Here is a 576,716-nt window from a genome sequence, read left to right as displayed (position 1 = left end):
TGGCGTTGAATTATGCAGCCAAAAGCGTGCCATTGCAAGGAAAGGACATGAATGCCTGCATAATGTTAAATATGGCACATTCATGCCCTTTTCCTTTCTCACAAAAAAGCTACAATGGTTCCGTCGGGTAAGAACAATTGCTTATACTCTCAAGAATAAATTATAAACAGAATTGGAAGACAGTGACAACATTTGTTCATAGGAGTGAGCTGGAACACATGATGCCAACATTTTATGCAGAGTGGTAAGAATTTATTCTTTCTCTGAATTAAATTTTGATCATGCGGATGTCAACATTTTAGTAAAAACAAGGTGACGATAAATAAAGTGAAGGAAGTGCTCAAGTGACATGGGTGACTGTGTGTTATATACACATTTGAGAAACAAAGATATATATTCTATGTACAAATTATACAAAGGAGTGATTCTTCAATGCGGTCAGTATATTGATCAGTCAAGTGTCTCTGGTAGAGTGCGAGATTGTTTTGCAGTTAAGTCCCAACAGACCCTGTGAGACTGGACCGATATGGAACGTCGACGTTTCGACCCTGATGTAAGCGTGACTTAAAAAAGTGTCATGGCAGGTCTTCTTCAGGGCAGGAACAACAGGACAGCCTAAAATGAAATTAATCCATATGTGTCAGGTACGCTCCAGCTCGTGGCTCCTAAAATGCGACAGTGGTACCCGAGTGAAGATACTCACTAATTTAATGTTAACTAGGTCAGTCAATAAACCAATAAATTGCCCGACGTGGCTGTAGACAATGTCAAGCGCCTTAATCAATTTAGGGTGAGTAATTAGATCACTGACTCTGGAGGGGAGCTTGAGTGTTGAAAGTTCTAAGAAAGTCTTTACCTAAATTTCTCAATGAGTAGGAAGGCGACTGGTGGCACCCAATGGTTGCCTTTAGGATCTGAAACTTAAAAGTGAGGGATTTAATTATAGAGAGTGGTCATTTAGAGTGAGTAGGCCAACATACGTGGCCTGACCGGCCAGGCCTTACCTGATTTAGAATGCTTTGTTGCATTGATGAATGTGCAAACTGGGGCGGAACTGCATATAAAGCATATCATTTCATGCCAGGTAATTACTGTATGGTTTTAAAAAATCACCGTAAAAATGACACGCATTAAGAGTGTGAAATTGTTACTTCTTGTAATTACTTGGAGGTTTCCATCGCCCGGTGGAGATGCACGGTCACAGTTCCTGACAAGTGAAAAGTGAAATCAGGCATATCTTACACCAGAGCAGCGTATGGAGGCGTGCACGGTTTTCTGCAGCAGCCAGATGTTGCTGCTTGACATCCAGCGGTCAAGTTTAACTTCTCACTTCTTCAAGAGCCTTTATTAATTCTTTATCGAGGAAATGAATGCTCATATGCCATCCATAGGATCGTTCAGGAATTGTCCTGTTCACAACATATCGGTATTGTTTTGGTGAAATTCAATAACCCACCTAATGGATGTATGGTGCTCATCCTAATGAGCATAAATTAACATTTGACAGGTTCCCAAGGAGGGACCTCATGAATCAATGTGGGTGAGCTCATGCTTATTAGAAAACCATCTGTATCCAGGATTCCAAAATCACGAGCGCGTTTCTCAGAGAGGATAAGGGAAAGGGTATTATCCAACATTAAATGATTGTCCCACTTGCACACTCTGTTTTCTCTTATTCTATCAATTCCAGCGTGCTCTAGGGTGCACCCTCCGTTTTGGGGTGCGTCCAAATCAAAATTCAACAGCGTGTCCCGTCTGGGAGACGTCCCCTAGTCACAGCTCTTTCACCCCGAAGGGGTAACCCGATTAGTAGTGAGTTCCAATTAATCACAATTTTTAAGTTCACATTCATTTATTTTTTCTTGTTTTCAAGAATTCCTTCATTCTTTTATAAACATTTCAAATCCAAATGAATTGTATTCAATCTCATTCTTCTAACATATCCATCCTCCAATGCATTTCGGCTGTCAAAGAGCCTTCATCAGGGATATAAGTCTACAATCAAAAGGATGTGATACATGAGGTAACAGAAACTAGTTTGAAACTGTTGAATATTATCCAACATTACACATTAGAACACATGAAAGGAGTTTTACATACATTCTAACATTATAAAACAAAAATGGAAAAAAGAAAGAGGATGCTTTGAGAAGATTACACAGCATCAAGACAAAGATACTGTTCAACGTTATGCATTGTAATACACATAGGGGGGCAGATTTATGTGGGTCTTGCGCCACTTTTGCGTCGCCGTTGCGTCACTTATGTGACGCAGCGGCAGCGCAAACCCTGCGCCACGTTGCAACATACTTACATCGTGACGCATCTATGGAGATGCGCCACATGAAACCTGCGTCAGGTTTCATGTGGGCGTTGCCACACAGTGTGGGTGTCCTGTCGCAGGAACGCCCCCTGAAAAGTGACTCAGTGAAATCTACAAGATTTTACTGAGTCAGTTTACCAACGCTGATGCGTCAAACCCTTGTGCCTGCTTGAAGCAAGCGTAAGGCTTGACGCACCACGTTAAAGATAGGGCAAGTTGGAAGGTGCTGGAGTTGCGTGTCGCACGCAACACAACTTCAGCACTGCGCCAACTTCACGCACTAGATACGACACGCAACTGTTTATTCCTGCGCCATGGTGAGCCACATTGTAAATGCGACGCATCATGGGTGGCGCAAGGATAAACTTGCGTGCCGTATCTTTCCTGGCGCATCTCTGCTGATCTGCGGAGATGCGTCAGGCAATAAAAATCTGCCCCAGGGAATTTTACACAGATTGTAACATAATGAAAGAGACGATGTTTTGAGAAGACAATGTTGTACGATAAATGAACAACATAAACACTGATATAGGTACTGACAGGTTAACATTAAAATACAAACAGAGTTTAACAGCAAAAAGTGTTGTCTAGCGATTGACTAGGAATCATCTGCGCGAGTGTGAACGCGTTCAGCTGGATAAAACATTTGCGCATGAAGTTTGGAGACTACAACTTCATATTCAGGGGGCTGAAAGGGGAGTCAGCATCCCTGGGGAGACCAGTGTCAATTATACAGCATTTGGCTGGTCTGTCTAAAGGTTTCTTCCATTTCGTTCAGCTTGCTACTGACTTTGTCCAGAGAGTGTATCCATCTGCACTCCTTGAGGCTTAGGGTTATGCTAATGTTACCTCCTCTATGGTGTGGGTTGATTTTTTCCAATACGCACCAATTGAGAGTGTCTGGCGGATGATTGTTGCTGCTGAAATAACGATGGATTAAACCCAGATCTGTGACTGGGGGTGAATGTTTTGCCATTGTGCAACATTCCATCCATCATCTAGTGTGTTTTGCTGTTCACCCTATGTGGGAAGGGTATGCCCAGACGTGGGTCCCATGCTCACTAAGCCACTGGAGTCAAGCTACCCTGGCTAAAGACGGCTGAAAGCCAGAAACCGGTCCTAGGATGCTTGATTCCAGTCCAGGGAAGACATGGCTTGGCAGTTCGGGCTGGACTGTTCCCATGAGGCACAGGGTCAAGATTGATTTGCATATGGCCATGTCTGAACTGGGGTGGCTTGGTGAGCAAAATAACGATCTGTGACTGGAGGTGAATGTTTAGCCATTGTGCAACATTCCGTCTATCATCTTGTGTGTTTTGCTGAAATGCTCAACCAGGGGAGCACCCTGTACCTTGCACTTGATTTTACTGAAGTGCGGTAATATTCGGGTGCGAGGCTTAGCCAGCTGCACGATGGCTGCACTTTGAGTGGGCTCTGCCGGCCAAGCAGATTATCCGCCAGAAATACTGCAGACTTCTCCATCGTAATCACCTGACGCCATGCCATCCCGACCTACCTCTACCTGGGGCACTGCCTGATCCGACTTTTGGCCGCCTACATCGCTGCTGAGCAGTGTTCTGCCGCCGAGCCTGAGTCTCGGGTCCGGGCCCCTCTGCTGGCATGGCTCGTCCCTCCTGCTTCTCCTCATGTGCGGCCTCCTGTGACCAGAGCTTTGGCCTGTGTACTGTGTTCATCCCTCGAACGCCAGAGCTGGTGAGTGCTGCCGCTGTGGGGGCAGCTTGCGGCGGGATCGGGGGCACGTGAGCCGCACCATCCAGCCCGGGCCTTCTCATTGTGCATGCGCCATTTTCCAACTACTGGCGCTCGCCGCGACGGCCCACCTCCAGAGGGTCTGACGACACGGGCGGTGCACCCCTGCAACTCCCCACTGCCCATTGTCCTCCTCTGGTGCGGCAGCCAGGGACGTCTCTGCCCTCCTTCGACTCCGGCCTTCTGGCTGCCCACCTGTCATCACCTCCTTGCGGCCGGCCCTTCACAGCTGCTACCCCATTGCTGCCATGCTCTCTCTGCCTGTTGACGCCAGAGGCCGCACCTGCTGTCCACCACAACTTTCCTGTTGGGCCCGGTGCCGAGTGGGAGGCCATCCTGGTGGGCGCTCAGGCCCTTGGCTACTTGGACATGGACTCGGGGGCCATCTACACATCACTCTCCTCCTCTTGTGGCAGCCCACTGGGGCCCCGGCTGCTTGTCTCCCACCAATCCGGGTGGGGGTGACTGCTGCAGGGACTTCTGCGGCAGGGTTGAGGGCGTGCAAGCCGTACCGCAGGCCTTATCCTCCAACATGGCCGCTGGGGTATACCAGTAGTGCCTCCACCCGCTGGCCTCGCTGCATTGGCCCAGCGGCGGCAACTACACGCCCCGTGTTTCCCCGCTGCAACCGCCCCTGCGGCTCCGCCAGCCTCTGCGGCGCCTGCAACCGGGCAGGCACTGCTGAGACCACTCCACGCCGGGCAGCACCTGACTCCACGGACTCCCTGCACCTCCTCGCCAGTCCGGTGGCCCTACTGCGCGGCCTTCTTCACCATCCCTCTGTTGGGATCCGCGGACCTGATGGGCACCTGTCGCAACCTGTCATCATGAGGGGCGTTATCTGTGGCTTCCCCGCCGCATCTGGCCTGGCCGTCTGCTTACTGAGGGCCTGCACCACTGCCTCCTCGCCCTGCCTGCCTGCTCCACCCATTTCTCGGCTGGGACGCTTCCTCCACTCCCTAGGGCACTACCATCTTGCCCCTCAGCTGCGGCTTCCCTCCTGCTGCCTGGCTGCTTCCCTCACCTGCCTTGGCCTGTCCATGGGGAAGACTGACCCCAAACAACCAAAGATCGCCTTTGACCAACGCCGGCAGATGCGCCGGGATGGTGCAGTCACTGATGAGGGTGAGCCTGCTACCCCTACAGAGATGGCCTCAACGCGGGAGGATGACCTCAAGTCCATAATGCTGGAAGTCAAAGCCGCAGTCACGGGTATTGCGGCCCAGCTTGAACAGGTGTCGTCCTATCTGGACTCTCATGATGCTCGCCTGTTACATGTTGAAACGAGGGTCTCTGACACTGAAGATGCCGCCACTCAGGATTGTCAAAAGCTTCTTCAGATGGATACGATACTGGAGCTGATACGGAACAAAAATGAGGATTTGGAGGTGCGTTACTGTAGGAGCAATCTTCCCATCACGGGTGTGCCCGAATCCACAAATATCCTGCGAATGGAGGGCTTTGTAGAACAACTCATCCGCAAACGTTTTGGTGATGTCCTTTCTTCGGTCTTCATCGTTGAGCATGCCCACTGCTCCCTTGGTCCTCGCCCCGGCCCCAGCCTGCCGGCTTGCCCAATCATTGCCAAAATCATTAATTTCAGGGACCGCAACGCCATTCTTCCCGCGTCAACTCCTTGTCTTTCTACCCCGACTACACCATGACGGTGCAGGCTGCTCGCCGTGAGTTCCTCCCTCCGAAACGGATCCTCCAAAAGCATGAAGTCTCATACTCCTTGGCATATACCGCTAAACTACGAGTCAAGTAAGGTTCCAAGACGCTTGTTTTCCTGGATCCCAAGGATGCTTTGGCCTTTGCAAAGAAACTAGACCGGTCACATCGATCCGCTCCTGCTAACTCTCAAGCCACTGCCGACTGCCATTTAAGTGAGAATGACTGAACTGTAGTGAACCATTGACTTTTCTGCTGGTTCTTCTTCATGTTGCTCAGTTACCTGTTTTGACTTGGCCCACTTTGCATTTCTTTTTTCCGCAGGGCACTTCTTATCATAGCTATGCTTCAGGCTTTGTGTCCCTGATCCTTTGGTGTCCTTTCCTCTGTTGTCTGCTATGACATATGGCTTGGCCACCCTGCCTCTTCGGCAGGGGTGTGTGCTGAGCGACGCAATGCCTCCACGAGATGATTCCCTCCTTGGACATAGACTACCCTCTTCCTAGTTGTGGGTCCCCGGGGTGGGTGTGGGTGGTCTCTCAGCCTGATTGGGGGGTTGGTGTGGGTGGTAGGGAGGGGGTTCCTGGGGTTTGTTGCCTCCTTCTGAGGCCATATTGTTTGTTTTGGTACATGCTTTTCCACCTAGTCCCTCCATGACACGTCGTTCCATTCGCACAGGTCTTTCTGCTGCACCCCTCCGGTTCACTGTAATATGTCCTCAATGCACATGTGTTGCCCATTTCCCTACTGGGGGTATTGTACTGTTAGGACTGTTGCCTCCCTATGAGGCTTTGGTTGTGATTTTGACTGTGTTATTTTATTGCGCTTCCAATGTTATTGCACTGTGCTTTTCTCTCTGCTACCTATGGCACCGCTCCATGCGTCTGCATGAGGTTTCTCGCTCACTTACCACTTCCCTCAACACTACTTTCCTTGACATAGCACCATGACAGACGCCACTTTCTGGACCTGGAACATCCGTGGCCTTAACGACCACGGCAAGGCATGCCTGGTCCATGCCCACCTCATACGGCATAAGGTAGACATTTGTTTTATATATGAAACCCACCTGCTACCTGCGACCTCCTCCAGACTCCTTCCCAGGCATTGGGGCGAAATACACTCCTCCTTCTACTCTAACTACTCTTGGGGGGTGTCCATCCTGCTACGCAGAGAGTTTCCGTGGCAGACTTCCCAGGTAGTTATCGACTCTGGAGGGCGCTTTGTGATCCTTCATGGTACCCTTCAGGCCCAGCCATTGATATTCGCAGGCTGTACGGTCCCAATAATGACGACCCGGACTTCTTCACGCAAGGCTGGCACCATATTTAGTCCCTGGGCCCTGCCGCTCTCCTCTGGGGAGGTGACTTTAATGTAACACTGTCTACCACATTAGATCATTCCGGCCCTCATGCTTCCCACCCACGCGCAGCTACACTCCTAAGCTCCATTCTCCCTGTACGACGCGTGGCGTCACACTCGCCGCGAGGCACGCGGGGGCACTTGCGTAACTGGCTCCCGGGGCTGTTGGTCCCTCCTGGACCTCTGGATCACCACCCCGGATGCCCTCACTTGGCTCACCTCTGTTGACCACATGGCACGCACCCTCTCAGATCACGCTCCTGTTCGCCTCTGTCTGCACCTCCCTCACTCCCCTGGTCGCACGTTCACCTGGTGGCTTCCCCCCAATGCGCTACGCGACTCTGTCTTCTGGGACGAGATACAAACCTCAATCACTAATTATTTTGTGCTCAACAAAGGCACAGTCGACTCCCCCTCCACTCTCTGGGAAGGTTTTAAAGCTGTTATTCGTGGGGAATGTATTTCCAAACAGTCTGGTGTCCTATGCTCTATCCCCGGTAATCTTGATAAATTGGAAATGGAGATTATGGCTCTAGACCATAGGTCTTCAAACTGTGGGGGGGCGCAGCATTCCCTCAGGGGGGGAGCGCATCCCACACTTCACCTTCCATTGTTCTTCCAGGCGCACAACGCCCATCAGGCTGAAAGGGCTTCAGCCCCCGCTGGCGTGTGTCTCAGCCTGGGCTGCGGTGCAGCTCGATCTGCTGTGGACTCGGCTTAAATCACTTAAATCACCTGACCCCCTCACTGCTCACTCTGCAAACTCACTCAAACAAGCCCATCACTAACCATACATTCAATCATCCCACTCTGCACTGACATCCGCACCCAAATTTATATGATCACCTCACTCACCCTGCACTCACTCCTCTCACCGTACTCCCACACTGTTGCATTGCTCACTGTGCACTCACATGGGCACTCCTGTCACCCACACAGTGTAGAGGGCTAAATGTTTGCGCTCTATAAAACCTCAAATAAATGAACCTGCTACAAAGAACGTGTACCATCCAGATCACAGAACTGAGTGAGAGTAAACTACGGGTAGCCCTATACATTTTATTTATGTGTGTCAGAAAGGGGCTATAGAGAGATGAAGTGCATTGTTGGCGAGTGGTAGTGAGGGGATTCATGGAGAAGGAGGAAATGGGGAGGGCCACACAAAATGACTGTTGCACTGTGCGCGACCAGTGTTAGGGCCAGCCCTAGCTGGGAGTCTTAGCCCCCCCGAAGTTCGGGTCTAGTTGCACCCCTGGTTGCGTCCCACGTCGCTAGTATGATTGCTGCCAGTTTTTCATACCCCCATCTCGAGTTAGGGCTCTCTGATTGGAGTAGTCATTCAGAACCGCCAATCAGCATTTAGTTCCTGCAGCAGAGCACTGCTTTGACGTCCGCTCTGATGTTCCTCCAATGAATGGGACAGCAGGAAATATGCCCGGGAGTGCCACAAATTTTGTATACATAAAGCTGCAAAATACTTCAACTTTGCTGATGAAACAGCACTTCTTCACTGTTGCCTTTTGCATCGTGGTTGCTGTATTTAACCCCTTCGACGCTCATGACGAGCTGGGCTCGTCATGAGGTAGCCTCCTCGCACGCTCATGACGAGCCCAACTCGTCATGTAAAGTGCGAATCCCTAAAACCCAGCGTACGGGCGGAAATCCTACCGCACGCATGCGGTTAACATCTGGTTGCTGCTGTTCACCTAGCTCTTGAACCCTTCCCCCTCAAGGTTATCCTGGAGCTGATGACTGTGGAGATGGGGTACCAGGTTCAATTATTGGTGCCTGCTCAACATCCTGTGATTCTGGGCAAATCACTTAATCTCCCTGTGCTTACAAAAATGAATGTGTGCTTGTGTAATGTAAAAGCTGCTCATGTAAAGCTCTCCAATACCTTTGGGTCAGGTTTGCGCTGTATAAAACTGCAACAAATATATTACATAACTTTGTGAGCACTCACATTTCCAGGTACTGCTCACGACTGGTAGGGGAGCACAACCTAAGGATGGCTGAAGCAAGAATCCATCCACACTTGCCTGTCCCTGTGGAGAAAAACAGGCACACCCCTGACCTGTGGGTTGGGAGTGTTTTTACTAATCTATCCTAAATGTTGTGTTTTATGTGAAAAATAAAGCACCAATGGAATTTTTTGTGCTAATTGTTTCTTGGAGACTTTTCATTGGAACTTTATAATAAGCACAAGCACTACAAAAACATCAGTTTACTAAACACTTTTACTTTATTTAATATTATTTTCCCTATATGACCTAGGCTCTGCAGAAGGGAATGGCCTTCAATGATGCAGAGTACCAGCTTCCAGAACTATTTCGTCAGGTGGTGGTGGTGGTGGTGGGGGGGGGTGGCGGGGAGCTCAATGTGTAAAAAGGTTTAGACGGGGGGCTCAGCCGACAAAAGTTTGAAGACCTCTGCTCTAGACTCTTCTCACTCCCGGGACCCGGGGTGAATTTGGTTATAATTTCCCGGTAGTTGCAGTGTATACATGACTTTTCCTAGCCATTCTAAAATGTGATAATAACCTTGCCACTCAGTTTTAAGTTTGCTGTCTGATAGGGGTTATAACACAAGATCCAACTATTCCACCTTTAACTCCCTTCAATTTTAGGTCTCGCCTAGCGACGCAGCGCATGCACTACTTCGCCTTGGCAAGACTATTGTTGTCGGTTTGGTGGGCAGAGGGGGACAGGACATGTGCGAGCCCGAACAGGTGATGTGAACGCATAGGGCTGGCGCGTTCAGCACAATGCGCGCATGGTGTGCTTGCGCTTTCACTTTCTCTCGCTCCCACCCCCAAGACAACGCGCACGTGGAGCGCTTTTACTTTCCCTCCCTCTCCCCTGTTATTTCCTCCCCGTCACAGAGTCACTGCTTGTTTTGGGTGACATGGAAATTGAAAGTGCTCACAGGTCAGTGGGTGGCAGTCTGTGAAACTGTGTACACTTTAAAACGATAACATGTTTGCTGTATATCATTTCATCGCCAAGGCAAGAAGAACACGGTGAGGTAGCTTTTAAGAAGGAAAACACTTTTGCTTTCTTCTGGCTGCACAATTGTCTATCGAGAGGCAGACATTAATGATTGTACAATTAGATTTGCACGTCATACTTAAAGGAAAGTGAGAGAGAATGGTCGACTGGAAATCTACCCAAACACAACAGCTGAAATTTATACTATGAGGTTGTGGTAAGCACACAATGCTGATTTCTAACGTCATAAAGTGCTTGTCCGAACAGTTATACTCTCACCTGCACTTTTATAGCGCACAATGCAATCTATATTTAGGCGCTTCATTAGCTATCACTTACGCCAAACTCAATTGTCCTGGTGTTATTGACTTCTCAAAAAAGAAACCATTGAGTGGGCACTGCTATGAATAGAACCGTTGTATCACCTGAGAAGTGAGGAACCGACCACGCTGTCTATTACATTCTGCTGTTGGACTTGCGAATGTCCTCGCTTTTGGCTTCATATTTATTTTGTCTGACGGCGCGTTTAGAAAGAACTATGTGGCACATATCGAAAGAGTCCCCTCAAATCTGTATCACGTAAAAAATAAGTCGAGATTTTCTCGTTTTTCTCTATTAGACTTCATCATTTTCAGAGAGGAGAGATTTTCTGTTCCTTCTTGGAAAAAAAGCACTTCTCTTGGCCCAGCTTGCATATCGCTGATAGTGTATCTAAGGAGACTAAGAAACTGAGTGTTGTCAGTGCCCAAAAGGGCATCCTCTGAGAGACTGTGTAGCACATTAACCTATGCTTTAGAACTTCCTATGTCTTGAACGGGAACCTTAGTTAGTGGAGATGTCCTCTGATCCCTATGAACATGCTTAGTGCATACGTGCTTATTGGGGATAATCTGTTGGGGTAAGACCAATGTGTCTTTAAAGACCGACTTTCTACATCCTGAATCCAACAAGGCTGTTACTCATTTTCGATTAACTTGTAAACTTACATAATAAGCGGGGACCCCCTCCGGAGTATATGAAATGGTTCGGGTAGGTAGTTCACTCCTATAGGTTCCACTTAAGGCCTCTTCTTTTTGTAAAACCGGGAAATGCATTTGCATTTCCCACAGTCATTATTGTGTCATATAGTCTTCTGTCCTTCTGCCACAGTATGAATAACATTCTCCATTTTGTATCAGATAAAACAATCCCACTTCTGACACCACCTATAGCAGGATCGCCTTAGTTAATGAGAAAGTCTTGGATTTATTTTTTTGTGTGGATTTTAACAGTCTTTATTACATTTCCATAAAACAGACATGCTTGCCGGCACAGATAAAACAGGACAGAAAAATAACCTTACCCTCCCCCTTTCCCAAACCTCCCCCCACCCTACCCCTTGGTCAAGCGCTTTCCAGAAATTGAACCCAGCCATGAGAATACAGAAATAAACAGATACTCACATATCCAGTTATCACTTCACTGCAGATACTGATATCCATCATAAACTAAAATAAAGAAAATCAATAAGTAGCTGAAAATACATATTGTTAATACTGTTGCTACCCCTTTCCAAGAGGGGCCCCTGTATACCTTCCCACTTAAAGGTCTCTACCAAGTCTTAATTCCGATCATTTACATTGATCCATTTTTTCATGATTCTCCCTCTTCTACATCCTGAGACCATCTTATCAGGGGGTGCCCAGATTTAAGACCCTCTTTTCTGCGCCCGGCGACCCCTCCTGGGGTAAACTGCTGTTTCCAACCGATAGACCAATAAAAATCTACCCAGCCACTGCTGGCTGGTTGCAGGCAGAGGGTTGAGCCAGTGAGTGGCTAGACAAAGACTGAATACCGTCATAGCAATAAATGGAAATACCTGCATTTGCCCTGAAATTGAGGAACCGCCCACCCCTAGCAAAATCAATTGTGTCGACATATGTACTTTCTGTCCAACTTGGGATTCTAAAATAGCCCCTACATTTCTTTTAATAGCATCCAATCTAGGGCATAATGCAAACATATGCGCACTATCAGCCGCATAACAGCCGCAGAGAGGGCAAGATGAACCAGCTCAAGTGCCCCATTTTGCGATCTCGGCCGGGGTAATGTATAAATTAAACCACGTTTTAACCCCTTGTGTGCTAGTGACGAGCTTAGCTCGTCATGAGGGACGGTTGAGCTGAGCTCGTCACAGCCGTTGGAACGTTCGTACGCGAGGATAATTTCCCCGCTGTGCTGAACGTTCGAAAACGGGTGTGGCTGTGACGAGCTCAGATCCGCTGTGCCTCATGACGAGCCGAGCTCGTCACTAGCACAGCGGTGCCGCGCGCGGCCCCTCTCTCCCCCGCACAGCGAGGGGAAAACACCCCGCAGCTAAGGGGTTAAAGCACTGAAGCTGTAGATTGGCCACAATTATATATGTTTTGGCTAGATGTAGTGAATCTTCAACTTCCCCAAATCCCACTTGTTGGTGTTCCTGCTCATAATCATAATACTTAGTTAAATCATCCACCATAGTTTCATTCAGTAACTTATAAATTCTACCAAGTGTGCATTATCCTTTGAGTAACCCCTCCACTAATGCCCCTCTGGCAAAGCCACAGCGACCCCAACCTTTTTAGCCACAAAATCTCTTATCTGGAGATATTTGAAAAATGTATTATTCTCTAGTCCTTGCCTATCTCTAATTTGATCAAACACTATAACCCCTGTTTCATCCATCACATCCCTAACAGTTCTTACTCCTTTTTCATACCACCCTTTCATGTAACCATCATTAGAAATATCAGCAAGAGACTTATTTTTGTGTAAAAGGGTGCAAGCGTTAAACAGTCCCAAACCGATTTTTTTACGGACTGCAGACCAGACTTTAAACACACATCAAAGGGTCTTGAATTTAGCCCTCTTGTACTAATTGAATTCAGTATGTCGCAACAACTCCCATTAGCCTCTCTACCTAGTAACAACTCATGGGAGTTGCGTCTTGCGAGCTATCTTCCCACCCATTGAGCAGATCATTAATTTTATATAATATCGCAGCCCAGTAATATAACTGTAAATTGGGGACACCCCAATCTCCTCTTTCCCTTAGGAGTGTCAGAAATGTTAGCGCCCTCCTAGGGCGGTGATTTGCCCACAAAAATCTCGATATTATCTAATTCATGGATTTAAACCAACAGTTATTTATAATTAGTGGAATGGCCCTAAAAAAATACAACATTTTGGGCAGAAACAGCATCTTGATAGCATTACTCCTTCCAACCAGTGTCACGTTAAGGTTATTCAGTCGGGAAAAATCCATTTTAAATTTAGGGAGGACCTGGTCTAAATTTGCTTCGACAATTTTTGCCACTTCTGCCAACAGCTTTACCCCTAGGTATGTTGCCCCCTGTACTGCCTGTGGTACATTCAGCTGTACCCCCTGCTGATCAAAATTTGAGTCTTTCTTTGATTTAACCTATAACTCAAGACCCGACCAAAACTATTAGCTTCCTTGGCGATTTCTCCCAATGTACCCGTCGGACTGGAGGTAACAATTGCCAGATTATCGGCATAAGCAAGGATCTTAGTTCCCCCCCATTGCTATGCACTGCCACAATTCCAATATTCCCTTTGATCTTCCTGATTAGCGGATCGATATATAGTGCGAACAATAGGGGGGGAATAGGGACAGCCCTGGGGGGTCCCCCGACCAATCAGTATACGGTCTGACACCTCTCCCATTATTGCAACTCTAGCTATTGGGTTTTCATACATTGTTGCAATGGCCTTAAAAAGCCTTTTTCAAGCCCTTTTTTCCTCATAATTGCCCAACGGAATGGCCAGGAGAACCTATCGAAGGCTTTTTCTGCATCTAGCAGGATTAACACCATAGGGTCTCCGGCAATTCCTGCGGCATCAAAAAGCGCAATTGTCCGTTGGATATGGTCGATGGTACTAAGGTCTGAACAAAACCATGCTGTACTGGAGAGACCCGTTTCTTTATTACCCCCACCAGATGTTTAGTTAATATCCATGCTATCACTATTAATTAACGTGATCGGGCGAAGGATCCCAGGTCCTGAGTCGGCTTGCCATTTTTGGGGAAAGCGCTATATTAGTGGATCTCCAAGAGTCCGGTGCCCCCTGGTCTACTTGAGCCTCCCGGAAAACATCACTCATTAAATCTTGTGGCTAGGGAGCCATCTTTTTGTAGAATTCTCCCGGTATAGAGTCAGTGCCCACTGCCTTCCCATTCGCAAGTGCCTGAATCACCCCCCCCCCCCCCCCAAATTCCTCCACCGTGATAGGAGCCTCTAATGTTTCCCTTTCTTCGACAGATGGGATCTCCCCAGGTAACCTGCAGGGCTTGGGCTCAGTGAGGCGAGAACAAAGAAATCTGAGTGGCCTCCTGCTATTGTTTGTATGGATCTTTTGTGTTCCCACTGTGTACCCTCCTCCCCCTATCAGTGCAGCCATTTGGGAAAGCCACTCATCCTGGAGCGTGGCAGGACGGATAGCCTCTCCGGAGGGGGTTTTCTGCATGCATGTTTGCTCCCTGCTTCCAGAACACTGGCTGGACTGCACGCCGATACTACCCCCCCTCCCGTGGCGTCCCGTCGGTCTCCCTCCACGTCTCTCTCCTCTACCGAGTCAGGTCAGCTTCTCGTGTTGCTCTGCCTGCGTTTCTCACTCCATCTCCTTACCAAATCTCTCTCTTTCTTTTCTCTCTCTCTCTGTTCCTCCTCTATTTCTGTTCCTGTCGAGTCATCCTGCAGAGATAATAGAAGTCACTTTTCTATCTCTTTTCTTTATTCTTTATCCAGTTTCTCTGTTACTCATTCTTTTTTCTGTCTCAGGTGTCGCTGCAGCGTTCCAGAGACGATTACTGGCAGGTCCTCATCCTCTCTCTGATCTAAGTCAGTGTTACAAAGACTCTCCCCTATTGCTGCGACAGAAGATCCTCTCGAAGAAGTAGCCTGTTCAGAGTACCCATGCTCAGGCTCAACAGCTTGGAATACCAGAATCTCTGTGGTTAATCCAGAGCCACAAGCATACGTTGGACCTGGCCGTTCCCAATCTTCTTGAGAACTCGGGTCAAGAGTGGTATTGGTGGAAAAGCATCTCCAAGTCTTGGAAACTCCAGCGTGCAAAACTGCTGACACTTCATTTTCTCTGCGGTGGTGAACAGATCTACACAGGCTCTCCTCACACTTGAAAAAGACCTTGCACCACCTCCGGATGGGGACGCCATTCCTTATCCAGGCCTCTTCAGATGAGCTTGTCCTCCCTGGTGTTCATAGAGCCCACCAGGTATTGAACCATCAGGAAAATGCCCAGTCGTTCGAGTAATGTCCGGAGATGCAGAGCTTAGTGTCCATCATCCTACCCGCCATGTTTGTTGCAGTACCACATGGCAGTGGTGTTGTTCTTGAACACCTGGAACAGCATTCCCTTAATTAAGGAACAAGGGGGCATATTATCAAGGCGGGCGATAAGAGATTATCGCCGGTTTTGCGGCCGTTTTCGGCCGCCAAGCGGTGATAATTCTATTGCCCTATTAGCAAGCTGTCGCTAACAGCAGTTAGCGACAGCTTGTAGGCGACAGCGAGCGGTTTGGGGCCCGCTTTGCATATCAGCGATATTTATCGCTAATGACATGCAAAGTGGGCGTACCCAACCTGTTACCGACTGAAAGCAGTCGCTAACATCGCTATCGCCTATTATCAACGCAGGCGTAGCGATGGAAATATTTGCGCTAAGCGTGAATATCTCCAAAACCTAACGCCTGCTTAGTCCAGTTCTTAGCCATTATATCCAATGGGAGGAGGATATCCTGGCTAAGTCCCCATTGGTGATAATGCGTGAATATCGCTGGATTACCAGCGATATTCATTCATTTCGCCGCTAACGCCTGAAATTTTATCGCATTTGAGATAAACGTTGGTAATAGCACGTTATCTCTGCGATGTAATCAGGTGAAGCACAGCGATAGAAAAAATTTCGCTATGCTTAGTTAGCGATAAATATCGCTACTTGTTGAAAATGTGCCTCAAGAAATTTCAATGCCCAACAGGTTGGTGTGGAGCCCAGACACTGATGGAGATCAGAGTCCTTTGATGTCTACCTCTCCCAGATGGACAGCCCAACACAGGAGTGACACATCTGTAACTACAGTCAACTGTGGCTGGGGAAGGGAGAGGGTTCTGCCGCAGACCTAATTGTGGTACGTCAGCCATCATCACAGGTCTTTTGCAGTTCCCTTTGAGATCTAGACCATGTTGGAGAGATTCCAACATGGTCCCCCACATGATCTGCCCACTAGGACTTTAAATCCACTGCAAAGACCGTATATGCCAGTGGGCATGGGTTACAAGCAGGAAGCCATGAGGTACTACAACCATAGGTTCATTCTCACGAAATCCAGAATAGAGGCTGAAACATTGGTAGCATAGTCTGAATATCCTGGACTCGCCACTCAGGAGGATATGTCCAAAACTGCACTGTGTCTAGAACAAGTCCGATGAAAGGAGCCTCTGAGAGGGAGTCAAGTGTGATTTCGGCACATTGATAGTGAACCACAGTGAGTGCAAAATGTTTGCCTTAGTCTGGAGGAGGGAAAAGACTGCCTGTAGTGAGCCCGCTTTTAAATGCCAGTTGTTGAGGGAGGATAAGACTAGTATCCCTGACCTCCGCAGATAAGGTGCAACCACCACCATCACCTTGGTGAACACCTGAGTGGCACTGGTAAGGCAGAAGGGGAGCACGGCAAACTGAAGGTGCTCTTGGCCCACCGTGAACTGCAGGTAATGTCCTTGGGCAGGCAAGATAGGGATGTGGAAATATGCGGCCTGAAAGTCCAACGCTACCATCCTGTCTCTTGGGTAGAGAGAACTTGAGCAAGCATGAGCAGTTTGAATTTCCTTTTTTTCAGAAAGAGGAGAAGGTGCAGGTCTAGGATGGAATGAAGGCCTCCATTCATTTTGGACACCAAAAAGTAGCAAGAATAGCAACCATGACCTGTTTATGATGCAGACACCATGTAGAGGTTTTCCTTGGCCAAGCACTTCGTGACAGAGAAAGGAAAGGTGGTCCTCAGTCAGCCGGCCGCATGGGGGTGGCTTGGGTGGAGGGGTAGTCACAAAGGGGATGGAGCCGTAGCCCCTTTGGACAATCAGTAGAACCCAACGGTCTGATGTTACCGAACTCCAGTGGTGCAGGTGATAGCATATCCTGCCCCCCTAGTTGTTGACAATGTTATGTTATGTTATTTTAATTTATTACCTGCTTGAATCAGCCCTGAAAGGCTATCTCGGCTGGAGTCAGCCCCAAAAGGCTATCTCAACTGGTTGACAAACAAAAGGGGTTTGGAAGCTGTGGCTGCTGAGAGGGGTGGAGGAGGGAGGTATGGGTCATCAGCCACGAAAATGCTGGGAAGCCTGTCGGCTGTGGTGGGTTGGAGGGTAAGGACACAGTTGGAAACCCCTTCCATTACAATGAAAGAGGCGGTTTGGGGTTAATGAAGGGCCATGGAGATGCCCAAGGACCTGGCTCTGTGGATACACTGGGGCACCAAGGGTGTCTTCAGAAAAGCGGGCACTGTCAAAGCTTTCAGTCTCACAGGCGGCTCTTCTCCGGATCCAAGATGAGATCGAGGAGTCCCGACTAGCACCAAGGGCTAACTCATAAAATTCTTTCAGCAGGGTGGGGGTCGCTCCAGCTCTGGGATAGTCATGGAAGTCAGAAACTGACCCTAACTCAGATCCGCTGTAGTGTGTAGCCTGGAGCGCCGATGCTCCCATTGAGTGCGGCGAAGTTGAAGACCTCTTGGACTTCTTAGATTTACTCTTGTAGTGAGACTTACCAGACTACTTTGAGTGAGGCGGTGAGCACCGGATGGGGCTCTGCAAACTGTTCTGGGACCTTCCGCGTGACCGGGATCTTGAGTGTCACGGTTGGTGAGGAGATTGAGGGAATGCTCCTTCAGCACCTTTGGGGGCATGGCTCGGCAGTCCTCACAGGTGTTGCAGTCATGGTCCCTCCCCAAGCACCACAGACAAACCAAGTGTGGGTGACAGGCACCAAATGGTTTGAAACCAGCTGGATTCTTTGGGGACATCCTGTCACATCATGAGAGAAAATCTCTAGAAAAAAGGTTTGACCAAAGTCGAGAAAAAAGCAAGTCCAAAAATGACTGGGGGTAGCTCTTCACAGATCAGCACTATCTGGTGTGGAAAGGAAAGAACTGATGTCAGCGCGCCGTGTTGGTATCAAGAATCGAGCATATCGTTTCCAGCTTGTACAGCGCCACTGATGCGAAGCTGAATGACACCATCGGCCGGCAAGCAGGGGAACTGCTTGAAAACTTCCAGGTCCATTTTGACACCTGGGGAATATTATGAGATAAGGAATCTGGGGTAGGAGCCTTTATCAGATGCCTGCTCTATTGCAGTAAATCCAGCCTGTGAGCAATGGATTTCAGCTCCCTCTGGCTGATGTCTGGTTGTACTACTGTAGTCACACTAAGGTGATATCCATGAACCGCAGACAAAAGCTTATTCACTTTCAATACCTTATCCCAGTCGTTCCCAAACTTTCGACTCCTGAGGACCCCCACTGAATCACTACTGGAAACCGGGGACCCCAAGCAATTTGTACAATTTAAATTACAAAAAATATAAACAGTAATTCGTAAAAAATACACAAACAAGTACACATCAAATAAATACTTGCATTTCTAAAGCTTTTATTATTTTATATTGAAAAATATGCAAAAATCAAAACATTTTAAAGGGAAGGATGGTGCTGCATCTCGCAGACTAACTTTTCAATGTTTGGTTTTATTTCGGAAAGTTGACTCCTTAGGTCAGATTCAACATTTTGCAAGCGATTTCTGTACTTATTTTTAAGGTACATAAGATTTGAGAAGCACAAGTTACTTACTTGTGTTACGATATATCTGTAAGAGACATTAGTTAGTGATAGATTCCTTATCTTAGAATATCCCCAGGCGTCAGACTGGATCCGGAAAGTTTTGTCGTCAGCAGTACCTCTGCGCGTCGCTGGCGTCGTAGTCCCGAGATGACGTCGCTGGAGCTACTTAAATTCGCCCACGCACGCTGACGTCAGTTCTGTACACGATTTTCCACACCAGGAATGCAGAGCCAAGCAAGTACTGACCACTGGTGTATTGAAACTAGGGCCCTAAAAGGGATGACCTTAACCCTAGAAATCAGTTCGCAGAACGGGGAGGATGGGTGGGGCGGTAAGGAATCTATCACAGATATATTGTTACACAAGTAAGTAACTTGTGCATCTGAAAGAGACACGTTAGTGATAGATTCCCCAGCAATACCAACCCCGGTGGTGGGTTTGCGAACAAAGATCACACAAGAAAGTCACGGAAAACAGAACAGCCAAAGAAGCCATCTCTCCGGACTTGATGTCAAAGCAGTAATGCTTGGTAAAAGTGTTCAGCGAGGCCCACCTGGCTGCCTGACAGATGGCTTGCAGGGGGACACCGCGTCCCAATGCAGTAGTGGCTGCTGTCGCCCTGGTAGAATGGGCACGCAACCCCGCAGGAGGTTCCTTTTTAGCCAGAGAATAGCAGGCCTTGATACACAAGACGACTCAGCAGGAGTCTTCTTGTGCACCGTCCGGCCTTTCTTGGCGCCTACCTAGCCAACAAAGAGCTGGTCATCCACCCTGGAACTGTTGTGTGCGATTCAGGTAAAACGAAAGTGCACGTTTTGGGTCCAGACGGTGGAGCCTCTCTTCCTCTCTGGAAGGGTGCGGAGGTGGAAATAAAGTGGGCAAGGTGATAGTTTGCCTAATGTGAAAAGCAGTGACCACTTTTGGCAAGAAGGAAGGACAAGTGCGAAGCACAACCTTGTCCGGATGGACTGACAGAAAAGGAGCTTACAAGAAAGAGCCTGGAGCTCACTCACACGCCTGGCGGGGGTGATAGCAACCAGGAAAGCAGTCTTCAAAGTTAACAAACGAAGAGGACTGTTATGAAGCAGCTCAAAAGGAGCACACATCAAAAAGGTAAGTACCAGATTCAAGTCCCACTGCCGCATCACAAATGGAATAGGAGGGAAAAGGTTATTCCTTTGAGAAATCGATTAACAACAGGGGACTTAAAAAGAGAGGGCTGATCAGGGATCCTGAGAAAGGCTAAGATGGCAGTAAGGTAGCCCTTAATAGTGCCCAGAGCAGATCCCTGCCGGGCCAGAGAAAGAAGGAACAAATGGACCTCTGAAAGAGGGACCGTAAGTGGGTCCACAGCCTTTGCTGTGCACCATGCCACAAATTTGTTCCACCTGCAGGCGTATACCCATTTTGTGGAGGGATGCCTGGCTGCCAGAATGACATCACAGACTTCAAGAGGCAAGTCAAACGGAACCAACTGTTGCCGTTCAATCTCCATGCATGTAGGTGGAGGCTTGACAGGTTCGGGTGGAGGACCGTCCCCTGCTGCTGCGACAGAAGATCCTCCCGAAGAGGCAGTCCGATCGAGGGATCCATGCTCATACTGAGTAGCACAGGATACCAAACTCTTCGAGCCCGTCCGGGGCCACAAGAATGACTTGGGCCCGGTCACGCCTGATCTTCTTCAGCACTCTGGGTAGAAGTGGTATAGGCGGAAAGGCGTATAATAGACTGCATCTCCACTAGCGACGAAAAGTGTCACTGAGCGAGTGCCGCCTTGGAAATTCCAACGCGCATAAACCACTGACATTACGCGTTCTCTTCATTGGCGAATAGATCTAACCAAGGCTCTCCCCACTGTTGAAAGAGACCTTGCAACGCCTCCGAGTGAAGACGCCATTCGTGATCCATCATGCACAAGCGGCTGAGTTCGTCCACTCTGGTTTTCAAAGAACCTGCCAGGTGTTGAACCGTCAAGGAAATGCCTTGAAGTTCCAGGCATGTCCAGAGGCGCAGAGCCTCCTGACATAGGGTCCACGACCCCACCTCGCCTTGTTTATTGCAATACCACATGGCGGTGGTGTTGTCTGTGAACACCTGTGCCACCGTCCCCTTGACAGAGGGAAGGAATGCCTTCAGTGCAGGAAGGATCACCCGAAGTTCCAGAAGGTTGATATGGAGCCGGGACTCCGCCAGAGACCAGAGGCCTCTGATCTCAGCCTCTCCCATGTGGCTGCCCCATCCCAGGAGGGACGCATCTGTCTGGTTGGGGAAGGGAGAGGGATCTGCCGCTGACCAAAAGCAGATTTGTGAGCCACCACTGCAATTGTTGTGCAGTGCCCTCTGAGATCTGGACGTAGTCAGACAGGTTCCCCTGATGCTGCGCCCACTGGAACTTCAGGTCCCACTGCAGAGCCCGCATATGCCGTCTGGCATGGTTGGAGAGCAGAATGCAGGAGGCCATGAGGCCCAGCAGCCTCAAGGTCGTCCTGACCGAAACCCGGGACAAGGGCTGAAAGACCAGGATCATAGCCCCAATGTCCCAAAACCCAAAACTGCGCTGTGTCCAGAACCACTCTGATGAAGAGGAGCTTCTGAGAGGGAATCAGGTGTGATTTTGGCACGTTGAGGGAGAGACCCAGCCAATGCAGGAGGTCGGCCGTAGTCTGGAGGTGGGAGACGACCATTTGGGGCGAACCCACCTTCAACAACCAGTCGTCAAGATAGGGGAAGACTGAAACCCTTGATCTGCGCAGATGAGCTGCGACCACCGCCATCACTTTTGTGAACACCCGAGGGGTGCTGGTAAGGCCAAAGGATAGCACAGCGAGTTGAAAGTGATTGTGGCCTGCCTTGAACTGCAGCTAACGCCGGTTGGCCAGCAGGACGGTGGTATTGTGGAGGCAAGGCTGGTGGGGTAGTCTCGAAAGGGCGGGAGTAGCCTCTTCGGACAAGCTGCAGGACCCACCTGTCCGATGTGATGGTGCACCAGTGGTGGAGGTGATGGCGAATCCTGCCACCCACTGGCATCTGGTGGGCCTGAAACACCGGACTAGGAAGGTTTGGAGGCAGTGGCTGCAGGGGGGTTGTGGACTGACCTGCACGCTGGCCCCGTGACCCACCTCTACGGGTCCCACGTCTGCGGCTGCACTGAGACTGTTGCTGTGCAGACCTATGGCTCTGAAACGAACATGCTTCAGCACCCCTTCCTTGGTCACGAAAGGAGCGAAAAGCAGAAGCGGAAGGAGTGCGTGTCACAGAAAGACCCAAGGTCTTGGCCGTAGCCCTTGAGTCCTTAAAGTGTTCCAACGCGCAATCTGCTTTATCGCCGAACAGGCAAGTGCCATCAAAGGGCATATCCATCAATGTGTTCTGGACATCCCAAGAAAAGCCAGTCGTCCTCAGCCAGGCATGGCGGCGCAGTGCCACTGTTGTTGAAATCGCTCTGCCCAGCGAGTCAGCAGTGTCAATACCACACCGGATGGTGAACTTGGCTGCGTATCTCCCCTCAGCAATAGCTTGGGAAAGTATTGCCTGAGCCTCCACCGGGCACTGAGGCAGCACTTGAGCAACCGTATCCCACACAGAATGGGAGTAACAGCCCAAGAGACATGCGGTGTTCACAGACAGCAGTCCTGAACTGGCAGAAGAGAAAATCTTCTTCCCAAATTGCTCCAGTTTCATGGTTTCTCTGTCCGGAGGTGCGAAAGGGAATGCGCTTGGGGACGCAGAGGCTTGGACAACCAAGCTCTCGGGGGTGGGAAGTTGGGAGAGGAAAATGTGGTCGCCCGGGGCCGGGCAATGGCGTCGGGCCACGTTCTTGTCCACAGGAGCCCCCGTGTTGGGCCTGGCCCAGGTGCCCAAAAGAACGTTTGAGAGTGCATCGTTAAAGGGCAGCATCGGCTCCGTGTAGCAAAAGCTGGATGAAGCACCTCTGTCAGGAGATTAGTCGTGACAGCCACAGTAGGGAGTTCGAGGTGGAGAGCCTCGGCTGCACTACGCAACACCATAGAATATGATCCACCCTCCTCCGTAGCCACGGTAGAAGGAGACAGTGCGCCAGGTTCCGGATCATAATCCTGCTCACCTGCCTCCCACGATCCTCATCCCAGTCCGGGTCTAACTCGCATTGGGCTGCGAGAGGGTCCTCAGACTCCTCCCAGTCCTCCCCATCCTCCAAAGTCTGTGTAACAGGTGGAATATATGGAGGTGGGTGGACAAAGGGAAAGAAATTCCCAAAAGGCTTCGGAATCGGCTTCAGTCGACACCCTTCTGGCACCTATCCCACGCCGGGGAGGGAGCCGTGGACCACGGCGGCCCGGTTTGCGGCCGGCGGCGTCGATGCCGGTGGAGGTCAGACAGGGCCAACCGGCATGTACGGGGATCCAGGCCAGGATCCAAAGGGGTCCCTCTGTGTCAACGCAGGGGTCGTCAACGATGTCGAAGAACGAGGACCCTCAGCCAGGTCCGCGGGGCCCAAAGGCACACTGGCGGGGCCGGACGGTCCGAAGACACGTGCCATGGCTGGCAGGAACTCCTGCAGCTGGGCCGGAGTTGCCGATGGACCCGGAAAGGGCGGGTAGGCCATTTGCAACTGCATTGGATACCAAACAGCGGACAACTAAAACTAAACAATCATCAGGGCCCATCTAACACACACACATAATTGCACCATACACCCAGAAATCAATATTGATAATCACCGCTGGGAATCAATTTTATAGAGCTATGATCAATTTATATTCTTTACCTGATTAGCTCTATTTATGACTCATGGATAGTTTTTAGTTAGATAGTTGCAGCAATTTTCTAACAGTTTATCATTTAAATGTTTATAAAATTATTCTTTAGAGCAAGCAAATTACAGTGTTAACTCCGTTCCCACAAAGAAAGATTCAATAATGCATTTCCATTACATTAATAGTCTTTAGGCAAAAATAGATACCTTAGGAAAGGAGAGGAGAGAGAGAAAAGGTACATAGGCAAATTCACATTTACATTTACCTAATATGGTGTGGAAATCAAACCCCTCTGGCCAAGAGCTTATGGGTCCTTTGGAAAGATTCAGGTATCGAAATTTCAAAGTAGATTTTGGACAGGATTTGGTACAGGCGAGATGATCTTCTACGGATTAGACGTCTGTGTCTTACCCCTCTCTGATACTTGAAAATAAAAACCCCTCCTTGAGGACTTTACGTCTATTCCCTAATTCTCCTACTTCCTGGTCTAAGTATTATCTCCTCGTAGATTTTCTCCAAAGGGAATCTATGACTACACTGCAAATAAACTCACTAATACCTAACTTCTAACTTGCCTCTCTCTAAGTTGATCAGCATTCGGACAGCATCTCTGCTCCACAGCATTCCGTCTGCAGCATCTGGCACTCGGTCAGCAGCTCTCTCGTCTCTCATCTGTGTGAGTCTGGGTCATAGAAGTGAGTCAGCGTGCCATCAGCTAGGGATAGTTAAACCAATCAGTCAGACCAAATATACTTTTCTTTGGGTATGTACCACCTCCAAATGTTTCATTTGGATGGCATTTCTTTATTCTGATTGGCCAGGGCAGAGGGGATGATCATCACACCCCATTATAATTGCAATATTTTCTTTAAGTCTATTGTTTAAGTTCCCGCCCATCAATATGGTTTCCCAAGCTTTATTTCCCACCCAATGTTAATAGCACTAGAATACATTGTATATGAATTTGCATGTTTTTTCCATGGAGTCTTCAGGATGTTCCTTCTTTCCCTGGCCACTGCAAGGTCTCGGCCTTGGACAGATCCCAGTACTTGAGGTCATCTTGTTCAGAGTTCCTCCTGATGGGTCAGGTGACTCAGTCACATGGTTAAGACTCCAGTATGATTTTAGGCCCATTTACGAACTATTTAGGAAAGTCAAAGAAAACAAGTATTAATTTCAAAATAAAATGATTTCACTGTATACCACTCATTTCTACACTATTCTCCTTTATTTATGTTAACTATATCTGCATTAGCATTTAGTACATCACTCATGTTAGTTCTAGCAAAGCAGATGCTTAGCACGTGAGTTTCTGAGTGGCAATATTTATTACCACTGCACAGAAGCAAGCTTTTCCCTTGTGCGCAATTCATCTCCCGCGTTTTTAGCAGCCATCTTGTGTTATCAAGTTATTCATTAGAAATACACATAGGCAAGCTTCCCTCTAAATAATAATATGTCTGTTTTGATGGAAGATGAGTATGACAAACACATTTTAGTACTTAATATTAACAGTTTACTTGAGGAGATTGCTCCGAGCAAGTTTCATTACGAATCCTTGTTCCATCAACGCCTGGGGATATTCTAAGGTAAGGAATCTATCACTAACTTGTTTCTTTCAGATAGCCTTCTCACATAAATATGTGGTGGGGAAAGGAAGTAAAATCTTAAGTGCCTTGTACAATAATTCAGGAGAATCTGTTCGTACATGCAGCCAAAAATGTCAGACTCAGAGACTTTTCCTTGAATAGAAGTTTCATTGCACTATCTGTAGAGATTTCAATCAAACCAATTTCTTCAGATGCGGTCAGCCCCATTAAATTGTCAATATCTACATTAAAAGGATCTTTAATTCAGTTTTTGATTTCATCCGTAAGTGGAAAGTACTGACGAAAACTACACCGCATATCTTGGAGATGCTGGATAAAAATTTCTAAGACTTTGTTCGATAATTCATCATCAGCAGATTCCAAGAATGTCTTCAGGTTCTGAGAAGAATCAAAATTTCTTTGTGATAAGCGACAAGTCCATAAGTTTAACTTTTTTTTATCATTGCCTCAATTTATTTATTTTATTTTGAAAGTTTTATATAGCGCGAATAAGATCTTTGCAGATAACAGAGCGCTTTACAGAGGCAGGTGTAATCATCATCAAGACCATCACGTTCCAGTACATAGCAAAAATATTACGTATAGTACAGGTATGAGGTAGCCAGGCATAGTAGGAGCGTATGACAACAAAAACGCTGTGATTATACAGAGATGGAGAAAAAAAGGATCTAAGCATTTCATACTAATATAGGTCAAAATCATCATCATCATCAAGATCATCACGCTCCAGTACATAGCAAAAATATTACGTATAGTACAGGTATGAGGTAGCCAGGCCTAGTGGGAGCGTGTGACACCAAAAACGCTGTGATTATACAGAGATGGAGAAAAAAGGATCTAAGCATTTCAGACTAATATAGGTCAAAACACACGTGCAGAGGAATATATAGGCTATATCATAATAAAATACTGGAGTACTGTTCGCAGTGTGAGTCAAACGCATTGTTCAAGTGTATTTAGCCATAAGGATACTTTTGACTTCTTTCTTAAAAAGAAGGGAGGAGGAGATGAGCCTCGTTTCAGGAGGGAGTGCGTTCCAGATCCTGGGCGCCATTCCAGAGAAGGAGCGTTTGTAAGTTTTTTCCTTCCGGAATCTTCGCGGTTTCAGCAGAAGATTGTTTGAGCTCCTGGTAGTTCTGGACCCCCCGGAAATTGTCAACTTATGAGAGAGGTAGCTGGGTGATTTCAGGTGTATAGCCTTGTGCGTCATGCATGCAATTTTCAGCTGTATTCTGGCTTCAAGAGGCAGCCAGTTCAAGGATTTGAAGTCCGGGGAGATATGCGAGTGTTTTTTTGATCCAGTGATGAGTCTCGCTGCCGCATTTAGTGACGCTCTGAGGGGTGCAGTTGTCGTTAGGGGGAGGCCGCAGAGGGCCACGCTGCCGTAGTCTATGCGAGGAATGACCAGAGCTTGTACTGCTATTTGGAAGTCTTTTGCTGGAAGGAAAGGTTTCAGTTTCCTCAAGGTATTTATTTGGAAGTTCGCCCCCTTGGTAGCCTTGCTGATATGCTGCTGCATGTTGAGATTGGTGTCCAGTGTTATGCCTAAGGATTTTGCTGAGTCCACGATGGTCGGTTGGACATTGAGTGCTGTTAGGTGTTTAAGCCATGTTTGAGTGGAAGATATTTTCGAGGGAGGTGAGATTAGGAGGAACTCAGTCTTCATAGCATTGAGTTTGAGGTGGTTATCGGCCAGCCAGGATTGGGTGCGTCTGATCGTTGAGTTCAGACTCAGGATGTCATTTGGGGAATGTAACTTGAGATATATTTGAGTGTCATCGGCATACATGTGAAAGTGTACATTTGATGTTTGTAGCAGGGTGGTGAGAGGCTCCATAACTAGGTTGAACAAAGTAGGGGATAGGCAGGATCCTTGAGGGACACCTAACGACACCGGAACTGGGGAAGACATCATGTTTTTGCTCTTGAATTTTTGAGACCGGTTGTGTAGGAAGGAAGTGAACCAGCGAAGCACAGTCCCAGAGAAGCCCATTCTTGTCTTTAGGAGATCGAGTAAATTCTCATGTTTCACTGTGTCAAATGCTGATGAGAGATCAAGAAGGATGAGGAGGCAGGTATTATTTTGATCTAGGATTTGGATGGCATCGTCAATTATGTGAGTCATGGCCGTTTCAGTGCTGTGCCCAGCTCGGAAGCCTGATTGGTGTGGGTTGAGGTGATCGAACTGTTCTATGTGCTTTGTCATTTGTAATTGGACGCATTTTTCTAAGAGTTTGGCGAGAGTGGGAATGTTGGTAATCGGACGGTAGTTGTTTAGATCAGTGGGGTCGGCGGTTGGTTTCTTCAGTAAAGGTGTAACTTGTCCAACTTTGAGGGAGTCCGGGATGGCTCCTTGTAGAAGTGAGCTATTGATAATTTTAGTCCAGAGTGGGAGTAGCAGAGGAATGAAGTCTTTTACGGCGTTAGCAGGGAGAGGGTCAGTGAGGTGATTGGATGGTTTTAGGGTGCTGAGTATTCTGTTAATTTCTACTTCAGAGTATGTGTCAAAGGATGACCAGGTCGCATTGTTTTTTAGTTTATTGGGAGTTATGCAGTTGGGGATTGAGTAAAGGCTTGCATCATTGAGGAGGTCTCTCCTTATATTTTCAGTTTTTTCGTTAAAGAAGGATGAGAAATCTTCACAGGAAGGAGTAGTGCTCATAGTGTCGATAGCTGGGGGTTGTTCTTTGGATTGAGATCGGATTAGCTCGAACAGTTTACTTGGCCGGTTTTTTGCTTGGTCTAGCTGGACTCTGAAGAACTCTGACTTTGAGCGTTTTATTTTCCTGAAGTATGCATTTCTCTTTTTCCTCAGGGTTTTAAGATGCAGTGCCGAGGGGACTGATCTCCAGGTGCACTCTGCCATTCTCACAGCCCGTCTCTCTTCATTGAGACTCCCGTTGTACCAGGGGTTGGATGTCTTAGTGGATGCTCTTTTCCGTTGCATTGGAGCGGCCTCATTGATTATTGAGGCCATGGAGTTGAGATAGTGGTCAGTCAGGTCCTGGACGTCAGTAACGTCGGTAGGGGGGAGTAGGAGATTGCAGCTGTTAGGGGGTAGAGAGTTTGCATTGAGTTTCTTCATGTCTCTTTTCCAAACTTTGGGCATGGCGTATTGCACCGGAATGAGTTTTCCTTTTCCTTGATGAGGAATGTGATAATGTGGTGGTCTGACCAGTCACAAGGTTGGATTGATTCAAGTTGAGTGGTGCCTTCTTTGGAGATGACCAGGTCGAGGATGGAGCCTTTGTCATGTGTTGGAGTGTTGCAAATTTGCGTGAGGTTAGAAGCGATGAGGAAACTTTTGAGGCTATTAACTACAGCGTCACTGCAATCATTCCAGTGGCGATTGTAGTCACCAAGGTAAATTTGTGTGTTTTGCTGTCCAGCGTTGATAGATATTGTGTCCATGAGTTGTTGGGAGAAGAGGAGGTTGTCCCCCAGGGGGTGGTACATGATGTGTAGTGAACATACAGGTTTGTTCTCACTGATGACATCCAGGCATAGGTATTCACAGGAGGTATGAGAAGGGGCGGAGACTTTGTTAATAGAGAGGTTGCTCTTGTAAATGCATGCAATTCCGCCGCCTGTCTTGTTGGGCCTGTCAAGTCTGGTGATGCAGTAGTTGGGTGGGACTAGGATATCCATGATAGGATTGGAGGATTCAGTTAACCATGTCTCAGTTAGTATGGCTAAGTCAATGTTCCTGGACAAGATGAGGTCAGCGACCTCCGTCGAGTGTTTTTGGGTGCTGATCTACAGTTGAGAAGTGTGCATTTGAGTCTGGGGGTGCACAGGGAGGTGGAGGGGTCCATTGTGAGAGGGACTTTAGTGAGGTTGTTGGGAACAGAGCCTCTGTTGCTATGCGAGGGGTGCCTAATGGCGTTGGAGAGAATCGTAGGGATGGCCATGTGCGTGGTGGCTAAGCTGTTTTAGGTTGCCGGTGCATAAGTGCTGAGTAGGGTGTGTATATCGCTGTCCGAGAGAGTCTTGATTGCGCGCTGGGGGCGGTTGGCGGTATTGCGAGCGGGGATGGAGGTCCAATGTAAGGAGTGATTAGGATGTGACTTGATGGTGCGCTTAGGCCTGTTGGAGATATTGCGAGGGGGAATAGAGGTCCCACGTATGGGGAGCCTAGGATGTGGGGGGGAGTTGATGATTCGTTGAGACGTGGTGGAGAGGGGTGTACGCTCGGTGTGCGTGAGGAGTGACTCTGTGAGTGTGTGGAGATATTCTTTCACTTGGAGGAGGGTGGACATGATTGCGTCCAGCGTGCCGTTGGGTATGGGGTTAAAGTTATTGGAAGGGTAATCAATAACAGGTGGGGTGAGGCAAATGCGAGACGTGTGGAAATTGGTCGAAGCGGGGGGGCAATTGTAGTACTGGGGAGTGAGAGTGGGGGGGGCGATGTTGAGGGGGGAGTGGGGACCAGGAGTGGAGGGGGAGCTAAGGGTGGGGAGTGACCTGTTGAGGGACGAGTGGAGGCTAGGAGTGACGGGGGTGCATGGGGTAGGAGGGGAAGTGATGAGTGTTGGGTGTTGATCTGGAATGCGTTGAGTGCCACAGAAGGGGGGGGTGCTGTTGGGGGAGGAGTGAAGGCTAGGAGTGGCGGGAGTGCATGGAGTGGGGGGGGAGGTGATGAGGGAGGGGTGTATGTCAGGAGTTGACTGAGTGCAGAGAGATGATTGATAAAAAAATTGATTGATAAAAATGTATAATGCGCAGAACAATAACCCGCAGGTATCAAGGCGCCTAACAATAAAGTATCAAGGCGCCTAACAATAAAGTTAGTGGGGGGGGAGGTATTGAAGGAGGAGTGGGGGCCCGGAGGGGGGGAGCAGGGAGTGGGGGGAGAGTGGGCACCGTTGGAGGGGGAGCTAGGTGCGGCAGGAGTGTAGGGAGTGGGGGGGTGGTGATATTGTGGGGGCATTTGGGATGGCATAGAGCCGGGTTATGAGGGTCCGAGGCGGTGGGTCATTCTGCGGTGTTAGTTGGAGGTGATGAGTTCTGGTTCAGTTGAATTGGGGTATGTGTGGAGGGCCAACCATTGGGGAGGTGCTCTTTGAAAGTGGGGAACAGGTTGTCAAGTAGTTCCAGGTTTCTGTCTGTGGATTGAATTAGAACAACCCCGTTATTGTAAATAGTAATGGCTGTGCTGCCTGGGAAGAGTTTAGATGGTGCGATGGAGAGAGTTAGTCCATGAGCGGATTTCCTGGTGGTGGAGACGTTGAGTAGGGTGAAGAACGCTTTTTTCCATTGAGCTCTGCGAGCGGTGTGGAAGATGATATCAGTGTTCAAGGACCCATTTACCGGAGAGAAGTAGGTGTCGGCAAAGGGTGTTTCAGGGTGGGACCTCAGGAAGTTGTGTTTAAAGCGTTTAGCGGCTTTTTTTGTGAGCGCGGGTGGGTAGATTATTTTATACGTGTGCTTGCCGCAGTGTTCCATGTTAGGATGGCGTCAAGGCGAGTGTGGGGGAGTGCACAGAGTAGGTATACAAGAGCACAGGTAAATGCAGACAGTAAAATACATATAAATGCTAATAATATGTCACATGGGTGTAGATAATTAGGTGTAGGTGAAAATACACAGGACACCGGTAGAAGTATAATACTGAAATAAAGGTCTACACTAAATGCCGATGATATGTTCCATGGGTCAAACAGGGATAAATGCCCACACTATGTTCCATGGATCAAGAGAGGTACTAGGGACAAATCAAAATATATGTGTTAGCATCATGATACCAGTAGTATAATACTGCAATAAAGGCATACACTAAATGCCAATAATCTGCTACATGGGTCAAATGGAGTAAGTGTAAACACTATATTACATGGAACACATGCACACTTCACGCATATTCTATTGCTCAGCAGACTGTTCAAGATGTCTGCCGAAATAGTGACTAGGCAGCAGTGTTAGTCCTTTGTCTGTTGTTGTCTGTGTTCAGAGAGAACAGTTTCCCTTTCTACTGAGGGCAAGTTAGTCCTATTTCTATGTACATGCTTCCTTGTTGCTGCTTGGAGGGAAGAAGGAGACTTATCTCAGTTTAGGTGACCCTTGATCTGGTTGGAATGCATCCTCACGGTCAACTCGGGGCGTTGGCGGTGCAGGAGGGGATTATTTCTACAGTTTTATGGCCCCAGCCATTTTGAACAAAGGAGAGATGTGCACCGGAAAACGAGGTAGATGAATACCTCCTTGTAGATCTCTGTTGATTACCAGCAAGTGCTGCAAAGTGGTGCACCCCAGGAACACTGTTACAGCGCGCCGCGCCCACTGGCAGGATTACGTGCATGCAGCCCCTTCCGACTTTGTTTTTATTATAGTCCGACCTATTCCCAGTTCCCTCTCCTGTGGTTCTCCTGGACCACGCCGTGCTGCCCTGTGCACTCCCGTCCGCCTTGGTCTCCAAACCCAGGCAACTCCGCTTGTCAGCGGTGCAGCCACCGCCCACCTCAAGTTCCCAGCGTAGACATTGTGGGCTCCAGTCTTCCGCCGTCTATTGACCACCCCGGGTCCCGCCCGCCTCAGTTCTCAATTCCCACCGCTCCTTGGGCGGCGGCGCCCCTCCTCCGCTCACCTCCGGCTCCCGTCACAGGCTCGACGGGGAAGGCTCGATGTACCTCCGGGCGAACCCGTCCTTCCCCGGGCTCCGCTCCGTCAGCCGCTGCTCCTGTGGCGGCGCAGCACGTCTCTGCCCGCCTCCCTCTGTATGGCGTAGACCCTCCGGAGCCTACCGAGATCTCCCGTCACCTCAGCAGCACCTCGGCCACCACAAACCAACCTCTGCCGCCTGCGCACGCCTCAGTGGCCAGATCGCTGATGTGTCCACTTCTGCCAGGTCCGGCGGGTCGGTCACCTCCGGTCACCTCCGGTCAATCTTGTCTTCAACATTAAAAATTGTGATACCTACTCCTGGCATCCTTGAGTGCATTGGAATGGGTGAAGATGTCTGCCATATATGCCAGCATAGCTAATCAAGTATAGTCATGTAAGCGCTCACCAAGTGCAAATGACGATTCCAGTTCAGTGACGAAAACTCTGATCTCATCTCGGCTTACCCACTTCTACTATATACGGTCATCATCATCATAACTTTATTCGGAGTCTTTTTATCGATCCAAAAAGTACATTAGATCCACAAAAGTACATTATATAAAAAATACAAACATGAAAATAAAACTCATTCAATAGATTGTAAAAACTTCATCAATAAAAATCATCTTATTTTCCTAAAGTTTAAAAAGCGTTAGTCTAAAATCATCTTTCAATCGATTTTGTAAAATAAATGATCTAGAACTGCAAGCGACATGCTCGGCATGTGAATTCATTATCAAGGTTATATATAAAATTCATGGAATCCTCATAGAAGAAGTTTCTTTGCCATAAAGTTTGGCCGTAAAAATATTTGCCTTCTATCTCGATAAAACTTACAGAACTGCATAAAGTGCTTCGTGGACTGAGTGGTTTTCCCATCACATGGGCAACTGTAAACTATTTTCTGCCATCTTTCATGTGTTGGGAAAGCCACCAGTTCATGGATAGTGCCTAATTGTAACCTTGTCAGGTAAAATCGGTCCTAGGTATTTGTTACTTTGACTAGGTCTTCAGGTAGACCAGACAGCGTTATACTAGCCATATCTCTTGACACACTTGATTTTTTTCTCTTCTATACTAGCTCTTTCTTAGCTTTGTTTATCCATATAGATCTTTTTAATTTCATTTTTCCCATATTGCAGTATTCCTGCTGGTTTTGGCACAGATAGGTCTTTATCAATTTCCCTCACTAGCTTATCCATGTACACTAACCATGGGATTTTATTAAAATGTTCCAGGGCTAAACAATCCTAAATTGTGTCCCTGGTAAACTTTGTTCTCTCCTTGAACGAAACGTTATGTCAAGAGCATAAGCCTCCGGCTTTTATTAGATTGCATCCAATTCTTTGTGTAGGAGACATATGGGTGTAGACCTTGGTACAGCCAGCGTACAGCAGAAAAAGGAATTTTCACAGGATTGTCGTATACTTCCAATGGCATTACCCCATACTACAGAGCCACGTGTTGCTACTGATAAGCATTTGCTGCCCTATTATTTAAGCATATCACAAATCGGTCTACTGTCCATCTTACAGATGCAGTCAAACAGAGCAAAACTGATCACAGCATTTCTCCGCTCAGTCATCGATGCTCCTGACCATAGCCTGGCACTGCCCTGACATCACCGACTTCTGGTATTTAGAGGTAATCTCTCATGTCCTTCCTGGGCTCTCTGGCAAAGATTCCTTGTAGCTGGGGCTGAAAAACAGCAATGCTATTTGTTGTAAGGAATGTCAGCAAGTGATGCTCCGTGCTAGAACACCTGATGTGCACGCAGAAGGTTATTATTTGTAGCAAGGCATTTGAAAACGCAGACTCGTCATGACTTGGATGTGGGCCCAACGACTTCTAAAAAGTGGCTACATGGCATAACTTATTGCGATGAGCTTTCTAATACGTTTGCAGCCAGGCTATCAATCAAAAACAGACCTAACACATTTGGGGACCACTGCTATCTTATTTAATTGGCCTGCACAGGGATATGGACCATGATGTGACCCTTTCTCAGAGAATTATCAAGGGTGACTTGAGCTGGGGTTTAGCCTAGTTGTCTAGTTTCATTGCAGGTGTAGCCCACTTATTGTCATATTTCCTAGGAGACTGAGAAACTTTGAAGTGAATTTGTGTTATCCTGCTTTCATGTGCCTAGACCTCCTGTCCACAGTTGCTACACTCTTTTGTTTTGTGTTCATATGGGAACTACCTACCTGAAATAATACTGCACTATCTGCAATAAGTTTGACATATGTTACTGTACAATGCTCCTTGAAAGGGGGGAGAGCTCGACCACAACGGGTGCCACAGTTGAGAACTTAAGACTTATGAATCTGTGACATTACCTTCTTTGAAGTCTAAACTCCATCAATGTAAGCAGGCAGGAGACAGCAGTCCTTTGATGCCTCCATCAACAAGTCTGGTAGTAAGGATGGAAGACAGGTGATAAATGCAAATGGACTCAGGCTCGGAAACCACTGCTATCAGTAGGACTATGTAGATTGAGTATGAGGGCTATCAGTGTCCAGTCCTTCAGCCTGGGCGAAAACCCACCATGAAAGTAGGCCGCGTAGGTTCATATAGCTCGAGAGTTTGAAGAACATCAATTTTTCAAAAGCTTGGCCCAATCCTGGAGGAGTGAAAGAGGTCTACCATTGTGTAAATCAAGTGGGCTCAGGCACAGCCTGTTCAGAATTGTTTAACCATTGCTGCCTTTCAATTGCACGAGACCTCCTCAGTAGCAAAAGAGCTATTACAGATGGCTAAGAGATCATTAGGTAGTAATAGGCCTGTGGCAAAAAGCCATCAAGCTGGACAAAGGTCTGCAGAAATCCAGGTAGGTGGCTTTTACTAATAACTTCGAAGAGGGACTCTTCAGCGATGGAAGAAAAATATCTTTAGTGGTTATGGATGTTTCCTGAACGCAATGTATGTTACAGATGGAGTTTTGGGTGTCATCATCTATATTGGTTTTCCTTCGAGTTGAGGTTCTCTCTTCAGAAAAGACAGCATGGTCCTAAGCCAAAATCTGAAGGATTGGTTTGAATAAATAGTAAGAGTAGTGGATAGCCCACCAATGATTCTATACAGTTTTGTGGCTACGTTGATGTTGAGTGGAATGTCCTTGTGCAGTAATTTCATTCAGCGTGCACGGACAGACTGATGCTGGGATGTTACTCTGAGCTTTTAAGGAGTTGGCTGGAGAGAAAAAATTTGATCTTATTGTATTACTGACTACTAGCTTTTCTTTGAAGTGAACAAAAAATCATCAGAGTACTTGATCTCTCTCTCTGTAGTAATAATCTTAGCTATGATTACTATATATCTTGGCTTTCACTGGATAAGAATTTCTAAGAGCTTTTCAGCAAGTTCTCCATTTACTCTCAAGCTGTGGAGTTTCCAGCTTGGTTCTTTGTTGACCTTGCTAAACTCAAGGGTTCTTTTTAATGTGATGGTGGCTCTTTTCTCCTGTTGATAAATACATCTAAAACATCCTGCAAAGATTGATGGAGGATGCTTCAAAGAGTTGGAATCAGTACTTGACCTAGCCCCAAGTCTGGGTTTTAAATTGTTAGTTACTTGCAGGGCAGTTAGCTCTAGATGACCATGCTTCCAACATCTGGAGGACCAAGCTTCCAACATCTGGAGGACCAACCTTCCAACATCTGGAGGACCAACCTTCCAACATCTGGAGGACCACGCTTCCAACATCTGGAGAACCAACCTTACAACATCTGGAGGACCAACCTTCCAACATCTGGAGGACCAACCTTCCAACATCTGGAGGACCAACCTTCCAACATCTGGAGGACCACGCTTCCAACATCTGGAGGACCACGCTTCCAACATCTGGAGGACCATGCTTCCAACATCGTATTGGCAGGGATACCCTTAGCATCGTAAGTTTAAAGAAGTTGGGCAAATTCATATGCAAAGGTATTGTCATGTGATTTGTCCAGAACAACAGAATGGGCTCCCCAATTGAAACTCTCTAAAAAGAAGAAAACATGGGATATATAAGATCTGCTCCATAATACAAGTGGATTTTTTCTAAAGATAAGAGCTGCAGAAATTTCTCACACATTTTTTAAACTGTAATATAACGCCTTTAGGATTTCCCCGCTACAGATGTAAATCTCCTAAAAGGATAATATTATCTCTACATAGCAAGGCCCCATTTTTTCAGCTAGCCAAGCGAAGATTAGTTATTGAGACTTGTGGAAGAAGCTATATTAAATAAGAATAAAAGCAAGTATTTCTAGGTTTTTAATTCTGCATGCAAAAGTGAAATGTTCATATTTGGGATCAATATTCTGCTCTGAGACATACAGTAGTAGGAGTTAGGACAGCATCTCCTCCCCCTATTCGATTTTCGTGGTCTAGACAATCAACATAATTACCTTTGGTAACTCTTTTTCTAGTGGACATTCGAAGACCAGGTTTCACACCTTAAGAATATCCCAGTCACCAGGCAGGATCCTGAAAATTCTCCCAATAATGACATCTGCATGCCAATAAGTGGCGCCATACAACGCTGCTGCAATCGCACCCAGCCCCAGAAGTGACAGAGCAGATCGCATAATGTGCCACTCCTGGGCACCATCAGCTTCTTGACTACTTTCTGCGCCTTTAGATGTGCACCATTATTAATATTTTGAGGGTGACAGTGTGCCAAAATCTAACTTAGGATCTTATTAGGTTGTGTAGATGTCCAAGCCACAGAATTCTTGGGAGGAATCTGGTATGTCCCAGAAAGAATATTACCAAAGGTAACTGACCCTTCAGATGGATACAGTAGCCACAGATTACTCACCTTAAGCCTGTAGTTCACTCATGTGGCATGCAGACGTGAAGGTGATAAAGAATTAACTGTGTGCTCCCCCTCCTTCTGTTTGAAAAGGCTTCCTTGAGCTACTGAGCTGACGAACATGTCTTGATGCACCTGCACTAGGGCTGGGCGGTAAATTCCGTTCCGCTCGCGGAATTTGGGAAATTTCGCTTTTCACGGAGAACGCGAAATTGCCCAAAATTCTGCGTTCCGCGACTTTGTGACATTTTTTGCTTGTTTGCTATCTCAAAATGGATGTTCGCAAGATATTTCCCCCCGAACACACAAACAACGATTGCGAACAAGTAAAAAGCATCCCGAATAAGCAATTCCGCGTGTTCGCTTAATTTTTGCGTGTTCACTGAGATTTTTTACCGTTTCGCGGAGATTAGCGTAGCGAGATTACGAAAATTCTGTCCACCCCTGACCTGCACCCAGTGAGTAGTACCGAGACCTGAGAAGACTTTGGGAAGCATTTCCAGCACTCCAAAACAACTTGTTGCTTTCTACTGACGAAGGAATGAGTCTAGAAACGTGCCTACAGTTACAGAGCACAGGCTGCACCAACAAGGGCGAAGAATTAAAGAATGCTACTGAAGTAATTGTTATCATGCACTGCATTTCCTATGATGCATTGGAGCGACGCGAGTGCTGGGATGTGGGGCAGAGTGCTCTCACCCTCCTGTTACCTGTATGGCAGTTCAAATGCTGGAACACATGAGAAATGTGAGGTTCAAATTGAGGTCCAAATGTGTCATAACAAAAAGTTTTTGAGGAAAAATGTGGATCATCCCTCACAGAAAGTGCTTCACAAGTCACTTGAAAAGGGAAGGCTGGTCCTACAAAGATGAAAAAGCCAAAATGCTCAGTGCTGTGCCTACAACAAACTAAACAGTACACCAGGCAGTTTGGCCTGGAGAGGGTCAAGAGGATGGCTCTCACACCAGGTCATATATTTCTGTTGTTATCCAGAATAAATGGATTTATTAGAAAAACACCAAGTATGACATCCACTACCTTAGGCGGTGGATCGAAGGCACTGAGCTGCCACCACTCAACGTCGGTGCACTGAGATCTTCATAATCTGCAGAGATTCAGGTTCTGAGATGTGATGTCCTCAAGAAGAGGTAGATGAATCAGAGGGCAAATGCTCGAGAGATCCAAGTATACCACACCGTCTTAGCCCATTCTGGTGCTATTATAAGGACTTTGATACGCTCTGTCTCCATTGTCTTCAGAACTCGAGGTAGGAGATGAAACGATAGCAATGCGTACAGAATAACTCCTGCCTGATTTCAGACAGAATAAGATTCCCCTGAGAGCAAACTCTAGCATGCAAAATTTCCACACTGCAAATTCTTGGCAGCGGTGAACAGATCTAGCCCGTAGTCTACCAGCTAAGGCCTGCTCAGCTCGTCTGCTCTGGAATTCAGGGATCCTGCGAGGTGGTTATGTTATGTCATTAGGGATTTATAGAGCGCACGGCTACTCGATTGAGTGTCCCGGTAGTAAAAAATCCTGGTCGTGGCTGACAAACAGGCACTATGCTCACTGAGATTAAAATACTATTGCTGCAATAACCATGTTTTCAATGACTTCCTAAAGGACAGAAGGTCCTGTATCAGTCTAAGTGCTGGAGGGAGACTATTCCAGAGGTGCGCTGCATGCACGTGAAAGGAGCGACCCCCTATACTTGCCCGATGGAATTTAGGAATACGCGCGAGATGCAGCGCAGAAGATCTCAGAGCACGAGGTGGGCAGTAAAATTGGACTCCATTCCTGAGATATGGGCCCCCCGAGCCGTGTAGAGCCTTGAAGGCCAAAACCACTGCTTTATAGGTTATGCTCTTGCGGATCAGGAGCCAGTGCATAGCATGATTATGATTATGATTATGAAGAGTATTTCTATAGCGCCTAACTACCCGGAGGCCTCGTAGCGCTTAAGGAAAAGAAAGCAGAGCATATCAGTCTTCACCACCTAGGAGGGCAATCTAAACAGGTGCGTTTTTAGGAGCTTGCGGAAGGTCAGCAAATTGCTGTTCTCTTGCATGGCTTGGGGAAGAGAGTTCCACACTTTGGCCGCAGTATATGAGAAGGAACGTCCTCCCCATCTTATCTTTCCTTAATTTTCTTAGTGGTGGCCAGATGTAAGGAGCTAGAGCGTAAGGCTCTTGGCGGCAAATATGGTGTTAGTAATGGATGTAGGATTGATGGGCCAGTTTTCCACATGGCTTTGTGAGCCATGCACATAGCCTTAAACTGTATCCTGACAGCCATGGGTAGCCAGTGAAGCTGCCGTAGGGCTGGCCTTGCTGATTGTCGCCGTGGAACCTGCAAGAGCACCCTTGCTGCGCTGTTCTGGACCACTTGTAGTTTATTTATTGTGGTCTGCGGTGCTCCTAAGTACAAAACATTTCCGTAGTCCAGCCGGGACAGGATGAGGGCCTGGACCATTATCCTTCTAGCCTCAAAAGGAAGAAGGGGAATGATTTTGCGGAGCATTCTTAACAGCCCATAGCAGGTTGATGAGAGCATCGCCAACCTCGGACTCAAGCAACTGGTCAACACCCCCACCCACTACGCCGGCCACACGCTTGATCCCGTCTTCTCTTCCAGCAAGTACATCACCTTCAGCCACGCCACCGGACTCCACTGGACCGACCACAGCTGCGTCCACTTCAGCTTCAAAAGATCCATGACCCACCACCACCCGCAACAGGTACCTCACAGGAATTGGAGCAAGATCACCGCAGACCAGCTCACCACCTCCCTCAGCCAGAGCCCACCCGCCAACACAACGGACCCCAACGAAGCAGCCCGCAACTTCACACAGTGGCTGACCGCCTGCGCCGATGACCTCGCGCCACTAAAGAACCCTCCCAGCAGACTCAGAAGCAAGAAGGCATCCTGGTTCACCGACGACCTCAAGGACTCCAAGAAGACCTGCCGCACCCTCGAGAAAGCCTGGCTCCTCGACCGGACCACCGACAACATGACCGCCCTCAAACACGCTACCCGCAAGCACCACCAGCTCATCCGCACCACCAAGAAGAAATCCCTGAAGGAACGACTGGACAACAACGCCCACGACAGCAAAGAGCTCTTCACTATCGTCAAGGAGTTCTCCAACCCCAGCACCGGCACCAACGACATCACTCCGTCACAAGACCTCTGCGACTCCCTCGCCTCGTTCTTCCACCGCAAGATCGCCGACATCCACAACAGCTTCAGCGCCCCACCCACGCACCCAACCGTCGAACCAACGCCCCCCACCGCCACCCTTCGCACCTGGACCAAGGTGACCACCGAAGACACAGCCCGCACGATGAACACCATCCACTCCGGATCACCGACCGACCCCTGCCCACACCACGTCTTCAACAAGGCCGACTCCACCATCACACCCCAACTCCGGAACATCATCAACGCCTCCTTCAACACTGCCACCTTCCCGGAGAGCTGGAAGCACGCTGAGATCAGCGCCCTCCTGAAGAAACCTACAGCGGACCCCACCGATCTCAAAAACTTCCGCCCCATCTCGCTCCTCCCTTTTCCTGCTAAAGTCATCGAGAAGATCGTCAACAGACAGCTGACCGCCTTCCTCGAGACGAACGGGTCCCTCGACCCCTCGCAGTCCGGCTTCAGAGCCAACCAAAGCACCGAGACCGCCCTCATCGCAGCCACCGACGACATCCGGACCCTGCTCGACAAGGGGGAAACAGTGGCCCTCATCCTCCTGGACCTCTCCGCTGCGTTCGACACGGTCTGCCACCGCACCCTAGTCCAGCGCCTCAGCAACATCGGTACCCAAGAGAAGGCACTGGAGTGGATCATCTCGTTCCTCGCCGGAAGAACACAAAGAGTCCGCCTCCCCCTGTTTCGCTCCGAGGCCACCGAAGTCATCTGCGGCGTCCCGCAAGGATCTTCACTCAGCCCCACCCTCTTCAACATCTACATGAAACCTCTCGCAGCCATCGCACGCCAGCACAACCTCAACATCATCTCTTACGCCGACGACACCCAGCTGATCCTCTCCCTCACCAGAGACCCCGACACCGCCAGAACCTGCCTACACGAAGGGATGAAAGACGTCGCCGAGTGGATGAAGGACAGCCGCCTGAAACTGAACTCGGACAAGACGGAAGTCCTCATCCTGGGATCTTCGCCCTCCGCCTGGGACGACTCCTGGTGGCCCCCAGCCCTGGGCACCGCACCCAAGCCAACCGACCACGCACGCAACCTGGGCTTCTTCCTGGACCCCTCCCTCTCGATGACCAGACAAGTCAACGCCGTCTCCTCATCGTGCTTCAACACCCTGCGTATGCTTCGCAAGATCTTCCGCTGGATCCCGACGAGACCAGGGAGACTGTCACCCAGGCACTCGTCACCAGCCGACTGGACTACGGAAATGCCCTCTACGCCGGAACCACAGCCAAGCTACAGAAAAGACTCCAGCGCATCCAGAACGCCTCCGCCCGACTCATCCTGGATGTCCCCCGACGCAGCCACATCTCCAGCCACCTGAGGAACCTGCACTGGCTCCCCGTCGACAAGAGGATCACGTTCCGGCTCCTCACCCACGCACACAAGTCTCTCCACGACCTGGGCCCCAAGTACCTCAACGACCGCCTGACCTTCTACACGCCCACCCGCCAGCTACGGTCCACCAGCCTCGCCCTCGCAGCCATACCACACATCCGAAGAGCCACCGCCGGAGGAAGATCCTTCTCTTACCTGGCTGCCAAGACTTGGAACTCCCTCCCCATCCACCTTCGGCTGACCCAGGACCATCTCGCCTTCAGGAAACAACTCAAGACATGGCTGTTCGAGCAGTAGCATACCCCTCCCCCCAAGCGCCTTGAGACCCTCCCGGGTGAGTAGTGCGCTATACAAATGGCATGATTGATTGATTGATAGTGGCTTGGCGTCCAAAATTGAGAGAGTTGTCGAGCCAAATGCCTAAGCTCTTTACGCGTGGCTTTGGAGATGGTGCAAGACCTAAACATGGCGGCCACATGGGGACAGAGATAGAGGGGGAGGAATTACCTAACAGCATAATCTCTGTCTTGTCTCCATTGAGGCAGAGATAGGAACGCTCCATCAAATTGGCTACTGCTACAAGGCAGGGGGCCAATGTGCTAGACGAGCCCTTGCCGTGGTGAAGAGATACCACTAACTGGGTATAGTCTGCATAGCTGATGATCTTAATGCCAAATGGATGGATAATGCTCGCCAGTTGCCTCATGTACACATTAAAGAGCGTCGGACTTATGGCCGAGCCCTGAGGTACCCCACATTCTATGGGTAGCATGGAGGAGGCCACATCTCCCTCGAAGACCTGGAAGTTGCAGTTACTGAGGAAGGAGGAAAACCATGCCAGTGCAGCACCTGTGACCCCCGACACTCTTAAGTTGGTTGGTCAAGATGATATGGTTGACCGTATCGAACGCTGCACTTAGATCTAAAAGAATGATGGCAGCTATTCCCCCCTCATCCACCACCTTCCTTGCTTCTTCAGTTACCATCAACAGGGCGGTCTCCGTCCCCTGATGTGGACGGAAGCCGGTCTGCGTGGCATCTAGCAAACCGTTAGATTCTAGATGGTCGACCAAGATGTTATTAATGTGTTTTTCTAACAATTTGCTCAGCCAGGGCAGGAGCGAGATTGGACGGTAGTTGGAGAGGTTTGATTGATCTAAACTGGGCTTTTTCAATAGTGCTCTCACCATCGCGCACTTCCACAGGGGGGGACAGTGCTGGTTGTTATAGAGGAATTTAATATCTCTATAATTGTTGGTCGGGTAGAGTCAATAGCCGCCATAAGATGTTGGGGCGGTGCAGGGTCCGACGGAGAGCCCGACAACACTCTGCCAATGACCTGGTCAAACGTTTCTATGTTCAAAGGGTAGAATGGATCCAGCACCGGGGCCTGGTCCAGGCCCGTTGCGTCAATTTCCTGTGACTCAGGCTGATTAGAGGAGAAAGTGGTGTAAATAGCTTGAATCTTTTCTTTGAAAAACGCAGCTAGTTGATTACAACGTGACAAAACTCCTTCCTTCGATGGAGGTATTTGGGGCGGGGTAATCAGGGATTTTGCTATGCGGAAAATCTCCTTTGGAGGGTTGCTGGCTTTACTAATTTTAGTTTCATAGAAGTGGGCCTGAGCAGTTTTAATCTCGATTTTATAGAGCCTAATGGCCTTCCTATAGGTTTCCTTTGTGTGCTGGGTGGAATTCTGTCGCCAAGCCCTCTCTAATTTCCGGCAAGATTGTTTTAGGACCCTTAGTTCGGAGCTAAACCAAGGGGCTGCGTTTTTTCTAATTTGTTTCTGAACAATGGTCTTGGGGAGAGTTTGATCAAGAGTATCCTGGATCCAATTGTTAAAATTGTTGTTTGCTTCCTCCTTGTCAGTTCCCTTTAGAGGATTTGAAGCCTATAGGGTCAGTTTCCATTCCGCCAAGGGGAGCCTGCACCATTTCCTGTCCCAAGCTACCGTAGGATTCTGGACACATGGAACAGTCCTCGGAACCCAGAATAGAGGAATTAAAAAATGGTCCGACCAGGGAAGGGGAATAGGGTCCCCCGAGCTGAGATTATCTAAGTTGCTGAAAACTGGGTCCAGGAGATGGCCTTTGTTATGCGTTGGGAGAAAACACTTTTGACTAAGACCTAGTGCCTGAAGGCTCGATAGAAGATTATTAGCTATGGGATTTAACTGATTCTCTAGATGTATATTAAAATCCCCCAATGCTGTGAAATTTGCCATCGTCCCTACCCGTTCTGCGACCTTATCAATGAGTTTAGGGATGAATTTTTTAATGTCTCCGGAGGCCGATAGACCAATAGGCCGGAGAGGGTTTTGATAGGTGAGAATTCAATTGAAAAGACCAGACTTTCACAGTCATCAAGAGATGAGGGTAACAATCGGCATTTGTAAATGTTCTTGAAAATAATTGCTAGGCCTCCACCTCTACCCGACCCACGATCCATTCTACAAATTCCATATCCCACTGGAAGGGCTCGGATGATATCGGGATCATTCCCCGTTTGCAACCACGTTTCCGTCAAAAAACAGAACATGCAATTTATGTTCATCAATTAACAATGCTATTTCAGTACAGTGTTTTGGGAGAGATCTGCAGTTCAAGAGAGCCATACTATGTAGTGTGGTAACTGAGGGGTCTCGGTCCAAATGATCTGATGACTTAAGGTGCAGGTGACAGTGGCGGCAATATAAAGGTGGTTTAGCGGGATTTAGAGTATAACTACATTCTGTTTTCTCTCTAGGCCTCAGCCCATATAGAGTAGATGAGCTATATTTGATGGGCCTTCCCGTGCGAAGACCAGGGTTTGTGGCCCCTGGGCCCGACCGGGCGCGGACGGGCGCAGACGGGCTTGCCTTGGGCGCGCTGACCGGGGGGGAGTATTGCTCATATACAGGCAGGGGTGGGAGTGGCCGGACGACTAGCAACCCCAGGCTTCTCCCAAGATGGCGGCCAACCTTGCTCTTCCCCGCTACAGCACCTACTCGGCTGCACGGGTGAGTAAGATCGAGTGAGGAGTGCGAGGAGGTAAGCGCACAGCAAGTAAAGTTTAAAAACAATACACAAGTTTTAAAATTACAAGTAAGTGGTGCTCCCGGCTTCCGCGTCAGGAGTTCTGTGTGCGGGTCTGTCAATTCTGCGCGCAAGACTAAGAGCGCGTCTTAAATGCAGGCAGGGGTGGGAGTGGCCGGACGACTAGAGCGGCAACCCCGGGCTTCTCCCAAGATGGCCGCCAACCTCGCTCTTCCCCGCTACAGCACCTACTCGGCTGCACGGGTGAGTAAGATCGAGTGAGGAGAAGCGCGAGGAGGTAAGCGCACAGCAAGTAAAGTTTAAAAACAATACACAAGTTTTAAAATTACAAGTAAGTGGTGCTCCCGGCTTCCGCCTCAGGAGTTCTGTGTGCGGTTCTGTCAAACCAAAACCACTGCTTTATAAGTTATCCTCTTGCGGATCGGGAGCCAGTGCATAGCATTCAGGTGGGAGGACATCCGAGTCCTGGGGCCAAGCAGGAGTATCGTCCTGGCTGCTGTGTTCTGTACTACCTGAAGTCGATTTCGCAGATATTCAGGGATACCAAAGTACAGAACATTGATGTAGTCCAGCCTAGAAGTGACTAGCGCCTGGACCACAATTTTCCTGTGTGCTACTGGCAACAGAGGAAGGAACTGCTTGAGCATCTTAAGTACTCCAAAGTTGACCTCAGAAAGATCTGCTGTAGGTCCAGCCATTTCCAAAGAGGCAAGACCTCTTGACAAAGGCTCAAGGACCCCAGTCTGCTTTGCTTTTTGCAGTACTACATGGTAGTTGTGCTGTTCGTGAGGACCTGCAGCGAGGTTCCCCCGATAGTCATCAGGGAGCTTTCAGTGTCAGCTGGATTGCACGAAGCTCCAAAAGACCGATACTGAGCCGGCACTCCACTTCTTCCCGATAATGACCACCCTTCTACAGTGATGCCATCCTGAACTGTGAAGTATGGGTTGGGTAGCGAGATCAGTTTGGGTTCAGCTGCCACAGCGAGAGAATGGCAGCGTGAGAACCATAGAGATTGATTCCCTGCTCCACGCCGCTTTCCATACGAGCATCCGCCCCGCCGCGCCCCGTTCGATTTCAGCCTGGTTACGAGCGGGAGTTTGCGTAGGGGGTGATTCCCCCAGAACCCGCAATTTAAGCGACTCGCCTGTAATTCCAGCCCAAGACCACTTTTAATTGTAGAACCAAGAAGTTTTACGCCATATAAAGACCAGAATTGGTAGCATCAGTCATCCTTGTCAAAATATCCACCCTGATGAAGACCTCTGGCATAAGAAGCGCTACGCAGAAGGTCGAAACACGTTGTTTACATTGTCTTGAGAGGCGAGCCTAAAGAACCCAGGATAAACTTGCGTCCAGAACGTTTGACAGCTTAGAGCCCACTCCGTATGGCCCTACTCTGGGTTCAAACTTTGAGGCCACCTCCCATAGGCTTATAAAACATTAGTGTACTCCGAGAACCTTAACGTGAGGAGTCCCCGTACTACTATTTAAGAAAGGAGTAGGACTACCTTTTGCCTGTAGAATGGCACAGTTTTATATTTGTAAATTGTAGTTATTTGTTTTGAGAAGTGTACAGATGTATGTTTAATGTAATTATGGTTTATATGTCTTGAATACACATTTTTTCCTTGTACATACTTTATTCACAATTTAAAGTAACAGGCTGGCTCTCTAGATAGTCCTGCACAGGGACAACATGTCTTGGTGAAAACAAAAAATATGTCTGATATGCATTCAACTGCAACCCAGGGATAAATAAAAAATCCAAATAGTGTAAAATAAGATTGGTATCAATGGTGTCAGAGGCATCATGTGTTTGAATATACCACAGAAGGTCCTGAGCAGCCTCCTGAGAGACCTGAATGGAATCTCAGACACCCCCAGTGCTGAGCTGGAGTGAGATTCCACTGCAGGACCAGCATAAGCCACATGGTGTACAAAACCAGGAGGATGCAGGAGGCTATCAGCCCAAGAAGACGCAGAACCATCTTCACTGAGCCTCAAGATTGAGTCTGCAACTTCAAGATCATATCCTGAATGATTTAAACTCACAGTGACGGTGAAAGTCTGAAATGTCACAGTATCTACGACCACCCACATGAAGGAAAGTCTCTGCAAGGGGCTCAGGTGAGACTTCGGATTGCTGATGGAAAACCCAAAGTCAAGTCAAGTCAAGTCAAATAATTTATATAGCGCACTACATACCCAGAGGGTCTCAAGGCGCTTAGGGAGGGGAGGAGGATTACTTGTCAAATATCCACGTTTTAAGTTGCTTTCTGAATGCTAGGTGGTTCTGGGTAAGGCGAAGGTAAGTGGGGAGTGAGTTCCATGTTTTAGCTGCCAGGTATGAGAAGGATCTTCCTCCCATGGTGGTCTTGTTGATGCGGGGTACAGTGGCGAGGGCTTGGTTGGAAGAACGTAGTTGGCGGGGGGGGGTGTAGAAGGACAGACGTGAGTTGAGGCATTCTGGTCCGATGTCGTAGAGTGATTTGTGTGCGTGGGTTAGCAGTCGGAAAGTGATCCTCTTATTGACGGGTAGCCAGTGGAGGTCTTTCAGGTGGCCAGAGATGTGTTCGTTACGCGGGATGTCTAATATGATCCTGGCTGAGGCGTTTTGGATTCGTTGGAGTTTCTTCTGGATTTTTGCGGTAGTACCTGCGTAGAGGGTGTTTCCGTAGTCCAGTCGGCTCGTGACCAGAGCATGGGTGACTGTTTTTCTTGTTTCGGTGGGGATCCAGCGAAATGTTTTTTTGAGCATGCGAAGAATGTTGAAGCAGGATGAGGATACGGCGCTGACTTGTCTGTTCATTGAGAGTGAAGAATCCAGGATAACGCCTAGGTTCCGTGCGTGGTCTGTCGGGATGGGTGCTTTTCCGAGGGTTTCAGGCCACCAAGAGTCGTCCCATGCAGAGGGGGATGTACCTAAGATGAGGACTTCTGTTTTATCTGAGTTCAGTTTCAGACGGCTGTGTTTCATCCATTCGGCAACTTCTTTCATTCCTTCGTGAAGGTTGGTTTTGGTGGTGCTGGGGTCATTGGTGAGAGAAAGGATCAGTTGAGTGTCATCCGCGTAGGAGATGATGTTGAGATTGTGTTGGCGAGCGATGGTCGCAAGGGGGCTCATGTATACGTTGAAGAGGGTGGGACTGAGTGAGGATCCTTGTGGTACGCCACAGATGACTTCAGTGGCCTCGGACTTGAATGGTGGAAGGCGGACTTTCTGGGTTCTTCCGGTGAGAAACGAGGTGATCCATTCAAGTGCTTTTCCTTGTATTCCGATGTTTCTGAGGCGTTGTAAAAGGGTGCTGTGGCAGACTGTGTCGAAGGCTGCAGAGAGGTCGAGGAGGATGAGGGCGACTGTGTCTCCATTGTCCAGTAGAGTTCGAATGTCGTCTGTTGCTGCGATGAGGGCGGTCTCAGTGCTGTGTTTTGCTCGGAAGCCAGATTGTGAGGAGTCGAGGGATTTGTTGGCTTCGAGGAAAGCGGCGAGTTGGTTGTTGACAGCTTTCTCGATGACTTTGGCCGGGAAAGGAAGGAGCGATATGGGGCGGTAATTTTTGAGTTCGGTGGGGTCCGCTGTGGGTTTTTTCAGAAGGGCGGTGAGTTCAGCGTGTTTCCAGCTTTCCGGGAAGGTGGCGGAGTTGATGGAGCAGTTGATGACGTCTCGGAGGTGCGGTGCTATGACGGAGTCTGCTTTGTTGAAGATGTGGTGAGGACATGGGTCTGTGGGGGATCCTGAGTGGATGGAGTTCATGAGGCGGATGGTGTCCTCAGTGGAGATTGGGTTCCAGTCGTTAAGGGTGTTCAAGGGGGGAGAATGTTCAGCATATGGTTGGGTGGGTTGATCTCCGGGTTGGTTGTCGAAGCTGTTGTGGATGTCTGCAATTTTGTTGTGGAAGAATAAAGCCAGGGAGTCGCAGAGTGTTTGAGAGGGGGTGATGTCGTTGGAGTTGGCCGAGGGGTTGGTAAATTCCTTGACGATGTTGAAAAGTTCCTTGCTGTTGTGGGCGTTGTTGTCTAGTCGATCCTTGAATGCTGTTTTCTTGGCCTTTCGGATTAGTTGGTGGTGTGTGCGGGTGGCGTTTTTGAAGGCGTCCTTGGTGCTAGTGGTTGGGTCTTTTTTCCAGGCCTTCTCAAGGGAGCGGCAGAGTTTCTTGGACTTCTTAAGATCCTCGTTGAACCATGAGGCCTTCTTGTTGCCAGGTTTGCTTTGACGTTTTTTCAGTGGTGCTAGGATGTCGGCGGTGTTGGATAGCCATAGGGTGAGGTTGGCGGCGGCTTGGTCTGGGTTAGAAGAGTGGGCTGGGGTGTTTAGAAGGAGCGATGAGGAGATCTGGTCGATGGTGATTTTGTTCCAGTTTCTTTGCAGAGTTGGTTGGAGGTGGTTGGTGGGTTTCGGCTTGTTGTAGGTGAAGTGAACGCAGCTGTGGTCAGTCCAGAGGAGATCCGTAGTGTGGCTGAAGGAGACATGATTGCTGGAGGTGAAGATGGGGTCGAGTGTGTGACCTGCGATGTGGGTGGGGGAAGTGACCAGTTGTTTAAGTCCGAGGTTGGCGAGGTTGTCCAGGAGGGTGGTGGTGTTGCGGTCGTTGTGCTTTTCAAGGTGGAAGTTGAGGTCTCCCAGAAGGATGTAATCTTTGGAGGGGAGCGCGTGTGGAGTGATGAAGTCCGTGATGTCTTCACTGAATTTTGCGCGGGGTCCTGGTGGTCTGTAGAGGAGGGTGCCTCTGAGTGTGGTCTTGGGGTCGATGTGGATCTGGAAGTGAAGGTGTTCAGAGTTGGCGAGGTTGACGTCAGAGCTGGTAGAGATGTGGATTGATTTCTTATGGACGATGGCGATTCCTCCTCCTGTGTGGCCGGTACGGTCCTTGCGTGTGATCTTATAATCTTCAGGGATGGCAATGGTGATGTCTGGGGCGGAGGAAGCGTTCATCCATGTTTCTGTTAGGAAGGCGACGTCTGGAGAGATGGTGTCTAGTAGATTCCATAGGTCAATGGCGTGCCTGTGGACCGATCGGGTGTTGAGAAGGATGCATTGTAGGTGGTTGGGGTCGGGAATCTGTGGTGTGGTCGTAGCGGAGATGTTGTCGGTGCCGCAGAATTTGCAGGCGTAGCAAGAGAAAGGTCCATGGGTGTGTCCAGGAGCGGCTTGGACGCAGTTGGGGGAGCGGCCGGGGTTAAGGGCTAGGAGGGTGGTGGCATCGTAGGTAACGCGGGGGAGCTGGGCAATGCGAGGACCAGGGGGACTGGCGCTGGGCGCGGTCCAGGCGCGGACGGGCGTAGACGGGCTTACCTTTGGCGCACCTTCGGCGCGGATTGGGCGCGGTCGCTGCGCGCGGGAGCAGCTGTCATATATGGATAGTGGAGGGGGAGGGGCGAGGGCGGCTCAGCTGGGAGGCGGGGCGGGCTCAGGGAGCACAACAACGGAGACAAAATGGAGGGGGGAGCAGAGCAGGGCGCCGGGGGATATCGCGCAAATAATTCAAATGCAGGCACAATTGGTACAAGCAAGCGAGATTAAAACAAATAAACTTCCAGGCGAAATAACAATGGCACAGTTAATCGCTATGCAGCACTGATCTACAATACCGCGTCTCGGCAGAGAGGCAGGGGAGCGACCACTCAGGGCAGGAGCGATGAGGGATCACCTAGACCAAGGAGACCAAGAGAGCTGTTGTAGTCTAGATGTGGTCGAGGACGGACAGCGTTGAACCGACCTTGAACAGCCAGTCGTGAGGTACAAGAATACATGCATCACCCAACCTCTGAAGATTAACTGAGACTACTACCATCCTGAGGGGCTGAGGTAAGGTGGAAGAGCGGCAAGGCAAACTGGGTGCAATTCGACTCCACTGTACACCACAGGTAGCATCTGTGAGTTTACAAGATGGATATATGAAAAGGAGGCCTGCAAGTTCCAGCGTGCCATCAAATATCCGGAGCAGAAGGGATTTGCAGAGTGAGCTTTTTGAACTTGTCCTTTCTCAGAAAGGCGTTCAACGGCTGAAAGTCCAGTATAAGCCTGAAGCTTCCATCCTTCTTCGGAATGAAGTAGTAGAAAGAGCGACATCCATTGCCCATCTCTGTATCTGGCACCCATTCAATGGCACCCTTGGCCAGTAGGAAATTGACCCCATTCTTCAAGAGATAGTTTGCCCAAATGTGTCCTGGCCTTGGGGGAAATGAGGCAAAGAAGAAATGAAAGGGAGGACATAGAACATTTTAACACTAAGTAAAACCCATCATTCTGATATGATGAATTTCCAGCCCTAGGCTGCTCATAAGTAACGTAAAGGCATGACGCAGGCCTGGTGCCGGCTGACATCGGTTCGGGGTCAGAGACTGTACTGGTATCAGATCCAGGTTCAATGGAGTCTGCAGTGGTGTTTGCACAGAACAGAGTGGTATGGAGGAAGAGTAGAAGTCTGGACCTGTGTCATTACAGGCCTGGAAATGGGTATTAAGGGCTCAGTCAGTGTCTGGAGATGGGCCACTGGGGGAAGTCCTACTGGTGGTCCTGTGGAACCATGGGAACCAAAAACACACCAGAGGAAGCAAGGAGATTTGAAAATATACGAAGGGTGAGCCGCTAGCTAGCGGTAGGATCAATGTCGCTTTTCTTTTCTTTCTGCGCAACATAACACGCACTTTAACTCACTCTCCTGGTCAGCTAATCGTTTTCTGCACAACTTGCACTTTCTGGCAGCATTTTAACTTTTTAATTGATTGCACTGAATATTTTTTTTAACTTGAATGCTCTGAACTTGAATTACTTTTAAAACACTAATACTTTGAAACGTACTTACTGTTCTACTTGACCCAAGCCCTGTTCCATCGCGACTGGTGCCGTTTGTGTGGTGGGCGAGGCTAGGGTGAACCAGAATCTCTCCATAATCACTTCTGGTACTAAAAGGGGCGGTCGGTCGTCTGTACGCCACTCACCGCTTCACTGCTACTTAAGCAGGATGTTACAGCTGCCGGTGCGCCAAAGGCAAGCACATCTGCGCCCGACCGGGCACCGGGGCCATGACCCCTGGTCCAAATAAAGGACAAAGATTATATTACTCTGCCAAACAGCTCTTGCAACATCGTAACACACAGTCTTCTAACTGTACCATACTCTCCCCTGTGGACAGGGACACAATCTGCCCTTGCTGTGGTTTCTCCTTACAAAGTACGCCTTGTAAAGAACCCAGCACACTGACTACTTTACAAGCAGATTCCTCTTCTAGCAGTGCCACCTCAGTCAAAAGGGAATTTTCCTTCCTTAGTATCAATTGTCACTCATTAATGAAGCATATAGCAGACATCTTTGACCTCCTGATTAGTGAGCAACCGGACGCCATGTTTCTTACTGAAACATGGCTGCACACGAGTTCTGGCCCTGATATTGCGGTCACCCTACCATTTAACTATGCCCGCCCAACCATTTAACTATGCCATAGTCAGGAAAGATAGGGGTCTTAAGCCCGGTAGGGGTATTGTCATTATCTACAAGAAATCATTCCTGTGTAAATTTGAAGAACTGTCATTTACGAACTGCGAGGCAGCGTTAAGCTTTTCCTGACTAACAAGTTCACTTTCTCAGGCATACTATTGTACCGTCCCCCTGAGCCGTCTGGCCCATGGGTTTTATCCTTCGCGGTATTGCCATTATCTATACGAAATCATGCCTGCGTAAATTACAACGAACTGCGAGGCAACGTTATTTAAGCTTACCCTGACTCACAAGTTCACTTTCTTAGGCATACTATTGTACCGTCCCCCTGAGCCGTCTGGCCCATGGGTTTTATCCTTCGCGGTATTGCCATTATCTATACGAAATCATGCCTGCGTAAATTTGAAGAACTGTCATAGACGAACTGCGAGGCAACGTTATTTAAGCTTACCCTGACTCACAAGTTCACTTTCTCAGGCATACTATTGTACCGTCCCCCTGAGCCGTCTGGCCCATGGGTTTTATCCTTCACAGATTCAATAATACCATTTCTTTTAAATACCACTAACTTTTCGATTTTGGGTGACCTTAATTTGCACTTAGACGATCCTGCATGTGTGAATAGCACTACATTTATTTCTGTTCTGGCGGCATTGAACAATACACTCAGCAACTCTGGTCCCACTCATGTTGCTGGCCATCTACTGGACCCTATCTTTTCCAGCTTGTCCAATATTCAATGCTCACCAGCTCTTCCCTTATGCTGCTCTGACCACTTTGTGGTCAGCTTTCGCTTTGAGATCCTAGCTAATCTACCTACAATTGCCCCTAATATTAGCAAACCTACAAGGAACTGGGGAAGACTACATATGAAAGTCCTTAATAAGCATTTATCCTCCAAGGTCCCTATAACCAAACAAATGTTGACTAGTTTTTCGGGTGCTGTTCAAGAGTGGCTTTTAAAAGCTATTGATACCAGTCTTCCTCCCTCTATCAAGAAGGTGAACAACCATTGTCCTCCTGCACCTTGGTTCACTGAGAACTTAAAATTGGAAAAATCTAAATGTAAAGTTTTGGAAAGAAGCTGGAGGAAGAACTATGCGTCTGATACTAAACTTGCATACAAAATGGCTAAAAAGGACTACCATGCTCTCTGCAAATCAGCTTGTGCCGAATATGTCATTTCGACTATTTATAGTGAGCTGAATTGTTCTAAGACCCTTTTTAAAATGGTTAAAAAGCTCTCGTGCTCTGAAACCCAGGCCATGCCTCCTGCACTAAATAATCAAAAATGTGAACACTTGGCTAAATATTTTCTCCATAAAGTAGTGTCACAAGGATTCTGCTCCTACACAGAACTGTGCACAGAGACCCAGGACCTCAGTGAACTGTGGTGTACCAAAAAACTCACCTTAGTGCCTAGAAACCCTAACCAGCTAGCATCAGTGTCACATTAGCACTTCGTCCTATAGCAAAGGCACCAATGATTAGACAACCCAGAACATGCAACTTAGATTATACTCAGGAATGGTGGGAAGCCACAACACTCTTGTTATACTCTCATACCAGTCCACAACAGGAGTAAAGAAGAGACATGGGAAGGGTTAAAATATTTATTTTAACGAAGTGCTCTCAGATGCAGTATCATTGCTAACATAAGCATGCATATGATTAGAAATAATATGATCAGCATTGTTACAATTTCATAAAACACAAAAGGAGAAATCATATTATAATGACGGTGAAAATAGGTACTATAGGGCCTAGTATATCACCCTCCCTAGCTAGGAACTATGGGGCATATTACCAACAACTAGCGATAATTTTTGTCTCTAACTTGTTTAGAGACAAAAATTATCGCCGCACATCGGCGATTTTTATCGCAGATAAACCTTGCTATTAGCAAGGTTTATCGCAAATGCGATAAAAAACGGCCGCAATGCATGAATATCGCTGAAAAGTCAGCGATATTCATGCATTATCGAGCAAATGCTCTTAGCCATGTTATCCACCTCCCATTGGATAACATGGTGAAGAACTGCTCAGGGCAGGTGTTAGCTTTTGGAGATATTCGCGCTTAGCGCGAATATCTCCAAAAGTTGGTAATAGGAGATAGCGATGTTAGCGACTGTTTCCAGTCGCTAACATCTTGGCACGCCCACTTTGCATGTCATTAGTGATAAATATCACTGACATGCAAAGCGGGGCCCAAGTTGGTCGCTGTCTCCTATTAGCTGTCACTAACTGGTGTTAGCGACAGCTTGGTAATAGGGAGATAATTTTATCTCCGCTTTCTTGGCTTTTAAAGCCAAAAAAGCGGAGATAAAACCCCTTGATAATATGCCCCAATGTTTTATAAACTATAGAAGGTCTGTTAGGCATGTATGGGGGACGCTCATACCTCTAAGATCAGCAGGGATAAATCACATCGGAATCTGAAAAAGCTCTCTCTCTCTGGAAACGGAAATCTTCCAAGTGCCTGAAATCATGCCTACAGTGTGATATTAAAGGCGCCAGGATCATGTTGGCTTGCAGCTGCATGTGTGTTATGTCTAGAGACGTGAACCGATCAAATCGAACAACAGCCACCCTGTTATGAAAACCTTTAAGGCTCGGGCACTCGCTGTGCAGACTAAGAAGGCGATGTAAGTCTGGAGAAGCTGAAAAGCAAGCCTTTCTCGTGTAAAGCATCTCATGCAGCCTACCTTACATTAACAGATATATGAAGTGTCGTGTGCAAAAGCAGCAAAAGGTAAAATGGCGTTTAAACTTTTAATAAACTCATGCTAACATAACAGTGTACATAAACCATACTACAGTAGAAAAAATATATTCTGAAATGAAGGACAGGACACCGGATAACCTCCTTCAGCAAACATCCTCATTTCCTCCTGTAGCCAGGAACATCTCTTACCAAGAGGAAGAGGCATCAGAATCTCGGGCTACGCTTGAATCCTGGTCCCCACTAGATGTGAAATCCTTCAAACGGATTTTGGATAGCATTAAATCTGGCTCACCTTGTGATCCTCTTCCATTCTCGGTGCTTCAACAGCTTGAGACGCCTTCACTACTGGTAATCATGGAACTTCTGAACGCCTCCCTAGAGGAAGCAACAGTGCCTTCAGGGTGGAAGCACGCAATGGTGCTTCCTCTCTTAAAAATGGCCAACGCTGATCCGGACCAGCCTTCAAAATACCGGCCTATTTCACTGCTTCCTTCCTTTTAAAAAATCCTTGAAAAGCACTCAAGTTCTCAACTAGCCCAATTTGTCGAATCACAAAAAATTTCTAGATCCATCACAGTCAGGCTTTAGAGACGGTTTTTCGACCGAAACAACACTCCTTGGAGTCACGGAAAGGCTGCAACATCATCTAGATTCAGGAGCTACGGTAGTCCTCATACTACTGGACTTAAGCGTAGCGTTTGACACGGTCTCTCAAACCGTGTTAGTGGAGGCCTTACATTCCTTGGGTATTACTGAAATAGCACTTAATTGGTTTATTTCTTTTCTCACTGATTGTATGTTCCAGGTCTTTTCTCCAGCTGCCTGTTCCAATAAGCATGTTTCCCCCTATGGGGTACCTCAAGGCTCTATTTTAAGCCCTTTATTGTTCAATGTGTATGTCAGACCTTAAGCCAACATTGCAGAAGAGGATGGGTTGTCCTTGTTCTCCCTCTCTGCTGAGAAAGTATCTGTGACATCTGCTCTGCAGCTAGGTCAGCGTAATATTGCATCTTGGATGCAGGCTACATTTCTTAAACCTAATGGGGAGAAAACGGAGGTCTTGATCCTGGGTAAGAATAAAGATCTTTGGGGCCCCCAACTGTCGGCCTATTGAAATGGGTGCTGTTCCTCAACCTTCTCGCCATATTCGCAATCTAGGCTTCATCATAGAAGACTCACTATCTATGAAAAACCAAGCAGTATAGGTGGCTGCAACTTGTTTTACCATACTGAAATGGCTCAAAAAGACTACGGCAACATCCTCTATTTTGGGGCAAATCAGGAGGTAACGCGCAAGCTACAGGTAGCCCAGAACTCTGCCGCCAGACAGATTTGTCAGGTTCCCAGAATTGCCTCAATCTCAGGCTCCCTGCGTGACCTTCATTGGCTCAGGGTGGAGAGCAGAATTAAGTTGAAAGCCCTGAGCTACATGTTCAAAATCAAATCTGGAACGGCCCCTCAATACCTGCAGGCTCTGGTTCACCCCTACTTGCCCTCACATGCGCTCCACTCTGCCACCCGGGCGAAGTTCTCTGTACCTAGAATCAGACCGTCACGTATGGGCGGTCGATCGTTTCCCTACTTAGTCCCCACTTTATGGAACTCTCTCCTTTCGCCGCTTCGCAATGAAACTATAGATTTGAATTTTCGTAAAAAGCCTACAAACTTGGCTGTTTAATTAATAATCGTTCCCTTCCTTTTGGTCCTTTCTAGCTGGTGTCGGAAAACCATTTTTGGGTAGCAGTGGCACCTAACAAATTAAATTTGACATAACATAACAATCTGCTCCAGGGCAAACAATGGCCTAGGAAAACCAGGACGTGCTGGGACCAACTTTGGTACCGGATTGAAATCAGGAGGGGGTAGAGGTGCCAATCAGGTGTCCATGTGACTTCTTGTATTTCAAATGCTGGAATGGGGTCTTGATTAACTTTATTGTGCTTATGGCGTTCAGTGTGACGTTACCTGAAATCTTTGAGTAACAACAGAAGTTCACACAGGACCAGTCCCGTAACTTGGTTTTCCACAACGGCCCCAACAGCGCTGGGATGCCTGGCTACACCTTGGGGGTGCCCAGGAGTGGACATTTCACATGGAAAAGCCAGGAAGGGTTCCACAGCGGTATGCGGTACAGCGCCAGGACATCCATGGGTATTGGTGCGCTTTACAAGTACAAATTACATTTATATTTACATTTGGTTTTGAACGTGACCTTCTCTTGCCCACTCAACATATTGTTTTACCTCCAGTTGCCTGACAGCACATTTCCCACACAACAAACCATGACTGGAGCCCTTTCACCAAAGGCAAATGTCGTGCAGGTCAGAAACAAACATCTACTTCCTGCAGAGACTACACACTGAAAATTATTTGGAGTTATTGGAAAACTCTTTGGAGAGGAAGTCTGGATCCACTTAGAAGGAGATGGCAAGAAGGAAAAGGACAGCATTGAGAAGTAGTGCCTACATGCAGCCTTCTCTGTCACTTCTGGAGTGGTGCAGGATCACCCCCAAGCCATCTATTGGATTATGGAAGTTATTGCTGGCAGAGTTTTCCAGATCCAGTATGCCGTATAGGATATTCTTAAGATTAGTAAAAAGTATACAATACAAGTTTATTTTAACAATTACTAGGGACTGATATGTCTAAAGTAGCTTCTGAATGTGGCGAGTCATGTTTCCATTAAAAATTAGATGCTTAAATGGTATTGTTAAAAAAGATTATATATCTCGGGGGGTGGGGGGGAATAGGGGGGCAGAGTGCCCACGGCAAGATGGCCGCACCCTGGTGTAGCTCCTCTAGCTGGAACGCATCATCCATACATAATCCTGCTAATTGGCGGCCATCTGTCCTTGAACTTGGTGGTAGTGTGCAGGGTGACATGGTGAATCTGATTACCCCAAAACAGCAGAGTATTGAGCTGTGTGATACCCCCCAGCAGACAGTTGCAGACCCAAAAGGTGCTGCCTGCATAGGCCTAAGATGGCAGCTAAGCGAGCTGTAGAGCTGAGCAGAGCAGAGTCAGATCGGGCCTGGAACAGCAGGCAACGGGACTGTCTGGCCAACGCGGCACTATCTGAGCAGCGCTGGCAGGGAGGTATACCCAGAGTAGAGCCGCGACCGCACGGGGTCGCCTGACCCGTGTCATCTAGCATGGTGCTGGCTTGAACAGGAGAATGGGGCTGCAACTGGCGACCTGACTCATCTGTCTCGCACCGCAGGTGAGAGGGAAATTACACAGTTCCGAGAGGTCCCGGGTGTGCTGGACGAGTGAGGACTCCTGTTGACATTGTTCGAACTGGAGGGGAAGACTGTGTGACAGTAGGCGGATGCTTTGTGAGGCGCGTGCTGGCACTGAGGCCAAGCAAGCAGCGCATGGAAGATTGGTTGCAGCCCTGTGGCTTCCTGATAAGTGTGGCAATGTACAAGTGAGTAGATGGAGGCTTGAGAGGCAATAAGAAAGACGCGGGGTCAGCCAAGATACAGGAGGTCGCGCAGCTCTTGGCTATATAAGTGCCCACAAATCTTCTTCATGGATGGTTGGCTGTCGAGGATGATGGTTGCGGGCGTGTTAGTGGGTATCGGTGTTGGGGCCACCATTCGTTGTTCAAATGTGTCCCCTTGCCTTTCCTAAAGAGAAGTACTTCTGTCTTTTTGGTGATGAGTTTGAGACAGTTGCGGTTCATCCAGTTGGCAAAATCTTTGGAACGGGTTTTTGATGACTCTTGGATTGTTACAGAGAGGATGAGTTGGGTGACGAAGAAGATGTTGAGTCTGTGGCTTTTGACAATGTTGGCCAAGGAGGCCACGTATGTGTTGACGAAGGTAGGGCTGATGACATAGGGCTGGTGCCTACTGACCGACACTGCTGTCAACATCTATCCTTTAGGGATTCTGAGGTTGTTCACCAATCTGCTGAAGGTGACCTGCACACCTGTGTGATATACTGGGTCCAGTAAAGTGACCTGCACACCTATGTGATATACTGGGTCCAGTAAAGTGACCTGCACACCTGTGTGATATACTGGGTCCAGTAAAGTGACCTGCACACCTGTGTGATATATACTGGGTCCAGTAAAGTGACCTGCACACCTGTGTGATATACTGGGTCCAGTAAAGTGACCTGCACACCTGTGTGATATACTGGGTCCAGTAAAGTGACCTGCACACCTGTGTGATATATACTGGGTCCAGTAAAGTGACCTGCACACCTGTGTGATATACTGGGTCCAGTAAAGTGACCTGCACACCTGTGTGATACATACTGGGTCCAGTAAATGGACTGGTGTTCATGACTTTTTTCGTATAATACAACTTTACTTAACCAATGCAAAACATTCCAGGTCACCTCAGACTATCAGGAGGTTGACGGAGCCTCTGGAGCCGCCCTGCCCAAGCGGATGTACCCCAAATGGTTCTCTGTTATTGTATCACCTCACGGCCTCCAATGATATAACGGCACGAGAAGTGCGCCATCTCTCCAAGCATTATGTAGCAAGATCTTATGGGGAGGGAGGGAGGCCCGGCAAACAGCTGGCGACCAAGATCAGAGTCCTGGGCACATTCGTACATAACACAGGTAAACACGCCTGAAGGAGTGAGTGTTCGTGACACTCCGGCCATACTGGCTATGTTTAAAAACTTTTACACTACAATATATCAACAGATTAGCTCAGCTTCAGAGGCAAAGATCGCCAATTATCTTGAGGACATAGCACTGGTGTGGCTCTCGCTGGGACAGCGGGAGTACCTGGTACAACCCCTTATAGTTGATGAGGTGAAGGAGCCTATCCGTACCTTGCCCAATGGCAAAGCACCCGACATGGACGGCCTTCCTGGCAACTTTAATAAGGAATGTGCTAATCTATTCGCTCCACATTTATTTAATGTCCACGAAAAGGCATACACTAAACAGAGGTTGCACCCCTCCTTCAGAGAGGCCCTCATCACCCCCCTCCTTAAGCCGGATACACCACCTGAGAACTGCGATTCTTACAGACCACTAAAACTAATATAGATGCTAAAAGCCTGGCCAAAAAACATATGCCACTAGGCTCCAGCCTCTACTTACAAATATGGTGTTGCCAGACCAGTCTGGTTTTAGACTCACCAGGTCCATAGCTCACAATGTACGTACTATTTTTGCGCTGCTTCACCAACTGGACCCTTCCATGCAAGCCATGGCAGTATTGTTAGATGCTGCCAAGGTGCTTGATACTATAGAATGGACATATACATTTGCAGTGATGCAACGTATGGGGATCCCTCGAATGTTCCTTCAGTGGATACAGCTATTCCACACACACCACCAGGCCTGAGAAGATGGTGTTACGTCTGACTCACTGAATATTTCAAAAGGCACAAGGAGCCCACTCTCCACAATTCTATTTGCGCTAGCTTTGGAGGCATTGGTGTGCGTATATAGACAGCGGCACGCCGCGCTGCATTGCACTCTGTCAATGCCTACTAGCTATATCATTCTATGCAGAGGATATGGATAGGTTCCTGATACGCAAAACCACCTAGCACCGGTTATAAGTGAGTATTTTTGATATAAGCTTTACTCTGGATTAGGTATTAATTGGGCTAAATCCACTGTTTTACCTCTCACACAAATCACATTACCATACCAGTTAGACTTTCCATTAGAGTGGAGCACAGAAGAGGTTAAATATCTAGGGATATGTGTGAGAAAGTGCCATCTTTCTTGCATGGAATGCCCCCACTTTTCGCTGATGTGCTTTGACTGAGTGTGCCCTGGGCTCCTGCCAACCACGTGCCCAGGGCACCCTGAACCTTCCTTCCTCAGATCCCCATTGCAACAAGAAACAAGAAGACCTGCCATGCAGCTGCTAACAAAAGGACAACACCCACTGACTTGGCCCCAGAACCCTACAGGCCTGTTGATCCTTGAACCTGCTCCTGCGAAACTCCGGTGTCTCCTGGGGACAGCAACCTCGAAAATCCCAGAGGACCTGCCTGACTTGAACCTTCCAAAAGCCTGGGACTCCCACGAGCAGTGGTTCTTCTCAAACAGCAGTACCCCTGGTGCCAGCCAGGAACCGCAAATCCAGCCCACTCTGCACCCGCCCAGCCTGTACCTGAGTGATCCAAGACTACGAGGACATCCCCCCGGCGACTGTGACCCGGAGTCCAGTGCCAAAAGTCCCTCCTCGACTAACCAGACAATGCCTGCAGCCTCAGAACCAGGGACGCCTCCAACCGCGACCAGCTCAGGGTAAGATTTCCCGACACCAAAAGACACCCCTGCACCCGGCGCCCTGGGGCTCCCTGTGCCTTCCTTTGGGGTACCTACCTCTTCTCCAAACTCCCAACTTACCTCCCGAAGTGGTGATCACACCTGAAGCATCTCCGTCCCCGAGTCTGCAGCCTATGCTCACTTTTTAACTTTCCCATTGAATAACATTGAGCACCCGACGGCACCCGACGGCTCAAAAGCACCCTGCACCCAGCTGCCCGAGTGCCGCTGGAAGTGCAACTATTACTCTACTTTACTTCCCCACTTACCCTGAGTAAGTGACCAGGAGCTCAGCTCCCACAGCCGCGTGGCCTGCTTGCTTGCAGCCACCAACCGAAGGCCCCCTACCCTCCATTGGATTGCATTGGGCCTACTCTCTTTGCATCTGGCTGCCCCAGCGCCGCTGAGGGTGTAACAACTGTACCTTTCCGACCCTAGGAGACACCGGAGTCTATGCGCAGAACCTTAACTCCACCAGTCGAATACTTACCTAAAAGCTGATAACTATTTTTCCTTCCATAGGTTAACACTGACTGGTTTCACTTGGAAATTCTTCTAAGTGCGGAGTTCTGAAACTTGAAAATATTAATCTAAAATCAGCTGAATAATGAAATCCGAATTACTCACCTGTGATCAGGAGAGAAGCCAGTACTGTACCTTTTAGCCCAGTACTGAACGAAAAATTAATCATAACTGTACTTACCAGTAACCCGAATTTTCTTCCTTAGGAAACCATTGACTCTTTTTCTGTGAAATGTCGATTTTTGCAAACTACAAATATTCTTTAAAAATCGTACCAACTACCAAAATGTAATTACTTACCTGTCTTAGGTAGAGGTCCCAGTGCTGAACGTAGGAGTCCAGTACTGGATTACAAAAGTAACGAGAACCTACTTTACCTGTAACTTGAATTTCCTTCCATAGGATAACATTGCTTGGTTTTCACTGAAAAGTTTCTAAGTGTCAACTTTGAAAATACATTTATATTCTTTAAAAATCACTACTGTAACCAAAATGCTTTTCCATAACTGTTTAAGGTACATGTCCCGAGACTGAATCCAGGATCCAGTCATGGGGTTAGAAAAGTAATCCATAAAGTAATCAATTGCATTTATCTAGCAAAACCCATTGAGCTCAATGTTAAATTGTGTTTGAAATTGTGTTGCCTATTGCAACCACCCTAGCTATTGTGCTTACAAACTCTATTGCCTTTTTGCAAAGTAATTACCTAAAGTCACTCATATTGAGAAAAGTATATTTTGATACCTGTTGGTTCTAAAATAAAAACAACTATATCCTTTGATATAAAACCACTGGCCTAGAGTTCAGCACATTTTGCTTACTATTTGCTTCAGCCCCCACCCCACATGCCGCAGTTAACAATAGAAAGTGATGATGCTCATCCCATCCCTCCGACTGCCACCCTCACCCATGGGAGGCAGATGAGACCCCGAGAGGAGATAAATACCATTGCTTGCACACAGAGGCCTGGGGGACACGGACACGCTCCCATTGTACGTCCAGCACTTCCACTGAAATATCAACCAAAATTAGAAGTTACACATGAACATGGGGCCATAATGCGATTGAGAGGATGAGAGTGGAAAACCTTTGGCGATCTATATCCAGGGTGGGGGGCATTTATGGAATTGGAGGATTTATCACAGACTCAGCCAGCAGAAGACCTCCCTCTAGATTTTACTTATCATGAATGCATTACTGTCTGCCATGAAGACCCTGTATACACAGTTCCCAAAAAAACTTCCAACACTTAATGCCCTACAGGCCATACTTATTAGCAACACACAAGAACATGTATTGCAGATTTATACACATTATCACAGTGGGAAAATCAGAGAACACCTCAGCCTGCCTTAGAGAAATGGAATGCTATGCTGGACACACCGTTGAGCCCCGAGGACTGGAGCTCAGCTGCACGCTAACCAGCATGCTCACATCTAACTGTAATCTAATGCTGATCACTTAAAACATCTGCAACAAACGTACTCTACACCCCGAAGGCTGTTCTGATATGGGCTGCAGGCAGATGTCATGCGAGCACGATATGGACCAGAAGATGCCGGTTTCATCCCATGGCATGGCAGTGCATCAGGGTTGGACACTTCTGGGAACAAGTGATTAAGACCATCAGAGATGTGACACTGGAGCCTGTGGATGTATGACGTTACATCGCAAGTTTTACAACGCATACCATTACAACACATAATGCTTTTGGGCGCTGGATAGTGAATGGTTTAATTTACTATTCCAACTCCAGTGCCCGTGGATAGTAGGGAAGGTGTTGGATAGTACATTAAACCAGTTCCCTATCCTAGAGCGCCCCCCAGCGCAATGCGTTGTAATGGTTTGCGTTGTAAAAGTTGCGTTGTAATGGTAGTTTGTTGTAAAAGTTTAGTTGTAAAGGCTGTATACTGGAGCCTGTGGAGTGCACGCCTAGAATGTGTCTTCTTGGGCTAGTAAAACTTCCTGAACTAGCGAATCGTAAACTAGCAGCAGTTGCACTCTTATTAGCAAAAATGAGGGTGGCGATACATTGGTGGAAGAAGTAGGATCCGAAAATTGAGCAATGGTTAAGAGACAATTTATTGTCAAGAGCAACTTGGACTGTATGCGGAGGAACTGCCCGGCCCTCCAGACTCAGGGGTATCCGAGCTCTTTCACGGCATATTTATTATCTAGATCCACAGAACATTATTGGTGAGAGATGTATCGAAACTCCAGCACCGTACCTGCGTGATGATGCCCTATTGCACGGATATGGTTTGGAAATGTATGGTGTAATGCCCTGAACATGATATCCATGATACACTAACTACTCATCGCTGTAATGTGGTATAGGTTAAAAAAAAACTAATAAAAAGAATACAAAAAGAGGATTCCATTTGGTTCTTATAGTCTGTTGCAGAGGAGGCATTGCAAAAATTAGATCTCATAATAGTCTGGGAGGCAGGCTTATGAGAGGAAGTAGAAACGTTGTGGAGTGAGTTTAGGTAGAACAGGTTTTCTTTGCCAAGTAAGTGCAAGATGGAAGTATCAGGAGTTTCAACCGTGTTAGCAAGAGTTATCAATTGAGATTCAAATTCCCAAGAGGAATAATAAACTGAGTGGAAGAAATAGAAGAAACCACAAAATGTCAAGAAGGCAAGATTTAAAGGGGAGGTTTGGCACATCAAAGAACATCATTCGTCATGCATGAATTATGCCACCAGCCCAAAAATAATTCTTACGATGGGTGGTAATAGTGATGACGGACGTCCATGTGAATTTCCACTCCAACCTTAAAGGACTTGTGGAAAGGATGTACAAAACTGCCCAAAGATTAACAAAACCAACACGGAGGTCATGGTACTAGACCGCCCATCCGCGTTTGGTCCAGATACACGAGGCCATTGTCCACATCTGGCTGGGACCGTGAAATAAGTCTGATCACATTGACTAACTTTTTTTTAAAGCACAGGTTGCTTATTTTATGGCATTGCTTTTTTCCATCTCAAGTTTTAAAGAAAACTCCATTCTTTTCTACCAGAGAAAACACCCTACCCTATTCAGCAGAGGTAGTCGTGCTCTGTACTTGGGACTTCCTGCTTACACTATACAGCATTTATAACTTGCATAGGCTGCGGCAGCTCATCTCTGCCTAAACTGATGCAACATGTACCAATCTCTAGGCCCCTGTGGACCTTGCAGAAGATTGCAATATATACCGAACATCGTTTTTAAAATCCTGTGCATGTGTTAAGGTCCTCCATGACTTAAGACCTCTCTTAATGCATTAATAGCTCTCTTGTTACTTTTCCAAACAGACTTTGCGCTCTACTTTGACTCTTCTCCGACACATTTCTAAGATATGGGAAGTCCACTATTGGTGCAAATTCTTTGCCTTCTAGGTTCCAAAAGCTTGAATTCCTTGCCATTCAGGAAATAACGAAAGGATCTGACATTTCAAGTATTAATACATTAATCGGTATGGGTGGTCTTAAGTCTGACATTAGTGACAGGACACCGGAAGGCAACCACGTGCTCAATAAATGCCATAAATAAATCCTTAATACATTTGCATAAGTAGTGCACAGAGTGGCAGAGATGGCAAATTACAATTTCATATGATTCAATAATGGCAGAAATGGCACATTTTTCCATATCATCTGGGACTGCACTCACATCCAATCCTACTGGGTAAAAATGCATGAGGTAATCAGCGACGTTCCTGAAATCTCTCTCCGTCCTGAGGCGCGTAGATGCCTCCTCAACATCTGGGAGCCCACTGACTTAAACAATTACCAAACCCTGTGGGTCACTCTGGGGCTTACAATAGCGAAAAGGAACATAGCACGGCTTTGGGGAGCCACTCGTGCACCCACCCTGTCAGAATGGAAGAAAGACCTCGATTGGTGCATGTTCAGGGAGAAAACAGTATAAATTGCTCGGGGTTTCCCCCGGAAATGAACCAGAATCTGGGAGCCATGGAATTCCTACAGGGGGAATGTTTGTCGCCCACCACATGAAACTGACACTGATACGGTCCCTTCCCCATGACTTCCAATTGAGAAAATTGTTGATTGATGATCGCTGTTTGTCTCCACTGTTAACGCATTCACCTAATCCTTTGTACTGTACGCAAATGTCAATGACTGTTAATAAAAAGAATTATAAAAAAAAAAAATAATGGCAGAAATACTTCAACTGTGCCGTCAATGTTCCTTACTACTATTTAACGAGACATGCATGGACGACTTCATGGATATGTGGTCAAAACCATGCTACACTCTTCCTGTACATTGACCTATTGCAAGTCAACACAGACCGGGCTCTGGCAACACTGTATGCCAGGACAAAGCCTGCTGCTTCATCGGCTAATCGAAAACTGAACAATTGCCAATACTGTTCTACTAAATCCCTACTTTTCAAATACACATTTGATTTAATGTGAATGTGAGATTTATACTTAACTCTGAATTAATCACTTGTTTTATTTTTACTTCATATACATTTGTTGGTTAAATTTCACCAAATTTGCATCATCAACAACTACAATACAAAACACATTACATTAAATCCACCATAATTTTGTACATATTCACAAATATTCATCTCTCCCAATCATTCACACATTCTACCATTTGACATCCATATGCACCCAAACACTCATATATACATTTGAATATAACTTCTATGCTGTTTTCCGTAATCTTATTTCGCAGATAGCCGCTCTTGTCAGGTTTGTAGATGTTAGCGTTTCAGGAGACCTCTGAATGAACCTCCAAGAAACCCAATTCGTGGAAACAAGCGTGTCATCGGCTAAGGCACAACTACCTAAACTGGCCCTGCTCACTCGCCATGTGACCAGCCGCAGCAAATGGGGCTGTGGACCCGACCATTCTACACAGGAGAGGAGGAGGCAACCGAGTGCAGAGCGCCAACAGATAGGCGGATCCAATCAGGAGCAGCGGCTCTGGATCCTCCACAGTACTTTTGATGGAGGTGGGATTAGTGGAAGCACATACAGCAGTCCCTGAGAAGTTGAATCTGAAGACATCCCCCAGGAAAGCATTCAGAGGTAAGGGAATAGCAGAAAACTATGGACACTTCCTGTTTTGGGTTTTGCCAACTAGGTCCTCAAAAGGAAACCCCAATCTGATGGAACACCAGTGTCACCTCATGGTGTAACTCCTACTCTGGGCCCTCCAGGGAAAGACCACAGAGCATCTACACTGACAATGAAGGAGCCTGCAAGATAAGTAGCCTCTGGGAAGGTTCCCTGAGGTTACCAACACTTCAACAAGCAAATTGCCTCCCAACAAAGGTGTCAATAGCACCTCAGAAGGTCAGGCTACCAGAAGCAAGGACGTTTCAGCCCAAAGTGTCACGTTTCTTCAACTTTATTTAGAAGCACCGGGGGAAACCGATTTGTGTTTTGATTTCAGGATTGTGCTTGGGCAACCACACTACCAAGTGACAGGTGGGAATAAAAAGTAGAGGTAACCCGGATCAGGCCTATCGCGACCAGCTCTCTGTAGACTGGGGGACTCGAAAAGGAGTTCTCCTATACTGCCACCACTGAATCCAAGAAGGTCTCTGTAAACGGAAGCAAGGGCTTCAACACGGAGCAGGAGGGTGCCAGTTATCTCTTAGACAACCTCTGCAGAGCACAAGGTTACATCCAAGACTTCAGCTGCTCTTCGTGCGACTGTTGTAAAAGAGTCACCTCCACTAAAGCAAGACCAGCTGGGCACAGAGTGTCCCCTTCTACAGAAGTGTCAAGCCCACTGGCATTCTATAAATACATATATAACCAAGCATTATTATAGTGTGTGCATCCCACAAAACATTCATTGGGCACAGTGTGGTCTTCTAGAGCAGTATCAAACCCACTGGCATTCGATAAATACAAATGTAAGTGTAAAATCAGGAAAAGTCCTCATATTAAATGAAGAAAGTTAAGTTTATTCCAGATGAAGGATAAGTCCCATCCATCAGCCAGCTTCAGCCAGGTGCAACTGACTTGCTAGCAACTACACAGTATTCCATTGCCACGGCGCTAATCAAAAAATAACTAGAGCATAACAAGAAGGTAAGTAAAAGAGCACTATGTTACAATAAGCAAGTATTATTACCGTGTGTGCAGCCCACAAAACCCTCATTGGGCATTCTAATAGAACTGCATTTCTCTTCCTTTTGAGGCCTAGGGAGGTGCTCTGCAAAGGTTGTCTTAACTTTCTCTCTTGCCACACAAATTCCTACGACCTCAGCAGTGGTACTGTACATGGCGTCGGAGAGAAATGGGGCTTGGACCGAAACAGGAACAGATCCTTGGCATGCTTTGACTTCTAAGTTGCTGAGACTTGCTTTGACTTCTAAGTTGCTGAGACTTGCTTTGACTTCTAAGTTGCTGAGACTTGCTTTGACTTCTAAGTTGCTGAGACAGATGCCCGAAGAGGTGAAACATCGGGTGGGGTCCCAATGAGACACTGGAGTCTCTAAGTCCAGAGAAATTAGCTCACTATTGGGGGGAGTGTCCTAGACGGTCAGATCCAGGACAGATCAAGCATAGCAAGTCAGAAGGGCTCTACCTGCCCGGGTCTGCCGATGTGCTCAGGATCGTTAGCCTCATCTTTTTTGAATATTGGTATCTTGTCTGACAAGGAGTCCAGCATCGGGGAACAGCAGCAGGACTTTGGACGTTTCCAGCTGTGGACCATTTCCACAAAGTAGAGGAGAACAACTTCTTATTGTGTTCTGTGTTTTTATGGGTTCCAGGTAACCTACCAGTGGGTGAAAGAGAATGATAGAAGTCTCCCAAAGGACCTTAGCCAAAAACAGCTGTCTCATCCCCACGATGGCCAACGGGTGCACAAAGGTCTCAGCTGAGGCCCTGTGCTTCAATCTCAGATCATTCATGCAGCTGTCGGGGAGGGGAACATCTGCTTGTACTATCTGCAACAAGGCTAAAAATCGCCAACATTTGGAGAAGACATTTTCCCTATTTGTTGTCGAAGTGTGGAGGTTTTTTTTTTGGGGTGTAAGACGAAAACAAACTTTCTACACATGTAGATGAGGTGTGGAAAAACAGGAGCATGTCAGTATGTTGACTGGCATCTAATATCCTCCGATTAAATCATGTTCGGAGGCGAAGTCGTTGGTGATGCTGCATGGTGGCACCTAGCATCAAAAGAGTTATTCTGCTGGCGAAACAAATCAGTATCTTGGAAGGATGATTCATAAAGTGAGAAATCTGCAGGAAGAGATATCCATTATAATTAAGGCCCCCTGTTTTCCGGTTTTTCTGATTTTCACCAATAAATACAGACAATGTGGATAAAAACAGAATTTGGGTTGTTTCCGTGATTCTAAAGGGCGTCAATCGTGACTGATAGGCCAATAGCTGTGCAGATTGACAGGTAAGGTGGTTAACAAAATAAAGGAATTTTAGTAAAGAGCCTTAAATAGCAGTAGATATGCAAAACCTTGATACTAAAATTCGAATCCTTTCTTATAAGGCCATATTTTATCATCTGGGTGTGTTTATACAAATGAAACCTGTCGGTGGTTCAGGCCTAAGTGCACATTTTTTCGGTTAAATAAATGTAGAAATATACTTGTTCCAGCTTCATTTTTCACAAAACCAAAAATAAATATGGATAAATACAGATAAAATAAGCACAAAATAAACATGGATAAATACAGAAATAAAATAATTAAAATAAAAAAGAAAACCGGGAGCTGGAAAGGTGGTGACCCAACTGACAGAAAATCAGGAGCAGAGAAATTGACAAGGGTATGGTTGAGGATGCAACTGCAGTCGAAGCCGCTGAAGGCTGCCAAGACACCGCAGCCAGACGGCGACAATTGGCAAGAGAGCATCTTGCAACTATGGAACTGAAAATGGAATAGCTGAAAAGACAAAAGATTGTGGTAACTCTTTTTGATTAGATATTTTTCCAATATGTGAAAGAAAGATCTTTCGGATTATATGTTATTTGGTTCTTTGAAACCAAGACACAAGGGAGCATTTGCTTAATTGATAAAAAGGAGGAAAGCAGCATAATAGTCCTTCGTAAGTGCCGGATCCATGGTCTCACAATGCAAAGCGTAGCATCATCTCTGCAGAAACTCTCAAAAAGGCAAATCTCCTTCCTTGTGGTCATGTTCACAATGTGACCCTAATACACAGTGTGCAAATGACCTGCATTTTTTTCTCCCATAGGAACGTCAGGTCTTATAAAGGTTTGATTTGCCAAAGACTGCTTACTAAAGTTTCTATAGAAATTATTTGCATCCGACGAATGGGGAGTATTCCAGTTCACAACCGACTGGCTTATTTAAGTGCTTAATATTAATCAAAGCAGCAGATCCGAAGATCTACAAAATAGGATACACTAAAAGAATATCGGTCTGCGTCTTGCCAGCCACGAAACTTAACATAGTAATTTCTAGATTGTTGACACACACATTCCCTATTACTGTGCACATTTGTATGTATTTATTTAGGTGCTTTCTTTAGGACCAACCAGCTTTTCATAGTGTGGCGTAATGACTGAGCCACTCTGACGCGAAAGCCAGACTGTACATAATCCAAGTCAGCCAAGGGTCCACAGATAAGACTCACATTGTTGAAGTTCTGAGTCTGTGATTGGTCAGTTCCTCTCCTTGCAATACTTGACATCCCGGGGTCTTTTTCTTCAGTGCACAAAAGGTAATGGAAATGATCTTCCCTTTTAAAGTTCTCGCTATGTGCCACCATCTGATCCCAAAGGATCTAGCTGGCCTTCCGCACCCATTGTAAAGAATCCAATGTGTCGGGGCTTGTGATGCATCTGGACACACCTAGTTAACTGTTCACTAATAAAGGAAAAAACTGCTAGTTACTATTAGTCCACGCTAAAGTTCCAGATGAAAAAACACTGATGTCATCTACACTTGTGGTCACCCAATCAGAAATGGAAAATGATACATAATCTGTATCAGACATCAACCATCAAGACAAGAAAAGTTGTGCAAGACTTGGTAGAGTTAGCTAAATTCCTTAGTGAGTTACGGAGACATACTTAAGACTTTTGCAAAGCAGTTGGGACACTGAACTTGGATGAGAATCTGCATAAGCCAAGATCCCTTCTAACACAATATTTTGGTGAGAAATACCCTTGAATTATGAGGAGTATCTGATGACAAATTTGTAGTGTGAATTGTCTTGAGGGTGAAACGCTGCAAGGGGCCGTTGTGAAGACGCTTGAAGGGAGTACACATCATAAAGGTCAAGGCAAGGTACCACTGTGGTATGACAAAGGAAGAGGGAGGAAATAAATGTTGTAAACCTTTCAAAAAGCGCATAACAACTGGAGACTTAAACAATGAGGGCTGATCCAGCAACCATGAAAACGGCAAGAGCTTAACGGTGCTCTTGAAAGGTACCCTTTCAACTGTGCCTAGTGCACAACTTTGCCAGGCCAGGGACAAAACAACAAACGGTCGGATAACTTGGAGTCAATCAGAATTGAGCTGCACCATTTCAAGTCACAAAGCTGTCCCAACTACAAGTGTGTACAGTTTTTGTCGAAGAATGCCTGGTTGCCAAGATGATGTCAACCACCTCCGGAGAAAAGGGTGAAGGTGCTCAGCTATTGCTGCTCAATCTCCAAGATTGAAGGTTAAGACTGCGAAGACCCGGGTGCAGAACCCTACCTTGCTGCTTCAACAGCAGGTTCTCTTGGAGGGGCAGCCTGATCAGGGGACATTCAAGCCCAGGAGTTTTGGATACCATACTCTCTGTGCCCAATCCAAAGCCACAAGGATGACTTGGGCCCGGTTAGTCCAGATCTTCTTGATAAATCGGGGAAGGAGATGCAACAACAGAAAGTTAGACAGGAGTCCAAAGTTCTGTTCGAGGTGGAACAAATCTCTGAGTGATAAGTCTTGGAAGCTCCAATGTGCAGAAGTGCTGACATGGCATGTTCTCAGTGATGGTGAAGAGATTGAGTGAAAGTTCTCTCCATTCAAGGAAGAGAGCTTGCGCTACCTCCGGGTATAACTGCCACCCTAGCATTCAAAGAGAATGCCAGATGATTCAGCACCAGGAAAATTCCATGATGGATCAGCCATTCCAAAGGCACAAGATCTCCTGGCACAGGCTCTGTGACCCCACCCCACATTTCTTGTTGTAGTACCACATGGCAGTAGTGTTGTCCATGAGTACCTGCACCAGTCTCCCCTTGATGGATAGAAGGAAGGCTATCGATGACATGTGGATGGGCCTCCCCTCCAGAACGTTGATATGTAGCCAGGACTCTGATAGAGACCAGAAGTGTCTGTTTTCCACCTCTCCCAGATAGCCAACCCAACCGAAAAGTGATAAATCGGTCACTACTGTCAGCTCTAGGTGGGGAAGGGAGAGGGGTATGCCACTGACCCAATTGTGGTCCAGTAACCACCACTGCAGAGCTTTAGTAGTCTCCTCCAATTTGAATGTGGTCTGAGAGGTTCTCTAGATGTTGAAGTCACTTCAGATCTCACTGCAGAGCTTGTATATGGCAACATGCCTACTCATCCAGCAAGATGCAGGAGGCCATCAGTCCCAGCAGCCTCTTTTGGCCACCCAAAATCTAGGCCCAAGGCTGAAAGATCAGGTTTATACCTTGAATGTCCTGTACTCTTTCCTAGGGGAAAGGCACAAAACCGAACCCTGTTCAAATTAGCTCCAATTAAGAGGAGCATCTGAAAAGGAGTCAGGCGTGACTTTGTTAAGTTGCTAGTGAACTCCAAAGATTACAAGAGGGTTCCATAGTCTGGAGGTGGGTGATGACTGCATGGGGCGAGCTCACCTTCAATAGAATGTCATTGTGACTGATTTACGGTATTTGTAAAGCGCACTACTGCCGAGGCATCTTGGTGCTGGGGTGAGGTGACTGAGACATAACAACTAACGTATCAGGGTTTCGAAAAAAGCCACGTTTTGATTTCTTTCCTAAAAACCGATCTATTAGGTAACCGTCTCAAATGTACAGGTAGTGTGTTCCAAAGTTTGGATGCTAGGAAGGAAAACTGTTTTCCTCCACATCTTACTCTTTTTATCTTGGGGAGTTGTACCAGGCCAAGAGTGGCTGACCTTAGAGACGGCGAAGGGAGGTAACGTGAGAATAAGGATTGCACATCCTCAGCCCCACCACCAAACAAGGCTTTGGACACCAAGCAAAGCGTCTTAAAATCGATACGTCGTCATACTGAAAGCCAGTGAATCTGTTTTATAGCTTTCGATGTAGGATGATGTTTAGGTAACTGTTAAATCTTTATTTCAGCAGAACTGCAACAACCCTCACGGACCAGGATCCAACTCTCAACTGTCGGAAGTGAGATTCCATAGAGAACACTCCACAAAGAAATCTAGAATAGCAAAGTGTCACAGGTGTGACATAACCAAATGACACAGCAACACTCAATAGAACATTAGCCAGAACACATCTCCCTTTCTCTATAAAAGGAAAACAACAATCATAAAGAATGAAAAATAACAGTAAAACATTAGAACAAAAGAACAAATGAAATAAAGAAAAAACGTGTGTTAAAATAGCATAAAAACTATTTAACATTCTTTAAAAATACAGTCAATAATTGATTGATTTCAGCGAGAATACATAACAAAATCTTTATGCCACTTCTTGTAGAAGCATAGTTTGGTGTGGTAAGAAATTGATTACATCCAAGACGGTGAGAAACTCTGGAATTATTTGTTTTGACTAAACAAGACATGTTCCATACATCACCAGAATCTAAAACTACCACATTTGTTTGACAATAGAAACTTTAAATGGACCCATAAACTTAGAATGACCTTTCCTTACAATACCATGTCTTTTGACTAGTACAGTATCACCAATATTCCATACAGTTGTTTTTGTCCTATGTGTGATATCAAAGTTAGCCTTGTATTTATTTTGGTATTCTTTCCTTCTTTTAACAAGGTCTTCAACCGGAAGTGTAAAAAGGTAGGGCCGAATTCGACCAAGAACCCTTCAGTATTTGCCCGGCGTTGCCGCCTCTCATACCATTCGAGATTACCAAACAAAGAGGCAGGCACTGGAGACAGAAGGCAGGAAACAGGAGTTTATTCCGACGGAGCAGAACACGTCAAATCAGACAACAGGGTATCTTCTCGAGGTGCTCTAACCGCAACTCTGAGGCCTGGCCTCTTATACACAAGTTTATGGCTTTATTACATTTATGACATCAGTGGTATTGCTTTGAAGTACGAAAAAGGCATCTTTGGAATCCCCGGTTCAGGCCCGTTCTCACACATATCTACAGTAGGGGTCCCCACCCAAATCTCAGCATGATGGCTATCGCGCAGCTGGACATTCCGCTGGGAACAGGAATGCGGGCGATCGGTCGGATCTAGGAGTGTGAAGGCATTGATTAATCCCCGCTCCTTTGATGTGAGGCGAGGTCCTACTGTAGGGGGCAATAAACCGTATCTGTTGGGCTAGATGATGGCCTGGGATCAGGCCGGGCAATCGGGCAGGGAGGAAGAGGTTATCAAAAGGGCCTGTTCTATGAATGAGATGAAAGAGTGAGGGGGTTCAGCACGGGATGTGGCCCGGGGACAGGGTCGCGCTGGAGGTGCGTTTATGGCCCAAGCAGGAAAGACCGGGGGCTGTCGGGGCGCGGGGGGGATGCTTGCGAGGCCGGGGAGTGAGGGGGAGAGACGCGCAGGCTATTGGCAGTGGGCAGAGAGGCCACGGCGCACAAAATGGCTGCCACTTACGTGCACGTATTGATCTGAAAAGGACAAGATGGCGCCGATAATGTTTACGCCACAATCCAGATTTTAACAGTCCTCCCTTTTCAACATATCTAGCCAGCTTGTCAATTTATGTCTATCCCCATTATATTACGTATTTCGATATCATACAGAGCTTTCATACGTTCAGCTTCGAAGTTCGGAGTCTTAGGGCAAATACAGTTAGCAAACAGTGAGCACAGAGGCGGCAAGCATTGAATACCCAGGCAGAGTCCAAATATTACGACGATTGGTATCAGTACGATCATGAACAACCTCCATCCCCAGTCCTTTACAGCACTCCAGAAACAATTCCCAAGTGACCATCCGTCTTGTTCCTGATGAACTTCTGAGGAGAGTCTGTGGAGGTGTTCAATGGCTTTGTAGACTGAGGGCGAATTGTCTGGTATGTAGGTACAACAGCTGGACCCGATGATACGGCATGCTCCTCCACGGTCCGCCAGAACCACATCTAGAACAAGGCGGTTTTGAAGAGCCACCAGACGGACCGCCTGAAGCTCGGCTGTATTGTTTGTGAGGATACCAGCTGTAATGTTCATCGTTGTTTCGACTGCCTGGGACAAATGCCGAATGGCACGACTGTTCGCCATCGGACCCCAAAGTGGAACAAGTCCCTTTATTGCATCCAAGAATTGTGCTCCAGTGGAGTCGGCCTGCTCAATGTCCTTTGCTCGTTTTTGTCGGTGATGGTTTGCCGGAGCCACATAGGTCGGAGGAAGGATGAAGGCAATGTAGCAGGTGCCTCCCCAGCCCTTTGGGAGCCAGGTGTAGGCTTTTGTACCGCAGACGAAGTACATGTTTGGAGAGGTGACAAAAGAGGGCGGGTCGGTTGAGTCCAAAGTTCTGGTGATGCGGCAAGCGCTGTGGCCCACCAGTTGTGTCCCATGGCCTGTGATGCATACAAGGCCCGAGACATTGACGACAGATAGGGCCACAGTCAGGGTGGCAGCCGTTCGTTTCCGGAGGTAGGAGAAGGTGGGTCTGGCTGGATTGTTGAATACTTGCATCTCCACCCTTTCTTTGGCGGGGATGTCCATGTGAACAGAAGCATTGGAGGATAGAGGGCAGAAGGGAGCAGCAGTTCTTCTGGTTTTGTTCAGCCAGACCCCATGATAAAAGTGCGACATAGTTCCGCTGGAAGTGGCATTGTCTCTGTAGCTCTCTTGCAAGAGGATCAGCCAAGCAAGGCAGGAACCATGAACAGAGAAAGGTGAAGGGATGAAGGGGATGGAATGTCCGGTGGCATGTGGTATCAACCCACAGATCCAGCAATTCGTGGCATTGGCAGCAAGGTTGTGTTGGTGCAGCAACTGTACGAAGGAGTTGTTCCAGAACTCCTTACGCCTTTCTTGGATTTGAGGTGAAAGAGAGATCAGGTAGTGTTCTTTCATGGTGGTAGGCTGTGCAGTCATTAGAAATGTCTTATGAGCCGGTGCGTTCTCTTCCACGATCCAGAAGGTAGCCATGAGGAGGAGGCAAAAAAGAAGAGCGATAAGAAGAGCAATAGTCTTTGAGCTGTGCAACCTGTCAGTTTTCGGGTTTCTATAGTGGGTCTTCGGATGTCCGGTTGCTTCCATCATCTTCGTATCGGGCGCTTCCATCATCTTCAAGGTGCTCGGTAGTGGGCAGAACCACAAACTTCGTTGGGCTTCTCTCCTGGCAGCCTTAGTAGTGTTAGGCCACCAGTCTGAGAATTGTAACTTAGTCAGTGGTCTGCTTAGCCGAAGCTCCCTTCTTTCGTCGCAGGTTATACCCTTCTCTGGATGGCACAGTGGGATCAGGGAATTCCGCCAATTCGAGTGTCTCTGTCTCAGGTTAGCAGCTCAGGGATGGTCGGTCTTTGTTCAGGAGCTCTTCTTGGGTGGTCACGTCTTCGGTCGACGTCAGGGTCGGAGAGATTTTCTTGCAATGATGTGCATGCAGCCAATTTCGCTTTCCCTCCACTCGAAGAGCTGTTCGGGTGGTGATCAAAACTTGCCTGGGGCCCATCCAGCGGGGTTCCAGACTCTTCTCCCGCTGGAAGTTCCGAATTAGGACGAAATCTCCAGGCTGGATGGTATGTCCGGGGCCCCTGGAAGCATCGGGGATGGCCTGCAGCACCTGATGATGAATAACAGACAGCGTTTTAGTTAGGTTATACAGATAGACATTAGGACGTCCGGGACGTCGTGAATAGATGTCGGTTTGGGTGTAGACCAGATACTCATGGGTCGGCCAAAAACGACCTCGTAAGGGGTCAAGTGGTGTTTGGTGGGGGTGGAACGCATTGACAGCAATGCCAGGGGAAGAGCGTCTGGCCATTTTAGTCCTGTGGTAGCCACTATTTTTGCCAGTTTTAGTTTCAATGTGGCGTTGTGTCGCTCGACCAGTCCAGCTGATTGGGGTGAAAAACTGCGTGGAATTTCTGTCGTACCCCCAGCCCCTTCAGTATAAGCTGGATAACCTCGGCTACGAAATGGGGGCCATTGTCACTCCATAAAATACGACAAAGGCCGTAGCGAGGGAAGAACTCTTTCAGTAGTACTTTTGCAGTGGCAATGGCAGTGTTGTCACGCGTCGGGTAGGCCTCCATCCATTTGCTAAAAGCGCATACAACAACGAGTACATACTTCAGTCCTCGACATCTCTCTAACTGACTATAGTCCATCTGTAGGACTTCAAATGGGTGGTTGGGGACCCCAAATCCCCCTCGGGGTACGACAGTTCCTTTCCCAGGGTTGTGTTGCAGACAAACTAGGCATTGTTGGACAAGACGTTTGGCTGAGTCTGTAATTTTGTCGTTATGCCACACTCGGGAGACAAGTTCAGCCATAGGGGCTGCTCCTATGTGTGCAGGGGAGTGAGCCATGGTCAGTATAGGGATCAAGTATGAATTAGGTAGCAACCATTTGTTCGTGTCTTTTGTCCGCCAGCAGCCTTCATCGTCCTTCAGTCCCACCCGTGCCCATTCAGTCAATTCGTGTGGTGCACTGGCTTTCTGGATGTCCCTAATGGTCTCCCTAGCGTCCTTCCATTTTTCTGTTTGTGACCTGGTCACGTATATGCGTGTTGTCGTCCTATTCTCTGCTGTCGTCCGGGCGGTGATGTCCGCCAGTGCATTCCCCTGTCCGACGATATCTGTCACCCTTTTGTGTGCCTGACATTTGATCACAGCAAGTCATTTGGGAAGGAGAACTGCTTCAGTCAGAGCGGAGACTAGATCTCCGTGTAGGATGGGGGTGCCGTGTGAGGTCAGGAATCCCCTTTCCTTCCACAGGAGCCCAAAATGATGCACCACCCCGAAGGCATACTGGCTGTCCGTGTAAATGTTTGCTGTCGTCCCTGCTGCTAGGATACAAGCTCGTGTGAGGGCAATCAGTTCTGCTGCCTGTGCAGATTTCTGTGTGATGCGGGCAGTCTCAACTACAGTTCGGGCTGTGGTGACTGCATACGGAGCTGAGGTGGTGCCATCGGTGAGTTTGATGCAAGAGCCATCCACCCATAGCTCTCCGTCAGGATCTGGGAAAGCTGTGTCTCGAAGGTCCACTCTACTCCTAGTCTGTTCGTCCGTGAGGGTCACACAGTCATGTATAGGGGGCACATCGGGATCATTCTCAGGCAGAGGCAACAAGGTGGCTGGGTTCAGTGTGGTGCATCGTTTCAACGTGATGTGAGGTGCGAGCAGTGTCAGTTCGTACCCAGTCAGTCGTGCGCTGGTCAGGTGTAGTGTCTTGGTCTGGTTTAGGAGGGTGTCAACAGCATGGGGCACTAGTACAGTGAGGGAATTCGAGAGTACGATCCCCTCACTTTGTCGGATAGAGACAGCAGCAGCAGCTACTGCTCGAAGGCAGGCAGGCAAAGCTCTCGCTACAGGGTCAAGAGTGGCAGAGAAATAGGCACATGGTCGTTGTTTGGGGCCGATGGTTTGGGTCAGGACAGACAAAGCGCATCCCTCCCTTTCGTGGGTGTAGAGAGAGAAGGGTTTTGTATAATCAGGGGTTCCTAGGACTGGTGCTGAACAAAGGGCGTCTCGTAGTTCCTTGAAGGAGGATTGGCATTCAGGGGTCCAAGGGAGCGGGAAGGGGACATCTTTAGCCAGTAGGGAAAGTAGTGGTTTCACAATGAGGCTGAAATTTGGCAACCATTGCCGACAGAAGGAGGTGAGGCCTACCAAAGAGCGGACTTGCTTCGGGGTTCTAGGGATAGGGGTCTCTAGAATAGCCTGAATTCGATCGGGTGTGATTTTTCTCCCATCTTTGGACAAGAGGTGGCCTAGGTAAGTGACTTGAGGTTGGCAGAATTGCAACTACTTCTTGGAGACCTTGTGGCCGTTTTCCGCGAGGAAGTGCAGGAGTTGGATGGTGCCTGTGACTGCAAGTGGAGTGGTGTCTGCCGCCAAAAGGATATCATCGACGTACTGTATCAACACCACTCCATCCGGTAACTGGACTGCATCCAGCTGTCTCTTGAGGGCCTGGCTGTAGATGCTTGGACTTTCAGTGTAGCCCTGGGGCGCTCTACAAAATCTATATGAGCGGGATTTTAAAGTGAAGCCGAAAAGGTAGCGGCTGTCTGAGTGGATGGGAATGGAGAAAAATGCGTTCTTGAGATCGATTACCGTGAAGGTGGTGGCAGTGGAAGGAATCAGGGTCAGAATGGTGGTGATGTCTGAGACTACAGGGTACTGAGGTACGACTACTTTGTTGATTTCTCGTAGGTCGATGATGAAGCGGTACGCTTTTTCATCTCCCTCACCCTGCTTCTTCACAATGGGTAGGATAGGGCTGTTGCAAACATTGCTAACTACTTCTTCTACCACTCCTGCGTCTACCAGGGACTGGATGATTTTTACCAATGCCTTCTCGCCTTCGGGCGATATCCGATACTGTGGGAGTTTTGGGAGCACTGCGTCCTGTCGAACAGTTATGTGTACAGGGTCTATCATCATGCGTCCTACGTCCGAGTCAGTCTTTGCCCATAGGTACAGAGGTAGGGTGTCGAGTAAGGACAAGTCAGCGTCATTGATGGAAAACATGCGTTGTGTGTGACAAGATCTGAGCAGCGTTGGGTTGTCGTACAGAATGACTCGAACTCCGTCTTGTGAACACCTAATAGTAGCTCGAAAATGTTTCAGCAAGTCAAGTCCCATAATAGCGTCGGGGTGTTGGAGGAGAGCAAAAACGTTGTGTCAGTGGTGTTATTGTCCAAGTTAAAAGAGATCGGTGTGGACAAGGGATTAGTGGAGGGCGTTCCATCAAAACCTATTGATGTCACATGTGAGCCAGACAAGGGTGCCCTGGGAATCAATCGTTTAGACAACGCACTACTTGTTGCACCAGTATCTACCAGAAATGGAGACTTCGTACCTAGGACCTTAGCGGTGACATAAGGACCTTGCTGGTCAACATAGAGCTCGACTGGATCCCTTCCTTGCTCTTGGCAGTCCTATGCAAAGTCGTGAGCATTGTCGCAATCAGACTGTTGGCACTGATTCTGTCGGAGACGGTCAAACATGTTCGGTCTGCCAGGTCTGTCATTGTTGGTGTCGTTTGTGTGCCCTCGTCCCTGTCCTCTATTTCTCGGCCCGCCCGCTACGTCTCTCGTGTCTTTATTTCTGAGTGCTTCTTGCAGAGCTGGACATTGAGACTTCCAATGGCCAAATCCTTTGCAAAACGCACACTGGTTCTCATCGAGGTCTGTTCGTGGAGCGCCGGGTGTGCGGTCTCTAGGGGGTGGATTTCTAGGAGCATTCGACTGGTAGTTCCCTCTATACTGTTCCCTTCCTATAGTCACCCATTGCAACTGAGCAATCATCACCCTCTCTTTCAAGTCCTTTTTCTTTTTCTCAGTCGCTTGATCGTTCTCGTTCTTTTGTCGCTCATAGTATTGAGCCATCTGAAGGATAGCTGCGGGCTTGGAGGCCGCCCAACTACTCTCGCTAGTCTGTAGTTTCTGCGAGACTTCTGGTGTCAGGCCTTTCACATAGTTCTGGACAAACAAGTGATGTCCGGTTGCAGTGGTCATATCCTGGCCGCTGTAATCGGAGAACACCGTTTCAAACCGGGAGAAGTATTCTGATACATCTTCCTGGGGTTTCTAGCGACAGGCCGTTACTATCGACCAGTCCACCTTCCTTTCTGGGACTAAGGTTTTTAATTTCTGCACGATCTTATCTGGTAGGTCTAGAATGGCTTTCAAAGGTTTCTGTCCCGGCTCTCGCTGTTTGTCTACGTCACCGAGTTGTATCCAGGTATGTCCGAACAGCTCAAGGTGGTCGACTTTCCGGATTTGCTTCCACACATCAGCTGGCAGACATAACCCGAAGAACAAATCGATATCCGCTAGGGTCATAATCGTCGAACCCAAAGCGGTGGCTAATTCTGTATAGAAGGCTGTGGGGTTCTTTCGCAGATCAGGCAAGGACTTTCGGAAAGTCAGGATGTCTTGCCGATCCCATGGTTGGTAAACCCAGTTGTAAACTACCCTCCCTCTCGCATCTTGGTGGTTAATATCGTCGTGTGTTCCCTGTCCTCGTGGGGGGACCCAATAGGGGGCGGCCTCCTTTATGGGCATCATAGTGTCAATTTTTTCTACTCTGGCTTCAGTCGCTGCAGGAGTCGTGGTGTTAGTCTCTGGTTTCAGTTCCGTGAGGTGGCGGAAAACTTCAAGCGTACGCGTGAAGAGGTTTGCCACATCACACTCGCCCCCATCTCCGACATCAATTTTCCTATACAGAGTCGTTAGGTTTTCAGGGCCTTTTCCTTGGTATCGGTCCTCGTAGGCATAAAGGGTGTGGTAACAAAGGCGTACGACAAAGTGTCGTCTGTGGCTATTGGCATATGTATTGTACATATCCGTTACATAATCCTCACTTTCCTTTCGCACCACCAGTGTCTTTACAATCTTATCGATCCCAGCTCGTTCGTCCTTACTTAATCTATTCGATCTCGCCGGGTCTTTCCTCCCCGCTTCGGGATCATCTGAAGTCGCTGCTCGCGCTGCGCTGAGTGCCAGGGGTTCGGTCGGCGCAGAGGCCGTGAGGACCGAGGCTCCAGCACTACTCTCACCTGTTGTTGGGGGTTGCGGGTGCTGCGCTAAGGGTTGGGAAGGGGCATATGGAGGGGGCATGTAGATGATCGGGGGACCTAGTAGTAAATCATCGTTCGTTCGCTGTTTCGAAGGTAGCTCGGGGTAAAGTGGAGAGGGTGTCCTGACGGGACACTGGCCCGATGACTCGGAATCTTGTCTTAGCTTCCTTTCCTCTCTTTCCTTTATTTCTTCCTTCAATTTGTTAGCGGCTAGGTGAGCTGCTTTGCGCAATTCCTTTTCTAACCTGACCTCATTTCTCTTTTTCCGTTGTTCTGTTTCTTTGCGCCACATGCCGAAGCTATCGAGCATAGTGGGTGTTGTCTTATTGTGACCGCTCAGCCCTCCACAGGGCTTGGTCGCCCCACTCACTGCTGCCGCTCCTGCCTGCCTTTGCCGCCTCCTGCCTGCAGATTCCTTCGCTCGCTGCCCGCTGCTCCTGGGAATTTCCCGCTGCTCCTGGGAATTTCCCGCTGCCCGCTGCTTCTTGGAATTTCCCGCCGCTGCCTCCCTGCGGCACGCCCCCCTGTGATTCCATTCGCCGCCCCGCTCCAGCCACCCAGCTGCTCCTCCCTCCCGGCTCCTTACTTATGACGCCCCCAGAGCGACCGCGCCGAAGGTGCGCCAAAGGTAAGCCCGTCTGTGCCCGTCCGCGCCTGGCCCGCGCCCAGCGCCAGGACCCCTGGCCCTCCCCGCCGAGGCAAGACGACCCGACTGACCTACAACGCCGCCACTCTCAACGCACTCAATGCCGGCCGGACCCACGCCTGCTGCCGAGCCAACCCGAGACGCACCCACGGACCCTTCACCTGCTGTACCTGCAAGCTCACCTGCCTCCGAACCTGCCCCGCACCCGCCAAGACAAACACCAGCAGCAACCACCTCAAGTGCATCCTGATCAACACCCGCTCCGTCCACAGACACGCCGTGGAACTCGGGAACCTCCTCGACGCTACATCACCGGACATCGCCTTCCTCACGGAAACCTGGATGAACGCCTCCTCTGCACCCGACATTGCCATTGCCATCGCCATCCCGGACGGGTACAAGATCATCAGGAGGGACCGCATCAACCAGACCGGAGGTGGCATCGCCATCGTCCACAGGAACACCATCCGCATCACGACCGACGCCAACGACTCCTTCGCCGCAGCCGAACATCTCCACTTCCAGATTCACACCGACCCTAAGACGACCCTCAGAGGCACCCTCGTCTACAGACCCCCGGGACCACGCACACAATTCAGCGAAGACATCACAGACTTCATCAGCCCGCACGCCCTCCCCTCCACCGACTACATGCTCCTCGGGGACCTCAACTTCCACCTGGAGAACAACAAGGACCGCAACACCACCGCCCTGCTGGAAAACCTCGCCAACCTCGGACTCAAGCAACTGGTCAACACCCCCACCCACTACGCCGGCCACACGCTTGATCCCGTCTTCTCTTCCAGCAAGAACATCACCTTCAGCCACGCCACCGGACTCCACTGGACCGACCACAGCTGCGTCCACTTCAGCTTCAAAAGATCCACGACCCACCACCACCCGCAACAGGTACCTCACAGGAATTGGAGCAAGATCACCACAGACCAGCTCACCACCTCCCTCAGCCAGAGCCCACCCGCCAACACAACGGACCCCAACGAAGCAGCCCGCAACTTCAAACAGTGGCTGACCGCCTGCACAGATGACCTCGCGCCACTAAAGAACCCCCCCAGCAGACCCAGAAGCAAGAAGGCATCCTGGTTCACCGACGACCTCAAGGACTCCAAGAAGACCTGCCGCACCCTCGAGAAAGCCTGGCTCCTCGACCGGACCACCAACAACTTGACCGCCCTCAAACACGCTACCCGCAAGCACCACCAGCTCATCCGCACCACCAAGAAGAAATCCCTGAAGGAACGACTGGACAACAACGCCCACGACAGCAAAGAGCTCTTCACTATCGTCAAGGAGTTCTCCAACCCCAGCACCGGCACCAACGACATCACTCCGTCACAAGACCTCTGCGACTCCCTCGCCTCGTTCTTCCACCGCAAGATCGCCGACATCCACAACAGCATCGGTGCCCCACCCACGCACCCAACCGTCGAACCAACGCCCCCCCACCGCCACCCTTCGCACCTGGACCACGGTGACCACCGAAGACACAGCCCGCACGATGAACACCATCCACTCCGGATCACCGACCGACCCCTGCCCACACCACGTCTTCAACAAGGCCGACTCCACCATCGCACCCCAACTCCGGAACATCATCAATGCCTCCTTCAACACCGCCACCTTCCCGGAGAGCTGGAAGCACGCCGAGATCAGCGCCCTCCTGAAGAAACCTACAGCGGACCCCACCGATCTCAAAAACTTCCGCCCCATCTCGCTCCTCCCTTTTCCTGCTAAAGTCATCGAGAAGATCGTCAACAGACAGCTGACCGCCTTCCTCGAGACGAACGGATCCCTCGACCCCTCGCAGTCCGGCTTCAGAGCCAACCACAGCACCGAGACCGCCCTCATCGCAGCCACCGACGACATCCGGACCCTGCTCGACAAGGGGGAAACAGTGGCCCTCATCCTCCTGGACCTCTCCGCTGCGTTCGACACGGTCTGCCACCGCACCCTAGTCCAGCGCCTCAGCAACATCGGTATCCAAGAGAAGGCACTGGAGTGGATCATCTCGTTCCTCGCCGGAAGAACACAAAGAGTCCGCCTCCCCCCGTTTCGCTCCGAGGCCACCGAAGTCATCTGCGGCGTCCCGCAAGGATCTTCACTCAGCCCCACCCTCTTCAACATCTACATGAAACCTCTCGCAGCCATCGCACGCCAGCACAACCTCAACATCATCTCTTATGCCGACGACACCCAGCTGATCCTCTCCCTCACCAGAGACCCCGACACCGCCAGAACCTGCCTACACGAAGGGATGAAAGACGTCGCCGAGTGGATGAAGGACAGCCGCCTGAAACTGAACTCGGACAAGACGGAAGTCCTCATCCTAGGATCTTCGCTCTCTGCATGGGACGACTCCTGGTGGCCCCCAGCCCTGGGCATCGCACCCAAGCCAACCGACCACGCACGCAACCTGGGCTTCATCCTGGACCCCTCCCTCTCGATGACCAGACAAGTCAACGCCGTCTCCTCATCGTGCTTCAACACCCTGCGTATGCTTCGCAAGATCTTCCACTGGATCCCGACCGAGACCAGGAAGACTGTCACCCAGGCACTCGTCACCAGCCGACTGGACTACGGAAACGCCCTCTACGCCGGAACCACAGCCAAGCTACAGAAAAGACTCCAGCGCATCCAGACCGCCTCCGCCCGACTCATCCTGGATGTCCCCCGACGCAGCCACATCTCCAGCCACCTGAGGAACCTGCACTGGCTCCCCGTCGACAAGAGGATCACGTTCCGGCTCCTCACCCATGCACACAGGTCTCTCCACGACCTGGGCCCCAAGTACCTCAACGACCGCCTGACCTTCTACACGCCCACCCGCCAGCTACAGTCCACCAGCCTCGCAGCCGTACCACGCATCCGAAGAGCCACCGCTGGAGGAAGATCCTTCGCTTACCTGGCTGCCAAGACTTGGAACTCCCTCCCCATCCACCTTCGGCTGACCCAGGGCCATCTCGCCTTCAGGTAACAACTCAAGACCTGGCTGTTCAAGCAGTAGCATACCCCTCCCCCCAAGCGCCTTGAGACCCTCCCGGGTGAGTAGTGCGCTATACAAATGGCATGATTGATTGATTGATTATAAAGGGCTGTTCCCAGCGCGCTTATTTTATCGTTATCAAAGGATCCTATCAGTGGCCACTGATTTTCCCGATCCTTTTTTGTGTATTTATGCCACAGCTTACTATAAGCCACGGCGACTAGTCCATATTTAGTAAACATGTCCTTATTAGGGGTGCCCTCCAGTGGAGCCGGATGGTTCACCTCTAATAAGCGGTCCGGGCTGAACCAACTACCAACAGCGGGGGCGAAGAGAGGCATGACGGGTTACAAAGGGGACAAAAGTCTGCACTACCTATCCTTCACTATCCGCAAAGACTAAACAGAGTATTGCGACCCTGTGCTTATTTGTGAATAGAGAATAACCCAAAGAGAACCAATTCCGAACAATCAATGTTCGGATAAACAATCAATCAAATGAGGAATAAAAATAGGCACGACGGATTACAATGGGGGCAAAAACCTGCGTTACCTATCCTTCACTATCTGCAAAGACTAAACAGAGTATTGCGACTCTGTGCTTGTTTGCAAATAGAGAATGATCCAAAGAGAACCAAGTCCAAAACAGTAAATGCTTGGATAACAATCAATCAAATGGAGAGGGAAGCAGGCACGACGGATTACAATGGGGGCAAAGGCCTGCGTTACCTACCCTTCACTATCTGCAAAGACTAAACAGAGTATTGCGACTCTGTTTAGAATCTCTCAGAAACAATCAAATGAGTAATACTAGTATTTTCAAACAATCAAACAATCAATTCGCAATTCGTCGTGTTACACGACCTTACCCGGACCGCATGGACGGTTTCTCGTCTTCCGCTTCCAGCGCCTGATCGTCCTCTATTCTCCGTAATTGCTGTGGCACTCCTGATGGTTCCCAGTCAGGACCGTAGATCACTCGAGAGAGGTCTGTTCAGAACCGGTGAAGTTCGGATGATCGGCTGCCAGACGAGGGTCTATCGGGCAGGAGCTCTTCCCGATCGTTGCAGTTGTTCACACTGTCGTCGGGACCTCTCCCACTGGATCCACGTGTCGCTGATGGGCCCCGCGTTTGGGACGCCAATTGTAAAAAGGTAGGGCCGAATTCGACCAAGAACCCTTCAGTATTTGCCCGGCGTTAGCCGCCTCTCATACCATTCGAGATTACCAAACAAAGAGGCAGGCGCTGGAGACAGAAGGCAGGATACAGGAGTTTATTCCGACGGAGCAGAACACGTCAAATCAGACAACAGGGTATCTTCTCGAGGTGCTCTAACCGCAACTCTGAGGCCTGGCCTCTTATACACAAGTTTATGGCTTTATTACATTTATGACATCAGTGGTATTGCTTTGAAGTACGAAAAAGGCATCTTTGGAATCCCTGGTTCAGGCCCGTTCTCACACATATCTACAGTAGGGGTCCCCACCCAAATCTCAGCATGATGGCTATCGCGCAGCTGGACATTCCGCTGGGAACAGGAATGCGGGCGATCGGTCGGATCTAGGAGTGTGAAGGCATTGATTAATCCCCGCTCCTTTGATGTGAGGCGAGGTCCTACTGTAGGGGGCCATAAACCGTATCTGTTGGGCTAGATGATGGCCTGGGATCAGGCCGGGCAATCGGGCAGGGAGGTAGAGGTTATCAAAAGGGCCTGTTCTATGAATGAGATGAAAGAGTGAGGGGGTTCAGCACGGGATGTGGTCCGGGGACAGGGTCGCGCTGGAGGTGCGTTTATGGCCCAAGCAGGAAAGACCGGGGGCTGTCGGGGCGCGGGGGGGATGCTTGCAAGGCCGGGGAGTGAGGGGGAGAGACGCACAGGCTATTGGCAGTGGGCAGAGAGGCCACGGCGCACAAAATGGCTGCCACTTACGTGCACGTATGGATCTGAAAAGGACAAGATGGCGCCGATAATGTTTACGCCACAATCCAGATTTTAACAGAAGCTGATCATTGATAGTACTGTCTAGTCCTAAACAGACAGGATCCAATTTACAATGTGGTTTCCTACCTCTGAGTGCAGAAAACGGAGAAACATTAGTAACACTGTTAGGCGTCACTCTATGTGCCCACCAAGTTTCCCTCAGAACCATTTTTAAAGACATTTTATTTTGAATTGCACGTTGGGCACAACTCTTAACAATTTTGTTCATACTTTCCGCCAAACCATTTGCTTGTGGTGAATAGTGGGTAGTCTTAAAGTGTACAATAGCTAAATTAGAAAGAAACTGTTCCATTTCTAAATACACAAATTGTGTACCATTATCAGTAATGAGAGTTTTGAGAATTCCTTCTCTAGAAAACTCATCTTTTAAAAAATCAACAACAGTCTGAGTGTTGACTAATGGAACACATTTAGTCACTACCCATTTGGAAGTATAATCCACAAGTAAAATGACAAAACGTTCACTTTGATTTAATAACTCAAAAGGGCCAGCTATATCCAATCCTAACTTTGTCCATGGCTCAATAGGTATTGCAGCAGGAGAAATTGGTGTTGAGAAAGTTTTCTTGGACTTATCGAACAAGTTACTTACCTTCGGTAACGATATATCTGTAAGACACAGTAGTTAGTATTAGATTCCTTACCTTAGAATATCCCCAGGCGTCAGACTGGATCCGGAAATTTTTTGCGTAGCAGTACCGTTGCGCGTCGGTAGGCGTAGTCTGCGGCTCCGCGTCCGTCGTCGGCATCGTGAGCGCCGTGATGAAGTCGTCGGAGTACTTAGACGCCGCCTCCGCGCGCTGACGTCAGTTCTTAGACACAGCTTTTCCGCGCCAGAAACGCAGAGCCATGCTAAAAACAAACACTGGTGCCATTGAAACTAGGGCCCTGAAAAGGGATGACCTTAACCCTAGATATCGGTTCGCAGAACGGGGAGGATGGGTGGGGCGGTAAGGAATCTAATACTAACTACTGTTTCTTACAGATATATCGTTACCGAAGGTAAGTAACTTGTTCATCTGAAAGAAACAGGTTAGTATTAGATTCCTTACTTTAGAATAGATACCCCAGCAATACCAACCCCGGTGGTGGGTCTGCGAACCAATAATCACACTAGTGGAGTGGTGTGGCTCACTGGTTAGCGGCGGCAGACCCGGAAGCAGAAGTCGGCCCAGGACCAGGGTTCGATTCCTGACGCGGCAGGGTCGTGGACCAGGGTCAGCAGACTCGATAATTCTCGCCTCGGTGCCTACTCTAACCAGGGGTCGCGCTCGGCAACTCTGGGCATTAGCTTGCCTAATCTAAACAACGGCCCCATCAACGCCGGGGATGCCTGGCTCCACCTTGGGGATTCCCAGCAGGGACCATCCCACAGGGAAAGCCAGGACGGGTTCCCCAGCGGTATACAGTGCTAGGACGCCGGCTGGCAACAGTGCGCTTTACAAGTATGCACATTACATTACATTACACCAGAAAGTCCGGGAGGACGGAACGGCCAAAGAAGCCATCCCTCCGGACTTGGCTGTCGAGGCAATAGTGTCTTGCAAACGTGTGCAGGGATGCCCACGTAGCTGCCTGACAGATGTCCTGCAAGGGGATTCCCCGGCCCAGGGCAGTGCCCGAGTGGAATGGGCAGCCTGAGAAAGGCTGAAAGGGCAGAAAGGTAGCCCTTGATAGTGCCCAGAGCAGAGCCCTGCTGGGCAAGAGAAAGAAGGAAGAGAAGAACCTCAGAAAGAGGGACAGAAAGGGGATCCACAGCCTTTGCTGTGCACCATGCCACAAACTTATTCCACCTGCAGGCGTATACCGATTTTGTGGAGGGACGCCTGACTGCCAGAATGACATTACAGACTTCAGGAGGCAAGTCAAATGGCCTAAACTGTCGCCGCTCAATCTCCAAGCATGGAGGTGGAGACTGGACAGGTTCGGGTGGAGGACCTTCCCCTGCTGCTGCGACAGACGGTCCTCCTGAAGAGGCAGACGAACCGGGGGATCGACTGACATACTGAGTAGCTCGGGATACCAGTACCTCCGTGCCCAGTCCGGAGCCACAAGGAGGACTTGGGCCCGGTCGCGCTTGATCTTCTTCAGCACTCTGGGCAGAAGTGGTATAGGCGGAAAGGCGTAAACAGACCGCAACTCCACTCGCGACGAAAAGAGTCTCCGAGCGAGTGCCGCCTTGGAAATTCCAACACGCAGAACTGATGACATTGTGCGTTCTCTTTGGTGGCGAATAGATCTAACCAAGGCTCTCCCCACTGCTGAAAGAGGCCTTGCGCCACGTCCGAGTTCAGACGCCATTCGTGATCCATCATGCACCGACGGCTGAGTTCATCCGCCCTGGCGTTCAGAGAACCTGCCAGGTGTTGAACCACCAGGGTCACGCCCTGATGTTCCAGCCACTGCCAGAGGCACAGAGCCTCCTGGCAAACGGTCCACGACCCCACCCCGCCCTGTTTGTTGCAGGACCACATGGCGGTGGTGTTGTCCGTGAACACCTGCACTACACTCCCCCGGACAGAGGGGAGGAATTCCTTTAGTGCTAGACGAATCACCCGCAGCTCCAAAAGGTTGATATGGAGCCGGGACTCCGCCGGAGACCAGGGGCCTCTGATCTCCGCCTCTCCCATGTGGCCTCCCCAGCCCTGGAGGAACGCGTCCGTCACAACTAAGTGCTCCGGTTGGCGTAGGGAGAGGGATCTGCCGCTGACCCAATCGCGGTCCGTGAGCCACCACTGCAGCTGTCTCGCAGTGCCCTCCGAGATCAGGTCATGGTCGGAGAGGTTGCCCTGATGCTGGGCCCACTGAAACTTCAGGTCCCACTGCAGAGCCCGCATCCGCAACCGGGCGTGATGCACCAGAAGGATGCAGGAGGCCATCAGCCCCAGAAGCCGCAGTGTCAACCTGACCGAGACCCGGGATAAAGGCTGAAAGATCGGAATCAGAGCCTGAATATCCCGAACCCGCTATTCGGGTGGATAAACCCGAAACTGCGCCGAGTCGAGAACCGCTCCGATGAAGAGGAGCTTCTGAGAGGGACACAGGTGTGACTTCGGCACATTGATGGAGAACCCCAGCTGGTGCAGGAGGTCTGCCGTCGTCTGGAGGTGGCCGACGATTGTCTGGGGCGAGCCCGCCTTCAACAACCAGTCGTCGAGGTAGGGGAAGACTGAAACCCCTAACCTGCGCAGATGAGCTGCGACCACCGCCATCACCTTTGTGAACATCCGTGGGGCACTGGTAAGGCCGAAGGGGAGCACGGTAAACTGAAAGTGCTCGCGGCCAACCATGAACCGCAGGTAGCGCCGGTGGGCCGGCAGGACGGGGATGTGAAAATAAGCATCCTGCAAGTCCAACGCTACCATCCAGTCTCCTGGGTCCAGGGCAGCTAAGACCTGAGCCAGTGTCAGCATTTTGAACTACTCCTTCCGGAGGAAGCCGTTGACGTTCCGTAGATCCAAGATAGGGCGTAGGCCCCCTTTGCCCTTCTTGGGTACCAGAAAGTAGTGGGAGTAGCAACCACACCCTACTTCTGGCCCAGGAACGCGCTCTATGGCCCCCTTGGCCAAGAGGGCCGTAACTTCCTCCTGCAGAAGTCGCAAATAATCCCCCGACACACGGTGGTTCTGCGGTGGCATGGCTGGAGGGGTCGCCTCGAAGGGGAGGGAGTAGCCCCTTCGGACGATTTGCAGCACCCACCTGTCCGAAGTGACATTGCGCCAGTGGTGGTGGTGATGGCGAACCCTGCCCCCCACTGGCGTCACATGGGCCTGAAAGCACGGACTAGGAGGGTTTTGAGGCAGATGCTGCGGGGGAAGGTGTGGACTGACCTCGCCGTTGTCCCCGACCGCCGCCACGGCGGTTTCCACGGCCGCCACCGCATTGGGTATTACTCTGCGGTGCGTGGCTGGCAGCACGTGTGGGGTCGCCCCTTCCTTGGCCACGAAAGGAGCGAAAGGCACCCATTTGCTGGCGCGGGCCCAAAGGCCCAAGGACCTGGCTGTAGCCCTGGAGTCCTTAAAGCGCTCAAGTGCATGGTCTGCCTTGTCGCCAAAAAGGCGACAGCCATCAAACGGCATGTCCATGAGTGTATTCTGGACATCAGCCGAGAAGTTGGCGGACCTCAACCAGGCATGGCGACTAATCGCCACCGTCGTTCCATCGCTCTGCCCAGTGAGTCGGTGGTATCCAGTCCACACCGAATAGAATAACGTGCCGCATCTCGGCCTTCCACAAGGGCTTGGCCGAGTTTAGCCCGACCTCCAACGGGCATTCTGGCAGCACTTCCGCAAACGTATCCCACAGGGAGTGGGTGTAGCGGCCCAAGAGGCATGCGGTGTTGGAAGACCGCAGTCCCAGACTCAGGGAGGAGAATACCTTCTTGCCGTATTGCTCATACCTCTTGGATTCCCTGTCAGGCGGGGCCAACGGGAATGCGGTCTGGGAATTGGCGGTCTGGATCACCAGGCTCTCGGGGTGGGGTGGGTGGACAGAAACAAGGGTCGCCCGGGGCCGGGCAGTGGCGTCTGGCCACGTTCCTATCTACAGGCGAACCTGTAGCAGGCCTGGACCAAGTGCCCAAAAGAACGTCAGTCAAGGCCTCATTAAACGGCAGCAGAGGCTCGGCCGAGCTTGACTGCGGTTTAAGGACCTCAGTGAGGAGGTTAGTCCTCACGGCCGCGACGGGGAGTTCAAGGCCCAAGGCCTTGGCCGCCCGCGTCACCACCACACTGTAGGTAGCCCCCTCCTCCGTAGCCATGGTAGGAGGTGAGACAAAACCAGTGTCTGGCGAGGTGTCCAGACCACTGGCATCAACAAGTCCACCTGTCCAGCCCTCCTCGGACTGACATTCCCATGTCAGAGGGTCCTCAGACCCCTCCCAATACTCCTCCTCATCACCCATCTCCTGGTCAGGATTGTCAAAGGATGGGGCCGGTTCATTGAAGTAAAACTCCCCCATCGGCGTCGAGAGCGGCGCCGGTACCGGATCGAGGGGGGCATCGGGGACGGCACCGCCCGAAGACGGCGCCCGGGGTGAAACCTGAGGGACCGGCACCGGGAAGGTCGTTAAGTCCACCGGCAACGACCCGGATCCGGAACCAGATCCCGCAGGGGCCTGCGGCGCCGGGCCCGACGGCGTCTGGGCCGAAGCCCCTGACCCGCTAGGGCCCCCAGACGGGTCCGCTGGGTCCAAAGGCGCCGCGGAGCCCGTCGGAGAGAGGGCCCTTATGGCCATGAAGGATCCGCTCGATCTCCTCCGGCGTCGCGTGCGGCCCAGGGACCTGAGGGTGTGGGGCCTGACGCGACGCCCACGACTCCGACGGAGCCGCGTGGGCGGTAACACCCGAAACCCCTGCCGCATCGCGGGAGGGTTGGGGGGGGGGAGTCGGAAGAGCGATAACGCCTCTTCGACTTCTTGTGCTTACCTGACGACTTCGACCTTGAGGAGTGATGTCGACTCCCGGAGCTACGATGGCTCCGCTCCCGCGACCAGTCCCTCGACCTCCGTCCGGACCGGGACCTCCCTCGGCACGGGGCCGACTGCCGGAGTACGAGCCGCTTGCGGGACCGCTCCCGCCTAGCTTTCGAAGTCAGGGCCCGGCAGTCGGACAGGTATTGTCGTCGTGGTCGACGCCGAGACAGTGGAGACACCGACGGTGAGGGTCCGTGATCGACATCAGCCAGTCAAAATCCTCACACGGCTTAAAACCTGGCATCCCTACCGGCACCGTTCGGAGTCGAAGACTCGAAAAAAACAATCAAAAGGGATAAAACAAATTTAGTCAACAAGCTTTTGCAATACAATAGGTCTCGCATTTACGCAAGTTTGAGCTATTGACATTGCAAATAACAATGCCTTTCATTTTTGTTTTCGTTTTAAAAACATAAATAAAAGGCATTGTAATTTACAATGCCATTCGCTTAAACTTGCGTAAATGCGAAACCGATTGCATTGCAAATGCTTATTAAGCATTAGAGGATCCTTTCTCCATGTTGTCCATTCCTGTTCAGAGGAAGAGTATTATCGGAAATAGTTTTTTCTTTCAACTTTACTAAATAAAAATAAATAGCAAGAAAAGAATGTACAATGCTTGCCTCGATGTGTTTAATAAAATGAGTACTTTCCTTCACTACTGACTTAGGAAAATCCAAATTTGTACATATCAAAGCACAAACTGAACTAGTTGCTGGTCTCTGCTCATCTTATGGTTTATTGAAGAGTAAAAAGGCGTAAACCTTTCTATCCTCAGCACAACATTTAGAAAGCTATGGCCATGATCGGTTCAGAGGAAATTGGTATCTTTAGGGCTTTACAATCGCAAGTCAGGTAAGTGTCATCCAATTGGTTGCTCTCCTGTCTCATTATCTGGGGAATTCATCAGCAGGATATTTAGTAGAGTTTGAGTTTAAAATATTTCTTAAGCGCACGTGCACCTGGCGGTTTCATGGCGCTGTTAAGTACTAAGATCCTGAGGGGTAGGAAGAGCGGGGATAACAGGGAAGGGAGTTTATGGGGAGAAGGCTTGTGTGAAAAGAAAAGTCTTCAGTGCCTTGCGGAAGAGGGTGTACTGGGCACAGGATCTGAGGTGAGCTGGGAGAGAATTCCAAAATGCAGGAGCGAGTGTAGAGAATTTGGAGCCTCCCCATTTTTTTCGTTTAAATCGAGGAACTACGAGCAGTTGTTGGACCGAAGAGCGAAGCTCCCTGGCCAGGACATAAGGTTGAATTTCTGAGGAGATGAAGGCTGGAGCTGAGCCGGAACGGGCATTGAAAGTGATGCATCCCAGTTTGAACAGAGCTCGTTCACGAATGGGGAGCCAGTGTAGGGACTTGAGGAGGGGAGTGACGTGATGGGATGGGATGGGATTTAGAAAGATTGAATACCAGGCGAGCCGCCTGGTTCTGGACTAGTTGGAGTCGTCGCATGCTGTAGGCGGGCATGCTGCAGTAAAGGGCATTGCCGTAGTCCAGGCGAGAGATTACCATCGCCAGTACTATGAGTTTTAGGGCCGAAAATGAAAAAAAAGGGAAACTTTGCGGATGGTGCGGAGTGAGAGGAAAGACAAGGACACCACCGAGCTGACTTGGGAGTGAAGGGAAAGTTGGTCATTCAATTTGAAACCGAGTGTTTTTACAGAGGAAGACGGAGTAGGGGGAGGACCTAGGGAGGGGGGCCAGAAGAGAGAAGACCAGGGACTGGAGAGGCCACCTGTCAACACCAACTCCGTTTTGTCGGGGTTTCATTTCAGGTGGTTGAAATTCATCCAGTCCTGGATGAACGTCATGATAGACTGGAAATTTGACATGGACTCCGGGGATGTAGATAAAGGAAAAATGAGCTGGAGGTCATCCGCATAGTTATAGACGGAGACCTCCTGCTGTTGGAGAGCAAAAATAAGGGGGGCAATATACAAATTAAATAACAGGGGGGAAAGAGAAGAGCCCTGTGGGACCCCGCTTTGGACCGCACGGAAGTCCGCCGAGAAATCACCCAAGCGCACTGCCTGGGTGCGGTCTCTCAGAAAGGAGGACAACCAGACCAAGGCAGAGCCTCCGATCCCCGCCGCTCTGACACGGGAGAGTAAGATGGCGTGATCAACGTGTCAAAGGCGGCGGAGAGGTCTAGGAGTACCAGGGCCTGGGGATGGTTAGTGTCCATACCCTCTCTGAGGTTGTCAAGGACCGATAGCACAACGGACTCCGTGGAGTGTGCGGGGCGGAAACCAGCCTGACGGGGGGCTAATATCCTGTTCTCCTCTACGAAGGCTCTGAGCGTGCTTGTTACATGGCGCTCCAGAACCTTCGCCAAAAATGGCAGAAGTGAGATGGGGCGGTAGTTGATCAGTGCTGAGGGGTCAGCGCCAGGTTTTTTAAAGATGGGCAAGATGACAGCTGATTTAAGAGGGGGAATAACAGTGCCCTGTAATAATGAACTATTGAGAAGGGTAAGAGGGGGCGATGCACAAGCGGAAAAGATCTGTTTGAGAATGTGAGCGGGACAGGGGTCTAAAGGAGAACCCGACTTAACCAAGGGTAAAAGGGAAAGAAAAGATTCTTCAGTAAGAAGAGGGAAGGAGTCGAGATGTGCTACAGCGGGGGGAAACAGGGGGTCGACAAAGGAGGGGGAGGGGGGAGAATGTTTGCTTTTATGTTAGAGATTTTATCTAGAAAAAAAGAATTAGGAGACTCACATAGGTGCTGGGAGGGAGAGGGTTTAAGGGTGGCCCGGTCGGAATAAGCGAGATCATGCACAATGGCGAAGATTTCTCTAGGCTGGTTTTCGGCTGTTAAGATTTTAGAGGAAAAGTAGGCATTCTTGGTGGCCAAAATTTTTGTAGCAGGCCAGTAGGGAGGTGTACTGGTTCCTATGGTTTGGGCAATAGTGTCGCCTCCAGGAGCGTTCCGCACGGCAGACATTAAGTTTAAGAGCCTTCAGTTCCTCGTTAAACCAGCGGTTTGCATCATTGGTACGCCTGGATGGCACCCGCTTTAAGGGGGCGACTAAGTCACAGCCTGAGCGGAGCCATGAGTTGATGGAGTCGGCTTGCCCAGAGGACGACAGCCCGTGGAGATCCGGGCTGGAGGCAGAAAGTGTGGCAGACAGGGAGGCCATGTCCACGCGGTTCCAGGAGCGCGCCCAGGTGTTTTTTGGGAGAGAGGGCTTAAGAGCTGGGCTGAGAGGTAGGGAAAATGAAATAAGAAAGTGATCGGACCAAGTGCAAGGGGAAATGGACAGTGAGGAGACTGGGCAGTTGAGGGACCAGATCTGATCGAGGGTGTGTCCATGGAGGTGTGTTGGGGCGTGAACGGAGGGAGCAAAATTAAGGGAGCGGAGGGTATCAGAAAACTCTTTCGATGAGGAACATTCAGCCGGATCTGAAGGCCAAAAGTTGAAATCGCCAATAATCAGGATGGAGGAGTTGTTTACTGCTAGGGTAGCCACCAGGTCTTGGAAGCTGGGGAGAAAGAGGTGAGGAGCTGTGGGGGGGGGGGGGGCGGTACACAAGAACACAGGTGAGCGGAGTACTGAGGGAAAGTGAGCGGGCGACTAAAAAGTCTGAAGAGCCAATGGAGGAGAAGACAAGGGGTTGAAAGACAAGTTCTCTGTGGGCGATCAGGGCGACGCCTCCGCCCGGTTTACCGGGGGGACGGTCGGCTCGAAGAGCGTAATAGGAGGCTGGTAGCATGGCTAATAACGGGGGGAGGGAGCTGTCACAAAACCAGGTCTCTGTAAGGAGTAAGAGGTCGGGTTTGTGCAGGTCCAGTAAGTTAAAAAGTTTGTGATAGTGCTTGACCGCTGACCTGGTATTCAGGTAGTATGCGGATAGAAGGGTGGGGGATGGGCGAGCTGGTATGTCCGGACAGGGACTGGTGGTGGGGGGGGAAGGAGAGGGGGAAAAGTGGGGGGAAGTGTAAGTGGAAGACAGTCCCAGCTTAGTAATGCAAGCTGTTGCAATGTCATCCAGGGGCCGGGGGCCCTGGAGTTCAAACAACTGTATGGGAGAGTATTGTCTGGAGTGAGTATAGGGGGTCGCCCCAAGACCCGGTCGGACGCGGACGGGCGCAGACGGGCTTGCCTTAGGCGCGCCACTGCGCTCGTCCGCTGCGCGTCCGATGGAGGCACATAATTTATGGATAGATGGAATGGGGGCAGAGGGGCGTGGCCTCCTAAAAGGGGGCGTGGCTTGCGGCCTGGGCGGGATGGCGGCAAAGAATGTCTATCGCCGGTAACGGATAGCGCTAAATCCGCTGCAGGGACCAGTGTGGAGGCAGATTGTGAGTGAAAATAAAACAGTTTTTTTAAAGAGTGACAAACAAATTGTTAAAAAATAAACTGACTCCCGGCTTCCGCCTCAGGAGTTGAGTACCTAGTAATGGCGGCGCTTGCAATCAGCGTCGCTTGCAATCAGCGTCGCTATATAGCGTTGAGCGGGGGGCGTGTCCTCCTAAAAGGGGGCGTGGCCTGCGGCCTGGGCGGGATGGCAGCAAAGAATGTCTATCGCCGGTAACGGACAGTGCTAAATCCACTGCAGGGACCAGTGTGGAGGCAGATTGTGAGTGAAGATAAAAACAGTTTTTTTAAAGAGTGACAAACAAATTGTTAAAAAATAAACTGACTCCCGGCTTCCGCCTCAGGAGTTGAGTACCTAGTAATAGTAGTAGAAACGTCTTATTGAATTTCTTTGAACTAAACTTCCCTTTCCTCTATTAAGTCTTCAAGTTTGAATGCCACGCTTACAAGAAGCAAAAAAGACTTTTCCCACGTATCTTAGTGGCCAGCAACAGTCATGGAAGAAGAAAGTGGTTTCTGTCACAGTGAATTTGACAGTGGAATACACAACACTGGAATTCTATTGCATCAAAAAAGCCAAATATACATCTTCAAAATTAGGTTAAAAACAAATGGAAGGCTTTGTACATATGGAGCTGGACACAAGAGATGTTGAGTAAAAAAAGAAAATACACTACACAACTTTTATATTTGAGGCTATTCCAGGGTGCAAAAAACATCACCTTCACGGGCTTGTGCAGTAATTATAGCCGCAAACAACATGGCTTTCAAGGAATGTTATGGCTCTCAGGGGATGGTATGAGTCTCAAGGTTCAGAGGCATGAAATTCCAGATTATGACAGCAGCCACAGAAAGGAAGAAACCACACATATATATTTCTTTTTGAAGCATTATCCGAACAACAACAGAGATGAGGAAAATCTAAGATGCCTCAATCGAGGATTGAATGTAATGATAGGGAAATGCATTATGGGCAGAGCTTAAGAGTTTGAATACAATGTGCATCAACACTGGCAGCCAAAGTGTATGCCAGGTGTCATGGTACTTTGGATACTAGGCTCGAAGAAAAGTCAAAAGAGGATATAAAGACAATTATCTTTTTACCAATGTGTGTCGCAGAAGAACTTTTTTTGACTTTTTAGAAAGGATCTTTAGTACGTTATTTAATGCAGTAAAGGTGTACCTTACTGGTATGACGTGACAGATTCCATACTCTTAGATTGCATACATAGCATAGATCACAGATAGCATGGCATGTGAAAGGCAGAGGAGCCAAGATAGCGGTGCAAAAATTAAAATGGTAACAGACACATAACAAGTATGTCAATAGTGCAAGGCCTTACCTGAGCCCCGGCCCTACTGAGATGGAACAGAACCGCCAAAGCCTCGTGGACTTCTGTGCCGTCTAACAAGCCGCAGCCGGCCAGGATAACAGCCACTTTCTTACCCATGGCGTGAGTGTACGCACGGCAGGCACAAAGACACACAGGCGGACGAGTGTTAAAGTAGGAGCGGGCGCTGAATTTAAGTAAAAACCGGAATGTTTCACCAGCTAGCGGTTAGCATCTACTTGATGTAATGCCGGAGCAGAGCGAAGGACATGGCTGTGCCATGAACCGGAGACACAGTACAACAAGCCCGGGAAATGTGTGCACGCGTGCTAAACAGAAATTAAAAAACGAAACAAAAGAGCCGCGCGCGTGAGCTTCTACCATAGACAGCTCACATCGCGCGGCTCTTAGGTTTCGGTTTCCAAGGCGCATGGCAGAGTCGGATTCCGACGCGCGTGACCCAATCCCAAGGCGCGCGTCGGAATCAGACTCTGCCATGCGTCTCAATGTGCGCGTGGCCTGCTCTTGTCCCCCCTCGTTTGTCGGCTGACCCGACAGCTATAGTGCTCTCTGCGAGAGCGCGATTTCGCGCGTTTTTCGCAGCGAGCCCTAAAAAACGACTAAGGTACCACTTTTTCCGGATCTGCGCTGCTGGCGCGGAAAAAAGAAGAACTGGCGTCAGCGCGCGGAGGCGGCGTCTAAGTACTCCGACGACATCACCACGGTGCCCACGATGCCGACGACGGACGCGGAGCCGCAGACGACGCCTACCAACGCGCAAGGGTACTTCTATGCGAAAAAATTCCGGATCCAGTCTGACGCCTGGGGATATTCTAAGGTAAGGAATCTAATACTAACCTGTTTCTTTCAGATATTGTTAGCACACTGTATACAATCCTTCACAACACATTCAACGTGATGGTCCATGCCAGGCCACCAGTACCACTGACGAAGTCTAGTTTTAGTTTTATTTCGGCCTAAATGAACCCCATGTGCCAAATTTATTATTTTAGACCTCAAACCAGAAGGAGGAAGCAAACATTTTCCTCTTAAAATCTTATCATCCACAATGCACCACTCATCCTTCACACAGAAAAAAATCTTCTAAAGATGGAGATAATTTCTTCCTTTCTGGCCATCCTTTCACGATTAAATTTTTCCAACTTTCTAGATCCAGATCATTCACACAAGAGTCATTCCATTCTTTGTTTTCCAAAGCAGATCCACAAACCCAATTTACGTTGAGAGAATTTGAAGTGACTTCTGAGCTGAAAGAATTTGTAGTGACCTCATCTGAATGGATTGGCAATCCACCATACAATTTTTTGAACCTTGTACATCCTCCACAATAAAATTAAAATCTGACAAACCATCCACACAACGAGAAATTCTTGGAGAAAGATTGTCTAATTCTCTGGAAGTAAAAACTCTTGAAAGCGGCTTATGATCCGATCTTACAATGAACGATATACCCCATAAAAAGAATTTGAAATGGAGAATGCCCCAAAATACAGCCAGTGCCTCCCTCTCAATCACGGAGTACCTCTCTTCAGCTCCTCTCAAAGCACGTGATGCAAAGGCAATAACTTTGAATTCTCCACAAACCACTTGAGATAGTACAGCTCCCAATCCACACAAACTTGCATCAGTGGACAAAATTGTTTTTTGTTTACATCAAAATTCCCTAATGTTGGCATTTTTGCAATACTCCTCTTCACATTTACAAATGCCACATCACAATCACCAGTCCAAACAAATTGTGAACCTTTCTTCAACAAGAACCTCAAAGGTTGAGAAATTGATGCAAAAAAGTTGTATAAATTTTGAACAAAATTTTGCGAGTCCGAGAAATGAGCGCACTTGATCCTTGTCAGTGGGAACACTAGCACGTACGTGTGAGTTTGAACATTTATCTGATTCCTTGATTAGAGATCAAATTGTTAGGTGCACTAACAATGTTAAAGTGCAGGAAAAATTGTTAAGTGAGAACCCTAACTTAAAGGATGCTGTTGCTATCATTGAAGGCATGCTGGCTCCACCCCCCTGGGGAGCGGTTGATGTCTCTGCCCTGCATACTGAGAGAAGAGAAGGAGTCCTGTAAACAGAGTGCTTCAGAACTGGTTTGGACTGGGCAAAGGCCCCTCTCCCCTCAGAGAACAAAGGATTTTGGGGTATAAATAGTGGGACCCTGATCCCATGAAATTAGATCACTTTTGGACTACAAGAAGAAACCTTTACTGAGGAGAGGAACCTGAAGAAACTGAGGAGAGATTATTACCAAGCTGAAGTGCTGCTTTGGGGATTGGCATGCAGTGGTTGCCTTACTGCCAAAGATAGGAGAAAGGAACTTTGTGTACTTTGCTTTCAACTTGTGAAGGATCTCCAAGGACTTGGAAAAGAGCTTGCCTCCTGCTGAAGTCTCAGGGACAACAGACTTCACCCCCAGCTCCCCAGAGATCTTTGGAAGTGCCTGCTGCTGTTTTGGGCCTTATGAGTGACTGCATGTCGCAAGGAGCTGGAAGCATGACTCAACGAGAAGAAGCGTGTCGCTGTAGCTGTGCCTGCCGTCGCAACTCCGAAGGAGGGTATCGCCGCTGGAACTGTTGCACTGCACCGCATCGGAGAGAAGCGTGCCGCAACGAAGTGGAAGAGTGTCGCCGTCGCTGCTGCTGCCATCGCAACTCCGAAGGAGGGAGTCGCCGCTGTAGTTGTCAAACTGCACCGTATCAGAAGAATCTCGCAACGAGGTTGGAGCGTGTCGCCGTCGCTGTGCCTGCCGTCACAACTCCGAAGGAGGGTGTCGTCGCTGGAACTGTCGCACAGCACCGCATCGAAGAAGAGCACCTCGCATCCCCAAGAAGCGCGCCGCCGACAGAGCTGCTGCCATCGCATCGTAGATGCCGCTGCTGTAGTTGTCGCATCGAGCGGAAGCTTCACGCATCGTGGGAGAAGTGTCGTCGCTGGAGCTACTGCCATCGCATTGTCAGGGTGTCGCCACTGGAGTCCACGCATCAAACCGAGAACTTCTCGCATCCCCGAGAAGCATGCCGCATCTGGAAGATCTACACGTCTTTATTTCTTTGTATCTGAACTTTGCCGCATTTCCCATCGCTGCAACATTGCTTGACGTGGAAGCCCAACGCAACCCAAGGTACATTGATGCAAAGTGTCGCATCTAAGAACTGAACTGAACAAAGCTTAATCGAACATCTTAACCCCTTTAGAGCTTGTAAACAAACCTCCCCAGTGCTGCGCTGTCCATTATCCAGTGCTGAACTGGACGTCCAACGGTCGTGCGCAGCACTGGGGAGGTAGTGGCCGTGACGACCGTTGGCCGACGGCAGCAATTAAGGGGTTAAATTAACAGTATTGTGTATTTTTGTTGTTTATGGTCTTGTGGTAACTATATAAAGTATACTTATTTTTGATATAAAACCTATGTGGTGTACATTTGTAGTGTTGTCACTGGATTACTGTATGTGGTCACAAATGCTTAACACACAACGCCTCTGAGATAAGGCCTGTCTGCTCGTGCCAAGCTACCAAGGGGATGAGCAGGGGTTATTTTAGAAGTGTAATCCCCTTATCCTGACTAGAGGTGAGGGTCCGTATTTGTCACACGTACCTACCTGTGCCAACTAGAGACCCCCAAATCTCACAGTGTGCATATCAACAATGCAGAAACTGTTTGAAACAGTTATTTTGGAGAATTAGTGGCTTCTTGGATTTTGGTAGTGTAATATGCAGTTTTAGCCTGTATGATTGCAGCCTTGTATTCTTCAAGGGCAGCACAATATACTTTCTTTTGTGCATCATCATATTGAGATCTCCAGATACGTTCTTTTTGCCTGCACTTAATTTTTACTAATTTAAGATCTGCAGAGTACCAGGGAGACAAGACTTTTTTATGTCGAGGTTGCATAGTTACTTCAGGTGCAACGCACAAGTTACTACTTGTGTAACGATCTATCTGTAAGACATTAGTTAGTATTAGATTCCTTACCTTAGGATATCCCCAGCGGTCAGACTGGATCCGGAAACTTTTGCGTAGCAGTACCCTTGCGCGTCGGTAGGCGTCGTCTGCGGCTCCGCGTCCGTCGTCGGTGTCGTGATGACGTCGTCGGAGTACTTGGACACTGCCTCCGCGTGCTGACGTCAGTTCTTAGACACAGCTTTTCCGCGCCAGAAACGCAGAGCCATGTTAAAAACCAATACTGGTGCCATTGAAACTAGGGCCCTGAAAGGGGGTAACCCTAACCCTAGATATTGGTTCGCAGAACGGGGAGGATGGGTGGGCCGGTAAGAAATCTAATACTAAAAATTGTCTCTTACAGATATATCGTTACACAAGTAGTAACTTGTGCATCTGAAAGAGACACGTTAGTATTAGATTCCTTATCTTAGAATAGATACCCCAGCAATACCAACCCCGGTGGTGGGTCTGCGAACCAATAATCACACCAGAAAGTCCTGGAGGACAGAACGGCCAAAGAAGCCATCCCTCCGGACTTGGCTGTCCAGGCAGTAGTGTCTTGCAAACATGTGCAGCGATGCCCACGTAGCTGCCTGACAGATGTCTTGTAAGGGCACTCCCCGGCACAGGGCAGTTGTAGTCGCCGTGGCTCGGGTAGAGTGAGCCCGCAATCCAACAGGGGGCTCCTTTTTAGCCAAGGAGTAGCATGCCTGGATACACAAGATGATCCACCGGGAGATGGTCCTCTTGTGCACCGCTTTCCCCTTCTTTGCGCCCACGTAACCAGCAAAGAGTTGGTCATCCACCCGGAACTGGCGTGTGCGATCCAAGTAAAATGAGAGCGCACGTTTTGGGTTTAGACGGTGGAGCCGCTCTTCCTCTTTAGAGGGATGCGGTGGCGGGAAGAAGGTTGGCAAGGTGATAGACTGCCCGATGTGGAAGGCCGTGACAACCTTGGGCAGGAAAGATGGCTTAGTACGCAACACCACTTTGTCCGGATAGACAGAAAGGAAAGGAGGAGTACAAGAAAGGGCCTGTAGCTCACTCACTCTCCTGGCAGAGGTGATGGCAACCAGGAAAGCAGTCTTCAGAGTAAGAAGGCGGAGAGGACAGTTGTGAAGTGAGCGCACATCAGAAATGTAAGAACCAGGTTCAAGTCCCACTGAGGCATCACAAACGGAACAGGAGGGAATGTGTGTGTGATGCCCTTTAGAAATCTATTTACAATTGGGGACTTGAACAAAGAAGGTTGATCAGGCAGCCGTAGAAAGGCTGAAAGGGCAGAATGGTAGCCCGTGATAGTGCCCAGAGCAGAGCCCTGCTGGGCAAGAGAAAGAAGGAAGAGAAGAACCTCAGAAAGAGGGGCAGCAAGAGGATCCACAGCCTTTGCTGTGCACTATGCCACAAATCTGTTCCACCTGCAGGCGTATACCGACTTTGTGGAGAGACACCTGGCTGCCAGAATGACGTTATAGACTTCAGGAGGCAAGTCAAATGGCCTCAACTGTCGCCGCTCAATCTCCAAGCATGGAGGTGGAGACTGGACAGGTTCAGGTGGAGGACCATCCCATGCTGCTGCGACAGAAGGTCCTCCTGAAGAGGCAGACGAACCGGGGGATCGACTGACATACTGAGTAGCTCGGGAAACCAGTACCTTCGTGCCCAGTCCGGAGCCACAAGGATGACTTGGGCCCGGTCGCGCTTGATCTTCTTCAGCACTCTGGGCAGAAGAGGTATAGGCGGAAAGGCGTACAATAGACCGCAACTCCACTCGCGACGAAAAGAGTCTCCGAGCGAATGCCGCCTTGGAAATTCCAACGCGCAGAACTGATGACATTGCGCGTTCTCTTCGGTGGCGAATAGATCTAACCAAGGCTCTCCCCATTGCTGAAAGAGGCCTTGCGCCACGTCCGAGTTCAGACGCCATTCGTGATCCATCATGCACCGACGGCTGAGCTCGTCCGCCCTGGCGTTCAGAGAACCTGCCAGGTGTTGAGCCACCAGGGTCACGCCCTGGCGTTCCAGCCATTGCCAGAGGCGCAGAGCCTCCTGGCAAAGGGTCCACGACCCCACCCCGCCCTGTTTGTTGCAGTACCACATGGCGGTGGTGTTGTCCGTGAACACCTGCACTACACTCCCCCGGACAGAGGGGAGGAATGCCTTCAGTGCTAGATGAATCGCCCGCAACTCCAACAGGTTGATGTGGAGCCGGGCCTCCGCTGGAGACCAGAGGCCTCTGATCTCCGCCTCTCCCATGTGGCCCCCCACCAGCCCTGGAGGGACGCGTCCGTCACAACTACGTGCTCCGGTTGGGGAAGGGAGAGGGATCTGCCGCTGACCCAATCGCGGTCCGTGAGCCACCACTGCAGCTGTCTCGCAGTGCCCTCCGAGATCAGGAGGTGGTCGGACAGGTTGCCCTGATGCTGGGCCCACTGAAACTTCAGGTCCCACTGCAGAGCCCGCATCCGCCACCTGGCGTGATGCACCAGTAGGATGCAGGAGGCCATCAGCCCCAGAAGCCGCAGCGTCAACCTGACCGAGACCCGGGATAACGGCTGAAAGATGGGAATCAGAGCCTGAATATCCCGGACCCGCTGTTCGGGTGGATAAACCCGAAACTGCGCCGAGTCGAGAACCGCTCCGATGAAAAGGAGCTTCTGAGAGGGGCACAGGTGTGACTTCGGCACATTGATGGAGAACCCCAGCTGGTGCAGGAGATCTGCCGTAGTCTGGAGGTGGCTGACGACTGTCTGGGGCGAGACCGCCTTCAACAACCAGTCGTCGAGGTAGGGTGAAGACTGAAACCCCTAACCTGCGCAGATGAGCTGCGACTAAAGCCATCACCTTTATGAACACCCGCGGGGCGCTGGTAAGGCCGAAGGGGAGCACGGTATACTGAAAGTGCTCGTGGCCAACCGTGAACCGCAGGTAGCGCCGGTGGGCCTGCAGGACGGGGATGTGGAAATAAGCGTCCTGCAAGTCCAACGCTACCATCCAGTCTCCTGGGTCCAGGGCAGCCAGGACCTGAGCCAGTGTCAGCATTTTGAACTTCGCCTTCCGGAGGAAGCCGTTGACGTTCCTTAGGTCCAAGATAGGGCGTAGGGCCTGAAAGCACGGACTAGGAGGATTTAGAGGCGGATGCCGCAGGGGAAGGTGTGGACTGACCTCGCCGTTGTCCCCGACCGCCGGGACGGCGGTTCCCACGGCCGCCACCGCGTTGGGTATTACCTTGCGGAGCGTGGCTGGCAGCACGTGTGGGTACGCCCTTTCCGTGGCCACGAAAGGAGTGAAAGGCAGCCGATTGCTGGCGCGGGGCCGAGAGGCCCAAGGAATTGGCGTAGCCCTGGAGTCCTTAAAGCGCTCAAGCGCATGGTCTGCCTTGTCACCAAAGAGGCGACGGCCATCAAACGGCATGTCCATCAGTGTGTTTTGGACATCGGCCGAAAAGTTGGCGGACCTCAACCAGGCGTGGCGTCTGACCGCCACCGTCGTTGCCATCGCTCTACCTAGTGAGTCGGTGGTATCCAGCCCACACCGGATAGAATATTTGGCTGCATCCCGCCCCTCCACAAGGGCTTGGCCGAGTTTGGCCGTTACCACCAACGGACACTCTGGCAGCACTTCCGCAACCGTATCCCACAGAGAGTGGGTGTAGCGGCCCAAGAGGCATGCGGTGTTGGAAGTCCGCAGTCCCAGCCTAAGGGAGGAGAAGATCTTTTTACCGTACTGCTCGTACCTCTTGGATTCCCTGTCCGGCAGCGCCGACGGGAATGCGGTCTGGGAATTGGAGGCCTGGATGACCAGGCTCTCGGGGGTGGGATGGGTGGACAGGAAACATGGGTCGCCCGGGGCTGGGCGGTGGCGTCTGGCCACGTTCCTATCTACGGGCGAACCCGTAGCGGGCTTGGTCCACCTGTCCGAAGTGACAGTGCGCCAGTGGAGGTGGTGATGGCGAACGCTGCCCCCCACTGGCGTCACATGGACCAAGGCCTCATTAAAGGGCAGCAGAGGCTCGGCCGAGTTTGACTGCGGTTTAAGGACCTCAGTCAGGAGATTAGTCCTCACGGCCGCGACGGGGAGCTCAAGGCTCAAGGCCTTGGCAGCCCGCATCAACACCACACTGTAGGTTGCCCCCTCCTCCGAAGCCACGGTAGGAGGGGAGACAAAACCAGTGTCTGGAGAGGTGTCCAGGCCACTGGCCTCCCCAAGGTCTCCTGCCCAGTCCTCATAAGACTGACACTCTCGGGTTAGAGGGTCCTCAGACCCCTCCCAATCCCCTTCATCACCCATCTCCTGATACTCAGGGTTCTCAATCAATAGGGCCTGTTCATAGAAGTTAAACTCCCCAAGCGGCGTCGGGAGCGGCGCCCATCGGGGCCATCCCGACGCCGGAACAGGAGCAAAGGAGGGCGGCGCCAGAAGCGACACCGGATGGTCCGACGCCGACGCCGGGGAGGTCGTAAGGTCCACCGGCGACGACCCAGATCCCGAAGAAGGTCTAGCGGGGTCCCGCGCGTGCCCGAAGGCGCAGGCGGTGCCGGGACCGCTGGACCCTGCGCCGCCGGGCCCGAAGGCACCGGCGGTGTCGGGATTGTGGGGCCCTGCGGCGCCAGGCCCGAAGGCGTCGGCGGCGTAGCACCCGACGGCGTCGGGGCCGAAGCCCCCGGCCCGCTAGAGGCCCCAGACAGGTCCGCTGGGCCCGGAGGCGCCGCGGAGCCCGTCGGAGGAGAAAGTTTCCTCATGGCCATGAGGAAGCGCTCTATCTCCTCCGGCGTCGCGTCTTGCCCAGGGACCGGAGGGTGTGGGGATGGACGCGGCGCCCGCGACTCCGACAGAGCCGCGTGGGTGGTGTCACCCGAACCCCCAGCCGCATCGCGCGAGCGTCAGGGGGAGTCCGAGGAGCGATGACGCCTCTTGGACTTCTTGTGCTTCTTACCTGACGACGACTTCAACCCGGAGGAGTGCGGCCTACTCTCGGAACTGTGGTGGCTCCGAGCCCGCGACCTGTCCCTCGACCTCCCGTGGGACCGAGACCTCCCGCGGCGCGGGACCAACTGCCGGAGTTAGAGTCGCCTGCGGGACCGCTCCCGCCTGGCTTTCGAAGAGAGGGCCCGGCAGTCGGAGCAGGCCTTGTCGTCGTGGTCGACGCCTAGACAAGTTAGGCACAGGTGGTGAGGATCAGTGACCGACATCGTGCGGTCGCAATCCTCGCAGTGCTTAAAGCCAAGCATCCCTACGGCACCTATCGGAGTCGTAAGACTTCGAGAAATTATCAAAAGTGATCCAAAAAGTTAGTCAAAAATTGACTAAGGGTTACTGCTTTTTCCAGATCTGCGCTTGCTGGCGCGGAAAAAAGAAGAACTGACGTCAGCACGCGGAGGCGGCGTCTAAGTACTCCGACGACGTCATCACGGCGCCCACGACGCCGACGACAGACGCGGAGCCGCAGACGACGCCTACCGACGCACAAGGGTACTGCTACGCAAAGGTTTCCGGATCCAGTCTGACGCCTGGGGATATTCTAAGGTAAGGAATCTAATACTAATGTGTCTCTTTCAGATCTTATTTGCAGCTATATTAAACCAGTTGTGAAAATCTGTGACAGCTTGATTAGCTTCATTAGAGATTACAGGCCTGTCACTAAGCGCAGACACAAAGTCAGATTTACTTACTGACTTCTAGGCACGATATTTATCAGCCAGAGGTCGAAAGCTCCGTCCACTATTAGATGTTACAGGCGTGATGTTAAAATGCACTGCAAAGTGGTCGGACCAAGGCAAAGAACAGACCTTCTTAACCTCTTTGCGAGAGTCATAGGTACAGATACCATCTAGCGTGTGCCCTGCTATATGTGTGGACTCAGCCGCAATTTGATTTAGTTCAAAACTGGCTAATTTGTCTAATAGACATGCAGTTTCTGAGTTGTTCTCTTCCAGATGGAAGTTAAAATCACCTAGTATGGTAAAGGAATCTGTATCTAGACAAGATTCCAGACAGGTGTGGTGGGAATTCAAGAAAGACGATCTAGGGCCAGGGGGTCTATAAATTAATAAACCTGGATATACTTCTGCATTATTGAGTTTTATCATAAAAGGCATTGCTTCCGCGTCTGATATAGACTCTGGAGTGAATCTGACGGTATAATAAGAACAATGGATTATAGCAATTCCTCCTCCCCTTGCCCCCATTCTGTCAGAGTTGGCGACAATGTATCCCGCTGGAATTGCTAGATGCCAGTCAGGGTCACTATTTTAATTTGCCCATGTTTCTGTTAAAAAAAACAAATCTGGGTTTTCTACATGTATTAGACATTCTAACTGGAATGCATGTTTCACCATCGACCTGGTGTTGAGCAAAATGCACTTAATAGGCTTAAGATTTTTATTTGTGGGTGCATTAGTGTTACTTATGTTGGTGAGATTTCGTTCAACGGTATTCATGGTGGTTGAGGGAGATGCCACCCATCCACACAGATTGCAGCGCACAGCCGATGGAGAAGTTAAATTCAGCAATAGTTTATGTGATGCACATTTGCCTATGTTAAAACTACGTAGTTGCTTATGTGAATAAAAATACCGGGGAAAAAGGGCAGGGGTTCTAGCCCTGGGCACGTTTTGGGCGCCGACGGTCTTGCATTCGGCGCGCCCGCTGCGCTCGCCCGCTGCGTGGACGCTGCATCTGCCTTGATATAGGAAGTGAGGGAGGCAAACCTAGAGGCTTCAACAACTAGAACGCTAATCTTCAGGCGGGTCCACTCCAATGACGGGCACCGCGTTAACAGTTGTGTTGTGAAATGAAGCGGCAGTAATTTGAAGTTAGAAATGCCCAAAAGCAGTGAGAGAAAAATTCAATTTAAAAAGACAAAACCCACCACAGTTCCTACTACACCAGCTCGGATGCTGCATCCGCCTCGATATAGGAAGTGAGGGAGGGAAACCTAGAGGCTTCCACAACTAGAACGCTAATCTTCAGGCAGGTCCGCTCCAATGACGGACACCGTGTTAGCGTTAAGAGTTGTGTTTTGAAATGAAGCGGTAGTAATTTGAAGTTAAAAATGCCCAAAAGCAGTGTGAGAAAACAAATTCAATTTAAAGACGAAACACACCATACGCTCATAGCGCTATTTCAGTCCCATACATTGTGGTATCACGCCTGACCTCTGATGGTGTGCTGTCAGCACCTCCATCATTTTTGTGAACTCCCGAGTAGCACTGGTAAGTCCAAAGGGGAGCACAGCAAATTGAAAATGCTCCTGTTCCACCAGGAACCACAGGTAGCGGTGATGGGCCCGCAGGACGGGTATAGCGTCCTGCAGGTCCAACACCACCATACAGTCTCCAGGGTCGAGGGCAGACAAGACCTGAACCAGGGTGAGCATTTTGAATTTTTACTTCCAGAGGAAGGGTTGAGAGAGTGGAGTTGTAAAACTGGACTAAAGCTTCCATCCTTCTTCGGTACCAGTAGAGGGAATAACAACCATGTCCTACTTCTGGTGCAATAGCTGAATTTTGCCAAAAGGGCTTGCTCATCCTGCTGCAGAATCAAGAGATAGTCCTCGGTCACTCGCTGTGGGGACAGAGTAAGGAGGGACAGACTAAACAAGCATTTGAATGCAATAGGTCTCGCATTAGGAAAGTTTGAGCTATTGTTATTGACACATTTTTTATTTATGTTTTGTTTTTGCGAAATTAATAGCTTTGTCATTTACAATACCAATAGTTATAACTTTTGCAAATGTGACACCTATAGCATTTGTAATGCAATATATGTTGTATTTACGTGACTTACATGTATTGGTATTACAAATAACAATGGCTTTTAATTTTTTTATAAGTAATACTTAAATAAAAGTTATTCTAATTTATAATGGCAATAGCCTAAACTTTTGTAAATAACTTTTGTGAAGATTATGTTCAGTGTATTTTATTGTGGTGAAAATCCAAGAACAGAAGTGAAATATTAACAACTTTTTTGTTACATTTGTAATAAAGTTTGATACATTGAGAGAACATATTTGAACCAGTTTTTGTTGAATGGTGGCAAAGATTGATGCTTTGGTGGCGCCGAGTGATGTTGTGATGGCGAACGAGTGATGCTGTAGCGTTCAGTGATGCTGTGGTAGCGCATAGTGATGTTGTGGTGCCCCTGAGTGATGCTGTGGTGTGCTGAGTGATGATGTATGCTATGCTTTGCTATCCTATGTTTTGATTTGTTATGCTATGCTGTGTTTTGTTATGCTATGTTTTGTTTTGCTATCCTATCCTTTGTTTTGTTATGCTATGCTATGTTTTGCTATCCTATGCTGTTTTTGTTATGCTATGCTATGTTTTGTTATGCTATGCTGGTGAGGGCGAGTGAGGGTGTGTGGGGGTGAGGGTGTGTGAAGGTGAGGGCGTGTGAGGGTGTTAGAGGGTGAGGGTGTGTGAGGGTGAGGGGGTTGTGAGGGTGAGAGGGACTGGCTGAGACACTAGAACGTATCCAGCAGGACACTACACAGAGCAGCGCTTTGGGCACCAGGACTCATTACTTTACAAATCAACCACTGCTGTGCCCCAGCAAGAATGCCACGACGACCAATGTAAATTAAACTCTTGCATAACACCAACAAAGATGATCTCTGCTAAGAAGAGATGCATCTGGGAATTGGGATAGGCGCACCCCTTCAGTAGTATGTTCTGTAATCGTCCTCTCGCTAACAAACTTCCGCCCTAAACCCACAGCGTTTCCACCATGTGATTAATGTGTGTGAATGAAGTCACTCACACGAAGCAGCTCATGTGAGGGCCACCTCTGTGGGGGTGGACAATACCTAGGTAGCAACCCAGATACCCCACACCTACACACAATGAAAATTAATCAAAATAAAGGGGAGAAAGCCACCCTGCTCCTTTAACATGTCATTTGTAATGAATAATGGTGGCAGGGGTTTCCAGAGAGACGAGGCTTTGAAAAGTGGGCACGTGGGGGCAGAGGGCTGCGGTAACAGGCCGCACTCGGTGATATAATGCCGGCCTCCCGGAGGCGCCCTGAGCTCAATGTGCGGCATTGTGCGCAACGGAGCAGAAGGGCTTTCAGGGCCGCGAGTGCAGCTGCACAGAGGCTGGGTTTTGTTTCTTTTTTACGTGCTGCTGCATCATAAGTAGCCCGTGAGGTGGGGGGTGAAGAGGGCGAGGGTGGGGGCTGAGAGTGGGAGACGCGAGCACCACATCCCAGACCTGTCGGTGCGCCTCGTGGGACTCCCACGGGAGGGAGGGAAAGGGGCCGTGTTGCGGCTCCTCCTCTCGCCTCTGCAGGGGGAGGGCAGACCCCAGGCCCTGCCCCTTCCTCCCAGGCTGCTGCGGACGGCGCTGATCCCGGGACAGCAGCAGGCGCACAGACATGTATGCACTGGCAGCACCGAGGGGGACTAAAATAGCCTTTTGGATTATTCTCTTTCGCCTGAAGGATATAAATGCCTACGGGTGAGTGAGAGTGCGGACTATTTCTTTATGCGTGCCTCTGTGAACTAAGGATACATCTTCGCACGCTCAGTTCAGTTAAAAAGTTGTTGGGTGGACCCCTCTGGTCAAACAGTTTTTTTTAATGTTTTTATAATTAATAAACAATTCAAGCGCAGGAGCCGGAAGATGCGATAACAGGGCACCGAAAATAAGTGTCCTCTGTGGAGAATTTGGGCCCGGTCAGCCCAAGGGTGGCTGTGGTGATGTGGATATGGAAATTCAACGGGGACTAGGTGGCTCTGGCTGGTTGTCTGGGTGCAGAGACCACTTTACAGATGTGTCACGTACTCAACCTTGCACTGACGGGTCTTTTGGAGTTCTACAGCCGCTTCCGGGCACATCCTTTCTGCAGACTTTCGGCCTTCAGCGGCGGTAATTGCGCTTCTGGAAAGAAAGATTTCCAGAGACGGCCACACGTAGTGCTTGATGTGTTGAATGCTACACGCTGCGCTGTGGAGCTGCCTGTGCGGTGGCACCTGCTTGCAGGGCTCGTGCCTGGTTTTGTCTGGCATCGGTTAGAAAACACTCTGTTGAGTTTGTAAAAAATCATTTTTCATGGTACGTGCATTGAAAGTAACCAAGCAAGGCGCAGTTTAGTCAGTCGCCTCACCGCCCGTTCTGCTTCTGTCATGATTTGATGTGACATCCCGTGGCGAGGACTGGGTGGCCTCAGGAAGACCGATGGTCAGGAGATGTGAAATGCTTGTTGTATTTTTTTTTTGTTGTGTGTCTATTGTTTGGGAAGGGGGGGTTTCCTGCTGCTGCGCACCGAATGCTGCGATATCATTCCTTCCAAGCAACACGTTTCCCGTTCAGGGGTGCAGCGCGCGCCGCCTCGCAGTGCAAATCTGTGGGTTTTTTGCTTCTTTTCAGAGTAGCGCACAGTTTTCCTAAACATTCAATAGGTTTCCAGCATGACGCCAGCTTTCAGAAGATCACGTAACATGGCGCCACACACGCTGTATTAATTAACATATAATAACGCTTCTGAGACTAAAGTCTAAAACTCTAAGCATTTCATGTGTTTTCACGAACGCACTCAACAGCAGAACGCCCAGCACTGCACGTGATGCGAAAGACATAAGCAAAAGCGCGCCCACACAATGAAATCTCCGACGGGCCAACGCGAGCAGCCAGCAGCAAAAGCGCGCACACACAAAGAAATCTCAGACAGCAGAGCGCATGCCCAACCCCTGTCTCAGATTCCCAGAAAGTGGCCAATAATCGATACATTGCTGGACGCAAGTGGCCAATAATCGATACATTGCTGGACGCAATGCTTCGCATTGCATTCACCAGCTCGACCTAAAAAGTAGGGCATATCCTTACTGAACAATCTGCAGGACTCATCCGGTCTGATGTGATGATCTGCTAACTTGGCAAGAAACAGTGCCTCCTGCCTCCCACTGGATGGCTCCATTAGGTGGCGCTAAAGAGATTTGGCAGGTTGGGCTGCAGCAGGGGGAGTAGTGGACTGGATGGGCAGTCTGGGTACCTGGACCCTGGGGGTGCTGGGCACCCGGGCCTCAATTGCAAAACTGCTGGGCACCTTGGATTGGTTGGCAGCAATGGGTTTCTTTGTCGAAGATGGGAAAGTAGCGGTTGGGCCGATGTGGCTGGCAAGGTGAGGCAGATAAGTTGACAACGCGTGCCGTGGCCCTGCTCTCTCTGAACCACTTGAGGGCAGAGTCTGTCTTGTACCCAGACGGGTCCCGTGGAACAACATGCCCACAATGAAGTGACCTAAAAAGCCGGTGGACTGCAGCCAAAAGTCGCAGCAAATGGAGACAGTTGTGCCAATGGCCCGTTCAATGGAATAGGTGCGTAAGCCATAACGAAATGTGAACTTGCTGGCGTCACGACTATCCTGTATGGCCTGGGCAAAGACTAGTTGTGGATTGTCTGGGACACCTGGGAAGACTAGAGCCACAGAGTCCCAAAAGTCATGTGTATAGCATGCCAGCGCGCATTCACAGAATTGGGCGTCAGGCTGGAGGTTGAGAAAACCCTATTCACGAATGTATCCATCAGTAATTTGGCGTATGACCGGGGAACCAGAACAAGGTTTGGTCTATGACCCCAACAAATTGTCCATATGAACTTTGATAAATGTTAGGAGGGGCTCAGTAAATTTCTGCCCCAGCTAAAGAACCTTCATAAGTGCATTGTTCTTTACCTCCAAAGTGGGGAGCTGGAGGGCTTTGGCCATCCTATGCATAACCATAGAGTAGGAAGCACTTCTATGAGGCTGGGCTAGGGAGTGAGAGGAGGCAGGATTCAGGGGAGCTATCAAGGCCACTAGCCTCCTGTAGGTTGCCATACCAAGTCTCCTTGGGATAATATTAGCCAATTGCATAAGATGCACTGTAATCATTATCTGGATCCATGCCTAACAGGAAATGCAGGGAGTGCTGTTATTAGCGCTCTGATACTCTCGGGTCCAGCAGCGCTATATAAAACCTTTGAAATAAATAAATAAATATGTACGCAGAGAAAGTGGATGAATTGGACACACAATGGCAGTCGGGTGAGACTTCAATCAAGGTCGAACTGGAACAGACTCTATATCAGAGGACAACTGGGGCCTTGTCTTCTGGTGTTGACAGTTGGCATTGATGCACCGGGAACCATTGTGGGCCATGGCGCCAGAGGAGGAGTCAAGAGTGTAGCCGGGGCTGCCACGAAATGGGCTCAGAGGGTCCAGCTGGTGCCGGGGGCAAACCCACAGGTGGCAACCCAGATAGAGACCTTCTTGGCTCTGTGGGGCCAGCAGCCGCACCACAGAGAGTCAGTAAGGATCTGAAGGGGAGGAGCACAGACGCGCAGAAATCTTGGCTCTGCCTAGGTGTGGTGGACGTCCCCGGAAAGCTTGGGATGCGTCAAAACAAGTTATGGGATTGGCTCTGAAGTCGAATGACAGAGCAAGATTAAGATGTATGGTGCCACCCCCGCATCTTCTCAGGGTATTGTGAGGTGTGGTAAGGGGCAGAGTCCCACTTAGATTTCTTGTGTTGTTTCTTAGACTTACCCAAGGACTTGGATGGAGAGGAAGACCGAACGCTTCAAATGATTGCAGCAACTTCAGCATCTTGAATGGGGCAGGGACCAAACTTTCGGATTGTACTTGTTTCGTCAAGGAGTACTCTGATGCTTGGTGATGTAGTTTTGCCTCATGGTCTCGTATGGCCTGCGGGTTAATTTAAGCAAAGATATTGCATGCCTTGGAGTCATAGCTCGACCCCAGGAACAACATGTAAATTTGGTGAGGACAGAGCTTAGAACCTGTAATTTTGGGTGATGACATGTCACTTGCACACTGCAAAACAATTTTTTGATCAAGGTAACTGTCTTTAAGAGATGAGAGGTAGCTCCGGATCCGCATCCGGTGGCGCGGAAAGAAAGGAACTGATGTCAGTGTGCTGGAGTTATGCCTATATAGACTCCACGTCATTTCTGGAGCAGAACAATGACAGTGCTGAGCCGCATGACACCACCCACTGTGTGCAGAGGTGCTGATGAAAAGTTTCCAGATATAGTCTGATTCCTGGGGAACATTGAAACAGTGACAAACCTGCAGCTAGAAGTCTCGATCTGAACCAAAGTTTTCAACAGCTCAGAAAAGTTGCGAGTAAGGGTTAAACCCCCAACAGCTGCTCAACACTTTAGCGACAATGCAGTAAATGCAGCCTCTGGTCCTAGATTCCAGCTACCTTTCTCACTTGTAGACGGTACGCTTGCTTTTACACCGTACAGTGCTCTTCTGCCTTTTGGCTGGGTTTGAGCTATACAAATACCAGAACAGGCATACAGACTTTTTGGAAGGTGTTTCTGCCATGGTGAACAAAAAATCAAACTGCAGAAACTGCAAACAAAACAGCAAGAAATGTTGGTGTCTGTCCTCCACACTGCATATGAGAACAGAGTCCATCAATAAAAAGGATGCACTGATTGAGAAAATGTCAAATCAGGAGCAGAGCTCCACATGATTCCCTCACGCTGGGCGGACCGCAGAAAATCCAACCACTGACGCCGCGGAGGGAGCTCAGCTCTGGTGTCTCATCACCTCATTTGCCAGCGCTTGAATCTGATGAGGTCAACACACTGACATATAGCTCACAGCTACTCTGCACATTGAGTGTAAATGTACACTGCTAAGTAAACATTAACCATAGAGGACTGACAGCCTGAAGGCGCAGAATTCAAGCATGAGAATCTTTGAAAGAACCAATGCCAGAGAAAGTAAATCGTTGAAAACCCATACAATTATGACCCATATCTGATGTCCGCTTACCTTCCAATTCCTTAGTGTGTATGTTAACACCCCATTCTGAGAAGGTGTATTTGTGGACCAGGAGTGTTTTTTTTATTTAGCTCATTGATCTTTTATATATAAGTCAATTCCTTGCGATAGCTGGTCCAGAGGGTAATACGAGTGGGAATGACACTGGGTATGGACAGGAGCTTACAATGCAATGGGATCAACACTTTAAGGGGTAGAAATAATTAACTGCAACACACAAATCCAGCTACGACGTGGCTCAATCCAGGCCATCGTTTTCAAGTCAGTCCCTCTGTGCCATCTGAGTGGACGTCTAGAGGGCTCTACAACGACAGGGCACATTCGCTCACCATTTAGGAGCAGGTGCGGTCAGCAGGTATCACTGCGGAGAAGGAACGAACACATCAATTCTTAAATCGTAATGCGAATTAATCACGTTGTTTGTCAAATTACATTTTAGCACTGCAGCAGAACGGCTGACATTTCCAAGGGCTAAACACTACTGACCGCACAAACAGGAACTCTTCCAGCAAACAGATCAACAGTTGCTTAGCTGCATACCAGTCATTGTTGGCAAGCAGAGTGAATGGCATTTTCCATCAAGTATCCACAGCTAAAACATGCAGATAAGAAGGCAGCCACATTCATCCTGGCTTTCACTGGCTGATTACTTTTATTTCAATAACACTTCTTTAAAAAACACAAAGAGCAGTCTGTTTTCTGAGCCTCTCTCTCCTGGGAATCCCATCTTCAGATTTTAGAAACCATTTTCCCATTGTCCTTTGGCTCAAAGTAACAGATGCCCCAAACTTACCCAATTCCTCCTGGCAGAGAAGATGCATGACACCTGTCCCCCCTCTCTGCAAAAAGAGACTGAGATCCAGGCGCACAGCTCCCCTCCCCACACAAAGAGGACCAGGATCAAGTCAAAATCGCCCCCCTACAATACCCATCCCATGTCCAGATCCCCTCAAGAAATTGTCCAAATTCAAGGCATTGTGCACATCGTAAACAGAATAAGAGGGCCTCATCCCCTCCAACTCTCTTCCCAGTTGCAAGGAAAGAGATCACATTGTCCAATGTTTTGTGCTTTACCGGTTGAGGCACTTTTGGTAGAACACATCTGATTCACAGAAAATAATTAAACATTTTCAAAAATAAGTGTTTTGTTTTCTATACAAGGCATCTGTTTCTATCACCATGTCCTGGTTCAAGGTAGGTACCCCAACCAGAAGGTTTATTAGGTTTAAATTAAAGTCTCAAAATAAGATAGTTTTTCACATGTGCAACCGTGAAGTACTCTGCCAATCCCACATCAGTGTCAGTTTCCTGCTGGTTTTGAGGTAGGTGCTTGGTTAATGGTGGAGACGGTTGGCATTCTTGGTCACTTGGCCAGAGCAGTATCTGATTGGGTGCTGGGAGTGGAGAGGGTCTGATCAATGACTCCCGTTTGAGTGGATATACTTTGAAGACTCTTGGTCAGTTGGCTCATCTTACAAGAGTTCTCGCTGGTGCTTTTTTCTTTTTGACTCAGGATTTTCCTGCAGAAGACAGTAGCAAGACAAAACAAGGCCTTGTAAATGGTCAGATTCATACACCAAATATATTAAGATAAACAAGCTTCTGAAAAAAACAGCATTAAGGTGATCTGTTAAGGAAGCAATGGGCTGCAATTTGTAATCATGACGCTATTTCAGCTATTGCATAAAAACCATTTCGAAGGAAATGAGAACAATCTGAATTCTGAATAGCAAACCGTATGGAAAATGAAATATCTATTAGAAAAGACATCAGGGGTTCTGGACCTTCGTTACAGGGCAGAAAAAAAGATCAGAATCCACATTATGAGAATATCCACCATGATGCAATGACCAGATTATTTCTCACCTCTTGAAATAATGTCACTTTCTCAGTCCTACAGGATGAACAGGACTAATTATGGTACATTTTGTTTGATCAAGCTTTCTTCACCTGTGCCACTGGCTACTCCACCCTCTCGCCTTCCTGCCTCCTCTCCCCTCCCTGCTTGGACATTCTTCACTGCATACTATTTCACCGAGGACGCTGCAGGACCACTAACCAGAAGCACTGGCGGCACAAAAATGGCGCCGACGCATAGGGCCAGGACCCCCAACCCATTGTCTCTACCCTCCACATACTCTGCCATAGTCCTCAGAAACTGGCTCTTGACGTCTCAGACGTGCCAGGATGTGGGTGTACCTGCTGCTTCCTAAAGAGGACTAACTCTATGGCTCTCATTCCAGATTTCTGCCCTGGAAAATCAAAACTGACATCTTTATAAGTATGCATAAAACTGATGCACGATTTCTTACTAAAACCTGGTTTAAGAACTCCTTTGGCTCCTATATCGCCACAGCTGTACAGCCACTATATCCTATCGCCCGTTAAGATTTTACCGGTCTTACTGTTGGAGGTAAAGCCAATATCTATTGTTCTGACCTCACCATAAATATTGAGGCAAATATTTTCATTCCTGCAGAGACGCCCCTCAGTAATTTAACCTTAGCCCCACCAGCTCAATTTCCAGGGCTCTGATTTATCGTCCTCCAGGCAAATTTGGCCCAGCCTTGTCTGACTTTACCTTCCGTTTTATTTTAAGGGCAGCCAGCTTCACTATTCTTGAGGAGTTTAATATTCGCCTTATTGAAATCTCTTGCCTCATACCTGATCTCTAAACACTCTCAGCCTGTTTGGTCTTTACCAACTGATTTGAAGCCTAATATACGCACTGAGGGGCAATTCTTGGTCCTTTTGCTACCGACGGCTGTTTAAGGACTGCTGGAGTTGGCCCCTTCAAACCATCGTGCTATTCCTTTTTTTGCCCTATCCTGGTTATGTACCCCGACTCAACAATTTTTTCTCTAGGTTCTCGTCGCACAAGATGTTCGGACAAAATTAAGTTGCCTAATTCGTGCAAGCTCTTTGCGAGTCATTCCCTCTTCAGCCTACCACTGACATGGTCTCCAAAACAGGCACTTACCACTCTTGCATTACTTTCACTCCAAGTTCTATCGCACTGATTCAATCTTTTCACGGTCATCATAAATCACCCTTGGCCTCTGATTCTCTAAAGTACTACAGTCCTCTCAATGGTATCGAAAAATCCTTAACTGCATTTGGCAGCAACACTACAGTCCTTACGCAATCATATACACACAGACTATTAAAAATATGGAAAACCGTGTTTCCTTCAATATCACTTCAACAGCTCTCAACACGTTCGAGGGTAAAGTTAATAGATAGAGTAGCTCATTCGATTCCATTTGCTCATCTTTCTGCCACCGGCATACTTAGACCGGTCTTAGCCTGGTTCCTTTCCTTTCTCTGATAATATTCGAGCAGTCTATCCGCGGGCTCCCCTTTCACTCTTCCACCACCGCGATGGTATGTGAAGTTCCTGAAGGACCACCCTCAGCCCTTTCTTCTAACACCTGCATCACTGGCTGCTCTTATTTGGTCTTTGATCATGTCAAGCGCAGGCACCACCCAAAATACTCTCTATTGGTGGTATCATCCTCCACACACAGAAGAACGTCTGCTCCTGCGTGTCTGCGGTCACCGACTGGATGAACAACTGCCTTAAACTTACTAACAACAAACCAGAGGGCCTCATCATGGACATCTGGGTATTCTGTTGGTGGCTTACAGAACCTGGGTGAACCATGTAGCCGTTTAACTCCAACGAAAACCCTAGGCTCTCTCTGAAATCTGGGTAATGGTGCCGCACCCCCCTACTTCGTCTACCTTTGCGTACTGGGACTTGTTTTTGCAGGGGATTCCCATGTAACAGACTCATTGCCTTCACATTGTACAGAATACTGCTGTTCATTTCATCTTGGTCTTCTCACTCACTCTTCAATTTTTTTAAACGGCTCTACTTTTTTCATTGGCTACCTGTTGCAAAACACTCCATCTTTAAAGCTCTGTTTCGGTCATTGGGCAATACACAACTCCGGTTCCATGTAGATCAGGGACAAAGTTCATCCTCTCTCATTTAATTTCTCCACTGTAAATCTTTCTTTTGCCTGGATAAGACATGCAAGTTTAAGGGGCTTCTCCGTTTTCTTTCTTACAGCCAAGCACTAGAATTCCATATCAAACTTTTTAGACATATTAACCACTTATCCTTCGGAAAGGACCTCAAAAGTCTGATCCTCTAAGTAGCCTGATCCTCTAGCAGTGGAACTCCTTTTTAGGTAGTAGCTTGCTCTTTAGACGTCCACTTCAGTCATTCACCTTCTTTGGAGAAGGGTAGCCATTTCCTAAGCTGGAGCCCATGATTGCACGTATGAACTGGATTTGGAGGCAGCTCACTTAGAACCCAGGATTAGATTGAGACCCAAGACAATGACCGACCAGGCTGGACTTGGATGGCAAGAAACCTTCACATCACAGAAATTGAGGCCAGAATTGTGCTAAAGCCCAAATGGGCAAACCCAAAGGGGACGATGGACGGAGTGTTGAACATTGCAAGGAATCACCATTGTCAAGGCTGCCGCCAGCTATTTCATGCCGGTCGCAGCGCGGGAGCAGGACTTTGATTTCGGTACCGCTGCTCTATGTTTTGTCTCTAAACTTGCTCACTGTTAAAATGTAATACTTGTTTATATTTGGCTGTGCGTTGGAATTGCGGAAACTGCATTTGGGCAAACCGATGCTCTTTTTAAAATTAAGACTGTGTTGGAACTGTTCACTTTTTAATATTGCCAATTTAAATTTTGTTTTACCTGGCATTGTGCTGAAACTGCTAAAACAATTACAAAAAGGGGGTGGTGATGGACAGAGTATCTGAGTAAATCAGAACACTCCTACCCAGTCAACAGATCAGGGCTTGATCCATCACCGTTTTTTAGCTCACTGCACCATCCCAGTTCAGAACCTGGCTATATGCAAATTAGTCTGTCCCTGGCCCAGTGCATCATGGGAACAGGGCAGACCAAACTACCAAGCCAATTCTTCACTGGAAAGGAAACAAGCTTCCGGGGACCGGTTTCTGGCATTACAGCCGTCTTCGGCCCGACTTGCTTGAATCCTGATGGTGCAATGAGCAAGGGACTCATGTCTGAGCATACCCTTCCACACTCATGGTGGCCAAAATAATTACAAAAAGGGGGTGGTGATGGACAGAGTATCTGAGTAAATCAGAACACTCCTACCCAGTCAACAGATCAGGGCTTGATCCATCACCGTTTTTTAGCTCACTGCACCATCCCAGTTCAGAACCTGGCTATATGCAAATTAGTCTGTCCCTGGCCCAGTGCATCATGGGAACAGGGCAGACCAAACTACCAAGCCAATTCTTCACTGGAAAGGAAACAAGCTTCCGGGGACAGGTTTCTGGCATTACAGCCGTCTTCGGCCCGACTTGCTTGAATTCTGATGGTGCAATGAGCAAGGGACTCATGTCTGAGCATACCCTTCCACACTCATGGTGGCCAAAATAATTACAAAAAGGGGGTGGTGATGGACAGAGTATCTGAGTAAATCAGAACACTCCTACCCAGTCAACAGATCAGGGCTTGATCCATCACAGTTTTTTAGCTCACTGCACCATCCCAGTTCAGAACCTGGCTATATGCAAATTAGTCTGTCCTTGGCCCAGTGCATCATGGGAACAGGGCAGACCAAACTACCAAGCCAATTCTTCACTGGAAAGGAAACAAGCTTCCGGGGACCGGTTTCTGGCATTACAGCCGTCTTCGGCCCGACTTGCTTGAATCCTGATGGTGCAATGAGCAAGGGACTCATGTCTGAGCATACCCTTCCACACTCATGGTGGCCAAAATAATTACAAAAAGGGGGTGGTGATGGACAGAGTATCTGAGTAAATCAGAACACTCCTACCCATGCAACAGATCAGGGCTTGATCCATCACCGTTTTTTAGCTCACTGCACCATCCCAGTTCAGAACCTGGCTATATGCAAATTAGTCTGTCCCTGGCCCAGTGCATCATGGGAACAGGGCAGACCAAACTACCAAGCCAATTCTTCACTGGAAAGGAAACAAGCTTCCGGGGACCGGTTTCTGGCATTACAGCCGTATTTTGTCCACCCTAAGCGTGGAAGGGTATACTCAGATGTGAGTCCCTTGCTCATTGCACCATCAGGATTCAAGCAAGCCGGGCCGACGACGGCTGAAATGCCAGAAACCGGTCCCCGGAAGCTTGTTTCCTTCCCAGTGTAAGAATTGGCTTGGTAGTTTGGTTTGCCCTGTTCCCATCATGCACTGGGACAGGAACAGACTAATTTGCATATAGCCAGGTTCTGAACTGGGATGGTGCAGTGAGCTAAAAAACGGTGTTGGATCTAGCCCTGATCTCTTGACTGGGTGAGAGTATTCTGCTTACTTCAGAAACTCTGTCCATCACCACCCCTTGTTGTTAAATATTTTGTCCACCCTAAGCGTGGAAGGGTATACTCAGATGTGAGTCCCTTGCTCATTGCACCATCAGGATTCAAGCAAGCCGGGCCGACGACGGCTGAAATGCCAGAAACCGGTCCCCGGAAGCTTGTTTCCTTCCCAGTGTAAGAATTGGCTTGGTAGTTTGGTTTGCCCTGTTGCCATCATGCACTGGGACAGGAACAGACTAATTTGCATATAGCCAGGTTCTGAACTGGGATGGTGCAGTGAGCTAAAAAACGGTGTTGGATCTAGCCCTGATCTCTTGACTGGGTGAGAGTATTCTGCTTACTTCAGAAACTCTGTCCATCACCACACCTTGTTGTTAAATATTTTGTCCACCCTAAGCGTGGAAGGGTATACTCAGATGTGAGTCCCTTGCTCATTGCACCATCAGGATTCAAGCAAGCCGGGCCGACGACGGCTGAAATGCCAGAAACCGGTCCCCGGAAGCTTGTTTCCTTCCCAGTGTAAGAATTGGCTTGGTAGTTTGGTTTGCCCTGTTCCCATCATGCACTGGGACAGGAACAGACTAATTTGCATATAGCCAGGTTCTGAACTGGGATGGTGCAGTGAGCTAAAAAACGGTGTTGGATCTAGCCCTGATCTCTTGACTGGGTGAGAGTATTCTGCTTACTTCAGAAACTCTGTCCATCACCACCCCTTGTTGTTAAATATGAAACTGCTAAAACAGCACTCAAATCTGCTGCTTTTTAAAATAAAGACTGTGTGGAATTCATTTGCTTACTTTTTAACTGTGCCTTTTTGCACACTCGAGTCCGGGTCCAGCTACTTCCGGCTGTTACGCCCGCCAATCACTGAGAAGGGGGTGGAGTCAAGGCTGCCCCCGGCTATTTCGTGCCGGTTGTAGCGCGGGAGCGCAGCGGGCGCACCGGTGGTGCGCCAAAGGCAAGCCCGTCTGTGCCCATCCGGGCCCAGGGGCCAGTCATTATGCACAAAAAGTAATTTACTCTGCTGTGGAACTTAAACAACTACACACAGACAAACTCAAACCTAACCCTCTCGTTCATCACAGTTTGTTGAACATGGGATTATGGCTACAAGAATATCTTACTTTGTAGTGCTTCCAAACTCCTTTGGTTGCATCCCACTAGGCACTCCAATAGTCCTAGACGAAGGATTGATCAAGTCATCTCGCTATTATTACAATGATTACGTTAACTTTTCAATTGTTCTCAATGCAGTTCTTTATTATTTTTCATCGAAATTAGTTTCATTTCAACTCGCTTTTTAAAGCTTTTTAATTATGACATTTCTCATTAGGACTCCAATGCATTTCGGGCTACTCACCCTTCTTCAGGGAGCATCTCTGCAACAAAATCATGGCACACATACTATTCAAGGATTCTTTTCAATTTATCTTGTACCCCTGTCCCCCACAAGTTATCATGTTAAACAGGAATTATATCATTGTCATGCTAACAATTTTTATATTGCTCTTATCCTATGTACCTCGAAGTGCACGCGTGTGTTGAGATGTACTTCTGTGAACATTTAATGGCCTTAAAAAGTGTATATACGTACTCGCAGTGATTGTGACTTGTATAACTGTATCTCGTGTGAATAGTGCAAAGACACAAGTGAATAAACTGAAGTGTTTACTCACAGTGCTTCGCAGGTTGCGCTGTTCCCTATACTGAAATAGAAGAGGACGGTTAGTAAAACGGACATTCCGATCTTAACCATAGTATTTTATGCGCTATGTCAGTAGTTGCTGATATCAGCTTACTTGTATTAGATTTGGGAGTTTTCCGTGCGGCTTTTCTCGGCAGCGTCGGAGCGTCTTCTTTCGCAGAAACGGCGTTTCCGTGTTTGCAAGAAACGTGTACACGATAGGCGATATAAATATAGGACTGAGTTACCAAGGTTCCCTTGAGGCTTGGTGAACATAGTAATAGGTCTAGTTATTATTCGTGGCGGCCATCTTAAGCATAGGCTATGATGCAATGTGAGCATTATGTTAGGACACTAACCATGTTGTCGATTGATAAAATGATTGTTGCAAGCAGTGATATGTACCTGTTTATGTATAAGTATCAAACGGGTGTACCCCTTGGTTTTAAAATTTTAAAATATAAGTACCAGTGAACAGAACATGCGAAATTCACAAACGTCATCAAAACAATTATAAGATGCATATTCTATGCGTTCATTAAGTCTGTATGGCTTACATGAATGTACTTTCATTATCCAGAAATTCTCTCGTCTCAAGAGATATTTGTTATTACCTCTTCCTTCAGTTTTTTGAATTGTCAATTTAAATTACGATATATATTGTGCTGTTCCATGAAGTGGGTTGCTATTGTAGACCTTATGTTCTTGTTTCTTCTGTTAGATTTATGTTCATTAATCCGTGTTTTAATCTTTTGTTCCGTTTTTCCCACGTTTTCTTTTCCACATGGGCATTTTAACATATATATGACATTTGTTGTGTCACATGTGGCTGTAGTACGCAATTTTATATTGTATCCTTTTTATGGGGTGTGATATGTTGGTTCCTTGTATTATATTATTACAATTATTGCAATTCAAGCATGGTCTCATTCCTTTTGCTTTTTGTATACTGGTCTGTTGTTGCTTGAGGATTTCCCCCAAATTTTAGCTTCTGGTATAGGCGAAAAGTGGCAGCTGTGAGAACATGGTTTTAAAATCGGGTTCTAATGTGAACATTGGCCAATGGCGAGTGATTTTTTTTAATATACTACTCAGCGTAAAGAATCTGGATACTACCACCATTCTGGTGTTTTTCGGTTTTACAGTGTTTTTTAGACGATCTATCGAGGAGTTTGAATAGCACCGCTATTTTGCCCGCTCTAAAGTTGATGCTGGATATCCTCTTTGTGCGAATCTCTCTGCCATTTCTTCTATTCTTCCAGTCATTTTCGCTGGATTCGATGCAATCCTTTTGACCCTCAACATTTGAGATGTCGGTAAATGCTCTTTTAGTGATGCTTGATGAAAGCTACTGTAATGTAATGTGTTATTTTTGTCAGTTTTTTTCACAATATATCAGATTCCAATCCTTCGTTGGTCCTGGTGATTTCCACATCCAAGAATGTAATCTGTGTTTCTGATATTTCGGAAGTGAATTGTATGTGTTCGTCTACATTGTTCAATGTGGATAATGCCATCATAAGTTTATTTTGGGTACCTTTCCGTAGAATGAAGATATCGTCTATATATCGCAAGAACAGTTTGTGGTTCCTCTGCCATTGTGGTTGTGATAAAATATGGTCTTCCTCGAATTTCTGCATAAAAAGATTAGCGTATGCCGGTGCAGTACAATTGCCCATGGAAGTTCCCGCTAGTTGGAGGTACCAATCATTTTTCCATTGAAAATAACTCTGGTATAGGGTAAAGTGGATTAATTCCATAAGGAATACTTGCATAGTTAGTTCTAGGTCCGTCTGTGTTAACGCATATTCTAAGGCTTCAATGCCTAGAAGGTGCGGAATCGAGGTGTATAAAGATTTAACATCAGCTGTGCATAGTAGAATCTTCTCTTCTGTACTGACTGCTGTGTTTTGTAGTTTTAATATGAAATCAGTAGTGTCTTTTACATAGGTCTTCATATTCCTCAAGCTTGGTTGTAAATATCTATCCAAGAATTGACCTACAGGCTCGTGTAGGCTTCCTCGTGTAGACCCAATCGGTCTAAATGGTGGATCTCTCAAGTCCTTGTGAATTTTTTGATCCATATACATTACAGGGCTCTTGGGATTCTGTTTGGTTAGAAAGGTCTTTGTTTTTTCTTTGATGACTCCTGTGTCATATGCTTTTTCACTATTTCCTTCAATTGGTTGGCGAACTGTGTAGTGGGATTCTCATCCAATTTCATGTATGTTGTATTGTCTGAAATATGTACAATAACTCGTGTCATAAAGTGATGCATTCATTATTATGAGAGCTCCATCTTTGTCTGCTTTTTGACATCTGATCTCTTCATTGTTTGCTATTTTTCTTAGTGTGTCCAAGTCTTTCTGTGTTATGTTCCTGGTTATCTTTTTGTTGTAGTTTAATTTGGATAAGTCTTGCTTGCTAAGGTTCTCATAAAGAGCCAGGGTTTTGTGACTAGCTGGTGCTTGATATGTACTTTTACTTTTGAAACCCTGTAGTTGATCCTGTTCTTTTGGTGTTTGATCTTGTAGTATGTTTTCAAAAAAAGAGACTTACTTCCAATTCCAGTAGATCCATCTGTGTGGTTGGACAAAATGGTATACCTTTCTGTAATATTTTAAGCTCATGTGGTGTCAATTCATAATCAGAGATGTTTATAACTAGGTTTCCTTGGGTGTCGTCGTCTTCTTGTCTTTTTTTGGCATTGTGGTACTCCTGGAGTTTGGATGATCCTTTTCTTTTTCCCCTCCTGGGTCGCCGTTTTCTTGGTGGCCTTGTTCTACAAAAGCACCCGCTATTGTGGATTGTTGTCCCGAAGCACTCGCTGTTGTAGGTTGTTGTCCATTAGGGGCTGGTATTAGTGTTTTCTTGTGCGTGGTTTGATGTTGTGTTCTGTCAGTTGTATCACTTCTTGAGGAGGTGTCTGTTTGCTGTGTACGGAATATGCTACTTACCAGTATGCATCTGTTCTTGGCATGTAGGGCTGCTGACCTTTATATCCATGCATAGATCGCCGCCTAGTGTTGGGTCCGGATGATTGCACATTGTTGTCCTGGAAGAGTCTTCGAAGTATCACGAGATAGGTGGCTCCTCCCTTGGACTACAGTGCGCATGGGCATCCTCTCCAATCTCAGATTGTTTTTCGCCATTGTGGCAGAGATGGAGTATGATACAGTAAGTGATGACCATGCTTGAGAATGATTATGAGTGCTACAGCTGAGACAGGCACCGGGGAGGAGGGAGGGCGATATAAATGTCAGCAGCCCTACATGCCAAGAACAGATGCATACTGGTAAGTAGCATATTCCGTTCGAGGCATGTGGGCTGCTGAATTTATATCTATGCATAGAATAAATAGTAGTACCCTCCTTAGCGGCGGTTGCCCGTGCCAGCTGCAGCAGTTTGAAAAAGAGTTCTGAGAACAGCCTGACCCACAACAGCTTGCTGTTTGGAGTGTACATCCACGCAGTAGTGTTTGGTGAATGTGTGTATGGTGGTCCATGTGGCTGCTCTACATATATCCTCTAGAGGAATGTTACCTAGGAAAGCCATGGATGCCCCTAACTTGCGTGTGGAATGCGCTCTTGGGGGAATTGTTAATGTGCGTTTAGCCTTTTGATAACAGATCTGGATGCATTTAACAATCCATCTGGCTATACCCGATTTTAAAATTGGGTTGCCTTTGTGCTGTGGAGGGAAGGCAACAAACAGTTGCTTAGTTTTCCTGAAATCTTTAGTTCTGTCTATGTAATACAGGAGAGCCCTCTTAACATCTAGTGTGTGTAGTGCTCTGTCTGCCACTGAATCAGGATTTGGGAAGAATACTGGCAGCTCAATAGTTTGGTTAATGTGGACTGTGACACTACCTTAGGCATACATTTAGGGTTGGTACGCAGCACCACCCTATTAGCATGAATCTGAATGAAAGGCTCCTGAATAGTGAGGGCTTGCAGCTCACTAACCCGTCTTAGCGATGTGATCGCTACCGGAAAAGCCACTTTCCATGTCAGAAATTGTATCTCACAAGAGTGAAGAGGTTCAAATGGTGGACCCATGAGTCTGGTGAGAACTATGTTTAGATTCCAGACAGGCGAAGGCGGGTGTCTTGGAGGAATTACCCTTTTGAGTCCTTCCATAAAAGCTTTAATGGCAGGCACTTTGAAAAGGGAAAGGTGCTATCTGTTTTGAAGATAAGCTGCCATCGCAGCTAAATGTATCCTGATGGATCTATATGCCAGATTGCATCTGTATAGGTGCAATAAATAGCGTATGATGTTTTGCGTTGATGCATCTAGCGGATTTATGTTATTATTGGAACAATAGATGACAAAATGCTTCCATTTTGCCGCATAGCACGCCCTGTTGTAGGCCGCCTAGACTCCTTGATGATGGCCATAAAGTCAGGGGGCAGGTCCAGGTAGCCAAACTCTATAACCTCAGGAGCCATATTGCAAGGCTCAACTGTTGCGGATCTGGGTGCTGAATGTCTCCATGGCTCTGAGTGAGGAGACTGGGTGTGAGTTTCAGTCGCTGGTGGGGCACCACTGAAAGTTCTAGGAACGTGGTGTACCATGCTTGCCTTGCCCACGTTGTAGCAACTAGGATGAGGGTCATGGAGTGCTGCCTTAGTTTGAGCGCTACCAGCGGTATGAGAAGTGCTGGTGGAAAAGCGTACGCAAATCTGTTCGACCAGTTCATCCATATCGCATTGCCCTGAGACTGCGGGTGTGGGAACCTGGCGGCGAAGGTGTGGCATTTTGCGTTTTCTTGTGTGGCGAATAGGTCTATCTCTGGATGATCCCACTGCTGGAAATACGGTTGTAGCACTGAGTGATGTATCTCCCATGTGTCTGCTGAGCAGGTCCGCCATCTGGTTGTCCTTGCCTGGGAGGTGTTCCTTTGAATGGCCCACTTCCACATGCACTGTGCTAGGTGTGACAATTGTGGAGAGTGTGTCCCTCCCTGTTTCTGGATGTTATACATTGCAGTCATGCTGTCCGTCTGGATCAGCACGACTTTGTTGCACAATGCAACTTCAACGCCTTCATTGCCAAGAAGATTGCAGTCAGTTCTAGTAGGTTGATGTGCATCTTTTGCTGCTGTATTGTCCATAGTCCCTGCACTGTAATTGAGGACATGCTCTCCCCAGCCCTGGAGAGATGCGTCCGCAGTCAGCACTATCTGTGGTACAGGCTCTTGGAACGGTCGTCCCCTGCAAAGGTTTTGTGTGTTCCACCAATGCAGAGAGCGGTATGCACGACCGGTCACCAATACAAGGTCTTTCAACTGTCCCTGAGCCTGGTTCCACTGTTGCGCTAAGCACTCCTGAAGCGGACGCAAGGGCAGCCTCGCGTGTGGGACTATAAAGATACAGGAGGCCATCATGCCTATTAGTTGCATGAACACTTGCGCTGGGAGTGAGTGCTGGGGCCTGAATTTTTGAATGAGCACCTGCATGCTGTTGACTCTCGCTGAGTTTGGCCGTGCCGTTGGTGTTTATTTCTGCGCCTAAGTACTGTTGGACAGGTGCGGGTAGTAGATGGGATTTTTGGTAATTTAGGGAAAATCCTAGACTGTGTAGGAGGTGAATTGTGCGGGACATGTGACTGGTACATTGCTGGGCCGACTTTGCTTGGACAAGCCAGTCGTCCAGATATGGATAGACATGGATGTGTTGTCTCCGAAGGTGTGCAGCTACTGTCACTAAGCAGTTGGTAAACACTCTGGGGGCCGTAGTGACCCGAAAGGCAGGACTTTGAACTGGTAATGCTGGTTGTTGATGGTGAACCTGAGATATTTCCTGTGACTGGGGTGAACGGGAATGTGGAAATATGCATCCTTCAGTCTAGTGTCGCTAGGAAATCTCCCTGACTGAGCAATGGTAGAACTTGCTGCAAAGTGAGCATGTGAAAGTGTTCTGACATGATGTATGCGTTCAAGGGTCTGAGGTCTAGAATGGGCCTGAGAGACCCCTCCTTTTTTGGGATTAAGAAGTACAGTGAGTACACCCCTGTACCCTGTTCTAAAGGCACGAGTTCTATGGCCCCTTTTTGCAGCATGGATATGACTTCTTGCTGCAATAAGTGCATGTGCTCTGCGGACATAGGACGGTGCCTTGGGGGTATGTTGGGTGGTGTGGAGGTTAGTTCTAGACAATAACCGTGTTGTATAAGTTGTCTCACCCACCTGTCCGTGGTAATGCCTTCCCAGACTGGCAGGAACTTCTGAAGTCTTCCCCCGACCGGTGTTATATGGTCTGGGGGCAGTGACAAGACGTCACTGTTTATTAGTGGCGGAGGATCTGGCATTGTTATTTCCTCGTCCTCTGCCTTTGGTGCTGTTCCCACGGTATCCACCTCTATTGTTTTTGTTATAGGTGGTTTGTGTGCCTCCTTTACTGTATTGGGTTTGTTGCGACGTTTGTCCTCTAGACGCTCCCCTATTACCGGAGCGACGAAAGGAACCGCCCCTGAACTGCTGTGACTGTAGAGCTCCCATGGATTTGGCAGTTTGTGTCTTTTTAAATTTTTTCTAGGGTGGTGTCTACCTCAGGACCAAATAGAAAGTCAGGGTTAGCTGGCTGATAAGAGTTGTTTGGATCTCTGACTTGAAACCAGAGATGCGGAGCCAGGCATGCCTCCTGAGCATTACACTAGTGTTGATGGCCCTAGCCGCTGTGTCAGCTGCATCTAACGCACATTTAATAGATGTGTTTGAGATTAACTTCCCCTCTTGTATGAGCATTTCTGCCCCCTCCTTATAAGCATCAGGCAGGTGTTGCAGTAGCTGCTCTAACGTGTCATAGTGAGCCCTATCATATCTTACTAATAGGGCCTGTGTATTTGAGATTCTCCAAATATTAGCCGCTTGAGCTGCCACACGTTTGCCAGAAGCTTCCAAGATTTTGGATTCTTTGTCCGGAGGAGGAGCATCACCACTTGTTTGAGAGTTCGCTCTCTTACGAGCATTAGCCACCACCAAGGAGTCCAACGGGAGCTGGCCCTTGATATACGTAGGGTCTACAGGTGCAGGACGGTACTTCCTCTCAATCCTGGGGTTTATCACCCTTGCCTTTGTTGGCTCTTTAAAAATGTCACCAGCATGTTTGAGCACACCTTTGAGCATAGGCAATGTTTTTACAGATCTTTCTGAGGTTGAGAAGGTATCAAACAGAAAGTCTTCCTCCACTGGGTCAGCGTGCATGTCCACATCATGGTTAAGGGCTGCCCTCTCAATCAATGCGTTAAACGCAGCAGTATCCTCAGTAGGCGATGTTTTGACTGCATAGGACTGAGTGTCAGGGGTGGTGTGTGGTTCATCAGGGTCCACAGGGTCAGTCCATGGTTGGGACTCCTCCTGGCTTGTGTCAATGGGATAATTAAACTCGTCCTCATTGTACTCTACCTCCACATACTCAGTGGCTGGTGTGGGAGAATAGGTATAGTCTTGTCCATAGGATTGTATGGGTTCAAAAAGAGTAGGTGAGGTGGCAGAGTCTCTCTTTCTCTTGAGTGGTATCTTGTAGGACTCTATAGGATGCTCAGGGATGATTTTCCTTTTATAAATGGTGAGTTGTCCTGAATCGGAGTCGATTAATAGTTTCGACTGGTTATCATAGGACGGTGCCTGGAACAGAACGTCCTGCATGGGCTGAGCATTTGCGGCTACCGATGACGACTTGGATGCGTCGGTGCCCTTTGGGAGCTGGACCGTTTTAGGTCGTGCTGTTGGGGGCAGTCCGTATTTTATTGGCGCCGTAAGCATGGGCGACGGACTGACCTGCTTCGAGGTAGGCGTCTTTTTCGATCCGACCGACTTCGACTGTTCAGCCTGTTGCTTGTGGCTATGCGTCGACTTGAGCTGTTGGTGCGCAGCAGGTACGCCCTTTTGCTTCGACTCCCTCTGTTCTTGTGGGCCGAGTTTAGTTTTTGACTCGAAGGCCTTCACCAGTAGTGGCTTTAGAGGCTTCGGATTGAGGCTTTTTTGGCTCTCGCGTCCTTTGGAAGAGTCGCCATCTTTGGACCCTGACGTCGACGTGAGCGTGACGTGCTTAACAGTAGACACGGGCTTCGGCGCCCCGATCTTCGGGTCGACACCCCCTTGCGACTCCGAGGGGTCGAACACACGTTTTGACTTGGAGAGTTCCGAAGTCATCGAGCCGATTTCTGTTTTCACCAGTTTCGGTTTCGATTTAGTGTCTTTAGGTTTTGGTTTCGATTTTTCCACTGATTGTGGCTGATCGACCGATGGCTCTTTGGAAATGTTCTTAGCCTGGCCCGGAAGCGGGGCTATAGAACGTGGATGAAGATCTTGGCTAAGGCCTTCCGGCGATGGCTCGACCTGAGCCGTGGAAGTGTGTGTACTGGTCCCCACTACTGCGGTTGGGCCCTGCTCATCGCCTGAGTCGTCATCGACGGCTCCGATGGGTTGTGCGTCGTCTACTACCTCGACGATGTTTTAATCAATGACGTAGAATTCTTCTTCGTCCTCATCGTAGTTGGATTCTCGCCCCGACGCGGGATCCGACCGTCGATCAGGATCCTCCTCTTCTACACGCTCTTCGTCGTCAGCTCCGAAGATGTTTTCTGGATCGGGCGCGGACTCCCGCACCGACTGTCGTGCAGCGCGTCGAAGGCGAACAGTTTTGTATGATCTGAATCGAGAACAGGCCATGCAGCTGGCCTCGTCGTGGTCCGGTGAGAGACATTTATTGCACACCGGGTGCACATCGATGTGAGGGTATTTTGAGTTGCAAACGGGGCATAGTTTGAACGGGTTCCGTTCCATCGTCGGTGGGGCCTTTGGTATCGAAAGGCAAGCGGCCTTCGACGTCTGTCTCGAAGAACTGGAACAATATACAAGGCACCGAACGAAAGACAATACCGACGCCCCGAAGGCCTTTTGGCCCTGAGAAAAGTTTTCATCTATAATCCGAACGCGAGTTAAGAAAGTACATCCGAACCCAATGGCGGAAAAAAACAATCTGAGCATGGAGAGGATGCCCATGCGCACTGTAGTCCAAGGGAGGAGCCACCTATCTCGTGATACTTCGAAGACTCTTCCAGGACAACAATGTGCAATCATCCGGACCCAACACTAGGCGGCGATCTATGCATAGATATAAATTCAGCAGCCCACATGCCTCGAACATGGTCGGTTACGACGACGTTGGGCATAAACTTCTGCCCACGTATAAACTTCTCCGAATTTAGTCCAATGTGTCCTTATGGAATTTTCTAATTTTTCTCTTGTTTATTTCTTGTGAGTGTCTTGATATTTGTTTATGTCTTCTAATGTTTTTGTCCAATCTTCATCTGACATCATATTGTGAGTTCATTAGTTACTTCCACTATCTCTTTTGATAGATCGTCAAGGATGTTCGACAATTCCTCTATAATCAAAAGGATTAGATCAAGAGAGAACTTGTTTAAAATTGCATACAAGCGTTCTTGGAATTTTTGCATAATGATGGTTTGAGTGCTATCCTTAATCCACGGGGTATGCGTTGCGCTCGGTGATATTTTATTAAGGTGCTTGCATGCAGCCTCTGGTTTATTTCTCTATTTGATAGATATAGTAATTGTTTAATGTTCTGTTACTTGGTACGATTTGTTGTTGATTGTGTGGTTCCCTCGTGTACGAGTGCATAGGTTCTAGATACTTCTTTATTTGAAAATGCAAAGGTTTCAGCTCTTAAGTCTGTTGTCTTTGTGATCTCTTCATATGCCATATTTTAATATTTGTTTGGTTTGGGTGTGCTGCTTGCTGTCGGACGGATTGTCTTGTAACTAATCTTTTGTATAGCCTGCGCACAACCGCTAGTGGTTCTGGGTCTTTATAACTGTTTTATCGAATTTTGGGTCTTGTTTTGTGGGTGCTCCCGGGGTGGCGTCTTCCGTCCTAGTAGGACGTCTTCTTAGGACGGAAGACGCCACCACAGGAGCACCCACAAAACAAACAAGACCCAAAATTCGTTAAAACAGTTATAAAGACCCAGAACCACTAGCAGTTAAGCGCAGGCTGTACAAAAGATTAGTTAAAGAATATCTTACCCTGAACTGGTTGACCCCCCCTCGTAGTATAGGCCCTCTCCAAACCCATGTAGGAATTGGAACTCGGAGACTTTGTCATCTTTCTGAATACCTGCTCTATGGTTAAACATAATTTAGATATTTTTATGTTACTTAAGTTTGTGCAGCCGGATATCCTTCTGCTCACAGAAACCTGTTTGTCCCAGAACTCTTCACCAGACATCCTTGCAGCCTTACCCTCGGACTACTATATCCTCCAAGCTAACCGTCCGCTGGGGAAAGTTGGGGGTGGTGTAGCTGCAATCATACGCCAGGATTGGAAATTCACTACCTTAATGTCGCTTGATCTACCACTAGTAGATGGCCTGGTAGTAAAATTAGAATCCGAGGTCGCCCCTCTAATCTGCGCTTTCTTCTACAGGCCCCCCACAGTATGCCTCTCTTCCCCCACTCATTGGGTGAGCAGGTCGCTCATTTAGTAACTAACCATGGAAAAATTCTGCTGATCGATGACTTCAATTATTGGGCCAACGAAACATCTGAGTTACTCACACGGCTCAACCTTACACAACAAGTACACTCTGCCACACAGTTCAAAGGGCACACTCTAGACCATGTTTGGACAGCCAACCTGACCAGATCTACCATGTCAATCATACCTTGTACTTGGTCAGATCATCATTTGATTAAATTCACTATCGAGGATAGTCCCATGCCCAAAATCTCTACTTCTGGAGGGGGATTACGAAGAAATTGGAATAAAATTGATAAACCTCTATTCCTCAAAACAGTTGCCTGCTCTGTTCCATCACCAAACCCCTCTATAAGTTTGGCTGATGGACACTGAACCACATGGCTTATAACAGCCAGTGACAAGTTCTCTCCCCTTAGGTAGATACATTCCGCCCGCCGAGACACAATTATCTAGCTGAAGACAAAAGGATCTACTTGCACACTATGAATGCATATAAAAAGTGCATTATGACTGCCAAAGCGGCTTATTTTTGCTTCAAAATTCCGACTGCAACAAACCGATCCAAGGAGATCTTTTCTATTGTGAACGAACTGTCCAATCCCGAAAGACTTTCAATTAAACCTACCCCTTCTCAACACTCTGCAACGCTCTGAACTCTTTTTTTTATAGACAAGATTATTTAAATTAAGGCCAGTATCCCCGCCTGTCTTAATTCGGAAAATAGCTCCAGTACACACAAAAACCTCTGCATCTTCACGCAATTTCCTACTAGCAGCAATCAAACTTTTGCCAATCTCTTATCTAAAGTCAAATCTGGCTCCCCTAGGGACCGTTGTCCTCCTACCATTTTAAAAGAAATATTTACTGCCTTTCCTGGCCCGGCTCTAAACCTTCTGAATGAATCACTGTCCCATGGCTTTGTGCCTTCAACTTTCAAGGAGGCAATTGTTGTCCCTCTCCTGAAAAAAACAGGCTCAGACCCCCAGATCCTGACGAATTACCGCCCTATTCACATACTTAGCGAAGGTTTTAGAAGCCTATGTAACCAGATGCCTTTCTGGGTTTCTAGAGGAGTCTGAATATCTCGATCCTCACCAAGCTGGCTTTCGCCCAGCACATTCGACTGAGGCAGTGATATTGACAGTGTTAGACACTCTCCGTGGTGATGCCGACAAGGGCTCCCCGCAGGCTCTTGTCCTGCTTGATCTCTCCGCGGCCTTTGACACGGTCGACCATGGTTTATTGGCCGACCGTGTGAGAAGCTGGGATTCAGGGACTCGCATTGGGTTGGATTAGTTCCTTCCTGGAAAACCGTTCAAGCAGTTTGCACCACTGAGTTCACTGCTCCCAGGATTAGGATCTCATGCGGAGTCCCACAAGGTTCCTCACTTTCTCACCTGCCGTTTAATCTTTACCTCCTTCCCCTCATCCAGGCCCTGAAGGAACGTCAAGTCTACGGGTTCAACTACGCTGATGGTTTCCAACTTATATTTCCCATCAACAACTCTCCTGACTCGGTCCATGCTTTTCTGTCCACTATGCTGTTCATTAGTGAATGGATGAACAGCAACCTTCTAAAACTTAACCCGGATAAGACGGAGCTGGTTCTAACAGGAGGCATTCATAAAAATCCCTGGGGGCCCCATTTTTGGCCCAAGGAACCGGGTTAATCTCCCTCTCCTAGTTCGGCCAAGAGCCTGGGGGTAACAATTAACCAGGATCTCACTATGAAGTCCCAAATCGGCTCAGTAATTTCCACTTGTTTTTTCCATCTGAGGAAAATAAAGATCCGAAGACTACTTACCCAGGAAGCTCTGATTCGGGTGACTCTTGCCAAGGTTATGTCACATATTGATTATGCCAATTCGTTGTATTTTGGCATCCCTTTATACCTATTAAAACGCTTGCAGCTGGTACAGAAGCAAGCAGTGAGCCTGATTTCTAATCAACCCAGGAACAGCCATATTACTCAGATTCTGAGGAAACTACACTGGCTCCCGATTACTCAGCGCTGCGCCTTCAAGTATTACTGCCTCATTTTTAAATCTCTTCATGGAAGAAGTCCCAAATTTTTGAACAGCCTGATTATAAGACATGAACCCAGAAGCAACCTGCGCTCGGCCCATAAGCAATTCCGGTCTACTCTCTCATTTAAACTGAAGCGTGTAGTTGGTGCGATGTTTGCTATCCTGGCCCCCAAACTTTGGAACTCTCTTCCTTTTGAAATCCGCTTTTGCACCGACCTATCAGGTTTCAGAAAACTTCTCAAACCATGGCTGTATCGACATGCTTAAGAGTAATTCCTTAGGGCACAGGTATCTATCAGGCTAGCGCCATGAAACCAACCTGGTGTACGCACGCTATATAAATTTCTCTTAACATAAGATAATATGTACAATGTGTAGAGTAGGATGCTGCATGGGGAGGAGTAGCAGTCGGGTGTAGAATTTGGAACTGAATGGATTGCTATTGTGCTCGTAGTGAATGGCTAATGGTGTACCACACAACCAGTTAGAAGCACAAGCATAGTCGTGGTATTTCTATCCCTGATGTGAGTGAAGAGCCCTGTGTGTGCAGCAGTGATCTTATCCAGCAAGTTTGGTTTGAGCTTCTGCAAGATGTATATGCATCTTTGAAAGCAATTGTTTCCAGTTTCCTAAAGTGTCTTTTCAAACGTACGTTTTATTTTCTTGGGTTGAGTGGGAGTATGATTCTGAATCCCATGTGCTTTAGGGAGCAACCACAAAGCATGGCAATATGGCCTCCTGTGCCAGGATACAAAAGTAGCCTGGATGCTCTGGTGCTCATTCACAGTCCAGTGAACACTGATCCTGCTGCAACAAGTAGAACAGGCCTTTATGAAAAAACCTGTGTAGCATCTCACCCCAGCTTATAAGCTTGACTACTGTGTTGAGTACTCTGTGCAGTCTACAGAGATCTTGCTAGTTCACGAAGCCTAAACAATTCTATGGCTAACCTCTTTGCAGCATCTCTCTTCGGTCAATACCTTGGTGCTTTGTTGTGCAATCCGTCTAGTTTACCCAGACCCCATGGCTAGGAGCAGGCTGACCTACTCCATATTAAACATTTGGAAAGCCTCTTACCCCTGTCTGGCAGCCTCTGGTTTGCTGAAGCCATTTAAGTGGACATCACTGTTGGAGAACGATCCCGACGACGACCACTTTGGAAAAACATAAGAAATAAATGTAGATGTGCTGAAAGTTGAGGTGGGAAAAACATCCATTTCTATCTATGCAATATTTATTTCTTGTTACACTAACTGACAGATAGAAAAGCACATTCACCATGGACAAATTTTCATTAAAAAAACAAAAACTATAAAAATTTAAAACAAATCACATGGGTAAAATTGTTACAAAATGCTGAGAGCATTAATGATCTGTCCACCTACTTAAAAAATTAAGAACTGTTCAAACATGTGGCCAAGTGATGCTATAGATTTGCTCTGCTAAATCTTACTGATGAACGACTGTAAAATGTGTAAACTGCACAGCCATGCTCTGTAAACCCAACCTGTTTATAAAGAGTGTCATTTACAAAGTAACTTAGTAGGACAGGTCTTAGACATGGGTGCTTGCGGCTCGAGGCCGACTTTCTTTCCTAATACATTGTGTGTGTAAATCAGTCAACCTTCAACAACATGGTACAATTAAAATCTATCAGATGTGGACAGCTGCACATAGGAAATCCAAGTTGTAACTGTTTCTATGTTGCAGTGTTGGATGGCGGTGATTTAACCCTTTAAGAAACAACAAAAGGTCCAAATCATATATATTTTAAAGGAAGTAAATAACAGGTTTGCAAACAAGGCTGTATTGCACTGGATCAAATTACAACATTAAATCATGTCTAGGTACCTTTTGCCATGCTTGGCAGGCGTTCACCAACAGTGCACCATGAAATCTGCATGGCCCGTTCGGTTACCATGAACTAACTAGATTCCTAAAGTCAAGACTAGAATCCGTCTGTCTCACAAAGGTGCATGGCTAAATTCATAGAAAAATCTCAAAATGTTTTGGATGCAAAACATTTGAACAAACTTCAACCAAAGTTTAGGGGAGAACGCAAGTTGACAGCTTTGAAAAAGAAGCTGAAACAGCATTTAACTGAAACCTAAATATTAGGCTCTGAAGCCTTTCCTTGCTGTGCATATGCTAGTCTGAATGTAGATTTATTGTAGCTGTTTTGGGGTTTGCATTGCATAAGCTATGTGTACTGTAGTTTGAATGATTTCTGCTGCTGTACTTCTACTTTTAGGGGTCTTTTGAATCTGCTTAATTCGGTCTGTAAATAATATGCACCTCTTAACTGCTATTAATATTGTGCCCTGAAAGCAACCCGGCATTGTTTGTCCATAAATTGTAATTAAACTTCCAACTCTCCAATGGTTGGCATATGGCAGCTAGTGCGGATCCCAGAGCTACCAGAAAGAATTGTAAGATGTGAGCATCAGGTGTTCCTTCTGATCTCAAATGCCTCACAGAAAGCCATACGAATTGCCTTCTCAGCTTCCAGTGACCGCATATCCTTTTTAGCCAGGTCAATTCTTGCCTGCCACAGCAGGTGTAAATTAGTGCGGAAACTGTACCTTGAAAAGCACTGATCCCGGCCTGTGATCTGTGGCCAGCGTGCAGCCTGTTAGCTAGAATGCTTTCCAGGAACTTCACATCTGTTTACAAACTGCTCAGTATCACAGAGGAAAGGATCTCTGTCCAGCTTGCGAATAAAGGATATTTGAGCACTGTTGTATTCCAACAGGAGAGATCACCAGCCTTCTGCACCTTTAAAGACTGCAACAATGAGAAATGAGGTCTCGGAGCGTGTTCCTTGCAGGATTGTCATCTTTAACCCCTTCACTGTGGCGGCTATTCCGCCGCAGTGAAGGGGGAGGGGGGGGGCCGCGCGGCGCTCCCGTGCTCGTGACGGAACCGCTCTGTCACGAGCCTTGGGTGAGCTGTGCTTGTGACGGAACGGTTCCGTCACGGCCCTGCCCGCCCAATAGAATGCTCAGCCCAGGCGCGGAATTCGCGCCGCGCAGGCGCGGCGAGCGGGCCGTGACAGAACCGTTCCGTCACAAGCACAGCACACCCGAGGCTTGTGACGGAACGGTTCCGTCACAAGCATGCAAGGGGTTAATGACTTCAGACAACTCCTTTGTTATGATATGTACCTCAAGTGTCACTGGCCTTCTAAAAGTTTTGAGACATTGAGGAATTTCACAAATAGGTCTGGAGTCCAAGCTGTTGCCATGGTCTGAGTGGTGAACCAGTTGCAAAGGCTGCAAAAACGTATGTCGTTTCGAAGTGGTGTATTTGAAACAGCCTTGTGAGACATAAGTTGAAGGGACTGCAGACAATGCTTTTCTCCATTTTAATTGGAAATCCAGCAGGCTTTCTGCTCTGTGTGTTCTGTGAAGTATCTTGGCTGCTCAAAGAACCGAAGGTACTGTCCTGAAAGGGGGGGTCGCAAAGGGTATGGGGGGAGGTTAACATGTTCAACCTGGCCACAACGCAAGCACTCATCCACAGTTTACAACAAAGTTTGGTTATTATCAGGGGTTAAGATGTCCAGATAGAGGAGTAGAAATCCTAAAGGTAGCAGACGAAATAGCAAAGTTAGTCATACAAGCAAGAAGATTATTTGATGAGTCTGCACTGTGCCGGACATAATGCCTCCATTTTATAACAGAGAGAACGTCTAACTTATGCCCTCACAATGCACTGCTTATGACCTCACATATTACATCACTCATGACATGGTCAGTGACATCACTGATGACACCATCCAGTGAGTGTAAGTATTTTATAAGAGTTCATGATTGCTAAACGTATATACCAACACTAGTACAAAACTCAAAAGTAGTATACTAGGTGTACTACTAAGTGATACTACTTTTAATATAACTCATGTGAGTGGCTGTGCACCTGTATGTATCCTTGTTGTGCATATCGGTGTGAGAGTGGCCGTATGGGTGTATACGTGGTTGTGTGAATGAGTGAGATGCTGTGTGACTGGCTGTACTGGTGAGTGAGTGGGTGTGTCAGTGGATGTATGGGTGGGTGAGTGACGGTGTACAAGACTATCAGTGGGTATGTGGGTGTGTAGTAACTGTACGGGTGAATGAGTAAGTGACTGGGTGTGCTAGTATGATTGAGTGAGTGGCTGTTTGAATGGGTGTTTCATTATGTGACTGCGTGTGAGTGACATTATTGGACTGTGTGTGAATGGCTGTATGGGTGAGTACAGGAATGTGAGTGCTTGTATGGATATGTGATTGGGTATCTAAGTGGTTGTGTGAGTCAGTGCATGAGGGCGTCTATAGGTGAGAGGCTGTGTTGAGAGGCTGTTTGGGTGAGCGAGTGGGTGTGTGACTTAAGTAAATAAGTGGATGTGTAAGTAGCTGTATTTGTGAGTGTGGTTATGTGGCTGGCTGTATGGGTGAATAACTAGCTGTATGGGTGATTAACTGGTTGTATGAGTGGTTGTATGGGTGAGTGAATGGTTGTGTAAGTGGGTGTACGAGTGAGGGAGTGGGTGTGTGAATGGCTCTCTGGAGGACTCAGTGGTTGTGTGAGTAGTGGTATGAGTCTGAATGGGTATATCGGTGGTTGTACGTGTATGCGAGTGGGCGTACAAGAGGTTTTATGGGGGTGTGAGTAGGTGTGTGAGTAGTTCTGTGGATGATGTCATCAGTAATGTCACTGACCATGTCATGAGTGATGTAATATGTTAACTCATAAGCAGTGCTTTGCCGGGGCGTAAGTTATAGCTATCTCTGACAACTACAACTGCTGAAATTCTCTGGTTTCGTACAAGTGAAATCTGACCATAACTAGAACGTCCCTGTAACCTTAGTTTTTTTCAGTGAACCTCTAAGGTTTTTTTTATTCTATTTGCCAACTATAACCTTTGGGTTTTTCAGTGAATTATTAAGGTTTTCTAAATTCTATTTGCAAACTATAACATCCCTGTAACCTTTGTTTTTTTCAGTGAATTTCTAAGGTATTTTTAAAAGCTAATTCCCAACTATATCCTCCCTGTAACCTTTTTTTTGTGAATTTCATTGGTTTTTTCACTAGTAATCGCTTTTGCAGAGTGGTGGAGAAAGGGGGCTGGGCATCAGACTAGCTCTCAGGAATCGTGCTGTGTAGGACTTTCAGGAGGTACTAGGAGGGCTTCTTGGCCCCTAAGGTCCCTCAGGAGTAAAGTGGACTTCATCCCCCAAACAGTAACAAACAAACAGAGCCGTGTTTAAAGGGTGGTGGAGAAATGGAGCGTGCCTCCAAAGACCTCTTAGTAATCCAGCTGTGTAGGACTTACTGCAGGTAACAGGAGGGGTAGTTGGCCCTCAAGGACGTCCTTAGGGGCCAACTACCCCTCCTGTTACCTGCAGTAAGTCCAACACAGCAGGATTGCTCAGAGGTTGTCGGACACCACGCCCCCTTTTTCCACCACTGTGCAAACGCTCCTGGAGCACTACAAGTTGGGGAATTAAGTCCCCTTGGCTCCAGAGGATCCTTGGGGGCCAACTACCCCTCCTGCCAACTCCAGTAAGTCCCACACACTGGGTTTGCTGAGAGATGTTCTGTGGCCACGCCCCCTTTCTCTACCACTCTGCAAATAATCCTCCAACTAGTAGTGTGCCAGGAGGTGCAAGTCCCCTTGGCTTTTGAAGGTCCTTAGGGTCCAACTACCCCTCCTGCCACCTCCAGTAACACACATAGCTGGATTGCTGTGAGGTTGTCAGAGGTCATGCCCCCTTTCTCCACAACTCTGCATACACGCCTCCTGACACACTACTGGTTGGGGAAAGTAGTCCACTTTAGTCCTGAGGTCCTCAGGAGTAAAGTGGAATTCATTCTCCAACCAGAAGCGCACCAGGAGGTGCTTTTGCAGAGTGGTGGTGAAAGGGGGCGTAGCCTTCAAGCCTTCTCAGCAATCCCACTCTCTCGGACTTACTGGAGGTAACAAAAGGGCTTGCTAGCCTACAAAGATCCTCAGCATTCAAGGGGATGTCATTCCCCAACCACCATTGCACCAGGAGGCACGTTTACAGAGTGGTGGTGAAGGGGGCGTGGCATCTGGCAACTTGCCAGAGTTTCTTTTTTATGAAACTTTTTTTTTAGGGAAGGGGGTTGCATAGCCCTTGTTCCTCTGTCGATTTCGGCCCAGGGGACCCCATCCCCCAGGGCCAGGCCTTTTCCTTTGTAAACATTTTTTGTGAGGGGAACAAAGTAAGGGGGGTGCCACGTGGCACCCTGCCCCCCTCTTTCCCTGGGCCAATTTCGTCCCCGGGTCCTCATCCCGTGGGGCCAGAATTGATCTATTTTTTTTTATATAAAGGGGAAGGGGCTGTGTGCCCGACCTGCCCAGGCCTATATAGGCCCTGGGGACCCCAACCCCATGGGCCAGGCCTTAATTTTTTTTTTTTATGGGGATGGGGGGCCAGCGTTACCGCTCTCCCCGGATCGACAGGCCGCTTTCTCCACCATTCTGCAAACGTGCCTCTCTGCACACTGCAGGTGGGGGTATGACGTTCCCTTGCCTCCTGAGGGCCTCAAGACTAAAGTGGACTTCTTTCCCCAATGATCAGCGCATTTGGAGGAGCGTTTGCAGAGTGGTGGAGAAAGGGGGTGTACCCTGTGACTACCTCAGCAATCCAGCTGTGTGGGCCTTACTGGAGGTTACAGGAGGGCTAGTTGGTCCCCAAGGACCCTCAAGAGCCAAGGCAATGTCATCCCTCAAATAGTAGGGCACCAGATGGCACCTTTGCAGAAAGGAGGAGAAAGACTGTGGCCACAGAAAACCTCTCAGCAAACCCATTAAGTGGGACTTGCTGGAGGTAAAAGGAGGGGTAGTTGGCCCCCAAGGACCTTCAATAGCCAAGGGGTCTTCATCCCCCCACTAGTAGTGCATCCGGAGGTGTGTTTGCCGAGTGGTGGAGAAAGGGACCATGGCCTATCCGCTCTTAGCAACCCTGCTGTATGGGACTTACTGAAGTTACAGGAGGGGGTAGTTGGCCCCCAAGAACATCCTTGGGGGCAAACTACCCCTCCTGTTACCTCCAGTAAGCCCCACACAGCAGGATTGCTGAGAAGTTAATGATAATAATAACTCTCCCCTGCCTTCATACATGATAATCTGGGGTACTGGGCGGTTACCTACGACACAGCGAATAATTTGATTAGCAAACATTGTAAACTCTTCCCCCTGTGATTAGACTCAACACAGGAGCATTTGAGGTACTGGGATGTTACCTACGCTCCATTGAAGAACTTGATTTGCAGACTAGGAAAACTCTATCCCTGGAATTAGACTCTTTAACGTAAGGGCTTCTACAATAATTCACTTTAGGTTCTCTTCTGTGAATACTACTTGACCACCTGAGAACGTATATCAAGAGCTCGACGCAACACCACAAATCTCGCAGTGTCAAGCAATCACTACTCCAAGATGGGTCAACCTCAAATCAAGGCCATAGATACATGCGTCTCGGAATCTGGAACCAACTCCCTCAAAATACATTACCCACTGAATCGCTCTGAGAATGCAGCAAAACAGTTCAAACACAGACTCTTAAAAGCCAACCTGGAAACACTAATCGCAGACTCATATTTTTGCCTAAAGAAAGGAGCAATAAAATCAGATCTGATCTTCTCACGTTGCACAGCAAGGTAGAGAAATGCGAAACACACAGTCCTACAGGTATCTAAATCCACCAAAGTACCACATGGTCTCAAACTATATTTCCCCCTTCCAAACATTCAAGGCAGAAGTGGAAATATCAATCTATAAAAATTGCATCTTACTGGTAAAAGCATCGGACCCTAACCTTGAAATCTTTAATCAATAGTTTTCCAAACTAAGACCACATACGAGAGCCATCTCATCCCAGAGTATGTCCCAGGATGCACAGTCCAATCAACCTCCTCTCAGAATTGAGAACTCTCCAGAACAAGATCCAAACTGTACGGTAATGGTTAGTTACACACCTCAAATCTCTATGAATTCATAACAACTAAACCTGCTCGTCAACACTAACGTCCAATACCCTAAACCAGCTGTCGTCAATAGTCTTCACCACCACCGCATGAGGAATGGCAACAATTCTACAATAACGACAAAAACGTTTAAAGATCCTAGTCAAACTCCAGTGGCTCACATTCCATTTGTACCAGATGACAACAAACAATGGGGAAGAATTGTGAGTCAAAACAAGTATAATATATACAATAGGAACATTGAACTTCACTCCTATAGAGCAAAGACGTGCACAAACCCCCAAATGAATTTGACCACTGGGACACGACAACATATCGATGTCTGCAACAAGTCCATCACTCGCACACTTAACATAGGGTATCAGATGTCTCGAAGAAGCGAACTCTCCTTATTTGATGACACAAAACCCTACAACGAGCACAGCAATCCATTGAAAGGCGCTTAAAGTCACGTATGATACAACTATTATTGCCTCACCATTGAATGGATTGGATCTGGCAGAGCAGATTTCATCCCAGCCATGCTGATCACAACTAAAGAGAGCAGGGCTGCGCAGCAGAAAAGGTCACCACTCCAATTTCGCCTTTTTAATCTGTCAGTGACGTCTCTTCTGTTGCAATCATGTCTTTGAAAAGGTGGAGATGTGTGAACACATTTCTTGCATCTTCTAGACTCAGAAAATAATGTAATGTATCGCCTGTGGTTTAGTCTCAATGTTAAGCACTCAAAGCTCCTATTAAACAATAATTAGAACTTGAAAATGTTGAGAGCTCCCCCAAAGATAATGGAGGTGCTCAGGTTCAACAATGGATGGTTCAGAACTTCTGCTCCAGCATTCCAATGTGTCTTCTTGTTTCTCCCTATTTAATTTCCAACATTTTACCCCCAATAGGTAGAATGCTCTCATGGATTTATAGCCCTTCTGCCTCAATTTATACCAGTTATTAAAGAGCCATCTTCCCTGTTGCAGGCCCTTAACTGCAATTTCAAACTACGACTCAGGTTCGAAGCCTTTAACAACTGTTATTGCCCTCGGCAGGACACCATACATTACTGTTATTGCAAAAGAAGCAATCTTACAAGCAAGATCACTTTGGAAAATGATTTCAGTGCTTTCCCGGTAACTTTATGAAACATGCAATACCCTTCTTCCTGTAGTTATCATAAATATGAAGAGTGAACTAATTCCCTGTGTGAAGAAGTGTGTTGCATCCTGCTCTTCCTCTTTCCTTGTCCTTTCCTAGTGTCTTGTACTCTGCTGCTCAGCCAGTCTCTGTGAGGTCATCCACTGTTCTAGATGTGTATGTAGAAGTGTACTATCGGTGGGGCCTTTACTAGAACTTACCATCTATATTACATGCTGTACCTGTCCACTTCGTAATTTAATCAATAAATCTACCCCTTGGACACAGCAAAAAAATAAAAAAATAAATAAATAAACATACGGTAAGTTGATCACCAATTCCAGACAGCACAAGTTAAAAAGATCACTCACCAAGACCAAGCAATAGAGATGAACAACAGACAGAGGTAAACGTTACAAAATCCACGCAATACGGTTCGCTCAGCTGACACAATCTGGCCTCCTACTGGAACATCCAGCTGAACAAGCTTGAAAACAAAATTGAAACCCTATTTAATGGAGTAAACATAGCATATTCGTTCATCAAGGAAACCTTACCATCTTGCCAGGAGATTAAGACACTCATTCACGACACATTATCCCCTATAGCTAACAACCTCTCACTTTCAACATTTAGCTAAGGCACCCAACCTTGGCCAACCATTTTCTGGCCCAAGAGAGCACAGAACCATCTAGCCATGAATGACATTGAAACCTTGCTTTTAGTCTACAACAACCCCTCACCTCCTTTCAATACACAAATTTTCAACATACACACCATGGATTTCAAGGAAAGGCGAAAGCCACGGGAAAAAAGAACTCAAACCATGAGAACCTAATTAAAATCACTCGTCCCTCTCAAATCCGACCACCAAATGCATGTTACTAAACTGCAGATCTGCGATCAAACATGCCAGACATTGCAGAAACTATACTTCACTTTGAATTGGATATTTTTTTCCCCCGACGGAAACATGGCTATATCAATGGGGTCCGCACCCATGCTTGACTTACTGGTTCCTTTAAACTACACCATCGAACACCTCGACAGACGACATCAACCAGGAGGCGTAATCGCAATCATTCACGAGTACTCCCTTTAAGTCAAACCCTTCCCTGAGACAGTCTCACATCCAGTGAGTTCATGGGTGCAGAAATCTACACGGCAGAGACATTTCTAGCCAAAGTACACCTATTTTATCACCCTCAAGGAGACAACCAGCTGTTCATTGAACAGATAATGGAAACAATCACAATACATTCCATGCTACACCCCAATGCGATTTTTCTAGGTGACTTTAACCTTCACTGGAAGGACTAGGAAGATACACAGGTTGCTACCCTTAAGCAATTCCTCAATCTTCAAAACTTGACCCAACTTGCACAAGCCCTACACAACAAAGGATCAACACTCAACCTAATCATATCCATAGAAGGGGCACTGTCAATAGACTCAATAACACCCATCGACATTTTTATTCCATCTAATTACACACTCACAGGCCACCAAAGGGCAAGTAACCAAACAAAAATACTGGGTCAGAGACCCCAAAAACAAGGATAAGGCGGCCCTGACAGAATTGTGCAAAATACATCTCACCCCTCCAGCAACAAACAATGTGTTCGGATTAACCGAACACTACAACCAAACAGAATCAAATGTAATGGAGACAGCAGCCCCTCAGACTCAAGAAACAATGAATCAAACCCTCCCAACCTTGGTAAAATCAAAGCTTGAATGAGGAAAAGAGAATCCTTAGACAAAACAGCTACAGAAAACGCATCTGGGAAGCCAAAGCATCGCACTACAGAACCCAACTAGATGATGCAAGGAATCGCCCAAGACGACTGTTTGAAAATGTCAGCCAACAAATGTAGGCAAACAATGTGACCAAGCCCAGCTATAACACAGTGGAAAAATGTGATGCTTTCTCTTCATTTTTCAATGAAAAGATCTTTGAAATCGAAAAAGAAATTGCAACAGACAAGCATAGCTCACAAGACAATATGGCCAATGATCGCCATCTCATCGATGGCTCTACATGCCAGGCGGTGGAGCCAATGACGAACCACCCTTCCAAGTCCAAAAATCAAGCTACCTGGAGCAAGTTCAAAACACTAACAGAGGAAGAGGTCCACAAGGGCTTACTATCCATGAAACCAACTTCATATTTCAGTGACCCCATCTCCTCCACAACACTAAAGGAACTAAGTCGCCTCTTCTCACCTATACTAACGAAGATTGTAAACTCATCGCTAAAACAAGGCAGTATCCCAGAATGCCATAAGACTGGACAAGTGACACCCCTCTTGAAAAAAGTGGGTACTGATACTAAAATCCTGAGAAACGTTCGCCCGGTGTCAAATATTCCCTTTCTAGCAAAATTGCTGGAAAAGTGTGTGCACAACCAACTGAGCCAGCACATTGACCAATTCAACCTTCTCAACAAATTTCAATCGGGATTCAGAACATGACACAGCACTGAATCAGCCATTGTGCACATAACGGACGACACCCTTAAGATACTAGACAACTCCTGCTTACTCATCCTCCTAGACCTCTCATTTGCATTTGATACGGTAAAATCACACTATCCTACTAAAAGTACTAAAACACAGAACGGGGCTGTCTGGGAAAGTGTTTTCTTGGTTCGCTTTCTTCCTGCAGAATCGCTCACAACACAAACTAGGCAACTCATTCTACGAAGCCTCACCAGTGAGGTGCGGAGTCCCCAAAGGGTCAACCATTTCACCCACACTCTTTCACCTATATATGGAACCACTAACTGAAATTCTCAATCCATTGAACATTGCATACCACATGTACGCAGACAACACACAACTATACTTAAAGATTTCCTCCCTAGACTGTGTCATTCAACTAAATAACATGCTAGTCAAAACTTAGTCCTGGCTCTCTCAAAACCTCAAGCAGAACTCTCTGAAAACCAAATTACTTCTTTTCTACCCACAAAACAGCTCCACATTAATCCAAGATTGCCTAAAGCACCTAGACGCCTTCAATTGCAAACTTATCATTGACTCCGCGAAATCCCTTGGAATAACACAAGACAAGAATCTAAACATGAGAGCTCACACCAGTACCACCACACGAGGCGGGACATTCCACCTCAGATTAACGAAGAAATTGAAACCATTTCTGACACCTTCAGACTTCAAACAAGCAGTACAATCACTTGTGGTGTCCAGAATAGAATATGGCTTGGCGATCCCGTTAGGTCTACCCAAAGCGAGAACAGGTCCACTCAAATCGACTCTTAATGCTGCAGCGAGACTAGTAACAGCAACTAGACACTTTGACCGCATCACCTCTTCGCTTAGGTATCTAGACTGGATGCCCCTCGAGGTAAGAACCCAACTGAAAATTGCCTGCCTCACACACAAAGCACAACATTTTAACGAACCAAGTTACCTGGCAGAAAAGATTTGAATCTCCGGTGACTGCCGCCACCTAAGAAGTGCTATCTCTCAGGCTTGAACGTCCTAGATTCCGATAACAAAACTTACAAATGCTCCTTCTCCAGGGCGGCGCCAAGGATCTGGAACTCCTTACCACCCAAGGTGCGCACAAACCCATTTTCCCAGTTTTTAAACAAGCATTTGCAATGCAATAGGTGTCGCATTAGGAAAGTTTGAGCTATTGGTATAGTAAATTACACTTTTTTTATTTATGTGTTGGTTTTGAAAACAGCGAAATTAATAGCTTTGTCATTTACAATGCCAATAGTTATAACTTTTGCAAATGTGACACCTATAGCCTTTGTAATGCAATGTGTGTTGTATTTACGTGACTTAGATGTATTGATATTACAAATAACTATTTTGTTTTTTTAAAATAATTAATACTTAAATAAAAGTTAGTGTAATTTATATTGGCAATATCTTAAATTTTTGTAAATAACTATTGTGAAGATTATGTTCAGTGTATTTTATTGTGACGAAAATCCAAGAACAGAAGTGAAATATTAACATTTTTTGTGACATTTGTAATAAAGCTCGAAACATTGAGAGAACATATTTGAACCAGTTGTTGTTGAATGGTTGCACAGATTGATGCTGTGGTGGCGCTGAGTGATGTTGTGGTGGCGCTGAGTGATGTTGTGGTGGCGCTGAGTGATGCTGTGGTGGCGCTGAGTGATGCTGTGGTGGCGACCAGTGATGCTGTGGTGGCGACCAGTGATGCTGTGGTGGCGAGTGATGCTGTGGTGACAAGTGATGCTGTGGTAGCTACGAGTGATGCTGTGGTAGCTACGAGTGATGCTGTGGTAGCGCATAGTGATGTTGTGGTGCCCCTGAGTGATCCTGTGGTGGTGCTGAGTGATGCTGTGGTGGTGCGATAGATACACATACATAAAAATGTTGTCATTTACAATGCCAATAGCTCTAACTTTGCAAAGGCGAGACCGTTGCATTGTAAATGCTTGTTGCCGTTCCTACTGGTCACAGTTTCTTTCTTCTTTTTATATGTTCCGGATTTCATTCTTCTTTCTAGCCATCTCTCTCACACTCTCAGTATCGTAGCCAGTATATTGTGGGCCACACTGTAAGGAAGTAAATGGGCCCCACGGCTACTACTTGATTGAAGGGTTCAGTGCGCTGCTTAAGACTCTGAGTCTTGGTGACACTGCACCTGCTGCACTAATTGAAGCTACGCCACTGCACTCTTTCATTCTCTTTGTCTCATCATGTCTCCTTTTAGTCCTCCTTTACTGTTGACTTCCCACCCCTGACCTCTGTTATGGTTTTCCCTTTCTTTTTATGAACGTTTTTTTGTCTGCGGACAGAACAAACTCATAAATAATTATAAGTGTAAACACCACTACCCCTTAAGCTGTGAAAGTGGTGAGTTTGCGACGTCACTGATTCACACTATTGCACAACATCCCAATCTCGTCACACTATGCATCATAAGCACATCTGTCTCGCCATCTTAAGTTCATCACACTATGGCCACCTGTGTCGTAAGCAAATCTGCCCTGGTGCTCAGATGAGTCAAAAGCCTAGTGACAAGAAGAGGGCGAAAAGAAACGGAAAAGAGGGCGAAAAGAAACGGAAAAGAGGGCGAAAAGAAACGGAAAAGAGGGCGAAAAGAAACGGAAAAGAGGGCGAAAAGAAACGGAAAAGAGGGCGAAAAGAAACGGAAAAGAGGGCGAAATGAAGCGGAAAAGAAACGGGAAAGAGGGGTGAAATTAATTCGCAGCCCCGGAACGCTTAAGTCCTGTACTCGTCGCCTCTGGGGTGGGCTAAGGTCTGTGAGAAGCGGCATTTGCGAGGAGACAGATCCGAAGCCCACTTGAGCTGCCTTGTAGCGAGTGCTGCCGCCGCCTCTCATCACAAATGCAGGTTCAAGGCCGCCATGAACGCCCGGTTCACTAAGCCCTCTCCCGTACCCCAAGGAGGAACTTACGGAGACAATGATCGTATTTGAAAGCTGCAATTACGTGGCAGGCTGATTATTAGGAAAGTGTTAATTGTGAGCGCCATCATTGCTGCTGTATTTGGTTTCTCCCGCGGAGGGAACAGTGTCAGGGGGCGGGGACGGAGCATTCCCTCGGGCCCAGCGGTCCAGTCAGGGAGCGTCCCCCGGGAGTGCGGGAGACAATATGCGCTGCTCTTTTCACAGGAGCGCGCAACGGAGCGTGAAACTGTAAGGCAGGCACACGCGCACACACACCAGTGAACTGGAGCCTGTTGTGCCACCTGTAGCCCCTGGCCTCCCTGCGTAGCTCCAGCGATACGGAGAGAAAGGGGGTGGGGCAGCGGCACCGCCGGAGCAAGCACCCTTCCTGACCTCGTCACCGAGGGCGACCTCTGCTGTAAGTCTGCCTGAGAACATTCGGTGCCCTCTCTTGCCTTCCGACACGGCTGACAAGTATACCAAATTGTTGGTGGGCCCAGTTCATGCGAACAGTTATGGCGAGGTGACGAGCGTGCCCCGCAGGAAGCCTTTACTCACAAGCACCATGGTCCACGGAAAAAACCTCGCTAGAACTTAAGAACGCATAGCAATTTGTGTATTCACTTGGTGTAGCGCATGCCAAACCAGTGCTGTAAGCCTAAGATTGCCATTCTTGCAACTCAAAAAGCAGGGACAAAGAAAAACAGGTGGGGAATAATTGGTGTAGGTTCATCCTCTACAGTCATATGTGAGAAAAAAACATAGCAATGTGTAACATGCATGCAGTTAAACAGGGCTTTAAGTGCCGGGTCCTGCCGATGCTCAGCACTGGCATGTCTAAAACCAGGATGCCAAACTTCCGAGGCGTGGAACGCAGGCGAGAGAGGCGGGCTCTACTTCGATAGGCAGGATCCTGCGAAGTGCCGGCAGATTTCCCGCCTCTGTAGCAGGGTAGCGGTGACGTAGCTCGTCCGGAGCGCGGCACCTTGGAGGCAGAGGGAGCCCACAAGCAAGCAGGGATTCCGGGAGAAGAAAGCAGGGATTCCAGGAGTGATGCGGTTCTCGGTAGAGAGCAGGAAATGCATAACGGTGCGAGGAAGCAACAAGAGCCCGGTGAGTGGGGGGCGCGTGTGTGGGTGTAACTGTGTGTGTGCGCGTGTGTGTAGCTGTGCGTGTGTATGTATATGTGTGGCTGTGTGTCTGTTAGCTGTGCGTGTGTATATGTGTGTCTGTGTGCGTGTGTCCCGATGCATTGTGCCTGCGTATGTGTGTGTGCGCATGCGTGAGTGTGGCTGTGTGTGATTGAGAGAGGCTGTGAATCTGAGGCAGGGGATGTGCACGGCGCCGTGCGCGCCCACGAGGAGAAATCGGCGTTCGTACCCATCCCCTGTCTCAGATTCCCAGGAGACGGACGACTATAGTTGTCGAGCTGGACAATGCTTCGCATTTTACCTCCAGCTTGACCTAAAAAAGAGGTGAAAAAGATCCCAATGAATAGATTCCTTGCATAGACTATCGGAGAGCACCTTCCCAGGGCCCAAGGGTCGTCACAATGGCAGCATTTTCTAGATTGGTCGAAGCATGTTTACAAGAGAACACTTTAAAACGTTGCTCCCCTGGGTACCTGGATCTGAATAGTTCCAGAGCAGCAGCAAAAATAACCACCATGAAAATACTAGAGCAATACAGACTAAGGCAATATTATTGGACTGACAGGCTTTTTATGTGATATCTGTTGCAACAGCCTACTGTGGCTCTGTACTTTTGATGTACCGGTTTATACCTATCACTTTGTTCATTCAACCCTATGTACAGCGCTCCGATACCCTTGGGTCATTGTGGAAAATGACAATGTATATGTACATAAGCGGCGTTCATTTGTGGTCACCCTCGCCACTGTTGATAGTAAAGCGAAAGTCACGAAACAGTGGCCCCACCATCTTGTCCCCTTTTAGGCCCATCACGAACGTAGATAGTAGCCATTTTGTGTCATGACCTCTCTGCCCTCTGCCAATAGCCTGTCTCTCTCTCTCTCCCACTCCCCAGCCTCGCGAGTATTCCCCCGCGCCCTGACAGCCCCCGGTCTCTCCTATGCAGGCCATCAACGCACCTCTAAACACGACCCTGCCTCCGTGCAGAACCCCTGCCCGATTGCCCGGCTTGATCCCAGGCCACCACCTAGCCCAACAGATGCAGTTTATTGCTTCCTACAGTAGGACCTCACCTCACATCAGAGGAGTGGTGATTAATAAAGGCCTTCACACCCCTAGATCTGACCGACACCCCCGCATTCCTCCCAGGAACACCCTTCCTCTCTTCTGATGACCCCCCCCGGCTACACCTGGTCTCTCGACCCAGTCCCAAGTCATAAAACTAGGTCTCGTGGATATACCCCCCCGGCCCTGCATAGCAAAACGTGATCTTATCGCCTGCCCAACCTTAGATCAGACTACCCCCCCTGCCCTCGTGTCCTGTTGGAATGTCCGGCTGCAGATTGCAATCACACGTTACATTTGGGAGGGGAAACCAACATCAGAGCGGCCGGTATGGGAATAGGCCTGGAGCTGGGATCCCAAACATGTCCCTTTTGTACTTCAAAGTGTCTTTATTGCCATAAGGAATGTTTGTGCGTTGTAAACCTGTGTATAAAAGACGGAGCCGTAGAGAAACTTGTCAGAGCACCTCGAGAAGATACCCTGTTGTCTGATTTGACGTGTTCTGTTCCGTCGGAAATAAACTCCTGTTTCCCGCTTTCCAGTCTCCAGCGCCTGCCTCTTTGTTTGGTAATCGTGAGTTGGGCGAGAAGCGGCTAACGCCGGGCAAACCTAGAAAAGGGGTAAAACGACTTGATCTGCCTGAACCCTTTTTCATCAATTGGCGCCCAACGTAGGGCCCATCAGCGACACGTGGATCCAGTGAGAGAGGTCCCAACGACAGAGTGAACGACTGCAACGATCGGGAAGAGCTCCTGCCCGATAGACCCTTGTCTGGCAGCCGATCATCCGAACTTCACTGGTTCCGAACAGACCTCTCTCGAGTGATCTACGGTCCTGACTGGGAACCATCAGGAGTGCCACAGCAATTACGGAGAATAGAGGACGATCGGGCGCTGGAAACGGAAGACGAGAAACTGTCCATACGGTCCGGGTAAGGTCGTGTAAACACGACAAATTGCGAATTGATTGTTTGATTGTCATTGGAAAATACTAGTATTACGCATTTGATTGTTGTGCCCTGAGAGATTCTCTGTCTACAAACGGGGAAGGATAGGAGTATTCTCCCTTTGCAGATAGTGAAGGGTGGGTAGCGCAGGCTTTTGCCCCCGTTGTAACCCGTCGCGCCTACTTCCCTCTCCATTTGATTGATTGTTATCCAAGCATTTATTGTTTTGGAATTGGTTCTCTTTGGATTATTCTCTATTTGCAAACAAGCACAGAGTCGCCATACTCTGTTTAGTCTTTGCAGATAGTGAAGGATAGGTAACGCAGGCCTTTGCCCCCATTGTAATCCGTCGTGCCTATTTTTATCCCCCACTGATTGATTGACCGAACATTGATCGTTCGGAATTGGTTCTCGGAAAGGATCTTCTCTGCCTACAAACAGAGAGGAACAGGAAGATCTCTCTCTTTGCAGATAGTGAAGGGTAGGTAGCGCAGGCTTTTGCCCCCGTTGTAACCCGTCGCGCCTATTTTATTCCTCATTTGATTGATTGATTGTTTTGTCCGAACTTGACTGTTTGGAATTGGTTCTCTCTTTGGGTATTCCCTATTTGCGAATACTGTAGAATAGAAATATTCTACCTAGTCTCCGCAAAGTAGTGAAGGATAGGTAGTGCTGACTTTTGTCCCCGTTGTAACCCGTCATGCCTATCTCCCCCCCATTGCTCAGTAGTTGGTTCAGCCCGGACCGTTTATTAGAGGTAGACCATCTGGCTCCACCGAAGGACACCCCTAATAAAAAGGACATATATAAAGAAAATGCGGATTAGCCGCTGTATCGTGCTAGCAAATAAAAGAACATAAAACTCGTTAGGAAAAATAAAAGGAATCGAGTAAAATCAGTAGGCCACTGATGAGATCTCTTTTCGACCTCACTGAAATGGAAACATTAGGAACAACCCCACAGGAAATATGAAACTAGTGAGAAGAGCCGAACTCAACGCCATGACGACTGCGAGACAACTCGGCTCCACCGATCACCCCACCCAATTAACGACAAACCCTAGGCAAATATTAGAAATATACAACACGATAGCGAAGTAACAGGTTAAAACGTTTTTATTTGAACAAAAATATATTGAACAACTGTTTACATGGCAAACGGCCGCAGCAACAAACCCACAATGAATTTCGCCGTCTGCTTGACGCCGTTCCTGTCCCTCCTTCCCCAAAGTAGCAATGTTGGGCTACTTTGGGCTGCTTTCTAGTAGGGTTTTTGGGCGTCAAGAAAGTCTACAAAAGCCGTCGACGACGGCCTGGGGTGGAGAACCATTTGCGAATAGTCCGGAGGCGACACCACGCGCCAAGGCCTGTCCCCAGGATGAACCAAGGGACCAGTTCCTAGGGCCGTGGCAAGGAGCGGCCGGCCGCCATCGGCCGGAGAAGGCATGGGCCCGACCCGAGAGGTACTGGTCTGCCCATTCCCTTCCTCATTCGGCGCCCTGCAGGCCACGAGGGGGGAGTGTCTTGCATATGCCTCCGACCCCCCCCTCTTCTTCATCGCCTGGTCCGGCCATAACAAATGTCAGCGAGACACCGTGGGGTGCACTGGGAGGGAGAGGCGGCGCGGACAAGCCTCTCCCGCCTCCCCAGGTGGAGGCCCCTCAGCTGCACCCCCAACGCTCCACGCACCCGGCAAAGGGTTCGTCCACTCTTGCGGTGCAGGGACGCTCCACGTGCCCGGAAAAAGGGTTCGTCCACTCTGGCAGTATAGAGACGCTCCACGCACCCGGCAGGGTCTCGTCCACTGTGGCGGTACTGCGACACCTCACCCGTCAGGCTGGAGTCCGTCTGCTCGTTTGACTCAGTGACTGCCGGTAGCTGCAGAACTCCTTAAAATGGCGGTCGACTCTGCAGGAATGACCCTGGCGTGCAAGGATGGCCTGGTCGCTGGCCAGCTAGAAAATGAGTACCCCGTCCAGAAACGTTCTCCTCAGCTTTGAAGGTTCTACGAGAGCTGCAGAGGCCTCAGGCCCCCGATGGGGAACGACTGCCATGATTGCCCACAGAACGACCAAGACATAGCCACGAGACGTTGGCGCCCTCACGCTGGCGCCAGCCTCAGTTTTGAATGACCAAAAATACTGCAGACTACCGATTTGATCAGTTCCGGTGGAACAACAGTATGACCCGGTAGGAAAGATTGTTGCCCCCTCCCTTTTCTTTGATTGATGGTTCATGTCACCGGTCCCTTCTGTTGCCCCTTAACGAAGCTTCTGGACTGCCGAAAGAGGTTCTGGTCCAACCACGAGTTGGGGGGAGACATTTTGACTATACTTGAACCCGCCTGGCCCCACCCAAAATGGCGCCGGTACAAACGAAAACTCGCAAATTCTCCGTTGTGTTCCGGATGCTCAGACTTGATATCATGAGAGATGTATACAGTTTTTTAAAGCACATGGCGGGAGGGGATGAGTATTGCTTGAACATTCGGACAATGAATTGATATTAAATTCTGACGCATCATTGATTACTGTATTATTGGAAGTTCAAATTTTTCTGACACTGATGGTACTTGTCCACAATGAATTTTCGATATGATTTTATTGCACTTATCGTACCTTGATGAAATAAAACGACCACCGACTCAGTTATGTTTTCCTCAGATAAATATGCCCTCATGTACAGTTCCAGTCTGCTCCGTGGCTGGCCCACGTGGTTGTAGGCCTGCATGTGTACGTCATCATTTTTTAAATAAAGATTTTGTGAAAAACAAATATAGTCGTAGCTCTTGGATTGGTAAGTTCGAATACATAGCCATTGTTTCCGATCTACGTAAAATACAGGCGAAATAAAGCAAGTCGGTTACTGAAAGGTTAAGAAGCAAAGTACCCAGAACTATTGAAAATGTGAATGGTCCAAGTTTGTTGCGTGTGTGTTTTTTACTTTTGTGCAACATAAGGCAATCGATAAAGGTCCCGGTGTTCTGTTTTACTTTGTATGCCACATATCTCAGGGAAATTGTTTCAGATGTCCCTAAACCAGACCCGGTACCACTGTAGACCACCCCGCCTCCTCGAAGGAAAACGCGAGTTCACCCCCACCTTACACTGACTGCCCTTTTTGTTTTGAAGACCCCCCACACAAGATCCGCAATACCACACGTGGGCGATCTATGCAATGTGCAGTCCATCAATGATTACGCCTCCCGCACTACCAGTCCCTCTGGGCTTAAAACGCCGAGATGGAAGGGACTGCGCCCGGGGAGATAGGTCGAATACGTGGTAAGTAAAGGCCTTTTGGGTTTATGCGCACGGATGTGCCTTAAAACGCTGCCCCCACCCCTTCTTTTTCCCCTTCTATCTGCAGGTCACATCAGAACATCGACTAAAGTATGGAGAAGACCTAAGCAACGCGCCATGGTTCCGCGGGGACAAATGATACAGTATCCATGGGGACTGCCCCTGAGGACATGACGACTTTGGGTGATATGAATGCATGCGTGTATGACCAGATGTGTGTAACTCGACTGGATATACGTTTCACGCGTTGACTTAATAAGAGAGATGTTTTTGTACGATCACAGAAACTTGACGGGTTATTGCAGTATGACAAAAATATGACTCCAACCGGCCCCCGAATAATGCAACCCAGAATGACGTGCACCTACGAGTAGGTTCATACGATAACTAAATAGGGGAAGGTTCAGGGCTATTCCAGGGTGAGGTTTACCCATGTACCCGCCTCCTGGAAGATTAAGAATGTTGTCAATGTTTAAGATTTACCACCTCCTTCTTGCACCCTCATAGACATGAAACTCGAAGCTGCCCATTGTTCCCCCGACTGACACCCTCCGTTGCCTCAGCCTGAATACCCATTTGCTAATAACGATTCAAAGATCCCACCGTAAGTACTAGCCCGACCAGGTTAGTTCCCGAACAATTGACGAAAGTGTAAGTATTCGCAACAGAGACCAACAGCAAAGGGCAGCCAGGCGAATTAAATAGGAAACTAAGGATGCGCAGCATGCAGGAGGAAATATCTTTGGCCAAGTAATGTTCTATGTTTTGTCTTGAGTTCTGTATGTAAATACATGTACCCCCCCCCCGCCTGAATTCATGTGTACGTAGTATATGGATTTACGTTGTCCTTCAGTCTGTGTTCCTATATAACATGACCTCTACTGTTTTGTGTTGTGTGCGCACTAAAATGGCCTATTATTGTACACGTTTCTCTCTCTCTCTCTTTCTTTCTCTCCATGTCATACGTGTACCGAATAGTTCATTTGAAATGCGGGCGACTCTCTCTCTCTGAGGGTCCCCCTGTTCCCCCTTCCTTTGTGTGGTAACGTTGTGCCCCCAACGGCACGAGCCTAATTGGGTTTTCGAACACAAAGGTGTACGGCAAATTGACAGAAGCTAAAACAATTGTAATTTGCCATATTACTACCTCTCCTTTCTGTAAAATAATGGAACTTGAATTGGCTATGAAGGAAAGGACAGGTTAGACGACTGAAGTCCCCTAATCTGGCCTTCTTACAGGAGGACTATATGTCAGTGGCTTTCTGTTCTCAGCCCGTTAGAAACAATGCCCAGATTGCCCCACCCCTCTGCACCCAAGTACAGATGTCCAAACGTCCCCGTTTTCTCCCGATTGGCCCCAGCTCCATAACACGAAGTATAACTGATGACCCCGATTAACTGTTGCCCCTCCCCCGAGAAAAGAATGTTCAGTACTCCCCTCTCTCATGTTGATAGAAGACTGCCAGGGCTAGGGTTAGAAAGCCACATACGTCATGAATGAATGCCAAATAGACTTAGTACAAACTCAGTAGACATGCCTGTAAACATGTTCCACAGTGATAACTCCTGACCGTGGCCGATGAAACGTACCCCCAACTACCTAGAACTGGGACGGAACTGAAATGTATAAATGCCTTCTCTTGCCAGTTTTCTAAAACCTGTTTTGTACTCATTCAAGGATACACAGTCACCGGAGGAGAGGGGCTGGACGGGACGCACAGCCTGGCCACTGATCATGAGGCGCGTGTGACCTCGACCTAAGATGGAGCCGCAGAGCAACGGGACGCGGGACGATGCACCACTCTCAAACGCAGAAAACGAAGGAATGGAGGGCCGCCTTGAAGCCCTCTACTTGTTGACCCACGCGTGCCAGAAGTCCCGCCCCTTTTAGCCCGATTGATGGACCTGCCTGCGCATCACCCTTTTGCTCCCTTGGTCCGTCTCAAAGATCCGGTTCCACTCCGCCCTCTCCTCCCTCGATTATCCGACAAAACCCCTTCTATCCTTTCCAAGTGGATTTTGACTCCGAGAAAGAAATGCAGGTGCCCAGCATGAAGCACCCTTAAAAGAGATTAGGTAGGAAACAGGACTGTGGCCTAACGGCAAAGGACAGATCACACCCTGCGACGTGTAAAGAAGGACCCGAGCTGGACCTATAGCTCCACCGCCGGTGCTCAACAGCGCCAACGGAAGAAAACGAACTACCAGAGCCTACCAGTGATGGCTCGCTACGGAACTTTCTACACCCCTTGACTAAAATTGCTTGCATTGGACTAAATTCCTCCCTCAACCACTTTTTGCCTGTAAAATGTTTCATCGGTCACTTTTTAAATACGACAAATGTAAATTTATATGTATTCTAGCTCGAATGTCGCATCAACTGCACATGGTTATATGCAAATCCACCAGTATTGACAAATGCTATTCCATTGACAACACACGACTATATGTACACCCCGTCAGTTATGATGAACACACAAATGACTTAACTTATGTTAAAAAGCGGCGACTGTGGAAAATGACAATGTATATGTACATAAGCGGCGTTCATTTGTGGTCACCCTCGCCATTGTTGATAGTAAAGCGAAAGTCACGAAACAGTGGCCCCACCATCTTGTCCCCTTTTAGGCCCATCACGAACGTAGATAGTAGCCATTTTGTGTCATGACCTCTCTGCCCTCTGCCAATAGCCTGTCTCTCTCTCTCTCTCTCTCCCACTCCCCAGCCTTGCGAGTATTCCCCCGCGCCCTGACAGCCCCCGGTCTCTCCTATGCAGGCCATCAACGCACCTCTAAACACGACCCTGCCTCCGTGCAGAACCCCTGCCAGATTGCCCGGCTTGATCCCAGGCCACCACCTAGCCCAGATGCAGTTTATTGCTTCCTACAGTAGGACCTCACATCAGAGGAGCGGTGATTAATAAAGGCCTTCACACCCCTAGATCCGACCGATACCCCCGCATTCCTCCCAGGAACACCCTTCCTCTCTTCTGATGACCCCCCCACCCCCCGGCTACACCTGGTCTCTCGACCCAGTCCCAAGTCATAAAACTAGGTCTCGTGGATATACCCCCCCGGCCCCGCATAGCAAAACGTGATCTTATCGCCTGCCCAACCTTAGATCAGACTACCCCCCCTGCCCTCGTGTCCTGTTGGAATGTCCGGCTGCAGATTGCAATCACACATTACATTTGGGAGGGGAAACCAACATCAGAGCGGCCGGTATGGGAATAGGCCTGGAGCTGGGATCCCAAACATGTCCCTTTTGTACTTCAAAGTGTCTTTATTGCCATAAGGAATGTTTGTGCGTTGTAAACCTGTGTATAAAAGACGGAGCCGTAGAGAAACTTGTCAGAGCACCTCGAGAAGATACCCTGTTGTCTGATTTGACGTGTTCTGTTCCGTCGGAAATAAACTCCTGTTTCCCGCTTTCCAGTCTCCAGCGCCTGCCTCTTTGTTTGGTAATCGTGAGTTGGGTGAGAAGTGGCTAACGCCGGGCAAACCTAGAAAAGGGGTAAAACGACTTGATCTGCCTGAACCCTTTTTCATCATCATGTACGCGCTTTATCAAACACTCCACTCAGCAAACATGCCTCTTGGCACACTACTAGTTGGCGTATAATGTCCCCTTGGCTCCAGAGGGACCTTGTGGGCCAAGAAGCCCTCCTGGTACCTCCTGTAAGTTCTACACAGCAGAATTCCTGAGAGTTGATCGGAGGTCCAGCTGCATTTCTCCACCACTCCTCAAACGTGACTATGTTAAAAAAAACTTTGAAATTAATAAAAAAAAAAAAAGATTTTAGGGACGTCTTAGTTCGGAATTAGCAGGTAACCCGTTAACCGCGGCGGTAATTCCTCAGCGGTGCGGGCGTTCTCTTGCGCGGGCGGGGCCGCGTCGGCAGTTGGACGTGCGCAGCACTACGAAGGTAGTGCTCGCGACGGCAGCAGGGAAGGGGATAAAACAAACTTAGAAATTCACTGATAAAACAAAGATTGAAGGGACATAATGGTTGGGGTCAGATTTTACTCATACAAAACCAGAGAAATTCAGCCGTTCTAGTTACCCAAGTTAACTAGAACTGCTTATGACCTCGCATATTACATCACTGACCTGATGACATGGTAAGTGACATCACTGATGACATCTCAAATGACATCAGTGATGACATCAACCAGTGACTGTTTAAAAAAAGTTTGTGTTATTATATATTAAAGCTCAAAAACCATTTCTTTCTTTCAGGAAATGTGAAGCGCACTCCAGGGGTAAAGCGGCAAAGTTTTATTTCTCAGCCCACAAACAACTCGTGCAACATATATATATATATATATATACACACACACACACGCACACACACTAAGGGGTATTGGTGAATCAGTGGGTGTATGAGTGTCTGTATGGATGGCTCAGTGGGTGCATGACTGACTGCATAAGTGAGTGATTAGGCGACTCATTGAATGTATAGGTGAGTGACTGGTTGTGTAAATGAGTATCTGTCAGTTGATGTCTAAGTGGTGTATGAGTGTGTTAGTGAGTACATGAAGGGCTATATGGGTGATTGATTGGTTGTCTGACAACCTCTATGGTTGTCTGGGTGTCTGTGTGACTGTATGGATGAGTGAGAGGGTGAGTCAGTGGATGTATGGGGTATTGTGTCCCTGTGAGAAGCTGTAGAAGTGAGTGAGTCAGGAGTATTCATCGAGCGGCAGGACACCTCCGGGTAATAGCCCGCTGTATAAATGCCAAAAATAAAATAAATAAATGGTTGTGTCGGTGATTGAGTACATGTGTCAGTATGGGTTTGTAACTGGGTATGTGAAAGGCAGTATAGGTGAGTGATAGGGCAGAGTGACTAAGCGTAAGTGAATATGAGAGTGGGTATATGAACAAGTGCACGCTTCTGTCACTAACTGTATAGGAGAGTGAGTATGTGTTACTATTTGTATGAGTAAGTAAGTGGGTGTGTGAAACTGGGTGAGTAAGTGGCTCTGTGATGGAGTGTGTGTGTGTGTGTGTGTGTGTGTGTGTGTGTGTGTGTGTGTGTGTGTGTGTGTGTGTGTGTGTGTGTGTGTGTGTGTGTGTGTGTGTGTGTGTGTGTGTGTGTGTGTGTGTGTGTGTGTGTGTGTGTGTGTGTGTGTGTGTGTGTGTGTGTGTGTCTGCATGGTTGTCTGAGTGGATATGTCAATGGCTGTATTAGTGAGTGGATGTATCAGTATTGGTGAGTGCATGGATGTGTGTGTAGATCTTTGAATCAGTAAGTGGGTATGCAAGTATAAAAGATTTTATACGGGTAAGAGCGTCAGATGCTGTGGATGATGTCATCAGTGATGTAATTTGAGAGGTCATCAGTTACGTCACAGACCAGGTTATGAGTGATGTAATATGTGAGGTCATAAGCATGCATTGCGTGTGTGCGAGTTATGGTTAACTCTGGTAACTATAACGGCTGAATTTCTGTGGTTTTGTGCGAGTAAAATCTGATCCTAACTAGAACGCCCCTGTAACCTTTGTTTCTTTTAAATATACACATGCATCCACATACATACACACACACACCCAAATCAGGTCTTGCATGGAGCGTTCCACTAAAGACTTTCTCTCAGCCCTCCTCCTGGCCAGCACGGAGTCTCTTATCATTTCCCCTTTTATCAATGCCATGCCCCCCCACCCACAGGATCTGAGAATAGAAGGCACAGCCATGGTTCTTGTAAAACACCAATAAGGGGACCACACAGTGCTCTTCAGGAGTTTTATATGAGGAGCGTTCTGTCCTCCATCGTTTAGTTTGAAGCAGAGATCGAGACGCCAGTACTGGAGCATGGTCCGAGATTCCAAATTCCTGAATGGAACAGTGGGAGGAATCTTGCAGCAAAGATCTTGACAGCAGGGAATGCATCAACTCTGTAACATATTTCATGCACAAAGGTGTCATTCTAATACCACAGATGGGCCAGTTTGCCAGGGACAGTCAGGCTTTAGTATCAGAGATCTCTCTCAGCATTCCCTTCTACTGCTTTTGGTATCTGGCTTGCATGATATGTTAAGGAGGCTTCCGAACAGACGTTCCAGCTTCCCCCTACAAGGACACTATCCACTGAATTCTGCAATCTGGACAGCCTAGAAAGCAAATCAGTTTGGGTGCCGTTTGAGGTGCTGATGGGAACTAAAACTAAATTGTGGCCCTAGTGTTAATTTTTTGCATTCGCGTTTCTATCTACCGTCTCCTTCCAAGTGTTGAGAATTTGCACAGGCAATAGACTTGTGCAAGAGAAAGGCAACCCCCATACTTCTGCCTCAGTAGCACGTTATCTGTTGAACGCGAAGCTGAGGAAGAAGAGCAGGTAGGTATCAGTCGGTATCAGGCCATTGCCTGAGAGAGAATGTCTCAGGGATGAGTAAAGGAATTGAACATGAGAGTAAAGAATATGGAGATTACAATGCGCTTTGAACACTTAGGCAGGTAGTCAGTGCTTCTAGCTCCTGTGCTTACTCAACAATGATAAAGGGAATATTGTACAGACAAGTGAAGTTCGAGGCCATGATGTTTGTTAATGATCAAATGTACTTTGTTTTGATTAACAAACAATAAATATTTACTTACTAGCTAGATTTACAATTAACTTTTCTTATTGAGTTGTCGATACACAAGTTATTACATTTTTATTTTTTTTTAAGTTTTCAAAAACCTTTATTATCCAGTAAAGCATTGAACACAGCTGGTAGCCTACAACCATCAATTGGCCGGCCGCTCCACAAGCATACTTCAGTTAACACAGCGTTCCACCAACAAACCCGCAGGGCCGGCCGCGGTTCAAACCTCATGTCCACCATATAGTAAAAGCACAGTTGTCAATAGTGGATACATCATGATAAGATAACAATTGTTGTAAAGTTTTTGGAATGACCACCCGTCGAAGGTGTTGAATATCATATGGACATTATCATCAAATTCGTAGTATAGGTCATAAGCCCAGCTCATCCCGAAATGTACCCCTAGCTAACTATATACAGAGCACAGCACAGCCAGTGTGCAGGAGGCAGTCGAGTCGGTAAGTGACAGCTTAGCCCCCTTCTTTGCCCAAGATTCAAGCCTAGTTGATCAATAATAACTCTGTAAGGATGTGAGACCTGTTGGTGTAATGCCACACAGCAATCCAATGCAATCAGCAAGCATGCCTCAGTAGTCCCATCGTCCCCCAAAGTGTAAAATCTGTCTGTGCTAAGGTCGCACGCAGCCCGATTCATTCAGCCCCCGATTCAGTCTCCGCTCTAGCAAGCATATAAGCAGTGTATGGCCCCCAAATGTCAGTAGGTCTAGAGCTAGCCGGCAATTCCTCGTGGTAGCAAGCAAGTTGGTCCCGACAGAGCGCCAAGTCCATCAGCCAATCCTTCAGGGCAGGTGCCCTCCTCCCTCCCCAGCACACTGCAACCCTGCGCTTGGCCATTTGGAGTGACAAAGATACAAGCTTACGCACTCCCTTCGGTACATTTGAGACCAAGCCCAGTAGACACACTCGAGGAGTACATTCAATCTCAACCTCAGCCATAGCAGATAGTGTCGCCACCGCAGCAGTCCAAAACTCACCAACCTTGTTGCATCCCCAAGCCAGGTGCACAAAGTCTGCAGCCTCTGCCCCACAACGCGTGCAATTATCAGTTTCTCTCAGCCCATACCTGCGCAGTTGCACCGGAGTGTAATAGAGTTGATGCAAATACTTATCATGTATAAGTTTAAAGTTGACATTCGCGGCATAGTTTCCCGTCATGGAGCAGCACTCCTCCCATTCTTCATCCGCCAACGGTTGCTGAAGCACAGCATCTCATTTGCATTTCGAGCGACCATCTGCCACACCCTCATCGCGGTGCGCAGCTCTATATAACTGGGATACCAACTTCGTTCTGTCTTTCGACATGTATAGGAGTTGCAACGCCTCCAGTGCCGGTGGCTCCGCTGGAAAAGACTGATATAGGCTCCGGAGCGCGGCCCTGAGTCTAATATATATATATATATATATATATATATATATATATAAACGTTGCCATGCTTGCATTACCACCCATTGCCAGAAAAGCTTGCAATGTGATAAAGGTGCCGCCCGGGAAGACATCTCCCATGACATGCAGTCCGGCGGACTGCAGGAGGCGGAGTGCCACCTCATCCAGATACTGGCCCACCTCATCCTCGCTGGCTGTTACCCTATGGTCATACATTCCCCGGTAGTAGTGCACAAACTGATTAAGAATCCCCTCCGCATTAGTCACGCAATGATTATCAACAGTAATCCCCCTGTACGGTATAGTGTTTCGCCCATGGCTCAGTAATACGCTCTGCCAGTGCGTGACCGGGTCGGCCTCCCTCCCCATAATATCTAGCTCTCCGTCTTTTGGACAGGTGGCAAGCCTCTTGATCCTCCAGCGCATTGTACTCGTCCACCTAGGTTCTAATTTCCGCCAGCATCGCCTCAGAGGGAGAGGTGTCATAACGGTGTTCCAGGCCCTTCAAGTCACGCTCCAATCGTGCGAGAGAGTCACGTAACTACCTGAGTACCCCAGCTTGCTTCCCTATGCACACTCCCCTAATGGTCGCCTTAAATGCCTCCCATATAGTGCACTTGCCCGTCTCCGACCCCACTTTCTCAGCAAAGTAAAGTTCTATCGCTTCCCGTAGTTCCTCCTTAAACACCAGATCCAATAAGGCAGTGGGTTGCAATTTCCAGGCATATGGCGCGGAGGCGTAGTTCGGTAGTTCCAGCGTTAGCGCAACCGGTGCGTGGTCCGACAGTGTACGCGGTAGATGTTCAATACTAGAGACCCATGCATTCACATCCCGAGTCACCAACCAGTAATCCAACCAGTAATCCAATCGGGACCACGTGTCTCGTGCATACGTATAGCATGTGCCCACTGTGTCCCCAGGATGACGCAGCCTCCACGCATCTACCAAGCCCAGATCAGTCATGCCATCTCGCAACACTTTCGCAGCTTTTTTTTCATGTAGAGGGTGAGAAGTTTTCCTGTCCACTTCAACGTCCAGCACCACATTATAATCACCCCCACATACAATGGCAGCCGGTGGCAGGTCATACACTCTATTCCACAGTACCCCAAAAAATTCTGGGTCGTCTATATTAGGCCCATAAACATTAACCATTGTAAACAACGTGCCACACAGCTTGCCATGCAAAAGTATGTATCTTCCTTCCTGGTCAACCACCTCACGCAAACTCTCGAACTGTATTCCCCTTTTGATCAGGACCATAACACCCCGGGCATATGAGGTGTATGTTGTAGCTAGCCGGTATCCCGCCCACTGTTTGGCCACTGATACTGCCTTTTGTGCCGTTAAGTGCGTTTCCTGAAGGAAAACAACGTGTGCATTATGTCGTGTCAAATACCCTATCACCTGTCTAATCTATTTGGGACTATTGAGGCCTCTCACATTCCAAGTGAGCCAGTTAAGTCTGCCGCTACTGAATGTTCATCAAAAGCATCACATGTCTGAAATAAGCTGAGTCGCTGAGCAAGTCGTGGACCCCTTGAAAAAGAAAATAAGCTTTAACATTCAATCTGTACTTATACATCCAATCCTGCCTTACAGTTTCTAGAGAATGCAGCATAGTAAGAACTGTGCCCTGCCTGTGTGTGCTCAACAGGCTCTCCCAACAGGGGAGAGATACGAAACATTCCCTCATCAGGCCCCCCTCCCCTCATCAGGCCCCCCTCCCCCCATCAACCCCCCACCCACTTCAGCCACCCAATCCAGCCAAAGCCATCCCATCCCAATTCCCAACTCGTCACCCCCCAATCGTCCATGTATCATTTGGGGTATACCCATATGGAAGGCGCTAGGGTGCACATTCCTCCCGTCACAACCGTAACAGGAGGTGATCAAGCATCAAAAACCATACATCCTAACAATGTCAAAGCATGATGGCGTCATTCAGAATTGTAGAGAACACTCAAAGGATATCAAGGCTAGACGCCTTCATTTCTTTCCGCCCATACTTTCATCCTCTGAAGCCCGCCCCAAGTCAGCCAGTCTCCTCCAATCCTCAGTGGTAGACCACCCAATAAGGCAGCGCCAGAGCATTCATATAATCCACCTTAAACCTCCGCCCTCGTAGTATTATACTCGTTCACCTAACAGGAGAGCCCAGTCTACCGCCCATGTAATCCCTTATAATAGGCTTCCGAGCACCGGTTCTGCAGTTCAAAGCTCCTCATCGGCCATCTCCTCCTCCTCTGGTGCCGTGGCAGAGTCTCGTTTTTTGCACTTCAGCTTTTTAGCATAGTCCATCGCCGCCTTCGGAGTATGAAATATTTTATTGTCAGCAGGGGCTCTAATTCGAAGTCTAGCGGGGTAGAACATGGCATATGGCACCTCCTCTTTTCGCAAAAATTGTTTAACCGGTCCATATTCTTTTCTGGCCGCCTGGACCGCCGCAGTAAAGTCTGGTAAAAACTCGAGCTTATTCCCCTGGTGCTCTATGGCGCCCTTTTCCCTCGCCATTCTCAAAATGGCGTCCCGATCTCTGTAGTTCAGGATGCGAGCGATAACAGGCCACGGAGGGGCGCCCGGTGGCGGTTTGGTCGCCAACGACCGGTGCGCCCGCTCAAAAAGAAAAATGGCCGATAAGTGCTCGGTCCCAAAAATGTCAGTGATGAGGCGCTCCATATATACCTCCATTTCCCCCACATTCGTCGACTCCGGCAGGCCCGTGACGCGGATGTTATTGCGTCTCGAGCGCGCTTCCAAGTCCTCATTCTTAGCCCTAATGACCGCCAGAATTTTGTCCATGTCCGAGGCCCTGTCTGCAATCACTGTTAGACCGTCTTCAGTGGCCGAGACCCTTTGCTCAACCTCCCCCATGCGGGCGTTATGCTTCTCCAGCTGCGTTGACATATGATCAAGCCGGTGGTTAACCGCTGACATGGCGCCCTCAATGGATTGCAGCGATTTCTGCATGGCCGCCAGCGTGGCCTCCAGTTTAGGCGTCCCGCCAGCCGCCAATTCAGAGTCTGAGTCAGAGGTTGTTTTTTGCGGCGTTTTGGCCGGTCTGCGCGATTCGAAATTTATTTTGGATTGACCTCTGTCCGGCCTGCCCATGTCTGTGGGTTGTCAGCGCCGTCCACTATTTATTTATTTATTTTATTTTATTTATGGCATTTTTAATGCGCAGCTACTACCCAAGGGTGTCTAGGCGCAGTATGATACTTTAAGATACAGTGGTAAGCACAAACCTATTGGTTGAAGAGCCAAGTCTTCAATGCCCTACGAAAACAGATGAGAGTAGGAGCAGTTTTGATGTGTGAGGGTAGAGAGTTCCACAATCTAGGAGTTGCTACTAAGAAGCGTCTGTCTCCCCAGGTGGCGGTTCTTGTTCGGGGAACAGCTAGTAGACAACTGGCTGCTGATCTTAGGTTCCTTATAGGGGCATATGGCTGAAATGCCTCTCTTAGAAATTTCGGGCCGGTATGATGTATGGCCTTATAGGCAATACATAATGCCTTAAATTTAATCCTGCTCTCCACTCTTAGCCAATGAAGATGGCGTATAGCTGCCGAGGTGGACTGGCGCCTTGGAATGTTGAGGAGGACTCTGGCTGCCATATTTTGAACGGATTGAAGCTTGTTCAGAATATATTTGTGCGTGTTGAAAAAGAGGGCATTTCCGTAATCAAGCTTGGAAAACACCAAGGTGGTAATCAGTGTTTTTCCAGCTGATGCTGGCAAGTACGGTAGCAGCTTTTTTATCCTTTTCAACGTAAAAAAGGCAACTGAAACAACCTTATTTACATGATGTTTGAAGGACAGATGTTTATCAAAGATCACTCCAAGATTCCTGACCTTTGCAACTGGGACCGGAGGCGGACCCATCTGAGTAGGCCACCAAATCGGGGACCATTCAGGAGAGATGTTACCAAAGGTCATTACCTCCGTTTTCTCCGCATTCAGTTTTAGGCAATTGCTGTGCATCCAAGCTTGTACCTCCAATATCCCCTCTTGAAAATTAGCTGCCACCACTGGGCCGTTCTTATGCACCGCCAACACAAGTTGGGTGTCATCAGCATAGGTAGTTAGGCGCATCCCGTGAGATTTTATGACCCTTGCCAAATCTGCAACATAAATGTTAAAAAGCGCAGGGCTTAATGACGATCCTTGGGGGACCCCGCATGGCAGTTTGGAAGTCGACGAATAATAATTGCCCAGTTTAACTGCCTGTATGCGGTTAGCTAAAAAAGAAGCTATAAGATCTTTGGCCAGATTGTTAATCCCCAGGGCTGTGACACGGTCGACCAAGATGGTATGGTCGACCGTGTCAAAGGCCGCCGAGAGATCCAACAGAATGAGCACTGCTGCTCCTCCCGAATCCAAGATGTTTCTGATTTCATCGGAGGCCTTTATCAGCGCTGTTTCGGTTCCGTGTCCCCTCCGGAAACCGAACTGTGTGTCATCCAGAAGTTCATGTTGTTCAATGAACTCTGAAAGCTGCTGGGTCATGATGGCCTCTACGATTTTAGCGGGAAAGGGCAGGCAAGCAATGGGTCTGTAATTGGCCGTAACAGTGGGGTCTAAGGAAGGCTTTTTGAGCAAAGGTTTAACGATGGCCTTCTTCCAGATCTCCGGGTAGACGCCTGTTTTAAAGATGGCATTACAAATGGTGGTGAGCGGCTGAGAGATGGTATTGTGGAGTTGATTCATTATATCAGGAGGGCATGGATCAAGCGGAGAGCCTGATTTGATCTTGGCAGCAAGTATGCTGACCTGATCTTCTGTCACTGGCTTGAAACCAGAAAAAGAAGGATGGATCACAGCCAAGTGGGAGGATGGTTCCATCCTAACTTCCGCCGGTAACTGAGGGAAAATTTAGTAAATATCCATGACCTTGGTGGTGAAGAAATTGGCCAACGAGTTACAGAATTCCTGAGAATGCTCAGTTGCAGAGCCAGTGGGAGGAGTAGAGAGAGAATTCACGACCTGGAATAGCATCCTTGCTGAGTTCTGGGCTTGTTCAATTTGACCAGTAAAAAACGTGTTTTTTTGAGTGATGATGGCTTTCTTATAAATTGCCAGAGCATCTTTATAAGTTTGCTTAGCAGAGGGGCTATAATGCTTTCTCCAGCGTCTTTCTAGACTTCTACAATATTGACGCTGGAGGCGCAGCTCCTCTGTGAACCACTGGGCCGATGGTGTAGCTCTATTTGGGCAGTAAGATTTCTCAGGTGCCACTTGATTAGCTGCATTTAGTAACCATTCCTGAAAGCCAGTGGACAGAGTTTCAGGATCATAAGAACTTTCCGGGACCGAAGTCCTAAGGAGGTTTGCGAGGTGGAAAATATCTGCAGTTTTCCAGGCTCGTATTCCCAGTGATGACCGGGCTTTGGTCTGGGGAGGGTTAGATTGTACTGCTCGGATTCTGAAGATGATGGCTTGGTGATCAGACCATACCAATGGTAGTACTGTTATCAGGTCAATACCTGGGTTATTTGTGAACAGACCATCTAGTGTGTGCCCTGCTTCATGTGTGGGACCTCTCACCAACTGTTGCAATCCTATTGCTTGCATGTCTGTAATAAGTTGGGCTGTGTCCTTGGTTTCCATATCTTCCAATGGAAAGTTAAAATCTCCAAGGATAGTATAATCCAAGAATCCTATAACAGATTCAGTAATTTCTGCGAGCGCGGCTAAGAATTTTGTTCGGGGGCCCGGTGGTCTATAGACCAATGTCCCTCTAAAAGCTTGTTTCTGCGTGAGATTGATAACAAACGCAATAGCTTCGCTACACTTTCACAGATACTACAGATACTACACTTTCACAGATGACCAGGAGTCCCCCTAGACCCTCAGGATATGTGTGGTCCAGGTGTCCTAGTCGGCCCCCCACACAACGTCACAGCACTGGGGGAAAGCGACTCTCAATGTCCTAGGAGTTATGCACAGGTGCTGCTGTACACCGGGATACGCTCGTTTAGCAGGATCCCAGAGTCCCCACCGACCGGTAGTTCAAAAGGAGGCGTCCGCTCCGGGTCATGCGCCAATCGAAGTCGGGGATCTCCGGCCTACACGTTGTATGGTAGCAAATTATGCGGGTGCGGCTCGGGGGAGGCAAGGACCCACAACTTCGTCCCCGGTTACAGCAAGCGCCCGTCAGCACAGCAGCCGACCACGCTACCCGTCCCCTCCTGCCCCGACCACAGCTCGCAGAGCGAGGCCGCGCGCTAGGCCCGAAACCGCCTCCGCAGTCCCAGGCTGCGCCCAATCCCTACCCCACTCACCGCAGCCGACACCTGGAGCGTCCGGGCACAGTCAGCCTCCTCAACGCCTGCTCCCGCTCTCCCAGGCCGGGTCCCAGTCTACTCCGCGGCCGCAGCGCGGACCGTGCTCAGCGCCACACACCGAGCCGCCGGCGTCCTCCCGCTAGTCCTCCGCTAGATGCCGTTGTCCTCCGCGGGTCCGGGGCAAATAACAGGACGCACCGGCCAGCCGCCACGTCCCTGAATCCGCTCTCGCTGTCCGAAGCACAACCGCCAACGGGGGACCTCCGGTCGCAGGCTCCGCCAGGATTTTCGTTCAGCGCGCCAGGCCCGCACCAGGCCCGCCGCGGCACGCAGGGTTTCGAGCATTCCTCGGGTCACAGAAGCTCCTCAGCCACCACGGAGCGATGGCTAGGGTCAGGATATCTAGCCGCTTCAGCTGGGCACTTCAGACTGTAGGATGTGCAGGATTATGAAAGGATTGTGGCTTGATCCGACGGAGCCTCACTAAAGTGCCGCCATCTTGTCTTGCGTCCTCTAGCGCCCCCCACAAGTTATTACATTTTAAATGCAAATTAGTTCAAACGCCCTGAAAGAAGAGAAATCTTTATACTCACAGGCACTAAGGAGACCTACATTTTGCTTATCAATATATTTGAAACTGGTCTTGAACTTCTTTTCCCTCAATTTCAAAACACAAGAACAAATTGTGGAAGGCAGCAAGTCTTCATAGTTCAGCTAAAACCATGCAGAATTTCACAGTGCTACAATTATGCGGCTAAGCACCTGCGGTACCTATGCCCAGACTTCACCGGTCACTAACTTATTCGTACATCTGATAACCCTATCTTCTGCCTAACACAGGAACAGAATATTAATACAACTATGCCATTCTTTCTCGGGATTTCTATCTAAAAATGCAAAGGCTCAATATTGGAGTACTCACCATGTGGGCTGCATCAGAAACCGTCCCATTGTGGTAGCCTCTTTGACAAAAGTTCTTCAGCAGCTCGAGGCCTGTACAGAAAAACAGATAAAGAAGAAAAATGTCCATAAGGTGAGAGGACGCTAACCTCATCATTAACCATAAAACGGCAAACTGGACTTACCCTCCAAAACTATATTTTACAGTGCACAAGATGTCTGCTCCTTAGATTAGCATAGAAGACACAGACCAACAGACATGGCTTCTTGGGCTTTCATCTTCCATCATTCTAGAAATGATATTACAATTGTTGTACTGATTTCTACACTTTGCAATGGCTGCCTTCTGATCTGGCCACAAACAATACTCTACGGTAGTTATTTTCCAGCTTGCAACAAAAAATCTCTGCAATTCTCACCCGTCGCCTGTTAGGTCCCTCAAGCACCACCTGAGCTTCAGAAGGTAATTCCAGACATGGAACCTTTCACAGTAAGACTGTGCTCAGCAGACGTATGATTCTTTTTACGCAGCATTCATTCAGTGCCACAGGTCATTCATTAGAGGAACAGACGGCAAGGAAATATCTTGACCCGAGAGCTAGCGACCTAGCTGCTGGGTAGTACTGCTAGCAATACAGCGAGCAGTTTCCCCATGGGATCCCGTACTACACTAAAAATGAATATGAAAAAATGTGTGAAGGATTGTGGACGGCTAACACTGAAATGTAACTCAGCCTGGATAAATGTAGTGGGACCAGCTCACCTTTCTCTTTGTGATCCCTATATTTCTGCTCCCACTGATTGAGGAGAATATTCAAGTATCTTGGCTGCTCAAAGAACCGAAGGTACCGGCCCGAGATGGGGGAAGGGAACAAACGTTCAAACTGGCCACGACGCGAGAACTCATCCTCAGTTTCCACCAAAGTTCGGATATCATCAGGGGTTAAGGTGTCCAGGATAGAGGAGTAGAAATCCTAAAGGCAGGAAAAGAAACAGCAAAGTTAGTCATACAAGCACAAATATTCTTCAAGAGTCTGCACTGTGAAGACCTCGCAACCTTTCAATTTATTTTATGGCTATAAGAACTATTATTATTATTCAAGCTGTAATCTGTAACAATGTAATGGTGGCAGGCAAGGGCAGACTAAATTGTGGGCAGTAAAAAAAGATGCCTCTTTACCTTTCCCAAAGTCATATCACATATGCATGAATAATTCCTGAAATGGGGAATGGAGACATATTAACTTGGAAGAGGCAAATGCAAAATCACAGAGAACAGAGGTTGATGCTCTACTAAAGAGTGATGTGTTAAGTGGGACAGCATGCAGTACAACATCCCCATTTTTACTCAGTTTACACATTTATTGTGTATCTGTGGTGCAATGTTGTTTATTGATTTTGCTTCAGATATGAAACTTAGATATCAATCTCATGCCTAAGCAAATGAAAAAGGTCTTCTTGTGCAAACCACTTAGCCATCTGTCGTTTTTATTGGTTAAATCAATCAAATTAACCAAGTGGTATTTGTAGACCGCACCACTACTTTGCAAAGTGCGCCCAGCCCCAAAGGTTCATCGACCACAACAAGCAAGATAGCATTCGAGGAGAGCAAAGTTCTTGCTGGATGCTAATGTATGAGTCTTTTGGCCAGGTAGCCAGGACCTGACCTAAAAAAGGGTCTCTGAGCAAAAACAAGCCAGTTGAAATGAACTATCCCCCGAACTGGCAACCAATGCAATCTCTTAAAGTGTGCATGAATTGGGTTGCATTTCCAGATATTTAGGAGGAGCAAGACTGTGGCATTCTGCACCAGCTGGAGTCCCTAAAGTTGATACAGAAGAGCTGGGCCAAAATTCACGGCCCCAAGAAAGGGGAGGGATGCTGAAGACTAGAATTTCAGTTTTGCTGGTATTGCCCCGGAGATTACTCCATCGCAGCCTCTGAAATATTGCTGACAGACACGCTTCAAATCTGTTCTGTGCATTGGAAATATTACTGTTCCAGGTAAGAAGGACCAGCATGTCATCAGCATAGGATGCCACCTGTATGACAAAGGATTCTACCAGGACTGTCAAAGGAGTCATATAGGCAATAAACTACGCTGGGCTTGGGTCTGAGCCCTAGAGAACACCACATTTTAGAGGTTTGAAATTGGATGTAAAAGGCGGCATTCATACTGATTGACATCTGTTTGAAAGAAACAAGCCAAACCAGTCCCCCATGCCCCACAGATGTTGCAGGAAGATAGGGTGGGAAACCGTTTCAAATGCCGCTGTTCGATCTAGAAGCAATAAGGCAACTTACTTCCCACTTTGGTTTTCTACTTCCCCTTGTCCCCTGCCAGGGTGATGATGTCAGAGATCTCCACCACAGTAGATTCAGTGCTGTATCCCAGACGGAAGCCTGATGGCGATGGCTGCAGCAACTGGTTGGAGTCCAAATACTTGGATAATTGAGCACTGATCAGTGTCTCAAGAATCTTTGAGAAAGCCAGCAGTAGTGAAATAAGTCTGTAGTTGGCGAGGATAGTCTAATTGGTGGAATCTTTCTAAATTTTTCTCCGTCATATAAGCATCCTCTGGACAAGCCATGGAATCAAGGACTGGCAGTATTAGAACATTTCTCTTTTTATGAAGAGATTGCACAGGGGAAAGCTAATAAAGGCTTGGATGCAGGAGTTGATTTTAAAGACCGCCATGGAAGCTTCTGTCCTAGATGGTGTCTAACAAACTTCAGCCCCCAAAGATGCTAAAGTACAATTTGGAATTACAGCACAGATCTCAGCATAGCTTTTGCCTACCAACTCTCTAGACAATCGATCTGCTGCCCCTGGATTCTGTTACTTGGTACCTATGCTCACATGACTTTCCAAGCAAGGCTCAATTGAACCAATATGATTTTCAACCAACGCAAATAAACATACTCCTACGTTTGGTCGTATAATGTAGAAGTCGTTGCATGACAAGGGACAGCTCAATGAGTTGAGCACTCCCCTCTTGAACAAAGTGGTGGTTCGCAGTTTACAAGTTTGAATCCTAACAAAGCAGAACGATTTCCATCCTCCTTAGAGTCGGTAAAAAGTGGTTTGATGTGCTACAAAAAAAAGCGGTTATTCGTGTTACTATCTGTGTTATTCCCATATGTAAAGTCACCAAAAGAAATTTTTCAATAAGTTTGCCATTGGAATGCTTGAGATGAGTCTTAACTGTGACTAATCTGGGATAAAGCTTAGGGTGCCAACTGCTCAGAACACTGTAATGAGGTCTTGGTTAAGGATTGTTGGTTGACCAGGGTGTACATCAAACAGATGCATTTGAGAGACCAGGTTGCTCTTTCTAAGACAGAGATTACTAGTGGAACTTTATGTCCCAATATATTTCTTGCTCACATTTCGAGCTAAACAGTCATATCAAAATTAAAGGTTACAGATGGAACTGGTTGGCCCTAAATAAGAAAGTGATGGGAAACCCAGATTCACGGAAGCACCTTCAGCCTGCCATCCATAAACGCACAACTGAACCAATACAAGCCTCCATTGATAATTTCCATCACCACGTCACGTATTCTACCTGCAAACCGATACTATTCTGGTTGTCATTTAATGCTCAGGTTACTTCATACCTCATCTGGTGTCTTCTGACTTAGGTAGTAAGCTCGTTTCATCTTTTCTTCTGTGTAAAGTTCAGGGGTCATTCTGGATTTCTCCTTTCCTGGATTGTTCAGGCTGCGAGGGAGAAAGGATACGTCAATTGGTGCTCTATAAGGACATATGCAACACTTCCTTCTCAAATCAACATCATCGTGTTCAAGGGAAGCTCAATGCCTCAAGTAAGCCTCCCATTAAGCGTCACCCTTCAGTAAAGACCAGACTACCACCTGAAAGCCTTATTGAGAAATGAGACCAGCACATTCCAATTGCGTATATTCTGACATCAGCATATGTTACACCTTGGAAAGCATCATCTTTCAGTAAAGTGGGCATGGGTACTTTGCCAGGGAAAGGTCCCTACCGGCCTTGCTTTCAGGTACTCAAGCTACATACATATCCCTATAATTCAAAAGAACAGTTTGTGTACATTACATCCACAAACTCTGAAAGCATACTAAACAAGTATTTGCAGTGCAAAAGGTATCGCAGTTACGAGAGTTTCAGCTATTGGCATTGTAAATAACTGCCTTTTATTTAGGTTTTAAAAATAAAAAAGGCATTATTATTTGCTATGTCAATAGCTCAAACTTGTGTATATGCGAGACCTATTGCACTGAAAATGCTTGTTTTAGCATGAAATTGCGTAAATTGAAGATGTTTGTAATGGTTTTTATTAACTGCACAATTTGTACTTACTTACTATGGAAGAATGCTCAGTAGTGTGCTTTACTGCAGTAGAAGCAGTCATCAATTGCCCTCATGAGCCAAGTCAGACCTTCCTTTCCAAGTCCTGCAACATGCCTGCTTTAGCTAACGAAAAGGAAGCCTCATTATTCCCCTGATGCCCAACACTCAGTGCTCTACTGATACACAACACACAGCGCTCCAATGAGCCATATCACCCAAGGATTTTGTTAGGTGTGCATCACCGTGTGCTGCCCTGGCACACAGCACCATATGTGTCCTCTGCGTCCACCCCTGCAAACCCTCACCTTTGCACTCCACCCTGTGCCCCCCATACATATGCTTCTTTTTTTTCGCTGGAGAGTGTAATTTTTACATCTTCTGGTCTGTGCACATTGCTTAGGGCTACAAGAGTTTAAAAACTGGAACATTACATAAACACATAAGCAGCACTGTAGTTTTGAATAGAACCAAAGTGCACAGAATAATGTAACTGGTGGTGAGCATGAACATAGGAAACAGGCAACGATGCACAAATGGGTCTTAAGCGCAACATTTATATACAGTACCATCTGGGATAAGTACATTTTTCTACTTTATGTATGCTGACATATTCTTTGAAGTTACACTCAGTGCTAAATTTCAGCCTGCACTAACATTGGGTGTTCACCAGTTCTCATTTTTGGGGCTCTGGACTGACTTTTCAGCATAAGACTTTGATCCAAAGTAAGAGAAACAAAGGCAGAAAGAGGAGACATAAGGGCGAAGAGAAAGATAGTGAAGAGGGACAAAGAGAGAAAGTAGACTACAAAAAGGACCTGACAGAAAAAGAGAGGAGAAAAGATGGAATAAAAAGGTATGAGGCGGAGTTAAAGCTAGGCAGCCTCTGTATTCGACGACCCTGCCATGTGATACCCTGGATAGCTGGCTCCAAAGAAAAACTTTCAGCTCTTGCCCTCTTTTCCACATCTATTTCATCTTATCAATCAACCAATCAAGAAACAAAACCTACAGTGCTCACATACGCCTATACTTGCTACAAAGCTACCATAGAGGTAAAACATCTGGAAACAACCTCCTGAGGCTGAGCAATGGACAACAGTGCATTGCAGCAGAATGAAATAAACCACAGCGCGCGTGGACATAGCGCTCCACAGAGGTCCATATCCGGATGCCGCGGAGTGCTAGCCAATATAATCCATCACCAGGCAATTCCTTAGTCTACTCCATCCTTGCCAGCTGCTATCCGATACGACTCATCTTTAAAAGGTAAAATCACAGCCAAATACAAGGTCAACAGACCACCTCGACTCCGGCCAACGAGGATCCCAGAATCGTAAAGGATATGAAAGCGCTTTGTGATCATACTAATAATGGGAATGCGCTACACAAATGCGCTTAACATAACACACCAGCTTAAAAAAAACCATTTTGTAGTGCCAAACTGATCAAAGGCAGCCACACAGATAGCCACATACAAGCCCTTCCTGGTGTCAATCTGCATGCAACTTCTCCTACACCAGAGCACTGCTGCCCTCCGGAAGTCAGTATGTAGTCTCAGGACGACCCATTTACTTCCATCGGGATGTTACTCATTACTGTCGAGGGCCCTTACGACCCACTCCTCACTGCAAAGCATAAACATTACTCCTCTTTGACCGATCTGTCAAGGGTGCAGCTAACATGATTTTGCACCACACAGAGTGAACGGCCTGTGATTTAACCAATGCGACCGACAATCACTTACCACGAGCCTGCCACTCTGAGGGAGGTGCCTTCTGGCTTAACACTGGGGTGAGTGCATGGGCAGGAGGCTAGAGAAGCAATGGTCTCTCTGCACTGCTACCCTTGGCTGAAGGGGGGTCGGGACTCTTTAACTCAGTTCTACACATACAGCTACGTGATTTGCAGCACAATCAACCGGGGTCACAGCCCAGAAACTTTGGACTGGTACAAAAAACGTGCCAGTTCACTGGCTTGTGAAATACAGAAAATTCACACGAATACAGTATAAGGAGCAAACTGGTTTCACACTATCTCTGATGTTGCTATTTTAAGAAGTAGACGGAAAAAAAGGAAAATGCTACTAACCAGTATGCATCTGTTCTTGGCATGTAGAGCTGCAGAGTTACACACTATACATAGATGACCATCTAGTGTTGGGCCCGGATGTTTGCAGTTTGTTTTGTTGTAGAAAAGTCTTTGGAAGTCACGGGATAGGTGACTCCTCCTTTGGATGATACTGCGCATGGGCATCGGCTCCATTCCCAGATTGTTTTTCGCCATTAGGGAAGTGATGGGGCTGTACAAGAGGTAGTGATGTCCATGTGATTTGTATCTAATTAAGATAATATTGGAACAGTAAAAGGTAGCTGGGGAGGGGAGTGGGCGTGTGTAACTCTGCAGCTCTACATGCCAAGAACAGATGCATACTGGTAAGTAGTATTTTCAGTTCGAGGCATATCAGTAGCAGATTACACACTATGCATAGATTGTATAGCAGTTTCCACACCTAGCGGCGACCGCCAGTATCTGTTGCAGTTGTTTGAAACAGTGTTTTTAGTACAGCCTGGCCCACAAGGGCTTGTTGTTTAGTTTGCACATCTACACAGTAATGCTTTGTGAACGTGTGCGGTGTAAGCCATGTAGCTGCTCTGCATATGTCATCTAGGGGAATGTTCCGTATGAATGCCATTGGAGCCCCTATTTTTCTTGTTGAATGGGCTTTTGGAGGAATTGTTAACGTACGTTTGGCTTTCTGGTAACATATTTGTATGCATTTAACAATCCATCTGGCGATCCCTGATTTTGATATGGGGTTGCCTTTATGTGGCGATGAAAAAGACACAAAAAGTTGTTTTGTTTTAGGAAAAGTTTGTGTCCTTTCGATATAGTACAGTAATGCTCTTTTGACATCTAAGGTGTGTAGAGCTCTTTCTGCGACAGTTTGAGGCTGCGAGAAAAATACGAGCAGCTCAACTGATTGATTTTGATGGAATGGTGAAATGACTTTAGGAAGGAATTTAGGATCAGTACGAAGAACCACTTTATTATGATGCATTTGCAAAAAAGGTTCATGAATGGTAAATGCTTGTAGTTCACTAACCTTTCTGAGAAGTAATTGCTACAAGGAAAGCTACTTTCCATGTTAGGAATTGCAATTCACATGTATGTAAGGGTTCAAAGGAGGACCCATTAATCTTGTAAGAACAATGTTCAGGTTCCACACTGGTGCCGGTGGCGTTCTGGGAGGAATTATTCTTTTGAGTCCTTCCATGAAAGCTGTAGTCTGATAGACGTATAGTCTAAATTACACTTTTGAAGGTGTAATAGATATCCTATGATGTGTTGAATAGACACGTCTAAGGGATTTATTTGGTTGTTTTGGCAGTATATGACAAAGCGTTTCCACTTAGCAGCATAACATGCTCTAGTAGTGGGACCTCTAGCTTCTTTAATAATGTTCATGCATTCTGGAGGAAGGTTGAGGTAACCAAACTATGACCTCAGGAGGCAGATCGCTAGGTTGAGCAGAGCTGGGTCCGGGTGTCTGATCTCTCCATGGTTCTGTGTTAATAGGCGTGGAGATAGGTTTTGTTTTTGGTGTGGTACTACAGACATCTGCAACAGCTTGGTGTACCACGGTTGTCTGGCCCAAGTTGGAGCGACTAGAATGAGCGTCAGGGAATGTTGTTGTAGTTTGCGTACCACTAACGGAAGTAGTGGGAGAGGAGGAAAAGCGTATGCAAATAGTTTTGACCAGTTCATCCATATCGCATTGCCTTTGAACAATGGATGTGGGTATCTGGCGGCAAAGTTTGGGCATTTTTGCGTTTTCGTGGGTGGCAGAGGTCTATCTGAGGTTGTCCCCACTTTTGAAAGAACGGATGAGATGAGACGTGGTGAGGCTCATAGTGAATCCCAAGTCGCGAAGTACCTGAACTGTTTAGTGAGTGTGGTGTATGCAGTTGTGTTGTGACCTGGCTTTTATTAGCCAGTCGTCCAAATAAGGCAAGACGTGAGTGTGTTGTCTTCTTAAATGAGCTGCGACTACTGCCAGACACTTAATGAAGACTCTGGGTGCTGTAGTAACCCAGAACGGAAGAACTTTGAATTGGTAATGTTGTCCATCCACCACGAACCCGAGATATTTCCTGTGCGCCGCGTGAATGGGGATATGGAAGTAGGCGTCCTTTAAATCCAGATTGGAAAGAAAGTTGACTTGTTGAAGCAATAGGAGCACCTGTTGCAGGGTGACCATGTGAAAGTGGTCTGATTGAATATAGAGGGTTAGCTGTCTGAGATCCAGTATGGGCCTGAGAGAGCCGTCCTTTTTAGGAATCAAAACATATAGGGAGTACACTCCTGTCCCTTGATGATATAATGGGACTGGTTCTATCGCGTGTTTTTCTAAGAGAAAGAGAACCTTTCGTTTTAATATGGTGAGATGTACTGGTGACATCGCACGTTCTCTTGTAAGGATAGTTGGGGGAGTGTAGTTAAGTTACAGGCAATAACCATACTGGATAATTTGTAGTACCCACTTGTCTGAGGTGATTGATTTCCAGACAGGGAAGAACTGTGCGAGGCGTTCCCCGACAGGTTTGGGATGATCGGGGTAGTGGAAGGAAGTCAATGTATTGGTATTGGCTAGGGAAGTAGGGGTGGAGTACCTCTGTTTCTTCCCTTTTTATTATTTCCTCTTTAGCCTCCTCGAAAATAACCTCTGGAGGATGTAGATTGGTTGTTATTTTTATAAGAGGAGGATTCTCTGATGTTTATGAGACACCCCTGTAAAAGGAGCAGCGAAAGTAACCCCTGTTAGAAGGCAATTGTAAGGCCCTAATGGACTTAGTAGTTTGTGTCTTTCTTAATTTTTTCTAGTGAAGTATCGACTGCTGGCATCACAAGATGATCTGTATCAAAGGGTTGATTAAGTATGGAGGATTGGACCGCTTGCTTGAATCCAGAGATTTGAAGCAAAGCGTGCCTACGAAGCAGTATGCTGGTGTTAATGGCACGAAATGCTGTGTCTGCTACATCCAGTGCACATTTTATAGATGTGTTGGTGATAATCTTACCTTCCTGAATGAGGTTGTTAGCTTTGGTCTTCTACTCATCAGGCAAGTGTTGCATGAGGTTTTCCAACTCATCATAGTGAGCCCTATGTAGCGTGCTAACAGGGCAATAAGCCAATGGTTAGCAGCTTGCGAAGCCACTCGTTTGCCTGAGGCATCAATGAGTTTAGACTCCTTATCAGGAGGAGGGCCGTCGCCTGTAGTTTAAGAGTTAGCTCTATTGCTGGCTTTAGATACAAAAAGAGAGAATCTAAGGGAAACTGGTCTTTTATATATGCAGGGTCTGTAGGAGCGGGCTTGTTTTTTTATCCACTCTAGGTTTGAATATTCTGGCTCTAACTGGGTCTCAGAATACCTCCGCTGTGTGTTTTAATAAGCCCTTGAGCATTGGCAAAGTATTAGTAGACCTTTGTGAGTGCGTAAATGTCTCCACAAGGAAATCCTCTTCTAGAGGGTCTGTATGTAGCTCCACCCCATGATTTTGAGCAGCCCTGTTGATAAGCTGCGCAAAGCCAATGTTGTCAACAGGTGGGGAGGGTCTAGAGGGATACAGGTCAGGGTCATTATTTTGATCTGGATCCTTATTATAATCTGCCCAGGGATCGGTGTCCTGAGGTAAGTATTGTGGTATATCCTGATCTTCATCCTCATCCCCATAATCTTCATATGGGTCAGGTGAAAGTGGAGGTGGTGGTGAATGTGATGGTGTAATCAGTAAATTGGGATTAAGAGGAGGAGAGGGAGGTTTGTAAGGGGGAGAAGGGTTAGTACCCATGTCCTTTTTAGGGCTCGGCCTCCGCCCACGTAAGTGGGAGGAGTTTCGAGATCCTAATGTTAAAGAAGAGAAAAAAAAAGTATCTCCTAGGGCTTTGGCGAGACAAATTCCACACATTCCTTAGTGTGTTATGTCATCTGGCCAGTGATTCGTCTTCGTTGTGGTGTCGTTTTAATAGCCTTGAAGTGATAGGGTAAATGTAGTTTTCGTCCGCCATGTTGGGCATTTTTCGTTCGTGTGCGCGCAAAGAAGTACATTAATTATAATTAGGAGCTGTCAGGGTGCCTCCGTAAGTGAATCCAGATGGCCGGGCGCGTTCACCATTCAGCAGCGCTCAGCGCGCAGCTGCTCCATGCCAGGCCGGGAAAGGGCTTCATTAGTTCAAGAACAAGAGCCTGACGTTCTGTCATGGGCTGTTCTTTTAATCTCAGTTTCATTTTTAGGGCTCGGACTCCTCCCCCTGGGGGAGGAGTTTCGAGATCCTAATGTTATAAGAAAAAAAAGAAGAAGAAGAAGAAGGGCCTTGGTGAGAGGAATTCCACACATTCCTTTGCGTTTTCTGGCATCTGGTCAGTGATTCGTCTTCCCTGTGCTGTGTATGTAGTAGCCTTGAAGTGATAGGCTGTAAGTAATGTACGCGTGCCCGATGTGGCATTTTGTGTGCGAGAACGAGCATGGCAGAGTGATTAATCTTAATTACGAGCTGTCCGAGTGCCCGTGTAATGCAAGCCAGATGATGCGAACGCGTTCACAGCGGTGAGCGCGTTCACTGTTAAATGACGAGAGGCAGCAGGCGAGGCTCACAGAAGATGACTCATACATGCTCGTCTTGGTCGACAGCTGCACAGTCCGTGCCCTGTGACCCCGCTTCGTGATCTTGGAGGCTTGTCAGGCCGCGCCGCCCCCGCTGAGGAGACCCCCGCACCGTCGTGCCAAGGGTCGCGGGCCGCGCCTGCCTGATTGCACACGCCCGCTAGCGTCAAGATCCAAAAGTGCCCCCGATCGCCGGAGTCGCACAAGCCTGTGCCGACCCCCGCTGAAGAAAAAGGAAGTGTTCGTGAAGTCACCCCGGGCTAGGGGCCCGCAACGTTTGTCTTCCCCTTGGTTGCCGCTCCTGCCTGCAAGTGCCAAGGTACTGTTAATATCCCCCGCGGTGCGAGCCGTTCCTTTCACCAGACTCGCACCGCTCTGCTCTGTGTGCCTGCCTGCAGCCGTGAGCGCGCTCCAGCCCCTCCCGCTGGAATCCTTGGAAGTCGCCGAGTGCCCAGAGCCCCCACGGGTGAGTGAAAGCTGAAGGCTTCGTCTGCACTCCCCGTCAGGGACTCCGAGCCTCCCCCTGCCGCCCGCACTGCTCCCGGAGCCCTCCTGCACCGCTGGGCCGGCCCGCCTTTAACTCTGTCCTCGAGCCGAGAGGAAGAGCCGGGGCCGGCACAGGCGTGCTCACGCCCGATGCGTGAGCGTTGGTAGGGCCGGGTCAGTTTCACCGCGAAGAGGCAGGAGAGGCGCTGCCAGGCACGCCGAAGGCCGGGGAGAGTTCCAAAGCCCCAGAACGGAGAGAGGCTTTCGTTTAAAGGGCAAAGACACTGAGAGAACGTTGAGGAAGTGTGGTGCATTAACGCTCCGGCTCTCTGCCCGCGGCACCCTTCGCAATCCTAGTGCCTTAACACTGTTAGTGCAAAATGTTTCAGCCCCTGCATGCTGGGCTTCGATGGTATGTCAGCAACGAGAGATGATGCCATGAACCATATGGAAATTCCTTAATGGGCTTCCTGGCAATGGAATAGTGTTAAGGAGTGTCGAAGCTTTCATTCTCAAAATGGCGACTTGGTACTTCATTCACCGAAGACATTCAGTAAAAATTTGAATTTAAGGACATTGAGAGTGGAGAGAACACTGGAAATGCTACACGTTGGTAGCAGACATCCAGAACTCGCTGCAGAAACAGGCATTGCATGAAGCCAACGTCTTTGGAAACCTTGGCAGTTTTACGATGTTGTGAATTTTTTATGCTTTTCCCTTATAAATATGGGACAATGTGTCTCAGAAGCTAAACTTGGAGAGGCAGTTGCTTAATGTGCTTTTGTGCATTAAAAAACAACTGCAAAGAAAAGCTCTGTGTACAATTTCCATCTTGGCTGTTTCGATCAGGTTGGAAATGATCTTGACCTGTGGCTCATATTTACATGGGCAAAGATGCAATTAAACTGAGGAACTTCTCCAACTTGAATGTCGGAATCCAGACACTTGGCAAAAGTAGCCTGTGTAAAAAAAAAACCACAACTTTTTCCATACCCTTAATTCTGACCCCTCCCAGTGCAGAGGAAACGCCGAAGCTGTGCTTCACAAATATTGACAAATTCAGGTTTGCCCCCACCCCTCTGCATGCATCTTAAAGTTTACGTATAGAATTTATTTGAAATAATGTAATGTTTTTTAAAGAAATACTTACATTGACTAAAAGTTATTCACATATTTTGTAATAACAATATTTGTTTTATTTATATATACTTCTTAACATGAAATAAAATATATTTATGTTTAAAAGAAGGTTTCTACGGAGAGTGTTGCCGTACAACTGTTTGTCCGTGTGAGTGCAGAGTAGTGAGGGCAGAGTAGTGAGGGCAGAGTAGTGAGGGCAGAGTAGTGAGGGCAGAGTAGTGAGGGCAGAGTAGTGAGGGCAGAGTAGTGAGGGCAGAGTAGTGAGTAGAGTAGTGAGTAGAGTAGTGAGTAGAGTAGTGAGTAGAGTAGTGAGTAGAGTAGTGAGTAGAGTAGTGAGTAGTGAGTGCAGAGTAGTGAGTAGTGAGTAGTGAGTAGTGAGTGCAGAGTAGTGAGTAGTGAGTGCAGAGTAGTGAGTAGTGAGTGCAGAGTAGTGAGTAGTGAGTGCAGAGTAGTGAGTAGTGAGTAGAGTAGTGAGTAGTGAGTAGAGTAGTTAGTACAGAGTAGTGAGTAGAGTAGTGAGTGGAGAGTAGTGAGTAGAGTAGTGAGTAGTGAGTGCAGAGTAGTGAGTAGTGAGTAGAGTAGTGAGTAGAGTAGTGAGTTGTGAGTAGAGTAGTGAGTAAAGAAGTGAGTGCAGAGTAGTGAGTAGAGTAGTGAGTAAAGTAGTGAGTGCAGAGTAGTGAGTAGAGTAGTGAGTAGAAAGTAGTGAGTAGAGTAGTGAGTGGAGAGTAGTGAGTAGAGTAGTGAGTAGTGAGTGCAGAGTAGTGAGTAGTGAGTAGTGAGTAGAGAGTAGTGAGCAGTGAGTAGAGAGTAGAGAGTAGTGAGTAGTGAGGAGTAGAGTAGTGAGTAGTGAGTGGCGAGTAGTGAGTAGAGTAGTGAGTAGAGTAGTGAGTAGTGAGTGCAGAGTAGTGAGTAGTGAGGTGAGTAGAGTAGTGAGTAAAGTAGTGAGTGCAGAGTAGTGAGTAGAGTAGTGAGTAGTGAGTGCAGAGTAGTGAGTAGAGTAGTGAGTAGTGAGTGCAGAGTAGTGAGTAGAGTAGTGAGTAGAGTAGTGAGTAGTGAGTGCAGAGTAGTGAGTAGAGTAGTGAGTAGTGAGTAGAGTAGTGAGTAGAGTAGTGAGTAGAGTAGTGAGTAGTGAGTGCAGAGTAGTGAGTAGAGTAGTGAGTGCAGAGTAGTGAGTAGTGAGTAGAGTAGTGAGTGCAGAGTAGTGAGTGCAGAGTAGTGAGTGCAGAGTAGTGAGTAGAGTAGTGAGTAGTGAGTAGAGTAGTGAGTAGAGTAGTGAGTAGAGTAGTGAGTAGTGAGTGCAGAGTAGTGAGTAGAGTAGTGAGTAGAGTAGTGAGTAGAGTAGTGAGTAGAGTAGTGAGTAGAGTAGTGAGTAGAGTAGTGAGTAGTGAGTGCAGAGTAGTGAGTAGAGTAGTGAGTAGAGTAGTGAGTAGAGTAGAGTAGTGAGTAGGACATCACAGGCAGCAGCTGTGCAAGCTTCTTACACTCACAAGGAGACCACAGGCAGCTGAGGTGCAATCTTCTCCCACTCACAAGAACGACATCACAGGCAGCAGCAGTGCAAGCTTCTTACACTCACAAGGAGACCACAGGCAGCAGAGGTGCAAGCTTCTCACACTCACAAGAAGGACATCACAGGCAGTAACGGTGCAATATTCTCACACGGAGATCACTGGCAGTACACACCACATGAACACACTCCATAACACATAGCAACAATACATTGGCATTTACAATGCCATTAGCTCAAACTCAAATAAATCCGAGCCCGATTGCATTTCTAATGCTTGTTTTTTCTGGAATGGTCCGTGGCCGGTGTGAATGGAATTGTTCTCTCGAGTTTATAATGTGTTTCTTTGCAGCAGCTTTTGTTTTCGGAGCTGAGGTAATGAATAGCAAGCTGGCAGGCAGCGCCTTTTAGAACTGTTTGCTTTCTGGGCAGAGTCCTGCAGTGGTGTTGAACTTCAGCATAGTCTGACAGGCTGCTGTATTGTTTGTATTTTCCCATACCGCCGGCGTCAACTTTTTTCCACACACGAATTTCCAACAGTTTTGTTCTCTCTGAATAATGCGCCTTGTTACTTCCTTCAGACAGCAAGCAGAGTTTTAAAGGAATGATTCAAGGAGCCCGTCAGTTGTTGACACAACGAAAGGTGAGGTAACTGTTTGCTTGCAGTTACGGACCTTCGTTTGGGGTTTTTATTGGTATTGTTTTTCCTAATGGGATTGGTGTTTGCGAGAAAATTGACTGCCCACAGCTGCGCTTGTAAGACGCGCCTGGCAAAGCGTGTCACGAGGGCTGCGTGGGGCTGATACAGATGCTCGCGCCCTATCAACATTGGGGACTGTATATTGACCGTCGTGCTGAAAGGCGGAGCAGCAGAAGTAGATTTCCGTTCTTGACTTAAATTCTATTCTTCCGAGCTCTGGGAGAAACCCCGAATGGAATCTAGGTATCCTGCTAGTTTAAAAGAAGGTTTCTACGGAGAGTGTTGCCGTACAACTGTTTGTCCGTGTGAGTGCAGAGTAGTGAGGGCAGAGTAGTGAGGGCAGAGTAGTGAGGGCAGAGTAGTGAGGGCAGAGTAGTGAGGGCAGAGTAGTGAGGGCAGAGTAGTGAGGGCAGAGTAGTGAGTAGAGTAGTGAGTAGAGTAGTGAGTAGAGTAGTGAGTAGAGTAGTGAGTAGAGTAGTGAGTAGAGTAGTGAGTAGTGAGTGCAGAGTAGTGAGTAGTGAGTAGTGAGTAGTGAGTGCAGAGTAGTGAGTAGTGAGTGCAGAGTAGTGAGTAGTGAGTGCAGAGTAGTGAGTAGTGAGTGCAGAGTAGTGAGTAGTGAGTAGAGTAGTGAGTAGTGAGTAGAGTAGTTAGTACAGAGTAGTGAGTAGAGTAGTGAGTGGAGAGTAGTGAGTAGAGTAGTGAGTAGTGAGTGCAGAGTAGTGAGTAGTGAGTAGAGTAGTGAGTAGAGTAGTGAGTTGTGAGTAGAGTAGTGAGTAAAGAAGTGAGTGCAGAGTAGTGAGTAGAGTAGTGAGTAAAGTAGTGAGTGCAGAGTAGTGAGTAGAGTAGTGAGTAGAAAGTAGTGAGTAGAGTAGTGAGTGGAGAGTAGTGAGTAGAGTAGTGAGTAGTGAGTGCAGAGTAGTGAGTAGTGAGTAGTGAGTAGAGAGTAGTGAGCAGTGAGTAGAGAGTAGAGAGTAGTGAGTAGTGAGGAGTAGAGTAGTGAGTAGTGAGTGGCGAGTAGTGAGTAGAGTAGTGAGTAGAGTAGTGAGTAGTGAGTGCAGAGTAGTGAGTAGTGAGGTGAGTAGAGTAGTGAGTAAAGTAGTGAGTGCAGAGTAGTGAGTAGAGTAGTGAGTAGTGAGTGCAGAGTAGTGAGTAGAGTAGTGAGTAGTGAGTGCAGAGTAGTGAGTAGAGTAGTGAGTAGAGTAGTGAGTAGTGAGTGCAGAGTAGTGAGTAGAGTAGTGAGTAGTGAGTAGAGTAGTGAGTAGAGTAGTGAGTAGAGTAGTGAGTAGTGAGTGCAGAGTAGTGAGTAGAGTAGTGAGTGCAGAGTAGTGAGTAGAGTAGTGAGTAGAGTAGTGAGTAGAGTAGTGAGTAGTGAGTGCAGAGTAGTGAGTAGTGAGTAGAGTAGTGAGTAGTGAGTAGAGTAGTGAGTAGAGTAGTGAGTAGAGTAGTGAGTAGAGTAGTGAGTAGAGTAGTGAGTAGAGTAGTGAGTAGAGTAGTGAGTAGAGTAGTGAGTAGAGTAGTGAGTAGAGTAGTGAGTAGTGAGTGCAGAGTAGTGAGTAGAGTAGTGAGTAGTGAGTAGAGTAGTGAGTAGAGTAGTGAGTAGAGTAGTGAGTAGAGTAGTGAGTAGAGTAGTGAGTAGTGAGTGCAGAGTAGTGAGTAGAGTAGTGAGTAGAGTAGTGAGTAGTGAGTGCAGAGTAGTGAGTAGTGAGTAGAGTAGTGAGTAGTGAGTAGAGTAGTGAGTAGAGTAGTGAGGTGAGTAGAGTAGTGAGTAAAGTAGTGAGTGCAGAGTAGTGAGTAGAGTAGTGAGTGCAGAGTAGTGAGTAGAGTAGTGAGTAGAGTAGTGAGTAGTGAGTGCAGAGTAGTGAGTAGAGTAGTGAGTAGAGTAGTGAGTAGTGAGTGCAGAGTAGTGAGTAGAGTAGTGAGTAGTGAGTAGAGTAGTGAGTAGAGTAGTGAGTAGAGTAGTGAGTAGAGTAGTGAGTAGAGTAGTGAGTAGAGTAGTGAGTAGTGAGTGCAGAGTAGTGAGTAGAGTAGTGAGTAGTGAGTAGAGTAGTGAGTGCAGAGTAGTGAGTGCAGAGTAGTGAGTGCAGAGTAGTGAGTAGAGTAGTGAGTAGTGAGTAGAGTAGTGAGTAGAGTAGTGAGTAGAGTAGTGAGTAGTGAGTGCAGAGTAGTGAGTAGAGTAGTGAGTAGAGTAGTGAGTAGAGTAGTGAGTAGAGTAGTGAGTAGAGTAGTGAGTAGAGTAGTGAGTAGTGAGTGCAGAGTAGTGAGTAGAGTAGTGAGTAGAGTAGTGAGTAGAGTAGAGTAGTGAGTAGGACATCACAGGCAGCAGCTGTGCAAGCTTCTTACACTCACAAGGAGACCACAGGCAGCTGAGGTGCAATCTTCTCCCACTCACAAGAACGACATCACAGGCAGCAGCAGTGCAAGCTTCTTACACTCACAAGGAGACCACAGGCAGCAGAGGTGCAAGCTTCTCACACTCACAAGAAGGACATCACAGGCAGTAACGGTGCAATATTCTCACACGGAGATCACTGGCAGTACACACCACATGAACACACTCCATAACACATAGCAACAATACATTGGCATTTACAATGCCATTAGCTCAAACTCAAATAAATCCGAGCCCGATTGCATTTCTAATGCTTGTTTTTTCTGGAATGGTCCGTGGCCGGTGTGAATGGAATTGTTCTCTCGAGTTTATAATGTGTTTCTTTGCAGCAGCTTTTGTTTTCGGAGCTGAGGTAATGAATAGCAAGCTGGCAGGCAGCGCCTTTTAGAACTGTTTGCTTTCTGGGCAGAGTCCTGCAGTGGTGTTGAACTTCAGCATAGTCTGACAGGCTGCTGTATTGTTTGTATTTTCCCATACCGCCGGCGTCAACTTTTTTCCACACACGAATTTCCAACAGTTTTGTTCTCTCTGAATAATGCGCCTTGTTACTTCCTTCAGACAGCAAGCAGAGTTTTAAAGGAATGATTCAAGGAGCCCGTCAGTTGTTGACACAACGAAAGGTGAGGTAACTGTTTGCTTGCAGTTACGGACCTTCGTTTGGGGTTTTTATTGGTATTGTTTTTCCTAATGGGATTGGTGTTTGCGAGAAAATTGACTGCCCACAGCTGCGCTTGTAAGACGCGCCTGGCAAAGCGTGTCACGAGGGCTGCGTGGGGCTGATACAGATGCTCGCGCCCTATCAACATTGGGGACTGTATATTGACCGTCGTGCTGAAAGGCGGAGCAGCAGAAGTAGATTTCCGTTCTTGACTTAAATTCTATTCTTCCGAGCTCTGGGAGAAACCCCGAATGGAATCTAGGTATCCTGCTAGTTGCAGCGTTTGCGCGATGGCAAAAGAGGAAGTGTGCTAAGTTTTATTGTTTTTATTTTTTATAAAGTAAAGAACATTGGTAGGAAAGTTTGTAGAACTCCCCAAGTCTAGCAACTCGGAACACATACTTTGATTATGTCGTTTTTAGAACAGTCTGCCAAAGAATTCATTTCACAACTTGTAAATGCAGTTTGAGAGTTGAGACTGCAGTTTGAGAGTGCAGTTTGAGAGTTGAGAGTGCAGAGTGCAGTTTGAGAGTTGAGAGTGCAGAGTGCAGTTTGAGAGTTGAGAGTGCAGAGTGCAGTTTGAGAGTTCAGAGTTCAGAGTGCAGTTTGAGAGTTCAGAGTGCAGAGTGCAGTTTGAGAGTGCAGAGTGCAGAGTGCAGTTTGAGAGTGCAGAGTGCAGAGTGCAGAGTGCAGAGTGCAGAGTGCAGAGTGCAGAGTGCAGAGTGCAGAGTGCAGAGTGCAGAGTGCAGAGTGCAGAGTGCAGAGTGCAGAGTGCAGAGTGCAGAGTGCAGAGTGCAGAGTGCAGAGTGCAGAGTGCAGAGTGCAGAGTGCAGAGTGCAGAGTGCAGAGTGCAGAGTGCAGAGTGCAGAGTGCAGAGTGCAGAGTGCAGAGTGCAGAATCAGAGTGCAGAATCAGAGTGCAGAATCAGAGTGCAGAATCAGAGTGCAGAATCAGAGTGCAGAATCAGAGTGCAGAATCAGAGTGCAGAATCAGAGTGCAGAATCAGAGTGCAGAATCAGAGTGCAGAATCAGAGTGCAGAATCAGAGTGCAGAATCAGAGTGCAGAATCAGAGTGCAGAATCAGAGTGCAGAATCAGAGTGCAGAATCAGAGTGCAGAATCAGAGTGCAGAATCAGAGTGCAGAATCAGAGTGCAGAATCAGAGTGCAGAATCAGAGTGCAGAATCAGAGTGCAGAATCAGAGTGCAGAATCAGAGTGCAGAATCAGAGTGCAGAATCAGAGTGCAGAATCAGAGTGCAGAATCAGAGTGCAGAATCAGAGTGCAGAATCAGAGTGCAGAATCAGAGTGCAGAATCAGAGTGCAGAATCAGAGTGCAGAATCAGAGTGCAGAATCAGAGTGCAGAATCAGAGTGCAGAATCAGAGTGCAGAATCAGAGTGCAGAATCAGAGTGCAGAATCAGAGTGCAGAATCAGAGTGCAGTGTGAGAGTGCAGTGTGAGAGTGCAGTGTGAGAGTGCAGTGTGAGAGTGCAGTGTGAGAGTGCAGTGTGAGAGTGCAGTGTGAGAGTGCAGTGTGAGAGTGCAGTGTGAGAGTGCAGATTGAGAGTGCAGTGTGAGAGTGCAGTGTGAGAGTGCAGTGTGAGAGTGCAGATTGAGAGTGCAGATTGAGAGTGCAGATTGAGAGTGCAGATTGAGAGTGCAGATTGAGAGTGCAGATTGAGAGTGCAGATTGAGAGTGCAGATTGAGAGTGCAGATTGAGAGTGCAGATTGAGAGTGCAGATTGAAAGTGCAGATTGAAAGTGCAGATTGAGAGTGCAGATTGAGAGTGCAGATTGAGAGTGCAGATTGGAGAAGGTGGAGAAGGAGCGCTCTGAGCTTCGTACACTGCTTGCCAAGAGGAACGAGACTGAAGCAGTAGATCGCCGAACGTTGGAAGTGCCGAAGCGTGAGCGAGAGGAGGGTGAGAGGACGCGCTGACTGCACCGTCTTCACCGGCTTCACCGTCGTCAGCCCTCTGCCTCTCTGCCGGCTGAAAATCTGCCTGCTGAACCCTGCCCCCCCCCCGTGCAGTGAGGTGCGGAGCGCGGGGGTTTGTGAGCGCAGGAGGCCGCCTAAGCTCTAGTCTCCTTAACAGCTGCGCCGGGCAGAAAACCGGGACTGGCCCGGTAGCGGCGGGAGTTGCTGCAAAGCTCTTTGCTGGCGGTTTTGGGCAGCCGGGAGCCCTTGGTAAACCTTGAGAAGGTCTAGAAGGCAGTGGGGGATTGCAACCGTAGTTTGTTTGGGGCGGAGACCTCGCAGAGCCAGCAACAGAAGAACAAAGCAGATTGGATCAGAACTAATGCCGTCCAGACGCTGAGTCTTCGCTCTGCCCCTGTGAGCCTGTCTTCACTTGAACACTTGAACTACCACTGCTAGCGGTACCCGCTGCGCGGGTCCCGCGTCGCCTAAGGGCACTTTCTGACAGCGCTACGACCTGCATTGTGAGTTTTGGGTACTGGGACCTGCAGGGCTGCGAGCGTGTTGTGGGCGCAGGACTCAAAGTCCCAGGAGCGCCCACAACTCCCAATTGACAGCAGCTGGGACGCTCTCCCTGCAGGCTCCTCCCTTTCCTCTTCAGACAGTATATTTTCAACTGCAGAGACCCGCTGCGCAGGAGCGCGCAGGGAGAAGGGCGGGTCCGTCTGAGGCCGAAGTAGGCCGGGCTGGGCCCCCTCTCTTAGATTTTCCCCTCACTATATCTTGTTTATTATTGTTAAATTTCTGTCACAAGGTTGTTTATTCTGTTTATTATATTGTGCTATTTTATTGTTTAATCTATATAGCATTTTCCCTAGTTTAATTATGACGGCAAAAAAACTCCGCTCAGGTCGCATTCTAGTGGGGAGATCTGGATCTAAAACCAAATCGAACCCTTTACGTAATAAAACTTCCTCTTCATTACTTTTGAAAGGCCAATGCCAACTTTTTAATCTCTGGGATAAAGGGAAGGAAAAGGTGGTAGAGCCCGGCCCCTCTAGTGTTACCTTAGAGGATAAAGTTCCTGAGCTAGCAGCAGTTATTAGTATGGATAACTCTACCCCGGGCTTGGTTTCTATCCAGCTTCAGTCCGGTTCTCTCTATTCCGATTCAGTGGAGGCTCTCCCTTTGTTGTCCTCTGGCGCCCAACAGAAACTGGAGCTTCCTTGTGTGATCTTGGGTTGTAATGTTAGGAGTTCTGACAATTCAAGTCTCCCGCAAGTTTCTCAAATGGTAGCTCCTAATTCTTTAGTGAATAATATTTTTTCCTCAGTTGTTGCTTCTAAATCTGCTATCGCAGAGGGCGATTTTACACTCCCTGATATTGATCTAACAGCTCATAAAGGCTTGCAGAGACCCTCTCAGGACACTGTCCATGTTGACCTCAATGTAAATGAAGCTATAACAATTTCGTCTCCCTGTCCTCTTAGTAGTAGTACTCCCTCAAATAAATTGGATTTTTCTTTAGCTCAATTAAACTTTAATTTCTGTTCTGGCCCCAATTTGAATAATTTACCAGTGAGCCCTGCTAGTCCTCATGGGAAGTTAATCTCCAACTCTTTGTCCTCCCTGGAATCTTTAATTTCTTCTATTTTGAGTTTACTTGAAAAATTTGTGGGAGGGTCGGAGTGTATCTTCGATACTGTAACTCAAATCTTAAGAGTTCTTTTACAGACTAAGAGCGGGCCAGTTTCTGACTTTCTTCCAGTGCCAGCTAATCCTGTGGAGATGTTAAACAAAAAAACCCTGGAGGGAAAGTTAATATTAGCTCCAGTCAAAACGCTGCCTGTTCTTGAAGGTCAGAAAATAATTGAACCAGCAGTAACATCGGCTGATGTTAAGGCTCTTAAGGTGGTTTCGGCTGGAGCTAATTGTATAGTTACGAATAATGATGAGATAGAGGTGATACCTGTCTCCCCAGTTATTCAAAATTCGGAAACTCCCTCTCTCTTCCCTATATTTTCATCTCAGTTAAAAAAAGAGGATGATGCTGTTATAACTTCCATCGGAACTTCTGAAATGATAGTTTCTCCAAAACAAAAAAAGAATAGAATAAAAAAGAGAAAACCCACCCGAAGATTTACTAAAAAAAGGCAGAGGAAACTCTTGTTCGAAAAAAATTTGGAACCAATATTAGAAAATTCCGTCTTGACTGAGCAGTCCTCTGTTATCCAGGAAGATAGGATTGTTGCTCCTAAGGCAGTTCTAACGCCCATAGGGTCTGATTTCATAAGTTCCACAAACCCTTTTCACCCTAATATTTTATTACCCCTGGGTATTCCTTGCCCCTCTTCTCTCAATCCCTTAGCAAGACCTTTTCTAGGTTCTCCTACAATTGCAGCTATTCCGTTGGTGCCTACTAGGGAAAAAACAAATGTGGATACATTTTTTCTTGAGTTTTCGCCATTATTTGATACTGAGTTAATTTTAAACAGATCCGCTTTACTTAGCTGTTTTAAAGAGATTGATGGTTTGAAATTAATTCAAACCTCAGATCTGGATGCGGTACTTCTCCTTAATACTCCAGCAGGGAAAACTGCAAGGGTGAAATTTCAGTCTAAAGTGGTGCTAAACCATATTTTGCAGTGGGCTGAGGAGCTCCAAATCAGAGGAATTGATGTTATTCCATATGTTATGGAAAAACAAAGTCAAAATGCACCCTCCAATTTGTCTTCTTCTTTTAATACTAATTTGATGCCTTTTGATTTGTCCTCAGCTAGATCTGAGGACTTAAAAATATGTGTGTCTAAAAACGAAAGACAAGTTCTTTACAAAAATCCCCCCCCGCTTAAACAAACTCTGATGGACGATCATCTTAAATGGAGTTGGCTACCAGGAATTCTGTCTAGTAAATCCTCTTCCTGTTCCAAACCGCCCTCTAATTTTTAACAGCAATTTGAAGTTTATTTCTTGGAACACAGCTGGTTTTAAAGATCATAAGGAAAAACTGCGTTTCTTGCGTTCCCTAGATGCAGATATAATTTGCTTACAAGAAACGTGGGTGGAAGATAATTTAATATTAGAAAAAGAGTACTTTGTCTTAGAAGTTAGCGCAATTCACTCTAGGAGGGGTCATGCGAAGGGCGGATTAGCTTGCCTTTTATCAAATAGAATTAATTGGAACTTTACTCACTATCCTGATCCCGATAAACTGTTCCAGGCAATAACTTTAAAAAATGTATTTAGGGATTGTCCCTGGTTTTGATAAACGCCTATATCCCCCCAAATTGCTGCTTTAATAATGGTTTAACAGCACTCCAATCCTTTATAACTAAAATAATGGATACTTCACCCTCCCCTTATGTATTAGTACTTGGGGACCTGAATTGTAATATATCTAACTGCGGGCTTGACTTGTTTAGAAATAAACTTAGGGAAGAGTCTTTGTTTATACCTCAGGCCCAGTTCCCAGCTAATATTAAATCCAATAAAAGAGGTAAATCTCTTTTGGAGGGTCTACATAACATGGATTGTTTAATAGTAAATGGGAGACTCCCTTCGGATACCCCGGCAGCTTTAACTCATAATTCTAATAAGGGAAACTCTATTATTGATTATGTAATCACAGATTGCGCTTTTTATTCTTCCTTGAAAGATCTTGTGGTCTTAAATACTAATCTCAGTGACCATAATGTGCTGATGCTCTCGGTTTCCCTCAGCCCTCCTATGGCGGATTCTTGGAGCATCGATACGGATATGGTAAATTTTGGTTTACATTCTGGAAAATGTTACTGGAATTCTCGTTCTTATGAGAACTTAGTAACGCTTTTAAACTCTACTATAGAGAATTTATCCTGCTGGGAAGGGAGGGTACTAGTGGGATTTGCAGATTTTTTAGAATCAGTAACTTCATTAGCTAAAAAGAGTTCCCCCGTTAAAAAACCCTTAGTAGTCCCCCAACCGCTTCGGGCATTAAATAAAGAAATAAATAAAATAATAAGGGGGCAATATCTATCTTTTAGGCAGGAAGCTAGTCAGAAATTAGCACTCTTAAAAAGAAGGAGAGCCCGCCTAAAGGCTAGTTTGAAACGAAATAAGGAGGATTCCTTATGGATTCAGCTTAGGGAAGCTGCATACAACGGCAAAGCTAAGTCATTTTGGTCATTAATTGGCAAAGGATGCGGTACTAGGGTCAGCCCCACGCCTATTGCAATTGATGAGCAGATTTGGGTCCAATTTGTTGAGAATTTGTATAGTAATAACAATTTTCATTTAATTAAGGATGTTTCTTACGTTGACTCTCGTATGTATGATTCCCCCTCGGAAAAGGAAATAGAATTTGCCATTAAAAATATGCGCTCCTCTGGTGCGATGGGTCCCGATGAGGTTCCCATCTCTGTTTTAAAACAACAGGCGGAGCTATGGAGCAAAATACTTTTTCCTGTGTTTAAATTCTGTTTTGGTAGTGGAATAGTCCCCCCTTCCTGGAAAGGGAGTATCCTTGTCCCTCTATACAAAAAAGGGGCAAGGGACCTCCCTCAAAATTATCGTCAAATTGCCTTACTTGACGCTATCGGTAAGGTATTTGCAAAATGCATTCTCACTTTAATCAACGATTGGGTAATTGAGTTTAAAATCCTGCCCTTTGAGCAAACTGGTTTCAGGCAAAATCATGGAACGTTAGATAACTTGACTGCACTCCAGGTTATCACGGAAAAATATGTGAAAGTTCGCGGAGGGCACGTGTATGGTGCATTCATCGACTTCTCCACGGCATTTGATAAAGTGGACAGAACTTTGCTGTGGAGAAAGCTTTTCGACCTAGGGATGCCCCCCTTTCTTATTACATTAATCCGTGCGCTTTATTCAGATACCTGGTGCAGAGTGCTTCTTGGCGGTGAAAGAGGGTTATCCAGAATAATACCCACATCCAACGGGTTAAAGCAGGGGTGCCTTTTGGCTCCTTTGCTTTTTTCTTTATATACAGTTGATCTTCCTCTGGCTCTCTCAGCATGCTCGGGTATTGCTCCGTCTTTGGGGGGGACCCCAATTGCATGCCTTATGTATGCTGATGACATTTTGATTCTCGATCTAACCCCAAAGGGCCTGAATAATCGCCTGCAAGCTCTTCATGAGTATGCTGGAAACCATTATCTGTTGATAAATACTGAAAAAAGTAAAGTGATGTGCATGTCAGGAAGGAAGAAACCTAAATTTTCCAACTTTCCATGGACAGTAGGGGGCCAAAAACTGGAAACTGTGAATTCTTATACCTTCCTTGGTAAAATTGTGTTGAGTAATTTAAGTGAGAAAGCTCATATGGCCAATAATTCGCGGAAAGCTGTTTCGCAGGGAAAGAGTTTGGTATCCTTGTATAAAGCTACTGGTAGAAGGCATTTCTCTATTCTATTAGATGTATTTAGAGCAAAAGTTCCTGCCTCCCTTCTTTACGGAATAGAGTTAATTGACCTAAAAAATTGGAGCGTCTTAAACTCCGCGGAAGGAAAAATTTTACGCAGTTTATTATCTGTTAGCACAGCGAACTCAACTCCGGCCATAAGACAGGAACTCGGTTTACGAAGCAGCTGGGTCCAGGGACTAGCTGGCATCGTACGCTGGGTTTCCAGTCTGGCAAGGAGTGAGCCTAACACCTTAAGACATCTTTTAAAAAGGGAGCTGTTGGGAAACTTCAATAATTTCTCATCGATTGTAAAAAAATTTAGATTCGCTGTGGGTCAATTGCAATTGGATAAGGATGTTTTATTTTCTTTATCTCCTTATCAGTTAAAATCTCTTCTGAAATCCTCTACGTGGGAATTAGGTTTCAGACTTGATAGAGATTCGCGGATGGTGAAAAAAGGCTGTACGCCGGTAATTGAGTCCTGTCTTTTGAGGAAAGCTCAACCCTATATTCAATGGAATATCCCTCATGGCGTTAGACGCCTAATGTTCTTAGTAAGACAGGATTTGCTTCCGTTAAAATCTCTCCATTCCAAATGGTATGGTCTGTCACCGATTTGTGATTTTTGTCAGATGTATGCTCAAGATTTGCCCCATGTCATCTTCGTTTGTCCAGCTTTGATGCCTTTTAGACGAAGATGGTTAAAACCAATTTGCCTCCAACTTAACATTTTGTCTGCTACTGCTTTTTGGGCGGCTTTGATCTCCCCGCCAAATGAAATGTTTTGTTTTAAACTGTACAAGTTTTTTAAGTGTTTCTTGGATTTGTATTAATGCAGTGTTCCTGATGTTTTAACTATCTTTGAAAATTTCTTGCTTTTCTGTATGTATATTTTATGTCTTTTATGTGGACCTCGTAAAGAGTTCCGTTAACATAATAAACTAAACTTGAAACTTGAGTGCAGAATCAGAGTGCAGAATCAGAGTGCAGAATCAGAGTGCAGAATCAGAGTGCAGAATCAGAGTGCAGAATCAGAGTGCAGAATCAGAGTGCAGAATCAGAGTGCAGAATCAGAGTGCAGAATCAGAGTGCAGAATCAGAGTGCAGAATCAGAGTGCAGAATCAGAGTGCAGATTTCAGTTTGAGAGTGCAGAATCAGAGTGCAGATTTCAGTTTGAGAGTGCAGAATCAGAGTGCAGATTGCAGTTTGAGAGTGCAGAATCAGAGTGCAGATTGCAGTTTGAGAGTGCAGAATCAGAGTGCAGATTGCAGTTTGAGAGTGCAGAATCAGAGTGCAGATTGCAGTTTGAGAGTGCAGAATCAGAGTGCAGATTGCAGTTTGAGAGTGCAGAATCAGAGTGCAGATTGCAGTTTGAGAGTGCAGTTTGAGAGTGCAGAGTGCAGTTTGAGAGTGCAGAGTGCAGTTTGAGAGTGCAGATTGAGAGTGCATTTTTAGAGTGCAGTTTGAGAGTGCAGAGTGGCAGTGAGTGCAGACTGAGTGCAGAGTGGCAGTGAGTGCAGACTGAGTGCAGAGTGGCAGTGAGTGCAGACTGAGTGCAGAGTGACAGCGAGTGCAGAGTGACAGCGAGTGCAGAGTGACAGCGAGTGCAGAGTGACAGCGAGTGCAGAGTGACAGCGAGTGCAGAGTGACAGTGAGTGCAGAGTGACAGTGACTGTAGAGTGAGTGCAGAGTGAGTGCAGACGCAGAGTGAGTGCAGAGTGCAGAGTGAGTGCAGAGTGACAGTGAGTGCAGAGTGACAGTGAGTGCAGAGTGACAGTGAGTGCAGAGTGACAGTGAGTGCAGAGTGACAGTGAGTGCAGAGTGAGTGCAGAGTGAATGCAGAGTGAGTGCAGAGTGAATGCAGAGTGAGTGCAGAGTGGCAGTGAGTGCAGAGTGGCAGTGAGTGCAGAGTGGCAGTGAGTGCAGAGTGGCAGTGAGTGCAGAGTGGCAGTGAGTGCAGAGTGGCAGTGAGTGCAGAGTGGCAGTGAGTGCAGAGTGGCAGTGAGTGCAGAGTGGCAGTGAGTGCAGAGTGGCAGTGAGTGCAGAGTGGCAGTGAGTGCAGAGTGGCAGTGAGTGCAGAGTGGCAGTGAGTGCAGAGTGGCAGTGAGTGCAGAGTGGCAGTGAGTGCAGAGTGGCAGTGAGTGCAGAGTGGCAGTGAGTGCAGACTGACAGTGAGTGCAGACTGACAGTGAGTGCAGACTGACAGTGAGTGCAGACTGACAGTGAGTGCAGACTGACAGTGAGTGCAGACTGACAGTGAGTGCAGACTGACAGTGAGTGCAGACTGACAGTGAGTGCAGACTGACAGTGAGTGCAGAGTGACAGTGAGTGCAGAGTGACTGTAGAGTGCAGAGTGACTGTAGAGTGCAGAGTGACTGTAGAGTGAGTGCAGACGCAGAGTGAGTGCAGAGTGAGTGCAGAGTGAGTGCAGAGTGGCAGTGAGTGCAGAGTGGCAGTGAGTGCAGACTGGCAGTGAGTGCAGACTGGCAGTGAGTGCAGACTGACAGTGAGTGCAGACTGACAGTGAGTGCAGACTGACAGTGAGTGCAGACTGACAGTGAGTGCAGAGTGACTGTAGAGTGAGTGCAGACTGACAGTGAGTGCAGAGTGAGTGCAGAGTGAGTGCAGAGTGAGTGCAGAGTGAGTGCAGAGTGAGTGCAGAGTGAGTGCAGAGTGAGTGCAGAGTGAGTGCAGAGTGAGTGCAGAGTGAGTGCAGAGTGACAGTGAGTGCAGAGTGACAGTGAGTGCAGAGTGACAGTGAGTGCAGAGTGACAGTGAGTGCAGAGTGACAGTGAGTGCAGAGTGACAGTGAGTGCAGAGTGACAGTGAGTGCAGAGTGACAGTGAGTGCAGAGTGACAGTGAGTGCAGAGTGACAGTGAGTGCAGAGTGACAGTGAGTGCAGAGTGACAGTGAGTGCAGAGTGACTGTAGCGTGAGTGCAGAGTGACAGTGAGTGCAGAGTGACAGTGAGTGCAGAGTGAGTGCAGAGTGACAGTGAGTGCAGACTGACAGTGAGTGCAGACTGACAGTGAGTGCAGAGTGACTGTAGAGTGAGTGCAGAGTGAGTGAGTGCAGAGTGAGTGCAGACGCAGAGTGAGTGCAGAGTGAGTGCAGAGACAGTGTGTCAGAGTGCACATTGTGTGAGTGTGCAGAATGAGTGTGCAGGGTAAACAGTGTGTGACTATGCAGGGTGACATTGGGAGTGTGCGGGTGAGCAGTGTGTGAATGTGTAGGGGCAGTGTGTGAGTGTGCAGAAAACACCACACACACATACACCACACACACATAACGCACACACAAACCACACACCTCAGTCTCTCAACACCACACACTTGTCACCACTCAACACAACACACTCACCACCACACTCACTCCCCAGGCTCACCCCCACAGACTCACCACCACACACTCACCAGCACACAGAAAACAACACACACAACAACACACCCCCAGCCGTCAATGAATGCTTTCACCATGCACAAACACCAACAACCATCATCCATCTGTGCACGCTTTTACCAAGCACACACCCACCAGCCGTCAGTGCACCCTTCCACCAGGCACACACACCTCCAGCCGGCAGTGCACTTTTCCACCAAGCAATCGCAGTATGGTACACTTTACTTTTAAACATATTCATATAAAGCACAGCATGCCACCATTGGTAAAATTACAATTCAACCAAGATACTTCCACTACACACCACATGCACACACTCCATAACACATGGCAAAAAGACATTGGCATTTACAATGCCATTAGCTCAAACTCAAATAAATCCGAGCCCGATTGCATTTCTAATGCTTGTTCTTCAGTGGTACAGGAGAATCCTCTGCGAGATCCAGCTTCTGCTTTTTAGGACGAGTGGCCAGAAAGGTGACCAGTTTTAGGGTCAATACTAAGTCTCTTTTGTTTTGTTCCAAAACAGTGTCTTCAGATGAAAGCTCCTTGGAAGGAGTATCTATTTCTTTAGGAGTGGATTTTGGCGTGAAAAATTCGGGCTGGGAGTTTTTGTGCGCTGAATGCTTCGAATCGGAGAGCTGGATGTATGACGTTACAACGCATACTTTTACCACGCCTACCATTACCACGCATTTTTTACAACGCAGGATCCATGACAACGCATACCATTACCACGCATGTATTTACAACGCATATACCTTTACAACGCATACAATTACAACGTAAGTATTGGTAAGTATATAATATTTTTTAATATTTAATTTAATTAAAATTAATATAATGTAATTTAATTTAAATAATTTAATTTAATGTAATTTAAATTTAATTATATTTAATTTTTACACTGTACCCTTTTACCCAAAAACCCAAAACTGACCCTGAACCCAAAAAATACCCCTTTTACCCAAAAACCCAAAACTGACCCTGAACCCTAAAAATACCCTTTTACCCAAAAACCCAAAACTGACCCTGAACCCTAAAAATACCCCTTTACCCAAAAACCCAAAACTGACCCTGAACCCTAAAAATACCCATTTACCCAAAAACCCAAAACTGACCCTGAACCCTAAAAATACCCCTTTACCCAAAAACTAAAAACTGACCCTGAACCCTAAAAATACCCCTTTACCCAAAAACCCAAAACTGCCCCTGAACCCAAAAAATACCCCTTTTACCCAAAAACCCAAAACTGACCCTGAACCCTAAAAATACCCCTTTACCCAAAAACTGAAAACTGACCCTAAACCCTAAAAATACCCCTTTACCCAAAAACTGAAAACTGACCCTGAACCCTAAAAATACCCCTTTACCCAAAAACTGAAAACTGACCCTGAACCCTAAAAATACCCCTTTACCCAAAAACTGAAAACTGACCCTAAACCCTAAAAATACCCCTTTACCCAAAAACTGAAAACTGACCCTGAACCCTAAAAATACCCCTTTACAAAAAAAACCAAATAATATTTTTAATAAAATAATATACTTACCAATACTTACGTTGTAATGGTATGCGTTGTAAAAGTACCTGCGTTGTAAATACATGCGTGGTAATGGTATGCGTTGTAATGGATTCTGCGTTGTAAAAAATGCGTGGTAATGGTAGGTCGTGGTAAAAGTTGCGTTGTAAAGGTTGTATACCTAGTTTTAGCCTATTTAGGGTTTAACGGTTTTGGAGTGGCATGTTTCGGCTCCAAATTTTTCGGCGCAGAGGGTGTCGGCTCCGAACTTTTAGGTGTCTAGGATTTCGGCTCCAAGGATTTTGGTTTGGAGGATTTCTGGTACAAAGCTTTCGATTTGAAAGATTTTGGATCCAAGGCCTCGAAAACACGCCTAGAAGATAAGCTTTGCGGCGCGATGTTAGTAAGTGGCTCCAGACACCGCACAATGGGAATGGTCAAAGTGCCCATTGGCTGTGAGTGCTCTGCACTTCTGCAGCAGCGCTTTAAAGCTTTGCTCGCTCCACGCCTGCCTGTCACAGCCATAACAGCGCAACCACACTCTTACCTCCCACAACGCTGCCATCTCACGCTTACCTCTTTACACGTGTCCAGATGGCGTCCGCTTCCATTCCTTTAAATCCATACAAATAAGTCTGGAAAGTGATGTCCGGAGTGAAAGTATCACTGCCGCCGGTCCGATTCGGCATGAAAACCGGAAGTCAAGCAGCATCATGACTGTCATGGGGCGGGACTTTCGCCTTCCGTGGGAAGCCTGCGCCCACGGAGTGGCTGGCCGAGAGGAGAAGTGGCGATGCAGGCCTCCCATGCCTGAGGGAGAGCCTCAGGCATGGTGGTGGCAGAAGTAAGAAGAAGCCCTAGGTTAGAAGTGGCGGCTGAGGTTGCCGATGCAAGTGTGAGGCTCCCATGAGTGAGGGAAGCCCCGCGTGTGCCAGGTCATGCGAGGTGGAGGAGATGAGACCAGGGGAGTCCTGAGACGGGGCCTGTAGCAGCCACAAAAGAGCCCGGTGAGTGGGGCTCAGTTGTACCATGGGGGCTGGTGCGTGTGTTTGTTGAGTGATCGAGTACGCGTGCACTGGCTGGGTGCGTGTGTGTGTTCACTACTTAACTCCCGCCTCGAGCCTAATTAACGCAGCTCAAAGCACCAGCGTACACGTGCACATCTGATACATTAAATGCAAGCGCGTCTTCACGAGCGCGTACACCTGCTCAATTCCCTGCGCGTGCCCATCTCCTGTCCCACTTCCGAGGCAAGTAGGCAACAATAGATCTCGCTGGTGACAGTGCTTTCGCGCTACATTCGCCAGGCGGGACCTAAAAACAAGCGCTACAAAAGAATGACATGCTAAATCTATACATAGTTACAAATAAATTGTATTAGTGCTCACTTTGGAACTGGGTTCAAGCAAGCCTGGCTGATGAGGGGCGTTACCGGGAAACCGGTCCCAGAATGCTCGTTTCCGGTCCAGGGAAGACATGGCTTGGAAGTTCGGGCTGGACAGTTCCCATGAGGCACAGGGTCAAGACTGATTTGCATATGGCTGGCTCTGAACTAGGGTGGCGAAGTGAGCTAAAGAACGATGATGGATCCAACCCAGATCTGTGACTGGTGGTGAGTGTCTGAAAAGTTTCAGTGCTTCGTCCATCATCTCCTTGTGTTTGCTTTAGGGAGTGTGAGAAGGGCCAAACTAGATTCTCAAACTCACCCATTGGATAATCAGGGGGAATCAGAGCGGGGAATATAAATAATGAATCTGGAGTATCACATCCATCTTTAACTGTGCACACTGAAAACTGCCAACAGTCAATCAAAACCTTGCTATTCTATACCATACAAAGCAGACTATTACCAAACATTACTTTGGCATAGCCAAATTCACTGCACACCAAACTCTATTCCTTCAATTATTCCAAGGACAACCCTTCATTAGTATACTTAAGCTGTTTGAACATACCATCTTTATTTATTTTTATTTTATTTATTTTGAAAGTTTTATATAGCGCGAACAAGATCTTTGCAGATAACAGAGCGCTTTACAAAGGCAAGGGGTAAGTGAGTGGTAGGGTGGGTACACGAGGGAGCATAGTAGGAAGGTAGGTCATCAATGCAAGTAGTACAAAAAAGAGGGAGCATGAACAATCAGGTAGTTCAATAATACAAGTAAAACACATGTGCAAAGGAATCAAACAAGTAGTACAGATCGACGCAGAGTCTTAAAAGATCAAAAGTAGTAGTTCAAGTGTATTTAGCCATGAGGATGGCTTTAACTTCTTTCTTTAAAAGAAGAGTGGAGGAGATGAGTCTGGTTTCAGGAGGGAGTGAGTTCCAGATCCTGGGCGCCATTCCTGAGAAGGAGCGTTTGTAAGTTTTTTCCTTCCGGAATCTGCGAGGCTTCAGCAGAAGATTGTTTGTACTTCTGGTGGTTCTGGACCCGCCGGAAATTGTCAACTTCTGAGTGAGGTAGCCGGGTGATTTCAGGTGTATAGCCTTGTGCGTCATGCAGGCAATTTTCAGATGTATTCTGGCTTCAAAAGGCAGCCAGTTCAGGGATTTAAAGTCAGGGGAGATATGCGAGTGTTTTTTAGATCCAGTGATGAGTCTTGCTGCCGCGTTTAGTGAAGCTCTTAGGGGTGCAGTTGTAGTTAGGGGGAGACCGCAGAGGGCCACGCTGCTGTAGTCTATGCGAGGGATGACTAGTGCTTGTACTGCAGTTTGGAAGTCTTTGGCTGGGAGGAAGGGTTTAAGTTTCCTCAAGGTATTTATTTGGAAGTTCGCCCCCTTAGTTGCCTTGCTGATATGCTGCTGCATGTTGAGATTGGCGTCATTTGTTATGCCTAAGGATTTTGCTGAATCCACGATGGTCGGTTGGACATTGAGTGCAGTTAGGTGCTTAAGCCAGGTTTGAGTGGTAGAGATTTTCGCGGGAGGTGAGATCAGAAGGAACTCAGTTTTCATAGCATTGAGTTTGAGGTGGTTATCGGCCAGCCAGGATTGGGTGCTTCTGATCGTTGAGTTCAGACGCATAATGTCTTTGGGGGATTGTAGTTTGAGATATAGTTGAGTGTCATCGGCGTACATGTGAAAGTGTACATTGGATGCTTGTAGCAGGGTGGTGAGAGGTTCCATAACTAGGTTGAACAAAGTAGGGGATAGGCAGGATCCTTGGGGGACACCTAACGATACAGGTACTGGAGAGGACATCAAGTTGTTGCTCTTGAATTTTTGAGACCGGTTGTGTAGAAAGGAGGTGAACCACTGAAGAACAGTCCCAGAGAGACCCATTCTTGTGTTTAAGAGTTCGAGTAAGTTCTCATGTTTCACAGTCACATCAAAACATTTACTTTAAAGGGAGGCCCAGCCAAAACTCTAAATATAGCCTATTGATACGAGTCACAAATACTAAAATCATGTCTCTAGCACACAGCTTCACATATCAATAGCCAAGATGATCTACTGAATATAAAGCAATGAACCCTGCTTTGTTCAACTCCTACAAGCGCATTATATGGCTGAAACAGTATTGAGGCCCACACAAAACATACCAAGTGCCAGTTCAATCTCCCAACTCACAGCAAGTAACAGACAAGAACCCCATGGAGGAAAGTGGCCCTTTTTATCATGGTCACCTCCACTTTTTGTATAGTATCTCATGCAATTTTGACAGAAGTGCACTGGGTTCCTGCTAAGCAGGTCCCAGTGCCAGATCTCTTTCCCTAAAACGGTACAATTGTTCCCCAAATGGCAATACCTTTAGCACCCTCTGTAAGTACCTAGTAAATGGTACCGCTGGTACCTGGGGTACGAAAGAGGGTCCCTCAGGGCTACAGCATGCATTGTGCCACCCTACCAGACCCCTCCGCACCAACATACAAACTGCCATTTCAGGCTGAGTTCCCTGGTGCAGAGAAAAGTGAAGACATGACATAGCACACCCCCCTATGTGCCATGTCTGCAGAACTGTGTTCAGTTTAGGTAACTCACCCCCTACAGCACACCTTACAGCCCTAAGGCAGGGTGCACAATACCCTATGTGTAGAAACACCTGCATGAGCAGATATGCCCCTGTGATGTCCAAGTCGATTCTTAGATGTTACAAGTGAACAGGGAAGCCATTCCAAGTAAAGTGCTGTACACTAGTAAATAGGAGTTCTCCAGCTACATGATGCATTCACAAAAACCAGAGTGATTTGTTATCAAACATCTCGTATTAATAAACCCACACTGATGCTAGTGATAGATTTAGTAATGCATTAACCCAGAGGGCACACTTAGAGGTGCTCCCTGAAAACCTTTCGACAACTAGTGTGCAGGCTGACAGGTGCAATCCAGCCTGCCGCCACAGACAGGTTTCTAAAACCCTGCAGGTAAGAGCCCGTGCTCTGAGGGCAGGAAAATGCCTGCTCCGGGCAGAGTTGCTGTCACCTCCTCCAAGCACGATGGCTAAGTGATCAGCATATCAAGGCGGGAGGCTACAGAGGCCTTTGCCTCCTTTGATATGTGACCCCAGGCTTCCACAGATAGGGGAAAGGCCCCCCCCCCCTTCCCCGGGCTCATTTGGCATCAGGACAGGTGAGAAAATTAGCTAGTCAGGAGGTGGGTCCCCCACTAATTCTCGACACTTGTGAGCCACCAACTCTTCTTGCAGATTAACTCTTGCCAAGAACCCTGGTGGGCTGCCAGCAATTTGCAAATTGACACCAATCTCCCTTGGAGTAAAGGAGATAGACCACTGCAGTCCGCAGGCACTGAAACTTAAAGTCTGGTCTACCGAGTTGCCGCTCCCCAGTCAGCCTGACGCAGCAGTTCCCCATGAAGAGGACTGTGTAATCCTAAAGGTCAGATCTGTCCACCACCAAGTGAGAGAACAGCAGGACCAATCAGAGCCACACAGGATCAATACCTAGCAGCAAACAAAGCCTGTGACAGTCCAGTCGGGACTCCAAGACAGTGCTTCTGTCGAGGGACTTCAACACCTCAGGGACCTACTTCCAGAGTGGCCCAGGTATACTGATTTTCGCAATTACTTCCAGCGAGACAGACTACCCCATGGCTCCAGGACGCACAAAGCCGAGCTGACCATTTTGCTTTGCACCTGACCCCCCCCAGCCTGGGTACATACGAACTGACTGCAATACCTTGTACACCGGACCCTTGTGGCCCGAGCATCCTGTTGGGAGCTCCCCGACTTGTTGTCCCCCTCTGCAGGCCGTTTCTACGTGCCTCCCCCTTCTCTTTACCAGCGTAGTGTGCACTGCTACCAACGCAACCAGCACCTCTGCACCCGGACACCCAAGGGCAGGTAACAAGAGACTGCTGCTAGTATAGTGGCCTTGGCCCCGTATGACCCCAATTCCCGAAGAGGACCCCCAGAAACTGAACAGAAATAACCGTAGACTATAGTTTACTTTACTCCCATTGGAAAGCATTGTTCGTAACAGCGCATTTAACTGTAACTATTTTACTCACCTGTAAAATTCACTATTTCAAAAAGTACTTACTTGCTATCAAAGTTCTTTGAATCAAAATTTATATAAAAATAAGACTTATTTTTCTAAATTGGTTTTGGATTTATTTTTGAGTTTGTCTCATGTATTGCCTCTGTGTGTGTGTCAACAAATGCTTAGCACTACTGTTAGAAATGGGATTTTTTGCAGGCTAGGGCATGTGCCAAGGCCAGGCAGAAAACACCATTCTAGTCAGGATAAGGGAGTTACACTCCTAAAATAACTCCTGCTCACCCCCTTGGTAGCTTGGCACGAGCAATTAGGCTTATCTTAGAGGCAGTGTTTTAAAGCATTTGCATATAACTAGCAGCAATACAGTGTAAGCACTACAAAAGGACACCAAACCAGTTTAGAAAATTATCCTATATTTGTATATACTTAAGACCAAAAACGATAAAAATTCACAATACAGTACTTAAAAATCCACAGTTCTCAAAATACGCTTTGAAAATTGTTCCTTGGTGTCGATAGCTCTGTCCGGAGTCGTTGGCAAACAAATGCAAACAGTTCCGGTTGACCGCGGCGTCGCGGGCCAGCGACGGTGTCGGGAAGACCAGCAAACACTACCTTTTAGAAACGCAGGGCGTTGGCGACCGCTCGTTGAGCTTCTGAAAACACGACGTCCGCAGGAGTTAGTTCCGGAGGTCGGTTCAGGAGTCGTCAGGGCCCTCGAAGGCACACGCGTTGCAGGTCGATCTCCTCTCTGTTGGAGTCAGGAGCGCTGGCGTCGTGTGCTGCGGTGACCAGGGTCGCAGTGCGAGATGAAGGCGGTGCTCGTCACGGTGCTGGCAGGTCACGGTGCAAGCTGCGTCGTCGTCGTTGAAGCGCTGTCGTCGGCTGACGAACTGGAGTCGATGGCACCGGCGTCAGTAGGCCAAGGCTGTGGTGCAAGAGGAGGGCGGTGCGTCGTGTAACTTTAAGAGCGGTGCCCTCGAACCACGGTGCAAGCAGTGGCGTCGATTTCGGAGGGGAGCGGCATTGTCAGGATACCAATGCGTCGTAGTGAAGTGAGGCGGTGCGGAGTGCGGTGCCCACAGGTCACGATGCAAACAACGGCTCGGTGGCGGCGTCAGCAGGCGTCGTCGGTAAGACCAGGGTTGCGGTGCGGCGGTGCCTTCAGGACACGGAGTCGGCAGCGTCGTCGTCTAGTTGCTTTTCTTCTGCTGCAGCACAAAACACACAGTCCCCAGTGCTGTGGCCAGAAGAACTTGAAGTCTTTGCTGTTCCTGAGCAGGGGGCAAGCTCAACCTCAAGAGAAACTCACAAAAGACGACTGTAGAAAGTTCAGTCAGTCCTTTCACTGCCCAAGACAGAAGCAGGCCAACACAGCAAAGCACACAGCTACGTTGTAGTCTCTCTCACAGCTTCTCTAGCTCTTCTTCTTGGCAGTCGTCTTGGTCCAAAAGAGTTCTAAAGTTCAGGTGTCTGGGCCCCAATATTTATGTATGTTGCCAGCCTTTTCGATGACTTTAGCTGCAAATGGAAGCAGTGAGATGGGCCTGAAGTTCTTGAGGTCCGTCAGGTCTGTGGAGGATTTATTCAGGAGAGGGTTTACTTTGGCTTGTTACCAGTTGTCGGGGAGAGCAGTTGCTGGTCCGGTGTAGTTCGAGTGCGATGGCAGCTCTATGGAAGATGTGTGTGTGGGGGGGAGTGGGGGGGACAGGGGTCTGAGGGTGCTCCCGAATGAATGCTCTTCGTAATCTTTCATGTGTCTTCTGTTAGTGTGGTCCATGTGGGTATGGTCTGTGGGTGGCGTTGCTGGGGGTGGAGGCGATACAGAGGATTTGTTTGTCGAAGTTGTAGTAATATTGAGGTGAAAAAAGGTGCGGATTTTGTTGCAGAGGTCTTGGGAGGGGGGTGTCTGTAGTTTTGCTGCTGGGTTTGGAAAATTCCTGGTTGATGGAGAAACGTTCTTTGGAGTTGTGGCGTTGGTGAAGATTCTGTCTTGGAGGAAGTTCTTTGTGGTTTTGATGAGTTGGTGGTGTGCTGTGGTGGCTGTTCTGTAGGCGGTGCGTGTTTCTGGTGTTTTGCTGTTGCTCCATGTCTTTGAGTCCTCTGCAGGATCGCCTGGATTCTTGGGAGTGCAGGGGTGAACCAGTTTAATTTCTTGATGTGTTTCCCTGTGGCTTTCTTGAGGGGTAGCGAGTGCATCTGCCCAGCTGGTGATCCCGAGGTTGTACAGGTCAGCGATGTTGTTCCTATTTACATTTGCATGTTTTTCTTACTCTTGCAATGAATACGATTATTTTCTTATTCTAAGATGCAGTGATTCTGTAGTTTTTTCAGTGCAGCATAATACTTTTGAATAGTGAGTACTGTGAAAAGAGTACCTTCCAGGTATCTGCACTCACGTAGTGGGCAGGTTTTTAAAATGGGTCACAATTGAGGGCTCTGAAGTGGACACTGAAGGCACAGTGCTTTTAAGTAGTGCATACAGTGTTCAGGCTACCAGTCATTCCTTGGCCTCTCTACAGAGAAATAGTGAGAATGTTCTAATATGGAATGGGATTCTGTGCACAAGCATGTGAAGAAGGTACATAGCTGTCAAAATATTGACCAGGAGAAAGTAAGGCGAGCGGGAATATGGGCGTGGGGGTAGTGAACTGAAGGAGATGCAAGGAGGTACATGCAGAAGAGAGAAAAGAGGGTGCTGAGGTGGAAATAGATGTGGTGCAAGATCTTGAGAAATGCAGATGAAGGGTTCCTAAATGTTATCGGGAGAAAAAGTACGGGCCTTATTATGGTGGTGGTGGTGGTCGGATGATGGTGGTGCTCGTGAGAGCATCAGACCTCCATCATTGCGGGATGGATATCGGCCAGCATGGAGTCGGCAGTTCCACCGGCAAAAAATAACGAGCCGACCACTGACCAGGCGGTCAGAAGAATGGCTATTTCTATTATGGCTTGTGCAGCAGTCTGGAAAAGGGTTGCAGCACAAGCCACAATAGAAATAGGCATGTTTTAAAAATCCATGCACCATGTGCTAGACACCATGCGGTGCCCGGCACAGGGCCCATGGATGAATGGGGGGGGCACCCCATGTGCCCCCCCCCCGCTCTAAACACCATAGCAGAGGCCAACGGGGGAAAGGGACCCTGCTAGAGGACCCCAAAGTCCCTTTCAGTCTGCCGGTACATGGCTAGACCACCATGTACAGGCCGAGGAAAACGGACATCGTTAACCCTACAGTAGAACCTGTGCAGGTACTGCCCCTATTGTAGGGATTACGGTCTGACAGCTGCCCAAATGGGATCCTTGAGCCAGTCAGAAAAGCAGCGGTCTGCTCCTATGATCCGTGCCTCCAATTGCTGAATCATAATCCGGCAGCGGGACCGCTTTCATGGATGGCAGTGAGACTGCCACAGACAGGCTATTGGTGGTGGTGTGACTGCTATCGTAATGAGGCCCTACGTGTCTGATAAACTGCAGAAGAAAGTGATGTAAAGAGAAGAACCAGAGCAACTGAGACACTGCCAGTTCCAGACCTCAGCAATGTTTAATTAAGTCACCTAGTTTCAGACAATTATTAGGTCGAGCCTAGCAGCGCGCATTCATTGCTCGGCGAGGCATGCTGTGTCCAGTGTACGGGCATTCGGCACACCCATCGCTTTTCAAGTGCTTTTTTTTTTCATTGTTTCATAGCTCGCATTTGTCCCTACTTTTGCTGGTTTGGACACGTGCTGGAGACTGCCCCTGTTACATCCATTATTTCACAATGGTCACTACTTGTTTTGTTAGTTTCCTACTCAGTGGCATACACTCCCTGCAGCCTTGCCAAGGAGTGCGTCTGTGCCTCAGACAACCTGTTGCTGTGCTAATGCGTTGAAGATGGAGGGGAGTTTTACATCGCTGCTTATAGCTGAGGATCCTGTCTGTTCCCAAAATCTCCCCGATGCTTAATCTTTGCTAGGGCACCCAGAATGTCACAGCTGCTGGAATAGGTGCAGTCTATCTATCCACAGGACTCGCATAACATCAGCAGTCAACTGCTGGTTCCCGCCTCTTCTGCCTCCTACAAGTTTCTTCTTGGATTGGGTCCTGTCAGCCTCTGTTGCTGGCCGTCCTGGATCCTAGCTTTTCCAGTTCCTCTACGTCTTCTTGCTCGACCTGGATCGCATCGCCTGCCATAGCTGGCTGATCACAGGTTAGGCTCAAACGGCTACTTCCTTTGTTATGGTACCTTTTTGTGCAGTGCTGCTAGCGGCTTCTCTGGTCCTGTCAGCAATTCCTCATTCTAAGTCCTCTAGACAGTGTTGCAGCTTTGGTCCTAGTGGTAATGCCTCAATCTAAGTCCTCTGGATAGTGCTGCTAGCTGATACATTGGTCTCCCCATTCTTAGTCCTCCAGGCAGTGCTGCTGGCTGCTTCATTGTTCTCATCGGTAATTCCCCTTTCTTAGTCCTCTCGGCAGTGCTGCTGGCTGCTTCTCGTGTTCCAGTGGCAATTCCTCATTCTCAGCCCTCTAGACAATGCTGCTAGCTGCTTCCCTGGTCCCGTTGGTATTTCCACAATCTTAAGTTCTTTAGGCAGTGCTGCTGCGTCTTCGGTCAGAGTGGTAATTCTTCATTCGTATTCCTCTAGACAGTGCTGCCAGCTGCTTCTCTGGTCCTGTTGGTAATTCCCACATTCTAAATCCTCTAGGCAGTGCTGCAGCTATCTCTGTTCTCAGTGATAATTCCCCATTCTTAGTCCTCTAGACAGTGCAGAAGCTAAGTCTGTTTATACATCCACTCCAAACCAAAGCCCATGGGTAAAAGACATTGTCATTTACAACGGCAATAGTTCCAACTCTAAAAAATGCTAAACCTATTGTACTGCAAATGCTTGTTTTTCATTTTGGTTGGTCACAACAAAATTGTTATTCATTTATCTGACACAAACAACTATTGGCAAAGGACTAAGTCTGGCAAGTATTAGGCACTTGCTTATGATTCTGTGATGTGTGGATGCAAGGACATAAAATTCACAGAGGCACTTAAATACAGGTCGGTGGAAAGCACCGGATTTCAGTTTATAGGCTTCAAGTCACATCCATACTTACATAGGCCGTGCCTCCCTAGTTACACTTCTTAGGCTCTGCCCTTTTTGTGACCTCCCTCCTCTCCTCCCCTCCCCACCCCCCTCTAACTTAATCCCATGTAAATCCCTGCTTGTGGCTAATACAGGCTATGCAAACAGAAAAATTTAACTCTGATGCAGACTAGTTGATTTTTAAAGTCACTGACACAAAGGTAAATTACTCTCTTTAACATCACGTCTCCCTTGCCCACCTATCCAACTGATCTCTTCCCAAGGACCAACTGTAGAACTTCTAAATACTATTCTACATGAGATGTCTAAACTTCTATTGTTGCAACTAAATAAATCAATAAGCCCCACTACCACAAGACTGGATCCTGAGACTTAAGTTAGAGTCTATTTCCAGTAGGAATCGCCCAGTCTGTGTGTGATGACGCTCACAAAACAAAGAAAGAAAAGACCACTCCAGGCCCAAGCACTGGATGGCTGAATAGATGCCCGGCATGTCAATCCAGACAATTATTCATACTGCAAATAGATGATCCTTCAGTAGATAATTCTTTGATTAACGAATTGCACCAGTAGCCTAAGCACATTCTATTCTGTGGTGATTTTAATACAACTACCAAGCCTCACCTTGATTGTAGGTCAGCAGAAGAGGCTGCCCAACTGAGTATGAGGAGATAAAGGTTCGCTTTGAAGTATGTTATTGCATACTATGGTAGTCATATGGAGAATACTTTGAAGTTCTTAATTTGAATTTAAATTTTTTTAAGCAACACACCGGTCTTATTCTCGAATAGCTATGTTAGTCCAATATTTAGATATTAGATTTAATCCGAGGATTATTCTTGCTCATAAGACCTTTTCTCTGTGTTTTAAGAATGACTTTTTTCAAGTGTCTCCTACTCTACCCCAGTGGACATTCGATCGTAAATAAATAGATAGTACCTATGTTAGCTATATGACCGATTGTTCTACGGAATTTATAGACTTTAATACTGGAACTACAGCCACAACAGTTGTTTGGGATACTCTTAAGGCTTATAGCCAGGGATATATGCGGAACGATATCATCCATCATAGGAAGGCATACAGGGAAACAAACACATTTACACATGAAGCTTCTTTTATTAAAACTGGAATGCTCATTCTCCTGTAGGAATTGTGCTCTACAAACTAATTGCTTCCTTATTTAAGATCAGCTAATTACCATACAAATGTTAACATTTTTTTTTTTTTAAACGTCCTGGGATACGGCTGATCACATGACACGGTTAATCGAACCTCCCGATTTGCAAATAGATGAGTCAATAGTTGGCATTTCAAGCTAAAGACGGAAATAACAGAAATTCAATCCTCAATATCTGCTGAATCAATGGTTTGTCGTATTGATATCTTTGCAGTACTTCAGCAGCTTTATGCCAATCTATATACATATGATTGGCTAGCTTCTCAAGGGGAAATGGACAACTTTTTGAAAACTGCCCGCTTACAAAAGTTAACTGACAAACAATCTATTCTGAAATCTTACATTACACAACAATAGTTAGAGGAGTCTATCTCAGCTCCTAACTGGTTAGGCAACTGGTCCAGACTTAATCCCAACTGAATTCTATAAGGTCTTTGGGAACATTCTTATTTCAATCTTGTTTGCACTTTTAAATTCAGCTGCATTCTGTCAAGCTGTACTTGCCTCGTAGGGGAAAAAGCATATCACGGTTTTCTGAAACAAACATTAGGACTGACTAAATGGTGGCTAATGTGCTCAACCTTGATTATTAACTCGGACTCAAAGATATATACTCCAGTTCTCTCCATTCATCTTGCTTAGGTTATCAGCTCATCTGCTGACCTATGCAGAATGGATTTACCCCCCAAACAGATACCACTTCTCAAATGAACACCTGATTGTTAAACCAGACATATCCTTGAGTGTTCAGGTTTCAATTAGCTGTGTAGACATAATTAAGAAAATATGAAGCTTTGTGTATGAATTCTACTGCAATATTTAGGAAGTGAGAGACTTAGACGTGGATTCACTGGAAGGTAATTAAGGATTGTTTTTCCCCAATATTTGTATTTGTTTAGTTTAAATCTCTCATTTTTCTAGAGCATTTCTTGAAAGAAATTCGAGGCCCGCCGGCAAAAGATTATTTTGCGTTCTATGAAGCCTTGCTATTCATTGTTTACAATTACCTCCTAGTTTTGCCAGCATGTCTCTTACAAACCTCTGGCTATATTTTGTGTCCTCTTACTTTTCACTTATTTGCAGTTATGGGTCGCTTTAATCTGACCTTGTTGGGTCGGTTTCCTCATTTTAAAAACTAAAATTTGAGGAATTTTACCCCTGAAAGGCTCGATTGACCCAGCTGAATTTAAACTTATCAGGTTTAAGGCATTGGAGTTATATCATAAGCTATGGCAGGCTGCGAAGTCTTTGTGCAATATATCCAGCTTTAAGCAACTTAGCTCTCTTGCCTACAATCCAAACTTAACCTAATTTGGTACATGAGAGTTATTTAAGAAGTTGGCAAGATTAAGACCGAACAATGCTGGGACAGGTAGCCAGAGATTGTATTGTATTGTTGTCGAGGATCAGAAAAGTGCATATGCAATTCCGATACAAGTATTTATAAAGATATTTGCAGCTGCAGGATCTTTTTTACAGCACCTTACACAGAAAGATTAACACCCAATACATTTTTGGATTACTTTACTAAAGCACCTAAACGGGATGTTTTGGTATGCTTTACCACTTTTAGAACCTAATTTGCTTATGTGGCTGCAAAGTTAACTATGAATATGAGTGTAGCTACCTCTCAGAACGAACTTAAGTATAGCGTTCAGCTAGTACACTTAAATCTTACTGTCTCTCGGCATACAATTCATCATTTTAAAACAAGTTTTAATTATACTTCTTTTAGACTATTTAAGTGGGGTCTGAAGGATTCTTTAAAGTGCTTCCGGTGCAATATCATTATGCCAGACTCTACCCATACCTTTACTACATGTCCCAAGCTTTGTATTTTATTAATGCCAGGTATTCTATCAATTGAATCAGGTACTCAGATTTGCTGGACTAGCAAAATGATAATATTTGGATACTCTAATCAGGTTCCCTGTGCTATTGGATGTTTTTTGCTGTAATAGTTGCAAGGCTTGGAACCGCAGAAGCACGGCTTTGACATGACCCACCGGACTAAGCATGGTGGCAGGAATTTGTTTCTAGGTCTTGGCTGGCTTGTGCGATCTCTTCGAGAAATGTATTCAGAATATGGGCTGTAGGACCGCGCAGCTTTTCTACTGGTTCCTTATTCTGAACTTTGAAAATGCCAGCTTTTGTTTGGTGGATAGGCTTAGTAGCCCCACCTTTTGGACTTCTGTATCCCCCATGAGGACTGCCCCTGTTACATGTGTACTAACTTGTGATGCTATTTTGAGAGCTTCAAAAGAACTCTTTTTTCTTTGTTGGCCTCCCTCTAAGTGTTCTGTTTACTTAGCTTCTGCGGCTTTGCGTGTTTTATGTAATCTCCCTGTGCCGTCACTCCCCACCCACTCATCCCTCCCTCCACACTACTTGCCTGTCCCGACCACCTCAACAAGATCACCGAGATTGCTGTTTTTATTTAAATGTATATTTTTACATTTATATAGAGCAGGCAGGGGGCAGAAATAAGTGATTTGCCAAAATTTACAACATACTGAGCCGACGCCAAAGCTCGAACAGGATCACCAGCTCCCGACTCAGCTGGCATGGAGGTTACAGTCCCAAAGGCCTCATTAATTGGCTGTGCCCTCTCTCCCCACCCCCTCATCCGTCCCACACCACTATTTGCCTGCGCCACCACCCCTACAAGATCGCTGCTTTTTTGTTTTCATTTACAAATGGACATTTACATAACTATGGCAGGCAGGAGAATAAGTGCTATGCCAAAATGTTCAATATATCAAGCTAAGGCTCGAGCATGGATCCGCAGCTCCCAAGTCAGCAGCTAGCATGAAGATTACAGTGCAAAAGGCCTCCCTGATTGGCTATTTCCTCCCTCCCCATCCCCTCATCCCTCCCACATTTTTTTCTCATGTACATTTTTACTTTTATACAGCAGGGGGCAGACTAAGTGATTTGGCAAAATGTAAAACATATTGAGGCAACGCTGAGGCTCGAACACGGATCCCCACTACCGAGTCGGCAGCTGTCGGAGAGGTTACAGTGCCCAAGGCTTCACGGATTGGCTGTGCTCCCCCCCCCCCATCCCGCCCATATCACTACTTATTTTATTTTCTTATTTAGTTTGTAGCTGGTGGTGTCGGTCCCCGCAGGAGAATTTGCATAATTGCTGACTTTTCCTTTAGAAGAACAGGAAACTTGAGAGGGCTCACCTGGACCAGGGCTTATCTGGTCTCTTCTGTGACTTGAAATAGAAGCCCTGAACGTAATCGTGTAGAGGAATCTTTTGCTGTGATTACAGTACCTGTGTTGACTGCCAAGCAGTGCAAGCTATGACATACATCCACTTCACTCCAAACAAAAACACATAGGTAAAAAGACAGTCATTTTCAAGGCCAATTGTGAGACCTATTGCATTGCAAATGCTTGTATTATGTGGCTTAAAAATTTCAATTATTCAATGCAATCCTTGTCAGTCAAAGCTTAGGAAAATCTGGGAAAGATGACAAGTGGATAGGCAGATAAAGTTAGATCAAGTTGAGTCCTACAAGGAGGTGTGAGGGATGAAAAAGTGAAGGAGATAGAGTACAGAGGAATAGCAATGTGAGGAGTGCATAGCAGACCGAGTGGGGGAGTTGCGATCACGAGGGTAGGCAGGGAGAAATGAGAGTGTGTTGGAAGAATGAGCAAAGAGAAGCAGTGCTAATTTAAAGACCCTTACCTCCCTTGCATTTTTCTTCAATAAGACTACAGTAATGTATACTGTACCCAACTAGTTTTCAAAAGTGACTTTTTTATATTTAAAATAACTTTTTTTTTTAAACATTTGAAAGTGCCAAAAGAAAAGTGATTGTTTTTATACATTGTGAAAGTGTTCCTGGAACCTAGAAGTAGTTAAATGTTCCCTATTGGAGACATGAATTTGTCAAGGATGACAATACAAGTTTCCTAATACAAGGAAAACATCGTTTGTGAGTGACGTTCACAGTCAGTTTTCAACCTGAAGTGGCATCAAAAGGCTCCGAGCTACAGCCCGGGAACTTGCAGTCTAGTAGAGTTTATCAGACAGTCCAGAGTACTCAGAAACTCAGAAGGGTAGAATTTCTAAAGGCAAGAGTCAAGGACAGCACACAGACATGCCTTGGGGATGAAACATTTGTGAGGACAGAAGAGCCAGGAATAATGAGAGGGGTCAACAAAACCTGTAGAGGAGACACATGGATGGATCTCGCAGAGTCCAGACCCATATAACAGTCTAGCGTAAGGTGGTTCACAGGGAGCAAACATCCCTCAAGAACAGCCCCTCCCCTCCTGGTTTTGAGGCATGCCTCTGTAGTGCCAGAAGCATTCCCATGTATTGGGATCACGTGGTGACCTTTAACTACCATTATTTTAATTGACTTGAGGTGTTTCTTGAATGTACAACATCATTTTTCCTGCATGTGCACCTTTCCTTGAAAATTTATTTAGAGTCTCCTTGTAGTTTTAGAGTGGGAGTGCTTTCACAGAGTAGAACAGCCTTGCCAGGAACAGAACATGTGGGATGTGCATTTGAAAGCATGAGAGAGAGAAAGAGGCGTGGAATGTATCTCTTGGTCACGAAGTCCAGTGTTATAAGCATATGTGCATTATGTTGTACATTGGGAGGTGAAGTGTGTGATGATATAGGCAATGGTGCACAAATGTGCATAGTGTTGTACATTGGGACAAATATGAAGTTCTTACTATTGGCTTTGACATGCCCTCATGACATCTTGAATTCTGACTGTCTAGCTTGAGCTTTTGCGTACAGAGGCAGGCCCCCCAGATGACTCAAGTTGTTTAGGCTATTCACGTTCAAGATTGTTTTCTGTATTGTTGGTAACTTTCGTAAGCTTCGTTAAGATAAGAGGCTGAAACATGTGAGAGGGCAGAAGGATACATGAGCACTCTTTTGCCTTTGGAATGCTTGCATGGAGAGTGGCCAACTCCAGTAAATTTCCTTGGCGCAGAGGACGTCCTCTCAGAAACTTCTAGTGCTTTGACATTATAAAACTGGTGTTTGTTAACTTGGAAACCGGGATTTTGGAAACCAAATGTAAAATGATGTGTCCACTTCCGTGTAGCAGAACCCTGGTTTGCGGAGTCTCTTAACCCCCGGTTGTGAATCCCCCAGTGTGTAGTGGGCTAAGATACTGTGTTTGCAGCCGGTGAGGTGTTTTATTTTTGATTATTGACTTTGTGATGTGCGAATGTGTCCGCACATTCAAGTCTCCAGTGGTTATAATCATCAGATGTATTTAGTGTATATATCTTTCTGATTTTTTGCAGTGAACGTTCATATTATCTGCTAGTATTTTGTTTCATATATTTTAATCCATGCATTTAACAGTTACATTTGCTTACTTATAAGTGTGTTATTATTGCTTGCACATATATATATATATATATATATATATATATATATATATATATCTCAATATACATTTGAATGTTGTTCATTTGACATGTGGGAAAGCCATTTTGTTAGAGTATAAACCCCCATGCCTTATTCTGAGAACAGACTTTTGATGTGTCATCTTATAATAGTGAAATCCCTTTCCAGGTGTTTTTATTGCTACGCTGTGTTTGTGCCTTCGTGTGGGAAGGCAGTATTTTCTATTATTTGGGAGGGCGAAGCAATATAGCCTCATGTGAAGGGAGCACCAAATTGTTGTTGGGCTGTGTCACAAGCTTCCTAGCACACAGATCCATGTTGATATGGAGGTTTTCAGGATTACCTTAGCTCTGGTCAGATGATTGGCGTACAGCCTGCAGTTGTTATATGGGTTAGACTAATGTCTGCTTCAATGCTTTCAATGCCGCGAGAGGGCTTGAGGTAGCGAGTCATCCGGAACCATCAAGTTATGCCCACTATCTCATTACACATGCTGCGATTCGATATTTTAATCCACTACACCAACAAAGTTAAAATGTAATACGTGGGCTGTAATGAGGATCCGTAAACAGACTCTGTAATTTTAAGAGCATTAATAAAAAAAACTGAAAGGTAAATGCAGCAACCATGAAAAAAGGAAAATGCCAAGAAGAAAGAATAGTTTTAGAATATAAAAGAAAGGAAGAAGTGGAAGACACAAAGGATGTGAACCCAAACATTTATGACAAATTAAAATAACTGGATGATGCTGGCACTATGTGGTTTTATAGATGACCGTTTATTGGCCTTAAATACTCACATTCTACTTAATTTGTAAAGGTGCCCCCAACATATCAATCAAAGGCACTAGTAACTTTGACCTATGCAGAAATTTGAGAACATGTGGTTATGCAACTAGCCGGCATTGGGGATAAACTAATAGTTTTAGGACAAGAAGGAGCCCGTACTAGGTTTGGAAGTGTTAGGGAAACTCATATTAGACAACATAAAGTTCAGTGGCGGGAATTTTATGGAGTCGACATTGGTGTAAAGCCGGAGATGTCACCCAAGTGTGCAGATGAGCAGCCAATACTAGAGCTGCTCATCGGCCCCTGCAGCAACATTTGGGAAACATCCCAAAACACCAAATCTTCCAATTGTTAGGGGACTGAAAAAACACTGGACGAAAGACCTGAGCCTGCTGATTAACATAAGCTTTCTGGACAAAAAAAAACATGAACACCCTGCTGTACAAGGAACATAAAAATTGATGACCACATAATAAAATGATTCCCTGAAGCTCTGCAGAAAAAAGATTTACAGAGGATTTAGTCAGGCCAGAAGTGCTCAGAGCCCTTACACTGAAAGCACAAGGCATAGGGTCAAGCTTTGGATAATGGGATTCAATATGATGCCATTCTTTAAACCAAAGTATACATGGTATGACTGAGGACTCAAAATAGGGATATGAAATGAGCAGATGAACTATGTACCAATGACAAAAATTGAGCACAGAGAATGATGGTTATATCGGACCGGCATAGAGGAGGCCAGTCAATATTGGGCCTGTGACCCATTTCTCAAATTATTTATGTTCTAAACTTTCAACTCAACAAACTGCCAGATACTCAACAGGTCGACCTCAATGCCTACCGCAACAAACACAAAATAATTAGAATTGGAAAGGGCAAAAAGCCCCACATTTGCAAAAGGCAGTGTCCAGTTTGTAATTTAATCCCATCTGTTATCTAGTTAACTGCCACTGTTCTAATGCAAAATCAATAGTAAACAGCACAAACAGTCTTGGAGGTTTATTGCACAATTTACAATATATAAATAGCCAACAAAGCCTCAAGACTCGGAGTGTCCACTATAGTGACAGTGCTTAGTATTTTTTCTTTAAACCAATACAGGGGAGACATTGTTGTTCTCTGTGCACAGTACCGTCAAGAAGGCGCTTGCAGAACACACTCACCTGGTGCTGGAGCTGCTGGCATTTGGGCTTTCTGCAGTTGGCAGCTCGTCCTTATTGGGGAGAACAAAGCCTGCCAGATTCAAAAGGTCACTAATCATCTGCCCCTTGATATTCAGGTCCAGCGGGGAGTTCGAATGGAGGCTGTGGAGAAGCAACAGTCACGTTATCTGATAAGTTGACTCTGTGATTAACCTATTCATGTGCCACTACGCCAAGTGTTTTATTGATCAGGCAACAGTTTAGCAACACACACCGACCAAGGGCGTGCATACCAGGTGTTGGAACCTAATGTTGTCAGGTCACCCAGGGTAGCCTGGCCTAGGGTAAGGCAATATCAACAGAGGCACATGTGTAAAGGTTGCAAACCACTCAGCAGAAACATCAAGCAATTCCACTCAAAAATGACGCTACACCAATCTTTGTGTAAAAATACGAGCTGTTTTATAAAAATATTCTTTGCTCTCTTGTCTTCAGATGGTACAGTTCAATACATTTCATTCCAACAGTAGATTTATAAATTTCTTTAAAGTTGCCAAGATATGACACTTTTCAACTTCCCAGCTTAACAACACAACCCATTGGCCTCTAAGGAGCAGGATCTATGCTCCTTTAAATTTAGCTAGACCTGGCTCCTCTGTTTGAGGTTATCACATGAATGATTTCTTAGGTTAAACCCTTCACAAGTGCAGATTAGCGTAGACAGTTTCTCAGCTTTAACCTTTCCCTCTCCTGCCTGAAAAGCAGGGCTATCAAAAAGCTTTAGACAATTCTGTCAGTGATTTCACGTAAACATAGATCAACCTATAACTGTTAGCCCAGAATTTCACAGAGAAGGGGCCACCATCATTTCTTAAACCTTTCCCTCTCACGGGCGGATGGCATTAATCGTCTCAGGAACCCCCAGTAAGGTACATAACTGGTTTCTCATATACTGTACAGAAAAGTCCTCCACCCGCCCTCAATCACAGACTGTCTGCTAGTGCCAATTCCTATAGGTCTGGCTAAATGAAGGTAACTTGGTCGCTGTTCTTAATTTCTCTCCGCTCCTAGCTTTGCGGCGGATTTCCCGCTCTGGCCAGTTCTGAATTGTATGCAAAATCCTTCCGTTGCTTCCCCTCCCTCTCCTCACCTACTTCACTCGCTGCCCGGCTTCTCGCCGGTGGAAGGGCTCCGCTAACGAGAGGGTTCAGTCCTCTCCCTCAGGTGCCAAGGTTCTCAAAGCTGGTTCTCCCGGTGGCAGGAAGGACTACGCCCCCGTCCCCGGTCGGCCGCTCCTCCCGCTGGATTCCCGCGGGAGGAGTACACCACAGACTCCTTCGGCGCTTTCCCTCACCTCACCTTCGCGTAGGCCGAGGGAAGCGCTACTCTTCCTGACCTGCGCAGGAGTCGCGCGTTGACGCCGCCTCTCACCTCGGGGCCTCAGGACACTCCTACCGGTCCCGCCTCCTCTGCGCCGGCACTAAGGAGAGACGCTTCTCTCTCTCCTCCGCGCAGAAGCGGAACCAGGACACCACGGCTCGGCAGCTTCCCTGAGCTTATCCTCCACAAGAGTCAATGATCCGCTGCAGACAGAAACAGGGGGGCACCCGGCTGGGTTGTGGAAATCTACCTCCGCACCCGGTAGGATTTGACAACAATGAGGGTAAGGAGAGTCTCGGGAGTCGGGTTGCTCTGTGGCTCTATCCCTATTAACGTCCCGGTACAGGTTTACCTCTCTGAAGACCCCCAGGTGGGTCAGATCCACTCGCGGAGATATGCCAGAAGGAGGGGAATATGAGAGGGGGGGTCGATTGGGAGGGCTAGATGGTCCTCCCCTTTTCTCTCACTGTCCAGAGGATGGAGCCTCACTCCGTACAAGCTCCTTCTCCCACTCTTTCTTCTGAGACCAGGTGACACAGGTGCCCAGGGTCTCCAGGAATCCCACGCAGCGGGGTCAGGTCAAGTAATCACAAGGAAGGAAGGGTGGTGAATCAATAAGGAAGCGTCCCTACTTGGGAGGTCAACCCTTTGGCTATCCTACCCCCACCTTATGCTACAGCCTGTCCTCCAGCTGACTCTCTGGCAAGACAAAATGGTTGCCCAGCATTCCGCCTTTTATAGGCTGACCCTCAGAGGTCCAGAAAGGACCAGAAGGTTCTGGAATGCCCTATGCTATCCTATGGGACAGGCTCCAGGTGTGACAGTTGGTAGCCACCATTTTGTGGATCTGTAATAATTCCTGTCAGGAAAGGCCTCTAGGCCTGAGGTGAAAAACTATGAGGGCAAAAGAGCACCTATCCCCCAGTCCAACACCCTAAAAACTCTAGTGGACACAAAAAATATAAAGGCATGAGGGGCAAAAAGGGGACAAAATAAATAAATAATAGGAGGGACTACGCAAAGGGCCAGACAGGTCTAACACGCGTCCCCCCCAGCTGAAAGTGGGGAGAGCTACCCAACCCCTTGGGAGTCCTCATCACTAAGGCGGAAATACCTGGAGAGACTGTCTGTATTGGCGTGGTCCACTCCAGGCCAATGTTCCACCCGGAAGTCCATTCCCTGTAGGGAGATGGACCATCTCAGCAACTTGGGATTCTCCCCCTTCATCTGCATCAGCCAACGAAGGGGGCGGTGGTCAGTCTGAACCAGGAAGTGCGAGCCAAACAGGTATGGCCGCAGCTTCTTCAGAGCCCACACCACCGCGAAAGCTTCCCTCTCAATTGCACTCCACTTCTGTTCCCGGGGAAGCAGTCTCCTAGATAGGAAGACTACAGGCTGATCCAGGCCCTCTTCATTCAGTTGCGATAACACTGCCCCAATGCCATGTTCTGATGCATCTGTCTGGACAATGAACTCCTTGGAGAAGTCTGGGGCCCTCAGGACCGGTGCTGCACACATTGCCTGCTTCAGTTTTTCAAAAGCTTGCTGACAAGCTTTCGTCCAAACTACCCGTCGAGGTTGTTTCTTTGAGGTGAGCTCTGTGAGGGGCGCTACAATAGTGCCATACCCCTTCACAAAGCGACGGTAGTAGCCTGTGAGGCCCAGGAAAGCTCGGACCTCAGTCTGTGTCTTGGGGGGTTCCCAGGCCATGATTGCCTCAATCTTTGCCTGCAGGGGCTGCACTGTCCCCCTACCCACCAAGTGTCCAAGGTACACAACCGACCCCTGCCCAATCTGACATTTGCTGGCCTTGATTGTCAATCCAGCTTGTTTCAGGGCCTGGAGAACTGCTTGCAAATGTTGCAAATGGTCCTCCCAACTGCTACTGAAGACAGCAATGTCATCCAGATAAGCAGCGGAGAAACCCTCCATTCCGGAGAGGACCTAATTCACCAGTCGCTGAAAAGTGGCAGGGGCATTTTTGAGCCCAAAGGGCATCACACAAAATTGGAAGTGTCCCTCAGGCGTGGAGAAGGCTGACCTTTCCTTTGCTCCATCTGTCAAGGAGATCTGCCAGTACCCTGAAGTGAGGTCAAAGGTACTTAGGTATTGGGCAGCTCCTAGCCGGTCAATTAATTCATCCGCCCTAGGGATCGGATGAGCATCAGTTTTTGTAACTGAGTTCAGTCCCCGGTAATCCACACAGAACCTCAGTTCTGGAGTGGTGCCCGGTGGAGCGGCTTTTGGCACTAGAACCACCGGACTGGACCAGGGGCTGCTGGAAGGTTCTATAACTCCTAGCTCCAGCATCTTGGCAACCTCACCATGGATGCTGGCCTTCACCTTGTCGGACAGCCAGTAGGTCTTTGACTTCACTGGTGGGCTGTCCCCTGTGTCCACATCATGGGTACACAGGTGAGTCCTTCCCGGGACAAGGGAGAACAGCGTAGAGTACTGCTCCAGTATCTGGCGGCAGTCCTCTCGCTGTTCAGGAGTTAGGGATGGAGAGAGATTCACTCCCTCCACTGACCCATCCTTTTCCTGAGACGAGAACAAGTCTGGGAGAGGTTCGCTTTCCGCTTCCTCTCCTCCATCAGTCACCATCATTAAGATGACCTCGGGCCTCTCATGGTGGGGTTTGAGTCGGTTAGCATGTAGCACCCGTAGGGGCTGTCGAGGGGTCTTAAGGTCCACCAGGTATGTGGCCTTACCCTTCTTTTCTAACACCTCAAAGGGGCCTGTCCAGCGATCCTGGAGGGGACTTAGCTCTCCAGGCTCCATCACCCACACTTTCTGGCCAGGCTCCAACTCCACCGGGTGAGCGTTGTGGTCATACCACTCCTTCATTACTGCCTGGCTGGCCTCCAAGTTGTCAGAAGCATGCTTCCACAACTTCGCCATTTGGCTCCTGAAGGCCAGCATGTAGCTCACCACATCCTGGAGGGGGTTTCCTGGGAGACTTTTCCCATCCATCCTTCACCAGGCTGAGAGGACCGCGTACAGGGTGCCGATACAGAAGCTCAAAGGGGCTGAAGCCCACTCCCTTCTGTGGCACTTCCCTGTAGGAGAATAGCAAACAGGGTAGGAGGACGTCCCATTTCCTCCGCAGGCTTTCAGGCAGACTTCTGATCATGCCCTTCAAGGTCTTGTTGAACCTTTCTACCAGTCCATTGGACTGGGGGTGATAGGGAGTGGTGAACCGGTAGGTCACTCCACACTCCTTCCACATTGCCCGCATGTACGCTGACAAAGTTGGTCCCCCTGTCGGACACAACTTCCTTGGGGAAACCCACTCGGGTAAAGATCCCCATCAGGGCCCTAGCCACCACAGGTGCAGTGACAGTCCTCAGAGGAATTGCCTCTGGGTACCGTGTGGCATGATCCACCAGAACCAGGATGAACCTGTGACCAGCTGTTGTTGGTGGATCCAATGGCCCTAAAATGTCGATGCCCACCCTTTCAAAGGGGGTGCTAACGACAAGAAGTGGTTCCAGGGGAGCCTTCAGCTTCACCCCTGTTTTCCCACTGGCTTGGCAGGTTACACACGTCCGACAGTAGGTGTTAGACTCCACTTTCATCTGAGGCCAGTAAAAGTGGGGGACAAGCCGAGCAAAGGTCTTGTCCTGACCTAAGTGTCCTGCCAAGGGAATTTCATGAGCCAATTCCAGCAGAAAGGCTCGGTACCGTTGCGGGATCACCAAGGCCCTTGATGATCCAGGTAAGGGTTCCTTGGGCTCACTGTAGAGGAGTCCATCCTCCCAGTAAATGTGGTAGTGTCCCGCAACGTCCCCTGCTGCCTGGGCTTCAGCCTGTCGCCTCAGTCCCTCAAGGGTAGGGCACTCCTTCTGGCCCTTACAGAACTCTTCTCTGGTAGGCCCTCCCTCCACATGCCACTCAGCAGGGATGGGCAGGTCCTCCAGAGAAACTACTCCCCCCCCCACGGACTCCTGGTCCACCACCGCAGGTGGCCGATCTGTCACATGGGGTGTGGAAGCCGAAGCAGGCTTCTCCTGTCTTCGGGTCTGTCCCTTTTTGGCAGCGGGTTTGGCCATTGTTCCAGGCTCCAACCCAGGCGAACTCCCTCTCCGGGCAGTCGCAGACCTTGTGCTTACACAGGCCCAGTCAGGTGTACCTAGCATCTCTGAATGCGTCCGGTATTCCACCTCTCTCCAAGCATTGTGTTCCATATCATTCCCCAGCAGACAATCAACTGGCACGGCAGGGCTTACGGCAACTCCAAGTGAACCTGCAACCCCTTCCCACTCAAAGGGAACCTCAGCCACGGGATAGTGGCCCATTCTGCCGTCAGCCATCGCGGCGGGGTGGAGTACATTGGGAATCACCTGCTCTGGAGACACCAGATGACTTCTCACCATAGTCATACTGGCTCCTGTATCTCTCAGAGCCTCCCCTCTCTGGCCATTGATGGTGATCCATTGCCCATACTTAGTAGTATTTGGGGGCACCTGAATCTTAGGAACCATCTCCCGTTCTCCCAGGGACACTAAGGTGACACCCGCCCACTCACCCCCCTTATCTAAGGGCAACTCCTCCCCGAGCGCTACACTAGCTACTCCTGGGGCTTTTCCTCCGGTGGGAGGGGGTGGTCTCTTTGGGCATCTCAATGATAAATGCGCTCCAGGTGCACAGTTATACCCTATTGATCTTTTAATCAAAGTTCATGGGTGCTCTCGAGGTGACGTCTTCCGCTGGTGGCGTCAATTGAAGAATAAACCAGATACGTGTCACCAATGAAACACTGATGGCATCCCTCTGAGGCACACTCACTAATCCTCTAAGCAAGGATTATACCAGTTTACTTCTTTTGTTCAAAAAACGTTTTAATCAGTTCATTTTATATTCATACGTTGAATCACTTTATCAAATTACATTCTTTGATATGTTTTTCTCTCAATAGACATCATTGCAATTCATCCTCCAATGCATTTCGGGTATAAAAACACCCTTCTTCAGGGAGAGGCACTAGAATTCAAATATATATAAAGCAGAAATCAGTATAACATACATATTGAAAGATGGTTGAAAATACACAAGTCTTACAAGAGTGCTACCTGCCACCAACGTGCGTGTAGTGCCTAAAATAACCGTTAACCCAAACATGGGTAACAAAAACATAACTCACATGGATTCCTTTCAGCAATGTACTCCGTCTGTAAATATTAACACATGCTACCAGTTACATAAAACAAGGCTAATCATATGTTGGTTTTAAATGTCCTCAAAACAAGCGACATGTTTACTGACCTTGGTAACATTAATATCCCCTGTTCTTAAGTCCTCCGACTTACTCGATAACATGCTTCATTCAGCGTTCATGGTGCGCGCTAGCGCTTCCGTGTTTAAACAAAGAATTTTGATTGGACCACCTCCCGGTTACCTGATCAATAGTAATAAACAACAGACTTCTACGAAACATCCTTATACTTAATTAGGTTAAATATACATTATGCATTACGGGTACGTTATCCACACATAGACTAAAATGAAATGCGCAACTAAAATAAAAAGAATTACGAAAAACTAATTACGAAAAAATAAGGGACAGTAAAATACGATCGACACTTGTTAATTACAGCACTATGGTTATGGAAAAAGCACAAAGTGCGTGTAACACCTTTCAACGGTACAGGCATTAAACAGGATCACATCAGGAAAACAATAGCCCGCTAGGCTAGAAATATTAGAACATCATTATAGATGACATGCTAACTCAATTCGATCATTGAGCCCGTTCGGCTTACTTGAGCATAGTTTTTGAATCCATATATTTTCTCGTTGCAACAAGTATCTGTTATTGTCTCTTCCTTCCTGTTTATCTACACATTCCAATATGAGAAACTTCAATTGAGAAATGTTATGATGAGCTTCCAAAAAGTGCATTGCAATGGATGATTTAGTGTTCTGAGTCCTAATGTTTGATTTATGTTCTGTTAGTCTGATCTTAATCTTTCTTTCCGTCTTTCCCACATAGGTCTTACCACAAGGACATTTCAATAAATAAATCACGTTTAACGTATCACAGGTTGCTGTGACTTTTAGTTTAATTTCATGACCTTTCATTGGATGATTTAGAACGGTTCCTCTAATGATACTATTGCAGTTCCCGCAATTCATACAAGGTCTTGTCCCCTTGTGTGTTACATTTGTCTGACTCTTGTGTTTGAGAATTTGCCCAATGTTATTTCCACGGGTATAGGCGAAGAGAGGTGGTTCTTTGAAAATGTTGTTGAAATCTTCTTCCAATTCCAAAAGTTGCCAATGTCGTAGTACACTTTTTTTGAACTCCTTGCTTAAGGTTGAAAATTTGGACACCGCCACTATTCTGTTCTCGGTATTCTTTGTGCGTTCTTTCAATAAATCACTACGATTGGTTTCTTTTGCTTTTCTCTTTGCATTTATGATAATTTCCTGTGGATAGACTCTCATGAGGAATCTTTGTCCCATTTCTTCTATTCTTTGTGTTGCTTTGTTTTCATCGGAAGTTATACGTTTTACTTTGGTCATTTGTGAATAGGGTAAATGTTGTTTTAAAGACACCTGATGGAAGCTTAAAAAATGTAAAGTATTGTTTCTATCCGTTGGCTTGCGATAGATGTCTGTTTCAAACCCCCTGTCCGTGATGCTCACTTCTACATCAAGAAATGTGATTTTTTGTATCTGATATCTCCCATGTGAATTATATTCTGTTATCTGCTTTATTAAGTTCCGTGAGTGCGGATTGCAATGTTTCTTTCGTATTTCTCCAAATTATGAACATGTCGTCAATGTACCTGACGATCAGTTTTGCATTTTCCTGCCATTCCTTTTTGCCCAAAATATGTTGATTTTCATGTTGCATCATAAATATATTTGCGTACGCCGGCGCAGCTGAATTGCCCATGGCTGTGCCTACGAGCTGTTGGTACCAAGTATCGTCATATTTAAAGTAACTATGATAGAGTGTAAAAAGCATCAGCTCCATCAAAAATGTTTTCATAGACATTTCCAGTTCGGTATTTAAGATGGCCTGTTCCACAGCTTCAGTGCCCAAAGAATGGGGAATTGAGGTATAGAGCGCTTTAACGTCTGCTGTACATAGGATTAATTTCTCATCTTGACTGATTTCCACTGTCTGAAGTTTGAGGAGGAAATCGGTAGTATCTTTCACATACGTTGTCATTTTCTTGACGGTTGGTTGCAAGTATTTATCAAGCAGTTGACCTAAAGGTTCATGAAGGGAGCCTTCATGGGCAATTCAGCTGCGCCGGCGTACGCAAATATATTTATGATGCAACATGAAAATCAACATATTTTGGGCAAAAAGGAATGGCAGGAAAATGCAAAACTGATCGTCAGGTACATTGACGACATGTTCATAATTTGGAGAAATACGAAAGAAACGTTGCAATCCGCACTCACGGAACTTAATAAAGCAGATAACAGAATACAATTCACATGGGAGATATCGGATAAAAAAAATCACATTTCTTGATGTAGAAGTGAGCATCACGGACAGGGGGTTTGAAACAGACATCTATCGCAAGCCAACGGATAGAAACAATACTTTACATTTTTTAAGCTTCCATCAGATGTCTTTAAAACAACATTTACCCTATTCACAAATGACCAGAGTAAAACGTATAACTTCCGATGAAAACAAAGCAACACAAAGAATAGAAGAAATGGGACAAAGATTCCTCATGAGAGGCTATCCACAGGAAATTATCATAAATGCAAAGAGAAAAGCAAAGGAAACCAATCGTAGTGATTTATTGAAAGAACGCACAAAGAATACCGAGAACAGAATAGTGGCGGTGTCCAAATTTTCAACCTTAAGCAAGGAGTTCAAAAAAAGTGTACTACGACATTGGCAACTTTTGGAATTGGAAGAAGATTTCAACAACATTTTCAAATAACCACCTCTCTTCGCCTATACCCGTGGAAATAACATTGGGCAAATTCTCAAACACAAGAGTCAGACAAATGTAACACACAAGGGGACAAGACCTTGTATGAATTGCGGGAACTGCAATAGTATCATTAGAGGAACCGTTATAAATCATCCAATGAAAGGTCATGAAATTAAACTAAAAGTCACAGCAACCTGTGATACGTCAAAAGTGATTTATTTATTGAAATGTCTTTGTGGTAAGACCTATGTGGGAAAGACGGAAAGAAAGATTAAGATCAGACTAACAGAACATAAATCAAACATTAGGACTCAGAACACTAAATCATCCATTGCAATGCACTTTTTGGAAGCTCATCATAACATTTCTCAATTGAAGTTTCTCATATTGGAATGTGTAGAGAAACAGGAAGGAAGAGACAATAACAGATACTTGTTGCAACGAGAAAATATATGGATTCAAAAACTATGCTCAAGTAAGCCGAACGGGCTCAATGATCGAATTGAGTTAGCATGTTATCTATAATGATGTTCTAATATTTCTAGCCTAGCGGGCTATTGTTTTCCTGATGTGATCCTGTTTAATGCCTGTACCGTTGAAAGGTGTCACACGCACTTTGTGCTTTTTCCATAACCATAGTGCTGTAATTAACAAGTGTCGATCGTATTTTGCTGTCCCTTATTTTTTCGTAATTAGTTTTTCGTAATTCTTTTTATTTTAGTTGCGCATTTCATTTTAGTCTATGTGTGGATAACGTACCCGTAATGCATAATGTATATTTAAGCTTATAAGTATAAGGATGTTTCGTAGAAGTCTGTTGTTTATTACTATTGATCAGGTAACCGGGAGGTGGTCCAATCAAAATTGACTTTATGTTTAAACACGGAAGCGCTAGCGCGCACCATGAACGCTGAGTGAAGCATGATATCGAGTAAGTCGGAGGACTTAAGAACAGGGGATATTAACGTTACCAAGGTCAGTAAACATGTCGCTTGTTTTGAGGACATTTAAAACCAACATATGATTAGCCTTGTTTTATGTAACTGATAGAATGTGTTAATATTTACAGACGGAGTACATTGCTGAAAGGAATCCATGTGAGTTATGTTTTTGTTACCCATGTTTGGGTTAACGGTTATTTTAGGCACTACACGCACGTTGGTGGCAGGTAGCACTCTTGTAAGACTTGTGTATTTTCAACCATCTTTCAATATGTATGTTATACTGATTTCTGCTTTATATATATTTGAATTCTAGTGCCTCTCCCTGAAGAAGGGTGTTTTTATACCCGAAATGCATTGGAGGATGAATTGCAATGATGTCTATTGAGAGAAAAACATATCAAAGAATGTAATTTGATAAAGTGATTCAACGTATGAATATAAAATGAACTGAATAAAACATTTTTTGAACAAAAGAAGTAAACTGGTATAATCCTTGCTTAGAGGATTAGTGAGTGTGCCTCAGAGGGATGCCATCAGTGTTTCATTGGTGACACGTATCTGGTTTACTCTTTGGGCATCTGACATCTCCCTTATAATGTCCAACACCACCACACTCAAAGCAGTGGACAACCCTTGGCTGCTGGCCAGGATGAGTGTTTCTGGGCGGGTTACCCTTAGGGGTGAAACCTGTTCCCTTTCCCTGGAAACTGTTTTGGGGACCTTTAGAGAACTCCCGCTTTTTATCTCCCCCCTCCTTCTTCTGAGGGGCGCCCTGTCCGGCCTTTTGGGAATCCCCTCCAGTCCCCTTTGAGGACACCCGGGTACTTGCCCAGATGTCCGCCTCCTCTGCCAGCTTCCGGGGGTTGGTCAGCTTGCTGTCCACCAGGTGCTGGCGCAGCTCGGGAAAACATTTCTCGAGTAGATGCTCTTTAAGAAAAAGGTCATACAAACCCTCATAGTCCTCCACCTCACTGCCCTGTACCCAGCCCTCCAATGCCTTCCTCGCATAATCCAGGAAATCCACCCAGTTCTGGGTGCTTAACTTGTGGCTCCCCCTGAACTTCTGGCGATACTTTTCCGGGGTTAGCCCAAACTTTCTAATCAATGCTAACTTCATGGTGGGGTAGTTGGTCTGCTCCTTCGGTTCTAAGGCTAACAAGGTGTCCCGACCAGTAGGAGGCATGTACTTATACAACCCATCCCCCCAGTCCTTTTCCTGGATCCCATGGGCTCTTAAGGAGACCTCATAGGCAGCCAGCCACTTAGCTATGTCATCCCCTGACTATAGCTGGCAACTATATCCTTAGGCAGGTAGGGTCTGGACTCCCTGGTTGGTTCTCTGGTTTCGCTGCCACCATTTGGAGAGTTGGCGAGTCCTAACTGTAGAGCCTTGAGTTCTAGCTCTTTTAGTCTAAGCTCATGAGTCATCCTCTGTTCCTCCCTCCCCTGTTCTAACTTGGCCAACTCCCATTTCAGTTGCCTCTTTTCCCTCCAGTCTGTGAGTTCCGCTTCGGTCAAGCTTCCCCCGGAGACACTACTGCCCCCCCCTAGAGGAGGTCATTGGTCCTGGGAGTAGGTTTCCCACCTCAGGGTGGAATAATCCCTCTACCTCTATGACCGTGTCCCGGTCTGTCCCTTCATCCTCCTCCTTCCCTTCTCTGTGTGCTTCCACCCAAGCCCTTAAACTGGTCTGGAGTTCCCCCTTCTTGGCACCACGCTTAAAAAACACCCCCATTTGTTGGCAGAAATCTTTTAGCTGGGCCACAGAGTAAGTGTCCAGTTCTTCCAGCGCAAATTCTATTTTTGCAAAAGGCAGTTCAAGGTTACACACACAAGAAGAATAGAATTACAAGGGCGACCTGAAGCTACCTCCACCCCACCACCAGGAATTAATTTGGAAAAAGCAAAAGTAAAAAATTAGGAAGGCCGCTAGGAGAAAACTCCAGGTGTAGGTTAGTGGATTACTCTCAGTTACTGCAGAGTAGTCGCAACCACAGTCAATATCCCACCGCTAGACACCAATTTGTTGGAACCTAATGTTGTCAGGTCACCCATGGTAGCCTGGCCTAGGGTAAGGCAATATCAACAGAGGCACATGTGTAAAGGTTGCAAATCACTCAGCAGAAACATCAAGCAATTCCACTCAAAAATGACGCTACACCAATCTTTGTGTAAAAATACGAGCTGTTTTATAAAAATATTCTTTGCTCTCTTGTCTTCAGATGGTACAGTTCAATACATTTCATTCCAACAGTAGATTTATAAATTTCTTTAAAGTTGCCAAGATATGACACTTTTCAACTTCCCAGCTTAACAACACAACCCATTGGCCTCTAAGGAGCAGGATCTATGCTCCTTTAAATTTAGCTAGACCTGGCTCCTCTGTTTGAGGTTATCACATTTAAAGGAATGATTTCTTAGGTTAAATCCTTCACAAGTGCAGATTAGCGTAGACAGTTTCTCAGCTTTAACCTTTCCCTCTCCTGCCTGAAAAGCAGGGCTATCAAAAAGCTTTAGACAATTCTGTCAGTGATTTCACGTAAACATAGATCAACCTATAACTGTTAGCCCAGAATTTCACAGAGAGGGGGCCACCATCATTTCTTAAACCTTTCCCTCTCACGGGCGGATGGCATTAATCGTCTCAGGAACCCCCAGTAAGGTACATAACTGGTTTCTCATATACTGTACAGAAAAGTCCTCCACCCGCCCTCAATCACAGACTGTCTGCTAGTGCCAATTCCTATAGGTCTGGCTAAATGAAGGCAACTTGGTCGCTGTTCTTAATTTCTCTCCGCTCCTAGCTTTGCGGTGGATTTACCGCTCTGGCCAGTTCTGAATTGTATGCAAAATCCTTCCGTTGTTTCCCCTCCCTCTCCTCACCTACTTCACTCGCTGCCCGGCTTCTCGCCGGTGGAAGGGCTCCGCTAACGGGAGGGTTCAGTCCTCTCCCTCAGGTGCCAAGGTTCTCAAAGCTGGTTCTCCCGGTGGCAGGAAGGACTACGCCCCCGTCCCCGGTCGGCCGCTCCTCCCGCTGGATTCCCGCGGGAGGAGTACACCACAGACTCCTTCGGCGCTTTCCCTCACCTCACCTTCGCGTAGGCCGAGGGAAGCGCTACTCTTCCTGACCTGCGCAGGAGTCGCGCGTTGACGCCGCCTCTCACCTCGGGGCCTCAGGACACTCCTACCGGTCCCGCCTCCTCTGCGCCGGCACTAAGGAGAGACGCTTCTCTCTCTCCTCCGCGCAGAAGCGGAACCAGGACACCACGGCTCGGCAGCTTCCCATAGCTTATCCTCAACAAGAGTCAATGATCCGCTGCAGACAGAAACAGGGGGGCACCCGGCTGGGTTGTGGAAATCTCCCTCCGCACCCGCTAGGATTTGACAACAATGAGGGTAAGGAGAGTCTCGGGAGTCGGGTTGCTCTGTGGCTCTATCCCTATTAACGTCCCGGTACAGGTTTACCTCTCTGAAGATCCCCAGGTGGGTCAGATCCACTAGCGGAGATATGCCAGAAGGAGGGGAATATGAGAGGGGGGGGGGTCGATTGGGAGGGCTAGATGGTCCTTCCCTTTTCTCTCACTGTCCAGAGGATGGAGCCTCACTCCGTACAAGCTCCTTCTCCCACTCTTTCTTCTGAGACCAGGTGACACAGGTGCCCAGGGTCTCCAGGAATCCCACGCAGCGGGGTCAGGTCAAGTAATCACAAGGAAGGAAGGGTGGTGAATCAATAAGGAAGCGTCCCTACTTGGGAGGTCAACCCTTTGGCTATCCTACCCCCACCTTATGCTACAGCCTGTCCTCCAGCTGACTCTCTCTGGCAAGACAAAATGGTTGCCCAGCATTCCGCCTTTTATAGGCTGACCCTCAGAGTTCCAGAAGGGACCAGAAGGTTCTGGAATGCCCTATGCTATCCTATGGGACAGGCTCCAGGTGTGACAGTTGGTAGCCACCATTTTGTGGATCTGTAATAATTCCTGTCAGGAAAGGCCTCTAGGCCTGAGGTGAAAAACTATGAGGGCAAAAGAGCACCTATCCCCCAGTCCAACACCCTAAAAACTCTAGTGGACACAAAAAATATAAAGGCATGAGGGGCAAAAAGGGGACAAAATAAATAAATAATAGGAGGGACTACGCAAAGGGCCAGACAGGTCTAACACCAGGCAAGCAGCTTTTACTCACACCCAGGTATTTCCACAGCTAAGGAAAGGTATAAAGAGGGAAGTGGAAAATATTACACAACCATTGTGCATAAATTAACCAGGATTTGCAATGCAATAGGTCTCACATTTTTTAGAGCTAATTGCGTTGCAATGCAAATGTTTTAAAATTAAGACCATCACAGCATACTGAAAACTTTAATTAAGCAAAACACAATCCGTTCTTTCGGAGGGCGGGTTCTTTTTGCTCCAGTGATGCTTTGCCAGTGATGGCATAGTTTTGGCACAGTGTGCAGGAAGGTTCTGAGCCGCACCCTCAGCCTACAGAAGAAATACTGCGGTGGGTGGGCTGAGGGGGTGGACTGCGCCTTTGCCTCTTATGTCTTCTGCACACATGGAGGGGCTAAAACTGCAATCTGACCATAAGATTTTGAAAAGAAACACTCCTGAGAAAGTATGAGGGAGACGTGCACCTCCCTGAAACTACAGCAGTCATGTATATTTAATGACTCATAGACAGACGGAGGGCAACAAGATGACCCTCGTGCACAGAGCGTGTGGGTGCAGCCGGTTAAGATCTCTCTGGAATGCTCGCAGTTGCGAGTCTACAGGCGATGAGTGGGCGGGACTGGAGTCAGGTCCGGCCCCTACCTTTGCCTGCAGAAAAAGCCAATAATGAGGAGGAAGTGGGCGGACAGGAAGTAGTTCTGGACCCTCCAACATTTAGGTGCAACTATAGGAGGGCCAGGGAGCAACAAGTGAATGGGACTAGAGGACACCCTACCTTGCGGCTGCTGCAGGGGACACTCAAAGCAGCATAAGGTGCTGATGCCGCCCCTCAGCAGGGGCAGACAGGGAAAAAATGGTCTATAAGCTAGGAGAGTGGCCTAAAAGGAGTGTTCTTTTGTTCCGCCCCGTAAGGTGGCATTGAGTGGGCGGGGCAGAAAGACTCCTTGCACCCCCTACACAGCAGAAAAGATACAGTTGGGCTAGCAGTGCAATAGAAAGCAAAGGGGTGTGTCTGCAATTGTTGAAGATTAAGCGATGCATGCTTAACTTTATGTTAAAAAAAATACAATATTTTTTAAAAAGAGTTGGGAGAGCTGCGCATAAGAAAAGAAAAGTGCGCGGCCACCATTGTTGTAGAGAAAGCGCAGCGTTCCATGCTGCTTAAAAAAAAACATACAATATTACATTTAAAAAAGTCAGGAAAACGTGTTACGGAAGTGGGACAGCGTGTTTTGCCGGCAACAGCAGCTAGGAGAAAGTCAATAAGAAAAAATTGCTCACAAACTGTAAATAAAACATGCCGAGTAACAACACATGTAAGGGTGCAGTCCTTGTGGGAGGTTACAACAGGAGATACTAAGGAGGGACTGTTGCAATGCCATCTTGTGCCCTGGGCACTACCATTTTTGTTGTGGACTGGTACTGATGGTAACTGAATGACCTTCCCTGGGTTTTGCCTAACCACACCCAGGGCCAGTGCTATGCTGAAACCACTAATAATACAGTGAAAACACCTACACACACTAGGGTACACTATGGGTTAGTGTAGCACTATGATTGGCATGATCTACCCTATACGTCACTAGTACATAATAGGGCAGGGGGTTAAAACTACCTTTAAGTCCCTAGTATATAATAGGGCATGGCAGTTCAGAGGCCAGCAGCCTTTTTGCCTGCAATTACTTGTGTGCACTTCTGAGCGCGGGAGGTCATTTTTAAAGCAACCCTATGTTGCAGAGCTGCTTTTGAATGTTAACTGTGCCCAAACTCGACCTTGGTGCTAGGGGCACTTAAAAATTGATAAACTACAATATTTGGGCATTTTACGTACCCCCAGGTTCTCCTCTTGATTTGCACCATCAGGCCCAGCATTGTGACTGACTGCGCTTGCCGCATTATCTGGAACTACAGCACTTTGGATGTACTTTGTTTCAAGAGCACTAAAGTGTGGACACCCTGCAAGCGACAGATTAACTTCACCAAGAGTCCCCTGCCTGGAGTGCATGGACCTATGGGCTTTGGCCAGGTGCATTGTGGGAATTGTCATCCCAAACTTTCCAGGACCATCTTGGGGCTTTGAGACCCTTGGATTGTGTCTTGGACCCTTCGAACCCTCAAGAGGAGCTTCAGGAAGAAGTTCCAGAAGTTTGGAGCAACTTTGGGGAAAAAACTCCGTAAGGTGATTAAGTGTTTTATTCTTCAAAAATTCTTAGGTTCCCTATGGATAATGTTACTTGCACAGTAAACATCTGTTCTTGGCATGTACAGCTGTAGATTCACATGCTTTGCATACTCCTGCCGTCTAGTGTTGGGTCCCGATGTTTGCAAGTTGTTTTTCTTTGAAGAAATCTTTCCAGTCACAAGGTACGTGAATACTCCTTTCGGTGATAGTGTGCATGGGCATCAACTCCATTGTTAGATTGTTTTCCCGCAGAGAGTGAGAATGGAGTTAGTAATAAAGAATTGAGATGTCCATACGTATATATGTATAATAATAGAGAACTGCAACAGTTACAGGTACCCGTAGAGGCGGATGTGACTCTACAGATGTACATGCCAAGAACAGATGTTTACTGCGTAAGTAACATTATCCATTCGAGGCATGTGAGCTGTAGATCACATGCTTTGCATAGATTATACAGCAGTATTCTCCCAAAGCAGTGTCTAACCTGTAACTGTTGGGAGTTGTTCGAAACAGGGTTCTAAGTAGTGCTTGGCCCACATTAGCTTGTTGTCTCACCAACACATCTACACAATAGTGTTTGATGAATGTCTGCGGTGTAGGCCATGTTGCAGCTTTACAAATGTAAACCATGGCGATGTTTCCTAAGAAAGCCTTTGTAGCCCCTAATTTCCAAGTGGAATGCTCTCTAGGGGGTATAGTTAAAGTTCTTTTTGCTTTTGCATAAAAAGTTTGAATGCATTTAACAATCCACCTGGCAATACCGGACTTGGGGATAGGATTGTCCTTCTGTTGTGGTGCAAAAGCAACAAAAAGTTGTTTGCTTCTGCAAAATGATTTTGTTCTCTCAATGTAATATAAAAGGGCTCTTCTGACATCTAATGTGTGTAGGGCTCGTTCTGCCACAGAATCAGGTTGAGGAAAGAATACTGGTAATTCAACCGCCTGATTGATGTGAAAGGCAGATACTACCTTAGGTAGAAATTTGGGGTTAGTACAAAGAACCACTTTCAGGTGCTTCTACCCTGCCCCCTTTTTGTGTTCTACACGTTTGTTTTTCTGCTTTCTTGTGCCTCGGTCTACCGAGCACAAGATGGCAGCCAACACTTCCTGGTTTGAAGTGTTGAAAGCCAATGAGCTTGCAGCTTGTGCTCGAGAAGTTTTAGAACTCAAAAAGGGGGCAGGGTAGAAGCACCCTGACCCCCTAGGCCTGCTCAGGGGTTCCCACAAGGACCTCCAAGGCAAAAATAATATTTTTTTGGGGGGGATATGGCGATTTTTTTTTTTTCTCGCCTTGGCGGTCCCTGTGGGACCCCCTGAGCAGGCCTAGGGGGTCAGGGTGCTTCTACCCTGCCCCCTTTTTGAGTTCTACACTTTTTTTCTGCTTTCTTGTGCCTCAGTCTACTGAGGCACAAGATGGCCGACATCCATTTCTGTTTTGGAGTGTTGACAGACAGTGGCAGCCAATCAGCATGAAGCTCGTGCATGGCAAGGTGCGCGCACCGTGCGCGCTTATAGATATATAATTGATTTCAACTTTAATTTTCTCAGGAACTACTGGAGGGATTTACACTATTTAACCAAAAGCGTGATCTGCGTACCAGACTCTACCATTTTGCCAAGTTTGGTGTAATTCCGTTCAGCGGTTCGGGCTGTAGCCGTGCCTAAAGGTCCTATGGAAATTAACATGGGGAAAACACGTTTTGGGACCCCCCCCTTTTTTCTCGGCCCCCGCTTGACGAATCTACCCGAGACTTTCAAGGAAGGAGCGCAGCGGAGCTGGCCAAAATTTTGAAAAATTACAAGCAAATTCCTCAACCGGCGCCAAAGTTATTCCCAATAGAATGTTGCGGATTTCCTATGTAACAAGGTCCTAACTATAACTACCTATATATACATATATATACACATACATAGGATCACACATGTTTTGAAAGATTCTCATGTATATGATTATTTAAAGGTAACCGTCTGTTGGAGTAAGGGATCTTGAGAACCACAAAATTATTATTATTAAGCAGGTATCAAGAGATACATCATGAAAGGTGGGCATTAATGCAAAGCACATATGTGTACTTGTTGTTTCGAGGCTCCGTTTCCTAAAGCACAAACCTTTAACTTGGAACTGTCCAGAGTTAATGCATGTCCAACAACCCACACACTTGGGACATGCACTAACTGAGTAGCTTGGAGTTAAATAAAAAGGCTTAACAAAGTGCAGTCACATAAAAATAGGCTCACTTCTGTGCCGTATGCAAACACCTTCATGATATCGCAGTCGAATCCAAACTGAAATTCTAGTATCCAATGCCCGACAATAGATTTTTCGGAATTCAGGGCCCCAGACTCTTATGTGCCATCAAACCATCACAATCCATTAAAAGTCAACCTGTTCTAACCAGGGCTTGGACTGCTGACCTGCCTTTGGACGTGCAGTAATCATGTAATGTTGGCAAAGGACCCACTCTGAATACACCATGGCCAGACCACCTGTGTTCAATATAGAGCCCAATGCCACACCTGTTGATCGTTAAGGCCCATTCTCAATTTAACAGGACCAGCTCAGTCCCCTCTAATCCCAATAACAAAGCTGATGATGCTGTGGTGAAGGTAACCGCGTCAACAGAGATCCAATTCACAGTTTAAAATCCAATTGGGAGATACGCTGAACTGGTAATAAAGACGTGCAGGCCTACCTTGGTGATATGTTAACTTCCAGGATCCATGGCTTGAGATTTTCATCCAGCATGATATCGAACCCGAAAAGCTCGTGGCAGCAGTAGGGCCGTCGCAGATACATCTTTGCCAAACTGTTCACATAAGGGTCAGACCTGTGGAAGCAAAGACACAGCTGCTTATAGACGGGATAACAGGACTGCCTTTTCAGTTTTCCTTTTTGTCCCTACAACAAATAAGGTATTTGCCTTTGGTAATGCTATGTCTGATACATACTCCAACTGCAGCTTACTTACCTTGTGAATCTAAAGAGGCACCAGAAGGATCTGAAAAGTCTTACAATAGCTCCCGTGAGCCAGCAGGTGGGGACACAGGTTTCCGTCCTACCTCACACAATGAGAGCATGGAAGAGGATACAGGCGTCACCCAGCACTGTCAGTTCCTCTTTTTGTGGCATTTTATTGGTTCTAATATGGAATACATCAGTCATCTAAATTCATCAAGCCTCTTGTTACTGGACAGCCCATTGTCTTTGAGATGGGACTTAAGATTTCTTAATTCACACAAAGTAAATCTGGTATGAAAAGTAAAAATGAAAGAAGGAAAAGAAGAAGGGAAAGAGATGGTGATAGGCCAAAGCATGTTGTTTTAAGGACAAGAACCCTTGCTCACCTAAAGGTGGCATGCTTCATCACAGGGTTCCCTCCTCACAGCAGTTCTCCAAGGTGCCTGCTGTGGGTTATGAATCACTATCGGCGAGGAGCGGAGGTGTTTTCTTAAGGATGAGGTGTATCAAGGTTCTGAGTGAGGGGCAGAGTGCACAGGACAGAATCGTCAGGTCTGATCATCCTTGAGGATATATTTTTCCACATTCTGTTGGCCCCTGAGGAAAATACTGTGGGGCCCGAAATGCATAGGGCAGTGTTAAACTTCGCTGTATAACTCACAGATGAAGCGACAAGCAAGTATCATCATCAAAAGAATGTTGTTATAATTGCAATATTGATATTTTCTATCTAAATCTGATTTTTGGGAAATCGTTTGATGTGATTTGAACATATATGCAAAATCAATTCAAGTAATTGTAGTTGAAAATTCTATTACTTTTCGAGTTGTTTTTGTTATGTATGATGTTATATACATACAGCAGTGCACGCAGGTTTTTCAAGCAAATTTTGACTTGAAACATTTCTGCATTCATACAATAGGGTGACGGGTAGTTCCCTAATCCTGCGTGACCAGCATCATTTTGATTACATTGACCATCATCTTGGTTACGACGCAATACAAGGTGCGCGCCATTCACAATACAATTGTGTCTCTCAAAAGATATAATATCCACATGTGGCCAATGTTTTTCAGTTTCCCAGAGCCTCCGCTTCAATGCTATCCTCAGTAGGGGGTGCCATAAAATATTTGCCCCTTTCTGGTACACCTCAACTTATTTTCCTAGTGCTCTACATTAGTGCCGGTCTTTTCCTTGGTTGGAGATTGTGGCACATAAAAGTATTGCAATCCGTTTGTAGTTGGTTCAAGTCTTGCGCTGAGATGGTAACTGGGTATTCTTGGAAGAGGTCATCTAGGAAGTATGCTCATTTTCAACTTGGTGATTCTTCCCAGCAAGAAGATAAAGAGGGAATTCATATTTGTAGGATGCTCCTTTGAATTCTCAGGAGACTGGATAGTATGCAGCGGCGGCTCCTTTGTTTAGGTGGAGTGCAGCCACACTACTTTCTGAGCAGTGAATAAACGAAAAATAAAATGGTAATAAAACATTTTATTTTTCCTTGCTATCCCCGGTATGCAGATTCAAGGGCGGGGCACGGCTGTCCTGATTGACACGGAGAGGAGGAGTGGTACGCACTGCTACAAGTGTGCGATATGTGCACTTAGGTTTCTGCAAACCAGCTGTATTCCACAGCCGTGTGGATTAACAGCACAGAATCCCTGTGCCTGAGCGAGCGTCAAAAAAGCCCACCCAGGCCAATCCCCAAACTGCTCTCATGCTGGGTATAGGAATGAAATGCTAGGTATAGCATGAGAGCCGCGTCTGGAGTGGATGGGGAGTCTGTGTCCCAGGGGCTGCTGGGAGCAGGATAGAGGAGCACTGAGGTGCAAGGTGGCCGGCAGCATCAGGTAAATCTTTTATTTATTTATTTTTTACTCCTGCACCTCTCCCGCGCTCCTCCGCGACTCTCCCACCCCGCCCCACGAAATTTTATTTGTATTGGCCACCAGTGATAGTTTGTTTTATAAATGCTCTGTAAAGTAGGTATGATATGTACTTGTGGTACACAATGCTTTTCTTTGCCCACTTACATGGAAGGGCATTCCTAGGATAAATCATAGATCAACAATGAGTTGGGACCGCAAGATTTTTGATTTGCTAACGTTTACTTTGAACCCTGAAACATGGTCATAGACTGGCAACACGGATGTTGCAGCCAGAACAGATTTATGCTAAGGGCCACCAACATGAGAATGCTTCTCTAGCAGTGGTGGTTCACAGAGCTGCAAAGGCTACTAGATTTGTAACTCCGTGTTAGACCTGTCAGCCCTAGGGTGGCCTTTCCCTATTTTTTTCGCCCTTGCCTCATTTTTCCCACTTTTTTTGCTGGCTTTAGGTCTCCGAGCACCTTCCCATTGCTAACCAATGCTAAGGTGCAGGTGCTCTCTTCCCCCAACATGGCTGCCACTGACCCCTGCTACTGCAGCGTGGTCTTTTTAGGCGCACTCTAGTTGCCAGGAGCTGGCTGGAACGCCTCAACATTGTTGCCATACCAGCCTGCCTTTCCTGTCCATAGCTAGACTAGGGAAGCTCCTGGAACCTTCTAGAATAGGGGCGGAGTCTGTTTTTGCCACCTTAGAGGGTGGTCACCTGACCTGGGTATATATAAAGGAAAGGAGGGAAAGTTTTCAGTCAGTTGGGGCATCACTGACCTGGGGGACCCTACGCAGGAGACTTAGGCGGTAGGGCCTAGTCAGAAATCTATACCACTGGGGGTGACAGGGTTTAGGCGCTGCCCACCAAGTTGTGTGAGGAACACTGAACTAGCCCACTGATCTGGCCCGGCGGGAGGGGAACCCAGGGACCACCTGCAGTGACCTGCTGAGGAAACTTGTCAGCAGCCTTCAACTCAATACCCCCCCCTCAAGAAACTGTCTACCAAGGGCGCAGGAACTATCTAGCGCCAAGAAGAAACCCACCTGCGCTAACCAGGACTACTGGGGATCAACCAGGTACCGGGCTGCGAAACCCTTGTGCCCCTCTGCTCCACCTGGGCCCCTGCCCTGACCTGTCTGAACTGCTAACCTGCCTCCAATTTAAATAAACTACCTGTGGAGCGCACTGCCTGCCTAGCGCTAGCCCCCTGGACTTCCTGTCTTGCCCGAACTGCCCTAACGTGCCCCTCAAGCGCTCACCTGCTGTGTCCTGATAGGCGCTGCCAATCAGCGACCTGTGGTGGCTCCAGAGCTCCTTATTGTGTCCCCAAGTGTCCTGTGAGCGCTGCCCTTCACCTCAGCACCCCGCTGCGCCCATACTACCTGCGGTGCCGACACTGCAGGAAACCTGCCCCCTCGGTGGCCCCCGGTAGCAGGAGAGGGCCGCCGCCGCCGTGTCGCTGAGGGCCGCGCCCGGCCCAAGAGTGAAGAGACCCCCCTCGGCGGCCCCAGGTAGCAGGAGAGGGCCATCGCCGTGTCGCTGAGGGCCGCGCCCGGCCCAAGAGTGAAGAGACCCCCCTCGGCGGCCCCCGGTAGCAGGGGAGGGCCGCCGCTGTGTCGCTGTGAGCCGCGCCTGGCCCGAGAGTGAAGAATCCCCGCGGCGGCCCCCGGAGCCTGAGGTAGGCCGCGCTAGGCCCGGAGGCTGCCATCTCCACTCTCATTAGCCGCGACCCCGCCCCTACTGCTGCCAGATTGGCTTGCTGGGCCAAACCCCCTCAGGCGAGGTCGCTGATTGGCCTGACGTCGGTAGAAACCCGGTCGGCCCGAGAATCCTCAAAGAGGGGGCCCGGAGGAGCGAGGGCCCCCTCCGACGTGCTGCACCCCTGAGGCTGGCTGTAACATCGGCGCTGGGGCACGGGTAGCCCGGCTGCGCCCCGCGACTGCCCCCACAGCGCCAGCCCCACCGGAGAGCTCTAGAAAGAGCACGAGCCCTCCCCTAGCACGCCGAACGTCCGCAAGGGCCTGGGAAGGGCCGAAGAAACCAGGTAACCGCCGGGGAGGAGGGCAGAAGGCCACAGGAGGCCCAGAGTTCGCCCCTCCCCTGGGGAACACTGTTGTTGGGCCCCGTTGGTACTACTTAGCCAAAGAAGGCCCCTGGACTCGGGGCTAGTTGAGTTAACCCCTGCCTGGAAGTAAAGTTGACTGCCAGACACTGGAGCTTATGCAGGGTTTATTCTGGATAACTGGAATGCTCATTTTACCTGATGCACTGTTTTCTTTGCTTAATGAAATGTTGCCTGATCTCTAAAGAGTTTTACTTGCCTAATGATATGCTCACCTTTGTTGGGTGCCTGGTTATTCAATGACTAATGAAATGTTTCTTCTGGACTAAGGAGATGTTCACCCTGGCATAAGGAAGAGCCTATCTCTGTGCAAAGTGATTTCTGAGAGGTTTACTTCTAAAAAATGAAATGTTCTACTCTGGTTTAAGGACATGCTGGTTTCATGAAATGTTTATGGAGATATGCTGTGTTGATTAGGGTATTACACCCTTTACTCCTGCAATGAAATGGTTATTGAAATGTGCTGCATTATTGAATTGCTCCCTTTGCTCCACTCTAATAAAATGTACTGATGAAATGTTTTAAGGAGATATTGATACCTTTATTATCGAAATTACCTTGAATGATTTGCCAAATCTGAATTCTTGATCTAGATCATGGGTACTCACAAACTTTCTCTCGGGGGCCAAATTGAAAGTGTGGTTTGTGGCCGAGGGCCGCACCGGTGGGGGCGGGGTCAGTGGGGGTGGGGTCAGTGGGGGCGGGGCTAGAAGGGGGAAAAATCGCTGCCGTTTCAAAACATTACTAGACAATGCTGTATTTCCAAAGCAGTTGTAACTACATGGAGCACATGTTTATAACATGTTTTTATTAGCAGACAATAGCAATCTTAAGTGGGATTGCATGGCAATTTGCAGTAACAGGGTGATGGAAATCAAGCTGGTCGTGGAGATGGAGGCAGATGTGGTGATAGAGCTGCTGCTAGCCAAATCCAAGTGGCGAAGACTCAGGCAGAGAAGAGGCTTTGGGGCGAGAAGACGCTGCGGTGGACGAGAAGCATTAAAGCAGGCAATTTTGCATTCTGTTATGCTGCAGAGACAGAGATGGAAAGACATAGGACACGCCCCTTTTAGAGGCCCTTTTGGTTTTTTCATCCCCCTTAAAGCCCTGAACTTGAGAGTAGAAGACACAACACGCACGACTTCCAAGTAAACAATACTCACCATACATCACCTATGCTTGCTCACATTAATGCTAACAAACAGGTCCTCTGGCAAACACGGGTGTAAGAATGCAGTTTGTGGTTCTAGAAAAGATCATGCCACAGACAGTTCTGGATGGCTCATGACAACAGACATTTTCACTCTGCAACATTTGCGGTCACTTCTTGCATTTTGGTAAAAACTCGCTGTTTTTCAGGGACAGAACATCAGTCACAGAAATACAAACCTTTTCAGATAACCGTCTTCTACATCAGCAGAGCTAAAGCAATTGTTTTGCAATGTAGCAGGGTTTTCAAAATGCATTTGCAGGGAAACAAAGGTAATGCGTCCATGTCCTTTTCATGTAAGGAATGAGGAAAGGAGTATTAACCGCTAAAAACGCCATATCTGTCCTCAATGATGATTTCAACATTTCAACATGAAAGAGTAGAAGTTAATCTAATATTAAGCTGCATATGGCAGGCGCATTAGAATTTTCCTCACTGCAGACATTGAACAACATAATATGCTCCTATTCCTAATGCTGTCTGCCATTTGAGGACATATCAGTCGGCAAATCATTTGGCAATTGGCGGGCATAGAAACACAAACAAACATATGCCCCTCAAACAGCAGAGCCAGTGCACATTGAGCATAACGAAGGTATGTGTAGCTTGACATTTATATTTAGGGCAAAACTAGCTGGCAAGCAACTGAGGGATGTCTCTTAACTGCCTTTCCACTGTTCCCTCTTCTTCCCTCTTCTTCATCTTTATCCACCTCTCTTATTCTCTCCTGTTCCCTTTTCTCTCAACTAATCACCTCTTTCACATTCCCTCCCTTGCTCTCCTAATCCCTTCTTCTCTCCCTTATTCCTTTCTTCTCTCTCATGTTCCCTCCCTTTCTCTCTTATTCCCCAATTACCTTTGGTGTTCCCTCATTTTTACTCTGTTTCCCCCTTCCACCTCGAGCTGTTTTCTCTTCACCCTTGCTTCTTCTCTATTCTCTTTGCATCCTTTCTTTTCCCTCATTTTGTGTCTCCTGTTCTTGCCAGGACAATTGTTTCTATAGATCTCTATCGCATGCAAACACTGCGTGTGTGTCGTGCTCTGGCAGGCTGGGATGGGTTTAGCAGCGGCTGGGGACAGGATTCATAAAGCACTGTGTGTAGTAGAGTTTAAAACAGCTCCATAACTGCTGCGCTCGTTTCGTGTTGCGACTAGAAAGAAATAGAAATGAAAACGCAAAGGGGTCGTCAACAAACCTCCCCCCGCCCCCCCCCCGGAAAGCAAAAGTGTGCTGAATCAGGAAATTGAGTTTCAATTCACCTAGGGATGGCGTGAAAAAGCAGCCATTCATCTCCCGCCGACATTAAATATTTTACATTACAAACGCCCGGGACTTCTGGAACTAACTGCACATACAATTTGTGGCCGCTCGTGGACGGCGGCACGCGGCAGGTGCCTCTCACCACAAGGCTTTTGCATTAACACAGTGCAGGTTATCTCCTGTGCTCGGAGAACAACTTTAACAGGCTTAGTGAGGGGTCAGGAGGCCAGCGAGGTGAGGAGCAGCCATCCGGCAAAGGAGGGCTTGCTTTTTACTTATAGATATAACCCTCCATGATACATCCGCCACATGGTTGTATTTCAGTGCCCTCGACAGTATGACCTTTAGACATCAGAAGCGGGCATTCTTTCCCTCCAAGCCGGAAATGGGATGTTTCAGCAAATAAATTTACAACTCAGTTATCACCCATAGTACTGCCGGATGCAACTAAAGTGAAGTGAAGCTGAAGATTTTCAAGATTCTCCGGGGCTGCGAGGACGTCGACTTCGTCACCACGGACACAGGCTTCTTAAACGGTCCTTTAAAAGTCAGCTGTAACAGCGCTAGTTACAGCTGACTTTTAAAGGGTCTGTGCTTCGCGCCGTGTGTGACGTCCCTGAAGCTCAGGCCAATCAGAGGCAAGCATAAACAGAGAAGATGGTCGCAGGAGCAAACGTTGTGAATACGTATTCACTACGTATTTCCCTACGTATGCTCCTGCGTTCGACCATCTTCTCTGTTTACTTTACAGGTACATATGACTGTATGGCAAAGAGGTCCGCGGGCCGCCAGTGAAGGCCAGGCGGGCCGCCACTGGCCCGCGGGCCGTACTATGAGTACCCCTGATCTAGATAAAAGCTACTTGATTTGAATCAAACTTACTGGTGTGGTCTCGGTCAATGTGTGCGTTCCCTGTCTCAGTGGGTACGTGTGCTGTATGGTCACTTTACACCTAAGCTCCGGGTGCCTACCTGCTCAGGCCAAGCTACCCCCCGGGGAACTGGTGACCCCAGTTCCTATACTCTGTATAGCAGGGATTAAACTTAACAGCATCGCTAATAACTTTCTACCCGGGAATTCAACTTCAGAAGTCTTAATTAGGGTTTCACCAAATGGCACTAAGTCGCTCGTGGCGGACATGCTCAAGCCGGTCTGCATTTTGGAGAGTCAGGAGTATGTTGTCTGCAAATTAGTGTGTTTATGTTCTGCATATCCATATTCTTTTCCCTCTATTTCAGACATTAGCCTAATTAAGTGAATGTTTCAAGTAAAATCACAAGCAGAAGTGGGGACAATGGACACACCTTTTGTGTGCCCCGGGATAGTGTAAGCCATGCATATCTGTTGGCATTCATCTGTATTGTAACGATAGGACAGGCACAGCACATCCAGGTATACTTTTGAATCATTGAAACAATTCAGATCTTAACTGAAACACGCTGCAAGAAGGGACACCCCACCCAACGAAATGATTTCTCCCTGTTAATGGGGATCATCATCATCAAGATTTTCCTTCTACTTGATTTTATATGAGGAGGAGGAGGACCCTTGTGATATTGTCAAAAGTCTGGCGGTTCGTTATGAATCTGGATTGGAGAGAGTCCACTATGCAGGGGACATGTGTCTCCAATCTATTGTCCAGGACTTTAGTACATGTTTTTGGGTCTATGTTCCGCAATGAAAAAGGCCTTTAAGGTGTACATTGATTTTTGCTTTGCCTGCTTCATGTAAGAGTTATACCTCCCTGACCCATTGTGTGCGTTACTTAGCACATGTTCCGGAAAGTATTCTATAATTTCCATAATTGAGGAGTCAGTTGTGAGGAAATGTATGATAATATTTCCACCTTTTCAGTTGAGCTATCCTTTGCCAGGTCTCCCTTGTCCCTGTTGAGAAAAGGGATGGCAGTTTTATATTTTGTTGGAAGATATTTATTTCACGATTACTGGATCCGGCAGCTCACAATCCTCTCTCTCTTCTCTTCTTCTTTTGTCCTTTGCTCCAGGGTCGGCTGTTCCCGGGTCTGGCAAATTCACAGGTCTGCTAGGCGGTTGAGGAGCTGGTGTACCTGTAACATCCACTTGAGGTACCGGCCTGTCTGGTATATTTTGTTGTGGTGGAAATCTGTTTATAATCCGGCAACATGGCCTGTAGGTCTTCTATCAATGATGGTGGTAGATGGCCCATGTCTCTAGGGCGTGGTTTTGGTTAAAAGCTATATTGGTAACTGTGATGCGGAGCCATATATCCTTGTTGGTAGTTATGCTTCTCATCCTGATAATCCTCATCATCTTGACACTTCACATGAAGCTCAGAAGGGCTGTGAGCCACCCCACAGAGGTCATCATCATCATCATCCTCCTCCTCCTCCTCCTCCTCCTCCTCCTCCTCCTCCTCCTCCTCCTCCTCCTTCTCCTCCTCCTCCTCCTCCTCCTCTACACAACCATCTAACAGATGGGACGGAAGCAAAGGTGAAATCTTGCTATACTCTTGCATTGGGTGGTTGTAGGAATGTCTTGGTTACTCGGTTGACTTGAGTAATCCTCATCGACGGTGGCGTCAACAGTGCAGGAATTACAGAAAAAGGAAATTCTACCGTCGACGGTGTCTTTGTCTTCGACAGACCACTCATTGACGAATCAGTCACCGTCTGGGTCTTTGCCGAATGCATTCTAGTCGACGAGGAGGCGTTGACGGTCCACTTTGACGATGAGGTTCTTGTCATCGATGTGGAGACTCTGGTAGACAAAATAGGAGCCTGGATCGCCGTCACAGCTGCTGTCGACGACTGCGTCGATGTAACACAATGTCGTCGACGAGAGAGGAAGTGTCATTGAAGATGACCCTTTAAAGGTTTTCTTACCCACAGGATCTGAAGAAGAGCCTCTTGGACAATCTCCTTCCTTCCGGACAGGTGTGGAGGGAACAGATAACGCCGGCTCAGAAGTATGCTTAGTAACCTTCTCCTTTCTTGCAGCCTTTGAGTCCTGGGTAGGTTTGTGATGTTTTCGTCCCTCAACGGAGGACCGGTCCTTGGATCTGGCCCTTTTATGAATGTAGAGGCTCTGTCCTCTTCCTCATCAGAAAAATGTGACTTGTTTAGTGGTTTGAAGCCACAACAACCTTCTTCCCTCTCTGTCCTTGAGGGACTTATTTGAGAAGGTGCAGCAGATCTTACAATCGCTCACCTCATTCCTTGGATAAAGGCAATAAATACATTCCGTGTGTGGACTCCCTTCCACACAACGTGCAGTGAAAATCTGAGGAGAACTTGTCTCTGCTGGGAGTGTTCTAGTGGGTGCTAACAGTTGATTGGATGGATGCCAACATTTAGTCCTTTTTAGGTCTCGCTTTGAGGAAAGTCAGGAAAATGGTCAGGCGATTTAGTCGATGTTTCTTAAGTTTGCCCGGCGTTTAAACGCCTCTAATACCATACGAAGTTATCAAATAAAGAGGCAGGCGCTGGAGACAGGAAGACAGGAAACAAGTTTTATTCCGACGGAGCAGAACACATCAGATCGGACAACAAGGTATCGTCTCGAGGTGCTCTCTAACAGCCTCTCTGAGGCCTGGCCTTTTATACACTGGTTTACGACGTGTGACCGCTCTTTATTACAATAAAGACATTGTGAAGTAATGGAAAAATGACATCCCCGGTACCCCCCCCCCCCAGTTCCGGCTCATTCCAACACGTGGCTACAGTAGAGGTCCTCACCCCCCATACAATAGGAGGGGGCTATCACGCAGCTGAGTGTTTCGCCGACTCCTTTGGAATGTGTGCGCCTGATCGAATCTCAGGGGGTGGGTAAGTCATGATCAATAGTAGCTCCTTTGAAGAGGGGCGAGTGCATACAGTAGTGGGCAATAAACTGTATCCTCAGGCCAAGGGATGACCAGCGGTCCGTGCAGACAATCGGGCTCAGAGGAAGGGGTCATCAAAGGAGAGATATTCCATGAAAGAAAGGATCGGTGTGGACAGTCGAGCATAGAGGAAGGGTTTATCAAAAGAGGGGTATTCATGGGAGGAAAGGAGGTGTTGGTCAGGCGCGGGGTGTAATTCCCGGAGACAGAGTCATGCGGAAGAGGAGGGTTCATGACTCGTGCATGTGAGCGCGGGGGCAGCCAGGGTGCATGGGGGATGCTTGCAGGGTCAGGGAAGTGCGCTGATGATCGATCGTGAACAGGGAGACCATGGTACCTAAAATGGCTGTCGTGTATGTTCATACGTGAGTCTGAGGAATGGGCAAGATGGCGCAGATGATGTTCAGCTCACAAACTAAAATTCCACAGTCCTCCCTTTTAACATGTCTCGCCAGCTTGTCAATTCGGATCTATCCCCATAAGACCCCGTATTTCTATCTCATAGAGGGGACTCATGTGCTCAGTTCTAAAGTCCAAAGTCTTAGGGCACATACAGTTAGAAATGAGTGAACACAAAGGTGGCAAACATTGAATACCTAAGCAACATCCACACAGTATCATGACTGGTATCAGTATAAATGTAAACAACCTCCATCCCCAGTCCTTCAAAATGTCCCAAAACCAGCTTCCAAGCAACCATCCTTCTTGCTCCTGGTGAACCTCTGAGGATAGTCTGTGGAGGTGTTCGATTGCTTTGTAGACTGAAGGCGAGTTATCTGGCACGTAGGTGCAACAGCTGGAGCCGATGATGCGGCATGCTCCTCCACGGTCGGCCAGAACCACATCTAGGACAAGGCGGTTCTGAAGAGCCACTAGGCGGACTGCCTGAAGCTCAGCCGTGTTGTTAGCGAGGATGCCAGCCGTGATGTTAATGGTTGTTTCTACTGCCTGAGTCAGATGTCGGATAGCGCGGCTATTTGCCATTGGGCCCCACAGAGGAACAAGTCCTTTCACCGCATCCAGGAACTGTGCTCCGGTGGAGTCGGCTTGTCCAATGTCTCCGGCGCGCTTTTGCCGGTGATGGTAGGCTGGGGCCACATACGTGGGGGGAAGAATGAAGGCGATGTAGCACGTACCCCTCCAACCTTTCGGGAGCCCAAGTGTAAGCTTTGATGCCACAAACAAAGTACATATTCGGAGAGGCAACAAAGGAGGGGGGGATCAACTGAGACCAATGTTCTGGTGATACGGCAGGAACTGTGACCCACCAGCTGTTTTCCCTGGCCTTCGAGGCACACGAGACCTGTGACATTAATGACGGACAGGGCCACAGTCAGAGTGGCAGCCGTTCGCTTCCGCAGGTGGGAGAAGGTGGGTCTAGCTGGATTATGGAGCACTTGCATCTCGACTCGTTCTTTGGCAGGGATGTTCATATGAAAGGCGGAACCTGAGGTCACAGGACAAAAGGGGGCAGACGTCCTTCCTGTTTTGTTCAGCCAGAACCCATAGTAGAAGTGTGACACTGTTTGGCCAGAAGCGGCGTTGTCCTTGTGGCTTTCCTGCAGGAGGATCAACCAGGCGAGGTAGGAGCCGTGTACTGAGAAAGGAGAAGGGATGAAGGGGATGGAGTGTCCAGTGGCATGCGGGAGCAACCCGCAGATCCAGCAGTTCGTGGCATTTGCAGCAAGGTTGTGCTGGTGCAATAATTGCACGAAGGAATTGTTCCAGAACTCCTTACGCCTTTCTCGGAGCTGAGGCGAAAGGGTGATCAGATGATGCTCTTTCATGGTGGTTGGCTGTGCAGTGGTCAGCAATATCTGATGAGCGGGTGTGCTGTCCTCCAAGATACAGAAGGAAGTCATGAGGAGGAGGCAAAGGAGGAAGAGAATGAAGAAGGCGATTGTCTTTGATTTGTGCAAATTGTCAGTCTTTGGGTTCCTGTAGTGGGTATTTCCGGTTGCGTCCATCATCTTCTTGTCTGGCGCTTCCATCATCTTCTTATCTGGCGCTTCCATCATCTTCAAGGTGCTCGGTAGTGGGCAGAACCACAGACTTTGTTTAGCTTCTCTCCGGGTAACCCTTGGCTGTTTTAGGTCACCGTTCTGAGATTTTAACTTAGTCCATGGTCTACTTAGCCGAAGCTCCCTCCTTTCGACGCAGGAAATACCCTTCCTGGGATGGCACAGTGGGATCAGGGAATTTTGCAAGTTCAAGTGCCTTGGTATCAGGATAGCAGTTCAGGGATGGCCAGTCTTTGTTCAGGAGCTCTTCTTGGGTGTCGACGTTTTCTGTCGTGGCCAGGGTCGAGGAGACCTTCTTGCAGGGGTGGGCGTGCAGCCAGTGCCTTTTCCCCTCTACTCGAAGAGCCGTCCGAGTGGTGATCAGTACTTGCCAGGGGCCCGTCCACCGGGGTTCAAGACTCTTTGCCCGTTGAAAATTCCGGATTAAAACATAATCTCCCGGTTGGATATCGTGACCGGGACCCCTGGAAGCATCGGGGATGGCCTGCTGCACCTGTTGATGAATAACAGACAACGTTTTAGTTAACTTGTATAAATAATCTGACAGCAGGACATCGGGGACGTCGTGAATGGATGTTGGTTTTGGGCCGTCCAGAGGTTCATTGGTCGCCCAAACACAACCTCGTAGGGGGTCAAGTGATGCTTAGTGGGAGTGGAGCGCATCGATAGCAATGCCAGTGGGAGGGCATCTGGCCACTTAACTCCTGTGGTGGCCACTATTTTTGACAGTTTCAGTTTCAGTGTAGCATTGTGTCGCTCAACTAGGCCAGCGGATTGGGGATGGAAGACCGCATGGAACCTCTGTTTTACTCCCAGCCCCTTCAAGATTAGTTGGATAACTTCAGCTATGAAGTGGGGGCCATTGTCGCTCCATAAAATTCGACAAAGGCCGTAGCGAGGGAAAAACTCTTTCAGTAGTACTTTGGCAGTAGTCATGGCAGTGTTATCACGGGTTGGATAGGCTTCCACCCATTTGCTGAAGGCGCATACAATGACTAATACGTACTTCAAGCCTTGGCATCTCTCCAGCTGGATGTAATCCATCTGGAGGACCTCAAAGGGGTGATCGGGGATCCCAAACCCTCCCCGGGGTACCACAGTTCCTTTCCCGGGGTTGTGTTGTAGGCAGATAAGGCACTGCTGGACCAGGCGTTTGGCTGAGTCGGGGATTTTGTTGTTGTGCCAGACTTTGGAAATGAGTTCAATCATGGGGGCAGAACCTATGTGTGCAGGGGAGTGTGCCATAGTTAGTATGGGGATCAAGTACGAGTCAGGCAGCAACCATTTGTTTGTGTCTTTTGTCCGCCAGCAGCCTTCATCATCCTTTAGACCCACCCGTGCCCACTCGGTCAGTTCATGAGGTGTGCTGGCCGACTGGATGTCCCTAATCGTTTCCCTAGCGTCAATCCATTTTTCTGCTTGTGACCTGGTCACATATATGTGTGTCGTTGTCCTATTCTCAGCTGTGGTTCGGGCAGTGATGTCGGCCAGTGCATTTCCCTGTCCAACTAAGTCCGTCACCTTCTTGTGTGCCTGGCATTTGATCACTGCTAATCGTTTGGGGAGGAGGACTGCTTCAATCAGGGCGGAGACTAGATCTCCGTGAAGGATGGGCGTGCCATGGGACGTCAGGAATCCCCTTTTCCTCCACAAGAGCCCAAAATGATGGACCACCCCGAAGGCATACTGGCTGTCCGTGTAAATGTTTGTTGTGGTTCCTGCTGCTATGATACAGGCTCGTGTGAGGGCAATTAGCTCTGCCGCCTGTGCGGATCGTTGCGTAATGCGGGCTGTTTCAACTACTGTTAGGGCTGTCGTCACCGCATAGGCAGCTGAAGTGGTGCCGTCTGGGAGTTTGATACAAGAGCCGTCTACCCATAGCTCTCCATCAGGGTCTGTAAAAGCAATGTCTCGGAGGTCAATTCTACTCCTGGTCTGTTCGTCCGTGAGGGTCACACAGTCGTGTATAGGGGGCACATCGGGGTCATTTTCAGGCAAGGGCAACAGTGTGGCAGGATTCAAAGTTGTGCATCTCTTCAGAGTGATGTGGGGTGCAAGTAGAGTCAATTCGTACCCCGTCAGTCGTGCACTAGTCAGGTGTTGGGTCTTGGTCTGGTTCAAAAGGGTGTCAACTGCATGGGGTACCAACACCGTGAGAGAGTTCGAAAGTACAATTCCCTCACTCTGTCAGATAGAGACAGCAGCGGCGGCTACTGCTCGAAGGCAGGCAGGTAAAGCTCTTGCGACTGGGTCAAGAGTGGCAGAGAAGTAGGCACAAGGGCGTTGTTTGGAGCCAATGGGCTGAGTTAGAACAGACAATGCGCATCCCTCCCTTTCGTGAGTGAAGAGGGAAAAGGGCTTGGAGTAATCTGGTGTTCCTAGGACGGGTGCCGAGCAAAGGGCATCCCGCAACTCCTTAAAGGACGCTTGGCATTCGGGGGTCCAAGGGAGTGGGAAGGGAACATCTTTGGCCAACAGGGAAAGTAGGGGCTTTATAATGAGACTGAAATTTGGTAACCATTGTCGGCAAAAAGAGGTAAGGCCCACCAATGAACGGACTTGCTTCTGTGTTCTTGGGATGGGGGTGTCTAGGATGGTTTGGATTCGGTCGGGCGTAAGTTTCCTCCCTTCTTTGGACAGGAGATGGCCTAGGTATGTCACTTGAGGCTGGCAGAACTGCAGTTTCTTTTTGGAGACTTTGTGGCCATTCTCCGCAAGAAAGTGCAAGAGTTGGATAGTGGCCGTGATTGCAAGTGGAGTGGTGTCGGCCGCCAAAAGGATATCATCGACATATTGGATCAAAACCACTCCATCTGGGAGCTGGATGGCGTCCAACTGTCTTTTGAGGGCCTGGCTGTAAATGCTGGGACTTTCAGTGTAGCCCTGGGGAGCTCTACAAAATCGGTACAAACGGTTTTTTAAGGTGAAGCCGAAGAGATAACGGCTGTCTGGATGGATGGGGATAGAGAAAAATGCATTCTTGAGATCAATAACGGTGAAGGTGGTGGCAGTGGACGGGATGAGGGTCAGAATGGTGGTGATGTCTGAGACTACGGGGTACTGTGGCACCACCACTTTGACTTCTCGCAGGTCGATGATGAAGCGGTACACTTTCTCATCTCCCTCACCTTGCTTCTTAACAATGGGTAGGATAGGGCTGTTGCAGACATTACTAACCACTTCCTCTACCACTCCTGCATCTACCAGGGACTGAATAATCGCTACCAATGCCTTCTCGCCTTCGGGCGATATCCGGTACTGTGGGAGTTTCGGGAGTATTGCGTCCGGTCGAACAGTTATGTGCACAGGGTTGATCATCATTCGTCCTACATCTGAGTCGTTTCTGGCCCATAGGTACAGGGGTAGGGTGTCGAGCAAGGTCAGGTCAGCATCAGTCATAGAGTACATATGTCGTGCGGGGCGGGATCTGGACATGCTCGGGTTGTCGTATAGGATGACTCGGACTCCATCTGGGGAACACCTAATAGTAGCTCGGAAATGTTTTAGTAAATCAATACCCATAATGGCGTCAGGGGAGTTGGAGGAGAGCAGAAATGTTGTGTCAGTGGGGTTGTTTCCTAAGTCAAAGGAGATAGGTACAGACAGGGGATTTGTGGAGGGCGTTCCATCGAAACCTATCGATGTAATGTGTGAGCCAGACAAGGGTGCCCTTGGAATCAGTCGCTTTGATAATACACTACGTGTCGCTCCAGTGTCTACCAAGAATGGAGACTTTGTACCCAGGACCTTAGCGGTGACGTAAGGACCTTGCTGGTCAACACAGAGCTCGACTGGATCACTCCCTTGCCCCTGGCAGTCCTATGCGAAGTCGGGGGTGTTCTCACTGTCAGATAGTTGGTACTGGTTCTGTCGGGGACGGTCAAATGTGTTCGATCTTCCTGGTCTGTCGCTGTTGGTGTCGTTTGTGTACCCCCGTCCCTGTCCTCTAGTCCTGGGACCATTCGTCATGTCCCTCGTTTCTTTATTTTTAATTAGTTCCAGAAGAGCCGGACATTGAGACTTCCAATGCCCGAATCCTCTGCAAAATGCACACTGATTATCTTCTATGTCCCTACGTCCAGAGTAGGGAGTGGATGTGCGGTCCTTTGGGGGTGGATTTCTAGGGGCGACCGATTGGTAGCTCCCCCTGTGTAGTTCTTTCCCGACTGCCACCCCTTGTATCTGGGCTATCATCACCCTTTCTTTCAAATCTTTCTTCTTTCTCTCGGTTGCCCTATCATTCTCATTCTTTTGGTGTTCGTAGTACTGAGCCATTTGGAGGATAGCGGCGGGTTTGGAGGCCCCCCAACTACTCTCGCTCGTTTGTAACTTTTGGGAAACCTCTTGTGACAGACCCTTTACGTAGTTTTGCACAAATAGGTGTTGTCCGGTTGCGGTGGTCATGTCCTGGCCACTGTAGTCGGAGAACACCGTTTCAAATCGGGAGAAGTATTCTGATACGTCTTCCTGAGGTTTCTGACGGCAAGCCGTGACTATTGACCAATCTACCTTTTTCTCTGGGATCAAGGTTTTTAGCTTCTGAACTATTTTGTCCGGAAGTTCCAGTATGTCTTTTATCGGTTTTCTTCCGGGCTCTCGTCGCCTATCTAGCTCACTGAGTTGATTCCAGGTATGTCCGAACAGATCTGTGTGTTCGGCTTTCCGGATTTGCTTCCACACGTCAGCCGGCAGACATAACCCGAAAAACAAATCAATGTCTGCTAGAGTCATTATCGTTGAGCCCAAGGCTGTGCCTAATTCGGTGTAAAATGCTGTCGGGTTCTTCCTTAAATCAGGCAGGGTTTGCCTAAAGGTTAAAATATCTTGTCGATCCCATGGTTGGTAAACCCAATTGTACACAACCCTTCCTTTTGGATCTGCGTGGTTGATATCGTCGTTTGTTCCCTGACCTCTTGGGGGAACCCAGTAGGGGGTGGCTTCTCTGATAGGCATCATAGTGTTGGTTACTTCTAATGGGGACTCAGCCGTTTCAGGGACTGTGATCTTAACCTCTGGTTTCTGTTCCGTAAGGTGGCGGAAGACTTCAAGCGTTTGCGTGAAGAGGTCCGTCACATCACGCTCAGTCCCATCTCCAACATCGACCTTTCTATATAGAGCCGTCAGCTTAGCAGGACCCTTATTTTGATACCTATCCTCATATGCGTTCAGGGTGTGGTAACTGAACCGCAAAATGAAATGCCGTCTGTGGCTACCGGCATGTGAATTGTGCATATCCATCGTATATTCTTCGCTCTCTTTCCGTTCTACCAGTGTCTTTGCTATCTTGTCAATCCCATCCCGCTCGTCTTTGCTCAACCTATTTGGTCTGGTCGTTAGCTGCTTGCTAGTCTCGAGTTCATCTGATGTTGTTACCAATGTGGCTGGTGCGAAGGCCGTAAGAGCCGGGGCACTAGCGCTAGAGTCACCCTCGCCCGCACTCAGAACTGGTAGGTGCTGTGCTAGTGGCTGGCAGGGGGCATAAGGAGGGGGCCTGTAGATAATCGGAGGACCTAGCAGTAACTCGTCGTTTGCCTGTTGTTTGGAGGGCATCTCTGGGTAGAGCGTAGAGGGGGTCCTAACGGGGCATTGGCCTGTCGACCCTGATTCTTGCGTGTGTCTAACTTCGTCTTTCCTTCTTATTTCTTCGTCTAGTTCCTTAGCGGCCAGGTGGGCTGCCTTTCGTAATTCTTTCCCTATTCTTGCTTCTTCTCTTTTCCTTCGTTGCTCTGCTTCTTTGCGCCACATGCCGATACTATCGAGCATGGTGGGTGTTGCCTTATTTATTCTAACAGCTGCTTCTAGCGCTTCTATTTTATGATCATCAAAGGAACCTATCAGTGGCCACTGACTTTCGGGATCCTTTTTTGTATATTTATGCCATAACTTACTATAAGCTATAGCGACTAGTCCTTGTTTAGTGAACATGTCCTTATTAAGGGTGCCTTCCAATGGAGCTGGATGGTTCATCTCTAATAAGCGGTCCGGGTTGTTCCAACTACCAATCACTGGGGAGAAGACAGGCATGACAGATTACAACGGGGGACAAAGGTCCGCACTACCTATCTCTCACTGTTTGCAAAGACTAGACAGAATATGGCTATTCTACGTTATTTGCAAGCAGAGTACCTCAAAAGAACTATACTCTAAACAATCTATGTTCGGACAATCAATCAATGGGGAGAAAAATAGGTACGACAGATTACAATGGGGGACAAAAGTCCGCGTTACCTACCCTTCACTATCCGCAAAGGGAGATAGAATATTCCTATTCCTCCCCGTTTGCAGGCAGCGAATATCTCAAAGAGCGACAATGCAAATACTAGTATTTCAATCAAACAATCAATCAATTCGCAATTCGTCGTGTGTCACGACCTTACCCGGACCGCATGGACAGTTTCTTGTCTTCCGCTTCCAGCGCCCGATCGTCCTCTACTCTCTGCTGCTACCGTGGCACTCCTGATGGTTCCCAGTCAGGACCGTAGATCACTCGGGAGAGGTCTGCTTGGAACCAGTGAAGTACGGATGATCAGCTGTCAGACGAGGGTCTATCGGACAGGAGCTCTTCCGATCGTTGCAGTCGTTCACTCTGTCGTCGGGACCTCTCCCACTGGATCCACGTGTCGCTGATGGGCCCCACGTTGGGCGCCAATTGAGGAAAGTCAGGAAAATGGTCAGGCGATTTAGTCGATGTTTCTTAAGTTTGCCCGGCGTTTAAACGCCTCTAATACCATACGAAGTTATCAAATAAAGAGGCAGGCGCTGGAGACAGGAAGACAGGAAACAAGTTTTATTCCGACGGAGCAGAACACATCAGATCGGACAACAAGGTATCGTCTCGAGGTGCTCTCTAACAGCCTCTCTGAGGCCTGGCCTTTTATACACTGGTTTACGACGTGTGACCGCTCTTTATTACAATAAAGACATTGTGAAGTAATGGAAAAATGACATCCCCGGTACCCCCCCCCAGTTCCTGCTCATTCCAACACGTGGCTACAGTAGAGGTCCTCACCCCCCATACAATAGGAGGGGGCTATCACGCAGCTGAGTGTTCCGCCGATTCCTTTGGAATGTGTGCGCCTGATCGAATCTCAGGGGGTGGGGAAGTCATGATCAATAGTAGCTCCTTTGAAGAGGGGCGAGTGCATACAGTAGTGGGCAATAAACTGTATCCTCAGGCCAAGGGATGACCAGCGGACCGTGCAGACAATCGGGCTCAGAGGAAGGGGTCATCAAAGGAGAGATATTCCATGAAAGAAAGGATCGGTGTGGACAGTCTAGCATAGAGGAAGGGTTTATCAAAAGAGGGGTATTCATGGGAGGAAAGGAGGTGTTGGTCAGGCGCGGGGTGTAATTCCCGGAGACAGAGTCATGCGGAAGAGGAGGGTTCATGACTCGTGCATGTGAGCGCGGTGGCAGCCAGGGTGCATGGGGGATGCTTGCAGGGTCAGGGAAGTGCGCTGATGATCGATCGTGAACAGGGAGACCATGGTACCTAAAATGGCTGTCGTGTATGTTCATACGTGAGTCTGAGGAATGGGCAAGATGGCGCAGATGATGTTCAGTTCACGAACTAAAATTCCACAGCTTGATCCAGCGCATGCACTGCTCAGCCGCCAGCTTTCATGTACTTGGGTTTTTTAATTTTGCTATTTGTTTATTTTTGCTCAATCGCGCTCAATCTCGGCACTCGCGCTTTACTTTAACATGGTTAAAGGTAATGCACCGGTGCCGCGAATGCTGCAAAAGTAAAGGAATGGAAAAAAAACATTTATTTTTTTACTTTTGCTACAATCGCGGCACCCGCACTTTACTTTTAACATGCTTAAAGTAAAGCCAGTGCTTTACTTTAACCATGTTAAAAGTAAAGCACGGGTGCCGCCATTGTAGCAAAAGTAAAGAAATAGATTGTTTTCTATTTCTTTACTTTTGCATCATCCGCGATGTCAGCGAGGTCACATAAGACCCACCCCGGCGCGCCTATGTCAGTTTTCTTCGGAGAGCTTTTCCACACCACAACGCGATGCCACCAGACAAAAAACTGTGGGAGCATGGGAACAGTGTGCGAAAGAGTAGAAAAAAAGGAGAGAAACGACACCATAAGGAACAGTGCAACACTGCAGTGTCCAAAGGCAGAGGAAGAAAAAAAAACAGGGCCGAGCCCTGAGCAGCCACCCTGCCAGTACATAGACAGTCTTCCTCCTGAAACAAGGAACATGCGTAAAAGACATGATACACATAACAGGCCCACCACCCCCATCCAGTAATAAGGAAAGGGAACCAGTCCCAAGGCAGACAGAAACACAAACCTCCAAGCCACCCCAGCAGAGCTGGTCGAGGTGAACCTGTTGCGCCCCCACGAGTCCAGCCAGCGGGCCTCCCGGGACGGCAAAGTCAACAGTGGCGGCAGGGAGGCAAAGGCGGTCCACAAAAGCAGACTGGCAGCAGAGGGGTGGACGGAAAGGCACGCCGGGTCACGCGGCGCCGGAAGATGTCGGTGCTGAGGCACTGGATCCCATGAGGCGGGACGAAAGGAGCAAACCCTCAAAGGGAAGTAAGATCTCCCTCCCACCAGAGCCCTGGTGAAGAACCTCCAAGAGATGGTCGGCCGGAAAGTGAGCAACCGGGTCACCCATGCGCAGAATGCCCACTGCCGTGGGCACCGCAAGAGCAAAGGCTGCACCCGCCTCTGTAGGGCCCCGCGGTGGAGAAAGCAGCTCCTCCGTGGGCAACGGCTGCAAACTAAGGCGGCCGTCCCCAAAGCCAAGCGGGACGGGCAAGGGCCAGACCTGGAAGTTAGAAGGAACCGAGGAATGAGGGACCTGCCGTTCCTCCGGCTAACACCTCTGCTTTAGAAAAGGCAGGGAGCCGCCCTTTGACGACGCAGGTGAAAAAGATACCAAACAGCGACCAGTTTCCAGGGAGGAATACAGTCTGCCTCCGGATAAGGAGCGTCCGAAGACTAATCCGCAGCACAACTCCTTAGCGGAGACTTAGAGTCCGCCACCTGAGGCAGGACGCCGCCACCATCCGGCATCGTCTGACAGGGTCCCTCCAACTCACACTGCACCGGGGACCGGAGTGGACCTGGAGCCGAACCAGCTCTAGGGCGGCATTGGAACTACGCCAACTCGACCTCCGCCGAGGCAGTCGCCTGCGTGGAGGAACGAGGAGGGCCCGGGGAGTGACACTAAGTCCTCCACCAGACGTGACCCAGAATGTGGCGGAGGTTGCCCGGCAACCCATGGGGCGGTACCAGGGATGATTCCACCCGAGACTGGCCTTCAGACGAGGCAGCCGCCGGCGGGGAGGGACGGGAGGGGCCCAGAGAGGGATGAGGGGTCCCCACCCAGCCTCGACCAGGAGCAGGACGAGGAGGGTCCACCGACCCCTGTGGCTCGGCACGATACAGCCGCTGCCCGCACTGTAGCGGCATCACCTCGGCCTTAGACAGGACCACCTTGTCAAAGGACCGAGAGGGGCTTGGGGATGCGACCCGAGCCCCGGCGACCTCCCGCAACACCACAGTGACCCCCACCGGAATTTGCAGCGAAGCAGAAGCGCCGTGGTCTGAAAGAGGGACCCCCGAGGGGCCGCACCCCAACAGTACCACATCCTCCAAGCCTTGATACAAGCCAGTCTGCGCCAGAGCCGCTGCGGAGGGCCCTGCGCAAGGCAATGTATCCGCTGATGTCTCGGGGAGGAGGAGACGGCAGCGAGGCCAGCAAAGCAGCCGCGTATGTCTCCATCTGGTCTCTTGACGCCCCAAAACCGGGAAACGGTGGATAGGGTGACACGCAGGGCCGCATCACCCACTGAGAACCCACGCCCCCGGGGACAAACTGCAACACTTACCCACCGGGCAGCGACGCTCAAGTGACATCGGAGAAGGGCAAGGACGACGACCACGGCCGTATCTGAAGCCGTCTGCCGAAGCTGATCGAGGGGAGGACGTCAACCTGGAGAGACACGCCGAGAGTAGTTTCATCTGGCGCTCTCGCCGCGACTTCGCCTTCAACTGTTGGCACGCCTCACAGTCAGTGGTGCCGTGATCCTCCCCCAAACACCACATACAAATGAGGCGAGGGTCCGTCGCCGACATAAGACGCCCACAGTCTAGAAGCCCAAAGGCATTCGCACACTGTTCCACCAAAGAAGAGACAATGGGGAGAAAAAAGGGCCCCAAAAGGCCCGTAGCAAGGACCCGATCCGCGCTGCTTGCGGAAAAGGAAAGAAACTGACGTAGGCTCGCCGGGGTGGGTCTTATGTGACCTCGCTGACGTCACCTATGCGGACGACTCCTGGGCAGAGTCACGTGGTGTCACCCCGCCCCCGGCGCGCAGGGATGCTGTGGCAAAAAGTTTCCGGATCCAGTCTCACGACTGGGGATAATTCTACGTGAAGGAATCTGCGGCTAGTAGTCTCTATCAGATATTTAACTTTGTACAAGACTCTTCATAGCTTTATTAGATTAAGTACTTTTTTATTAATGTTTAAATCTTTACAAAGTAACCATTTATATTTAAAAAATTTAAATTGCCAAAGCCCCAAAAGCTATTAAACTGTTTTCAGCGGTTTAGAACCAACTAACCGAGGACCAAGATTAATAATTTGATTCCATGAGACTGGATCCCATTTTATTCAATATAATTTATTTTTATTAACGCTAAATGACCCAATTGCAGATACTCCATTCTCTGCATATAATGCATTGTTATATCCTACTTAGTGGCTCAAATGCTTGTACTGGCCACACTTCATTCATGTTAGCTTAGATGTTCACGGCCTCTGTTTATGTACATTAAAGCACAATAAACTGATTTTTCTTTGCCCATGTTCGTGTCATGGTAGTTGTCTGCTCTTCAGCATTGGGGCTTTAGCTGGCAGACCTATCAGGGGTTGAAAACATAAGGGGTTACTCCACTGCAGCTTCTCAGAAATAAAGTGGAACAGTGGCTTTATAGGACACTTGACTTCACAGATCTTATTGGTTGTGTAATCAGACTCACCTTGACATTTTGAAGAAAAGGTCTTCCTTAAGCACAGAAGTCATAAGTGTAGCCACTATAATGTCTAGAGTTCGCAGCCTTTTACAGGTTTTTGTGTGAACATTTCTTGAGCCGGATGCTCCGATACCATGGGACTTTGAGATGCATTGGCTGGTAGTTAGTGGTTGGGTTTGTTATCAGCATTGTGCATGTTCAGAACCTCACACCATTCAATTAAACTAGTATGCATTACTTTTCCTTGTCTGATTTGTTCTTTGCATATCCCTGAGAACTCTTCTCTTGAATTCTTTTACTTCAGGTTTTGTGCTAAGTCGACTGCACTGGAAAGCTCTAGTCTTTTTTTGATCATGTGTCGCTTTATCAGTGCGTTTCTTTATAAAATATCTACTTGCTTAAAGGACTAGTGGCATCAAAAATACACTGGTTGGAGGAGCTTGGCGGGCATCCGAGATGGCCGCGTGAGCACAGCGCTCCCCGGACCCCCGCCACTCCCGGCATGATATCCTGAACTTATCCTGACTTTTTACGAGGATTTGTATAGAGGACACTGGGCTGATTGCCCTGGACTTTTTGAAATTCGATTTGGACCCGGGGTTCCGGAGTTACGTCTGTTCGAACTTTCGGGCTCCACTCTCGAGGTACGCCCGGGACTGGGTGAGGCTCAGTGGCCGTCTTGAAGTTGAACAACAACGGCAGGGGGATTCGACCTGTGGGTCCCCCCCTCTTAAGTTTCGGTTTCGTTTCTGCCTCAGACGGAGACATCTGGCAGAGGAGCCTGGCCTGGGCTGCAGTCGGGGCACGGAACGGCTGTCGGGCCTTTGGCTAGCTTATTCTCCTATCTGTTGGCCCTTCTAATAGTGGTGCCCTAGCTGCGGTTCTTTGGTCCCGAGGCCCTACTTTCCTGTGGCCACTCCATCCAGCCTGGTTGATTGCCTGGTGACGCAGTTCTGATATGGCGGGCAGAGGGGACCGAGAGACTCGGAAGACCAAGACGCCCCTGCGTGGGGGCCCGGTCCAGTCTAACATGATGGACCGCTACACCCATTCCAAGGGGTCCCCCGGAGCCGCCCTGCCCGGAGCCAGTAATGCTGATCTCCCTGTGGACGCGTCAACGGAGCCTTCTTTGCAGGACATCATGGGCGCCATTTCTGCTATGAAGGAGTCGATAGGCCAACAATATGAAGCTTTGGCCCACAAAATCGACACCGTGGCCATCGAGGTCAACTTGATTCGTGCTGACCTGTCGAAAACCAATGAGAAGGTGAAGTCACTGGATCTTAAGTCATCCAGTCTCACGGAGGACGTTTCGGAGATACAGACGGGGGTCGGCAACCTTCGCAGGGTGAACGACTTCATGACCCGGCGCTTGGAGGACTTTGAGAACAGGGCACGTCGCTGTAATGTACGAGTGGTCGGAGTTCCGGAGAATCCAGAACCCCATTCTGTTGACCTCCTTGTTGAGGATTTGATCCAGAACCACCTCTCTCCGTCTGGTCTGACTAAGTTTTTCGCTGTGGAACGTGCCCATCGTGTTCCGGGGGGCAAGGGTAAACCAGGTGCCCCGCCGAGGCCTATTGTTGCGAAACTCTTCCATTATAGGGATCGGGACGCTATCCTGCAAGCATCGCGTGTGAAGGGCCCGGTGGCCTATGAGAACGCCACGGTGAACTTCTATCCGGACTTTTCTCAACAGGTCCAGAGACAGCGTATGGGCTTCCGTGATGTTAAGAAACGTCTCCGAGACATGGGGCTTCGCTACGCCATGCTTTTTCCGACCAGGCTGCGCGTAGAGTACAACGACCGAACTTTCTTCTTTGATCGGCCTGATTCTGTAAATGTCTGGATGGACTCTCTGCCTGATCGATCTCCTGAGACTGAGTCTGCCGCCCACCCGGGTGGTGCTGAGGGTGGTGTGGAGAGCTGAACAATCCGCTTACGCCTGGGCCCTCGACTAGAGTAAACTCTTCAGGGATTTGATGCCTCAGTGCCTCTGCTGTTTGTGTATTCTCCTTATTATCTGTCTTACTCGGGGTGGCGGGTGGGCCGGAGCCTTTCCTCCTCCGGGGTTCTTTTTGTAGAATGGGGGTTCCTGGGCGACAGGCACACTGCATGTTGGGGTGGCTATTTAGCATTTTGCAGGGGTGCAGGGTGGGGGGTGTTTTCTTGATTGTTGGGGGGTGGGTGGTTGGGATGTTCGATGTTTTTGTGTTATGTTTTCAAGGCGAATCAATCTGGCTTCTGCTCCTTTTTATGTCATGCTCATTGCGGGGGGGTTTCGGGGGTAGCGGGTTGAGGCTTGTTTCGTGGAATGTTAATGGTCTGGGAGATCGCATTAAGCGGAGTGTGGTGTTAAAATGTCTACGCCGTTTATCTCCCGATATTGTTTTCTTGCAGGAAACTCATTTGGTGGGCAATACTTGTCGTGCGATGAATAGGTGGGGGTATCGCCTTGCTGCACATTCGGGGTTTACCACAGGTTCCAGGGGGGTGGGTATCCTTGTTCGGGCTTCCCTCCCCCTAGCTATTGATGATGTGATCCTTGATGATCGGGGGCGTTATGCTGCCCTCGTGGGTCGCTATGAAGGTCGTACCCTCTCCTTGTTTACTGTTTATGTGCCCCCCGGCCAACAGACTTCTACCTTTGCCGATTTGGGCCGTGTGTTGTTGGACCTTCCTGATAGTACTCTCTTTCTTGCAGGCGATTTTAATTCTGTGATCTCCGGTCTGCAAGATCGCTACCCCCCTAGGGATACTCCTTTAGCCCAACAGTGGTTAGGTGGGTTTTTGGATACGTTTGGTTTGGTGGACTGCTGGAGGCTCCTGCATCCTACCCAGCTTCAATACACTTTCCATTCGGGGGCCCACGGGAGTCTGTCTAAACTGGATTATTTCCTGATGCCCGCGGCGCAGACGCCGGCGGTGCGTGAGATCAGACACCTCCCCCGGGGTATCTCCGATCATTCTCCGCTCTGGCTTTGTTTTGAGTTGGGGGTGGAGGCGGTGGGCCGAGTGGCTCCAATTAACCCCTGGTATATTGCCTCCCCTGAGACCCGGAACCTTTTGACTAAGTCTTTAGATGCCTACTTTTTGGACAACGAGGGGTCGGTTTCCTCGGCGGTATCCCTGTGGGAGGCCTTTAAAACTGTGATTCGTGGGCAGGCCCTTTCTCTAATTGCTGAATCCAAGAAGGCTAGGAATCGGGAGGTGGTGGACCTTGAGGTAGAGATTGCTGAGAGGGAGGCCGCCTTAGAGTCTGAGATCACCTCTGATAAACTCCACGCCCTGGGTCTGAAACAATTTGCTTATAAATCCTTGGTCACGGATGCGGCTAGACTGATGTTCCGGGAACAGCAGGGTCGTCTGTATGATGTGGGGGACAAAGCGGGTAAATTGTTGGCATGGTTGGATAAGAAAGAGAGCGAATCGTGTGGTGCCTGTGATTCAGTCGTCGAATGGTGTCGGAGTGACAGACCCGGTTGGAATAGTTGAATGTTTTGCTGAGTATTTTCGTGTGGTGTATACCCCTGTGTCTGGACGAGATGTGGCTGACTCTCGCCTTTTGTTGCGCGATATAGCTTTGCCCAGTGTTTCCGATCTGGACCGTGTCTCGTTGGAGTCCCCTTTTACTACGGATGAAATAGCGACTGCCATTCGTTCGCTCCGTTCGGGCAAGGCATTGGGCCCGAATGGGTTGCCAATTGAGCTGTACAAGCTACGCCCTGACAGGGTAGCGCCCTATCTTCGTGCCATGTTTTTGGAGTCCCGGGAACAGGGTATTCTCCCGTATGACCAGCGTCTTGCCACGATAGTCGTTATTCCCAAGGACGGGAAACCACGGGACCTCTGTTCGTCTTATAGGCCCATTTCCCTGTTAAATGTTGAGCCTAAGGTCCTGGCTAAGCTCCTGGCAACCCGCCTGCTGACGGTCATTAGCGACTTGGTTCATCCGGATCAGTCCGGATTTATCCCGCATCGCAACACGGCTCTTAACCTACGTCGTCTTCACGGTGCTGTTGCGAGGGCGGGGCTTCTGACGGAGCTGGCCATTTTGGCCTCGTTAGACGCCTCGATGGCTTTTGACACGGTTGAGTGGCCCTATCTTTGGGCAGCTCTCGAAAAATTTGGTTTTGGACCTGAATTTATTGGATGGGTCAAGTTGTTGTATGTGGAACCCTTAGCGCAAGTGGTGGTGAATGGTAGAGTTTCTGTCCCCTTTAGCCTTGGTAGAGGGACCCGTCAGGGTTGCCCCTTGTCTCCATTGCTTTTCGCGCTGGCCTTGGAACCGTTAGCTGCGTGGCTTCGATGGGAACCCTCCCTCAAAGGGATCCGTTGGTCACCGGACTTTGAAGACCGCGTCTCTCTTTACGCGGACGACATTCTTCTTTATTTGACATCCCCGCGTAAATCTTTGAACGTCTTATTTGATGTTCTTACTTCGTACGGTGCGAACTCGGGCCTTGTTATTAATTGGGCTAAGTCCTGTGTGTATGTTCTCTCGGGTGTTTTGCCCTCTTTGCCGGCCAGATTCCCTATCCAGGTGGTACAGTCTGGCTTCAAGTATTTAGGGATTTTTATTACCCGGGATTCCTCCCTCCGGTTTGAGCGTAATCTCCTCCCCCCGCTTCTTAGATTGCGACTGGATGTGGCCCGTTGGCGTAAGCTGCCCCTGTCTCCTCTGGGTAGGGCTGCTCTCTTTAAAATGATGTCCTTGCCGCGGTTCCTCTACGCCCTTCAGAATTCTTTCGACGATGTTCCTGCTACTTATTTCAGAGAAATCGAGAGTCTCCAAAGACAATTGATTTGGGATGGGCGTCCACGTATAGCCCTTGCGAAACTTACTATCCCTTGGTACGACGGGGGCATGGCACTCCCCGACATCAAGAGGTACTACTGGGCAGCCCAGCTATCAGCCATTAACCATGCGATGTACTCGCCAGGTCGCGATCCGGCGTTTGAGATGGATAAGCTCCAGTTGCCGGGAGGGGACTTTAATAGAGCGCTATACTCCAGATCGGCCGGGCGCCATCTTGTGGGCCCGACCAGGGCAGCGGTCAATGTGTGGCGCGCAGCGAATGTGAGTTTGGGATGGGAGAATCGGCTGACGCTGGCGACTCCGCTTTATGCTTCTGAACGTTTGGGATGTCTCTGGTCTTCTAAGGGCTTTGACCGCTGGGATGTGATCGGGATTTCTAAAGTGGGTGACGTCTGTGTGAATGGTCGCGTGAAATCATTCCAGGCCCTTAAGGCGGAATACGACTTGAGTGATAGAGAGTTTTTCCGGTATCTGCAAGTCCGACATGCCTTGGCCTCGGTTCTGACTCCTGATGTGGCCCTGCCCGAGTCTTACCCCCTTGAAGATCGTATACTAGATGGACACTTGCCCGACAGCACCATCTCTCTCATCTACAAGAAGCTGATTCATAATCGCGCTGATTTGTTGGTCCGACTTCGAGAAATGTGGGTAGGTGATGGCTTGGAACTAGATGACGAGGACTGGCAGTCGGCACTCTCCTCCCCGAAGGAGGTCGCCATTCCCGCCCGTCTTCGTTTGGTGCAACTTAAGATCCTCCACCGGGTGTATGTGACTGGTCCGCGTCTGGTCGTGATGGGTTTTTCCCCGGATGGCTTGTGTAAGCGTGGCTGTGGGATGAGCGCTACCTTTATGCACATACTTTGGGAGTGTCCTGTGGTGGCAGCTTATTGGGTGGATGTGCTTGCGTTGATGACTGAGGTGACTGGTGTTGACCTGCGGCCTGAGGCCCGTCGATGTCTGCTGAATGTGTGGGAACCCTCCGATTACTCTGTGGCCCAGACTAGATGGGCGACCCTGGGTTACATGGTCGCGAAGCGTGACATTGCGCAACTCTGGGGCGCATCCCGACCTCCTGATGTTTCAGCGTGGGAGGACAACATGGACTGGTCCATGTTCCGTGAGAAGACAGTCTACATGGCTAGGGGCAGGCCGGGGGCGTGGACGAAAATTTGGGGTCAATGGAATGCGTACCGTGGAGACATTTGTACCCCTCCCTTGGTTGCCACCTCCGATGTTACCCTGTCTCCTTAGGCTGACGTTCCCGAAATTTTTCGCTCTGTTCTAGGATTTTCCTGTCCTCCCTGCTTCCCCCGCCCCTCACGGCCTTCCCGACTCTCATTGATGTATTTTTGTTCTCCTGTTTCGTGACCTCCCCCTCTGCTATTTGGGCTGACTTGATTATTGCACTCGCCTTATGTTTGTGTTGAGTATTTTTCATGTTTTATATAGAAAATTGCTGTATCCTGTTCTATGTCTGTAGCAATTTCGTTCTACGATTTGGCCTGACCTAGGAAATGATTGTTTATTTCATGTGTCGTACTATGCGACTTAGCGGCCAGCCCGTGTGGTTGTGGGCCCATCTATGTACTTTTACGTGATTGCTCAATAAAAGTTTTTAACCAAAAAAAAAAAAAAAATACACTGGTTGTGTGAAGAATACACTTGTTCCATTTGGTGCCATGTAATAAGTTGCTAAATGACAGCATTCGCATTGTATCAGGGCAATAATAATTGCCTTTGAGTATGCCACGATTCATATTATTTTAGGGTTTGGATTTTAGAAAGACTCTGTTCATACAACTTAATGATTATACAGGGATCTGAATATACCAGGGTTCCAATTATCTTAAAATGTTACGGGATAGCCATTTATGTAAGTGTGGCTTACTCATGCAAATGTTCATTTTCCATTCATGAAAGTATTTACTCCCATGAACGTTTTCCCTTGAGCACATATACTTGTGAGGGTTGGAAGTGGTAGTTCTAATTGTGGCGCATAAGTGGACCCACTAACTTGCATGTTTAAGGGTATTTACCAACTTCTTTCCAATCTATTGTCACCCTGGAAGGTTACTCCAAACAATGGCTGCAGTAACACATTTTTTATAAAGGGCAGGAAGGGAGTGTATTCAGGGCGCCCAATCATTCCCAATCCCTCAAAAGAAAAAATATATATATATATTTTTTAACATGTGAATTTGCATTTGCTCGGTAGATTCCTCTATACACATTCATATTTAAAATGGAATCTTCAAACATTTGGTAGGAGTGTGCCGGGAAACCTGCAGTTTCTGTACATTTCCAGGGCTACATCTATAAACTCTTCTGAATTCCTAAAAGGTCATGATTCTGCAGGTGTTCAGTTTTACAAATGCGTTTCATTTTTAAATTGAACTCTAGCCAATAGGTCTCACCTTTGGGACCTTATAAGTGTTTAGCCATGCAACAGTGGATGTTGTTGCACCATGGATATTGTCCTGCATAACTAAATACTTATAAGGTCCCAAAAGCGAGACCTATTGGTTATGCCAATGCTTGTTTAAAAAGGACAGATAGGCTATTGTTTGGATAGCCTGGGGCTTTTTTAGCCTATGAAGTGTTTGAAGCACTACTTGAATATTTTACTGTGGGACTCTCATCTCGACAACGGGGAATGATTCAGGCATGTGGATCTACGAAAGAAACCCAATACTGGATAGAGAGTTACTATCATACCATGCCATTGATTGGATACCATACAACCACAGAGGGGGAGATCGAATACTCCAACTTACATTAAGCGACTCTTGTGGTTAGAAACAAAATCACCTAATACATGTACATTCTGAAGCATGTTAAATGAACCATTCAGACTGAGTATTGAGATTCTTTGAGCATCTTTTGTCTGAATTGATATCACTCTTTTTTTAGCCTAATATGTCAAACTTTAATAGGGTCAGTTGTAATTTCATGGAGGAAGAAGGGACTTTCGGACATAACATGAACAGGCCATTCAACTGGGATTGATATAAACCCCTACCCTTCTCTTCAGGACCTCTGGAGTTGAAGACTAGCACCTTAACACTGCATATATAACTTTATATTGGCTTTTTTCCTACATCAAATAACATCAGCTTTTTATGGTTGCATCCACATGGACAGTATGCATGAATGGCATACTTCAGTACAACTGGAACTTGCTCACTTGGCATGATAATGACATTCTAGACAGAAGTGGAAGGTGTTTTTGGGGGAGATAATACAATTGATCTTGAAATGAACTGCATCAAAGTTTGAATATGTGTATGTATACAGTACACTAGGTCTTGGAAACTGCCCATGTATAAGGAATAGTCAGTATTAAAATCATATTACAGTCACACCTTTTTTACATCATTGATCAGGCCTATCCAGGACAACAGCCCACTGGGCCTCATTTGCTTTTTGAGACAACATTTTTCAAAAAGGCAATATCATCAGTGTTAAAATGTGTATATTGGAATACCATATTAGACCATTACGTTAATTTGTATGATGTCTATTTGAATGGCTGCTAATGCCAAGAATATTGCATAAAAGGAATGGAAGGGTGCAGGCAGTGAAAATGTGCTGCTTGTGTAATCAGCATATCGATTATACTAATGTAGACTCAGCTCCGACAATTATTTTTGGTTCTGCTGCGCTTTGTTTCCTTGTGTTTTTCTTTTCTTCCTTTAATTGGTGCCTAGTGTGCTGAATAACCAGCTACCACTGCAGGTTGTCGCTAACACCTTAATTAGTACGGTTTACCCTGAAAATAGAACAGCAGAACACTGGGAGGATTCTAAAATCACCTCAAATGTCACATTCACCAGTGATGTAAAGGAAGGGATGAAGTAGTTGTTCGAGTGTGAAATGTATTAAAACCAATAAAAACAAGTTAAAAAAAATTAACATTTGAACAATGTTTTACACTTCCAACACGGTGCTGGGAGAAGGAATTGATGTTAGTATATTTTCTAGATCTACTGAATACACATCTCTACACAAATCTGCAAAGACGCTACTTGTATTGTGACCAATACTTTTGTTTAGGCGGAAAGACATCAGGCTAGTTACTTTTGGAATAAACAAATACACTATTGCTAAATCCAGGATTTGTAAAGAGGGGCAAATCACCCGTGAGGGTCTCAAGGTACTGAAATGTAGGCACGGGGAGATTAAGTGATTTGCTTAGAATCACAAGATGCTCACGCCGACACTCGAACCTGGTTCCCACCGGCTCTGAAGTCGGCAGCTCAGGCCACTACACCACCTACTCTCCTACAGAGTCATCGCACTTTCTTTGGGGGCTGCAAGGATTATATTGGAGATATATATATACACATACATACATACATACACACACAATTTTAATGGTCTATTTTTTATTTTACTGGATGCAACATTTCTGTTGCTGTTTTGTAAACTGATGTTTTTTCAAAATACTTTACAGCACACTATGATTTATTTAGGTTACCTATGAGGGGTCTCATTAGGTAGCATCTTTCCTGATATCTGCAGACAAGATCCCCATGGAGTCTTCTGCAAGTAACACAAATTCTGCCAATTGTTGCATCCTTATCTAAAGGCAGTTTTAGTAAAGTCACAATGCATTCATTAAATTAAACCATTTGCCCTCATCTCCTCTATTACCATCCCTCATTAACTTTCAGTGACATCAGCAGGAAACAAACAATAAAGGGTCACAACATCACAAGTCCCAAAAGTGCCCCCACTCACGCAATTATTGTTTTGATGACTATGTCCTTGATCTTCTCCCAGATTTTGTCGCTGCTGACGCCCTTCTCATTCAGATAGCTCCACAAGGCCTTCAGAGCCCTGGAAAAAGAGAACACAGAACACCATGAACGTTGAGGCGCTGCTCCATTCAGGCCTAGAACTGGGACACAACCACATGGAAAATTGCAGGGATGCGCAAGCGCCATCGGGGATTTTCTTCACATTCGGTGGAACTGCCCGCTACTGGCCACCTACTGGAAGGAGATTCTCAGTCACATTAAACAGGCAATTGGCTTCCCCATACCTGAAACCCCAACAGTGCTTATCCTGGGACGCAAACCTGGGAATCTCCTTGCTATGACACGCGGATCGGTGCTTAAATTTGCACATGCTTGGTGCAGCTAAACAGACAATGGCGCTGTACTGGAAGCCATTGGTAGATTACTTCTGCACAATCCAACACGCCACCCTTCAGCCCCTGAAGCTTCAGGCCTTACACCTCTTCTAGGATAACATACTCCCTTCCTGCGCAGACGGACATTGGGGGCTGAACAGAGATAGCACTTCATTGATTTCTCACACAGCTCTTGACATCTGCACAGACACGACATCCCATGGGTCCTCCTTCACCTTTTTCCCTTCCCTTCACAGGGGTTCTTCTCTTTTCGGTGGGACATTTTGCTTCCTCTGCCTTTGTCCTACATTGATATTTCCTTTTTTCTTTTCGCCACTTAGCCTCTTTACGCATGTTTATGTTCTTGAGCCTGTATGATATCTTTCTACATGTTACAGATGTGAGGCATGCAACTGCTCCGTATCTTTGTTTTAACATACCAATATCCCTTGGATCCCAATGCTGTGCTCTTTGAAAAAGGTGATTTGTGTTTAGCCTCGCTCTTCCTATTTCCCTCCTTTTTCCTTTTCTTTTTTGGTAATATTCTTCCCTTTTTTCTTTTCTTTATGCTTGTTGTTGTATTGTTCTCAATTGTATTTTCAATAAAATAGATTTGAGAAAAATTGCAGGGACTTTTGGCAGGCAAGAGTTAGATCTGATCTGCACATTCCCCTACCATTGAATGAATGGTGTCTGGACAGAATAAAAGACAGCAGATTGCGTCAGTGCAATGCAGTTTGCGGATTACTGGTCTACCCACTTCAAAAATCAAAGACACTGACTTTAGAATAAAAGCTCTCAAATGCATGCAGGCCTTCCTACCAGGGGTGCTCTGCTGGTCTGGAAGATGCAGTTGTGGAGGCATGCATTCATTCACGGGCACCTTTCAGTTTTGTTATGCTACTTGTCAACCAAACTACTGTTCAGAGTACATATTGAAAACATATTTGGTTATGCAATTAATTTGTGTGCCTTTCAATGGATGAACAGTGAAGAATTATACTTGTATTCATACCTTAATGATAACTTTGAAGGGATTTTAAAATACCAGTGACAGCCCAGAGAGGGTACTGTGTGCATTGAGCACAGTAGTGCATGGCAGTCCATTCGCTGCAGATGTGATTAGATTGTCAGGGCCAGATCTCAGAAGAGCTTAAATAACCTATACTTCGAAGTACCCTGCAATCATGATAGTGTACTTCTAAAAGCGTAGTCTTCTAAGCAAAAGCAGTCCGAATTTCCATGAAGACTCGCTCTCCTATCAGTTTGGGCAACAGCTGGTTTATGGTCTCGCCTACACTGTGCGCTGCCTTTTCAACAGGAGTGTTAAACTGTTACAGGGAACTTCCAGGGAAAAGAAGGAATGAAAACAAAATCACAACAACATACAGCAAACGGTACTGTCTAACATTGCACCACAACAGCAGGAAAGTAAAAGTATTTTCCAATGAAATATATATTTCATGTTTGGGGTAGCAATGGGGTTAAATGTGAATGCCTTGGAATTCAAAAACAACTTTCCTGTACTTTTACCATCCTACAGGTGTGGGCAATAAATCAGTCATTGTGGAAAGAATAGGTGTACTCAGAACCACAAGTTCTTTAAAATAAAAAGGGAAGTATGAACAGTGCACAGCACTTTATCATTAATATACATTACCATTAGAACTGGATACAAAATATGTTGAAAGGCTGCTAATGAATGAACTTTCTAGGCACGATATGTTACACTAAAGAGTAACGTAATGACCCCAGATCAGGGAGATAACAATGAAAGTTGGCTTCAGATTAACTAGTAATGCATGAATCTATACATTCTGTACACTGGATGAGAGGCGCAATGTTTCTTTTGCGACCTATTTGTGCAATGTTCTTAGGATTTTATCTGTGGTACACATTTGTTGAAAATGAGAAAGGCTAGGCTAGCAGTGCCGCTAAAGGCGGAGTGGAACAGAAAAAAATAAGCAGAGAGGGATTTAATATATCTCCACTATAGCCTTCTTTAAAAGATAGTTCCTATAAGGGACAAATAAATTAAGAAAATAGCAATCCCATATAAAAGTCCCTTTTTATAACGAAAACACTAAGGAAAAAAACAAATTTTAATGCAAAACTGGTCATAAAACAGAAGACTCTTCAATAGCATTCAGACCTGGATAGGAAACGTCGTGTGGAAAACTTTACACTAATACACCTGCATTTGGAAACCAGCTAAACAAGCCGGATGACATTACTGATGCAGCTTATTCAAGGACAGTTACAAAAATGCCCAAATTCCCTTATTCATAACAACACAAGTGGCATCTTTGAAAAGGACTCGAAAGCACACTACACTTTCTTTTTTTATTTTTAAACAGTTTTTATTGAGAACAAACTGCAGCATTAGAGACATTGTACAGACATCTTTGATTTCAGCATTATATCACGACCTTCAGGATTACATAGAACTATAGTCTTTAGCGGCATTACAATTAACATGATGGTTACAATTGTGTGCTCGGGTCAAAACAGCAAGAGAACACGCTAATGGTTCACATGCAATCACGTACTATCATCGGCTGCCCGGCGCGGGGCCATCAACGTGTCATCCTCCCCCCTCAACAATGGTGGTCTCTCCCTCCTCAGTTCCACCGTAGGCGATATGCAGTTCTCTCCCCTATATTTGTTTCAGCGCCCCCACCTATTAATCGCATTTTCGTGGGCACCCTCTCCCTTTATACACTGTTTTTTCAGCAATCATGGCATAGTCTAAGTCTTTTGCCCAGTCACGTGCTTGCGGTGCAGTATCCACCCCCCACGTCTGGGCGATATTCCGTTTTGCTATGCTCCAACCCAATGTGGCCCACAACTGCTCCGCCTGTGAGAGGTCAGTTGCTTCCCAGATATTAAGGAGACATAGTGTGGGAGAGGGTTGTATGGATTTGTCACAAGTCCTGACCAGCTGTCGGGTGACGTCGTTCCAGTATTGTTGTATATGGGGGCATTCCCAAAGGATGTGTATGAATGTGCCAGTCTGGTTACAGTGCCAGAGGCAGAGTGTGTCAGGCCTCCTACCTATCCTGAATAACAGTGTGGCATCAAAATATACCCTGTGGAGAATCTTGAGCTGTACCAGTCCAAGTCGCATCGGAATTGTCACCTCTTGGGGAGAGGCCTGTGCCTCTATCCAGTCCTCGGCGGCCAACTCCCCCAAGTCAACCTCCCAGCTCGACCGTAGTTTCAACATTGGGTTGGTTCGGTAATTGACCAATTTCTTATACAGGAGGGAAATAGCCTTAGGGTCCATTGGGTCCAGCAATAGTCCGTCCTCTATCGGGGAGGAATCCGGGGGGGGGGGGGGGGGGGGGGGTATCCTTCAGGAGCGCTGAATCAATTGGGGGGGGGGGGGGGGGGGGGTGAGACCTTGTGGGGAGTGTGGAAAAGTAAATTTTGCCATGTTCTGTGTCCCTACGTGTTCCCCATGTTATGTTATATGTGCACGATTAATATGCATATGTATTCCTCATGATCGATTAAAGACGCAATTACAGCTGTGTCCATCTCTAGTATGCCAGTTCCTAGTTTTCGTGAATACAACGAGCATCAGGCCTATGTAAAGTTATGTTGCCACGTTTTACAGTGTGCACGTTAAATTCATTGAAAAGTCTCCGTTTCTAGGCCTCAAAAGGGCCCGGACTCAGATTCAGCTCCTGTCTCCTGAACCCTCTCCGAGGAGCGATACAGCCCCCACCTGTATCCCTGACCCTTCACTTACTTCCTGCCTCACAGTGCCCGGCTCGGCCTGGCTCTGCCTGTCAGTCAGTCTGCCAAGAGTATGTTATGATTCTAGTTATCAGTCCAGCTCTCCTTCTCTGCATTCCTAAGCTACTGAATCGCATCAATAGTTTCAGTCATCGTCTAGCCTTTACGTCTCCATGTAAGAGAAATACTGTATTAATGATCATTTAATATTCCTTAACACACACTACATGTAGAATAATGCATGCACCAGTCTTAGTGTCTGTTAGCCTTTGCCCTGATAACTTTTGGATTCCATCAACATGTTCTCTAAACATCAGATACTAGATAGTGTTTAGGTACATGTCGCTCTGACTCTCCAGACTTCAGTCTCTCCTTCTAGCGCAGAAGTCATAGCCCCCAGCTTCTCCTAGTAACACGTCATTGTCAGTTTGCGCGCACCACTAGGTTAGAGGTCCCGGCTCCTTAGGTAGCCCCCTCCATGTTTCCGCCCCATTTATGACATATTCCGTTACGTTTACATCACATGTCTATGTTCACGCCTCTTGTTACACCTACTTTCTGCCTTATCTTTCGCGACTGCTACAGGCCCTGTCCACTGCTACGCCTATTGTATTGAACATCATGTATTTTGTTTAACTATATATGCTTGTGCACGGTTATTAAAAGTTGCTAGCCATCCCAGATCTTGCCCGTGCAGGTTGTCCTGTTCCTGTCCTTTATGCTGTATTAAACCTGCAAACTCCTACTACCTCGAATCTTGACTCTTATTTATTGAGCTATCTGTTATTGTTATATCTAGTCAAAAATAGAGGTATTATTTATTTATTTACCACATAATGGCGCCCGAATAGGAACTTGCCCTTTCCCCACGCGCCGGTGAAGCCACGCAAGCCCCCTGATCCTCTGCAGCCGTGACGGAACCATACCGTGCACGTGCAGATATTTCTGCTTCAAGTATCCCTCAGGCCCACGGAGGAGACGGAGGTTGCGGTCCAGCATCCAGACGAGGCGGTGGAGGAACGCGGCGAGTCCCGACCAGAGCCCAAGCCGAGAGTCCAAGGTCCGAGGTATCCAGAGACCCACACGTAACAGAAGTCCGAAGTTCGTCCGTCCGTCATCGTAGCAGTCCAGTCCAGTCCGAGGCCTTCCGTTCTTGCTGCCCGGTGAGTACCATTGCTGGGGTAGTATCTAGACAGGGTCAATTGCATTGTCTCTGGTCCGTGGGTTTGGGTACGCAGATCCAACACGAAGTGTCCACTTAGGTGGATGCGGGTCCTGACGTGTCTCTTTATGAGACCGGTAAGTTTCGTACTGTTTTAGCAGTGCATCTAGTTTCTGTTCTAGTCCGTTCTGTTCGAGAAATTCATGTATTCTGTTTTCAGTATTCCAGGTAGTGTTTTGTCCGAACTGTTATCCTAAATGTCATTCATGTATTTCAATGTCGTGGTATGAATGTGTTGTTTAGTAATCATCGTGTTCATTGTGTATTGTATTGTGTCTAGACTCCAGCCCAGTCATGCCATTGTTTTCCAAGTTACGTCAGTTAAAAACTAGAAAAGGTCTGTTAGAAGAAGCAGTTCCTGTCCCGCCTAGGGACAGTCCAGGTCATTTTATGTATCAAAAGCATGGCATAAGTGCCATAGTGTATCTAGATTTGTGGGTGGAGTACACCAAACAGTTAGAAGAAAAGTATAGATGGCCCGTATCGGGTACATGGGATGCCGAGTGCATCATGCGAGTAGAAGAAGTATTATGGAAAAAGAAAGCCAGACAGTCACAGAAAGATGCCATCGAGTTATGGCGCAAAGAATCTCATAAAAGAACCGAAAAAGAAATCAGAAAGTCAGAATTAAGTAGAGAATCCTTAGAAAAAGCCCAAGAAAAGGAACTAATCGAAATAGGTGAACGAGTTAAAACCGAACAGTCAGACAGGCAGAGAAATGCCCTTATTAAGGGTATGTACCCTCTTCTTGCCGAGGGCTTGCCAAAAGCAACCCCGGAAGCATCCAGTAATTTTCCGCCACCTTTAGTTCCGACCAATCTGCGTCACAAACCGACCGCAGCTGATATTTTTCTCTCGTCCTATTTGGACGACACAGTCCCAGAATATGCAAATCCTGTTCCACCAGCTCCTGTGAATAATGTAATTCATGGTCTTCCAGCCACCGGGGCACCTGTTGCAGTACCTGTTACGGTACCCCCGGTCCAGCCCGTAGTACAAATTCCCGCTACTTCAGTCACTCTGCCAGCTCGAAGAGTATCAGTCGACGATTGCAGTTTAGGGGCCGCGGGAGGAGGTCCTCCTGGTACCCCGCCGCCAAGTAGACGTCTAGGGGCAGTCGAGTTACATGAACGTGCGTTACAGCGTACGCCTAAATATAAGTCCATTGCAGAAATCAGGCGACTTCTTACTGAATGCTGTTATGATCCAGTCCCAGGCGAGGATAGTATGGTTATATATTCCGTACGTATAAGGCAGGTGTCCGAGTATTTGGTCACCCTACCGAATATGAAAGAAGATCTAGACAGAATGTATCGTTTCATTCGTACAGGACAAGATCCAGAAAGTATTGGTGAAGTCATGTCTCTCAGGAAATCTGAGATCCAGTTCATGTTATTAAAGTTTCTGATCAATTGTTTAATTAGGGAACAAGATTCCCCGACTAAAGATCCGAACGAAATGAAAATTTTGACAAAGTGGAGTGATAATATAGCCGAGGGTAAGCACAAGACACTCAATAGTATAGAGAGTATGTACAAGAAAATACGTAAAGAAATAATAAGGTTACACAAACAACGCAAAGAAGCACAAGTAAGCGAGAAAGAAAATGACTCTTCTACTGAAGAGGTAGACGACGAGACTACCGCCAGAATAGCATATGTAGGTAAATCTAGATTTCCAGACCGACATTTACGCCTAGAACACAAGAAAGTCTTTCATCTTCCAGCACCAGAACAAGGTTCTCTAGAACAAGTATTTCAAGCTACCGATCAAATTCTGAAATCACGAATCGGTTATAGTGAATTAAGTACTATGCATGAACAAGAACTAGCCCGATCAGCAGTCCGATGGATTACTGATTCTACCACTTTTCCAGACGAAATAGTGGCACAAATGTTTCTGAAATTGCCCCCAGCCGAGCAGCGACTGGTGGGTATGTATATGATCCAACACCTCATTACACTGTATGAGGGTCAACATTCTGATCCAGGTCCGTTACATGATGTCCTGAACGAGTTACTCCAGTATAGATGGAAAGGTTTAGGTACTGATTTAATTAGTGTCATTCTAGAACAGCGCCACAAATACAGAACGTTTTTGAACCCGCATTTTGTTCATGTCTCACCTCCAGAAAGTAAACCGTTTTATATAGATAGACAGCATCGGTTACGAGAAGTACACCCAGTTAGGACACCAGATGGTGAAATGCAACGAGTATTTGTTTACACCCCAGTTACCAAGATGGAACTCTTAGAGATGAAGAAATTAATTCCCTGTCACGACAAAGATCCAGCAGGGTTCCACCGAGAATTAAAAGACATGCTCCGTATGGGAGAATACACGTATCCAGATATTATTAAAATGTTAAAAGTCCTGTTGCCCGCAGGGGTATACGAAAAACTCAAGGAAAAAGATTGGGAGGTGGGAGAGAAAAAGATCGACTGGACAGCTCTAGAAGCTGAAGATACGATACGAGTACCAGGTACCGGTCTTGGAGATAAATGTAAAGAATTACCAGAATTATTGATACAAGTTTTGCCTAGATTATTAGCCACTAAAAAGGAAGACTGGGATGCAATCTCAGCCTGTAAACAGAAACAAGACGAAGATACTAGTGATTTTTATTCTAGATTTGAGAAATGTTTTAGCATCAACAGTGGTTTGAAGACGAGTAGTGAGTCATACCCTCATCTTTTTGTTACTAAATTAGTCGAGAATTCAAGTCCACAAGTTAAGAATCGAGTTTTGAAAGTCGAAAGTACCTGGCAAGCTAGTACCCCGTCCCAGATGTTACAGATGCTCCAGTATCACCAGAATAGAATCAGAGAAGAGCAAGAACACGAGAGAAGACGTATGAAAGACACGAAAATGAAAGTACTAGTTGCACAATCTGTTCCACAAGACAGTCAGAAGAGGGGTCCGAATCAAGCCAGTCATCCTGCAGCTCCCGTTAAAGGGACATGCAATTATTGTAAACAGCCAGGTCATTTTATAAACGAGTGTGCAGTTCTGAAACACAATATAGCCACTGGTAAAACTAAAGAAAGACCACGTCCGCCTAGACAAGAACAAGTTTCACAGACTTCTCAGCCACAGAATGCACAACAGACAGTTCCAGCACCGCAGCCTATTGCTGCAACACAGCATGTTACACAGCAGATGTACCAGTATGCTCAGAGTATCCAGAGTATCAAGCGTATTCATGAAACAGCCTAGAGAGGGAGGTAGGCTTGCCTCTCATCGAGATTCCTGTAGATCAAGAAGGTCCCTATGTACATAGTCAAGTATTGGGGAAAGACAGAAAGTTTTTGATTGATACAGGGGCAAGTAGGACGACTATTAGTCACGACGAGGTTCCAGGGGCTCCGCTCTCAGGCTCTAGAAATGTTTCCCTTGGATTTTCAGGAAAGCCAATTGGTAACGAGATTTCCAAACCAGTTACTCTAGAAGTAGGTCCATTGTCCCGAACTACTGATCTATTGCTTACGAAGTCCTGTCCAGAAAATTTGTTAGGTATTAAGGCACTGAAAGAATTAGGTGCAGTTATTTGTTGTTCCCCAGAGGGAATACGTTTGTTTTTACGTGACTTCAAGGGTCACTATGTTTTGCGTGATTTTGATCCAAGATTGTCTAATGTTCCGCAGCATCTATGGGCGCAAGGTCCAACTGATGTTGGTTTCATGCAAATCACACCTCATCGTGTGACTCTCAAGCAAGGTATAGTCTTGCCACGAATCAGACAGTACAGATTGCCACCTGAGGCTGTAGCAGCCTTATCCAAAATTATTGACGAGCTTATGGCTCAAGGAGTAGTTGTAGAAACTGACTCCAATGTATGTAATTCTATCATTCCAGTCATGAAACGTACTGATCTAAATGCACCTCCAGTATATCGATTAGTGATTGATCTTCGAGAACTTAATAAATGTATCATCCCCCAGTATTCAGTAGTCCCAGATATCTCATCTCTATTGACAGCCATTGATTCTGAGGCTACATTTTTCACAGTCATAGACCTCAAAAACGCATTTTTCAGTGTTCCAATTCATCCAGACAGCCAGTACCTTTTCGGGTTTTTGTTTAAATGGAAGGAGCTATAAATTCACACGAGCTCCTCAAGGTTTCACAGAAAGTCCTAGTATTTACAGTCAAGCACTTAAGAGACAACTAGACAATATTCACATGCCAACTGACACTGCCCTGCTCCAATATGTCGATGATCTACTGATCACAGCCCGTTCTGAACGTGCTTGCGAGCGAGCATCACTTACAGTTTTGTACTTCCTAGCCGAGATGGGGCACAAGGTGTCCCCTTCGAAGCTTCAATTCTGTGTCCAGCAAGTGATCTACTTAGGCCACTTGCTGTCCAAGTGGGGTAGGCAGTTGACACCTGACCGTATCCAGTTAATAGCGAGTCTTCCTCAGCCCAAGACCCAGAAGGAGGTACGTGCTTTTATCGGCCTTACTTCCTATTGCAGACAATGGATTCCTCAGTATGCATTTCTAGCTAAACCACTGATACAGTTAACGACACAGGAGGCAGCCGTATCGACTGTTCTCCCTTGGACATCTGAACATACACTTAGTTTTAATGAGTTAAAGAAAGCTTTATGCCAAGCACCCGTTCTAGCTACACCGAACTACAGTAAGCCTTTCACACTTTTTGTCACAGAACGTGATAGTACTGCATTATCTGTTCTCACACAAGATCAAGCCGGACAATACAAGCCCTGTGCTTATTTTTCGAGTACACTAGATCCAGTAGCCCAGGCTCTGCCTGCGTGCCTCAAGTCAGTTGCAGCCACAGCACTAGCTATCAGACAAAGTGATTCCATAGTATTGGGACACTCCCTGACAGTACAAGTTCCACACTCCGTGGAAGTTCTTTTAAACCAAACACAGACCCAGCACTTGACAATTGCACGTTTGACAGGTTATGAACTGACACTGTTCCAGCCACACATAGAAATCAGACGCTGCAACGTTCTAAATCCTGCTACACTGTTACCGCCAGTTACTTCAAATCCTGCCACACATGACTGTGTGGAAGTTGTTAACACTATGACTAAGCCAAGACAAGATCTGACAGATATTCCATTACCAGATCCTGACCTGACACTTTATGTGGATGGTTCATGTATGAGAACGAGTACAGGAGAACTAGTAGCCGCGTATGCAGTGACTACTGACACTGAAGTTATTGAAACACACCGTATTGACACCCTGTCTGCTCAGGCAGCAGAGCTAGTTGCTCTGACACAAGCCTGCATACGTGCCAAGAACCTGAAAGTTAATATTTACACAGATTCACGCTACGCATTCGGAGTCGTACACGACTTCGGAGTGCTCTGGCAGGAGAGAGGTTTCATGACTTCTCATGGAACCAAGATTCAGCATGGTTTCCTTATTCAAGCTCTGTTAGATGCAATACATTTACCGACATCTATCGCTATCATGAAGTGCAAAGCACATACGAAAGTCACTGACATTATTTCCCAAGGTAATGATCTAGCAGATCGAACAGCCAAGCTTACAGCACAGACACCAGACATACCAGTTAACAAGACACCGACATCCACTCTAGAACAGACTACTTGTATGACAGTTAAGGACCCTACTCAGGATGTCATAGATATCCAGTTACATGCTACTCCCGAAGAAATCAAGAAATGGTCCGAACAAGGAGGGGTCCAGACAGACCAGGGATGGGTGACGAAGGGAAAAGCCACATGGTTTCTCCCCGACTCAATGGTTCAAGTCATTATCAATACCGCACATAGTCCTGCACATTTAGGAGAAAAAGCCATGATAGACAGTATCCAGAACATCTGGTTTAACAAGCATTTACGAGCTGCAGCCAAGCAGAAAGTCCGTACTTGTATGATATGTTGTCAATTCAATCCAGGTAAAAGTGTCCCGGTGGAACAAGGTGGGTTCCAACCCCCTGACCACCCTTTTGAAGTCCTCCAGATGGATTATATTCAGATGGAGCGATGTCGAGGTTTCAAGTATGTCCTTGTAGTTGTATGCGCTTTGTCCAGGTGGACAGAAGCATATCCAGTCCCAGATTATACGGCCGCGACCACTGCCAAGCAGCTGGTTCGTGAATTCTTCCCCCGTTATGGACTCCCTAGGGTCGTGTATTCTGATAACGGCCAGCCATTCTCATCTGAACGCATGAAGCATGTTTCCCTTTTACTAGGGTACCAGTGGAAGTTCCATTGTGTACGCCATCCAGAAGCAGCCGGTCTCGTAGAGAGACATAACCAGACCCTAAAAATCCGTATCGCCAAAGTTTGTAAAGAGAAAGGTGTAGACTGGCTAGTAGCTCTGCCAGTCGCCCTATTTTATATGCGCATGATCGCACATTCCAGATCAGGTCTGTCCCCTTATGAGGTCGTATTCGGCCGTCCCCCGAATATGTGGGGTACACCTAGACCCCGAAGTATTACAGATGTTTCCAGTAATATGCTGACAGATTACCTAGCTTCCTTGATGTCTGCCCTACACTCTTGTCGTTCACAGGTTGCCGCCGCATTTCCAGACAATACCGAGGTGAAACCGCATGAAATCGTTCCAGGAAGTCTAGTGCTTGTCCGGAATTTCGATCGTTCAAGTCCGCTGGAGCCTCGCTGGAAGGAGCCGAAGTTAGTCCTTCTAACCACCCGCACAGCCGTGAAGTTGGAAGGCAGGAAAGGCTGGGTGCATCTGTCTCACGTCAAGAAATTTCACGGACTAAGACCTAAAACTTTAAATAACACTTCTACAGATACTATTCTTAAGGACTGTCCCGCCAATGACATTGATTCAAAACCTCCCCTGTTAGAGGAAACTCCGCAGCAGGAGTATAAAAAGATGCTTCGGTCTAGTAAAATAAGTCAGCCAGTTTAATTGTCTAAGTCCTCCCCTAGGTGAAACGGTTAGACAGGTATCTGACATGTATGAAATAGACCTCCATAGTGAGAGAGTTAGTCAAAACTCTATCCGATGTATCGTTTTTCTAAGTTTTATATTGTTTCTCAGCCTGATGGTTACCTGCACGAGTTATGCATTTCATTTATGTTTTCCAATTTCTCATGTAAATAAGTCTTCTAATGCTACAGTAGAGCACACGTTTAGTGATCTGCCTCCTCACGAACTATCCTATCGTCTTGCTATGCGCAACAATACATTTATCCGTATGTTACATTATTCACACCAGACCAGCAATGCCACTAATTGTTGGGTGTGTGGTCGACTCCCCCCTTTCCAGACACCTAAGGGAGTTCTGCCACTCTTTCCTTATCCGTTTTCACATAATGGTTCGTGTGGAGCATGGTCCACGTTAACGTCATCCTCAACTGATATGTCCCTTCTGAACAGTACATGTTTTCCAGACAAGCAAGGTCTTCCCCACAGAACAGGGTTAGATCTAGAAAATGAAGTTTATAATTTGGGTAATTATTCTTCAAATTTCATGGTCCTGAATGTTCAGTCTGATCCTACTCCAGACTTACCTGCTATTTCAGTATTACCAGTCAAAGGCGAATTATGTGTCAGAAATAATGGTTCCGTACATGTAGGACATAGTGATTGTACTACTATTGTCAAGTATAGTGACAGTGGGAAATCTATTCTTAAAGCTTCACGTCATTCTTATTTTGTTTGTGGTCAGACCGCATATGTTCGTCTGCCCCTCAATTGGGAGGGAACCTGTTACATTGCCTTCCTACTGCCACCAGTTTTCCTAGCCCCGTCTGATTATCATAGAAACACACATCTAGTACACATTAGACATAGAAGGGAGATTGAGTCCCCGATTGTCGATCAAACTGAAACTGCTCTAGAACAGTATACAGATTTCAATAAAGGATTCTTTTTCTTTATAGGACCTATCCAGAATAGTAAGTTAATACGTAGATTAACCAGAACCCTTGAAGCAGTAGTGAATGAGACTGCTTCTGCCCTAGGTAACTTAACCGAAGAGCAATCTGCTATGAGATTTGTCGTGCTCCAAAATCGTCTCGTTCTTGACGTCATACTGGCCGATAGAGGAGGAGCATGTAGAGTCATCGGATCTAGTTGCTGCATTTTCATTCCTAATAACGCGCCGTCTGTTTATTCAGCTATAACCAGACTTCATAAAATTGCCCATCAGTTACACCAGAATCCAGGCACCTGGACATGGTCCGGTTGGTTTTGGAGTATTATTTCTGCCTGGGGATGGAAAATATTGTCATTTCTAGGTATTGCAGTAGCGATCATATTCAGTTGCTGCCTCTGTATACAATGTGGCCCTGCGATTTGCGGCATTTGTGCTACCTCTTGTATTCCTAGTCCCAAGTCCCGTCCTAGATCCCGTTCCAAGAAAATTCGAGACGAGCAAATGATACTGTATGAAATGATAGATGGTATCATGAATATTGATGTTTCTTGATGGAAACGCAGTGACAAGGAGGGAATGTGGAAAAGTAAATTTTGCCATGTTCTGTGTCCCTACGTGTTCCCCATGTTATGTTATATGTGCACGATTAATATGCATATGTATTCCTCATGATCGATTAAAGACGCAATTACAGCTGTGTCCATCTCTAGTATGCCAGTTCCTAGTTTTCGTGAATACAACGAGCATCAGGCCTATGTAAAGTTATGTTGCCACGTTTTACAGTGTGCACGTTAAATTCATTGAAAAGTCTCCGTTTCTAGGCCTCAAAAGGGCCCGGACTCAGATTCAGCTCCTGTCTCCTGAACCCTCTCCGAGGAGCGATACAGCCCCCACCTGTATCCCTGACCCTTCACTTACTTCCTGCCTCACAGTGCCCGGCTCGGCCTGGCTCTGCCTGTCAGTCTGCCAAGAGTATGTTATGATTCTAGTTATCAGTCCAGCTCTCCTTCTCTGCATTCCTAAGCTACTGAATCGCATCAATAGTTTCAGTCATCGTCTAGCCTTTACGTCTCCATGTAAGAGAAATACTGTATTAATGATCATTTAATATTCCTTAACACACACTACATGTAGAATAATGCATGCACCAGTCTTAGTGTCTGTTAGCCTTTGCCCTGATAACTTTTGGATTCCATCAACATGTTCTCTAAACATCAGATACTAGATAGTGTTTAGGTACATGTCGCTCTGACTCTCCAGACTTCAGTCTCTCCTTCTAGCGCAGAAGTCATAGCCCCCAGCTTCTCCTAGTAACACGTCATTGTCAGTTTGCGCGCACCACTAGGTTAGAGGTCCCGGCTCCTTAGGTAGCCCCCTCCATGTTTCCGCCCCATTTATGACATATTCCGTTACGTTTACATCACATGTCTATGTTCACGCCTCTTGTTACACCTACTTTCTGCCTTATCTTTCGCGACTGCTACAGGCCCTGCCCACTGCTACGCCTATTGTATTGAACATCATGTATTTTGTTTAACTATATATGCTTGTGCACGGTTATTAAAAGTTGCTAGCCATCCCAGATCTTGCCCGTGCAGGTTGTCCTGTTCCTGTCCTTTATGCTGTATTAAACCTGCAAACTCCTACTACCTCGAATCTTGACTCTTATTTATTGAGCTATCTGTTACTGTTATATCTAGTCAAAAATAGAGGTATTATTTATTTATTTACCACAGGAGGGGGGTCCCCCCCAGAGTCCGTACATCTGGGATTTGGACAAGTTTATCTGCTACCCTGAGTGCGCCCCAAATATAGGAAAGATGTGTGACACCCGGCGTAACGAGCGTGCTGGAGGCAAGATAAAGTAAAATATCATCTGCATAGAGTGATATGCGGTCTTCATGGTCGCTCGTCCATTTAATGCCTCTGATACCCGGGTCTCCCCTAATCCAAACCGCCAGTGGCTCCAGTACCATGGCAAAAAAGGAGCGGTGACAGTGTGCCACGTCAGAGGGGGAGAGATGGAGCGATGGTTGTTCAGCGAGACATGCGCCATGGGTTGTGTATATAATAGTCTGATCTACCCGATCAGTTTGGGTCCAATTCTCCTACGCGGTAAGTACAGCAAACAGATACTCCCAAGCGATAGTGTCAAATGCCATTTTGGCATCAAGTGCAAGTAAAATCCCTTCTTCCTCAAGAGTGCACCGTGTACTCAACGCAGATTCCGTGCCGTATTCAGACCTGGCATAATTCCCGACTGGTCTGGATGAATCAAATCATTGAGATAAGGGAGCAGTCGATTAGCCAACAATTTGGCCAGAATTGTGACTTCCACCGTGATCAGAGACACACTACACTTTCAATCAAACGTACGAAAACTACTTTGGGACAATTAAAATAATATGCTCATCCAGGTATATCCTCAAGTGTGATTGCTAAAGACCAAAAAGAGCAAGTCATTAACTTTAGGTAACGATGAAACGGTTTACATGTTAGCTGTAGATTCCTTGCCTTAGAATTTCTCCCAGGCATCAGTCTTGATCCTGACATTTTTTCTTCAGCAGTACCCCTGCGCGTCATTAGGTGGCATCGGTCGGCTCCGCATCGGATGTCGTGGGTGCCAGCATGCGTCACAGGACTTACATAGTCGCCACCCATGTTTGCAGACATCAGTTCTTAACACGACTTTCCACGCCAGAAGCGCAGAGACCACTGGTGCGTCAAAACTAGGGTCCTTTCGGGGAGTCCCCATCTCTAGAAATCTGTTCGCAGAGCGGGGAGTATCGGTGGGGCGGTAAGGTATCTACAACTAACATATGGCTCTACGAGATACATCATTACCGAAGGTAAGATACTTGTTCATCTGACAGAGACTGTAAGTTGTAGATTCCTTACCTTAGAATAGATACCCCAGCAAAACCATCCCAGAGGAGGGCCCACAAACCAAAATCAAAACAGAGTCCTGGAGGACCGATCGGGCAAAGTACCGTCTGGTAAACGTGTGCAGGGATTTTCACGTTGCTGCCTGACAGATGTCAAGGACTGAAACTCCACTTGCTAATGCCGTGGTTGCCACGGCGGCTCTGGTGGAATGAGCATGCAATCAAAAAAGGGGGGAGAGATGAAGGTACTGGTTAGGTTCACCCTCCAAAGTAAAGGTAGTTTCACAAAAAATTTGTAAATGTCAGATCCCGGTGACAGTAAGTGTTATTAGAGGGAGGTGTGCTTTGACAAAGGTATGACTACAAGCCCCTCTACCCCGGCAGACCATGAGGCATAGTATTGCCAGAGCATAAATACAAAGACTAAACCTCATGTAATTTTAATCGGGTGCTCACACATTAGGTGAGCATCCTCTCTTTATCATAGGTTTTCACATGGAGTGGCACGCATGATGCTGGTCCCTGTGTGGTCCTGAAGAAGAGGTTTGGGGGATACCTCGAAAATGTCGACCGAATATTAGGGACTGTATACACATAATAGTTATATTTTTTCCCTATTATTTAACCCCTTTTTATCCATACCAACTAGGAGCGAGAATAAAACATTAGCTTACTAGCTAGGTATTTTTAACATCACTTTCACCACTCCACTAACACTGCACTACACATTTCTTCACAAAAAGTGCTCCTACATAATTCCGCAAGTTGCAGCACGCCCCAAACAGCAGCTGTTTGGGATGGCACCAACGATGAAGCATGTTACCTAGGGGCAACCCTGGGTGAGAAAGGGGACTCGACAAAATAATTTTCTTTTCTTTGGACAGGGGTCTTGTTTTTTCGAGCATTCAGCAGAATCCCCATTCCCCAGGTTAGGTTTTTGAATCTGACATTTACAGATTTTTTGGGAAACGGAATGAGCATGCAACCAAACAGGAGGGTCCTTCTTTGCCAAAGCATAGCAAATTTTGAACAGCCCGACCTTACTTGGGACCCACATAGCCAATGAAGAGTTGATCATCCACCCGGATGTCTTTTGTGCAATCAAGATAAAAAGACAATAGACATTTTGCATCCAGGAGTCTCTTTTCCTCCTTGGAGGGATGCAAGGGAGAATAAAAGGTGGGCAGAGTGATCGATTGTCAAACAATGAAAGACCTCAATGAGGGCTTGGTCAAAAGCACCACTTTATTCTGATAGACAGACAGAAAAGGGGGCTTATAACATAAAGCCTGCAGCTCTCTGACACTGCAAGCAGAGGTGTTGGCAACAAGAAAGGCAGTTATTAGAGTCAGCATCCTGGGGGATAGTTGTGAAGAGGCTTGAAAGGAGCAAACATAAGAAGGGGGAGAACCAGATTTAAGTTCCATTGGGGAATTACAAAAAGAGATGGAGGGAACAGATGAGTAAGTCCCTTAAAACATCTGTTAACGATAGGAGATTTGAATAAAGAAGGCTGATCTGGCAGCTGAAGAAAAGCAGAGATGGCTGCAAGATATCCTTTAAGAGTGCCTAAAGCAGAACCCTGGAGGGCCAAAGAAAGTATATACACGAGAACCTCTGAAAGGGGAATATAAAGGGGATCAACAGCCTTTGCTTTGCACCATGCCACAAATTTATTCCATCTACAGCCATACACCTTTTTAGTGGAGGGACGCCTGGCTGCCAAGATAACATCACAGACTTCGGGCGGAAGGTCGATAGCTGTCAACTGCCACCGCTCAATTTACGTGCAAGGAGGTGGAGACTGGACACTTTTGGGTGAAGAACCCTCCCATGCTGCTGCGACAGAAGATCGTCCCGAAGGGGCAATCTGATCAGAAGATCGATGGTCGTGCTCAGAAGGTCGGGGTACCAGACTCTTCGTGCCCAGTCATGAGCTACAAGAATGACTTTAGCTCGGTTGTGCTTGATCTTTTTGAGCACTCGGGGGAAAAGAGGTACAGGCGCTGTTAGTGATCGACTAGGCACTGCCAGAAGAGTTTGCCTGCTATGGCGTTCAGGGAGCCCGCAAAGTGTTGAACCACCAGGGCCATGTCCAGAGGCAGGGAGCCTCTTGACAAAGGGTCCACGACCCCACCTCGCCCTGTTTGTTGCAGTACCACATGGCAGTGGCGTTGTCGTTGAACACCTGTAGCACTTTTTCCCTGAGAGAGGAAAGGAATGCTTTCAGTTTAAGTCTGATCGCCTGGAGCTTCAAAAGGTTGATATAGAGGCCGGACTCTGCCAGAGACCAGACGCCTCTGATCTCCGCCTTTCCCAGGTGGCCGCCCTATCCCAGAAGTGACGCATCTGTCACCACTGTTATATCTGGTTGGGAAAGGGAAAGATCTGCCTCTGACTCAATCTTAGTTCATAAGCCAACACTGAGCAGTTCCATCCAAGAGCTGGACGTAGTCTGAATGATTCCCCAGACGCTGCGCCCACTGGAACTTCATGTCCCACTGTAGAGCCCGCATATACCATCTGGCATGTTCCACCAGCAGGACCCTCCTGGCCCATGTAATGACCACTAAAAAGGCTGTTTTGATGGTCAATAGCTTAAGAGGACAATCATGTAAAGGCTTTAAATGAGCGCACATGAAAAAAGTAAGGACCAGGTTGAGGTCCTACTGAGGCATAATAGAGGGTTTAGATGGAAACGTGTTGTAGACCTTTAAAGAACCTAGTCACATCTGGGGGTTTGGAGAGACGGTTGGACGAACAACCGCAAAAATGCTGAGATGGCAGAGAAGTAACCCTTCACTGTGCCCAAAGCAGAGCCCTGTTGAACCAAACGAGAGAACTTATGACAGAGGTGCAGACGGGGGTGGGGGTTGACATTGTGAGAGGCATATCATGATACAAACCTTAACCCCTTGGCCGCGGCGGTAATTCCCCTGCGGCGCTGGGGGGAGGGGGGTAGTGCGGCGCCTCCATGTTTGTGACGGAACCACGCCGTCATGAGCCACAGGCGGGCTGTGCTTATGACGGCGTGGTTCCGTCACGACTTCGCCCACTCACAAATTCGCCCATACAGGCGGGGAATCAGTGCCGCGTGGGTGGAGCGGCCACAGCATGACGGAACCACGCCATCACGAGCACACGCCACCCGTGGCATATGACGGCGTGGTTCCGTCACAAGCATGGAAGGGGTTAAACTACAGGTATGTACCGTCTTGGTGGAGGAACGCCTGGCTGCCAGAATAACATCACAGACTTCCAGAGGAAGGTTGATGGCTGTCAACCGTCACTGCTCTATCTCCACACATGGAGGTGTCATTGCGTTGTTCCTGATCGTCTTGAGAACTCTGGGCAGGAGTGGTATGGGCGGAAAGGCGCTCAGGAGGCCAGAGCTCCACTTGAGAAGAAAAGAGCCTCCAGGCGAGAGCCGCCTTGGAAACCACAGTGCGCAGAAATGCAGACACTGCGAGTTCTCAGTGTTTGAGAGACATTTTAAGGCATGGGCAAAGTGGGCTCTGGCACAGGGCCCAGTCTTCCGTGTGGGGGGAAGTGGGGGGGTGGAATACAGCAGAGTCTGTTCTGCATCGAGTCCTGCCCTGAAGACCTTAAATAATTCTTAAACAGATTGTTTTAAATACTGTTTCACTTTCATTTGTTTTTGAATGTGAGTGATGTGTGAGAGTCTGTTATAGCCATCGTGCAGAGAAATGTTTGTTTCATGCAACATCCAATTAAAAATGTTTCTTTTGGATCAAAACTGAACCTCCTTTATGAGAAAAGGAAGGGTGTCACAGATTATTTTCAGTAATATTAGTGAGCTGCCGCTGTGTTACAATATTAAAAACACATTATTATACCTGAATATTAGCTGTAAACACATTTCCAATTTGGACGAGTGTACCTGTGCGCTGTCAGTGACCTGGCCAAAAAGGGCATCAAAGAGCTGAAACTGGAACAAATTCAAAACAGTTCCAAACAGGGGCCCCAAAACTGTGTTTGGCCCAGGCCCCCCAAAATCATAAGAGAATTTGGACCACCTCAGGGTAGAGATGCCATTTGTGATTCACAAGGCATCTTCGGCTGAGTTAATCTAATCTGGCGCTCAGAGAGCCCACCAGGTGTCGAGCCACCAAGGAAATGCCCTGATGTTCCAGTCATGTCCCGAGGCGCAAAGCCTTCTGACCGAGGGTCCTCTGCCCCACTCCGCCTTGTTTGTTGCAGTACCGTAACTGCACCAGCATTTCCTTGATTAAAAGAAGAAAGGCTTTTGATGGCAATCAGATCACTCGAAGCTCCAGTAGTCTTATGTGGAGCTTGGAATCCGCCAGAGACCAGAGTCCTCAGATCTCCAGCTCCCCTAGATGGCCACCCCATCCCACAAGAGACACACCTGTCACTACAGTCAAGTTTGGTTAGGGATGGCAAAGAGGTCTGCCACTGACAACACTGGCACATTAGCTGCCACTTAAGATCTCTTGAAGTTCACTCTGAGATCTGGACCATGTCAAGATTCTCCTGATGCAGCCCCCACTTGACCTACAGGTTTCACTGCAGAGCCTGCATATGCCAGGGGGAATGTGTAACCAACAGCCTCAGATGCACTCATCCAAATCCAGGGTAGAGGCTGAACATCGGTATTATAGCCCGAACTCGCCACTCGGGAGGATAGGCCCAAAACTGCACCGTGGCCAGAACAGCTCAAATAAAAGAGCGTCTGAGAGGGAGTCCGGTGTGACTCTGGCATGTTGAATGTGAATCCCAGAGAATGCACGCGGTTTGCTGTAGTCTAAAGGCGGGAGACGACTGCCTGGGGGGAGTCTGCTACAACAACCAGTCGTCGAGGGAGGGGGCTGGGGGGGGGGGGGGGGGAGGGGGGACAGGAGGGGGGGGAGGGAGGATGTAGTCTAAAATTCCTGATCTCTGCAGATGGGCTGTGACCACTGCCATCAACTTGGTGAAAAGGGGGCGCTAGTTACACCGAAGTGGAGCACAGCAAACTGAAATTGTTTGTGGCCCACCATGAACTGCGGCAGTGTCTGTGGGCGGGCAGGACGGGGATGTGGAAATAAGCACCCTACAAGTCCAACACTACCATACAGTCTCCCTGACCCAGGGTAAACAGCACTTGAGTGAGAGCCTTTAGAATTTCTCCTTCTTCATGCACTTGTGCAAAGGAATTCCAAAGAGTATGCGATAATGGCCCAATAGGCATGCAGTGTTCACTGACTGCAGTGCTAGGCTGGTGGAAGAAAACATTCTCTTTCCAAAGGTTGCTTTGATTCCATATCTGGTGGAGTGGTAGGGAACAAAAGGGTGAATGCACGAAGAGGAGGCTTGGACCACCAAGCTCTCTGAGGTGGGGTCCTGGGTAAGGAAACCGAGATCCCCAGGAGCTAGGTAATGGCAGCGGGCAATCATCTTATTCACAGGAGCCCCTACTGTGGGCTTGGACCGAGCCACAAGTAGGATGTCTGTAAGGGCTTTATTAAATGGGATGAAAGGTACTGAAGGGGAAACACCTCTGTCAAAACATTTGTTTTGACTGCAACTAAGGGCAGGTTAAGGTCCAGGACCTCAGATGCTCTGTGCACAACTACAGCAAAAGAGGCTCCCTCCTCCATAACCACAGTAGGAGGGGATACCAGGCCTGTGTCGGGTGATGTGTTTAACTCAATGGCCTCACCCAATTCCTCATACCAGTTGTCCTCCTCAACTGGTCCTTCTCCATAAGCATCCATAGACCCCTACCAAAGGTCCCCTGCTCAAGGCCTAGCCATTAAATAAGGCACTGGCACTGCTACGGGGAGGATGTCCTCGGTCGGACGACGCCTACCCGGCTCCCTGTCAGAGTCAGGATAAGGATGGCAACACCGGGGGCACCAGGAAAGGCTAGGTCTCGCCTCTGAGTCAGAGAGATCCTTGTGGCCCGACTGGCGCAGAGGGCAAACAAGCCGACTTAAATCCTGTAGGGGCCCCTTCCACGCCCATGTGGCACTAAGGCACTCCAGAGTGGCCAGGCTGCCCAAAATTGAGGCGCAAGGCCTCAAAGCTCCTTTAATCGGGATAGGGTCGCTCCGGAAAATTGGAGAAGCGCGGAGCAGACCCAGGTTCAGTCCCCACCGACTTGTCGCGCCTGGAGTGCTGACACTCGTTCGTCTCTTCAGATGTCTTTGATGGATATAGGACAAATCGAAGACTGTTTGCACTTCTTTGTCTTCTTATTGCTTGTGGGACTTACCACACACCCCTGAAGATTTTGAGCGAGACAACAAACATCAAAAATGGCTCCGTGAATGGTCCTAGGACCTCCCATGCGAACAGGACCTCGAGTGTCAGTGTCGACAGATGATGGGTGGGAGAGCTCTATCGGCACCTTCGGGTGCATGGCAGTCCTCACATGCTTTGGAGTCGTGTCCTGGCTCCCGGCAGCACAAACAAACCAGGTGGATCTCAGAAACGTTGAGAAAAAGTACAGTTAAAAAGTAACTGAGGGGTAGCTCAATCTGGATTAACACTATCTGGCGCGGAAATGAAAGAGCTGACGACAGCCCAAGAGGTGGCGCTTATATGGGTACCGAGCAGACGCAGAACCAAACAACGCAACAGAGGTACTGCTCAAAAATCTTCCAGATTCAGTCGGACCACTGGGGATATGCAAAGGTAAAGAATCTGCCGCTAGAAGTCTCTATCAGATTATGCAAGCTCACAAAGGTTAAGTGCTAAATATCCCTGAGTTATAAAAGTAGAAACCACAACACACAGGAGACTTTGTGTATTTAACCTGTATCACAAGTAAGCAATCAGCAAAACAATCAATGTTCGAGTGCTAGTACAAAGACACTGAAAAAGTATGGTCGCCAACAATGTATTTTTTTTTCTTAAAAAGGACACATACCGGAGTTAAAACCAATCATTCTAAAGTGCTGCTATCTTGAAATAGTTAAAGACTACAGACTGTGGGAACAAAGTAAATATGTACAGACACTACTTATGTGAAACAACAGGGTTTTTGATCTATCAAGCAACAGAGTAAGATCATTAGCTGGAGAGAAAAAACTCTCCAGACGTTTCTGGACCCATGTCTGATAACCGAGATGGGCTACAGATATTTAAATTTCTTCACATCCCAGTGCTTCATGCATGTATATTTTACCAAAAATACATACAACTGGGACGTTCTCCCTAGGTAGACCAATTATCTCTGAGATAGGGTCTCCTACTGAACATGTCTTGGAATATGTGGATATATACCTAAACCCATTAGTACAGAACCTCCCAACGTAAATACGAGATACCAAAAACAAAGACATTACATGGTCAGACGTGCTCACATTAGTCACCTTGGATGTCTGTTCCTTATATACCAGCATCCCAAAGGACAAAGGATTGATAGCATTATACCACTACCTATCCTCCATGGAGGTCACCCTAATGGAACACACAAATAAGTTAATGGACATGACCATATTCATATTCTAGATTCTAACACAATGATCCATGGTATATATCATCCCAGAGGGTGGCAATGGGTTCCAAATCTTCTCCCTCCTTTGCCAAACTTTACATGGGCTGGTTCGGCACACATATCTGGACACCTCGGATTTAACAGAACACAAACGTGTACTGGGGCAGTTTCATAGATAACCTTATCTTAATTTGGACTGAGAAGATGGACACTCTCCTTGACCACATCAACTATCTGAATGACAATACTTAAAATACTATATTTACTTATGATTAGTAAAAGCAGGATAGACTACCTGGATGTAGAATGATACATATATGTGGATAAAATAGCCTCCAAAATATGTAGGAAACCTACAGCAAGTATTTCTGTCTTGCATTCTACTAGTGCACAACCCAGATCTCAAATTGAAGCTATCCCCTAGGGGTTAATGCCACCACCAACTGGTTTCTACAAATGTGAACATTGCAACCTATGTCAATATGTATTGGACAGAACCACTAGCCTTAAATACAATAGCAACAAAGCATATAATCTGCAGCATTTTATAAATTGGAATATCAAATTTGTTGTATATTGTGTCATCTGTCAATGGAAACAGATTTGATAAAAAGTTTCTGCTACTGCTTTCATGAAACCAAACCAGAGGAGAAGGGCGGGGTTCAGAACATGGATTGTGAAAGTGGAAGCAAATTCGTAAATTAAGAGCAGTTGAGAATGGTTTAAACAGGGATAAAGAACTACATGCGTTTTTGACAAATGAAATGCTCTGTTCACAAATCATCTCTGTTTGCCAATGGAAACATAATGCACAACATATTAAACATATTTCAGTGTGTATATACACTTGGTGATCAATGGAGAGAAAGAATTTGCCTGTATATGATGATGTTCAAACTATTTTTATGAATATATACCAGTATTTAAAATTGGCACACATTCTTGCATTGCTTTATGCACCTGCATTTTATACACTAATTCGGTGGCAATTACCTCTTGGTCAGTGGGATAGCTTTCTTCCCATTATAACCTTTTGGGGCCTCTCACATCAGACTTTAAAGCGGGACTCACTTTAGAAAGTTCACAGATTTTTTTTCTTTTTATTCAGAAGAGGTATATTTTTATTTTAAACCTAAATCTCAAGAGATTGAGATTTGCGTTTTTTCTAGTGGTTATATACATAGTGCAGGATGTATCGGACGAGTTTGCGTTCTTATAGTTTTTGTCTTATGGAATACTTTATATTCAGGCTAAGATATTTTACTTCGGCCATCTATTCGGATTTCTTAGTGGCCATTTCAAGATGGGGTTTACACTTATGTATTATACGCTTTACCTATGTTGGGAAAGCATGGTTTCGTCCTTATAAAATTTACTGTTTAATTTAATTTATTTAGTATTTTATATTTAGTGGTATGTGGATCATTAGCATTAGTTATATCAGTGCATATCTTCTTTGTTCCCGGAGGGCTGTATTCACTAGCTATTTCAAGATGGCAACACAACAAAATAATAGGTTATACCTGTGGTGCCTGTCCTTTTTAGGTCGAGCTGGTAAACTGCATCCAAAGGATGCAGGTGTCCAGCTGGAGACCTAATGTTGTCTGTCTCGGGGGGAGGAGGACAAGAGGGTGTTACGAGCTTGAAAGCGGCCGGATTTGGGTGCGCGAACGCGCACGTCGCCTCCGTCCACGCATGCGCACACAGCCAGGCACCACACGCGCGCTGCTTATTTTCACTTTAGATCCCCCCACCAGTCATCGGATCTTTTTACACACGCATGCATGCATGCATGCATGCATACATACATACACAGACACACGCGCACACACAGGCACAAACACACACACAGACACACTCGCACACACACACACGCGCGCGCGCGCATGTCCCCCCCCTCCCTCCCTCCCTCACACCCCACTCACCGAGTTCTTTTCGTGTGTCCCTCTCTCCTTCGGCAGGCAGCGGCAGGCAGCGGGTCATCCTCAGCAGCAGGCGGGGCTCTCCACGAGCACGGGAGCTCCGCTAGCTGACACGCAAATCTTTCGGCAATCTTCCGGCTGACGGGCACAGGAGCGCTTCAGCACAGGAGCGCGGGGTAGGCTCCCGTCTGCTTCCTGTCCTTTTGGGGCCCCGCCCCCGTCCCAACACAGGTTGCCTGGCTTCCTGTACAAGCCGGGCTGCGGCGGTGAGTTTTTATTGTACTTGTTATGTAAGCATTCATCTCTGTGGGGTGTAAAATGTGGACTGCAGTTCCATGGGGAGCCTGGTCTTATTTTACTTTTGAACAGCGGCCTACTTTGTGTGCCGCCAGCTGGACCACTGCCCAGTTTATTGTCCACACCAAACCACTGGCCACCATTGGAAACTTTATTCGTACATTTTACTGTCGCAAAAAATCAAAAATTGGAAACCGCCTGTCCCTTTTCCTTAACTGCAAGTGTCGTTTAGAGTGTATGTTATTAAAGTTAAATCTGGAGCAACACAACAGTCCATTACATTTGAGCAATATAAGAATATTTCTGGCTCTTGTGCCCCGGGTGGTTAGGAAACTTCTCTCCACTTGGTGAGGGGAATGGGAGTTTATGGAAGCAGGTCACAGCTAAACTGGCAGTGCATCATGAATTTAAGCAAAAACCACCCAGTCAAATGTTTCCGAGAAACCGGGGTCAGCGGCAGACATTTTTTAGTCGTGTATTAGGAGACGTCAGTCTGACAAGACATAACCAGACAAGGAACTGTCGCCTACAGGTATCCAGCAGAGGCGAGCGCTGAAACAGACGTTCACCCACAACATTCAACAGCAATCTGTCACTTATCCTTCAGCAGGATATGAAAAATGACTTACAAAATATGTAATTGACGTACCGAAAGGGGAAAAAAGCTTTTAGAGCCTGCTTTTCAGAACTGCAGTGAAAATGTATCATTCCATATTCAACAACCATCTGTGCATTTCTCCATTTGGCACAAGCTGGTTCTGATTGAAACTAGAAGCAGTGCAGCTTCTAGTACATTCCTTCAAACCCTTTCTCATAAAGTTCGCTTCAGTCAGAAGGTTCCACAGCGCGCGATGCGATGTCAAACCTGCTTCGGGAAGCCCTTCACACGGCCTTTGAGACAAAGCCTGCCGGCTCAGGCTGCCAAGGGCTGGCGTTTTTAAATGTCCCCTTGAAGAGCAGGCGGGGGTTGCAGGTCCGAAGATGGCAGTGACTGGCAGTTCTGATTCCAAATACAACAGTCACTTTGTGCGCCTTGCAGAAAAGGGTATGTGGAGCTCGCACTCGGCCCCTGTAGGGCTTGGCTTCCCCCATGCGGGATATCACTTATCTTCTGTGATGCTGGCACTCTTGAACTGGGGCACATGCACTAATGATCTGTGGGGCTCGCCTTGAGCCTCTGCCAGACTGGCACTCAGGATTCACCAGACTTGCACTCAACTACTGTTGGAACCAGCGGCTGTACTGGAGAGTAAGTGTAGGTGTGAATGGCTGCATTGGTGAGTGAGCAGATGTGTGAGTGCTTGTGTGAATGGATATGTAAGTATTTTTTTGGGTGTGTGAGTGTTTGTATGGGTGAGTGAGCGGATGTGTGAGTGCTTGTATGGAGGTGTGTATGTTAATGTAAGTGGTTCTTGGGGTGTGTGAGGGCAAATCGTCAAATACAGGTTAGCTTTTTTACCGAGTTATTTATTCTTAATAAAACGGGTCCTCTTTTCCCAGATCCCTCACTTCTTTAGCTTTCTCCAATACCATGACGTCGCTCAGATTCCAGTCTGACCATCATTTTTATCCATGTTCTGTTCCCTTCTCTTCTTCTTTGACAATTCCTAATCTTTCATGCCTTCCCTCTCTCACTAACTCCTTGGTCCTAGGATTTTCCTCTCCCATCCCTAACGCCCCATTAGTGCACCCCCTGCAGTCATTCCCACAATCTTTAACCGCATGCGCGCTAGCGGGTTTTCCCGCTGCGCGCTGCGATTTTGGAAATCACACGTTACGTGACAAAGCCAGCTCGTCATGCGCGTAGCGTAGGTAACGCCCATGACGAGCTGGCTTTGTCATGCGCGTCGAAGGGGTTATTCACGCCCCTACCTCCCAATCTGTCTTCATGTATCTTTTCTCTCTACCTCACCAATCACAACATTCATGATCATCTCTTTACCTCGCTTCTCCGTTTCCCTTTCATTCTCTCTATCTATCTATCTATCTATCTATCGCCCTCCTTCTATCTATCGCCCTCCCTCCCTCTATCGCCCTCCTTCTATCGCCCTCACTCTATCTAACGCCCTCACTCTATCTAACGCCCTCACTCTATCTAACGCCCTCACTCTATCGCCCTCCCTCCCTCTATCGCCCTCCCTCTATCTATCTATCGCACTCAGTCTATCGCATCACCACAGCATCACTCAGCACCACCACAGCATCAATCTGTGCAACCATTCAACAACAACTGGTTCAAATATGCTCTCTCAATGTTTCAAGCTTTATTACAAATGTCACAAAAAGATGTTAATATTTCACTTCTGTTCTTGTATTTTCGTCACAATAAAATACACTGAACATAATCTTCACAAAAGTCATTTACAAAAGTTTAAGCTATTGCCATTATAAATTACAATAACTTTCATTTAAGTATTAATTATTTAAAAAAAATTAAAAGCCATAGTTATTTGTAATATCAATACATCTAAGTCACGTAAATACAACACATATTGCAGTACAAATGCTATAGGTGTCACATTTGCGAAAGTTCAAACTATTGGCATTGTAAATGACAAAGCTATTAATTTCGCTATTTTCAAAACCAACACATAAATAAAAAAATTGTCATTTACAATACCAATAGCTCAAACTTTCCTAATGCGAGACCTATTGCAAATGCTTGTTCTATTTTTAGACACCATACTTCTTCAACATCTCTTTGGATTGGCACTCGGACACTGATTATTTTACAAATTGCTTACTCATGGTACATGTCAGTTGCACAATGTCTGGTTTCTCCCTTATTTATAACTCTAGGATATTTAGTACATAACATACGTACACTTAAATATTTTTGTATTTCTTTTAGATTTTCATGGCTTCTAACATAATTTACAAGTTGAGGATACCTATGATACGTCATACTTTCTTGAGGGATGCTATTTGACTGTTTTGATCTCCAAGAACAATTTTATTGAATGTGTGCTTAGGTAAGGGGGGTTCATTATTCATATCTAGACTTCCTCTTCTTTGTAATGGATGCCTCTTTGGTTTATCTAGCTATATGACATATGTCTTTGTTGATCCACTTTGCAAGAGGCTGAGAAGCTCGTTTTTATGAGGACCAATTTCAGACGTGTGACTTCGTTTGGACAGAAACATATTTTTTCATATTTTGAGGAAACTCCTTTCTCCTGGAAAGCAGCCTGCTTCACTTATTTTCTCTGTTGCAAAGTCATCCTGTGCCCTGGACACCCCCCAACTTTTTGCTGACTGGAACTGGTGGTAACTGACTCTGACTGACTGACTGACTGACTGACCCTGGGCTCTGTTTAACCAGGCCCAGTGCCAAGCTAAAAGGAACACATTAGAATACAGTTAAGACACCCAACATACAGTAGAGTACACCATCGTATGGTGGGGTACCCCTGTAATTGGCATGACCTACCCCATAAGCCCCTAGTATGTAATAGGGCAGGGGATTGAAACTACCTAGAAGTCTCCAGTATCCTGGGGCATGGCAGTTTAGAGGCCAGAAGATTTTCTGCACTAGCATTTGTGCAGTGCTGAAGCCTGAGGTCAGTTTAAAAGCATCCCTGTGGCCAGGACAGCTTTTAAACCTTAAATTGTGCCCAAACTCGACTTTGTGGGTAGGGTCCCTTAAAAATGAAACACCTACCATGTTATTGCATATTAGGGACCCCCAGGGTCACCCCTAGGTATCCATGGGGTGGGGGGGGGGGGGGGGGTCAGTTATCTATAAGGAGCGCCCTTATAAAATGAGTTTTTATATGCCTCGGTAAAGTGAAGTTTTATATTTCACTCCCCACATTGTGTTAAAGAGCTGCTCAAATTCGACTTTGATGCTAGAAGAATTGGGTAAGGGTAATCTGCATGATTTCTGCAGATTCAGAACCCTGAAGTCTCCCCTAGGTGCACAGGGGGTGGGGGTCCTGTAAAAATTAGGGAAATACTTATAAAATATGGTTTTATAAGCCCTGGCGCTACAAAAGTGGCCCTAGTCATTTTCCCCATTACAAACCCCATGGCCCATAGGTTAACATGGTAGGAAGTTAGTGATTAATAAATATTGATAGGAGAGGACTAGCTGGACCATTCAAAGACTGCCCAGAATGATAGTAGCACATCCAACAATATTATATTGTTGAATTTCTACTAAAGCGTACATACAAGAAGTTATAAGACTTTGTTTTTTGTAAGTCCAAATTCAGCCTTCCAGTGGTCTGCCCTGATTGGTCAGAGTTAAGTGGATTAACAAGGCTGCTTTGAAGTGTTGATAAGGAACCCCTCGGGTTAATCATTCTTCTGGGAGGGCAGTGTGCTGGTCTATAGGAATGCCAGGCCAGGGGGTGGAGTCGTAAACCATCCGCTTCAAAGGTAGAGGGGAGGCCTGGGTTTCAGTCCACTCGGACAGTCTTGACCCAGAGTCAGGGCTAGGCTTAAGGAAGGTATGTGCAGATGGTAGGAGGAGAGTCCATGGAAATAAGCAATCCCAGGGGGTGTGTTTAGTCAGCTCTTACCTCCTTGCTGGAAAATCAGCCATTATGGATTTGGAAGAATGATGCACTCTGGGACAAACTAATGCCACACTCTACAGGATGTGGTCATAACTATGAGGAGCTGCCCTGCTCTCATTGGTCAGCAGTGACCTGGTGCTTGACCCAGAGAATTTTGAATAAGTATCTGAGAGGGGCAGAGCCCTCCAGATCTGCTGCTTGAAACTGAATGAAGCAAGAAGTGCCCTGTTTTTTTGCTGTGCAAGGAACTCTAAGGCATGACCTATGAAGACTGCACCATCTGAAACTACAGTCCTGTGGATTACCTTGCTGCCCAAGGACTAAGAGTGGACTCCCTGCAAGCTACAGGTTAACAGAGCTCACCTGGACAGCCTCACAAAGAATTCAAAGCCTGGAGTACCAGTGGATTTGTAAGGGTTTTGTTCAAGTGGATTGCGGAATTGAAGTTTCACACTTTCAAGGACCTTCTTGGAGATTCCAAAACCTTGGATTGTGTGTTCGATACTTCGGGACCCGCAAGCAGAACGCCAGGAAGGTATTCTAACTGGACCCCGCTTGCTCAAGAAGGCGGCCTACTACAGTGTTGAGAATTCTTCAGAACAATTTATAAAGGTGTGTCCCTGACAGAGAAAACGAAATGACTTAAAGGGGCGCTGTTGGTTTCTAAGCACTAGAAAGTGACTCATCTTTAAAAATTCATATCACTGGTTCCCCACAGTGGAGTTTTTGGTGTTATTTAAAAGATAAATATATTACCTATTTTTAAAAATTGGTGTTGGATTTTTATTTTGTTTGTATTAATTATTTACTGAACTGGTGTTTTTGAATGCTTTACATACCTGTCTTTGAAGTTAAGCCTGTCTGCTCGCAGCCACGTTACCAAGGGTTTAGCAAAGGAATAATTTTCTTAGACCTATGCTGAGTCCTATCATGTGTTAGTGGCCTTATTGCCAGTGGCAGACCTACATTTGCCCTTACCAATAACCCACTTTCCAACATTCTCCTATTGCTTCTGTTTTACACATCTTCTAGGACTTTGAGGAACTTTGGACTCCGAGTATTCTTTGTATTTGTTACAAATGATAAAGATAAACAGGCATAAGTTGCGCAGTTGGGTTTATCATTTGTTATGCTATACTTGTTTCCTTTAACGAGTTCTCATGTGGTGTACCATTGTTTTGACATCAAGTTTAAGGTTTTCACAGAATGCACACAGGTTTATTTTAACTGTTGCATCATTCACATATATGTGCTTTGTGGTCATTAGTGAAATAAATTTAGAACAGTTTTAGAAAATTATACATTTTGCACAAATATATTGTATATATGTTTGCAGCCTTGAAAGAGCCAGGATAGACGAAACACCTGTCAGCGGCTTGATGTGTTGTCAAGATTATCACCAAGATTTGAGAGGTGGAAACCAAAACAACTAACTACACATATATAAAAAGTCTTTTGGAAACCTTTTCTTTATTTTCCTATGAGTTTGAGATTGTTTGAGTGTGCCAATGTCATACAAGTACTTCGATTGTATGTGATACAACCATGCCATCTACATCAGACCACTGGAAAACAAATCCACTTGACAAATTGATTACGTTATAACGCCCAAAACCAGCGTGGCTGTAGATTTCTGTGGACCAATATACTCGGGACATTACCTTCCTTTTCTAATTGATGAATATTCATGAGCTCCTATTGTCCATCAAGTCACATCTAATTCTGCATTAGCCGTGCTACCAATATTTTATTACGTATTTGTTGAATGGGAAATACCAGCCACACTTAAATCGGACAAGGTATCACCATTTAAAAGGATAGAATTTTGACGGTTTATGCACTACTTAGGTGTTAACCATAATAAGATCACATGTTTTGGCTGCAAGCCAACTGAATGGCTGAAAGATATATGCAGACTATCAAAAAGCTAGCAATAATGAAGCAAGAGCAGTAATGTAAATGTTTATAAGTGTAGGCTCAAGGAGGAGCCAGAGGAGCACCACAAGTGGTAAGGAGGAAGGAAAGGTGAAAAGAGGAGATCTCCTTGTGCTATGCTACTTCATGCCTTCCCTACTACTTCTTGCCTTCGCCACACCTTTTCTAGTACCTGTATACTTGCTTCCCTCTCCCATACCTCATTGCTTTGCCCCCATCATGCCATCCTTGTCAACTCCCTCTTACTGGCTGCTCGCCACCTTCTTTCCCTTTTATACTCCCACCATACTCCTGAATGTCTTCCATCCATCTCCCTTACGTTAATCATTCTCTTGCTCTGCTACCAATATCCTTCCCCGTTCTCTCCACCATACCACCTTTTCTTGCACAACTTTCTTTTGTTGTGGTGCATGCTTTTTGTATGACTGTCATCACTGTGTCACTATTTAAGCTTCATCTATACTTCTCGGTGTCTAACAACTATGTAAACCTGTGAAATAAATTGTGATTGTTAAGATAAAAAGAAGTGTAACCAAGAAAAGCCTTCTAACAAATACTATTAGGTTGGAGGCGGGTGATAAAGGTAATTGGAAATAGTATTGAATGGTATGAAACGATGTAGGAGGAGCAGGGCTACAAGACTGCCTTGATCCAAAATGGCTCAGACGTTGCCAGAAACTGTAAGAAAAGCAATCTAAGTGCCAGAGGTGATCTAATACCACACCGAGGCATTAAGGTGATCATTGTTTTCAAGAGAGGAAGCAATGTATCTGTTGACTTCCTTGGCAGAATCTATGGAGTGAACTTAGATGAACGTTTGTGAAATTTGGTAGGATCGACAGCAGATTTCTTTAGTAGTGCAATGACAAATGCTTGTTTCCAGGCTTCAGTACTACAGAGCTGAAGAGCAAGGAATTGCAAAAATCTAGATGGTTAGGGCTAACCAGGTCAATGGCCCGACACAAAACAAACAGTGGTCAACGGTCAAGCTGGATTTCATGGAGATAATGGATAAAAGAACAGAATCCAGAAATCACTAAAAACAGCAACCCTGTAGTGTAAAACGTTTACAGGAGTTGCTAATACCATCTCTACTTTTCCAAGTAAATTCCAGGGATTATCAAAAATCATTCACCAAGATAACTATTTTGATGACGAGTTAGTAGTATATGAATCAGTCTGGTTACATAAAATGCTGATCAAGCCTACATAACTAGCCACTCATTACTACTTAAAGATTTGGCTTAATAAACAGAACTGTAATCTTTCCCTATAATGGTTCTAGATGTTTGCAGTGGTAGGTGAAAATGGTGTAAGGATACGTACAGCAATGAGAGGTGCACTTAAGAGAGCCAAGGCATCGTGGGGAAGAGATGGTCAGGCGAGGCGATATCATCAAGAGGGAATTGTGATCTCCTAAGATGTTAAATAGGAAAGAAGTGGTAGGAGAGATTAAATCTGAATGGGCAGACTTTACCAAAGCTGATCGATTCAGAAGCAATAATTCTGAAAGTGAGAGCAGAGCAGCAAATAATGGTGAGCCAATCTCCAGGCATGGAAAGTCTAGTCACAATTGAGATACTATAACCCAAGGGATGGCCACTGCAAATGTCCGGGCCAGAAAACCCCATTCACTAGGTTTCTGTAAGGAAGAAAACATCACTGCTTCGATTGTAAGAAAATTAGCAGTTTTACACTTGCACCGAGTAAGAGGTCTAACGTTAAGGGAAAAACAAGTAAGCACCTGGTGGGGGCTAGCACCGAAGATCATGAGGGAGAGAGGATCCAGAATGGGCAGTGAGATAAAGTTACAGAAGGTGAACCCTCAGTGTTCACAGCAGGGATGTAGTGTGATGTGTGTGAGCATGTGCGCAAGCATATGCTGTGCACACTCTTGAAGGTGGGATAAGTGAGAAAAGGATAGAATTCACTGTTGTGCCTGGTTTTGAGGACCAAAGAGCTTCGGCTGAGTATTCTGGCTGCTAAAGCAGGGGACCAGGGGTCACGGCACCGGAAGCATAAGGCTGTATAGGACTTGCCTTTGGCACGATTGCCTAATAAATGTGCAGGGTCCTTGCTGAAGACCAGGCAGAGCAGGGAAGCACAAGCTAACTAGCAGCCCAGGTTGTGGAGCTGTCTGTACTCCACACTAAAAACAGTTTAAACAAGCTGGAGCCCAGATGCTTCTGGGTGAGAGCAGTATGTCGCCCTCCTGGTGGTCCTTCTGGGAACAAAAATACAAAATAGCAGTGCAAACTAACCACAAAAAAATAAACAGCATATATAGCACAGCGAGAAATAACTAAATGTTAAAATAAAAGTCAGGGAATGGAGCCAGGAACCTTCAACATTAAAAGGAACAAAGGACCAAATAAAAAATGTGAAACTAAGCCAAAGCCTGGGGAGTACGTGGAAAGCACTGGTAACGTAAGCGTACCACCTCTGTGGCTTATCAGCCGCTTACCCACTTAGATAGTGCAGCATCCTCATCAAAATCCTGGGTCATTCAAAGAAATGCACAGGAAGGAAGCACATGCAGCTGGAAGCGGAGCTGTCCACATTAAACACTAAAAAAAGACTGCTCAAAGTAAAAATAACCTGGTGCTCATAGGCTTGTGGACAGGACCAGCAGACTGCCCTATCAATTTTCAACAGGCAAAAAGATGAATCTGAAAGAACAGTGGGAGGTGATCAATAATAAGGTCATGTTTCCATCAGTCGGCTACTGCATAGCCTGGGTTCAGTGGGAGGCAGCAGCAGCAACACTTACTCAGAAAGCAAACACTCTTTGCATGTTCCCCTCTGAAAGCACAGCTTAGCTATCAACAAAAGAAAAACAATGATATAGAGCACTTTCAACAGGCTTGCATAATTGTGGATTTTACTGTAGAAAAACCCGAGCCTTAGCCCGAAAAGGACAAGGGCCCTGCATTTTCAAGACCCTCAGAAGACTTGTGCCAACAACAAAACAAAAAATGTATGCACTTGTAAACTTCACTGTCAAATCGTGGAATAATCTTTCTTTTGTTGCTGCAGTATGTGCGCTTTAAGAACCTCCTTCCAGGCAGATAATCCACTTAAACAGTTAGAATACATGAGCAAGGGCGGGTTGCCTTGTCCTGTTGGACATGGGGCTCATGAAGTTAGGAGTCTGTAATAAAGTTTTGCATGCTGCCTCACACAGGTTTACCAACAAGTTTCACTCCACACATGTAAGCTTACCATTTGTGACCTTGGCAAGCAGTCTCATCAGCGTTTGATTTGTACTCGCTGTTCTTCTTGTTCACACTGTAGTTGGTCAGGTGCATAAATTTGTTGCCCAGGCTTTTCATGGATGAGGAGTATCTGCAACAGAAGATGAGTAAACTGTGATAATTCAATCAAACTCACACTTTTAGACACAGAATTTGTAGTTCACGTTAATTGCAAGTCACATAATACTGACATACTAGGGTTGCAGATAAAAAGAGTAGCTGTCATGGTACAGCATACTATTTTATTTATCTATTTGCAATCATATACCGCGCTGGGAATCGACTCCCGAAGGAGTATCTCCTTGCCCTTGGCATCATTTTAAAAGCAGGTTCTTTCATGTGTCCTATTTCCTAATATAGATAACCTAATATTGGAAGAGAAAAGTTTTTAGTTTCTTCCTAAACGGAAGGTGTTCCCTGCATTGTCTGATTTCTCTGGGGAGATTATTCCATAGCTTAGGGCCAGCAACAGATAGGGCCCTGCCCCCTTGCCTGGTCTTCTTAATCCTTGGGACACATAGGAGTTCTTGATCTCCTGATCTAAGCGATCGAGAGGGAACATATACACCAAATGTTTTAGTCAGGTAGTCAGGGCCTTTCCCTATAAGGCACTTATGGATAATACAGCACGTCTTGAACATTACCCTCTGTTTCACTGGAAGCCAGTGAAGTTTGGCCAACAGGGGTTTAGATGGAGTGCGTGCAGGGGCATTAAGGACAAGGCGTGCCGCGGTGTTTTGCACACCCTGCAACCTAGAAATGACCCCCTCGTTGGCAGCTAGTAACAATCCGTTGCAGTAGTCTAGTCTGCTCAATACGAGCGCCTGTAACAAAGTTCTCCTGGTGGTATCAGGGAGCATACTAGCATAACAAAGATGTGAAACTTAAAGTACAATCAACTTGCAGAGTAGGAGACCGGGTATCAGAATATGGGATGTGTCAGTGTGAGAGGCAAAACTTTAAACATTTGTCTAATCCTTAGTGCAGTTCCAGTTTGGTGGATGCAGTTTCTGTTGTGTATTCAATGTCACAAAGAACAGAGGTAAATATCCAAGGTATAACCAAGAGAAACCAATGTATTATCTTTGGTTTCGTAAACTGATCACAAACAGTTTTAAAAAGGAATTCCATTACTATGGCTCCTTGGAAAATAAGCCCCTCCCCCTGTTAATAGTAGCCCATTGACTAAAGAAATTAAAGTGCTCAAGACCATAAGATTGCCCATCCAGAGAGTAGATGTTCCTCCTACTATAAACATAATAAATTCCTCTCAGCAGACGTCGACCTGAAACATCTGAGATACAACTCCCCTCACCCAAGTATTTCTAGGGGACCAATACTTCAGGGTGGAAAGTCTCTGGTTCCCCACTTACTCACTGATGTAGGGGCACGCCATGACGTACTGAGCTGATCGCCAGACTTTCACCTTCTAGATCACTGCAACAATGCATATGGATTTCACAGACTACACCCGATTCCACATAGCACGCTTAGTGGGAAGGTTGGGACATATACTATTTTCATCTTGTTTAGGGAACCCTTCAGGGACCCCCATCTTGCCCACTCCCACTGTACCCACTACATCTCATGGGCATGCTAATAGAGAGCATTCTCCTAAACACTCCTGTTATCAATAGGAATAGAACAGAGTATCCCTTCCTTTATCCTTTTCTAGGAATTCAAATTTTTAAATAATCCATTTTTATTATTTAATCAAGGAAATATCTTTCCTGCCACCCCCAACATGATGTTACATATGTGTTAGTACTTTTGTACGAAATCCTTGTGAGCAGGTATCGGGCCAAATACGACATTCCAACATGGCCGCTCGGGTATCGCATGATACTACGGGTGACCTGAGATATGCACATGTGACAGCAACTGATAATGATGTCACAGTATGTGATCATGCAGGTACGACTGCCCGCCGCTGCTTCAGCCTTGGGATACTTAACGATGCCGCGCTCGGCTGGCATTCACCTACGGGCAGGCAGATAGAAGGGTAGGTCTACGTGCCATACACAGTGACACCCCACATGAGTACTAACCACTCCAGATAGGCTCAGTCGGTTTGCTCCAGGACGAAACACATAGTCCTAACTGTTTCCTTTCCAAATTTTTCTTTCCCAGAAGTATCTTAACCGCAATACAGTCTTGGTCTCCTGTCTAGACCCAGGTGCATTTTATTTCTAATTGGAGGGTAAGAGAAGATCTTTACTCTTACGTTGGGGCCAACAACTATTTCTGAATTTGTGTGTGCGTCTGTTCATGTTTTTGTTTACATCGTCATATGTGATCTAGTCACTCACCTGATTTGAGATGGGATGGTTGGCACACTGCACAGTAGGAGCCTTACTACTTTTGCTCTTTGCATGCTATGATTTTAAAATAACATTAGGACAATGGATCACCAGGGACTGTTACCTAGGCACATACTGCCGACTACAAATTAACACTGTTTTGATCTATGTGTTTCTTTTTTAAGTTGGAAATCCAGACGCCCTTTGGTCTTTTTACCACAAGGTACCAGAGTGTCTCGCTAACATGGCGGTATCAGTGAATACACCACGAGACACCAAATCCCTCCAGATAACCCAGTTTAAGGGTAGGGATTATCGCTCCTCCCCCCCTTTTTGATCTTGATGAAACACGGATGCCTCCAGGACCACTAATGCGTGAAACATGTCAAACCAGACCCACACACACTGGGAGATTGCCTTTCTCCACTATGAGAAGCTCACAATCTATGTACACTTTTTAACCCCATTGCGAGGACCCGAGAATAAAATATAATATTGAGGTACCCCCTCAGGTAGTTCTAATTCACTATCAGAACCCCGTCCCCTTTTACGCACACACCACACTCAATATCACAGCATTCTCTCTAAAGATCGCCGCCAACGAGCCCTCTTGTGGGGCCCCTGGGGTATTGCAGCGCTGACCCTATGAGGAGCAAAGCCCAATGATGAAGCATGATAACCTCATGTGTGTGTGAGGGAACTACTTCCTAATAAGGAAGTACCCATTCTACCCCCCACCCCCACCCCCACTTCAATCTGTGATTTAGAACCATAGGAACAGTTACCCTATAGTAGTGTCACAGATTTTCAACACCACATTGCCAAAGAACACGTAATCGAAGTTAGATGTGTCAGGCACTGCTCCAGCTGCAACCCTTGTAACACCTACTTGCAGCTGGCGAATCGTACCAGTCCATCTGTAAACATGTACACGCGGAGAGGATCGAATGAAGTGACATAAACGTAAATCCGCAAATCAAACTTGCTCCCGCTGATGAGGTAAGGTTTGTGCAGGTATCTGAGAAGAGAAAAAGAATATCTTAAGAACACGCTACAGGTCTAAGTTATGGAAGGTGCATTTTAGGTTTGTGCCTGGTAGTCATTGTTATAGCAAATTACGCTCTAAGATTTCTGGAATTGAAAGAGTATGTTGTAATTATGTAGTGGTCATATGATAAGCAAAGAAATTAACTTAAAGGTCATTTTTTTCAGTTTTTGTCTGCATCAGAGAACACCATGACACGGCTTAAAATACAGATAGCAGTGAAAATCCAAGAGAGCAAACATTGGTGTTATTCAGGTTATAAAATTCAGGAATACAAATCCTTTAAGCAGTAAAGAATGTCGCAATCTGTTATATCAACTCAATGAACCGGAAAATAAAAGGCCATTGCTACCCAGATCCCTTGGGAACTACCCCCGAATAGCACAAATGCACAGGTCTGATATGAATGTTAGCAGCCCTACATGCCAAGAACAGATGCATAATGGTAAGTAGCATATTCAGTTTGAGGCATGTGGGCTGCTAAATTCATATCTATTGCATAGAATACATAGCAGTCCCTCCATTAACGGCGGCTGCCCGTGCCAGCTGCAGAAGTCTGAAAAAGTGTTTTGAGAACAGCCTGTCCTACAGCTGCCTGCTGCTTGGAATGCACATCAACACAGTAATGTTTGGTAAACGTGTGTGGTGTAGACCACGTGGCTGCTCTACAAATGTCTTCCAAAGGAATGTTCCCCAGGAAAGCCATGGAGGCCCCCAACTTGCGTGTGGAGTGCGCTCTCGGGGGGACCGTTAAAGTACGTTTAGCTTTTTGATAACAAATCTGAATGCACTTAACGATCCATCTGGCTATTCCTGCTTTGGAAATAGGGTTGCCTTTGTGCTGAGCAGGCAACAAAAAGTTGCTGTGTCTTTCTAAATTGTTGTGTTCTGTCAATGTAGTACATGAGTGCCCTTTTTACGTCCAACGTATGGAGCATTCTTTCCGCTACTGTTTGTGGGTTTTGAAAGAATGCGGGCAGTTCAATAGTTTGGTTGACATGAAACTGTGACACCACCTTCGGAAGGAACTTGGGGTTAGTGCGGAGCACTACCCTGTTTGAATGAATTTGTATGAATGGCTCTTGTATAGTGAGGGCTTGCAGCTCACTAACACGCCTGAGAGATGTAATAGCAATGAGAAAGGCCACTTTCCATGTCAGGAACTGAATCTCGCATGAATCTCAAAAGGTGGGCCCATCAGTCTAGTGAGGACCACATTGAGGTTCCACACAGGAGCTGGTGGTATTCTGGGAGGAATGACTCGCTTTAGTCCCTCCAGGAAGGCTTTAATGGCAGGCACCCTGAAAACGGAGAGATGCTGCCTGTTCTGGAGATAAGCTGCTATGGCGGATAAGTGTATCCGAATGGAAGCGTAAGCTAGATTGCATTTGTAAAGATGTAACAAATAGCAGATGATGTTAGGAATGGATGCATCTAGCGGGTCAATGTGATGTTCTGTACAGTAAATGACAAACCGCTTCCACTTTGCGGCATAGCAAGCTCGGGTAGTGGGCTTCCTTGCCTCTCTGATGATGTCCATGCATTCAGGAGGCAGGTTGAGATAGCCAAATTCTAAGACCTCAGGAGCCAGATCGCCAGATTGAGCTGTTGCGGATCTGGATGCTGAATGTCGCCATGGTTCTGCGTCAAGAGCCTGGGAGTGAGATGCAGCCTTTGATGCGGTACCACGGAAAGTTCCAGAAACGTGGTGTACCATGGTTGGCATGCCCACGTTGGAGCAACCAGGATGAGCGACATCGAGTGTTGCTTTAGCTTTCTTGCCACCAGCGGAATGAGAGGCGCTGGGGGAAAAGCGTACGCAAATTTGCCTGACCAGTTCATCCATATCGCATTGCCCTGCGATTGTGGGTGAGGGAACCTGGCGGCAAAGCTTTGGCATTTTGCGTTTTCCCTTGTGGCAAACAGGTCTATCTCCGGATGACCCCACCGCTGGAAGTACGGGTGGAGTACTGGTGGATGTATCTCCCACTCATGCATTTGATGGCTGTACCTGCTGAGCAGATCCGCCATCTGATTGTCCTTGCCTGGGAGGTGTTCCGCCATGAGGAAGATGTTCCTTTGAATGGCCCACTTCCAAATGCTCTGAGCCAGATGAGACAGCTGTGGAGTGTGTACCTCCTTGCTTCTGGATGTAGTACATGGCTGTCATGTTGTCCGTCCGGATCAACACGACCTTGTTGCACAGATGTACTTTGAAGGACTTGAGCGCCATGAAGATCGCCATCAACTCCAGGTAGTTGATGTGCATCTTTTGTTGCTGCGTTGACCACAGTCCCTGCACTGTGTAGTGGAGCACATGAGCTCCCCACCCCTGGAGAGATGCGTCCGTTGTTAGGATAATCTGTGGCACAGGCTCTTGGAACGGTCGGCCCTTGCAAAGGTTGTGTGGATTCCACCAATGCAGAGAGTTGTATGCCCGACCGGTCACCAACACTAGGTCTTTCAACTGTCCTTGAGCCTGAGTCCACTGATGCGCTAAGCATTCTTGGAGTGGACGCATATGCAGTCTTGCGTGCGGGACTATGAAGATGCAGGAGGCCATCATGCCTATCAACTGCATGAACACTCTCGCTGGTAGGGAGTGTTGCGGTCTGAACCTTTGGATGAGCGACTGAATGCTGTTGATCCTCACTTGGTTTGGCTGAGCTGTAGCAGTCAGAGTATTTATTGTCGCGCCCAGATACTGCCAGACTGTGAAGGAGGTGAATGGTGTGGGACATGTGTGCGGCGCACTGTTGTTCCGACTTTGCTTGAACCAGCCAGTCGTCTAGGTAAGGGTAGACATGTATATTTTGTCTCCTGAGGTGCGCCGCTACTGTCGCCAGACATTTGGTGAACACTCTGGGGGCAGTGGTCACTCCGAAGGGTAGGACTTTGAACTGATAATGCCTGTTTTGGATGGTGAACCTGAGGTATTTTCTGTGGGAGGGGTGGAGTGGTATGTGAAAATAAGCATCCTTGAGGTCCAAGGTTGCTAGGAAGTCCCCTTGGTTTAGCAGGGGAAGAATTTGCTGCAGTGTTAGCATATGAAAATGTTCTGATAGGATATACAGGTTGAGGGGGCGTAGATCCAGAATGGGTCTGAGGGATCCGTCCTTTTTTGGGATGAGGAAGTACAGGGAATAGACCCCTGTTCCTTCCTCCTCCACTGGTACGAGCTCTATTGCGCCTTTTTGCAGCATCACAAGAACTTCTTGCTGCAATAAGTGCAAGTGCTCTGCCGACATAGGACGTTGTCTTGGGGGAATGTTGGGTGGAGTGGATGTCAACTCCATACAGTAACCGTATTGGATACGTTTTCTCACCCACCTGTCTGTGGTGATGGACGTCCAGACTGGCAGGAACTGCTGGAGTCTCCCCCCGACAGGTGTTGGATGGTCGGGGGGCAGTGACAGAGAGTCACTGTTTGTTGGCGGCAGAGGAACGGGAGTTGTTGTTGCCTCTGCCCCTGCCCTTGGCACTGTTTCCTCTGTAACCCCCTCTACCCTGTTTGGGGTACGAGGACTGCGCGCCACCTTTGGTGAATTGCGTCTGCTGTGCCAAGTGTCCTCTGGTAACACCACGGGTACCTGAGCGACGAAAAGTGCTCCCCCTGAATTGCTGAGACTGAAGCGCCCCCATGGATTTAGCTGTCCCATTGTCTTTTTTAATCTTCTCGAGGGTGATGTCAACGTCCGGGCCAAACAGTCTGTCGGGATTAACGGGCTGGTTGAGTATCGTTGTTTGAATATCAGGTTTAAACCCTGAGATGCGAAGCCATGCTTGACGCCTTAACATCACGCTAGTGTTAATTGCTCTAGCCGCTGTATCTGCAACGTCAAGCGCACACTTAATTGCTGCATTTGAAATGAGCTTTCCCTCCTGTATTAAAATCTCAGCTGCCTCTTTAAACTCATCTGGAAGGTGTTGAAGGAGCTGCTCTAGGGTGTCGTAATGCGCCCTATCATATCGTGCCAACAGTGCCTGTGTGTTCGATATGCGCGAGATATTGGCTGCCTGTGCAGCCACCCTTTTACCAGATGCCTCTAGCACTTTCGACTTCTTGTCTGGGGGAGGAGCTTCACCCGTTGTCTGGGAGTTCGCCCTTTTGCGGGCATTGGCGACCACCAAAGAGTCCAGAGGCAACTGTCCCGGAATATATGCTGGGTCTCCAGGTGCCGGTCTGTATTTCTTTTCAATACGTGGGTTCACCACTCTTGCCCTGGTGGGTTCCTTAAAGATTTCTGGTGCATGCTTAAGGACACCTTTTAGCATTGGAAGCGTTTTAACAGTTTTTTCTGCGGCAGAGAAAGTGTCAAACAAAAAATCTTCTTACACCGGGTCAGCATGCATGTCCACATTATGATTTGCAGCTGCCCGTTCAATTAAGGCATTGAATGCCGCTGAATCCTCAGTTGGGGATGTCCGTACACCATAAACCTGTGGGTCCTGTACCACTTGTTGGCCTCCCTGGTCACCAGTGTCCACCCATGAGTCCTGTTGCTCATCAGGGTCATTGTTATCTGGGAAATTGTACTGGTCATCCTGGTCATCGTCATCTCCCCCTGAAGCATTGGGAGAGGGTGATGGGCTCCTCCTTGGTTGAGGATGAATAGGTTCAACAAGGGCAGGAAGGTCCTGTGCTGGCCTCCTCTTCTTCAGAGGTATGACATAGGATTCTAATGGTTGGGAAGTAATCTTTCGCTTATAGAGCGTCAATTTTCCCGTATCGGCGTCGATATAATGCTCAGATTGTTCTTCTGAAGCTTGATGTCGACCCAAATGGCCACTTAGCATCGAGTGTTGTGAGGCTTCTGTGTCATTTGACACCGACCGGGGTGCAAAGGCCTTCGGTGCCACCTTCGGCGGCAGAGTGTAGAGGATTTGCGTGGAAGTCTTCCTCGGTGCGTCCACCAATTTCGGGGCCGACGGCGTGTGAGTAGTCGACGGCAAAGTCTTCTCCCGAATCCGTTTGAGGGAGTCGGTGACTTGCTTCGTGAACGAAGCGGAGGGTTTAGTTGCCGATGACCCATGCCCGTCACCATCGGAGGACGCTAGCGTCGACGAGGTGTATGTGCGTAGTCGAGCCTCCGACGCATCTTCGACCCCAATGGTCCGGGCCTCCTTCCTAGGCTTAGGCGCCGATGCCGTTGGTTTTGGTCCGGCTTCTTTGTGCCGTTGCGTAGGGCCTCCGGACTTCGGCTCGGGGCCCTTCGTCGACTGCGCTTCGACCGGGCGTTTGCCTGTTGGCGCCGCAGTCGTGTCTGATGGCGGTTGGACAGTCGTTGTGGACTTTGGTGGAGCAACCGTGCCCGACACGTGTTCGATGACCTTCTTAGGGGTCGGCTCCTTGGCCACCGTATGTAGCGGTGCCGGTTCGACAGCCTTCTTTGGCTTCGGAGCCACTGAAGGCGACGGAGTCGATGACGTAGCAGGCTTCTTCAGTTTCGATGGTACGTCGGCCATCTTTGTCGTCGTCGAATCCGAAGGTTTCGGTTTCGATATGCGCAATGGCGGCTCCACAGATGTGTCTGTGGCCGGGCCAGAAGGCGGGGCCGGGGATAGCGGTGCAGGGTCGTGGGTAAGGCCGAGTGGCGATCCAGTGACCTGAGCCTGAGTCATGTAACTTTCGGGGCATAGCTCTTCCTCCGAGCTATCTTCCGCGGCCCCATAAACTTCTTCGTCGTCCCCTACCTCCTCGACGTATTCCAGGTCCTGGCCCTCGACGGGTTCACCGGAATCGGCCTCGACCTCCGTCGATGGTGGTGAAATCTGCAGACGATGGCTTGGGCCTTCTGCCTCGGGGTCGTCGAAGATGTCGTCGGGTGCCGGAGCCGCTCGCCGGGCCTCAAGGCGCGCCGCGCGCCGAAGCTTGAGCGTCTTCTTCGACCTGAACTTCGAACAGGCCATACAGCTGGCCTCGTCGTGTTCCGGCGAGAGGCATTTGTTACAGACTGGATGCACGTCGATGTGTGGGTATTTCGAACCACACACGGGGCAGAACTTGAACGGACTCCGTTCCATCGTAGAATCGTCGGGGTCTTGCTGCGACGACAGGGCCTCGATGTCCGAAGAGTTACTCGACTCTGCAGAAGACCGACTCCTAGAGTCGGATGAAGCACGAGACCGAACGCGAACAATACCGACGAGGTAACGAAGGCCTTTTGGCCTTAAAGAAGTAGTTTTATTCGATTCCGACTAGGAGACCTCAAAACCACATCCGAACCCAATGGCGGAAAAAAACAATCTGGGGATGGAGTCGATGCCCATGCGCACTGTAGTCCAGGGGAGGAGCCACCTATCTCGTGATACTTCGAAGACTCTTCCAGGACAACAATGTGCAATCATCCGGACCCAACACTAGGCGGCGATCTATGCAATAGATATGAATTTAGCAGCCCACATGCCTCGAACACCTACTTACAAGAGGGAAGGCCTATGAGATGAAAACGACCAATGAAGAGGCCCATGGAAGACTATGGTATGGATAGGGGCGTGGGCTCTCATGCGCCTTCTGCCACGATATGCAAATGTTTCTCCTCCACATTTCCCTGTCTCCACATTGGTGAAATGTTCTAGCAGCATTTCACTTCTGTCTCAGGCTATTCGAGTCATCACACCATTAGAAGGTAAATGGGTGGCATAGTTTTTCATCAACTCCTTTGCTATGCTTTCTCCTTTTTCATTCTGATCAAACTAATAGAACTTTCTACCATTTATCAATAAAATCATGAAGATGTATGAACATGTTAGTCCTTAAATGACTCCTCACTCATAATAATCCCATGCATGCAGCTTTGACCTTCAACTTGACCTTGGCCATAGTCATTCATAAGGACAGTCAATAGGTTGCTCGAAAAGCACTTCCTAAATTAGCAGTCCTCAGCTGATGCGCTCGAATGACTGGAGATAAACAGGAATGAGGAGTGAATGTGCTGGCACACTCACACAGCTACTATTTTGGCCTTCAGGTCTGTTCATGGTCCTCATCTACACCTTCCCTCAACCTTTGGTTTGTGGTTGACAATCAAGGCAATTTCTTTCAGCCAATAAACCATGTAAACTGATAGTATTAAATATATGTCTATAGATTATACATTTCATTACATCTAAACGCACAGAGCCATCCATAAGAGAAATCTGATTTATGTTCTCACTTCATTAGGAAGTTCTCAGTTTTCTCAGGGTCCAGTTTCAGAAGGTTTCCTGTCATCCACGCTTAAGACTTCTGCTGCATACATGACTTTAGTGTGGCAAGGTTGTGAGGTTTAGATACCCTCAAGCTGATCTGGGTTTCAGAGACTCCTTGAAAAGATTAAAAGTACCAATGCTAAAATGTAACCTTTTGGGTGCAATCCTCAATGATAGACTACCAATTCTCAATATTTGTTATTAGCTGGATATCTCTCCCAGTCTGCAGCTTTGAGCAACATTATGCCCATCAGATGATAATACTAACATGTCAGGGGGCTCTAAAAGATTTCACACCCGATACCTCTTTAGGAATCCTTGCTTCCAGCTTGTGTACATGAGGTAATAGCCAACACCTTGCATTACTCAACTGTCTTTGATCAGTAGATTTCCCCAAATTAATTTTTTTAGGTCTGACGCAAGGCAAGACCTTTTAGTTTCACTAACATTATATGTAAGTACCTATAAGGGTTTTCGGTGAGTTCTCTACACTCAAATTTTCTTCAGCCCACTACAGCATTCAGCATGGACAGTGGGCCAGCCCATTTCAGCCACTTACTGACTACACTATGAGTGACAACATTCTGCTCTTCAAAAGGAGCCCATCCATACACAAAGTAGTTCCCTTCAGTGCCAATGCCTTCCATGGCAGTCTGTACTTTTTGGAAACATTTTACAGCAGCGCCCCCAACAATAACGTTTGAAAAAACGCTACATAACAAAACGAGCGGACCCAGATCTACTTGCTTTGCCAATGTTTATTTTACTTGTACTGCTCTCAACACTCATTATTGATGAAATAAAGACGATTAAAGATATCATCCTGAAATGCCCCCTTCAAATCAAGTTGATGCAGGCAAACACGAACCCCACCACCCTCTCATTTTATGCCATCAGCAAGTACTGCCTCAAGGAGCCGCTGATCAAAGCAAAATCAGGATCTCCTAATCGCATTACCCCAACTAAATGTTTTTTTTTATTTATTCTCGAAATTACTGGATACTTCCCTCTGACTCCTAAACTATTCTATTAGCACAGGTCCGTTCAAAGTACATTTAAAGAAGCTATCGTGGTCCACGTCCAGAAGAAAATAGGAGAGGACCTATTAATACTGAAAAACTACCGCCCTATATCTCTGTTGCCATTTCTGGCAAAGGCAATAGAGGCGCATGTGGCAAAAAATCTCTGCAACTTCCAAGAAGAAACCAAATTCCTGGATTCTTACAGGGAAGATTGCCGTCCAGCTCACGCCACAGAAACAGTCATCCTTTCTGTGATAGATGGCCTGTGCAAACAATGTGATAATGAGGTTACCCAGACACTGGTACTCCTAGACACGTCTGATGCCTTTGACATGGTGGACCACAACCTCCAAGTCAACCGTATCAAAGCCGTGGGACTTTGGGGCACAGCATTAGATTGCATCATTTCTTTTCTAAATAACAACGTAAGTTTGCTTCATTCCTTATAACTCACCCGAGGTTCTGCTGTATTGCAGAGTCCCTCAGGGCTCAGGTCTCTCCCCTCATCTTTGTAACCTATAAAGCCACTCTCTAATCCACTCTCCTAAAGAGAGGAAGTGCAACATTTACAACTATGCAGATGATATGCAGTTACTGTTCAGAACTGACAACACCCAAGAATCCAGAGAATTTTTTCAAACCAAGATGCTGTTCATCCGCAACTGGATGAATAGCAATCACCTATTGCCTATAAAACCAAAATTGTTATTACCAAAAGTAAGACGGACTACCGGACAGCTGCATTTTGGCCTTTCCGAAATGGGTACTCCCCCAATCCCTAAAAAATCAGTAAAAAGCCTTGAGGTGATGATTATTGAAGATCTATCCATTAACCCTCAAATTGGAGCAGTAATCTCTGCATCCTTTTTTACACTCTGGCGAATTAGGAAGAAAGCTAAACTTCTAACCTCAGAGCTCCTTGTTCTGGCAGTCATTGCGCTCGTCATCTCAAGGATAGATTACACCAATTATATATACACTGGCCTCCCCAAATGACTCATTAATAGGCTACAAACTATCCAGGATCAGGCTGCCCGTGTCATACAAACACAACCAAATCGGTGGCATATTACCCCACCTCCCCGCCCCTTCACCCCTCATGCCCCCCCCCCCCCGAGTATCCTCAAGAACAATATCCAAAACAGGATGGGTCATCTTCAAAAGGCCGGCTTTCATCTACTCTTGTATTCATAAGTACACCCCAATTGCACTCTGAGTTCTACATACTGGAATTATCTGTTGGTACCCACATTCAAATAGAAGACTGGCGGTGCCAGATTCTCAGTCATGGCACCCAACATCTGGAATTCCCTCCCCCTCGAAATCAAATCGGTCACCTGCTATCAGAAATTTAGGAAACTGCAGAAAACAGTTATTTAGCCAAGCATATACCTGTATGTCTGGCTACAGCACTCTTACCGTACTGATTAAGCCCCTTAGCACCATGAAACCAAATGGTGTATGTGCGCTTTAAAAATAATGCCAACGTAACTGCTGACTGTCATACGTTCAGGATAGTCTACGCAAAGATACAAAGAGTAACTGTTCATGCTGATGCTCTCAAAAGAAATACAACATAATTGTAACAATAGTTTTCCAGAATTATATCCATAATATATTCACAAACTGTGGATCACCGTCCTATCTACTGGCTGGGCCCAGAATTGCAAACTGCTTCTATGTGAAGTTGTACCCTATAAGAGTCAGTAATAGCTGCTGGAGTTGTACAGTGCTACCTGGACGATAAATGAAAGCAATAAAGACATGTTGTACTAACCAGTCCACTATTTCTTAACAATGCACTATGGTCTTTGGGATACTATAAATCAGAGGGGTCTTGCTACACAGACTCACCTCTGGACCAGCAAAGGCCTTCGCTTTGGTAGCTGGCTCCACTTGTGAATGACCGTAATCCCAATGCCTCGGGCTGATGCTGGCTGGAAGAGAAGACAGTACGTGAGCAGGAAAATCACCATCTGTGCCACCAAAATGAAGAAAGGATGCTTGACATGGAGTGACAGGAGGAGGCTGAAGAGAGAATACAACTATGTAGGATATTTAGGTCTCTATGGCTTAACAAGTTACGCTGACTTGGCAATGTGGTTCAAAGGTCATGCACTCAGAATCTGGGTTTCCCAAAATACAATCTTCAATTTGCAAATCAGACTACCAGTTGCAGCCTTGCTTCCACAGCAAAGCCCACTCTTTTTCAGGAAAAGAAATTATATTTATTTGAAAATCTAGATTTCCACCATGCATAGATTCAATAAATTCAACAGAAAAACAAGAACACTATATCATTAAAGTTTTTTTTTAAATGCACTTGACTGTTTTATACCTGGAGAGAGATTGAAATTATATTGAGCAAAATCTGGGGCTCATGGAGGGTGGCGAAGGATGTAGTCTCCTGACTGATGGGATGGACTGGGATGGGGGGCATAGAGGGTGCGAAGAGTACACGAGCAGAGTGGGCCAGAAAGCAGCAGTTGCATTAGACATTTGAGACTGCAGTTTGCACTACCAGTCCACAATGCAGCACTGTGAGAACTAGCATTTGAAGAAAGAAACATCTGCTACTCCATTACGGAGATGGAACAACAATTTCAAATGAAAAAGTAAAGCATTGCAATTCAACTAAGAACATTTCATAGGGATTCTCTATACATTTTGAAGAAAAAACATTTTATGATGAAAAAGTGAAAAGAAAAACCTAACTATTCAATTGCTGAAATTTCAGACATTCTCGACAGACAATTCATAATTCTATGGAGCCTAATGTGAGGATGCAATCTTTGATTATAACCCAACAACTGAAGGAAAACTTGGAGGTGCATTAGTTTGAAATGTATGTTGAAGTATTGCAAAGATTTACTTTCTCTTGACCAAAACTCGTTTTGAATCCCAGTATCTTCAGAGCATGAACTGTGGGCGCTGGTGGCAGGGCTTGGCCATCCAAATTCATGACCTCAAAAGTTCCCTGTGCATGGCCTTGGGTGCAACGAGACCACTCAGCACAACCATTGACCATGTGTCCTCATGCGCTGATCTAAATGCCTGGGATTTCTGTGTCCACTGCCTATGGTTGCCAGCCTTGCACATTAGGCTCTGGATATAGGGCTTGCCCTTCAGCAATGCTATAAACCACTTCCAGTTATCTCAGAGCAGTAGCACATGGTCTTCGACTGTGTACCATAAAATCTAGCATGGATGCAATGACTTCTGTCACATCAGGTGCCCAATCTATGCGGCACCTGAGGCTGCTTTTGGCTGTACAGGAAAGGCTCTGATCACAGTTGAGGCTTTTTGCTGAGCTCTGTGACAAGTGCATTTAATCCCAAGTGCTGGCATTTGCCTTTTGTAATTCAGTGTTCAACTGTATTTCATTTCACTTCCTCAACTATTATTTTAATGCTAACCCTGAAGGTGGCTGTTCCTCTAACAGCTTTTGAGATGTAGCAACCAACAACACCGCCCTACTAAGACAAAGATCATTAACCTACATAAGTTTTTTACTTTCCCCCAAACAATAATACATCCTTTCACCTTCTGACTAGCAATATTGTAGTTATCTATTCCCATGTTCAGTTTTCCTTACAAACATCCACTCCCCAATCCTCTTTCTGTTCAAACCAAGATTACAACTGGAAAAACAATGAAAACATTTCAGAGTCTGAGCAGAGGTATGTTAATGGGATTTATAAAGCGCTTAGCAGCCCAGGGGCTTCCTAGCGCTGTGGAGAGGGGGTGTTGTGGAGGGTATTAATGGATCATGGGAACAGCCACCTCTTTAGTTTTTTTCTGAAACTGAGTTAATCTCTCAGGACTATTTTTTTTTTTTTTTGAAAGGAGTTCCACAGCCTTGGGACCAGATGCAAGAAAGATCTTCCTCCCCATTTGGAGTTTTTTATCCTCGTCTTCGTGAGCAGCAGGCCTGATGATGATCTAAGAGATCTTTAAGGTATGTATGGGATGCTGAGTATTCTAAGTGGGGCTGGGCCCTTGTTGTTCATGGCTTTGTGAGCCAGACAGATTTGAATTTGATCCTGGCTTTAATGGGCAGCCAGTGGAGCTGTTTCAGTGAGGCTTTCGCTGATTTTTGTCTGGGTTATCCTCAGAGTATCCTAGCTGCTGCATTTTGGAGCACTTGTTGTCTTCACCACGTATTTTGGGGAACCCAGATAAAGGAAGTTACCACAGTCCAATCGAGAGACTACCAAGGCCTGTACAACGGTTCTCCGAGTCTGTTCAGGGATAAGATCTTGCGGAGTATTCCAAAGCAGGTGGCTGCTAGATTACTTGCTTGTATTTCCATGGAGAGATGGGGATCCAGCCACATCCCTGTTAGAAGGGGCGATCTCAGAGGGCCAGATTATGCTCACCCGGTCACCCCCAGACCCACCTCTTCCACAGAACTTGCCGAGTCTTGATTGTGAGGTCCTCACCGGGGAGGACTTCGGGTCTAGGATCGTACACACGGAGCTCACACCACACTATGAACGGACACCACACCGTTGGATTCTAGTAACAAGTTCTTTATATAAGCAATAAATGAAGAAAGCACTCGTGTATACACAGTGATCGAGGGACCACAAAAGTCTTTGAGGATTCGGGAATGGGGAAGCGGGACAGTCTTTTAGTCTCTGGGTCAGTGTAGGAAGGTAGATCCCTGACTATGGTTGCCCCCAACTTTTTGCCTGGTGTTTTGCTGGTTTTCTGACTTAGTTGACCTGGGGCCCTGCTATTCAGGACCCCAGGCCCACTGCTCTCTCTGTAAAATGGATTCCATGTACCTTAGGTACATATCTAATTGGATACTGAGTCACCTTATCAGTCCCTGTACAGTGTACATTAGGTACCCAGGGCATAGGTGTACCCAGGGCCTACCAGGGGCTGCAGCATGTATTATGCCACCCCTGGCTGGCCATCCAAATCTGACACAACTGGCTGCACGACAGCTGGGGCAAGGTGGTGTAATCACCCTTTGCTTTAGATATAGTATACCTGTATCTAACCCTAAAATGGACACATGTATTCCTATCAGTCACTCCTATGGCAGGCCTTAACAATCCTGGAGGCAGAGTGCTTGGAATCATGTGAGATGGTGCTCTGGCATGAGCTGAGCCCGTTTGCAGCTTGCGGAACCAAGTCCTAATAGCTGTTCCATGATAACGCATACCATATACTCTTAAGTGCATTATAATCCTCCCGGTTATATGCCAACTCTGGTATCGCTTTATCAAAACATGTCGAGTAAGGTGTCATACGAATTGGAATACTAACCCCTCGCCAATTCTGGCGACGGGGTTAGCATTCCACCCTTCTAGAGGAACACGACATGTATGTAACCTGTAACCCCGGTTAAAGTCAGACATAGCCTCAGCTCCACAAGATGGATGCTGCCACCGAGACACAAGTCTGCCCTCCTGCTGCTGGGAGTCCTCCCAGCGCAGGAGGCAAGGACAAAGGGTTTCCTGCCAGGGGCGGTGCCAGCACCGTCCCAGACAGGGTTTTGTGTATTCTAGGTAGACAGGGCTTTGGAGGAAGGTGACTGCAAGTGGCACCCCGGTGCTCACTGTGCATAGGCCGGCTTGAACCAGTTCCAGGGGCACTCCAGCCCCTGATCTGGGGATAGCCCGCCAAAGGAGAGGGGTGTAACTACCCCCCTCCTAGTCCCACCCATAGGGCAGGACTTAGTCGCATGCCAGCCCCCTTTTGCAGGATAAAGGTAGGAGCAGGCCCCCTTCCAAATTAGATCATCTTTGAATCCTGAACCAACTTTCCACGAAAGGAACTCAAGACTCTTCTCAAGATTTCTCCCTTGTGGCTAAGGAGTAGTCACCCTGCAGCAGCAGGCACCATCCAAGCATCGCGGTCTGCTGTAAGTCTCCTCACTGGATCAAGACTGCCTAGCTTGACGAGAACCGGCTTCCCTGGCACCTCTGACCTCTACCTGCATCATCAGCCCAGCTGTGATTCGTGGGTGTGACGAGACCTCGAGGGACCGGCCATCTTCCAAGACTGCACGACGCTTGACCAGCACGACTCCCGAGTGACCCTCGACCGAGTGCTTTGGGGTAAGAGAAGCCCCAACCCTGAGCAGCTCCAGCACCGAAGTCCAGCCCCCTTGCATCCACGAGATCTGCGTGGGGCCCTTCTGCTCTTTGCTGCTCACCGCGTTGTCCAGGTCACTTGCCCGTTGGCTAGTGGCCCTCCTGACGACGAACTTCGACGACAACACCGCTGGTCTGGTTGCTCCAGACTGGCCCTTGCTTCCCTCCATCAGAGAAGTACCCTGGACCCTCCTGGTCCACTCCAGACGCCATTTTAAGTCCACCGTGTGGGCTTGCATTTGCCAAGACTTGTTGCCCCAATCCCGGGTCCAGCGACGTCTACAGCAGATACCACCGTGGGACAGCTCGCCCCTCCATCCTGGTCGCCGACAACGCCTCCTGGTCCGAGAGACTGCAGAGCCCAGCGTCGCCCACTCACCTGGTCGAGGTGACTTTGCCCGGTGCCATCCTGGTGCCCATCTAATCACTGGCTAGTGATTCAGAACTTGGTCCCCTCTGCTTACAGGTATCCATCTTCACTGATCCAGGCTTGGATCACCACGAACTTCTTCACTGGTCGCCTGCCAGCAACTTCTTTCTTCAGGCTCCATAGACTGCAACGAGGATCTCCGACGTCTTTTCAGCCCTATGCAGCCGCAGCCCCTGGGCTAGGTAACCTGAGCATTTCGGTGCTCCAGCATAGTCTTACTATCTAAGTGTCAGGATCCATTGTCGTTTCAGCTCTACTTAGTCGGGTTCGCCCGAGAACACTAACTTTGCTTTTACTAGCCTCCATAGACTTTTTCCCGCCTTACGCGCGAGAGTTCCCACTCTGCACACGACGTCCCTAGGCCTCCTGCTCGTAATCTAAAGGTTCAGTAGTCCAGTCCTAGCGATTCTAAAGCCTATGAGAATAGTTACTTACCTGCTAGTAATTCGCATTCCACTTGTTTAGTATATGGTTTTTCGTGCCCCTCGGGCATTTGTGTAAATTGTGCGACTTAAAGTATTTTCGTAAGAGTTTTGTTGTGTGCTTAGCTCCCTGACTCATAAAGAGTTCAGGGTAGACTTGTTATAAATAAATATCTGTTTATTTTCATAACAACTTGTGTGGTGTCCTTTCACTTGGTGTTCAAGGGGTAAATGTGATGGTAAAATAGCTGGCTTAACACGCCCTCTAGAGTTTAGCCTAAAGACTGCACGTGTCCATGCTACTAGGATAGCTGGTCTATCAGGTTGACTTACAACCAGACATCAATAAGGGTTGTTTGGACTGATACATAGTGTTCACTAGAATAGTGAGCACTGCATATCAGGCCAACTTCTCACATTGGTGAGCAGCGGTTGGGATTTGAGCTTGCTGTTTTACCACACATATCCTAAGAATATCATTTGAAAGATCACATAAGTACTAAGGTACATATAACTTAGCTTAGAATACTCTGAGTTCTACTGAACCAGCTGTTGTAGCTCCTAGGGCCTAGCACACCCTAAACTACAACTCTAGCAAGGGATCAGTAGGCAAACATATAGTGTAGGTAAGTGCACCACTTACACCTCACTAGAAAAGCATGTCTACCCATGGAGAGTCTTCAGAGACTCCCCTAGTGGCCATTGGCCCTCCACAGGTCAAATCAAGATATGCAGCTCTCAGTTTCCAGGAGATGAGACAAGTGTGTACCTCCAGGAAACTGAAACAGGGGTCTAACCCCACCATTCCCTTTCTGATAGGTCTCTTAGAGACATATGATGCGAGAAAAGTTTCTCAGTTAGATGGGAATATGCCAGCCCTAGAAGGTACCATTGGAGATCCAGACCTCCTTGACACTGAAAATGCAGTTGAGGAGGAGGAAGAAGAGGAACTCTCTGGGGATGAGGCAGACAAGAGGTCTGAAGTAGTCAGCAGACTTACTAGGGCCAACTTAGACCTACTTAGGCAAGGAGCTGGGGTACCCCCAGTACTGACCCTAATAAGGCCTAACCTTGGAGTTAGAAGAGATAGATCGACTTCTAGGGACTCCAACAGATCTCTGCACTCTAATGCCTCTTCCCAGAGGAGGAGGATTTCTCCCCAGAGAAGATTTACTTCCCCTCAGAGAATAGAGCATGAAGCAAGGATGAGACAGGCTAATATGAGGATTGAAAGGGAAGAACTTGCCCTGGCCAAAGAGAAGCTTGCCTTTGCAAGAGAGCAGCAGATGAGTGGGATACTTCCCACTGGTGGCAGCAATCTCCCTAGAGATAAGGGAAGGAGTTTAGATACTAAACACCTGAATAAGATAGTGCCCCCCTTTAAACAAGGGGATGACATCCACAAGTGGATGACTGCTTTGGAGAGGGCCTGCACTGTCCAGTGCATCCCCCAGAGTCAGTGGGCAGCTATATTGTGGCTCTCCTTTGAAGGCAAAGGTAGAGATAAGCTCCTCACTACTAGAGTTGAGGATGCTAACAATTACCAAGTCCTGAAGAATACACTGGTTGATGGGTTTGGCTTAACAACTGAACAGTACAGGTTGATGTTCAGAGACACCCAGAAAACTCAGTCTCAGGATTGGGCTGACTTTGTTGATTGTGCCACTAAGGCTTTTGAAGGCTGGCTACTGGGAAGTAAGGTTACTGATTTCAAAGGATTGTACAATCTAATTATGAGAGAGCAAGTCTTAAGTAATTGTCAGAACCAGTTATTACACCAGCACCTGGTAGACTCTGATCTGACCTCTCCACAAGAATTGGGTAAGAGGGCAGACAAATGGGTCAGAACCAGGATTAGGCCTAAGAACCAAGGTGGTGACCAGAAAAAGGAATCAACCAAGTCTCAAGAGAAGGGTGGGGATAAATCTACAGAGAAAACTTCCCTAGGGCCCCAAAACTCCAAGAATGGGGGTGGGTCCCAAGACACTTCCTCTACCCAGAAGAAACCTTATTGTTATCCCTGTAAACAGGTGGGTCATTTGAAAACTGACAGCAGTTGCCCAAAGAACAACAATAAGGAGAACATACCCCCAAGTAACATTCCCAAACCTCCTGTTACTACTAGTAGTAATCCCCCAGGTGGTGGGAGTGCCCCCAAGAATTTGGGTGCATTTACTTTGGGAGTTCCTGGGGACTCTGGCCTAACCAGGTCCCCAAACTTAGATACTCTTGTCTGTGAGACTGGCATGGGGTTTGCCAACTTCACAACTTGTCCCAACACTTTGAGCAAGTACAGACAGGAGCCCCTCATCAATGGTATAAAAGTTGAGGCCTATAGAGATACAGGGGCTAGCATCACCATGGTGACTGAGAACCTAGTCCCCTCAAGGCAACTTTTACCTGGTGCCACATACCAGGTGACCAATATTGATGGAGTACAGAGAGATCATCCCATGGCAGTGGTAAATCTCAGCTGGGGAGATGTCACTGGCCCCAAGAGAGTGGCAGTGTCATCAAACTTGCCTGTAGATTGCCTACTGGGGAATGATTTAGAGATCTCAGCCTGGGCTGAGGTAGAGCAAGAAACCCATTTCAAAATGGTAAACCTCCATGGTAAGGTTAGTGGGGCAGTGATAGCCACAGCCCCAGTCCAAGATGTCCTCCCTGAACAGGTCAGGAGGGCTGTGCCAGTCACAGCCCAATCTCAGACAACTTCCTTCCCAGAACAGGTTGGCAAGGCTGTGATGGTAACAGCCCATACCCAAACTGAGTCCCCTCCTGAAAAGGTTGGGAGAGTTGTGATGGCCACAGCTCAAACTCAGACAGATAATAGTGTTGTGAAGCCTGAAACTATGGATCACTCCACTCAGACAGAGAGTATTGAGGAGGAAGAGAAATCTCCCTCCCACCAGACTCAAGGAAAAGATCAGCCTCCTCAGGGAACTGATCTGACCACTTGTGAAGGAACTGCCCCAGAGGTAGTCAGGCCTAGCCTGGCAGAGCCCCTGATGTCAGTGGACCCTTCCAAGGTGGGACCCAGTCTGGAGCAGGTAACCTGCCCCTCTCTACCCTGCCTCAGTCAGCCCAGGGCTGTAGAGGTCAGGGAGGCCAGTGTTGGACCCCAAAGGGCCCCCTGTCCAAAAGAATCCCCCAATCAGCAGATTAAGGGCACTGAAGCTAGTAATCCTAGCCCAGTGAAAATAAAACAGACTCCTGAGGGATCCCCCTTAAACCTAGTTAGGGAACTCCCACAGATGGACACTGTTGGGCACAGCCAAACCTGGGACCTGAGGGCCCCAAACCTGACCTGTCCCTCCAGTGAGCCAAACAGAGGGACTCAGCCTCCAGCTTTAGGTAGCCAGAGGTTGACCCTGAGAGCTCAACACAACTCAGTCTTGGAAAGAAAGGCCTCTATGGTGGATAATGATTGGAGGAAGCTGAGCCCAAAATTAGTGGAGCCTCACTTCAGTACTCCATCTCAGCACCAGCCTTTTACTTTGCCAAAACACACCACAGGTAGAGATTCCCTATGGTGGAGACCCTCAGACACCCTTAGGGTGAGGGATTGCTTAGTGGACCATGAGATAGGGGGTAACCATGCCAGTGCTGGTACTTCCTTATATGGCCACTTAGGCAATATAGGCTTACCTGTCAAGGATAGCCTTATCTCCTTTCGTTTTGGGGGGGGGGGGGGGTTATGTAGGAAGGTAGATCCCTGACTATGGTTGCCCCCAACTTTTTGCCTGGTGTTTTGCTGGTTTTCTGACTTAGTTGACCTGGGGCCCTGCTATTCAGGACCCCAGGCCCACTGCTCTCTCTGTAAAATGGATTCCATGTACCTTAGGTACATATCTAATTGGATACTGAGTCACCTTATCAGTCCCTGTACAGTGTACCTTAGGTACCCAGGGCATAGGTGTACCCAGGGCCTACCAGGGGCTGCAGCATGTATTATGCCACCCCTGGCTGGCCATCCAAATCTGACACAACTGGCTGCACGACAGCTGGGGCAAGGTGGTGTAATCACCCTTTGCTTTAGATATAATATACCTATATCTAACCCTAAAATGGACACATGTATTCCTATCAGTCACTCTTATGGCAGGCCTTAACAATCCTGGAGGCAGAGTGCTTGGAATCATGTGAGATGGTGCTCTGGCATGAGCTGAGCCCGTTTGCAGCTTGCGGAACCAAGTCCTAATAGCTGTTCCATGATAACGCATACCATATACTCTTAAGTGCATTATAATCCTCGCGGTTATATGCCAACTCTGGTATCGCTTTATCAAAACATGTCTAGTAAGGTGTCATGCGAATTGGAATACTAACCCCTCGCCAATTCTGGCGACGGGGTTAGCATTCCACCCTTCTAGAGGAACACGACATGTATGTAACCTGTAACCCCGGTTAAAGTCAGACATAGCCTCAGATCCACAAGATGGATGCTGCCACCGAGACACAAGTCTGCCCTCCTGCTGCTGGGAGTCCTCCCAGCGCAGGAGGCAAGGACAAAGGGTTTCCTGCCAGAGGCGGTGCCAGCACCGTCCCAGACAGGGTTTTGTGTATTCTAGGTAGGCAGGGCTTTGGAAGAAGGTGACTGCAAGTGGCACCCCGGTGCTCACTGTGCATAGGCCGTCTTGAACCAGTTCCAGGGGCACTCCAGCCCCTGATCTGGGGAAAGCCCGCCAAAGGAGAGGGGTGTAACCACCCCCCTCCTAGTCCCACCCATAGGGCAGGACTTAGTCGCATGCCAGCCCCCTTTTGCAGGATAAAGGTAGGAGCAGGCCCCCTTCCAAATTAGATCATCTTTGAATCCTGAACCAGCTTTCCACGAAAGGAACTCAAGACTCTTCTCAAGATTTCTCCCTTGTGGCTAAGGAGTAGTCACCCTGCAGCAGCAGGCACCATCCAAGCATCGCAGTCTGCTGTAAGTCTCCTCACCGGATCAAGACTGCCCAGCTCGACGAGAACCGGCTTCCCTGGCACCTCTGACCTCTACCTGCATCAGCCCAGCTGTGATTCGTGGGTGTGACGAGACCTCGAGGGACCGGCCATCTTCCAAGACTGCACGACGCTTGACCAGCACGACTCCCGAGTGACCCTCGACCGCGTGCTTTGGGGTAAGAGAAGCCCCAAACCTGAGCAGCTCCAGCACCGAAGTCCAGCCCCCTTGCATCCACGAGATCTGCGTGGGGCCCTTCTGCTCTTTGCTGCTCACCGCGTTGTCCAGGTCACTTGCCCGTTGGCTAGTGGCCCTCCTGACTACGAACTTCGACGACAACACCGCTGGTCTGGTTGCTCCAGACTGGCCCTTGCTTCCCTCCATCAGAGAAGTACCCTGGACCCTCCTGGTCCACTCCAGACGCCATTTTAAGTCCACCGCGTGGGCTTGCATTTGCCAAGACTTGTTGCCCCAATCCCGGGTCCAGCGACGTCTACAGCAGATACCACCGTGGGACAGCTCGCCCCTCCATCCTGGTCGCCGACAACGCCTCCTGGTCCGAGAGACTGCAGAGCCCAGCGTCGCCCACTCACCTGGTCGAGGTGACTTTGCCCGGTGCCATCCTGGTGCCCATCTAATCACTGGCTAGTGATTCAGAACTTGGTCCCCTCTGCTTACAGGTATCCATCTTCACTGATCCAGGCTTGGATCACCACGAACTTCTTCACTGGTCGCCTGCCAGCAACTTCTTTCTTCAGGCTCCATAGACTGCAACGAGGATCTCCGACGTCTTTTCAGCCCTATGCAGCTGCAGCCCCTGGGCTAGGTAACCTGAGCATTTCGGTGCTCCAGCATAGTCTTACTATCTAAGTGTCAGGATCCATTGTCGTTTCAGCTCTACTTAGTCGGGTTCGCCCGAGAACACTAACTTTGCTTTTACTAGCCTCCATAGACTTTTTCCCGCCTTACGCGCGAGAGTTCCCACTCTGCACACGACGTCCCTAGGCCTCCTGCTCGTAATCTAAAGGTTCAGTAGTCCAGTCCTAGCGATTCTAAAGCCTATGAGAATAGTTACTTACCTGCTAGTAATTCGCATTCCACTTGTTTAGTATATGGTTTTTCGTGCCCCTCGGGCATTTGTGTAAATTGTGCGACTTAAAGTATTTTCGTAAGAGTTTTGTTGTGTGCTTAGCTCCCTGACTCATAAAGAGTTCAGGGTAGACTTGTTATAAATAAATATCTGTTTATTTTCATAACAACTTGTGTGGTGTCCTTTCACTTGGTGTTCAAGGGGTAAATGTGATGGTAAAACAGCTGGCTTAACACGCCCTCTAGAGTTTAGCCTAAAGACTGCACGTGTCCATGCTACTAGGATAGCTGGTCTATCAGGTTGACTTACAACCAGACATCAATAAGGGTTGTTTGGACTGATACATAGTGTTCACTAGAATAGTGAGCACTGCATATCAGGCCAACTTCTCAGTCAGTACGAGGCGTACCCTGCGCACAGCTCTCAATCCTCGAGCCGGGGGGTACGGGATGGTGGTCGTGCTGCCTGCTTCACCTCTGTCGGGTCGGCTCGGTCGTGATGGTGGTCTCGATGGTCCAGCCGGACCAGAGTACTCCTCGAGCCGCGACGAGGTCAGCAAGGGTCGATCTGGAGAAGTTCGGGAGGAGCCGCGACAGCGTCAGCAGGGCTCGGACGGTTGCAGGTTCAAGCTTGAGCCGCGACAGCATCAGCAGGGCTCCGGTGGTCTTTAGAGAGGACGAGCCGCGACAGCGTCAGCAGGGCTCCGATGGTTACAAGTTCAGCTTGAGCCGCGACAGCGTCAGCAGGGCTCCGGTGGTCTGAGAGATCGAGCCGCGACAGCGTCAGCAGGGCTCCGGTGGTCTGAGAGATCGAGCCGCGACAGCGTCAGCAGGGCTCCGATGGTTACAAGTTCAGCTTGAGCCGCGACAGCGTCAGCAGGGCTCAGGGGTTCAGGATGAGTCTTCTTAGGGTCAGCCGCGATCAGATCAGCAGGCTTCAGGTCCAAGATACAATTGCCCGCTAGGTGTCGGGCGGGCCCAGTTATAGTCCTTTTGCTCTTTGATCTCCGGACCCTCGCAGGCAGAGGTCTCCTGCCCGGGGGGGCTGGTCGTTGGCGGGGTCCGGCGGTCGGCTCTTTGATCCCTTTGAAAGATGGGCCCTGGAATTCCCAGACGCCCGGCGGGTCTGGAGCCAGCCCTCGGGGAGGCCAGAGGGGTGATCGAAACTGGCCCACAGGGGAGGGCCAAAGGTGTGACAGTTACCAGTCTCTCAGGGGAGGCCGGAGGTGCCATCGAAACTCCCTGGCTTATCTCACTCGGGGAGCCCTTACCCCCCCATCCGGGACTGGCGCACCTTTGGAGTCTGGGTTTCGCTGGGGCCGGGGTCATGCTGGGCCTAGGGAGCCAGGGATGTCGGAAAGGGAAGATGGCGTCCGGGCCTCGTGGGGCATGCAAGGTTAGGCGCTCGGAGCCGGGCGTGGAGCGGAAAAGGCAGGCCTGGTTGAGGTTCTGGGGGGATCTAGGTTTACTGGGAGGGGGACGACCAGGCTCGAGGTGCAGGCTTACGCTCACAGGGTGTGGAGGGACAGAGGCAAACCACGCCACGAGTCCGGGTCCAACACGCGTCCCCCCCAGCTGAAGGCGGGGAGAACTACCCATCCTTTGGGAGTTCTCTTCGCTGAGGCGGAAGAATCGGGGCAGGCCATCGGCGTTGGCGTGGTCAGAACCAGGCCGGTGCTCAACAGTGAAGTCCATCCCCTGGAGGGAGATGGACCAGCGCAGCAATTTGGGATTCTCCCCTCCGGAAGTGAGTACCGAACAGGTAGGGCCTCAGCTTCTTCAGGGCCCAAACCACCGCGAAGGCCTCCCGCTCGATGGTGCTCCACCTTTGTTCTCAAGGGAGTAAGCCTCCGGCTAATGAATGCCACGGGTTGGTCTAGGCCGGCTCCGATGCCATGCTCGGACGCGTCCGTCTGGACTACAAACACTCGGGAGTAGTCGGGGGCCTGTAGGACTGGGGCAGTGCACATGGCGTCTTTTAAAGTTTCGAACGCCTCTTGGCAGGCGGAGGTCCAGCTGACTTTCTTCGGCTGGTTCTTGGAGGTTAACTCCGTGAGGGGGGCTACGATGCTGCCGTACCCCTTGATGAACCGTCGGTAGTACCCCGTGAGCCCTAGGAATGCCCGCACTTCCGTCTGGGTTGTGGGGGCCTCCCAGGCCACGATGGCATTGATCTTGGGCTGGAGGGGGGCTACGAGGCCGCTTCCGACCTGGTGCCCGAGGTAGACTACGGACCCTTGTCCGATCTGGCACTTGCTCGCCTTAATGGTAAGACCGGCCCTTCTCAGGGCCGTCAGCACCGCCCAGAGGTGCTGGAGGTGCTCGGGCCAGTGGGAACTGTACACTGCGATATCGTCCAGATACGCAGCGCTGAACGCCTCCAACCCCGCCAGTACCTGGTTCACCAGCCTCTGGAAGGTGGCGGGGGCGTTTTTCATGCCGAAGGGCATCACCCGAAAATGGTAGTGACCATCCGGGGTGGAAAACGCGGATCTTTCCTTGGCTCCCTCGGTGAGGGCGATCTGCCAGTAGCCACTGGTCAGGTCGAACGTGCTAAGGAAGCGAGCAGCCCCGAGGCGATCGATAAGCTCGTCGGCTCGGGGGATGGGATGCGCATCAGTTCTGGTGACTGCGTTGAGCCCGCGGTAGTCAACGCAGAACCTCAGCTCGGGGACAGCACCGGGGGCGGCTGCCTTCGGAACCAGGACCACAGGGCTAGCCCATGGGCTGTCAGAGGCTACGACCACCCCGAGAGCTAGCATCTTTGATACCTCGGCCTTGATACAGGCCCGGACTCTGTCAGGGACGCGGTAGGCTCTGTGTCGTACCGGGGGACTGTCCCCGGTGTCCACGTCGTGGACGCACCAGCTGATGACGCCGGGGGTGAGGGAGAAGAGGTCCGAGAACTGTCCCAACAACTGGCGACAGTCCTCGCGCTGCTCGGGAGAGAGGGAGGAGGAGAGACTCACCCCCTCTACGGAGCCATCTTTTTCTTTCACGCACAGGAGATCGGGGAGAGGCTCCGTTTCTTCTTCTTCTCCATCGTCCGTGGCGAGGAGCAGGCTCAACTCGGACCGGGCGAAGTGGGGCTTGAGGCGGTTCACGTGAAGGACCCGCAAGGGGTTCCTGGGGGACTCTACGTCGATGAGGTAGGTCACCTGACTCTTGCGCTCCACTACCTTGAAGGGCCCTGTCCATTTGTCTTGCAGGGCACAGGGCTCCACGGGGGCCATCACCCAGACCTGTTATCCGGGCTGAAACTCGACCAGAGTGGCATTTTGGTCGTACCACCGTTTCATTTCTTCTTGACTGGCCTCGAGGTTTGCCTCGGCCAGTTCTCTGAACTTCCTCGTCTGGTTCCGGAGGGCCAGAATGTATCGAAACACATCGGGAGGGGGCTCTGGGGCCGCCGTCTCCCACCCTTCCTTGACCAGGGTGAGGGGTCCCCTGCAGGGGTGCCCCTAGGGGAGCTCGAAGGGGCTGAACCCCAGGGACTTCTGGGGGACTTCGCGGTATGCTAAGAGGAGACAGGGAAGGAGTACGTCCCACTTACGCCTCAGGGGCTCTTCGAGACCCATGATCATTCCCTTGAGGGTCCGGTTGAATCGCTCAACCAGACCGTTACCCTGGGGGTGATATGGGGTGGTAAATTTGTACGTCACCCCACATTGTTGCCACAGGGACTTCATGTATTTCGAGATGAAGTTGGTCCCTCGGTCGCTGACGACCTCTCGGGGGAATCCCACCCGGGAGAAGATGGCCATGAGGGCCCGCCCCACTACGGGGGTGGTCACCGTTCGGAGGGGAATGGCTTCGGGGTATCGGGTGGCATGGTCCACCAAGACAAGGATAAAGCGGTGCCCCAAGGAGGTCCGGGGGCCGAGGAGGCCCACGATGTCGATTCCCACCCTTTCAAAGGGGGTGCTGACCACAGGGAAGGGTTGGAGGGGAGCCTTGCGCTTCCCCCCGCTCTTTCCGCTGGACTGACACGTGGGGCAGGACTTACAGTGGGCCTCCACATCGGAGCGCATGCCCGGCCAATAAAAGTGGGTGACTAGGTGGTGATAGGTTTTGTCTTGACCCAAGTGTCCCGCCAGGGGCACATCGTGGGCCAGGTTCAGGAGAAAGCCGCGGAAGCGTAGGGGTACCACCAACACTCGGCCTGACCCTAGCTCGGCGGACTTTTGTTCGCTATACAAGAGGCCGATTTCCCAATAGACAAAGTGGGAGCCGGACTGGTCACCGGCGGCCTGGGCGGCGGCCTGCTGCCGCGGCCCAACCAAGGATGGACAGGAGGTCTGTTCTAGGCAGAATTCTTCTCGGGACGGTCCTCCTTCCTGGCGCCACTGGGCCAGCTCAGGAAGGTCGTTCAGGCTCAGGGTCGGTTCGACGCCAGGGCCGAGGGGACCTGCGTCGGGGGGGAAGCTCTCTCCGGGGAACAGCTCAGGGGTCTCAGCGGATTCAGGGACCTCGGGGGTCACCGGTGCCGCCTCTACGGTCACCCCTTCGGGGGTGGTCCTTCGGGCGGTCATCGACCGGGTACTCACACAGGCCCACTCGGGCAGGCCTACCATCTCCAAGTGGGTCCTTTTCTCAACCCGCTGCCATGGGGAGCTCTCTAGATCATTGCCGAGCAGGCAGTCCACGGGCATGTCTGAGCGGACCGCCACTCGTAACTCTCCTGAGACGCCCCCCCATTCAAACGGAACTTGAGCTATCCGGCAGGTGCGGACGGAGTTATCGGCTTTGATCACCCTGCAGGAGATGTGGGGAACAATCTGGGCTTCGGTGACGAGGTGCCGTTTGATGGCGGTGATACTGGCCCCAGTGTCTCGGAGCGCCCCTATGTGATGGCCATTGACAGTCACCTGCTGTCGGTATTTCTCTGTGTTGTCGGGTAGGGGGGCTCCTGGGACCATCTCCCTATCACCCAGGGAGACTAACATCATCGCTGCGGGGTCCGCTCCCTCGAACTCTTCCTCCCCCTCCTCTTCTAGGGCTACTGAGGTGATGTGGCGCACTGGGGGCCCTGCAGCGGCAGGCTTCTTGAACAAAGGGCAGCGGGGGTCATTGGCATAGTGCCCGGGTTGCTGGCAATGGTAGCAGGCTTGGCTGACCCGGGGCCCTGGCTTAGCTGGGGGGGGGAACCCTGCGCGCGCTGTGGGAGGCGAGGTGCCAGGCTGGTTTCTGGGGGGGCTGCGCGGGGACCCTCCCTGGGATCCCCTCTGTCTATTCTGATTCCCCCCTCCCCTTTGGCGGGAAGATCCCTGTTCATTTCGGCCAGAGTCTCCCCCGGGCCCCCGGGGTACTCTGGTGCTCACCCAGCGATCGGCCTCGACGGCCAGTTTCCGTGGGTCAGCCAACTTGCTGTCCAGGAGGTGCTGTCGGAGTTCCACAAAGCAATTCAGGGACAAATGTTCATACGCAATGAGGTCGATGAGTCCCTCGAAGGTGGATACTTTGCTGCCCTTGATCCACCCTTCCAGGGCCCGGCTGTAGAAATTGACATATTCTACCCATGTGGTGCCGGGGATCTTCTTGCATTCTCGGAAGCGTTGGCGGTACATTTCAGGGGTGAGACCGTACCTTGTGAGGAGGGCCTCTTTCATGTGGCTGTAGGAGGTCTGTTCGGCAGACGGTAGGTCGAGTAGGGTGTCTCTCCCCTCACTCAGGAATCGACCCCACAGCCCTGCTCCCCAATCTTTCTGCGGAACTCGGTGGGAGGTCATGGCGACCTCATAGGCCTTGAACCATTGCTGGATGTCATCGTTTTTGTAATATTCTTTGACCACATCCTTGGGGATGTGGACCTTGGGTTCCACCGGGGGAACGGACTCTCGGGTCGCCGCTGTTCGGTTGTCCTCGTTCCGGGCTTTTAGTTCTATTTCCAATATGCTGCGCTCGTGCTCCAGCTGGAGCTTCTTTCCATCATGTTCTCGCTGGAGTTTCTTCTCCTCCAGTTCTCCTTGTAGCCGCAGCTGCTCGATGGCTAGCTTTTTCTCAGCCAGTTTGAGTTCTACCTCCATCTTCAACCGGGCTAGTTCTAGCTCGTGGCTTCGGTTGCGTTCTCGGTCGGTCATCTCTTCTCGAGATAGACCTCTCTCTGTGCTGTGAGTCCGCGTCGGGGACTCTGCTCTTTCTTGCTCTGGGGCGTGGGTTTCGATCCGGGGGGCTCCCCCTCCATCGGCTTCTGTCGGTGCTGGAGGTTGGGCTCCGGTCTCCGTCCAGGCTGTTAGAGCTTGTTGAAAGTCCTCTTTGGTGTTTAGTCCCGTTGTCGGGATTTGGCAATTTATGCAAAACTGCTTCAGCTGCCGGTGTGTATAATCTCCCAGAAGTTCCATCTGGAAGGTGGTTTCGTCGTTGGTGATGCTCATGGTTGCTCTTCGTTCGGGTAGTGTGTCAGTGCTGTACGATCCCTAGACGTAGGTTCTTATCGCGACGCTGGCACCAATGTTAGAAGGGGCGATCTCAGAGGGCCAGGTTATGCTCACCCGGTCACCCCCAGACCCACCTCTTCCACAGAACTTGCCGAGTCCTGATTGTGAGGTCCTCACTGGGGAGGACTTCGGGTCTAGGATCGTACACACGGAGCTCACACCACACTAAGAACGGACACCACACCGTTGGATTCTAGTAACAAGTTCTTTATATAAGCAACAAATGAAGAAAGTACTCGTGTATACACAGTGATCGAGGGACCACAAAAGTCTTTGAGGATTCGGGAAGGGGGAAGCGGGACAGTCTTTTAGTCTCTGGGTCAGTACGAGGCGTACCCTGCGCACAGCTCTCAATCCTCGAGCCGGGGGGTACGGGATGGTGGTCGTGCTGACTGCTTCACCTCTGTCGGGTCGGCTCGGTCGTGATGGTGGTCTCGATGGTCCAGCCGGACCAGAGTACTCCTCGAGCCGCGACGAGGTCAGCAAGGGTCGATCTGGAGAAGTTCGGGAGGAGCCGCGACAGCGTCAGCAGGGCTCGGATGGTTGCAGGTTCAAGCTTGAGCCGCGACAGCGTCAGCAGGGCTCCGGTGGTCTTTAGAGAGGATGAGCCGCGACAGCGTCAGCAGGGCTCCGATGGTTACAAGTTCAGCTTGAGCCGCAACAGCGTCAGCAGGGCTCCGGTGGTCGGAGAGATCGAGCAGCGACAGCGTCAGCAGGGCTCCGGTGGTCTGAGAGATCGAGCTGCGACAGCGTCAGCAGGGCTCCGATGGTTACAAGTTCAGCTTGAGCCGCGACAGCGTCAGCAGGGCTCAGGGGTTCAGGATGAGTCTTCTTAGGGTCAGCCGCGATCAGATCAGCAGGCTTCAGGTCCAAGATACAACTGCCCGCTAGTTGTCGGGCGGGCCCAGTTATAGTCCTTTTGCTCTTTGATCTCCGGACCCTCGCAGGCAGAGGTCTCCTGCCCGGGGGGGCTGGTCGTTGGCGGGGTCCGGCGGTCGGCTCTTTGATCCCTTTGAAAGATGGGCCCTGGAATTCCCAGACGCCCGGCGGGTCTGGAGCCAGCCCTCGGGGAGGCCAGAGGGGTGATCGAAACTGGCCCACAGGGGAGGGCCAAAGGTGTGACAGATACCAGTTTCTCAGGGGAGGCCGGAGGTGCCATCGAAACTCCCTGGCTTATCTCACTCGGGGAGCCCTTACCCCCATCCGGGACTGGCGCGCCTTTGAAGTCTGGGTTTCGCTGGGGCCGGGGTCATGCTAGGCCTAGGGAGCCAGGGATGTCGGAAAGGGAAGATGGCGTCCGGGCCTCGTGGGGCATGCAAGGTTAGGCTCTCGGAGCCGGGCGTGGAGCGGAAAAGGCAGGCCTGGTCGAGGTTCTCGCGGGATCTAGGTTTACTGGGAGGGGGACGACCAGGCTCGGGGTGCAGGCTTATGCTCACAGGGTGTGGAGGGACAGAGGCGAACCACGCCACGAGGCCGGGTCCAACAATCCCCAAATTTGTTATAGATCCTTTAGGAATGAAGAGAATACCAAGTTCTTGTGGTCAGCTGATTGTAGCTCCAGGCACAGAATTATTTTCCAGGAACATCAGTTCAGTTTTATTGCCATTCAGCTTTAAGCTGCAGCTGGCCATCCATCTGGCAAGATTTTCCATGCAGGGAACCAATTTGCCGCAATTGGGCTTAGGGACTAAGAGCGGATCCCCGTGGGACCCAGCCTGAGACCTGCAGCACATCTGAGAGGTGCGTAGAATCCATTATCTGGAAGGATCTGTTGCTTAGAAACAAGGCTAGCCATTGGAGGGCGCTATACCAAAGGCCTGCCTCCTTCAACCTATGAATCGGGTATTATGATCCATTGTGTCAAAGGCTGCACTAAGGTCAAGAAGCAGGATTGAGGAGACACCCCCCTGAACGAGTATTCCTTTGAGATCCTCAGTGACCACCAGTAGAGCCTACTCCGTGCTATGCTGCGGCCTGAATCCCATTTGGGTTCTGATGGAAGACATTATTGTCTTCCAGAAACTGCAAACGGGTGTGGTTAACATGCTTTTCCACTATTTTTCCTAGAATAGGTAATGGTGATACGGGGCGGTAATTCCCCAGATCTGTAGAGTCTAAATGGGGTTTCTTCAGTAATGGTCTGACTAAGGCGTGCTTCCATTTTTTTGGAACTTTCCCTTTAGTGAGAGATAGCGATGGAAGCTCGGCTGGACAGAGTGGTGTCCCTGCCCTGAAGTAGAATATGTGGGGGTGCAGGGTCTTGGGGAGAGCCTGATTTGATATTCCGCAAACTCAGACTAGTAGTTTCTTTACTAAACACAAGAAAGTGACCTAATACTGGTCCTGGGACCTGTCCCAAGAAGTCGTTAGTTCCTAGAGAGAAATCTGGCCTACCTAGTTGAGTGTTCCCTTGCAGAGAATTGCTGATGTATTCAATGTTTTTTATTTTAAAAAGTTGCAAGTTTGTTACATCTCTCCTTTGAGGATTGGTGAAGAGACGAGATTTAATGATCTTAAAGAGTTCTCTAGTTGAGTTGAGAGCTGAAATTTTTTTTTTCTTGAAGTGCTTGGCTTGGGCTGGTCTAATTTCATAATGGTATTGTCTGATGGCCTTCTTATACTGACCCTTGATAGAAGGATCATATGTTTTCCTCCAGTTCCTTTCCATTTCAGGTTTTTTTTCAGGGATGCTAGATAGTTTTTGAACCATGCTGGTTTTGTACAAGTGCAGTAAACCCTTGAACCAGTCAGCCTATATAATATCTGCCTCATGTAGATTTCTTGTCAAGACGGGAATTTGTGATTCTAGGGAGTTAACCATGCTGTCCGATAAGAGTCTAGGCCATTTCCTGCCTGCCATCTTAATGCTATGAACTACTGTTTGTGTAGGCAAGAGGGATAAAAAAAAAAGTGGTCTGAGCATGGGACTGGTGTAGGTGTATCCACTTCGATTCTTGGGTCATTGAAGAGGACAGTGTCAAGTGTGTGCCCTTTTTCATGTGTGACAAATCTCGCTTGCTGACTGAGCTGCATCGCTTTGATATCTTGTAAGAATGTATTTAGTTATTATGTTCATCTAAGTGAAAGTTAAGGTCACCTATCACGGTCACAGATCCTTTACTAGCGGTGGTACTAGCTATAGGATCCGGGAAAATCTCTAGAAATGAGCTACATGGTCCTGGGGGCCTGTAGACGAGAATCCCTGAAAAAGTACAGGTGGGGGCAGAGTCCGATATCGAGTTGTATTATGCCGCAGTTGGTTACTGTTAGAGGAGAGACAATGCATATGAATTCTTCTTTATAGATAATGGCCACTCCACCTCCAACCTTTCCCTCCCGATCCTGTCTGCTAATAGCATAGACCAGAGGAAGGGCCATGACTAGATCCGGTGTGGAGCTGTCCTTCAGCCAGGTCTCCGTTACAAATAATACATCTAGACACTCCTGGAGTAGCCGTGCGCTTAATAAATACCTGCTAACATAACTTAACATAACAGGCATTTCTCCTCAATGAAAAGCCTGATCTCCATGTTGTGTCTTGAGAGGGATCTGCTATTTATTAACCCCATTTTCCATTGTACTTTCCCTTCTGGCCTTGGAGACTGTTTTTGTCAGATATATCCATACTTAAGGTAACATTATAGTGGCGACATACAGTCTTCTTACCGATCAGGTTTCCCGCCATAAAAATGTGTGCACACTGACAGGTAACGGTCAGCCTAAACTGCAACAGCTCTTTCGTGTTGTAGCTTAATCGTCTAAGGGGGACTATGGAAGTAAGGGTAGGGTTGCAGGCCTCTGGCCCCGGTCGGGCGCAGACAGGCTTGCCTTTAAGCACCCCGCTGCTGCCTTAAGTAGGTGTTCTCAGTGAGCAACTGGAGCGGCAACCTTGATCACTAGGTTTGCTCGAGGACAGCGGTCTGCTCTAAGGATATTTTGCTTGCCCCGCCCTGGACAGCTATCCAACACCTCCGGTATGGAGCCAAGCCGGATTACCCACCTTTATAAAAGACGCAAGAACACCGATTCAGCGGTTTAAAAGCATCCAAATTCAATTCAGTACAGTTCAGTTAAAAGAATGCAATTGTGTCAGTAGTGGCAGTAACGATAAGTGCCTCTGACACTCTTAGCAGCCTACGAAAAGAGCGCTTATGAAGATGGTGGTGCTTGGTTGAGAGGTTTGAGGCACCCTACATGCAGTGTGAAGGGATCCAAATCCATAATTTCACAAGCACTAAATTCAGATATTGTGCCTACAGCCAGTTCAGTCACTGAACCTCAAAGACTTGGTGTAGTCCCTTAAAACCCAACCCAGATTTAATCTGGAGAGTATATCTAAGGTTTGCTTGTCAGTGTAAATATGATCTCAGGTCGGAATTTGGCTTGCTGGGAGGGAATCCCATCCAACCATATCTAGTCTTAAAAATAGCATCATTTATCAAACGTTTCTTTTCACAGCAGAATACCAAGTGATTGGTGAATGTTTCTATATAAGCTTCTGGTGCGTGTTCCTATGCATAAGTGAAAAACTTTGATGACAGTGTGATATTTCCATAGAACTTTGGAAACGTTCTAAAAAAAAAAAAAAAAATCTTTTCAACTTTACACATTCAAATAAAAAACATAGTATATTTCCAAACGCTAAAACCTTAGCCAGTGTCAAAAAAGAGTTGAAGGCTAAACAAATCTAGTAAATGTAGGGACATTGGAATGAATTCTTTAAGACCAGTGGATTGGAGATTTCTTTCTGTTTATAGTTGAAATTTGCCCATCAGACCAATGGTTACAATTTGGACAGCTCCACAAAATCTTTGGCACAGATATTGCTTTTGTGACTTGGTTGACAGTGCAGTGCTTGGCATTTAGAAGTTGAAATTGAACAATTATTAGTTTGCATTTCGGGGTTTGATAATTTTGTCTCATAATATCACACAACCCCGGGCCAACCAGGGCTTCAAGGTCCATCGAAGCACAGATCCCAAAAACCCTTGATATTTGTGAACGGTTGGACATAGTGCCAGCTTGTCTGAACCAGAAAGTGTCTGATTTATTCATATAGCAAAACTCTGATGTGGCCAGTGATCAAGTGGCAGAAAGGAAAGCACTATTTATGCTCACCAGAAAGAACTGTGAACATAACATTTAAGCAACATTCTCTGGAGGTCTACAGCACGAACTCTGAATTGAGGCCTGCAGCTAGGACAAGCACAAATGACAAAAAAATAGAACTGCCAACTGGACAACTTGGTGCCAACTCAACCATATTTAGCTCTCAACCAGCACAGAAAGAATTAAGTGAAGAATCAACAGATAGAAAAAGTACAGGAGTAGACAGTATGTGAGGCATGGGCAATCGAACCACTAGCCCCACTGCATTTTCTTCATGATGCAAATCATTTTACACTTAGTCGAGCCCACCAGGAGCCAGTGGGGAGCAGTCGGGTACGGTCTCTGTGGATGTAGGTGCACTCCAGCACGCTTTAAAGCATGGTGGTGAATTTTCTGGGGAGGCTGGCACACTACACTACATCAATCCAGGAGTTGCATCAGAAAAGCATGAGATTGCTCTACGGAGTGAATATTCCAAAGAATAGACAACTGAAAATGTGTTCCCCTGACAAGGACTCTAATTTGAGGGAAGACACTGGAATCATGAATGACTCCCCGGTTTCTGACCTGCTGAGTGCAGCGCGGTCAATCGGACACCCATTCTGGTGGGCCATTCAAACGAAGAAGAGTTAAGGCTGAGCCCGTCAAAAATGGGAACCTTCGCTCCGGCACAGATTTGATCTAAGCACTTGGAAAATGAACATCACACTCCGTTTCAACTAACATTTACCATGTATCCAAAGCATACTTAATAGAATGTGTTTTGAGGAGGCCCGATCGAATGAAGCCTTCATTACAATGGAAATAAAATAAGCGTTTTTTCTAATTAATTTAATTTGTGTATCATGAAATGACAAAGCAAGAGTGAAGAATAGAAAATAATAAGCCCTGTGAAAACTTGGAAACCAAGTATCAAAACAACCATGAAAACAGACTGCTGTACTTTTGACTTTCAGTCCACTGAAACACCACATTTTGGGTGTTCATTTATATAAACAGTTAATATCAACTTCATTTGTGAGTCTATAAATGCACTTCAATGCTACATTTGATTTAAACTGTGGGTGCTCAGCAAATATTGCCGTCCAAAAACTACAAATAGATTTGCACCTTATGTACAACGAGTTAATCTGGGAGTGATCTAGAAGATCCCATGTCTTCACTGAGCATGGTCCCCCAGAGTTGAAGGAGGTTTTCCTTTGCGTGTGCAATCTTTTCTCACAAAGTGATGCTCCATATGCTGGACACTGAATATGCTACTTACCAGTATGCATCTGTTCTTGGCATGTAGGGCTGCTGACATTCATATCTATAGCATAGATCGCCGCCTAGTGTTGGGTCCGGATGATTGCACATTGTTGTCCTGGAAGAGGGTTCGAAGTATCACGAGATAGGTGGCTCCTCCCCTGGACTACAGTGCGTATGGGCATCGACTCCATCCTCCGATTGTTTTTAGCCATTGCGGCAAAGATGGAGTGCAATAGTGTAAACGATGACCATGCCTAAGTGTAAGTGTAAGAAGAAGTCTGCAACCGCTACGGGCGCCGGGGAGGAGGGCGGGCGATATGAATGTCAGCAGCCCTACATGCCAAGAACAGATGCATACTGGTAAGTAGCATATTCAGTTCGAGGCATGTGGGCTGCTGAATTCATATCTATAGCATAGAATACATAGCAGTCCCTCCACTAACGGCGGCTGCCCGTGCCAGTTGCAGAAGTTTGAAAAAGTGTTCTGAGAACAGCCTGTCCTACAGCTGCCTGCTGTTTGGAATGCACATCACACAGTAATGTTTAGTGAACGTATGTGGTGTAGACCATGTGGCTGCTCTACAAATGTCTTCCAAAGGAATATTGCCCAGGAACGCCATGGAGGTCCCCAACTTGCGTGTGGAGTGGGCCCTGGGGGAGACCGTTAAAGTGCGCTTAGCTTTGTGATAGCAAATCTGAATGCACTTAACGATCCACCTGGCTATTCCTGCTTTGGAAATGGGGTTGCCTTTGTGTTGGGCTGAGAAGGCAACAAAGAGCTGTTGTGTCTTTCTGAAATCTTTCGTCCTGTAAATGTAGTACATTAACGCCCTTTTGACATCAAGTGTGTGGAGCATTCTTTCGGCTCCTGTTTCAGGGTTTGGAAAGAATGCGGGCAGTTCTATGGTTTGATTAACATGACACTGTGACACCACCTTCGGAAGAAACTTAGGGTTAGTGCGCAGCACTACCCTGTTGGAATGAATTTGAATAAATGGCTCTTGTACAGTGAGCGCCTGCAGCTCACTAACACGCCGTAGAGAAGTAATGGCAATGAGAAAAGCTACTTTCCATGTTAAGAATTGAATCTCACAGGAATGGAGAGGCTCAAAAGGTGGGCCCATCAACCTGGTGAGGACCACGTTGAGGTTCCACACAGGAGCTGGCGGGGTCCTGGGAGGGATGACGCGCTTCAGCCCTTCCAGGAAGGCTTTAATGGCAGGCACCCTGAAAACAGAGAGATGCTGCCTGTTTTGAAGATAAGCCGCTATGGCGGATAAGTGTATCCGAATGGAAGCATATGCAAGATTGCATTTGTAAAGATGTAATAAATAGCAGATGATATTAGGAATGGATGCATCTAGCGGGTTGATATTGTGTTCAGTACAGTAAATGACAAACCGCTACCATTTTGCTGCATAGCAAGCTCGGGTAGTGGACTTTCTTGCCTCCCGGATGATGTCCATGCATTCAGGAGGCAGATTAAGGTAGCCAAACTCGAAGACCTCAGGAGCCAGATCGCCAGATTGAGCTGTTGCGGATCTGGATGCTGAATGTCGCCATGGTTCTGCGTCAAGAGCCTGGGTGTGAGGCGCAGCCTTTGATGCGGCACCACGGAGAATTCTAGAAACGTGGTGTACCATGGTTGGCGTGCCCACGTCGGAGCAACCAGGATGAGCGTCATCGAGTGTTGCTTGAGCTTTCTTGCCACCAACGGGATGAGAGGTGCTGGTGGAAAAGCGTACGCAAATCTGCCTGACCAGTTCATCCATATCGCATTGCCCTGCGACTGTGGGTGAGGGAACCTGGCGGCAAAGCTTTGGCATTTTGCGTTTTCCCTTGTGGCAAACAGGTCTATCTCTGGATGACCCCACTGCTGGAAGTACGGGCGGAGTACTGATGGATGTAACTCCCACTCGTGCATCTGATGGCTGTACCTGCTGAGCAGATCCGCCATCAGATTGTCCTTGCCCGGGAGGTGTTCCGCCATGAGGAAGATGTTCCTCTGAATGGCCCACTTCCACATGCTGTGAGCCAGATGAGAACTGTGGAGAGTGTGTACCTCCCTGCTTTTGGATTTAGTACATGGCCGTCATGTTGTCCGTCCGGATCAACACGACTTTGTTGCACAGATGTACTTTGAATGACTTGAGTGCCATGAAGATTGCCATCAGTTCTAGGTAGTTGATGTGCATCTTTTGCTGCGTCGTCCATAGTCCCTGCACCGTGTAGTGGAGCACATGAGCTCCCCACCCCTGGAGAGATGCGTCCGTCGTCAGGATAATCTGTGGCACAGGCTCTTGAAACGGTCGGCCCTTGCAAAGGTTGTGTGGATTCCACAAATACAGAGAGCTGTATGCCCGACCGGTCACCAACACTAGGTCTTTCAATCGCCCTTGAGCCTGATTCCACTGACGTGCCAAGCACTCTTGAAGCGGACGCATATGCAGTCTCGCGTGCGGGACTATGAAGATGCAGGAGGCCATCACGCCTATCAACTGCATGAACACTCTCGCAGGAAGTGAGTGTTGTGGTCTGAACTTTAGGATTAGCGACTGGATGTTGCCTATCCTCACTGGGTTTGGCTGAGCTGTAGCCGCCAAAGTGTCTATTGTCGCGCCCAAATACTGCCGCACGTGGGCTAGCTGGAGGTGCGACTTCGGATAGTTTAGTGAAAACCCCAGACTGTGAAGAAGGTGAATGGTGTGGGACATGTCGGTCGCGCACTGCTGGGCTGACTTTGCTTGAACAAGCCAGTCGTCCAGGTAAGGGTAGACATGGACGTTCTGTCTCCTGAGGTGCGCCGCCACTGTCGCCAGACATTTCGTGTACACTCTGGGGGCTGTGGTCACCCCGAAAGGGAGGACCTTGAATTGGTAATGCCTGTTTTGGATGGTGAACCTGAGGTATTTCCTGTGGGAGGGGTGGAGTGGGATGTGAAAGTAAGCATCCTCGAGGTCTAAGGTTGCGAGGAAGTCTCCCTGGTTTAGCAATGGAAGAACCTGTTGCAGTGTTAGCATGTGGAAGTGTTCTGAAAGAATGTACTGGCTCAGGGGCCGTAGGTCCAGAATCGGTCTGTGTGACCTGTCCTTTTTCGGGATTAAGAAGTACAGGGAATATACTCCCGTGCCTTCTTCTTCCACTGGCACGAGCTCTATCGCGCCTTTTTGCAGCATGGCAAGAACCTCCTGCTGCAATAAGTGCAAATGCTCTGGTGACATAGGACGGTGTTTTGGGGGCATGTTGGATGGACTGGCTGTTAGCTCTAAACAATGGCCGAACTGGATAAGTTGCCTGACCCACCTGTCTGTGGTGATGGACACACTGACAGGAACCGCTGGAGTCTCCCCCCGACAGGTGTTGGATGGTCGGGGGGCAGTGACAGGGAGTCACTGTTTGTTGGTGGCAGAGGAACGGGAACTGTTGTTGCCTCTGCCTCTGCCTCTGGAGCGGTTTCCCCGGTATCCTCCTCTACTCTGCTTGGGGTACGATGATTGCGCCCCGCCTTTGTTGAACTGCGTCTGCTGTGACATCTGGCCTCTGGTAACACCTCGATTGCCTGAGCGACGAAAAGTGTTCCCTCGAAACTGCTGGGACTGGAGAGCCCCCATGGACTTGGCAGTCTCAGTATCTTTTTTGATCTTTTCCAGGGTGGTATCTACCTCTGGACCAAATAACCTGTCTGGGTTCACTGGCTGGTTGAGGATGGTAGTCTGTATCTCAGACTTGAACCCGGAAATTCGGAGCCAAGCCTGACGCCTCAACATCACGCTAGTGTTGATTGCCCTTGCTGCTGTATCAGCAACGTCTAGTGCACACTTTATAGCAGCGTTGGAAATTAGCTTTCCCTCTTGGACAAGCTTCTCAGCTCCCTCCTTGAACTGATCTGGCAGGTGTTGCAACAGGGTCTCTAGGGTGTCATAGTGTGCCCTGTCGTATCTGGCCAATAGTGCCTGCGTGTTTGAGATACGCCAGATGTTGGCTGCCTGAGCTGCTACTGTCTTCCCTGATGCCTCCAGCACTTTTGACTCTTTGTCTGGGGGAGGAGCTTCACCCGTGGTTTGCGAGTTCGCCCGTTTGCGGGCATTAGAGACCACCAAAGAGTCCAACGGCAACTGGCCCCGTATGTATGTTGGATCGCCAGGTGCCGGTCTGTATTTCTTCTCAATCCGAGGGTTAACAACCCTTGACCTTGTGGGCTCCTTAAAAATGTCCACAGCATGCCTGAGGACCCCCTTTAGCATGGGAAGAGTTTTCACAGTTTTCTCAGCAGTGGAGTAAGTGTCAAAAAGGAAGTCAGCCTCCACAGGATCAGCATGCATATCAACATCATGGTTCTTAGCTGCCCTCTCAATCAAAGCATGAAATGCTGTTGAATCCTCAGTGGGAGACGTCTTGATGTTGAACACCTGAGGGTCAAGGGCTGCCGGCTGATCCCCTTGATCACCTGGCTCCACCCACGAGTCCTGTTGCTCATCAGGCTCCGTGTTGGTAGGAAAATTGTACTCCTCATCCTGCTCTTCCCCATCCTCTCCATCAGAATAGGTGGGTGAGGGTGTTGCACTTCTTAGAGTCTGTGGAACTGTTGGCTCAACTAAGACAGGTGTGTCCTCTGCAGGCTTTTTGCGCTTTAGAGGAATCCTAAATGACTCCAAGGGCTGTGATGCCGTAATCTTCCTCTTGTAAAGCGACAGCTTCCCGGTGTCGGCATCGATAAACTGCTCCGAGTGCTCCGATAAAGAGTGTGGTCGATGCTTCAAGCCCCCAGCCGGGGGAGTCGTCTTCGACACCACCGAGTCCGTGCTCACCGACCGTGGAGCAAAGGCCTTCGGCGCCACCTTAGGTGGTAGCGTGAAGAGGGTCGGCGTCGATGCCTGTGGCGTTTGGACAGCTTGCTTCGATGCGGAAGGTGTCTTCGGTTCCGACGCAGAAGCCTTGTCCTTAAGTCGTTTGAGGGAGTCCGAGACATGCTTCGTAAAGGAAGCGGATGGTTTCGTCAACCCGACCGATGGCCTCGGTCCGCTTCCAGGGGAAGACCCGAGCGTCGACGCCTTCTGTTTCTCCGATCGAGGCGCAGGAGCATCCTTCACTGGTGCGCTGAGATCTTTGACCACGGCCGCCGACGTTGACGCCGACGGCTTCGGATCGGCAGCCTTGACCTTTGGCGTAGGGGTCCCAGACTTCGGCTCCACGCCCTTGGTAGACTTAGTGTCGACAGGCCTCTTGGCTTTCGGCTCGACGGCCTTGTCCTGAGCGGCCTCGATTGCCTTCCTGGGCTTCGGGTCGACTGTCTTGCTCGACACAGATTCGACGGCCTGTCGTGAGCTGGGCTCCTTGACCACTTTTGGCGCCGTTGATGGTCCGACACCTTTCTTCGGCTTAGAGGCCTCCGAAGACAACGGCGTCGATGGGGGAGCAGTCGTTTTCGGTTTCGATGGCGTCTCGGCCATCTTTGTCTTAGTCGACACCGTTGGTTTCAGTTCCGGTTTCGATTCAGACAATGGCGGCTCCGCTGAAGTGTCCGTAGCCGGGCCGGAAGGCGGGGCCGTGGATCTCGGTGTAAGGTCTTGGGTAAGGCCATGTGGCGATCCCTCGACCTCAGCCTTAGTAAAAGTACGAACGGGGTATAGCTCTTCCTCCGAGCTATCTTCCATGGCCCCGTAGGCCTCGTCGTCGTCCCCTACCTCGTCGACGACTTCCTCCACGTCTTGGCCTTCTGCATCCGCTTCGTAGTCGGACTCGACGACCACCGATGGAGGTGAAACTTGAAGTTGAACTTGCTGCTCGTCCGCTTCTTCGTTGACGAAGAGGTCCACTGGTGCTGGAGCCGATCGCCGGGCCTCGAGGCGCGCCGCGCGCCGAAGCTTGATGGTTTTCTTCGAACGAAACCTGGAACAGGCCATACAGTTGGCCTCGTCGTGGTCCGGCGACAGGCATTTGTTGCAGACCGGGTGGACGTCGATGTGTGGGTACTTGGATCCACACACGGGACAGCGCTTGAACGGACTCCGCTCCATGCCGTCGAAAGTCTTGCTGCGTCGGCTGGGCCTCGATCCCCGAAGAGTCACACGACTCCCCGGATATCCGACTCGAAGAGTTGGAGTAAGTCGGGCACCGAACGCAAACAATACCGACGGTTCGTAGAAGGCCTTTTAGCCTGAAAAAAGTTAGTTTGATCGATTCCGAACCGGAGTTAACGAAATCACATCCGAACCCAATGGCGGAAAAAAACAATCCGAGGATGGAGTCGATGCCCATGCGCACTGTAGTCCAGGGGAGGAGCCACCTATCTCGTGATACTTCGAAGACTCTTCCAGGACAACAATGTGCAATCATCCGGACCCAACACTAGGCGGCGATCTATGCTATAGATATGAATTCAGCAGCCCACATGCCTCGAACTCAGGGTTTCTATGCATTTCAGAGGGGTAAGAACGGTGCAGATGCCTAATGCGGATGGCAGACAATTCACCTAATCACAGAAGCAAATAACGCCTAGTGCATGCTATGCATAACCACAACCAAGGCTCTAATCACACCTACAGGCAGCTTGTCAACAGCATCATAGCCAAACACCAGCATCAGGGAACGCAGCTACTGTCACCAACCTCCCTTCAAAACTCACCGGTTTCACAATCCACTTTTGGCGGGTACCACTCTCCTCCCAAGCCTTTTTCAGCAGCTTGATGTCTATGGGTAGCACAAAGGTCTGCGGGAAGAAGTTGAACTCTTTCCTCCCGAAGCGCGCCTGCATCTTGGAGAGGTTGCGCCACAGACGGTCCTTCCTTCCAATTTGAAAAGAGCCGGGAAAGTGGTTCAACTGAAACGAGAAAGAAAGTCATGAGACCGGTGCCCCATTAACAAAAAGTGTACAGTAATCGGTCTTATGAATGGATTTGTGCTCTTGTCCAAGGTACTGAAAGATGATTCAATCGTGATGCCCCAATCGACTAGGATGCGTAATTCCAGAACAGTCTATGTGTCCTTCAGCTGCCTTATCCAACAATTCGCTGAGTCAAATGAATCAATATGTTTAACCCAGGAAAACGTAACACAAAAAAAAAGAATCAAAGATTAAGAATAAGAAATGACTAATTCTATTGTTTGAAAACTCATGTGAAGGTTAGACCTTACCACTACTGGATTAGAATTGTGTTGTGCAGGCCCTTAGACTGCATTATAAACCGTGATAAAACACTGTGCATATTGCCATTCACAATAAGAAAGTTATTGACCTGGCATTTACAGAAGCTCCTGTAATACCAAAGCTCATTCAAATGTGAAACATGCCCCTTGGATGAATGATTGTAATAGCAGCCTTTCTTTCTATATTTTGACAGCATATTAAAACTGCTGGCAGCTTTTTGGTGCTATTGGTTTCACAATCTGCAGGAGACACCTGAGTAAGTCGGTGTGCTGTGCTGTCACCGCACCCCTCTCATGTCAGACATTTGGTCATGGGATGTAAAGTCTGGTGTGGCTAACTTGCACACTCGGCTGGTGCCCATGGTGCTCCCAGTCATCCAACATGTTGACTGCTGGGCTCTTGCGATGCAAGAACTACTGAGTGCTGCAGCGCAAACCCTTTGCTTAAGCTCTCTGGCTGCTCTCGCCCAACCACGTGCCACCAATCATGTGGCTGAATGTGGAGCCCCAGATCACTAATCTCAACCAAAACATTGCTCGCCTCCTTCAACAGCATAGTTCACTAGGCTTCCTTCATTTCATACCATTTAACGGATGGTCCCCACTCCAATAGGATTGTTTACTTCTGGTCCAAGATAGTAAATACATGTGGGTACAACAAGTTATGTTTCAGTTCTGCAAGTTACAGCCTGGGCCAGATGGTATAAGGGATGTCGTCAAAGACAGGGTATGGATTTATAGCAGAGGTGAATGATAACCAAGTAGTTTTAGCAAGGCCTTTTCCAGTGTTGTAATTTGTATTTTATGTGTACTATTATTTAAAGAGTGCAGATAGCAGAAGGCACTGCCTGTGAACATCATCTCGAGTGCATGCACGACCCTTGGGTCAGACAAGTCTAAAGTCTCAAAATCCACTAAGCAATGAAAGTCCCACTGCAGGACAATAAAAAAAGGGGAAAATGATTTTATTCACCAATTGACTGAAGTGCTAGATTCATGATCTCTGAAGCTTTAATCATCCACAGTAGCTCTGGACCCGTATTACATACAAGGTGCACTGTATTTGTTTTCACCGCAGTGCACTTTTTAACAGGTGCGCTAGGCGCAAACAGGGGCAGTGCACCCTACTACAATGCATGAGCTGCCCTCAGGGAAGCGGCAACCTGGCACCTGCAATGGGAGGAGTGCATTTCAGTAAAATGCAGAGCCGCTGTTCCATATTTCAAGGTGCAGGCGGTAACCCGCCTGTACTTTGAAGAGGGGTTAGAGATACCGCCTGGAGGGGGCCCCCTCGAGAGGGCTGCCCAGAAGGTGTGCATCAACAGTGTTCTACTTTTTTATGGCGAACTTTGTGTGCAGAGGCAAAGTGATTCCCTCATTTGCCTAGGGTACATGGTCCATGCAAATGAGGACCGCCCTCTGAAGATTGCGCTGGTGCTACATGTGCGCCACAGCCATTGGTCTTATAGAAGGGGGAAAGACAAGCATCTGTGGCCCTTTCTGTAATACCACAGTGCCCTGTGGGTGCAAAAAGTGGATGCACACTCCCGCTGTGTGTAATACAGCACTTGTCCTCAAATCACAGATGACGGCAATACAAATATGCAATTATTGTCACATTGTTGATCATGCCCTCTGCACGTTATCAGCCTCACCTGAAGACCAGCTTTGCTTGCATGAGGATTGCGGTTCATCAACCTACCCAACAGGTGGCACTGGGCCTGGCGCATTTTTATTTTATATTTAATGGCTAGAATGGCTATTATTGCGTATAGGAAATGCGATTATTCCCCTCTCACAAAGCAAACCTCTTCACCTTTTTAGTTTGAATGATTGTACAATTTGCACTAATTACCTTCTGATGTTCTAGAATGGTTTTAAAGACTGGTGACTTCATGTGGTGGCCCCAGCAGCCCAGCCAGTCGTGGTTCTCTGAAAGCATAAACAAACAATTCATCATTAGAGATTTTATTATAGGTGGGCAGACCCACAATCTTTGCCCGACCACAATTCGTACAAGTATTGGAAAAGTCGTTGGGTATGTGCTATATTGGGTGGGTATGTTCTTTGTTGTAATGTCTGTAGAGGGTACTGATTCTATTGTGGTGGTAGTGCATGTTAAAGATGTGTTGTGGTTACTGAATTGTAAATTGGCATTGAATACTACAAGTGTACTTGGGTTCATGTGAGCAAGCACACTGACTTTTTTTTCATACTAAAGTGTGTCAAAAATAAATGAGGAGTACTGACATGCAAATGTTGATTTAAAAAAAGTTTTTTTTGTAAATCGAGTGAAGGCCATGTCTGAGGTAGCCATCCATGTGCGCCAGAGAGTTCCAACTTCCCTTATGTTGGCAGTAGGCAGTACTCTACCCCGCTAACTTCTATGGTCCGGAAGGTTGCTGCTGCTCTGTTCTCAGTGAATCGAAGGGGAAAAGATGATGCCACAGGGGGAAGATGATGCCAACTTCAAGTCACTTTTAGGTGGGTGTGCCACACAGAAAAATCAATACAAGAACACTCTTGGAATACAAGAGCGCATGGGCATATGTAGGTCGCTAATGCAGAACCCACCAACAGTAATACCACAACAATGCATTGATTTCGCAATTCATTGCATTCTCAATAAAAAAAAAAAAGACCCACGTTATGTACAAATAACACGAGATGGGAATGTGCCGGAAAAAACACACAGTAATTGTTAATTCCAGACTGGTTGCCCACTGTGAGAAAAGGAAGAATGATTACAACATTTTGGTGCTATAATGTGGATGTTGCAGTTAATTTCTTTTCAGCTTGTGTGCCTGCACAACATGTACATTATGAAGCAGTAACACATGATGTGTCGCATCCAATTTGGAGTTAAGTGACAAACAAAAGTACTGTGCCTTGCGTCAGCAGTTTGGCTTGGCCAGGAATCTTCTTTGCAGAGGCAAAAATGAGAAAGACACGGCAAAGTAGAAAACTTTCCTATCATATTGACGGGCAAAAACTAGACTCTTCGTACAACTTTATGGACAAAGTAAAAGAATTATGCAAAAGGCTGGTCCCTATTCTCTGTGCCTATATGGAAAAGAGTGGGTTCCCTTAAGTTTCATTAAACGTCTTCTAAAGTCTGGTATCCTTACCAAAAACAGAATACGGAAAGAGAATCTTGCAATGCAAACACCAGCCAAAGATCTAAACTGGAAAGAGTCAACATAGTCCAGAGTAAACAAACAGTTCGCTATTTTTTTTTTGCAACAATTCTCCAACTTGGATAGCTTTATTAAATTAAAAAATATTACAATGTGGTCACACATGTGCAGGATCTCAGAACACTTTTGCAAAAGCAACAAACGTTGACAACCATTAAAAATGGCATACAAGGCAATACCTATCTATTTCTCCATTTAAGTAACAGAGAAGCCTGGGAAAAGCCAGTAGGTCTCTCCAGTAAGACCTATTGGCTTTGCTAATGCTTTTGTGGGCTAGAAAGCCAAAGCACATGCATGCGCATCTGCTGCCGGCATCCTGAAATGAGATTCTTTGAAATATTAAAAAATGCATTCAAAGAAGCGCACCGTAAATGTAAATGTAGTACTTGTATAGCGCACGTATCACCGCAAGGGCATCAAGGCGCTTGTACGAATACCGCTGTGGAACCCATCCTGGCTTTTCCCTGTGAGGTGTCCACTCCTGGGCACCCCCAAGGTGGAGGCCAGGCATCCTAACGCTGTGGGGGCCGTTGTGGAGATTAAGCAAGCTATTGCCCAGAGTTGCAGAGTGGGACCCATGATTGGAATAGGCACCGAGGCGAGAATTATCAGGTCCGAGGGAATTATTGCGCCCAAGACCCGCCGAGGCGGGAATTGAAGCCTGGTCCCGGGCCAGACCTCTGCATCAGGGTCTGACGCTCTAATCATTGAGCCACACTTCTCCGTGGATGCAGGTATATTCAAGGCAGCCATCTTTCCATGCATTCGCAATATTTTAGTAAACCCACTTCAAAGACAGTCGTGGTGCATGTGTGTACTTTTGCAACCACCATTTTTAAGAGTGTTAAAATAGTACAAGCACATTCCTCGGTGCCCGCTGCTAATGTACGCCTGTGGACAATGTTCTTCAAATAATCATAAAAAGATGGAATCCCGAATATAGTGGGAGGAATGTGGCATTAAGAGGACAAAAGAGTATAGGGTAAAGAGTAATATTTTTAAAAAAAACAAGCACGAGGGGCAGGGGGAGGAAGTTGATGAGCCGAGGAGGCAACACGGAAAACAGGGGGAGAAGGGGAAGAAGAAGCAGGGCGAGAGAAAGAAAATGCATGCAGTTCCATGGAGGGCCTAAAGTAAAAACATAGTTCCCTAAATATAAGGAATGTTAATTACTGAAGGAAAACAGTCAACCAATCAGAATACAGAGATCAAAATGTTCCTGGGTGGGACAAATATGAAAAGGAAGGAAAGACATTGAATCTAATGGGAACAAATAAGATAGACCATAACAATAGGCCATCCAATCATCGGCAAGAAGCTGATCCAAAGAAAGCTCTATTTATATTTGAAACAACAGCTCTGTAATCGAGCTCTAAAAAGGACCAGAAAATCAACATGGGTAAAAAATACATGAAACTCTATTGTGGTTACTACATTTTTAATTATCTCCATTTCAAAGTAAAGAACATGCTTGAGCAGAAGTTCTGAAGTCGCTTTCTGGAAGAAAAGATTTGATTTTCTTAGAATAAATGTGTTCTTTGAGGGTGAAGTTGGGGTCTAGTGTGAATCCACATGGCTCCGCATTCGGTGAGAGTTGGGGGGGGGGGGGTGGATGAAGCAATCATGGTTCAGGCCCCTCAGCTAGGTTTGCACTGTTTCTTGTTCTTGGCAAATAAAAAGCATTTTGTCTTGGTTGAGCTTCAAGTAGGTGCTGCACGTCCAGCTCTGGACAATGTGCGAGCAGTGTTTAAGCTTTGCTGAATCAAAGGAGATTTTTAAGTAGAGAAGTGTATTAGTAATTATTAAATCAAATATATATCCCCGATTCCCGCTAACCCCATTTGAAATGACCAATTGCGGAACAAGACATTTAAAGAGCAAGTTTGGTAAGGTTAAAGGTATGGATTGAAAAAGGCTTGTTTGCTCATTTGACTTATGTTACATTGGCCAACCAAACTAATCAGTAGGCAAATCCAATTATGCATTATATTAATACATTTCTTGAGAAGTTGTATAATGTGGATGAATGCTACATTAAACATCTGCACAAAACCGGATGCCAAAACATGTAGTGTTAAAAGCTATGCAGGTGTTGGGTGTATCAAATTTGTGGTTGAGAATAATTTGGGTTTTAGACCCAGTCTATAACCAAATAAGTGGCTAAAAAGTGAAGCTTCTATCTCAGTTATTGTGAGAGCAAATATAGGAAGTAAATCTGCAATATCTCGAGCACATGCTCAAAGCTTCAATTCCACCCCATTATGACCGGAATGATGGACTGATTTCTAAGTGTAGACTGGATGTATGGTTCTATATAGACTGTAAACAGAGGTGAAAAGAAGCGACCTTGTCATGTTCTGCGACTAATATGTATATATTTAGCTACTTGCCCCAAAACTAGAACTTTAGCTATTGAGTTTTTCATAACATCCAATTCTGTTGAACAAATCAATTCTGAAATACCGTCCAGACCATAACGGCGCAAAGGTATTGGCAAGAGACAATCAAATTTGCAACATATGAAAGGAATAAATCCATTGTGTTGGGGGCTAAGCTATGCAATTACAAGAGAGCCACGGTTTAAGTATATATTTTAGCCTTAATCAATATTAATAAGGGAAATAGGCCAGTTTGATTAACACTCATTCGCTTGGTTACCATTCTCTATGAATAAGACAATATTAATCCGACATCGACCTGAAGAACGTGTGGGACATAGCTAAGTTACAATATCCTGCAAGCCTAGGGCAACGCACGGGATGAGGAGGAGAAAGTTAACGTGTGCCTGACTGCCACGCGCTATAGACACATGTAGGACACGTGAGAGACAGATAGGACAATCCTATGGTGGGGGAGTGCGATCAGTTATGGAGGTTATGGTCCTGCGATAGGTCGAGATGGATCCTCCAACGGACATACTGTGGGACAGCTGCAGACATTCTACTTATACGGATAACTGATGTGTACTGTATACACCATAATGCTAGGTTTTATTTGTTTTGTTGGAGTTGTAGGATTAATAAAAGGCAATTAAAAAAATGAATTAGACAATATTGATTACATCCAAGCAGCGTGGAGTTTTAACATCTTTATCTAGGAAATAAACAACTGGTAACCTAAAATTCAGAATTAGTTCTCTATATAAATGATCCTGAAGAGCAATCACATGCTTCATCCAACATCCTTTTTCTTAAGATAGTTTTTCATTAGAGGGTCGTCAACCCTTTTGAAGTTATCAATATTCACAACAGGCAGGCCCTCAGCATTAAGGAGGTCAATAATAAAATGCACTTTGAATAATATTTCAACGTAAAGTACAGTGCAACTGAAGGTCAGAGTTTGGTGCATCCTCCAGGGACAAAAGTGATTTTATGGACTTCAAGCTCAGAGGACTGACAGGATGGTGATATGAAATGATAACCGCTCTCTCAAGCTCTCAGAATACGGACAGTCCTCCATGCTACACAGGCATCCAGACCACAACAACCCCCTTCTGGAACCGAGGCTGCTTTCTGCTCAGTGAAACAAAAGATCACTAAAGGAGAAGGCAATCCAACATCTGCTCTTCTCATTGCTAAAACGGAATCCTGCTTTTAACCCCACAAAAAATCCCTTACTGTACTTTAAAAACATGAGTTGCTCTTAACCTCTCAAATATCAGGGGAAAGTGTTTGATCTTCTAAGTGCAAAAACGCATGGCATGAAGTGCCACTGCTACATGTACAGGACACAAAACCCACCCTACTCCTACTAGTATACATTCAATCTCTTCGGCTGGTCATAACAGTCAACACAGTGGTACTAACAGAAAAACACCAAGACTCTCTGTGCCTCAGTTATTTCTTTCTTTGACAAGAATGTGGACATTGGCAAGACATCTACCATGGCTAAAACGCATGACCTGATAATCATGCCTGGTATATAGGTTAGTGTTATGGTTTGTGGTCTGAAGGCCCTAGTCACATGGAGGACTGTCTGAATTCTGAGAGCTGGAGAGAGTGGTTATGATGTCATATCACCATCATGTCAGCCCTCGGAGGTTGAAGGCCTAACCTGCCAACTCATGCTAGGAGTATAGTTTAGTGTGGTTGTGCAGTACATTGGTATGATCCAAGAAATGCACTTGGTCACTCGTGAGAGAATTACTGAATGTGGGTGTTTGCCATTTGGGGACATTCAACTGCACAATAAATTGCCCTAGCAGAGGGCATCTGCAGAGTTGACACTTACTCTTCGTGATTCTGAAGTGCGATCTTGCTATGGCCTGCTTTACCACATTAGGAGTCACAGTGCTCATCCTCCATTTCAAAAGCTTTCGCTGGTCCCAAGGTAGGATTTCCACTGAAATAGAGGGTAAAAAAAAAGTTAGCACTGCAGTTTCAAAGCACAAAATCTAAATGGTATTAAATCAGACATTTAAAAGAGGTTATTCTGCAACCATGCTACCATTATCCACCTGCCTGTCGGCAGTTTCTGCCCCAGATATCTAGCCAGAATACCAGGAAGTTCACAAGCATGTCATCATGGCCAACTATTTTAAAAACCTCTAATTGCTGCCCACCCACCTTCCGGCTAGATTCATGCAATAATCTTCTAAAGAACGACTGCTCGGAATTCCAACAATTACCTAAAAGCATATCCCCAATAGAACTACTTTTGGGAGGAGGCAGACAAGACTGTAGTACTAGGACAGAAACCCCCGATCATCTCATCATCCCCACAATAGTAAACTATTCTTGGGAGAAGGAGCCCATTGGATAAATTCAATAGTTGCTGCAAGCAAATGGTTTTAGGTTTTTGAAAAAATAGACTTGGTCCAAGTGTGTGACAATCTCTTCACATAAGTAACCAACACAGAATGCGAGCAGCACAAAAAATATATATTGCTTGTTGCTTGGGCTTGTGTTATGGACCTGAACAGCTTAGCTGTGTGTAGGAAGGAGTAGTTTCTGTCCTGTAACTTCAGTTCTGTTGTAGGGGTATCTCGGTTATAGTCATAATCTAGTGAATAGTCCCGCCCATGTGCGTGGACCCCGGAGCAATCAAAAATAATCTCTTACAGTGTCGAAAAATGCAGACCTGCACAGACACTTAAGAGAGAATTAAAGACAGATAATGCAGCCTATAACACAGGCTACACTGTCCAGTACTTCAACTAGAAATTCCACAAAACAGCAAAGCCTGTACAGATTTCCCTTGCTTCAGCAGCAAAAACCCTCTGGAATGATAGAGAGGAGGATCTGGACAGACAAGCCCCATAGGCTGCCATTATGTGGCTCAGAACAGGATACTGTGCCTTTAAGAGAACTTTCCAGAACTTCACAGTATCCCAGAATGCACTGCAGGTCCCATTTACTTTCAGATCTTTTTGAAGGCGTAACACGCCAGACCTGTAGCATTCCGTACATGAATATCTCTCTCTCCACCAGGGAGGAGGGCGGGCGCTTATGACTATAACAGAGATACCCCTACTACAGAACTGGAGTTACAGGACAGAAACTACTCCTTCTGTAGTAGGGGATCTCTGTGTATAGTCATAATCTAGTGAATAGAATGGCAATCCCATCCCCACATCAAAGCGGCGGTGGAGAAACGAGAAATAACACCACTATTGTGCGAACAGATTTCGCAGCGAAGCGTGCCCAACCTGAGCGTCTGCTCTGGCATCAGTGTCCAGGCAGTAATGCTTAGCAAAGGTATGAACCGACTTCCAAGTGGTCGCCTTGCAGATTTCTGCAATTGGAACATTACGGAGCAAAGCAGTCGTGGCAGCTTTGCCCCTGGTGGAATGAGCCTTAGGTTTACCCCCTAAGGTCTTATTAGCTTTTTGGTAACAATTGTATGCAGGACACAAATCTACCTCGAGATGGACTGCTTAGAGGCAGCAAGACCTGTCCTGACTGATCCATAATTGATAAACAATTGGTCCGACCTACGAATATCTTTGATTTTATCCAGATAAAATTTCAACACCCTCCGCACATCCAGGGAATGTAAAGACCGTTCCGCTGGAGATGAAGGATTCTGAAAAAACGTAGGCAAAGTTATAGTCTGGTTGACATGAAAATCAGAAATAACCTTGGGAAGAAACTTAGGGTGAGTACGCATAACAACCTTAGCAGCATGAAATACAGTAGAAGGTTCTTGGCAACACAACGCCTGAATTTCACTCACCCTGCGGGCCGATGTAATGGCCACGAGGAACGCCGCCTTCCAGGACAGGTGCTGCAACAAAGCCTTATGAATAGGTTCAAAAGGCTCCTTCATCAACCTGGACAGCACCACATTCAGTTCCCATGAAGGCGAAGGAAGCCTGACAGGAGGAAACACTTTCTTCAAGCCTTCCAAAAAGTCTTTGATCACAGGGATCTGGAAGAAGGAAGTCTGTGAAGGGCATTTCCTGTAGGCAGTCAATGCAGCCAGATGGACCTTAATGGAATGAACATTAAGGCCAGACTGCGCCAGATGTAGAAGGTATGGAAGGATGACATCTTCCTTACACGTCGTTTGGTCATAGCTCTTGGACTTGCACCAGATACAAAACCTCTTCCACTTGTAAGCATAAGAAGTCCTAGTGGAAGGTCGCTTAGCCTCCTTCAGTATGTCCATGCAATCTTCTGGGAGATTAAGATGGCCATATTTCACTATCTCAGGAGCCATGCTGCCAAACTCAAAGACGAGAGGTTGGGGTGCAACATCAGCCCCACGAACTTCGTGAGAAGGTCCGGCCTGCACGGCAACTTCATGTGAGGAAGGAGAGACCGGTGAAGCAGGTCCGTGAACCACCACTGCCTGGGCCATTCCGGGGCAATCAGTATCATCCGCGCCCTGGACTAGGACAGCTTGATGAGAACCGTCGGAATCAGGGGAATGGGTGGAAAAGCGTACAGAAAGCTGTTCGACCAGTTGATTTATAACGCGTTCCCCAGCGTCCCCGGCTGGTAGTACCTGGAGGAGAAGTCTCGGCATTTGCTGTTTTCTGCGGTGGCGAACAGATCTACGTCTGGAGTTCCCCACCTTGCGAAGACTTCTCCTAGTACTTCGTCGTTTATGACCCATTCGTGGTTTTCCTGAATCAGTCTGCTCAGTGTGTCTGCCTGAACATTCTGCACACCTGGCAGATGGGTGGCCGTTATCGTCAGTCCTCGGGCCAGAAGCCAGTGCCAGATCGCCTGCGCCTCCTGCGACAGGGTGCGTGATCTCGAGTCCCCCTGCTTGTTGAGGTAATACATCGTGGTCGTATTGTCCGTCTGTACAAGCAGAGAGTTGGTCTGGAAGGACGGATGAAAGGCCTTCAGTGCCAAGTGAACAGCTCTGAGTTCCAGGAAATTGATGTGGTACGTGGACTCTGTCGGGGACCACGTCCCTTGAATCTGTAAGTGTCCGGAGTGCGCTCCCCAGCCCTGGAGAGACGCATCCGTCACGATAGTCTGAGTGGGAATGTCCTTGTGGAAGGGAACCCCTCGGAGGAGATACTCCGCTGAACACCACCACTTCAGAGACTGAAGAGCATGCAGAGACAGTCGTATCTTGTCATCCCAAGATCCTCTCCTCTGGTCCCACTGATCCTCCAAGCACTCCTGCAGCGGTCTCATGTGCAGCCGCGCATGTGGCGTCAGGAAGATACAAGAGGCCATCGATCCCAGTAGAGAAGACACCGTCCTCACTGATGTAGAAGGAGTGGTCAGAAGAGCCTGAGCCTTCCGACGAAGCGATAATCGTCGCTCCTCCGAAGGAGACACGCTTGCTGACCTCGTATCGATGGTGGCCCCCAAGTACTGAATGCACTGGACCGGAGTCGGGACAGACTTGGACATGTTGATGTGCAACCCCAGCTTGTTCAAGAGAACGCATGTCTTCTGGAAGTGCGCTTGAGCTTCCGAGAAGGAGGAGGCCTTGATCAACCAATCGTCCAGGTACGGGTAGACAAACACCTTGTTCTTCCTCAGGTGTGCCGCTACCACTGCCATGCACTTCGAGAAAGTCCTGGGCACAGACTTCAGCCCGAACGGAAGTACTGTGTACTGATAGTGATTGGTGCCGACTTGGAATCGCAGGAACTTCCTGTGTTTGTGTGCAATGGGCACATGGAAGTACGCATCCTGTAGGTCTATTGCACATAGCCAGTCTCTCTGTTGCAACTGAGGATAAATCTGATGCAACGACAGCATGCGAAACTTCTCTCTGCGAATCCATTTGTTCGCCTGTCGCAAGTCCAGAATGGGCCTGAACTCGTTCTTGTCCTTCTTGCGGACCAGAAAGAACCGGGAGTACAGACCTCTTCCTCTTTGAGACAGAGGTACGTCTTCTATCGCCCTTTTCCTTAACAGGATATCGGCCTCCGCCTGGAGCTCGCGCAGTTGATACTGCGAGCTGACCGGAGGAATCGATGGAGGAGGGCTGATGAACCGAAGACTGTATCCATTGCAAACAATATTCAGCACCCACTTGTCCGGAGTAATTTTTCGCCACTCTGCCAGAAAAAGTTGAACGCTTCCCCCCACCGGAGCGGGTAACGGATGAAGGGGAAGTAACCGCTCAGGGTCGAGACCCGGCCGGGCCTTTGTTAGCTGTAGAGGACTGTTGTCCACCTCTACCCTCCCGGCGCTTTTGGAAGGGTCTCCGGAACTGCTGCTGTTGTTGCTGCTGTCCCCCTGAAGACTGGCCTCGTCCTTTCCCCTGTGCACCGAACCGTCTCTGGAACGGGCGGTAGGACTTCTTTTCTTTGGCCTTTTCCAAGCCCACAGCCGTCAGGGTCTCCGCCTCCGCCTTCATGCGGGCCATCTCATCATCGGCATGTTTTCCGAACAGTGTTTCTCCGGAAAAGGGCAGATTGGCCACCCGCTACTGGGCCTCTGGCTTGAGTGACGTGAGCCTGAGCCAAGCATGGCGGCGCTGGTTGATCCCGTGACAGTAACCATGGGCTGCCAACAGCGAAATATCCGCAGCCGCGCTGATGACCTGGTTTTAAACCAGCATCCCTTCCTTAAGTATTTCTAGGAAGTCCTCCTTCTTGTCACGTGGCAGAAGGTCCGTGAACTGTTCCAGGGAGTCCCACAGGGCACGGCTGTACCGCCACAGCAAAGCCGAGTCGCTGGAGGCTTTCATGGTCGTGGAAGAAGTTCCACAAGCCTTCCGCCCAGCCGAATCAATCCATCGGCTTTCCTTATCAGGCGGCACGGTGGAGGACGGGGAGGTAGAGTGTAACTTCCTGGCCGCCGTCACAATAACTGAACGGGCACTGGGTCCATCCGCAGGAAGGCTGGGTCCGAATCCGGTGCTCTATACTTCTTCAGAAGTCGGGATGGAGCGGCCTTCACCACCGCAGGCGTAAGAAACAGCTCCTCCGCAGGTTCGACCAGTCCTGGCACCAATGGCAGCAGAGGACGAGACAGATGCTTCTTGTGAAGTGTCTCGAATATCACGGACGTCGTAGGTGTAGGAGCCGTCACCGTGATGCCCAATTTCGTAGCCCCCCTCAGGAGAACCTCCTGGAACGTGCTGATGTCGTCCACCGGAGACACCCTTGTCCCCGGGGAATCCGACAAGGTCGGTGAATAGGATCGAGTCCTGGAGGAGTCCGTGCGGGACCTGGACCCTCGCCTCCTATGGCGGCGCCTAGATCTAGTGGAGGATCTGCGTCGACTCCTAGATCTACCTCTCCGTCCGGAGCGCGACCGTGACATCCTAGGCCTCGGGCGATCCGCCGGTTCCACCGGCGTGGGCATCTGAGGTTTGGCCGGGGCCTGCGGCTTAGGAGTCCTTGGGAGGTGTCGGAAACCTGGGCAACGAAAACGACCTCGGAGGAACCGGAGGAGGCTTCAGTGGCACCTCAGGTTGAGGTACGGTTTGCGAAAGCAGAGGCAAAGGCAGAGGGGTAGGAACCCTCGGAGGGGGACCCCTCGGCAATGGCAGCAGAGGCGTAACCTGCGAAGGCGTATACACCTCGGAATACACCGAGCCCGGTGATCCACCACTAGCCTGGGGCGTCGGAGAGCCTCCCATGGCATCAGGCCTCCTCTCCCACTTCTTCGACGTCGAAGAACGGCGACCAGACGACGAGCGTCGGCCCCTCGACGTCGAGCGTCTCTTCCTCGACGTCGACCGTCGTCCATGCCTCGACGTCTACTTCGTACGCCTCGACGTCGATCTCTCGTGTCTCGACGGCGACCTCTTGCGCCTCGACGGCGACCTCTTGCGCCTCGACGGCGACCTCTTGCGCCTCGACGGCGACCTCGACTGCCTCGACTGCGACCTCGACTGCCTCGACAGCGACCTCGACCTCTTCCGCCTCGACGGCGATCTCTTCCGCCTCGATGGCGATCTCTTCCGCCTCGACGTCGGACCACTCCTCGACGACGAGGATCCCCTCGACGACTATGTTCTCCTCTTCGCCGACGGCGAACGGCGGTGTCGCTTCGACGGCGAGCGCCGAAGCCGGGCCCGTCGATCACTCTACGTCGAGACCGACGAGGATGACTACGAAATCGTCACTGGAGACGTCGACGCCGGTCTGTGCACATCTCTCGACGTCGAGCGCCGACGGCGCATCGCCCCAGAGCCCTGGGGGGACGGGGAACAGACCGCAGTCATTCCTCTCGACGTCGTGGTCTCTGCAATCGACCCAGACGGAGAGTGGGCACGTTTGATGGTCTTCCTGCCCCTGGGGAGCCCCCCAGAGGCCTCAGCATGGGTAGAAGGAGCCCCTCCAGACCCACCTTGTGCCTTCAGCCTTCTTTCCTCGAGTCCCTGAAGCCTGATCTTCTTTCTTTCCTTCAGGGTCCTTCCAGAGAAGCCCTGACAAATCTCACACTCCTCAGGAACATGGGAAGAGGGAAGGCAGAGGATACACACCTCATGTGAATTCGATTTGGCCTTCTTCCTGGAGCACTCCGAGCATTTGTCAAATAATGCAGGCATATTTGACATAAAAAAGGAGCAAAACCCAAGAAGAACAGCAGTAAAGTACTTTAGAAGCACTCAAAACTAAATAATTAGTGAAAAATTACCAATAAACCCTTGAAAAGGGAGAGCTCAATGCTCCAGGGTCCTGCTTGCAGGAGCCGGAAAAAAGAACTGAAAGTAAATGGGACCTGCAGTGCATTCTGGGATACTGTGAAGTTCTGGAAAGTTCTCTTAAAGGCACAGTATCCTGTTCTGAGCCACATAATGGCAGCCTATGGGGCTTGTCTGTCCAGATCCTCCTCTCTATCATTCCAGAGGGTTTTTGCTGCTGAAGCAAGGGAAATCTGTACAGGCTTTGCTGTTTTGTGGATTTTTTTGGGTGGAATTTCTAGTTGAAGTACTGGACAGTAAAGCCTGTGTTATAGGCTGCATTATCTGTCTTTAATTCTCTCTTAAGTGTCTGTGCAGGTCTGCATTTTTCGACACTGTAAGAGATTATTTTTGATTGCTCCGGGGTCCACGCACAAGGGCGGGACTATTCACTAGATTATGACTATACACAGAGATCCCCTACTACAGAACTGGGGTCACCAGTTCCCCGGGGGTAGCCTGGCACGAGCAGGTAGGCACCTGAAAGCTTAGGTGTTAAGTGACTACACAGCACACACAACCACTGAGACGATAAAACGCACTCGCAATGACTGAGTCCACACAAGTGAGTTTGATTTAAAACAATATGCTTTTATATAAAATCAGGGTTAGGGTAAACAAAAATCACAGTATCAAAGATGACACCAACTTAGCTGTCTGCGCATTCTTTTTGACCTTTTCAAGCATCTCATCAAGATGAGCCCTGAAAAGCTGCTCTTGATCAAACTGGAGGCAGAGGAGATGCTGTTGAACCTCAGGTTCAACTATGAGATACACGGAGCCATTCATGTGTTCTGAGCAACACACTTTTGTTGATGCCCTTGGATGCACAGTCTGCGGCAGATGTTAACTTTAGATATCACTTCCCCTCAGCTATCATCTCCTCCCCACGCTTCCTACACTGCTGTGGGAGCTGCTTAAGCAGCTCTTGCATCCCCTCCCATTGTTTCAAATAGTAGTGTGAAAGAGGCGTCACAAAATTAGCTATTCTCCCAAAAGTTTCAGCCCAAATAGCCAACCTTTTATCATCCGCATCGCCAGTGCCTTGTGCAGAAGCACACTTGCGGGCTGCGAAGACAACTAGAGAGTCTGGTGTAACCCATCCCCTATCGTACACATGTCATTAAGAGATGGTCCGATTTTCTTCTCTACCCTTGGAGTTACAGCTCTCCCTCTGGCTGGATCCTTAAAAGGATCAGGGGCGGACTTTAACATGCCCTTTAACATCAAGAAGAACTGCATGGTACACTCAGCCCCGGAGACCATTTCAAGAAGGAAATCATCCTGTGCGATATGCAATTGACCGTGTGGTATACCTAATTTTTTGGAGGGGAAATATGTTTTAATTGAGTTTTCAACTTGTATCAATTAATTTCCATACACGTCATAGCATGAAACAGTGAGTGGTATACCTTATGATATACTGTAGAGTCATCAGGGGGTGAGGTTCTCACTGAGTAATGTTCTAAGTCAGTATTCGGTGGAAGAATCTTCATAGTTATTTCAGGGTTCATCTGCAGTGCCATGTCCTGAAGGCTCATCAAAGGGCTCACAAGAGCTATAGGAACCACCCAAGTCCGAGTAAGAAACTGACACCCCCCTCTCCACCCTTGTGGCTGATGGCGGGAGCAGGGCTGGTGGTGGAGGAGGAGGTGGGGTTGAAGGTGGACCATGTCCTTATATTGCTTTGGCAGCAATTCTAAAGAAGGTGTCCTGGAAGAGGACTCCCCCTCAAGGGCTACTCTTCTCTTCCATGGAAGAGGGTCCGGCAGTGGTTGTAGGTGTCTTTGCTCTGAGTGTGCCTGTAACTGGCTAGGTGAACTGGTATTTTCCCCAGGCAACTATTTCCTGTTGTAGTCCCTCAAGAATAGGTGCCTTACTGTCCTCTCTGTAGGCTTCAATGGCTTGTCTTTCTCCTTTGGAGTCGGTGGGTTTTGGCACAGACAAAGGCTTCGACATCAACAGGATTGTTTGCACAGGTGCTTGGCTGTCAATGGGGCAATGATGCTCAGTGCCTCTGGAATGGCTCGGGGGCGGTTGTGGGCCAGGGGCACTTCGATGCCAGAAGCTGGAGGCTTGCTCAGCTCAGAAGATTTGTGCTGGTGCTGACCATAGCCCATTGGCGGCGATGGTCCATGTGCAGACTTTTCTCAGTGTAGGTGCTTAAACCAGACTCCCTTGGGAACAGTGCTTTACGTTAGCATGGGGCTTTTTGAGGGCCCTGGCTTGGAGATATGGGCCTCAAAGGGCAATGGGCTTTTCACTGCCCTTGATGTGTGCCCTTGTGGGAGAGGTGTGGCGCCGCGGCCAGGGCGACTGACGCTGGAATCTGGGGATCAGGGTTCGATCCCCGGCTCCGGCGGCAGGTTAGCCCAGCACCATGCGACTCTGGGCAATAGCTTGCTTAATCTTCCCGACGGCCCCCAGCGCCTAGAGACCCTAACGGGTGATTGTGCGCTATACAAATGTGGATTATTATTATTATTATTACTTGTTGCACAATCTGCCTTCAGCAAACGATGTATGTCTTATATTTGCTGGTCTTCAAACTCACCAGAAGATATCACATCAGAATTGAATGGTAGTTGCGCATACGTGATACTCAATGGGCCTGCCTCTTGCTGCCCTCTGATGCAGTGGTGGTAGTCTTCTCTGAAGTTGTTGAGGGTCTCCCAAGTGCCGTACATTTTCTGGAATGCCGAGAACCAATGTCTCCGATCCCCGAGGGATTTCTTGGACATGAAGGCAAGGCACGAGGGACAAAATGTGTTGCCTAGGTTGGGGTACAGAGACACATTACAGGTTGTAGTGTCTTGTGAATTAATAATGAGGGAACCCTTCTGGCTTCTGATGAGCTAAGACATAATGAATAGAGTATTGCAGAGAAGGCTGCTTAGAATGTGGAGTTTGCAGTTACACGCAGAAGAACAAGACTTGTATTACTAAGCTCCGTGTGTGGCATAGTCATTGGCAGGTACCCCAGCTGGGAAGATGCTACAGAGGGAATATGCCCATGTCCAGCACCCTAGCAGAATTCTTCAATGCAGATGGATTAAAGATGATTTGCAGTTTGAAGGGGAGCGAGGGTCTTCACTCCTTAAGACGTCGACGACTTATCTTCTGTGGCAATTCAACATCTATAGCGTCAAGAAAATAATGACACCAGCGCCTAGTTACTAAAGACACTCTAGGATCGAACAGGTTACCAAACGAGCTCAACGAAAAACAAAGCTCCAAACACTCTGCCCTCGGAGATGACTCAGTGCACGTCTGTAGCCGGTGAATGAAAAAGAAATCTAATAGGGCGTTGGCGCCCGTGCACAAGGAGGAGTAACCCTATATCTGGGAATCAAAGACACTTCTTCGAACAAATACAATTTGCCTACATCCAGGACCTCCAAGAATGTATATCTAAACCAACACATGCTTCAAATTGTCAATTAATGAAGATTTCAATAGCAATCGTGGAACATTTGTCCTTTCACCAACTTGAATAGTGTTTTAAAAGCAAATCATCCTCAGTACCATCAGTAGATAAATTAGTGACCAGATTTAAATGATACTTATAAACATCCACAAATCCTGATCAAGGGCATAGCATTTTCTCACAGGTCAAAAAAGAGGAAAGATTTTCGTAATCTAAATTAGACAGATGTTATTGTTTTGTTTCATAATATGGTATTAAAGAGTAGTTATGAGCGGTTTAAGAGGGCTCTGGCTCAATAAATAGAATATGCTGAGTTGTTTGAATGCTAGCACAGATTTCATATGTTTTTGGAATTAATTTCTGGGATTGCAGTACAATAAATATGTATTACATTAATATAAATGACAAGGTTTATTTGGAGCTACTTAATTTTAGTCTATATTTCTAAACAAGCAACATGACAACTGTCAGGTGTCGGGAAGCGCCTCCATTTACGTTTCTGACTATCAGACTACATGTCCCAGAATCCTTGGTGTTATGGGAGGAGTATAAAAGGATGGAATCTGCTGATGCAAAGCGTCGGATATTCTTGTACCTGACCCGGTGTTGGAGTGTTGGTTCGTTTTCAGAGTTCCTGATCGTCTCGTTGCCTTGATCCTCTCCTAGCTATCCTTCCTTCATTTTCGGTTGTTTCCCCGTTGGCTGAGCCTTTTTTCACCGGCTCGTGCGGGGAAAACATTTGTTTTCCTTGTTCCTAGCTCCCGTTTTGCTTCACGCCTAAGACCGGCGTGTTTATCGTTAAAGGTGTTTTCCGTTGGCTGATCCTTCTTTCCTCGGCTCGTGCGGAGAACACCCTGGGTTATTGTTTCTTCGTTAAGGCGTCCCCGTTGGCTGAGCCTTCTTTCACAGGCTCGTGCGATGGACGCTAAGTCTTCCTGTTCAGTAACAAGCATTGCTTGTTCGCCAGATCGCAGGGCTCTCCGTTGGCTGAGCCTTTTTTCTCCGGCTCGTGCGGAGGAGCTCTGTTGTTTATTCCTACGCCTTGTGAGCAGACCTTCCTGCCTTTTACAGACCTGTTGGTTCTTCGACCAGGTACTGTACTTACATTTATAAGGGGTGACGTAACCCGATTCTTTACGTTATTGTTTGGTTCCCTGTATTATAACTTGGTCCTTGATATGGTATGGTGAAACGTGTTCTCAGCTATCCATCAGAAAACTCATGGTGGAGATCAACCACGCTTCATACAAATATCCAGGATCAGACAGGAAGGGAAGAGAAGTATCTTCAGGGCCTACTCATATTTACGTTACAGGTATAGGGTTTAGTGGTTTCAAGTATTTGCTTGTGTCAAACATTTACTTTACGAGAGGTACGATCATTATTGTCTTTTTGTCGTTTCAGATCTCCCTCCCTGCTATCCCCTTCCTTCCCTTCTGCCCTCACTTGATCCTTCCTCGACCCAGGCTGTTACAGCTTTCTGGGTTCGGTTAGATCAGGAGGTGGCCTTTATTTCATCATCCCGCTGATCCCGAGGACTCGGAGGATAACAACAACACGTAATGCCAATATCTTTACAAGTTACATCCAGTTTATAACCAATAGCCTAGTTATATATTTATTTGTATTTGAGTTTTATATAGGGCTTGCTAGACCTGAAGGGTATGGAGCGCTTTACAGGTTATGTAAATACATAAATACGTTTATAAGAGGTACAAAAGTAACTCCTAATGTTAAAGTTGCAAGACAGTACAGCACTCAATGGCTATATTTTTTAAAAGAAAAAAACAGTGTACATGGAGGAGAAAGGCATCAGGGGGAAAATAAAAAGGCATATGAGCAAGTCGCCATGAGGTAATTGAACAGGTAATGTGACCATCTAGAAGTTGTTAATCAACAAGGGGAACGAAGAACAGTTTGTGTGCCTGTGGAGGCAGCTGTTGAGTAGTGGAGATTTTCAGTTCACATTTGAATGATGAGGAGAATGGGTTACAGCAGAGATCTCTAGGTAGCGGGTTTCAGATCTTGAGGGCATTACCTGAAAAGGATCAAGATTGAGATGATCTCTTCTTGAAGTTGAGAGGAATGAGAAGAAGGTTGCAGCTTCTCATAGTACGGGTTCTTCCAGCTCTAGGGATTCTGGTTTCTAAGTATTAGTGGGGTGTTGTATGAAGCACTTTGTGGGTGATGCAGGCTCTCTTGAAAAAGCATCTGCCTTCGATCTAAAGCCATTTGAGAGTACTGAGGGCCGGAGAGATGTGGTCACCTTTTTTGATGCCTGTGAGGAGTCTGGTATCTGCGTTACAAGCAGCTTTTATTGGTGCTTGGTGACCTTTAGTGGTTCCAAAAAGGAGAGGATTTCCGTAGTCAAGTTTTGAGATCACAAGCGATTGCACAACAGTCTTAAGATCATCTGGGGGGATAAACAGCTTTACTTTCTTGAGATGTTGGAGTGTGCAAAGCACTCCTTTGGCAGAGTTGTTGATGTGCTCCACCATGGACATGTTCTTGTCCAGGGTGATACCTAGTGCCTTAACGTAGTTAGAGAGAGATAAGGAGCAATTGAGAGAGTCCAGATTTTTGATCCAATATAGAATAGGCAAAGGATTAATTCTGGTGGGCAACAGAAGTAGTTCTGTCTTTTTGGGTTTCAGTTTAAGATGGTTGGTTCGGAGCCAAGATTGTATACTAACAAGTGTGTTGTTCAGTTGTCAGAGGTCGCTAAGTGATTTGATTTTGTAGTAGAGTTGTAGGTCATCAGCATATAGGTGGTATTTGACACTTTCTTGGTTCAAAATGGCAGGGACGGATTCCACAAAGAGATTAAATAAGACTGGGAAGTGGATAGAGCCTTGGGATATGCCTTGCGTCACAGGCATTGGGTTGGAGAGACCGCTGTGGATTTTTATTTGCTGAGAGTGATGTTTCAGATAGGAGGTAAACAATTGAAGGACAGTGCCACTGAAACCCAGGCGATATCGGAGAGTTTCAAGTAAAGCTGGGGGAATTACAGTACCAAATGCCACAGATTAGTCGAGTAGGATTAGGAGACCGGCATCACCTTCATCCAGGCTTATGTGAATGTTATCTGAAATATTGAGCATGGTGGTTTTGGTGCTACAATCTTTCCTGAATCCGGATCGTAAAGCATAGTAGAGGTTGAATTCTTCCATGTATTGGTTTAGTTGCAGTAGGACACATTTCTCCAGCGTTTTTTTCCTATGAAGGGAAGGTTTGTGAATGGTCGGAGGTTGTTAAGAGTCATTAGGGTCCATTCCTGTTTTTTTGGTAATGGGGGTGACTCGACCTATTTGGAGGGACTCTAGAACACACACTGAGGAGAAAGAGAGTCATTAATGATTTTGATCCAGAGTGGGACGATGATATGGTTGAGGTTCTATACTAAGGCAAAAGGCAGTGGGTCAGAAGTGTGGGCAGTAGGCTTCAAGTTTGCTATTATTTTGAATACTTTATTTACAGTCATAGGTTTGAAGTCTGCGCACTTACCATTGTTTTGGGCAGATGGCAGTCCCAATTGGTTTCAGGTTTTGTTGTGACGCTGTGGTTGTTGGTTGAGCCCAGGGAGGAGATTTCGGAGGCAACGGCAGGGACAGTGACACAGTTGGACAGGGATGACAGATTGGTTTCATGAATAAGAGTAAGTTGAATTTTTGCAACTTAGTCAGAGAAGTACTTACCAATTTTTTTCACAGTGTTCAATGGGGACTGGTGTCTTAGATTGTGAGGTAGTGATCGTATGATGTTTGATTATGTTGAAGAGCCCCCTGGGTCTGTTCTTCGCACGATCCAGTTGATTGCGAAGAGAAGTGGCTTTTTCTCTAAAGATATGTTTCTTGCATGCTAGCTGTTCTGATCTTAAGAGTGAGAGGTGAGCCAGAAAGGGGTTTTGTCTCCAGAATCTGTTTGTCTTGATTGTCTTCTTGCGATGTTGAGGTCCGAGTTGAACCAGTATCTTGATTGAATTGTCCTGATCACTTAAGTTTAGTGGTGCGACTTGGTCAAGCACAGAGGTCATGGCTGAGCTACAGAAGGCATTAAGGTCATCAACATTGTAAGGAAGGGGTTGTGTGTGTTGCTGGGAGAGGATCGTGGCTTCCAGGTCCGTTTGGGGATGTGTTTGATGTCCCTAGCCCAGAGCATGAGTTTCATATCGGAGGCCTGAAGGAGTCTAGAGGACAATGAGATTGAATAGGATGAGCCGGTGGTGAGACCAATCAGCAGGTTTGATGCATATGAGAGAGACAAGCTCTGTTCTGGACAGGCCTAGAAAAATGGTACTGGAATTGCAGGTCTAGTGACTTAAATAATCTACTTGACCCATTTGTAATGTTCTTGACCCATAAACTGTTTTCAAATGATGTGATCATGGGCAAATACTTGAATTCATTAAGCTGCCATTTTTTTCATTATCACATACGAGAGCACCTACAAATGTGCGAGTTCACCATGTCTGCAGAACAAAAAAAACTTGTGATGTCTTCTTTAAGAGAGAACTCACTGATGTAAGTTGTGACATCACGGTAGATTCTTGAGCAAGCAGTTGAAGCTGAGGGGGGTTGCTGATAGATAAGCTGTATCTTATATATCCTGAATAAAGAAGTTCTACAATCATCAATTTAAGTGTGATTACTACACTTTCTATGGCGACGAGGATGGGACAATTATTTGCAATAGGTGTGGTGGACCGGGTCATATTGCCACTAATCCAACCTGTGGAGCAAGGAATTCGATTTGTAGGACTTGTGGAAGGAGAGGTCATTTAGCTAAAATGTGTAGGACAAAAGTGCGACTGTACAGCAATCTAATGTAAAACTAGTAGAAAATCTTGGGGAAATTCGTGAAAATGTAATTGTTGCAATTGATGAATGTGATATTTTTAATGAAACCTGTAGTGACAATGTGGTTGAGTGTCATAACACTGATTGTACCAATGATGCTGTAGTAAAAAGAGAAAGTACTGACAAACTTGAGAAGTCACATTGTGAAGTTAGTTTGGGTAGATCTATAGTAAAGGTCCTAGTTGATTCTGGAAGTTTATTCACCATTATCGGTAAAACTGTTTTCATGAAACAACTAGAAGGGAGAATAAATGATTTACTACGATCAGATATAAAAGCAGTTGGATATGGAGGTAAAACTATCAACATTATTGGTATGTTGTGGAGCGATATTGTTTTTAAAGGGAATGCTGTTCATGGGAGAGTATACATATCTGAAGATGGTTCTAACTTGCTAGGGTGGCGACACCAAAAAGATCTAAATATAATTCTCAATCCCAATAGTAAAGAACCTGTTATGGTTGTGGAGAGAGTGAATGAGATTGAGACAGAGTGGAGTGAGAAGTTTATGTCTGCATTTCCAAATGTTTTTACATTCAAATTGGGTTTGTGTTGAAGGGTTTCACCCATCGTATAGTCTTGAAGAAGAATGCAGTGCCGGTGGTACATAAGGTTAGGCCGATTCCTTTACTTATGAGGGAACCCCTTCAACAAGAACTGAATAAATTGCTGGAAAATAAGATCATTGAACCGATAGAACCTTCGGAATGGCTTTCCCCCATAGTGGTCGCCCACAAGGAGGGTAACAAGATTTGTTTGTGCATCGACCTTAGAGATCTGAACAAAAATATCTGGGTGGATCGGCAGCCCCTTCCCAATATTGGAGAAATGTTGAGTGGAATGAGTGTTGGTAAGGTTTTTTCTGTTTTGGATATGTCGGCTGCCTACCACCAAGTAAATTTACATCCAGAGTCGAGAACTTTTAACATCCTTCGCCACTCCGCTGGGCGCTTTCAGATATTATCGCATGCCATTCGGATTAGCTTCTGCTTCTGCAGTTTTCCAGAGGATTATGCAAAATATTTTTAAAGAGATGGATAGGATCTTGTATTTCCAAGATGATATCCTGGTAGTGGGCGAGTCTTTTGAAAAGCATGATGAGCTTCTAAATGAAGTATTAAGAAGGATTGATGAACATGGCATGACTATAAAAAGAAAAAAGTGTCAATTGAGAAAGGAACAAGTGAACTATTTAGGACACGAAATATCTGGCAAGGGTATCAAACCTAAGAATAGCATTGTGAAAGCTATTGTTGAAGCTCAGAGGCCTGTGGACAAGGATTTGCTAAGGTCATTTCTAGGTTTAGCAGAGTACTGCTCTAAATTTGTGTCTAATTTTTCTGATCTGGTTGAGCCGATGAGAGCATTACTGAAAAAAGGTATTGAATTTGAGTGGAATCAAGGTTGTGAAGAGGCGTTTAACAAGATCAAAGATTCTTTGATTCGTGCTCCTGTGTTAAGTCACTTTGATATTTATTAAAAACTGTATTGACGACGGATGCTAGCAATGTAGGTCTGGGTGCTATTTTGACACAGCTGGTTGATGGTGAGGAAAGGATAATAGGATATGCATCGCCTCGTCTACAAGGTGCTGAGAAGTCTTACTCGGCAATAGAAAAGGAAGCATTAGGTTGTTGTTGGGCCACTATTGTATATTTTTAAAGGTGGTAAGGGTCTAGAAGGTAACGTGACTCCTCGAATTTCTAGATGGCTTTTGTCGGTCATGGATATGAAATTCACGATTGACTTTGTAAGAGGCAAGAAAAATGTTGTGGCAGACTGTTTCTCGTATGCCAATTGTTGAGGAAGAAAAAACCTCTTCGCTGGTTGAAGTAGATGTTATGTCAATTTTTTTTTCTGGAGATGAATTGGCCTTGAGAAGTGAGGACTGGAGTGAGGCTTTGGAAGGTGATGAGTTGTATGAGAATTTGAGGAGTGCTATAAAAAGTGGATGGAGGGATAATTCGAGTCTGGATGAAGAGTTGAAACCGTATGTTAAGGTGAGGGATCAGTTAAGTATTCACTCAGGAAAGATTTTGAGATCCAATCGAGTAGTACCATCTAAGATATTGAGACCAAAATTGATTAAACTGGTGCATGAGGGTCATCTTAGTAGAAGTATGTGTAAGAGGAGATTAAGGCAAAGTTTCTGGTGGCCAGAAATGGACAGAGGTAGAAATGGTGATCAAGGACTGCTATGCTTGTAGAAACAGTGACAAATGCAAGGTTATACGTGAACCACCATTGGGATGTGTGAAAGTCCTGACCGTCCATGGGAAAAGCTTGCATTAGATTTTTTGGGTCCTGTGGAGAGGTTGGGTATTAGGAGTAGATTCTTGATTGTTTTAGTGGACTATCATAGTAAATGGTTTACTATAAAGCCAGTTGAGAATATCACAGCAACAAAGGTAGTTGAATTTTTGAAGGAGATATTTATGGAGGAAGGGATTCCTAGAACATTGGTTACTGACAATGGAGTGCAATTGGTGTCCAGCTTGATGAAACAATTTCTGGATGATTTCGGAATTGAGCATGTTCAAGTAGCGTTGGTCAGACCGCATACCAACGGTCTTGTTGAAAGGGTCAATAGGATTATTATGGGCAATATCCAGTTGTCATTGGCAAATGGACTGGTTTGGAGAGAAGAATTAAACAAGATGATGTGGGCTCACCGAGTAACTTCCCATTCTGTTACGGGAATTTCTCCTTTCATTGCATTGAAAGGGAGAGAGCCTGCCACTAAAGAATCACCTATTTGGTTAAGAAAGAAAGATCAAGTTTGGGTGGATCGCGAGTGCATGGCGGAAAGAATGGAAGATTCTCATGCACGGAACAAAGAAAGATATGATAAGAGGAAAGGTGTGAGAGTGGTGGGTGTAGAGAATGGTGATTGGGTTGTTGTGAAGACTGGGTTTGTTAAGAAAGGAGAAAGCAAGTATTCTCAACCTCGGAGAGTGATTAAGGTCATGGGATCTGTTGCAAAGTTGGATAATGGAAAAATCTGGAGTTTGGGAAATATATGTAAAATCAATCCTCATTTTTCAGAAGTTGTAACTTGAACAATTACATTGTCCAATTTTTGTATGCACTGTCAAATGTTTGATTGTAATATTTTATTATTCATATTAGCTAAGTTGTGTTATTTATGTATTATTTTGTTATGAGGGGGAAGATGTGTGGTGATGTCTTCTTTAAGAGAGAACTCACTGATGTAAGTAGTGACATCACGGTAGATTCTTGAGCAAGCAGTTGAAGCTGAGGGTTGCTGATAGATAAGCTGTATCTTATATATCCTGAATAAAGAAGTTCTACAATCATCAATTTAAGTGTGATTACTACAAACGCTTTTGCTTGATTTAGTAGACTAAACTTTAGATCCATATACAATGCAAATCTAGCCACATATAGGATATACATGACCTCTGACTTGCCTCTAAGTTCATTAACAGCAATGTCATCAGAGTGTGGGCAGGAATGTTTCTCAAATCTTGTTTAAAAACACCACTTTTAATTAATACATAACTAAAGCATGAAGTGGTAGCACACTGTCATTTGTAATCAGCAGATTTTACATTGAAATGGACACAAACCTTTCCACTGACAGGCAGCTTTACACAAAATAGCTCAAACTGTTAAAATTTTACTTGCAAGTGGGCAAGTAGATTTTTCAATGCCTGCTGGAGATTATGGCATCAAACCTAGAGCTTTCTCGCGCGTCGGAGCATTGCATAGTTGTTTGAAGTCATTCATATCAAGATAGTTGGTTAGGCTACAGACTGTGGCATCAGCGTTATTGTTCGAGTACAGGTTAAAGTCACCAGGAGAAAGGTGATTTAAGTCAATAAGGGAATGTTGTGTGATCAAGTCAGTAAATTCTTCAGCGTAAATTGTGCAAACAACAGGGGGCAGTAGATGGTATTGACCCAAAGATATTCGAAGGTTCGAATGGGCTGTAGTGTAATGAGTAGAAGTTTTTCTTTGTGAATGATCGCTAGTCCGTCCCCATTTGTCCTAGTCTGTCCCGGCTAAGGACACAGTAGCCAAGCAGAACAAGCAGGTCTAGCAGTGGACTGGAGCGTTCACTGAGCCAGCTTTCAGTCAGAAATGCAATGTCAATGCCATCCTCTAGTATTGTTTCGGCTAGGTCAGTGGCGTGACTAACTGCTGATTGGCAGTTAATGAGCATGCAGGATAGAGAGTTGGGACTAGTGTTCATGGAGTGCAGAGTCTGGATAGTGGTGTGCTGGGTGGTTGGGCTGCATGATGTGCAGGATCGAGGGAAATCGGCTTGTGCCCAAGATAACAGGTATTGTAGAGATAGGTTTGAGGTCTGTAGGAGAGGTATTGGTGTTGTAGGACTTGCTGAGTGATTCAGCTTCCAAGGGGGATAGGTAATTGAGGGGTCGGGCCTGTGGAATCGTCGGCTCAGGGGTAAGGTGGACATGGAGTGTTTGCTGTCGATAGATCTGTTTTGGGGAAGAGTAGTTCCCTATTTTCGGGACAGAGTAGAGTGGGGAAAGGGCCAGGTTTGCAAAACTAGATTTTAAATGAGAGGTCTATAGTTAATGAGTCAAGTTTTTGTTCTATTTGACTCAAGCACTGGTTGAGAGTATCAAAGATGCCGTCTGTTTTGGGGGGAGGAGGTGTGGACAGAAGGAGGGTCTCAAGGTGGGCAGGCGATCCACAGAGGGGAGGGGGAGTCATTGAGTTGGGAGGAAGGGGTGGTTAGTTTGGGTTGGAAGGGTTGGGTAAGGAGCATGGAGCTCAAGAGGGGAAGAGTAGTATAAGAACTAGGAGTTAGGATGGTGCGCTCCGGTCTGGTGAGCTTGTCGAGGGGCAGCATGGTAGATTAATCAGTAATCACAACGAAAATCACTCTGCCCACAATTGATGCATAAAAAGATAAACAGTCATTAGTAAATAGGAAGCAGCCCGACAGCTCAAGCCATCCCAGTTATGATATACACAACATATTAGGCTGAGAAGTCACATTTATTTGTTTGATTTTATCAAAATTGATGAACATGGTGAATAAAAGTTCCAAACACATCCAAAATACCATACACACGTCCACTCAGTCACAAAACTCAGACACATACCAAAACAACCTCTTGCATACTGTCAATTCAAACAAACGTAGTACATCAGAACAAGATTTAAATCTATATATACAAATAATCACAAATTCTTCCCGTCAGATAGGGGGATGCAAAAATTCAGACATAATTAAATGGAATCCATTATAGTCTCTAAAGTTCCCACGGTGTGTTGATCATACAGATCATCTTCCAATTGCTTTCTCAAAGTAGTAGGATGAGAAAAAAAAGCTAAGATCAGCGCCGACGCACGTTTCGGTGTTTAACCCACTTTTGGGTCACTTTCTTCAGGACGCAGGGGTCATGTGGGAAGACACAGTGTGATGCGCCTGGAACAAAAGAGTAGGACACACGTGTTCAGGAAATGATGTACTGAACAGGAGGCTCGGAACAGCGGGATCCACACTAGAATCCGAGGAGATAGATTGGGCTGGATAGACATTTCGATGGACATGGTTCAAGCTATGAGAGCAATGGGTGCGGTGGTGCTTCAAGTGTTTCCAGGGGAACCCACACTGAGGGGTTCAGGCTGGTGGGAGGCCTCAGGGTCGGGCCATAATCTGAAAAAGTCCCACTGGATAGAAGCGATGCAGGAACAGCAGGAGGGGGCCGTAGGCCAAAAGATAGGTGTCTTCGGTCGGCAGGGCTCCGTAATCCTCAGGCGGTCACAGCAGCCTGGTAGAGTAATCAATCAGGGTTGGTAAAGTGCAACTACTCACCCGGGGGGTTCTCAAGGTGTTGCGGGGAGAGGGGTGGCTCTGTTGAGTGCTGGGGTCTTCCGAAGAGCCAGATTTTAGGTCCTTCCTGAGCTGGGGCAATGTGGAAACGTGCCGGAGGGGGAAGTCATTCCAGGCCTTGGCTGAGAGGTAGGAAAAAGACTTTTCTCCCGTTCTGGTCTTGTAGATACGCAAGACGGTGGCCAGATAGAGATAGTCTGATCGGAGGTGTCTTTCTGATGCGTGGAAGGAGAGGTGGTTGTTCAGGTATGTGGATCTGGTGTTGTGAAGAGCCTTGTATATGTGGGAAAGGAGTTTGAAGGTTACTCTTTCAACTGGGAGCCAGTGGAGGTCACAGAGGTGTTGGGTGATGTGACTGCAACGGGGGATGTTGAGGATCGGTCTGCCTGCGGCGTTCTGGAGCTTGCGAAGGAGTATCTTGTTGATTCTGCCGTAGACAGCTTTTTCCGTAGTCCAGTCTGCTGCGGAGAGTGTGTGTGTGTGTGTGAGACAGTTTTTCCGGACTCAGATGGGATCCATCTAAACGCCTTTCGAAGCATGCAAAGGACGTTGAAGCAGGTTGAGGATACGGCATTGATCTGGCGGTTCATTGTGAGCGATGAGACTAGTATGAGGAAGAGGTTTCATGCATGATCCGTCACAGAGGGGGAATTTCCGAGAGCAGGGGGCCATCAGGAGTCAATCCATGCAGAGGGGGTGGAGCCAAGGAAGAGGATTTCTGTTTTCTTAGAGTTGTTTCAGGCAGCTTTTCTTCATCCACGTGGCGACTGCTTTCATCCCTTTTTGGAAGTTGTATTTGGTGATGTTGGGTTCGTTGGTGAGGGAGAGTGGATAACCTGGGTGTCATCGGCATAGGAGATGTTGAGGCCGTGGTTCCTGACGATGGAGTTATCAAGTGTAAACGGTAAAGGTTTGTGTGATGTTGGATGGACACTCCATGTACTATGACGCGAGTGAAGCGGGAGCAGCGGTGGCTTGAGAGGTAGAGCAGCCCTGGGGGGTATGTGAGTTGTGGATTGACAAGTCAAGGAAGGCAGGGAGGGTTGGTGATAGAAACAACTTGTGTTAGTGAGGCAAGGAGTGACGGGAAGTGTTGTTAAAATGTATTGCGTGTTAGGACGCTTGGATTAGTATGATCCCCATTCTGTAGATAGCAATGGAGATCTCTCCTCTAAAGATATGAGAGGGGGGGCTGTTGTGAGTTTAATTCGATGAGGAATTTTAGGTGATTTTGTGATATGCATGTGGAGTAGGAAGGTGTTTCTCCATTTAGAAGACCCATTTGGAGTAAAAGATGAGGTCAATTTGCTAGTTACAGTTGTTGGCCCTGTAGTAGGTATCTACTATTAGGCTTTCAAGGACTTGTTTGAGAAGGTTGTCTTTTAATTTTTACCTGGAATGAATAGATATTTTTTGGGATACTTCACACTCCAAGAGTTTGGGCCAAATCTCCCAAGAGCAGAGCTGGGGGATTGTGGAGGGGCAAGACATTGTGGAAATCGTCTGTATTACCTTAGTTAGGTGGAGGACAAGATTCGGGACAATAGGGGCTTGGAAGGCCACTGGAAGGTGCTGAAAGCACGTTACGTCAGAGAATTTATGTTCAACACAAGGCTTCCGTGTTCATTTGAAGAGAAAAGATATTATGGGATAGTCACTGTCTTGCAAATCTTGTTGGTGTGAGTGAAATAAATCACAATGTAAGCTTCCAGCACTATGCAATAGATGGGTGTAAAGGCAGCTTGGCGGTAGGAGAGTCTGATTCTAATGCTCCTTGTCTTTTAATCGAAGTATGAGCCAGCCGGGGGTGGTGGGGGGATCAAAGGAGAAACAAAATCAATCAACATGTTCCCATTGGTAAGCTGTAGGGTGATGGAGGAAACGAGAAACCAGTGATGGAGCCCAGTGGGCTGATTATCAGGTCACTCTGAGTCGAAGGGCTAAGAGGCAGTCAGGGAGCTCAGGGACGCACCTGTGGCCAAGTACTCAGGATCAGTGTCTTCACTGTGTGAGTTATCCAGCAGGGAGCCGGGCTGGGTGGAGGGAGAGTCACACTTCTGCATATAGGAAGCCGATTAGGATGGCTCATAAAATACCACGGTGAGGGCACATACCACCACAGATGTACAGCGCACAAGCCGGTTGTAGCAGTTTGTGCACAGTGAAGCTCTAGACAGTAGGCGCCAGCGGCTGCAAATTGTGTAGAGCAGTAACAGGCTGTCCTCAGAGACAACATATAGGTCAGCGACCGAGTGCAGATGATTGTGGGATGGCCACCACCCCACTAGAGATGCAGGACACAGTCTGATACCTACAGACCACACAGAGTGGTGCGCTACAGCAGCAACTCTTCTCCAAGATCTGTGCAGCAGACAGGGGGGAGGGGTTCGAGGTCACCAGCAACTCTGGAGCCGTGACATCACCCAGATGAGCGCGTCACTGGAAGGGGAGATCAGGGTCATAGGGACCAGCAACTCTGGAGCCGTGAGTTCTTTCCCAGATGAGCACAGCAGTGAAAAGTGAGATCAGGATCAGAAGCGCAAGCAGCTTGTGAGTCGCAAGCCCTGGGAACGACCACTGCAACGTCGAGTCTCTGCCTCAAAGATGGCAGACTTCCGTCTTCACCACCGGAAGCAGAGCTAGGACTCCGGTTGGCGGAAGGTATGCCGGGAGGCACTGGAGACCAAAGGAACCCTGTTAATCTGTGAGATGTAGAGATGATGACAAGCAGATCGGTCCAACTCGTAGTGAAGGAGCCTGCTGCAAGAGTGGACAGGAGGTCCGATGATCGCCACGACTATCCCTGTGCTTTGTGGCAGGAATCCAGGCGTTCCAGACAATCCAGGTACCTCTAGTCACTGCAGCCAGTAGATCACGTGTCGTTCTGACTCGGAAAGGGTAGGCTAAATCTGGGAAGTGATCCTAAGCCAGGGAGCCTCCTAGTGGCTCAACCCTCCGGCCGCTATTTTCTCTCAGTCTTCCTATAATTAATAGATTCATTCTTGACCACTCTCCTCCTCCTCTCCTTGACCACTTTATGTGTAGCATTGCATAGGGTTTAGACTTATTAATGCTATTGCTTTGGGAGAATGTGTCCTTTGCTGGAAACACTTATATTTACTGTTGGTGTCCATGTTTTAACGGAGGAAACAAGACGATGGACTAATGCTAGACTAGCAATATTAAAAGGCGTATGGTAAATATAAAGGGGAGAGGAGTTGGCCTAATGGCTTGGGCGGTCGACCTCGAATCTGGGGAACCGGGTTCGACTCTCAGCAATGACGCTAAACATCCTGTGATTCTGGGCAAATCACTTAATCTCCCCATACCTAACAAAAATGATTGTGTCCTCATGTAACGCAACTGGTACTATGTAAAGCGCTCTGATACCCAATACCTTCGGGTCAAGTTTGCGCTATATAAGACTCTGTAAATTTATTTATTTTTTTTAATAAAAAACTTCTCATTTCCTACGTCCACAATAATATATTATGTATAAAATAACTCAAAGCCAGGAGGAGCTAGCACAAAGTAAGCAAGAGTATAGTGGTTAACATAAATTGCTGCCAGATACCTAAAACAAAAGCAAGCAGTGATCACCCACTACCTTGCAGTAGCAGAAGGTAAATTAATATGATGTTACACAGGACTGTAAACACAGCCAGCCCTTTGGTATAGAGGCCGCTGGTGGAAACCTGCAGAACGTCAATGACTTACCAGTCTCGTTCCGGGTCCCAAAGTACAGCGTTGGAGTGACATTAGGGAATATACTTTGAAATAAGGCTGGTTTGCAAATCTTCTCATGCACGTCAGGTGCCTCTTCCATACATTTTCTGGAAATAGATAAAACATAATTATAAAACGTGTGAAAGCAATGTGTCAGAAAAGAAGAATGACTTGTAAACCTCTCTTTTGAAGCAGGTTTTGTGCCTTGCAACAGTTGATCATGGACTAATTTTTCAGCAGTTCATAAAATACAACCCATTCTTTATTGTGCTGCCATTTTAACCAAATATGCACAATATGGCGGCATTTTGGACCTCAGATGGGCTGGTCCTGCCAAAGAAACAAGAAAAACAACAATAGGGTTCTTCTACGAGAAGACTGAAAATGGAAACATAGAAGTGGCCACTCTGGTAAGAGGACGTCGAGGTGACAGATTTGGGAAAGAGGACCATACAATATAGGAATTACACCTCTTGCAGTACTGACCTGGAGATAAGTAACATGGATGCAGAGGAAGGTATGCCTGCGACTGAAGAGTCAGAGTCATCTAAATAGGGAGAAAGGTGCCATGAGATCAATTGTAAGAATAGTTCAAGAAAAAGTAACACCCACTACTTAATAACAAACATTCAATGAGTTGATACAGCATACCGAATGGCCCAGAAAGCATGACGTTTGAGCAACACATGCGGACGGAGTTGAAATACTATTACAGTGGCTGTGGTACAGTTGTTAGCCCCAGGTATAAATGAATACAAGACTCCAACGGGGTTCACACAAAACCAATGGATTTCATTAAGACAGACTGGGGGATGAACTCTTAAGCAAGTGAACTTTGCAATCAGTATAAAGACAATTTTTGCAATATATAAATATGCATGCAAACTAGGGCAGAGACATATACGTCTAGTGGCTATGAGGGACAATGGTCACTGTGAGAAGTTGGCCTGATGTGCAGTGTTCACTATTCTAGTGATCACTATATATCAGTCCAAACAACCCTTATTGATGATTGGTTGTAAGTCAACCTTATAGACCAGCTATCCTAGTAGCATGGATACGAGCAGTCTAAGGCTAAGACTCTAGAGGGCGTGTTAAGCCAGCTGTTTTACCATCACATTACCCCTTGAACACCCAGTGAAAGGACACCACACAAGTGTTATGAAAATAAACAGTGTATTTATTAGAATCACAACAACCCTGTACTCTTTATGAGGACAGGGTGCTAGGCACACAACAAAACTCTTACGAAAATACTTAAGTTAGCACGTTATACACAAATGCCCGAGGGGCACGAAAAACCATATACTTTAAAAGTGGAATGCGAATTACTAGCAGGTAAGTAACAGTTCTAATAGGCTTTGGAATCGCTAGGACTGGACTAGGGAATCGTTAGATTACTACTAGGAGACCCAGGGGACTCGGGTGCAGAGTGTGCACTCTCACGCGGGATGCGGGACAAAGTCTATGGAGGCTAGTAAAGGCAAAGTTAGTGTTCACGGGCGAACCCGACCTGGTAGGAAGAAAACGACAGTGGATCCTGACCCTAGGATAGTGAGGCTATGCTGGGACACCGAAGTGCCGAAGTTACCTAGCCCAGGGGCTGCAGCTGCATAGGTCTGAAAAGACGTCGGGGATCTCGTTGCCGGACCAGGAGCCTGGAAGGAAGAAGTTGCTGGCAGGCGACCAGTGAAGAAAAGTTCGATGGATCCAAGCCTGGATCAAGGAAGAAGAAAACCTGAAAGCAGAGGGGACCAAGTTCTTGAATCACTAGCCAGTGATTAAGTGGGCACCAGGATGGCACCGGGCGAAGTCACCGCAGTCAGGTGAGTGGGCACTGCTGGGCTCTGCAGTCTCTCGGACCAGGAGGCGTTGTCGGCGACCAGGATGGAGGTGCGAGCTGTCCCACGAAGGTTCTTGCTGTCGACGTCGCTGGACCCAGGATTGGGCAACAAGTCTTGGCAAATGCAAGGCCCACGCGGTGGACCTAAAATGGCGTCTTGGGCGGACCAGGAGGGTCCAGGGTACTTCTCCGGTGGAGGGAAGCAAGGGCCAGTCTGGAGCAACCAGACCAGCAGCAGAAATGTCGTCGGGCGTCGTCAGGAAGGCCACAAGCCAGCGGGCTAGTAGCCAAACAACGCGGTGAGCAGTAAAAAGCAGAAGGGCCCCACGCAGATCGTGGAGATGCTGGGGGGCTGCTCTTCGGTGCTGGAGCTGCTCAGGGTGGGGGCTTCTCGGACCCCAAAGCACTCACCAGGAATTCACTCGGCGGGCTTGCTGGAAAGAAGTCGTGCAGTCTTGAAGATGGCCGGTCCCTCGAGGTCTCGTCACACCCACGAATCTCAGCGTGACTGATGATGCAGGTAGAGGTCAGAGGTGCCAGGGAAGCCGGTTCTCGTCGAGCTGGGCAGTCGGATTCCGGAGGAAGGACTTGCAGCAGACCGCAGTGTTCTTAGATGGTGCCTGCGGATGCAGGGTGACTACTCCTTAGTCACAAGGGAGAAATCTTAGGAAGAAGTCTTGAGTTCCTTTCGCAGAAAGTAGTTTCAGGATTCAAAGATGATCTGATTTGGAAGGGGGCCAGTTCCTACCTTTATCCTGTAAAAAGGGGCTGGCACGCGACTAAGTCCTGCCCTATGGGTGGGACTAGGAGGGGGGTGGTTACACCCACTTCCTTGGCGGGCTTTTCCCCAGCACAGGGTCTGGAGTGACCCTGGAACTGGTTCCAGCCAGCCTATGCACAGTGAGCACCGGGGTGCCACGTGCAGTCACCTTCCTCTAAAGCCCTGCCTACCTACAATACACAAAACCCTGTCTGGGACGGTGCTGGCACCGCCCCTGGCAGGAAACCCTTTGTCCTTATCTCCTGCTCTGGGAGGACTCCCAGCAGCAGGAGGGCAGACTTGTGTCTCGGTGGCAGCATCCATTTTGTGGATGCTAAGGCTCTGTCTGACTTTAACCGGGGTTAGGGGTTACATACATGTCGTGTCCCTCTAGAAGGGTGGAATGCTAACCCCGTCGCCAGAATTGGCGAGGGGTTAGTATTCCAATTCGTATGACACCTTACTCGACATGTTTTGATAAAGCGATACCAGAGTTGGCACATAACCGCGAGGATTATAATGCACTTAAGAGTATATGGTATGCGATATCATGGAAACGGCTAAGGGATGGATCCCGAAAGCCGCAGACAGGCTCAGCTCATGCCAGAGCACCATCTCACACGATTCCAAGCACTCTGCCTTCAGGATTGTTAAGGCCTGCCATAGGAGTGACTGATAGGAGATCTGTGTGTCCATTTTAGGGTTAGATATAGGTATACTATATCTAAAGCAAAGGGTGAGTACACCACCTTGCCCCAGCTGTCGTGCAGCCAGTTGTGTCAGTTTTAGTTAGTCAATCCAGGGGTGGCACAATACATGCTTCAGCCCCTGGGAGACTTCTGGGTGCACCTCAGCCCTGGGTACAGGGACTTGGAGAGGGCCCAGTGCCAATTCAGTACCTGAGTACAATTTGGATAGAGAGAACAGCTAGGCTGTGGGTCTGATTAGCAGGCCCACAGCCAGGGAAAGTCGTAAACCAGTGCAGCAAAAAGCAAAAAATCTGGGTGATCATAGGATTGCAGACCCTACTCTCCTACATGACCCCCCCCCAAACTTTGGGACAATAAACTAACCTTGACCAAGGTGAGTCTTCTTGCTCTAAGTGGAAATACCTGGAGAGCCCATCAGCATTGCTGTGATCAGTCCCAGGTCTATGCTCCACTGTAAAATCCATCCCCTGTAGGGAAATGGACCACCTAAGCAGTTTGGGGTTTTCACCCTTCATCTGATTTAGCCACAAGAGGGGCTTATGGTCTGTCTGAATGGTGAAGTGAGTGCCAAACAAGTAGGCCCTCAGCTTCTTCAGGGCCCAGACCACAGCAAAGGCCTCCCTCTCAATAGCTGACCAATTTTTCTCTCTGGGTGTCAACCTTCTACTAATGAAAGCAATAGGCTGATCATTACCATCAAAATTCAGTTGAGACAGAACAGCTCCCACACCCAACTCAGAAGCATCTGTTTGGACAATGAATGGCTTGGAGTAATCTGGACTCTTGAGGATAGGTGCTGTGCACATGGCCTGCTTTAGGTCATTGAATGCTTTCTGACAGCTTGCTGTCCACTGAACTTTCTTTGGCATCTTCTTGCTTGTCAGGTCATTAAGGGGGGTCACTATGGACCCATAATTTCTGACAAACTTCCTATAGTACCCAGTCAGGCCCAAGAAAGCTCGAACCTGAGTCTGGGTGATTGGAGGAGTCCAGTCCTTGATGGCCTGTATCTTACTCTCCAGTGGCTGAACCTGGCCTCCACCTACAAGGTGGCCCAGGTATACAACCTGTGTCTGCCCTATCTGGCACTTGGTGGCCTTGATAGTGAGGCCTGCCTTTTGCAGGGCCTCTAACACTTTCCTCAGGTGGACCAGGTGATCCTCCCAGGTGGAGCTAAAGACAGCAATATCGTCCAGATATGCTGCACAGAAGTCATCCAGCCCAGTGAGGACTTGATTCACCAACCTTTGGAAGGTGGCAGGTGCATTTTTCAGTCCAAAGGGCATTACCACAAATTGATAATGCCCTCCAGGGGTAGAAAATGCTGTCTTGGGTTTGGCTTCCTCAGCTAACCTGATTTGCCAATACCCAGCTGTCAAATCAAATGTGCTTAAGAAGTTGGCAGAAGCCAATCTATCTATAAGCTCATCTGCTCTTGGTATTGGGTGGGCATCAGTCTTAGTGACTGCATTGAGGCCTCTGTAGTCTACGCAAAACCTCATCTCTCTCTTACCACCCTGGGTGTGAGGCTTTGGCACTAGAACTACTGGGCTAGCCCAAGGGCTATCTGAGGGCTCAATGACTCCCAGTTCCAACATTTTCTGCACTTCAGTTTTGATGCAGTCTCTAACATGATCAGGCTGTCTGTAGATTTTACTCTTGACAGGCAGACTGTCTCCAGTGTCAACATCATGGGTACACCAATCAGTTTGGCTGGGTGTCAGAGAGAACATATGTCGAAAGGATTGCAGAACTTGCCTGCAATCCTGTTGCTGATGTTCAGTGAGGCTGCCACAAAAGACAACACCATCAACTGACCCATCATCAGGATTCTGAGTGAGCAGGTCTGGGAGAGGGTCACTCTCTTCCTCCTGTCCCTCATCTGTGGCCATGAGCAAGCTCATGTCCTTCCTGTCAACATATGCCTTGAGCCTGTTAACATGGAGCACTCTGAGAGGGCTCCTGGGAGTTCCAAGGTCCACCAAGTAGGTAACCTCTCCCTTTTGCTCAATGATGGTGTGGGGCCCAGACCATTTGTCTTTCAGAGCTGCTGGGGCCACTGGCTCCAGCACCCACACCTTCTGTCCTGGCTGGTACACAGTCAGTACAGCCTTTTGGTCATGCCAAGCTTTTTGAAGTTCCTGGCTGGCCTCAAGGTTTTTAGATGCCTTTTCCATATACTCAGCCATCCTGGAGCGGAGACCAAGTACATAGTCCACTATGTTGGTTGCAGGCTTTTTGAGAGGTCTCTCCCATCTTTCCTTCACCAAACACAGGGGTCCCCTTACAGGATGCCCATACAGAAGCTCAAAAGGGCTGTAGCCAACCCCCTTCTGTGGGACCTCTCTGTAAGCAAACAAGAGGCAGGGGATCAGGACATCCCATCTTCTCCTAAGAGGTTCAGGTAGTCCATGAATCATCCCTTTCAGGGTCCTGTTGAATCTCTCAACAAGCCCATTGCATTGTGGATGATAGGGTGTGGTGAACTTGTAGTTCACACCACACTCTTTCCACATGGCAGTCAGATATCCTGACATGAAGTTTGTACCTCTGTCAGAAACGACCTCCTTAGGGAAACCCACTCTGGAGAATACTCCAACTAGGGCTCTTGCCACTACAGGGGCTGTAGTGGTCCTAAGGGGAATAGCCTCAGGATACCTGGTGGCATGGTCCACCACCACCAGTATAAACTTGTGTCCTGATGCTGTCTGGGGTTCCATTGGACCAACAATGTCAATCCCCACTCTTTCAAAGGGAACCCCCACCACAGGTAGTGGTATGAGGGGGGCCTTTGTTGTGCCACCTGACTTACCACTGGCTTGGCAAGTGACACATGAGCGACAAAACTCCTTGGTATTCTCATTCATATGGGGCCAGTGAAAGTGTGAGACAAGCCTGTCCCAAGTCTTTGTCTGACCTAAATGACCTGCAAGGGGAATCTCATGGGCCAAGGTGAGAAGGAAACCTCTCAGAGACAAGGGGATGACCAGCCTCCTGGTTGCACCAGGCTTGGGGTCTCTTGACTCAGAGTACAGGAGTCCATCTTCCCAGTATACCCTGTGGGCACCTGTGGCATTCCCTGCAGCCTCAGCAGCAGCCTGCTGTCTGAGGGGTTCAAGGGAAGGGCAGCTCAACTGTTCCTTCCCCAGGTCTGCTCTGGAGGGTCCCCCTGAGCCCAGAAACTCAACTTGATCAAGTTCAAGCTCTTTAGGCTCAGTTTCCCTCAGCTCTTCTAGATCAGCCTCCTCAGAGACTTGATCCTCAACCTGGGGCAAGGGGGAAGGCAAAGCCTTACCCTTACTGCTCTTCTTCTTGGAAGGTGTCTGGTCCATAATTTCAGGATCCAGCACCTGTTCAGTGGGGCATCTTCTGGCCTGTGACCTAGTCACAGCAAGTACATGTGCTGGCAAGCCTAACATCTCCATGTGAGTCCTCTGCTCCACTTCTGACCATTGTGATGACTCCAAATCATTGCCCAACAAACAATCAACTGGGAGGTCTGAACTGACTACAACTTTCTTTTGTCCCTTCACTCCACCCCAGGAGAAAGCCACAATTGCCACACTATGACTAGTAGTGACATTGCTGGCATTGGTCACCAGGAAATCAGTACCTGGCATGATCTGTCCAGGGTCCACAAAGTTAGGTGTCACCATGGTGACACTGGCACAAGTGTCCCTATAGGCCTGAGCCATTTTGCCATTTATCAAAGGTGTCTGCCTGTATTTGCCCAAAGTATTGGGACTTATTTCAGGGGACATATCCATATCCCCTGTACAGACAAGGACAGCCTGAGTGAGTGTGCCAACTAAGTTGTCAGACCCCTCAGTACCCAAGGTTAACCCAACTAATGCCTTGGGAGTGACACTACCACTACTGACTGTACTAGGGGGTGCAGTTGCTTTAGGAGCTGTAGTGGCAGGAGTTTGTCCTCCTCTTTTGGTGCACTCACTAAACCAGTGAGATTTACTTTTGCAGTACTGGCACCACCTTTTTGACTGGCCTTCTTGAGTCTTCTTCTTCTGGGAAGCCTGACCCCCACCCTCTTTGGTTTGTTGGGGACCTGGTGAAGACTTCTGGTCATTTTGCTCATTCTTAACATTACCCTTCTGGTCTGCTTTCTTCTGACCACCCTGGTTCTGGTTCTGGTTCTGCTTGATCCTTGTCCTGACCCATTTGTCTGCCTTCTTTCCCAATTCTTGGGGAGAGGTCAGATCTGAATCAACAAGGTGCTGGTGCAGCAACTGGTTCTGACAATTGTTTAAAATTTGTTCTCTCATCATTAGATTATACAATCCTGTGTAATCTGTAACCTTGCTACCCAGCAACCAGCCCTCCAAAGCCTTAGTGGCACAATCCACAAAATCAGACCAGTCCTGAGACTGAGTTTTCTGGGTGTCTCTGAACAGCAACCTGTACTGCTCAATGGTTAAACCAAACCCATCAACCAGTGTATTCTTCAGGACCTGGTAATTGTTAGCATCCTCCACTCTTGTAGTGAGGAGCTTATCTCTACCTTTACCATCAAAGGAGAGCCACAGTATAGCTGCCCACTGACTCTGGGGAATGCCCTGCACAGTGCAGGCCCTCTCCAGAGCAGCCATCCATTTCTGGATATCATCCCCTTGCTTAAAGGGGGGCACTATTTTAGTCAGGTGTTTAGTATCTAAACCCTTCTCTCTATCTCTTGGGGGATTGCTGCCACCAGTGGGAGCTAGCCCACTCATCTGCTGCTCTCTTGCCAGGGCAAGCTTCTCTTTGGCCAGGGCAATTTCTTCCCTTTCAATCCTCAGTTCAGCTTGTCTCATCCTAGCTTCATGCTCCCTTCTCTGAGGGGAAGTAAACCTCCTCTGTGGAGGATTCCTCCCTCCCTGAGAAGAGGCATTAGAGTGCAGAGATCTATTGGAGTCCCTAGAAAGAGATCTATCTCTCCTAACTCCAAGGTTAGGCCCACTTCGGGTTAGTACTGGGGGGCCCCCAGATCCTAGCCCAAGTAAGTCTAAGTTGGTCCTAGTTAGCCTTCTGACTACCTCAAGACCTTTGTCTACCTCATCCCCAGAGAGTACCTCTTGATCCTCCTCCTCAACTGCTGAATCAGTGTTGGGGAGGTCTGGATCCCCAGAGGTTCCCTCTAAGGCTGGCATGTTCTCATGTAACTGAGAAAGCTTTCTGGCATCATATGTCTCTAAGAGACCTATCAGAAAGGGAGTGGTGGGGTTAGACCCCTGCTTCAGTTTCCTGGAGACACATACTTGTCTCATCTCCTGGAAACTGAGAGCTGCATATCTTGAAGTGACCTGTGGAGGGTCAACACTGACCAGGGGAGTCTCAGTAGATTCTCCCTGGGTAGACATGCTTTTCTAGTGAGGTGTAAGTGGTGCACTTACCTACACTATGTGTTTGCCTACTGATCCCTTGCTAGAGTTGTAGTTTAGGGTGTGCTAGGCCCTAGGAGCTACAACAGCTGGTTCAGTAGAACTCAGAGTATTCTAAGCTAAGTTATATGTACCTTTAGTACTTATGTGATCTTTCACAAGATATTCTTAGGGCATGTGTGGTAAAACAACAGCAAGCTCAAATCCCAACCGCTGCTCACCAACGTGAGAAGTTGGCCTGATGTGCAGTGTTCACTATTCTAGTGATCACTATATATCAGTCCAAACAACCCTTATTGATGATTGGTTGTAAGTCAACCTTATAGACCAGCTATCCTAGTAGCATGGATACGAGCAGTCTAAGGCTAAGACTCTAGAGGGCGTGTTAAGCCAGCTGTTTTACCATCACATTACCCCTTGAACACCCAGTGAAAGGACACCACACAAGTGTTATGAAAATAAACAGTGTATTTATTATAATCACAACAACCCTGTACTCTTTATGAGGACAGGGTGCTAGGCACACAACAAAACTCTTACGAAAATACTTAAGTTAGCACGTTATACACAAATGCCCGAGGGGCACGAAAAACCATATACTTTAAAAGTGGAATGCGAATTACTAGCAAGTAAGTAACAGTTCTAATAGGCTTTGGAATCGCTAGGACTGGACTAGGGAATCGTTAGATTACTACTAGGAGACCCAGGGGACTCGGGTGCAGAGTGTGCACTCTCACGCGGGATGCGGGACAAAGTCTATGGAGGCTAGTAAAGGCAAAGTTAGTGTTCACGGGCGAACCCGACCTGGTAGGAAGAAAACGACAGTGGATCCTGACCCTAGGATAGTGAGGCTATGCTGGGACACCGAAGTGCCGAAGTTACCTAGCCCAGGGGCTGCAGCTGCATAGGTCTGAAAAGACGTCGGGGATCTCGTTGCCGGACCAGGAGCCTGGAAGGAAGAAGTTGCTGGCAGGCGACCAGTGAAGAAAAGTTCGATGGATCCAAGCCTGGATCAAGGAAGAAGAAAACCTGAAAGCAGAGGGGACCAAGTTCTTGAATCACTAGCCAGTGATTAAGTGGGCACCAGGATGGCACCGGGCGAAGTCACCGCAGTCAGGTGAGTGGGCACTGCTGGGCTCTGCAGTCTCTCGGACCAGGAGGCGTTGTCGGCGACCAGGATGGAGGTGCGAGCTGTCCCACGAAGGTTCTTGCTGTCGACGTCGCTGGACCCAGGATTGGGCAACAAGTCTTGGCAAATGCAAGGCCCACGCGGTGGACCTAAAATGGCGTCTTGGGCGGACCAGGAGGGTCCAGGGTACTTCTCCGGTGGAGGGAAGCAAGGGCCAGTCTGGAGCAACCAGACCAGCAGCAGAAATGTCGTCGGGCGTCGTCAGGAAGGCCACAAGCCAGCGGGCTAGTAGCCAAACAACGCGGTGAGCAGTAAAAAGCAGAAGGGCCCCACGCAGATCGTGGAGATGCTGGGGGGCTGCTCTTCGGTGCTGGAGCTGCTCAGGGTGGGGGCTTCTCGGACCCCAAAGCACTCACCAGGAATTCACTCGGCGGGCTTGCTGGAAAGAAGTCGTGCAGTCTTGAAGATGGCCGGTCCCTCGAGGTCTCGTCACACCCACGAATCTCAGCGTGACTGATGATGCAGGTAGAGGTCAGAGGTGCCAGGGAAGCCGGTTCTCGTCGAGCTGGGCAGTCGGATTCCGGAGGAAGGACTTGCAGCAGACCGCAGTGTTCTTAGATGGTGCCTGCGGATGCAGGGTGACTACTCCTTAGTCACAAGGGAGAAATCTTAGGAAGAAGTCTTGAGTTCCTTTCGCAGAAAGTAGTTTCAGGATTCAAAGATGATCTGATTTGGAAGGGGGCCAGTTCCTACCTTTATCCTGTAAAAAGGGGCTGGCACGCGACTAAGTCCTGCCCTATGGGTGGGACTAGGAGGGGGTGGTTACACCCACTTCCTTGGCGGGCTTTTCCCCAGCACAGGGTCTGGAGTGACCCTGGAACTGGTTCCAGCCAGCCTATGCACAGTGAGCACCGGGGTGCCACGTGCAGTCACCTTCCTCTAAAGCCCTGCCTACCTACAATACACAAAACCCTGTCTGGGACGGTGCTGGCACCGCCCCTGGCAGGAAACCCTTTGTCCTTATCTCCTGCTCTGGGAGGACTCCCAGCAGCAGGAGGGCAGACTTGTGTCTCGGTGGCAGCATCCATTTTGTGGATGCTAAGGCTCTGTCTGACTTTAACCGGGGTTAGGGGTTACATACATGTCGTGTCCCTCTAGAAGGGTGGAATGCTAACCCCGTCGCCAGAATTGGCGAGGGGTTAGTATTCCAATTCGTATGACACCTTACTCGACATGTTTTGATAAAGCGATACCAGAGTTGGCACATAACCGCGAGGATTATAATGCACTTAAGAGTATATGGTATGCGATATCATGGAAACGGCTAAGGGATGGATCCCGAAAGCCGCAGACAGGCTCAGCTCATGCCAGAGCACCATCTCACACGATTCCAAGCACTCTGCCTTCAGGATTGTTAAGGCCTGCCATAGGAGTGACTGATAGGAGATCTGTGTGTCCATTTTAGGGTTAGATATAGGTATACTATATCTAAAGCAAAGGGTGAGTACACCACCTTGCCCCAGCTGTCGTGCAGCCAGTTGTGTCAGTTTTAGTTAGTCAATCCAGGGGTGGCACAATACATGCTTCAGCCCCTGGGAGGCTTCTGGGTGCACCTCAGCCCTGGGTACAGGGACTTGGAGAGGGCCCAGTGCCAATTCAGTACCTGAGTACAATTTGGATAGAGAGAACAGCTAGGCTGTGGGTCTGATTAGCAGGCCCACAGCCAGGGAAAGTCGTAAACCAGTGCAGCAAAAAGCAAAAAATCTGGGTGATCATAGGATTGCAGACCCTACTCTCCTACAGTCACAGTCCAGTGTAATGTGATAAACTCTTCCAGCTTTGGTATAAGGAGGCATAAGTAGGAGGACATTGCTGTGCAACAACAAGAGTAGCAAAATGCTAGGATTGAACTAAGGGGGCAAGCCTTTGCAATGCATTCATAGGAGAACTATTAAATGCTCAGTCAGGAGCTTTCCTTTCACGAACCATACTAAGTGGATTCAAATGCCTTAATTGAAGCAAGCGTAAACAAACTTTCAAATGCATCAGAAATGGATCTCAAAAGGCGTTGCCCCCTGTGACATGAAGTAATTAGGCACCATGCCTTACATATGTACGTAAATAATCGCTCTAGCATAAACCTAGGTAGAGGGCAAGAGTGTTGAACGAGAGATGGTGCCGTGAGATAAGAATTGGAATCAATTAAAGTGGTAACTTTGTTCTAGAGTCACTCAGCATATAAAAATGTAGTGATTTCTGAAGAGGAGGGGCTTACGATATTTTGTATGTTGCAGGAATGTCGGAGCTGTGTTAGTGTTACTAGAATGTTGTTCCGGAAACTGTGAACGGATGGATATGGTATATATGTCACCATGCAGAGTACTGTACCTTTAGCCCTTACTTGCTGTCCCTGTACACTAATGGAGTATTCTTCCTGATCAGGAGGAGGACTTTGTGAGAAGTTGGCCTGGCATATGCTGTCCACTAGTTATAGTGGGCACCTTGCACCAGTCCAAACAACTCATATTGATGATAGGTTTAAGACCACCTTTACTGAAAACTATCCTAGTGGTAGCTATTGAGAGCAGCCTTCAGGCTAAGTCCTGAAGGAGTGTAACGCAGCTTGGTTTACCAGATTATAACCTCTTGAATGCCTAAATGAAAGGAGAACCACACAAGGTAAATAAATAACATGTATTTATTTCTAAACACTCTAGTAATCTCTCTATGATATTACTGAGCAAAGTACACACTTTACTCAATATAGAAATTCAGTAAATAGCACAATATACACTGGGCACCAGGGGAGACCAAACCATATATTCAGAAAGTGGTATACGAACCACGACTTGACTAGACACAAGGCCTAGAGCCTGTAGAATCACTGGGACCCCAAGGACCCACCCAAGTGAACCCACAGGGGACGTGTGCAGTGTTAGAACACAGCCGCGAGACGCAGTTAGCTTCTATGGGAAAAGTCGCAGTTGGAATTTTAAAGTAAAAGGATACTTAGGGGAGGACTTTGAGCATACCCCTTTAGACTTAGGGGGTTCTAGGGCCAACACCCATGGGAGCGCTGGAGTACTCGAGTCACCTCACCAAGGGAAGCCGAATGCATAGGTGTCAAATGGTGTCGGGAATCATTGATTTCAATGGCGATCTGGTGCAAAGTGCTGCTGCCGTGGAGAGGAAAAGTGTCCAGTGTGATCCAAGCCTGGATCGAAGATGTGAGGAACCTGAAAGCAGAGGGGACAGAGTCTGGGTCACTTGCCAGTGACCAGGGGCCCGATAGACGAATGCCCACCGATATTGGGTGCTTCAGGTGCGAAGAGTTGAAGCTTGACTCTGCAGCCACGAGGACCAGGAGGCGTCGACGATGACCAGGAGCTGGATTTGAGCTGTCCCACGAAGGATGTCGAGTGCTGCAGCGTCGGTGCCCGGACTGGACCCAACAAGCCTTGGCAACAGCAACCAACGAAGAAAGAGAAAAGATGCTTCGTGTGGACCAGCAAGGTCCAGGGGTCTCACCAAGTGGTGGAGAGTCAGGGCACGTCTGGAGCAACAAGGGAAGCCCAAGGAAAGTCAAATTTGCCTTCTCAGGGACCCTCCAGACAACGTACCAAGGATCACGAAGGTTCCTCGAGCGAACACACAAAGGGCTGGCTCAGAGTGTAGGCCAGCAATCTTCGGTGGAAAAGCTGCTCGGGTTCTGGGCTACAGGCAACCCAATGCACAGCCTCAAGGATCGTCGAGAAGCGAATGCACTTGCAAATGTGCACGATGTCCAGGGGTTCCGGTTCCAAGGTACCCACGAGGGCTGCAGGTCTCCGCTTTGCTGGGAACTCAGTTCGGCCTCGGGAAAGTCTGGAAATCCACCTCCTGCGTTGCAAATACTTCGGAGTCCGGGGGGAGCTTCGGAGAAACAAACCTGTCAGATGCGTCTTTTGTGCTGCCACGCAGGGGAGTAACTCCTTTACTCCAAGGGAGATTCTTCAGACATCCAGTGTTGTGCAGATCGTCTAAGTTCCAGGATTCAGTGTCAGAGTTTCGTCCAGGTGTAATCTAAAGTTCTGTTGCCAGGGGTTCCTATCTTATACCCAAGGAAGGGGTGGGACAAACTCGGGGGACTCACCTATGGGAAGGTTTGGGAAGAGGGCTGGCTACACCCATTTCCTTTGTCCAATTTTGCGCCAGAGCAGGGGCTGGCAGCCACTGCAAACGGTTTAAAATGGGCTATGCACAGGGACACCAAATTTGCATCCCAGTGCAGACTTCAAAGCACAGAGTGCACCTACCCAGCCCCAATACACTATAGCCTGCTGGGAGGTGGTGACACCTCCCTGTGTCAGGAAAGCTATTGTCCAGGCCTCCCCTGCCGGAGTTTCGGTCAGCAGCAGGGGGCCCGACTCTGGTCTGTGGCATCCATTTTGTGATGTAAGTATCAATGAGGACTAGCTAACTTTTAGGGGGGGGTAAAGGGTGACTCAGGTACGTCAGACAATACAAGGAAAAAAGCAATGTTTTCCTTTGAAAGCCCTCACCCACCGACCTAGTCGGTGGCATGCTTCATCATCGGGCCCACCACAGTGGCACCGAATGTGCCCCGGGTGTGCTGCAACGCCAGGAGACTGCGGAGCTGGTATATTGCTGCGTGTGCAGTGAAGGAGTGAGAAGTGAAAGTTTAAAAAGCTATACAGGCGGTCCCAGCACCCGAGGGTTAACAAGTATTTAATAAACTGGGCCTCCGTTAGCTGTTTTAAAAGGCGAATGGACAAAGTGGAGTGATTAATGATCTCCCATGTCCAGTGTGGTCTACATGTTTCTGCCAGTGCCTTTTCTGTAATAAGCTGGCTTTCCTCAGGACCAAATAGTAAAGTGAAAAAGTGCAATTAAATAATAAACTAATAAACTATATTAAGTGTTTGTGTTATTTATTGGCTATGTGTCGTGCTCGCTAAGGCGCTGTAGCTGTTAGAGGGGGATTCCCTCAAGCTTTTCTACATAAAACACATAGGACAAAGACAGGACGTACAAGGGAGAGTCATATTAGGATGGCATTTTTTTAATATAGAACTCATGGTGGCCGGCTCATAGGGTGGTGTACGACTTAAAACCGGCTAGGGTGAGCTCATAGCGATTGTATGAGACTAGTGAGAGTATAAAAACAACCGTAGGTGGGTAGTGGTGGGCTAAAAAGCGACATCACAAGGTGAGGTACAGGAAAGTACTAGTTCTGGGTCCTCACTCTGTTATTTCTTTGTAAAAAGCCTCATGGGTCGCCTGGCAGAGAAAGAGACCCTGTGGAGATAAATGAGGTTCACAAGGCTGTCTAACCTGTAAGGAGAGAAGAGTTTTTGGCTTACCCCATGTTGCTGGACAAGCGGTTTTACTCACGATTAGTTCGGTCTGGTTCCTCCTTACAGGTTAGACAGCCTTGTGAACCTCATTTATCTCCACAGGGTCTCTTTCTCTGCCAGGCGACCCATGAGGCTTTTTACAAAGAAATAACAGAGTGAGGACCCAGAACTAGTACTTTCCTGTACCTCACCTTGTGATTTCGCTTTTTAGCCCACCACTACCCACTTACGGTTGTTTTTATACTCTCACTAGTCTCATACAATCGCTATGAGCTCACCCTAGCCGGTTTTAAGTCGTACACCACCCTATGAGCCGGCCACCATGAGTTCTATATTAAAAAAATGCCATCCTAATATGACTCTCCCTTGTACGTCCTGTCTTTGTCCTATGTGTTTTATGTAGAAAAGCTTGAGGGAATCCCCCTCTAACAGCTACAGCGCCTTAGCGAGCGCGACACATAGCCAATAAATAACACAAACACTTAATATAGTTTATTATTTAATTGCACTTTTTCACTTTACTATTTGGTCCTGAGGAAAGCCAGCTTATTACAGAAAAGGCACTGGCAGAAACATGTAGACCACACTGGACATGGGAGATCATTAATCACTCCACTTTGTCCATTCGCCTTTTAAAACAGCTAACGGAGGCCCAGTTTATTAAATACTTGTTAACCCTCGGGTGCTGGGACCGCCTGTATAGCTTTTTAAACTTTCACTTCTCACTCCTTCACTGCACACGCAGCAATATACCAGCTCCGCAGTCTCCTGGCGTTGCAGCACACCCGGGGCACATTCGGTGCCACTGTGGTGGGCCCGATGATGAAGCATGCCACCGACTAGGTCGGTGGGTGAGGGCTTTCAAAGGAAAACATTGCTTTTTTCCTTGTATTGTCTGACGTACCTGAGTCACCCTTTACCCCCCCCTAAAAGTTAGCTAGTCCTCATTGATACTTACATATAAACACAGGGGATACGGGCTAGCATATCTAGTCCTCTCTCTCTCTTTGATCTGTATAATCCATTTTGTGATGCCAGGTTTCAGTTAAGCTGGTATGGTGTGGACATGTCTCTCCCTCTAGAAAGGTCGAATCATACCCCTGCCGCCAGAAGTGGCGGGGGGGGGGGGTAGGATTCCAAAGTGTTTGACACCAAACACAACATGTTTCCTAGCAGCCATTCCAAAGTTAGCTTTCACTGCAAGGTTATAATGCGCTTAAGAGTATATGGTCTGGCTGCATCACAGAACATCCCCGGAGAATAGATTCCGAAGGCTGCAGAGGGGCCCTGCTATATCTAAGTAAGGGGTGCATACACCACCTTACACAGGCTGCAGTAGCAGACCTGTGGTGTCATTTTGGAAGGCTGCCCAGGGGTGGCATAATACATGCTTCAGTCCCTGGTAGGCCTCTGGGGTACCTATGCCCTTGGTACCTAGTGTACCATATACTAGGGACTCATAAGGGTACCCCAGTAACCAAACTGGAGTGCACCTAAAGTACATGGAATCATTTTAGAGAGGAAGCAGCTAGGCTGGGGTCCTGGATAGCAGGGCCCCAGCCAGACTAAAGTCGAAAAACAGCGAAACACCAGCAAAAAGTGGGGGTAACTATAAGAAGCAGATCCTACTCTCCTACAGACTTCTAAATATTCGTATTTTCCCTTCTGGGCATTCCTTTTATTGAGTTACTTGTGCTAACCTATCAACTATAGTGTACACATGATTGACGGAACACATTACTGAGTTAATATTATTCTGCTTTGTAATATGATAATCAAGTCTGCCAGATTATATTTGGAGCATTTAATCTAAACACCTACTGTTCTGCCCCATGTTATTTTTTTATGATCTCTGAAGGGTTTCTAGAAGGTCAATAACAAAAATGTATTTTTTATTTTTGTTCAAAAGAGCACAGTCTTCCAGGAGTGAATATAAGTGAAAAGGAATCAGGTCACTCTCGGCTAATTGTTTATTCTGAGAGTTTGAACAACAGTGAAGTAATGTTATAAAAGCTGAGGACAAAGAGTTAGTGGCTGCAGGAAAATTTTAGGCCAGGCAACAGGATCACTGTCCCCAGTCCAGTCATCCCGTTTATCAGTTGTGTATGGTGGTGGTGAATTAGTGGGGGTAAGTAACAATTGTGTTTCCGGTGGAGGAGGAAGTGGAGGAGAAGGGTTAGTGCCCACATGCTTCTTCTTTAAAGGAATGTGATAGGCTTCCTTGGAGTCAGATTTGCGTTTGAGTGGCAATTTGGTCGCAATATGTCCAGTTTTTGGATTGATGTACAGTTCCTTTTATTTCGGGTCCTGTTTTGGAGGCGGGACATCGAAACAGGGCTCTTCGAAGGAGCCCCGTTTCGATGTAACGTATCGGAGCATCTTTGTTTCGGCGCGGACGTTTTCAGTGCTGGTGTCTGAGGATCTTCGGATCCGAAAGACTATTTTGGCAATGAAGGAGGTGGGCCATAGCCAGGTTTTGGCTTCAACCTGAAGGTTTCGGCTCGGTGCCCGAGTGTGGACGACTTGACCCAGAGCCAAAGGCATTGGCATATGTTTTGGTACTGATCCCAAAGGCAGAGCGTTGCAAACATGTTCTCTGTGCCGACCATGGCCCAAAGGCAGAGGTGGAGGTGGAACAGAGCCTTTTTCTTCGGCTGAGTTGGACTTTGGGGCAGGAGGATCGATACTCAAGATACGCTGACTGTGTGGAATATCTTAGTCCACACCGGAGCCGGACTCGGCGCTGGAAACAGGGTCCTCTTGTTCTTCCTCGGCCCCTATGGTATAGCTGGCTTCTTGATCGGAATCTTCTCCTTAGAGGTCCGGAATGGAGCCGGTGTTCTGACTCTGCATGTCGCGACATCGAGCCTGGGGGTCGCCGAGAGTTTTCTTCAAGCGGAAGGATTTACACGTGTCGCACTCTTATTCGTTGTGCTCCAGAGATAAGCACAGGTTGCACACTTCGTCCGAGTCGGTGCACGGGAACTTCGAGTGGCACAGAGGGTAGAATTTGAATGGAGTCTGTTCAATTGACTGCGTGGCGGACCAGCACAAGAAGGCCCAACGACCTTCTACGAGTTTCCAGATCAAAAAGAATTTTTGTATTAAATTCGATACGCGGAGAAAGGGAAATACGAGATCGAAAACAATTCTGTCGAGGGGAAGTGGATTGCGCACCGAGGGCAACCCGCAAAGCGGTGTCAAACCGGATCGCAGCAATTCACGTCCGAACCAGATGGCGGAAAAAAAAATGTAACAATGGATTTGATGCCCATGCGCCCTATCACCGAAAAGAGGAGTCACCTACCTCGTGACTGGAATGATTTGTTCAAAGAAAAACAACTTGCAAACATCCGGACACTACACTAGATGGCAGGAGTATGCAAAGCATGTGATCTACAGCTCACATGCCTTGAACCCTTAGCTTTCAGAGCTCATTCAGCTAGGGGTTCTATAGCTTTGTTGGCTTTTGATGGGAGAGGAAGACTGGAGGACTTGATCAAAGCAGCAGATTCAAGTCCACCTTCAAAACATTTTATTTTAAGCTGGTAGAGGGAATGGCTTCTCGGGTGGTGAGTGAGCTTTAAACCATCATAATCTTGGCCCCCAGTCCTGACACCGAATTAAAGGAGTTCCTAGTAAACATCACAGAATGTTTCAGTTCCATTAAGGACACAGAGGCAAGGATTATTCTACCGGACTCTGTGGCGGACACAAGGTCCTCCATCGACTATTGCTCAAAAGGTATAGATATCAGGTTTTCCTTATGTTATTATAGTGAAATTGGTACACTTAGTTGCATTGCCAGCATATTTTTTTCTAGATGATTTAACAAAATACCAGTGCATTATCTCTGTTGGGAGTGTTTTTTCTCGTTCATTCTCAGAACATATGCAGGAATGACAGCCGGTGGCAATTTCATAAGTACAGCAGGCCGCATAAAAAAAAAAAAAAAAAGGTTGTATGGTGTCAGGAGCACGATTAAAAAGGTCAACGCGGTTATGAAATGGGGCGAGCCTCATGGAGGCTGCAGCTTTGCTGCTTGTAATGAATGTGTTTTTCTACAATTTTTCTTTTAAAGGAAATATTAGGGGGGCGTGGCCAAGATGGCGAGGTGAGCGGACGCACTCTCCGCGAGCTCCCCCGCACCCAAGCCTTTAGGCCTGCCGTAGCACTGATCTCCCCCCCGGTCATCCGTTGGAAAACAGCGGAGGAAGGAGGGACGACCTCTGGCCCGCCATATCGCGACCCCAGGGCCGAGGTCGTGCCGAATCATCCTCGGAGACCTGCTCAAGACCAGAGCGGGGCACAGAGGGAACCACGAGGCGCGCTCAGCCGGCGCTGGGAGGGACGCCGGGATCCGACCCACAGCAGACAAAAGGAGCGGAGAACCACTGGTTTGGGAAGGCGTGATCTTGGTGGCCTCGTAGCCTCGACCCGGGATCCGCAGAATAGCCGGAGACGCCCAGCCGCACCACCGGTACAGTTCGACCGGCGACAACTCTCTACGCGAGGCCGGGGACGCGGCCTGTTTCCGGCGCGGCCTAGAGCTCCTCCGCGGAGGGGGCAGAGGCAGGACCTGCTGCTGCCAGAGGTGAGGGGGAAGCCGGAGGCTTGGAGAGAAGTGGAGGGCGTCCCGCTGGGGTCACAGATCGCGCAATTACTGGAGGAGACGGACCCCGACTCGGGCCTACCCAGGGAGCAGGGCCCCCTTTTTCACGTGGACAGCCATCCAGCTGGGCCTCGCCTCGGCGGCTGTCAGAGCCTTTCGAGACCCCCTCCCTTCAACCAGCATATGGTAGCAATGCAAAGCGGGCAGTGGCAGGGCTGCCGACCGGGGAAGACCGTTGGCCCGTAGGCGGGGGAAGAGCGACCGACCCCCCTCCTTCCCCATATACAAACTGAGTGGCTGAGTGACGGACATAATAGCGGGGGGTCTGGATGGGACCGGGAGGCCTCCGACTGTAGCTGACCCCACGTGGAGGTAGGCCCCTCTGCCCTGCACCGACACGTGGTCCAGCCGTACCGCAGAGTAAGGCCCCGGGACCGGGACAGCAAGCACAACAGCCTGGCGCAGTAGACCCGAGGATCGACGGACGTGCACCCTACTGAGGGGGTACAGCCATAACCCGCAGAGGGAATGAATTGAGCCCCCGTGATCCCCTACGTCGGCGAAGACGACTGACAAAGCTTAAGGTCAGGTCGGTGCTTCGCGGGGAATACGGGCCGGTACCCCACGAACTACAACAGAGGCAGAGTGGACCTTAGCACGGGGGCGGCGGCAGCAGCCCCGGGTATTGGAAGGGCGCGGAACAGGCCGACACCGGCGTGGAAGAGCCATTTCTTGGCTGGTAGCGGATGTTGGATACCACGCTGTGATTGCCCCCCAGGGTGTCCCCAAAATCTGCATTGGAGGCAGACTAGCAGCTTGCGAACCGGGGCCGACGGTCTGAACGGTGGAATCGAGAGCGGTGCCCTCCGCCGGTGAGCGGTGCCCCAGGACGTTGACGGCTGCCGCAGCAGGCCGGAGGCCCGTTAAGACCTGCTTTGGTGACGCACGCATCGACGATGGCCAGCAACAGGGGGAACAAGAAAGGGGACCGGACATTGCCGGAGATGATGGGTAGGGGGACGATGAAGCAAGACAAAGGACACCACTCGCCGGGCCCCCCGAGCAGCTCCCTGGAGGCGGGAGATAGGGAGCCGCCAGTCACCAGGTCCTTCCTAGAATCTCTTTTTAGCTCCCTACGGGAGGATTTTCAGACGCTGAAACAGGAGGTAGCCGGAGAGGTCCGAGAGGTGCGGAGAGAGGTCGACAGCCTTGGCGAAAGGGTGGCTACCTTGGAAGGATCCAGCCACTCCAGAGATGAAGCAATCTGGCATCTACAGCAGGAAGTTCTGCGTCTGAGGGAGCAGCAGTTGGACCTCCAGGCACACGCTGAAGATCTCGAAAACCGGTCCCGCCGGAATTACATCCGGGTCCGGGGAGTGCCATCCAGAGAGGAAGGGGAAGACGTTGCTGGATACTTGCAAAGCATGTTCAAGGAGATACTGAGTGAACCAGAGGACTTTCCTATAAGATTTGACAGGGCACATAGAGTGGGCGCGCAGTGCCGAACCTCGGCACCCCCGCCCGACATACTTGCCTTCCTACCGGACTTCCCACTTAAAGAACGGATCCTCCGTGAAGCCAGGAAACAGCCAACGTTGCACTTTCGGGGGCACTCAATTGCTCTGTTCCAAGACTTGTCGACGATTACACTCCAAAAGCATAGGGCGTTTAAAATAGCGACGGACTTTCTGAGGTCCCACGAGACGCAGTACTCCTGGGGTCACCCCTTCCGACTCATCTTCCGGTGGAACGGAGTCCTACATCAACTCCGCTCCCTGCAGGACACCTGCGAAGTACTGGGGATCACCGCGACGGATGAAGACACTCACACGCCACGTCGTAGGCGAGTCACCAGGGAGGGCTGGCAGAGAGTCCCTGACCATCGAACTTCTGCGTCCTCTTCTCGACTGGACTCACCCACTATTCGAGCTGGAAGAGACAGTGCATTACGAGAGGCGGCTGGAGACAACGCTCTGCAGGATGTTGCATTAACAGCTTGAGATGACTCCGGGGGGGAGATCCACATAGCTTTCCTCAATATGCAGGTTTGGGGGTTCTGGGGGTGGGGGTAGCGGGCGGGGGTGTGGTGGCTGGACGTCCACTTCCTTGATTTACCACAGACTTGTCCCTTGAGGACCGGACTGGGACTATGACGTTTTTGGTACAAGGGGGGTTGGGGGAGAGAAGGGCGGAGGGGAGTTGTGGGGGTTTGGCTGGGGGGAGAGGGTTGGAGGGGTGGGTGAGGGGTGTTTTGGGTAGGGGTTGGGGAGTTGGAAGGGAGAGGGTGGGTCGTCCAGTGCACTGTACAGGTCATACGCGCTTTAGCAGCACTCATATACCTTGCCTCGCTCGAGCGAGGAAAAGGCGCTTACACTTTTATCTTCTCCTATGCCTCCCAGCACATTTAAGGTGGTGACCCTTAATGTTAGGGGTCTGAACAACCCGGTCAAAAGGCGGGCAGTATTGTCTCTACTAGAGAACACCCACGCTGATATAGGTCTTCTGCAAGAGACACACTTACTATCCCGAGACACTCATAGAAGGCGCTCACATAAATTCCCAACACAATTTTTCTCTTCTAACACTACTAAGACGGCGGGGGTGGCAATCCTGGTGGCCAGACACTTTAGGGGGGAAATCCTTCACAAACATGCAGAACACAAAGGTCGGCTGTTAGCATATCGGTTTAGAATTAGTGGTATCACCTTCACAGTTGGGTCCTTATACAGCCCTAATGAACAACAAGAGCGCTTCTTGCGATCGGCACTTGTGGACGTTACTGCTCCACAGGATAGGCATATTATCATCGGCGGAGACTTTAATATGGACTTTGACACAGCCATGGATAGGTCCGCGCAACGCTCCCCGCAAGTCGGGGAGTTCTCAGCCGAGTACAGGGCACAGTTGTCGGAGGTAGACCTGCACGACCTCTGGAGACTCATGCACTCCACTGACAGGGGATATTCATATTACTCCCATGCCCACAAGACGTACGCGAGGCTGCGCCATCTCCTGGTTACTACTCCGGTGCGAGCCTTGGTCTCCGAGACGGACTTGGGAGTGCTGTCTCTATCAGACCACGCCCCGGTCTCAGCCACTCTGAATCTACCGCCGGTGGCTACTCCTACCAGAATATGGCGTCTCCGCGACACCTTGCTACACAGGAAGGTGGTGGTTGACCGCATCGAGGGAACAATCCGAGAGTATCTGTCTCACAACGATAACCCAGACACCACCCTAGCAACGCAGTGGGCGGCCCTGAAGGCAGTTCTTAGGGGGGAATTTTTGGCAATCTCCTCTGCTGAAAATAAGGAACGGCAGACCAAGAGGGATGAACTTACCCAACGGGTCCACGAGCTTGAGCAGATGCATTGCAGGACGGGAGCCCCCAGAATATGGAAGCAGCTTAAGGAAACTCCTAGCGGCCCTAGACTTGGACCGAGCAGAGTATGCGACGCTTCTCCTGCGCCACGCATACTATACCGGAGGGGACCGCTGTGGCAGGCTACTAGCTAATAGGCTTCGGATAGCACATCAGAATCAGCTGGTGAAGGAGATCTCTGATTCCACGGGAACGGTAGTGACGGAAGATGCTCATATAGCCGAAACGCTCCGCAGATGTTATGCGGATCTCAATGCTGGAGACCCAACGGATGGTGCAGCGATTTGCACCTACTTGGACTCAATCACACTGCCCTCCTTGGACCCCACGCAGGCAGAGCACCTTGATAGGGACATTCGAATAGAGGAAGTGATCTCTGCCATCGCTAGACTCAAACGCGGCAAGGCTCCGGGACCGGACGGGTATACCCCACTTTTCTATAAAACGTTCTGCACGACATTGGCTCCGATCCTTACTCGCCTTTTTAACTCGTTCGCTGCTCCTGGGGCTATACCATCTGACCTCCTGCGAGCCTCACTCACGCTTATCCCTAAACCCGGGAGAGGACCGTCAGCACTGTGGCTCTTACCGGCCGATATCCCTCTTGAATGTGGATTTAAAACTGTACACTGGGATTCTTGCGGCCCGATTAGCCCCCCACCTACCGGGACTTATAAACCCGGACCAGGCGGGATTTGTTCCGGGGAGGCAGACTGTGGACAACACCAAGAGGATCGTTCATCTCTTGGAGAAGGCCTCCCGGATCCCGGGGGAGAGAATGATGCTGGCGGTGGACGCTGAAAAGACATTTGACCGAGTGCATTGGCCCTATCTCGAACAGGTCCTGATGAAGGCGGGTATGGGAGACAAGTTTCGTTCCATGATCCTCAACTGCTACAGATTACCAACTGCGGTGGTGCGAGTGAATGGTTATAGTTCGAGGAGCTTTAACATCGAGAGGGGTACCAGGCAGGGATGCCCGCTCTCGCCGCTGCTCTTCGCCCTTTATATGGAACCATTCGCCCAGCGGGTGCGTAACAACCTGGCGGCAATCGGGGTGAGGTTCGGGGGCTTTACCCACACCATCAGCCTCTACGCGGATGACGTCATACTGTCGCTAGACGAGCCCCGGACGGCACTTCCGGCATGTATCGCGGAGCTAGACTCCATTGCTGCTGTTGCGGGTTTCAAAATGAATATGGGAAAATCTGTGGCTCTAGACATCTCCCTTACACCAGCCACTAGATCTCATCTCCAAGGCCAATTCCCCATGCTCTGGTCATCGGAGCTGGTGCCTTACCTGGGGATCCAGCTGGCCCCCACCTTGCCAGCCATGGTGACGGCTAACTACACTGCGCTGGGCAAGAAGATCCGGGAGGAGCTAGGGCGATGGACTCGCAGCACTCTCTCCTGGCTAGGCAGAATAGCTGCTGTCAAAATGACGGTCCTACCCCAGGTTCTTTACCTGTTCCGGGCCTTACCGCTCCAGCCACCAGTCGGGTGGATCTCACAGTTGCAGGCAGATCTCTCGCGTTTCATCTAGCAAGGCAAGAAGCCCAGAATGCGTAGGTCTCTCTCCATGCTGGCCCCAGAGGCGGGAGGGCTGGGAATACCAGATCTTCGCAAATACTTCCAGGCAGCACAGTTGCGCTACCTGGTTGAGTGGAGCAGGTGGGAATCAGATAAGCACTGGCTCTTCCAGGATAAGGCGATGGCGGGTCGAGCCCTGCAGGAAATCCTGTTCCTACGCCGGCCTCACCGGCCTGTGAATCTGTATGCCTCTTTTGTCACCAGGGTACCTCTGCGGGTTTGGGATGCCACCAATCTTGCACATGCTCTTACTACATTCCCGTCCCCACTTACACCGTTGGTGGACAACCCGGATTTTAACCCAGGGATGGAAAAGGGTGCCTTTACTCACTGGCGAGCGGCCGGGTGTCGGGCCCTGTGCCACCTATATGCCCAGAAGGAGTCATCCCCTTCCCACACTTTCGTCAGGAGTTTTCATTCCCTGAAACTGAACGGCTCCGCTATATGCAGGCTCGCCATTGGGCACTACACCCGCAGGTACGGGAATCGGCCGACAGACAACTCCTTCCACATGAGAAATGGCTTATGACGCGCAAGTCTGACTCGAAATTGATCACAGATCTATAGGCTACTGCAACCACTTTCTTCTAACCTCTACAACCCGGGAAGGGAGCGCTGGGAGAGGGAGTTAGGCAGGAGACTGAGCCACAAGGAATGGGAGCAGATATCATACAGGGCAAGACACTCGGCGTACCACATGGGCCTCACCGAAACGCTGACTAAGGTCTCTACCTACTGGTACTATACAACGGAGCGGATCCAGGAAATGGATCGTAGCAAGGATGATACCTGTTGGAGAGGGTGCGGACACCGGGTCACACGGACACACATTCTATGGGACTGCCCGCTCCTAGATTCATACTGGAAGGAAGTATTAGACGAAATAGATTCCCATTTTGACACAGAACTGCCACGCTTCCCTGCATATACCCTGTTAGGGCTCCCAAACAGGTTGATGTATCCCCTCAGATCATGTAGGGGCAGACAGATAGCTATAGCACTGGGTTCAGCGGTACAGAACATTCTATTACATTGGCGAACTACCACATTACCTTCTCTCACGAGCTGGCTCCACAGGTTGTGGCATGTACTGGGCATGGAGAAATTGTCACTCACAGTGGCAGGGGACATTGAGCAATTTAACGATCTCTGGCAACCGTTCCACTCTCTGCTGCTCACTGAAATCAGGGAGCTCACCTGCCCTAAATACCTCAGCCTCTTGAGGCTCACAACCACGCAGCACCAACCCCCTGAGTGAATAAGGGATCCACCTCTCTCGCTAAAGGCGACCAAGGTAGACGGCTGGGAGATGACCTGTGCACTGGACGATGGATGGGTAGGGGGGGTGTAGGGGTGTTGGGGTTCCTGGAGTTGGGGTGAGGGGGGAGGTCGGGGAGGGAAGGTTATCTTATCGCTGCAACAATGCATATCTGCTAATGCCGTTGTGGGCCGGCCCGCGAAGGAACTATCTTTTGGAGATGTAACGCTGTGGGAGTGGCCTGTCCGCACTGAGCGGATGCCTTGTACATCATGTATGTTTGACCATTTATGTTGTACCAAATAATAATAAAATACTTTAAACCTAAAGGAAATATTAAATGAATAATATTCACTTGGTATACTACTGATTTACCGAAACGAAGGGGTTGCGAACATAATCCTCACTTTTGCGTCCTTAATAGCATTGAAAATATTTGTTTTGCTCACTGGGAGAAGTTGTATTCTGCAGGCCCAAATGCCCTTCTGTGCACCTTATTCACAGTTTTTTTCCCTTGCTTGGCTTCCTGTTATCACACGCCCCCAGGGTTGCAAACTTGATACTGCATCCAAACACCCTTATGGGTGAATAGTCGCGCTTTACAAGTCACAGATTGATTGATGTCAACTATTATCATGTATGCTACTTCTTTTCCTTCAAATAGTGTAATATTGAGAACTCAAAAATTGTTCTAGGCACTTCAGCCGGCTGCTCCATAATGTGTCCTAATGAGCAGACTGAACATGTAGATATTTCATTTTTAATTTTTGCATACATAAATAAGCCCATACTAAATCTCCTGGTTTTCTATAATGTACACCAACCACCAGCATGTTTCCTAAGTGTATATAGGATAAGAAAGGGTTTGCTCTTGGAAGGAATATTTTAGTGAACTAGAATATGAACAGCCTCTGAAAGTAAATCGAAGCACAGATAGAAGAGCCTAGAAACTCTTACAGACAAAGGTGAACGAGAGATCTGAAACTCATTGGAGGATTCAATCAAAGCTGACGGACATTTCACCTGCTAAAACATTTTCCCGCATAGAGAGATATGCTCTCATTGGATACAGATTGAGCACTAACCGTCAACTTCATCGTCTGGCAAACTAGAGCAGTCGTCTAAGCCATCTGCAAGCTCCTCTTCTATGTCATCAGCCCGGGTATCATCGAGCTGCTGTACATCTCCGGCAGGACTGTGGGAGTTAAAGAATTCACTGAGAAAATATTTCACTACAGGCAAAACCCATTCAATGCAAAACAAGACTTCACTGAATATCACTAATGTATATACATATTTGTTTTTAACTAGGTTTCCAAGGAACACAAAAAAACAAAACTGGATTAAATCACAACCAGTTATTTCCATGCTAAGTCAATCAGTAGCAAACTATATGGAACAGTTAATGTATTCAGCAATTAAAAGGACAATCAATGTGAAAAAGAAATTATAGGTGTACTCAAGGTTCTGTGTCGCAGCAATATGCACACAGTGGATCACAAAAGTCAAGGCCTCGCCGACCTTTATGTTACAGACATGAAGTTATACCATTTCACTACAAAACTTAGGATCTTCGGGAAAAGCGGCAGAGGGCGATGGGACCCGCAAAGTCACTTTGGACGACATAATGGCGGCCTTAACGAACGTTCAAGCCACGGTGGGATCCATTTCCACGGATGTGTCCCTGCTGCGGGCGGACTTCCAGAAAATGTCAGCTAGGGTTACGGACATCGAGCAGGTCACCAAAACCTTGGTGACAGACACCGTCACGCTGCAACAAGCAGTGTCCCGGCTCGAACTGGAAAATAAGTTAATGGCGGAGAGGCTCGATGACCAGGAGGGACGTTCTCGCAGAAACAACGTTTGCATTCTTGGAATTCCGGAAAGCGAAGGTGCTCCAGCTATGGATCTCTATGTTGAAGACCTGATAAAGACCCGGATGCAGCCCAAAGGACTGTCCACCTTTTTCTTTGTGGAAAGGGCCCACAGAGTTCCAGGTGGCAGGCCCAAACTGGGAGCGCCCCCCTGACCGGTGCTTGCGCGTCTATTCAACTTCCGCGACAGAGACGCCATATTACAAACTGCGAGAGTATCCCCACCGATCCGAATCCAGAACTCGACAATCTCTTTTTTCCCCAGACTATACAGCAGCGATCTCACGGCGCCGACTAAGTTTCCTATAGGTAAAAAAAGAATTGAGGGCTCAAGAACTGCCCTATTCCATGCTATTCCCTGCAAAGCTCAGAGTGGTGGCGGAGGGCAAGACTTGGTTTTTCGAAACGCCGGAAGAAGCTCATGACTGGCTTGAAGGATGGCAACGAGTGGACAGGCCACGCCGCGGTAACAGAGACCAACGCCGCAGAAACGAGACGGAAGCACCAAACAGCCAAGAACTACGACAAGCGGACATGGAGGGCTCGCAGCAGGCAGACGCGAACGATCCTGATCACGGATGAACGCTCAACTGCTCGGACAGCCGTGTGAGAACCACCCAAGATTAGGCGCAGCTGCGGTCGTATCAGCTTTGGACACTGGTCGGAGGCGGGCTATGGAGGGGAAGGAAGGCCTGCACCCCCCTTGAGCTTCTTAATCCCAGCAAGCAAGTACACTGTTTTGGGAGGGATGAAGCACTCTGCTGAGTTGGGGAGGCGGGCGGTTTTGAGTCTGCCAGGCAGGGAGGCAGGGTGGGAGGGTGGCACACGGGGTTGGGAAGTTTGGGTTACGTTTTTCTTTGTTCTAATTTGTTACTGCACACACGACATGGCGAACTGTCCCCAGCATACAGAATCCCCACTTGCATCACTTAAGAAACGATTCATGCTTATCAATCACCACATCCATGGCAACATACACCCCAGCTGACCCCGCCCAAGACGCGACTCCTGAAGCTCAGGTGACTCCCCTCACGCTATTGACCTGGAATGTTCACGGACTAGGTGACAAAATTAAGAGGGGACTGGTGCTGCGGGCCCTGAAACGCCAAGCTCCCACACTGGCGCTCCTGCAAGAAACTCACCTCATGGGCACAACATGTAAGGCACTCGACAGGTGGGGATATAGGATGGTGGTGCACTCCGAATTCTCCTCGGGTTCCAGAGGCACGGGCATCCTGGTTCGAAAAAACTCTTCCTTCATAGAAATGCAGACCAGTAGGATGATCAGGGTAGATTTGCTGCACTACAGGGTCAATGGGAGGGTAGAATTATTAATGTGATATCAGTTTATATTCCCCCAGCACTCCATACGGTGGCCCTCCCCGCATTTAGTGATTTTTACTTACCCTGCCGGAGGGAGACCTCCTTATTGGAGGAGACTTCAATGCCACAATGGATGCTGACTTGGACAGATACCCAGTCAAGACACAGGCACCTGGAGTCTCTCGACTACAGAGCTTTGCGGAGGCGTTAGGGCTTGTTGACATCTGGAGATATACCCATCAAACAACACGTCAGTACACGTTCCACTCTAACGCACACAACAGTCTGTCTCGGATAGACTACTTCATGACGTTAGGTTCCAACTTGCGGAATGTTGAGGACATTACGATTAAGCCCAGAGGCATATCGGACCACTCACCAATTGTGCTGACCATCTCTTACCGCCATAAATCCCTTCGAAGACTCTACCCTATCTACCCTGGGTACTTACAGATCCCCAAAATTCAGAAAACACTCCACAAAGACACTAAATACTTCTTTGCTGAAAACGCTGCGTCTGTCAATTCCCCATCGGTGGTGTGGGAAGCTTATAAGACGGTCATTAGGGGGTGAGCGATAGTACCCATAACGGGACATAAACGGGACAAGCAAAAAGAACAAATGGACTTGGAACTAGGTTTACACGCAGCCGAATCAGATCACGCGACAGACCCCACACCCGAGGCAACACACCTTTTACATCTAAAGCAACAGCAATATAGGGAGTACCTGCGGAGTGAAACAGTATCGGCCCTGACAGCAACCAGGCATCGGATATATGACGTGGGGGATAAGGCTGGCAAACTCCTGGCGTGGCTAGACAGATGAGAGGGGGGTAACAGAGGTATAGTACAATTGCGGACGGCAGCGGGGCAACTCACGACAGACCCCCGACTCATAGTAAGCGAATTGGCCGAGCAATTCCGGGAGGTATACACATCGACGTCGGGAGTAACAGAGGCAGTGCCGCTGCATCCCTAAGCAATGTAGACATGCCCAAACTGGCGCAGGAAGCCGCTTTAGAGTTAGAAGTGGATGCTACAGAGGAAGAGTTGCAGGTAGCAATCAATTCGCTGCAGTCAGGAAAGTCATTGGGACTCAACGGGATCCCGCCAGAATTGTACAAACAACTGGCGGAAACTGTTAGCACACACCTCATGGGAATGTACACCGAGAGTCTCGAGAAAGGCGAGCTCCCACTCGATCAACGAATCGCCACAATAGTAGCTATACTGAAGCCTGGAAAGCCCCCGTCCGAATGTGCTTCCTATCGCCCAATATCCCTGCTAAACGCAGAGGCTAAAATCCTGGCTAAACTACTAGCGAATAGCCTAATAAAACACCTTCCACAATTAATCCACCCAGACCAATCGGGCTTCATACCAAACAGAAATACAGGGCTGAACCTTAGACGCTTGCACGGGGCACTGGCTAGGGCACCATCCCTATCAGAGCCAGCTGGCCTTTGACATGGTGGAGTGGAACTACCTTTTTGCAGTCCTCCCACATCTGGGATTTGGTCCTAAGTTCTGCGCATGGATCCGTCTCCTCTATACAAAACCTCTGGCACGTATAACAACTAATTGACATTTTTCGAAGGCTATACCGCTGTCGAGGGGGACGCGTCAGGGGTGTCCCTTGTCACCGCTCCTCTTTGCATTAGCGCTAGAACCCCTGGTGACCTGGATTAGAGGTGCACCATTATTGAAAGGCATTAAGTGGGCGGAAGGGTGGGCGGACCGCCTCTCTCTCTACGCCGACGATGTCCTCGTATATCTAACTGATACTGAAAGCTCCATGCCGGTGCTACTGGAGGCGTGTGATAGCTTCGGGAAAATATCAGGTTACACCATCAACTGGTCCAAATCAGTCTTGTATGTGCTAAGGGGCCCCCACCACGGCTCCCGGCTGACTGCCCACTGGTGGTCGCGCAGGACTCATTTAAATACTTGGGCATTCACGTGACGGCAATCGTAGCGGACTTTTTCTCCAAGATTCTGGCGCCCCCCTTGGAACGCCTGAAACGAGATGTGACACACTGAGCGTCCCTTCCTCTAACATTGCTGGGAAGGGCCGCATTGTTCAAAATGATGGCCCTACCTCAGTTCCTGTACGCCCTTGAAAACACGCCGTATCAAGTGGTGCCGGCATATTTCAAACAAATAGCAGCGCAGGTGTCCACGCTTCTCTGGGGTAACAGACCGGCACGAATTGCCCAAGCAAAATTGCATCGTGGCTGGTATGATGGGGGAATAGCACTCCCGAACATCCAGATGTATTATTGGGCGGCACACCTCAAAATATTAACCAATGGATACATGCATCACAGGCAGACCCCGCCTATAGGGCAGATAGGGCTCAACTTGGAACAGGAAATATGCTCGCAGTCCTATACGACAAAGGCCAAGTTACAAAACTGATGGGACCCACAAAACATACAGCCATGCTATGGCACGCAGCGCAGACACGGATGGGGTGGAAGGGGGTCATTACTAAACTTACACCTCTCTGGGATACCAAACAGCTAGGACAACTGAGAAAAAGCAAGGGATTTGACCGGTGGGACACTATAGGTATTTCCACAGTAGGAGACCTGTGGGATAAGGGGAATGTACTAACATTTGACCAGCTCCGGCAACAATATGACCTAGGCCCAACGGAAACTTTCCGATACACACAAATACGCCACGCGTTACTGGCGGTACTACCGCAAGACACTGAGATCCCTCAGGCATCCCCATTGGAGGACCGTTTGCTTACAGATCACATGCCCAAGAGCGCCACATCCTTTACATATCGCAAAATACTTAATCTCCCAGACCCTACAACCCTGCTATGGGATAGGTAGGTGGAAGACGTGGGGGACATGGAAGAAACAGAATGGCAGGAGGCCCTGGCCTCACCCTAAGAGGTAGGAATACCTGCAAGGCTTAGATTGGTACAATTAAAGATCTTACACCGTACGTATTATACTAGAACTACATTGCACAAAATGGGGAGAGCACAACACCCGTATTGCCTCAGGAGATGTGGGGAGGAGGGATCCCTTTTTCACACACTGTGGGACTGCCCAGCAAAAGCAGACTACTGGCGGGCGGTTTTGCGAACAATGTCACAGACAATGGGGGTATCACTTCTGCCAGAACCGCGCAGGTGCCTCTTAAACGTGTGGGAACCAAATGACCTGGCGCGTCATGGGCAAACATGGGTCACGCTGGGCCTCAAAGTGGCGAAGCGTCATATAGCACAGAAATGGGGAGTGATGGAGCTGCCTTCGCTAGCAACCTGGTGTAGGGACATGGACCTCAATATGCTAACGGAGAGGGCAGTCTACATAAATCGGAAATGCCCTCGAAAATGGACCAAAATATGGGCGGCATGGAACACATACAGGGGAGACATATGTGAACCAATATCGGACTCTGATGGGGACAGTTCGGAAGAGTACTCTGGGGAGGAGTAGAGAGACAGTTATAAGCATATTGCCTAATGTTATTATTGATGATATCCAATTGCAAGTGGAGTTGAACGGGATTATAGATCGATGGTGCTGCACTATAATTGCAACGTATGATAATGAACACCATGTTGCCTTTGCCGATGTTTTGAATGAACATAATAAAAACAGTTTTATAAAAAAAAAAACTAAGATCTGTTTTCCAGTTTCTATGGTGGTGATCTAGTGCTCATCCATGGCATCGCCACTTAGTGTGTAGCTAACGATAGAGCGATGGGCATGCATTTCTTAGTTGTCAGATGCATTTCCTCTGTGTAGCCTAGCAAATACTAACATGGTTATATCCATCAGAATGTCACTCATTTCTTGCAGTAACTTTGCTCTAGTACAACCCTACAGCTGAGCAATGTCATGCCAGATGCAGAAAACCCACTTTCTTTACATAACCTTTCTTGCATTGGAGAATTTGCTCACTTGATCAGAGATAATGCATAACCAAAGAATAATTTTTAAATAAACAAGTTTGTGTTTGTAATGGAAGGGGACAGATCATACCTAGGAGCAGCAGAACCACCACATGTGATCAGATATCCTGACCTAGGTCCAGCTCCCATTTTCATTTTGCAGAAAATGGAGCGACACTACATGCCATGACGGTTTGATATTTGATATTTGATATTTTTGATATTTATGGGGTTTTATAAAGCGCGAACATTCGCTCCCAGGGGTGCATCTTGGCGCTGAGCTTGCGAACAGTAGGTAGATGAAAAATGAAGCAAGTGAAACGATGAGACTAAATGGCTGCCAGTACGGAGGTATCTGATTGTTGGTACACCCATGTCTTGAGGAGTTTTCTGAAAAGACCCTCCTTTTCAGTCAGTCTGAGGTTGACTGGTAGGTTATTCCATGCCTTGGCTGCCAAGACAGTGAAAGTTTTCCCACCCTTGGTTTTGTATTTAAATCTGGGAATCAAGATGAGGTTTGTCCCAGATGATCTCAGACATCGTGGAGGATTATAACGCACAAAGCGATTTGTAAGGTAGCGGGGACCTGTGTTTTACATGGATTTAAAAACGGTAAGAAGCAATTTAAAAAGAATTCTTTTATGCAATGGTAGCCAATGCAGAGCTCTTAATGCTGCTGAAGCTGATGACCTTCTGGGAAGTTGTAGGACCAGTCTCGCCGCTGCATGTTGTATACTCTGCAGCTTCTTAAGGGTGGACTTTTTCACTCCAGCCATTAATCCGTTGCAGTAATCAAGTCGGGAGAGTATTAAGGCTACCGCGACTGATTTTCTAGCTGCAATGGGGAGGAAATCAAAGAATTTTTTCAGTGATTTAATGAGACCAAAACAGCGTCCAGCCGTAATCCTGATGTGGTCATCGAAAGAAAGGAGTGAATCAAATTGCACACCTAGATTCCGAGCTGATGCTACTGCACTGGGGGGGGCCTCCGATCCCAAGTGCCACCAGTCTTTCGGACAGAAAGATAGATCTTTACCCAGCGGTATAATTTCTGTCTTCGCACTGTTGCATTTAAGATGGTTTTTGTTCAACCATTGGAAAACATCCGAGAGGCAGTTTTTAAAACGAAGGTCTGCATCCGGCCACTTTTTATCGATGGTAACGACAAGTTGTGTATCGTCGGCATAAGACGTGACAAGGATCCCATGAGATTCTATCACAGCGAGAAGGGGGGCCATATAGATGTTAAAAAAAAGAGGGCTTAATATGGACCCCTGTGGCACTCCTGATGAAATTGATTTTTCGCTGGATAGATAGGGACCCAAAGACACAGTCTGGGACCTATTGGATAGAAACGAAATTACCCATGCCAAGGCTGTGTCTGTCACGCCAATCTCTCGCATTCTGTTAATCAGGATGGCATGCGAGATGGTGTCGAATGCTGCTGTCAAGTCAAGCAGGATGAGGACTGTCTGCCTTCCCTCATCCTGCAGAAACCTGACAGAGTCAGCTAATTCGATCAAGGCTGTTTCGGTTGAATGGCCGGAACGAAATCCCGACTGCTGAGGATGCAGAATATTGTGGGCCTCTACAAATGTTTTGAGCTCATCATGTACTAACCGTTCCATGATTTTACTTAGAACAGGTAGCAAGGAAATGGGACGCATATTGCTAAGATCCGTGGGCGATTTATTCTGCTTCTTCATCAGAGGCTTTACAATGGCCTTCTTCCAATCATTCGGCACTAGCCCAGATTCAAAAGATGCATTGATGAGACTATTTATGTAAGGATTTACTGTCTCTATCAAGTGATGTAAAATGATGGGGGGACATGGATCAGTGGGGGCTCCAGATTTACAAGCCAGAATTGCCTTGCTTGTTTGTTGGAGAGAAACCAGTTTAAAAGCGGAGAGCAGAGGGTGGTTGTCAACAATCTCTGGGAGGTTGGTCGGAGGAGGAGGAAAGTGCATCTGAATACTGACTATTTTGTCTTCAAAGAAGTCTGCGATTTGATTACACAGGCTCTCTGAAGGAGGAATTTCGGGCATAGTGGCTTTAGGATGAGTAAAAGATTTGACAATTTTAAAAACTGTTTGTTGGTTATGTTGAGCTTCATTTATAACCCTAGTAAAATAGTCCTTTTTTGCTGATTTAATATTGGCAAGATATTGTTTCCTCTGTTGGACGTACTGTGCTCTTGCAGCCTCATCGTACGATTTTCGCCATTGCCTTTCTAATCTCCGACAGAGGAGATGACTGTCGGATAAAGTGTGGGTGAACCAAGGAGCATTTGGTTTCCTCTTATAGCATTTTGCATGATGGCTTCCAGATTCAGTATTGGCCAAAACAATTTGGTCTAGCCAAGTGCGGAAATTGCAAGAATCAACTACAACATCTCTAGTTATTATTGGGGGATCTGGGAGAGGTTGAGAGTCCTGCTTGATGCGTTCCCCCACTTTCTTCCAGTTGACTGTGAAGATAGCGTGGGGTCGGTTTATACTGGGTAAGATAGAAGCAGGTAATGCAATATCAAATGGAATAAAACAATGGTCAGTCCAAATTTGGGATAATGGGAGGGACGTGATCAAGGGTGTAAAATTAGTGCAAATGCCGTCAAGGGTATGTCCAGCACGGTGGGTCGCAGCAGTAACGCGTTGGGAAAGTCCAAACATGTTTAAAGTATGTTGAAAGGAGATGGTATGAGGATCAACAAGAGATTCCAGGTGTAAATTCATGTCACCTAAAAGTGTAAAATTGGGGTACTGTACCATAAGTGCTCCAAGAGCCTCGTCTAGGGAGTCTAGAAAAGAAGTGGCATTTCCAGGAGGACGATATAAGAGTCCCCCTGAAAAGGAGGTGGAGGCATTAAGTTTAATCGAAAAACCCATGCCCTCACTGTCTTTAAGGTGGCCTAAATCAAAAATATGGCAGGGAAGGACCTTCTTAATAATGAGTGCTATTCCACCACCACGTCCAGTAGGTCTGTCTCGCCTAAAGATGGTGAACTCTGGAGGGAGGACAGTGGCCAGGTCGGGATTGGATGAGTCATTTAGCCAAGTTTCAGTAATAAAAAGAGCTTCTAACTCATGATCTACTATAAGATCGTGTATGTCTTGGCCATGACAGGCTACTGACCTGGCATTGATGAGACCTCCCTTAAAGTGAGTGAGATTACTCTTAGAAGGGCAAGTCAGACGAGGAGCGTCTAGAGATATTGTGGGGGGTGTCCATTTACAATGGGGACATGAAAGGGGGCTGATGAGGGGATCGATAGGGGGACAGCGCGAGCCAATAATATCAATTTTCGAACGTAAGGCAAGTAAAACAGTGTTGTCATACCTGATAGTGCGCGGTAGACGAGCAGCATGCCCAGCGCCCGGCGCAGTCCGGTCGCGGACGGGCGCAGACGGGCTTGGCTTTGGCGCGGCTTCGGCGCGCATCCGGCGCGCCCGCTGCGCCAGCCCGCTGCGCCGTCTAATTGGCCTACACATGTTATAGGGAGAAAAGGGGGGCGGAAGGACGGCGCGACTAGAGCGCTCTCCCCGCCTCCCTCACTCAATATGGCGCCCACCGTCGCCGAATGTCGGCAAAAGCGGCTGGGCGGAGTGGAAGCAGTGAAAGATGTTAAGGGTGTCAGTGTGCCTCACGGATTCGTTCCCCTTAATTCTTTAAAGCCCCCCAGATAAAAGTGCACCAATACAATAAAATCAGGATCAGGTTAAAAGTACGCTCCAAGTGCTGGTGATAAATCAAATACAGTCACCGCCTTCTAAAAAACACAACAGCTCGCAGCCCCAGTTCCCCTCGCCGGGGAGAGCTTCTGAAGGGCCAGGGTAAATTTCAGGGTAAATTAAATACTTTTTATTAACCTCTATTGTCTGGATCACTTTTGCCAATGGGCTATTACACCCCCCCAGTGCCCCCACTCCACTATAGACCTTCTATCCCATAAGGATATAAACCCACAACCTGGAAATATAACGCCCGCTTGGTAAACCCCAGTGATAGCTGGACAGGAAAAGCGCCATGAAAACTTTGGAGAATAGGAAGTGTGCCCACCTCTGCCAACTGCACCCCTAAGGTGGGAGAGGCAAGGTGAAGCACATCTTTCAGTTCCCGCCATCTTGAAGATGGGAAAGAACCCTCCAATCAGGCCGAGGCGCCCACAGGAGGGGGCATGATTGAGGGTGTAGTTACCCCAGGTAAGGTGCCTATTGGCCCTACCTGCTACTCCCCTAAAACGGTCCTAAATTTAGTGTTTAAGCAGCTTCCCAGACCTGGAAACTCATTCCTGCCGACCTAAGAAGAAGGACAAAGAAGACGCTGTGCAGCGAAGCCTGAAGACGACTACTGACTTCGCCCCAGCCCAACCGGCCTGTTTCCAGCAACAAGACCCTGCGGAAAAGACAACACCTGTCCTGCAGCCAGCGACTTCCAGACCCTGAGGAAAATTGCCTACTCTTTGGCAAAGACCAGAGACTCCCGAGGGCAGCGGCTCAGTCCACAAAGAAATCTACACAAAGGACTTCGGTGCCCTCCGGATCTGCAAGCCCTGCCAAATCTGCACCAGACGCCTCCGGCCCATGTCCAGGTGGACCACCGGCCCAGAACAGGTTCCTCAAGTTCAGCAATGGCGAACCGTACCTGTAATCCACGACTATGACTGCTGCATGAATCCAGAGGTTCTCCTTGACCGCGACCAGCTCAGATAAGTAGAATCCGATGCCTAAAGGCACCCCTGCACCCAGAGCCCCTAGGCCTTGGTAAGCTGAATAGACAGTGCCCTGACGATCCCCTAAATCTCTACTTACCTCTGCTGTCGTTGGTCTCCCGTCAGCAACCTCCTGTGCGATGCCTGCAGTCTGTTTGTCTGAAGCAACTTTGAAGAGCATTGGGTGGCAAACCGTGTGTATTTGAAACCTATACCCAGCTGCCCCTGTGCCGCTGGTGGTGTACATTTTTCGGTGCTGCTTTTCGCCCCCATCCCGTGCTTGCTCTAACCCCCAATTCTTGGCCCGTGAAAACAATTTACCTAACAGCAAGCGGTGTGGCTCGGAGCACCCCCAGCCCCCATTGGAATGCATTGGGCCGAACTCAAATTTTGACCTCTGCACCCAGCCACTCCTGTGCCGCAGGTGGTGCAGTCTTGGTACTCACCTGACCCTTGCTGACCTTTTGTTTCAAAGACTGGAACTGCAAGTGGCGTACTTACCTGCATTACCGCATTAGAGTTTCCTCCATAGGATAACATTCAACTCTTTGAAAATTGCACTAAGTTTCGACTTTTGAAAGTATTAGGTATTTTTCTTGCAAGGCGTACTTACTTTATGTCGAAGATCTTGATCTTAAAATAAATCTCATTCAAAGCTTATTTTTAGGTCGAGCGTGAGCCAGGACGCAAGCGTTGCTCTGCGAAGAGCTGTGGCAGTTCAGAGCGGGAGAATCCACGCCCACTCCCCCGCCCTTATATTTCATTGGCTTGTGTCTTTGTGCTTTGTGAATGCTGTCTTCTGATTCATTATGAGGCTTGTTAGTCCCTCATTATACCGCCATGTCTTTACTTGTATCCTCCCATGGCTACTGGCCCCTTTACTTTGAGTGTTACACGGTAGGTGTTATTTAGACTGTGAGCACTACTTTCTTTAATGAGGTTCTCCTAATTCCTTCTCTACTCCTCCATCCCTCCAGTTGTCCATGCCTTGCACCCCCTGTCCCCACCCGCCCTCCTGTTGTCTGTGCCTTCGCACCCCCTTCTCCCCCGCCCTCACTCCCGCTGTCTGTGCCCTCCTCTCCTCCTGTTGTCCGTGATGACTACAGTTTGCTATGCAATAGGTCTTGCGTAAATGAGAGTCCTATTGCATTGCAAATGCTTGTTTACAACTGCATGCCCTCTTTTATGGTTATAGCTTGCATCTGCTTTTATGGAAGCTGAATGTTGGTTTAAAGCTCAAAGGTCAAAGAGGATGGAAAAGCGCAGGACGGCCTGGGGAGCAGGGTGCTTACCAGATTTTCAAGTTTTGAGTTATATGCTAATGAGTGGCATCGATGTTTAATTTTATTTTCCCCAAGGGAAGGGGATGGGGCTAATCTCAAAGTCGTTATATTTGAGAATGTAATATAAATGTGTTTCTTTCAGAATGCATTCTATATATTGATGTTTATATTTCCTTCCTTCACTTCTGTATTATTGTTTCTCTTCCCTGTTGCTCAGCTAGTGTGAGTGGTAGAATGCATGGTGACATTATGGATTGTTTGGTGCCAGGCTTGTGTGTGGCGTGGCAGTTGATGGCAGGCAGGCTGAGCGGCAGGAAGGCTGCTCCTGGTGGGGTCTAATTTCCATCTACCTATCTTCTTCTAATTAACTTGACCTGGAACTAAGTTTTAATAAATCCAACCTATTTTATGCACCTAGCTCCAAGGACTTTCAGTTAGCACAGTAACGTAATCCGTGAAGCACCTGACGGTTAGCAGTTTTACCCAATGTTTGTCGAGTCAGCATATTATGGATTGCATTACTCAGAGCGCTTAGCATCTGGGCCAAAGAGTTTATTGACTAAGTTTTCAAAACAGACCGGTTTGTGAAGCAGTGCTGCCCGAACCTCCTAGCACTATATATTAGAAAACATAAAAATAAAAAAGAATTTGTCATGACACCATTAGAATTAAAGACCTTGCACATGTTACTACATCAGAATTAAATAATGTATTGCTGGAAGCATTGACCTGATGCTAAGAGGGTTTCTGTTCCACAAGCATGAAACGTTCCTTGTGCATTCCGAGCCTTCTGAAATCATAAACATCTGTTTGATTTACCCCCTAGGCTGGTTCAAGCACAAGGGCGGTTACACCGTTTATTAGAAATAGCTAGCTCAATAATTAGCTTAGTGCTGTGGTTATTTTTCTCCTCTTCCTAATCATGTTAATGCCTTCTTTAGCACATCTGTTTAAATGTTTGTCTATGTGCTCAGCACAACATGCATCATTCAAGAATATCCAACAGAAATAAGTAATCTGGGGGCACAGGCAGTAATGAGAAAGCAGGGCTTTAATGGCTGGTGTAATCCCTGGTGGTAGGCTGCGTGCCTGCTACAACACTGCACTCTATCAATACAACATGCCCCAAAGAAGCACCTCCTGGGAGACCGAAGGGGCGGGACTGGAGGGGAGAGGGGGGGAGGGTGGAGGGGGGGGGGGGTACGGCGCCTCTCGCTAGCTAGTAATAGCAAGGGCACTGTACGGGACCGGAGCTGCAGCCATGAGCATCCCTCCGTCCATGCCTGCCACAAAGCACAGCCCGCTCTGCACCAGGAGGTGAAACCAAGGCCCTACTACAGCTGGAGTGTTTTTTTTTAGGCCAAAGACATTACGCAATACCACACTGCACATCAAATCAAGGAGAAGGCAGGAAATAGCCCCCCTTCTGCTCTTCCTCCTGTGCTGCAACAGTGTAATCACTGGTAGCGAAAGGTGTTGGAGAGCTTTGTTAGTGTTTATAGCTCGGATCATATGTAACTCTAACTTCACACTTTATGTCTGTGTAATTTACAACACTTACACATCTTCACTACACTATTGATCACTACTTCGCAGGCTGGTATCTTCCTCTGATATTTACAATCTAACAAGCGGTCGCGAAGGCCCTTTATTGCAATGCAATAGGTCTTGCCCAAGTGAGAATTCAAGCTATTAGTATTGTAAATGACAATGCTGTTTATTTATGTTTTAAAACCAAAAACATAAATAAAAGGCATTGTGATTTACAATGCCAATAGCTCAAATTTTGTGAATGCGAGACCTATTGCATTGCAAATGCTTGTCTTAAATTAGTGTGGCTCTCCTTTTTGAGTTGTGTGTCAGTTACTGGTAAATTCTGTGCAATAAATGTCTTACACTCCTCTGTGTTAGACCTAAGGTGCTCACCCACACTGCCACTAATAGAGCACTTTGTGTTTACACTGAGCCCGGTACACTTCTGGGGAATCTTTGGACTCTGTGCACGGTATAACCACCTAGTGGCATACCATGTACAGAGCCAGCTTCCTCCATACATACATAATTTTTAAGTACATACATACACACACACATACATATAGATACATCTATATACATAGATACATATATATATACACACACACATACATATAGATAGATCTATATACATAGATACATATATATATATATATATATATATATATATACACACACAAACACATAAATAGATGTAGATACATATATATATATGTATATGTTTGCAGCAATCACGTTATGAAGTATTTCCTTCATTTCTATGACACAATGTTATGCACTGTCACTTTAAAAGTCCAGCTCGATGCACGCTGTTTGTCATGTGATCAAGCCTCCCTGGAGGCGAAACGCGTCATGGCGGCAGCGCTGGCTCTTACGAAATAAACACCGTTCACCAGCACCTTTTGGGTCGGCTCTTTGTTGCAAGCATTCGGACTTCTGTTGTTCTGTGTGACAAGATTCGCCACATATGGTACCTACGCTTTCCAGGTACGAGCAAGACCCCTTCTCAACAGGGCAACGCGGCAGAAAGCTGTTTCCGGGTTTCCTGGGATCGTTTACTTTCTCCGGCGAGGAGAACGCCGCAACGCCCCTGCCTTACCGTTGATGTGTTCCGGTGGGATAGCAGCCGGAGTTCCCTTGTCTTCATTGCCACGGAGACTGGATCTGAGCTTGAACCCCGGAGAACACCTTGGAAACGGCAGAGAGAAGTGTGCGCGACTACTGGTAGGACATTTATCTCCAATTACCAGTTTGTCGTTTGTGAATTTCTAATAGCAGCCACAACCATAGCGCTTACAATCATGGCCGCCGACAGACTGCGAAATCGAGCTCAGGCAGCTGATTCCATGTTACATCTACTGTACAGGAAACTGGAACAAACACTACACGGGACTTATTTAAAAAATTGGAACGTGCAATGAGAGCAGAGCAATCCAAGTGGTGGGAGCATCGGTCTCTTACCCGCTACTTGGAAGTAGGCCGAGTGCCCAGGGGGCTTAGAAGCACAATTGCCCCCAGCTATGAAAATCCGGACCCAGCTATGTTAGCTGAGTGGGCGGAAGCGAATCTTAATTGCTCTAGCGTTTATTTGCGCATATTAGTTAAATATGCTGAAAGTGACCGAATCAAATTGCAGACCGTAATTGATGCCTTGGAGGATGAAATTTCCAAGATAGAAGTCTCTGACACAATTAATAAAATGAGAACCGACATGATGACCCGTTTGGCCAAGGAAGAAGAGACAATAAAAAAAAGGAAAGCTTTCAAATTCGAGAGAGATCGGATTGACTACTTAAATGGACAAGTTTTCACCTTCGCAAGGAGGTATGATGCAGTTAAGGCAAAAGCACGTTCAAACATGATATCATGCCAACAAAAGGAAGATACCTTGCTACCTGCTACCTCTTCCTCCAGCTTAAGCTCAGCTGTGGAGAGCGATCGGGAACCGGATTCAAACCGTGAAACAGCTTTGGGGTTTACCAAGCTCACCCTGGCGCAGGAGGTCGACTGTTTGTGCCAGGATCGACGCGAAACCCTAAGATCACACAAGCCCCGTGCACAACAAAAAAACAGCGGGCAAACAACAAACGTTGGCAGCGTCGGAAATGCCGTGCCCGGAAGCTCAAACGACAACAATCCGGGCAAAACGGGACGCTGGAATCGCAACCAACGGAAGACGCGGAAGCAGAAACAAAATCAGTAGTCAATCTCTCAAATATCAAACTCACTTCAGCTGAGACTGCGGTACTTAATTTGGGACTTTCTTATTGCCCTCCATGCAATATGAACTATGCTGACACCCGCATGGATATTTACAGGTTCACAAGGAAACTCAAACTTAAAAAATTCTTTGAATTACATCCGAAAAAGATTATTGAACCTGAAATTCCATCTAGTCCCACTTTCTCCAGCAGCCAAAGCCAGGCCAACTTCAATACAATCTGGGATTTACAAAATCAGTCCTCCTTGGGGAATCTGAGGGATGTTCCTCTAGAATCAATTGAACAGCGAGTTACCCCTTTCAAGCCAAAATCCACCTTTCAACCAATCATGGTTCATGACAACCTGGACACATTTCAGGAAAGTGTGGTCCGTGACATTAAACATCTTTATTCTGCTATTAACAAGAAAAAGTTTCACATTTCTAAACAAAATCAATGTTATAAACAACTAATTGTGAAACTTAAAAAGAACAACAATGTCATCGTCAAGCAGGCCGACAAGGGCGGCAACGTGGTCCTGTGGCCTAGGGAAATGTTTTTTCAACAGGCGGATTCTCAATTAAATGACATATCTTGTTACCGCTGAAGCAACATTCAGATTGTTAAGAACACATGGACTGCACAACATCAAAAACTACAAGTGTGGAGAAGTGCGGGGTTACTCACACATGAGGAATTCAAATACCTCAAGAAGGATTATCCTGTCATTCCCTCTTGGTATTTACTCCCCAAGATTCACAAAGACACCCATGTACCACCTGGCCGTCCGATTATCTCGGCCATAGACAGCTCTCTGGAACATGTGTCTAAATACATCGACTTTTTTTTGCAAAGCCATGTTAAAAATCTTCCTTCCTATGTTAAGGATTCCTTTGATTTTCTTGCAAAAATTGAACACTTCATCTGGGAGGACAACATGGTACTCATGACTTTGGATGTTTCATCCCTTTATACCTCAATCAGACATGAGGATGGACTCAGGGCTTTGGACCATTATCTAAATAAAGACTTACCTCTCCCTACTGCACATAACAAAATGCTGGTTGACATGACCAGAATGTGCTTAGAACAGAATTTTTTCATTTTCAATGGCGCAATTTACCATCAGGTCAGAGGTGTGGCGATGGGGGCCTGTTTCTCACCTAGCTACGCGTGTCTCCACGTTGGGCTATGGGAGGAACAGGTCCTAGTCGGTCAGCACCATGATTTCTTTTTGTACAACATTGTTTTGTATTTGCGTTATATTGATGATGTTTTCTTGATTTGGAGGGGTAGCGAGGAAGAGGCCAGAAAGTTTGTCGATTTGATTAATTTAAACACCATTAATCTTAATTTTACGGCGAACTTTAGCACTGAGTCTATCTGTTTCTTAGATGTTGAGGTATTTGTGGAGGGCACTAGTCTCAACACCAGACTGTACAGGAAGCATAGTGCAGGAAATACCATCTTGCACTCCAATAGCCAACACCCAGCACACTTAATTCGGAGCATTCCCTTTGGGGAAATGCTCCGAATAAGAAGAATCTGCAGTACAGATGCCGAATGCGCGGCTGCGCAGGAGGCATGCAGATTACGCTTCCTGGCTAGAGGCTATTCCACTGAAACTTTGGCCAAGGCTATCACACGTTCCAACTCAGTGAGCAGGCAGGAAGCATTAATACCCAAAATGAGAAATGCTCAACTGAATAACGATGTGACCAAGGATGCTCAAACTTGTTCCTCTAGAGCTATTTTAACATTCAACCGACAACATGGGGCTCTTCGTAAAATTATCAATAAGAATTGGAATTTAGTTCGCAGTGACCCTGTGATTGGTCACATGGTGGACACTAAACCGATTCTCACTTTTAGAAGATCCCCCTCTATGTCTAAGGCTCTAGTCAACAATACTTTAGAACCTAAGATTTCTACCACCTGGTCAGCATTGAGGAAGGGTTTCAAGACTTGCCCCCAATGTAAGGCCTGCCGCTTTGGCAGCAATAGGACACATTTAAAAAGTCCTTTTTTCGAGCATCCTACCGCCATTTCCAAGTGGCTCACATGTAAAACAGAATATGTCGTCTATGTGTTGGAGTGCCCATGTGGGCTACAATATGTGGGCAGCACTAAGCTGCCCGCCCATAAGCGGATACTCCAACACATACTGGCAATTTCTGGACATGACCAAAATTATCCGGTTGCCAGGCATTTCCAGGACAAACATCTAGGTGTCCATGATTTACTTCTATTCTTTTTAATTGATTGTGTTGAGGCCTCGAGGAGAGGAGGTGACCGTGAGGCCAAGCTCCGTCTCCTTGAGACTCGATATATTCTGGAATTAAACACCAAAAATCCGAATGGCCTCAATGACAGGGAAGACCTTTATACTTGCCTCTAGAATCAACTTATATGCCTGCCCATGCCTGTCTGGATATTTTAATAATCATTGAATTGTTCCCTGTAGAGTTTGTTTCCTGATGTACATATGATGAATGAATTTTTCTCCTTTTTATCTTTTGGTATATAACCATTTTTGATTTTAATTCTGGAATCACCAATGATCAATACTTTGCACTTTGCACTTTACATTATGCACTTTATATGCCTATGACTACTATTGTGACTTGCCCACTTGGGCCCAACTCTGGATGCATATTTTTTTGTGTCATCCATTTGCTGCTATCGGATTCTCATTATTTGCACTATTTGTAAATACTATATTATTTTATACAATCGGAATATTCAGGTTTTAACACTTCAGAATGTACATAGATGAATTTTACTTATCGTGTGCATATATATGCTAGTGTTTTTCATTGATCAAGTTTTGCTATTTCCACATGTTTTTATCTTGTATTTATCAAATTACATATATAATTGATTGCAAATATGTGGATTGCTTAATCTTGAATCATGGTAGCCCACTAGGGCTCTATCCACTATTCCGTTGTATATGTTTGCAGCAATCACGTTATGAAGTATTTCCTTCATTTCTATGACACAATGTTATGCACTGTCACTTTAAAAGTCCAGCTCGATGCACGCTGTTTGTCATGTGATCAAGCCTCCCTGGAGGCAAAACGCGTCATGGCGGCAGCGCTGGCTCTTACGAAATAAACACCGTTCACCAGCACCTTTTGGGTCGGCTCTTTGTTGCAAGCATTCGGACTTCTGTTGTTCTGTGTGACAAGATTCGCTATACATATATATATATATATATATATATATATATATATATACCTACTGGCGGTCGCCAGTAGGTATATATAGTTAGGATTTTTGCTCTATGGGTTTTTTGAAAATTCTATGTCTAATAACTTTGGCGTTTGTGGACGGAATTGGCTGAAATTTTCAGGAAAATGGCACATTTTGTTTCTGAGCAGCCCTTGAAAATTTGGGGGGGGTTCGTCCAGTGGGGGCCGAGAAAAAAGGGGGGTCCCAAAACGTGTTTTTAACATTGAGTTTTCCATAGGGCGGTTGGCCTCACTTTTAGCCCGAACGGCTGAATGGATTTGCACGAAACTTGGCAAAATTGTAGGGACTGGTAGCCCGATGTGCCTTTTGTAGGTCTCAATATATGTGCTCCAGTGGATTTTGAGAAATTAACGTTTAAAAAAAGATATATATATCTGTAACAGCGGACCGGGCAGCGCTCTGGTTCGCGGACTTTTCGCGCAACGGAGCTTTGTGAAGCGAAGCTGATTGGTTCTCCGGCGTCTGTCAACATTCCAAACAGTCCGTAGCGGCCGCCATCTTGTCTCTCGGTAGGATCGAGAGACAAGAGGAGGCCGAAGCGAAGGGGCAAATGACCATAAGGGGGCATAGTACATTGTCGCTCACCCCCTAGGTTTGATGTGGAGGTTTTAAAAGGGCCCCGCGGGGCAAAAAAAAATAAAAATAATAATAAATCGAACAGCTGAATGGATTTGCACGAAACTTGGCAAAATTGTAGGGACTGGTAGCCCGATGTGCCTTTGCTAGATCTCAATATATGTGCTCCAGTGGATTTTGAGAAATTAACGTTCAAAAAAAGGTATATATCTGTAACAGCGCACCGCTTCGCGTACTTTTCGCGTTACGGAGCTTTGCGAAGCGAAGCTGATTGGCTCTCCGGTGTCTGTAAACATTCCAAACAGTCCGTAGCGGCCGCCATCTTGTCTCTCGGTAGGATCGAACAGCTGAATGGATTTGCACGAAACTTGGCAAAATTGTAGGGACTGGTAGCCCGATGTGCCTTTGCTAGGTCTCAATATATGTGCTTCAGTGCATTTTGAGAAATTAACGTTCAGAAACAAGATATATATCTGTAACAGCGCTCCGCTTCGCGGAGATAAAATTATATGTGTATTACCTAGCTGTTGCTAACACCAGTTAGCGACGGCTAGTAGAAGATAGCGACCATCTTGGGCCCCACTTTGCATGTGAGTGATATTTATCACTAATGACATGCAAAGTGGGCATGCCAAGATGTTAGCGACTGGAAACAGTCGCTAACATCGCTATCTCCTATTATCAACTTTTGGAAATATTCGAGATAAGGGCGAATATCTCTAAAAGCTACCACCTGCCCTGAGCAGTTCTTAGCCATGTTATCCAATGGGAGGTGGATAACATGGCTAAGAGCATTAGCTCGGTAATGCATGAATATCGCTGAGTTTTCAGCGATATTAATGCATTGCGGTTGTTTTTTATCGTATTTCCGATAAACCTTGATAATAGCAAGGTTTATCTGCGATAATTTCTGACGGTAAAAAAATCGTTGCTAAGCATCGTTAGGGATAAATATCGCTTAACTTTGGTAATATGCCCCAACGTCTGTTAACGTTCGATTCGAAGGAAATCAGGAAGTGTTGAAAAACATTGTCTGCGCCATCTTGTCTTTTTTCAAATGCCACACTTTTGTCGTGCACGGCAGCCATTTTAGATGCCTTGACCAGACCCACTCTGTGCACGCTGTCGATCCTTAGCATGGCTCCCCACCCTCGCAAACATCTCCCCCAGGCAGTGGTCACCCCCGCTCTCTGTCTTATGCATGGGTAATAAACCTCCCCCATCTGCGCTGCTGTTCCCTGAGAATCACACCCTGTGCCCGCCCGACACCTCCCTTTCGCCCTATTCACTACCGCACCCTCTGACACTCCTTTTCCTCTGTGTCCGATTGTCCAGGCTGGTCCTAGGGTATCAGCTAGCCCTGCAGATGTAGTTTATGGCCACAGCTGTAAAGAATCACCCCTCTTCAAAGGAGTTATAGTAGATCAAGGCCCACACTCGAGGAGATTCGTCACAGCAGAAGCGTTGCTATTATCTGAAAACCATCCTGTATTGTGATTGGGGAGGGGACCGAGCCTGAAGCGGAAGATTCCAGGGATGACTGTTTGTACATCAAAGTTTTTACAATTATGTGTCACATTAAAAATATATAGCACTCCGACAAAGTAGTAAGATTATAAAACTTTAATAATTTATAAATATATACAAGAAAACAAAAATAGTAATAACATATAAACATTTTTAGGGAAAAACAACGAAGTAGCGGTCGGCTGTGCGAATAGTCCCAACGCAGCACAACGTCCAGATTTCCGGCGTGGGGCGTCGCGGGGGGTGGGTCATCAGTAGCAAACTGTTGTGCGAATAGTTCCAAGGCAGCAGAACGCGTTGAAATCTAGATGACACGAAAGTGATGTCTAGTAAGTTGCCACCCAGCAAATAACGGCATGGGGCGTCGCGGGGGGTGGGTCATCAGTAGCAAACTGTTGCGCGAATAGTTCCAAGGCAGCAGAACGATGGCACCAAGGTGATGTCCAGTAAGTTGCCGCACTGGTTTTGGTATCCTACAATGCTGCTCCGAATAACGGCGTGGAGCGCCCCGGGGGAGGCGGCGTGAACGGGCCTCTCCAGGTGGAGTGTCATCTGTTGTAGTGGGGCGCCCCTTTACCGTTTCAGTTGCCATTCCGTCCGTTTTTGGTCCACTGTGTCAAAAGCCGCAATTCAGCTGAGTTGCGCCCACTCTTGCGGTGCAGCGATAGGCGGCTGTCACAGGACTCTCAAAATGGCGGCAGGCTGTTTCCTTTTTGGGCCTGGTCCACTGAAATGGCCCTGGGACACCTTGGAAATCGGACGCTTGTCTGCTAGGTCTTGGACCTCATTCTCGAAAGCGTCCCCTCCGCCTTGAGAATTCATCAAAAGTTTTGGGGGCTCCGACTCCTGCAGGCTTCTGGTGGGGAGCGGCTGCCATGATTGCTCGCGGAATGACCACGACTGAGCTACGAGATGGTGGTGCTTTCATGCTGACGCCAGCTTCAGTCTGAAACATCCAGAAACAAGGTGGGGCTTTCATCGTTTGGGGAAAAAAAAAAGTTTTCATCCTATGAAAAGTGTTGTTTTTAGGTCACATGATCAAGCCTTCCATCATTAGGAAACCAAAAGTAAAATGAACCAATGAAAAGTTTTATAAACAAGTCACATGACCTGTTATGCGGCATAGGGTGTAAAATTAGGAGAAAATACGTTGGCACGTGAGGCGGCGTCAGTAGCGGACCGATGTGCGAATAGGCCGAAGGCAACACAACGCGCCAAGATCTGGATGGCACCGAGGTGGTGTCCAGCAAGTTGCAGCACTGGTGTGGCCATCCTACAATGCTGAAAGTCGGCGTGGGGCGCCCCGTTGGCCTGTGAGTTTGCGTCAGTAGCGGACCGATGTGCGAATAGGCCGAAGGCAGCACAACGCGCCAAGATCCGGATGGCACCGAGGTGGTGTCTAGTAAGTTGTCGCACTGGTGTGGCCATCCAACAATGCTGAAAGTCGGCGTGGGGCGCCCCGTTGGCCTGTGAGTTTGCGTCAGTAGCGGACCGATGTGCGAATAGGCCGAAGGCAGCACAACGCGCCAAGATCCGGATGGCACCGAGGTGGTGTCTAGTAAGTTGCCGCACTGGTGTGGCCATCCTACAATGCTGAAAGTCGGCGTGGGGCGCCCCGTTGGCCTGTGAGTTTGCGTCAGTAGCGGACCGATGTGCGAATAGGTCGAAGGCAGCACAACGCGCCAAGATCCGGATGGCACCGAGGTGGTGTCTAGTAAGTGGTCGCACTTCTGTGGCCATCCTACAATGTTGAAAGTCGGCGTGGGGTGCCCCGTTGGCCTGTGAGATGGCGTCAGTAGCGGACCGATGTGCGAATGGGGCCAAAGGCAGCGCAACAATATTTTCTGATTTGAAGACACCACAAGGCGCTGAGATGCCAAGATCCGGATGGCACCGAGGTGGTGTCTAGCAAGTTGTGGCACTGGTGTGGCCATCGTACAATGGTAAAAGTCGGCGTGGGGCGCCCTGTTGGCCTGTGAGATGGTGTCAGTAGCGGACTGATGTGTGAATGGGGCCAAAGGCAGCGCAACAATATTTTCTACTATATTTTCGGAGTAGAAGACACCACAAGGCGCTGAGATGCCAAGATCCGGATGGCACCGAGGTGATGTGTAAGTTGCGGACGGATGTGCGAATGGGGCCAAAGGCAGCTCAACAATATTTTCTGAAGAGAATACACCACAAGGCGTTGAGATGCCAAGATTCGGATGGCACAGAGGTGATGTCTAGGAAGTTGTGCCACTGGTGTGGCCATCGTACAATGGTAAAAGTCGGCGTGGGGCGCCCTATTGGCCTGTGAGATGGTGTCAGTAGCGGACTGATGTGCGAATGGGGCCAAAGGCAGCGCAACAATATTTTCTGACTGACACCACAAGGCGCTGAGATGCCAAGATCCGGATGGCATCGAGGTGATGTCTAAGTTGCGGACTGATGTGCGAATGGGGCCAAAGGCAGCGTAACAATATTTTCTGTATGGAAGATACCACTAGGCGTTGAGATGCCAAGATTCGGATGGCACCGAGGTGATGTCTAGCAAGTTGGTGTGGTCATCCTACAATGCTGAAACTCGGCGTGGGTCACCCCATTAGCCTGTGAGATGGCGTCAGTAGCGGACCGATGTGCGAATAGGCCGAAGGCAGCACAACGCGCCAAGATCCGGATGTCACCGTGGTGGTTTCATAGTTGAGGCACTTCATCTGCAGTGGGGCGCCGAGATCCGGATGGCACCGAGGTGATGTCTAGCAAGTTGCTGTACTTGTGTGGTCATCCTACAATGCTGAAACTCGGCGTGGGTCGCCCCATTAGCCTGTGAGATAGCTGTTCTTTGGATTTGGGCCTGGTCCACTAAAATGGCCCTGGGACACCTAAGAACTCGAACGCTCGATTTTTTTTTCCTTTCCTGTACATGCAAAAAAAGGTAAATGCCCGGTATGTTACACGCTTCATCTGCCACGATGAACTCTCCAGAGGAACCGAAAAAATATATAGTTGTGGTAACTATACCATGCATCGTCATATGGAGAGGTGGCACCAATTAATTATAGTGCTGCATAAAAGAGAGATTTGGAGGAGAACCCCTGACCTGCTAGTACATTCATCAAAGAAGTGGCACTGAGAGCTTCAGAGGCAAGGGAAACGGTCCCAAATATTTAGAAGAACTTTGGAAAGATTAAAATGACATGTTTAGATTGTGGTAAATTAATTTCATGTGGGCAGATGAGTGTTACTCTAATAAATACAGCATATGAACATCATCATAGTCGATGGTTGGTAGAGACATTTTGACTATATCCTGGACCTGCCCGTCCTCGCCCAAAATGGCGCCGGAATAAATGGGACTCGTAACTCCTTGTTGTGTACTGGTTGCAGAACCTTGAAATCACGAGATACGTATGCAGTTTTGAAGCACATGGCGGGCGGGGACGAGAATTGATTGAATATTTCGACATCCCTATTGATATTAAGTTCTGATGTGTTATTGATTACTGTACTGTTGAAAATTCGAATTAACGTCACCCATGGTACTTGCCCGCAAATGTATATCTAGATAATTTTATTGTAACTGGCCCTGTCGTATTTTAATTATAAAATGTACGTCCACCGATTCCGTAACTGTTAGACACCTTAGTTTTTGCAACCTAATGGCCCGCCCGTTACGTTCCTCTACAGTGTAAATGTCTATTCATCATATACGATTACAGTTTGCTCCGTGGCAGGCCCACGTGGTTATAGGCTCGTATTTGTATAATGAAATTTTCACAATAAAGGTTTTTAAAAGAAAACATGGTAGTAGTGTATACATTGGTAAAGTTTTTAATAATAGTCACTGTTTTAGAATCATTAAAAGGCAAGTGAAATAAAGCAGACCAATTACATGAAGGGTAAAAGGTATAATACGAAGGAACGCAGTAAAGATAAATGGTCAAGGGCTGTTGTGTTTTCTATTCCTGCAACATAAAGTGATCGATAAGAATCTCATATTCAGGCGTATCGGCGACTAAGACAGCAGGTCGACCCTCTTTTGCTCAACGGCTCCGTCATGGGACGAAGAAACGCTCTTTTTCTCGAAAAAAGAATATATTTTACTTGCAGGACAGTTGTAAAATTTCCGGGAAAGTACATTAGCCTGGAACATTATAACATATATTTAAGAGAAAATAATGTTCGGAAGTAATTAAAAGCGTAATTTTTAGGTGATATGACCAAGGCTTTCATCATTAGAATAAGAAAAGTAAAATGAACCAATGAAAAGTTTTATTAACAAGTCACATGACTTGTTATGCTTACGTTACGCGCTGCGCGCCCCGGATGACTTCCGGATGCGCTAACGCGGCGCGTCATATGACGCATTACGCGACAACGCAGGTCCAGAATATAGTCAAAATGTCTCCACCAACCAGCGGTCGAAACACAACCCCTTTCAGCAGGCTAAATAGTTCTGTTAAATGACAACAGAAAGGACAGGCAACAAGAACCATCAGTCAAAGAGGGGAGGGCTAGTTCTTCTCTACCGGGTTACATTGGGGCGCTACCGGAACTGATCGAATTGGTAGTCTACAGTGTTTCTGGATGTTTCAGACCGAAGCTGGGGTTAGCATGAGAGCAGCACCATTTCGTAGCTCCGTTGTGGCCATTCCGCAACCAATCATGGCAGCCGCTCTTTATCGTTATTTTGGGCGGGGTGGGTGGCGGAGCCGAGCTGTTTTGCAGCCATCATTGTGTGGAGTTCAGTTCATCTCACTAGTTTTGTATTTGTCATGAGGGGTTGTTCCTAATGTTTCTATTTTAGCGAGGTCAAAAAGAGATCCCATTAGTGGCCTACTGATTTTGCTCGATTCCTTTTCTTTTTTTTTTACACGATTTTTCGTTATCTGCAAAGACTAAACAGAGTATTGCGACTCTGTGTTTGTTTGTAAATAGAGAATGAACCAAAGAGAACTAATTCTAAAACAGTAAATACTTGGATAACAATCAATCAAATGGAGAGAGAAGCAGGCACGACGGATTACAACGGGGGCAAAGGCCTGCGTTAACTACCTTTCACTATCTGCAAAGAGAGAGTACTCCTAATAGAAATGAGGGGGGGGGGCACCATTCAAAGCAGATCAGTGTGCATAAACACGAAAATGTTTTCACTTACCACGTACTTGACATTCGACAGCTTATGATATTTGCTATTAAAAAACCATTGAAATTCACTGAAAAAACCATAGGTTATAGACCATATATAGTTAGGAATTAGCATTTACAAAACCTTGAAAATTCACTGAAAAAACCATAGGTTATACACCATATATAGTTAGGAATTAGCATTTAAAAAACCTTATTTTACTCACACAAAACCATTGAAATTCCATATATAGTTAGTTGCACTAACTATATATCGCGCACCCGCAATCCACTGCTGATCATGTCACATATTACATCATTCATGACATGGTCAGTGACATCACTGATGACATCACTGATGACATCTCAAATGACATCACTGATGAGATCACTGATGAGATCACTGATGACATCTCATTTGACATCAATGACCACATCACTGATGATATCATTCATGTGACAATACAATGCATCTCCTCACGTTTTAATATAACCTCTGTTTCACCCAGTGTTAAATACAGAGTATAATTTTTGAAACCATTGACACACCAATACTAGTTACTACATACGTACTCACTGATTCCTACGTCTACACACACATTCACTCATTCACCCATACAATCATTCATACATACAATCACTCATCTTTACAACACTATCATATGCACTCATACACCTATACAGACACTTACACTCTGCCACTCATCCATGGAGTTACTCACACACCTAGTCAGTCCTGTAAAGAATCAATCACACTTCCATTTTCTTGTCTATACAGTTAAACATAGAGCACCTTACATTTTCAAACATATACTAACACATACTTACTTTCTTATACAATCATTGATACAAGTACACATTGATCTGCACAGAGTCACACACCTCCCAGCCAGCCACACACACACTCAGTCTCCTATACAAATACTTGGACAATCAATCAATAACCCATATAGTTAATCATATAGCTACTGATCAACACATGCAGCAGTTTACAGAACAACAGACATAATGATGCACAAATTAAGACAGTTTACTCACTAACCCATGCACTCAGTGAGACACATTTAATCACTCACTCATACATTCAGTCATGCACCTACTAAATCCTTCGTCCAGACACTTATACATCTACTCATTCTTCAATATGTAAAACATATTTAAACTTTACAGAAACACACAGTCACTGGATGATGTCATCAGTGATCTCATCAGTGATGTCATTTGAGATGTCATCAGTGATGTCATCAGTGATGTCATTTGAGATGTCATCAGTGATGTCATTTGAGATGTCATCAGTGATGTCATCAGTGATGTCACTGACCATGTCATGAATGATGTAATATGTGACATGATCAGCAGTGGATTGCGGGTGCGCGATATATAGTTAGTGCAACTAACTATATATGGAATTTCAATGGTTTTGTGTGAGTAAAATAAGGTTTTTTAAATGCTAATTCCTAACTATATATGGTGTATAACCTATGGTTTTTTCAGTGAATATATATATATATATAAATATACACACATATACGCGCACACACACATACACATAGACACACACAAAAATATATAGATCCATATGAGATAGAGGGGTATTGATGAACCCATTCTCTACAGGGGTTAATAGCTTCCATATCTCCCTCATCTACTTGCCCAGCCATATCAATCTTTGAAATTTAGTTTTAAGAGTGAGGAGAGAACAGCAATGGGGCTCAGCAGAATTAACACTTTTAAATTGGCAATATGACTCAACATTGAGATGCGGCGGGTAATATCGCTTTATCCAATTTTATAATTTATCAACTGTGATAACGTAGTTAGGCCTAATAAAGTTGATTAAATCTTTGCACATTTTATCCCAAAATATTTCAGAGTCTGGCTGGCATCACAAAGGATATTCACATGTAGACACCTAGGCACGTAGCTTGCCACTTACCTCCAGTAGTTCTCGCTTGTTCCAGCCTGATCCAGTTGCTGCCTGTTGACCACGTGACCATCAGTTGCCCGGGTTTTCTCGCTCTCCGTTATTCCCACCAACAGAAGTCCTACCCACTTGAGGAACTACTTAATGCAGGCTGCAGCATGATTATGCACTGCGCCCCAAAGGCAGGGCCATCTGTGTCCGGACCGTGCTCAGCACCAGGAATCCTTGCCCCACATCCATCTAACACAACACCACAACCATAGCGGCCACCTAAGCCAACAAACATTGCCATTGCTCCTCCACTACCTCCAAAAATAAAAACCAACAAACATGCCCCTTCTGGGCATCCACCCAGCACCACAGAAGGACATTTCTCCTGCTCCCACTGCAAATTCACCTGCAACACTTAAGATGCCGACATCACCAACTCTATAAAACAAAGGCATGCAACCACCAAACCAAAACCAATTATCTGTCATGGTCGTCAACGTTCGATACCTTGGGAAACACTCCCCAGAAATCTGGGACCTCCTCAACAGCAACACACCCAACCTTTTCCTGACCGAAACATGGCTCAACTCAGGCTCCAATGCAGACATCACAGCAGCCATCCCGTCCGCTTACAATCATACACCAGGACCAAACCCACAAATCAAGCTGAAAACATGCAAAACTACCTCAAAGAGTTCAAGCACCACTGCTAACAACTTGAGAGAAAATTGAGACTCGACCAAAACACCACAGCAAGATTCACATACTAAGCTACCTTCAACAGCTACACACTACGGAAATGCAAAAGAAATGGCCATAACTCTGACTAGAAGCCAGCAACAACAAAGAACTCTTGTCAAGGAGTTCTCCAATCCAGCAACTACCAAGATCCTCATCCCATCCCAAGCACTCTACAAAGACCTCTCAAACTGCTTCGAACAGAAGATTGCTAAGATCTACACCTCATTCAGCCTACAGCATACGATACAAACTACGCCCAGCCAGTTGGACTCCTCCATCACCAAACAGCATATAAGCAACTGGGATCCCCTTTTGAATGAAGAAACCACCACCCTGATGAATACCATTCACTCAGGAGCCTCCTCAGATTAATGACCCCACTTCATATACAACCTTGGAAGAACCATCATCTTCACAGCTCTTACTGCAATCAGCAACCCCACAATAACCACCGGCACCTTTCCGTCTTGCTGGAAAAATTCAGTAGTCAACGCCCCATGGAGGGCGGACCACCACCACTCAGCAGCTGCAGACTCATCTTGCTCCTGCCTTTTCCAGCTAAAGTCGATGAGAGCCATTAATAACCATATCGCAGACCACCTAGAACTCCACCAACTCCTACACAGCTCTCAATCAGGCTTTCTCACCAACCACAGCACAGACAGCCCTCACTGCGGCCACTCATGACATCAGAAGCATGCTCTACTGAGGAGAAATGACTGCACTCCTCCTCGATCTCTCCACAGCTTTTGATACAGTCTCCCACAAGCCACTCATCGGAAAGCTTCAGCAATATAGTATCTGCGGGCAAGCCCTCCTTCCTCACAGACAAAACTCAACAAGTTAGACCACCCCCAACCCCCAAACCTGAGAACATGAGTAACTCATCTGTAGAGTTCTTCAAGGACCGTCACTTAGCCAAACACCCTCCAACGTCAACATGATGCCCTGCGCGGACATCGTCAGAGGCAACGGCAACAACATAGCATACCGTACCGACTCAACCAGCATTCCCAAGGTAAACTTTGCCAACAGCATAAAACGTCGCTGCTTGGATGAAAAACATCTTCCTCCAGCTCAACACAGACATAACCGAAGTCCTAATCTTTGGCAACAATCACTACCACTGGGACGCCTCTTGGTGGCCCTCTGAACTTGGAGCCTCGCAACCACCAGTGCAGACCATGCCAAGAATCTCTTGATCATCCTAGACACCAACCTCTCAATGAGCAGACAGAACGCCATCTCATCAAGCTTCCACATCCTGCGAGTGCTACATAAGATTTTCAAGTGGATCCCAATGAACACTACACGAACGGTCTTATCACAAGTAGACTTTATTATGGAAACACCCTCGACATTGAAATCCATGCCCATGTCCTACCCAGACTCCAAACCAGCCAGAACACCACAAGACTCCTCTGGAACATCTCACTAAATAACCACACCTCATCAATTTACTGGCTCTCAGTCCAGGAAAGATGCAAGTACAAGCTACTAATCCACGAGTGCAAAGCTCTCCACAACTCTGACAAGCTTTCCTCAACCATCACTTCAACTTCTACCAACCCACCAGACACCTTTGATCTGAGCCGCATGCAAGAGTACACCTCCCTTGCATTAGGAAGATCAGAAGTGGAGGACACTCCTTCTCATATCTTGCAGCTAAGACCTAGAACAACCTCTCCCTCCCTCAAAGACTTCCAAACCTCAAGATGAAACAAGATCCAAGATCTCAGTCTCTCCCCTCAGCCCTGCCCTTCTCTGCACCTGGATACCCTCCACAGGTGATTAGCTGCACTCTACAAATCCACAGAACATTCAAATTCCATCAAGATATTCGTCAACAGGAACACTACAGTCTTACTCCAATTAATCTGGAGTTCAGAAAAGTCTTCAAAATGACACTGTTTCTTGGATGATCATTTCTACATTGCAGTCAGGATTTTGCATATAGATGTGGAGCCAGAAATTCCCTATTTATAAAACTCCACATGAATTCAATCACTCCTGAGAGCTTCAGCACTGGTAACTGCTTAAAGGTATTTTGCTATTTGCTTAGATAGGCGAGTATTGCACGCTGAATATAAGTGGGAGAAATTCTGCGAAGTATTCATACCTCTACCAACTGGGTGGAGACTGTGCTTGCTTGAGCGACAATTTGGAGGGGCGATAAGATTATTAATAATACATCCCCTCCCCCCCCCCAACTCAGATAAAGGCAGCGACTGGCTCATCGCCAAACTTCATAGCTCAGGTATGTTTACCTATATAGAGACTCCTGGTCTGCAGTTTCTCTAAAGGACAAATTACTTCCCTTCGGTAACGCCTTATCTGGTAGAGATTGTCTAGCAGGAGATTCCTTACCTTTGAACGTCCAGGTGTCAGGCTGGACCTGGAAGATTTTTCTTAGCAGTACCCATACATGCCGGTGGACGACGTTGGTCAACTCCACGTGACGTCAGAAGCGTTGTGACATCTGCGTCATCCATATAACCGCCACTCCAGCGCGCTGGAGTCCGTACTTTTCACGACTTTACACGCCATAAGTGCAGAGCCATAGAGTGACTGACCATGGTGTGTTAAAAAATAGACTGCTGGGTGCTGAAAGGGGAACAGCCCTGACACTAAACAATTCCGCAGTGAAACGGGGAAGGGGGTCTTTAAGGAATCTGCAGCTAGACTATGTCTCTACCAGATAAGACGTTACCAAAAAGAAGCAACTGGTCCATCTGATAGAGACATCTAGCCGTAGATTCCCTAGCTTTGAAGAGATACCCGAGCAATACCCTCCCCGCAGGTGGGAATGAGGTATAGTTTTAGATCAGAAGTCCTGAAGAACAGAACGGCCAAACAGGCCCTCCTTGTGAACCTAATAATCCAGGCAATAGTGTCTGGTGAACGTGTGCTGAGACTAGTGGGTGGCCGCTTGGGAGATATCAGATATTGGAACACCATGCTGGAGGGCTGTGGTGGCTGCCTTTGTCCTGGTGGAACGGGCCCCAAGGCCTTCAGGAGGCTGCTTCTTTGCCAAGTCGTAACATTTTAATACAGAGGCTAACCAAGAGTGAGACGGTTCTCTTTTGAACATTACGCTCCTTCTTTGCAACCATGTACCCTATAAAGAGTTGGTCATCAACCCAGAACTCTTTGGTGCGATCAAGTTAGAACAATAACACTCTTTTTGGGTCTAGACGGTGGAGCAGCTCCTTTTCTTTAGAAGGGTGCGGGGTCCATAGAAAGTGGGTAGAGTCCCTGTTGGACAGGCCGCATGGTCGGGCTGCCCCCTCCCCGCAATGAGACCTGGACCCTGGCTCCCCCTGCATCCCCAGCCAGAGTCCCCGACGACCACCCGAAGTACACTGCAATTCCTCACCCACAAGACACCAGCTCCGAACCCAGCTGGCCCGGGTCACCATCCACACCACGGCCTCGGCCCAGCCGCCATCTTGGGCCACTACAGCACGAGGCCGCGTGGCCTCAACTCGACCCTCACCCTGGGCCCGGCCGGGCCCGACATCGAGGCACCGACCTCCCCCCGGGAGGCAGAGTGACCACTTGGCGAGTCAATGGGAGAAAGGAATCGTCAACGGCTCTCCTCCGCCAGGTGTCGATCACCCCCGGCCGCCTGGGCGCTGGCTCCACCCCCCTGCTGGGTGTCTGGACTCCCTCATCCCGGACCTCCCGGCCCCCCCCAGGCGCGAGGGTCCGGACATCAAAGGGGACCAGACCTATAACTGGGGCAGGACCAGACCAGGAAACGAGTTGTATCCTGGAGTCGAGAGACCCGAGAAGAACTCATCTGTGACTGGCCTGCTGGCGCTGCCGCGGCCCTCTGCCTCGTGAAACCATCGTCTTGGCCTGCTGGCGCTGCCGCGGCCCTCTGCCTCGTGAAACCATCGTCTTGGCCTGCTGGCGCTGCCGCGGCCCTCTGCCTCGTGAAACCATCGTCTTGGCCTGCTGGCGCTGCCGCGGCCCTCTGCTTCGTGAAACCATCGTCTTGGCCTGCTGGCGCTGCCGCGGCCCTCTGCCTCGTGAAACCATCGTCTTGGCCTGCTGGCGCTGCCGCGGCCCTCTGCTTCGTGAAACCATCGTCTTGGCCTGCTGGCGCTGCCGCGGCCCTCTGCCTCGTGAAACCATCGACTTGGCCTGCTGGCGCTGCCGCGGCCCTCTGCCTCGTGAAACCATCGACTTGGCCTGCTGGCGCTGCCGCGGCCCGATCCACAGACACTCCAGCTCGAGGATTGTGAGCTCGCCTCTTACCACTACCTGTACCGATCCGGTACCAAGACTGTCCCGCTACCCCCTTTTTCCCTACAGAGACTAGAAGTGAGAGGACCCCCGGGTCCGAGATATCCTGTATCGCTGATATCCTTGCCTTAAGAACCTTATATAAAGCATTGAACTCGACTTGGTGTGGTGCCTGTTTGTGGGGAGGGAGGTAACTTGTCTGTACGATCGCAGGAGACGGTCCCACTCGGGGATCTCTCCCTCAGTATCCGGCCGACCCTCAGGGTCCCCGTCTAACATTGGTGGCCAGCGACGGGATCCGAACCTACGCATAATCGTACAGAAAGTCACCCGACCCACGACACACGACCACCATGACAACAGAGAGCGGAACAACGGAGAAATTCCAGATGGAAAAATTGGAAGATTACAACCACCGAGAACTGAAGCAATATTGCATGGAACTTGGTCTCCCAACCACGGGTCTGAGTACGAAGGAAGACTTCAAACGAGCCCTAGAAGCCTGGGCGGAAACGGGTACGGCCGTACCCCGAACACAAACAACCGAGACGAGCCCCGCACCAACTAAAGAAAGAGCGGGTCTCTCCCTGGAAGAGATCCGAGAAAGAGAAAAAACCAGACTCCACGAATTAGAACTAGCCCGACTTCGCTTGGATGGAGAACTCAAGCTGGCAGAACAAAAAATAACCCTGGAACACTTACGGCTCAGGGAAGAGCGAGAAGACAAGCAAAGACAGAGAGAGCTAGAGGAAAAGAAACTAGAGTACGAACATGAGCGCAATCTCAAAACACTGGAGGTCCAGAAACAGAATAAAGACCTCGGGCTCCCCGAACGACCGACCCCGTCTGCCTCGACCGAACCCAAGGTTCACATCCCCAAAGATGTCATCCGGGAATACCACAAGAACGATGATATACAGCAGTGGTTTAAAGCCTATGAGGTGGCAATGACCTCCCACCGGATTCCCCGAAGCGATTGGGGAGCCGGATTATGGGGGAGGTTTGTCAACGAAGGGCGGGACGCCCTGCTACAACTCCCGGACCAGCTGATGACCTCCTACGACCACATGAAGGCCGCCCTCCTCACTCGATACGGGCTCACACCGGAGATGTACCGCCAACGGTTCCGCGACTGCAAACGGATTCCGGGTACAACTTGGGTGGAGTACGTGAACTTTTTTAGCCGAGCCTTCGAGGGGTGGATCAAGGGCAACAAAGTAACCACCTACGAACAACTCTTTGACCTTATCGTATGGGAACACCTGTCGAACAACTGCTTCGTGGAGCTCCGGCAACACCTCCTGGACAGTAAGCTAACCGACCCTCGACAACTCGCCGTCGAAGCCGACCGGTGGGAAAGCACCCGAGTTGGCCGGAACGCACCCAGCGAATTATCCAGACCGTATCGCCCCCGAGGGGGAGGAGGAAGTCAGGGTCGGGGGAGAGACCCCGGCCCCTCGTCACCCCCCAGAAACCCCTCGACCCCGGTTGGCCGAGGAAGCCCTGCCGTCCGGGCCGGTTTCCGGGCCAACATTACGTGCCACAGGTGCCAGCGACCCGGCCACTACGCCAGTGATCCCAATTGCCCAAAGAATCCGAACACTACCCCCCGCCAAGTTGCAGCGGCGGCCCTAGGGGAAGAACTAATCCCGGAAGACCAGGAAGAGTACGAGACCGATCCCTCTGAATGGGCACCCGCCGCCATGGCACTGGTCTGCTTAGGGGAGAGAGACATGATTCCGCGGGCCCCCCTTCCCGCCAACACCCAGAAGTACGGTCAATGGGTCAACATTAATGGCCGCCGGGCGGAAGCCCTCCGCGACACCGGGGCCAGTGTAACGGCGGTCCGACGCCACCTCGTCACTCCAGACCAAATCTTGCCGAACATTCTTTGCCCTGTCCGATCAGCCGACAATTCCGAAAGCCTATGCCACATGGCCTGCGTCCCCTTCGAGTGGGGAGGAGTAACAGGGATGTTAAAAGTAACTGTCCGCGATGATGCCCCCGTGGACTGCCTCCTAGGAAACGACCTTGAAAGCTCTCCCTGGGCAGCTGTCGAACGGAGGGAGCACCTGGGGATGCTCGGCCTCCCCGAATGGGTCTGCGTCACGACCAGGTCCATGACCGCCCGCGCGGTCCCCAGCCCAGAAGAGCCCGAGTGGCCAGAACCTCCTCCCGCGCTCATCCCCGAGGAGGCCGCCCCAGAAGCCAGTCCATTGACCCAAACCGAAGAAGGATCCGACCAGCTTCGGGACGTCCCTGACCTGGCACAATGGCGGTAGGAGGGAGGCCCCACGCAGGAACAATTCCGGGCCGAACAGAAAACCTGTCCCTCTCTCGTAGGACTCCGGCAGCAAGCCCTGGCCCAGAGCACCGGGGATACCTCGGGGGCCCACTGGATCTACTGGGACCAAGACCTGCTCTACAGCGAGCAGAAAGTTGCAGAACTAGGGGCCAGTCGGGTGCTGGTGGTGCCCCTTCGCTTCCGAGACTTCCTCCTGAACTTAGCCCACGATGTCCCCCTTGCCGGACACCTGGGGCAGGATAAAACCTACGACCGCCTGGTGACCCATTTTTTCTGGCCCCACATGCGGAAGGATGTCACCAACCACTGCAAGGCCTGCCCCACCTGCCAGGCCAGCGGAAAAAGTGGCCGAAAAATCAAAGCACCGTTACAACCCTTTCCTGTCGTCACCACCCCGTTTGAACGAGTGGGAATAGACATTGTGGGGCCCCTCGACCCTCGAACAGCCCAAGGACACCGGTTCATCCTGGTCCTTGTAGACCACGCCACCCGCTATCCCGAGGCCATCCCTCTTCGGACCGTGACGGCCCCCGTGGTGGGCCGGGCCCTGATGGGGATCTTCTCCCGGGTGGGGTTCCCCCGGGAGGTCGTCAGTGACAGGGGCACGAACTTTATCTCCAGATATATGAAGTCCCTCTGGCAACAATGCGGGGTCACCTACAAATTCACGACCCCCTATCACCCGCAAGGAAACGGACTGGTCGAGAGATTCAACCGCACCCTCAAGGGGATGATTATGGGTCTAGAAGAACCCCTTCGACGCCAGTGGGACGTGCTACTTCCCTGCCTCCTGTTTGCCTATCGGGAGGTCCCGCAGAAGTCCCTCGGCTTCAGCCCCTTTGAACTCCTGTACGGGCACCCCGTCCGGGGCCCCCTCAGCCTAGTCAAGGAAGGTTGGGAGCAGCCTCCCCAGAAAACTCCCCCGGACATCTACAGGTATCTCCTGGCTCTCCGCAACCAGACCCGGCGGTTCCGAGACGCCGCCAAAGCCAACCTCGAGGCCAGTCAGGAGGACATGAAGAGGTGGTACGATCAGCACACGTCCTCCATTGAGTTCGAACCTGGACAACAGGTCTGGGTGATGTCCCCGGTTGAGCCCTGTGCACTCCAAGACAGATGGTCCGGGCCCTTCAAGGTAATCGAACGCAAGGGGCCCGTCACCTATTTAATCGACATGGAGACTGCCCGGAACCCCCTACGGGTCCTCCATGCCAACAGGCTCAAACCCCATTTTGTGCGATCCGAACTCAGCCTCCTGATGGCTACCGATAATGGGACAGAAGAAGACTCTGAACCCCTTCCGGACTTACTGAGGGCCCTCGAGCAGGATGGCTCAGTGGAAGGGGTCCAGCTCTCCGAGGCCCTGTCCCCGGAGCAACACCAAGACTGCCAAACGCTCCTGAGGCAGTTCGCCTCCCTGTTCTCCCTCACCCCCGGAGTCACCCCCTGGTGCCTCCACGATGTGGACACCGGGGACAGCCCTCCTATTCGACACCGAGCGTACCGCGTACCAGACCGGGTACGAGCCTGCATCCAGACCGAGGTGTCCAAAATGCTGACCCTAGGAGTGATCGAACCCTCAGACAGTCCCTGGGCGAGCCCAGTCGTCCTAGTTCCCAAGGCAGCTGCCCCGGGCGTTGCCCCTGAGCTCCGGTTCTGCGTGGACTATCGGGGGCTGAATGCAGTTACCCGGACCGACGCTCATCCCATCCCCCGGGCAGACGAGCTAATTGACCGGATGGGGGCCGCCCGCTACCTGAGCATCTTCGACCTAACAGCGGGCTACTGGCAGATCGGCCTCACCCCTAGGGCCCAAGAACGATCCGCCTTCTCTACCCCAGACGGGCACTACCACTTTAAAGTCATGCCCTTCGGCATGAAAAACGCCCCGGCAACGTTCCAACGGCTGGTAAACCAGGTACTGGCGGGCCTGGAAGGCTTCAGCGCCGCCTACCTGGACGACATTGCTGTGTACAGCCACCAGTGGACCGACCACCTCCGCCACCTGCGGGAGGTTCTACACGCCCTCCAGCAAGCCGGGCTCACCATCAAAGCCAGCAAGTGCCAGGTGGGCCAAGGGTCCGTGACCTACCTAGGACACCAAGTGGGAAGCGGGCTGGTGGCCCCTCTCCAACTCAAGATTGCTGCCATCCAGGCCTGGCGACCCCCTACGACCCAAACAGAGGTCCGGGCCTTCCTGGGGCTCACCGGATACTACCGGCGGTTCATGAAGGACTATGGCAGCATCGTGGGGCCCCTCACGGAGCTCACCTCCAAAAAGAGCCCCAAAACCGTCAACTGGACCCCGGACTGCCAATCGGCCTTCGAAAAGCTAAAGACCGCCATGTGCACGGCCCCCGTGCTCCAGGCTCCCGACTACAGCCGGGAATTCATTGTGCAGACGGACGCCTCCGATCATGGTGTGGGGGCCGTCCTCTCCCAACTCAACGCCGAAGGGATCGACCAGCCAGTGGTCTTCATCAGCAGACGCCTATTGCCCCGAGAACAGCGCTGGAGCACCATTGAGAGGGAGGCCTTCGCCGTAGTCTAGGCACTCAAGAAGCTCCGGCCATACCTCTTCGGCACCCACTTCCGGGTGCAAACAGACCACCGACCCCTGCAATGGCTGATGCAAATGCGGGGGGAGAACCCGAAGCTGCTGCGCTGGTCCATCTCCCTGCAGGGGATGGACTTCACGGTGGAACATCGTCCAGGCCAGGACCACGCCAACGCCGACGGCCTGTCACGCTTTTTCCGCCTCAGCGAGGAGAGTCCCCAGGAAGATGGCTGACTCTCCCCGCCTTCAGCTGGGGGGGACGCATGTTGGACAGGCCGCATGGTCGGGCTGCCCCCTCCCCGCAATGAGACCTGGACCCTGGCTCCCCCTGCATCCCCAGCCAGAGTCCCCGACGACCACCCGAAGTACACTGCAATTCCTCACCCACAAGACACCAGCTCCGAACCCAGCTGGCCCGGGTCACCATCCACACCACGGCCTCGGCCCAGCCGCCATCTTGGGCCACTACAGCACGAGGCCGCGTGGCCTCAACTCGACCCTCACCCTGGGCCCGGCCGGGCCCGACATCGAGGCACCGACCTCCCCCCGGGAGGCAGAGTGACCACTTGGCGAGTCAATGGGAGAAAGGAATCGTCAACGGCTCTCCTCCGCCAGGTGTCGATCACCCCCGGCCGCCTGGGCGCTGGCTCCACCCCCCTGCTGGGTGTCTGGACTCCCTCATCCCGGACCTCCCGGCCCCCCCAGGCGCGAGGGTCCGGACATCAAAGGGGACCAGACCTATAACTGGGGCAGGACCAGACCAGGAAACGAGTTGTATCCTGGAGTCGAGAGACCCGAGAAGAACTCATCTGTGACTGGCCTGCTGGCGCTGCCGCGGCCCTCTGCCTCGTGAAACCATCGTCTTGGCCTGCTGGCGCTGCCGCGGCCCTCTGCCTCGTGAAACCATCGTCTTGGCCTGCTGGCGCTGCCGCGGCCCTCTGCCTCGTGAAACCATCGTCTTGGCCTGCTGGCGCTGCCGCGGCCCTCTGCCTCGTGAAACCATCGTCTTGGCCTGCTGGCGCTGCCGCGGCCCTCTGCCTCGTGAAACCATCGTCTTGGCCTGCTGGCGCTGCCGCGGCCCTCTGCTTCGTGAAACCATCGTCTTGGCCTGCTGGCGCTGCCGCGGCCCTCTGCCTCGTGAAACCATCGACTTGGCCTGCTGGCGCTGCCGCGGCCCTCTGCCTCGTGAAACCATCGACTTGGCCTGCTGGCGCTGCCGCGGCCCCCTACCTAGGGAGACTATCATCTTGGCCTGCTGGCGCTGCCGCGGCCCGATCCACAGACACTCCAGCTCGAGGATTGTGAGCTCGCCTCTTACCACTACCTGTACCGATCCGGTACCAAGACTGTCCCGCTACCCCCTTTTTCCCTACAGAGACTAGAAGTGAGAGGACCCCCGGGTCCGAGATATCCTGTATCGCTGATATCCTTGCCTTAAGAACCTTATATAAAGCATTGAACTCGACTTGGTGTGGTGCCTGTTTGTGGGGAGGGAGGTAACTTGTCTGTACGATCGCAGGAGACGGTCCCACTCGGGGATCTCTCCCTCAGTATCCGGCCGACCCTCAGGGTCCCCGTCTAACAGTCCCAGATTGAAGGGTGTTACAACCTTAGGCAGAAAAGATGCCCTAGTTCGTAGTACCACTTTGTCTGGCGAGACAGTCAGGTAAGAAGGCTGTGATGACAGTGCCTGCAGTTCGATCACCCTCCTGGCAGAGGTGACTGCAACCAAAAGGGCTGTTATGATAGTAAGCAACCATAGAGGGAGTGTTGTGCAGCGGATCAAATGATGTGCACATCTAGAAAGTAAAGACCACATGAAGGTCCCACTGTGGCACAAGAAAAAGGAGAAGGGGGAAACAAGTGGGTTGACCTCTTCAAAAAGCTCTGCACCAGAGGGGATTTAAAAAGTGAAGGCTTATCTGGTAGCCAAAGAAAATCTGAAAGGGCTGAAAGATAGCCCCTCAGAGTGCCCAGAGCAGAGCCCTGCTGGGCCAAGGAAAAGATAAACAGGGGAACATTTGACAGACACAGATAAGGGGTCAATACACCTTTCTGTACATTATTTAAAAAATTTGTTCCATCAGCAGGCGTATACCAATTTTGTGGAGGCGCACCTGGCTGCCAGAATAACTTTGTAGATTTCGGGAAAAGCTGTCAGTTGTCTCCGCTCAATCGCCTCACAGGGAGGTGGAGAGTGGACAGGTTCTGGTAGGAATCCTTCCATGCTGCTGTGACAGAAGATCCTCCTAAAGGGGCAGCTTGATCGGAGGATCAATGCTCATAGCCAGAAGCTCGATATACCAGATTCTGTGCCCAATCCGGAGCCACAAGAACGACTTGTGCCTGGTCGCTCCTGATCTTCTGAAGCACTTTGGGCCGAAGTGGTATGGGCGGAAAGGTATACATAAGGGCAGAGTTTCCTTTGCAATGAAGTGCGTCGGCGAGCGAGAGTCACCTTGGAAACTCCAAAGTGCAAAACTGATGACATTGCGTATTCTCTTCAGAGACTAACAGATCTAAACAAGGCTCTCCCCACCACTGAAAGACTGTGTACCACCAACGGATGGAGACGCCACTCGTGATCCGCTAAGCACCTTCGGCTGAGATCGTCCGCTCAGGCGTTCACAGAAACTGGACAGATGTTGAACCACCAGGGAAATGCCGTTTGGTTCCAGCCAAGTCCTGAGACGCAGGGCCTCTTGACAGAGTTCACGACCCTACACCGCCCTGTTTGTTGCAGTACCACGTGGTGGTAGTGTTGTCCATGAACACCTAATCCGGCCTTCCCTTGGACAGTAAAAAGACGTTCAGTGCCAGTCTGATAGCCCAAAGATCCAATAGGTCGATATGGAGCCTGGCTTCTGCCGGAGACTGGAGTCCTCTGATCTCCACTTCCCTCAGATCGCCGCCCCAACCCAGAAGAAACGCATTTGTCACTACTGTGAGATCTGGGTGGGGAAGGGAAAGGGGTCTGCCACTGATTCAGTCGCAGTTTGTCTGCCACTACTGCAGGTCTTTCAAAGTGCTCTCCGATATCTGAACCAGGTCGATGAGATTTCACCAATGCTGTGCCCATTGGAACTTCATGTCCCACTGCAGAGCCCGCATGTGCCTTCTTGCATGCTCCACCAGCAGGAGGCCATGAGGCCCAACAGCCTCAGAGTCACACTCACCGAAATACAGGATAGAGGCCGAAACTTTAATATCATAGCATGAATATCCTGGAATCACCGTTCGGGAGGATAGGCCCGCAACAGTACCGTATTCACAACTACTCAGATGAAAGGATTCAGAAGGAATCAGGTGTTACTTCGGCACGTTGATAGTGAACCTCAGCGAAGTCTGGAGATGGGAGACGACTGCTGGGGACGAGTCCGCCTTCAACAACCAGAGCTCGAGAAAGGGGAATACTGGAACCCCTGATCCCCGCAGATGAGCTGCGACCACCGCCATCACCTTGGTGAACACCAGAGGGACACGGGTGAGGCCGAAGAGGCGCACGGCAAACTGAAAGTGCTCAGGGCCCACCATAAACAACAGGTAGCGACGATGGGCAGGCAGAACGGGGATGGATAATAGGCGCCCTGCAAGTCCAGCACTATCATCCGGTCTCCCAGGTCCAGGGCAGACAGGACCTGAGCAAGGGTGAACATCTTGAACTTTTCCTTTTTGCGGAAATAGGTGAAGGCCCGAGGTCTAGGATAGGACAAAGGCCTCCTTCCTTCTTTGGATCCAGTAAACAGCGGGAGTAACAACAACAACCTATTTCTGGCCCAGGAACCCTCTCTATAGCTCCATTGGCAAAGAGTTTTGACTTCCTCGTGGAGTAGGGCAAGGTGATCCTCCGTAAGCCGATCGTAAACTGGTGGCATGGATGGAGGTGGAGTCTCGAAGGGGAGGGAGTAGTCCCTTCTGACTGTTTGCAAAACCCACCTGTCTGAGATGATGTCCTGCTAGTGGTGGAGATGATAGCATATTCTGCCACCAACTGTCCGTGAATGATCCTGGTGGATAGGACTAGGAGGGTTTTAAGGCGGAGGAGGGGATCGTAGCTTGGCTTGACTTCTGGTCTACTGAACCTTGGGGTTGGGGAGAAACGTGTCCACGGCTCAGCAGAGGTTGTTGAACTTGCAGGCCCTCTGGCTGGAATAGGGTTGGTGCGCTTGCTAGCCCCTTCCGTAGCCACGTAAGGAGCGAAAAGCAGATGCAGGCCAGGATGTTGTGCTGAGGCCCAAGTACGTGGTCGTAGCTTGCGAGTCCTTAAAACGTGTAAGTGCTGCTGACAGCATCGACTTAGAAGAAGAGTACTTCGATCCTCGGGAGCGGTGTTTGGACCTTTCTCTCGACCGTGATCGAGACCAAGCTAGGCGGAGCAATCTCCAAGGCGCCGGGCTACAATTATCTTTGGGACCACTACCTCAAAGCTTTCAGCATCATGGCCGGGCAATCAGAGCACTACTGTGTCGTGTTCGCGCTCAGGGAACACACCAAGATGGGGTCCATGACCAACATGGTGCGGAGACGGGTGCTGCACGGCTTGAACCCAGAGGTCTTCATGCTAGACGTCGCTATCACACCAAAAGAAGACGATAAAAAGATGAAGTCTGTCAAAAAGAGCCTGGGGTAAGCTCTCTTCAAAGCATCTGCGGTGGCTGGCGCAGAAAGAAAAGAACAGACGTCAGCGTGCCAGAGTAGTGGTTATATTGACGACACAGGCGTCTGGGCGACGAACACGACACCGAGGAAGTCATGTGGAGCAGACGGTTGCCATCTACCGACGCGCAGGGGTACTGCTAAGAAAAATATACCGGATCCAGCATGATGCCTTGTAGTTCAAAGGTTAGGAATCTGCGGCTCAATGTCTCTATCAGATAGTTCTAATAGGGTCATAAATTTAGGTTCATGTAATGTGGTTTTGCGTTCAATTATATTCCCACTCCAACCTAGTTAATTTATTTTCCAGGCTAAGTAACTAAATAGGGCATTTAAGCATTTTAATTAAATATAAATTCCCCTTGTATAAGCCTTAACAGCTTCACAGACAATGCCAGCTCTAGAGCCAGAGTTAGCAGTTATGTCAAAATACTCAATATGTGTCTTTATTTATGTCGATGGGACAGTGTGGTCTTCCGATTGAGCTATTTAAAATAAATGTGTCTACCATAGCCTCACATTTGGTAGATATGTATGAGGAAAGTGTAGTTGAGTTTATCCTCCCTGAAACACAGAGGCTGGTGAATGTGGTTGTGATCCACAAGCAGGGTAAACCTCCGGAACGGGGTGGTTCCTACCAGCTGATATAGTTATTGAATCAGGAGAAGACATTGGCAAAAATCTTGGCCATGCCACTTTCGCCCCTGCTTTCTAAACTGATCCATCCCGATCAGTCCTGCTTTATGCCAGGCAGAAACACAGCGCTCAATCTGCGAAGGCTTCATGGGGTATTAGGCAGAGCCAGGACCATACAAGAGGATGCAGTGATCATGTGCTTAGATACCAAAATGGCGTTTGATCTTATTGTATGGCCCTACCTATTTGCGGTGTTAGAACGATATGGATTGGGCCGAAGTTTCTGTCATGGGTGCGACTCCTATATTCAGAGCCCCTGGCGAGAGTGACAGTGAATGGGGGCTGTTCGGCAACCTACGCCTTGCATAGGGGGAAACGGCAGGGATGTGCACTTTCCCCACTGGTATTTGCTCTGGTTCTCGAACCATTGGCAATTTGGATCGGGGGCCCCTCTCACTAGAGGCTTAAACTGGACAACGGAATGGAAGGAAAGAATCTCCCTCTAGGTAGATTATATTTTACTGTATTTGGCTCGGCCCTAATCTTCCATACACAGGATTCACCATATCTTCACCCTGTTTCAGAAATATTCTGGTTATACAATTAAATGGGATAAAATTCTTTATAGACATTCTGTCTGGGTAAGATCTTAGGTTGCCCGCACACCGGAGTGCTAAAATTGTCACAGAAGGCTTTCGCTATTTCGGGATCTATGTTACGACTGATCCAGTGGCCTTTTATGAGTATAATTTAGCCCCGCCGTTGCGCAGTCTACAGACCGACGTTAAACACTGGAAGACACGCCCGCTCACATTACTGGGCAGAGCAGCCTTATATAAGATGATGGCTTTGCCTAGATTTGTTTACGCCTTGCAAAATACGCCTTTCCCCGTCCCACAAAAGTATTGTCAGTCTGTAGACTCAGAGGTCAGGACCCTTCTTTGGAACAACGGAAAGAGCTAATACGATGGTGGCATTGCTCTCCCGGCACTCAAGAGTTACTACTGGGCTTCCCAATTAGCAGTCACCAACCACTGGTTACATTGGCCAGTAACTGAGCCAGCCTACACAATGGATAGGTACAATATGGTTGCAGGCTCCTACCAGTGGGCATTATATGGAGGGCGGAAATATGCCCCGGAATATACGTCGACCTCCACTACGGTCGCTTAGTGGTGTGCGGCCACCTCTGCCTTGGGTTGGAAGAATAAGATCACCCACGCAACCCCCCTCTTTCAGTATGACAGTGGGGCTCTTGGCACAGCCCGGGATTTCATAAGTGGGATCTCATTGGGCTCTCAACCGTGGGTGACTTATGGGCAAGAGTGAAAGTTAACCCCTTTAGTGACCTTCGAAGAGACTATGATCTAAACACGGGGGAAACATTCCAATACCTGCAAGTTCGTAATGCACTGTATAAAGCAGTGCCCAAGGGCACGGATCTCCTAGTAGCCTCGCCACTGGAGGACAGACTCCTTGAAGATTATCTGAAAGATAAAGTAAACCCCTGACCTATAAGGAGATCTTGAATAATTCCCCAGACGCCTTGGTAAAGGTCCGTGCTAGGTGGGTGGAAGACGTGGGAGATTTAGATGATGAGGAGTGGCAGGAAGCACTCTCCTCCTCCCGTGAGGTTGCAATGCGTTCTAAATTTAAGTTAATTCAACTTAAGCTCCAGTTTATTATACTGGCGTCGCGTTGGCCAAGAAAGGAATCTTTAGAATCCCACTATGTCCCAGGGGTTGTGGCCAAGTGGGTACATATCTGCATCAGTTGTGGGAATGCCCGACGATATAGCAGTATTGGAAAAAAGTTACAACTAAAATGTGGGAGGTCTGCGGGAAATGTAGAGAAGCCACCCCCTGACTCTGCCTTCTTAACACCTTGAACGCTATGGGGATTTTTCCCCTGTGCTGGAAAAGCAGCAGATGCACTTTACATGACGAGAGCTGGGCTCGTCATGAGCGTAGCAGGAGGCTACTGCATGACGAGCCCAGCTCGTCATGAGCGTCGAAGGGGTTAACATATGGGATGCAACAGACTTGACAGCTAAATAACGGATCTGGGTTTCCCTTGGTAATGTAGTTGCAAAACGTAACAGAGCTAGAGCCTGGAAGGGAGACACGACACCTAAACTTCGGGATTGGGAAGACGACATGGACTGGTGTATGCAGACGAAGAGGGTGATCTACGAAGGGAGGGTGTTGCCCCCAAAAATTGACCAAGATCTAGGGGACCTGGAACTAAGCGAGGGGAATGCTATGTGCAGCGTTTCTCGATCCCTCTATACAGCAATGTATTACTCCATGAAATTAGTGGTCCTAATGTAAATTGACGATATACAGTGTAATGGCAATGTTGATATGTATTAATGGTGAAGGTACTGATGCACAATGTCACATTACGATACGCTGCCATAAGTTTGTTTTTCTTATTCAATAAAAAGAATTTTTTTTAAACTGTGCAACCACATGTAGGAGTTCTCAGGCATTCCAGTTGGACAGACTCACCGGATGTACAAGATGATCATTCAAGACCATTTTTAAGGCAGTTACAATGGAATGTGTCACAACGAGGTCCATTCACACAAATAAGTGATCCTACATATCTGCGACATACACAACTTTAAGGATTTAGAGGAGATCCACTGCAGCCCAATCACATCTGAAATCATATCATGTGTAATGTGAAAGAGCACTGAGCACATCTTCTTAATGCAATCAGTAGCATTAACAAAATAAAAGTAGCACTCAAACTGACATAGCTCAGTTAACCTTTCAACTTCTGATTTCATCATCACTGACGTTATAGGTGCGGGGGACGCAGGTCGCTCCAGCCTCAGAGTGAAAACCCACACTACTCGCTCAAGTATCTTTAATGTTAACCTCAAAGTCAATGGTTGGCCCGGGAATGAGAAAAAAAAATGCATTTCCATTAAATTTAGGGTGCAGTCTTGTAGGGTAGAGCATAGCATACCTGATATTTTTTTGTCGTAGGAGCTTGTTCATCTCTATTAATGACTTTCTGGCCTCCTGTACAGCTGCCGTAAAATCCAGGACGGAGGAGATTGTGGCCCCATCAAACCGGATGTCAGGCATTGGTCTGTAAATGTGCAGAAATGTATCTCAGTCTGTATAATTTAAGAATCTTGCAATGATAGGACATAGAAAGGAGGCAGGCTTGTGTCTGGGGCCCAAGGATCGGTGAGCTCGAGCCTAAAAGAAAACCTCCCGACCATACAGTTGTACCAGAATTTTATCAACAGCTTACTAGATAATGTAAGGGCCATTTGAGTCCTCTACCCCCAAATCCTAAAACGGTTGCAATGGGACAGCTCATCCAGGTCCTCATTTTGGGCATAAATACAATTTTTTCCTTGATTAGCTTAGCCTATTTTGTCAGCTAAAGAGGTTATTAGATCTTCAGATCACCTGGTTTCAGCCCAGTTCATACACAATGCATGTTTTATTACATGTTTACTCAGAGTAGAGTCCGGGTACCTCCTACCAAGATAGTTTGGGGGGTGGGGCGGGAGAGGTCCACCATCTCCAACACCAGCCGCAACTCAATACCCGCAATACACAACCCAGGGTTCAGGCAGAGGTCCTGTGACACAAGTTACCTATGATCGGGCTCAGTTCAGCTGCATACAGAGGCCCTTAGACTACTGTGAGAGGCCCTCCCATATAGGCCTTAACGTTTCATAATCACTTGAAAGAGAAAAAAGAAAATCACTGAACTTTGCTACACACGATACACCTAGGAGCTAACCACACCCGAGGAGCCCAGTAATATTAATAGCACAAAGCATGCTGCCTACGTGCTCTCTGCTATGCTCCTCACATGGGGGAGGTGGGGGGGGGGTATGCAAAGGGATCAGTCGACACTCCGCAGTGGAACCAACATTCCATAATCATCTCTGGACATGGATGTGAGGCCACAAGACCCATTGGACCCCAACTGAATAGGACTAGCCTATACTCTTTTTTACTGTTCTAAATAGAATTGTGGGTAGTCAAGAAAGTAGTCCACTAGTCTTTTGGGATACCATATGTATCCCTGTCCAGGTTATATAGACCCTTTAGATTACCATCCCTAATCCTAACAGAAATCACTGTACAGCAAATTCCATGAGACCAGCACGAGAAAGCCTAACTTTAGGCTGCATGAAGAGTGACATCCGAGGAATGCAGATGGCGACCAGGGCAATACCAATTAAGCTCGTCACAAAGATAAAACAAGGCCCTGTGGTCAATGCACAGAGACTTAACAAGCATTGGAAATGCAATAGGTCTCGCATTAGAAAAGTTGGAGCTATTGGTCTTGTAAATGATAAATATTTTATTTATTTGTTGTTTTTTAAAATAGCTAAATTGATAGCTTTGTCATTTACAACGCCAATAGTTATAACTTTCGCGAATGTGACACCTATAGCATTTGGAATGCAACATGTTTTGTATGTACGTGACTTAGATGGCAGCTCTGGTCGTTAGGCCACATCTCTAGAGAGCAGGAGAGTGTATCTAAAGAGATATCTGAGAGAGTATCTGTGAGCCTTGCAATTCAGGCATCTGCTGCAATAAAACGAGACGGGAGGAGTGGGGAACAATAGAGAGGAGGTGTGGAGAAGTCATGAAGTTCGGTGAGAGCCACAGGAAGTGGCTGTGAGCCAAGCAAAAGCGGGGGGGGGGGTGGGGGTGGGGGGGTAAAAAAAAAAATACAGTGACACTGACCTGCACTAATAGCGACCGGATTCTGCACCAGGTACGTTCAGAAGAAACGCCTTTGTCACGTTGTGTGCAGTAACACCACAACCGTGATTCACACTTGTGCCATGAATCAGCTTAAAGCCCCGCTCACTGCAAATTGTGCTAGTTGAGAGTAGCCTATACTTTGTTTTATTCAAAAGATGTATGTAAATTTGTGTATCGCAGCGTACGGTAGTAGTAGGCCAGGGCTTCCAGCAGCGGGTGATTTTTACAACACAGTGAATGCTGGTCCATTACTGCAGATTAGGCTTGTTTATGTGATGAAGTGTATCTGTTGTTTTCCAAAGAGAGTGCTTGATGCGGCGCCCCTGGCTACTATTTACAGCACACTGAGGTGCTGTGACACACTTATATTATGAAGCACTGAGAAGCATTAATATTAATTTAACAACAACAAAAAAAAAGAAGTGATCTCGGAGGGGTCCTGGGGGCGGGCAGGCAGAGCTGTGGGAGGGCTAGGTGAGTCGGCATGCTTAAAGTTAAAGCAATGAATAAAACAAGGCAATATGAGTAACAAGCAGCTCTAATAATGTTAAGTTTCTAACCGCATTAGGATCTGTAACTGCGTTAAGCTTTTTTTCAGGTGGTTGAGCAACAGGAGGAGGCAAGCACAAGAAGTGAAACTGGAAGGTTGTATCTGTGAGCCTTGCAATTCGGGCATCTGCTGCAATAAAACGAGACGGGAGGAGTGGGGAACAATAGAGAGGAGGTTTGGAGAAGTCATGGAAGTTGGGTGAGAGCCACAGGAAGTGGCTGTGAGCCAAGCAAACGCTGGGGGGAGGGAGATAAAAAAAACACATTAAATAAGTTAAAAGAAAAGGAGACACGGCCGGCCGGCAAACTGAAAGCACGGCCGGCCGTGAAAGCCTTTGATGCCGCAGGGGGTGGAGCGGCACCAAGCTGGGCAACAGATGGCTGACAATTTGATGCTGTGCACGCGCACGGGCACAGCACCAAATCGCCAGCTAGTTAAACCTCTGTTTAAGCCCCTTTATATCTCACTCCAGCTCAATGCGCATGCGCATTGAGATAGGTCGCTCGACCTAAAAAGGATCCTCTTCAGCAGAAGCTAGTGCAATTTTGTTGAGAGCAGCAGAAGCAGAGGAGCACCAGGGAAGATTAAAAGCCAAAAGGGCAGAAGCAATATGAATGTAGTAGAGACGCTTGATTAAATAGTCTGGGGAACCTTAAAAGAGAGAGTTCCTATAGTATTAACAGACTAAAAATAGCCCGAATAATCATTAGTCAGCAAATAGCAGGAAGAAAAACAAGTACATTAGAAAGCATTTTTAACGCAAAAAACAAGTGGAACCAACCTATTTACCTGGCCTGTCAGATGATTTGCTGTCAAAATGGCAACCAGGTTCCTGACAGCAGACAAACCTACCGAAGGAAAGTTAAACTGAGATGGCCAAAAATCTCTGGGGAGAGCATGAGAAATCTTACTCATGGCATGGCACAGAAGATCAGTTTTATCCTCAATGAAGCTAGGGCATTAGAGGTTAACCAGTTTGTGATTGTATGCATACAGTGATGGAAATTCTCAAAGGGAGCAGGTGACAGAGTCCCTAAAGATGACAAGCTGGGTCTGGTCCGCATAGTTCATGAAGTCAACATTCTGATTAGTTGAGCTAATGTCCTGAAGTAAATATTAAACAGAGTAGGCCTGGATGTCGAGCCCTAACAAACACACTGTTTAACCCTTTGCGTGCTCGTGACGAAACCGTTCCGTCACGAGCCTCGGGTGGGCTGGGCTGGTGACGGAACGGTTCCGTCATGGCCCGCTTGCCGCGCCTGCGCGGCGCGAATTCTGCGCCTGCGCTGACGTTCTAAAGAGTGGGCGGGGCCGTGACGGAACCGTTCCGTCACAAGCACAGCTCACCCGAGGGCCGTGACGGAGCAGTTCCGTCATGAGTACTGGAGCGCCGCGCGGCCCCGCCTCCCCCGTAGCGCTGCGGCGGAATAGCCGCCGCAGCTAAGGGGTTAATGGGCAGGAAGTCGCTTGGAACGTCGGGAGATAAACCACTTGAGCTCAATTAAGCTATGATGCACGCCACTTCATGCTGTGTCCTTAACGCCAAATTCAACAAGTGTGAAGATCAAGATCTCATGGGAGACTGCAGTGAAAGCAGCTGACAAACCTAATAAATGCCAGGGCAACAACCGCCAGAAACAGACCTCGTAAACTCTTCCAGATCTTAAAACAACAGTCAAACAAACTAGCCAAAACAGTTCAAGAGAACACAAATACTCCCATAAGCTGCGAAGAATTCTCCTCATTTTTCGCCGAAAAATCTAAAATGCTAGACATCGAACTCACAAATGCTGCAGCTAACCTTACGACCCTTCCCCCACTGAAAAATGAGGCCAACATGGCAACGGAGGGTCTCCAAACAAAAAACAATGCTAAATGGGACACATTTGAATTATATGACCAAGAAATGATCGCCAAAACGCTGATGGAAGTCAGACCAAACAACCACTATCAAGACCCTCTACCGGGAAAGTGTGTAAAAGAAATCAGCCACACACTAATTCCAATCTGGACTGAGATAATAAATGCCTCTCTGGCACAAGGGAGCCTCCCTGACTGCCTAAAAACAGGGCAGGTAGTGCCCATCATCAAAAAACCGACAGCCGATGCAACAGATCCAAATAATTATCGACCAGTTACTAACATCCCACTACTGGCCAAACTCATTGAGAAATGTGTGCAGGGCCAATTAAGCCAACACATCGCTAAGTTCTCGCTTCTTGATGATTGCCAATCTGGCTTCAGAACAGGACACAGTACTGAAACGGCGATTCTGCATATTGTCGATGACGCCCTTCAGGCCCTAGACCGAAATCAAACATGCCTACTGATTCTTCTCGACCTGTCAGCAGCATTTGACACGGTAAAACACGAAGTACTAATGACCAGGCTACATGACAGGATGGGCGTATCCGGAAACGTACTGAAATGGTTCTGTTCTTTTCTAAAGAACAGGACCCAGCGATTCCAGGTTAACCAAGCAATCTCTTCCCCAAGCCCCAATACAATCGGGGTTCCTCAAGGCTCAACGTTATCCCCTGATCTATTCAACTTGTATGTAGAACCTCTCACAGAGATCCTCCAAAAATCACAGATATCCTATCATATGTATGCAGATGACACTCAAATTTACATGAAGATCGCCTCCCTTGAGGACATTGACCGAATAAACCAGACGCTAAAGGAATCCTTGCGATGGTTAACAATTAACCAACTGAAACTAAACGCCCAGAAAACAGAATTCCTGCTAATCTCACCGACAAGGAGCCAATCTGAAGTTAAGGAATGGACTAAACTGGTGACGGCGCTAAATTGCACCCCGACCCTAGTTAATTCAGCCAAATCACTAGGAATCACGCTAGATGAAAACCTCGACATGAAAGAACACATTAACTCAATGGCTAAGAACGCCCGTTTCCACTTAAATTACCTAAGAAAAATGAAACCCTTTATCTCAGCAACGGATCTAAAACTGGCTATCCAATCTCTTGTTATCTCGAGAATCGAATACGGATGCACCACATTAGCTGGCCTTCCGAAAACTTCCACAGCCCCACTAAAAGCCTGCCTCAACGCTGCGGCTAGACTCATCTCCGGAACGAAGAAATTCGACCACATAACTCCTCACCTGAAAGCACTAAACTGGCTACCTTATGAGGCCAGAATTCAAATGAAGATAGCCTGTATTACACATAAAGCGGTTCATTACAACATGCCTAGATACCTAGCTAAGAAACTTAAGCTATCAGGAGGTAACAGACCAACTAGAAGTGCAAAAGACTTCCTATTACGACCTGCCTTTTTCCACAAGATAAAGACCTACAACAGAGCTTTCTCCGGAGCTGCCCCCAGAATCTGGAACTCACTACCTCCAAACATCAGGAAAATTCAAAACACAGCATCATTCAAACGGGAACTGAAGTCGCATCTGATGAGTAAATACCCTACATAGAGAACCCGACAGACTACAGGGATGATCATTTACGCTACTAGAGGGCGGTCCTCTTCATAAAACTGGAAAATCGATTACTGTCAACTGACCGCTTTCCATGGTCAAGCCGAGGCTTGTCACGTTTCTGCTACCTCATATACCTGAGATCTTATAACTCTATCTCACAGTCAAACTATATAACCACTACCTCACCATATTTATTTACCCATATTATCCTTGATATGCACGGAAATTCCTTATAACTCTACCTCTCCACGCTCGGACTACTACCATGACACTAGCTAGTCTAGTTCGTCATCGAATGCTAATTGCACAGACATTAGGAAATTTATATTTAATATGTCTATATAGCACATTACCTTCTACCTCATAACTATGTTTCTTGTTATTTAATGTTACTATAATGCCTACATGTTATTCTTTCCCTGTTAAGCGCTCTGATACCCACGGGTCTTGTCCGCGCTATACAAAACTCTATAAATAAATAAATAAATAAATAAATAAATAAATATCTACTGCCCTTCTTAGGTCATCCAGGACAAAAACAAGCACTGCTTTGTTAGCTGCCCTCCTTAGTTCATGCATGACAGCCACCAATGCGGTTTCAGTTTCATGTGTGTGATCAAAGCCAGACTAGGTGGGGTCCAACAGTTTATTACATTCAAAATAAGCTGCGAGATTTGAATGTAGGTGCTTTTCTGGGATCTTGACTGGGAACGAAAGCAGTGAATAGGCCAGAAATTGTGGTAGGATCTGAAGTGGGCTTCAATTTTTTGTTTTAACTAAACGGGGGGGGGGGGGGGAGGCAGAGCACAGGCCATTCTAAAGCAAAACCAAAAGGGGATGATGGACGGAGAGTTGAACATTGCAAGCACTCACCCCCAGTCAACTGATCAGGGTTTAATCCATCATCATTCTTTAGCTCACTCCGCCACCCCAGTTCAGACATGGCCATATGCAAGTCAGTCTGACCCTGTGCCTCATGGGAACAGTCCAGCCCATCATCCATCGTCCCCTTTTCTTTTGCTTTGTGCGCACTAAGTTGGCAGGGTATGCCCAGACGTGGGTCCCATGCTCACTTTGCCACTGGATTCAAGCTAGCCTGGCTGATGACGGCGGATTAGCCAGAAACCGGTCCCAGGATGCTTGTTTCCAGTCCAGCGAAGACATGGCTTGGCAGTTCGGGCTGGACTGTTTCCATGAGGCACAGGTATAGACTGATTTGTATATGGCCATGTCTGAACTGGGGTGGCGGAGTGAAGCAAGACACCCGCCAAGGGCGCACGAGGTGAGGAGGGGGCACTGGTCACAGCGGAGGGGCCGCAGTGCTGCTTCCAGGGGTGACCGGGGCCTCCGGCAGTGGGCTGCTGTCACTGAACAGCCGCGGAGAACTTGTGGTGCACTCGGTCCGCGATCGGCAGAACCCCATCCCCCTGCAGGGGCAGCAAAGTGATCCTGGGCCTGCCGCAAGTTCGGAGGGCTGCAGTCTTACCTTGAGCGGGTGCAAACCCTGCCACAGATGCTGGGGGAGACAGAAGGGGCCAAATACCAGAAGCGGAGCAGCCTCCTGACACAGCGCAACACAGTCGTCACTGCTGATCGGCCGCGGATGACCGGCGTTGCGCTAGGCCCGCGGGACACCTCGTGGGGACCTGGAGGCGTGAGGTTTTGTGGCCCGGAGTGGGCGCCCATTGGGCGGTCGGTGCGTGGCCTGCTGACAGACGCGCCAGCCCCGGATCTAGCCATGACAACGTCATTGCTCCTCTGTCCCTGCCAGGCGGAGCCCACGCTCACCTGCTGGCAGGTCCTGACTGCGCTGAGCCTCTGGACTGCAGGGAAGGGACCTTGCAAGACCTTGAAGAGACTACCTCCTTACAGCGGGGCCCTACACTGGTGAGGGCTGGGAACCTGCGACCGCCGAGGTGTGTCCGATGTCCGGCTGCTCAATCAAGCCTAACTCAGCGGCACCGCCACCAAGAGCAGACTCGTATACCCACACAACTAGGAGGCCCCCCTCCCTAGGACCCGGGTGGACCCATATTTGGCTTTCAAGTGATTAACAGAGAGTCGCTTTAGGGGCCCGGCGCTCCGCCTACCATCTTGTGCACAGCAGTGGTGGGAAGGGTGACACAGGAGTCCAGCGAAAAAAAAGGCCTGACCGCAACTGAGGGCCCAATATGAACGGGAGATCCGCAGCCTGACTCGCGCCCAGTGGAGGAGACCAGCGGAGCACTACAGCCTATACACAAACGGCCACATAATTCTGCATACTATCAGCTAGACGCCCGGACCCGTACCCCTTGCCCTGCAATCTCTCCCCTCTCTGAACGTTGGACCAACTGCTTCAAAAAACATACTTGAGCCCTGTGACTGTGTCGGCCCTCCCGACCCGACCCTCCCCTGAACCCATCCAGAGGAAGGGGGACTGTCCTAGTCCATCTGGCTGAGCCAACTGCTGCTTCAGTGACCCATGTATAGGAGTATACGATGGGGGATGATCAGACTCCCCTCCCTCCCCCCCCCCTCCTCTTAAAGATCAGTTCCATCATGGGGAAGGATAAAGGAACAAAGGACCAACCGACAAAGACCAGAATGGAGCAATGAGCAATCAGCGGCCCACCCAGAGCGAGGCTGCGACCTCCACGACTGGCCGGCCTGAGGGAGACCTGGCTACCATATTGCACGCCATCAAGACCAGCCTAGAATCAATGGAGACCAAGATGGGCGAGGTCTTGGTGGACATGGCCCTTCTCTGCCAGAATCTCCGCAAAACAACTGCTTGCGTGACAGCAGCAGAATCCCGCCTTTCAGAAGCAGAGGACACTAAAAATGCAGGTGAAGCAACTTCTTTATAGTACCTCCGATATCCACAGGCGAGCCAAGGATGTTAAAAACCATTCCCACCGGCACAACCTCCGCCTGGTTGGCCTTTCCAAGGGCATAGAGCCCACCCAGGTCAACACTTTTATTGAGAAATGGATCAGATCCTGGATGCCTGTCCCCCTGGGTTGTTGTGGAACAAGCCCACCACGTTCTTGCCCGGAAACAGCCACCGGAAGCCCTTTTTTGTTCAATAATTATGAGAATCCTAAACTTCAGCGACTGAGATGCCATCCTGCAGGAGGCCCGCTCAAGAACAAAACTGCTCCACAACGGGGTCAGGATCATTATCTTTCCCGATCACACCAAGGAAGTGCAGGCCCACAGATGCTCTTACATCCACGTGAAGGAGAAGCAGCGAGCCCTCAATCTGCCCTATAGACTCCCCTTCCCCGCCCGCCTTAAAGTTATTCTCCAGGACAAATCGTACTTCTTTGACACGCCAGAGGCGGCATGGACCTGGGCAACCAAGGACTGCCCCATACGCCCAACTTAGAGTGCAACTATGACAGACCCCCATAAGCAGCCACGCGGAAATGCCTCCCGTGGCGTCGCGCTGGGTCCCAGATAAGGCCAAACACCTGTGGAGTGAAATCCACCTCTCCAGCTGGTTCTCCCCCAGGGAGGAGTGGCTCACCTGGACTGCAAGACAATTCCAATGGCCTAGACCTGATGACCGCAGTAGATCCCAACAACTCCCCGGGGCCCAGCTCCGAGGACACCGATCTGTCAAGCAGCCTCAAATCGCAACCTAAGTACTGCCACTATAAGTTATGTTAAAAATAATTTATAAAGCGCACGTTCACCAACGGTTTCTTAGCGCTAAATCTGGCACTATAATCTGGAGGAACGAAAATCCTTGAACATTGAGGGGCCCAACAACTTGCTCACTGGACGACATACGTTTCATTTTGGGAAGTAGGGGGTGAAGGTTGGTTGGGGTTCTTGACTGGGACTGTTGTCCCAGTCTTTAGTTGTGTTGTTTTGTGTTATGACAGCACCGTGCAGTACATCCAAGAATTTCCCCTTTGCGGTCCTTGTAATGACCCCAAATGCGCCCAGCCTTCATTAGGGCCCGTGGACTTGGTCCACCTTAGTTATTCCACTTGCTGGACCCCTGCACTACCGCTCTGTCACAATGCCCAATCCCTGTAGTGGGGGTGAACCCCTGAAAGTCCTTTCATGGAACGTTAACTGCCTTCTAGACAAAATCAAACGAACTGAGGTTTTAAAAATACACCCGAAGGGTTAACCCGGACGTCCTACTATTACAAGAAACGCATCCACTGGGAAATCAATGTCCCTTTTTAGCACATCAGGGATTCAACAGGGCATGGTACTCTGGGTTTTCCAGGGGAGCACGCGGGACGGCTGTCCTCCTGTGGCGCTCCTTTACCTTCTCACCAGCCCAAGTGATTACTGACCCTCAAGGCCGCTTTACTGCCTTTACAGGTATGCTCGGGGACTCGACTGTATATCTAATGTCACTATATGACCCCCATCCCTGGACCCACTATTGCCGCCACGGGTGCCCCAACCTCCAACAGGAAACTGGGGGCCAAGCGCCTTGGAAATTGGGCCTCCACACTGAGCCTCTGTGACGTCTGATGCACTTGGCATCCTAAGACATTGCAATACACACACACCTCTGCTGCACGCCACACCCACTCTCGCATAGATCTCATCTTTATGCACGCCCCAGACGGTTGAGCAGTTTCCGAAATTCAAAACATGACGCATGGAGTGTCTGACCACTCCCCATTCCTTCTGCGGGGAGGGGGGCCTACGGGAGCTTTGCGACCCATGTAGCGACTAAACACAGACAGCTGCAACTAGTACGCGAAGAGATCAAAAGTATCTCCCTCAAATCTTCCAAATTAGTTTGGAGATTCTCAGTGGCCAGGGTCTCTTGGTTGGGGAGACAAGAATGGCAAGTTGCTCCACTAGCTCGCTACCCACCCCATGGCCAACCGTATTGTCCCCGAAATCTGCGCTATACAGAAACACATCTCTCGCACCCCTCCAACAATCGCACAGACCTTCGAGACCTACTAGAAAGGACTGTACTCAGCAGATCCCCCTCATAGGCAACAGAGCAGCTCCTCCTTTCTACATAACATACCCCTTCCGCGGCTCTCACAAGCAGAACTTAAAATCCACGCCCGAAGAAATTGTGGAGGCTACAGCCTCACTCTCCACCCATAAGACCCCAGGTACAGTTGGGTTTCCAGAGGAATAATATGCAGCATTCCGCGAATCCTGATCCCAAGACTCCATGCCCTCTTCAAGGAAGCTATAGAGAAAGGCACCTTCACCAACGACACAGCTACCATCATGGTCATAATCAAAGTAAACCCTCCCCCGTCCTGATGTGCTCAATACCGTCCAATTTCACTTATTAACACAGAGGTTAAAATCTTCGTAACTATCCTCGCTACCCGCATGAAGCAGGTGCTCCAGACACTCATACACCCCGAACAATGTGGCTTCATGCCACACTGCAGGACACCTCTGTGACCCTCGCCCACCGTAGTCTCTTTTCACCATACCTAGCCCTAGTGCTGCTCGAATTTGAATAGGTCTTTGATATGGTTAATTGGCATTACCTTGGGGACGTGTTGGAAAAGGCAGGCTTAGGGCCCACCGATCAAAGAATGGTGAAGGTCCTTTACTCTACTCTGTCTGCCTGGATCCTTATAAATGGAGCTTTGTCGGACACCTTCCGATCAGGAGGGAACCCGACAGGGATGTCCGCTTTCACCTCTCCTCTATGCCCTTGCAATCGAACCTTTGACATGTCGCATCCAGATGGATGGCCAGATACAGGGGAGGCGCTAGCAGGGTTCCCAAGAGGACTGGATCTCTTTATATGCAGACGACGTTGTCGTGTATTTGGCTGACACGGTCCATTCCGACCAAGATCTCTTCAGATCCTCCATTTGTTCGAGAGGGCATCGGGCTTACACCTCAACCCGGCCAAATCCACTGTGGTGCCGCTCCATACCTCTAGAGAATGCATGGAATGGCAAGCAACCATCCCCTTGCGAAGGCTCTCATTCAAATATCTCGGGATCTGGGTGGGGCTCCTCCCTGAGCTGACCTGGTTCCTTAATCTCAACAGACTCCTCAAACGTACAAAAGAAGACCTGTCGTTGGCAAACTCTTCCACTTAACCCCCTTGGTAGAGTTGCATTCTTTAAGATGATGGTTCTCCTCCGTCTCTTGTACACCATTCAAAATCTTCCGATCCACCTCCCTTGCAGAGGGTTCCGCGACCTGAGCGGGGTAATCACGACCTTTCTCTGGGGTGGCTCAAGATTGCGTCTGCCCCTCAAAACTTGTCAGCGGGCCACATAACAGCAGATGGTTGGATCCAACTTATCGGCTGGAACTGGAGAGCTTCAAATTCTCTCAAGTCCAGGCCATGCTCTATGGGGGCCTAATTCGCCACACTCTACCAATAGTTACCCGCACAGTTCTACTGGCACGAGGCTCCACGCAGCGGCACATCCAATGGGACACTAAACTCTCACTGCAAACTCCGATGTGACACAGCTCTTGGTGGCAAGAGTTCGCAACACAAACAGGTTTCCAGAAATAGGATTTGATTGAGATAACTTGCTGGGGGACATATGGAAGGGGGAGCACCTGTCCTCCTTTCGGGACATACAACAGGCATACTCCTTGCACTCCACCAATTCTTCCAATATCTTCAACTGTGCCACGCCCTCGCCCTCCACATCCCTGACCAGACAGCAATCCCCTAATTTAGCTCACTAGAGGCCAAGCTCCTCATTGGAAACTTAGGAAACGAGGGAACATCCCAAATGTATCGATCCCATATTAACAATAGCCCATCTCCACTAGAACCTCTTAGAGCACGCTGGGATCGTTGGCTTTGTCCTCTAGAGGAGGAAGACTGGAAGGATGCACTGATGGCCCCTAGGCACTCACTATATCAGCCAGGCTCTGCCTCATTCAGATCCACTACCTTCATTGCGTATATCTTACCCCGGTGTGGCGCCACAAAGCAGGTTTCCTCCCAAGCCCACAATGTCCGTGGGCTTGGGAGGAATTCACCAAAGCAGAACCAGACTACTTCTACCACATGGTTTGGTCCTGTGCCTTCCTTTCTAAATACTGGTAGAGATTACTACTTGTTCTAAACAGTTTGTCCTTCTTACCCAATAACACATGCTGCTTCAATTGTACAATTAATTGAAACATCGCCGAAATGTGCGCAGATTGACTGAGTAACAAGTCAGTCAGATTTCTTTAACAGGATTGTGACAATCACCTAGATTATGCAAAATGTTGCTCTTTAATGGTTTCTGGAGCAGAGAAAGGGGCATAAAGACGTTTAGTTGAACGTGGTAACAATTTAAGAATGTGACCCTTATTTTCACATGCCAATATAGACCTTTTAACAAAAGACTGGCCATTTAAAAACTACATGTAGCCCTAGCTGTTCAAGCCAGAATCCATTCAACAACAAAACAAGTCAGCTTTTGTGATGATCAACAAGTCTCCTCTGCATTTCCCTCAAATTTTACTTACACTTCGTCTCCATTCTGAACACTCTGCGTGTGTGCGCTTGGATCTTGAAGGCCGTTGTTCTTATCTAGCTGGATTGTGGATATTTGGGTGGCCACTGCAGTAACATTCATCAGAGGGCCATCCTCTCCCTTAGACTTGACATCTTTGCGTTTACGAGGTACACTAACAGTTCTTTGTGAGGTGACTGGGTCTGAAGAGTCCGGATGGGAGGTCGAAGAGTCAGCAACTGCAACCTCTGGGTGGACATTGGCACTTTGAGGGTTGGCAAGGATAAATTCACCATTTACACAAAGGGGGCTGCTGTTAGGAGCATGATCTCCCTCTACCTTAGTCTTATGCAGTAGAACAGTCTGTGCTTTCCTCTTGCAGGTTGCATTAGCCGCATCATTGGGACTCAGGCTTGTACTTGCATTACTGCAAACTACAGCGTCACCAATATGACTCTTACTAAAGCCGTTTTGAGTCAGCTTTCGCACAGCTTCAGTTAGCTGTACCCCTTGATCTCTGGTTTCTGAGCGCCCCCTTCTTCTTTCAGCATCATCTAACTTGTAAGACGTCTGTGGCACCTTTTGACTAGACCCGCTGTGTACAAAGCCTACAGCAGAAGAGTTCATGTGGCTTGGATTGAAAACACTATTGCTTTTGGGAGGGACTTCATCAAGTTGGCAGATGGTGCCATCTCCATTGCTAGCAGGGTGGTGCCAGGATGAGGATCCCGCTGACATCCTGGGGTTTTTTACTCTACGGCTCTCCTGAGCTAGATATGAAGGCACTGCAGCACTGTTTGGCCTCAGAAATGAATTGGTGTTTAGTGCTGGTTTACAGGATGCGCTAGTAACCTTTCTGGAGCGAGTGGTAGTCCTTATTCCAATGTTCGGTGGCTCTCCAGCTGCACTTGGTGGGTGGTACTGATCCACAAATGACGAAGTCATGGCACTTTCAGATATGGCAGATGTATTGGCAGGTAACTCAGTGAACGGATCTCTACTGGGAGAACAAACTCTTCTGCGCACGACCTCAGATCTCAAGCACAGCGACTCTAGTTTCTGATAGGGTTTATGAACACGGTGAGATTGCTGAAAAACAAGAGTGCTTGCCAATTGGTCACGAGGCAAGAATGCCTGCTGCTGAGGGGCACTAAACACTGTACGTAGTGGTAGGTTGCAGGCATCCGTAGTAGTTAACTGGCCCGGGAAAAAATAGTAACTGTTCTGTGGTAGAAGTTCAGTGAGTACATGTTTTCGATCCTCCATCACAGGAACTTGTTTTTTCTGTAGCCTCCAAATTGGCTTCACCTGTAGCCGCGGAACAAGCCATAGGTTTTTTGTTTTTTGTGGCACTTCCGACGAATTGGCAACAACGCTCCCAGCTGCAGCACTTGGCCTGTGCGAGATTCTCCTTTTTAAGACGGGGCTATGATGTTCTGTCCCTGCTGAGGCCATGAGTGGGCCATATTACGGAAGACACAAGCAGGGCATGGGCAGGAGGACATCAGGCATCTGTCTGCGTCTTCAGATATGGCAGCCTGAAAAGATCAAAAACAAAATGTTAACTATTTCTTACTTTGATGAGTTCCTTTTACGGACAACTTATATTCCATGCCTATAGTCTCAAAGCTAAGTTTAGGAGAGATAATGGTTAACAGTATAAAACGGAGAAAACAAATAAGGAGAAATATCTAACATTTGATTAAGAGACACAGGAATATCCAACAGGATCATTTAACAGGAACATCTAACTTGTATAAGATAGGATAGTACACAATTGCACTATGAAAAGAGCCCTATTTTCTATGCTTCTCCTCTACTGCCCACTTGTTATGTTTACAAACCACCTGTGATCACAGTAGTCTATGAGGAGATTAAACAAGGTAAATATGGCCATGCACACCACCCTACTCCTTTATTCCCACATCAAACCTCTAGCACAACTCTAAGTTATCCTGTGTGATGCCTCACTTGAGCCAATCTTTGCATACATTAGTTTAAAGGAAAAACAATATCCCAACAGGTATGAATAGAAAGACAATTTATATTGCATGCACAAGGCATTACAACGGTCAGGGAAAGGAGACACTTATTCACAGGAGTTCGAAGTACAAAAATGATCTTTAGTCTCTTAATATTCAATTCATATCAAGACAAATTCCTGCCACAGAGAATATGTACAATTGTCTTTCTATTCATACCTGTTGGGATATTGTTTTTCCTTTAAACTTCTGAACCCCAATCCCGATTGGTTTATGGGTCATACTCCTGTTCTTTTTTACAAAAAATCTTTGCATACAGGCATATTTCCTCTGAGCTTCAAATTTGCGGCAAACCTGCCCCTATCCACACATCAAAAAAAAAAAAAAGACACACACTTCTTTCATTCCTCTCTAACTATTGTTCAGCCTCTCTATTTTCCGCCATGCCGTTGCGCAACTCTGCACACTTATGCATTCCATTATAGAATCACTAGTTTGGTTTTATCTATGTTCATTTCCATATATTTGTTCAGGCAATAACACATATTGGCAGAGATCGGACCTCTGCTGGCCCTCGAGGTTTCACTAAATACTATATCATCGTTATGCTGCAATGACAAAAGATTTTCCACCGATATTTGGGGTTTGGGTTATCACACTAGGATTAATTTAATCCATTATATAAAGATTAAATAGGAGGAGTGAGTAGTATAGGTCGTACACTTACGCCATGTATTTAAGTTAATGGATTTTGACAAATCCCTTTGTCCGGAGTTTCTAGATTGGAATCAGTAATAGATGCGTTTAATAGGTCCTTAACATGTTTTGATAAGAACAGTGCCTTTCTATGATTTATAGGATAATTTAACAAAAGGGAAATGCATAAAATTATAATTTGATGATATCTAAAGTCCATAAAATTATAACATTTTGAATCAAGATAAATAAAATGATGATAAACTTGCTAATTAAGGGTTATAATCTGATTGAAGGCATGCTCGAATGGAGAAATAAGAGTATACACGTGTGCAGTGGACATGTCAGATAGATGTACAGAGAGAGGACTTAAGCGAACAGGCCACAGATCATAGAGAGTAAGAAATTACAGCTTTTCTAAAGAAGAAGAAAGTGGCACCTTTTAGACATTTTTGAGAATTTCTTGTGATGGCGTAAACACTGGACCACTTGGAGAGACTATAACAGCGTTGCTAACCTAAGTCACAAATGCCTCTGCAAAACAACACCACAAAGGAAAATCAGGACATACACTTAAGAACCTAGAGGGAGGGGGCGTGGCCAGGCGCCAATGCAGATGGCCGCCTAGGAACCGAGCTCCGCCGGGACTGCTGTTGTCCCCACGAAATCCGGCATTGTATCCTGGTTGGAGCGCTCTCCTTTTGGTGCACCAACTCCCCCAAGTGAAGCGCCACCGCTCCGCGCTTTGAGCGGAGTCCTAGCGCCCAGTGGGGATGAAACGCCGCGACCGACTATCCTGCGGCTGGCCCCGGGATCGCGACTTGGAGCCTGAGGGCCGGTAGGGAAGAAACTAGGGGCCCCGGCATGTGGCCTCCTCTCTGCACTGGGCCGGGGCGGGGCCTGATCTGCGGCGGCTGGGCTCGGAGGGGCGCCGAGCCGAACTCCAAACACTAACCTGCGGGATCCAGCGGGCACTCCGGAGGAAGTGCACACGGACCGGAGGAGGTGCCGCGTGGGCCTCGTTCTGCGCCGCCGTCCGCCCGTTGGGGTGGCCGTCCCGCAGAGAGGAACGCTGCCTTCGCGTCTCTGCCACGCTGACGCCCCTGATGTGGGGGGGCCCCCCGAGGAGTAATATCTGGCGGCGGGAAGGTGGTGGTGGTGCGGCGACCGGAGCGGCGACTCTTGGCGCCACAGCACCGTTGGCAAAGAACTCGGGCGGAGAACCTGAGGGCTGGGCTTCGGACCGGTCGACGGTGACGCACGAGTGATAGGAAGGCCTGCAACTGGGGCGAGCGAGCTGTTGCACTGGGAGCTCCCCACCTGCAATAGTGGTAGCCCTGGCCTCATGGCCGGGCTGAACTGCTCCACACAATAGGCGCATTTTACCGCGTCCAGCGGGCTGGGGCCTAGTGAGGCACTCGGCGAACACACGCGTGGTGCCAGTCTCGACCAGCCACGCAGCTTTACCGACCTGCCCTTGTGAAGGAGCGGTGACAGACTGGGAGTAGCGGCTGTCGACATCCAGCCTGGTGGCACGAACTTGCTGGTGAGGGCACTGATACCCAACATGGGGCCCAAGACGGGAACAACCACTCAAGCTAACAAACTGGATAAATATGCGGTGCAGACTGGTCCGACGCAATCTGGAGCGAAAGGGGGAGACTCCAAGAGCCCAGCGGAGCCCTCATTGACCTCCATAATGGCCGCGATACAGACGCTTGGCACAAACCTCGAGACCAAAATGGACACAAGATCTCCATTGAGGTTAAGCTACTACGCACAGACCTCGGCAAAACCACGGAAAGATCCAGAAATAATGAGACAGACATCAAGGCACTCCAGGCCTCCGAAAAACGGCTTGAGGGGCGGGTGAACGAACTCGTACACCAACACCGCCAAATGGCTCTAAAGCTCGAGGACCAGGAAGGGAGGGCCCGACGGAGTAGGTGTACCGGAAAATTCAGAGGGGCAAAGTACAGGAGCTATTTCTGGAAGACCTAATTCTAAACCACCTGAAGCCAAAGAGACTCTCCACGATTTTTACCATTGAGCCGGCTCACCGAGCCCTGGTCCCTAAGCCCAAGCCAGGGGCCCCCGCCAAGGACAATAATCGCAAAAATATTGAACTATCGAGACCGTGATGCCATCCTCCAGGTGGCCAGACAACAGGGAGACCTGTAATACGAAGGGGCTACCATCCGATTCTTTCCTGATTTCACGTTACAAGTCCAGCAAGAACGACGCTCCTTCATGGGAGTAAAGGCAGCGCTCCGAGACCGGGGCATCAAATATATGATGTTCTTCCCAGCGAAACCTAAGATCATTGCGGGGGGCAAATCCCGATTCTTCACCTCGCCTGCAGCGGTCCAAGAGTGGCTCGATGAGACAGTACCGACGGCACAGGCAACGCAGGACCGCGACAACTGGAGAGAAACCAGGGCCTCCTCCCCCGGGTCGGCGGTGGGAAGATCAGCGGTGGACGAGCAGAGCCAAAGGTCGTGGCGTTCCAGATCGAACAGTCCCCGCTGGGACCCGCTCCAAGACAATTCAGCGCGATGAGGAGTCAGACTGCGAAACCACGCCACATCGAACAGTAATGTATACTGCATGAACGGGGGTAATGTTTCGGTGTCACTGGTGTGGGAAGTGGACCCATTCGACCATTATTTCCGTGACTCTAAAACTGAGCCTCGAGTGCACCATAGACTTGGGGGACCTATAGTCTGGGGACAAACAGGGTTGGCGGCTGGAGTCGGGGCCGGCCCACGTTCTCACTAACAGAGTTTTCCTCGGGGGGGGGGGGGGGAGGGAGGTTCACTCTCTCCGGGATGGGGTTGGGCGACAGGCGCTCTGCTAATTGGGGTAGTGGGTAGTTTGAAACCTACAGAGCAGGGGGCAGGGTGAGGGGGAGGGGCGGGGGGGCGGGTTTGTTCGCAGGGGAGGGAGGGCAATTCCGAAAGGGATGGAAGGACAGAGGGTAATGGATCCATTGCAAGGTTAACCAATCGCTCTATATAGTGTTTTGAAATGTTGGGATGGGAGGTGGGAGGGGGGGGGGGGGGGGGAGTTGGGAGGTTTTTAAGGTCACGCATTGCTATTGTGAATGGAGTCAAGAAATACACCGATGTACAGGGACAGGCCAGCTCCTACAGTAACGGATATGGCTAGGAGATGGGAGAGAAGTCTTAAGATCCTCAGCTGGAATGTGAACGGGCTGGGCGACGGGCTTAAACATACCATAGTATTGCAATTTATTAAACGTCACTTCCCCGATGCAGTACTCGTGCAAGAAACGCACTTGATGGGTAACATGCCAGGCCCTCAATAGATGGGGATATACTTTGGCGGTTCACTCCGGCTTCACCTCCGGCTCCAGGGGAGTGGGAATCCTGCTGCGCCGCTCCCTGCCCTTCCACATTGACAACACGAAAACTGACCCACAGGGCCGCTTTGCAGCACTTTCTGGGAGGTGGGAGGGCCGCAGGTTAAACCTTCTTTCCACCTATATCCCCCCTGGCCTCCAAACCCAATGCTACGCAGACATGGGCAATCTTATACTCTCCCTCCCGGACGGCCAGTTGATCATCGGGGGAGATTTCAACGCAGTAGTCTCAGGAACCCAAGACAGACACCCTTCCAGAGACATTCCCCAAGGGCAAAAATGGCTAGCTGACTTCCTAGATGCCTTCGGGCTCACAGACGTGTGGCGACTGATGCATCCCACTGACAGACACTTTACATTCTTCTCCGGCCCACATCATTTGTTCTCCCGCCTGGATTATATACTGACCCCATTACAGCACGACACTATTATACGGGAGGCCACGCACCTAGTACGTGGAATCTCCGATCATTCCCCAGTCTGGACACACATCACGATCGGGAATAGAAGGGAGGGCTGCGTTCTGCCGATAAACGCCTGGCATCTAAAAAACGAAGAGCTTCGGAAAAAGCTGTCCCTCTCCATAATGCAATATTTCGAACAAAATGTCGGATCGGTGAGTTCTTAGATAACCCTATGGGAAGCATTTAAAACCGTGCTCAGGGGAGAGGCCTTGTTGGCAATCTCGGGCCGCCGTAGGGACAGGGAGGCGCAGATTAATTCTATTGAATCGGACCTGGGGGCACTGGAGGAGGCGGCACGCGAGGGTCGGGAGCAGGAGGTGCGCCACCGGCTGCAATTGAAAACGGCGGAATACAGGGAAATGGTTACGCAGGCTGCCCAGACGGTGGCCCGACATAAGGCGGGCAGGATCTACGACCAAGGCGGCAAAGCCGGCAAACTTCTCGCGTGGCTTGACAAAAAAAAGCAGACAAACAAAATTGTACCAGAACTACAAACAGCTTCTGGGGCCAGGGTTACTGAACCCCGGGAGATCACAGCAGAATTTGCAAGGCACTTCCGACAGGTGTATAGCAAAGGTTCGGACCGCCCGGAAGAGGACTCTGTTGCTCTTCTGACTGATATTCGTATGCCAAGCCTGTCAGACGCTGACAGGGATGCCCTAGAGGCTCCACTCGCCACGGCCGAACTGGAGCGTGCGATAACAGACCTTCACCCAGGTAAAGTCCTTGGACCCAACGGTCTCTCGATCGAGCTGTACAAGCTAAAACCGGACACCCTTAGTTTGCATCTAAAACACATGTTTGAGGAGAGCAAAGAAGCAGGAATATTGCCGCGAGATCAACGCATAGCAACTATCGTAGCTATACCAAAGGACGGCAAACCGAAAGAGTCCTGTTCCTCTTACAGACCCATTTCCCTGCTTAATGCAGAACCGAAAATATTGGCAAAAACTCTCGCCAATAGGCGTCAAGCCGTCCTACCCACCCTGGTCCAACCAGACCAGTCCGGCTTCATGCCCCATCGAAACACGGCGCTCAACATCCGCCGCCTGAATGGTGTACTGGGGAGGTGCCAAACAACGCGCGAAGATGCGGTGGTGGTTTCACTTGACGCCACCATGGCATTTGACACCCTGGAATGGCCATACATGATAGCAGTGCTCCGTAAAATGGGATTCAGCCCCAATTTTATAGCATGGGTCCGTCTTCTCTACTCGGAACCCTTGGCCCAAGTGGTGATTAATGGCAAGGTCTCCGAGGTTTTCGCCCTGGAGAGGGGAACCAGACAGGGCTGCTCGCTCTCTCCCCTCCTATTCGCACTCTCCCTCGAACCACTCGCGCTTGGATCAGACAAGACATTTACCTTAAAGGCATTCAATGGGCGGATGAATGGGAGGACAAGATCTCCTTATACGTCGATGATATCCTCCTCTACTTGTCCAAACCACCGAGGTCTATCGTGGCAGCAATGGATATATTCTCTAGTTTTGGGTAGGATTCGGGTGTCCGGATCAATTGGAGCAAGTCTCTTCTCTATGTCCTCCACGGCAGCCCCCCCAGGCTGCCCACTCACAGTTGCGGAGGATGGATATAACTACCTGGGAGTTTTTGTCTCCACAGACAAGGCTCTTCTCTACGAGAGGAATCTGTTACCGCCCCTGCGACGGCTCCAGCGTGACTCTACCACGTGGCAGAAACTTCCACTATCCCTGCTGGGCCGGGCGGCCCTCTTCAAAATGATGGCACTGCCTCGGTTCCTCTACGCCCTACAAAACTATCCAGATCTGGTACCGAACTCCTATTTTGTAGCAGTGGAGGCGGCGCAGCGGGTCCTCCTCTGGTCAGGTACACCTAGAATAGCACTCCGCAAACTCACGCTGGGATGGTACGACGGAGGGATAGCCCTCCCAGATATCCGCAAGTATTACTGAGCCGCCCACCTGTCTGCGATCAACCAAGGGACATACAGCGACGGTAATGACCCAGGCTACGGGATGGACAAGTGGTTACTCCCCGGTGGGAACTACGAAGCCGCACTCTATTCCAGACCTGGTAAACATCAGCTCACGGGACCAACGAAACACTCGGTACAAATATGGCATCTGGCGCAGCGTAAGCTTGGTTGGTCCAACACTCTGACCATGGCCACTCCACTATGGGCATCCGAGAAATTAGGAAATCTGGGGCGCACAAAGTGGTTGCATAGCTGGGACCTTATTGGCATCTCGCAAATTAAAGACTTGTGGGGCCCCAAAGGGGTCAGGTCCTTTACTTACCTACAAGAAACATACAAATTAGCACACACTGAATATTTCAGGTATATGCAAATTAGACACTCCCTCCGATCTAACATACCGCTTGGAACTACACCCCCACAGGCCTCCCCACTCGAGGACAGGCTGCTAGACAGACACATGCCAGAACACGCCATATCCCTCACATATAAAAAACTTATAAACAATCCCCCTGACCCACTCGTGTCCCTTAAAGAGAAGTGGGTGGCCGACGGGATGGAGATCGATGATGAAGAATGGTTGAATGCGCTGGCATCTCCTAAAGAGGTGGCGATCTCGGCTAGACTTAGGCTCATACAACTGAAAATATTACATAGAGTGTATATCTCCTGCACTAGACTACAGTCGATGGGAAGAGGGGGGGGGAGGGACTCTGCAGACGGGGATGCGGGGAGACGGGCTCCTTTTTCCACATACTGTGGGACTGCCCATTGGTGAGGAGGTACTGGAGACGTGTGATGCAATGTATGCACGAAGTATGGGAGGTAGACATACGCCTGGAAGCGAAGAGGTGCCTCTTGAATATTTGGGAACCCACGGACTTGCCTTCAAAAGGGAGAATCTGGGTTACACTGGGGCAAATGGTGGCAAAGAGGAACATCGCCCGCCTCTGGGGCACATCCGCCCCACCGACACTAGCCGAATGGCAAAAAGACATGGATTGGTGCATGCTACAGGAGAAGACTGTATATACTGTGCGAGGATGTCCCAGAAAGTGGGCAGAGGTGTGGTCAAGATGGAACGAATACAGAGGTGACATATGTGAGCCTCCGCTAACCCACCGCTCTGGTTTAGAAGATATAGAATAACGTGTTGCTCCCCAAGGCTAACTAAATTAATAATATGTATCATACTGTCAATGTGCTATAATGGTGTTATGAATGACTCTACTACACAAAATGTAATGACCAAATTTGTTCACTGTAGTTTGCAAATAAAAAGATTTTAAAAAAAAATAATGTAGAGGGAGCTGTCTCGCAGGTGCTGCTGAACAAAACATCCGAGACTGCCGCTAAACTGGTGCAAAATACTGCGAATGGCACAGAGCTGAGTGAGGACCATGAGAACATCGACCTGCAAAAGTCAGATCCAGAGGGCTCTAGGGGTGGAATGGAGATGGATTCTAGCCAAGAATCCATAACGGACCTGGAGAAGTTGCAGGATGGTGACAAAGAAAGATGTGAAATCGGAAAATGAAGACTACAAGTCATACAAACCACAAGGTCATTTAAGCAAGTGGATATAAGGAGGGTAGTTATAAGGAAGGTTGAGTTAAAAAAAATCCTTTTCTTCAGCAAGAGACCGAAAGAGAAGCCTCAGGGGGACAAAGACGCTAGCAGGACTACAAGTTACACACCCGGTGCTACGTTAGGTCTCTGCTACTCGAAAGCAACTTTCCGTAGCGCATAAATTGTGTTGCTGTAACAGATTTGACGCAATTGTAACAAGCATTGGCATAGCCAATAGGTCTCGCCTTTGGGACCTGAGCACGAGGGAAAAAGTGATGAGAAAACGGTCACAGCTGCTTGTTTCAGGAGACCGCAATGCACAAGGGAATAACTAATGCCGCTGTCTTAAAATGCATCCATGTAACAAATAATGTGTGACAATAGATAGTCTTGGAAAAGCGTGAATAATAGTTTAGCGATTTGAGCAAAAGACATACACTTTAAGTTCTATCTTATGACTACACAGCACTCTAATGAGACCGCTCGAGAGGCTCCTTGTCTACTGTGTAGATTTTTACAACCTGCAGGCCAAAGAGGAGGAGAGGGCAGGAGCGAATATGAGAGAGAAAGAATGGAAGAAGGAATGGCAGATGGAGCTCAAGTGGGAGAGTGAGTGAGAGAGAAGAGAGAGCTAGAGGAGAGAGAATGAAGGGGAGAGAGAGAGAGAGAGAGAGAGAGAGAGAGAGAGAGAAGGGGAGAGAGTGAATGAAGGAAGGAGAAAGCGAAAGAGAGAATGAAGGGGGAAGAGAGAATGAAGGGGAGAGAGAATTAAAGAGGGGGAGAGGGTGAGAGAGAGAGAGAAAGAGAATGGGGGAGAGAGAGAGGGAAGAAGTGATGCGAAAAAAGTAACAGCCAATGTTGCCTTGTTTTGTGTGAGATAAAAAAAAGCAAGAGACAGTGCGAGCAAAGTAGAGTTAATAAGGCGTTGAAAAGAAAGAAAAAGAAATATAAGACAAATAGTGAGAAAAGGTAATATAAGACAAATAGCGAGAAAAGGTAAAAGCAAAACACAGAGTGAATAATAAAAAAAAGAAAACCATTAGAGCACGAGGGAAGAAGTGATGAAAAAACTGTCACAGTAAAAGCTAAGAATACCTAACGAGCGGCCGGGAAACTGAAAGTACGGCCGGCCACCAGCCAGCCATGAATAATTAGGGGAGGAGAAGCCGCACAGCACACGCTGGGAGAAGCCCTTTGATGTGCTGTGCGGCCGCGATGTGCGCTCTGTGCTGGGGAGGGGGGAGGGCAATTAGCCTGCAAGATCAAAGGAAGGGTGGGAGGGACATTGGGGAACAGATGGCCATGAAAGTTTATGGGCCAAAAGCGCGTGCCTGTGGCCACGTGAACTCGATGAAAACTGCATGAAAAAAGCGGTGGTTTCACGAGGATTTTGAGCACTTGAATTCTCGCCATTTCCCATTCCTTCGGAATGGAAAAGACGAGACCTAAAAAATGTATTGCAATAAATTGGAGGCTGAATGGCTACCCTGCTCTTCAGACAAATGCTACCGGCAATCATAACATTGTTCTTAACGCCAGGGCGGTACGACTATTTCGAGGGTTGCAAAACGGATAACCCAAGTCGATTCAATCATGACTGTCTCACAATGGGGTCTGATTATTCAGAAAGGTTAATACAAAAACTCTGTCACAAGCTCAACCCCATCAAAATTATGCAGGTGGTGGGAGTGGTGTACACAGTGAAAGAAATGTACGAGCCTTCCGAATGTTTTAAGATGATTGTGCAATTTTTAAAGTATATTAAAATAATAAAGACCCCCCCCCCCATCAGAGAATGTGTAAAGCATGTATGAAGAGGGTGATGATATTTGTTTCACAATGAAATATCATTTTAGGAAGTATTATTATAGACATTTTAAGATTAAGTGTCTTAACAGAAGCCTAAAAAAGATCCTCTAAAATTTTATAAAGCGTACTGAATAAAAACATGTATTTGTATTTGTATTTTATGTATTCTAAAGCGCAAACAATCGCTCCGAAAGGAGCATCCTGGCGCTAAATAGACAGTGTGCAAAAATTAGAAAAATTAGGAGACTAGATGAAGGTCATTACATGATCATCAGGGAGAGAATAAATCCATGTTCTGAGCTGCTTTCTAAAATGGTTTTCCTGAGTTAGGGATCTGAGATTGTTGGGAATTGAATTCCAAGCTTTGGAAGATAAAAAGGATAAATACTTGCCTCCTTTAATTTTGTATTTGAATTTTGGCAGCTTAATCAGGTTTGACCTGAGGATCTTAGGTCCTTGCAGGATTGTAGTGGGGGAATCGTTTAATAAGGTAGGTCGGGCCGGTGCGATTGAATGCACGGAAGGCTATGATTAAGATTTTAAACAATATTCTTTTGGGGAGTGGCAGCCAATGGAGGGTTTTGAGGGCGGCCGAGGCTGATGATCTCCTGGGTAACTTGAGAACAAGTCTAGCCGCTGCGTGCTGCACGCCTTGGAGCTTTTTGAGAGGGATTTTCTTTTTAACACCTGCCATCAGACCATTGCAGTAATCAAGACGTGCAAGGATTAAGGCCACTGCCACTGCCTTTCTTGAATCTATGGGTAGAAAGTCGAAAAACTTTCAGTGATTTATTGATATTAAAGCAGCTTTCTGCAACATTACTGACATGCTGGTCAAAGGATAATTCGGCGTCAAATAGAACGCCCAGATTCCTCGCTGATACCACTGCTTGGGGCGGTGCAGGGTTGTCCTCAGGCCACCATTTGCTGGGACAGAATTGGGGGTTTTTTCCCATAGGGAGAATTTCTGTCTTATTGGTGTTGCATTTGAGATGGTTTTGATCCATCCAGCAGAAGACATCTCTTAAACACTTTTTTAAATTCAGCTCAGCATCTGTAGAATTGTTCTCCAAAGGAACAATAAGCTGAGTGTCATCGGCATATGATGTCACTAATATGCCGTATGAGCCAATTAAAGAGATGAGAGGGACCACATAGATGTTGAATAATGGGCTTAATATTGAGCCCTGCGGGACTCCAGAGTGTACCTTTTTCTCTTTAGAAAGAAAAGGGCCCAAGGAGATGGTTTGGGATCTGTCTGCCAAGAAGGAGATTATCCAATCCAATGCAACATCTGTAATTCCTATATCCCTCAGTCTGTCTATCAGTAGGGAGTGGGAGATGGTATCGAACGCCGCCGTGAGATCTAATAAGATCATGACGGCGTTCTTCCCTTCAACCTGTAATAGTGTTATTGAATCGGTGAGTTCGATCAAGACAGTTTCCATAGAATGGTGTGAACGGAAACCAGATTGCTGAGGATGGAGGATATGGTGTGTATCTATGTAATTTTTTAATTCTTTGTGGACCATTTGTTCAGTAATCTTACCCAGGACGGGGAGGAGTGAGATCGGGCGTAAATTTGCAAGGTCTGTGGGGGATTTATTTGATTTTTTCATAAGAGGTTTCACGATTGCATGTTTCCATTCGCTAGGCACAACGCCTGAACTCAGGGAAGCATTAACAATCTCATTTATGATGGGATTGACAACCTCAATTAATTGATGAAGGATTCGAGGGGGGCATGAATCCGAGGGGGCACCAGATTTACATGTCAGGATTGCCTCCCGGGTCTGGAGGAGCGTAGCCGGGGTAAAGGTTCTAAGGCAGCCCTTCGGGTTCTCTCCACAGTCCGATGGAATAGGGAACAAGGCTCGACAAGGTGATTGGAAGTTCTTTTGTATTAATAAGATTTTTTCTTCAAAGAAGTCCGCAATCTGGTTGCAGAACTCTAAGGATGGTGGGATTTCCAGTTGTAAGGCTCTTGGATGGGTAAATGACTTAACGATGGAGAATATCGTTTTTTGTTTTTGCTTGGCTGTATTGATGGCATTAATGTAGAAGTTCTTCTTAGCAATTTTGATAGCATTGAGGTAAGTTTTCCTCTGCTGAGTATACAGGCTTCTATCTATCGGGTCGTAGGTTTTTCGCCAGCTACGTTCTCTTTTTTTGCATAGTAGATGGACTTTTGCTAGCTCAGGTGTGAACCAGGGGGCATTTATCTTCCTGTTTTTCCCTTTTCCCTGGGGGCGGTTCTGTGGTACCCGATCCTTGATCTCCTGTCGCATCCAAGTGTGAAAACATTTGGAGCCCTGAACAGCATCTCCAGGCATAATAGGGATAAGTGCATCAACGATGGGGTTGAGCTTAAAATTAGCCTCTACTCGTGTCCAGTTGACATGGTTCACTAAATTATGGGTAAGTTTCACTGGTGGTTGAGGCCGTGGAAGCTTAATGTGAAAAGGAATCAAGCAGTGGTCTGACCAAATTTGAGGGACGGGAGTCTGGGTCTCCAGAAGAGGAAAATTAGTGCATATTCCGTCCAGGGTGTGACCGGCTTGATGAGTGGGCTGTGTAACTATTTGTTGAAGGTTGAAAATCTCTAAAGTTTGGAGAAAATTCAATGCATATGTGTCAGATGTGGATTCTAATTGTAAATTAAAATCGGCCAAAAGTGTAAAATGTGGGTAGCGAACTAGAAGTTGTCCCCAGGAGTCACTAAGTGAATCTAAAAACGCCAAGGCACTACCTGGGGGGGCGATAAATCAAGCCACCTGAAAAGGAGGAGGATTCATTTAACTTGATAGAGAAACCCAGTCCTTCCACCCCTTTTAGGGGAGCTAAATTAAAGGTGTGACATTTTATGTGGTTTTTGAGCACCACCGCTACTCCTCCTCCCTTTCCTTTCAGTCTATCCTGTCGAAAGACGGTATAGCCAGGTGGAAGAGCAACTGTTAAGTCAGGGTTACTGTTCTCTGTCAGCCATGTCTCGGTTATGAAGAGACAGTCTAACTTTGAATCTACAATAAGATCGTTTAAATCTTGACTATGACAGCCCATAGAGCGTGCGTTTATCAACCCCCCTTTGAAGTGTGAGGTGATCGCAATAGTGTTATTGGGTGGGGTTTGTGTCGTACCTGGGGCCCAGGGTGAACACCAATGACAGGACCAGCACGAGAATGGGCCTCTGATTTTATCCATGTCGATCCTACAGGGACAGCCTGTGGGCATGTTGAGACTCTTAAGCTCGCTCACCTGGTAAGGTCGGGCAGAATGAAATTGACCAGCCCTTCCTGCGCCTGGCACGAACTTGGCGCGGACGAGCGCAGATGGGCTTTCCTTTGGCGCGCCCGCTGCGCCCGCCCGCTGCGCGGACGGGGACTGTTGTTCTTCATATACTGGTGGAGGAGGGCGGGAGGCGTCGCAAGACTGGAGCGCTACCCTTGTTCCACCCCAAGATGGCGGCCGTCCCTGTGTCCGATCGCGTCAGCTGCCAATCGCTGCGCGTGGACCAGGGTTCTAGGTGCTGCGAGGGCAGGAGGGAGTGCGATTAAAAGGGAAAGTAAATCTTCCCAGAAATACACGAAGCAAATAAAAAAACAATTTAAACAATTTTTAAAAAGTAGTCAGCCTAACGCCCGGCTTTCCGGCACACTGAATTTACATGCAGACGTTTGTGGCTTCTATAATTATCTGTGCACGTTTTTTGCATTGCAGAAAAGTATATTTTGCCACACAGTGGAGATTGGATTTTTGCCAGGCATTAAATAACTCAAAGATGCTTTTTATTTTCTGATTAGTGCAAATATGTCAGAACCCAAACCTGTGTTTTGTCCATCATCTCTAAGCGTAATAAATGATGCAAAATACTTGATGAGATCGAATAACGAGCGGAGACAGAAGCCTAAAGGCTTTTACAACTTGGACCGCAAGCTTAAGCACTGCACCAACCATTATACGATGTGTACATTTTGCACGCAAGGTACAAGTGAATAAAAACCAGTTTTTCAGTTTATGAATAGGACCTCCAGTTTGGGCCGCTGAGCCTTTTTGAGGGGGGAATGTCAAAGATGCAAATATATTAACTACGATCTTAGCAAGTAAAATCAACATAGTTCTGCTGCAGCTTGAGTTTCGGCAAGACTTGTGTTTATAGAATTGTTTTCGGTCTCAGGGCATCGATTATGCATTTTCAGTACCGCTTATATCATTGCACTAACTTAAAATAATACATTCTTGATTTATGTGCAATTAAAGAAACTTGCATTTACATCAAAAAGTCTCAGCATCTTGATATCATGCGAAATGAATTAATAAATAAAGTAAATTAAAAGAGAAACGATGAGCGGAGAGCGGAGGGGTGTGGTGTTTTGGTCCAAGAAGCACTGGGATGCAGAAGCTTTTCAAAAGAGTTTGGGCCAGATGCATCAAAGGGTTTTGCACATTCGGTGTGTTGATGCATATGGCCCTTTATTACAACCCTTTGAGGGTTGGTAGTTTTGGAGGGGTAGACAAAATTCACGACTTTATGAACGACTATATGAACAAAAAATATGTATGGACTGGTTATCAGGCAAAGATGCTTACATTATCAGGGATGTGGAATTCCTAAAGCCCGACGCCCAGGACATATTGTTTGGGGATCATGGGCAACATGTTTTCATGTGCATTTTGTCCTTGGAACTAGTAGGCAACCCCCTACAGCACAAACACTTTGGCTGCCAGCTTACAGTACCACATTATGGATCAGGGAAGGGCATTGTCATATTGTATTAAGCATGGTCATATTGTATGGTAATATGTGTGTCCCATGTTAATGCTGTTCAAAATTGTGGTTCATTAATGCAAAGCCTTTATCTAGGGTGAGCGCTCTAAGTACATTTTGTAAGCTCGGACTACACTACTGACTGGTTGGGGTATAAAAATGTGTTCACACGTTTTCAAAGTTTAGCACTATGAGGATATGTATAATGCTCCCAGAATGCTCTGTGATTAGATGCAAATATTTGCAGTAGCTTGAAAGCAAGATTGATGATCCTTTGCTTTCAAAATAAAATGTTCACAAAAAATGCAAATAGGAAAAACCATTTAACGAAACTACTGTAAAATGTTAGGTTCTATTTCTTTGCAGCATCATTTAGTAAAATGTGTTGATGAATGCTAGCATTTCCCAAAAATATTCATAATAGAAAATCAGTTTCAATAAGATTGAGGGAAACAAAAATAAACAAGCAGTGGCAAAGCCAGTAGGTTTGAAATTAGTGGTCAGCCTTTTGGTTTTGTCAATTTGCGTCTTGTTTTGGAATGGTTTTTGTAAAACCTTATTGGTGTGGAAGCTGCCAGGCCCTCGGCCATTACAACAAACATTGGCAAAAGCAAAACTTGGTTTAGGTCTCAAAAAGCACACATTGCCACAGTAATTCCTGACACTGAACAAAACTACTTTGTGTGACGATATGCTCCTTGTGAAAGAGCAGAATAAGGTCACTCACAGTGAGAGAGAGAATTTGAATAAACACAAAAGGTAATGGTTAACGCCAGACCTAATTAGAAGTCTAATTATTAATGTAAGTCTCAAAAAGTGCGCCCAGGTTATATGTCCTTGCATTAAGTGCATATTTATGAAATTCGTGAATTCACAAGAATTTAGAGAAGTTGGCCAAGAAATAGTACTTCTAGAAAATATTTGTCAACTGCATTTAAGCATGAGCAAACTTGGGGGCGGAGCTAGCCACGGGACGAGATGGCCGCTGCCTGAGCGAGCTCCTCGCCTGAGCCCTTTACAATCCTGTATTTACATCCTTAATATCCCACTGACACCACACTACCGCGAGCGAGACACTATCGAAACTGCAGAGGGAAGGCAGAAGCGCCGAAAAACGCCGACCGCAGCTCCCAGGGCGCCGAAGATCCTTGAGGCGTACTTTGAGGCCTGGTGACGTAGGTGCGGGCCTGAAGCAGCGGCCTCACGTGCGGAGGAGACCCGTGGTACGGCAGCCGCACCAAAGGTGAGACCCCGGCCGCCACGGCAGTGAACAGCGCAGGTCAGAATCGGGCTGTGGTCGCTGTCCAGGGCCCCGGTAACTGGAGGGCCCCGTCTTGCGGGCCAGGTGGGGAGCTGGAACCGAGGCGAGGTAGGCTGATTGACTGGAGGGCAGACGCATGCAAGTTTGCGAGCAGGAGCGAAGCTTCCCCGTCGGCCTCGTGCTGCGCTAGGCTCCTGGTGAGGTCCTTTGGGGGGCCGTGCTGCGGCTGGGTGCGACGACCTGACCCCAAGACTGTGGGCTGGCAAATCAGAAGCGGACTACGGACACTCGGATCATAAGAGAGTGGTACACTGGATACTAGCACTTGACCGCGTCGGGGGCCGCGGGCGCAATTGTAGACTAGAGGCGGCGCTGCTGCGGTGGAGGAGATTGGAGCTGCTGGGACACCAAGAGAGCAGAACATTGCTGCACTGGATCTGGTAGTGCGCCACTGATTGCTGTACTCCATAGGCGGTGCTGCACGTGTGGGGTGGCACCGCCGTTAATTGCGTCAGCTCTTCCGGCGTACCGGAGACGCCATCTTGCCCGCGGCCCATGCGTGAGCCGGACGACCACACAGTACTTATTGTCACTCTCTATTGATAGCCTACGACTCACACAGGACAGATAATGGGGAAGCGGATCGTAACCAGCCAAAGATAACATTCGACCAGGCCAAAAAACAACCTGATGGCGGCGCGGAGACGCAGATCACCCTCACAACTACACCTTCGGAAGCAGGGGCAACTACTAATGACGCTGTGCAAGCAATGTTCCGGACAATACAGACTTCACTTACAAATATAGATGGGAAAATAGATGCCCTAACATACCGAGTCGACAGGATGTCCGAACGCCTGGATAAGCACACGGAGCGTCTGGACATGGCGGAAAGACGGATTTTAGAGGCCGAAGACTCTCAGGTACGGATGGACTCCAAACAAACCAAGATAGAAAAACAGCTAGAGACGATGGCGGCCAAGGCAGAAGATTTGGAGGCAAGGTCTAGGAGGAGCAACATACGCCTGATGGGAGTTGCAGAGACCACAAACACGGGCCCCATGGAACAATACGTAGAAAAGCTGCTCATCACTATGCTGGGACGTGATACCTTCTCGGAAGTATTCATAGTGGAGAGAGCACACAGGTCGTTGGCCCCGTGTCTGCCCACGGGCTCCAGACCACAGCCTATAATAGCAAAATTACTAAACTACAGGGACCATGACGCCGCGTTACGGAAAGCAAGAGACCTTGGCACACTAACCCACGAAGGCATGACCATTTCATTATATCCAGACTTTACCTCGATGGTACAAGAGGCGTGGAAAAAGTTTATGGATGCAAAGCGGAAACTACGAGAGCTACAAATACCCTATGCAATGCTATACCCTGCGAGACTCAAGATCACAGTAGAGGGCAAGGCTAAAATCTTTAATGACGCTTCGGAGGTGCAGAAATTCTTGAAACAGAAAGAAAAAAAAGAGTGTGATGAGAAGATCACCGAGAAGTGAACATGGAGAACTCTCATGTCAGATGTGGAATAACTAATGTATGATTAAACTGGGGCCTAAAAAGGAGGCAGGCGCTTAGACTGCGTTGGCTACCCTGGCTACGGCAGACAGTGAGCACCGGGGCCTCCTGATCAAGACGAATGCTTTGCCCAGATAAGTGGACACTTGCTTAGATATTTCATGTAATCCACATGATGATTGCCAATTCAAAGGGTATAATGTTGAAAATGTACTGCAGTTCCTGATAATGTGTTTTAGGTTTCATAGCTGAACAGACTAGCGGGAAGCGGGTGTTGAGGTAAATATCTCGCGGTGGGCTCAGACTCATGCAACGTTTAGTTGCAAGAAACGAGTGGGCAGCTCTGACCCCCCTGCGTGAATCGCATAATTCTTGACATTGTATACTTTTTTGATGTTTTTTTCTTAGGTTGAATGGAGGATGTATTGAAATGTACTTTGGGTGATGTCTCCACTGAAGTTGGGGCGGTGGAGTGGGTGGGTGTGATAGGGGGGGGCACAGAAAACTCTGACTGGCAGATTAGCAGACGACACATTTGGCGCTGATAGTTTCAGAGAATGCACACATCCGGTACTGATGCTGAACACACGCACACGACATGGGGGGACCACTTAAAGATTACAGACCGCTAAAACTCCTCACCTGGAATGTACGTGGGCTTCATAACCCACAGAAAATACGTCAGATGATAGCATATCTAGATAGACATGGAATTGATATAGCCTGTTTACAAGAGACACACCTCACAGACGCACGTGAACACAATATTGGCAACCGCTGGGCCTCATACCGGCTGACGTCCTCTTACTCGTCATATGCCAGGGGGGTCTTGATATTGGTGAAATGCGCGGTCCCTTTTACACACCTCAAGTCGATGTGTGAGGATCAGGGACGGTTCGCGATACTGCAGGGCAATTTTGGAGGCTCGATCTTGACCATAGTAAATGTATATGGTCCAAACACTGATGACCCTGTCTTCTATGACAAATTGTGGTCGACATTGAGAGACACACATCCTGGCACAATAATCTGGGGGGGTGACTTCAACAGCTGCTTACACTCAACACTAGATAGATCCACAGGCCAAGATAGATTCGGCAAACGTTCAGCCAAGGTCTTACGTGAAGGGATGGCCGAATGGAATATGTTCGATATATGGAGACAGAGACATCCTAATACACTGGAAGGCACATGCTATTCATCCACACACCTCACGTTGTCTAGACTGGACTACTGGTTGGTGACACAGGATGTTAGCACCTGGACAACGGCAGTGGCCCATATGCCTAGGACATTGTTGGATCATGCCCCGGTTATGCTCACGCTGGAAGTACCGACACACACCCCTAGATAGTTTACTTGGAGGCTGAGACCCACGGCACTGCTAGACCAAGTTTTTCGGGAGGGACTGAGGAAGGCCATAGAGAGCTTTTTTCAGAATAATGCTGGTTCAGTTACAAGCACCCGTACTCCATGGAAGCCTTTAAAGTAACCATCCGGGGCTATTGTATCAGTGCACACGTGGGTATTTTGAAAGATATTCAAGGACAACTAGAGAAAATTGAAAAAGACATTAAGGCATTAGAAAATAGATTTGCAGCAGACCCGTCTGACTCCATTCTAGCAGAGATACGGAAACACAGACAAATATGACGAGTTCGCTGCAGACGAAGTGAAATATATATCCCGCAGATATGTGGCACGTTCCTATGGTGAGGGCGGACGGCCAGGGAGAGCACTGTCCTCCAAAATTAAGCCCGTACAGATAAAGGCACACATTACTGAGTTGAGGACGGAGACGGACATGCCCGTCTATGATACGCCGTCTATATTGAACAGCTTCACTGAATTCTACACACACTTATACACGGCCCGAGAAGTACCTCCGGACCACGATATATGGCAGTATTTAGATGATATAGCCCTAGCTTGGCTTTCTGACACACATCATGATTCCCTTTGCCTCCTAGTGTCCAAAGACGAACTAATAGAGACCTTTAGTTCACTCCCTAACAACAAAGCCCCTGGCCTGGATGGTCTCCCAGGAGAATTTTATAAGGAATATCGCGAAATACTCATACCACAATTCGCGGAAATGCTTGAAGATTATTATGAGGAGGGTACACTGCCGGACACCCTAACGGAAGTCTTACTGGTAGCGCTTCCGAAGTCAGGTAAAGCTCCGCAGAAATGTGACTCCTATAGACCCCTATCCCTAATTAACATGGATGCAAAGATCCTAGCGAAAGTAATAGCAAACAGAATACAGCCACTTCTTTGCAACCTGGTGCTGCCGGATCAGGCTGGCTTCACGCCAACGAGATCTACTGCTCAAAATCTACGTACAATCTTCTCACTTTTCCACCAACTAGATCCGGAATTGCCGGCGGCGGCGACCCTGCTGGACGCCGCAAAGGCATTTGATTCTGTGGAGTGGAGGTTTATGAATGTTACATTGCGCAAAATGGGGTTCCCGGAACCCTTCCTGCAATGGATCTCACTCTTGTACACAGCGCCCAAAGCAAGAGTACGCATAAACAGTCTAACATCGGACCCAATATCAATCACCAGAGGCACAAGACAAGGGTGCCCCTTATCGCCTATGTTATTTATCTTGATACTTGAACCTTCCGCCACGGCCCTACAATTTACTCTTAGACCAATCAACATCTCACTATATGCTGACGACATGGTGCTCTACACCACGCACCCATATAAACACCTCAACCCTCTCATACGGGAATATGTACAATATGAACGTTACGCTGGTCTTAGCATCAACTGGGACCAATCGGTGCTTATCCCGCTTACTGTAAAAACTGAGAAGCCGGAATTAGACTACCCCTTAAAGCGGAGCACCGACCCAGTCAGGTATCTGGGGATATGGGTTCACAGAGACCCGGAAATAGTCCTAAGAAAGAACTATGGGACGGCAGTGACCAAACTGGAGGAGCAAGTGGAGAGATGGATAAAATTGCCTCTCTCCATGGCTGACCGAATCGCCCTCCAAAAGATGATCACATTACCCAGGTTTCTGTATCTCTTTTGGAATGTGCCAATATGGCTGACGAATGCAACAACAACAAGTATCTTTATTTAGATATAAAAACAATATCTTTAAAAGTTTTTCCCAAAATCACATTATGTACAGTTTTGTGAGAAAAAAAGATTTAAAAGAGAAACCCATACAGTTATAAATAGCATCAAAAGAAATAAGACTTAAAACTGTTTTGAAAAAGATGACCTGACATGTCACAAGCATCTCCCATCGTATTCAATTGTAAAATCAAACCGTGCAACAGGGTTTCGATTGGTCTTATTACCCCCCCTGGTCGATGGAGATTATGTTACGGATTTGGCGGTTTTCTTGAAGTTAAGGCAGCAATACGCTTGTTGAACAAATTTAGCAAATTTTATGTTTAAAACTGTATTGTTCGTGCACAGAGCGGCAATGATGGCATGCCTGCAGGTCCGAACCCCCAACCTGTTCCATTCTGATCTAAGCATGCACCTGCGTTGGGAATTAAAGGTAGGGCAGATGCAGACCACGTGCATAATTGATTCTGTCGCTAACCCACATCCCCTACAGGTTGTGTCCTCATCTATACGGCGCCAGATGGGTAGATTTTGGAGGAAGCGCCAGTCCCCCATTCTTAGGGCGATGAAGCAGCGTTTTAAATGGAGTGAAAAAGTGGTGGATAAATATGTGGCTGCGGATACTTGTTTGTAGGAGGTAACTACTGCCCAAGAATGGCTGCGTTTTGTAAGGAAGGCTTTATCAGTAGCGAGAGATATCGATCTCACACATTTTTTAATTGCATTTTTAAAGGCACACTGGCTAGGATTCAGGGCTCAGAGGTCAGCGGCTGACATCTGATGTATATAATCCTTCAGGAGACGGCCAAATGATCGAATGCGTTCTTTAATAAACTGCGTTCTGTGCTTCAGAGATTGACCTGGGCGGGCAGGCAGGCCAGAGTGAGCTGGAGGGTCCTAACCCAGCCGTATCGCCTGGGAGGATTTGAGGTGCCAGACCTACAATTATATTATATCTGTGCACAAGCTCAACACGCGCACTATTGGACGAGACCGCATGCATTTATACCCCACGTTGCAGTAGAATATGACAGCACCTTTCCAACGCCGCTACTGACATTGCTGGCTGACCCCATTGCATACACACCATCAGACACAATAAATACTGCAAAAAACAGCTCAAGAGCGTGGCATGCACTGGCGCGAAGGGCGAAATAAGCCCCTATATACGCGAGAGCCCTACCGACGGCTAAGCACCCTAACCTCTCAGTGACACAGGAACTAAGAATGCAGGCCCTACTGGAAGAAATGGGCTTTGGCACCATGGGGCAAGCGTTCCCACAAGCTACGTTTCTCCGTTGGTCTGACCCCGCCCTGTGCGCGCACCAGACCCCTATGAAAAACTTCGCATATTTGTGTTTGAGCGGCAATGAAGGCACTGTACCCCACATTCCCTAACGATCCGGAGCAACTGGCGACGCTACAGGCGCTGCAACACGGACAAGCCACAGAGAACGCCCAGCCAAAAAGCAGATGGGAGAGGCTGCTGGGTGCGCCACTAGATGAACAGGACTGGCAATATAGCTGCACACAGCTCACAATCCTCACTTCTAATTGTAATCTCCGAATAATCCACTTCAAATGCTTACACTAGGTGTACTACACACCCACAAAGCTGCATAGATTAGGGCTTAGAGATAATGACTCCTGTTGTCTATGCAGAGCACTTGGCGCAGACTTTCTACACGTGGCATGGTCCTGCCCAGGCCTACAACAATACTGCCGCAAAGTTACAGAAACACTACAAACTATGCTGAGAGAACATATACCGAACACACCACAGGTATGCCTTTTGGGGATTAAGAAACTCACGCAAGCTCGACAAAGGAAATTCTTGGCAGTGTCACTGCTTCTAGCACGGCGCAGAGTAGCGATAAGATGGGGTGCTAAGATTAAAAGAATGGATAACCGACATGACGTACTGTAGACAGACTCTGGAGGCCTATGCTGAGGACTTACCAATGGCGTTTAGACCCAGAGATTTTTGGGAGCCGCTGACGTCCTACTCGCAGAACACCCCTGAGTAATAATGGTATACGAACGAAGTTCAGTATTGGCGGGGGGGCTACACATACATGCCACTATCTGCGGTGGAGACAGATTGCCGAGTCTGGATGAGTGAGGGAGGAGCTCGAGTGCGGTATTATACAATTGTTGATAAAATGCCCCGTTGTGTGTTTCAAAATGCTGAATTTCATGTACAATACAAATTTGATTTAAGAATGTACCTGCCATACTGCGTTATTTGCTAATACGAATTTGTAACATGTGTATCTGCTGGTCAGAATAAAAAATAAAATAATAAAAATAAAAAAAGCATGAGCAAACTTGCATGTGTATATTTGCTCATGCAAAAATCTGTTGAGTGTTAGTTCACTTTCCCTCCAACCTCTTTTTCCCCTGTTGTAGAAGAAGTTTTACGTCTGCCATTGTCAGGAGACAATAAATAACTTTTCTCAGTATGGGAAAAGATTAGAGTAAAGTTGGTGAAAACCCTTAAAACATGCAAATTAGTAGGTTTGCAGAGACTCAAAAGGGCACTCCAACCTTGGAACTACTGCTTACCACTACCTTCAGCCAGAGTATGCAGCTCTGTGGAAAAATAAGGGAATTGCTAGTATTCAAACCCTACTTTGGTATAAGCCCTGGCATAATCAGAGAGGCTATATCAGAGCTCTTATTTAATGAAATTGCTGCCATAATTTGTTGTCGCATTAAAGTGGCACAAAAGGAACGAGTGGATTTTGTTACAGGACAAATAGATTTATGAAGCAACTTGCCCCATGGACAAGTAGATATTTTATTAAATTCCACTCGCCTGCATTATAGAAGGACGCTAGAAAGCACTTTCACAGAGGTCATCTTTGTGTCAGAGGATTAAATCTTAGGTTTCCTAGATCTTAGATGCCCATTAATAAGCTGTGGATGACAGTGTAAAATTTGTATTAACAATGATAGTGCAAAAGTATGCCTTTGCAGTCAGCTTGAAGGATTAATCGGGGAGCTTAATCACAAAAGAATGGTTATATTTTTAACAAAGAACATATTCGAGAACATGAAGTGCATGAGCAGTTAGTGAGTAATCTGGAATTGCAGACTTTTCTCAAGGAACAGGACTTCCAAAACCCTTTAAACACCATGATTCACTATCAGGGGCCAACCAACTCCTTATCGAAAGGCATCTGTTGATGAAGACTTTTTACTATGATTTTACCAGCCTTTACCTCTTTATAAAAGATCTAGGGATGTCCTTTAGGATAGACTTATTTTATTTACAAAGATTTTGGTGACACTGCACCAACCGCCCCACCCACACCCCCCTCCCTCCCCAAATGGTATTTCGGTTTAATCAGATGCAGAATTCAACCACCTCAAGGTCTTTTATTTCTTGTACTACCTTACCGACTTGGGGGCAAATTCATATTTACCTTGGGTCACGGTTACACAGAAAACAGGCCGGTGACCAACTGTTGCAGATCGCACTCGGACGGGCACATGGTGTACTGCTAAAGTGAATGTCGCTCTGGAAAAAGGCTATATGAAAGAGCGCATTTATGAAGTGTGCCATTCTTAAAAGATTTCTCAATGTTAAATTTACATCATGGTCTTTCATTGATGTTAAAGGTGATTTCCTTTTACGCATGGGGCCCCTGTTCCTTATATATGGTATAGGAGAGAGGCAGGGCTGATAAAGCAGGGTAATGAGATGATGGAGAGGGCAAATAGAGAGATAGGAACAAAGATGGGAGCAGTGGGTGAAGGGTAAAGGAAAACGGTGGTAGAATGAACAGTCTGAGGCCTTCCCACAGGAACCTTTTACAGTCCATGAAGATGTTCTGACAACCACTTCGACGTATGTGATATGTCACAGATGCACCCAAATCAAACACACCAGCCACCACCTGCACATAATCTACCTAGAATTCATAAAGCCACCCACAGTTCAGGCTTATTTAGTTCAACCTTTTAGTTCAGAATCACAACTTTTTCTCTGACAAATACTGTACCTTCTTAGGTCACATGGAAACATGGTCCAACGACAGATCAGAAATCTCATCTCTTCAAGTATGAAAGTGAGCCCAAAAACAGAGGAAAATAAAAAGGAGACGGCGTTATCCTCCTTTAATCCGATCGTTTGAGTAGCATAGAAAAACAACTCCATCTACTGATCATCTGAAAACCTAGTACCAAAATAAGCAATTACTCAAAGCGCTACTTCCCTATTGCAATAACGTACTGCCCAAAAAAAAGAAAAGTGAGATTTGGGGCCTTGATCTGACACTATACTTGCAAACTTTTGGGGGGCGTGGCCAAGCAGCATGGCCGACAGGACGTGAGCTTCACCAGCTCCGTCCGAGGACCCTGTATATCCTGCCAAAAAGATCCTTGCTGGACCCTCCAAAGGGGTGCTGATGGTCCGGATCCTTTCTCGTCCCATCTGGGACCACCACATCGCCGGGAGAGCCTCCGGTGCCCCGTCAACGCCGCCGGAGAACAACGCGGCGCTTGGAGGGCTCCGCCTGTCTCTACGCGAGACCGCGGACTGGGCCTGCGCAAGAGAGTAGCGGTGCGCGCGGCCCGCTTACTGAAGACGTAACCCAGCTGTAGAGGTGCTCGCGTACACGGCGGACCTCCCGATGACCAGAGACCTGTAGTGGACGTCCTGAGAGGCCAGTGGAGGGCTGACCTGGGGTCCGGTGACTCCCGCAGGCCTGTGTAGGGGGTCGAGGTGCTGGCCCCTCCCCCCGCCGATCCTCTCCTACACCGGAGCTCCCGGCTGCGGAGCGCAGCTTAGGGTGAGTGATTCCCTGGTGCCTGGGGCTCTACGTGACTCCTGGGGGACTGAGGCAGTGAAATTGCCGAGAGCTGGACGCTGGTCCGCCGGAACTATTGGCATTGAGGCCCGCCCCTGCACAAGGAGCCGGTGCGGCCTACGTGGACTGTCCCTGTTGGTCTCCCTGCAGCTGTGGGGATTGCGGCCTCCGTCCCTACTACGGAGCGCTCCTGCGACCCTTCCATGTGGAACTTGCACTGGCGCTGTACCTAGTGGCGTCCTGCGGTGCCGACCCCTGGGGGACACGGGCGACTTGGGGCCCCCCCATAGACTACGTGCTATTTTCCCCGTCTGCCGGAGCGCCCCCCCCCCCTGTGTGGCAGCGGAACTCAGCCTGTGCTGCCCCTAGAGGCTTGAAAATCAACCTGTTACACCTGGCACTGGAGGGGTCTTGCCCGAGACGCGCTGGGTACGGTAAGCTGTTTTTGACTTGATTGTTGGAGGTCCTCCCGCCCAGCTCCGTGAGTGCATCTTGCCCACTGGTTGCCACGCGCTTGGGCCGGATCTACCTGGTGCGCCCTGCTGAGTTGTCCTCTCCCCCGGTCCTCCCGCCTTCGCTCTGCTGTTGGGCTCTGTGCCTACCTGGTGGGACCAGGCGAGTCCTAGCTGAGGCGCCTCGAGGGGGCTTCCGTTCTGCCCCCCGGGATGACGTCCCGCAAGGATAGGAATGCGAAATCCTACCAACCCAATACCATCGTGCAGTATACCACCCCAAGACTGCCATCACAGAGGATCACGCGGCAGACGGGACCGGACGATGGGGGCGATGACCCGCATGAGCCTTCCCGAGCGGAGATCCTGAAGGCTATCCAGGGATCCCATTCTGCCTTGGAGAGGCAGATCGAGACTGTGTCGATCGATGTAAACCTCCTCCGGACGGACCTCCGTAAGGTGGCGGACAAGGTCTCAGACGCGGAGGGCAACATCGCACAATTGCAAACTGAAGTGGCCTCCCTGCAGAAATCGGTTGCGCACCTGACGTCCACTACCCGCGCACTGGAGAGAAGAGCGGAAGATGCGGAAGGCAGGGCCCGTCGGAGCAACATCAGGGTCCTGGGCGTGCCAGAGCGCCTTGAGGCGGGAAACGCTGAACGCTTCTTGGAGACGTGGATCCGTACCCAGCTGTGCCCGACCGGCCTGTCCAGTGGCTTTGTCATTGAGAGGGCGCACAGGGCCCTGGTTCCCCCTCCACGCCCAGGCGAGTCACCTAGAGCCATCATTGCAAAGATCCTAAATTATAAAGATCGGGATTGTATTCTGCGGGCCGCGAGAGAAATGGAGTCCATCACCATTGAAAATAGTCGTGTTTCCATCTACCCTGACTATACTCAACAGGTGCAGGAGCAACGGAAGTCCTATCTGGGAGTCAAGCAGAAACTTCGGGACATGAAGCTACAATACATGCTCCTTTACCCGGCCAAACTCAAGGTGCTCTCCCAAGGACGCGCTCACTTCTTCGAGTCCCCGGCGGAGGTGTGGGAGTGGCTCGAGATACGGGGAGACGACCTACCCCCTGGTGAGCGAGGTGGCCCCCGCGAGACCTGGGGGACCCGGCCCCCGAGGCGCCGGCGAGGCAGAGGGAGACGCAGGTCTGGATCCCGGGGTTCTCCCGAGCCCCGGATTACCGTGGGAGAGGATGGGGCGCTCCACATGAGGCCATCGACGGCGGGGGCCGCTCCGGAGTCACCTGAGGCACCTGCACCTGATGAGATCCTGGTCCCAGATACCTTGCAGGAAAACTTTGCCGGATGTACACTCTGCTCCCCCGGTGATACCGGAAACTGCCCTCTCCGAAACACGACCTGTGTGAACTCTGATATGAGGTACTGTCTTGTTAAAATGCTGTTGCCCTGGGAGGTTAGGTGAGTCGCCCCTCCTGGCTTTTGCCTGCCCAATGCGGTCTCTACCTGGCGCTGGGAACTCTGGTTGGTGGGCTGAACTGAGGATGAATACCATGTTGGCCGAGGCGATGTGGTGCGAGGTCCAAGAGTATATGGCGTGCCGTCGCCCAGCATTGGAACGGTCTTTCATGAATATTCCCGGAGACTGTCCTGGAACATGGGTTCCTCGGGGAGTTGGGGGGGGGGGGAGGGGGGGTGGTCTTGGTTGGTTGTGTGTGAGGTGCGTGAGTTGTATGGGGTGGCTGTGCACGTCCTGGCACTGGCAGGGGAAGGGCAGAGTAGCGTTCTTGGTTGTTGCTGTTCTCTTGCTCGCGGGGGGGGACTGGTTCTGATGGGGCGATGAGTCCTATTGTTTTTGGATGGCGCTGGCGTGGGATGAACGGGATGGTGTGTTTTCCTGTTGCGTCATTCCTGCTCATGGGTGGGGGAGGGGGGTGGACTGTTTCAGGGGTTGGGTGGTTGCGGGTAATGTGGGGTTGGGTGGGGTTGTGGGGGGAATTTGTTTTTGGCATAGTGTGTACTCAGGGGTGTGGAATTTAATAAAATATCTACTTGTCCATGGGGCAGGCTGCTTAATAAATCTACTTGTCCTGTAACAAAATCCACTTGTCCCCTTTGTGCCATGTAATGGGGCAACAAATTACGCAACAATCTCATTATATAAGAGTTTTGATACAGCCTCTCTGATTATGCCATGGCTCATACCATAGTAGTGTTTGAATACTAGCAATTCCCTTATGCTGCTATGTTTCTGCAGGTTTACATACTGGGGCGGAAGGTAGTGGTAAGCAATAGTTCCAGGGTTGGAATGCCCTTTTTAGTCTGTGCAAACCTACTAACATGCATGTTTTAAGGGTTTTCACCAATTCTTCTCTAATCATTTCCCATACTGAGACCTGTTGGAAATTTACTACTGACAGTGGCAGACTTAAAACTTCTCCCAGGGTTAAGAAAAAAGTGGTTGGAGGAAAAGTGAACTTGAAAACATTCAGATTTTCACATAAGCAAATCTACACCTGCATATTTGCTCATGCTAAAATGAAGTTTAACAAATATTTTCTGGGAGTACTATTTCTTGGCCTACTGTAAATTTTTGTGAATTCATGGAAACTGTACATATTCACTTAATGCAAGGATATATACCATGGATGCACTTTTGAGACTTTCTTTAATAATTGGGCCTCTAATTAGGTCTGGCGTTAACCATGGCCTTTTGTTTTGTTTTTGATTCTGTCTCTGTTCGTCTGTATATCAGCTGGCGTTCCTGTAAGTGACAGTATTTTAGAAGGAGCATATTGGCACACAAAGTAGTTTTGTTCAGTGCCCAGAACCACTGTAGCAATGTGTGCTGAGACCAACATTTTTTGTTTTGCTTTTGCCAATGCTTGTTAGAATGGTGAGAACCCAGCAGCACCCACACTTAAGGTTTTACAAAAACCATGCCTAAACAAGTCACGCCTTGACAAAACCAAAAGGCTGACCACCAATTTCAGACCCACTATCTTTGCCAGTGCTTGTTTATTTTTTTTTTCCATATTCGTATTTAAACTGGTTACACTGATATTCCATTCTGAATATTTTTGGGAAATACTAACATACATCAACATGTTACTAAATGATGTTGCAAAGATATGGTACCTAAAATCTTACAGTAGTTTAGCTAAATGTTTTATTTTGTTACATGCATTTTTTTGTGAACGTTTTATTTTGAAAGCAAAGAATCATCACTCTTGCTTTCAAGCTTCTGCAAATATTTGCATATAACCAGAGAGCATTCTGGGTGCATTATACAGAGCCTCATATTACTAAACTTTGAAAACGTGTGTACACTTTTATACTGGAACCACACCGTCAGTAGTGCAGGCTGAGCTTAAAACATTTACTTTTAGTGCTCAACCTAATAATAAAGGCTTTGCGTTAACGAACCATATATACAAGTTTGAACAACATTAACACATATTACATATAATTAATTACCTTAATTGTAAGTACCTTAATTGTAATTAAGTACCCTAATTGTAGAGGATTCCCTTCCCTGATCCAAAATGTGGTACTGTAAACTGGCAGCCAAAGGGTTTGTGCTGCAGGGGGTTGGGCCTACTAGTCCCAAGGACAAAATGCATATTAAAACTTGTTGCCCTTGACCACAAACAATATGTCCCGGGCGTCGAGCTATAGGAATTCCACATACTACTGTTCGCGCCCCTAGGAGGCTGTTTGCAGAGGTTAAACTTGGGTGCCCGAATGGGCGAGACCACCGCTTATGGGATTCAAATTTTTAACCTGGAACGTGCGTGGCCTGGGTACTTGCTCCAAACGGCATAGGGTGCCGTCCTTCCTTCGTCGGCATGGAGTGTCGGTGGCGTGCTTACAAGAAACGCATATGAATGAAGAGGGTGCTCTTAAATTGGCGAAGAAGTAGAGGGGTCAGGTGTTCCACTCCTCCTTCTCTACCTATGCTAGGGGGGTCCTGATCTGGGTGGCTCCAGGGGTTCCCCTAGCAGTCCAGTATGTTGAGGCTGATGTTGAGGGCAGATATGTTCTTATACGTGTAAAACTGGATGGGAGTGACTTCCTGCTGGTGAACTCTTATGCACCTAACATAGATGACCCGAGTTTCTTTACTGGCCTGCAGGAGCTTATAGCGACGGACCTAGATGCCCCCCTCCTCTGGTTTGGAGATTTTAATTGTGTACTGGATCCGCTGCTGGACAGGCATCCACCCCGGGCGGGTACAAAACCTCGGATGACGACACGACTCCGGGAGGTGATGGATAATCTGGGTGCTGTCGATATCTGGCGCCTCGGCAACCCGGGACTGAAGCTTTACACTTGCTATACCCCCACACACAACACGCATAGCAGGCTCGACAGGGTCCTTGCGGCCAACATTGGCGCATCCCTTGTCTTATCGGTCACACATCAGGCCCGGTTTTTATCTGACCATTCGCCCGCGACGTGCACGGTACAGTGGGTGGACCGATCCTCCCGCCCAAGGACCTGGCGGATGCCAGGGGATCTGCTGCAGGATCCAGTGGGACGGGACCATGTGGAGACGTCCCTGCGTACTTATTTGGACCTGAACTGGGACGTGGGTGACATCCCTTTTGCGACCAAATGGGATGCCCTTAAGGCAATCGTGCGGGGCGCTTGTATGGGTCTGACGTATGGAGTCCGTAAACAGCTGCTCCGTGACCTCGCAAGTGCTGAGGAGCGCCTCAGCCACTACCAGTCCTTACCGGACCCGGATGGGTCGAACATGGACTCTGAGCGGAAGGCCCGAGAAGGCGTCCATGATATCCTGGACCGGCTAGATAGATTCACACTGGGCCGATATCGCCAACGCCTTCACCGTGAGGGGGACAAGTCGGGCCGATTGCTGGCCTGGATTCTCCGTAGGGAATCGGCCCCTGCGCGGATTGTTGCGTTGAGAAATACCGCTGGGGCCCTAGTACACTTGGAACGGGAACTTCTTGCGGTGCTCCGCACACATCTGCAGAAGGTCTATACTGCTGACCCCCTGGTGACTGAGGCGTCCTATTAGCCATACCTCCGGGATTTGCCCCTTCAGACCCTCTCTAAAGAGGATGCTGAGGACATGGATACTCCTGTGACGCTTCATGAGGTCAAGGTGGCGGTGGCCGCCCTAGCGAAGGCTAAGTCGCCGGGTGGAGACGGTTTTCCCCCAGAGTTTTACCAGGCTTTTGCTGATACCCTCGCGCCCCATCTCTTGCAGGTTTACCATGAAGCATTGGAGCGAGCCGCGCTCCCGCCCACCATGCAGCAGGGTGAGGTCTGCATGCTCCTGAAACCGGGTGGGGATGACTGTGATCCTGCGGCCTACCGGCCGATCACTTTAATCAATACCGATGCCAAAATTCTTACTAAGATCTTGGCCACCCGGCTGGCTTCACATATGACGCGCTTGGTTCATCATGATCAGTGCGGGTTCATTCCGGGCCGCAACACCGCCATGAATCTCCGGCGCCTGAACCATGTTCTACATGAGGTGCGTGATAGGGAGGATCCTCAGGTCCTGGTCTCGATAGACCTGGCTAAAGCCTTGGATACAGTTAGCTGGGGGTACCTCTTAGAGGTGCTTCGATTGGCGGGGGTGGAGCCCCTTTTCTGCACTTGGATTCGTATCCATTACAGTGCGCCTACGGCCAGGGTCAGGCTCGGAGCGGCCCGCTCGGACGAGTGGCGGTTGGGCAGGGGCACCCGCCAGGGGTGCCCCCTGTCACCACTCCTGTTCGCCCTGGCGATTGAGCCCCTTGCGGTGACGCTACGTGCGGAGATGGCACCCTGGGGTATACGAGTGGGGGATGTGGTACACCTGGTTTCGCTTTATGCGGATGATGCGTTGTTCTACCTGACCTCCCCACGGGAGTCGCTACCGATCCTGTTACGCCACTTGGAACGCTTTGGTGCAGCTTCTGGGCTGCGTCTTAATCCTGAGAAATCCCTGATCTTTCCCCTTGCGGGATGCGGTGAAGACCCCAGTGTGGGTTTCCCGCCCCTGGGACTGCGGTGGGAGATGGAGGCCTTCCGCTATTTGGGTATCCAGGTGGCTGTTTCTGATGAACAATTGCTGGCCCGAAACGCCGAACGTGTGCTTAGTGCCCTACAACAATCTGTATCCCTTTGGAATACGCTTCCACTCTCTCTCATGGGACGATTGGCTGTCTCAAAGATGGTGATGCTGCCTAGAATATTGTATAAACTGCAGAATACCCTCTGTCCTCTTCCTCCTCGAATTTTCAACAAGCTTAATACGATGCTTACCTCCCTGCTTTGGGCAGGCAAACGCAGCAGAGTTGCACTACGTACGATGGTCAGACGCTGGGAGGAGGGGGGCTTGGAAGCCCCGCGCTTTGATTTATACTATTACGCGGCCCAACTTATACCGGCTGCGCGCTGGTTCACGGGCGCGGACAATTGGGAATTGCGACTCCTGGCTGGTAGCGCAGATGAGAAGGCATTGCAATTGGCTCTGATGCGTGGCAGAGGAGCGGATGGCGGCCTTCCGTATATTGTTCGGCATACTGCGGGAATCTGGCAGCGAGTGGTGGAAAGGGTGCTGAGACGGGCCCCTTTTCATAGGGAGCTACCAATATGGATATTGGCGCCGGTCACACTAATGGAAGAGCACATGTCGTTTCAGGAATGGCGTGAGGGCGGCTGCGACACATTGGCAGACTTGTATCCGGACGAGTCCTTTGTGAACCTGGAGAGAGCTGTGGAGGCCTTTAGTCTTACTGGGGGACAGTACCTTCACTATGGAGGCCTGCGGGACATGGCGAGAGCGACGTGGCCACAGTTCCCTGAGGCGCCCCAGGTGTCCCATACTCTGAATATTCTGCTGTCATGCGGTGCGGGACGGCGATTGATACCGCTTTTATATACAGCGATGAGATGGGACTCGGCGCCTCCGGTGTCCCCGTCCTGGGCGGCATGGGCGGCAGATTTAGGGGTTACGTTGGACCCGGGACAGCGGGGGGCGGATAGGGACGCTCACCAAGAAGGTGTCGTGTAACGCACGTTTCAAATTAATCCATTTTAATTTCATGCACCGCACCTACGTGACCCCAGTTGCTCTGCGCCGCATAAATCGGATGCCTGTCCTAGGTGTGGTTCAGTAGGGGCCGGATTTCTCCATTTAGCTTGGGAGTGCCCACTGGTCGGAGACTTCTGGAGGGTGGTAGTAGCCCACATCCGGAGGGTCACGGGACTGCGTCTTGACCTGACCCCGATCCATTGCTTGTTAGCCCTGGTCCCCAAACCCAAGAAGAGGAATCTGTCATATAAGATGCTGCAGCTGCTCTTAGTGCTGGCTAGTAGTGCTGGCTAGACGGCGGGTGGCTATCACCTGGATGGGACAAAGGGCGCCAGATATGACATTATGGCTTCGGGATGTGGGGGAATGGACATTAGCTGAATAAACGCACATGCAACATTCGCGTAGCGATGAGCGGCTACAAGAGGACTTGCTTGCATGGCGTATGATGTGTGCTGTGGGTTCGATTGATAGCGACTCCGATGCTACTAGTGGTGCATTGTTCTCGTCCGAGGAATCGGGACCTGAGGAAGGGGTGGCGGGGGGGATGGGGAGGGAGAGTAGGGGCTGGGGTACTACCCTGTTGACTGCGCACAGGTTACCTATTGTCATTTTCTATACTTGCACTGTATCCCGTGGATCTGATTCTTGCATCTCCTGTTATCTGCAACTGTTGAAGCCGTGCTGGGAGTGTGAACTGCGTACACCTGTATTTTTATATACACTGATGCCAATTTTGGGGGGGGGGGCTGTATTGTTTATTCTGTTGAAAAAAGAAAGTTTAAAAAAAAAAATGCTTGCAAACTTTTGCATCTAAAATGAGCAGCTAATCTGTGACTTCAACATGTGAGTGCACGGTCACAACAATATACCTGCATAAGTCCTACTTAAAAAGATGACTGTACGTGGATTCAGCCAAGTTAACAACCCCAAACATATAGAAGGGCACCCACACTCTAAATAATTTTAACGTATATCAAACTCGACATTCCTTCAGATCCAAACCAAATTATGGCAAGATCATATCTTCATTTGCCTACCAATCATGACCACATATCATAAAAGAACAAACACAGACATCTATCAGAAATATATCAAAGATCTTATACTTTGTTGACCAACACAAACTGTCTGGATCCATAGTGTCAACCAACTGCACCCCTGGTTTTGTACTTTGCATTTACCATCAACAGCACCTCTGCCCTTAATCCCTTAGCTGCTGAGGATTTTCTATCCCCAGTAGTGAGCTTTTTTTTTTTTTAGATTTGGGGCACTTCACACCTAAGCCATAACATTTTCTTCTCCATAATGGTTTCCTTACCAAAAGCAAATTTGCTTGCATTTTTTCCACATCTAAGGGATTCTAAACCCCCCCCCACACCACCTCCTCACCCCAGAGTTTGCCGATTCTCCTGGAAGGAACTGAGAAAATAGACAATATAGCAGAACGTTTGAGCTTTGTTGGAAAAATGTTCTTTGCAGGAAGGCATGTTTCTTCTTCGGAAAATGACATCAAAGACAGGTTTGTGTACTAAGATCACCATCTTCCCACCTTTCAGGAACAAGAAATGGTATATTAAAAAAAAAAAATTGTTACCACTGTTTTTGCATCATTTTTAGGTCGAGCCTACAGCAGCGCATGCGCTGTTGCTCGACTTTTAGTAAGTGGGTTTTAAAAGTGCTTTCCGCCGGTTTTTGCTGGCCTAATGCTTGCGTTCACACGGGCATGAACGTGCACAGCTGCAAGCATTCTGCGCCCCAGGCGCCATCTGGAGCGTGACATGATTACTTTCAGTTTGGGCACTACTGCATGCGCACCACTCGCGTGTTTGCCCGCGAGCGCACACAGCTCCCTCTGCCTCTCTCTCCCGCTGCAGCCCCCATCTTTGCAGTCCCTGCGGCCAATGCTCGTTTCTTTTTGTTTCACTGAGCGGCCTCCCTTAAACGCATCAGAAGGGCGTTCCCTTCTTTACACAGACGTGCAGGACAAGTGCTTTCAAAATCTACAGAACCTCGTATCCGGAGTCTCTCTTCCCGGGCCCCAGCCAGCCCACACGTCGTCTTGTCTGATAAATCCACAGAGCACTCGTTAAACAGGGTTCTGAAACCATGCCGTCAAGTGAACTGCAAAGGGAGCTCTCTCCTTTCAGGGCAGTAATTGAGTGCTTTTAAAACATTTACACCCTTCAGCCTGCTCACTGCAGTCTTGTGCTCACCGTGGACGGATGAAATCAACCATACTAGTAGAATACAAATTTATGACCTGCATCTCACAGCAGGCACACTGCACTTGATTGATAACATGAAATACATTTGAAATAGCTTTGTGAGCATTATATGTAGACAGACAGCAAAGGTATTGCTTGTAGTATATATACTTTGTGCTTACATGAACACAGTGTTGAAAAACCAGTCTTGAAGGGGGTTAGACACTCACAGTAGGTAGCACACGCTTACAGTTGAGCACCAAATCCATTAATATGGGAATAAGGGAAAACTAACCGTGAATGGGAGCTTCTCCTGTTGGAGGACGAACAGATATTTTGCACACCCAGGAACGAATGCAACTTGAACAACAACCCATTAGAATATAGTCTCCAAGTGGGGTGTTGGTATAGACTGACGGGCCTCATATAGACGTACTATATATAATGACCTGCAAACATGACCGACATTAAAATGTCATCATGCACTTTTCCACAACAAGTACTTTATTGCCATCTCTGTTCGCTTTGATTCAGTAATCATTTTTCAGGATATCTGCGTGGATCAGCACTTAGCAACATAGTCGCCTCTACTGATGCAGTGCTGTATAGTAGCAGCTTACTTTAGGTAACGTGAGGTACACTAAGTCTTCTGCAACACAGCATGCAGCCATGCAACCAAGATTGTGAGGCTTACGAATTTTTGCAGTTCTTATTCCACTGGACGTAAAAGAGCATGTCCAAAGTATTCTCACACTGCTTTCTAGCAGGTGATCTTTTGGACGTTGAAACCCGACACCTGCTACCCAACAAACCCACCAGTAGCTATCAGAGAAAATACGGAAGGAAACTGTAGTCCACGAGCATGGAATGCATTCAATGAAAAACACCTTTCTTTCTGCAAAGCTGAGGATATATTGCATGTGATTTATTGTCTCCACATTAGTTCACATTCCTTGAAAAGCCTGTCTGTTTGTGAAGTCTGTGACCTTGGTCACCAGCAGTTATTTTGAAAAAAAATAAAATAAGCACAGACCAGAGCATCTATTCAGCTAGCTGCACTCACTGTACCATCTATTCATCCATGCATCAATTATGCATACTATCCATCCATTTAACCGTTTCCATTATCCACGGCATTTGTCTGGTCATGCATGCATCCATCCATCCTTCCTAGACAGACTCTGCCATTCACTCATCCACCCATCCATATACGCATTCACAAGTACACCATTCATTTATCCACATGCAATCTTCCATCTACCCACCCATCCATCTGTCCATCATGCAGAGCATTAATTCATTCATCCATCCATGCACCCTTACAGACACACTCACCTGGACATAGTTCCACCCATTCATCCATGTATTCTTTCACCAGAGCATCCAGCCATCCCCATACAGTATGCCATCCTTACCTCCACCTATCCATCTTTCCTTGCACCCATCCATGTTTCCCATCTCTAAAGCTCAAATTATCTAAACATGCTCTCCCATTAAACCATATTCAGGCTTTTAAGTCAAAAGAATAGAAACGTTGACATTGTCTTGCCATGCATGTTTAGGTCTCGCGACCTATCGATGCGCGCAAGCGCATCGAGCAAAGCGAGAATTCAAGTGGCCAAAATAAACATGATTTATAATGTACACAAAATGATCATATTAGCTCTTTAAAGCAGTGGTCAGTATGTTTATTTTCGGTGGCTTTTGCTTTAATTAATGCGCCTGTAGAAGCACATTAGAGGAAACACATTGAGCAGACAGGTTTGGAATTGGCAATCAAACAGAAAGGGAGCTTTTCAGGATCCTTAGAAATGTGACCAAGTGTGAACAAAGAACAGATGGCAATCACACACCCTCCTAAGAAATATTCACAGCAGAGCGATGCGTATTTGAAGCAGCAGCCACTGAGTGCAAGCTGGAATCTGGACTCATTCTCCAATTTTTCCGGATGGATTTTGGATATGTTAAGGTTGTCAGGACATCACACTGGTGCCCCAAATCATCTTAATTATTGATTTAGCATTTTATTTTTAATTCAATTTACTTCGTACCCATATATAGAGAGACTGCGAAGTCTGCAGCCAATAATCTTGAGATTCAGCGACTTCCAGGGACTGCCAATACCGAGAAGAACTAATCAATAGAGACTCAGCCTGTAACTGGAATAAAGATTGCAAGCGTCACGTGAAGCGCGGTATTTTTCTCAAAAGACATGAACTGAATGTATTTTCTGTTCTGTAAGCAACAGAATAAGCGTTGCACATTATTTGGGACTAAGATGGGAACTGCTGTCTCAGACCTCCTGGTAAAGGGAGGGTGAAACTGCTTATATAAGGCAAAAACTTTTTTCATAGCATTTTTTTAGAAAATATAATTCTGCGCTGGCTGCCTCGCAGATTCACAGAAACTCGAGCAGGATAAGGCCACACGTTATCACATCAGAAGTAGTCACGTCGTCACGTGTGACATTTTACAAGCCCGCAGCGCTGTTTGAAGCACATTTACACAGGGATGTCAGTTAACCACCACACCGTCACGCCACCACAAAGGCTCTCTCCTGAGGCTCTGCTGCCTTGGCGGGAGAATGCGAAGGGTGGCAGGTGCTCTTGTGAAAATATCACAAAAGAAATCCGCGCTCTCCATCACAGGGGGACGCTTTCTTTTGTGTTTGTTTGATGTCCAGTTCTGAACAAACCTAGCCAAGTCGAGGCAGCCAGAACCCTGTAACTGTTTCAGTGCCAATGTCAGAGACCATACAAATGGCGTGTATATTCAAAAACCAACAGGACATGTTCCCTTTTATTATAAGTATATGTATCTGAGATAGGTAGCCATGAGGACTCCTATTAGTGATGTCCTCTGGCAAACAGGAGAAACGCAGTTTGCAGAGGAGATAGTTTTGATGTACAGTGGCCAACACTAGCTGTGAAAGTTTTGCAGCTTCTTCGTAAAGAACGTCCTGTTTTTTGGCAGAGAAAAGGTGTCTTATTTAGGACACAGTGTAAACTAGCAGGGCAACCCAGGATGAATACAGTCTGTTCTCCTATTTCCACAGCCAGATAGTACAGCTGCTGTTCAAGGAGCCTGAGGTTTGTTTAGTGATGTGCCCTCCTCACAGCAAACTGTGACGCAGCGTGGCAACCTGTCTTCGCTGTGATGCGGCGCGACATCAAAGAGAAGGTTCACGTGTTCTCTCCCAGCTCATGTAAAGTGCTCTGATACCTTTTGGTTGAGTTTGCACTATATAAAATTAAAACTGCAATTTTCTTTTTCTTTAAATTGCTAAAGCCTTTGTGAATCGGGCCCTATCACCGATGGTGTCACAATGACTGAAAAAAGTATTAAGACATTGTCTGCTCTCACTTACTACCACCTTCAAAGGTTGATCAGGGCTCCTTGGGTTTATCTCGCGCCGGAGCCAGTTCTTCAGCTTTGCTGCCGGTGCTGGTTTGGTGGCAGGTTTCCCCGAGGGGTTCTTGACTCGCACGTTCACTCTTCTTCGTTGGTGCCTTGGTGCCGAACAAGAGCTGCGTCACACAAACTGAAGTGAGGTGCACTGTGCTCTGCTGTCCTCCAGCTGTCTCCGAGTACCGCAGCCTGGGGTTCCAGCAGCGTCAATGCCAACTGCCCCACACGGTCATGCCGCCATTGCCAGTCCTGGCAAAGATAGTGGGAGGCCACTGGCCAGTCATCGCACAAGGCCCAGGGGGAGGCCCTCGCCGCACTCTGGGCTTGCTCCATTTTTCAGGGGCACCCACTAACCACTACAGCGCTTCCCCAATGGCAATGGGTCGGTGGAGATTCCTCGCCCCAGGCAGGCAACAGCAGAGTGCAGACTGTCCAGTTACGTAACTTACGGTAACGCAGCAGCAGACAACAGCACTCTCTGACTCTACTGCAGTCAGTACTGGAGTGAACGTCACCTACTACACCCACGTCCCGAAATGGCCAATCACTGCATGGCTTCACATGAAGTCACACAGTGATTGGCCATATAAAGTGAGGCTGAGGCAGTGTTACACCCCCCACGCGCAGCATCCAATAATGGATTGCCTGCCCTTCTGCTCCGTGGACCAGCCAATCCGGGTGCTGCATGCGGCGCCAGGATTGGCTAGGGGGGGCACATTTACTACTCGTCCGGCTCAACCCCGTTTTCAGCGGCCCGGCTGCTGTCAGAAGCAGCACCCCCCCTTGGTCCCTCTCTATGGGGAAGGTAGGGAGGTAGTCTAAGCGCATGCTCGGGCTAGTTAGAGCCCAAAACTTCACATGCGCAGTACTGCTGAAGCTGAGTGTGGACTGTCACTCAAGCTGCAGCAGCCCGGCCAGCCCCACCCCCTGTGCACTCGCGATTAAGTTGGGTGTGTCCCAGCGGATTCCCGGCCGGTAGCGTTGTGGCGCTATAACATTCACGAGGAGGTTAGAGAATAAATATTTCGTGCCAAAATTATGACGGTGCGTCCATGTGGCTTAGTGGGGCTACGCCCCTACGCCCCAATGTACGCACCGCGGCTGGTCTAAGGAACTTTCGGCAAACAGTATAAATGGCAACAGAGAGAGTACAGCTGCTGGCACAAAGGGACAAAGGGCAAAAGGGCAGTGCAAACAAACAGACTTGACCGTTACGCCCTCCATAAAGATATGCTCCAGAACAGACAAATCAGGGGGTGGCCCCACCAGCGAACAAGGAGGGGAAGACCAGGAACTATCCTTGAAAGACGTAATGAAGGCGATCACCACTGGCCAAAACGTGTTGGAGCATAAAATGGACACCATTGCTATTGAGGCCAACCTGATCAGAGCCGATCTCACCAAGCTTAATGGGAAAGTCAAACAGGTGGAACTCCCCACCGCCAGACTCGTTGAGGACGTTGCCCCGCTCCAGGGTCAAATCCAAGACAATCCAAATATTCGTAAAACCACTGAACTCAAGCTAGATGATTATGAAGGGCGCCTACGCTGCAATAATCTGCGCATTTTAGGTGTGCCGGAGAAAGCGGAGGGACAGGCCCCGGACCCTTTTGTTAAAGACCTCATTCTACAGCACCTGAAACCCAAGGGCCTTAGTAAGTTTTTTGTTATTGAAAGGGCACACAGGGTCCCAGGTGGTCACCCCAAACCTGGAGCCCCCCCACCCCCACGCCCGATGCTGGCAAGACTGCTAAATTTCCGGGACAGAGATGTGATCCTCCTAAACGTCAGAATGGGAGACCCACTTCGCTTTAAGAATGTGGACATCTCCTTTTTCCCCCCGACTTCACGCAACAAGTGCAGCGTCAAAGACGATCCTTCCTGGCGGTGAAACAGAAACTCAGGGACAAGGGTCGGAAGCACTCCATGTTGTTCCCAGCACGTCTTCGAGTGGAATCTGGTTTTTCGAACAACCGGAAGAAGCAGCTGACTGGCCTAGTATCAAACGGAGCGGGCCCCGCAAGATCGTAACAATGGTGGCGAGGCCACCTTACAGGCCCATGGCTGATTAGGATGACCTGAACATGAGACATCTCCTATGCTGGCTAATCATTGGGTTTGGCTGGACAGGTAACAGGATCTGGTTCCGGAGAGATGCCTCCCTATTCCAAGACTGACTTTTGGAACTTTGGTGTGTGACCTACGTTGGGGACTCTTGATTTGTGACACCTGGGGGAGGGGGAAATACGGGATGCTGCGCCCCTACATTTTCTACTAATAGTTCTTCTTCAGGGCGACAGGCACTCTGCAAGTTTATTATGGATAGTTTTGACCCCGGAGTGCAGGGCAGCAGGGTGGTGGGTTGTTGGGCTATGGCGGTAGTTAGGTTGTATTTACGCATTGTTACGGTACGCGCATTGGCACTTCACTTTATTATTATCGCAGCGGTACCAGCCAATAAAAACCTGAGCAATGAGCGGCATGGGGGACAACAATTTTAACATTTTAAGCTGGAACAACAACAGGCTTGGGGATAAGATCAAGCGTAGTGTGGTTCTTCAGCACATCAAACGGCAGGCCCCAGATATCGTTCTCCTACAGGAGACACACCTGGATGGAAACCTCTGTAAAGCAATGCACAGGGGAGGGTACAAATTGGTTGCGCACGCAGGATTTACATCTGGCTCCAGAGGTGATGGTATAATGATCAAAAATTCACTCCCACTTGAGGTGGGCTCCATCTGGACAGACGAGAGAGGCAGATAACACTGGGATTTCGGGCACATGGGAGGGTTGTACGATCATGTTCATGTCAATCTATGTACCTCTGGGTCTGCAGGGCTCCACCTTCACCGATCTGGGTTCATTCCTACTCACTGTACCAGACGGCCTCTTGGTCCTCTGCGGTGATTTTAACGCAGTAGTTTTGGGCACACTAGACCTCTACCCCCCTAGGGAAATAGAACCCTCTGCAAGCTGGCTACCTGAATTCCTTGACACTATGGGGTTGGTGGACGCTTTGAGGGTTTACCATCCAGACCAGGTACAACACACCTTTCACTCGGGCGCCCACCACAGTCTATCCCGTCTGGATTATTGCCTGGTCCTGGCAGCTCAAATTACTCACATACATGAAATCAGACATCTTGCCAGGGGCATCTATGATCACTCTCCGGTATGGACACACATAGCACTCAGTCAAGCCACGGTGGGTAGGCTGGCTCCAATCAACCCCTGGTACCTTAGAGATCCGAAACTTCGTACAAACCTTCTCAAGGCCTTAGACAATTACTTCACCAAAAATGTGGGGTCAGTATCCTCAACCCAGTCCCTATGGGAAGCTTTCAAGACCGTGGTTCGAGGTCAGGCTCAAAGAGAGAAAAACAAAAAGGAATCCTTGACATGGAGGCTGACATTTATCGGCATGAGGGAGACCTAGCAGTGGGCGTGACACCAGAGAAGCTCCACATCCTGAGCCTGAAGCAACATGACTATAAAACCCTGGTCACAAACAGAGCCAAATTCCTGAGCAGGGAATGTCAAGGTAGAATATACGAACTGGGTGACAAAGTATGGAAATTAATAGCCTGGTTAGACAAAAAAGACTGGGCGAGCAGGTTAGTCCCGGAGATCAAAGTCGACGAAGGCTCCTCTCTCACTGAAGCCCAAGACATAGTAGACAGATTTGCCACTCATTTTCAAAAGGTATATTCGAAAGTGACTCCACACACTGAGGAAGACTCACAAGACCTCCTTTGCAACATCAGGCTCCCCTGCCTCTTCACAGCTGATCGGGACTTTATGGACAGCGACTTGACCACAGATGAAATTGGGCAAGCCATACGTGCACTGAAACCGGGCAAAGCTCTTGGACCTAATGGCATTGCCATTGAGCTATATCAACTATGGCCCGATAAACTCGCACCACACCTGAAATCGATGTTTGAGGAATCTTTGGAACTTGGGGCTTTGCCGAGGGAACAGAGTGTAATGTAGTTCCTATATTCCCAATCGGCTCTGCGCATTGGAATAACATAAACGATAGTTTAGACGTAGGACTGAGGTCGACTAGGTCTCTATTGAATATGTTAGACTTAATTGTGAATGCCAGCTAGCTCAGAGGTCACTAGAAACTTTCTCGAGTAAACAAGAAGGTGTTAACTTTCCTGAATAGACAAGAAGGGATTCGTTTCTGCCAACCGCATAAACATGACAACTTTGCTCCCTCCAGAATAAGGAGTATATCTCCAGAGTCGCGGAAACAATAGATAACTATTCTACTCAGTCAATCGTGCATGCTTAGTTTCACCAGAAGTGCAGAGAAACAGACGGGCGTTTTCAATAAAAGAGGTTATTTATTGAACAGTCTTCTTTCTCATGCAAGAGAAGTGAGTTGCCGCAATTGCAATACTTGTCATAAAGTAAAGTGCGTACAGTAAAAGGAGTATTATGAAATAATACTGTAAAAGCATGGTATGGTTTCTAAGCCATAAGTGTCCAAAATAGATAAAATATATACATATATAACATCATGACTAAACATACTCAACTGGTGCTTCTAAGATACGCCTACTCCGGTGTACCTAACCTAAGCCTAGTACGTGGGAAGGAGTAAATGAGCTGCAGTTTTAGTTAAGATAGTTTTTGCCAAGAATCTGAATCAAGAATTCTCTAAGGATCTAATCAGCTCTGTACCTTGGTTATAGAATGAAGGAGGTCTTGTATCTCTTTCTCAGGACTCATCTCCCAGCAATCCGCAAGGGTGACTGGAAACACTGGAGCTGGATTTCTCGCCAGGAGAAAAGACAGCGTCACTCAGTGTGTCAATGGGAGGGTCGGCTTCCTTCGGCACTTGCCACAGCAGGGCGTCGGGCAAGTAGATAGCTGATCTGCTCCAAACCACTGTGTGTTTTGCTAGGGCAGCTGTTGGTATATTTATACCTGGAAGGTGCCAAGTTTGACGTAAGGGTGGACATAAGACGTCACTAAGAACTCGCAGTTCTTTCAGGACTCCAGGAGTTCTAGGACATATCAATACAGAAGTTGGAGGCTTGGTTTGTTTAAGAACACGGTGTGCTTTCTAGGAGTCTATGGGAGTAGCCTTGCCGTATTTGGACTGCATTGGCTATGACTAAATATGGATATGATTCTTATGCCTTTATAAGGATATGATTTGTTATAACCACATAAGGGCATAAATCGGGAATATTTAAATAGGGTCCTAGATACGTTTACAACAAGAGGATTGCCAATATAGTCACTATACATAAAGAAGGCAAACCCCAGACTGACTGACGGAACTACTGAGGTTCAGAAAGCTGCTCAAAACGTGGCTGTTTGTGCAGGCACAGTAATAACACATTCCTTTGATTTTGGCTAGTTCTAGAGTAGCGCCATGAAACCTTTTGATGTACGCACGCTTTATACTTTTTTAAATTTTATTTATTTATAACTGTGCCTCGTACTTACCGAACCTAAAATCCTGGCCAAACTTCTGGCTACCCGTCTGCATAAGGTAATAGGCACCCTAGTGCACCCGGACCAGTCTGGATTTATGCCAAACAGAAACACGGCCCTGAACTTACGCAGGATTCACGGTGTACGGGCAGAGCTTCAACCATTCAGCAGTCGTCTGTGATAGTGGCACTGGACGCGACCATGGCATTCAACAACAATGAATGACCCTACCTTTGGGCTGTACTGGCAAAACTGGGATTTGGGCCAAAATACACTCAGTGGGTACATCTTCTGTATCAAGAACCCCCTGGCCCAGGTGGTGGTCAACAACAAACTGTCAGCCATGATCTCACTCAGCCATGGAACCAGTCAGGACAACCCACTCTCTCCCCTCCTGTTTGCCCTTGCCCTGGAGCCACTGGCTGCCTGGATCCGACAGGACCAGATGATACAAGGGCTAAGATGGTCCCCTGGAGGGGAGGCCTGCATTCCCCTCTACGCGGACAACATTTTACTTTATCTGGCCTCCCCGTCAAAATCCCGAATAGCAGTTCTAGGTAACCCAATCTCCACTGAGGACACCATCCGTCTGATGAACTCTATCCACTCAGGTTCCCCCACAGACCCATGCCCTCACCACATCTTTAACAAAGCAGACTCCATTATAGCACCGCACCTCCGAGACGTCATCAACTGCTCCTTCAACTCCGCAACCTTCCCGGAAAGCTGGAAACATGCCGAACTCAGCGCCCTCCTGAAGAAACCCACAGCTGACCCCACCGAACTCAAAAACTACCGCCCTATCTCACTCCTTCCATTCCCGGCCAAAGTCATCGAGAAAGCGGTCAACAACCAGCTCGCCGCCTTCCTCGAAACCAACAAATCCCTCGACTCCTCACAGTCCGGCTTCCGAGCCAAACACAGCACCGAAACCGCCCTCATCGCAGCAACAGACGATATTCGAACTCTACTAGACAATGGAGACACAGTCGCCCTCATCCTCCTCGACCTCTCCGCAGCCTTCGACACAGTCTGTCATAGCACCCTATTACATCGCCTCAGGAACATTGGAATCCAAGGAAAAGCACTGGAATGGATCACCTCGTTCCTTGCCGGAAGAACCCAGAGAGTCCGCCTCCCAACATTCAAGTCAGAGGCCTTTGAAGTCATCTGCGGAGTGCCACAAGGATCTTCACTCAGCCCCACCCTCTTCAACGTATACATGAGCCCCCTCGCGGCCATCGCACGCCAACACAACCTCAACATCATCTCCTACGCTGATGACACTCAACTGATCCTCTCACTCACCAAAGACCCTAACACCGCCAAAACCAACCTACATGAAGGAATGAAAGAAGTAGCGGATTGGATGAAGCACAGCCGTCTGAAACTGAATTCAGACAAAACAGAAGTCCTCATGCTAGGCACCTCCCCCTCCGCCTGGGATGACTCTTGGTGGCCAGAGGCCCTTGGAAAAGCACCCATCCCGACGGAACACGCACGGAACCTGGGCGTCATCCTGGATTCCTCACTCTCGATGAACAGACAAGTCAACGCCGTCTCCTCATCTTGCTTCAACATTCTTCGCATGCTCAAAAAAACATTTCGCTGGATCCCCACCGAAACTAGAAAAACGGTCACCCACGCACTCGTCACGAGCCGCCTGGACTACGGAAACACCCTCTACGCCGGTACCACAGCAAAACTCCAGAAAAAACTCCAACGCATCCAGAACGCTTTAGCCAGACTCATATTAGACATCCCGCGCAAAGAACACATCTCTGGTCACCTGAAAAACCTCCACTGGCTCCCCGTCAATAAGAGGATTACTTTCCGCCTCCTAACCCACGCACACAAAGCACTCTACGAAATCGGACCCGAATGCCTCAACACACGACTGTCCTTCTACACCCCCTCCCGCCAGCTATGATCCTCCAACAAAGCCCTTGCCACTGTACCCCGCATCAACAAAACCACCATGGGAGGTAGATCCTTCTCCTACCTGGCAGCTAAAACCTGGAACTCACTTCCCACTCACCTCCGCCTTACTCAGAACCACCTAGCATTCAGAAAGCAACTTAAAACGTGGTTATTCGACAAGTAAGTCCCCACCCTTCCTCAAGCGCCTTGAGACCCTCTGGGTATGTAGAGCGCTATATACATTTATTGACTTGACTTGACCTGGCAGTCTTCGGTAGATTCTCTGGATTCAGGTCAATTGGGATAAATCCTTATTATTCGCCCTTAGGGGAAATCCTCCTACCCCCCTTGGAAATTGCCCAATCCAGATCAATACAGCGGGCTTTAAATACCTAGGCATTTTTATTTCTCAAGATTCCTCAGTCCGATATTTACAAAATCTCCTCCCGGCCCTGCATAGACTCAAAAAGGATGTTAAACGTTGGAAGTCGCTTCCCCTCTCTCTATTAGGAAGAGCAGCCCTGTTTAAAATGATGTCCTTGTCCCGCTTTCTCTACACATTGCAAAATGCTCTTGACCTGGTACCCACACAATATTTTAAAGAAATAGAGTGTCTTCAGAGAGAATTGCTTTGGGATGGTAAACCACGCATCGCCCTAAATAAATTGACCCTAAACTTGTACGATGGTGGCATAAGCCTTCCGGACATTAAAAAAATACTAGTGGGCTGCACACTTGGCCGCCATAAACCACGGCACTTATGGACGAGCGGACGACCCTGGCTACGCGATGGACAAATGGCTCCTCCCTGGAGGTAACAATAACAGGGCACTCTATTCATGGCCCAATAAATGCATTTTGTCGGGCCCCACCAAGGATTCGGTCCAGATTTGGCACAACGCAACCAATTCTCTTGGGTGGGGATGTAAACTGTCGTTGTCGACCCCCCTTTGGGACTCTGAATCTTTGGGCAGCCTATGGAGATCGAAAGGCTTCGACAGATGGGACCTCATTGGCATTACACAAATCAAAGACCTTTGGGAGGAAGGGGGAGTTAAATCTTTCAACACACTACAGGCTAAATATGACCTAGCAGCCCAAGAATACTTCCATTATGCCCAAATCCTACACTCACTCCGAACGCTCTTACCTACAGGCACAACCCCTCCTGAAGCCTCACCTTTAGAGAACAGAATCCTAGATGGCCACCTTCCCGAAAAGACGATTTTCCTAATATACAGAAAACTGATAAACAATATGACTGATCCCCTACAAGCATTAAGGGAGAAGTGGACGGGAGATGGGATTGAGATGGATGATGAAGACTGGCAAGAGAGGGTCTTTCCCTAGAGTGGTCGCCATAAAGGGGCGCCTTAGACTGCTACGGCAAAGAATCCTTCACCGTGTGTACATCACCGGGCCATGCTTGATTCATATGGGGGTCACTGAAAGGGGATTGCAGGAGGGGATGCGGTCAACTAGGAACCTTTTTGCACATATGGGAATTTAAGGGCCCTTAAAACCTGGCTTTACTCACACTAACTCTCATTCCCACGCCCGCTAGTGATCACTCAGCGCCAGGACACCTCAGGGTAACAGTGCGCTCTAAAAATGTCCAAACTAAATAAAATAAATAAGTTTGTCAGCTCTTTCTGGCACGAGGAACACAAGGCAATTTTCGCGGTACTACACACCGGTCTTTTATCGGAGGCGAGGCATTACCGCCTCAAAATATGGGAACCCACGTATCTTAACACTCACCAGACACAATGGGCTACCCTGAGATTCATGATAGCCAAGAGAAACATTGCACAGTTATGGGGAGTTGCTAAACCACCTACGTTGGAGACCTGGGAGAGACCCCTTGACTGGTGTATGTTTAGGGAGAAGACGGTATATGTCGCTAGGGGATCCCCAAAAAATGGGAGCGTATCTGGAGCTCTTGGAATAGTTATCGGGTGAAATCTGTACGCCTCCTGATTGCTCTGAACCAAATATCCCCTTTATCCTGTGATGTTCCCCTCTTATGTTGAAATGCAATCCTCCTCCTCCGTAAGTCCTTATTATTTATCCACTTTGTGTCCTCTATACTGTTTATTTGAACCGATGCTTTTTTCAATAAAATAGAATTCTAAAAAAACAACAACAAAAAAGACTGAAACTCTATTGTTTGGGTCTTTCAAAGCGGACTGGTGGTTGAATTTGCTGGCCTGATAGGTCCCCTCCTACATCTTCGGTGGTTGTTCAGAATTTAGGGGTAAGGTTCGACAACCAGTGGTCATTCCAACCGCAGGTGTCTGCTGTGGTGGGTACCGGGGTTTATGCTCTTATCACCTCTAGCTTAGATTTTGCAAATGTTCTGTATCTAGGTCTCCCAGATTATCTGATTAGAAGACTTTAGGTCGCTTAAAATGCAGACGCATGTCTAATCTTCGAACTTAGTTGTCAATAACTATGTCTTCTCATTTGCAATCACTACACTGGCTGCCAGTAGAGAATTCTCTACAAAAATGTTAGTTTTGGCCCAAAAGGCCTTCTTTTGGGCAGGCCCTCAGTATTTGATATCTAGACTGGTAAACAAATACCCAGCAGGGGTCTTGCTCTCTTCACGTTCTTCTCTGGTGTGGTTCAGAGGGTTAGGCAGGTCAGAACGAAAGATCGCTCTTTCCCCCCATTTGGCCATGCAGGCATGGAGTCAGCTTCCGGAAGAGCTTCGTTTGGCGAGGTCAGAGTTTTCCTTCAGGAAAAAAATCTTAAAACCTGTTTACTTGTTTTTGCTTAATTGTTATCTACTTGTACTGTTAGTCTGTATTACTGGGACACTCCTAGGAGTATATGTGCTCTCTCTAAACACATTCATTTATAGAAACTAATTGTTGAAATAAAAAAAATGAAGAAAAAAAATGTTTTGCCCTGGTGACAGATTTACACACGCAATACATAGCAACATGCTAATTGCCCATCTTGTAGCACGGATTTATAGGTTTTGGTGGGTGCCCAAAAAACTTGTAATACGCTAAGCCAATAATTGAGCTGCAGATAATAACGATTCTTCGTTGTATGCAGCAAATAAAATGGCAAAATCTAATGCATTAAAAATGACTATGAAGGAAAACTATATTATAAAAATGTGCTCTACATGCACAGTTTGGGAATAGTGATTATCTGAAAAACTCTGAATTTGGTGTCACAGCACTATCACATTTTTCAGAGAGCATGTAGCAAAATGTGTTTTTTCCTGCACACCAGCTTACATTGCAAACACAAAAATGGAAAGAAATACAAATACATTTAAAATGTTCAGTATTTTGTATTCTTACACCTCCCCCGATAAAAAAAACTCTACCCGACAAGTGGCGTAGCCTAGCACCCGTGACAAGAATAGATCAAACCTGGTGCCACTGCGAAGTCAAATGGCCTGCACATAATCTGGCTAAAAAAAAAAATGGTTAGATTCATGCAAGTCACACCTTCCCGGACTCCCTTGGGTGTCTAGTTTCAGAAATGCCTGGGTTTAGTAAGGTTACTTGGTTGTCAGCTGACCCACAGCCAGAATACTGCAGCCATTCAGCATGGCAAACGAGAAGAAACTGGGATTTACACTCACAGTGCTAGCCCACATGTGAAAATGATGCCTTAAAGAACCCAAATTTCATCTCGCTTGCCATGGAGATACAGGGAGGGGGCCTTCCAGCTGGGTGATCGGATGTAGAAAGGGGGCCCCTTCCAGCTGGGTGATCAGAGATACAAAGTGGGCCATTCTAGCTGGGCGATTGGAGATACAAAGGGGGCCCTTCCAGCTGGGTGACTGGAGATACAAAGGGGGGCCCTGCCAGCTGAGTGAACGAAGATCCAAGAGGGGCCCTTCCAACTGAGTGAACGGCGATCTAAGGGGGTCCTTCCAGCTGGGTGATCGGAGATACAAGGGGGGGGCCTTCCAGCTGGGTGATCGGAGATACAAGGGGGGGGCCTTCCAGCTGGGTGATCGGAGATACAAGGGGGGGGCCTTCCAGCTGGGTGAACGGAGAAACAAGGGGGGGGGCTTCCAGCTGGGTGAACGGAGAAAACAGGGGGGCCTTCCAGCTGGGTGAACGGAGAAACAAGGGTGGGGGGCTTCCAGCTGGGTGAACGGAGAAACAAGGGGGGGGCTTCCAGCTGGGTGAACGGAGAAACAAGGGGGTGGGGCCATCCAGCTAGGTGAACGGAGAAACAAGGGGGGGGCGCCTTCCAGCTGGGTGATCGCGTACTGTGAGTGTCTGAAAACTTTCAGCGCTCCGTCCATGATCTCCTTGTGTTCGCTTTGTAATACATTTGTCATTTGGCCGTTTTACTATTGTGCAAGTATAACATTTTTTATAAAATTATCTTATCAAACCTAACCTTCAACGCGATGTTTTAAACTTCTATATTATATGAATTTTCTACTGGATGGCTTACACTTGTAAGCTGAACAATAAATGCATTATTTCTTCCGACAGTATCACACTGCTTGGATCTTTGAGCTTTGTTATGGCTCTGCTAGAGGAAGGAAGCACGCACTGTGGTGTCATTATTACTATCAAGATGCTACGTCGAGGGATTTTGCATTAACAGAGCACTACTGGGAGAAATTTGGAACCGACAGACTGCTGTTGAGGCTGGTAGAGAGCTCGTATTACGAGAGGTGGTGTGCATTAACAGTGCACTGTTAAGGGTTAGCGTTCACACTTATAGGAGCACTGGCACGCTGGCAGGGCACTGACAGGAGAAAAGCAACATGGACATCACACAGCTGGCAAGACCTGGGTTTAATAGTTTCTGTGGTGCTACAGAGACATAAGACGATGGGTAATAAATACATTTATTCCCTTTGTTATATTTGGGCAGACATGTCCATCTAGGAAAGGAAAATATACAAAACACAAGCAAATGAATTATTCCTGTGGTGGTCTAAATTTGCACGCTACATATAGTTAGGGCAGCTCTGAAGTCCAAATGTACTTTTTATTGAGCAAATGGTACAGAAAGGCTGCGTTTTATGATAAAACACGAATACTTTCTTGGTTGGTGAAATGACAATGTTGAAACAGGGATGTGGAATTCCGATAGCCCGACGCCCAGGACATATTGTTTAGGGTCAAGAGCAACAAGTTTTAATGTGTATTTTGTTCTTGGGACAAGTAGGCCCAACCCCCGACAGCACAAGCTCTTTGGCTGCCAGTTTACAGTGAGGATCAGGGAAGAGCATTGTCTGTAGTTAAGGTAATATTTGTGCTCATGTGTTAATGCCTTTCCAACTTGTATTCATGGTTTATTAATGCAAAGCCTTTATTATAAGGGTGAACGCTCTAAGTAAATGTTGTAAGCTCGGACTGCACTACTGACAGTGGTTCCACTATAAAAATGTGTTCACACGTTTTCAAAGTTTAGCAATATGAGGCTATGTATAATGCTCCCAGTATGCTGTCTGAGATGGAAATATTAGCAGTAGATTAAAAGCAAGCTTGGGGAGTCTTTGCTTTCAAAATAATGTTCACCAAAAAATGGGGAAAAAACGTTTGGCTAAAGTACTGTCAAATTTTAAGTACCATTTCTATGCAACATCATTTAGTAAAATATGTTGATGTATGCTAGCATTTCTCAAATATATTCATAATGGGGGGGAAACAAGCATTGGCAAAGCCAGCAGGTCTGAAATGGATGGTCAGCATTTTGGTTGTCATTATGTGACTTGTTTTGGCATGGTTTTTGTAAAACCATATTGGTGTGGGAGCTGCAGGGCCCTCACCATTATAACAAACACTGGCAAAAGCAAACATTGTTTTTGGCCTCAAAAAGCACACATTCCCATAGTAGGTCCTGACAATGAACAAAACTACTTTATGTACCGATATGCTCTGGGGGACGGCGGCAGGGGGGGGGGGGGGGGGTAGGAAAAGAGAGAGGAGAAAAAAAAGAGAAATATAATGAACAGAAAAGGTCATGGTTAACTAGGGGCCCAATTATTAAAGAAAGTCTCAAAAGTGCACCCATGGTATACGTCCTTGCAGATATATAACTTTTGTGAATTCACAAAAATTAACAGAAGTTGGCCAAGAAATTGTACTGCTAGAAAATATTTGTGAACTGCATTTTAGCATGAGCCAATGTGCATATGCAGATTTGTTCATGCGAAAATCTGAGTGCATCTCTGCACCCTAAACTGTATCATTTGGCAAGCAGGGACTGTAATGTACATGGAGTACTGAACTCTTTCAAGGCATTTCCAGGTGTTGCCATTTTTGGCAATTGTTGCAAATAATGTAAAAATGCAACACATAACAGCGTATTTACTGCTGAGGGTCAGTTACTTTTGAGCACACACTGCCACGGTATGCGTATGTGCTAACAAATTACATATAACTGGAAGAACGCGTAAGGATAATCAACTCAAGTACGGGGACGGCGCATAGACTTTTCTGGTAATTCATCAATTAAATCCTTCAAGTGTCCACGTCCGTTCAATAGGCCTTACTCCAAATAAACATAGCAGGGTGACTCTGCATTCATACACCGCCTATAAAAAGTGCCATTCATTCATGATCATGAGCACGAATGGAAGTAAGAGCATAGGCTGGAAGCTATGGAGAGGGAGCTTCGATCTAACAAACTCTGGGGCTCAGGTCCAAAGGCAAGTTCCCAGCAGAGCAGGCTTTGGTGGAGGGTTTGCTGTTATTCATGCAGTGTGCTGGGGCCGGTGTAGGGAACGGGGGGGGGGTTAAATCTTTCTGGTGGGGGGAGGGGGGTCTTTCTGGGGGCGGAGGGGTGATCCCTCTGGGATGGGGCGAGGTGGCTGCTTCCAGACAGTGCCGCCTGGTGAAGTTTCCCCTGGGTGAGTGGAGGTGTAGGAAGTTCCTGAACTGTGGTCAGCGGGTGTGCCTGGCACCACTGTGGCTTAGGGTGGGGGCCTGCTGCAGGCAGGGCTGCCTGGAGGGGCTCCTTGAACTTGGGAGGGAGGAGCCCTGTGAAGGAGCACTTCCTGAACTTAAGTGCGGGACCGAGGTGAAGGGGGGCGTCTGTGCAACGGGGTTAGGACTAGAACCACCCCCAACGGGGAGGAAAGTCAAGCAAAGAGGGCGCCTCTGAAGGAGGCCTCCGGGTGGGACCAGCGGGAGAGGGGGGGGCCGGACAACACCGGGGGTGAGGTGGAAACAAGCAGAGACAGGCTTCTGCAGGGAACAGGACCACTCCTCCCGCCATGCCCCGCACTCACCGGGGCCGGGCTGCCAACTCTTCCCGGTACCGCCGCGGGTCTTTTTCCGGTTCCTGCGCGGGAAGCTGGCTCCCCTGGCAACCGCACGCGGCGGCACGCACGGCCCGGATAGCAGCGCCACGGCCGTCACTGGCGAGGCGCCGCTGACACAGAAGAAGGACGCGGGCCGGGGGATGGCATCGAGCCCGCGGCGGCCATCTTAGAATGACAACGTCTCGATGGTAGCGGGCGGCGATCTGGTAGTGAACTGAGAGCGCCGACTGATTCAGTTAAAGTTTAACACTTAATGTACCTATAGAATTATTTCTAAGCGTACACTGAGAATTATGCGCTTCAAACTTATATTTAACAGGAGCAAAACTTCCCCAAAATGTCCACTGTTTTTTTAAAATAAATCATACAACGGTTGACGTCACGCAGCATTGAGAACCAAGGAGCCCTGACGGTGATTCCTGCCTGCCGTATGGAAATCGCCCGGTAAGCAGCGAAGGAGGACTGCTCCGGCACCCGTCATTTGTTTACTGTATAAACTGAAAAGCAAATACACACATTTGAATATTTCGCCCCAGGAGTGTTACGATATTTAGCACCAAGTGTAAAACATATGCGGAACACTATCAAGCAAATTATATTACTTTAAAAAAAGGTGTGCTTTCCACAGAGTGAATTGTATATATGTGCCGTATATAGGACGGGAGGAGTTTGCTCCACTCGGCGATGGCCGCCACGTTGTCACACGGCATGTACCGTCTACGGCGGCCATCTTTATCTGCCAGTCGTTGCCTTGTCATCACCGAACGCTGAAAAGAATCTAGAACGCTAACCTTTCTTTGACCTGTGACAGAACAAAGTGAAGCAACTTTGGACAGCTGTGAGGTCGGCGGCTGGGCATCTGCCCCAGAGCGGGGCGGGGAGTGGAGTAGCAGCTGTTTGTCCCTTTTTGTTGCCTTAAATTGGGCCCTCTGAGCAGCAGTAGGCGTGCAGGATAGAGATCGCATTTACTATTCTAACTCCAATCCTAGAATATTTAGGGAAAGGGCAACTTCCCCTCAACTATTCCAGGAGGCTTATTTACTATTCTAGAACCAGTCCTAGAATATTTAGGGAAAGGGAAACTTACCCTCAAGTATTCCAGGAGGCGTATTTACTATTCTAGCCCCAGTCCTAGAATATTTAGGGAAAGTGTAACTTCCCCTCAAGGTTTCCAGGAGGCGTATTTACTATTCTAGCACCAGTCCTAGAATATTTAGGGAAAGGGCAACTTACCCTAAAGGCTTCCAGGAGGCGTATTTACTATTCTAGCACCAGTCCTAGAATATTTAGGGAAAGGGCAACTTACCCTCAAGTATTCCAGGAGGCGTATTTACTATTCTAGCACCAGTCCTAGAATATTTAGGGAAAGGGCAACTTACCCTCAAGTATTCCAGGAGGCGTATTTACTATTCTAGCACCAGTCCTAGAATATTTAGGGAAAGGGCAACTTACCCTCAAGTATTCCAGGAGGCGTATTTACTATTCTAGCACCAGTCCTAGAATATTTAGGGAATGGGCAACTGTGACGGGGTCAAGAGGAATCGGCAACAGGCGGGTCTTAGTTTTAACGGGTTTTATTAAAGTAAGTAAGTGATCAGTACACTTCTTTCTTGAGGACGTATTCCGTCGCGGCGACCTGCTTCTACTCGGCCTCCTATGATGTCGTTCAGACGGGTCCAGCCGACGAAACACCTCCGGGCTTCTTCGAGGCTTTACGTCAGGATCCGTCTTGGCTCTCTGTGTAAAGAGACAGAAACAGTCTTCCGTCAGTGGGGTGCTTTAAATATTTACAGGTGCAAGGAAAAGGGAGTGAAGACACATTAACCCGTGTGACTCTCTCGGTAGCGTACTAATTATAGTGCAAGGAAGTGCTCAAGGAAAAGGGTACACCAGGTCAAAAGCCGGGTCAGGTTTAACTATTCGAAGTGCCCTTACGACCCACCCAGTTCTGGATCGTATTGCGTACCTGGGACAGCCACACACCTCCCCTGGGTGTGTGGCGGGGCGATTCGTGAAACCGTTGGCCTCCTGGCTTGTCGTCCGTTCTCACTCCTCTCACTTCTTCAGGTTCGGGGTCGACCCTTCGTTCTGGCTCCGTCTCCGTAGTCGTTCTCTCCTCTTCGATTTCTCTCCACACGTCTTCTCCTCTCTGGATGAACAAGCACACCTGGTGTTGGCGTTCCTCCGTATAAGACGTCTCCGCCTTAGTGTACAGCCCCGCCCACTCCTCTACAGTTTCTTTGTTAAAGGGCCAGTGTCTCTCCTCGGTCTCTGGCGTGCTGTCTGTGGCTTCGAGATTCTGTGAAGGGTAGAAGAGGGGAGTTGAAGGGGAAACAATATCGGGTACTTGCAGTGTCACTCCGTTACACACCTCCCCCCTTAGACACTCACGATCGGTGAGTGGGTGGCGTGATAGAAAGTCAGCCCCAACATTGTCGACACCTTTACGATGATGTACAGTGAATTTATAGGGTTGTAGGGACAGAAACCACCTCAAAACCCTAGGGTTGTTTGATTTGTAGCGAGCCATCCACAATAGGGGGGCATGGTCAGTATACAATGAAAATTCGTGTCCTTCCAAATAATATGCAAGTTTCTCCACTGCCCATTTAATGGCGAGACATTCTTTTTCAACCGTTGCATATTTCAGTTCACGAGGAAAAAGTTTTCTGCTTATATACAATATTGGATGCTCATGATCATCTGATCCCATCTGGGAAAGTACCGCGCCAATGCCATAGTCTGATGCGTCGGTGTGTAAAACAAAAGGTTTAGAAAAATCCTGGGAAGTAAGGACTGGCGCAAAAGTGATTATTCGAAACAAAAGGGGATGATGGACGGAGAGTTTGAACAAATCAAACACTCACCCCCAGTCAACTGATCTGGGTTTAATCCATCACCATTCTTTAGTTCACTCAGCCACCCCAGTTCAGACATGGCTATATGCAAATCAGTCTGACCCTGTGCCTCATGGGAACAGTCCAGCCCGAACTGCCAAGCCATGTCTTCCCTGGACCGGAAACAAGCATCCTGGGACCGGTTTCGGATTCATAATCCTCATCAGCCAGGCTATCTTGAATCCAGTGGCCAAGTGAACAAGGGACTCACGTCTGAGCATACCCTGCCACACTTAGGGCGAACAAAGCGAAACAAAAGGGGATGATGGACGGAGAGGTTGAACAAATCAAACACTCACCCCCAGTCAACTGATCTGGGTTTAATCCATCACCATTCTTTAGTTCACTCAGCCACCCCAGTTCAGACATGGCTATATGCAAATCAGTCTGACCCTGTCATCCCCTTTTGTATCGCAGAAGTGATTACTGACTTCAGCCTATGGAAAGCATCCTGCATCTCAGTCGTGGCCTTAATGGGAGTTGTCGATTTCCCTTGTTGCTTCAGCGAGTCCGTGAGCGGAGCCGCCACGTGAGCAAACTGAGGTATGAAGCGTCGGTAGTATCCAACCAAGCCTAGGAAGGCCCTCATTTCTCTTCTGTTCGTGGGGAAGTGTGTATCAGCAATGGCCCGAATCTTTTCTATCTGTGGTTCAATAAGACCATGGCCAAGTAAATAGCCCAAATATTTCACTTTCTGAAAGGCTACTTTGGATTTCTTCGCATTGACTCTCAAACCTGCTTTTTCCAAGACCCTAAAAACAGTGAGTAAGTGTGAAACATGAGAGGACCAATCAGGGCTATAGATGACAATGTCGTCAAGATATGCAGAAGCAAAGTTTGTCAATCCTTTCAAGACATTGTTCATTAGGTGCTGAAATGTTGCTGGGGCGCCGTGCAACCCGAAGGGAAGGACCGTAAACTCGAAGTGACCGTCTTCAGTTGAAAAAGCAGTTTTTTTCCTGTCGTCTTCTTTAAGGGGCACCTGCCAGTACCCCTTTGTGAGGTCGAGCGTGGTAATGTACTTGGCATCACCCAGTTTTTCAATAAGCTCGTCAACCTGAGGAATTGGATATGCATCGAACGTCGAAATGTCATTAAGGGCCCGAAAGTCCATGCAAAAACGTCGACTTCCGTCGGGTTTTGGAACCATTACAATGGGACCAGACCAGTCGCTCTCGGAGGGACGAATAACGCCCAAGTCCAACATGTCATCAATTTCCTTTCTGATAGCGGCTCTTCTTGCCTCCGGGACTCTATAGGGACGTATCTTTACTTTTTGACCAAGAGGAGTGTCAATACAAAGTTCAGCTAGCGTAGTTCTAGCCGGTGTGTTGGAAAACAAGGAGTCATGTCTCAAGAGTACATCCTGCAGGTCTTTCTGTTGTTGCGTGGTAAGTTCGTCATTGAGAATCAACTGATCCCGATTAGAGGAGCTTCGTTGGGGTGCAGAGATCAAGTGTACGTTAGCAGGTGGCGGTCCCAACCATTTTTTTAGTAAATTGATATGATACGTTTGCTGTTTGTTCGGGGTCACCTGCAACTTATAACTCGTTCTCCCAATGGTATCAACCACTTTATAGGGACCGACCCACTCTGCCCTAAACTTCTGCGTCGAAGAAGGGAGGAGAACCAGCGCCCAGTCACCGAGGACAAGTTGTCTCCATTTCTTTCCTCTATCGTAGGCGATTTTCTGGCGTTTCTGACTCTCCGCTAATTGAGATAAGGCTAATTCTCTCAATTTACCCAGTCTGGATTTTAGATTCCTGGCATAATCTAGAGAGGCCGCCGTTTCCTCCGTATTCTCGTTTTCCCAAGCATCTCTAGTCATCTCTAGGAGAGAGCGTGGGAGACGACCGTACAGCAGTTCAAAAGGTGATATTCCCATACTGCTATGTTTCTGACCTCGTATCGTATATAAGGCTAGGGGCAGCATTTGGTCCTAGTCGGAACCGCTGACTTCCATCATTTTCCTAAGTGTTGCCTTCAGGGTGCGATTGTACCTTTCCACCAGACCGTCCGTCTGAGGATGGTATACAGAGGTGCAAATCTGGTGGATATTCAGGTTGTGGCAAATTTCTTTCATTAATTTTGACACAAAAGGTGTGCCCTGATCCGTTGGGATTTCTTTGGGGAACCCCATTCGAGTAAACAATTCAATCATTTTCTCACCAACTTGTTTAGATGTAGTAGCCGTCAATGGAAAAGCCTCGGGAAACCGTGTAGCATAATCAACTATTACCAGAACATGTTGGAAGCCTTTTCTGGTTTTGGGTAAAGGTCCAATGATGTCCATTCCGACTCTCTCGAATGGTTTACCAATGATAGGTAAGGGCTGTAAGGGGACTGACGGTGGCTTGGTCATGTTTTTCTTTTGACATATTCCGCACTCCTTGCAGTACACAGAGGTGTCCTTATATATGCCCGGCCCAAAAAAATTATTTAAGATATTTTGCGTCGTTTTCTCGTAACCTGTATGTCCTGCAAGCAAATGACTGTGTCCAAAGAACAGGACTTGATCTCGAAAAGACACAGGTACCAGGAGTTGAAGAGTATCATCCGGTTTAGCTTGTCTGTACAATAGATAGTTTTGTATTACAAATTTAGGAAAAACATTGCGATCTTCAGCCTGAGTTTCGTGAGCTTGTTCCCAGGTATTATAGAGGGTCGCATCGTTAATTTGTGCAAAACGGAAAATTTTATCTATGACCCACGGATCTGGGGAGAGCAACGCTGGAATGTTCTCACTTTGCTTGTCGGTTGAACCAAACCCTCCTGTACCTCGTTCTGTTTCATCCAACATAGGTCGTTCCTCTAAAGAGGGGTATGATACTTGTTCACAAATTAGTTGTGCTACTAGATCACCTTTCCTTATTTGAAACTCTTTTCTTCCAAAGTTAAAGAGTATAATTCCGACATTTCCCCTGTAGTCTTCGTCAATGACTCCAGCTCCTACATCAATGAAATGTTTTGCCGCTAGGCCAGATCGTGGAGCGATTCTTCCGTAGCAGTCTGAAGGTACGGCAATTTGAATATCTGTTTTTATGAGCTCTTTTTCCTGAGGAGGGATAGTATAGTCATAAGCACTGTATAGGTCATAACCAGCTGCTTTACATGACCCTTTTGTGGGTGACGTGGCATTTTCAGAGAGTTTTACAAAGCGTAGTACATCACCAGTAGTTTTGGGATAGTTGTTTTCTTTGGATACAGATTTTGGTTGCAAAACACTTTGAGATTGAATGTACGATCCCTGTTCCAAAGTTTTTTTAAACATTTGCAAAAACCTCGGGTTGTCTGTTCCAATAATCAAGTCTTCGGGGAGGGTTGTTAGGACGCCTACCCTAATAGTATCAGGTTTTCCCAGGGCCGGTTGGATTGGTACATTGGCCAAAGGGTAATGCTTAACATCGCCATGTATGCACTTGATATTAACTTTCTTTTGGGGAATGTACTGGTCAAGGGGTACATGTTGAGATTGAATAACCGACTGCCTACAGCCTGAATCTAGGAGCGCTTGTACTGATGAACCATTCACTTTAACACTTACTCTGTATGTGGCTCCCATTTCGGCGGAATATAGCACAGCCCGGGGTAGATATCCGACCTCCATCGGTTCTTCTTGACTTTTTTTTTAGGGCATAACCGTGCGATATGACCCCAATTTCCGCAGTCAAAACATTGTGGTTCTGATGGCCCTGTATGTTCCGTTCTCCAGGTGGAGGACGGAAAGAGTCTACTGGTCTCGGTACACGTTTTTCATTTTTCTGCATTGGTCTGGCAGGCTTTTCATTGTCCCAACTTATTTTCGTATTTGTCTTGTTAAACTTTTCATAGTCCCAATTTGGATTTTTAGGTTGAGCTCGGGAAAATGTCGAAGCCATTTCGACCGCTTGCTTGGTGGTTAAGTTATGGTGTTGTCAAAGCCACTTTTGTGTTGCATAGGGGAGAGCCTCTAGAAACTGTTCCAGATATATGCGATCTAGTATTTCTTCTTTACTGCTGGTTGTGGGAGTGAGCCACTTATCGGCTGCCATTTTTAATCTAACAAACAGAGTTTTTGGATTCTCTCCCGGGTTTCCTCTCTCTTTTCGGAATCTCAGTCTATATGCTTCTGCGTCTAATCCAAGATGGTCTAATATTATTTTTTTAATGTCAGCATACGGAGTGTCTCCAGTGGGATTTGCGACCTGGTACGCGGCCTGTGCTTCGCCTCCTAGTAGAGGCGCTAGGAAGAAGGGCCACTTACTGATAGGCCAGCCGCATGCTCTAGCGGCTCTTTCAAAATTTAATAGGAACGAATCGGGGTCTTCTCCCGTTTGATATTTTTGGAGGGAAACCGTTGGTGCGCCATGGGTGACTGGTCTTTCTACATTCACTGTTCTTTGTACGGGGTCAGTACAGGGAGGTAACACTTCTGAGTGGGCTTCAAAGGCTTTCTTCCAAATATCCCGATCAGCTTGGGCTGACGTTAATTGTTGTTCTACTACCCACTCAAGTCTCTCTTGCCCCTTCACTAACTGTTGAACGACGGATTCCATCTTTTCTATACAGATGGTGTTGCTGCCCGCATTCTCCACCACTGTGACGGGGTCAAGAGGAATCAGCAACAGGCGGGTCTTAGTTTTAACGGGTTTTATTAAAGTAAGTAAGTGATCAGTACACTTCTTTCTTGAGGACGTATTCCGTCGCGGCGACCTGCTTCTACTCGGCCTCCTATGATGTCGTTCAGACGGGTCCAGCCGACGAAACACCTCCGGGCTTCTTCGAGGCTTTACGTCAGGATCCGTCTTGGCTCTCTGTGTAAAGAGACAGAAACAGTCTTCCATCAGTGGGGTGCTTTAAATATTTACAGGTGCAAGGAAAAGGGAGTGAAGACACATTAACCCGTGTGACCCTCTCGGTAGCGTACTAATTATAGTGCAAGGAAGTGCTCAAGGAAAAGGGTACACCAGGTCAAAAGCCGGGTCAGGTTTAACTATTCGAAGTGCCCTTACGACCCACCCAGTTCTGGATCGTATTGCGTACCTGGGACAGCCACACACCTCCCCTGGGTGTGTGGCGGGGCGATTCGTGAAACCGTTGGCCTCCTGGCTTGTCGTCCGTTCTCACTCCTCTCACTTCTTCAGGTTCGGGGTCGACCCTTCGTTCTGGCTCCGTCTCCGTAGTCGTTCTCTCCTCTTCGACTTCTCTCCACACGTCTTCTCCTCTCCGGGTGAACAAGCACACCTGGTGTTGGCGTTCCTCCGTATAAGACGTCTCCGCGTTAGTGTACAGCCCCGCCCACTCCTCTACAGTTTCTTCGTTAAAGGGCCAGTGTCTCTCGTCGGTCTCTGGCGTGCTGTCTGTGGCTTCGAGATTCTGTGAAGGGTAGAAGAGGGGAGTTGAAGGGGAAACAATATCGGGTACTTGCAGTGTCACTCCGTTACACACCTCCCCCCTTAGACACTCACGATCGGTGAGTGGGTGGCGTGATAGAAAGTCAGCCCCAACATTGTCGACACCTTTACGATGATGTACAGTGAATTTATAGGGTTGTAGGGACAGAAACCACCTCAAAACCCTAGGGTTGTTTGATTTGTTGCGAGCCATCCACAATAGGGGGGCATGGTCAGTATACAATGAAAATTCGTGTCCTTCCAAATAATATGCAAGTTTCTCCACTGCCCATTTAATGGCGAGACATTCTTTTTCAACCGTTGCATATTTTAGTTCACAAGGAAAAAGTTTTCTGCTTATATACAATATTGGATGCTCATGATCATCTGATCCCATCTGGGAAAGTACCGCGCCAATGCCATAGTCTGATGCGTCGGTGTGTAAAACAAAAGGCTTCGAAAAATCCGGGGAAGTAAGGACTGGCGCGGAAGTGATTATTCGAAACAAAAGGGGATGATGGACGGAGAGTTTGAACAAATCAAACACTCACCCCCAGTCAACTGATCTGGGTTTAATCCATCACCATTCTTTAGTTCACTCAGCCACCCCAGTTCAGACATGGCTATATGCAAATCAGTCTGACCCTGTGCCTCATGGGAACAGTCCAGCCCGAACTGCCAAGCCATGTCTTCCCTGGACCGGAAACAAGCATCCTGGGACCGGTTTCGGATTCATAATCCTCATCAGCCAGGCTATCTTGAATCCAGTGGCCAAGTGAACAAGGGACTCGCGTCTGAGCATACTCTGCCACACTTAGGCGAACAAATTGAAACAAAAGGGAATGATGGACAGAGAGTTTGAACGAATCAAACACTCACCCCCAGTGAACTGATCTGGGTTTAATCCATCACCATTCTTTAGTTCACTCAGCCACCCCAGTTCAGACATGGCTATATGCAAATCAGTCTGACCCTGTGCCTCATGGGAACAGTCCAGCCCAAACTGCCAAGCCATATCTTCCCTGGACCGGAAACAAGCATCCTGGGACCGGTTTCGGATTCATAATCCTCATCAGCCAGGCTGTCTTGAATCCAGTGGCTAAGTGAACAAGGGACTCACGTCTGAGCATACCCTGCCACACTTAGGGCGAACAAAGCGAAACAAAAGGGGATGATGGACGGAGAGGTTGAACAAATCAAACACTCACCCCCAGTCAACTGATCTGGGTTTAATCCATCACCATTCTTTAGTTCACTCAGCCACCCCAGTTCAGACATGGCTATATGCAAATCAGTCTGACCCTGTCATCCCCTTTTGTATCGCAGAAGTGATTATTGACTTCAGCCTATGGAAAGCATCCTGCATCTCAGTCGTGGCCTTAATGGGAGTTGTCGATTTCCCTTGTTGCTTCAGCGAGTCCGTGAGCGGAGCCGCCACGTGAGCAAACTGAGGTATGAAGCGTCGGTAGTATCCAACCAAGCCTAGGAAGGCCCTCATTTCTCTTCTGTTCGTGGGGAAGTGTGTATCAGCAATGGCCCGAATCTTTTCTATCTGTGGTTCAATAAGACCATGGCCAAGTAAATAGCCCAAATATTTCACTTTCTGAAAGGCTACTTTGGATTTCTTCGCATTGACTCTCAAACCTGCTTTTTCCAAGACCCTAAAAACAGTGAGTAAGTGTGAAACATGAGGGGACCAATCAGGGCTATAGATGACATTGTCGTCAAGATATGCAGAAGCAAAGTTTGTCAATCCTTTCAAGACATTGTTCATTAGGCGCTGAAATGTTGCTGGGGCGCCGTGCAACCCGAAGGGAAGGACCGTAAACTCGAAGTGATCGTCTTCAGTTGAAAAAGCAGTTTTTTTCCTGTCGTCTTCTTTAAGGGGCACCTGCCAGTACCCCTTTGTGAGGTCGAGCGTGGTAATGTACTTGGCATCACCCAGTTTTTCAATAAGCTCGTCAACCCGAGGAATTGGATATGCATCGAACGTCGAAATGTCATTAAGGGCCCGAAAGTCCATGCAAAAACGTCGACTTCCGTCGGGTTTTGGAACCATTACAATGGGACCAGACCAGTCGCTCTTGGAGGGACGAATAACGCCCAAGTCCAACATGTCATCAATTTCCTTTCTGATAGCGGCTCTTCTTGCCTCCGGGACTCTATAGGGACGTATCTTTACTTTTTGACCAAGAGGAGTGTCAATACAATGTTCAGCTAGCGTAGTTCTACCCGGTGTGTTGGAAAACAGGGAGTCATGTCTCAAGAGTACATCCTGCAGGTCTTTCTGTTGTTGCGTGGTAAGTTCGTCATTGAGAATCAACTGATCCCGAGTAGAGGAGCTTCGTTGGGGTGCAGAGATCAAGTGTACGTTAGCAGGTGGCTGTCCCAACCATTTTTTTAGTAAATTGATATGATACGTTTGCTGTTTGTTCGGGGTCACCTGCAACTTATAACTCGTTCTCCCAATGATATCAACCACTTTATAGGGACCGACCCACTCTGCCCTAAACTTCTGCATCGAAGAAGGGAGGAGAACCAGCGCCCAGTCACCGAGGACAAGTTGTCTCCATTTCTTTCCTCTATCGTAGGCGATTTTCTGGCGTTTCTGACTCTCCGCTAATTGAGATAAGGCTAATTCTCTCAATTTACCCAGTCTGGATTTTAGATTCCTGGCATAATCTAGAGAGGCCGCCGTTTCCTCCGTATTCTCGTTTTCCCAAGCATCTCTAGTCATCTCTAGGAGAGAGCGTGGGAGACGACCGTACAGCAGTTCAAAAGGTGATATTCCCATACTGCTATGTTTCTGACCTCGTATCGTATATAAGGCTAGGGGCAGCATTTGGTCCTAGTCGGACCGCTGACTTCCATCATTTTCCTAAGTGTTGCCTTCAGGGTGCGATTGTACCTTTCCACCAGACCGTCCGTCTGAGGATGGTATACAGAGGTGCAAATCTGGTGGATATTCAGGTTGTGGCAAATTTCTTTCATTAATTTTGACACAAAAGGTGTGCCCTGATCCGTTGGGATTTCTTTGGGGAACCCCATTCGAGTAAACAATTCAATAATTTTCTCACCAACTTGTTTAGATGTAGTAGCCGTCAATGGAAAAGTCTCGGGAAACCGTGTAGCATAATCAACTATTACCACTTCGTTTTTTAAATAGCAGCACAGCGCTCTTTGCAACTGCTTTCCAGCTTTTCTCACCGGACCTTCAGCTACTGCTTGCGGTACCCGCTCCGCGGGTCCCGCTTCGCCCTTGGGGGCTTACCTGGCACAGAGGAGGACAGAACAGCACCCGTGGCCCACTGCTTTACCTGGGAGGTAGGGACAGCGGGGACGCGTGCAGGGCTGCGAGCGAGTGCGGGCGCAGGACTTCAAGTCCCAGGAGCGCCCGCCAGACCCAATTGAAAGCACCTGGGCCGCTCTCCCTGCACGCTCCGCCCCACCATTTCCCATCAACAGTATTTAAGCTTTTACACGGCCTGATCTCGCTGTGTCACCACTTCGTTTTTTAAATAGCAGCACAGCGCTCTTTGCAACTGCTTTCCAGCTTTTCTCACCGGACCTTCAGCTACTGCTTGCGGTACCCGCTCCGCGGGTCCCGCTTCGCCCTTGGGGGCTTACCTGGCACAGAGGAGGACAGAACAGCACCCGTGGCCCACTGCTTTACCTGGGAGGTAGGGACAGCGGGGACGCGTGCAGGGCTGCGAGCGAATGCGGGCGCAGGACTTCAAGTCCCAGGAGCGCCCGCCAGACCCAATTGAAAGCACCTGGGCCGCTCTCCCTGCACGCTCCGCCCCACCATTTCCCATCAACAGCATTTAAGCTTTTACACGGCCTGATCTCGCTGTGTCACCACTTCGTTTTTTAAATAGCAGCACAGCGCTCTTTGCAACTGCTTTCCAGCTTTTCTCACCGGACCTTCAGCTACTGCTTGCGGTACCCGCTCCGCGGGTCCCGCTTCGCCCTTGGGGGCTTACCTGGCACAGAGGAGGACAGAACAGCACCCGTGGCCCACTGCTTTACCTGGGAGGTAGGGACAGCGGGGACGCGTGCAGGGCTGCGAGCGAGTGCGGGCGCAGGACTTCAAGTCCCAGGAGCGCCCGCCAGACCCAATTGAAAGCACCTGGGCCGCTCTCCCTGCACGCTCCGCCCCTCTCACAAGCAGCTAATATAAACAAGTGGCTTAACCCGCTGCGCGGGAGCGCGCGGGAGGGCGCCGGGAGAAGCCCGGGACAAGGGCGGGCCCGTTTTAGCCCGTTCTAGACCGAGAGAGACCGGACCGGGCCACCTCTCTTGGTCGCGTGGTTGCATTATTGTATTTTAGGCATCGATTTTTATGGTCCATTATTTTACCCAGGGCACCCTTTAAATAATGTCTTCACGTGTAACTCGCCACATGGCAAAAAAAGTTTAAAAAGTCACAGGCCCTTTGGATGACTTTATCACAAGGACCAACACAAGTATTGATAATGAAATATCCAAACTGCAGCATAGAGTTTCCTTGGAGCTGGAGGAAGCAAGGAGACTCTCCATTGATCTAGGCTTGGCCAAAAAATCATCCTTGGGCAGTATTGCCTTAGCTAGGACTCCGGAACGTTTTACTGCTGCCAAATCACTTGTTACTCCAGTTGAGGTACACCCTGTTCCCAAGGAAACCTTGCCATTTTTTAATGTCTCACTGGACTGTTGTGAGGAAACGCCAGAAAAGACGATACCTGAAGTATCACCTAAAATGGATACTACGCCGAAGGACATTGCTGCCAAAGAAATCAAAGACATTGAGGACATCAATAAAGTTTTGTATCCCATTAAGGTAACGCCAATTTTAAAGAGAAAATGTACGTTTGGGTCAACGTATTTTAGGAAAAAAGCTAAAGTGGCGCAAAGCCAGTGTTTATTAGCTGGTTCGAACCTGAAGGGGGGTACGAATGATCCATCTTCTCAGTGTTTACCCAGTATAGAGCTGTCTAAAACATGTTATGTGAAGGAAACTAATAGTACAGCAGATGTCATTAACATTGATGTGCACGATGCTATAATGGCAGAGAAAACAGATATATCCCTGCTAGAATCGGAGGGGGGGAGGGAGGATTTTGTCAAAACTGTATGGGACACTCTAAAAAAGTTGTTAAGGCCACTCGAAGTTAGGCTATCTGGTATTGAAAACCAATTAATGGAAATGGAGAAAAGTATAATCACCTTGTCTAGTATCAGCTTAGACACTTGCGGTATAAAATCACAGCCCCGAGATGCTACCATCAGCAGCTCTCATGTTTCCATTTGCCCTGTGCCTATTATAACAAATATGGGTGTCACGCAAACTACTTCAACAAGTGTTCCACAAGTAGCTGATCGTGGAGTGACCAAAGTTTTTACTTTCTCTGCTACTCCTTTGGTTCCTCCAAAAGATAATAATGCAAATACTCAGAATGGTAAAGGTCCTGCCCTTGTAGTAAATACAGGAACTGTGGGTACCAAAAACGTGTGTCCTAATAAATTGACTGTTCCCAAACCCCCCGTATGTGCAGTATCTACCCCTAGGGTGACCTCATCGAGTAAAACAACAGAAAAGACTATTCAAAATGTTCACCCCGCCCAATCTAGCAAGATTCCTAGGGGGGGATTTATTGATCTTCCACCCGATGCAAGTCCCTTTGTAATTGTACTAACCGGGGTTCCTGAGTTAGATAACCAATATGAGGAGAATTTTTTGTCCTTAAAAAATAAGGTAATACATTGGTTAAATGAGAATAAGCCCATTTCGAATGACTCTAAAAGTAAAATCCTTATGGTAAGAAGGGTACCGTGGATTGGCCCCACACATAAAACCATTATGGGCGATTGTATTGTTGTTTCTTTTGAGGGTTCTCTTACCACCCGATATATCTGCTCACAAACCGTTTATGCAGGTTCATCATCCATTGAAGTAAGACCCCTGACATTCTTTTATCCCCCCTTGAGGCATGTGAATAATGGAGGTAATTGGACTATGCCTAATTACTGCCCCTTGCCTGAAGCTAGGCCCCTGACTCACTTTTACCCCTCCTTAAGGCATGTGAACAATGGAGGTAACTGGACCACGGTTAACTACCGTTCCATGCCTGGTATGCGACATGGCAGACATGGCACTGGGACCGGGTGGAATGGTGCCTTTACCTACAATAGGTTTAGCCCTTTGGATGGAGTCGACTGACTCCCAATACAGAGAAATGGGCCCCCTATTGGATACACCTATGATCGCCTTGTCGGTAGTGATGGTACCTCTAGTAAGTATGTCAATATAAAAGTAGTAACTCGTGTTGGAGAGGGTGCTAAGGATTGTCAAGTTATAAGCGGGCCCCTGGATATGCAGCACGGCACTGCGTCTAGTATGAATAACTGTGGGGAAAATCAGATCGCTTTAGCTGATGCTGTATTTAATTATGCAGTGGATCGGCCAACTGACCCAGTCCTGTACCATGGAGATGGAATAGCCAAAGATCCAATGATAGGACCAGAATTGGTTTTAAATCCTATCTGTAGTACAAATGGGGTAAAATCTTCTTTGCTTATTATCTCCTGGAATATTGCTGGGGTATGTAAAAATCTGAGGGACCCAGAATGGGCAGAATATATAGACTCCTGTGATTTTTGCTTGTTGCAAGAAACCTGGGCAGTAGATATACCACACAGGATGGGCTATAAAACTTATGGTATTGAGGCTGTCCAAACAGGTAGGGGTAGACCCTCGGGGGGTCTTATTATATGGGCCAAAGTCAAGCTGAAAATTAAGATCGAAACAATTGACACAGGTTCATTAGACATCCTGGCTCTGAAAATTACAACTGCAAAAAATGATGAATGCTATTTGATTAATATCTATAATAGACCTTCCATGCACTCTAAAAAATCACTCACTATTGAAGTCTTAGATGACTTCTTAAAAAGGGTGGTCAGTGAGGTCCCAGTAATCATGGGCGGAGATATTAATTGTAACTTTGAACCCGTCCTGGGACTTGTGGACATTCTTGAGGAGGAAGACCTTGCTAATAACATCCCCCAACTTGAGAGCACAAAATTTGTTAATTGCTCTGTATTGGTCGTACAATTGGTAGGTTTAACAATTGATCATAATCTCAGAGCATGTAATGGTCGGTTCCCCTCTGATCTGTCAAAATGCCCCACGTTTGCAAGGTCAAATATGACAAGTAATCTGGATTTTATATTTGTCTCACTAAGCATCTGGCAATATATGTTGGATTTTGTGGTGTCTATTAGGGGTGAGAGCGATCACTATCCATTAGAATTATTGGTTGATGGTACTGTGTTCAGTGAAATACCTTCCTATGTAACAGCTGAGGTTTCTAATCTAAACTTATGTGATGAGCACCATGTCAGTAATAATAGGCGTGCGCTGAAATGGTGCCAAGTTCTTGATCATGAAAATGCACTGGCAAATGTATACTCAACCTTTGACTCAATCTTTGGGTCTTTAGATGATCAATTGTTCCTGCCCGAATGCTATGATAGTTTCATCGAACTCCACCACGTATTTTTTGAAAAATTAAAAATTTATCTGACAAAAATGCCCAAAAAAATACATCAAAATGTGAGAATGGGGTGCCATGGAAAACTATGGTATGACAAGTCTTGCAGAGCAGCCAAAAGGGATTTATTGGTAGCAATAAAAATAAATCAAAGGAGGATGTGAGAGTGGCTAGGGAATTTTATAAATCTACCCAAAACAGCGCAAGAATAAGATGGGAGGAGTCAATTTGGGCAGAGATGTTGACTGCAGCTAAGGCAAAAGACAATGTTGGGTTCTGGAGGTTGGTGGCCAATGGGTCCCATGCAGGTAGAGTTGTGAAGGATGTTTTCTTAGATGAGTTGACCTGGGTAAATCACTTCACATCTCTCTACAAACAATATGACAATGGGACTGATGTTACAACTTGGTCTTTGCCACAAATTGAGTGTATGAATTTCACAATTAATGAGACAGAAAGAGCCATTGCTGATCTAAAAAGTAGCAAAGCCCCCGGCCCGACAAAATTCCAGGTGATTTGTATAAACACGAGGTTGAAGTTTGGGCCCCCTATATAAATCACTTGTTCAATGCCCTGTCTAGCAATTGTCAATTTCCAGACAGCTGGCGCGCTGCGGAGGTTGTTCTTATATTTAAAAAGGGCAGTAGGTCGGTTCCTTTGAACTATAGACCAATTAGTTTGATGGATATTTTGCAAAAGCTTTACTCCAAACACTTATTGTTTCGAATGAACGATTGGATCGAGGAAAATGCCATACTTACCAAATTACAAGCTGGGTTTAGGGGCAAGATCAGCACCATAGACCAGGTGTTTCGATTTTGTTGTTTATATTGGAAGTATGTGCTTATCAGGAAGGGTCGATTGTATGTCGCCTTCGTGGATTTGAGGGCGGCTTTCGACCTTGTTCCCCGCAATCTGCTCTGGAGGACACTCAGTGAAGCTGGTCTTCCTGGATGCCTCCTGGCCCAAATAATCCATCTACATGATAGGAACCACGCAAATATCAGGTGGGGACCATGTGGAGAATTGACACGCAATATTCCCATAGAGCGTGGAGTACGCCAGGGTTGCGTCCTGGCACCCACTTTATTTTCGCTCTTTGTAAATGACATCCCAGATTATCTGAGCAGTAGTCCCAATGATTCACCAAAACTTAATGGGGAGTTGGTGCCGGCTCTACTTTTTGCGGACGACACCATCTTGGTATCACAAACCAAGAAGGGTCTGCAAACCCTTTTGAACTCCTTCAGCATATATTGCATTAAGAAGGGCCTAGAGATAAATATTAATAAAACTAAATGTATGGCTCTAAACCCACCCAAGCCTGATAGGGGGACATTAAGTTTGGATGGCCAAATTTTGGAAATGGTGGACAACTTTTCCTATTTGGGTGTAGTGTTAGATTCGAATCTGACATGGAAAAACCAAATAGAAAAAAGTAAGATGTCATATGCCCACAATGCCAGACCAATTATCAGTAAACTAAAAAATTGCTCAAGTAAAAGTATTACTCCTGCACTTGAGCTATTCAAATTCAAAACACAGTCTGCTGCCCTTTATGGGGCAGAGATATGGGGAGCTTGGTCGAAAGATAGCTTTTATGGGCCTGATAATAGATTCATGAGATCAATCGTAAAGGTCCCAAAAAGCACCCCATTGATTCCACTTCAAATGGATTTGGATTTTAAAAGAACTGATAATTATGCTACCTTAAGACCATTAATGTTTTGGGTACGTCTATGGTCAACCCCTGAATTAATTGACTATAGGAAAGGACTCCAGGAGATATTGGGTCTTGATTCCCTGCATTCAATTGTATGGCTTAGGCATGTAAAAAAATGGTTCCTTATCCTGGGCTTATCACAGTTTTGGGAGTGCCCGGAAGGGTTACCGTCTAATGCAAAACTTATGGTAAAACACACATTCTGGTCTTTTATTACAACCCGTCTAGTAAGCGGTATCAATATTGGATCCCTTACCCAAAATTTCCTAAAGTTCAAGGAAGAGCCTTTTTTTGAGACTTTTCTGGACGAGATTGAGCCACCACTCGCTAAGTCCCTATTTTTGAAGTTTAGGTATGGGAACCTTATGACAAGCTGTAATGTTGAACGCTGGACTAGGAAAAATGGGGACGGGGTTGACCCTACATTAGGGAAGTGTGTAATGTGCCCAGGCATGCATATGGAAGACGAGCAACATATCCTTTTTTTCTGCTCAGCATATGACAAAGCAAGGAAAAAATGGATCAAAGCCTTGTGCAATATCCTAGGAATAAGAACATGCTCCCAGGCATATAGGATTGCAAAGACAAATACCCAACAAATTGTCGTATTTAGTATTAGCAAATTTCTCCTGTCAGTCTACTATGTTAGAAGGAGGGCTGGTCAACCATTATGAGTAGATAATTTATGTAAATATCCTTGTTATCTAATATGGTGTATGACGATGCGCTTTGAGGAAAAATGTAATTGGTGACACTTTTTCTTATGTATTTTACTGGAAATGGTACTAGCTTTTTTTTTAACATGATGTTTTTTATTTTATTTTTTTAACCTGTACATTTAATTTGCTTGTTGTGTGCTAGGCCGTTGTTTTATATGCATCTTTTATGGCTGAAAAAGTCGAAATAAAGATTAATTGAAAATTGAACTATTACCAGAACATGTTGGAAGCCTTTTCTGGTTTTGGGTAAAGGTCCAATGATGTCCATTCCGACTCTCTCGAATGGTTTACCAATGATAGGTAAGGGCTGTAAGGGGACTGACGGTGGCTTGGTCATGTTTTTCTTTTGACATATTCCGCACTCCTTGCAGTACACAGAGGTGTCCTTATATATGCCCGGCCCAAAAAAATTATTTAAGATATTTTGCGTTGTTTTCTCGTAACCTGTATGTCCTGCAAGCAAATGACTGTGTCCAAAGAACAAGACTTGATCTCGAAAAGACACAGGTACCAGGAGTTGAAGAGTATCATCCGGTTTAGCTTGTCTGTACAATAGATAGTTTTGTATTACAAATTTAGGAAAAACATTGCGATCTTCAGCCTGAGTTTCGTGAGCTTGTTCCCAGGCATTATAGAGGGCCGCATCGTTAATTTGTGCAAAACGGAAACTTTTATCCATGACCCACGGATCTGGGGAGAGCAACGCTGGAATGTTCTCACTTTGCTTGTCGGTTGAACCAAACCCTCCTGTACCTCGTTCTGTTTCATCCAACATAGGTCGTTCCTCTAAAGAGGGGTATGATACTTGTTCACAAATTAGTTGTGCTACTCGATCACCTTTCCTTATTTGAAACTCTTTTCTTCCAAAGTTAAAGAGTATAATTCCGACATTTCCCCTGTAGTCTTCGTCAATGACTCCAGCTCCTACATCAATGAAATGTTTTGCCGCTAGGCCAGATCGTGGAGCGATTCTTCCGTAGCAGTCTGACAGATGGTGTTGCTGCCCGCATTCTCCACCACTGTGACGGGGTCAAGAGGAATCAGCAACAGGCGGGTCTTAGTTTTAACGGGTTTTATTAAAGTAAGTAAGTGATCAGTACACTTCTTTCTTGAGGACGTATTCCGTCGCGGCGACCTGCTTCTACTCGGCCTCCTATGATGTCGTTCAGACGGGTCCAGCCGACGAAACACCTCCGGGCTTCTTCGAGGCTTTACGACAGGATCCGTCTTGGCTCTCTGTGTAAAGAGACAGAAACAGTCTTCCGTCAGTGGGGTGCTTTAAATATTTACAGGTGCAAGGAAAAGGGAGTGAAGACACATTAACCCATGTGACCCTCTCGGTAGCGTACTAATTATAGTGCAAGGAAGTGCTCAAGGAAAAGGGTACACCAGGTCAAAAGCCGGGTCAGGTTTAACTATTCGAAGTGCCCTTACGACCCACCCAGTTCTGGATCGTATTGCGTACCTGGGACAGCCACACACCTCCCCTGGGTGTGTGGCGGGGCGATTCGTGAAACCGTTGGCCTCCTGGCTTGTCGTCCGTTCTCACTCCTCTCACTTCTTCAGGTTCGGGGTCGACCCTTCGTTCTGGCTCCGTCTCCGTAGTCGTTCTCTCCTCTTCGACTTCTCTCCACACGTCTTCTCCTCTCCGGGTGAACAAGCACACCTGGTGTTGGCGTTCCTCCGTATAAGACGTCTCCGCGTTAGTGTACAGCCCCGCCCACTCCTCTACAGTTTCTTCGTTAAAGGGCCAGTGTCTCTCCTCGGTCTCTGGCGTGCTGTCTGTGGCTTCGAGATTCTGTGAAGGGTAGAACAAGGGAGTTGAAGGGGAAACAATATCGGGTACTTGCAGTGTCACTCCGTTACAGCAACTTACCCTCAAGTATTCCAGGAGGCGTATTTACTATTCTAGCACCAGTCCTAGAATATTTAGGGAAAGGGCAACTTACCCTCAAGTATTCCAGGAGGCGTATTTACTATTCTAGCACCAGTCCTAGAATATTTAGGGAATGGGCAACTTACCCTCAAGTATTCCAGGAGGCGTATTTACTATTCTAGCACCAGTCCTAGAATATTTAGGGGAAGTGTAACTTCCCCTCAAGTGTTCCAGGAGGCTTATTTGCTATTCTAGCACCAGTCCTAGAATATTTAGGGAAAGGGCAACTTACCCTCAAGCATTCCAGGAGTCTTTTTTTTTTTTTTTAGAGTTTTATATAGCACATACTAGACCCGAGAAATGAGGTATCAGAGCGCTTTACATGAGCACCAGTTTTGTTACAGAAGGACGCATTCATTTTTGTTAGGCACAGGGAGATTAAGTGATTTGCCCAGAATCACACGATGTTGAGCGTCGTCGCCGAGACTCGAACCTGGTTCCCCAGGTGCGAGGTCGACCGCTCTAGCCCTAAGGCTACATCTTCTCTTTTATTTACTATACTAGCACCAGTCCTAGAATATTTTAGGTAAAAGGCTGTGGGCCGGAAAAACACATAAGTCCAGTGGCCTCGCTCACAGGAGAATTCAACAACATTAATTAACCATAATTCTCATGATTCTGGCCGTCAATAACCAGATAACCCAAGATGCTGGGCCTGTATTGTGGTGCAGTGGTAGGTAGGTTAGGAAAAATTGACTGATCAATGTTTCAACATGTCCATTATCATCAAGACAGATGTGAAGGATTGTTTACTGTCCTCATAACTTGCTCCAACTCCCCACTGGCCTGCGACATCAAGGTGTTATCTTTTGGTGGATTATGTTTATCATTTGAAGATTTTGGCAGAAGTCCATACCATGGAACAGGAACCCACTATCTATCTTGACGGTTTTCAGCCTGTCAGAGATCTTTTTGAGCTTTGCACAGACATGGTCGAAGGTTGTTGTAGCTATTTCAACAACTTGGTCTTATGTGGGTCTGTCAGAGATTACTAACGTACATCTCATTTGTGAGGGAGCCATAGTCAGCACTTATGTCTTCTCGGGGCTCACTGCTTGCTTTTCAGTAATAAGCAAGGCTTGTCAGTCGGAAATTCTTTTTTTTTTTTAAACATATTTTTATTAGAATTACAGCAGTTCAATCATACATAAATACACCACAGCATTCTTACACATGGGTCGATGATTATACACTTTGCATTTGTATTGTTGGCTATATCCCCTGTTAGCTATTCAACACTTATCTTTCCCAGGATACACTCGCTACTTCCCCTCTGGGAGTGGGGGACGCCATTGACATGATAGTGGGGACAGCACATAGACTCCTTCTGTAGACATTCCCTTTACCCCAAACCATGTCTCACTTTTTGAGACAACCCCTACTTTCATAAAGCACTTTCTCTACCACCATATACCAATCCATGTCTCTCTTTCAATTTCTGAGAAGTGGTGGCGATCCAGCATCCCACAGACGAGCTATGTTGCGCTTAGCGATAATTATGCCCAAGGGATCCCAAATTTGGTCTGTGCGAAACAGGTCAGTGGCATCGCATACATTAAGAAGGCACCATTTAGCGGGGGATGGCAAGTCACCACCACATATATCATTCATGTATATTACTACGGATTTCCAAAAGGTCCAGATCGCCGGACATTCCCACATAATGTGAAAAAATGTACCTTCCTGACCACAGCGGCTGCTGCGCAGCGAATCGGACCATCTGTCCATTTTTACCATTGTATTGCAAGATAGGTAAGCTCTATGGAGTATTTTGAGCTGCACCAACCTAGAGCGTGTCCTAATAGCCACCTCTATGGGCAATGCCAGGGCCTCCGGCCAGTCATCCTCATGCACATACGCAAGGTCCACCTCTAATCGGCTCAGAGGTGCAGAAGTGTATCAGGGGAGTTGTGTCAAGTACCCCACAAGGCTTACCTTTGCTTGTGAAGCGATTCCGCAGAGACGACACGAGCCACCGCCCCTGTCCCCACCTGACCCCGTGCAGAAAGGAAATACCCGGCAGGGAGTAGATGGACCCAGGGAAGGGAGCCAAAAGGAAGGAAGGATGACAGGAGGCTTGTGGCGGTAGACTTTGGGTGATGCAGTGGTCAACAGCTGGGTAGAACAAGAGAGACCTGGTTAGAAGGTTCCCGCACCTCCCACGTCCTATTCCCATAATCCAGTCACATACAGAAGACTGTACCACAGGACCACTCACCAAGACTATGATGTCAGAAGAACTCCCAACCAGGAAGGAAAAATAAAGTGAGCGTTCCTGCGCTGGATAGTACAGTGTACAGATAGTTGTATAGGCAAGCACAACTAATCTTGTGTTAAGGTGAGCATAGCCTCAGCGCTATGTTAAGAACCCAAGAATAGCGCTCCCGCGCTATTGAAGTAGCCAAAACCTGGCGCACCTGCACTTGTTGGCAAACAATAGGAGTAGCGCCCCAGCACTGTGTGTGTAGACAAGTACAAGCGCTCCTGCGCGTTTGATGCCAAAGAGAAAAGGAAAATCAGTGCCCCCGCGCTTTGCCCATAGGACCTAAATGCGCTCCAGCGCAGAAAACAGCTAAAACAAATGAAAGCGCTCCTGCGCGAATTCAGGAATGTACCTGGAAGTGCTACAGCGCTCGGAAATAATCCCGAAGTCAGCACTCATCAGCACGATGAAGATCAATGCTGACTCCGGCGGTACCGGAACGAAGACTAAACAGCAGAGGAAAGTCGGCGCTTACCAGCGCGAAGAAGGACAAGAAGATGCTCCAGCAGAAACGGAACACCAACAGGAAAGCCGAAGGAGATGCGTCCTCGTCTCACACGGATAACGGCTCAGGAAGTGCTCGCAAGTACGCGAACCAGGAAACAAGAAGAATCCAAAGCGCCGAACCGGCGGGAATCGCTGGTCTTTAAGCGATTCCCCCGGAAGCGCTACAGGGCAACCAGGATGCCTAGCAAAAGACTAGACCGGGACTCTGCTTCCGCCCGGAAGTGAGGTTCTCGGTCTTCTGTATGTGAGCGGCGGAGCCCCCCAGGGAATGGCAAACGCCGAAACGTGACACGGCCCCCCACTATAACAGAACCCCCCACTCACAACCCGGAGATCAGAGAGAAGAGGCAGGCCGGGGGCAAAGAGGGTGGCGCAGATGGAAAGCACGGATCAGCCTGGGAGCATGGCGCACGTGAGACAGGGGTTCCCAGGATCGCTCATCAGGACCATAGTCCTCCCAGTCCACCAGGTAGTAGAGCTTCCCCCTGGTACGACGAGAACCCAGGATGGCCCTGACCTCATACTCCACATGGTCCTCTATCCTCACTGGAGTGGGAGGAGTGGCAGCGGTGTACTCAAGATGGACAACACGCAAAAGGGAGACGTGAAAGACCGGGTGAATCTTCATGTGAGGAGGCAGAGAGAGCTTCATGGCCACCGGATTGATCACCTTCTCAATGACAAACGGACCCACATAGCGAGGCAACAGTTTCTTGGAGCCATAAACGTTAAGGTGTCTCATGGAGAGCCATACCCTGTCTCCTGTGTGGTAGTCCGGTTCCCTCTGCCGATGAGCGTCGGCATGTACTTTGTAGGACCCTTTAGCCTTGGCCAACTCGAACCGGGCTTGCTGCCAGAGGGCGCATAGTGTCCCATGGCAGGCCCGCACAGTGGGCTAGGGGCTGTGCAGAGGTTCCTCCCAAGCAGTGGTACGGGGATGCCGTCCTTGGAGGCAGAAAAAAGGAGACATACCGATGGAGGAATGCCTATTGTTGTTGTAAGCATACTCTGCCAACCATAGCACATCAGCCCATTCCTGTTCGACAACGAGCAGTAAACAGCGGAGGTACTGCTCCATGGTGTGGTTGGTCCTCTCAGCCTGTCCATCCGTCTGGGGGTCGTATGCGGAAGATAGACGTGCATCCATATCCAGAGCCATGCATACTTCCTTCCAGAATCTGGACACGAATTGCGACCCTCGGTCCGTTATAACCACCGACGTGATACCGTGAAGGCGGACTCCTTCCTGCATGAAGACCAGAGCCAGTTCGGTTGCTGTGGGTAGTTTCTTTAGCGGAACGAAATGAGCCATCTTTGTGAGATGATCCACAACGGTGAGAACCGTGGTGTAACCGTTTTTGGTGATAGGAAGCTCCAATACGAAATCCATAGGTATGGTGTGCCACAGGTATGGAGGGACAGGAATGGGACGCAGCAGTCCAGTAGGCGGTTCAGATCTGTTTTTGCCTTGAAGGCAGACGGCACAACAAGCCACGTGGTTCTTAGTGTCCGTGTCCATCGTGGGTCACCAGAAATGTCTTTGTAGCAGATCGAGTGTCTTGTGATACCCAGGGTGAACGGAGAGGATATGATCATGGCACATGTGCAGTGCTTGCTGTTGTCTGGCCACCGTTGGCAGGTAGTATTTGTTGTCCTTGTACAGGAAACCATCTGTGTACGTTACCCCCTGAAGTCCATCGGCTAGAACGGTTGAACAGGTTTGGTGTACATCCTTTTGTAATTGAGCCAGGAACCTTGAAGACACTATAGCCCCTTGGAAATGATGTTCTGGGATAACAGGAACGGGCTCGGTGGTAGGGGTTGCATCAAAGGCTTCTTCCAATCGTGAAAGGGCGTCTGCCTTGGCATTCTCCTTTCCAGGTCGGAACGTAATCGTAAAGTTGTACTCGTTGAAGAACAGGGTCCAACGAAGCTGTCTGGCTGTCAAGGCACGTGCTGAACGTAGGAACTGTAGATTCCTGTGGTCGGTGTATATGGTTACCGAGTGCTTTGCGTCTTTCAGATAATGACGCCATTCTTCTAATGCCTTCTTGATCGCCAAGAGCTCCTTATCTGACACGGTGTAATTTCGTTCATCGGGTTGGAGTTTCTTGGAGTAGAAGGCCACGGGGTGAAGAAGACCTGTGCTAGCATCCCTTTGTGAAAGCACGCCCCCTAAAGCATCTTGGGAGGCATCCGCCTCGACTATGAAGGGTAACTCGGTATCAGGGTGCACCAGAACAGGGGCTGTGGTGAAACTTCTTTTCAATTCTCGGAAGGCCTCTTCTGCTTTAGCATCCCAACAAAAGGGCACTCCTTTACGTAGGAGCCGAGTGATAGGAGCTACCATCCTGGAGAATTCCGTGATGAAACAACGGTAGTAATTTGAAAACCCCAAGAATCTCTGGACGTCCTTCACTGTAGTCGGAGTGGGCCATAGTAGAACTACCTCCACCTTTTTGTTGTCCATCTGTATCAGCCGGTGTGATGATATGACCCAGGAATTCGAGTTCAGTTACGTGAAAGACGCTTTTCTCCAGCTTCACGTATAAACGATGTTTTCTCAGCTGTTGGAGGACAGCACGTACGTGGTGGACTGCTCCATGATGTTTTTCGAATAGATCAGTATGTCGTCTATATAGACGATACAGAAGACATCGATGTACTCCCATAATACCTCGTCTATGAAGTACTGGAACGCTGCGGGGCGTCGCAGAGTCCGAAAGGCATGACTTGGTATTCAAAAAGACAGAACGTATTCTGGAAGGCGGTCTTCCATTCGTCACCCTTCCGAACTCTGACAAGATGGTAAGCACCCCGTAGGTCCAGCTTCGTGTAGAGGGAGGCGTTTTTTACCTGGTCTAACAAGCCGGAGATCAATGGCAAGGGGTACCGGTTCTTCACCGTGATGGTGTTCATAGCCCTGAAGTCGATGCAGGTCCTCAGATCTCCTTCCTTCTTTGACACGAAGAAAAGGGGAGAGGACACAGGGGACCTGGAATGGCGTATGAACCAGTTACTCAGATACTCATCTAGGTAGGAGCGTAGATGGTCGTTCTCCTTGTTCATAAGGGAGTAGATTCGGCTACAAGTGAGCTTTGAACCGGGTATCAGGTCTATCCTGCAGTCAAAAGACCGATGTGGCGGCAGCGTATTGGCTCCTTTTTTGTCTAATACGTCTGCCAAGTCCGAATACGCCTCTGGAACGTCTGCTTGAGTAACCATTCCCATGCCCAGCAAGGGCAACGACTGTGCTTGTATAGCACGAACACCAAAACAGCCACCATCCGTGTAACAAGAAGCGCTGCAGTGGTCCGAATCCAGAGTGATGACTCTGGACATCCAATCGATCCGGGATTATGGTTAACCAACCAAGGCAGGCCCAGTATAATCTTGAATTGTGGAGCATCAATCACATCAAACCCAATGGTCTCAGTATGATGATTCACGAAGGACATGACCATGTCTTCGGTTTGATACCGGATGAGGCCGGAATTCAACTCCTTTCCATCCACTGCCTTGACTGTTTCTGGTTTAGCTTTGGGCACTGGTGGAAGAAGACACTGTACTTGGTGCTATCCCCATAGAAACGTTCGGGTGGTGCCAACTGCACCGAATGGGGTGTGATGACTTGAATAGCTGTGTCTTGATTTGATGCAGAGGATGTTCCACCAAACATGAATGTAGGAGGCCGTAACAACCCCTCTTGTCGGACTCTGGGACTCTTGGTGTTTCCCCAAGGGTTGATTGCCCTTGTCGCTACCTGGCCCTGTAAAGCCGTTATATCATGGCGGAGGCTAAGGTTCTCTGCCTGCATGTTACGTTACGTTAAAAATATTTGTACCGCGCACGTTCACCAACGGTTTCATGGCGCTTCACGGCATTTAGCCAACAGGGCTGCTATATCCTGAAGGGAAACCTCTGTGTCGTTCATGTCGTCTGGGCGGAATAATTAACGTGGGCTTTGGATTCTGTCAAGTACCCCAAAAGGCTTACCTTTGCTTGTGAAGCGATTCCGCAGAGACAACAAGAGCCACCGTCCCTGTCCCCACCTGACCCCGTGCAGAAAGGAAATACTCGGCAGGGAGTGATGGACCCAGGGAAGGGAGCCAAAAGGAAGGAAGGATGACATGAGGCTTGTGGCGGTAGACTTTGGGTGATGCAGTGGTCAACAGCTGGGGAGAACAAGAGAGACCTGGTTAGAAGGTTCCCGCACCTCCCACGTCCTATTCCCACAATCCAGTCACATACAGAAGACTGTACCACAGGACCACTCACCAAGACTATGATGTCAGAAGAACTCCCAACCAGGAAGGAAAAATAAAGTGAGCGCTCCTGCGCTGGATAGTACAGTGTACAGATAGTTGTATAGGCAAGCACAACTAATCCTGTGTTAGGGTGAGCATAGCATCAGTGCTATGTTAAGAACCCAAGAATAGCGCTCTTGCGCTATTGGAGTAGCCAAAACCTGGCGCACCTGCACTTGTTGGCAAACAATAGCAGTAGCGCCCCAGCGCTGTGTGTGTAGACAAGTACAAGCGCTCCTGCGCGTTTGATGCAAAAGAGAAAAGGAAAATCAGTGCCTCCGCGCTTTGCCCATAGGACCTAAATGCGCTCCAGCGTGGAAAACAGCTAAAACAAATGAAAGCGCTCCTGCGCGAATTCAGGAATGTACCTGGAAGTGCTACAGCGCTCGGAAATAATCCCAAAGTCAGCGCTCATCAGCACGATGAAGATCAATGCTGACTCCGGCGGTACCGGAACGAAGACTGAACAGCAGAGGAAAGTCGGCGCTTACCAGCGCGAAGAAGGACAAGGAGATGCTCCAGCAGAACCGGAACACCAACAGGAAAGCCGAAGTAGAGGCGTCCTCGGCTCACACAAATAACGGCTCAGGAAGTGCTCGCAAGTACGCGAAACAGGAAACGAGAAGAATCCAAAGCGCCGAACCGGCGGGAATCGCTGGTCTTTAAGCGATTCCCCCGGAAGTGCTACAGGGCAACCAGGATGCCTAGCAAAAGACTAGACCGGGACTCTGCTTCCGCCAGGGTCTCGGTCTTCTGTATGTGAGCGGCGGAGCCCCCCAGGGATCGTCAAACGCTGAAAGTTGTTGATTAGTTTTGATATGGGAGGTAGAGCGCTTTGCAGGGCATATGTTCTTCCAACTGCCTATTTTCTAATGGGGATGACTCTCGGAGGACCTCTTCCTGGGGAATCACCGCCTGGAGAGCCTGGTGGACCAGTAGGTAATGGAAGTTCTTGGTGACTGCTAAACTTTAATCTCTCGGTAGGTCAGAAAATGGGACCCCCCCCCCCCACCAGACCAGAGATCCCCCACCTTGGAGATCCCTTCAAGGTCCCACTTGTCAAAGCCAGGTCATGTTCCCATTGTGTCCAGTAGTTCAGAATCCCACAAAGGTGTAGTGTGGTTGATCATATTCCCCCAGCCCAGTTTTTTAAGTGTTGTTTGCCACAGGTGGACCATGAGTGCTGTTGGTCCTTCCAGGCTGAAGCGTTTTGAGTTTGTGTATAGTGCTCACAAATGCCACTCTCCTGGGTGGAGAACGAGGCAGTCCATGCAGTATTTAGGCTCTTTTATGGGCTGATGGGCCCACTGATTAATAATAGCCTATTGTGCCACCTTGTAGTATGTCTGAATAGCACGCAGGGCTATCCCTCCATCATACCAGCCACGTGCCAACTTTCCCAGGGCAATCCGCGGCGGTCCACCATCCCACAGCAGATTTCTGACCTCCCCTCCACAGTTTTGAAATATTTATCAGATACAGGGAATGGTGTGTTCTGTAACGCGTATAGAAAACGCAGTAGCACCATAATTTTAAACAACGGTGCTCTGCTTAGCATGTAGTGCGACAGCGACCTCCATTGCTGGGCATCACTTTTAAGCCCCGCCAGAGGGCCCTGTAGATTTATGGTGGTGAATAAATCAGGATTAGTGGTAATATAAATTCCAACATACCGGAACCAGTCTGTTACTATCTGGGCCTCACAATCAGGCAGCAAGCTCAGTGCCTGTCCGTAAAGGACAAACATCACAGATTTGACCAGTTAATGATATAACCTGAATATCTACCAAAGTTAGTAAATATGTGCAGTATTCTGGTAATTTAGGACTGCGGAGCCGCAACGTATAGGAGAATATCTTCAGCATAAAGAGATATTCTATCTTCCGTCCAGTGTAGTCCGCGGATCAACAGATGTCCCCATGCCCTGGCCACCAATGATTCTAGGATTAAAGCCAATATAAGCGGCAAAAGAGGGCACTCTGCCGGGTTCCTTGCTGGAGGGGGGAGTACCTGGGACATTCTCTCATTTACCAACACCTGCGCCAAAGGTTTGGCATAGAGTAGTCTCAGCCAGGACAAAAATCTGGGACCAAATCCCATACAGTCTAACACAGCTAATATATATGGCGCTCCACCATATTGAAGCCCATGCGGGCATCTAGCGACAGAACCACCGCTTCTTCACAGATTCTGTCAATTCTCCCTTAGACTCCATGGAGCCGTCGCAAGTTAATGGCTGTATTCCAAGTTGGCATGAAGTTTGATTGATCTGAATAGACCAGTTTGGGAATAATTTGAATACGGTGGACCGCTAGAAGTTTAGCAAGAATTTTTCCCTCTGCGTTGAGAAGCGCGATAGGCTGGTAAGAGGCTCACTGCTCCGCCGGTCTACCCTCCTTGTGTATGACCACTGTAGAGCCGAGCCTCTGATCTTTAGAGTGCGCTGTTTTGTCGGCTGTCTTCATATATCCGCAGTAAATATGGCACTATGGTGGATGCTGTAAGTTTATATAGGCAGATCGTTGGGCCCCATTGCCTTGCTTGATTTTATAGTCCGAATTGCCTGGGCTACCTCGACCTCAGTGAGAACACTTTTCAAGAACATTACATCTTCAGCAGAGAGAGTCGGCAGCGACAAGTCCGTCAAGAAGTCACAGGACTCCTACCTTGTGCCCATTACCATGGAAGAATAGAGATGAGAATACAAAGGTATTGGTGATAGCCTGTGGATCTTGCAAATGCCCCCCGTCAAAGCATATATCAGCCACCCATCATCTCTCTCTCTCATGCTCATCTAACCATGCAAGCAGTTTCCCTGCTTTGTCACCTACTTCATAGACACAATGCTGTGTTGCCCTATTGTTAGCACTGGCTACATCGATTCACAATCTTTGTATTGCTGCTGTTTAAGGTTCAGGTTATGACATGCGTCCCCTGTTTCATCTACCACCAGGTTAGTTTCTAAGTCTAGAATGTCGTGTCCGAGCACCTCCACTGCAGCTCTTTTTTCTCGTTTGTGTGCCACTACTAAGGAGAGAGCCTTCCATTTAACAACCATCTTATAGACGCCCCAAAGACAGTATTGGTCTGTGGCTTTCACTAATCCCTCCATTGCATTTTATTGATTTTAAGATACCAAGGATTTATAGTGATGGCTCTTCTGGTCCGTTTTATGCCCAAACTGTATCGTGCCCATAGAGGGGAATGATCAGAGATGTTGTACATCACACAATTTAGGAAGATGGGAGGCCAATAATAGAATAGCATTGATACATCAAAAGGCCCTCGTGGGCCCCTAAATGAAATATGTAGTGTTGTGTGGATGGGTTAGAAGCCCCCTCAAACATAGACTAGACCCAATGCAGAGGAGTCCACCAAATGGGAGCATGAGGGTACTAATTGTCTTGGTGGAAGGCAGTCTCGGGGGTAACAAGCGCTATATAAATACAAACCTTTTTTCCTCCTGCTATCATTCCAAATACAAACAACTGACTGACCTATCCACCACTTAAAATGTACTTGCATGGTTCACTATACTAATTCAACACTAATCCTCTGTGGGTCCCGGAGTAGCATGCTACTCCCCGAAAAAGCGCTTCGACGCCTCGTCAGGGGTAGTAGGCGCTATATAAATGCAGTTACAATACAATACAATATTAAAATCCACCCCATCTGGAGACCCCCAACAGGAAGTTCAAGTAGGAGGGCACCCTGGTCAAGGAAGGGTACGCCATGCATAGCTGGTGGGACATATACAGACAGAATATTAATTGTCTTCCCCACCCATGTTCCAGAGAGAGCTGCACACCTGCCCAGTTTATCAGCCCAAAGTTTGTTAATGGCAAGGGGAAACTGTTTTTTAAGGAGTATTCCTGTGCCCCTAGAACCATAAGGGAACCAACCCAGCATAGACCCATGAGTTGCAATTCCTGTAGCAGGATGGCATTGGGGGAATGTCTTTTAATATATTGGAGCACCACCCCCCTCTTGATTTTTCCCCCCGAACTGTTCACATTCCTGGACATTAGCAGAATATCGGGAGTGACCATTTCAGTTATTATATTCTTCTACTACCGTGCAATATTCCCCATTTTTCACACTGTTAGGTGCATCAAAAGTTATGACCATCTATATTTAACCATACCAGTATGAGCAACGTGTTGTGTAAAAACTGATGAATACAATCAAGCCAACTAAAGATAAAAAACATACTAAACAACTAATTTCCCAGTCTTGCCCACCCTATACCAATGAGAACCATATCAGAATTACTAATAAGAAGACCCCCCCTGCATGATGGACTGAGACTACACCCCCCAAAATCCGCAGAAAATCCTGTCACCCCAATCCAACATAGTAAACTCAGAAGACTATGGCCCACCCTACTTGCCAAACCCCATCCCCACAATAAAAAGAACACTGATACAAATAGTCCATTGAGGCTAGCAAAGCAGTTCAAAGAGTTGGAGCACTCCTACACCCGGTCTCGGCATAAGTCTCAGAGTAAAGGGAAACTTGTAACGTCCAGAGGAACGCACAGTCCCCCATCTCAACACAGAAGCACCTGTAGCCCAACATGTGGGCTGTATTACTGTGTCTCTGACGTTCATCACATTCAACCTTGAGGAAAACCACCCTACATCTGCAGGACCGGCACAAGCAATTAAGTCTCTTGCCGTCATGATGAGATCTCCTCTGTTTGGGCATTGTTCCTTGTCCGTTGTCCGCTGGATGGGTTCAGTTGCCTTTTCCAACTCCCCTGCTGCGCTCTAGGACTGGAGCCGCCCATCGTATGCCAACCCTCGAGCCACTCCCAGGCCTCCTCAGGGATTGAGAGGAACCATGCCTTTCCCTCGGATTCAACTCGTAGCCTTGCCGGAAAGAGCATCGAGTACTTTACTCCTTTATCTCTCAGGGTCTTCTTGACTTCTAAAAAGCTACGTGATACCTCTGAACTTTTACTGTGAAATCAGGGGAAAAAGTTATGGTTGCATTATCATAAGTCACTGGAGGGGCACTGCAAGCCACCAGGCACTCAGTGAGCTCTTTTGTACAGAAAAATATTTAGAGAGGCCGCAGGGCTGAAGGTGTTTAAGGATCAGTTCATCCTCAAATAAGTCTGTCCCAGCCCCTCTGCGCATTCAGAGACTCCTAGAATGCGTACATTATTTCACCAGGACCTGCCTGCATAATCTTCAAGCCTACCGTCTGGTATTTTATTTATAACTTGTAGTTCGACTAGCCTGTACCTTGATGACTTCTGTGTCCTGGTGAAGAGTCGCTGCTGAATCCTCCACCTCCTTGACTCACCCTCATGTTCTGGAGGTCCGCTCGCATCAGCAAGACCTCGGCTGTGACTGAGTCTATGCGCGTCTCCAACGTAAATCGCACCCTGTTTATAGCTACCATGATATCGTAGAGAGACAGGGTGGCACTCTTGGGGGTTGGCAAGGCCTGGGAGGCTGAATTCCTGCATGCCCATCTGTCAAATTGACGGCCCTCTGGGGAGCGTCAATTTGTCCATTTTAGTTTGATGGGATCCTGCATATTCTTTCCACGTGTCATTTTGTAGGCGTGGCAGAGATAGAAACACGAGAGAGCAGAAGGTACACCACGATACTCGCCGGCACTCCACGTGGCCTGTCAGGTTTCTCACTGCATTCATCCCATCCCACAATGCCCACAAAGCCACTTACAGAGCCCCAATCAGCTCGTGTGGAGCCAGCCCAGGAATCAGAGTTGAGTCACTACAGGGCTCAATGTGAAAGCGAGGGCCAATCTTTGCACCGCCACAGAATCGGTATGTTGCCACAGTGGGGGGGGGCGCATCCCCGTCACAGAGACCAGACCCAGGGCTCAGGCTGCTATTGATAACAGTTTAACAGGCTCTTCCACATACCTTCGCAGCAACACACAACATAATTCAGGGCAGTTCTTGTAGTTGTGGTGAAGGGCACTTCTTTCCTCCCATGCCGCAAAGTGGTCTCAGAGGCCTCAGACCTCATCGTTCTCTTATTTTGCGATATACCGGCCAGACGCCCACCTCTGCTGGTGATACTGTGCCGGGTGACCACCACACCACTCCTGCAGGGCCACCACCGCAACTGAGAGTCCAGCGGTGGCAGCCAGTAAAATATATCTCCATGGCGGGGTGTCCTCAAGTGCCGCACTCTGCTGTCCGTCCAGACACCACCTCGGGTAGGATGAAGCGCAAGGCCGCCACTTCCCAGGTGCTGCCGCAAAGTCCCACACAGGCTGTTGGGGGGAGTGGGGAGAAGAAAGGAGGCTCTCCCCCCCCCCCCAGTGCAGGTACCGCGGTGTAGGCACGACAACCGCACTAATATGCAGTGAGGCTCAGGACTGAATACGTCCCGGATCGTCCCATGCCCCAGCGGTCTACGTCGCATCAAAATTGAGGGTGGGACTCTCGCCATCTGGGACTGTTGATTGATTTCTGGCATTACCCTGGCATCGCTCCGATCTAACAATTGTTGGTACTCTTGTGATTGCAGCCAGGGGATAGATGATTTATCAGCATTACGGTGATGAGGTGGCTGGGTTTCGGAACCGCTCTTAGAACCGGCCATCTTCCTCGGCGGTCAGCCAAGCCCCCATCGGTTGGGAATTCTTGATTCTTGGCACCACAGATACCCCTCGATAACGTGGTCAACAAGTATATTCACATCTGATACAACACTTTCACTCAGAAAGGGCATTCATTTTGGCAGCCTGTAAAGTCTGATGGTTCTACCAATAAAAAAGACTCCGATATCATTGTTGTAAGAAATAAATAGTCTTCTTTAATTCCTTGAAGTATAATAGGCAAGCACACCAGCCTGCATCTTGTCTGCCCATAGCATTCTAAAAGCAGAACAACGAACGCCAAGACAAGGGTGAAAGCTTACCTCCAACAACATTCGAACAAATTGGTAAGTAAACAGATAAATAAAAGTAGGCCAATTAATATAGAATACAACACAGACCCTAGGTGAGCCTGATGTGCCAGGTGTGTGATGTGCAGAGGTGTAACCAGCTTATCCTTTGTAGTAAGTCACCTCCTGCTGTGCTGGGCTGAGCTTGTGACCTATGGATTACTGTGCCTTTGGGTTGGCCTGACTGCATCGAACGCATCAAAAACAAAGAGATGGATGGAATGCTTGAATTAATCTCGGTCACTGTCAGTCGCTCGGAGACGCATTCCAGTCCTTTGATTTTAACCCACCACAACACCTCACTCTGGACCAAGCTGTGTGCAAATTATTCTTGACTCTGTTTCAATGGGAATAGTCCAGCCCAAACTGATTGGCCAGGTCCTCCCTGAACAGGAACACAAGCAACCCAGGACCGGCTATGTCCTTATTAGGGCTCTTCAGCCAGGTATATCTTGATTGCAGTGGCAAGGTTAGCACAGAACCATTATCTGGGCATATCCTTTACACTTAGGGCATCAAAAACAAAGTGATGGATGGGTTGCTTAAATTAATCTTGGCCACTGGAAATTGCTCAGGGCCGTATCCCAGTCTACTGTTTTTCGCCCTTCATGCCACCTCCATTTGGTCCCAGCCATATGCAAATGAGTCTTAACCCTGCTCCAATGGGAAAAAAGTCCAGCCTGAAATGCAACTCCAGGTCCTTCCTGAACCGGAATACAAGCAACCAAGGACCGGTTTCAGCCCTATTTTGAAATATTTCTTTATTAGCATTTTCTAATTCAATAAAAGCACACCCAGAAGGAGAGAGAGGCAAAATCCCACTACTCCGACCTCCCCAGTCACACCTATGACTCACACAGAGGAGTAGCGGATTGGAAACAAAAGGTGGCACGTGCTCTGTGAGAAAATACTGCCCTCACTCACAAAAGTGTAACATGCTTCATCATCGGGCTTGCTTCAGTACACCCCTGCGCAGACCAATGCCTGGGGTGGAGCAAAAGGGAGGGGAAGACAATACAAACAGAATAATATATACAAATAAACATTGGGATCACCGAAAGAAAAGTGCAGTGAAGGTTAAAACTAGCTCGGTGGTGTCTCTGCGCAACAATTTATTTCTGGACCCACCGGCTAGGCTTAAAAACATGAAGGATGGTGGTGACAGGAGATGTTTTAAGAGTTACTTCATCCCTCCTTACTGCCAAAGTGTTGACATGTTTCTGCATTCTTGTGAGTGCCCACAATGTTGGGTCACTCCGGCATTCCTCAGGACCCTTTCAGATTCCAACTCGTGATTACCCTCCTTTCCGCGGTTCTGTGTCCGAGGAACTTGTCTGTTCCAAGGAGAGGGTCCCCTAATTAGCACACACTCAATATCCTGTAGGGAAAAGCACAAGGGTAATAGCAGTAAATTACTCATGCTAGGGTAGCAGATGGCTGTGCAACCGCAAACACTCGAAATACCCTTTCATTGCTCTCACCATAGAAGACACGTATGTTCCACCTAAGCCGACCCAATAGGTCTAGAGAACTGTCTATACTTCCACACTAGAATATATCATGCCGTAATAGGATAGTGTTTCTTAAGGACACTCGAGGATGATCATACTACATTGGGCCTCGGGTCCTATACACATCCGTTGCGCACACTCAGCCTGTGCAGCAAGGAAAACAACTCACTGAGTTTCATCAATGTAGTGCTAAAACTGACAAGTTAATGGAAGAGACCCCCTGTAGTCAAAGTCCTTGCACTGGTGGACGCCATGAGCTGGTGCAGAGCTGATTGCCACTGCACATTTGTGCGACTGTAAAGTGGCTCATTGCTGTCTTTTTTTGTTTGGTGGAGGACAAATCTCTCTTAATCTGGCTTTGCTTGCGTGCCGAGGACTGCCAAAGCTGCGTTATAGCCAGTCTGTACCTGTATTTGGTAGAGTGAGGAACATCCTGTGTACTTCTTCGCCAACTGGGTGGAGTACTGTCAAACGTCAGATGGGGGTCTGCCTCTTTTGTGGCTGATAGGTAGATTTCTAATCAGACAGCCTATGCTTTCCATTAAGCTGCTACCATTGATTGCGCTGCTGCTACCATTGATTGCGCTGCTGCTACCATTGATTGTGCTGTCAGCATTTTATGTGGCATGATGGCGTTGGCAGTGTTCGGCACACCTGAATCATACATACGGTGGGCACTATCAAGACTATCTTATGGATAACAGATGGAATCATCAGAGTTTGATTGTTCTGAGCCACTCAGTGTGAATCATCAAACTGTGAGGTATATTTACAAGGGGATTGCACCACCGGAACGTCACTTTCTCTGAAGTTCTGGTGGCACAATGCACTGCACCATATTTACAAAGCAGCGTTCAGCCACTTTCTGTGGCTTAACAATGCTTTATAATGGCGCAAGGGTGTCTGTATTGGCACCAGGCAGCTTTATTTAGCACAAGAGAAAACACAGGGGTGTGCCTTTGTCTTGTAAATATGGTACATCCCAGCAGTTTTGAAATTACGCCGTGTAGCGCTGCCAAATTGCTCGCAGTACCGCACTGCACCATTTCCTAGTAAATATACCCCTTGGTCAATAGTTCTTGAAACCACAAGAGAGGTAGCTTTCACCTTTACCAGCAGGGTATCTGGGCTAGATTCGGCAGCAGATTTTGGTCCAATGGGGCACATCGGGAGCAGCCTTAGGCTGGTGCGCTGCTCATCCATATCATCAAGCAGGCAGGTCGCTCCTCACGCCACCACACAGCTGCCAGCTGCCTCGTTGCTCCTGCCGCTGCCGTCTCCCTCGTTCCCACCGCTGTGTCCCTGCGGCCCCGCCCCCCCGACACCCATTGGCCACCCCGCTCCCGCCTCCCAGCTGCTCCTCTCTCCCTACTCTCCTCTTATGGAGGTCACGCATCGGCTGTGCCAAAGGCAAGCCCTTCTGCGCCCGTCCGTGCCTGGACCGCACCCAGCGCCAGAACCCCTGGACCCCGCGAACGCCACAACACCACATTCTGCTACGATGCCAGCACCCTCCACGCACTCAATGCCGGCCGAAACCACACCTGCTTGCAAGCCACACCGAAACGGACTCACGGACCTTTCACCTGCCACACCTGCAGCTTCACCTGCGACAGAACCACCAAAGCTCCAAGGACCGGACCCAAACACGTCCGCTGCATACTCCTCAACACCCGCTCCGCTCCGCACGCAAACACGCCGTCGAGCTTTGGGATCTGCTCGACACCTCAGCCCCAGACGTGGCTTTCCTGACCGAGACCTGGTGGAACGACTCCTCGGCGCCCAACATCGCCATAGCCAACCCGGAGGGCTACAAGATCACCCGCAGGGATCGCGCCTATGGAATCGGAGGAGGACTAGCCATCGTCCACAAGTCCACCCTCAAGGTCGCCACCCACGCAGACGACACCCTTAACACCGCCGAACACCTGCACTTCGGACCCACACCAACCCCACCACCACCCTCAGAGGAACACTTATCTACAGACCACCCGGACCCCGAGCACAATTCAGCGACTCCATCGCCGACCTCGCCAGCACCCACGCACTCGCCTCCACAGACTACATCCTCCTCGGGGACCTGAATTTCCACCTCGAGAACAACAACAACAACGCCAAGTACGCCACCCTGATCGACAACCTCGCCAACCTCGACCTCAGACAACTCGTCACCGCACCCACCCACGCCCCTGGCCAAACACTGGACCCCATCTTCTCCCTCCACAGGCACCCACGTCGCCTTCGACCACACCACCGAACTTCACTGGACCGACCACCGCTGCATCCATTTCACCTTCAACAAACCAACCACGCACCACCGCACCCAACAGCTGCCTCGCTGCTGCTGGAGCAAAGTCACGGAAGACCAGCTGACCGCCACCCTTGCCCAAAACCCACCCACCGACGCCACAGCCCGCAACCTCAGACAGTGGATTGACGACTGCGCCAACACCTTCGCCTCACTCAAGAAACCCTCCAACAACGACGCCAGCAAGAGAGCCACCTGGTTCTCCGACGAGCTGCAGACCTCCAAACGCGCCTGCCGGAAACTGGAGAAGATATGGCTCCACGAACGCAATCCGGACAACCACGCAGCCGACAAGGACGCCGCCCGCAGACATCTCCACCTCATCAGATTAGCCAAGAGATCCTCCTTCAAAGACCGCCTGGATAACAACGCACACAACAGCAAAGAGCTCTTCAGCATCTTAAAGGAACTCTCCAACTCTAGCGCCAACGTCAACGACATACCGCCCTCACAAGAACTGTGCAACTCACTGGCCACCTTCTTCCACCGCAAAATCGCTGACATCCATGACAGCTTCAACACCATGACCACCCTGACTACGCCAGACCCCACCTCCCCTGTGAACGCCACCAGCGCCAACCGCCTGACCTCCTGGTCCATCGTCAACGACGACGAGACACGCAAGATCATGAACTCCATCCACTCAGGATCTCCATCAGACCCGTGCCCACACCACGTATTCAACAAAGCAGACGCTGACATCGCACCCCAACTACGGAAGGTCATCAACATCTCCTTCGAAACAGCGACATTCCTGGAAAGCTGGAAATAAATGCCGAAATCAGCGCCCTCCTCAATTAGCCCAAGGCAGACCCCAAGGACCTCAAGAACTTCCGGCCCATCTCCCTGCTCCCGTTCCCGGTGAAGGTCATCGAGAAAATCGTCAACATGCAACTGGCCCGCCACCTGGAAGACAACATCTTGGACCCGTCCCAGTCCGGGTTCAGACGAAACCACAGCACGGAGACAGCCCTCATCGTCGCCACAGACATCAGGCACCAACTAGACAATGGCGAAACATTAGCCCTGATCCTCCTGGACCTGTCAGCCGCCTTCGACACGGTCTGCCATCGCACTCTAAAGACACACCTCCTAGAAGCCGGAATCCAAGAGAAGGTCCTTAACTGGACCACGTCCTTCCTCTCTGGCAGAACCCAGTGCGTCCGCCTCCCGCCCTTCCGATCTACATGGGCCCCCTCGCACAAGTGGCCTGCCAACACGACCACAACATCATCTCCTACGCCGACGACACCCAGCTCATCCTCTCCCTCACCTAGGACCCGCACACCGCCAAAACCAACCTCCACGAGGGAATGAAGGCCGTCGCCGACTGGATGCAGAACAGCCGTCTGAAGCTAAACTCGGAGAAGATGGAGGTACTCATCCTCGGACTCACCCCCTCAGCCTGGGACGTCTCCTGAAGGCCAACCACACTGGGAGCAGCACAGACACCCACCAACCATGCACGCAACCTAGGATTCATCCTCGACTCCTCCCTCTCCGTGTCTAAACAGGTCAACACCATCTCCTCCTCCTGCTACAATACCCTCCGCATGTTCCGCAGGATCTACAAGTGGATCCTGACCAAAACAAGAAGAACAGTGACACAGGCCCTCGTCAGCAGCAGACTGGACTACGGCAACGCACTCTACGCAGGAATCCCAGCCAAACGCCTACGACGACTACAACGCATCCAAAACGCCTCCGCCTGACTGATCGTCAACGTCCCCCGCCGCAGCCACATCACCCCACACCTGAGAGACCTACACTGGCTCCCCGTCGACAAGAGAGCTCCTCACCCACGCACACAAAGCACTCCACAACTCCGGACCAGCCTACCTGAACAGCAGACTCAACTTCTACACCCCGACCCGCCAGCTCCGCTCCGTCAGCCTCGCCCTCGCCGATGTCCTCCGCATCCAACGAACAAACTCCGGCGGCAGATCCTTCTTCTACCTCGCCACCAAGACCTGGAATACCCTCCCTACCCACCTACGGCACACCCAAGACCCACTCGCCTTCAGAAGACTCATCAAGACCTGGCTCTTCGAGCAGTAGCGACACCCCCTCCCCTCAGCGCTTTGAGACCCTCACGGGTAAGTAGCGCGCTTTACAAGTACTCTGATTGATGGATGACGCTGGGCTGTTTGGTCTACATGTAGATTATGCAGATGGTGCTTATGGAAGCTCTTCACTCCACCATGGAATCTGGCGCCCAACGTGGTGAATTTCGTCACCTGTGCTGAGAGAACCCCCATGTTTCAGCTGCTGGCTTCCCTTTCTAGTAGGGGAAGGGTGGTACATTCCTGTGCACGTCACAGCAGGGAAGGCATTCGGCCTGACAGCAGCGCCTTGGCTAGCTGCCATGGATGAGCTGGGAAGAGCACGCAATAGCGGTATGAGGAACAAGTTCAGCGAGAATGCCACAGCTCCAGTCTCATCACCAGTGTTGTTGCTGTGTCATAGGCCTTGCCTTTTTATTTATTTCTGAGGTATTTCCACAGAAATATTTTAATTACAATTACGGACTCAAAAAACATTTTGATCATAGTTAGTATCAAATAAAATATTTACAAAAAACATAGTCAGTCATAGACATTTACAGTTTTACTATTGTACAATAAACACAAAGCATCAGAGAAAGCTAGTGCTTTATATCTTTTGGAAATCGTTTTAAAGCTTAAATTGTGATATAATTTAGCACTGGCTAGAAAAAAAGAGCATGATATTGGCAACTCGGGTGGAGTTTGCCTTCTTTTCTAGAAATACAAATAGTTTCCCCTGTGGGTAGGCTCCCAAAATTTAAGTTCAATAGATTTTTCTTACTACTGAATATAGATTGGCTTTTTGATAAAATTGACCTTCCCTCATACTCACAAAATAGCAATTAAAATTGAATCTTTTCGTATTTGAGCATTGAGCAAGATCATTATCAAAACTTTTTTTGTTTCAAAACTTAGTTTAACCAACGTTTTCATAGAGGTTATACTTCATTGATTTAAAATGTACACTTTAGAAATACCTCCAAAAAAGAAGGCAATATTTTGGAAAAACAATATTTTTCCTTTAAATCATTTAAAAAATCACTCCAATGATAAGCTTTGTAAGCTTTGTAACAAACAAGGGGACTTTAAAAATATGCCAACATTATCAGGCCACCTGAAAGAAAACACAATGATTCCTTAAAATCATGGCTGTCCCAAAATCATAATTTCCACCGATGTGGAAAGGGACAGAACTTAGGGTCATATTTACAGTAGAAGTGCCAGAGCACGGTGGTAACCTCCTTGGCTTAACCCCTCGCTCCGCCACTCCTGAAATGCAGAGCTACACCATGGAGCAGATTTACAAGCCCCTTGCGCAACTTTTGCATCACTTTTAACATGGGAATTGTGACGCAAAACTTTTGCGTTCCCCATATTTATAACAATATGGTGCATCCCTGCGTGTCCCCTGTGCCGGCTCTAAATTTAGCTGCCCAGCGCCAACACAGGCACCCTTGCACCATAGTGCAAGGGTGTCCGCGTTGCAGGGGAAGATTGTTTACGTGCAGGAAGGTGTGCCTTCCTGCACATAAACAATCTTTAAATGGCGTTTTGTAACTTTGTAATATGGGGCAGTGCCAAAATTAATGGGTGTTGCGGTGGAACGGCCCCTTTCACACGAAGTATAGCATAAGAGGGGACCTTATGTACAAGGCAGCATTAAGCCTCATTAAGTGGCATAACGCTGCCTTGTAAGTAAGGCAAAGCCACTATCGCCACCACAACGTCGTGAAAAGTGATGTTGTGGTGGCGATAGTGGTTTGTAAATATGCCCCTAAATGTGACTTGTATACTTGTGTGATTCTACCCTAATGAATGTATGAATTGTTGTTAGAGGTTGTACCTCAATTGCAAACAAGGCATTAGCAGGTTTGTGTGAAACAAACACCTTTATTTTCCAACAGCTTTAACCCGTTCTATGCTAGTGACGGAACCACTCCGTCACGAGCCACAGGCGTGCTGTGCTCATGACCGAGTGGTTCCGTCACGCAGCGGCCGCCCCGCCCACCCAGCACCAATTCCCTGCTGCGCGGGTGAATTAATGAGCGGGCGGGGCCGTGACGGAACTTCGCCATCATGAGCACAGCGTGCCCGTGGCTCGTGACGGAGTGGTTCCATCACAAGCATGGCGGCGCCGCGCGACCACCCTCCACCCCAGCGCCGCCAAGGAGTTAAAAACTTGCAGCAAAGCCATGCAAACAGAAAAAAACTTGCCTGATTGTATTTTAGCCAAGGTGTGTTATTAATCTCCATCATTCCTAAATAGCTGTTAACTATTTCCAAAGATCTGTTGTTATACCCCCACTTATGATGCCCTGCTATCCATCTGACACCCATGATCATAATCTTGGGTTTATTTTCAATAACTATGAAGTTATGCAATCATGAATATCCAGCCTCTGTATTTCACTGCTGCTGCCGCCTCACAGGTGTATGGTCATCAGTGAATCATCTTCATACTTTATTATATATATTGCTTTCGTCCCCAGTGTTGGAGGAAAGGGGTTAGAAGTTTTATTCTTGCCATCTTGTCTTTCCTAGAGAAACCCTTCTCTGACTTCCCCTCCAAGTTTGGAGCTGCTCTGTTCTCTTGCATACCTGAAAGTGGAGTTACTCCCTCCCTTGTTGGAGTGAGCTGTATCACATAAGGGTTAAATAATAATTATTTCCCAGATTGTCAAAACATGAACAGCTTGTGCATATGATAACAAGCATTAGAAATACAATCGGACTCGGATTTATTTGAGTTTGAGCTAATGGCATTGTAAATGCCAATGTATTGTTGCTATGTGTTATGGAGTGTGTTCATGTGGTGTGTACTGCCAGTGATCTCCTTGTGAGTGTGAGAATATTGCACCGTTACTGCCTGTGATGTCCTTCTTGTGAGTGTGAGAAGCTTGCACCTCTGCTGCCTGTGGTCTCCTTGAGAGTGTGAGAAGCTTGCACTGCTGCTGCCTGTGATGTCGTTCTTGTGAGTGGGAGAAGATTGCACTTCAGCTGCCTGTGGTCTCCTTGTGAGTGTAAGAAGCTTGCACAGCTGCTGCCTGTGATGTCCTACTCACTACTCTACTCTACTCACTACTCTACTCACTACTCTGCACTCACTACTCACTACTCTACTCACTACTCTGCACTCACTACTCACTACTCTACTCACTACTCTACTCACTACTCTACTCACTACTCTACTCTACTCACTACTCTGCACTCACTACTCTGCACTCACTACTCTACTCACTACTCACTACTCTACTTTCTACTCACTACTCTACTCACTACTCACTACTCTACTCACTACTCTACTCACTACTCTACTCACTACACTACTCACTTCTCTACTCACTACTCTGCACTCACTACTTTACTCACTACTCTACTCACCTCACCTCACTACTCTACTCACTACTCACTACTCTACTCTCTACTCACTACTCTACTCACTACTCACTACTCTGCACTCACTACTCTACTCACTACTCTACTCACTACTCACTACTCTGCACTCACTACTCACTACTCTACTCACTACTCTACTCACTACTCACTACTCAACTCACTACTCTACTCACTACTCACTACTCTACTCACTACTCACTACTCTGCACTCACTACTCACTACTCTGCTCACTACTCACTACTCACTACTCTACTCACTACTCTACTTTCTACTCACTACTCACTACTCTACTCACTACTCACTACTCTACTCACTGCTCACTACTCTACTCACTGCTCACTTCTCTACTCACTACTCTGCACTCACTACTTTACTCACTACTCTACTCTACTCACCTCACTACTCTACTCTACTCACTACTCTACTCACTACTGACTACTCTACTCACTACTCTGCACTCACTACTCACCTCACTACTCTACTCTACTCACTACTCACTACTCTGCACTCACTACTCACTACTCTACTCACTACTCACTACTCACTACTCTGCACTCACTACTCACTACTCTACTCTACTCACTACTCACTACTCTACTCACTACTCTGCACTCACTACTTTACTCACTACTCTACTCACCTCACTACTCTACTCACTACTCACCACTCACTACTCACTACTCACTACTCTGCACTCACTGCTCACTACTCTACTCACTACTCTACTCACTACTCTACTCACTGCTCTACTCAATGCTCTACTCAATGCTCTACTCACTGCTCTACTCAATGCTCTACTCACTGCTCTACTCACTACTCACTACTCTACTCACTACTCACTACTCTACTCACTACTCTGCACTCACTACTCACCTCACTACTCACCTCACTACTCTACTCACTACTCTACTCACTACTCTGCACTCACTACTCACTGCTCTACTCACTGCTCTACTCACTACTCTACTCACTACTCTACTCACTATTCACTACTCTGCACTTACTACTCACTACTCTACTCACTACTCACTACTCTGCACTCACTACTCTGCACTCACTACTCTGCATTCACTACTCTACTCACTACTCACTACTCACTACTCTGCACTCACTACTCTACTCACTACTCTACTCACTACTCTACTCACTACTCACTACTCTACTCACTACTCTGCACTCACTACTCACTACTCTACTCACTACTCACTACTCTACTCTACTCACTACTCCACTCACTACTCTGCACTCACTACTCTACTCACTACTCTGCACTCACTACTCACTACTCTACTCACTACTCTACTCACTACTCTACTCACTACTCTACACACTACTCTACTCACTACTCTACTCACTACTCTACTCACTACTCACTACTCTACTCACTACTCACAACTCTACTCACTACTCACTACTCTACTCACTACTCTACTCACTATTTTCTACTCACTACTCTACTCACTACTTTACTCACTACTCTACACTTCTCTACTCTCTACTCACTACTCTACTCACTACTACCTACTCTACTCACTACTCACTACTCTACTCACTACTCATTACTCTACTCACTACTCACTACTCTACTCACTACTCTGCACTCACTACTCACTACTCTACTCACTACTACCTACTCTACTCACTACTCTACTCACTACTACCTACTCTACTCACTACTCTACTCACTACTCACTACTCTACTCACTACTCTACTCATTACTCACTACTCTGCACTCACTACTCACTACTCACCTCACTACTCTACTCACTACTCTACTCACTACTCTGCACTCACTACTCACTACTCTACTCACTACTCTACTCACTACTCTACTCACTACTCACTACTCACCACTCTACTCACCACTCTACTCTACTCACTACTCTACTCACTACTCTGCACTCACTACTCACTACTCTACTCACTACTCTACTCACTACTACCTACTCTACTCACTACTACCTACTCTACTCACTACTCACTACTCTACTCACTACTCACTACTCTACTCACTACTCACTACTCTACTCACTACTCACTACTCTGCACTCACTACTCACCTCACTACTCTACTCACTACTCACTACTCTACTCACTACTCTGCACTCACTACTTTACTCACTACTCTACTCTACTCACTACTCTACTCTACTCACTACTCTACTCACTACTCACTACTCTACTCACTACTCTGCACTCACTACTCACTACTCTACTCACTACTCTACTCACTACTCTACTCACTACTCCTTACTCTACTCACTACTCCTTACTCTACTCACTACTCTACTCTACTCACTACTCTACTCACTACTCTACTCACTACTCTACTCACTACTCTACTCACTACTCTACTCACTACTCTACTCACTACTCACTACTCTACTCACTACTGTACTCACTACTCACTACTCTGCACTCACTACTCAGCTCACTACTCACTACTCTGCACTCACTACTCACCACTCTGCTCACTACTCACTACTCTACTCACTACTCTCCGCTCACTACTCTATTCACTACTCTGCACTCACTACTCACTACTCTACTCACTACTCTACTCACTGCTCACTACTCACTACTCTACTCACTACTCTACTCACTACTTTCTACTCACTACTCTACTCACTACTCACTACTCTGCACTCACTACTTTACTCACTACTCTACTCCTGTGTCAGTTTTCTGATGTTAGTGTGAGCCTCCCTTCTATGTCAGTGTACCAGCCTTAGAGCCCCATGTGATGTGATTGTCTCCTTATAAACTGCTTATTACATATTAAGTAAGCTTAGAAGAAGTAACAATATGGATGCCCACTGGGGGTGGGGGAGAAGGGGTAAAGGATAAAGATGGAGAGTTCTGGTGATCTAAAAAATGGACCAGGGGTGATGAATATTTTAGGTAAGAAACTTGAAAAAAAGTGGAAAGTAAAGGGCAAATTTACTAAATGTTAGCGCAACTGATCCCAGCAATCAATGTTTCTGGGTGCGTGGTTCAATTGAGAGAGAAATATTGGCGAGCTATATTTACTAAAAAAGGCCTGTTCCTGCATTCTCCCACTGCACTGCTCCATGATGCACAAGCAGGCACCATTGTGCAAAGGTGTGTGTGTGTGTGTGTGTGTGTACACGTGTGTGCGTGTGCGTGTTTGTGTGTGATGGTGTGAAAACTAGATCTGATGCATGTGATTCTCTACATTGCTGCCCGGCTGTTCATGCGCGCGCACAGAGCTGAAGGGAAAAAAAACACAGCAGTGCACACGCTCCCAGCACCATCTGCCTTCAATTACCGGCACCTCGGACAGCTGGTAATTGAGGATTTATGTATTCTTCTGCGCGTTTCCGAACACTTTATGCAGGAAGTGAACATTGACAAATTCCTAAGCCCTATGGCGTGCTGCCTTACTTAAACACAGCCTTGCCTGGACCAATTACCATGCACATGGCAAAATACCACACGCAAAAAACGCGCGCTTTCTGGAATGTGGCAGTCCCGAACCCCTTTCAGAATTCTTTTTTTTTTCTACTCCATAAGAGCTCGGAAGCCCCGCCCCACTTCGTGGTGACGTAGGCCCGAGCCCTAAAAATGACTGAAAAAATTGCTAATAATTCTACTTTTCTTTCTTGAAAGGCACAGGAAAGTTACTTTGACACAAAAATGCTAAAATACATTAATGAAGAAGACATTGTTTCATCTAACTTGATTACAAACTATTTAAAACTTAAAAATGCGTTTTAAATCTTAAACCGTTAGAGTATAAAAAGTTTACATATATGAAGTAACATTACCTATATTTATAATAAATTCATAGGACCTTTTTCACGTCTAGATGATTTTTAATGGAAGACAAAATAGAACGCATTTGGCAAAACAAATGGGCCACTAAATGTTATATGTAGCTGAAAGGTTCATTTATTTTATTGGGTTGCATCTTACAGAGATCATAAGACCATTTTAGTTCTAGCTTGACAGGGCTGCTGTTTACTGACCTTATGTAATAACCAAAATACCTTTAATTACTAAGAGAGGCTTTTCCGACTCCTTTCTGCAAGCTTCTGATTGGGCAGAATGTGTGTCCTTCCACCCAAAAAGGGTTTGCATTGCACATGTTTCCTTGTATGGAAGCTTAAGCACAATAAAATGGGCCTGAATTGGTGACACGCCAAAGATCAAGGCTGATCTGATTGGTATGAAATGTTCTAACAAACGCTGTGAAAAGCATATCTTAAAGTTAGCAGGCCATTCAGAGTGGATTACCATGTGCCAGAGCCTGCAAACAGGTCCCTCATCAGAGTATACCTGTTGTTTGCCTTGTAGGAACGCTTATGCCCATTGCAGCAGACCTGAATTCGTCATGGTGACCAGCCAACAATAAAGGCTTTCAGCCTGTTTGATTTATTGTGAAAAGGTATGTCAGAAGCCTAAAGTTCTTACCTGTTCATTGTGCAGAGTTATGATGAAGATAGTAGGACTGACATATGTATTGTGAAAAGCATATGTAAAAACCAATAGGCCATTGTAGGTGCATTGCTTTAACGCTTTCTACATAGTGTGGAAAATACCAGTCCAAGATGGCGCCTGTTGCAATGTTAAATCTTTTCTTTCGATTCCCCCCCCCAGAATATGCCTATTTTGCTGGCTTGCATTTTTCTATGTTTATTCCCGTCATATATGTAGCTTGTGCTTGCTGATTTTTTTGAGCATGTATTGGTGTGACAAGTGAGTTGATTATAGCACACACATGTCAGTGGGTGAATGAACGGATGCATGAATCCAAGGATGAGTGAATAAAATCATGTCATGTATGATGACGAGTTACCGAGTGCCTAAACTCATCAGTGGTTTGAATGGGCAGTGCCGTCAAGTACCCCAAAGCCATGACGGTTTACCTCATCCAGTCTAGTTTTATAGGTCTGGCTAGACATTATTAGCCATCAGGCTCACAACTTTTTATTAATTCTTTAAAATATACATGCAGTGGGATTCTGGTCCTTTTCACAAGATTATTATTGCGCATGTTGACGGTTTGGTGTATCATTCCGTCTCCCACAGAGGGCTTGCATTGCAATGTAAGAGTGGCTGCCTTAGGGGTGGGTAGAAGGTTTCATTCAGCACAGGTAATGGTGGAATATTGGTCTATTCACGTTACTCTTTAACACTGGGGGGCATATTACCAACAAGTAGCGCGATATTTATCGCTAAATAGGTTTAGCGACGATTTTTTTCTCGCTGAGCATCGCCGGAATTTATCGCTGAGATAACGTGCAATTAGCAACGTTTATCTCCAAAGCGATAAATTTTCCGGCGATAGCAGCGAAATGCGTGAATATCGCTGAGAATACAGCGATATTCACGCATTAGCGACAAAATGCTCTTAGCCATGTTATCCACCTCCCATTGGATAACATGGCTAAGAACTGGTCTGGGCAGGCGTTAGTTTCTAGCGATATTCGCACTTGGCGCACATTTTTTATTGTTTCGCCTATCTC

The 576,716-nt window shown here is 47.9% G+C and overlaps 1 protein-coding gene across 2 annotated transcripts; it reads right to left on the bottom strand.

Annotated features, from left to right (window-relative positions):
* Positions 1-116,329: 116,329 nt before the first annotated feature.
* Positions 116,330-527,896, bottom strand: TTLL4 (tubulin tyrosine ligase like 4). Of its 2 annotated transcripts, XM_078679201.1 has the most exons (20): positions 527,745-527,896; positions 472,735-474,259; positions 459,519-459,644; positions 413,254-413,363; positions 386,639-386,699; positions 386,144-386,259; positions 361,483-361,593; positions 355,911-355,987; positions 353,535-353,729; positions 322,977-323,059; positions 312,754-312,882; positions 309,533-309,655; positions 274,066-274,164; positions 240,888-241,022; positions 221,628-221,768; positions 176,067-176,169; positions 173,209-173,419; positions 172,468-172,538; positions 137,349-137,425; positions 116,330-117,220 (listed from the first exon to the last, which is right to left on the bottom strand). In XM_078679201.1, the coding sequence occupies exons 2-20, from the start codon at positions 474,174-474,176 to the stop codon at positions 117,064-117,066; spliced, it is 3,567 nt and encodes a 1,188-aa protein (XP_078535327.1). In that variant the 5' UTR covers positions 474,177-474,259; positions 527,745-527,896; the 3' UTR covers positions 116,330-117,063. The 2 variants fall into 2 exon arrangements, with proteins under 2 accessions (XP_078535327.1, XP_078535328.1); XM_078679202.1 differs by lacking the exon at positions 459,519-459,644.
* Positions 527,897-576,716: the final 48,820 nt, after the last annotated feature.

The sequence above is a fragment of the Lissotriton helveticus genome, chromosome 3_1, assembly GCF_964261635.1.
Source record: "Lissotriton helveticus chromosome 3_1, aLisHel1.1, whole genome shotgun sequence".
NCBI lineage: Eukaryota > Metazoa > Chordata > Amphibia > Caudata > Salamandridae > Lissotriton > Lissotriton helveticus.
Note: the sequence above shows the minus strand (reverse complement) of the source record. Positions and strands in the feature narration are given on the sequence as shown.

Coding starts and splice junctions, on each gene's coding strand:
- TTLL4 (XM_078679201.1), bottom strand. CDS start 474,176: ATGGCCTCAGCAGGGACAGAACATCATAGCCCCGTCTTAAAAAGGAGA. Junction 176,170..221,627: donor GCCAGCAGCTCCAGCACCAG/GTGAGTGTGTTC, acceptor TCTCCCTCGCAG/CCTGAACAATCCAGGAAAGG. Junction 117,221..137,348: donor CCAGAGGCTGCCAGACAGGG/GTAAGAGGCTTT, acceptor TGTCTTCTGCAG/GAAAATCCTGAGTCAAAAAG.